Below are 544,418 nucleotides of genomic sequence, written 5' to 3' on the forward strand. Positions count from 1 at the left end.
TTTTAATAGTGTCTTTTGAAACTGGTCATTCTGGATTGATAATGTGTTGTGGGCAGCTGCCATTCATATTTGTCCTGATCATGACTTAAAATGAAAGCTTATCGTAGCTTTCTGTGTATATGACTTCTGTTAAGTGGCATTATTATGTTAGATTTGGAACAAAGAATTAGGAGAGTGTTCTTCTGTCTCTGACGTAATTAATTGTTCTGTTCAGAAAAATCAGTGTTAGGGCCTTCCTGCTGTTCTGGCTTTTTTTTGACAAAAGGTGTGTTCATCTTTTTTCAAGGTATTTACTATTTTAATCTTATGGAACTTTGTAGCTTGAACAGGTTTTTTTTTTGTTCGTTTTTGTTTGTTTTTCTTTTCTTTTTTTAAATTACTGTCCTTTAAAAAATAAAAAGCAAAGAAAAGATAAAATAAACTATTCTTCTTGAAACACCATGGATTTTTAAGCAGTGGTGCCCCTGTGGTTACAAGAAATATACGGCAGTTTTATTTACTGAGGTTATGATGTGTAACATTGTTCCTGTGTTTAATAGAATGTGATTTTTTCTATAAAATCTTGTGATTTTTAGTACGATAATATTTTATAAATATATTGTCTTATTTGAAATGTAAATTGCATAGTTCTCTAATGGGTGCTTGGTAAATGCACAAGAGATTTAGCTTTGATTCTCAGGTACCTCTGATGTAATGGTGACATACTGGTATTTTTTTTCCTCGTGACACAACTGGAATGTGAAGGGGCTCTTGCAGATGCTTTACCATTGTGTGCTAGCATAAATTGTCACTCTTACTGTTTTACTTTGGGGATGTCTTTATTCTGACTTGCTTCTTGTGGGAAGCACATATGCTTTAACAAGTAAAAAAGATTTTTTAATTCAAGCATTTCTTTGAATGTCTTTAGATGCCTAAAGAACAGTGATTTCCCATGCCTTCAAAATTGAAAATGGGTACTACATGCATTGTTCTGTCAAACAGTTAACTAATTCCTGCAATCCTGTGAGACAAACCATGAATTTCTTCTGTGAGTGAGTTTATTTGTTCCGTTTTTATATATGGAAGAAATTAGGACAATTTGCTAAATGCCATGTAGCCTGTCTTAGCTGTTAGGGTTCTGATGAGTCTTGTCTGGTTTAGTCTACTGTGCACTGCAACCCAGAACAAAGGAGGAAAAATCAATTCAGTTTTTCTCGCTACTTTGTTAGGTTTCAGTCATCCCAAAATTGAGAGGTGCTGTGGGTGTAATACTGGTCTAGCAGTTACTTGGAAAATATGGAGCACAGGAATGGCACTAAAGACATGGAGGGCCCAATATTTCTGTTGTCAGTGTGCACCACATTTCTTTATGTTGGCATTTTGCTCGTGGAAATCATTGTGGAGCATGTAGTATGTAGCTGATCCAGCCTGCCATGGAGCTGTACGCAGCAACCAAGGAGCTGCAGGCTGGGGTGCACAAGTATTTTGTCACTGTATGGTATTTAGGTGTGATATTCCTCAAATGAGAAACCATGGTGCTGCATGTGATACTTGACCCAGTATGCTGCTACGTGTGTTGCATACTGCCATGTGACACCTAGCAAAAATAGAAGAGACAGTGAATCACTTTTCTTTGGTGTGTGCTGTTGTGTCATTCTCTTTCACTGTGCTTAGGCACTGCTATTTACTAATACAGTTGCCTTAAGTAAGGTGGTGTAATAATTTCATTCGTAGTTCTTAGTTCCATCTCTTTCTGTGATGTGTCATCATTGCTATTCCCTACTAAAAGAACCTCCTATCTTAGGAAGAACTTACTGAGCTTAAGCTAAGGTTATCGGAGGAGGAGGAAGAGCAGTTAAACCAAATGGCTGAACTGCAACCCATGAAACTGGGTAAGCCTCAGTATGGCAGACTGTTTGTAATTGAAGCTGTAGGAAGAAGCATACTCAAACATCAAGAAGCCGGTATTAAAAGCAGAAAGTTGAGTCATATGACTTACTGTAGAATGGTACTTTTAATCAGTTTTCTTTATTCTGTGCAAGCTTTGAGTTACAGTTTCTATTAGGACTGTTTTATAGTGTCTGCCTACTTGTGATTGCAATGGTATTTAAGTGTTGATGGCTCATTAACAGTTGTTATGCATGATTTTTTTTTCTTTCTAATCCAGGATTGCATTACTTGTGTGTTTATTGCATGGCATGATTTCTCAGGGAAATATGGATGCTAGCATGCGTTGTGAGAGTTGGTAACTAATTCCTGCATTTGAAATTGTTACGAACTTTCAGGTTTTGCTCAGACACTTCACATCAAATGACTTTCATGTTGAACTGCTTCTGGTTTATTAAGTGAATCACGGTGAAACTGTTAACAGCGTTTTAAGGTGTCTGTAGAATGCACTCTGCACAATATTTCATTAGCTTTTGGATATGTGTCCATTTGAAATTGACTCTGCAAGTTGTGTGTTTTTTTTCCTGCTTTAGTGTAATATGTGCCATATACATTAATAGTTGCCTGAGACACAACAGTGATGTTAACTACCAGAGTTGGACAATGCTATAATAATACAGTCTGATTCTGGGGTAGAGTACCAGTATAAATATTCTAACATATTTGCTTGTATCATTAAATTTTTACAAAGTGTGCTTACTTTGGGGATTTTTGTCTGCTTTTCCAGTAAAGTTACTTTGTCTAGACTGGGATTTGATCCAAAGCCCACTAGCATTATAGGTAGCATTAATAAAATAAAACTTCCTTGAAATACTCAGCAGTCAGGTTGACCTTTATGCCTTTGCAGTGTTTTTATCTGCAGCATACATGGCGAGTAGTTTCCTTTAAGATTTCACTAATATAAAAGTTGGGGGATTTAGTATTGGGGAGAATGGTAAACATACCACTGTTACTGATCACAAAATATATTTCCCTATAGCCAGCATGCAGCTTAATTATTTAGAAGGCTTTGTCTTGCTACGTGACTTTTCTTTAGAGCCAGCACTATAGGAAACGTTAACCACTTTGCTTAATTGTATACTAGAAGAGTATTTTTTGTCAGTACTGAGAATGTGATCATAGCCTCGAGGATCAACTTCTTGATGATGTCTGATTTGACTTCTGCATTTTCTTTGCCAAGGATGCAACAGGACTTTTCCTGGCTACTTAAACTACTGTAACATTCTCAGTGCCCTGATCATCTGTATTGTCATGTACCTAACATAAAACATGTAATGCTAATGTAAATGTAGCCAGTCAGCTGTGTCTTCGCACTGTCCTTCCAGCTCATGTATTGCATCATTGCATCTGGTATTAACAGGCAACTGGACAACTTCTGGATTGCCCACCATGGTGAGGAGTATGTCCACAGTTTAGCTGTTTAGTTCTTCAGCAGCTAATAGTTAAGTAACTCTTTCTCAGTTTCTGAAGTTCTATCCGGATTTCTTCTGTTTTTCATTAACTTTTGACTTTTGGAAGGTGTGCAGTTCTTCGCATTTTCCACAGAACGTGCATGACTCAGTGATGGAACGGCCTCAAAGATAACAGTGCAGGGATGCCTGTATGACTTTTAACATGTTCTTGGAGCTTTTCCACAGGTTATTTTAGCAAAATAATTATTGAGCTGAGGAGAAAGTAGCCATATAGTGTAGAGCTAATTTTATAACATGCAAAATACTTTGCTTTCATTAGATATCCCTCCATGTATTTACTGATGTTGCCAGCCCACAAGTTTTCTGTTAAATGTGATTCTTCTCTCCTCTATAAATTGAAACTTTGTGTAAATTGAACTAGATCTGCTATCACAATGATTGATTTCTAAAATATTTCAGAATCTCTTCCTTTCAACCTTTAGCTAGAGGAACAGCAGGGGATTTTCATCCAAATCTATTTTTTTTCCCTATGGGAGAAGAAAGCATTAAAAAAAACAAGAAAATAATCTTATTGAGCAGCATGTGGGATCCAGCTGTAAGATTGCTGAGGTAATTGCCTGTATAGCACGGTTAAACGTAAGACATGCTTAGGCAATAATTGTGCAATGGGTGCATCTCTCTGATCTTGTTTTATTTAGAATGTAGGTGTTTAGGCTCTCCTCGCTTTGTGCTGAAGCCGGATGCTTAAGTCCTGTGATCATAAAAATCATGGAAGAATTTTATCTGCAGCAATATTGTACATGCTAAGGATTTCCTTGGTTGTGTTTTGGGATTCCTAGGTATTTTTTTTATGAAGACCTAAGCATTCCATGTATAAATCGGTTACAAATGAATGATCTGCCTATTAATTGCAAATGTAGAGAGCCATTGACACAAAGCTATCATGAAAGCTTAGGCAGTTGGTCAAGGTGACGTTGTTTGAATAGAATTAAAGTGCAATGAGTGTGCAATATGGACTTGAGTGTTTACAACTGAGTGGGTCCTTGTAAACGATGTATAATTTATTCAGGTTCTCCTTGGGATGCGTATTACAAAAACAAAATTACATCTGAAACTTCTGTTCAGATATTTTACACTGATTGATTTGGTTACATTTCTATAACCTGGTGCATTGAAGATGCACGAAGCCAGTAGCTAGCACCTTTGGTCCTTTTGGCATTACATCTTGTACTAAATTTCAGCTCTGTAATTTGAAGAGCACTTTGAAATTGCTTCAGCTGAAGGACTTTGACACGATAAAAACTTTTGTTTGCATGAAGTTTGAATGGTTTGCTGATAATTCAGATGTTCTGAGAGCACAGATAGTTCCAGGTATACATTCTTTATTAAATGTGTTATGCATAAGCTTTTAACATTTTCCTTAGTAAGACCAGAACCTGTACTGCCTGATGCATGTTGCATTTGCACCTAAATACTTGATTTCAGAATGTGTTAAACCATGTCTATTTTTGATAAGAAACGGCATTTTAATCTTATTTCTGTTTAATAAGAAGTATGTTCACACAGAGGAAAATCACAGTCATGGCTTGATGCAGTGATTTATGCAAGAAAACAGCAGGATGGCAGTAGTAACTCTGAAATGAAGATGCAAGTCTCTTCAGAAACTCTGGCTTCTTGTTCTTCCCTTCCTTCTGTACTAAATAAGTGTCTTCATTATTCCTGATTTGAACAGTTGAAGCAAGGACCAGAACTGTTACCCTTTTGTTTTTTAAAAGTGAACATTGATTTTTGCCTGCAGTGTCTTTGTCACATCACTTCATTTTCTGAAGGGGATTCAGTTAAATGAGAAGTACAGAATAAGTATTTTTAATTAAAATCAAATTTAAGCTATTAATAATTTTGAAATTCTCGATATGAATAGAGATCTAATGAATAAAAATTATAGGCCTATATTGCAAATACCAAATACTGCTTATATTTTTTTTAACAAAATCAGTATATATGTGATTATTTGAAACATGTAAAAAGTGACAATGGGGAAATCATTCTTATGTTGATGGATTTATAAATTGAAATTATTAATGTCCAATACCAAAACCCTATAGAAGGGCTAATGAAAAGACAGTGTAATGTATTCTGATGAGACAGCCTGTGTAATACAATCGATGGGTGCGATGTTTTTTGTTCTGTATCATATTTATTATGTGTAAGTAAGCCAATAAAGATTATGAATCATATTTTCTTAACATGAATTAGTATTTGGCTGGGGTTTATGTTTAATGTATTTCATACCATCAATTAAGAAAAACTGAGTGGTCACTAAAGATTACTACCTTGGGTGTACGGCATAGGTGGCAGAAAGGTCTTGAGTTGGTCCACCTAATTCCCCTCTTTCCCTCTGAAAAGTGAGTCAGAGGATGTCTTCTTTTACCTGAAGTCAGCTGCGATGTCAGAAGGCTATAATTTGGTCTCAGATTGGTGTGGTAATTAAGTAGTGAGGTATCAATTTTTAATTCATGGCTACAGGTGATTTTACTTACTGCTGCGTTTCATCAGCAGGGGGAGCTACTGTAATATCCATCTGTTGTGTTCCTCCACTGAAGGAAGTGTCAAAAGCAGTAAAATGCAATTAACTTATCTGTTTATCATCCTTGATTCTTACAGTTAAACAGGACTAGATACTGGCTTATTTTCATGCAGTTGGACTTTCAGTGTCTTTAATTATTAAAATTCTCTTGGGATCATAGACCTCACCTAAATATTTAATTAAAGTATTTTGCTACCATAGGCTCATAGTTTTTTTTCTGAATTGTTTAATTAGTGTATTTAATCAGTTCTGCACAGGTGTAGCAAGATGCATTGAAGCAGGAAGATACTTGCTATGCATATCTAGGTTGCTCCAAAAGTGATGCATCCTATTTAATTCCATGGAAACAACAGCAGATACAAAGAGCACAGTAACACTCTTTAAACACTCTTTTGGTTCCAGCCCTTTGTTTCACATGCACTTCCATGTAAGATGGCATTCTGTCAGCCTACCCCTCTGCTGACATCTGTCACATGGCAGCAAGATGTAACTGTGTTGGTGGGGAGGCTCAATCTCTACTCCCACACCACCAACATCAGCCTCTGACATTGTGGACCCATAAAAGACGAGGCATTACTTTTGGAGCAGCCCTTGTAGCTAAGCAAAGATGCAGTATGACACCACTGACAATGCAGACACCAAGTAAATGAATCTTAAGTTTTATAGCAGTATTTCTTAGAAAAAAATGATAAATACAAACACACACCTGTATGGGAACTGTTGAATCAGGGCCTGAACCACTGATTGATCACCTGGGAGCACTGAGTCAGCTGCAGGAGCACAGGTGAAGGCAATGTACCTGGGTGATTGGAAGGGGTGGAGCCTGGCTCCACCTCTCCCAGACCCCATTTAAGGGCTGACCACCACTGGGGAAGGGTCTCTTGTTGAAGATCTCTCCCCTGTGGAGCTATCAGCAAGCCTCGACCATCTGCAAAAGGTGAGCCTCTCTTTATTCACTGTTTGTTTACCATCCAGATAAGCCACGCAAAATATACCATCTTCCTCATTATTTTCTGTGAATACTATTCTTTGGGGTTGTTCACCCTACAATACCAAATGCAAATAACAATGTAGAGAGGGAAGGAAGGAGCACAGATGTTTGCTGATTTCTGAAATCTAATCACCTGTAATAAACAAGCATGATGTAATCAAAACAATTATTTAATGGAAGTTGCAATTACAGTGGCTGCACTGTCTTGTGTATGTTTCATTACCAGGAAGAGCCATTAAAATTGATGAGCAGCAGACTTCTTTAAATACAGTAGACTAATGAATTGTGGTGAGAATCATTTCTACTCTAAGAAAGACTTGTAAAAATCGATTGAAATTGTTACTTATGCAATGTTTTATTCTTGACATCGAATGGACACGCGTCATGTAATTACTTTTTTTTCCAACGTGGGAAGTTCTTTGTGGTGTCTTTCAGCATTTGGCAAAGAACTTTAAGAGACAGTAAATGGAACAAAATCTCTTAGTCAACACTACTGCACTTCAGTAGTTCAGTTTTAATGGACTTTTTTTTTTTTTCAAGCTAATTAACATAGTTTGTCTCATTAATGCCTGACAAACAACAGGGATTCTTGAGAACGTATTAAGAATCTGAAGCAAGCTGGTATCAACAATTCCTGTACACTTACAAGCAGAACATGACAACTATATGCCTATTCTTCCTAGAGTCCTAACTGATGGCTGACATCACAGCTGTTCTGTGATCCCTCTGTTTTCAGTTATACAGGTGCATAAAAAAATGGAATAATTACTTCATTGTTGGCAAGTTCTCTCCCTGAATGTAACCCTGACAACCTAAGAGTGTGCTCAGTGTACAACAGGCAGTGTAAATGACCAGGGCAACTGGTCACAAAGCCATGTTAAATAGGCTTTTCCACAGAAGTTTGATTAAGAAAAAACCCCGTAAGGGTTTTTTCACTCCCTTATCTAAAACTTGACTCAGTGTGAAGGGGTAAGTTAATGCAGGCTAGCTGGACTGCTTTTGTGTCTCTAGGATGTAATTTGTTGGCATACTCTCTTACTCTTGTATTCTCTTGGGTTTTAGGAGTTGCATTTCATACGTGACACAGCCTTTACCAGAAGTTTGATGTCAGTGCTAGGGGAGGTTTAAAGCTTCTGGAAAAGATGATGCTCAAACAGTTTCAAAGATTTTATTCTACTCTTGGTAGTATGTATGTGGTAGACATTGCTTTTATTCATATCTGCAAACCAACCATATCCCATTTGTATTGATTTAAAAAAAAAGCAACCATGAAGCTTAAGGTTTCCAAAGAAGGCATTGTTTATTGTCAGTGCGAACTCTTACTTTCCTTCCCTATTTCACCCTCCTTCCTACCCCTGCCATTTCTGGTTTGTGGGACTGCAAGCTTTGAGCACTTACTTTTGGCAGTGTTTATCCACTATCTTACAACTTGCTGCAACTTGAAGGTGTTCACACCTTAATGACTTAAGTTGATTATTCCTTGTGGGAAGCTTAGTGCTGTATCATTCACAGGGTACTTTGATTTAGCTGCTAGGATAACAGAACATCCCTTCAGAATTAAGAGCAGATGCAGTGTGGTTTTCCCATATATGAGGTAGCTCTTCTAAAAGGAGGCAGCCTGAGACAAAATTATTTCTAACCCTATCCATTCATTTTTCTGATTCAGGGTCAGCTAAGAGGTGAAGCTTATGGTAAAGATTCAAGACAAAAACGATTTTATGAGCATCTTAACTTTTACATGAACAGTCACTAAATAAGCTTGAAGTTCTTAGGGATGAAAAACTTCAAATCACCCCAAAACTGAAATGGTAGAAAAAAATATGTATATATTTTGAATACATAATAATAGACATTGCCTTGAGGGGTCTGATGAAGAGGTTTAATGCAGTTTCTGTCATGGAATGAACTAATGTGTCAGCTCTCTGGCAAAGTCATTCCTCCAAACACCTAGTTTAATGTCTTCATGATGCATCTAGGTACCGGTCTGCCAATCTACTTTTTCCTTTTGCAGATGATTTTTAAAATTGCCACATTTATGTTTCCCTTTAAATTCCTCATTTTTCCCCTTTCTCCTCTCAGCTTTTATTTTTTGAAAGTGTTTAATGCTAAATTGCTTGCAAAATTGGCAACAGAGGCGTGCTAGTAATATAATGCAGAGGCACAAGTACAGAGTAGAGAATACCAGCTTTGAGTATTTCTGCTGTCATAGCATACTGTTTAAATCTGAATGTATATGATAGCCTTGAACTATATATATTCAAGAAAGCTCTTAACAGAATTTCTTGTTTTCACATAATATTTGGGAACTTGTTATTCTACATTTTAAAAACATTGTACAGCAGATAATAGTTTTGAGGTAAATGTTATGTGTAAATGCAACACAAAATGGACTCCAGGGAAACTGTAATGTTATATTAAACTCCATGCCGTTCCCTCTCAGTTTGGCTTGTACCACAGACTGGATATTTTATGTTGGTGTTCTGAACATCAAAGGTGAACAGAAAACTACTATTACAAATGCTGTAAGACCAGTTGGACCTTGCTGAACACAGCACTCTTTATTTAGGTTTAAATTCAAAGAGAGGTCTGCAATCCTGGACAGCCACCTTACTATCCCCTTTACTGTTGTAACACAGGGCCTTTAGCTTCACCCTAGTGTAAGTCCACCTACTTAGCTTAACCAGGAGATAACTCTGAGAATGTGACAAAACTGAGCCTAGTCTCCATGCAGTGTTTTCAGTGTTTAGTTATTCTGAGATTGGTTTAAAAGTACTGAAATTACTTTTATATTCAATATCCCTTAGCCCAGATCCATCTTGCAGCATCAAAACACCTGAGAATTGTCTGCGTATTTGTTTTTCTGTTCTAGAAAAATCTGCATACGATAAAAAAAAATATTAGAAAGCATCCTGATGGCAATAGCATTTCATCACTCTCTGCCTACAATCTATTGAGACTAAATTTTTGCTTCCTCTGAGCTACCTCACTGCCTCAAAGCCAATTCACGTGCCTCTAAATATGCTTCTGCTGCAGTCTGCAAATTACCAAGCTCAGGTTAGGTAGGAGAAATTCCTCTGCTGTTAAATGGACTGAGTATAGTGGTACCCTTGTGTGGTTTTTGTCTGTTTTTTAATCACGTGGTAGTCCCACAGACCTACTGCATTTCTCTTCTCTTCATCTTTGTATGCACAAACACTCCTTGGAGAGGGTCTAGCTTCCAGAAGTCTGAAATGTGTGCCTTTCACAGAAGGGCTAATTGCCAACATATAAACTGTTGTTCTCCGAAGGTGCATCTCAGATATTACCCCTTCCCCACATACTTGCCTTCGCATCGAGCTGAGATTTTTCTGCAGTTTATGGGCTTTAAAAATAGGATGTCCCTCTCTCCATTCTTAATTCACTGTTGCACTGGGAGAGTTTTTTCCACTTTCTTTTGCAGACAAAGTGGGCTTTTAGAGAACTCAGGATAGCTGAAAATTCTCTGCAGGTATGGCGAGAAGCCACTTGCTGTGTACGTTGACTTCAGCTTTGAGCTCAGCAGTATCCCCCTGAGTCTCTGCTTAGGTGAACAAAATTCCACACGTTCCAAGAAAGTTACAGGCTGGGTGGGACAAAAAAAGGCATGGGGCTATTTTTGGTTTAATTTTTTTTTTCCAGCAGAGCTGTGCAGAATGTGCTTTTTTTATTACATCAAATAAAAATGTGATTTTAAAGGAAAATGTGCAGTTGTGCTCTACAATGGGTACCATGACCTTCATGCTACTTATTTTCTGTTTTGTAGTATCAAATATACGCTATCTGAGAACCACTAAAAGGTTCAGCCAATTAGCAGGCACGTACACAACTTAGCTGAGAGCTGATATGATCCATGCCATCAGCTCCATGCTCCTCCTGGGCTCTGAAGCAGGGCCGGTCAGGAGATGCACATGTTGCACCATAGGCCACCATGTTCCAGTGTCATTCACTTAGGAAATAGTTCCAGGTGCGACAAGCTCAATTCATGTTGGTATTCCGTACAGCCCACAGGGTTTCCAACCTGAGTTTTTGCTAGGGCCACAGTTACCACTCAAGAACCCAGTCAGCCAGCCTCGTTAAGGGAAGAAAAGCCCGGCCTTGTTTCTAGCCACTTCAGGCAGGCAGCTGGGAGGAGGTTCTTGCTGTATGCAGTTATGTAGCCCTGGCAAAAACACGACCTTGACATTGTAATCACATTAGCAGAAGCTCATGTTGGTGCTGCTTCATTTTGATCTACTTAGGCGTCTCTGCAGACTTGCTTTGACGTTGTCTTTGTCTCATCTGGATGTTACAGCACAAACGCCTCCTAAATCTGTTTAGGAAAGCCATCCTATGCAGTCTGCATGCTGTAATGACTGATGTGACCGTGGAAATAAGCAGACCTGATGGGAAAAACGTTGCAGAAATGACTGTCTTGCTTGTTGCAGTGTGTGCCCTGGCTGTGTGGCAGAGGGACTCGGCCTTTCTTCTCCAATTTGAAGCTTACTGTACAAATGTTATTCAGTTTTGAAATATAAATCCTCTTTCTGCAGGACTTGGCTTGCAAGACAGCCTGGAGTCATTATTTTCCTGAGAAGGGAGCCTGGCTTCCTTGTCTGAAGGCAAGAATGGCAGCTTTAGTAAAAGGTCATAAAGTTATCAGAGGGAGCTAAGGGATAATGAAATGAGGAGTATTAAATACAAAGTAATCCGAGAATAACACATCTTTGTTTCTGTAGTTGTTTTGGCGTGTGTCCATCACTATGACAGTCTTTCAGGTACTCTCAGCATCGCTATAGACAACACAAAGCATTTTGCATGAAAAAAGAAAGTGAATTCGAATAGGCTGGATCTGTTGTTGCTCCAGGAATAATATTCTTTTGAAAACAAAGTGAAACAGCATACAGATTGGGAAAGAAAAATACAGATTTCTTGTATAGAGTTAATTCTGGCTTGCAGCCTCACTGCTGGAGAATGATAGGGCAGCAGTGGCCTTATCAGCTGTGTGGATGCTGTTTGCAAGTGAGGGCCAGGCTGATGGAAATGGTGGCTTTTCAGAGCTTCCCTCCTGGCCTGCAGGTGCCTAAGACGCAGGCTTAGCAGCCTGAGCCCAACTCTCATTAGAGAAAAGAGATATGGAGGAGGAGAGCAGCTGACAGAAGGAAAAGGATTCACATCGGGGCGAGGGCAGTATCAGAAATTCAGTATGTTTTCCTGGTGGTCTGTGGGTTGCCCAAGCTGATGGGGATGATGTTTCTGATGGTTTTATCTTTCTTTTCTCCTCTGGTGAGGACTTCCTCAAATATCAGGGCCGAGAGATTTGGATTGTCCCCTGCTATCTCAGGAGCTCTTCAGGAGAAAGAGCAAATTATGTTTGGAGTTCATCTATGTCTGTGTGACTAATACAGATCTTCTGCAGCTATTCCAAAAGGATTAGCTGTGAGTAACTACCACTGAGTTTTTGGAAGAATTTAGTTTTAATCTTGGCATGTCATCTTTGTTCTGCTGGTTTTCTAGTCGATTCTCTTCTTGCTTACAATCAGAGCACAGTTTTTAGTAATATCAATTATTATTATTTTTTGTAAATTTAGACCTAATTATCTTGTACTGGGAGTCTGATGGCAGTCATCATGACTGGTAACAGACACTTTGTGTGCTTTGTCCATGCAGCAGCAGTGAAGCTTAGGCCCTGCAGGCCCAGTTGTGAGAGTGTACAGAGAAAGGAATTGCCTTACTGAAGCTGGTGAGAAAATACCGTCTTCAAAGGCAGGGATAAAAGAGTGCTATTTTGGGATATGCTGGGCATTCATAAATGGAAGTGCATATGTGATGTATCTTTATACATCACTTTCAGAACAAAAATGCTCTATTAAAAGAAGATGTAGTACTATTAAATTCTCATGAGATCAGTCCCTTTTGAGTCTGCACTATAGTACCTATAATGTTTGGGAGTCTGAGTAATGTGTTGTGCAATGGGGCCTCATTCAGCTGCTCTCTGTGTGGTGTCATTCCTCCAGGTAAACGTGTGGGCAAAATGATTGTCAGGCATCAAATAACAGGCACAGGTGTGCACTTAAGCACTGTGGATTTCATACCAACGAGTGAGTGTGCACTGTTCATTCTGATACAGTGTGAACACAGTTTTTCTGTATTTCTAGGATTTTTTACTAGGCATCACGATGGTCTTAATTATTCAGTAGTCATTAAGAGCCCCTAAGACTGCAATAAGGAGCAGGTTTCCTAAATGTGAAATATGGAAGTGTTTTCTAGGCTATTTTAATGCTAATTCTATACACTTTTTTTCAGAGCTTGAGCTTTAATCGCCACAACTGTGGAAAAATTGGAGCAAATTGAGAAATTCATTTGGGCCATAGAGACAAAATTGTGAATTGGCATTTAATTGTGGAAAGTGATTCTGTAACAGGTCGTTACAGATTTTTCAATTGGTATGAGTCAGTGAGCTTTTATGGTAACAAAATTGCACAGTAGGCTTTAATTGTGCATAATTATTGCACTGCATGGTGCAGAGCACTATATGCTAGATGTTCAACTTTGTTCTGTTGTATGTTTTATTGAACTCTCTGAAGAAGTGTACCTGATGGTGTCTGATAGACGCTTGTTTAACCTGACGGTGTCTGATAGATGCTTGTTTAATCTCATGGCTTTTTTCTTGTATGTGAAAAATGGAAGAAATTAGAATAGAATACCTCTCTGTTGTTCAGTTTTCAGATGACTAATAGCACTGTGCGGGCTACCTGTGGGCTTCTGCTAAAACTAGTTGGAGTCTTGGTTCTGTTTTCAGCTGCAAGAATCATATGAAAGGACTTTAGGGATTAGGAGTGTCTTTAAATAATACAGAGTTCAGTTTTGTTTTGTTTTTGTAAATTCATCTGTGTAGTATTCAGACCAAGTAGTACTTGGTGGACTTGCAGCTTCTTACTTCAGTAATCAGTGGTAGGCTTTTCCAATTTAATTATCTTTTGTTCCTGATCCGTGTGCTGGATCTGACCAGTGCATCCAGCTGAACACAGCCTGTGATTCAGGATTAGGGAAATTTTATTTCCTCCTCCATAAGTAAAATATTTTCATCACTGTGGACCTAGCGATTACAAAATCCCATTGTGCTGGTTTTTATTTCCTCCTGCTAAGCTTCCAAGCCATCAGAAGTGATCTGTTTTTTTTTCTTTTTTTCCCCTCCATCTTTTCACCAAAGATGGAGCCCAGGCTGGCACACTGTTGCTCTCATGCATTTAATGTCACAGCTCTTGTTCATCAAACAGCCTGATTATGATAACTGTGGGATGTGATGTTATTGTGGCAAAACAACTTTGGGTCTGGGGCTCGGGTTTTTGGGGGGAATGAAAATGATACAGTCTGATATTACTGTAATGTCTCTACCAAAAGATTCTGCAGTTATCTTTCCCTGTCAGGAATGAAAGTACTGGATAACAAACAGGAGCTCCAGCAGATCTTTTATTGATAAGTTGCCATCTTTATAATGTAGATAACACACAACACTCCTCATTCTTGTTAGCATTATCCAGCATGGCAACTTCAGCTGGCCTCAAAGAGCAAACCACAGGAAGAATGGATTGATTGCACTGTTGCAAAGCCTTTTTTGCTGTTCTTGTAAAAATGAAGAAGCAAGGAGAGCTTTATTTTTTTCATCATCTCTTCAGTATTCCTCCGAGGCGTTCAGAAGAATATTGTTAGAGATGGAGATAAGCTAGGCAGAGTTTTTGTCCCCTTCCTGCCTCGTTACATCTGTACCTCACCATTCCTGTAGTTCAAAGGGAACATGTGATAATCCTCTAATTACTTTATGGTTCTTTATGATGAATGCATACGTTCAGTAACACTGCAGGATCATTGGCATCCCACCTTACACTGAATCTGTGGATTTTACCGGGAGGTGCTGCACTGCTTCTGTCAGTGAGAAGTACGGGTACAAAGCCCGTGTCCTGCCTCATGTCTGCCTTCCCGTGGTGCTCCCACACACCTCTGGGAGAGCACGAGGGGAAGGAAGCATTTAAATGCTTTGTAAGACTCCTCTCTTTTATAGGCACTAACTGTGAAGTGGGGTCTGATGCTCAACTAAATAAGGTCATTTTAGTATATGGCAGGTTTAAATATCTATTTACTTTAAAAGCTATTGCACGTCAACTGAGTGCAATGATAATCATGTCAAGATCATCAAGTCTTTGACAACGTGCTATGGAACTGCATTGGCTGTGAAGCTTCATTCAGGTTTGTGTTTTTTTAGACTGTTCCTGTATTATTTTTATTTTTTCTTGCTTTAGTTTTTAGTGACAGGAGAAGGAAAGAGCAAGGAGAAAAAAAAAGGAAATCTTACTGATTTTCTTACTGCCTTAGAAGAGAATCTGGATGCGATCCCAGATCATACATCTGCCCCTCTAATGTACATCTCAAATAATATTAATATCAAATCAGACATCTGCTTGCTAGATGTGTTCAACTGCTTCCGTGTGTGGTGCTGCTGCTGCATCTGCAGAGAACAGCCTGAGCTTCCTCATGATTTTAGCAAGGGACACAAAGGGGAAGGGCAACTACCACACTTGGGCTGGCTGCCTAGTTCAGACAGGTCTGTTTGGCACTTCTCTCTTCAGTTTTCATCCCTCTTGCTCTGACAACCATCGTGTTTTCTAGCACACATCCGCAGTCAGGTTGTGCTTCTGAATTTCAAAAGCAATTAAAACCAGTTTCTCAACATGTTGTTCACTGGACAGAAGCCAACACTAAGGTCCTGATGAATCTCTGGTGGGAGATCAAGCAATTTTTCCATACCAAAGCTTGAAGAAAATAGCAGCTGGCTGGCCCGCACTAGCTACTCAGGCTTACTTCTTTAAATGTTCTTATCCAATTCTGATAAATTAAATTTGCCTAAACATTCACGGCCTTTGAAAGGGAAGGGAAACTTCTTTGTAGCTTAACTGAAGTGACAGGCTGAGGTTTACTGGTTTTATTTATTCATATAAGCGTATTTATATGTCTGTATTTTGCTAATACTTCTAACTATAAGGTAGTTATGGAGTGGAAAAATCTTTCCTGAAATTGCTGCATCGTCAATGTAGAAATAACACTGATATTCAATATGTCCCTCCTTTCAGGTTCCTTTTCCAAGGCTTCTGGTTACCTGGCAACCTATAAATGAAGTCTTTGACTTTTAAATAATACTTCATTCAGGTACAAAAAAGCAAGATTTTTCCAAAGCTAAAATGCCAAAGGGCTATCTGAAATGCACAGCAGTCCTCACAGTGCCTATGGAGCTGACCACTGATACTCACACACACAAATGTGAAAGAAGCAATTTGCTAAACTCTTTAGTGGCAGTGTGGATTCAATTGTGAGTACAGACAGCATGTATTTTCCTAGCTGATTATTAAATTCAATTTGCAGATTCTTATTTAAGGTCGCATTGCTGTTCAATAGGTAAATCATAATCTTCATCTCCTCAAGGAAATCCAAGCATTTGCTGCTCCCTGTCTCCTCTGGCTTCTCCATCACATTGGCTGGAGTTTCTGAAGTACGGAAGAAGAGAGGGATAAAAAGATAAAGGCAATTTAAGTCAGCATTATCCTGACCAGCCAAATATTTTGGAAGAGAGAGCCCAGCTCTACTTTCCTCCTTCTGCTCTCATCTTAGAAGATGGAGCCTAATGCTATGTATATATAATCCACGTTCACCAACTGAGCTGAAAGCCCCCAAAAGTGCTTAGTTAGGATGTACTAGTTTTTCTGCCATCACTGAAACTGTGTCTCAGGTACATCTTAGGTAGCAGCAACCTTGTTCTATAGAAGTAATCCAGTGTAAATCAAACCTTTGTTACCATTCTATGCTAACAGGCATCAGCAGATGCAGTTGATTTAAGTTCTAATCCCCTGTAACTAGACCTTCCTCCCTAACTGGTTTTGTGATGAATTTTGTGCTAGAGAAGCTTTTAGAATGCATCGTACTGTGGTGAATCCATGAGGCAGGTGAGCTGCCTCAGAGCAGTCTCCTCTAATGATTGCCTCTCTGATGTTTAGCACCTGGGCAGCAGTTGCAATGCAGCCCTGTCAGCAGGGAGCTGCCCTGGGACCAGTTCCTTGTTTTATGCAGTTCCCAAAGAGTCCCACCATGGCTGTGAGTTTCTGTTCTTACTTGGCCTTTCCCTTTAAAGTCTGAGAGTTGAAAGTCTTCTTCAAGTACCAGTATTTTTACTGTGGAAATACGATGAAGGTCATTGTGAAATATCTTGAACGTTCAAGCCAAAAATTCTATTTCCACAACTTCACCGTGGCAGCAGTGTAGTAGAACAACTTAATCAAAGGTTTATACCAATATCTGAAGTTCACAGTAATCTGAGAGCATGCAAAGATAACTGTAGGATAAGTCATACAGCTCAGCACTGAAGCATTACCGTGGTACAAAGGATATTGTTTGTCAAGCCACTGTAGGATGTGAAATCTAGCTTTGCAGTTTTTGGTTGGGAAATGCGCTGACAACTTCTTTAACCTATGTGAGAGTCACAAGCCATCCTTTGGGCATTTCAGTACAATCTGAGTCCTTGGGGATCAAAACTGGTGCAGAAAACAGCCTATGTATGATTAACAACAGCTGCATTTTTTCTAGCAGTGTGCTTGTGTTGGCTATTCGGATAAGGTGAAACTGATAACATATTTATTGTGTGTTTTGCTGTGTCTGTTCTTCTAGTGGAGTGCTCTGAAATTACAGCGTGAAGGCTTCAGGTCTGTTTCAGCAGATCAAAAAGGCTTAATTTTCTGTCATTACAGACATGGTCAACTATCTTTATAAGCAATGCAAGACAGAGACAGAACACAGGGAAGAGTCCTTTCACTCAGTCACAACAGGTAATAGGTAATAAGTTAGCAACTGGCACCTCAGTATCGATACGTTTAGTTATGTCAGACTATAAGAAATGTAGCTTTGTTCTGTTGGAGTTTGGCCTCCTCAGTTTGCATTTCTTTTCATGCCTACCAAAAAATACATGTACCCAAAAGTACAAAAAAGCCTGCATCAAAGCTAATACATCAATTTGCTAAAATTGCAAATGGAAGTGATTCATCTCTTTTTAGGTACTGGCTTCCTACTACTAATTCAGAAAGAGTGAAGAGGTGTGGGGGAGCTGGAAAAGCTCATTACAACGTCTTTTTTCATTCATAATTCAGTTGGATCTGGACCCAAACCCGTTGAGGAATTATTGCAGTTGATTGCAATAGGATTGTACTATCTGGCCCTTTCCTACACACACAGAGAAAAGAAAAGCTTAGAAGAAAAATACAGCCATGTGGTGCAATAGAATATTCCAATCAAATCATAGCCAAATCCTTCAGACTCTGCTCAGGCATTAGGCTGGTTCTGTTTGTAATGACTCAGAAATACTCAATATTCAGTGAAGTTTGCTGTTCAGTGCCACAGCAGGACGACTAAAACAAATTTAAAGCAGCAGATTTGGCTATCTTGTAATCCACAAAAGTTTAAATGAGTTTCTTCAAATGCCATTTCTGGCCTTGAGATAATTTTTTTTTCTTTTTAATCATGAAATATGGGGTAAAGCTGTTAACGTAATAGCGTATTACAAAAGCTTAAAAAGCCTTACATGGGTGAGGAGCAGTATGCTTAGTATTATGTCAGACTTGGGCAAAATAATGGAAAAGTTGTTAAGGGATTAAAATGATAGAGATTTGAAGGACAGAAATACAATAAATGCTAATCAGCATTGCTAGATTTGCAAATGGAAGTGATAATGGCTGTGAAGATTTTGATATTATTTTTCTTCATTCTGATGAGAAGTTCTGCAGCTTCAGTGAAACACGCATTTAAAGCGTGCTAATGGATAGAACTCAAAAATGAGGTATCAGTGGCAATTATTACTAAAGTCTTCAGGTGCTCTAGTGTGGTCAGTTCAGGGTGTCTTAAACAAAATGTGGCAGGTGACAGACTGAGCAGTTAGGGGTAATCAGGTGTTTGGAGTCAGGTGTTGTCATGGTTTTATGATTTTTGGTACTGGTATTCCACATCATAACATCATGTAGTGCATTTAGAGTTAAAGAGTTAATGCTCCAGCTCCGTGGATCATCGATAGTTCCAGGTATGCCTGTCTCAGAAGAGAAGAAGAACTCCATTCCCCAGAGGACTTTGCGATGCTTTGCGTTCTTACGTGTTTACGCTCAGAGGGAAAGATAAAAACTGTCTGCAGTCACGGGACTCTCTCTTCCCTTCGGGACCGAGCTCGGCAGTGGGTGTTTGTTGCAGCCGTCCGCCTTCAGCGTTAGCGTAAGGCCTTCGGTTTATCGGACACTCTCTCTCTTGCTCATTTTATTTGATTCATTTGCCTCAATTCCAATTATATTATATTATATTGTGTTATTTTCCTTTCTGATATCTTATTTAGTAAATTAGCTTTCCTCCTCAGATCGCTGCCGTTGTTTTGTTCCTGGGCCCATCTCCCTTCTCCTTTTTCCCTTTTCCCCCTTCCCCTTCCCCGGGGTGTGGGCCCGTGGGTCCCCTGCCTCAATTGTCACGGTACCGGGTCGAACTGTCCCGCAAACCGGTGACAATTTTTGGCGCCCAACGTGGGGCACGACTAGCTACCTTAGCTGGGCAGAGACATACTTTTAGAGTGAATCTCTGTCTTTTGTTCGGAAGCTTATCTGTACTGCAGGTCCTGTACGGCAAAACACGACCTTGAAGTCCAGGCGTACTGCCAGTTCTCCTGGAATATTTGTAAACTTTTCGGGTGCTGCCAGCTTGTTTGAGTAAAAGAGAAAAAAAAAATGTTTTTACTGTTTCTGTTAAAACTGCCCTTACAGGGATTGTATTTCATTGCTTTTTCCCTTTTAATGCTCAAAACGTACTGGAACTTGGTTAAGCTTGCCAGTCTGATCTATGGAGCCTGGTCCCTATATGACAAACTAAAAGCAGTGATGGTGGCATCTACCAGATACCTGGGCACCCCGGCTGATGTAACAAACGATACCATGTTAACAAACCAAACAATATTTGAATGGGTGTCCAGTTTCTCCTCTCAGTTCCTTATGAATTTTCAAGATTACAGCTTAGGGACTATGTTAGCATTTGGGATATTAGTCCTCCTGAATGTACTCTCTGTAATAGGATTTTACATTGCATGGAGGAAGCTTTTCCCAGAAACAGAGAATGCTGAATGGCAGGGAAAGTGGAGAGTTTTAGGAAAGAAATTAGAAGCATGGGGACCCCCGGTGCCATGGGATTTTACTCCTGAGCACTTACAGGATCCTGAGGAGCTAGGCCTGTATCTGAGTAATGGGTGTTGCGGCTCAGAAAGATCTGAGGTGGAACAGCTTATCTGGGGCTTGGCTTATGCTTACCGAGGCATATATACTGTGCTGGAGAGAGAGTGTGTCCAAACTGAGGCTCAGACCAAAGAGGAAAACCTCCCAGGCACATCTGACCATCCAGAGAAGGCACCGGTATCAAAGTCAGTTGCCCCGGTGGAAGGCCAGAAATGGAAACGTGTGTCCTCACGCCTAGAACGCAAAGAAGAGGTGGCGAAAGAAGAGGAAGATCCAGGCGAGGGGGGGTCCTCAGCACCACCACCACCAAGAAAGGCAACAAAGAAAAGTGAGAGGCATGGACATAGTGATGATGAGGATGATGAGAGAGTCAAAATTACCACGTTTCGTCGACCCATGAAAATGTCTGAGATCCAAGGCTCAAGAAAGGAGTTTATTCGACGTCCGGATGAGAGTATTGTCACTTGGTTGCTTCGGTGTTGGGACAACGGGGCCAACAGCGTGTCCCTCGACAGTAATGAAGCTCGCCAACTAGGAAACATTGCCCGTGACCCAGCTGTCGACAGAGGGTGTTCGAGCTGCTTCCGAAGTAATAGGTACTGAAACGCAGCTTCTCCTGGCACCTCGACTGCCAGTGCTGAGCTGGATGTTCAAAGGAACAGCTCCCTCTACCCATCATGCTACTGATGCCACTTGGAGTAAGTGGACTGCACTGATTACACAGCGAGCTCGGATGGGGAACCTCAACCGTCCAGGAATCCTGGAGGTGATCATGGACTGGCCTGAAGGTAAAACGTTTGGAACAACGCCAGCTGAGGAGGTATCACGTGCTAAAGAAGCCCCACCATATAACGAACTACCAGACAATGAAAAGAGATATGCCCTGTTCACAGATGGATCGTGTCGCATTGTGGGTAAGCACCGCAGATGGAAATCTGCTGTGTGGAGCCCCACACGACGAGTTGCAGAGGCCGCTGAAGGAGAAGGAGAATCAAGTCAATTTGCAGAGGTAAAGGCTGTCCAGCTGGCCTTAGATATTGCTGAACGAGAGAGGTGGCCAGTGCTTTATCTTTACACTGACTCATGGATGGTGGCAAATGCTTTATGGGGGTGGTTACAGCAGTGGGAACAAAATGGTTGGCAACGGAGAGGTAAACCTATTTGGGCTGCTGAACTGTGGAAAAACATTGCTGCCCGAATAAAGAATATGGTTGTAAAGGTGCGCCATGTAGATGCTCATGTTCCTAAGAGCCGGGCAACTGAAGAGCAGCAAAATAACCATCAGGTAGATCAAGCTGCCAAAGTTAAGGTGGCGCAAGTAGACTTGGACTGGCAACACAAAAGTGAATTATTTCTAGCTCGGTGGGCCCATGAGACCTCGGGCCATCAAGGAAGAGATGCAACATATAAGTGGGCTAGAGACCGAGGGGTGGACTTAACTATGGATGTTATTGCACAGGTTATCCATGACTGTGACACATGCGCCGCAATTAAACAGGCCAAGAGGATGAAACCTCTTTGGGAGGAAGGGCGATGGCAAAAGTATAAATATGGGGAGGCGTGGCAGGTTGATTATATCACCTTACCACGATCTCGCAGTGGTAAGCGTTATGTGCTCACTATGGTAGAGGCAACTACTGGGTGGCTTGAAACATACGCAGTACCCCATGCTACCGTCCGGAACACCATCTTAGGGCTCGAGAAACAAGTCCTATGGCGACATGGCACTCCAGAGAGAATTGAGTCAGATAATGGAACTCATTTCAAAAATTCTCTTGTAAATACTTGGGCCAAAGATCATGGCATCGAGTGGATTTATCATATCCCCTATCATGCACCAGCTTCTGGTAAAATTGAAAGGTACAATGGGTTGTTAAAAACAATGTTGAAAGCAATGGGTGGTGGAACATTTAAGCACTGGGAGAAGAATTTGTCAGAAGCCACCTGGTTGGTCAACACCAGAGGATCCATCAATCGCGATGGTCCTGCCCAATCCAGCTCTCTACCTACTGTAGAAGGAGATAAGGTTCCTGTAGTACATGTGAAGAACATGTTGGGAAAAGCGGTTTGGGTTCTTCCAGCTTCTGGAGAGGGTAAACCTCTCCGTGGAACTGTTTTTGCTCAGGGACCTGGGTCTACCTGGTGGGTGATGCTGAAGAATGGGGATGTTCAATGTGTACCACAAGGGAATTTGATGTGGGGAGAGCGCCCTCAGTAATTCTATTACTATGTATATATGTATATATGTATATATATATGTTGTATGTGTTTGTATTTAATGCTTGTTAATCATTGTTTCTTTATGTATATATATATATATATTAAGCATGATGTAATGATGTTGAATAAGGGGTGGAATGTCATGGTTTTATGATTTTTGGTACTGGTATTCCACATCATAACATCATGTAGTGCATTTAGAGTTAAAGAGTTAATGCTCCAGCTCCGTGGATCATCGATAGTTCCAGGTATGCCTGTCTCAGAAGAGAAGAAGAACTCCATTCCCCAGAGGACTTTGCGATGCTTTGCGTTCTTACGTGTTTACGCTCAGAGGGAAAGATAAAAACTGTCTGCGGTCACGGGACTCTCTCTTCCCTTCGGGACCGAGCTCGGCAGTGGGTGTTTGTTGCAGCCGTCCGCCTTCAGCGTTAGCGTAAGGCCTTCGGTTTATCGGACACTCTCTCTCTTGCTCATTTTATTTGATTCATTTGCCTCAATTCCAATTATATTATATTATATTGTGTTATTTTCCTTTCTGATATCTTATTTAGTAAATTAGCTTTCCTCCTCAGATCGCTGCCGTTGTTTTGTTCCTGGGCCCATCTCCCTTCTCCTTTTTCCCTTTTCCCCCTTCCCCTTCCCCGGGGTGTGGGCCCGTGGGTCCCCTGCCTCAATTGTCACGGTACCGGGTCGAACTGTCCCGCAAACCGGTGACAGGTGTCCCAGGGGGGAATCAGAAAAGCTTGGCTTTTCAAACCACAGCTGAAAGTACTGAATGTTTTAATCACTGATCCAGCTGTAAATACATGAACTAAGGGCTGGAGCAGTGATGTAAGATTGGAGGTACACCAGTTTGCTGTATGTGACATTTGGTAATCGGAGCCCACTCACAAAGTGCAACCAATGCAGAAAGGCAAGCTGTAAAGTTTGCGTCTTCAGAGGGAATGACTTCCTGGAGAACAGCAGCTCTAAAGATGTTTTAGGTCAACTGAAATTCAGTGCAACTTGCTGGAATACTGCAGCAGAAAAGAGGAGGAAGGAAGGAGCACAAACTGAGGGACAGCTATCAGTGCTATGTACTGCCCTGGAGAGACTAAATGCAGTCATACTTTCTGAAGTTAAATGTTGCCTTGAAAGAGTTAAATAGTTGAAGTAAAAAAATAGTTTTGAAAGTTGAAAAACAAACAAATGTGACTGGAGTGCTGGAGGCAGTGTCTCGATACGTTATGGGAGAAATAATCAAAGACCCATGGAGATGGTTTTATGGGTGACTGGAATACACCGGTTACTTTTTTAAAGGCAGTTTAACTTAGCGACATAACAAGGACTAGTGTTCGGAGGCAAAAATCCAACAAGTTCATATGTGAAACTAGAATCTCATTTTTAAGAAACTACAAAGAGAAATGTCGATGTCTTCATCTCTCGAGGTCTGCAGGTTAAGACTGGAATAGATATTTTAGCCAAACAGAAGCTAATGTTCTTACTGCAGGGAGACCGGTGATTGTCATGGGATACGACTAACCTGTTCACTTCTGATCTTAAATTTAATGAACCTATGAATGAAAAAGCAGAACTTTCACTGAAGACAGTTAAATTTTGCCTGCAGAAATACTGCAGCATAATTCCCATTTTTTTGAGAATTGGACCAAGTTCTTGGTTCTGAATACAAATCCTGCCTTACAGTCGTGCTGTTTTCACACTTTGCACAATTCTGGAGTTACTTAATTCTCATTAGCGCAGCACTATTAATCCACAACACTGGAGAACATGAGGTATAATTTAGAGAAATCCTTATGGGAAGGATCTCATAGGAAATAAAAAGGAATTGCAGTCTTTGTGTAGACCAGTAAGACAAGTCATGGCATTCTAATCCAGCTACGTTATGATGCTGCAAATAGAGGATTCTGCAGAAGAGTTTTGATTTCCAATGGGTGCCACAGGGTTGGGGAGAATTTCTGTTTTTTAACTTATACCTATGTGATTCTTTTCAGTTCCTTAAGGCTTTTCAATCCTGTTATGTGTTAGAGAATCACTGAACTGTTCAGCTCACTGTTTTGGGATTATTTTCTTTTATACTCACTTGCAGTTTAACCTGTCAAAAACAATTATTAAGCAGTTTGTAACATAGTAGATGCATAAATGGTCTCAAAAAGCTTATGAGTGAAAAAGAGTAATGACATAAAAGAAGAGCAGCAACAAGCTAGAGTTCCTGTATTTGTGAAAATCCATAATAATTTGTTCCACAAAAGTCAGAATACATCGAATTTGGAAAGTTAGATTACATGAAAATTATCCATCTGGATTTGTAGAATCTCTCTACTTTGATGAATGTTACCATCTTGTGCAATGGCTCTTCTGCTCACCCAGAACTCCTTGCAAAGACAGTAATGCCTTTAGCTGTGTGACTTGATATCAGAAGGGGTTGTTGCTCCTAGTAAGCTCATGGTTGTATTGGAGGAGTGCTCTTGACAGAAACCCTCTGAGTGGCAGTAGCTGGCTCTAACAGATTAACTGCAGAAAACAACAGAGCAACATCAGTATGATGCTGCAGAGAGAAGGCACTTTCCTCCACTTCTCAGCATTTGAAAACTGAGCTGACCCTTCTGTCCACCCTGTAGCAAATCCCAGGAGAAAGGTGAAGTTTTATGCCTCAGGGAGGGAGAGAAATCCCCCTTCCCATGAGAGCTGTTTTCTGCATTTCTGGTAGGCACTGTGGAGAGTGCATTTCTGATGATGTGTCCCAAGTTCCCTGAGAGAGACCTGCATCCCCTTGGTTTGAGAAGCTGGATCTGCTGCCTCTCACATCTTAAAGAGACTCTAAGTCTTGGAAACAGCAGTCTCCATAAGCAATGCAGCAAACTGGAAATGAAACAACACAGTCTCAGAAAGGGTTCTTGCATGACATTGTATTCCAGAATGTTTCAGTGTGGGAGACAAATTATCTCAGTCAAAAATAGCAAAATGAGCAAATAAAAGAAGTTGTATTTTCACTTTACAAAAGGAAACGGCTGTTCTGACCACATTTAGTGCTTCCTCAGCTCTTTCTCACTGGATTCATCCCATAGTAGTGTTAAAGACATAAAGTCCTTATATTTAACACTGACATCTGTTTTTACTGTTGCACTACATAACTTCTAGAGCAGCAACCTTCAGACTGGGGCTTCCTACAACCCCTGCAGTCAAGCTTGACCTCAGTGTTCATCATCTGGCAGTTGTCTCTTTCAGGACTTCAGGTGCCAGGCAGAGCCAGAGCAGGAGAAAAATCTCAGCATCGTTTACCTAGGGTCTAGGCCTACAGCCAGAGGTGTGTGGAAAAGTGGTCTTTGGCTGTTTCTTGAAATGTCATCTTGAGTACAGGCCTTCTACCAAGTATTTTTCTGGAGAAAATTGGAGTGCAGCTTGTTGCTAGTCTTGCACGACCTCCAGACCAGGGCCATACTGCAACTGCAAAATTCCTGAGTCAGTCATTCATTTGGAGACTTCTGTACAGGTTTCATGTACATTTTGCTACTGCATTTTTAATCACAACTTGCATATCAACTGAACCCAAGACACACTTTAAAACTTGCAACTGCCTTCATATAAAACACTGCTTGGGAGACCTTTCTGACTTCGCACTCTTTTGGATTTTGATTGGTGTTTTGCAGCCCCAGGATTGTTTCTTCCTAGATGTTCTTTTTTTCCTCTAGATGGTGCAGAAATCTGAGTGATAATTTTGTATTTTTACAAGTTCAGTTTCCTTCTATCTGGGTAATATCTGGAGCTAACATCTGTAGAGACACTATTTCTAGGGCAGTGTCTCCAGGTAATTTCTGCTCCTTAACATTATTTAGGACCAAGCCAGGCAAAGTCCATCCTGCAAAAATAATTTCCTTTGGTCTAGAGCTAAGGCTTCTACCTCTATGAATAGATATCCTGTAAAACCAGTGACTCTCGAGTGGTCTTTATTGGCTCTTTTGTGCATGCAGTAATTTTTCCTGATAGCTCTTGAGTCAAACTGAAGTTAAGACTCGAAGCCACAGTAACAAACAGAAGTCATCCAGCAGTTGAGCAATCAAAGTAACATTCACAAATCATGTGGAATTTATCAGCCGATATATACACAGTGATTGTATTTGCCTCTTTACACACTCTATATTACAGAGTTTGCGTTACTGATTCGTATAATGGTTTGGATTGGAAGGGACCTTAAAGACTGTCTAGTTCCACCCCCACCATAGACAGGGACACACAAGGAGCCCTTTTTGTCAGCAAAGAGAAACAGGTACTCATAGGGCTGCAGGCATATTTTCCACATCTTCCTAAGGATGGCATTAACTGGGTTGTGGTTCCTCTGAGGAAAATCCTCACTGACTTCAGGCAATCCTGTGCTGTGGTGTCCGATGTCAGAGTGGGCCTTGTGGGAGCAGGCTGGCAATTACAGCTGTTGAAAGTACATCTTTACACAGTATGAACAGTTCACCAAAAAATGGGGACAGAACTATTGTCAAGAGGAGAGGAAAGGAAGGGGAGAGAATTACGGATTCAGACAGCAACAAAAATTAGCGATCACTAAATATTTTCACATGGAATTTGTATAATTCCTACTTCAAACGTTACCTAACAGCAGTTGGCTTGCTCCAAACAAAGGAGTTTCTGTATTTTTCCGAAATAGAAGGGCTCTACTTACCTGGTATGGGAAGTTCCCATGATTTATTGATTTTATATTTCTACTGTAAGGTAGATCTGTTTGTACTTCAGCAACTTGGACAGAATATAGTACTGCAATAAATGCAGGTGAAAATACTGTGGAAAAAAGCAGTTTGAGATCCCACTTCCTGTTCACTTCCACGTTCACCTTCACAATTTGGGTTTGTAGGAGTGACCAGTCACTTCCTATGTCAATATTTAGTGGAAGAATTTTCAAAAGTAAAGGAGGCTGCACAGATATAGTTAGGTGAATGTGTCTGAAGCATGTGAAGAACACCCCACAGAGGGTGAGCATCACAGATGTCAACTCCTGGGTAAAAGCTGTGCTCAAAATTTAGATCAGCTCACTTCCACATTTGTTTGCTTTGTATTTTCTTTCCTTGAGTTACAGTAACCAATATAGTACTAAATTGCCAAATAGTCCTGTTACACTGTTTATGCATTTCAATGACAGCTTAAATGCAGAGAAGAAAAAGTGCAGTTCTCCCATGAGTCAATATGGAGCCAGTGTGGATGTACGTCTCTGCCACAGAATTAATACAGGACATTGCTCAGTGTCCGTGGAGGGTAGAAGCCAGGCAGAGCTGCTGAGGACCAGCAGAAAAGAGGTTCTTGTTGCCAGTGGGACTCTGGTTTGAGACAAGGATCCGATCTGGATCTCTGCATCATTTCCCATGTCCTCAGGCTGCAATTCAAGGCTCTTCAGAATTGCTTCCCCAATCACCTGCACAGTGATGCTCTCATGACTAGTGTACATGGCCCAGCATGCACGAGACACCTGCCCTACGAAGCTCTGCTCACACACACCAGCATAGGAGCAGGAAGAGTGAGAGCAGCTCAGATAAATGTTTGGAGTGTGGTATCTCAGCTGCACAAAGCGCTGGGAGTGCCTCACAGACCCTGCAGCAATGGCACACTGTAGAGCTAGAGCTCCACAAATTCACTTAGTGCTTTCTCTGCGAATAAGAACTGAAACCCATCTTCTAGCCAAATTGGAGCTATGACGAATTCTATGTTTTTTACTTAGAAACCAAGATGTGGCATTCCCTACACCTATAAATTGCTATGTAATGTTAATTGCCAGCTCTACCCAGAGGTATCTGCATCATTTCAGCAATAGTTGAAGCATTTTACTTTTCCTTACAAGCTACCTAAAATTGAATTTGTTGAAATTCCTTCAAGGGAAGGAGCTATATAATGATAAAATACAATTTCCTTGAAATGAGAAGTTTAATATTGTGAGCCTTGGCATCTTGTACATATCGTAAATGAGAAAGAACTGGGTGACAGAAGAGCTCTTGCCATGGTGATGTGCTGCTAGGACTCCTTAGGCGAAGGTCAGAAGGCCATCATTAGCTTGCTTCAGGCTGAACCTCATCAGCTGAGTTTTGAAGAAAGGCAGAATGATTCCATAATAGCTCAGCTGGGCACAAGTGCTGATGGTGATGAGGTGGCAAGCACAACAAGGGAGCAAGTAACCTTTTTTTTGTTGTTTTGTTTCTCTTTGCAGTAGTAAAGCTTAACATGGTTATAAAGAGAATTTTCAGGAGACCATCATTCAGCCATCACAAAGAGGGAACCATCAATATTCTGTAGAAGACTCTGGGTTTGTAAGCGAAGAGAATGTTCTGTGAGTGTCATCCCCATAGATTATTGATCTGACAGGTGCATAACCAAACTCATGGAGAATTCAAGTTAGAAACTGCATTTTTACAGAAGTTCTCTCTCTTTTGTAAGTTTAGGCAATTAGCTGTATTCAGAGAGAGGTCTGAATTTTTTTCTAGGGCAATAGCATAACAAGATCCAAAAGGATGAGCCTCTTTTAAAGATGTGTTGGAACAGTGCACTGTGCATAAGGATTTTATTTGTCAGCTTAAAAATAGGGCAGAAGGAACAAAGTATGCTCTTAAAAAGGAGCTTTGACATGTATTTTGAAGCCGTTGCCATCTATTTGGACAAGGCAGTTCAGAAGTTACTCAGAGAAAAATGAGATTTCATTCAGCCTGGTGGGGATTGTGCCCCCAAGGCTCAGAGTTTCATGAACCAAATGTTGTGTCGTGGTGCTGCTGTGCTGCAGACAGAGGACTGTCTGAATGGGTTATTTCAGGAAATGTGATCAATGTGATCGATTTGTGATTATCGAGATCTTAACATGTGCGTGCTTTTTGTTTTTTAGTTACAGCTCCTTTTTAAGTCTGGGGAATAAATAGACTCAGTTTCTTCAGTGCCTCATTCCCAAAGGACGCAAAAAGGACCATCACATTTTGGGAGCAGACTTTCTTTTCCTATCCTTTCTAATCAGCTTTTCTCTGTCTGGGGCCACAGCTTCTAGCCTCTTTCTTTGCCTCCTAACAGCTACAGCAGGGTCAAGGGAGGCAGAGAAGTGCCTCTCCTCCCTGACTCCACAAGTGGAAAATCATTTTCTTGCCAGGCAGAGCGCACTCCTGCCTGATGGCAGCAATCCGCAGGCATCCTGGTGCCTTTGGTTTGCTTCAGACAGCGTTGTATTTGGATGAAAGGTTTGAATGTCTACTGATTTAATTTACCAAAGTGATTAGAAAGCAAGTAGCTTGTTCAGAAATTTCAGATATGACAAAGTGCAATAACTGTGTGTTTTGGCACTGTAAATTTATTTAAATTAAATCAGCTAAACCATCAGGACAACTAGTTCTCGCTCCACGGTCTGTGTGCTGCAGGTTATGCGAGAAGGTTAGCTGAAATGCAGGGTAGCAATGAGGAGGCTTAGGTGTCTTGGATTAACCACATGGTACCACCAGTGTCACCAATTTCTCCTCTTGTTGCTTGCCAATTTGTAAAACGTACTGGAGGAAGTGAAGTGCTTTGATCTATTTATTTATATGGAATGATTTCAAACAGAGATGGATTTGTACCATGTGTCCTGGAAACACTTTTGAAAACCTCTCTATCCTGCAGATGAGCAAACACTGTATGATGTTCTAAGAGGATGGCATTACAGCAGATAACACGGTAGTAGTTGAATAAAAGATGGCAGTTTTCCATGTGTCACCTTTCTAGAGGCAATCTAATTAGATAAGAATTAATTATGGATATGCAGGTTAAGCATTGCATCCATTGCCCTGATTGCATAACCCAGTCTCTCACATCACCAGAATTAAGACAAGCAGTTGTTAGACTGTGTTGCCCAGGAATGAACTCTTAGGGAAATGGAGAGGAAATACATCTTGCAAATGAATTCAGCTTACATATACTGTTAAATGTCAACGTGGTCTACCAATGAAGAAAAATAAAATTCAAGAATAACTCACCAGGATAATACAAAGGGACCTTAACAATAAAGAGGAGGCTTGTTAGATACTGAGAAAACAGAAGGGAACCTTGAGTTAGCTGAATTAATTATACTTTTAATGAAAAATAATTGAAAAAGCCAACGTGAGCTGTCCCTGGCAAACTGATCTTTGAAAAAATATTTTAAATCATCCAGTTTCTTCACTTTTGTCTGCGTTATTTCTTCCTTTTAGTTCCTGCAACACTTTCCACTCTGCCTGTGCAGATCAGAGTGGCTGCTTTCCGCAGAACAGCAATCTCATTTTGTTTACTTTGTGTTTCAAAGAGAATTGAACAAGCCCAGGATTCGCTTTCTCTAAACAAATAGTGGCAAGACAAAGGTATCGCAGCTATTCTAGGGACAAAGCGTTTGTCGAGATGGAGAACAGTAAAGACTGGCAAGAAAAGAAGAGTCAATGTGTTTTTATCTGGAAAAAGTTAATCCTTTTCACAGCCTCATTTTCTCTGCTTTAGAGATAGCTCTCCTTTTTCATTTAAGTTTCAGAGTTTTTCATCCAAAGGAAGTGAGAAGCCAAGGTATTTTCTTTGTTCCCGTCAAGTAGCTTGAACAGTCTGAGAACAGAAACTAGTCAGAGCAGTGTGATTAGTGTAGCCAATTAGGGTGGATTTGCATATTCACAACACAGCTATCGAGAAGTAATTCTTCAGAGATAACACGAGCGTAGTAGCGCTGTCTGCCAGTCAATGCATCGTGTCTCCTGTGCTGTGCGGTAATTGAGAAATAACCACGGAGTGATTCTGAGGTTGGGCACCCCCAGCCAAGCCTCATGTTGGCAACGTGCAGCTCGGGAGGAAAGTGTGTTCACAAGGCAGAAGCTCTATGACACCCGTGCATGCTGGAAAAGGTTAACCTACAATCCATTTACATCAAATGCAACAGCATCTGTCAGATGAGTTGGTTCTTCAAGACTCATTCCAGAAACAGCTTGTGCTAGCTACCACTGTGGGGGGAACTCAAATCTCACCAGGAGTTTTGGGGTACGTGGCTTTTAATGAGATGGCAGATGACCAAGGCTTGAGCTCCCTGCTGCTCTGCCCTTCAGCTCAGCCAGGTGCAGAGCAATGAGAGGCAGCTGAGCTTTGTGCAGCAGCCCAAAGGGCAACCCATAAAACTGCTTCTGTCCCAACAGGCCTCGCAGCAGCAGGGCGTTATCCAAGGAGCAGGTAAGAAAGCAAACAATCTTCCAGGAAACCTTGTAGATATCAGACCGGTGCGGATGATCATTGCAGCTTTATTATCTCTGAAAATGAAAAATGACCTTAGATGCTATAGCTACGACAATCTGTGCTCTGTCTTTTCATTCTTCCTGGTCCTGCCGCTTGGTGTCTCTATCAGTAACTTAAAGCTTAACAGAATCCCTCAAGTTAGACTATTCCACAAAGCATGAAGTTATGAACTGGTGCTGTATTCGTCAGAATACCATGAGAATGCCACAAAGAGACATTAGGCACATTTAGTTGGGCAGAAATGTCTCCCTCCAGGAAGATAATTTTTTTTATAATCATCCATGATAGGGATTTTTTACCTACTTCTAATTCTAGAATGCTCACTGCTAGTTTATCTAGTCCACTGACTCGAGTAGGATTTTTTTTGGTCTCACTTTATGCATATCCACAATTGTCTCTTTCCTTCCTATCCCCTTTGCGGCACCAGCTTTTTATTAGAAAGTTAATAAACTTTGTGTATGTTCTAAAGATAATATTGAAAACTGCAAAATTGTGTTCTGCATTTTATAATTGGTGTGGAAAAAAGGAGGAGATCTAATCCTATTGGGCCTTTGCTCTCTTTTGCTCTCTCTCTCCCTTTTTCCCCTTTGATGGTAAGCAGCAAATTTTAATTAGCTTCATTTCCACAATTCAGTCATGCATATGTAATCTTTGTTCACACTTTTATAAAGTAAAATTAAGTAAAAGAAATTGGGTAATAATAGAAAGCTTGTCTGAGCAGAACAAATGTGAATTATCAAACATAAGGAAAGATGACTGGGACTACAGGGCTTGAAGTTGTGCAAGGTTTGAGGTGATTTTTTTAAAAACAGAACTGCATAAATAATGCATAGAAACAGGTGCTGATTATCCTGTTTTGGGCATCTTTTGTTCATTATGTACTTGGGCTGCTGAGGTACAGTGATAACCAGAGAATGTGAGGAGACTGCTTAATAACAGCTTTCTAATGTTTCTCTTTTATCATGAGCTGGAAGTGTCACGTGAGCTTGTCTAGTTAATAAAAATCACTTTGTGAACCCAGTGTTCTTAGATTTGGTGTTGGAGCAGACTGCTGTACGGGGCCTCTCTCTTGATTATAGCTGCAAAAGTTGTTCTGCCGTTTTGCATTGTAATTTAAAGGTTTCCTAATCCATATACACACCCTCTAATTAAATGTTTCCAGGAGTTACCTTGGGAGCCTTCAGTGCTGTGGTTTGAAACTAAAACTAAAGAGCACATTAAATTCATTCTCCCTGGAGTGAGACACAAGAGAGGGAAGTACGTTTTCATCCCCTGCTACTTCTGATTATTAGAAAGTGTGAGCATAATTGGGACTACTAACTTCACTCTTTCTGCTATCTAACATGAGAAGATGGAAATTTAAAGGGAGACAATCAATGTGTCTAAATCTGGGGTTTGATTTATAACTTCTGAGAAGATTCATCAGCAGGAACTGAAAACCAGAACCTCTTGTGAAATAAATTGGTCCACGGCCACACCACCGCACCAGATGCTGAGGTCTTCATTAAAGGGTATGTAAAGTAGTAAGGTGCGTTGGTGTCACTGCACAGAGAAGTGAAGTCTGAAGCCCAGTTAATGTTAAACTTATGAGTAGGCATCTTCCCCTCAGTGCTTGTTCACACACTCAGCCTCACCCCACCAATCTAACAGGTTTAGGAGAAACACCTTTTTTGTGTCCCTGAGAAGGAGCTCTTGTTACAGGAAGTGAGTTTCAGACTTGGGTTGGTTTTTTTTTCTAACTCTCCTTTGCTACCAGTGACTAGGGACAGGCAAGATTTAAGTTAATGGTTAACAGAGCCACACAGAAACTCTGACTTCCTCCTACTGACGTCAGGACAGAAAACTGCCCCTGCTCACAGAGGAAGAGACGAGAGCTGAGCGAAAAGCAGTTCATATCACAAAAGGACTGGAAAGCAGTAGCTTCACTCAATAGAGAAAAGAGGAGGAAAATCCAAAAAGAGCAAATGCTGTTTGCTGTAAAGATTGGTAAGAACTGAGATACTTTCTTTCCCATTTGGATTATTGACTCAGCAGTTGTTGCTAACAAAACCCACAGGTGTGTCTAGTTGAGACAATTTCATCCTACCCGACTGCTCAGACTTGTGTGTGTTTGTGAAGGGGGCGAGGTGAGAGAAGATCGATTAGCTGTGATACCAAACGTCAGAGAGGCTTTTCCTCCCTTCTCCTCCTCCTAGAGGTTGCTGATGGCTGAACAGGCATCCTCTGAAGACTGTTCTCATCTCATTGACCACAGCCACATCCCTGAGTTTGAGGTGTCTCCTTGGATCAAGATCACTTTGGCCTCAGTCGACTTCTGCATCTTTGTGGCGGGCATCTTGGGCAACAGCATCACCATCAGGACTACCAGGATCCTGCAGAAGAAAGGCTACCTGCAGAAGGAGGTCACAGACCACATGGTGAGCCTGGCCTGCTCTGATCTCTTGGTCATCCTACTGGGCATGCCAGTGGAGTTCTTCAGTGCCATCTGGAAACCGTTTTCCACTCCAAATGGCAATGTGGCTTGCAAGCTCTACTATTTCCTCTTTGAAGCCTGCAGTTATGCAACTGTGCTGCATGTGGCCACCCTTAGTTTTGAGAGGTATGTGGCTATCTGCCACCCCTTCAAGTTCAAGGCAGTCTCTGGACCCCGTAAAGTGAAGATCCTCATCGCTTTTGTCTGGGGGACATCTGTCATTGTGGCTTTGCCCCTGCTCTTTGCCATGGGCACAGAGTATCCACTGGAAATCGTTGAGAACTATCAAAGTGTGACTGCTTGTGCCAAGGCAACTGCCAGACACCACCTTCCCGAACTGAAGCAAAACATGACCATCTGTACCAGCCTCTCCTCCAAGTGGTCTGTCTTCCAGGCCAGCATCTTCAGTGCCTTTGCTGTGTACATCATAGTGCTGGGGTCCGTTGCCTTCATGTGCCGCAGCATGATGAAAACTCTGATGATCCACAAGAAAGGAACTGTGGCGGTGAAGGGTGAGCCAGGACAACAGGAGCAGTACCTAAGGAAAAGCGAGAGCTCAGAGGGCAAGAGCTCCAGAAGACAGATCATTTTATTCCTGGGTAAGAACCCTGTCCTGCTCTTGCTCCTCACCCCTGCTCTCTTCCCAAAGTAGACCCAGAAGCCTCTATCTTACCAGATTTTTCCACTTGATGGGTCTGTGGTTCAAAGGGGAAAGGAATACTATTGTTAGCAATGGTTTATTTTAAGAAACCTGATTTCCATGTGTGTTTTTGACTCTTTCTGTTAGTGGAAGAGGTGGAAGGGAACACGGAAGGAAAAATCCACTTACTGTCTAATAGTTACGTTGCCTGATTATAATGCATACCTATGTGATGCAGTAGCAGTAACAGTATTGATGCTTGACCTGTGGGGTAGCAGTAGGCACAGTTGCCAGGATATAAAGCAGCTCTATTTGCATGTCCTCCCATTAAATTACAAATACGTGCATATTTAGTAAGACTCTTGATAAGAGGGAGGACTGACGTGCAAGATCCAGAGTTTGTCCCACTCTGAAAGCAATTACCTACTAACTCAGACTGCTCTCAGTAGGGCATTTATTTACCTGGGACTGCTGTGACTGAGTTGTGTCTGAACATTAAGAAAGCTGGGCTGGAGAGCTGATTTGGTCTTGCAAATAGCTGTTACCCTCTTTTTTCCTGGTTTTATTTGGAGACCTATAACCTTGGAGTTATGTTTGATTCTGATCTCTCTTGCTGCATTTGTCAGACAAAAACTAATCAAGCTGTCATTTCACCAACTTGGAATCTTTCTGGGCTGTGATCCATGCAGTCTCCATGTTTGTTGATGCTCTTAGAGGCACCCTTAATCATGTCTTGACTGAATTACAGCTAGTTCTTGTTTTGTTGAGTTGCTCAATATGATACTGGATATAATAAATGAATCATCTTGTGTATAAATGCACAGCAGACCTAGGATTTCTGTACCACTTTTTGGCACTCTGCTTGATGTTTAGAGAGGGAGCTAAAACTCTTGTCCAGCCCACTTTTAGAGCATTGTGTAGATTAGCTTTTTTATTAGTGTTTTGGTTTTTTTTGACAGATGGGGCTGGTGACTTGAGGGTGTGGAGAAAGGATGGAGCTGTGCTGGCACAGAGTGCGATGAGGGCTTCATATAGCAGATCATGGAATGGCTTGGGTTGGAAGTGATCTTAAATACCTGCTACTTCCTTCCCCCCATCCTGGAAGGACAGGGATGCCATGCACTAGATCCAGCCTGACCTTGAACACCTGCAGGAGTGGGGCATCCATAACTTCTTTAGGCAGCTTGTTTCACAGTCTCATCGCACTCTGAGTACTCCTAATATCTATTTAAATCTCCCATCTTTTAGTTTAAAGCCATTCTTCCTTGTCCTGCTGTTGTCTGCCTGGGAGATGTGACACTTAAGGCTGCATAGAGCTCTTCCTCATGCCGAGGGTTCACTTAGAGATGCAGTTGTCTCCTTGTGCCAGGTGTTTGTGGCTCAGGTACAAGACAGTCCATGTCAGGGTGATTGAAAGAGCTCTTGATATCCTTACTCCACTGAAAGTAATGACTGCTGGGGTAGAAGGTTAACAGCTGCAGAAAAATGTTGCAGCATGTTGCACAGATGAAAAAGAGAGAAAGGCTTTGCTCTTTAAGTTAAGTGCTGCTGTGGGATCCTTAAAATTCTGTTAATATGGCTCCTCTTGTAAGTTACCATCCACAGCTACATCAAAGCCCACTCTAAAATCCCAGCTCTCTGGAAGTTCTGGCCAGGCTGAGAGGTGAAGGTGGCTTTTCTTCCCCTCCTTGGTTGTTGTTCTTGCTTGGTGATGGTCCAGTTGTGGAATGGAGCAGACCCATTGCTGCTTGCAGAAGTGTTAAGAAGCTAAATGAAAGCAACAACTTCGTCCTCTGTCTCAAGAGAATTGGCCACCAATATTTGATGCTTTCTCAGCTTTTTGGGACTAGAAGGTACTTCTGCAAATTCCCTGAAACTATTTCAGGCATCTTTCAAATGGCTCTTAATATGAGTCTTGCTAATTAACTTCTGTTGGGAAATAAATTAATAAACTGAAGAGCAAGAAACTGTAGCCTGCATCTCTGAGAACAATGCAAAGCAATTTAATTTGGAGATTTCATAAGAGTGATGCTTTAGGGCAGTTTTAACCCGGAATAAATGAACATATAAATTGTTTACAAATCGCTGAATTTAAATATAGTGATCTAGAAGTCCTCTTTGTTTTTCGTTTAACAGATGGGTCAAATTAAAACAAATATTTGCTCATTTACAGCGTATTTCACTTTTAATGTGAAATGTAAATGACAGCATAGAGCGAGATGTCTTTGAACATCTAACAGCAATAAAAACAATTTAGCATTTTCTAGTTGTTAAAAGTGGTAAGTTTAGCAAAACAGAGATTAAATTCATAAATCTCCTGACGATGAGAAAAAGCCAAGCAGAAAGAGACAGGAGATGGAACTGGTGCTTTTTTAGTGTCACATTACTGTGCAGCACTTTGAAAGAATCATGAAAATGAATTGTAAATGTTGAAAGACTTGTTTGCCATGGATAGGACTAAGGCTTGAGGGATGAGCTGCAGATGGGCTGACACTGCTGTGGTGGAGGAGGGTGACAAGGGGCCAAGAAGGGGGTGGAATAAGGTGATGGGCAGGCTGTGCTCACCTGGGGAAGGCCCTGTGAAGAACACATCCTTGGGCTTAAAGCTCGTGGTGAAGATGAGGAATTGGTGCAAGAATTTTGCATCCATTGTTGTAGAGGAAGTACTCACAGGCAGTTCAGCTCAAATTTTGGTAGATTCAGCCCACTGGAGGAATGCAAAATTGTCCCACTGTTGTGTAGAAAATCATTTTTGTTTTTATAAATTAGGCTGTGCAGTGCTATTGTTTCCAGCTTCTTTCTCATTGTGGCTCTTGGCAGTAATATACGGTAGATACAATAGCATGTGTAAGTCTCTGCATAATATTCCTGCTCCTGAAATTAGGCATTTCATGCTTTTGGTGGCATGCTTCCTGTGCCTGTGATTTATTTACTCATCTTCTGAGTGAGGTGGCAAAACCCCACTGCTTGTGGTGGGTCAGCTCATGCCTCATGCATAAGTGTTAGTAAAAGAATGCTCTTCCTTAGCTGAAACAGTACAAGTTAAAACTCTTGAAGAGTCATTGTCAGGTGGCTGCTTACTGGGGAGTGGGATGGGATGGGATGGGATGGGATGAGACAAGACAAGCCTCCGTGCCCCCTGCCAGCAGTGTTTGCCTAGGCACCAGCTGCTCTGTGCCAACACTGTCTGCTGGCACTGGTGTCACCTAATTCCTTCCCAACCTGCTCCCCATGACAAAGCCTTCACAAGACAGCAAATTGTCGTTAGTCTAGATCTGACTGACCTGGACTTGTGCTCTTGTGATGAAGCAAGTTTTGACTTTCTCAAATGAAAATTTTATTGCTTCCAAAGCTTCTGTGCTGTCTCTTTTGCCAGCTTTAGTTTTGTGCTTCTGCTGAAGGCCTAAGTTATATTGTACGAAGCAGCTTCAGGCCTACTACAGTAAATAAGCTGAAATAGAGAAATCCTTTAGTGTTATAGCCACTGCTTTCCTTTGTATATGCTTCTGGTTTGCCTTTGGATCAATGTTCTTCTGTGCTAACACAGCAGAGGGGTTCTACTACATGAGCTGCTCGGTGCTGTGGGTACTTTGCCACTTGCCAGCCAGCATCTGAGCAGTGCTTTTCTGTCTCCGGGCTATGAAGACAGACATCTGTCCATCTTGAGCTTCTTTCAGGAGAGAGAAGTACCAAAGTCGTCTAACTGCTATGAAATGGTTGCAGTAGGTGCAGTCAGCAGAGCTCAGCTAGAGCTCCTTAACAGAAGACCACAGCTGAACCTGCCCAAAAGCTAAAGCTAGATTAAACTTCGAGTCAGAAATTTAGCTGGAGCAACATTTTCTCCCATGTTCTAGTGCTGGCAGATTAATGTTTTGCTTAGAATAAAGGTATTATGTGTAGAAATAGCCTTTCTGAAGATCGCTATGGAAATGTATTTTGCAAGGCACTTGGCATTTGGATTTTCAGGAGGACAAATTACTTCAAATACTCTGCAAAAAATACATGGTTGTCACAGAATAACTTGACAGTGGTGGGACTTCTGGAACAGGAAAATTAGATGCTTCTTCATAAGATGGAAATTGTCTGTTTTTTTTTTTTTTTCTTTCCTTACTGAGAACGGTAAAACTTGGGGATGGAACAAAATTGGAAGAATAACCAAATTGATTAGATTCCAGAAGAACACTGCTCCAGCCCATGTTCTTTAAACTCGGCTTCATTGACTCCTCTTGGTTCATTTCCTCAGTCATTCCACTCAGCTGCCTTTCTTCAGAGGCTTTGTTGGAGGGGTTCCTGAAGATAAATACATTGTAGGCTGTATATGATTTTCATCTCGGTGTTTTATGTGGCGCCTTCATCCGTATACTCCCCTGAGCAGGGTTTCAAAATACACAAGACAAGCAGGGGGCTGCATGCTCTGAAATGGAGTGGGGACAGGGCAGGCAACATGAAGCCGTAGGGCTGATGGACTGGGCTCTGGCCATTCAGCTGAATGAGATGCCCACCCTCTGTTGCTAGCAAGGTTTTTGCTTTCTGGAAAACAGATCAAAGCAACGGATTTTCTTAGTGGTGTTCAGGAAAATTAGCATTTCTCTTTTCTGCAAAAGTATTAACCCAACGTCAACAGCAAAACGAATCGATGCTAGCTTACACTGGTAGCACAAAACCAAAGCTTAGCAATTCAACAGACGACAATGGAATGACTGCGTTTAGGGATAACAGCTTCTTGGGGCAATTAGGTACCACCTACCCTGAGGAGCTGTGGGATTTCCATTGATTTAAAGAATCAAAAAAAGCACATCAAAACACAAAACGTAGCCACAGTAAAATACACTCGAGGCAAATTTCCAGTCAAGATATTTGGATATTTTCAATTTTCCCACACTAATTTAAAAATGAAGAAACCAGCATAATTTTCCTCTCCATTGTAGATAAAGCAATTTATGTACTGCTGCTTTTGTCTGGATGCATGTACTAGAAGTACTTTTGTGCTTCTGACTTAAATAGACAGTCTTCCTTTCCTCTTATGCTGAGGGATGGCAAAATGTAACAGAAAGAGAAGGGATGTAAGAATAGGGACTAATTGAGGCCAGAACCCCCAGGGTATTTAAGACTTTTGTAGTTTTAATGGAAAAATCAATATGTGATTACACTTCGCTGTAGAGTACTTAAAAATTGCTTCAAAGTGAAGTCTGCAGCTTTAAAAACAACCAAACCTGAAAACATTGTACTCAGAGAATCAAGTTCATCACTAGTGTAATCCACATAATTCTCTGTGTGTGATATCCTCACAGTCTCTGTGGGCATGCAGCTACTGTCTTTGCTTCTGTCAGTGGGAAGCCTGTGAGGGCAATGAATGCTTTTTTGGTGCTTAGTGAAAATCACAGCCATACTTCTGTCTTTCTGCTGATGCCCGCAAGGAAGCGGGTATTTCACCTGGTCTGACAGTGAGCTGTACACGTTGGAGTCCTGCTTCAGCCCAGCTCATCCTGCCACACTCACAGCATGAGCATCTTTATGCTCTGCCATCTGTGTTGTCCGGGGGCTAAGTGGACAGCTGAGTTTTCTCTGCATTTGCCTCTGCCCAAAGTCTTTAAAGGTATTAACCTCATCAAAGACTGTTGCTTGGCCCTAAACTCAGTTTATTGTTTTCTCTCTTATTATCTCTCTTCTCTCTCCTTCATAAACTGTGTGTCTTCTCCCCGTTCTTTGTGGTGCTTGTGTTTCCTGGTACCCCAGGTATACAGCAGGAGATCGAAGGTGGTTGTGGGGATTTCTGTATTTGGGGAGCTGAGTTCTGGTTGTCTTCTTGGCTTCTGAAAAACCCACTCTGGGTCATAGCAAAGCCTCTCAGGGATGTTTACTCACAAGTAGAGACCTTGGGAACTGTCCTGTTCTCCAAAGAATGAATAAAAAGACAGGAAGATTTTTCTGTAAAAGTGGAGAAATGCAGATCTTGCTCCAGATACGAGGTGGTACGTCGGCCTTAGCTAAAAATCAGCACCTGTGCATTGGGAATCCACATCCCACCAGTTTTTGTCTACTGCCTTATTCTTTGGTCAAGAAACTTGTCTTAAGCATTAATTTTCCACTTTGTGTCTCTTCTGAGCCAGATGCCAACTCAAACACAAAATTCCCTGTTTATTAAATAGGACTCATTTGTGGCAAGTTCACAAATGATTTATTGGAGTCTTCACCTGTGAAAATGAAATGCATTATCTATTCCTCTGTTGTTTCATATTCCAATTATATTACATTCGCAAAACAAAATCTTTTGTTTTCCTACTGGATGTTAAGACCATTATCTTTAAACAATGATTGTCAGCCTTTGAATTTTAATGGAAGAGAGCCTTAATATCTGGGTGCTGATTAGTAATAGGAAGCTTTTCAATTTTATCCTCAATAACTTCTTGATTTCCTAAAGGCAAAATTTGTGCTAGAAAGCTGAGAACAGATGAACTGCCAACCAACAGGTTAAAGATTTTAAAGATTATTTTTGTCACTTTCGTTGTTACAAGTGAGTAGCTAAGCCTGTAATATTACTGCATGGGGAGCAGAGTTTAAAAAAAATAATTAAGAAAATCCCAAATAACAGCGACAGAGAACATACACACACAAAAAACACTTGGTGAGAAGGAATTTCCAGGGAAAATAAACAGTTAAGACTTCAGCTGATGTTTGGCACAACGTGTAGCATCTTCTTAGCCTTTCCTCGGGGCATTGTAAGCATGTTTGTGCTGCTAGATGTCAGCCTTACACTTAAGCGAGGAAGCAGTTAGCCTCTGATCCCTGTTGCAGATTCCTGAGTAATATCAAGGTCAAACCATTTTGGATTAAATGAGTTTGCTGAGATCCTCTTAATCATATAGATACTAACTTAGAGTGAAAAGGTGAAACTGAAAAACAGGTCTAGTATTGTTATGAGCTAATTTTCCCTTACTTCTCCTTAAGTTGTTTCCAAGCACAGCTTGTTACATTTAATTTTCTTAAAAGCATTTGCCCTGTTTATTTTTATGACTTTTTTTTTAAGAAGATATTTAAATTGAAATTATGGCTTATGGTGTTAGAGTTGAGGGTCTCTCTGAAAGCAGCTCTATGCTTAGGAAAACATACAGAGGGAGAGGGTTCTGTTGGCACTCAGAAAGCACTTGACATCCTTGCGCAGACAGGTGCACATACATAATTATTACCAGGAAACTCAACTATACTCATGTGTAAAGAACCCCAGGCACAGAGGTGTAGTAGAAAAGACAGTATTGCTTAGCTATCTGTATTAGTCCTCACTCAGCATAAATGACTTTCTGTTCTTCTATTTTATTTTTCATAGCTAGCAGGGTGCTGCTGAGGGTGATTTTGATTTGAAGGAACATCAGGGGACTGTCCGGGTTGCTCCTTCCTAGAAAAATCTACAGAGTTTTTGATTTTTCCATGAAGTGTAAAATTTGAATTGTGGAACTTACTGTTGTGGAAACAAAATGTGAAAGAAGCGGGCTCCAAAGGGGATGAAATAAAACCTTAAAAGATACTGCTGTCAAGATACAGATACAATCTCTACTTTGGAAAGTCCTCTTGTTGCTGAGTGCCAGAAACTTGATGTGAATAGCACAGGAAAATCCCTCTGTGCTTGTTCCTTCTCTTGCAGTTGTCTGTGTGGGATTGTCATGAAGCGATGAGTGCTAGGTCTGTCCTAATACATCTGCTTGGAATTTTTTTGTATATGGCAAAACGGGCAAGTAATCAGGGTCTGCCTTCACACAGACAAGAGGAACGTGCACTTTTTAAGATGGTGGAACAAAAAGATGTCAGTTAATGTGCTCTCCCTGACAGGTCATTTTTCCTACACCACCTCCCCCAGTCATAAAGTCTTTTAAAAAACTTTATACATTCTTGGGTGTGTGTATGTATATATATATATTTTTTTAGTTTGGGGTGAGAGTTCAAAATGTGTTCGACAGGCTTCACTATTTGTGGAATTTTTTCTTCTCATGCCTCACATTCTGCCTTTGCAGTAAAGAAAACTGTTGGGCTCCCTGATCTTGAAAAGAAAGCTGAACTTAAATTTGTCCCTTAAAGGCATTAAGAATGAAGACGTTCAAGAACTGAATCTCAAGGGAATGCTTTAGGTTAGCTAGAGAATAAAAGCTCTTGAAGCTGCTGTGCAACGATCAGAATTTAAACTTTCATGGTAACAAAAGCTTGCATTCCCTTTGCAGTAATGTATGAGGAGACCCAAACAGTCTTTGCTGTATGTACAACTTTACCGTGCCACGATTTTACCCAACAGATAAGAGCTATTGTGGTATGGTGAAGGACAAAGGCAAAAGAAAGAGTGCTGTTCAAATTGAATTGTTTGCCTTTGCCCTTCAGATAGTGAAATACTGCTAAACGCCTTCTGACGTTCTGTCATGAGCTTATTTGAGTGATCAGAAAGATATGTTTAAAGCAACACAGGTCTATCTGGATTGGGTTGTGTCAGAGATGTTCAAAAGGGGGTGTTTGAGTAATCTTTTTTGTCTCAAAGTCTAAATATCTAAGTTCTAGTGGTAGTAATGATGGCATCAACTCCTGCCTAGATTTGTAAAAGCATCTATTGGTATTTGCAGGTACACACATACCTTTGAAAACTTGGTCATTGATTTTAGGGGAATAACTTCACTGCTGAAGTATAAAGGCTTAAAATGTATCCTTGTTTAAACTTCTGTAAAAATGTGATATCTAACATCCACATTTATTTAAGAGAAAAGGGCTGCTAGGATGATTGGGGAATGGGGAGACGAACCTTTAATGAAAACTAAAATTAGGTTTTCTTGTTTAATGTAGCAAAACTATGAATATGTCTAACTTTGAGTCATATGTAAGCACGTTGGGGCAGCGAGTACTGAGAAAGAGGAAAATCTGGTTTGTACTCTGCTTGAAAATCTTGCGGAACCGATCCAATAACAGCTGTATGTGGAGTGACTGGCTGCAATCAATCTGATCTCATTGTACAGTGAGTGAAGCTTAAAGCCTTGCTGTGCATCTTCAGAAATAGCCCAGGGCTCCCCAACCTATTGAAGTTAGACCTTATGTCAGTGAGTTTGCAGTTGCTGTTTTTTTCAGTTGTGTAGCCTGGGACCTTCCCTCCAGCATGCATGAATCTTTTTCCTTCAGCTTAGAGACTGGCTGAAAGTCATAGTACCCCTGATTAACTTTGAATGTATAGAGCTTTAAATCTATGTTGAGTATGGATTTGCTAATTTGGACTATAAAAAGAATAACCAGAGATAGAAAAGCTAGAAGAGATGTTTTCTGAAATTGCTATCAGTTCATCTGGTGAGTATGAGGGACTGTCACCCTTCAGTCAGAGTGGTTTCTGAGCAAAGCCAGGTGAGTCCTCATCTCTCTGTCCCTCAGGAGATGTGTGATTGTGTACTTCATTTCTCTTTCAGTGTTTTTCTTGTTCCCTGTGTCCTGTACTTGGAAGCAGCCATGGGAGATCCTTGTTAGAAGTTGGTATCTAGAGATAGATACTTTCCTGGTTGTGATTCCCCTTGCTTTTCCAATTCCTTGCTCATAGGCATGCCTGCTGACTTCTAAAAAGCTTTCTGATAGCATCTTGAAATTCAAATGTCCCTTTTCTGTTTGTCTTTCGGTCCAAGCCAACATTTAAATGAATTATTTTCTATTACAAAGAGCATATTGACAATGTAGGAAACACTGTCCTGGAGTACAAATGCTCTGATATTACAAAATATTACCATGTTCTCTGCATTGATCTAAATGATGGCATTGGCACAAGAACTAATAGGTCTATAGGGGCCATGAAAGAGTACAGACAGAACTGAGAAAATTTCTAATCATGAGAAGGGCACGTTCAGGGACAACCTTCCAAGTGCAGAGCTGGACCAAGTTAGTGTGGTTTCTGGGGTGGAGAACATGATGATTTCTGCAGGTCTGTGATTGGGATGCCCATTCCAGGAGTGGAGGCATGTCCCTAGTCCTGAAGTCCAAGCCTTACTGGGTGGGAAGGAAGATGTTCTATTTATCAGTCTTTGCTGAGTGATACTTGTAGGAAGGTGCTGAACTTGCAAAGAGTGTCCAGCAAGCTTACACAGTGTGAATGTTGTCTTAGCAAATACCTGCTGGTAAAAGAAGACTTTTCAGAAATCTGGCCTGGGACCATGTAACTTGCTGCATACACAGATCCCTGTCTATAAATGAAGGATTGATTTCCTGCATTTTTTGAGTCTCTGAGCTAAGGGCAAGCTATCATCTGTATTGTTCCTCTCCTTGCTACTACAGAGTCACTATACCAGTCTGCCTTGATACTCTCTTCCACAGTAGACATGGGCATTAGTTGCTGCGTGTCTATAGACTAGCATTCAGAAACCTGCTTCTGAGTGCCTTTCTGCAAGAGAGAATTACTTTAACCTTATCAAATGGAAGTGCAATTTAAAATGACTTAATGTTTATTTACTGACAGGCAAGAATGTCCTCTAAATTGACTGTCAAGGCATGAACACAGTGCAGTAGGACCAAATCATAACCTCTTGTTGGCTTTCAATCACTGTTAAGCTTGGGGAGTCAGGATATTATTTTGTCCTCGCTGGATGTATGGATAGCATTCTCATTTTGAAGTTTTATACAATGAAGTTATATTTGATATTTGCATAATTCAAATAGATGAAATCCTCAAACAGGCACAGAAGACTTGATTTTCATTAACTTGGGATGCAGCCATTCCCATCTCTCATGCAAATGGCAAATACCTTTCCTGTAAGTATACTTTAAAGATTCATTTCATTCTCTAATCAAGTGGTGAAATCCTGCCCGTGGGAACCAGAATTGATTTATTTTCCCTTCAGACTGAATAGCGTGGACCTTATTTGGGTTAACTTCTGCCATGAAATGTAAGGTTAACACTTATGTGTGCCAAGAATCAGCCAAATGAGTTCCTGTTCCTATGACACACTCAAAATGTACATGATGCAGTTGTCCTGCAAATGTAGCTGTCAGCTCTGCTATGCTCAAAGTAGCTCTGCCTGTTGTCATCAGGGATCTATTTTCACTGCACACCTGACCCTGGAAGCTGTTTATAAAATTTCCACCTGGACCTCGAGTGCTGTCATTGATTACATTTATTTTAGTTTTAGCCCTTAACAATCAAGGTGAAAAATTGCTCCTAAATCAGTTAAGATGTGAGGAGGAAGGCAGCTTTTCTGTTGCACATGGACAGAGCCAAAAAGCCACAACAGGCTCTTGCAGGTTCCACAGAGCATGGCGTCTTCTGGTAAAGTGGAAATCAGGTACAGATGATCCTCTCCTGGAGCTGACAGCTGTCTCTTACTCCCTGTGGGGACCTGCTGGGTGTGGGAGAACTTCACTGCATTGCTACCATTTGATAGACACTGAGGAGAATTAAAACAATTCCACTTAGGTCTGATGTTGCTCTGAAGTAGTCTTAGGATGTAGTTCTGCATCCTATACAGTAGGAGACCATGGCTGGGGCTCCTATTCACAGAAGGGCTTAAGTGAGTTTCCTCTCTTTACTACTGAATTGTCCACATACAATTTGTGTGCTACTTTCTGGTTCACTCTCTTGGTAGCAGAGATCCGTGGTTTTTTTTCCTGTCTTTCAGATACATCAGTTTGCACTTCAGTTGTCTTAGTTGAAACTGATAGCCTGATCCTTCATCTAGTGTGCTTCCCCGAAATGTTTACCAGTTCTTTCAGTGAAATCAGAATGCTCTGCTACATTCTAATACAGAGCTGTATTTAAAAAAGAAATAGAGGAAAAGTGTATTTTTCTTGATAATTTGGAGTGCTTAGCTTTCTACTTCTCATAGTCTTTGAACACAGATTATTAATTGTGGAGGACTTTCTTTGCATTACCAGTGAGTTTATAGGGTCCTTTCTGCCTGTCCTTCTTGTCAGCCTGGCATGTGGAAGAGTAGAAAATCAGCTGTATTGAATGGCCCAAGAAAAGCCAGAATGCCCTGGGTTTCCCTTTTGTATCAAAGGATGATTTTACTCTGTAGTTGATGGTAATTAGTGAGCCCTTCATTAAATGAATATGCATTTTGGTACTGGACCGCTGAAATGTCTGCTGATGGGATGCGAACTGGGTAGGAAGCACTGAGCTCACTGCTGTGTTACAATTCCTACCTCAGATGTCAGCTTCCTTTCATGAGCAAGTGTAAGAGCTCAATGCTTTGGGTCCTGAGAGGATTTGATCAGCCTGACTTGGCTGTTTTGTTTAGTTAAAACTGCAGTGCCCCTTCAAGCCTCTGGGTTCCTGTGCTGCTGAGCACACAGGGGCTGATACACAGGGGTTTTCAGCTCTGATCAGAGAAGCAGTAGATCAGGAGGTGCTCTGTTTCTGTGGATTTGTGTGACACCAAAAAGTGGGGCTTTCTGACAGCAAGGAGTGTCAAAATGGTCTACACGTATACAGAATTTCCTTTGTAAAGGCCCTTTATAACATGTCTTTGTCTTCCCCTTACCTTCCACTTATTTTCAAGTATTGGATCCATCAGGTTTCAGGCAGCTTCCTCACGCTCAGGAGGTACAACACATTTTGGAAGCCCAAAATAATAGAGACTGGAACAATGAGTTTGTCTTCATGTATCTCAAACTTTTGAAGGTTTCTTTCTTTCTTTCTTTTTTTTTTTTTTAAGTTTCTTTTGTTTTGTTTATTGGTTGGATTCTTTTAATCTTTAGGAGGTTTGGCTGAAGAGGACTGACCTCCCAGCTTGAGCCATGTTTTGGAAAGGCCTCATTCAGGAGAAGCCCAAGGTCTTAGAGAGGGAGGCAAATTTTGTGTTTGTCAGGGTGTGTTGGAGATCAGTGACTGAATTCAGAAGGACCCAGGAGCTTTTCAGACTTTCAGTATCAAAAACCTCATTGACAAGTCCCTGACTCTGACTTTCAAGTCATTTCAGGTCAGGAAATGACCTTTACATCACTGTTTTCAAGTCCTTTATCCTTTGAAGCAACATGGAGAAAGTCAGTGTTCCCAAGGTTTAAGCGTTCTTTATTTAATATTCCTATTATTTTATATAGCAGTAGTTCAGATTATTTCTGCTCAGTATGTTTTTGAGGAGAAAATTTAGAGACATGAAAAAATGTTTAAAGTCAAACATCATGCTTTTGATCCAAGGATTGATGTTCTGTAGATGAAATAATAAAAAAAGAATCTCCTGATAACCCTTTTACATTCCTAAAATAGAAAACCTGCGTAGTTAATGAATATAAATGATGTACATTCACTTCCTTTTTTTTTTTTTTGAGGTTACTAAACCTGATTAACATTAGGTACCACAATTTATTTAAAGCAGTTGAGTAATTATTCTGCTTCCTATCCCATGAACACAGAACTTATTTATTACTGAGGGTTTTTTTTATTAAGTGTATCCTTGAAATCACATTGGGGCTATATATTTGTCATCATCACTGTTTTAAAATAAGCATTTTACAATAAGTAATTTTGGTATACAAGCAAAGAAGAAAAATTGGGCAGTGCATTGAAATTCAATGAACTGTGATGAATCGTCTTGAAGGAAAGGACCCGAAATGCTTAGGAATGAAATAATATATTGACAATCTGGGGTTACACAAGTAGAATTCAATATTCAGCATAATTAAATTAGATATTGATAGCTTTAGCAAAACAAAACAGTTCTTCATATGAAATCCATAACAGGTGAATCTGCTGTCCTTTATCTTTACACCGTGTGGATCAAGAGTTATTTTCTAGCAGATCACCATAAAGTCACTCCCACATGTCAGCCCTTTCTGTTATGTTAGCCTAATGACAGCTTGTTCTCTGCTTGCTGCCCAAGGCTGCCATGGGTTCTCTGGCGTTTCTAGCTGTGCCAGGTAGGATAAGTTACTCCATCTAGGTCTTTGCTAAAACTTCATCTTCCCTTCTCTCCATTCATCCGTCCTTGGCACTGAGAAAGTGAAGAAGGGAGCAGGTGCCAGATGTGTTGGAGGTGGCAAGGAGCTGTACAGTGGAATCATCTGTAAGGACACATAACATTTATGCAAGGAGGAAAAGAAACACTATGATTCTTAAACACGGTATTATTTTTAACATAATAACAGCACTTTATATTAACTATCACTTTGCTGTGAAAACTCTGAGGTTGTCTGAGATCCAGCTGGAATTGAGTTGTTTTCTTCAGTGTTTGGTATGATGCTGTGTTTTTGGTTCTAGGAGAAAAACTATGTTGATAACACACCAATGTTTTCAGATCCTGCTGAGCAGTGTTGTACAGAGCCAAGGCCTTTCTCAGCAAAGAACCCAGGGAGCTGGGAGGAGACAGGATTAGGACAGCTGACTTAAAGTGGCCAGAGTGTGCCATCTGACATCACGTGGAAGGAGTTTTGGAGAGGTGGGAGTTCATCTCTCACTCTCTTCTGTTGTTCCTATCCCATTGGGAAGAGAAGGAGCAAGTGAATGACTGTGTGGTGCTTTGCCACCTGCCAGGTTAAACCACAGCAGAGGTTTAAGGACCAAACTGTAGGCACTTCTAGCCAAAATAAGCTGTCAAGATGAGTGCCGTGACAGAGTGGAGGGTTTTGGTATTAGGTCCCACAGGAATGCATGCATAGCTCTCATTAATACATGCAAGTTCTGTTTATGTGCCCATGGGGGATGTGCACCACGTGGAAATAAGATGGGGAAAAATAAAAAAAAAAATCTAGTCTGGAAATTTCTCCACTAAAGCACTTGAGCCACATCTGAGGGGTATTATGGAACAGACAGAAATTCTGCAACTGGTGAACTTCATCACGAAATTGAACTTCATCCTCAGACCAGTTGTAAAAAGACAATTTAAAAGAAATCTTACACATTCTGCAGATGTGCAGTCAGTTCATGAATAAAATGTCATTCTGAGAGTAACATATTTATGGCTATAAAAAGTTTTTCTTTTTTTTTTTTTTTTGTAAAAGAAACCCAAACAGCCCCGAAGCAGCTGGATGCTGCCTACTTAGAATCACCAGCTTCTTCTGAAAGCCATGATAGTGGGTAGCTGTCCTGATAGACAGGCAGCACTGATCTGTATGCATACAAGCACTTCAGTGACATGCTTTGTCATTTCTCACTTACATGACAGTAACTGTGTTGCATGTTCAGTTTCTGTTTTGTTTTGCGTTTTCTGAAGCTGCATATGTAAGAATCTGTTTTAAGAACAGTTCTTGCTCTTTGGAGAGTTTGCTGCTATCAAGAGCCCCGCTGCGCTGCATTTTTCAAGATACTCATTGTGAATGAGCATGATGAAAATGTACTGCAGTCAGCTGTACAGGGCAGAGAGATCTGAGCAGCAGGAAGCGTTCTGGAGACCTTAATTGTCAGGCCTGGGTGATGCTGGTGTGCAAAGATGAGGTGGTTTATTGCACCAGCAAGTAGCTGAACAGAGGAAAAGTAACTTCTGTGGCCTTGCAAATTAGGCTAGATGTTAGCTTTCTACCTCTGCTTTAACTTGCAGTGGGGCTCTGAGTGCAGCTTGTTTGTGGTTTTTTATGGTAGCATTCACAAACCTCATCTCTCTGTGATCTGTGTTTGAACCCTCTTCACTTCTGCCCCTTAAATAAGGGGGCTCTCTGCATTCAACACTTCTCTCTTCTTCTCATTTGAGAATGGAGATATTGGGAGGTTTTTTTCCTTTGAGTCTTTGCAATTGTCCAACTTGTTGGCTTCACTGCTATCTCTGATTTTTCATTGATGGATAACTGTCTTTCCAAATGGACTGATCCCAGCTCTATTGGGTGAGGTTTTTTGGTCTGAATCTTGGAGTTACAAAAGGAGAATCCTGCAGGCTTGTTGGTTCATAGTTCTGTGCATCCAGGCACACTGATACATTAAGTGTCTGTGCTGTATGCATTTGGGATGGCAGACTTCCTATAACATGTAGAATGTGGGGTTAGAATTTCTAATAAATCAGCAGTTTCATGTGCAAAAGAATTATATGGAGTGTAGAAAAATTACAAGAGCTGTGAAATTGTAGAGTTTAATTCAGGCACACATCACTCCACAGGAGTAGCTGTGTGAGTGATAGGGTGTCACTGTAATGCTGACTGCACAGCCAAGTATTTTGGACATTTCAGAGGAGCAACATCTGATGGTAATAGTGCAGGTTTTCTGAGTCCGTGTTACCAACATGTGAGGAAATGAAGCTGAAGCATTTCCTTTTTTTCCCATTCCCTCCACCTGCATCCCTGCTATAGGTCAGTCAGCAATGAACAAATGGAGAGAGTCTCTAAGAGGGATGAATACATTCCATTTACTTCTGGCATTCAATTTGAGACCCAATGTGAGCAGTTAACTAGTTTTTTGGAGACTGGTCAAGTTTTTGCCCTACCTTCAATCCCTTCCTCCTCAACTGGCTCAACAGCTGCCTGTGAAGAAATTGCATTGAAACCTTCTTTCCCAAGTCTCTCTTCTGCCTTTAATTTGGTAGTTTGTATGTGGAAAATATGATTATATAGGCTGCAATTTGACAGAGGGTATTTTCCCCTTGAATGCCCATAAGACCAGAAGTGATTGTCGAGTGACTACCGCTTTATGCTTCGAAGACAACTTCCTCTTTGTATCTTATAAAATCCCATAAGCCAGTAATGTGTCACGTTCATAAAATCTATAGCTCCCTCCTGCATCCTAGCCATAATAGGTTTTTTACAGCTCTAGTGGACTTCCTCAAGCATACAGGACAGTCGCCCTAAAACAAGCACTGAATCTGCATAGTCTGATTGAGAAGGAGCTCATGTCATCTGCTCTCTTGTTTTGGAGCCTAGCCTAGCAAGGCTTTTTAATTCTCCAGTTGGAGAAGGAGGTGGCAGCTTCATAAAGCCACATTACTTGCTAACTGTTACAGATGAAGATAATCTGAAACACAGGAACTATTAATAACAGAAAGCACCAGGCAGAAGAAGATTTTCTATATGTGAAATTGCTCATCCACAGCATACTAAGGTTTTTATTCCTTTCATAAGTCAGGATCCTGACTTCACCTGAAAGCTTTTATGACTCTTAAGTTTTTATCCTACTGTCCAGCTGCCTTCTCTTTTCTTTTGCAGAGTGACTTAGGGCTTTTCACTTTAAGACAACATTTTCTTGCTCATGACCTGATACTTTGCTTATAGCCTGGCCAAAGTTATTTATTATTTAACCTGCTTGCAATTAGGATGCTCAGAATGAAACTACTTTTACCCCACCAGAGTTTCAGAGAAAACAGCAATTTTCCAGTGCTCAGTTGTAGCAATCTCTCACCCTCATTCTCTGTACTCCTTCCCCCAGATCGAAAGTAAATGGGTTTTAATTTCATTCCTCCAGCCCCTGCCTTAAGTTGTTCCGGCTCAATGACACCATCACTGTGATTTTATTTAAGGGACTTTGTTATTTACTCCTTTTGAAATAAACATGTTTACTAGCAGTAACTTTGCTAAATTTGTCAACCTTGCAGTCGGGGACTGTGCCTTCAGGTCGTCTGTTTTTGCTGTAGAAAAATTGGACAAGAACTTCCAGTGGCGTAGGTTGTAGATGAAGAATCTGTTTTACCTCCTTTCCAGTATCTTTTTCTTTTCTTTTGAAAAGCAGCAGAAATTATTTCAACGACACACAAAGATTTGTGTTGCAGAATAGCTGGAAAGAGGGTTTCCCTCCGTTTGTATTCGTGACAGCTTCTACATATCCAACTTTCAAAACCTATTATGGAGAGTTGTATTGTGGTGTAGATAGATTTTTATGCTTGTCATAATACAGATCTATAGTTAAATTTGTTGGTGATGCATCCACTGTCATACTGCTGCATTTCTTACAGAAAGTATTCATAGTGATAACTACCCCGTTGAATACCCTTCATGTGTAGGTCTGCATTAATTTGGTTGCTTGGATTTAGGACGAAGTCATTAAATTATTTTTTTTTTTTCCCCCCAGTTTGGAAGAAATCTTAAATACCAACATTTAAACCAAAAGTAATTTACCGAGTTACTTTCTACAGTGTGTTTTTAATAGGATATGCATGGTCCAACAAGCTTCTTTCCCTGACTCCCAGTGTTAGGTTCTTCCTTCTTCCCTTGAGATTTCCCTCCCCCCCTTTTTTTAAAATCTTTTTTATCATCCAGCTGGAGGTGTTCAGACCAAAATTTCTTGTGAACTCTTTTTTTTCCTCATTAAAAGATAAAAGTTGTTGGTCTCTTTAGCATAACGGTTAGGAATGTGAAGCTCCTGATGATAAACCCAAAAGGCATTGTCTTGTTGATTCAGCATGGTCTGCAAAATCAACAGCTGAAGTGTCACCTCTTCCTCCTGCCTTGTCTGTAGCCACAGGAGAGTAAGAACTGAGGGCACAGCTCCCCTTTTCGTGCTTGTATTAATTATGTATATGGTGACACTTCCCAATTTCAGGTTGTCTTACATGCACAGTGAACTTCCCAGTTCCTCTTAATGCACACTAACGTTGCTTCCTGCAGTTACAAGCCTGGAGGTGTTGGCTGGTATTGACAATTACTGTTATACTCGGGCTATGACTAATATCCTTTGCAAACATAAAAATGACATCAGACAAACTAGGTGGTGCCAAGAGAAAGAAGACATCTGAGCTGAAAGATGTCCTCTGAGGAAAAGTCAAGAAAGTGAAGGGAGCTTAGGATGGTCTCTGTGTGCTGATTTACCAGTGGGTGGCTGGGAGCTTCCCACTGTGCTTTGGTGTGGGGGTGGGAAAGGGGACAGCTGCTGCTCCCTTCCCATAGAGCTTTCCCTGGAGCCAGGATCTGAACAGTTTGACTTTTTGGGCAATGCTTTGCGAGGCCTGGTTCTCTGATCCATGCAGGTTTGTCTGCTGGAAAGCCAAGTTTATGTATGAGCACTGCATGACGCACGTGCAAACAGCCAGTGAAGTTCTTACCCAGAAAGCTTTGGCAGTGCTGAGTTAGATATGCCTTCTGCCTGCTTGTGAGATCTCTGCATCTGTTTCTGCTTTCATTCATCTTCCTAAACCTTCGTGCCTTTGCAGGCCCTGCCTTTGAATCTGTTGTGAGCTCATGTGAAAATGCACAAACTAGATGGTTCCTGTAACACAGTGCATGCTTTCCCTGTTGGGAGCCTTGCACTCTGAGAAACAGGTATACATCTCATCACTGGAGCCTCCATTTCACTGAGATTCTTACTTTGTTTTTTGCTTTTCCAATTGCCCTGCAGATTGTACTACTAGGCCATATTCCCTGTTGTTCAGTCCTAGATAGGGTATGTACCTCAGCAGTAGCATTCAGGCTTTTAAAGGAGAATAATGATGAACCCAAATTAGGTCTGTGTCTGTGAAGGAGACGAAATAAAAGCACCAACTAGTTTAATTACTCCCCATTCAGATGTAATTCAGTTGTGTTACATTAAGAAAAATAAATGCTTCTGGGATGTTACGAGGCAATTAGTAAGATAATGGAAAATAGTTAATGTCCCTCATGTCTGTGGGAAAAAAAACACCTCTCCCCACTGCTTCAAAGTACTGTGGAAAAGTTTTCTGTATTGTATCACCAAACAAGAATATCTTTTCCCTTTAGAAATATAACAAAATCCTGTCACAGTCCAAAATGGTGATCTGAAGTCTGGAAATCACAACGTTCAAAGAAATCACCTTGGCCCTGAGTCAGCCCCAGGGCGTGGATCCAAGCACCATGAGTGTGCTCCTGCTGGGAGGGAGTGGGGAAATCTGACTGCTTCGATGTGCCTTGCCTGGGAGCAGCTTGAAACACTTGGCAGATATCTTGGGAACTCAAATAACATCACAAGTATCTCCCTTTGTTATATTCCAGGTGGAGGGCTGCTTCCTCTTTCACTGTGATAGCAAAGTTAGTACGGCTCATCTTCCCAGTCCCTCCGACCCTAAATGCCCTTGCCCCTTGGCTGCGGGGCCTGAAACCCAACCCCTATTTCCAGTGTCATTGCATTTCTGCTTTGCGACCTTCTTCAAGCCATATGGTCTCCCTGTGCCTTTGGCACTTCTGTGCCACAGGGAAAATGATTTCTGACCTCTTTACAAAGAGCAAACAGAGCACAAGATAGAGTCCAATTATTCTGGCTTCTGCCTGAGCTACGAGCTTCCAGCAGCCATGGGCACACTGGGGGGAGCCTGAGCACATCTATAGGCCTTAGGGCAAGTTTCCTCGCTTCTCTTGTTTTGAAGTTGTTCTCTTGGGGTTCAGAATTGGGAATTGTCTCTGAGCCACACAACTCCCATTAAGAGTCAACCTTCCTGTGCAACTTGATCAAAAAAAAAAAAAAAAAAAAAGAAGAATCCTGTTTAATATAAGATTAGTTTAGGCTTTTGTACTTGGTTTCTTTGGGGCTCTAATGGCAGTCTGAAAAAGAGAATCACCCCTGAGAACATCTAGCACTCTGGTTTTCACATAAATGTAATCCAATTACCCCAATCTAGGCCATGCAGAACTATTTGGTCTGAGGTATACGTCAGTCCAGGAGGAGTACAATAAACTGAAAAGAAGGCAGATTGGCATGTTTCTTAATAGCATAACACAATGCAATTGCCAAAGGAAAGGCATATGCTTCTGTCCTGCATTCGTCAGTGTCTGAACTGAGTCATTTGGAGGGGAGAGGGAGTGAAGTCCTTGCAGGCAGGGATTTTAGAGGTATCTTCCCCAGAGGCCAGTTTTGTAAAGGCATACCATCTGGTGCATTCAAAATGCAAAAAGATTTCTTCTTCAGAAGTCTGAGCCAGGGATAAAAGTCCATCCCTGCCAGGGATGGCTTAGCAGTATCCAGAGAGAGGGATGAGTTTTATCACAAATAGTGAAACTCTCCTTTTCCTCCGCCCTTAACCTCTAATTCAAACATCAAATAGAATGATCTTACTGTAGCTGCTGCTTTCTGTAATGAAAGTTTCTCATGCCCTTGCTTACTGGGAACTGAGTGACAAACTGTTTCATTACTGTTTCTGCTTTGCTTCCAAGCACCTTCGTATTTACTGAGGTCGGAAGGAGGTTAAATGCAGATGCAAACTTTAGCCCAAGCAAAGCTTTCCCTGAGATTCCCATTCTCTGCTCAGTGCCACGTTCAGTCAAAGGCTGCCATGGTGCTCGTGTCTGCTCTCAGCACCAGTCTGAATATCACATGATACAGGCCTGAGCTGTAGCGATTGAGTATCTTTGCAGAATAACACATTTTTTACCCTGTACCTTGAAGGGAAGATTTCAAATTGCATTTTTAAAGGAATGCTTGGATGTTTAGCTTGCCCCAGAGACACCACAGGCTCTGGTGGTGGAGGCCCTCCATGCATCATCGTCAGAACTGAAGCTCTCCGCAGAGGCTGCTGCTGGCTTATGCTGCCTCCAAGCACAAGCTATTTGGGACTTATGGTGTGCTTAGTGCTCATCAGGTGGACTCACGCTGTTCACAGACTGACCAACAGAATATACTGCCTAAGTAGAAGCTAAGATTTACAACAAAAGATGATAAAACCACTAGATAAGAAGACATCACTGTACTGTGCCTGAATACGGAGGAGCGTAATCAGAGCCTCGTGACATATTTCATGGCTGTGGGGTGAGTCTCTCTCTGAAAGCTGAGCATGGGAGCTACAAGGCACAGTGATCTTGACATCCTGAGAAATGATACTAATCTCTAGCTAGTAATGCTGTGTGTGTGCGTGCACAAAAGCTGCTGGGAGGCACTGTGGCTTTAGCTCAATAGAGCATAACCCTTGTGTTGCTCCCCAGGCCTCAGGTCTGCTGACAGCATGGTGCTATGGTGCCCATGGGCTGCTGTCCTGTGCTAGTGTCGTGGCAGCCCTGAGCCTCGCTGTTCACATTCTCAAAGCTTCAGTCTTGTCTTTATTTTGTTAATTTAAACATCTCCTTAATATGCAGCAATTGATGCACTAGCAGGATGTGAGTGCTGTCAGACCTCTCTCAGATGAGGCTTCTCTGGTCTAAGCAGTTAGAAAACGAAAGATAGTCTCAATCAATTACTTTATTTAAGAATACATCTTACACTAGCTTCTAGAAAAAAATTCTTGTCTCTGTAGTAGATGCCTGTGCTTCTTCATCTTCCTCAGGTACTTCTGCAAGCGAGAAACTCATAGGAAATAACTCTTAATTTCTTCTTCTCTTCCTCCAGAGCTATGGATAGACTTTCGGGCATCTTTAGAGCCTGAAAGCTTTGCTCTCATTACAGTCTTCCTGCAGTCTGGACATGTAACGTATAGTACTGTGGACTCAGAAGGCAGTAACTCACTGCAGTGTTATCAGGCATTTTCTTGATGCCTGTATCTAAAGGATGCTTCAATTCATGAGAAAATTAGCTGGGTCCTGGTGGTGTTGCTTTGCTCCTTGATACCTTTGACTGTTTCTTATTAATCTTTGAAATCCATTTAATGCAGTGTTATTGAGTTCTAATAATTCCCACATTAAATCTTTTTGTTACTATTTTTATGATGCTTGCTCAATTAAACATTTACCTGGGTATAACTAAACCTTTTAACACCTGCCATAGCTTCCATCCTACCCATCTTACTGCTGGCAATTGAAGGAAAAGAGGAGCACAAGAGAAAAATGTGGTTTTCTGTTGCGATCGGGCAAATTCATGCAAAGTACATGTGTTATGGAGGAGCAGTGATAACAGACACCTTGCACTGTCAGCTGTGTGGCTCTGCTAGGGTCAGCCATTATGGAAAAAAAAAGAAATTATTTAAATGGAGACATTTCCCTGCTAAGTCATCCCTTCCTATCTGCTGTTCAGCCTTTTAGTTTCTTTGGAAAATCTTTATGAACTTGACAGAGCTTAAGAGAGCTGAAGAAAGCTTATTCAGATGTAATCTGTACAGCAGCATTAAATACTGCTCTTTGCTTGGCTCGACTACATGTTCCCCTTCACTCCTACTCCACTGACAGGGCTCTGCATCAGTGAGGCCAAAAGAGCATAGTCACTGTCAAATCTGGGAGGATGTATTAAAGCCCTCTGAAAAACTATTAAAGGTCAAGTAAGAAGCAGTGTTATTCTTCACTCAGCTGTTCCTTCTAAGCTCTTCCCTAACCATCCAAGTTGTAAATATCTCAGAAGAGTAAGTATTTCAAGTGTAAGCCAGAGCAAAACAAAATAATGTGACTTAATTTAAGTCTCCCTGAGGAAAAATGTGTTGACCATTACAGCAAAATGCCAAAGCATCATTAGGTGCTGTAAATGCCCTATTAATAAAACACAGTTATTTAGGGTGGTTAGCCGTAATTTACCATACTGCATGAAGGATATGTGATACAAAACTTTTTTCTGTCATCTTGAGTGAGGAGGGTCTGGCTGATTGATGCTGAGATGGTGAAGGGGGGAAGTGGTGAGAAAGGCTACTGCTGACATAAATAACTCCCAGCTTCCCACTTGAACTCGGTAACACTGCTCGTCCCTTTCCTCTTATGGCACCCTTTTCTCCTCAGCACCAGAGGCTTGTGAGAGCTCAGCCAGAAGGGTAAGCTGCTTTTTGCACTTTTCTGCACGATTCATGAACTCTGAGGCATCTCAGCCACGAGGGTCGAGTTCCCATTTAGTATCCAGGCGTACAACGCTTCTGGAAGTCACTGAACTGTTGTTGGCAATGAGCAGGAAAACTGTGTGATGTTGACAGGAGCAAATGCCAAGGCTGTAATGATATAGCTTTCTTCCTGTCTCGTTCCTCCCTGGAAATACTCAAGACAGGCAAGACATCTCAAGTGTCTGTAATTGAAGGCATTAAGGTTTTACCCAGCTCTGCTTAAATCAGTGGTCTCAAGCATATAGTCCGTCATGGTTATATATTGCTCCATGCTTGATTTTATGGATCTGTACACATAAACTTCTGCCGGAGCTTTTTCAGGCATAAGTAAATCTGAAGCGTACAGATCATTAGAGGAAGTATTGAACCATTTATTTGTAGAATAGACATAGATTAACTGGGAATGGATCAGTGCGCTTTTATCACGTAGCATCAATAGCACAGCTGAAAATTTCTTTGGGCTAAAACCAGAATTGGTTGCAGTTGCAAGGAGATGAGTGACAGCTGAGAGAGCATGGCGTGAGATGCAGTGCAGGTTGTGTCCTCTAAATGGAAGGAAGTATTTGAAAGCAGACCTCAGTCCTAGTTTAAGTGAAATTTAAGTACAAAAACCCACAGGGGACACACAGGGCAAAGAGGCTTGTGCTGATCCGCACGTTCTGCCCTCTGTGCCCAGGTGCTGCTAACAACTCAGCACCCCGAGCCTGCCTGCACCATGGTGTGAAGATGGCATTGCTCCCTCTCCTTCCTCTGAGCTTCAGCCTCAGCAGGAATCGATGCAGCGGGAAAGTCCGATGGCCCGTGTTTATTGAGCAGGTCAGACTAGGAGATTTTAGTGGTTAGTGCTGCCTTCCTAATCTCATAACCTGCTTTTATCCAGTTACCCTATGGACTTTAATTTGAGCTACTATTCTATCAGAGCACATGGAAATGATAGCAACTTTCGATGACAGAGTGCCAGAGGAAATGCTACAAAACCAGAATTAATAGAAAATATATATTCCGAGAGTGAGATATAGACTCTTTTTCTAATAGACTTAGACTTGGATGTTATTACTGAAATACTGGCAAATTCACACATCAATGTAAATTGTCTTGCCGCATCTGTCAACAGGCACCTAAAGCAGTAATAAAGCCAGAATAGCACCTCATAAATATCCAATATCCTAATTATCAGAGCTTGGCTTAACCAATGGCAGGATAATAAAAAGTGAGATTTTTTTTTTGATCTTTTGCCATGAAAAATGCATACTTTATTCTTTGAAGACTGACTGCAGTGTCACAACTTTTGTGGCAAATAGAGCATGAAGCATATTGTCAAAAATATGGTTAGGGAATATGAAGCCACTAAATATTTTATCTTCCTGGCAATGTACTAGGAGAAAAGTATAAACCTTAAATCTATCAGGTTCCCCCTCCCACCTCCCAAACTGTTCTAATAATACAGAAATTCAGGTTTCTGAGAGAAAAGCAACACATCCATTTTCCAGTGAGCCTTGATATAGTGAGCATCGTGAATTATGTAGTGTTTGCATTGGGGTTTAAAATGTCATCAGTGTATATCTCTAAGAATTGTTTAGCACTTGTGCGTTATGAACTTCCTTTTTTATTTTATCCTTTTTGCCAATGAATCAACTCATGCTGGTTGGATGCAGTCCTCTTCTGACTGAGCTGGTGGGAGACTGAGGGGGTAGGAGGGACAGCAGGGAAGGACAGAAGGTCACTGACCACTCTCAGAAAGTGACACCCTCCTGGCCCGTGCATAAGTAGTCCAATTATATGGTTGAGTCTGTGGCATGATTTGAGATTTTTGTATTTAGGGACTCTGTTCTTGATTGCCATCATGGCAATTGACTTGCAATAGCAAGGAGATGATTTGCTCCACCTCATTCCTCATCGGTAACACTAGTCTCTTGGGCTGACACGTGGTTGTGTCATTAATGAGTGTTTGTCTCCAGGTGCTGTTAGGGAGAAGGTGGGAATCGTGACACCAGTGCAAGAAGTAGTTCTTCGGATGTCTGCTCAAAGATCCCCTCCCAGCCAAACAGCTTGGCAGGCAGAATAACTCTTAGAAGGGAGATAGATGCAGAGTAATGGAATCCATCTCATTTTTTTCCTCCCTGTGGCCATTGCTGTATTTGGGAGCACATGGCTTGCTCAGTGAGCTGGTAAAAATCAGCACTAAAAATGTGAAGTCAATACCCAGCACCTGGATAAATGCTGTAGTTCACATTTTAATTTATTAAATCAGAGCAGTGTTTTCCCAGTGTAATGAGGATGTATTATCATTGTGGCAGTGATACACATGGCCCCTGACTGACTGATGACATTCACCTGACCCTTCTGGAAAAGGTACATGGTTGCAGAAAGTTTATGGCTCACAGAATGGGGTGGGATGGAGTAGAATGAAATGGAATAGAATAGTTAGGTTGGAAGGGGTGTGTGAAGCTATCAAGTTCAGCTGCCTGGCCACTTCAGGGCTAACCGAAAGTTAAAGCATGCTGATGAGGATATTACCTCTTGACCACTGGCAGACATGCTAGGAAGCTTGTTCCAGTGTCTGGCCACCCGCATGATAAAGTATTTTTTCCTAATATCTGCTGTTCATTTCTATGTGAAATAAAGGGAAAAGAGACGTGTCTGCAGTAGGTGAGGTGAGGACTTTGGTTGCACAGCTAAATAACCCAGCTTTCAGCTGTCCAAGAAGTATCTTCTGTTAGATTACTGGCACGGGGACAAGTGAGAAAGGGAGAAATCAATTTGTGCTTTGTCAGTAGGGATCTGTAGATGTGAAGGCTGCATTTTTTCTCCTTGGATTCCTTGCAGTTTCCAAATGGTGTTCCCCACTGTTACCCCAACGTGGCAGTGACCACATCCTGTACTGGAGTGCTGGGGAGCTTGGGGCTGTCCAGCTCACATCTCCATTGCCTACTTTCCATTCGCTTTCAGCACCAAAGCCCCGTGAATCCAATTATTTGTTGAGAAATACAGCATATACAGGTTTTGGTAAACTCTGCTCTTCTGTTGTAGGAATTTCTGTGCTCAGTACAGCGGTGCTGGCATGAAAATAATGCATTCACTGCATGCTGCAATGTTTGAAATAAAAAGGGCTTTGAGCATGTAGTAATGTTTTGACAGAAATGCTTATGGGGAGTCTTTATAACAGGAACTGTTGCATTTTTGGTGACAGAAGTTTACAGATGAATGTATGTGAAGCAGAGGAATCCAATGTTTCACAGCATGGTAAAAAATATAAAAGCTCTTTTTTATGACACACTGCTCTTGCTGCAAGGCTCTTCACCTCCGTGCTTTAACATGTGAGAGTGCGTAGCGGTGGGGACAGCACTGTGTACCTCCTTCACAAAGGATAGTGTGTCTTCTTGTCTCAGCTTTATGCTCCCTGTTGAACACAGCTGCCAACATGACACTGGATACTGATGAGCAATTTGTATGGTTATAAAAATATTGGCAGGACTCCATTGTTTTGCTACTTAATTCTTAATTTGCATTTTTAATGTGCTGTGTCCTCATTCGTATTACAGGTTTTACTCTTCTGTGTACACCTATAATAGAATGACTTTTTTTTTCTTCTGAAAAATAATTATGAATACTAAAGAACTGTTACAATTGCACTGTGCTGAAGTTAAAGACCGTGACTGTCTTTTAAGATATGCTTCCTCGGGAAGGCAGTGTGTGTGCAAGGGAAAGGGGCAAACAGAGCAGGTATGTGAGTTAGGTTAAAAATTGTGAAGTGCTCTGCTTGAACTGTGAATTGCCTTTCGGTAATCAGATGGGCAAAGCGGTGCAGTGAATGATGGGCACTGGAGACCAGCCTGCAGAAGGCTGTCTCAGTGTGCTGTTAGTTTCCCTCCCTCCTCAGCAGCCCCAGCTTTTGATGAAAATGATGCCATGTTTTTTTGCCAGCCCAAGGAAATAAGGGCTTGGTAACATTACCTTCATTCTCTGTACCCAAGCTGCGTTTTTCAGTTGCCACGTCCAGTAGAACTTTTCTATCTGGGCTATGATTTGGACCAGAATTAAACTGCTTGTAAGTGCTTTGAGTTTCGCCTCCACAACTCACCCATGCCAGCACCCTACTACAACAGAACCTGCAGGTGGGTTTGTGCTCTGCTCATACCAGGGAAGCAGAGCAATGCTGTGCCCACTGCCCTGTGCCCTGTAAGAAGGCTCACTTTTGTTCCCAATGCTTTGCTCCCACAGACAGCTTTGGGGTTGCCATGAAAGCTGCTGGTTGTGTCAGTTCAGGCTTTCCCCCACGCAGCAGCAAGTGCCCTGCCCAGGGAGGTGCAGCATTAGTGGGGGTTGCTGTGCAGTTGCACAGGGGTTTTCAGGACGACTTGGAGCAATTCACTGAGAGCAGGAATCAGACTGGAAACAAGTTTTAACATACGTGTGCAGACCCATGCATTTTTATGAGGACTCATTAAGTTGTGGTAGGGATAAAAGGGCTATGGGGAATGGGAACAGAGCTGTTCAATGGAAGAAATAGGATATCGATTTGATCTGGGGCATATAATGAGCAGCACTGAAGCACCAATTCCTCTTCGGGAGGTGTTCCTGGGAGAGCTTTCTGGAGGTTTTAAAGCATGGATTGTGTTTGGGGAACCTGGAAAACATGGAGATAGTTTCAGCAAGCTCCTTTCTGAGCTGTGGGAGAGCTGGAGCCCCACTTCATGTGTGGCTCTAGGGCAGCCTGGGCACAGGAGATCAAAGTGCCTGGCCAGGACTGGGCATCTTGGGGCCCACATTGGATCGACCCAGGCCTCTCACCCAGAACTTCTCACAACTTACAGATCCCTGTTTAAAATGAAGTACAGTCACAAAGGAGAGCTCTGCAGTGAGCACAGTGACTAATTTGTGCAGCCATCTAACCACACCTGCACCCTCCATGTTAACACACCTCTCATTGAGTCTTCAGGGGAGAAAAATGTCTGCAGAAACTTGCCTGACCCCTGGCTTATTCTACATTTTAATGTAATATTTTATCGTTGCAGAAGTCTGTGATGAGCCAGTGGCCTCTGTGGATGTGTTTCATCAGCCTGTTTCTCAAACAAGCTGAAGTTTGGAACAAAGTGTTATTGCTGTCTCTTGCGGGGGCTTTTGCTGCTGAATGTGGTGTATATGGGAATTGTAAAGTAAAGCTCTCACTAAGTCTCTTGTTGCAAACAAATACTAAAAGCCATAGTGTGATTTAGGAGTGCAGGTTCCATTTACTGAGAGATACTGATGCTGGGTGTCTGCGAGCACAGTGCTTGCTCCCCTGTGGGACACTGAATCCTGGCTGGGATGAGGATCTCACCAAGCAGCTCTTTGAAATGAGACTGCTGCCTTCAGATCCGTCTCTTAGTTACACACTGTTTTTAAGCTGATGTGTTTACCTGAGAGATATATTAAAAATCTAGTTAATCTGCTCAGTTTTGCATTCTTGATACTTTGTGCATTCTCATCCGCTTTGTTTGGATCACTGAAGGTCCGTGATGTATATCTTAGACTCTAAATGCTCATTATATGGATTTATATTTTTAACTAATCATTTAATGCATTATTTTCTATCACAATGAGCAGTCACGATGCTGCTAAAAATAAATGTGGGTTCTTTTTGGTTGTTCTTTTTTTCCATCCAGATTTGTATGTCTCTTGAATCTAGCAGCCTTTCAGAGGCACTGATGGGGAAGGAATTGAGGTGGGGTACCCTCTAACATGCAAGTGAGAGGAGTTTGCCATTTCAGTCATACTTCTTCCATTTTTATTTTATTCTGTACTTAGGAAATGATTATCAAAAGACAAATTGTTATGCAAGAGAAATTACACAAGCTCCAGTGATTGTCTCTTCTCTCCTTTGTGATTCCTAGTAGTGGCAGTTTCTTCTGAAATACTAATAGGTTGTTTGGGAAATTTTAAAAGAGATGCCTCATACCCTTAAGTGCAGAATAAGAGTGCTGGGCAGTACATGTGGGAATTTTGGGTGAGATGCTTTGCAGCAAACTTGGGTTTATTAGCTGGAGTCTTCCTGTGGATTTGACACGTTCCCCAGTGGCCCTGGGTCAGCTTTATTAGCACAGCTCCTTGCAGCCTGCCGCACCTCGCTCTTCCTCCTGCCTGCAGATTTCCTAAAGCACCAGGCAGGTAATAAAGCAAGGGACACCTGGCCCCAGCCCTGCTAGGTGAGGACGGGGAAGGTGACATCCAGCATCATGGGGCTGGCGACTCTCGGTGCCAGCATTAGGGCCCAGGGGCATGCACTGGGCTCAGGGGTTTGGTTACCATATGTTGCTTGGGAGGGTGCCCAGAATGGAGGGAGGATGTGCTGGGAAGGGTTTATACCTGCTGCTTGCACCTCCTCTGAGGAAATATATTGGAAATGCCACCCTCAGCTCCCTGGACAAATATTCTTTTGCTTCCTCAGAGCTGCATAGGGTGTAATAAACTGTTACTACGGGGAGTCTGCTGAGCGCTTTAGTTTTAATTCAAAAGAAGTCTTTAATCTTCCTGTTGCTTTGTGTAAGTTGTAAATTACACAACCCCGCAGAAAATTATATGTAAAGTAGGATTATGATCCTTATTTTTATTATGAAACTGGCTCCGCATGGTAGAAAACGATTCTCATGATCACTTAATTTTTCACTTGCTTGGATTTACATTTCACATATTAAATTCTTTAAAATTGTGATGAATTATTGTAATTTGGATATTCCAGAGGTATTTGTAAACAAACCAGCCAAATGGATCCTGCAGAGATGACACATCTCCTGTGATGATTGCAGACATCCCCAAAAGCCCCGTAGCTGGGGCCGACGTGTCCGTGCATCAGGCTCCGTGTGCCAGGGCTGTTTCCAGGAGCTCGGGGAAGGCTCCACATCCATTTTGGAGCATCTTTACAGGTGTTATGGGAGGGTTGTGCTGCGAGCAAAGAGGTACAGCAGTGGAGGGAGCATCTCAGAACCCCAATGCTGGCTGTAAAGCTGGTGGTGACAGTTCTGGCATAGACTAAAATATTCCCTATGGAAATTTCTCTGCTGTTACTGCTTTGAGGATGGCAGTGGCTCTGAAACATCGGGCTTTCTGGGGGGTGAACTCGAGGTGGGAGTGGAAGCAGCATCCCAATGCTCTGGCTCACTGCAGCAGTTTGAGTACAAAAAGATATGTCCCTCTGGTATATACAGCCTCTTCCCTGTCAGTTGCAGTTGTGGTACCAATTGAGCTTCTGGTTTAAAATGAGAGTAAGAAAACCACCTCTGAGTGCTGCACAGTGCCAGCTTCTGGGGCTGCAAACACTGCTGCAGGGGAGTGGTGAGGAGGCTCGGCAGGACAGGAGAGAAAGTAGGAGAAATGAGGAGGAAAGAACTGAATGCAAGAACTGGAGAAGATTTAGTATAGCACATTAGGCACTAGCTGAAGTAACGTGAAGATTCTCAGTGACTTTCTGAGATTTTAGTCCTTAAATAAAATGATATAAAGTGGTGCATTATTTCACTGCTGATGCTGAGTGCTCCTGGCTGTTAGGGAGTTCTTTCTGTTCCCCACCGGTTAAAGTTTTTCTGCTTAGTCTTTCCTTTCTTTTCTCTCCTTTCTTTCCCTCCTTCCTCACCCCTCCTTTCTTCTCTCCCTCTCTTTCTCATTTAAGCCAAATTGGTTCAGCTGGTTTTGATTTATGCAAGCATGGGGAAAATATGTTTTTCCCATATCTTCAGAATAAAATATGTGCACACTCATAGGTCTAAGCTGGCAGGAACTAGCGATGTCAAATTAGCTTGTTTATAGCCCTCACTGGGGAGTTCCAAGTTTTGGAGAAAATTGGTTCCATGTCTGTAAGTCCCGAATGCACTGGAAGTCAGCATTTTCGTGTACACACATTAGATGGGGTTTGTTTGCTTTTTTCCTCCCTCCCCTAACGCTTTTAACCTGAATCAGCTTTGAGCATTTAAGAATGCATTGCTGGGAGACTTTTACATTTGGTTCAAGTTGTCTTGCTAAAGCATTTTGGTCACACATGGGTGCAGAGAGTAGCATACTTTCCTTCCTTTTAAATAAACAGATATGGGAACCAAAATGCAGTGGGGAATCTTGAATAATGCAAGCCTGGTGTTCCTAATGCAATGTTAACCATGGGAAATATAGAGTTTTCAGGATGGTTGGATTTGTTTCCAAGACCTCTGCCACAGTGTTTAGGGCAGCTGCTGGATGATGCGCTCTGCAGCACATGGCATCAGGCTGGTGTGTGCTGTAATCTATACGTGCTTTAAGTGCCCCAGCGTGTGCTACTCCGTTGTACACAGGTACTGGCAGTGAAGCCCGTGGGTAGCAGCCCCGTTCCTCTCTGTGGGGCTGGATTTGCCTCTGCAGCCTCAGCCCTGGCCTCAGCAGCCTGGCCAGAGCTCGAACTCTTTGCTCAGGAGTCAGACTCAGTTAATACAAATCCTGCTTTAGACAAGCACTGTTGCTAACTGGGAATAGAGGGCTGAAAGGCAAGGGCTAAAAATAACAGGAGAATTCAACTAGCTGTAAGTCTGGAGCAACCTTTTAGCAGCTCCTGGCCTACTTGCTGGAAGGAGCTTGGCTGAACCTTAGGGCCATGACCCACTCTGAACGTTAGCATTCCTGATCCTTGTCTATGCACCTTTTGTTTTCTTCTCTCTGCGAGGTGCAGCAAGGATCCCTGGCTACACGGCTGCAGTAAGTAATTTGCACCTCAGGTCTGCTCTCACTAGTGAGGAGCAAGGAAAAGGAGCTGGAGGCTCTGTCTTCCCAACCTCATTACTCTTCTGTAAGCAGCATTTGGAGCTCCTGCTGCCTCCCTTGTCCCTGGGAGAGGTAAGGGGAGTGTGGGAGCGTCATGGTAGGTCAGGAGAAGGACTGAATAAGTCTGGTAGTTAAACGGCAGCTTGGGAGGCAGCTCTTAAGTCCTGGGGAGTGTATGTGGCTATGAGGCAGAGCAGGGTATTGGTAGCCTTTCAGCATAACTCCCTTCTGTGCAAATGTATCCAGAATCCCTCTCTATCATTGTTAGCATTTATCATTATTAATGAAGTTACTTACTTAATCATCCTAACCTCGATGCTGCCCTGGATAGAAGATCTATGACATATTTGTAAAGGAATAACTGCACATTTGATGCAGTTGAAAAGATAGCAGTAATTTACTTTAGCCTGATTTATGATGAGCCCTGCACAGCACGAAGCACTCAGTGCTCCTCTGTGCATCACTTAGGCTCCACGGGGTAAATAATTGCTGTGCTCACCATCCCAGCAACTGTGTGCAGTGCTGCTTTTAAGCAGGGTGTGACACCAGGCATGCTGCCAGGCACTGGGGGTGTTCCTTGGCTGTTAGCTCTGGAAGGCTTTCAGCATCCAAAAAATATATGTGTGTGAGCAATAAGAAAGCAGCTATGTTTGCAGCAACAGGTTACAGCGGAGGGTTGTACACGCTCCTTTCAAAGAAGTCATCTCCAAAGTCTTTCTCATTTGGCCAGCGCCCAAGTTTTAGTGTTGAAGATGCCTGGATTTAAAAACTGCCTTTGTAGTGATGCTGGGAGGTCTGACACTAAAGCAAGCCTTGCTGTATCATTTTTGGTTTTTAATTTTAATTTAAGATAACTTTTTTAGCCATACCTTAATCACGTAGAGCATTTCCAATCTACAGGGAGGACTGGATCATTAGGATAATTAGCAGCCATTAAGAGTATCGGATAATATCACTACAGAGCTGTACAGATGTTCTGTATTCTTCAGTTCTCTGCCAATGGAGGAAATTTAACATATGTCAAGTCCTGTTGGGGATGTCTGCTTCATTCCTGCAGCGTGTATGAAGCTTGGAGGGATTCTTCATGCTATTCTCACAATATTTCTTTCTCCTTTGTTGTTTTCCAGTGCATAAAAAAGGAATTTTCTTAAAATCAGCAGAGATACTTTTCTCTCACTCTGTTACCCCCTCCCAGAATTTGGACTCAGAAGTATAAAACCAGGAGCTTTTGCCTATTGTTATTTCTCTCTGAATTCCAGCTTGCCTTTCTGTCTCTTGCATTTATTCAGCCAGTGATCGTCAATTCTGCATCCCATGAACCTGTCCAAGCTGTCATATTTTACTACAGTAAATGAAAGGGGTGGTTTTGCATAACCCTTGCTGCCTGTGATTGCTGTGGCACTGGGGCTGGGCCTCATACACCCACACATCCAGACTGGGGAGACTGGCCCCACGATATGGTCACATTTGGATTGGACTCATACCTGGGGCGTCCACTGTTTTTTCTGTGGATAAATTCAGGTCTCATGTGACTTTACACACCCTTTTAAAATGTATTTTAGGGCTTTGTTGTTGTTGTTTTGCTTTAAGAAAAATGGTTGTTTAGTCGTGTCCCTACACATAAATGCAGGCTGCACTATTTGGATGTTTTCCTCCCTTTCTCAAATGTGTATTTTGAGGTTGTCGTTGTCATTTTAGATAGCATCTCTGAAATAGATTTCCGGATGATTTGAATGGATACCAAAAGGCTTTTTAAGTCTTAATGTTAGATATAGTGCATATCTTTCACTCACTCACTGTTGGAAAGACGCTTTCAGAATGCAGAGCTCTCGTCCTATATCTGAATGATTGGCACAAAGATTTAATAATCTCTTTTGTCTTTATGGCAGTTCCATTTGTAGCAATTTAAGCATCAGTCTCCAGCGAGCCTGAGTCAAAAACTTTATTTAATATGAGCCAGCTAAATATCATTTCCCATTTCTTTGATCTCCCTTATTTTAATTTGCTTCTTATCAGGTACCTGTAGGGCTAACAAATACAGTTGATGGTTTGCTGCCTATGGAAAGATCTAGTTTAAGCTGCTTGGATTACTGTCGGTGAGATATTGCCACGTTCTTCCCATTAGGGATGTAGTGGAATAGGTTATAGATGTTATTGCTAACAAACACCCCACAGCTGTTGTGGGTAAGGGCTTTGCTTTCTGAAACTCATCTCAGAAACTAAAAGGGGAGAATTAGATTGGTTGTTAGGAAGAAATTCTTTACTCAAGAGGCTGGTGAGGCTCTGGCACAGGCTGCCCAGAGAGCTGTGGGTGCCCCATTCCTGGAGGTGCTCAAAGCTAGTTTGGATGAGGCCCTGGGCAGCCTGAGCTGGTGGGTGGCAACCATGCAATTCCTTAATTGTATAATCAGGAAGCGATCTGAAGGAGCAGTGTCTGAAGTAAGTGCCTGGTGGTTAACACTGGTGTTCCTCTGCCAGTCTGTGCAGCACAACCATGGATGGGTGCTGGGTACACAAGGCATGGCCAGCTGCCCAGTGAAGGTGAGCACAGCACTGCATTTTGCCCTGCTGCAGCTGGGATTGCTGGGTCAGGATTGAGTCTCACTCTCTGCCAGCCCCAGGTGCCGGTGTGCCGCTCCACGGGCAGCCGATACCCCCAGCGTTATGCTCTGGGATGTCTGCTGCCCTTAGCCTGAGCTGGGAGCTTGGAAAGTGAGCAGTCACTCTGGTGTAGTGTCCAGTGTAGGTGTAAGCAGGGCAAGGATGGAATAAGTGCAAACAAGACCTGAGTGCAGCCATCAGGTGCCTGAGCTGCCTGCACTCACCTTGGTGCCTGCTTAGCTGGCCATGTACTAGCAAGTGCTGTGCTGAAGTGCCTGTGAAGAGGCAGATGAGGAAGAGAGCCCAGCCTTCAGTATTTCTGTTGCTGTTTCACACGTTAATTGGTGCAGCAAGAGGCGAGCAGCTATCCAAAATCCCTGAAGGAAAGCATCTTAGGATTGAGCATGAAATGCAGAGAGGAAGAGCTAGGCTCAGTCAGTGCTTTGTGCTATTGCCCGTACCCACTGGAGGTTTAATCTGCTGCTCACATTTCTCTTTGCCTGAAGGGAAGTGTTGGATATTGGTGAGGGCATCTTAGTCCCAGCGGCCTCTTCACCTGTGAAGCCCACCCGAGCACGTATTTGTGGAAGAAAAAAGCAGTTGGTCTTTTATGTGGATTGTGGTGCTTCTGTGCAGAGCTCTGATGGGGACCTCGCTGCTTGTGATGTGGAGATCAGGTGTGCGCATGCACACACAAGTACATTTGACTAATTAGAGGCAATTTAAAAACCAAACTCTTCAACACTATTTAAAACACAATAAACAGCTTTGCTCCCTAAGTGTTAATCATCTCCTGCTGTTCACTCTCTGAAGCTAAAACCCTCTACTCACTTCAAAACACTCTCTCAGTAACCAAGTGTGACATTGCAAAAAGGATTTTGAGGACTTCTATCTGGGAAAAAACAGATGTGTTCAGGAGAATAAAATCACCAAGGTCTTGGATCTACAAAGAAATTGCAGGCAATTGAAGGAGAAGAAAGGAAAAAAAAAAAAACCAACAAACCACAGCATAAGTGGAAATGCTTGAAAATAGGTTTCTAGTCTGCCTGGACTATAGTATGGGTGCTGTGTGGGTGCCTGGGTGAGGAGTTGTTGGCTCTGGTGTCCTGTTCTAGGTCCATGATGTGGCTGTATGCTCCAGCACCTTTTACCACTGGGACACAGGGAATTATGTGCCATGCTGGTGAGCTTACAGTGAGGAGGGAGGGATGCAGCTGGGCTCCTATCCCCATTGCCAGTTCCTTTCAGCCTGGTCCCATCGCTGCCTAGCATGGATCCTGCCACAGCATCACCTCTGTGAGATGGAGTGTGCTATTAAGCTGAACTTAGAAATAAAGAAAGGCTTGAGAAATTGCTACAATCACTGATCCATGCATTTATTATAATTGAGTCAATTAGCCTTAATTTTATAATTTCTGAATTAACTTTGCACATTTACAAATGGCCTTAATTGCTTGATGGAGGGAGTTAGGGTTTAACAAAGCTAAATGCCTAAAAACTGTATCACTTACATCACTGAGTGGTTTCATTTGTAATATTATGCTGTCGATTTAGATCAAGCAATTTGTTTAGAAAACATATTGTTGAAACATCAAAGTTGCTAAGTATTTGTAGATAGTCAAAGAAAAAACAGCCCTTAACTTGATGTTCCTACATGCAGGTTCCTTCTTACACTGAAGCCTTTGTGCATGTTATGCACTTAAATAGTGCTTATGAAAGGTGTTTGCATGAAAACATCAAACCTGAAATTGTGTTCCTTGACTCTTGTTTAAGTCTTGTGTATCAAAGTCCTAATCCAGGATTTGAGCTCATTATCTGATATTCTATCACCAGTCTGTGTAGACAGTTCAATTTTTATATTGTAATCTTTAATGAGGATTTCCTTTGGACCTTCAGCCTTGTGGGGAAGGGCCATCTAGATATGAGCTGCTGAATCTACAGCTGCACTTTAGAGGTTTTGGAAAGTAAGTTTGTAGGGAAGAGTCCTGGAGTGCAACCAAATCCCTAATCTTTCTTTATTTGTAGAAAATGTAGTGAATAGACGAAGGTTCCTCTAGTGCATTAAGAGATATGAAGTGATGAGTGCTTTCAAAGGGCTTATGAGCTCAGTATAATGGAGGAAGTAGATGATAAAAAATCTGTCGCCTTACAACTTTTGTTTTTTTTCCCTACAATTCATATTAAAAAAAAAATGTATGTATAAACAGACTTCCTCTTTGAGTGTGATGCCAAGAATTCAGTTCAGTTGGCACGTGACACCAAACAGCTGTTGCTGGCATCCGACTCCTGATGTGAAGCTTTTCAGATTGTTTCTCTCATTACTGAGAATTGCCTTTTGCACCGAAGTGCTTTTGTTGTCAGTGACTATAAGGTGAATGCTTTAATGGTTTTCTAGAACTTCGATGTTTGGCCTTCTTCGTAGGTAACATTTCCTGAAAACAGTGTGAAGTGTAACTGGCTGAATGAAGAATCAGCCTATCTGGTGTGACCACCAAATTTTTGCTGTACTGAACTTTTCAGAGCAGGATGTAAAGGCTGGAATTTTACTTTTGAATTCTTTTATTCAAAGTCAGAATGGTATGAATTAGGAGTTGCAGTTCTCTGATCTTTATCTAGAGGATGTGGATTGAGGGGAGTAGAAAAACAAGGTCTGGAAAGTAATTCATTCAAGAGGAAAGAGAATTTTATATATTTGGGATTATTAATATGCAGCAGTGACATCTGTGCTCAAGAAGAAAGTGAACACAGAGACTTCAGCAGACAGCTCAGGTACAACGTGTGACACTACGATATGTTTGTCAACAGTATTCCACAACTGACTGAGTTGGAATGGGCAAGACCAATTTACAGATGTTTATATTTGAAGCTGGCAAGCGTTTCTTTGAAGATGTGGATGGCTTTGATTGAAACTTACAACTGAACATTCTTAATAAAGTAGGGAACAACAAGAGGTACATCTAGATTAAATACTTCTCTTCATTCCATCTTCCATTTCAAAATATCAAGAGCATTGTTGAAGGTAAAGAGCAGAGCCCGGCCTGTGATGTATCCTGCACTTCCAGATTATTGGCTGTTTTGAGATCATCTCTGTGGCTGTGTAAACAATTTCCCTTGTTACTGGAGAATCTCTTACTGGAGAAAGTTTTGTTTAAAACTTTACATATATTCCTATAAAAATGTAGGCTTAATAAACATTTTTTTTTCAGGTACTGGAAATGGAGAAAATAAACCCCAGCCAGAGAATCATCTGGAGTTCTGGTCCCAGTGGGACCAAGTTGTTTTCTGAAAAGATGGACCTGTTCAGTGCTATTTTTATTATTTTATTTTAAACAACTTATTTTGTTGCTTGCTGAATTTGTTATGAATCTGAAATACCTTTGAGACAAGAAGGAAAATTAAAAAAAGTGTGAAGAACCAGTGAAGGGGGAACAGCTATTATTTCAGATAGTAGGGATTTTAAAGACCTCACCCATGAATTGTAGCAGTCAGGTGTAGGTTAGCCCTGATGCCCTTCACATTTACGGTGCTACATTACTAATAACAGGAGTCGGAGAGGGAGCTGAAGAAATCTTTACAAAAGTACCTGGCTCCGCCGTCACTATACCAATTTCCCATCTAATCTTTCACCTCCAAGGCCTCCTTTAAGTGCTGTGGTCCTCCTAAGTGCAGAATAGCAAATACTTCCCAGTGTGCAAGGATGTATCCTGAACCCATTAAATCTTTTAGCTCAATTCTTTTGCTGGATTACTTGGCCTGGAGTTTGCCATGGAGTTCTTCCGAAGGCCACTGAAGGCCCATTCAGTTCCTGGTGTTGGAAGGAGGCTACGAGCACACTTAAACTGTGTGTGACCCTCTTGTCTTGGCCACTGTCTGACATGACTTGGTTTTTCTGCTATTGTTATTAAAGGTTGCAATGTTAAAGGCTGTAAATGTTAGAAGTTTAGAGAAAAAGGAAATTGTCAGGATGCAAAGTCTTGTTGGTGATCTTTAAAATTCAGAAGGGCACTTTCTTCCTATTTTTTTCTTTTTCCTCTGAAGTAAATGAGCAGTAAGAGAGAAATCAGATGGACTTCTTAAAGCTTTATTATACTCATCCACTGAGTAAAAAGCACGTGTGGAATTACAGGAATCTGAGTGCTTTGAACAAGACCTATTGAGAGCTATTGTACGAAGATGGTATAGAAATATAGGTGCAGTCAAGACCCAAGTGGAAGCTACCTTTGAGATTTGTAGGAGATGGCAGTACGGATTTTAGTGTTCAGATTAGAGGCTTTAAAAGGATGATTTGTACTGCTTCCTTTGATGTTTGATATCAGTCCACATCCTTTAATATTAAGTAGTGTAGATCATCATTAAGATCATCCATGAGCTGTGACTGAAGCCCTGGTGAAGCTGGAGCCATAGGACCAAGTCCACCCTGCCCCTCCCCACAGCTGTCTTGCCCTACAGGAGGACCTCATTACCCCAATTCCTGGTTTGTGCAGGGAATCCTAGAAGCTCAGAAGGGACTGTGGTCTGGAATGAACTGTGGAGTCATAGTAGCCCCATGGTGCCCCATGTGCTCAGGTGCCCGTGATGCGCTTGAGCCCAGAGGGCATTTGGTGGCTCTCATGTGACACCAAGCACCGATTGTCCCAGGTTTGGGAGGCCTTCACAATTTTTACTCATCCCAGGTCTTTTTGCCTATGAGTCTGCTCACCATCATCTTTGAGATTTGCAGCTTTGGGTTTCCCTAGTTATAAGGTACTTGGTTCTCATACTGAGAAGATACAGAGGACCACAACAAGTGCATCTGCCGTAAACTCACAACTTGCAGAGAGCACAACTATCTACACCTTTCTTCAGGCTTCTTATGATCAGGCAAATGCTGTCCGAGATGAGTGTTCCCATGAAGCCAGGAGAAACAAACTCTTCTTGTGGCAGTGGGATTTCTTCTGGAGTACAATGGGAGTATTTGGGGCATTTGAAAAAGGGACTCCAATGAGAACGGTGTTGGATGAATGCAGGGATGGTGGTTCAGTTGTATGAGGCTGTCAGAACAGGCTCTTATTTGTCCCAGCATAATGAGAGTAGAGAGGGGATGTGAACTATCTATAAATACATCAGAGAAGTAAGCACCAGGGACACAGAGGAGCTAGTTCAGCTGGAGGACAGTGCTGGCACAGGAACAAATTGATAATAAACTGGCCGTGAATAAATTTCAGATGGAAATTAGAAGAAGCTTTTAATCAGTAAAAGGGTGAAGTTCTGGAACAGTCTTTCACTGGGATTTGGGGGGCAAAAACCTAACTAGTCTGCAGATGGATCTTACTCAGTTTATTAAAGGGACTCTGTGCTGTGGTTGTTTCCAGTATCAAGAGAGCGGGCTCCTTGACCTGTACATCCCTGTGGTGCTGTGTTTCTACATATTATATTTAATAAGCTCTTCTAAATTGCAGTGAGGACAGAAATGCTGTATTTTTCTGATTCAGTGTTGTTGGTTTTGTTTTTTGTTTTTTGGTTTTTTTTTTCCCCCCAAAAGCATATCAAACCTTAAACACAGAGGATAGGGATGGAGCTGGGGCACCTTTTTATTTAACCTATTTTAAAATGAAACCTGTGAGGTAAATGAATTTAGTCACTAAGAGGACATAGGGCATATCTCTCCCCCTCATTTCATTTCTGAAATTTGCTCTTCAAAAAAATATTGGCTGTTCAGAACTGGAAGTGTTGGGGGTTATATAGCATTCAAGGTTACTGTGTGATTAAGGACAGCAAGCTGCCATCACATTCACTAGGTGTTAGCATAGCCTTGTCCAAAATAAAGCCCAGAAACGAATCATTACTGTTTGCTCTTTACCATAGTGGTAGACACTTCAAGGAACGGAGAAAGCAATTTCTTGCTTATAAATTGTTTTATCCTTTTTCCTTTGAACATCTGGAGCCATCACTCTCAGGTCCCTCCTTTCTGATCGACTGATTGGCAGTTTCAATGGAAAAAGCTGTTGGCTGCTAAAAAAAACACACCAGAACTTTTTCTCTAGTTTTGTACGTGGGGATGCAAGTTTGAAATGAAATCCTGTGAGACTAATTGAATGTGATTGGCATCTGCCACTGGCACAGTGAGGAGAGGAAAGACCTCCGTTCCTGATGGGGAGAAAACAGACACCTTGCAGAACACTGTTCTTTCTCCTTCATTCATCATCTCTCAGTGTTCGCAGTGATAGCTAAATAACAGAAAACAAACTCCAGATTCTGAGTCTGCTTTTTGAAATGCTAAAAAGCAAATCAGCAGCTGGGTTCTTCCTAGGGTAAGAGGTCTCGGAAATTAAGTCAAACAATGATGAATGTACCGTAATGCTGGAATTCCAGGTATGATTACTGTGTAAACATTATAAATAGCTAGTCTGAGAGAATCATTTATTTTACAGTGAACAGAGTACACTACTTGTGACTGTCAGCAGAAGCTAATTTTTATTTTAAAGAAGGTGTAATAAGCAGATCAAAGAATGTGTGAGAAGAGAGGTCTGTATGTTTAAGCTGGGAAAAAAGCCTCTGCACAAAGTCTGTGCATTCATAGCATGCAGTTTATGTAGGTTTTAGAAGATTTTGTGCTTCTTAGTGAGTGTGGTGTGTAAGAGAGCTCTTTGCATTTGAACTGTGAGTTTGGTTTTGCATCCTGGTGTGGGGCAGAGCTCATGCTGGCAGTGAGCTGTCTCCTCTTGTTTACCCTGTACGCTGGCACAGGTGTGCTGGGAAGAGGGAGTGAGGGAGTTTCCGAGTGTTGCCCATGGGGCCCTGTGGCCATGTAACCAGGTACCATGCTGTAGGTACAGCAGTGAGTTTTAAAATGACATGTGAGCAACCAAACATTGCAAAAATTCCAGTCAGGATTTGGAAGAGCAAGGCTGACTTGAGTTTTGCAGGTGTTCACAGTGTGAGGAGCTGCCTGGGACAGGGCAAACTGCTAATTAAAACCAAGGACTGGATAAGAATAACATGGGCAGGGGAGTTGAGGACACCAGTGTCTCATCTGCTACTGAGGGGTCAACACTGAACAGAAACAGACTGCAAACCACGTCCCAGCTGGTGTCGTTTCTTTCCTTTGAAACAGGTAAAGCAGAAGGGACAGCAATGAGGTGTGTTCATCTCAGCTGCTGGGATGAGAGGTCTCTCACTTTGGTTGCAGACAAAGCCAGCAACATTTGTGAGGGCTGAAGAAGAAATGAGTGCAGCAAGGGCTGCACACTGAGAGCTCACGTCTGTCCCAGGCACCCAGTGAGGACAAACTGAGGTTGGCCAAATCTGCCATGTGCTGGGGGCTTGTAGCACCCCATGCCTTGTCTCACCTCAGGTTCTCACTGGGCCCAGCATCAGAATGTGGAAGCACCCTGACTGCTGGTAGGCATGGAGTGCCAGTGAGTTCTGAGGCCAAGTCCTATGACTTGGGAAACTTCATTATCTTTTCAAATCCATTCCTTAGAAGAAGGAATTCACGGATACCCAGATGTTTGCATGCAGATCGGTCTGTCAGAGGAAATCAACGGGAAATCAAATACTTGTTTATCATTTTCCTTTCTGACCCCATTCTCTTCTGGCATGGTTGCCTGGGAGGGCTGCAGAGAGTGGAGGCCTCCCTTCCCACAAACCACAGCACACTTGTGGCATAATCTAACAGAAGTGCAGCAAAACCATTGCCAAACTAACTTACAATTATTTGGTTTACTGGGGAGGGGAGCAGAAAAAAACCGTGCACTTTATTCACTTCAGCAGTGCTCAGCGTGCTCACAGGAGAGGGATGGAACTGTGATTACCAACCTAATGGCTGCATCACTAGAGATTGCAGGGATTTTTTTGTACAGCAATGCCAACTGCTGTTTTTATTTATACTATCTTATATTTTTTCTGTACCTCTTTTCACGTTCTCTTTCATAAGGACACATAGGAAGCTCCCTGCTGCATTATCTCGGGGACTGTCTTTTTGTATTTCCCATGTGCTGCTGCAGACTGCCATGGAAACAATTCCTGATCCAATTGGAAGGCCTTTGTTTGTTTTTAAAGCAAACAAACAAACAAACAAACAAGTTTCTCCCAGGTCTTCAGTTAATTTCAAACATTTCGATGCATGGGGGACATTTTTATAAAAAGAAGCAACGATTGATTTTTGGAACGTAGCTTTAATTAAATTGCAGAAGCAATATCTGCAAGGGTACTAACAAACCACATTATTAAAGCAATAAAAGTGAAAGAAACAATGTATTGAGGACAAAGTAGAGGAAAGTGAGAGCAGAAAGATAGCTAATGAAAGGCAAGCAAGGCTTTGGCAGCCCTCTGCAGGGCAGAGAGGAGCTGGCGAAGGTCCAGCTGGAAGATGTTCCCTAATTAACTTTAATTCTCCTCTTTTGCATTCAGAATAGATTGCAGTATTGTCATTTCTCCATCACGTGCGTTTCTTTTGCTGATTTTTTTCCTTCCAAGCAGGAATTTTGCACTGAATGGTGAGCAAGTAAATAAATAAATAGAGTCAATTGCCACAAACCATCAGGGTTTTGAAGACTACAGGAGATATGCTTTTAGTGCTCCTCTCAGAGCTCTGCGTTCGGCTGCGGGAACTTCATTAACACCCTCATTAGTGCTATCTGATTCACTGCTGCAACCTCTCACCGGGAGCTGCGAGCAGCAGCTGGGAGAGCGGATCAGCTTGAGCTAATGCATATGTTAATAACACTAATGTTGTGGCATTTGGTGTTGCTGGAAGAGAGAGACAGTAAAATATCTGCGCCGTCTCCTGCAACACTTAAAGAGAAACAAAAGACCAATGTGACATAAAGTAAAGCTAGCTGCCGGGAATGTTTATAGTCAGTATGTAGGAGTTAGTGCGGTGTGTTGGGAAGTCAGATAGCACAATCAGTGGATTGTTCAGGAAGATGTGTTGTAACACATTTCGCCGTCAAGGCAAGCAAACTTATGTTTTGGACAGAGAACCCAACCTGACATTGCTGACTGCCAACTGTCTGCGTGGCCATGGAGAGAGTATAGGCTCTGCAAAACATTCCACATCATGGACTGGTGGTGTTCGGGCCATGTTCTGGCTTGTGCCTTTTTCCTGCAGCCCTGCATGGCCGAGGGCTGCTTGAGTGTACGCTGCCAGGACAGCTCTGCTGTTCTCCTTTCCCACTTACTGAAATCAATCAATGTTGCATTAGCAAAGCGCACCTGTGGGCAGAGTGGGAGAGCTCTGCTGGTCGTAAATGCTTGCGAAGGGGACGGGATTAGCCATGATGGATAGTTCTAAAAGGCGTGATGACTTCTTAATAGAATGATCTCATACATGCTGCTTTATAAATGCAACTTAATCGTGGTGCGAAAGGCAGCCTGCGTGCCCCCAGACGCTCACTGGCACTGCGATACAGTGGAACGTGCACCTCTGAGCTCAGGAATTAAGTGAAATATTAATTTTGCATGAACTGCTCAAATCTAAAATAAGTTTTCACTTCTCAGCCCGTTGCAGTATTGCCACCTGGTTCCTCTTATTCAGGTGGGATGAAGCTTCACTTCTTGCAGTCAGTGAGCGCTTGAACTTGGGGATTTGTCGCGCTGTTTACTGTGGGTTTGTTTTCCTGTACATAGTCTCTGTGAAATACTGATACATTTTCAATTACTTTTTTAATCTGATAAAGCTTTCAGCTAATTTCATTTCAGCTAATAAGCAATTCACCCTTCCGAACTGCGCTTTCAGATCTTTTATCTGAAATCCCAATCTCCATTCCAGGCGCTGCTTCCTGCTCCCTGCTGAGGTTTTGCACACCAAAATGATGTGCAGCACACTTCAACGACTCCGTATTCATAGACCCAAAAAGTATTCGGTCCACCATGGGGTATTTTTTCCCCTCTGTATCTTTATATTCCACATTTGAATGTGTCGTGGTGCAGTGTACAGTGATAATGCCTTCGTATCACAGAGTCTTATGGCCCTCCAAGTTGTGTTGTGGTCACTAAACCCCAATGATCTGCAGAGCTGCACTGTGTGAGGACTGAGCAAGGGAGGTGGAAAGCCTCAATTTCCTCCCTGCAGCAAATGTGTACCTGGTCTGGGCATCGTTGTGGTTAGAGCTGCCCAGAGAAGGCTGAGCCAGCAGCAGCACTGAGCCAAGAGCACATTCCCCGTGACCTGGGTATGGTTTTACTGGCACTGGGGCAATGAGTTGTGTTTAATGGTAATGATGAAGGCGTTCCTATTTGCTTCTCAAAGTGCTCCGCTCCTCCTCCTCAATCTCACACGGACACCTCCTGTGAGCCCAGTTGGTGTGCGAGTGGTGGGATCTCTCTTCTTCCCAGCTGTTGATATTTCCCATGTCCTTGTCGTGCTCTGGCGTTACAAAGGTAAAATCCATGCCCCATCGTGCACACACAGTGTGGTTGTGGCATGCTGTGAATTGCCCACTGCTTCTGACACCTATGGGGACCTTGCATACAAAGTATGATCACGAAGCCAATTTTTACTGTTGAATCAAATCCCATAGAAAGTACTTTCTAATGGAAATGATAATGAAACTTTAATTATAACTGTGCTACTTGGTTCCCTGAGCATACACATCCCATTAGATGGTTTGTGCTGAGATAGTGGCATCTTTCAAGCTCATTTCCAAGCATATGAAAAAAAAAAAAAGATGGTATTTTACCTATGTTGTGTTACAACTGTTGCTATTTTTTCTGGGTTCATCAAAAGCTCATCAGCATTAATCAGAAAATAATATAGCTCCTTGGGTTATAGATTGAATGGAAATATTTGCATGAGCCAGAAACATATTTTTTGGTCAAGTTTTAGATTTTTCAGTGTTTCAGAAATGTGCAGTATGATGTGAGGGCTCAGAGATGGCTGTTTGGACAGTGTGCTGCACGGGTTTTGTTCAGGACAGAGAATCACATGTTTTAGAACCCACATTTTTTACCTTTTCTATGTGCACTTGAAACAGAAGAAGAAAAAAAAAGGTGTAGTTTTGATACTGCTGGCTAATGGGGACACGAGGGCCTCTCAGCATTATGGCACTGAGAAGTTAGGAGAGATTTTTCACAGCTGCTTTTTAAAAAGGGGAAGAAAAAAGGCAGCAGATCCAATTCAGAAAAATGTAAGAAAGGCCGATGTTCATAGTTTAAAATAGCCCCAGAAAGCAATTACTTTTCTTGTGGGAAGAGTAGGATTCCTGGGTACTTCTTAAGCCTGTCCTGCAGGTACAAATTCACCTTTGAAAGTTCAGCCTGCTCACCGAGTCCTGCTGGGAGCTCTGTTTTCTCTCCCAGGCTTTGTTGGTATCTCCAGCTCATCTGTGTGAGCAGCATCAGATTGCAGCAAAGAAAAGTTGACATTGCAACTTGGAAGCAAGCCTTCTTCTCCCTGAGACACAAGGGGCTTGCTTTTTGCAGATAAAGTGGGCACCTCTGGCTCCAGCAGTACCCTCAGGGTAAGATCAGCGTATAACAGACAGAACTGGAGGAAAGGATGTGCCAGCAAAGGGAGAATGCTGTGGGATGACCGGTGCGTGCTGGCAGTGAGTGGATGGCCTCTGTCCTTCAGAGCTCACAGGAACCTGACTGTTGCTTTGAGTGTTCCCTGTGCTCTCACTTCAGCTTTGTATTCCAGCTGTTCATTATTTTTCAAAGCTCCAGGGGTGAGGAGCAGGAAGGGATGCTTGTCCCACATATCCCTCATGTCTTTGCTCCTTGCTGCTGAGCAAAGCGCGTGAGCAGTAGGGCAAGAATTTTGTGATGTTTCCAGGTGCTGGCCAGTGAGTGCTTCTGTAACAGAAAAAGAAAGAAAGGAGAGAGAAAGAAAACCTGTGTGTGCTGCTCAGGAGAACGTTTTAACACCTGGAACAACCGCCTGTTTGCAAATGCATGCATTAGGGGAAATTTCTGCACAGGCATTCCCTGGGAGTGGTGAGTGACCCTGAGTGGGAGCGCTCCACATATCCTGAGGATTTCTCATTGAGTAATTCTGTCCTTCACGTGCTGCCTCTCTACCTTATGATCTCCTGTTTTCAAACAAACGTACCATATGGAGCGCCAATCTGCACAGAAATCTTTCCAAATCCAGGGAAGAGCCCTTTGTGCCCACAGTTTGACTTTCTACTCCAAAAACTCCCGTCTAAGTTAAAAAAAAAGAAAAAAGAAAAAAGAAACACAACTACTACAACCCATGGATTTTCTTTTAGATTAGACTTCACAGTCCAGTCTTTAAAATTGAGCCCAGCCAAGATCTTGAAGGCTGTGCTTACAGATTTCTGCTCCCCCACCCTGCTGTGCCCCTTGCTGCCCCATGGGCAGCACCAGCAGCTGTGTGAGCTCCAGCACAGCCCTGCCCTGTCCTTAGGGGTGCAGGAACCTGGGGTGCAGTGTAACCAGGGCTCTGACTGAGGAGAAAAGCTCCTCTTGTGAGTGTGTGCAAATACAAATGAGCAAAGCCTCTTCATTTGAGGGCTTGCAGAGGAATACCTCGCTAAGGTACACTTTTATAAGCATTAAACAATTTTTGGCACTTGTGATAATCACAAGGTCCAAAAAACTGAAGGCAGAAAATTGCCTTTTTCTGGGAAAGAGCACTGTTAATATTGAAATCGTTACAGCAGCCAACTACATGAAGGGCATCTTCATTCCTTTCTGGCACACCTGGACTCCACCTCGATCAATGCAGGACACATCTCCACGCTTCTCTTTGTCTAACCAGCTCTGATTTACTTAATTACACACGTTCCTTTGGGCTGCCCAGGGTAAGGATGTGTGCATGAGGCTGGTCATAGGCCACCTCTTTTCTGTGTGACCCTTCAGCTGGAGAAATAGGATCTGGAAGTCAGAGATGAAATAACATGGAGGGCTCAGCACATTCAGTGAGAGGCCACAAGTGTGTGCTATTGGTTTGCTGGAGCCCCTGGGGGTTGTTCCACAGGGATGGCGGTGTGCCTACTCCTTGGTGTGGCCATTGGTCAAGTACCAAAAACTCATCCCTTTCCATGACGAGGCCCATAAAAGAGGCACCAATGCCAGCTGGGGGAAGCAGGGAAGGAGCAGGGGAGGCCATGGGAGCCATGTGTGTGTGGGGAGTAAATTGGGGCATTAAAGAAAACCTCTGCTCTCAGCTGGCTGATGTTTCAAAGGAAAACATTTCAAACACTGAGAGAGATTGTGCAGTTAGCCAGTGATGCAATTACATGGCTGTAAGCTGTAGAAACTCTTTCAATGTGGCACATATTAAACCTTTCAGAGGTAGTGCTTTGATTTTTAATTTTACGCTGTTGGCAGGCAATCAGGGTCTTTAATAGTATGGGGGCCAGAGGGAAAATGTTTCAAAACAGCAAGGATCTTATCATAGTGTGCAATTAATGAATAATTATTAAAAACCAGAAATAGCTGGAAGAGCAGGCAAGAGCTGGCAGTACGATTCTCTGGTTTCAGGCCTGTAATGAAATCTCAAGAGAGGGAAGCATGATATGCAGCTTTGTGCAATTAAAGCTGGGATATTTTCCCCCTAGTTGAAAGATCAGTGATCTTGAAAAATATATACCTGTCACTTACTTTGTTTTCAAGTCATTTAATTGTCGTTGGTAAAGTCTTTAAGAAACGTGAGGACGTTCTTCTTCAAGTTGGAGAATTTTTTCCTGATGGGTATAGGGTTTCAGGTTTGGTTTCTGTTTCTGAGATGGTTGAAAAGAAGTGTGTCAGCATGGTGGGAATGTGTCAGCCATGGGAAGGGGCTGAGGAGTGCTGCAGGTGGGGACGAAGGGCTTCATGTGCAGATCCAGGGCTGCAATGTGCGAAGTTTTGCTGTGGGGAACGGCTTTTTCTGGGGTGCCCAGGACATGTCTTAGTGCTGGCAGCCTTCAAGTTTCAGCAGAGATGATGTCACAAAGCTGTGGTGCTCTGCTGAGCCACGGAGCTGCCCATGCTGCACAGCTTTGGCACTGTGCAGCAGCCCCTTAAACTAGTAACTAAACCATACGGCCTGGCTGTGTGCCGCATCTGGTCTTATTTTTCTAATGCAAACTGAACTTAGTTTCAGCATTTCCGTTTGGTGAGAACTGGAACTTCCAACCCAGCAGTAGGAGCAGCCTCCTGTTTTGCTTGTGGAGCTGCAGAACAAGCAGATAGGTGGCGTGTCACATTCGAGTCTTGTCACTGACATCCATTACTCGGGCAGTGACTCGCACGCGAGCTTAAAGATGCATTTCCTGGAGCATCCTGTTCTGTTGAGTACCGAGCTGCATTTGCTCACTGCTGTTTCATTATATATGAGCTAAACACAGAAAAGGTTATTTACAACTATCAGGCATTTCTACATGCAATATTAAGAGAGTTTTTTCCATTAGCTTCCAGAGAGAAGAGCTTGAACTTTGTTTATGTGTTGTTTTTTTTTAATTCGCTGATAACACCCCACATTCAAGTACCCAGTGCAAATCCCAAATTGTGAGCTCCTTGGATCTACCCTGAGCAGGGAAGTCTGTTGGTTTCCACGAAGGCTTTCTGGCTTGAAAGCACTTCTGTGTATTTATTTGGACACTTTGCCCTAGAGCACGGCAGCATTAGAGAACTTCTTGAGCTGCCATTGCTCCAAGAAACCATCAGAGCCCCCAGACACAGCACAGCTTGCTGGGGTGCCACAGCATGGCGGGGCACAGCCCCATATCAGATCAGCAGTCAGGACTCCAACTCCACTACTGTGCCGGGGCTCTCTGTGCTGCCATTTTGTTTTGTGACCCCGGGGTTTTTCTGTTTTCCTTTTCTCTCAGCTCTCACATTCCAGCTCCGAGCTGTACTGGCTCACAAGAGGCTCTTGGTCCCCATTGCAGCCCCCGTCTCCTGAGCTCTGCGTGTTGCAGAGGTGCCTACAGCTATCAGGCTCATGGCAAACTGCACTGCAGTGCGCACTGAGCTCCTGAGGACAGGCTGCTGACTCTTGTTTGTTCCTGAAACAAGGCAGTGCTTTTTTCTCTCTCCTTTTTTTTTTTTCCTCTCTTCTTTCTCTTTCTTCAAGGAAAAGCATGGAGCTAGTGCATGTGCCCGTGCAGTTCAGCTCAGTCATTAACTCGTGGCTGTGCTGGACCTGCTGTAAGGCAGCGCCAGCTTGGCAGTCTCCGAGGAGCAATGGGGTAAAGTGCTCTCGATTTTGAGACTCTTGTTCCCAGCTTATGGTTTGATTTATCTCTCCTTTCCAGGTGTGGAACTAAAAGTAAGCTGTCAGTGTAGATCACTAATTCAAGCAGAGTGGGAGAGCAGCGCGCGGGCTGCATATTTAAATATCACTTAATGAGAAAAAAAAAAAGAAACTTGTTCGATCTGCATATACAATGCAGTTTTTTTTCTCTGAAAATATTGGATGGGGCAGGTGTACTTTGGAGTCCCTGCTGCTGCTCATCTTGTTCCAAGAGCCCTGAGATGGTGCCGTGGGGGCCAGGCAGGGACGTGGGCTGCCCAAGGCCTGAGCATTCATTTGAGAAAACATCCAGCTTTGTGTGCCTGTTGTGCTCCTTCTGCAGTTACCTGTGCTCTCATTATAAAGTGAAATATCTTGCTTTAGAAAAATGAGCAAACAAACTATAACACCATCTTCTGATTTATTGGCGTGATTGTTTTTTTCTTTTTTTGCAAAGGCCATCTCTAGCAGGATTGTTGTTGCCGAAAACATAGCATTGTACATAAGATTGTCTTGTTCAGATCAATTTGCTAAATTTTCATTTAGCTTCAAAGCGGTTCCTTTTGTGGAGGCTTCATTTTGCTCAGACTGGCAACTCAAGAGGTTTCCTGTAGCTTAGCGAGATTGCTTTTCAATTGGCACATTATTCAGTCATGAAATGTTTCTTTAGTATATGAGCAGCTGAGTGGGGTTTTATTACAAGTATAAGGCTGAGTGCAGAACCACCACTATTTTGGCCAAATAACGAATGTAAAATTAAGCGTGAGCCTTCTTCATACCCTGTGATGGCTTTCTATGCTGCGTGCTTGGGTTTAAGGGCTCATCGAAAACCTCCTGTAGGGCGTAGTAATGTGATCGAGTGCGCACAGAATGGAAGCAGTAACGCGGTAGACACATGGCTACACAGGTAAGAAATGAAACCATCTTCCTGTTATCAGAAGATAAAATCAAGTAATTGTAGGCTTCGTGATCCGCTGCTAATTAAATCCATCTCGGGCTGAGGTCAGCACCCGACCCCGTGGCAGCACAAGGTGCAATTCCTGTGTTGTGCAGCAGCCCTCTTTGATCTGGTTCTGCTCCGTGCTGTTGCCCGTTGTTTACTGATGTACATGATTGTTTTTACTGAATTGGAATTAGTTTCCACCTCCGCACGGTTTTTTTTCTTTTTTTTTTTTTTGTGTCCAATAAAGTTAACTTGGGTAAATGGAAAGCAGTGGGGGAGAAATATCCATCTGTGAAGATGGCACCGGGTGCTAGGGAGACGCTGCAGATGGAAGATCCTCACAGCACATGGAGTGTGTGGCAGAGGATCAGGGGACCTTGTGCGTTCCAGCTGCATCAGGGGAAGAGTCCGAGGCTCCTGCCCGTGGACCAGGGCATAGCTCCTGCCTGGCTGTGCCACCAGAATTTGGCTGCCCCCATGTGCCCGGGGCAGGCTGGCTTTGTAGTGGCAGCTGCTGGGGCTGTTGTGCTACCAGGTTCTCATCCTTCAGGAGCGAGTCCGTGTTTGCTCCGGGAGCAGCTTGTCTTCTGCTCTATAGTTACTGCTTATGGAAGTTTATTGCCAGGGGACAAAGTGGTTTAGACCTTTTGTTTCAGTCTCTAACTCCTGCTTCCTTCTATTAGCTCTGCAGAGTGAGAGCTTCACTCTTGAGTAGGTAAAAGCCATAGAAAGCTCAGGAAGAAGGAAGCTGAAAATCTCTTCCAGCATGGCTGAGTTGGTAGGTGTGGGTAGGAAATGTTATGTCACAGCTCTGGAATGGGGATGGGAGATGAGAGGCTCCTGGCTGCCATAATAGCACAGAGCAATAGCTGAAGCTATATAGGAGTGTTTATTTCTGTCACTGTGGGTCAAACCAAGGGGCAGCAGTTAAATTGAAGTTGCATAGAAAAGTCCCTCAATGCTTATACGTTCTATGAACGCTGATATTTAGTCATCCGTCTTTCACAGTCATGTATTTATTTCATGTGTGAGGGTAATTGTAAAAGCCTTTGCTCCATCATTGTGGTCCCACGTACTCAAAGCTGGTGCCTGCTACATTAGGCTGGAAAGTTGTTCTGTAACTCACTGTAGGGCAGGTTGAATTCCTGTTGAAATCCCCTACATCTCAGGCTGTGAATTAGGCTGCTGCAAGGTGATGGTGAGGGGAGGATTTTGTACCTTCACCGCCACCCACAGCTCTGGTGGGAATTATCCAAGGGCAGGCATGACTTACAGCTGTAACTGCCTGCCTGTGCCATGGCTGCCTTCTGTGCCCTCTGCTAGCACCCTGGCCAGGATGTGCTTCAGTAAATGGGTGCTGGCGACAGGTGGAACTTTGGCTGCTGCTCAGACCGTGTTTACTGCTGTTCTTCTGAAAAGGAATCTGTTCAGAGCAGAAGAACAACTCGCTGTTGTCAGGAAGGGAAGGCAGTCGGTGTGCCCGCTCCCTGTGTGCAGACCCTGCTGTGGGTGTTGGTGCAGATTTGGAGAGCTGCACCTAATTTCTGAGGCAGTTTGCCTTGGTTTCTCTTCTCGCTTGGGCTGCTGCACGTGAACCCCCATTGTGTTTGGTTTTTAAATCAGCTGGCAGTCCTCATCTTGCTACCATTTGTGTGTCAATAATTCCATTTTCATCACACTAGCTGTGGTGCAAATATTCTTCATCCCAGGGCTTTTGGTACAGCAGTCTGACTTGGAGGTTCGTAGCACCACTCTCATTTAGGAAGAGCTCTGCTGGTTCCCCTTAAGGTGATCAGTTCCATATAATGTGCAGCTCAGCCTCTGGCAGAGCTCACAGTGCCGCGTGTATCCACTGAGCTGCTGTTTTGTTTCTGTATTTGTATTCTGTGGCGGATTGTTCAATGATTCCTCCCGCTGAACTGCCATAGATGAGCTGTTTAACATTGCGATGGCTGGGTTTGTAATGTAAAAACAAAAAAAGCTCTCCATTCCAAATTGTGTTTGCTAGTTAGAACGCTGAATTTAAATGAGATTTATATGGAAAATGTATTTTTCCATTGTTTTGCCAATGTAGAAAGAAAACAAGACTTCAGTATTTCTATAAGGAAATCAAAGCAACCGTGGCAAAAATTTGTTTTGCAAGAAAGAAACATCCATAAAAACTAAGCCCATTGCCTTCTACACATCTGTGTCCATATTAGCATTTTTAAAAAATATTTCCTCAATACAGAAATAACCACTTTCAACAGGCATGTCTTTTCTGACAGCTGGAACGTTAAAATGCTGAAAGATGAGCAATTTAAAGCATATTTATTGTACCATAGTGTAATTTTGGGTGGTGATTTTATGTCTGTGTTCCCACAATATTCTTGATCGTCTTTCCCCTAAAGTTGCCCTGATTGAAATGCTGTTTCTGTGGGGGATGCGGTGGAGCGAATGGAAGCGAAGGCCTTGAAGGCTGGTGCAGGATGTTGGAGCTGTTATCCAAGTCCCGCACGAGGTCAGCACCCCAGTGGATTGCTGCTGGAAATGCCACAGTGGTGTTTGCTGTTACCTGTTTGCCCGTCATACGAAGGAAGGCACCTCCCATCACCTGTGCCCTTGCAGTTGGAATACTGGAGAAAGATAAACTCATATTTGAAATACGAGTCTTTGTATAAAGAACAGAAGAAATAACTGCCCCTTCAAGGCAGGAGCTGCTTGATGAGGTGCTGCTGTCACTGCAGAATACTACAGTACTGTCTCCGTCATCATCTTTAGGTATTAGCATTGACATGACTTCCTCCAGCGATGTGTGAGCAGCGTGCAGGTGTCTTCTGAGCGCACACCGTGGCCTCAGCCTGTGCCAACATTTGAGGCAGTGTTGGTCGTGAGGCTTCCTGCAGTGTTTGTAGCTCTTTGCTGGTGTTTGCGTTGTGAAATGACAGTATTTAAAAATATTTGAGAAGCACAACTTGACCTTGCTAAGAACTGAAGATAACTGTGAGATGTTTGCAATTGCCAAGAAGTAGAACTGTTAACACTTGCATCCTGACTAATTATATCTGTGTTCCCCTGACAACTCAGGATGCTCACAGCTCCTACAGGTGTCTGGGGGAGTCCAAAATCTTACCAGGTGCCCCGGCAAGTGATCTCAGGGGAGATTCAGGTTGAATATTAGGAAAAAAGTTCTCAGAAAGAGTGTGATGCGCTGGCACAGCTGCCCAGGGAGGTGCTGGAGTCACCGTCCCTGCAGGTATTCAGGAACTGTGGAGATGTGGCACTGAGGGACATGGTCAGCAGGCATGGTGGGGGTGGTCCAAAAAATAGTGGTCTTTTCCAACCTTAATGATTCCATGACTGTATGGCACTGCCAACACGTCCTGCAGCTTGGTGAGGATTTACACCAGCAGAGTTATGTGTGAGGTCGGGTATCAGGAGGTTCACACTTGTTTGACATCCTTCTCAGTGCACCTGGCAGCTCCCACTCTCAGTGGAAGCTTTTACAGGGAGAAAAATAAATTCCCTGCATTGTCACCACTTGGTGCATGAATGTGGTGCTGTTTTGAGGGAGGCAATGCCATTTACAGGAAGAACGCATGCATTGCCTTGGCATGTGTGATGTAGAGAGACCATTTATGGTGTCTTCAGTTGACAACTCTATGCTCAACAGCAACCTATTTATCGTATCTTTGCAGTCTTATATCACGCATTGCAGCAAGGGGCAGGTTTGTCTGTGCCCTCCATTTCCTTTTTGCGAGACAGCACCATCCTGATGTGCGTACCAGTGAGCTGTGTTTGTCATGAGTCGCCTTTGAGCGTGGGGTGAGCACAGGATGGCCCCAGGTCCCTCTGCAGGCAGCAGGAACCCTGATATGGGAGCTGCTGCCAGATGAGGTTTCCAGCTGTGTGGCCCAGGCCACAGGTTAACTCTCCCTGGCTGTGTTTACAAAGCCAGCTGGTGGCTGGCCAGCGCCAGCCCATTCCAAGAAGGGCAGGGTGTTGTTTGCCAGCTGCTCCTTGGGTGCACAGAAGTTTGTCTGCAGCCTCTGCTACACGTTCCCAGCACAGCTGGAGCTGCACATCAGCCCTGGAAGCTTTGTGCTGGTTGTACCTTCTCAAAGCATCCCCTGTAGTCACTGATGGAAGGGGATGCTTGGTGTATTATCACCCTCCCTGAGAAGCATTTTTGAGAGGCAAATCTCCAATCTGTAAGTTGAGGATGGAAGGAGCAGAGCTGGTGAATAATTTGAGCTCATACAAAATGTATGTAGCAATGCACGTATTGACTCGTTTTGGGGAATATCAAAATTTATTGTCCCTTGAACTAAATATTGACACAGACAAAGCAGTGTCAATATTTATCTCTCAGGTTAATACATTTTTATATTCACCTCAACATCCATCAATATGTGCTTACTTTTACTGTGATGTTTGTCCTTCAGCAAGGAAACCTGCATGTGCATGAGTGAGGGAGGTTTATATTAATGTTCTTTTCCTCTTTTAATCTTCATCAGATGTTTTATCTCGCACATGGAATGCAGCACAAGCCCCACTCAAGCAAATCCCTTATTGATGGCTGTGGCACTGGGCGCAGGGCTGAGCAATTGATTTCTGGTTGATGGGACCTGTCACTGACAGAAAGGGCACCAGAGCCACCTTTGTTTTACAGCCTGCCTGCTTGGTGCCACTGCTATTAAGCCAGATCCACTTACAGGTGCTGAGAGGGAGTATGGAGTGCAAGGCGCAAGCTGACAGCCTGAGAGCTGCAGGGAATCACTGCCTACAGAAGGTTGCTCTTAGTGTGTGATGGGGGGCACCTGTGAGTGGACCAGGCCCTCATCTTGAGCTTGTCTCCTGCCGGTACGTGGGGCACTGTGTCTGAGTGCGGCTGGTATTTGTGAGTTTTCATTAATACCATGGCCAGTACGGTGGTATCTTTGGGCAGCACGTGGATGGGGCAGCCCCTGCTGCCACAGGGATGAGGCAGAGCTGTGGCAGCGATGGTAACAGCTGTTTGTACACTGACATTTAAATGGCAGTCATCAGCAGACACGCAGCGTATGGCGGATGGCATGGCACACACAGCCAACTGCAGCTGCAGGCACTGGGAGGCAGTGCTGCACGGAGCTGTGTTGGTGATGGTGAACTTAGTAAAGAAGGATGGGCTCAGTGTTGTTATCTCTTGGAAGCTGGTACTTGTGGTGTGAAGATGCTGTGACCAAGGCATGGGGCATTCGTGCCATGCTGCACAAGGGGCCAAATACACGAGAGTGACATGAGCGCTGAAAGAAGCTCACTGTGAAGCCTCGCTGCCTGTATTTGAGTCATAACTCAGTAACCATATGCTTATATTCCACTGGCAATTGCCATTTAAATGTCAGTTTACAAGCAGATGTTGAGAACCCTCATTTGCGCTATTAAAATACAGAAAACCGAAGTTTGAGGCTTAACCCTGCTCGAACCTGAACGGTGTGTGTGGGGCAGCAGCAGGCAGGCACTGCTCTGCTGGGTCTTGTGGGCAGACAGGAGCAAGCAGGGCTCATCCCCCCCAGCCTCAAGTAGTGGCCCCTGGCAGCTAGATGAAGGATGCTGCCAGTGTTTCCTAGTGACAATACCTGTAGACAACTCCAAGGTTTGTGGGTTGGCTGGCAGTGGCCGGGGTAGAGGGAAAATGTGGGACTACAAACCTCTGTTACACTGATTTACGTGTTCAGGTGCAGACAAGACAAAAAAAACAAACACATCAGTTCAATAGAAGGACAAGCAAAATGTGGGAGGGTGTGGAAGGAAGCCCTCTCTACCCCACCAGACATCTGCATGCATTTAAAATCCTTCCCAGTGAAGTTCATAATGAATTTAATTCAGTCCCCTACAGCCCAGAGGAATGTTCTGAGCAATAAAAAGTATTGCTAAGGGAGAGATGGCTGCCAAGCTCCTATGCTGTGCCAGCAATGCTTATTTATTATTGGCACTTAGCACTACGTTTATTTTACTACTTAAATGGTCCTTTGTCACGTATTAAGAATTAATACTATAAGATCTACTTTTGGGAAGTTACAATAACAATTCCCTAACTTAAACTGTTGAATTTGTATGCTTTAAAAGAGACTTTGTCTTATTTTGCTTTTCAGGCTGAACTATTAATTGAATGTGGCATTCCCTGCCCTTGGCTTAGCTTTGTGAGTGGGTTTAGCCAAGCATCATGCCTAGCAGCTGTCGTTACACTGGAATATCAGCATCAGTGTTACAGGAATGATAAGCTCCAACACTTACTTAAAGGTGGAGATGCTGTCACTTACGCCGTCACCAGATAACCCCGGGGCTCCTGGACTCCGCAGGCACGGTCCAGTGCCCTTTGGAAGATTAAATGGAGTGATTCAAACGTGTGCTGGAAACTCCAGCTGCAACATTACTTTGTATATAAACATTACTCCAAGGACAGTTTCTGCTCTCACCTAGCCTGTCACTTCAACACAAAGTCAGGAAAGTGGAAAGAAGAATGGATGTTGTTTTCACTTTAATAGGAAAGAGCGGGAGGGAAAGCTGAAGATGAGATGAAAAGAGTTTAATTCCTAGTGCACAGCAACTTCTGGGGAAAAATGCACGCGTACCCATACAAGATGCACTCTGATTTACATTCAAGTTGAGATGAAGTGGTTTGAGCACCTTCTGCTCATTCCGTTGCAAGACTAACATCTATATAGCCTGTGCACGAGTCCAACTTGATTGCAGCAATAATTCAGTCAAAATATTCACTATCTAAGGTCTGAACATAAAGCTTTTCTTTTGATGCACTTGAGCTACTTCTTCATACTTTCCAGTATGAACAGCTGGAAAAAATAATGGGAATCTGTCAGCAAGTTTACTTACATGGTGCAGCTTGTTTGAAGCAACACATCTGGCTTTTTTTCCAGGTGTAAAAATTCACCATTACTTCTGTCTGGCACGGGATAGGCTTTTACAGACTTTTCCTTCCCAGAGCCAGAGCTTCGTTGCACCGTGCAAGGCCACCAGCAGCTCATTTTTCACTTGCTGTACACACAGCTGAATATTCGATCGCCAGAACAAAAACATCTGAAGGATATAAGGGGGAAGCTCAAGCATTTGGCAGTTTGGACAGAAAGAAAAAGTCAATGACTGAGAATTCAGATACAAGTGAAAAATGAGACTTCCCAGTGCACTGCGTTTTGAGTTCACATGCACTGTTTGCTGACAGCTTTTCACAGCATCAGTCACAATTTAGGGAGCTATTAATCAGCATGATGAAATATCCTTTTTCTAACTAGCAACAAAAATTTTACGCAATAGAACTTCTTTTCCCTTGGCAGATACCATCTGGTAAGCACAAAGACCACAAATCAAAGGTCTGTAAAATTATTGCCCAATTTTAAGCTGCACAGGAGAAAACACTCAGTGCAGTCCCTGCTCAGGGCTTCTTGTTCTCCGCTGGCCCACACCAGGACTGCTGTCCCTGTATTTGTTCTGTTAGCAGAGAAAAAAGCACTGAAGACAAGAAGATTTGCAGGAGTAATAAAGAATTCAGATTAAATGATGACAGAGATGCTCCAGAAGTCAGGGAAGAGTCAGACAGCCAAGCAAAGGGGCACAGCATTGCTAAGAACAGGGATGAGAGCAGGGACCCATGGCTGGGGCTGAGGGGAGTTAACAAGAATAGCAGGTAGGCACTCGTCACTCACCTGGTGGAAACAAGCTTCCTTTCCCATGCTACTGTATGGCTGTGTTTGCAGATACTTCTCCCTCAAAACCACTGTGACCTTAAGTGATTATGGAAGCAAACAATCAAAAAGATGACCTTTATTTGGGATCTGTCATTGAATGAGATCATATGTTTGGTTTTTTTTTAAAGTAACTATGGCTTTCATTAAGAAAAACATTTTTTCCCCCCTCAGTCGAAGCGGTGGCATTGGAGAGAACCAGCATACACCCTTCTAAGTCCTGGCTGTTTCAAAGTTAGGAAGAAAATGGCTTTTCTGTCCTCCTTTCCCCTTACACTCGTTTCTTCTCACTCGTAAGACAAGTGCATAATTTACTATTCCAGAACTGCATTCCCAGTGATCTGTTTAATGACATTCTAGACAGGTAAGAATTAACATGTTTCTGTGCTTCTGCTGGGAAAGGAGGCATGATGCTGGAGGAGATAAACAATATAACAAGTGTCTATGGAAAGCATAAACCATTCACCACCGAGATATTCTCTACTACTCTGTGCACCTGCAGCAGGGAAGCCAACCTGCAGCTTCCACTCCTCCTTAAGCATTCAGATAAGGCACGTTTCCTGCAAAGAGAAAAACAAAGTGGAAGCAGTAAACTTGCGATTGTGTTTTGTTTCAGAAGCAAAGCTTCAGGGGGAAGCGCTGAAGAGGAATTATTTTGCCTCCCTTGCATTTTAAGTAAAGTGTGGGGACATGTGGCACGTGGCAGGCTGGGTGAGTGCTGCAGCATGCTGCTCACAGCACCGGGCTGTTCCTCCAGGGCCGCAGGTCCGAGGCTGACATCGCTGCTGCAGCTCTGCAGCATGCCTGGCCATGGAGGTGGAGCTCTCAGCCATCCAAGGCTGCACTCACCCCCTCTTTAGTGCCATTAGTGATGCAGCAACGTGTATTTATATTCACATATAAATACAGAGTGGTCAGATACTGCATTTTTTGAGTGCAATTTATAATCTGAAACCACTTACTCTTCTGTGGCTAGGCTTGGGTTTTTACTCAGTTACATTCATCATTTAATTCCACTGGAATTTGATTTTTAAGAAAGTCCAACGTATCTTAATTACCATAAAAAGATCCATACGTATTTTACTTAAAAATATCTTCTGTAAGAGGAAATTTACCAAAAATAACCCCAAATATATATCATTATGCATACAGTTTTTTCTTTTCTTTTTTTCTTTTTTCTTTTTTTTTTTTTTTTATCAAGTACAAACAAGAATCTGATCTCTTCTGGGTATTGCCTGATCTTATATGGCTATAGGTTCTATTTATTTTGTTTGTTTTTCCAAAGCAAAGGGAAAAACAGAAGAAGTGTAAGAACGCAGACCAAACCAGACATCCATTCTTTCCAAAGATACAGGTATCAGTGAAAGAGCATGGAAAACAAATAGAGAAATGGCAGCAGGTACAGAGGACCACTATCCAAGCACTGTGCAGTCTTTTGTTGTAGCATGTGCTGCAATGACCTTGTAACAGTTATTAAAACAAAAAAAAATGCTGCTGGCACAAAAAGCTGTTAGGCAAAAGACTGAAAAACTGGTACTGTTTCCTAACGAGTAAGTGCAGAACTGATACTAAATACCTTATGTTTCCCCTCCGCCCAAGTATTCACACTTCTCTCTGTTCACAGGACTGATCGTTGCAACCCTGGCAATATGCTGGATGCCAAACCAGATTAGAAGGATCATGGCTGCCGCGAAACCAAAGCAGGACTGGACCGTCCCCTACTTCAGGGCATACATCACTCTCCTTCCCATCGCTGACATTTTCTTCTACCTCAGCTCCGTGGTGAACCCCCTGCTGTACAACATCTCTTCTCAGCAGTTCCGCAGCGTGTTTCTGCAGGTCCTCCGCTGCCACCTGACAATAGAGCATGCCAACAAAGAGAAGTTTCTCAGAGCAAACCTGAGCTCTACAGCAAGGAGCAGCCGGTCTCTACGCCCGCTGCTCTTCATTTCCTCCAAGCGCAGCTCTTCCACAAGGAGCAATAGCAAAGGTTTAAGTACTTTTCAGAAGGAGACCAACCCTGACTGTGGTCCGCAGAAGCCAAGTCTTGAACTGCTGGAGCCCAGCCTGGATAGAGTGCCACTAGAGACGAGCTCGAAGCCTGGCCCAGATGCACAGAACGGCCTTCGTGAACACGAAGTATGACTTCATAAGGCAGTGGCAACAATGAACATCAAAACACACAAACTGAAGTGGCTGAGGACTTGACTACACCTTAAAGGAATAACACAATGAATTTGTTTCCAGTTATGCAAAAAGAGCAGGAGATCTCTATTCTGCTGTTGAATTTCCAGTGTGCACTCCTAAAATCTCAATCTGCTGACTCAATTCACAGAACCACACAATCACAGAATTGTAGTGCCTGGAACGAACCTCTAGAGATCATTGAGTTCACCCCCCCTGCTCAGTCGGGCTCCCTACAGTAGGTCGTACAGATAAGTGTCCAGGTGGGTCCTGAATATCTCCAGAGGAACCTCCACGACCTCTCTAAGCAGCCTGTGCCACTGCTCGCTCCATCACTCAGAGTAAAGTTCTTCCTCGTGTTAGGATGGAACTTCCTGTGTTCCAGTTTCTGCATTAGCTGCCAAAAACGTTAGCCTCTTTCCCCACAACTACTGAACTTTCCTTGCTGTTGACAGAGACTTAAATATAAAATAATTGTACTGTCTTTGAAGAAAGGAGGAGATAGAACAAATTGTGTCAGGAAACTTGCTCGAAGTTTAGTAATACAAAAATGAGAGAGACAATATAGGGAGCAGAGCAGTGGTTATCACACGTGCCCTCAGCACCGCACCAGAATTCCCCCTCTTCTTTGGCCGGGGTCCATTGCAGAGCGGAGTGTTGCAGCAGCTGATGCACACAGAGTTCACTTTCCCTGGAGAGCAAAACGACTGGTATCCAGCAGAAGCTATCAGACACGCTGCCGAGGATGCGCAGGATTTGCGATACATGATTCCTGTGGCACAGAACAAAGGTTACTTAGCTTGACAGGAACATAGCTTTCCTTCATGATTCGTACTTGAAAACCCTCACAAAACGGTTTATGTTCCCAAAGCAGTGCTGGTGATTAAGCCACACACCTCAGCTGTGACACAGCAAACAGTGCTGCACTGCAGGGGAATCACAGCCACCACATTTGGGATCTTTCTTTTGTTTAACTCTGGTTGGAAGCAACAAACAGCTACAAAAGCGATTCACATAATGTCTATCAAAACATCTAGTTTATAAACAGAACACTTTGTCTTTTGGGATATGCTGCTGGAATAGCTACAACTAGAATGCAGTACATTCTAAAATTACTTTTATTGTTGAACATCTGAATGAAGGCGTCTGAATAATACAGTTCTCCGTGCTGTTAATTTGTATTTTAGTGGGTTTTTACTTTGTCTTGTTGCTGTTACCCAGACAAGTTACCAGCAGTAAAAGGAGACTGAACTATCAGTACTTTTCCAGGTGGTCTCAGTTTTTACTCTTTGAGGTTTAACAGTTCAACAGAAGTTTCTGTTTCGACAGAAATGGCTTTTCTGAGTTTAAAGTCTTACTTACAAATGTAATTTAATATATGTAGAAAAGAGGTCTGCTGACACTGACTTGTGTTTACAAAAAATAGACATTTTTAAGGATAATAAAAATCCTGATTCCTTACAAGGGATTCTCAAAATGATTTCTTGTCTCTCTTAGAGGCCGTGGGACCAGGATTCCCTCAGACAGCAGTGCCTCCATTCCCTGAAGCATGGTTGTGCAGTTCCACCAAGTTTTTAAACACACACTGACTTACACTTTTTTAAGGAACAAAATAAGAATATAACCCTTAGGTACTGAACTTGCACCTCCTGCAGGGAGACTTCAAGGACCGTGGAAACAATTACCACCACAGTACATTTCAGTAGATACTTCAGCAATAGCAGCTGCCACCACAATACTAAGTGCAGTATGCAGCGAGATACCATTTATTTGGGTTATGCTCAAAAAGAAAGACTCCCCATCTTCAGACAATTTTAATTAAAGCAGTTCTTCTACATTGTTACAACATTGCTGTGTCCAGAAGTTATAGAAATTTCCCTGTGTTGAATTCTCCCTCCTGCCCCCGAATTCAAACTCTGAAACGTGCTTTAAGGTGTCAAGTTAAACTTATGAAGAGATGCCCTGAAGACAGCATTAAATCTTTCTTGGTCTGCAGCGAGCATCAGTCAGTCAACACAGCAGGTGGAGTCTTTTCTCAAGACCTATAGACTGCTCTGAGTGTAGCAGCAAAGGCACAGCAACCAGGAGGCACAATCTTTATTGTTAGAATTTGCAAAACGAAGAGAGTTCTGTCTCTGCTGCCAAACCACTGCCGAGGGGTCTTGGCTGTGCTGCTGCTGCTGCTGGGCTCATGTTTCCCACAAAGGTTTGGTGCTTTGTCCCAAGTCTTCCCATAGCTGAGGCAGACATGACCCTTCCCATGGCTGCCATTAACTTTTTTCCTCTCCCTTTCTCTCGTCAGAAAAGAACTCAGAGGAATTAAGTGCAGTGATTGCTTTTCCACCTCTGATCCAGCAGCTCCTCATCTTCCGTTCCTTCCTACAGCTAAACACACCCACCTAACTCAGCCATCCCGCACCTTCCACATGAGCAGCAAGTCTCTCAAGTTTTCCCCTCAAAGATGATGCCTGCAAAAAGCTTTTGACATTGGCAGATTTCCTACTCCCATTGTTTTATGCATCACTCTCTTCCTGCCATTTCCTTTTCACAGGAAGGGCCCTTCTCACAATACTAAGTGATTTATTGAAACCCCTGTGGTATCATCTGCTTTGCAATATTCAGCAGGCCAGGCAATGAGAATTGCTCAGTGAACAACTGGAAAATGCACTGTGACGCACAGCATTCACCAGCCAGCTCTAGGAGGCCTCCCCAGCAACAATCCAACTCTTGCAGCGTAACTCCGTGTGCTTACAGCAGCTCTGTTCTCCAGGATAGATTCCACAGAATAATCCTGAGCTCCTTTTGAAGTCAAAAGCCAACATTCCTGCAAAGATCAGTCTTGTGCCTTCAGCACTGGGGATTCAGGCACAGATGGACCGTGTTTGTGCCTAAATAGAATAATCCAACCAGTAATAAAACTGTATTGTAATGCTTCTCCTGTGTCTTGTCTGTAAATATTTCTTCCAATTGGAAATTCCACTCCCAAATGATTGTTTAGTCCCATTTCCAGCTCTAATAATCCAAACCGTGCAAGCCTATTTCTATTAAAAAAAAAAGTCTGCATCTACAGTTTGTGGATAACTACTTGGCCAATATATGCACCCAACATCCAAGTGTTCTCCTTTAAGTACTGACAGATCCTTCTGAGCTCACAGATCAGCTGTCATTGTATGCTAATTATGCTTCCTAGAATTTATGAGGCACTGGGCATGAACTAAACTTGATCAGAATGAAATGGCTGTGCTTTTCCTGTATATCTGCAGTACCTTTAAGGCATAGAAGATCAATGGAAAAATAAACCATCACAACTGTAAGGACATTTTAAAAACCCTTCAGCCACAATTCCACATATATGTATTATTTTTTACTTTGAGTGTGAAAGGAATAGATTCTAACAAGTATGAAAGAAACAAAAGCAGAAAAATACTCTTAAAACCTTCTTCTCACCTGCTGTAAGGGGTGAAATTAACAAAATTAGTAATACCAAGTGGTATTATTAGCCAATACATTTTATAGATGGTGTAATTAGAAAGATTATGTAATTAGAAAGATTATTGGGATGGAAAAGAGACAACTGATATAAAGAGAAATGCTCACCTGTCTCTGGGGATCAAGGCTCAATGGGAGAAAATCAACAAAGGAGGGATCTCCAACAAGAGATCCTTCCCCAGTGGTGGTCAGCCCTTAAATGGGGTCTGGGAGAGGTGGAGCCAGGCTCCACCCCTTCCCATCACACAGGTACATTGCCTTCACCTGTGCTCCTGCAGCTGACTCAGTGCTCACCTCAGGTGATCAATCAGTGGTTCAGGCCCTGATTCAACAGCTCCCATGCACCACCATATTATGATTCTTATTCAGTTGTGGTAGAAAATAAATTGGTGTAACTACTGTCCATGACTCCATGCCAGAAACACTGTCTCCTTGCTCCTGCAGCAGGTTAATAAACCCTGAGCTCTGAAGGACATCAGCATCCTTCCTGCATTATCTCTAGATTAATTACTTTTATATCTCAAAGATTTCCTTACTGATACTCCTTCTCTTGGCAGGGCTTCATAGTAGTGCTGATCCACTTCTGAAACTATTTTTGAGATCTTCCAGAACCATTTGCCACCAGCAGCTTGAATGGCAGACAGTACTTCAGAGTGGTTATCTGCTTCATGAGGCTCATACTACAGACATAACCACTAATTACTGGATATTCTTGCTTGAGCAATCAGCTTGATATCTTCATTAATGCATCACCTAGGAATACAGTTATCAAGCTTTTTAAAGAGCTTTTCTTCTACCTCGGAGTGCTCTGAATTGCTGACTAGACTTTTTCCTGAAATGGTACGTTTCAGCAAGAGACTGCAGCACTTCCATTACTCCTGAACTGCCTATGGCTGCAGAACTCCTAGCTGCAAGTTTAACTCGCATCAAAATAGGTGGTGCTGTTCAGCCCAGTGCTATCATTTCCAAGCCAAATGTTCTGTATATTGGATGAGACTAGCAACTCCCACCAGGAAGAAAAAAAAAACAAACCAAAACAGAATAAAACAAATCTACAAACACACACACACAAAACTCCCTAAAACATTTGCTGCAGTGTTTACACATATCCAGCTTTGTAGGCATAAAGCCATCTTCTGCAATTCCTTCCACACATTTTCTGTGTATACTCCCAGTGTGCCTGCTGCATCAGACAGAACATTCTGGAGCACAAGAAGAAACTACAGGTCCTAAGAAGATCCAAGAAGAATGCATCCTCAAGCAGTCATAAAAACCCCTTGTTGGGCTTGGAGTAGGAGCCATGAATGTACACAGAGACACAGCCTCCAGCAGCAGGGAAGGTCTGTATTTTAAAATAACTAATTTGAGAAGTCTGCAGGTAGATTGACAATTTTGGTTTTGAGGTGTGCCATTACAGACTGTGGCAGTATTTCTCCCCTCAAGCCTTTTAGGTTTGGTGCTTATTGCTGCCTGTTTCTTCCAAAAAAAAAAAAAAAAGGGTAGAAAAGTGGCCAACAGAAGGCAAATTGTATCACAGCACACACAACCCATGTGGAACTTGTAGCAGTTGTCCTAGTGTTAAGGATGCATTTGTACGTTGTTTGCTTCGGGAGTTATGTTTCCATGTTGCTCATAAAGGCAAGCAGGAGGACCATGTGTATGAACTGATACCTCCCCTTTGTTACAGCATCCCAAATATTTTCAATTATCTTACTTCACTACTGCCAATTTTCAGGCCCTGGTAAACCTTCAAGATTCCTGTTTTGCTTAAGCTTGACGTCTCATCTGCCTATCCACACTTGCTCTGCAGTTACGATTATATTTCGTCCTCCCTTTCTCATCCTGAACTGTCCCTTGCTTACCCTCCAGCTGAGGGAAGTTCAGAATCCAACATCAATTAGGAAAGTGCTGTGACGTATGCTGAAAACAAAAACGAGAACTTTACAGCAGCATGTAAACACGTAATATCCCTCTCTGAGGTACATAAAATACACGATGTGACTATTTCGGGACTTTGCTGTATCAGTAAACTTGAAAATCGATTTTAAAATACACTCAAATATGTTTCTAAGTTATAGTTTGTAGTTTTCATATTTGGTTTTCTGTCCATCTTTTTATGTCTTCAGCAGCTCTGCAGTTGTAAATTGTCTGCTGCTTTGCTGGTACCTTCCTGCTACTCCATATAGAGGCAGATGCAACAGGTCCTATCGTCATCTGCCTTCTAGAGATAAGTGACTATAAATATTTTATCTAGTGAGGCCCTAAATATCTTCAAAAGTAAAGTGGTGTTGAAAAGAAATCACTGTGACACTGTGCTTCCACAAACAGTCGTAGTTTCAGTTGGATCATGCTTACATTGGTTTAAAACACCATTTGTTTTGGGAAAGTTTAATTCATTTTAGTTACAAGTATAAATGCAGTGTTAGGAAGAAACAAAGAGTTCAAGCCAACGTGCCTTATGACCATATCCAACCCTGTCCTCTGTGTTTCACTTTGCAGTAACTCCCCCTATCCTACATTCCCAGCTTTCCCTGGAGTTCACGAGTGGATTAAATCATTTGCACCTCGCTAGAAATTCTCATGGAATTCACTAATTGCCTTATAAACAACTAATTAAATACTATGAGCAACCATAAACAGTGTTCTCTAGATTAAGAAATCTAGGCACTGAAATTAAGTCACCTGAACTGTTTTTTTTTTTTTTTTTTTTTTTTTTTTACAAAGCTAGGTGACACACTTCCTGATGGTTAATTCTTTATTTTAGGACCACAGCTATTTCTTCCTACCACCTCCCTTTGATGCATTCAGTAGGCAAGATAAAAGCATGTCCATGCAATTAGACTCTCAGGGTGTATGTAATTCTGAAAGTCTGAAAGAAAATAAGACCACACCGAACCTACCTGGCCATAGCAGTCTATTTTCATTCTGCGAAAGCTTAACTCAGTATGACCATAAATACTCCCATATTTTGGGGTTTTGAACTTTTTCATGGAAACAAATAAGAGGCTTTTGACAACGGAAGACCGTCCTTTTCATCCTCTTCCTGACCCTCAAGGGCCGTGTCATCATGCAGAATTAAGTCATGCTACAGGAAAGCTGGACAACTGTTGATTGACAGTGGACAGGGATTTGCAACATTATGATACCTCCCTGTAAATCATTTCCAACTCTGGTATTGGAAATGTGAATCAGAACTGCATCGTTATCATGTGAGTAACAGCACAAAGCAGCCTTTGTTACCACTTGCAGCATCACAAAGCAGGAGCAGAGCATTAAGCTGTTTAGAATTGCACAGGCTGAGGGAGTCAGGTATAGCTGCTAATGCTGGCGGCATCATTTTTATTTTTATTTTTTGTTTTTTAAAGCAACAGGAGGCAATAAAAAAAGAGCCAAAGCTCAGCTTTCACCTGCTCAATTAATTCCTTTGTCCTAACTAATGTCTCTGCTCAGTAATGTTGACACAGAGACAATCATTAGCACATGGAATCTTCCAATCCTTCAAGACTTCCAAACTTCAAGGAGGTTCAGTCCTCCATCAGCTGTACTTTCCTAATAGGAGGAAAGGAAGTGCCTTGGATAGCAAGGTCAAAGATATACTTTATATTTAAACAAGAGGGGTGATCCTGGACTTAACTTTCAAGATCCTGTATTAACATTTTTCTTTATATAATTCTTATCCGATGAAATGAACGGCGAGTCCACCGCCCCTATGCTTCTACAAATGTTAAAGTGATACACCTTTGTAGGAAGACTCAAAAAATGTTACATGCAAACAGTCTTGATGCATCGAGTACTCATTTCACTGAATGGCTCATGTTTATGGTGGTGTGCCAGCCCTGCTGAAATCCATTCAGCTTTCCTATCTTTAGTTAAATTACACCCATGCTTTTATAACCCGTTCCTTTTCAGAACAAGATTTGCCTGTTTGTTTTCATCTTTTTCCCCCACATTCAAAGTATCGTTGCACATCCACTGCTCTGGCAAAACAGGTTACATCAAGCCTTCCAACGAATGTCCAGTCCTAAACGTGAAAGATGGAGATGAAAACCACTTGGGTCTAATTAAGATGTACCTGCTCACATTCTAATAAAGTCGCTAGAAGCTAAGACAAATGACAGGGGCAGAGCAGAGCAAAGGTTTTGGAAATGAAGACTTAGTTGTGTGTGACATGCAAGAGAAGCATCTTAAAGGTTGTTTAAGAGGTACCAGACTCCGTGCATGGTATCCGCCCAAAATTCATTTGGGTACCTTTCAAATAAGCCTGACAAAAATTAAAACATAAGAAGCTACTGCCCACGTCCTGAGCAAAATGAAACTCAGCAGAACAGACCACAACTTCTTTACAGCAGTACAGCCCCTCATTACTCCTGCACTCAGATATTTGTGATGACTTTTGAGTCGTAAACTGCTTGAGCTGTTAACTCTGCTATTAGTCTTGTGTGTTTAAGGCAGCCAAAACAGCAATCTATTACACACTGGCCATAATTTATTCTCAGCTGACACCCTTAGTTCATCAAACGCATCTGGAAGTTTTCCCAAGCAACTCAAAAATTAGAAACAATTTACCAAGAAAAGCTATGGCATCTGGAAAGCATTTCCGAATGGCAATATATCCACAGCTCTAAGCTTTCAGCATGCAGTACAAATTAACAACATACATTGCATGTCTTTGATTCATGCCAGCATCAGAAGTGAATCGCATGTTTTCAGTGCTGGTTATTATGTCTTCATTTCATTGAAAAGCCAACACACTGAAGCATGCATGATGTCACAGCAAATGTCACATAGCAAGCTTTTTTTTTTTTTGATTTCCAAAAAAGGATTATTATATTACACTTTACTTTGATTTTAAAAAGATACCACAAGTTCTTTTGAGTTGTTTTGATATGTTCTGACCAAAAGAGCGTTAAGAAAATATACTAGATGTTCTTTACTGAGTCAGACCAGACACTGGGGATATGGTTATTACCTGTAAAACTTTAATGGCTACAGCTATTCTGAAGACATTAAACTTTGTTTGCTCCTTAAATCATTTAGTCAATACATGCATACGGGAATATAATTTACTCCTGATACAAAAATGCAGTTAGTATGTCCTAATGGATGCTATAAGTGAAAAGAAAAGAGCTGCTGCTGTAATCCTGAACAGCCATACACACAGCAACCTCACATGGCAGCAACGCAGTGAGAGTAACAAATCAATCACAGGTGAAGTGCTTAACATAGGCCAAGCGAGGGCACAACTTCACACACTAGTTTCCTCTGCCCAATAGAGCTGGGTAGCCAAACCTGAGCTAGGAATAAATACAATTCAACAGTGAAATAATTGCCTTGTTCCTGCTACTCCCATGCACTACTCTTAAGCATACAATTACAGTAATTGCTTTAATTGCACTGCCAGATTACGTACAATGTAAATACATGAGAAAGGCTGTTGCAAGCTGCTAAGAAGTTTCTTACTGCGGATCAATAGAAACAATGAGTTTGTTTTCCAAATCAACTGCAGAGAACTCAAACAATCTGTTTCATATATATATACAGGTATCTTAAACTATCAAATCTTCCTACTGGGAAAAACAAACACCAAATCCCCCTCAAAATAAACACCAACAAACCAACACTAAAAAACCTATTTCATAAAAGTATGCTTACAAGTATATTAAGCACAAGGTATATTGCTCAGAACATCTACATGGGCAGGTCTGCTTACAGTAAGCTCTGCCAGATTTGCATTTGCTGCCTTTCTGGGTTGATGGTCTCATCCTTCATGCTCAATTCCTTTCTAAGCTATTCATATTGCAAGTTTCACTTTTCCCTAAATAGGTTTTAGATCAGCTTTAATGCTCAGTAGGCTGAGCTCCTGCCCTCAGTAAACTTCATTATCAGTATGTTTTCTATGACATCTGTATAAAAGCACACGTACATACATATATCATCAATACGCGTTGTCTGATCCTAGTACACCACAGGATTTCTTTGTTCCTACATACAGTCCAAAATGCAGCATCATAGAAACATCTGAGTTAAAAACTCAGGGAAGGAGAGAGGCAAGCAGGATGGTTCACAAGCTACCCACAAGTAAAATCATCATACAAAAGAATATGGTCAGGCAGTTCATTTACGCTGTTCCCAAACACCTGCATATCCAGCTGAAGATGCACTACAAACACAGCCCTTGTGTTAATTCCTGCAGGACAAAAATCACCTGATGAGGACTTCAGTGCCACGTCCCATGCTCCCCATTCTCCCCTCTTCAGGTGGAAAGCACTCATTGCTACACATCTTTCCTCTTTCTACATCTGTATATTTAAGGTATTCATTTAACATGTTAATTTCTAAGGTTCTGCCTCTCAGGTAAAACACTGCCCTTCTGTATCTCCCACTGGAGCAGAATGGTAACCTCAACAGCATTATTCCAGCAAAAATTTTAAGCACAACTTTGCTTAAAGTGAGAAAAATATTTTGTCATTTTCTTGACAAAGCCTCCAGTTCTGTGTACTGACAGATTCCCAAGGTCCAACAGAAATATCAATTGCCATAGCAATCTTTGCAGGAAGACAGAATTACACTAGTCCACGTTACCACTTAGATGCATGCTTAATTACTGCTCGATTCTCAACTGGTTTTCACTGTGCAGCGAAGCAAGCTCCTACCTAATATAAAACAGCTGGGATGCCACAGCCACCCAGCCAATGCCAAACACCAGTGACTGATACCTGCATTGCTAGCTACTCCCATCAGGGGCTGCCACAAAAACAGATGCTTTTAAATCTCTGGGTTAGAACTGTCTAACACTGCTGTTACATGTCTCCCCCCTGAAGCTCAAGTTCACTCTGTGAGAACGCTTCTCCAGAAACTGTGAAAGTGTTCTGAAAGAATATAGTAACACTGCAAGCACTAACTATGGGGAACGACGGGGAGTGGTTCATTTCTCTGCTATCAGCCATAAGGAGCTATTCACAATGTAAACGAAAAAAGCTTGCAAAGACAGAGCTTGCCTGCAGGAAGTTTAATACACAGATGAAGCTGAACTGAAGAAACATCACTGTGCAAGCAAACATGGCTGCAAGCTGGGGACCAGGCCACAGGCACACAGCACCAGGCCCGAGCTGCTGAGCCCTTCACTGCCCGACACACTGATGCACGTTGCAGAGGATGGCTGACAGGCCATTATACCAATCCAGACCCTAAACTATGTCTCAATACGTTGCATTCAATTTTTAACACTTTGCTTACTGTTGCAGCTACGTTTTATTAAGGACAAAAATGAGTTGGTCTGTAAAAATTAAGTTATACTCCTCTGACTGTATCTAGTCAAGAGGAAAGACTGGAACTATGAGATGACAGTCAAATAAATGCAAATTCACATATTTCATACTCCTGGTTAAAAATTCACACACAAGTCTATTATAAATTAAAACCCGTATTTGAAACACTTGGGCTTTTTTTGATTGTTGCTTATCACTGAAAGCTGAAGTTATGAGATGCACTGGTAGAGGTAAAATGAATTATTAAATAAAACTTGTGAGAATAAGGCATTTATACTACTCCCATTTAACTATCAATTAGGAAAAAACAATAAAGGATGATGAACTGAATCATCTCCATTTTACGGCCAATTCTCTCTCTAGAACTGAGAGAATAACAGAGAAACCATGCTACTACTCAATTTCAAATACCTGGGTTAAAAATTGTAAATTTCAGCTGGTGAATAAATTACAATCTCATCTTACAGTGAGTAAGAACCACATTTATGGAAGCAAATTAAACAAAACCAAGCAGGGGCACAAGCTATGCACAGCATGCTAGCTCCCTCCTATAGGGAAAATCCAAGCATCAGCTCAGAGATGGTATATCATTGCACAGAAAAAAAACAAGTTGCAAATCAATTTCTTCCTAGGACTAAGGACAAGCTACGCATCCCTGCGTGTCTGAAACCTATCCAATCAGCTCCAAGCAGCATTTTCAGTGTGTCATGGTCACAGTGGCCAGGCTGCAGCCCTGCCTGCCAGCCTGACAGAAGACACATGGCTGACCGCCCCATGGCACACCCACAGGTGTGTGCACACACTCAGCAGGAAGAGTTGCACTTGAGCATGTGAGCGGTGCACTTGACTGAAAGCACTCCTGCAGCACTCCCAAGGAGAGATTACAGACACGCTTCTGGCAGGCTGATGCACTCTGAGATGGTACTGAACTGAAACACAAAGGACCCGGGGGTGATATTTAAAAATATAGACGCACACACCCAAATGTTAAGAATGCACTGTGAACGAGTGCCTGCTGTTAGAGAGAAGAATTTTTACACGTGCCTATGTACCACATCAAACTGCCACAGCATCAATTCAAACCTATTAAAATTAACATCCAATCTTTGGTGTGCAGGTAGCAAAGCTTTCAAATGCTCATTTAGAAACACTCAGACTTTCAAAGTAGCTTGCAAGCCATAAACTATCTCACATCAACGCTATGTTTTACAAGAAAACTTGAAATAAAATACTGCAATAACATGCAGCTTAAGAAGGCTAATCTCTCTTTAAACATGTGTCTTTTTCTCTCTGCTGGAGAGCTGTATACCGTGCAGAAACGTAACTGTGGCTGGTGTGACCCAGGACGAAACAAAAAGCCCATACTGCAGCTACTGATGGCAGCTAACAACAACCGTTGTTATTTTTGTATTACTCTTAGTGCAGTGATCTGTAACTACCAGCACAAGCAGCAACAGATAATGGATAAGCATCTTGAAAGCACTAATGAATGGCTTCCGAATGCAAAAGAGTGCACGATACAGTTCAAGACAAGAGACTGCACTCATTAGCAAGGAAGAGAGAAGCTCTGCCACCTCCGAAGAAGGACAGACCCAGCCTCATTTATTTTAACAGCCCAGCAGTCCTTTCCATCGGTAACCTCCATGCTCTGCAGCTGTGCCCTCAGCTGTGGGCTCTTTGCTGGAGGACAGGTTGTCCTTAAATCACGGTTCTCAAGCCCCAAACTGCCATTTAGTGCAATAGTCACATCAAACACATGCACGCCACTGCTAAGTCACACTTCTTAATACCTAAAAACAGCTGTTTGCAGCACGAGTGGGATGCGACAGGAACTCCAGCTCACACAGACATTTCCTCACTTCCCCCCCCCAAACAAATCCCTAATCAAGCTGCAGTCTTCTACTCCTGTGGAGCAACAGTGTTCTGAAAACAAGAAGGTTCATAGATTCCTCCCTTGTGCACAAACTTATCTCCAAATACGTTAGCTCAGTATTAACCATAGTTAGGGGAAAAACCTCCTTAGATTTAGGAAACGAGTTGGGCAAATACTGTGCAAACATTCGTGCCCTCCCACTCCACCCCAAACTCCAAACAAGTGTTCACAATATAACTTTTCTCCCATTAGTCTGATGTTTTCTTTTACAGATGAAAGCAAAGAGGACTCAAAACTCAGGACAAACCTTCAGAGCGTGTGAATTGCTAAAGTAAATAAAAGAAAGGAGGGAATTACTAATTTAATACTCTCTTCCATCTCTTGGGGGAAAAAAAACAACCATGTAATTAACTGTAATGAGATTAAACTAACTTGTTATTAATTTCCCAACGCATGGAAACTAGATCCAAGACCCTACAGACCGCGCATTAACAGCATTACTAACACTTGGCCTCCATCCTCCTGTTTTTACACCAGTTTTAAAGGGAAACGATTAACTACAGAGTCACAAAGTCGTTGAGAAGTGTGAAAAATGAAACGTGGGTGGGGCTGCCAAACTCATCCAGAGCAAAACTCATCAACAGACTACGAATGGGTGAAGCAAGAAGCAACAAATGCTCCCCAACGCAAGTAGCCGAATTATTTAACCCTTACCAAAACTTTTCTCCATTACTTCCTTCTGACACATATCTTGAACGTTCACCGTGCAATTCACAATGAACTCCGGAGACGAGCAGTCGTTGTTCAGCTGGAACTCCTCACACTGGTAGCACTGGATTTGCAGAGCGAAACCTGCAGCAGATATATATACATATACGAAAAAAGAGTTTCGCTCGGAACGGTAACAATAAAGGAAAAGAAACAAAACCCAACCAGGAAAAAAAGAAACCCCCAGCACGTTTGGAAGCCGCGCTCCCCTCCCTCGGTGCCGGGCGGGCTGCAGCCGGCAGGCGGCACACAGCACACAGCCGCTGCCCCGCGCCCGGCTCCGCATCCATCCGCACCGCGAGCAGCCCGAGAGCAGCGTTCCGGCTCTCGCCGCCGGGTTTCCTTAGTTACTAATTAGTGACAAATGGTTTAATTAGTATCTCGCCACGCGGGGCGTCTTTCCCGACCAGGCGCTCCCAGCCGACCCTCGGATCCCCATCCCGGCGCCTCTTGCCCGCGGTGCTCTCGCTGTCGGGGTGTCGGCGCGGAGCCCCTTACCTGGAGCCAGGCACAGCCCGCAGAAAGTAGCGGCGAGGAGGAAGAGCCGCATCCTCCCGCAGCCGCGGCCGCCGGAGGGGCATCGGCGGGAAGGACGCGCCGCGCTCGGAACCGCTCCGCCGCCGCCGCGAGCGGGCAGCGCCGTCCGCCCAACCCCGCCGGAGTTGAGCGCCGAGACTGGAATAAACTCGAGGACCGGGGGGGAGACGGCTCCCCCCCCTCCCTCAGCACCATGTGATGCCGGCGGAGCGGGGCGGATGCCGGAGATCCCCGCCCCGCTCCGCTCGCCCGCACGGGAGACGGGGAAGTTCGAGGAGGGAGAGGCGGCCCCGCGAGGGCGGGCGCTTGCTGCCGCCCCCTGGCAGGCGTCGCCCTCTCCCCGAGCAGCAGCGGCGGTAACGAGGCTCCTGCGCACACCTGGGCCGGGGGGCTTCGCTCCTCCTGTGTCCGCAGGAGGGGTTTATTCGAGAAAGGTGCGAGGGTGAAAACCTCTGACAAAGTGGGACGCGACTCAGAGCGAATTGCACAAAGTGTGAGCACCGACGGTACAGCGCTGCTGCAAACGTTAACAGGTGCCAGGGAAACCGCGGGGTCAGACAGAGCCCAGGCTGACGTAGCCCACGAGCGCAAGCGGGTATAAACACGTCTAGAAAAAATACACCAAACCTTTGAAATACACTTTATAAACAGCCTTCATAGAAAAAAACAAAGCCACCCATGCCCAGCCCTGCTCCCGGGTCACCGGTGGTATTTCAGAGCTGAGGACGAAACGGCGGCGGGACGAGGCGTTGGTGGAGCCCGTCCATCCCGGCCCTGGTGGAATAACGCCCACTGCGACCTTGCACCCCTCCCTGGAACTGTGCTGAAAAGAAGAGATAGCTTTTGTAAAACAAGTCTACAAAAGTCCCTCGCGGATGATCTGACAGGCTCAGCTTTACGATCACGCGGCGTTTCTACACAGTTTTAAGACTACAATAAGTATAAATCTTATAATCTGCCACTACGGGAGCGTAGCACCAACGTAATATTTATTGCTGTCATCTCTCCCTACAAATATATCTTTCCAAAATATTTACACCTATACAAATATTCATCAAAGTGCAAAATTAAGACTTTTCTCTGTCTCGCCGTTTGTTGTGTGGGGCGCTGAGTCTCCGTTCTTATTGCTGTGTCATGGAGACCGAAGCAGGGAATGCCCATACAGCCACACGGGCTCATTTCTGCCCCTCGTCCTCAGCTCCGTAAGGGCTCTGTCTGCAGTGTCCTCACACATCGTTGGAGCCCTGGCTGGCACAGGAGGAGAAGCTGTCGTACAAGGAATCGCTCAGGGACTCCATGTTGTCCACGTCCTGCCGATCCGAGCTGTTGGCAGAAGATGCTTCCTTCTTTCCGTCTTCTTCCTTCTCTCCTTCTGCTTTGTTCAGGCAGTTCTTTTCTAATAAAAGTACGTTATTGCTGTTGAATTTATTGAGAGACTCCAGGGAAATGTTAGGGAATCTAGTCTGAGAATCTTCTTTTGTTTCTTCGGTTTGCTTCAATTTCTGTAATACGTGAGAAAAGTATTAGAAACGTATTTCTTAGGGAAAAAAAAAGTTATTCTGCTACACCGTCCACTACCATCTTTCCAAAGTTCACAGGTTAAAGGAAATATACTATTAGATGCTTACATCTCCATTGTAATTAAGTAAAACTTTAATGCCCATTTTAGGATAAATCACCGCTTCAAAGCTCTGATTGTCTCAGAGCTTCTACTGACACAAATAGGACTCCACATACAGAACAGTGCTATTGACATTAAGGTAGCGTATCCCAGATTTCTATGTGTTAAGCATCTCCACAGTAATTTACATCTTCTCCTGTAAGAATTCTTTGGGGGTTATGTTCAAATTGGTGTTTGTCTAAGTATAATTTGGAGTCTGCCAAAAAACAAACAAACAAACAAACAAAAACAAAACCCCCCAAAAAGGCAGACAAGCATGTTCTGAGGTGAAAATAGCATTTTCCATACTTACAGACTGAAATGAAAGTTGCTAGAAAATAACCTCACATTTTGCATGTATAAGCCTATTGATTTCCATGAACCCAAACCCTCTCCAATAGAAAAGAAAGCAACAAGACAGGAAATTACAGTGAACTGGGCCAATCCCCACAGGCCAGAATCAATCAGATATTGGCCAGGCCCACTCTGAGAAGTGCTGTAATTCTGCTGGAACACCGGACAATGTATTAGCACATTATATTAAAAACTCACAGTAGGATTACACAAGAGCAATTTTACCCCTTTGTTACCTACTGGCATTTTCAATCAGAGATGTGACCAAGGGATAGTTAGGGAAAAGCTCAGGGAGCAGTTCAATAAAAATGACCTGCCTTCCATAGACAGGGTGTTCCGAAGGCTCTGTAACTAACTGCTCTTACAGATAACATTATCACAGAAAAACGAGATAACATTCAACATTTTATAGGGCGCTGAGAGAGGTAAGATGTGAGAATTTTGAGATATGCTGTCAGAGTGCAAGCCATTGCTCATTTTCAGCATTACCATTAGATAACACAGACTGCACTGGTAAATTACTGTCAGTCTAGGGCATTAGTATTTTGGTTTAGATAGAAAATGAAATGGTGGTCTGAGTGCACTGAGAACACAGCATGGCCACGTGTATAATTTCAGCTTTAGTTTTACTCTTTAGTATTTATAATTTTATATATTATTGTCAAAACAGTTGTTTCACTTCTGTGCATGTCAGATGAGAAAACTCAGACACAGCATCAATAAAATATAAATTAGTGCTTTCTAGAGAGACCTAGAACATTTTCTGCACAGAGCAGTTGGGATGAAGGATCAAAATAAGAGTGGATCTTTGGCCAACTGAAGGGTAGAACTGAATCACAGGACAGACTGGAATGAACTCATTGGTATATTCTACAAACACAGTATCAATAATGTATTATACCCTACATGCACTACCTAGTCTAAAATCCTAGTCTGTCATTTAATACAGAGCTAACAGTTAAAACATATTAGAGAAACTGCAGAGAACTACAGGGAACTCTACAAATTTTAAGTAAGATCACTGAACTGAATGAAATTGAAGTGAACTGAAATGCAGCCCATCAATATAACCCACATGCAAAATATATGTGAAGTAGTGAACAGTGTGGGACTCGCACATTTCATGTGTGAAATTGCAAGTGCTACTATTATAGTAGCTACTATACACAAAGAAAAAAAAAACAAAGGAAAAAAACCCTAGAAGTTGTACCAAAACGTATTACTGGAGACAATAACTGTATTCAGAAATACGTTGTGAATATTTTAGGACATCCAGTTGTTCCTCTTCCATGTCTTCATGCTCAGTTGTATCTTCCTGTCAAAAAAAGATCTGCATTCCTGTCTTTGACAGGAATTACTGAGATAATGTACAAATATGTAAAAGTAATGCCCGTGTTATCTGGGAAGTTATACTTAGGGTTTTTCTGAGGTAGTCTGTTCGGACAAAGTACACTTCGGGAGCGAGGACCACCAATTATTGCTAATCTGGTAATTAAATAAGAATGTGAGGACATTTAGGTAAGGAATATTAATATGCAAGAATTGTACTCAGATATCTGATACAATAAGAGTGATCTTATCTCACAATTTTATTACTACAGCTCACTTTAATAATCTATTAAATTTTCTGTTAAAACGCATTTGGGATAATAATTCATATGATGTACCTGCAGCTGTAAAGTTCAAATATGACATTCCAATCCTTGGCATGGGGATGAAAACTCATTCACATCCTGAGCTCCACAGGAAAAAAATAAAATGTTTATGCAATGAGATGAATGTAAGCATCTCCCTGATCACAAACCATTTTTCTTCCATGGTAACAAAGTCGTGTATGTTCCCAGAGGTGAAAAGACGCTGATCATTTCTGTGAACCTGGTGGCTCAGAGCAAATGTCACTTTGGGGTCTTTAAGAATCTTTTATCAACTTGCTATAGGTACAGCTTGGAAAAATTACTAGAATATTTATTTAGGTCCATCTTTAATTGTTTCCCATTTTTCACAGCAGTTACAACAGTTGCTAGATTAAAGAGAAGTCAAAACCAAAACGACTGTTAGAATTTGTTACCGATCATGTACACGTATGGATGAATAGCATCTGTAGTTGTGGCCATGTAGGCATGCCATGACTTAGCAAAGATACAGACACAACGAAGAACAGGGGCTGGCCCAAAGATGTTACTTCTGTGCACTTTGCAGCAGTTAGTTCACTAATGCATTTGAGAGTCACGGTAATGTGGATCAGTAGTTTTTCCTGCAGATAAGGAACATTTTGGCAGCAGATCTGATGCATTCTGTAACCATGAGAACTGGGGGAGATTTGGTAATAGCATACAGAGCACCTAGTCTCCATGTCCTGGGCTGCAGTAAAATCTTTCCCGTATTTACCATGTCTTTCTGCATAATGAACAGGTGCTTTTATCACATAGGAAAGAAAAGCACTTAGCTGTTTTGTTGAGTGTTGCTAGAAGAGCTGAGCTGGGACGGACAGTGTGCTCTGGATCTCTAAGTAACACTTAAGGCCATTTCCTCCTGAAGGTGTTGACTTCAGTGGTGACTATTTTGCACCTGTTCTATGGGTACATAAAGTGTGTACTGCATTCAGCGTGGTCATTCATGTGTTCCTGAATATTAGCTTCAGGGAAAAGATAAAAAGACGGAGTCTGATTTTGGCCCAAGCCAGAATTGGCTCAGTTCTGGAAGGATTGTAATTTTCACAGTGCCTGTGTAATATCAGTGGCCCATCATCCTAAAGCAGATCAGTTTATAGCTTATTTTACTTATACTAACTACTATTAATAATAACTATACTAACTATTAATATATATATAATAATAACTATACTAACTATTAATAATAACTATACACTATACTAACTTATTTTACTTATACTAACTATATTTTTGTATAGAAAACCCATACCGGTACGGTCTCAGGGCAGGAGCAACATTTGTTCTACTCTGTGTAAGTGAAGAGCTTCCCACCTGGAGTCCTGGAGCTAGTTATTACGGGGTGCTTCATACCACCTGAGAGCAGCAACTGGTTGTTAGGAGAAACTCTATCTGACATAATACAGACATTCATCACAAGTCACATCGCTTCAAAATAAATTCATGAGTCATGAATCAGAATAAGGCTTCCTTGCTGGCATCATCCTAAAGGGAATAACTAAAAGCCATTAGTGATATAATAAAATCTGGCATGTCACTTCAAGCACAGCAAATTAGGAAAACACAACTAGCCTGCAGCTCCACTGATACATTATAAATAGGTGTTATTTCTACATTAATACATCAAAATAGATTTTTCTTAAACTTTACAAATGAGAGGTTACGTGTGGGTAGAATGCATTTTCAGCGCTGTGTGATCAAGGACTAGTCACAGCTGTGCAGAATGGCAGGAGGACTTTGCAGGTCTAACAGAAGGTGCACAGTAGGATGGACTAGTCCGTGGGTACAAAAGACTCCACAGTTGGCATGCAGAGTCCATTTCTTCTTTTATGCAGTCACATGCAGAAGCTCTGCCTGCCTGCAGGTCAGGCTGTGCTTATAAGGCATGCCACAGCCCAAAATTAGCAATGAACCATTCTGGAGGATAAATGCATTTTCCAGCTGTCTAAGTTTAGTTAACCAGCAGTTTAAGGAGCTCAGAGTCAGTTACACACAAGGATAAAATGAACTTCATTTATGTCTCTCATGCACTGGGCAATTTAGTTTTTAGATTAACACAAAAGCAAAAAGGGCATTGCTTCAAGTGAAGTATAACTGCAAAACACTATTGGGTAAAAGCAACTAAATTGCTAAGAGAATTAAATATAGATCAACAGAATCAATATTTAATTGTATAACTCAAGGTCTTTCATTTTAGGGCTGATCTCTAATAGGAAGTACAAATTATGTTCACTTTTTTTGGTTATATTTAAAATTTTATTGTCAGTGAGAACAATCTTCTAAATTTTTACCTTTTTAAAAGTTCTGTTTGTTATTTTGTCTACTTGGATTCAAGGCAAACGATCACACAATGCCACTGCTTATGACTTTACATTTGGTTTTAGTAATTTAGATATGCTGCAGTCCTGTAATTTGTATTTATGACACCATGGGTCTAAGTGGGATATGCAGGTACAGCATTACACGGAGTGCTCAGATATAACGTGTTCAGGAAGGTGAACCAAAATGCAGAGCACTGTTCTGATCAGGTTTCTATAGGTGGGATTGGGAGCAGCCTCCCACTGAATTCTACGGTGTTACACCACTGGTCTGCAGATTTTTTGTGCCGTGTAGAAAGCTGTAGCACAAAAAGGGTTCACTTTGGTCTTTGGTTGTGTGGCAGCTTTCTGTCAGTCAGCCAGGACAGAACACAAGGGCTGACTCTGTGGAGAGTCTCATTTAACCAGGCTGATGAGAACGTCAGGTGGACAGGTAACACTCTGAAGTGAAAACAGTTGTACAGACACATCCAGGAGACTACAAAGGTGAAAGCTGTAACCACACGACCTCTGCTGTATCACAAACCTCTGCTGTATCACAGCTGAGCTAAAAATGTGACGTCTGAACTGCTTTCCCTTTAAAGCATAACCTTCAGTAATAAGTGAAGACTTGTTCTCCCCAGTATATCATCAGAAGCCTTCATCTATTTTCTCAATTGACAGTAAAATAACTTTTGAAATAATGAATCACACTTCTTTTTCCCACTTGAGCAGAAACCCCATGGTATTTTGCTCTAGCACAGAAATGGCATTCTCAAAGAAACACCATCAGATTTTTAAGATAAACAATACTTGCTGACTTCTTTTTTTGGGAAAAAGATGTATTGATATGGAGTATTTTCAAGCTCATTAGTCTGTTCAGCAGTGTATGAGAAAGCCATATATACATGGGTGAATATTGACCCCATCTGATGTTATGGGTAATATAAGAACAACGAAACAGAACCAAAGCTCAGCTGATGTATTACAAGTGTAACGCTCTAGAAATACATTTCAGTTTTAGGACAACATTCCTGATGGTCCTGAATTGTAAGTATATTACCCTAGAGGAAATAAAGCTGATTAGCATGAACTGTGTATGACTCGTAGCTGCAGATCTGGAGAAAATAGCTGTTGCTTAATGAATAGGTAACTGAGGAACTGAGACTTACATTGTCTGCCTTGAATCCTTGTGTGGTTTAGATGTTAAAAGATACCTTAGTCAACTGCACCTTGTGCTTTTAGGAGCACAGTTCTCACACAGTGATGAGATGACTGGGTGCACTCAGCACTCGGATGCCAAGAATGCCATCTTCACAATTTACAAAGAACATGACTTCTACATTGAGAGGACAGAACTGTTTGACCTGACTAGGTATATACAAACCCTCTCTGAGCTTCTGCATAATGTAATAAACATGAACTTTCAGCTCCTATTCAAGTAAGGTACATCTAACCTTTTACCTTTTGCTCAGTTATGAAAGGAATGCCACAAATATGGTTGTTTTCTCACAGAGCATCACAATGGCCATCAGAACTATGTGTGGCAAAGACTACTGAAAACTTCGTAAGGCTGTATAATTCCTTGTAAATTGTTAATTACACTGGTAATATACAGGTGCTCAGTCAAGTGTGTTTAGGGGGAGATATTAAAAAGAAAATCAATTAAACACATACTTTTTTCCAGAAGATAATCAGGACTCAGCTCTGTTCACAATGCTGGAATGACCAATTATTCTTCTCAACAAAAGCAATGCTCACTGGTCATCACAAGGCATTAAGGAAGAGGTGAGAAAGGAAGCTGATCCTCAGTTTTTAGAACATAAGAGACTGAACATGAACAAAGCATGCAGAGGATACTTTGCCTCTACATTTCAGAGATCCTTTTAGCTTTACTCGTGGAGGGAGTTCAGTAACAAAATTGTTCTTATTTTCCAGTGATGGGAAAAAATTACAGTAAAATAAACCTACACTGAAAGATAAGTTTGGCAACAAAGTTATTGAACGTGAGGACCATTTTAAATTCAATACTCTTCTTTTATGGTTAGGGTCTTTTAGTCAGCAATAACCTGCTGAATGTTACTGGATCAGTGTGGTCCTAATGAACTCCACTGTTTCAGTCTTCAGACTTAATTTTACCACACAGTATTTTAGTATAGAGAGGTCTGTCCTGCTGAGAAGTTACCTTGATGAAGGTGTTGATTGTTGTTTCAATGAAGAAGAGGCTTTACAAACAATGGCTTACAATTTTAGCCTAAACTAGAAGCCCACAGGATTTTTTTTTCTAAATTGAGATATCCAATTAGAATTGAATCAAGAAGGGGAAAAAGTGTAGTAAAATAATGAGTTTTGAAACCTAATGCAAAAGTGAGCTCTTAAAGAGACAAATTCTATCCCACATTAGACTGTAGCAAACAAAAAATTGTCTTAAATCCAGTAAATGCAGGATCATACCCATGCAACATGTAATCTCACTGAGATTTTCAGTAATCAGGGTCATTTTTCTGTGCAGCTGAGCTAGTCTTAGTTCCTAAACATCAGCTGTTTTCTTACCTGCCTTCATGCTCCACCCTTGGGTTTTTTTTGTTTTTTTTTTTAACAAGATTATTTATTTTGGTAATTACAAGGGCACTTATCTTCTCACTCTAGTGATATCTGAGTTCCTGGCCTGTAATGTCTGTATGTCAAGTCATCCAGCATACTGATAGAGAATAGAATTGCTCTTCAAGACTATACTGCAAACGGCAGTTGGCACTGGGTAGTAATTTTCCACACTAGTAATCCTCTCTTTTGAGTACTGGACTAGATTCACTTTAGGCTGGCCTCTGAATACCCAAGGTATGTCAACTGAGCTAAGGACAAAAGGACAGAAGGAGCAGATCAAGAAAGAGGGATGTTAAGCAGCAGGACCAAGAGTGAATCAGCATTATGGAGACACAACGTAGTGATAATTCTCCCCATTATGAGAACTACCTTGTCATAGGCACAAATAGGGCTGTGATATCTGCAGGAGAGTTCAACGAATACAGATCACTGCTAAAAGATTTGCAGAGGAAAGGAAGGAAATGTCTTTCTTAAAAGTTATAAAGGTGATTCACAGATGTCATTTCAACTCAGAATTGGGCTTCACAGGAAAGAAATTTCTCACATTTTTTTTTATGAAGACAGCTGGGCAGAGGAAAACAATCTTTTCAGACCCATCAGTCCACTTCTGCATGACTGCACATTTAGTCACTGTGGAGGGAACCTCCATATGATGTGCACCTGATGCAAACACGTCAGAATGACACCTCTTCTAACTATCAGCGAGCAGGAATATAGAATTTCTTCATTCATAAAAATAAGTCCTAATTATGTGCTTAACCCCCAACCCCATCTCAACAAAAGAGTTTGTTTAGCAGCTGTCATTTTCCTCTCCATTCCAGATTTCAAGTGACTACCATCAGTGGGCTTTTTTTTTTTTACTTCTAACAGATCAAACCAAAAATCTCTGTCCTTGCTGTGACGCCTCTGGAAACAACTAGCAAACTGCCACAGGTGTACCCTCCTAAATTAGGAGGTAATCAGGCCCTCCCCCAATGACAGATGTGGCTTACAAGATGAAGCTAGGCAATCATGTCACAGGTGGCACTGGCAAGCACTCCTGGAGGCAGCAGAGGGACAGACTGTAAGCAGGCTGCTTTCTCAGTAGACCTCTTGCAGATGAACTATCTGCATGCTGTTTTCTGATGCTGGACACTGAGACAACAAAAGCTCCCTTGTAATCACAGCGAGGGACAGGACAGATGCAACTAATGCTGGTAGCACAACTGCACTTGTCATCTCTTCAGATAATATTATGATCGACAGTTTTCAGTACTCATTCAAGCAAAGCATGAATTGCAGAGGGGAAGCTAAATTCATCTGCAGTCAAATCCTACCTAATAGTACAGTAATCATATGCAATTTCTGTTTATCTATCTACATTTGGCTTTGCTGTAGGGCAGAGAATTTGAGGGGCAGAGGCACAAAAACTTTGAGCAGAAGTTTTAGATAAAGGTTGCAGAACCAAACTGAAGGAGAAATTTTCTCTTGCAACATTTATTTAATTTCAGTACCCCCAGTCATATCAATAAAGAATCCATAGTATAAGTCAGCTAGAAAATAGATGCTATGAAGGATGCTCCATTTTATGTGGCTTGAATTTGATTAGTGATTAGTCTTGGCAGTTAAACCACATGGGAACAGTAATCAGGGTTTCTCTGCTGCAGTTCTGTAACAACTGGAAAACACTGTTGGCTCATGTCCTCTACCATGATGGGATATTAACCCAAAATCTAATTAATCTATGAATGAATTACGGTTCTAGAAATATACTATATTATAATCAATTTTAAGTGAGTTCCTAACAGAAGATAAGATGAAGAAAAAGCTGTAAAATTACCAAGGGGTTGATAAATTCTGTTTACTGTGACTGATGATTTTTAGGGGGGATAATTTTACAATCCATCAAACTTTTGTCAGTTCAAGAATCATGCTGCCAAACGTATGCAGTAAATTAATTTTTAAATTTACATATTTATTAAAAATCTTATTGAAAACAGCAGGAAGTAAGCCCTGTTTGAATAATAAAATAGCTTGTTATTCTACTGGAAAGAAAACAAAAAAACCAAAAACAAAACAAACAACCCAACACCCAACCTTCTATTACGATGATTTTATAGTAAGGCAATAATTACAAACAGCTACATGAATTAGTTAACCAAACAATGTATTAAATAGCCAACCAAAAATTAATCAAGAATTAGGAAAAAAAAAAAACAAAAACTGTTGGAAGATAATCAAGTAAAAAATGTAATTAAAAAGCTGAGAAATTCATGGCTGAGTTTAAGATGTGCTTAAGGACATGTTTGCTGGCATTAGCTCCCAGATGCCTGCAATGGCATGGGGACCTGCAGGTGCCTGCTGCATGGCACCCCAGCTCAAGGTGCTGGAGAGGAAAGGATCTCCAGCAAGGTCGGCCTGCACACACAAATGTGCCCAGTGGGTTGTGCTGCTGGCTCAGATCATTTTGTGACACAAGTTCCTGCTGCTTCTTGCATTCTGTGAAAAAAAGTGCCCAAAAGGGCAGAAATGAGAAGAACAGTGGTATGAATGGAGCAAGCAGGGCCCTTCAGAAGCCTGTCGAGCAGAGTTCTTGGCTGTGTCTGTTTGCAAGGCCTCAATTCTGTGTTACTCAAAAGTTATGTCACAGTGGTATTCTGCAGCAACTTTGACATGTTTGTTCTGTGCTGCTTCCTGTGCTGTCTGTATCCCACAGACATTGCTCCAGGTATTAAAGGAGCACTGGTGTCCTCCTTATTTTTTTCCCTACTCTCACCTCCACAATTATTCCTTTTGATTGACCACCACTACCACTGCTGATTCTACCCACTCTTGCTCTCTTAAGACGCCTGCTCTTCACAAAATGCTACTTTGCATGTACACAAAACACATCCATCCATCTAGCCTTCATCCATCAGAAACCAGAGCTATTTCAGCTCTGCTTCCTGGCTCAGCCTTCCCAGATCTCTCATGCTGGGCTGATGTTGAGGAAGGGGCCTCTTTGATTTATGGAGTACCTGTACATGCCTGAATACCAGTGTGTGCCTGATTACTTGAGAGGATCCATGTCACTTGGAGCACCTAACATGGCTGTCAGTTACTGGTCAAAAGTGGTATGTCTGTGCTGGTGGTGACAATCTCAAGAACATAAACAGGCTAGAACTAGACTTAATAATTTGGCCATATGTATTGGTGGAAAAAATACAGACTGCTTCTAATCTCATGTTTACCAGATAACTCAAGGAAAGGATACAGTCCTGGGCTGTGACCCAGAAACCATACGGATTAATCCAAAAGGGAATGAGAGATATGACTCTGTGCAGAGAATCACCAGTTCCTGTCACAAATACAGACTGCAGATGATATTCCTTTGCCCAGCTCTAAATGATGATCAAAAAGAAACAGTGTGAATAAATAATCAGAATAACCAAAGCACCGAGAAGACCATTGCTGGAAATGCAGATGGAAGTTTCCACAACCAGGAAATTTATGAAGTGCTCAGCTTGCCTCCTGACTTAAAAATAAATAAATAAACCAGTGGTACACATTTTGATTAACAAACATGTCATTTGGGTGTTATCTGGAGGAATATAAGTTCATCTATGTTTTTAGGTTTCTTTGCTTCACCCTTTAGATACGTCTGTTTCTTCCATCCTACTTTGTTTGAACCAGGCATAGAAAATGTCCTTCACTTGGATCTAGTTGAGGTATTAATGGTTGCAGACTCTCTTTGAGGGGCACAACCTGGAAATAGTAAGGAGTGAAAGACACATGTGCTCAACAGATCTCTGTCTTTCCTATGTATTAGCAAGGTTCAGGCTGAGCAGCTAACAGGATCTACAAGGCTGGTGAACACTTGGGCTGAATCTGTTCGGACGGTAAAAATCTCCCATTAGTATGTGAGATGTTTTTATGAAAGGCTTTGTATGTTTGTTTTTTTTTCCTGAGAAAGGAAGCAAAGCACAGTAAAAGCATATGTTGGGAACCACAGTTCTGTGGGGTCTGATCCCCATTTTGGCTGCAAGGAAATCTTTGTCAGGAATGATCAGAGTAGGAATTCTGTGTTGAGATGTGGACTCATCCTCCTACTCTCACTGTGGGCTTCCCTGCAGTGATAGAATAACGTAGTATTTTTTGTGCTGATTTATTTGCGTATAAATACAGAAATCCAGAAGTGAAGGGACAGCCAGCCAAATGGGTGGATTTGCTGTACAAATGCTTTAGAAGATTTATTGACCTTACCAATTTAAGTGTTACTGCAGTATTAATGACGAGAACTGTTGTGAGATACTGATAATGCTGAGCATGTTCCTATGCCTAAAATAGAGATGATAATATTGTTAATATAAAAGGCCACTAGGAGGACTAAAATACAACTGGAATTCATGCAGACACACTGTGGAGGTAATACGCCCTCATTTTCTGAATGATCAAAGATGGTACAAACAGGAAAACTGGATAAAAATACTGAATAAAGAAGTTCCCAAGCCCTCTTGGCAAATTATTTGAATATTGCTGTTGAAAACTAACAGGCATCTGAGATTTATTGGAATACAAACCAATTTTTTTAAAAAATGTTGATTTCTTCAATGTTTTAGATTTTTCAGGACTTGAAAATTTGTAAGAACGGAATAACAACTTTGGCCATGCAGGTTTGTGAAGAGCTCTGCATGGACAGCAGGACTGCTGAAGGCAGTGCAGCACAGCTCATCAAAAACTCACAGCAGCATCAGGGTGCAAGTTTGCTTCTCACATTCTGAAAGTTCCTCAGCAATGGTTTGTGGTCAGCTCTTGTGCTGCAAGACCCTACCTTGAGCAAGAGTCCGAGATGAATACATTAAGTGATACTGATTATTTGCTTAGCATCACTATAGGACCCATCAATGTCCTCAAAGCCTTCTGCTAAAAGTACGGGGTTAAATTCTAAATGCAGCTGGAAGATATTTGTTATATTCTTTATTTAAAATGGGGAATTTAATAGCAAAATAGGTTTAGTGACTTGGACAGGCAGCTGGAACATTATCCTGATCTCCGCAGTCCCGCTCTCCTAACTGCTAAGCTCTTTGTCCAAATTTAAAAGTTCTTTTCTTTCATTGCAGGCAGAAAATTTCCCATGGAAAGACAGAGGCAGAGGCCTGTATTGTTCTCTTCACTACAGTGCATCTGCAGTGCTCCTCACTGTACAGGACCTGGCATTTGATTCAGTGTATGTGGTAGTTAATCAAATGTTTTGCACTGACTTCAGTAGACTTTGGATTAGACTCTTAATGCATTAGAGAGATGAATTATTTAACTTACTGAGTTCCCCTAGAAACAAAATATTGAGCTGCAAACAAAGCTAACAAACACCAAATGGGATACCATCTGCTGCAATGAACAAACCACGACCAGTTTCCCCCATGCTTGAGAGTCTTCCAAAATGAAATTTGAAATAGGTTTGTTAAACTCCCAACTGTCTCACAAAATTGGCTTAGCACAGGTTAGCAAATGCTAACGCCACGAGCAACAGCAAGCCAGACTCTGATATATCAATTGGAATTGTCTCTAATTTTATTTCAATTGGACTGCATGGTCTGAAAGCTCAGGGGATTTCTCCTGTCCAGAGCCTATGGAGCCAATGGAGAAACTTCTCTTCATCCTCAGTGTCCCAGGGCTATGGATACAGAGTAGTTTTCTTCCCCTGAGTAAATATGCATGATAATTATCAATATAATGACAGACTCATAAATCTGGATCCTTCTAGCCTTTGATGTTCAGGCTCCATACCAGATAAATCTTCTGGGGGACACGATATGGAAGCAAAAGAAGTTCCATCTCTTGCAGGAAAGGCAAGAGCTACCTGAAATCCTGAGTCCCAAGTACAGAAGTTTTTGGATCTGGTGAGTGTGTAGACTCTCAAACACTTGCACAGGGACAAAAGGACAATGCAGTGCATGCAGCACCAGTGGGTGTCATCAGTATTATCTCCCTTTCCACTCAGAAGAAATACTGAGGAACCAAGTACTCTTATGCAATGCGAGAAAAAAACAAACAGCAAACCAACAGTATTTGCCCTGTAGAATGAGACAAGAAGATAAATGTCTTTATACCTAGATTTCCTCCATACCCAGACAACTTCATCTTCCAGTATCACCCCAACAAGTGATGAAATCACCAAGAGCAAACAGGACCTTGGAAGATTATTCAGTCTTTATCCAATCACAAGAAAGGTTACAGCTCTCCACATTACTCAGCTGTTTTAGATGGTGACTGCTGTTCTTCTGCTTGCTCTGCTGCCTCTGTTTTCATCACTGTGCTAATGATGGCATAATAGATTCCATTCTTTTCTTGCAATAGAATTCATTTATAGAAATACTGTATTATAAAATTTGAACTCTTTGGTACCCTGGCTTGTTACAGTGGTTCTCAAGAACAAGAAAAGGATGGATGATGTTCCAATAATAGTAATGATAAAAATGTTCTGTAAAATGATATAAATGATACAGTTACAGCACTTTCTAGTTGCTCATAGTCCAACGGTATGGAAAATGCAATTAATGAATGGGTTTAGAAGTACAAACAGTTTCATTATGATATGATCTTTGCTGTAACATTTTAGGACCAGATTGAAAAAGACAGAGTATTTGGCCTTCCCTTTTGCCCATGGGAAATTGCCTGCAGAGCAGGAGGATGCTACCATTCTGAATTCTGCCTGACAAAGGGCGAATTTCTAAACCAATTTTTGAGCACCTGCATAAACACCATGATTTTCACAGGATCCAATATGCAGAGCTGTAAAACAGGAGCCACAGATTTCTAGCACCTTCAAAAACTGGGCAGCCAGCGTCTAAATATGAATTTAGGTACTGCCATTAGGAAATAAATGAAGCTTGAAAAAACTGGCCTGTATTTGTACTGATTAGGGCGGCAGGTAAGGGTGCATTTGGCAGCTAGGCTACGCAGGGCAAAATAATGCTTGCAATGGTGATTAGGAACGGTGTGCTGGCTGCTTAGCTCCTTCTATTCATCAGTTTCAGGCAATCTTTAAACCTCTTACACCTCAGATCTTCTTTGCATCTCAGTACACGTATTACCAACAAGTCTCTTAGTCTGACAGCTTCTGCATACTCCATGTCTTGGTGAATTTTAGATACTTATGTTATTAGAAATATCACTTCCCATGATATTTCTAATTAATGCATCATTAACATTTGAATTTTAAAATACTCAGCTGTGTAATATGTTCGTATTTAATTTCTTCATTCCCACCCACCCTCTCTATATTCTTCATCCACCACAAATCCATTTAATGTCTTTTTTTTTACAGAGTACTCAGTGACACAGAATATATGTGAACGTGCAATAACAGAAAAAAACACTTTTAAACATTTGCCTGATAAATATTCAGACCATTCTTCAAATAGTCACTTGGGGCTTTAATTAAGGAGAATGAAACTAGAGGAGGTAAGGAAAGTTCTGAAGGATACAGCTTTTTATAGTGCCTGGAAGTTCTGGTGACCTCTATCAGCGCTCAGGAGGAGATGGGAGTAACCCAGGCACTATGGGGAGCTGAGCTGGGGGGATGTGTTCAGTCTGAACGGAGGGCAGTTTGGGCTGGGGGGGACTGCAACATGATACAAAACATACAGCACTCTTAGCTGTTGTGGAAGGTAAGTAGGCATTTAAAATACGTAGCCAAATCTTATCAACCTTCCAAACCTCCCTGTGTCACTTACTGCTAACACAGTTGCTGATTCCCACATGTATTTGACCTACCAAATGCAGCCCTCACTTTCCATCAAACAGTATGGGAGATCCACAAGGCCTGGAGTTCATGCAACATGGACAAAATAGAGTAAGAAATAAAATATTTCCCTTCGGCACTTAACGTAAATGAGAATGTTTACGGTCAAAAAAATACTTAACTAATATTTTTCATCAGGATGCAGACAATCTGTGTCACACTGCATAAAACCAAACATAACTTCTTATTTAAATAAAGTCGAATCACTCTGGGGAGATAAAATTAGACAGTGGAACAAACTGTTAACACCATCAAGCTATTTCAGTATGATTTTTGCAAATATTTGGCATAAAATTTGCCTTCATTTCAAAGAGTATGCTGATCAGGATATTATTTCCCATGCTCATATGAAAACAAAAAGCTTCCTCTTAAAAAATCCCGTTTACTAATGTATTTCCAGGGTACTGCTACAGTTGCAGCTAGGATCAGCTGTGCAAGTTGTCCTCATGTATTTTGCTCAGAACAGAACACTCATGCTAATGGATTGATCATTCCCTACCCTTCCCTTCATGATGTTTGAGTGCTTTATGCAAACATATCACTGTTATGGATGGAGAAGGCAAGTTTCAGCTGGAAATGCAATTCACAAAAGTATTACAGCATTATTCATCTCATTTAACTCTGCTAATCAGATGCTCCTCTTGGAGTGAAAATATTTTCCAGTCTCAGAAAACAAACAGCTCACTGAATACCTCTCTGCCTTACTGCTCTTCTCTCGATTGACTCAATCCAATGTTTATTGAGTCCAATTTATTTTTAGCTCTTTCTTTTTATTAATAATATCATTTCTACTATTACAACAATTACACTGTCTTAGACGCTTACTAATATTCATCACTTGCTGCTGTTAATGTGCCCTGAATTCCATTTTGGACGACAGTATTATTACCATATTCCAATTCAACACAGAGAAATGAAATGAAAGCTTTATTTCCCGAGGAGTGACGAGTGCCTGGTTACAAATGGCAGAAACATCAGTGCACTTTGGGCCACGCAGACCACAGCAGCTCCATCTGCCAAACTTTTGCGAAACAGCTCAGAACATTTTCCACTCAGGGAAATCAGCCTGCAAATGATTCTTCTGTTCAGTATGTGCTTCTGGTTCTTGTTAGAAGAAAGGATGTACCTAGTTAAGCCCAGAGGCTGCAGTGTCTGTTAAATCCTTATGTAATCTTCAGTTTTGTAGGTAAACAGACACCTGCAGAGCAAAGTGCCAGCCCCTGCAGGGCAGCGTGCAGTGTGACACAAAGGCATGGGTCAGCAATTCTCTGCTGTGAGTTACCACGGGATCTGGCATTGCGTGACACTGTGCCATCAGCACCAGAACTGCACCTACATGCCTGGGATGCTTCAAGTCCTTAACTTTCCTACTGGAGCTGCAGCTTTTCACTTCCTCCGCATCTCAGCCTCACATCCCAGCGATTCTCCCGCTAGCCTTGCACGCCATGTGTTCTGAATGCCACGCAGCCTGCTGTGCTGTGCCAAATGCTTCATGTCCCTCACCGATAGCCAAAGACTCTTTCAAAACTCGGTGCTAAAAGACATCTGAGTTAAAATGCCGCCACCTACCCATCCCCATAAATACACTACACAAACATAAAATAGAGAGAACTTTTACACCAGCTGGAGGGCTAGTCAGAATGGGGTTTGGTGGCACACTGCTAATGTTATAGAGTCTGTTACTGTTAGAACTATATCAGCAGATTACAACTTCCAGCTTTTTTAGGGTATTAAAGTCTCTTGCATGCCATTTTAAATTTTTTTCCTTCAGTGGACTCTGCCTTACATATGTCCCTTTCCCTTGCCAGAGCTCTTTTATGCTTAATCAAGTTATAGAAAATGTTATCATCCTCGTTGCTGATGAACCACTCTCCACTGAATGCTATTTTTCTACAGCTCTCAGCAGTGAAAGAAGCTTCACTTGCTTCACCTAGAAGGCAGAGGGAGAGAAACGAACCTCAGTATAACTGCAGCTTTTTATTGTTGCCAAGCTAGCTCCTCAGGCTAACTGTAAGAATGTTCTTCCACACTACACAACATTTCTTTTAAGTGATACACGTCAAGGGAGACTTTGGTCCCAGGAGACTGCCTAGCAGTCTTCAAATTGTTTGTTTTGCTGTCTCTTCACTTCACTTTTTAGAGGCGACTTTGATGGCAAGATATGAGGAACAATGAGACCTGATTAGGAATATAAGACTTGATAGCAGATCTTTTGGGTGTGAACCTGCCCTATCGAAGGGAAAAACATGCAGAGATGTGGGATTTGTTGATGTCTGGAGACAACCCAGACTATTTCTGATTCCCTATTTCCCCACGCTGAGTTGAATCAGGCTTGAGGCTAGGAAAAATATTTTTAATTCTGTAATGCTCCCATGGGTGATGTGGTAAAATCTGTTTTCTTATCAGATCATGCTCCTGTGGTTTTTGTCACTTACGTTGTCAAATACTCCTATGAAATTCCCCTGATAAAAGATCTTAGATCAACTTGGATAATTACTCAGACAGTCTTTGCTTTGGTGGAACAAGCGCTGCATCATTCATCTGAGGATCACACACCTTTGCCTAAACAGAAAGGAAGGCTTGCAGCCCTCAGGGAGGGGGGTAATCGTTCTCCTCTGTCTTAAGCCTGGCAAGGAAAACAGCAAAAAGGAGGTGCACTTTGTACCTCATAAATAAATTACACAGTCATATAATTGGAGCACAAAAATCTGTAATTTCCAGATACTTTCTATCATTGGCAAAGGGCTCCCTTTACCTTCTATTGATTTCCAATAGAATATTTTGTAAAACTGGCTTCAAACTCTCTATTTGCAGTAGAATGGCTACTACCAACGGCTGTGCTAAGTGGAAACAGAAGCAGCTTAGAGACTGCTATACATGCCACATTTAGGTAACGTGGGCTGTAGGCTGTGCCCAGCAACTTGGTTCCTGCTCAGCTCAAGCACAAGGCTCAGAGCCATGCCCGTCTCATCCAGGTGTTGCAAACCACTCTGCTTCCAAAACTGATGTGCTGACTCCTAACACTCCTGACACAGGACGGGCAGTTATCCTTCCCTTTGTAGCACTTGAAACTGCTGCTGGATCTTCTCTACACACCCTGTGCTAACGTACTTTCCATTTGGAAGATGGCATAGAAAAGCATAAACACAGTAACTGTCATTTGCTGTTTTAGTGACAGGGAAGATGAAAGGATATCTGATCCTGACTGAATAAGACCATGTGGTGCCTGGCTAGCCTCACCTAACATCTACATTAATAAACCACCTTCCTAAACTTATGCAGTGATTTGATATACAGATTCCTTGCATGAAAGAAAAGCATTGATCTTAAAACACTGAAGTCAGAGAATGACTGCAGACTTATTCCCTATCTGCAAATCGTACGATGGCAGCATCTTTCTCAACATCTTAGTCTCAATGGGCCTAGGAAAGCAAATAAAACTGATTCCCTCTGCACCTGATCATTCTCCTCTGTCTTAAGCCCAGTAAGGAAAACAGCAAAAAGGAGGTGCACTTGATGCATCTCATAAATGAATTACAGGCATACAATTAGCACACAGAAAACTATAATTTCTAGATACTTTCTGTCATTGACAAAGGACTTCCCTTATCCTTCATTAATTTCCAATACCATACTTCGTGAAATTTGCTTCAAACTCTCTATTTGCAGTAAAACATTGCTCAAAATAAGCTATGACCCAGCTCATCTGGAGCATTTGTTGTCTTTTTTTTTTCCTAACTTGAGGTTAAGTATCACTGTCCCCACTTTACAGACAGTGAAACTGAGCTCCTGAGACCAGGCAGTTAGCTGGGTATTACTTGGTGCTGCCCCAGCTGCAGGAACTCTCATTAATATACAACAGTGTAATCAAGGTAATAATTTAGTGCTCGCCCGAGGGTGCAAAGAGATTTCACTCTCTAAAATATAAATGGTAGCTACAATAGCTGCTTTTTACCAGCTCCACACACAGATTAGCCTGGGGCAAAGTTTATCTTCCCAATTTTGGGTTAGAATTGTGGTATCTGGTGTAGATAGCTGAGCAGGCACGTTCCCTTTTTCTGGTCAGAGCAAGCAAGCAGATACTTCCACAGGTTGTACCTCCTTCCCATGAGAAACTCTTATGATGCAGCTCTTCTAGTTAACAGCTGGGCCCAAATCACTCTGTCTTTTTCATGTGATAAGCAGAATCCTTCCCTAGGCACATCTGGTAATGTGGAAAAGACTATAGTATCTCCCTTAAATTACCATGGACATTTAAATATGGAGAGCCTCTTTTAAGAGTGGCTCCATTTAGAAGCACAAGAAAGATAGCACAAAACAACTACAAAAAAGGATTCAGAGAACCCAAATCGAGCACCTAAGCTTTGCTGGCGTGTTCTTCAAGAGCTGCCTGAATGGGTGCACAGTGTGAAGCTGTGCAGCCAATTCAAGCCCTAGCTCGCCACTTACTGATCTTCACAGGAGGCAAACCTCAAGCAGAAGAAGTTCATGCTTTTGTTTTCCCCTTACTCTTGTTTAGTACAGCCAGCAGAGGTGTCCAGGCTGCTTTACCAACTGCTGTAATACAGGGATGCCGGAATCTCAACACTCTGGAATCGTAGAGGATGTCAAGTGGTGTGCAATTACTAAACATCCTTATTACTGTTACCAGTCCTTGTGTGAACACTCCAATTTCTTTGTACTTTCTTGTACTGGCCAGCATGCTCTAATACCTACTTGAATTGCAAGACATGGCAATTTGAGCATTTATCTCCATCAGTCATCTGTACAACACATACCAACCCTGCCGTGCTGAGTAAGAACATAACTTCACCTTGCATCTCTTCAGCTACTGGAGCCACCTAGTTCAACTGCTGAAGTAGTTAACATGGCAGGTGCAATAGGAACGTCAGAATTCTCATGGCATTGTGTCATAAGAGAGGGAAAGCAAGAGGATTTAGAAATCTGTGATGGGTACCACAGCCTCTTCCATGAACGATGTTTTCTTTATCAATTTACACCTTGAAATACAAGCAAGCCACACTACAGGAAAAAATGGATGTTTGGTTGAGGACAGAAAAGAAAATCCATTATCTGTGTTGCTTTGGGATCGTAAGGATGATTGAATAATAACATTCTGACCATTTCCATTATTTCTCCAAGGGAACAAAGACGACAATAAAAAGTCTTGTATTGGTTCTCATTTGATCATAAAATAAGTTAATAAACAATGGGCCTGGGCAAGGGAAGTTTATCTTGTTTGTTGGATTCTTACAAGAAAAAAAAACCACAAAAAACCCTGTGGTTTTAAAGTCTAAGCAGTAAGTTAATTGAAATATAAAATAATTTTTTTGGATTGAGAAAATACAGTAGCAATCATGGTGTCAGAAAAGTGCTGCAGGCACTACCAGTTCCTGCTGCAAGCAGGGGAAGCAGCTGTGTCCTACTGAAATTTCACCCAATTGGTCCTTCCCAGCTGGTGACTGCCATACAGCTTGGATCAGGTGCTGCACGTTTATTAAATCACTGAAGTTACCATTTAAATGAATTGCGACGTAAAAAAGATTGTTTCTAGTTTTGAAAATCCTACATGAGAAGAATACACCACAGCTCTCCATTTAAGTGAAAGTTTGGTGTCTATGACTCAACACGTTTTAGATTTGAAACTGGGATTTGTTTTTCTTGTCCAGAATACTGCAGTGTACAAAAGAATGACATTGTTTCCCGAGCCAAAGTAAATGTATCATCAAACTGGTGTTGAGTCAAGGGAATTTAACCAGACTCTGCGGATAAGGAACTGGATCAACAAATACTTCTTTCAATATGTGGAAGCCTTTGTGATTCACCAAACGCTCGCTTTACCATAGGAATTAGCCCATAGATCATGTCCCCTCTGAAACCCCTTCTGTGCAGTCCATTTTTGCTGATTAAACTTGTTGCATGTATACTTTGGGGATAGCACTGGTGAATGTGCTCGGTGAGAATGAGACATCCCAAGTGACAGCCAGCCTGGGCGAGCAGAGCTCCTGCCACAGTGCCTCATTAGAGCACCCAGGCTGAAGCCACTCTCTTACTGGTGCTGTACAGTCCAATTTAATTGGGGTAAGGGACTGATACAGCACACTGCTTTTTCGACAAGCAAAGCAAACTCATTCTGTCCATCATGGCACTTGTATTTTTTGTTTGTTTGTTTGTTTGTTTGTTTTGAGGCTTAACACAAACTATTTGGGAATGAAATTCAAAGCACAGAGTGTTTCCTTTTTCAAAATGCCAGCTATTTGGTATGAAAGCTGCATATTTTTCCCACTTCCATTTTTTTTTTCTTTTTGTCCCAGAGTTGCTGACTATAAGTGTCTCAGTTTTTGGGTCCACCCCTTCTTGTGGGAAAAGTTCCAGACCACGCAGTCCTAATTGAAACAGACTGTGGATCTTCTCAGGTTGGACATATTACAGCTGAGATAAATTTGCCATGCTGGTTCAAACAAGGAGTTTGGGGCAACCTGCTTTTCATGGTCACTGCTTCTCATTTGTCATTCTGAAAAGTTTAATACTAATAGGCAAATCCCCAGTGCTCTATTGAGCTTCTGCTGTTCACTGAAAGGCACTGCTGTTTTGTGAGCTATTTCAGATCTTTAAAGTATTCTCAAAGGGCTCCCACCACAATGCATGAAAAAATGCTAGTCTCAGTTACACCTGTTGCCTTATACCTTCATGACGGACTCTTGCAAGGACCCTCAGGCTATTTTAATGAATTTTGTTTAGGTTTTGGTGCTGACTGGGGACACTGCAGTGATTACCCCTGCATAAAAAATAGTTAAGAATGAAATAAAAGCAGACATAAATCTGAGCAACTTTTCTATAGTGGAACCAAATCTAATTGCTCTGCTAATAGCAAAAGATTTTGGACTTCAGAGGGCAGAAATGCCTTACACGCACACAGTTCATGGAGTCACAGAATCACTCAGGTTGGAAAAGACCTCAAAGATCACTGAGTCCAACCACGGCCTAACCATTCATCTCATCTGCATAATTAAGCTACTAATCTCTAAATGTTCAAGATGTAGAATTAAGTGGGCGCTCGTATTATTTTCTTTCATCTATCTGTCTTACTATTCTTCTACCTTTCCCCCCTCCCTCCCTTTTCTCTTTCCCAACCAGGAAACCAGATTGTTTACAATTATTCCTTCTAATATGACCCAAATATATTCGTACTAAATCAAATTCTGGGGACTAGTGAAATCTGGTTGGTCAGGAAATGAGGCTGATACATTTCAGAAGTTTGTGAGTCAATTTAATACTGAATTAAGTGGGACTTTTATGCCAGCAGAGTTGGAATAAACAGGGGCACTGCCAGTTTGTTCCACACATTCCTTCTGCACATTTGGCCCAGTTTCCTGCAAGCTGTAAGGCTCTAACTTTGGTTAATCACCTCTGAAGTTACAATGCACAGTGATTCTCCAAAGCTGAAAACTAGGGTCTGGGAAGAAATATTTATTGTTATTATTTTTACTCAAGGAATGACATCGTTGTGCTACACACTGCAGCTTATTCATTATTTTCTGCTACCACATTTGTTTATACTTGAAAGGCACCCCGAATGGGGATACGTGAAAACAAAAGAGCTTGTATTTAAAAGGAAGAAAAAAAAGTTGGGGAATGAATATGAAGGCAAACTGATAACGGTGGATCATGGCTGGGCTCCTGTTTAAAAAAAAATAGGCTTGTTAGAGCAAAGGAGAGACCAAGTGAGAAGCGTGAGAAAATAACAGGCTGAGGGGGTGCTTCTCAAAGATACTGAGATTACATGATGTCAGGGTTTGCACTTCTAGTGACAGAAAAAACAAGTGGGGTCAAATGAAATAAGTGGAGAAAAGAAAATGGCTTGTGTTTAGCATCAAGATACATTGATCAGATTAGGACTCATCACTAAAAAAATAATGTTCAGAACCCTTAGATCAGGAGTACCATATTTCAGCAGAAAACAAAATATAGTTGACTTCCATAACCTGCTTTCATTCAAATTTTTAGGAAACTACTTCCATGTGTCATTCATTCATTTACTGCACGTTGTGCTACACATAACAGCTAACTTTATATGAAAGTGGTCTTAAAAGATACATTCTGTGTTGTTGGGCTAGCTTTGAATTTCAACTCCTTTTAATAGCAGAATGCTAGCTCTAGCCTGTCTCTACATCAATTTTGGAAATCTTTGACATACAAGCATCAGAATGTAACATCCCCTTCTAAATATATTTAGATCTTTACTCTTCTGCAGGTTGTGCTGTTCTTTCCAGTCTGCCTGGTTTCAGTAATCGATCAACACATTAAGGAGAAAACAAGAAGCAAGTAAAAATCATGAAGAAAATGAGATGTAATGTAAAAATCACAGTAACTCACACTTGGGCTCTCTTTGCCCTTGCTGTCTTTACTGGAAGGTCCACTCAGCTGCTCAATTAAACTGAAATGTGTTAATTGTTCAGGTCCATCCTCTCCAAAACGACCATAGAGACTGTGTTGGTATAAATCCAAGATTGACATAGGGTTCCCCAGAACTGACTTTCTCTGCTTCTGTTTTTCCTGCTCAGCTGTAAGAGATATTGAAAATAATGAGATAAATAATAAAGAGATATTAATAATAAAGAGATATTGTATAAAGAGATATTGATAATAAAGAGATATTGTAAATATGGCATATTTACTTGATGAAATACAGTCTAAATAAATTGTAAGCTAATTTTATAATTTTTAGATGTATTTTTAATATTTTAAGGTATTTGGAATTCAAAGGTAATAAAAGAATTAGAATACTAGCTGCTAATTTTCCAATCAATACATGTAGAAGGACTGTTCATATTTAACACAGAGGTTGAAGGAGATGGTATGAGATGGCTAAAATTAATTTCCTTTTTTTTTTTAAATGAAGAAATGTTGGTTAATTTGGTAGGATTGTTCCATTTATTTATTTGCTGTAGATTTTTATTCTTCTCTCTTCATAGCTTATATGGTAGATATGCTAAACTCCTTTTTAATGTCTTTCAGTTGGGTAATTCTTTCATTGTAACTAGATTTTTAGCCAATGAAACCAACAGTATAAAATATAGTCTAGCAAGGTTAAGAAATAGGCCCTACTCATTTGTTATAGATCCTACTGTAAAACAAAAATATTAGGAGTAAAACCCCAGTTTCCGAAGCCCAAAGACAAAAACTCATACTTAAGATCAAAACCAAAGAAATTTCTGTAGCTTCATGGAGAAAACACAGGGGAGAGAGGCTTAAATGATCATTAGGCTCTTTCCTCACACTTTTTGTTACACAAACTTCAGTTCTATCTTGTAACCTAATGCATTAGAAGAGCTTCTGCCTCCAGTGCCTCCTGTGGAATCACATCAGAACAAAACCTCCACGAAATTGGAATCAAAACATTCTCATGGCTGAAACAAAAGAACCTGGAACATTTAGCTTAGTCCAGGCTATTCTACTGACTTACTCTGTAACACTAGGCAATGTACTGGGAGTCTCCTTCAGAGCCCACCAAATCAATGAAACTCTTTATCATTGGCTTTTAATAGCCTTTCCATTGGACACTCAGTCCACCAGTCTTCCCATTCCCCACGCACAAATGGAAAATGAAAATCACTCTAACATTAGGATAATGCAACAAGGGAAAATTCATCAGTGTTCTGAGGACTCATATAGTAAATACAATTATCTATGCACACAAAAATATTCTCTGTGTCTTGGTTTGCTACAGCCCCCACCACAGCCTCAAGTGGATGCTTTTGAGGATACATCACTTGTATGCGTAAAGAAGCTTTGAACACAGAATGCAATATTGTTAATAATGTGAATATGGGAACTGCATTTATAGAGCAGAAATCCTCTAAAAAAATGACCACGGCAGAAGTACTTCAGTAATGGCTTCTAATTTTCTATTTGCCTCAGTCACAATTATGAATTTCAGTTCTTTTACTAGCCCAAAGGTTAGGCACATATACAAAACTAATGCTTTGCTATGCATTTTTAAGTTCTGCTTATGTATCATTGAACTTGGAATCTGCTGTCATTTAATACAACTGCCTGTACATGCTGAGATCCTTATTTTTGCAAATTGTGATCAATACTGGAAGAAATCCTTACTTACTCCTTTGAAAAAAAAAATAAGCTCAAGAACACAACAACAAAACCCCCGGAGAATGTAATTTGTAGCAAGCAATCCCGTTTGTTGACTGAGTTAAATTACAGCATTTCATATGGATTACAAATACGAAGTTATAGGAGTAATGTAAGTAAACAGCCTGAGCTTCCTACCCTGCTCTACCGTGGTGTAATCACACGAAATGGATCCTTCCCTGAAAATGCCAACTGTTTAAGCCCAACTCCCAGCAGATGCTGCAGAGCACAGTGTGCCTGCCTACAGTATCTCACCGTCAGTGGCACTTTTAATGCAATCATCACTGCGGTATCTGCTGTAGGTGCTAATCTCTGGTAGGTTCAGCTCAAAGCTGTGCCGGGGGTCAGCACAAATCCTCCGTATCACTGAGGCACTGCTGAAGCTCTTAAGGCCTCAGTGGTGCTGAGACCTTGCACTGGCCTTTGCACTCGACAGAACTGATCACCGGCAGGGAAGGCACCGTTTGTGTGGGCAAGGAGATCAGCCACACTGCTCCCATCCCAGGGGACACACAGAGGCACTGCAAGGTGGCTTGCAGCCGGGCAAGCTGGTAGGCACGGCAAGGCAGTTATTAAACATGCTGAAAACTATGATCTAAAGAGCTTTGCTTAAGGTGCTCTCATCTACAGGAATTCAGTAAATTCTGAATTGCTATCAGATCCTGCAGAAAGGTTTTATTCTTGAAAATGGCAATGTACATATGGAGTCGTGCTTACGCACAGTTGTGGTGGCATTGCAACCAACATCACTTTGATACACAGGTTGAAAGACGAAGGCACTGACCATTGAGTTATTACACCCAGCTAATAAAATCTGAAAAGTAAAAAGGAGAAAGTATCTTTATAGTCACCTTCTAAATTCTGTAATAATGTAACAGAAGACTTTTTATTTACAGTGCAGTGATTTATGCATAAAAGCCTACAAGTTTAGCTCCTGGTAGCAAAAACAGCAGGAGAGGGGAAAAAAACACACAAAAATAATAAAAAGCAAAAAGCAATAAAAAACTAATGGAAGCTTAGACTAAAGTAAGATCTGGGGTTAGAAAGCAAAAACTAGACAGACCAATGAAAGACATTATCTGTTGCTGAGTCAGAGTGGAGATGGGAGATACACATTCCTTATGTACAAAATTTCAATTACCTTGTTTGTTGCTCTTTGTTAACTCTACTAATGTCTCCTCTGCAGTTCGAAGATAATTTGTTCCATACTCTGGCTCCAGTTCAGCGTCACTGCTGCTGGCAGAGTAAGTGCACACTCTTAGAGCTCTGTCCTGTATAAATAAGGGTATTGCAATCATTCAGATGGTGCAAACATACAAAAATAATGCAGAAGATGGTAGTGAAGGAGCTAAACATTTTATATTCTTCATGCAATGGAAATGGATAATTCAATTGTTAAAACGTCTTTTACTGCTTTAACTAGCCACTTATCCTTCAAGTAAGTAATCATCAAATATTACCTTCTATTTTAACCTCAACTGCCTATCAAGACTCAAGAGAGTTTTAAAATGTATTTTTCAAAGAGTGGTATTAATTTCCCAATCTTCTCATGCATGTTGCAGCTCTAACTGATGCCGAAGGACATTCATTAGCTAGGAAGCTAGCTAGGAATGAGTACCAGACCTGAAGAACTCTGCATGCAACCAAATATGCCCAGCACTGCACAGGGAGAATCCAAGCCAGCTGTAGTGCCAAAGCCACATTCACACACCAGGTGCAGCCACACCAAGCCCCTGACTCTACACAGACCAATTACCAGTAACACATGTCCTGTATTAACATGGCCTGGGTACTAGGGATGGCTTGTTGTGCCTGAATCGGGGTGAATATCACACACATGTTGTTGTGACTTGGAAGCCAACAGTGTTACATTACAGAGGACTTACTGCCAATACACAGGACAAGCCATTTTTCTTTCTGTTTCTGTCCTAAATACCCATAGCATGCACTATACAAAAATATGAGCTACTCCAGACAGTAAACAGAATGATAAAGCAGACATGCACAAAAGTAAAGCAACCAAATATTTTCAGCCTCTTACAGTGTGAGTCTTATTAGCCAGCATTCTGACAGCTCCCTTGCCTTAATGCCCACTATCTTGAATAAGTTTTTTCTTGCTATTTGCTAACCTGCTGACCCTGCGCTTCTCACAGGGCTTGACAGCCTGGCATTCCTGAATATGAATAATAACCATCAGCTGTACCTTTTACACAGGTATATACATTTGCCTGTTTATTCTTTCTGCAGTTTTCATGAAAATGCTGAAGGACAGACAGATCACTGCAGATTAACCATAACCACACGGAAGACACGTAAGAGATACTTTCTCTTTCACAGTATTTTCATAGCACATCTGCTCAAACAAGCACACAGAGCCATACAGACAAGGAAACACAGACCTGTGGAAAAAAAAACCCAACACATCTGAATTTCCAAACAAACAAGATCAAATCTATCTGAGAGAAAAACAAGGTACAAAGGTACCAATTTCCTTGTCTATGAAATGCCTGTGCATTATAATTAATCATGATTTGTAAACCACGAGGACAAAGTACCTTTCAGTGCTGTATTATTAATATTAATAAACAATGTGATTGCTAATGAAGGGCAAAAAAGTATATGTAGCTATTACATTGTTAGTTATTCTTTCCACTGTATTATAAACATTCACAATTTCTGATTTTTTACACCACAATACATATCTCATTTAATAGATGACACTTCTTAACTGATACCTTTGTTTTTGTAGTTTTTGTAGTTTTCTTGGTGGTCCAATCTGAAATAACTTTTCTATTTTCTACAGTTTCTTCAGTAAGCTCTAATGAGGTAGAGGTCACAGAACTTGGTTCTTGTTCTCTTTGCTTTGCAAGGTTAATTATTCCTGAATTAAGAAAGGCATTATTTAAACTGTAGATCTCATCACCATCTTCATGAGTGTTTCAATTATAACTCAGTGAAAACTGAGGGCTAATCATGATACTTGTATTACATCAAATTATATTTAGTTTCTTACTGGGATAATTCTAACAACTACAGTGGCAGAATGTTATCCAAAGCCTTTTTCCAGTTAACAATGGGAAAGGAAGGCATAGCTTGAAATCCCACAATTAGTTTGGACATATATACTCTTTCAAACAAGAAACAATATACAATAACTTTTTCCAGGCATTGTACGATCTGCTTTGCTATTTTATGTTCTCAGAGAGAGAACAGGGTGTTAACATAAATATAATTAGAAGTACCTTTCTAGCAGAAACTCTCCATCAGTTAGCCTTTTTATTTGCTATACTTGCACTGTGCAAAATCACAACATCAAATAAGATATATGGTGCATATGAAATAAAGTGATAATTGTAAGGTAGTTGTAAAGAGAAAGAAGTGAGAGAAGGAGAATCAATTGAAAATATTCTGTTAAAGAACGAGTTGACCCTACATCTCATGTACACTACTTTTTTAACATCTCTTCATGACAATTTAATTAAGATACAAACCTTACAAGTTTGGTGAAGTGAATATTAGCATTAAGATCAGAACAATCTTACTGCAACTGACTTCTTACGAAGCAATTCAGTGGTTGCAGTTTCTATTCAATTTGTTATAATGACAGTGTTTAATCATGAAGCCTTCTCTATAGCACACTGCTGAATTGAGGTCACACATGTGGCTATTCAAGCATGTAGCATATAATCTATAACTAAGATTTCTCTTCTGAATCCTTCTTAGCTGTACCATTAATTAACAGTACATTTATTTAAAAAATACTAAGTACTAAAATATCTTTTATTTAGCTCTGATTTGAAATGAGCAGGGGAGACTGCAATGAAGCATACAATGTGTTTGCAGTCTATTATACTATTACAACACCACACTGGGAATATTGCTTAATCAACTAGTTCTAAGGCATTTAATTAGAATTCTGTTATGCATCTGATGAACATATAAAAGAGACTTCTTTCCTCCTAGGCTCAATATACATCAGCTCATTAGCAGAACACATACTTGACGGACTTAAACTAAGTTTAAACTTCAAATTTAACCTTCCATGTTAATTATATGGAATCTCGCAGATACAATATGGATTCATGGAAGTCAAGCACTCAAGTTTTATAGGGGCAAATATGCTTTTGACACAGCGCTAACAAGCATAATGCTAATGACACTGCATTTGATCAAGAGAACAACAAAACAAAACAAAACAAAACACAAAACACACTCTTCTCCACGAAGTCAATTACTATTAGTGAGATATTTTCCATGTCTATTGCATTGACTACGAAAAACTGAATTACAAAACAAATGCTATGTGTAATGACTGGCACATATATAAGTAACTCAAAGCATCTCAAAAACATACAAAAAATGGTCAGTGTGCATTTGTAAGGGATTGCACTGAGTTCACTGGAACTATGTACTAATGTGAAGTTATGTGCTGATGGTTTGGTGGACTGTTAGTCTGTTTATTCCTTTGTCAGCTTTCCTTTTATAGCCCACAGTAAACACATACTTGGTAGACAAGTTAAAGTGAGGTACTTTACGTTCATATAAATAAACATATTTGTATCATGTAGTAAAAAAAATAAGAGTTCCTTTGAGGCTCAGGCCACATATTCAGAGGGACAGAATTTATGCACTGAGACCAAATGAATATTTTGTCTGAGTATAGCTTCAAAAGCAAGTCTTTGTGGATATGTCCTTTCTATGTCACAACATAGCTATTCTTCGTACTTTGCTATAAAGTCTGATCCTGAATACTGCTGAACATCTGTATTCTCATTCAGTTCAAATTCCAAGGCTGGCATGTTTTTTTTTTTTTCAAGTACTGTTTCTTCAGAAAAGGATTTAAGTATTTAACTCACTGTTCTTCCTTGGTCACAGATAAGCATTGTGTGTAACAAAATTTCCATATGGCTCAGGTCACAAACTTGTTAACCTCACGCATTCATAAAGGCAATATTTTCTGCTCTGCATTTAACATTTCTGTTATCAATTGTCATTATTATAGGACTTCTGCTAATCTAAACAGACATCAGGACAGAAATAATGTGATTTTCAGTGTAATTGACATTTTACCTGAGGAATCTGGTATTGGAAGGCGACCTTGAAAAGGTCGTATACCTTTGGCAGTCATGGCTGGATCAGATGTTGAGTGACTAATTATGCTTTCCACAGACTCCTGACTCATAGCTGTTGAAGGCACTTCTCGCTCAAGAGTTTTGGCTTTTACTGAAGGAGCTGAAAGAAGATCTTGCTCAGATGGTGTGAGGGCTTCTGTTTCCAAGGTTGACTCCTGCTTAGACATGTGTCGCCCCGCAGATCGGTTCCCTGAGTCGGGGAGTGGGAAGGTTCCAATCCCACTGTCCAGTGTCCTCATCTGGCAGCAAGACTCTATGGCAGAGGAAAATCGTGTGATGGGGTGGAGCAAAAGGAGTGGCTAGCTCTTAAAGACAGTGAAAGGGTCTATGGGAAAAAAAGGGTATCTTCAAGGCAAAGGTTTCAAGGAAAGAAAAGCATTTTGCATTTTGAGAGTATGCTGCTATCTGTTATTTGCATGCTTTAGACACAGCGTACTTACTTAACTGAAAACAATGAAATACCATCTTCGGGTGCAATGAAACTAACACATATCAATATGCTGAAACTGGCCTGCTGCAGACTTAGGATGTGATAATGAATAGGAAGGGGATGTTCTAGAAAGTGAGTGCAGCTATTTTTAAATGATTTCATTTGAAGACCCACAGAGAGATGTTCATCCAAATGCAAATTCTTACAGAAAATGAAGACTTAACGAATTTTCCAGAGATGTTGGTCTCCCAAAGCTTTCTCAAGAACTTGGATAGAAACATCTATGTCTTGGTTTGCCTTGTCACACTCTGGTTCAGCACATCCCACTTTGGGTAAGTGAACATTTCAAAAGACCATGCCAAGGACTTGGTTTGGAAGCACTATGGCCGTGCACAGCCTTCCAGCAAATGTTACCAGGATGCCACACCACATGCCCTAGCACTTTCTGCTCGCTCCCACAAATGTGCCTTTTGTCTGTGCAAGGAGCAGACAATATTGAAGAAACCACGATTCTCAGAGAAATAAAGTTTGGAGAGAGAACAGCACTAACGGTTGGAAAATGGGTGTACATTAGGTTAAACACCTGGAAACATCCCTTGACAGTGAGATCTGCAGTCTGTGGCAGACACTCCCAAAGGAAGTAGAAGTATTTCCTTTGCTTGAATAATTTAAGGCTACACTGAATAAAAGACATACTGCAGTGAACAATTGTACTCTAGCAGGAGATGCGGAATATGACCCAATACATCTTTTCTATCTCTACCTTCTATGTTTCTGAGTATTGATTTTTTTTATGATATCCTCATTTGTTATTTAAGTCTGTTGCAGTTAGCAGTCCTATGTCAAGTCACATTCATTATTTTTCCTCTGCAGTGTTCTAATACTGAGAAATTTGGAGATATTTTTCAGCTCACAGACAGGCAGTGCTCCAGCGAACAACTATCAGTTACCAAGCAAGAAAAATATAGAATAAGAAAGGACTTCCAGTTGTTTCTTCTTGACCAGAAGGAAGACATTCATACAGCATTGGTTTCATTGGAAAGGCAGAGCTCTTCAGAAGTGACATGGAGTAAACTGGAAGCACCACAGAAAAGAACATCCCAAAACCAATATCTTATAACCCAAGCCATTCTCTGCCACTTGGGACCAGGAAGTTACAAATAAAACGTACTGATTAAAACGCACCAGACACAATTACTGCAAACACATGATCTCTAATTCAAGTAACTGGCACAAACTAGGCTTCTATTTGAAGGTAGTGAAGCTAAAGAAGCATGTATGTTACTAACTGTGACAGGCAATCTATCTTAATATTAAAAGCAAACAGCAACGAACAGGGCAACTATAGTTTAGATAAAAACAAATAAATAAAAAAAAATAAAGGGTCACAGGCTGTTCTGCTAAAACCAGGCTCTCTCTACATCAGTAGTAGGAAAGGGACTTCTTTTCTACCAAAGAAACAACTCACCTCAGGAAAGGTGTGAAACTCCCCTATGTGCTCACTGCTACAGCTGGCCTGACATCTTCCTCACGTAAGTTTTCAAGTTTTGGCTGCAGAACTACACGATTGACATAAATTTCAGCTGAAACATTTGAGTAGCAACCAGAATTTTCCACGGAAAGAAGACATTTCAAGAAAAAAAAAATCAGTCAAAAATAACTCAGTATGAAGAACAGTTTCACTGGGAAATTTCCAGCAAGCTGTTTTCAGAAGTGCCCTTAAGCCTTGAAAAAAGGTTTTGAGAGATATATAACATTGAGTGGGCTTTCTGCAAGGAGCATCTATAGCACTCAAAATGAAAGGATGCTAATCCCATCAGTAAAGGAAGACAGAAATTCTAACAATTGTCTTTCTTTAGATAGATCAAGATTTTCTATTAAGCTGACAAGAGCAACCAGTGAATATGTAATTTTTTCCTGACACACAAAGGGATTATCATTTTCCTAGTATTTTGAAACATGCCAAATTATTAATTAATACATTTTCTTTTTTTTATAACAATATCTCATATGTAAATAGGTCTGTGCAAGACTGCTTGATCAGTTAATAAACATCTTTAAGCTACATGTGGCATTGGCAGGAAGAACTTAAACTACAGATGGCAAAACAGATCTCTTTATTTGCACATCCTTCTCTTCATCTGCAATGCTAAAGCATCCACAAAAAAAAAAAAGAATGTATTTCCGCCAAATCAGTGTCAATTTCAAGCAAATTATTCCTTTTGGGTTTACACCATCATTTGATCCAATTAGTCAAAGATGAATGCATTACTGTTTTCTATCTGGATTTGAAGCATAACCAGTATGCTAAACTGAAAAAACCCTGTCAGGGTATCCTAGGTGAAACTACATAAAGCAAAGGTTTTCACAGCCCTGATATTCCCGTAGGCACTGCACTGGTGAAACAGAATAATATACACTAAGGAACAGTTAATCGGAGGGGCACTGTGCAGGGCATTTTCAAATGATGAGCCTGCAAGTGAACCTGAATGAAAATTGTCTGCAAATCTGGGATTAGAGTACATGCCTGTTTATAATAAAAATAGTAAGAAAAGACCCACAAAAATAGACTTTACAAACTTGTTTAGTATTTCTTCCACAGCTTCTTCCTAGTAAAACTTTGCTTTTTACAGAAATCACTATCTTCAATATGTCATTTGTCCAATTGTTTGACAGTTGTCTTCTCAGTTGACCATAATCTCTGGAATGTATTTCCTAACTTGAAATACATAATTGCTGCCTCATTTCAATTCAAGACCCACATTAAAATGTCAAAAATTAGCTGACCAACAATCCTGCCAATAATCCTGTTCTCCATTTTGACAGTTACCTGTGGATTTTTTTTTATTTTTTCAATAAACACTTCCAATCTCCCTCCAGCATTTAGATCCCTTCCTTGCCTACATGGAAAGATGGGTGGCAAGCAACAGGGTTGCTACAGAGAATAAATGAACTGGAAAAAACCTGGAAAATGCTTAAAATTTTGTATTCCACATCTGTCAGAGTCTATTAAATACAGAGGCCTACATGCATTTTACACCTGGGGATGTCCTACAATTGATGAGTGCTGGAATAATCTCTCTGTATTATACTGGTATACTTCCTTAAAATCTGCTCGCTTTTCACAGTAGACAATATATTAGAAATACATATGATTTTAGTCCATTAGAAAGGACTTTGGAATCTTCAGAATATAAATAATGAGACTTTCAGTTTACGTGAAGAATAACTTCAAGCTCTGTGTAAAAGGTGATTAAGTGCAGCCCAGTTGCAACATGGCTGCTACTGAGGCCAGCCTAGAAATATTGTGGGAAGACATTCTGCTTCTTTTATGGCTGTATGTCTCTTTGATTTTACATCCATACTTGCCAATCTGTCTTATAAATTTGCAACTGTCTTTAAGAAATCCTGATAGATGAGCACTAGTTGAGAAGAAAGAAAAGTCCTCATATCTGATGCAAGGAGTGTATCCAAGATGAGCAATGGGTCTGCAGAACTGCAGAAATGTGGCTTTTCCAGGAACTTTAATGAAGGAATAGAAACATTTTTTTCCTTAGTACCTTGAAATGCAAAGGTTGGAAACCAGTAATTGCAGGCTGTCTAAGGAACATCTTATTGGGGACTGCTCATTCAAGGCATGGATGGATACTTTCCTTCATTTCCTGCTATCTAACAGGAGACCTATCCCCGCCCTCAGAAACTGTACATATAAAATAGCAGAACCTAAAAAAGGAGGGTTCATTATTTACCTAGGCACTGACTGTGGGCTGCCTCAGCCATGCCTTTTTCATGTAACCACAGGTCTATCTCTTTCTCTCTTTATGCTTCAGTTCTTTGTATTAATGCTTAGAGCTAATAACACCTCCCTGTTAAAGAATGATATCATAAGAAAAAGATCCTAGGACCTTTGCAATCAGTATATAACCACCCTGCAATTGCTTCAATGAATAATGCTTGTGTATTAATACCCTAGATCAATTCAGCCACTAGCTATTTTGGAAGCTGTTCAGAAACTAAGCTGCAGAGGACTTCCAAGAAGCATTACGATCATTACTTTCCCTATTACTATTAGAGGTAGCTAGGCTGACTTTAGTTGGGGAACAACTCCATTAGTTCACAGTTACAAAAGAGTCGAGGTCACTCTCAGCATCTCTGATAAATGGGTGCCCAACAGAGCATTTGCTGCTGGTATTACTTGGCTGCTCCACTGATGGTCTGTGTTCACTGACTGGTGCATTTGAAGCCCTTAAGGATACAGGGGTGGAATCACTGATTTACCTGCTCTTAAATAACTCTTATAAACTGGATTTCAATTTCACTCACCTTGAGACACTCTCTTTGATTTTCTGTTCCCAACACATAGGACTAGTGACAGTGCTTAGCCATAAATGCTCTCCCTGGTAAACACGGAGTAATTAACGAGTGCCCAGGAAGCTCTGGCTTTTGCAAATGCAAAGGAGAACACCTGATATTTATTTTATTTATTTTAGTAGCAACTGCTTTTTGTTTGTAAGTAGAAAACAAGGCTGAAATTAAAGCCACATGAATATTAAATGAGGCTTTAAATAATTTTTTCTTAGTTCTGCCCTGCAGATGGCTATACTTCAGGATACTGGTAATAAACACTCAGATACGTACATGAAAACCTGAAACAGACTGATTTTATTTCTTAATTAATGATGTGAAAACTCATTAACAACACAGAGAGCTTTGAGTGATTTTTAGGTAAGCTATAATTTTTACCTTCAATACTCAAGTGCAGCTCATTCAAAATAGCTGAATCACAGTTAAAGTAGCTGTGTGGAGGCAGGAGCTGGTGAGAAACCATATGATTTAAAATCAGGAAGAACAGAATTTTCCTTCAGGAACTCATTTAAAAAAAAAAAAGAATAAAATAATGTATGTAACATTAAATGGTGTTTCAAAGCCATCATTTGTACAAGCATTTTGAAACAACACATTCATCTCTTACTATGATGATTTCTTTCCGAAGAAACAGCTCAGGTCTTCGACTTACGGTATGAATCGAAGTTGCTTAATAGGAAATGCATGACTGAAGCTCCATACACATGCCTACAGATAGCTCTAGCCAGAAGCAAAAAAGTATGTAAAATACAAACATTTCAAACAGAGGGACTCAAAGTAGCACAGAGAATACCAGCATACCAGCATTCTGTTCTAATTACGACAATCAGGTACAACCCTGATTTGAGTGATAAAAACAAATATAGTTAGGGCCAGACTGTAAAACAGTGAAAATCAACAAAGCAGCACTATCTTTAGAGATGAAGAATCTGACCATTCTTTTTAATTGGTATTTTAAGCCTAAATAAGACAAGCAGATTCTCAGGATCTTCAATAATAATTAGACTTCGTCCTATATACAGTATATAAAGAGCCACACTTCTACTCATTCCAGTGACAAAACATAGTACTTCTGGGTGAATAAATGCAACAACAAAAGAATGAAATTAACAGAAATTCATTGTGGCTAATAAGAAAGTGTTGATTCAAAATATTAATACTATCCTCAGTAGAAAGACAAGCTAGACAGTGGGCTGCAGCAGTGCTGCAGAACAACTGGCAATTAGACAAGTGCTATGTGTACTATCTGTTAGAAAGTACAAAGAAACAATTTGTCTTTGCCAGGCTGTGAAGAAGGTAAGCTGACAAAAACTAGAAGACACTAATGGATGTTAGTTTCTTATTATTTATATATATTGGCAAGGTTCTCCATCATCTTCAAGCTGTATAAATAACAATTAAAAAATACACAGAAAGTTTCACTCTATTATCACAGACTCCTTCAGACCATCATTTCAAAATTAATCCCTGCAGAATCCAAATGCCAAAAGAGTGAAGAACGCAGTACAGCAGACATCTGTCCCATTCCAATGGACCACACTAACATGATGCTGCTTTGGTCTGCAGAGTAGCATGTTCAAATTCTGTAACCTCGCTCAAAGAACACACACTAACAAACTTCCAGAAGCAACTCAGAAGGAGAGGATATTTAATCAACTCCAGGCAGTAGCGTACGGCTTGCTTCTAATGAGGAAGCCCAAGGCTAGCAAATGAGGCACTGCACAGTGTTCCTCCACATGACATGGAAGGCTACTCAACAGAATGATCACTCCAAATTATCCGTAACAAGAATATGGCAGCATAAGAGCGTAAGACTGCTAAATATTGTGAAAAACCAGAAGAAATGGTGCATCGGCCATGGACAGATTTAGAACAACAGATCTGAAGATACTCAAAACCAAACCAGTGAAGTCCCTGAGCAGGAAGAGTCTGGACAAGAGACCTCTAGGGCCCTTCCAGCCTACGTGCTTCTAAGGGTATGCTGCTATACACAAAACAGTTGCTCAAGTTGTTCTTGCAGAGCTTAGTGGCTATTAAACAAGGTTTCCCCTTAATGATGTCTTATTTCAGCTACTTCAAATGCACATAGGGCTTTAGAAAATAGCTTTCTTATTGAAGTACAAATAAATGCACTCGTACTTACACCATTGCTCATGCATACGGGGATTCATGGAAAATCCAATTCCTTATCACGACTTGTGTCAAACATAACGTTTTCCAGTATGCAGATTCCAAGTAAGAGACTTATGCTGGAAAATTACTCACTGATAGCTGGTATTGTTTTAGGGCTTTTATAGACAGTAACCTCACACTCACTTGTAGAGACTTCTAGATATTCCCCAGCTTTATTGGGTATGATGGAGAAGATAAAACAAACGTTTTTTTCTTTATCTGATCATGTGTAAATGAAGGAATCAAGTCCCGTATCAGTGATAAGATGATTGCTAAATGGTTCTTCTCAACTTCTAACAATGGCCTGATGAAAAGAATCAACACTGACAGCGGTAAGTTGTTTTCTCGGGCATTGAGACTTCATGACAAGAGAGATATCTTTTGCGGTCAAAAGACATTTTATCGGTTGAATATTCTTCTTCATTAAATGCATTAAAGGCATCCAAGGATTTGCTTGACATTTAAAACAACTTCTGGATTATCTGTTTGCCTCTCCACAGTGATGTGGATCACCTCTCTTTCCTGAATGCAAGGGCTGTAATGCAGATCAATTTGTTCACCATCTTTCCTCTGTCACTTATTCCGTTACATTTATCTCCGTAATTCATTACAGACCTCACCTAATCTGCCTCAAGGTTTTGAGGGTTCTTTAATGTGAATGAGCTTGCTCAAACATGTCAGGCTTAATGGACATGTTTTAGGAAGATGCATGTCAGGCTTAATGTATTTACCACATTAATCAAGCTTGCTTCCTTCACATCTATTTCCATTTCCAGAGATTGAGAAAACATGAATTAAGTAATTATTTACTTAGTACTACAGTAAAAATAACCTAAGTTTACATAGCCTCCAAAATGGTGGATGAAACCAAGTCTTTTGCTTGGCAGAGGTGATTGTCCAGTCTTTCCAGTTCTCCTATTGGAAGCTGATGAACTGCTATTGTTCACACTGAGCTGTGGAATAGACCACTGAATAATTTATATAATTCAGCACTTTAAGTATGCATATCAAATGGCACATTTTGAAATAAAATTTGAAACTTATTTTTTCCGTTCCAATGCACATCCGATCTAGATTTTAGAAAGAAACCTAGGCTTATCCAAGAGAAAAAAGGCAGATGATTTGAATAAGGATTTGTAAACTACAAATGGTATCAGTATGGAAATAAAAAGGCAGGCTTCTATATCATGGTTTAGATTGATGGGGAGTCAGATAATCAGCAATACTGGGACATACACTGAAGTTTAGAGTGTCTACTTGTTTTAAACAGTGCAGTTGAACAGGCATGAGGAAAGAAGTGAAAAATAATGCCTTGGCAGTGAAGGAATATAATTTTTGGAAAATGACATAGAAAAATCAGAAATAAAAGAGGAGTCAGAGATTAATGAATTCACTTGAGGCATTACAATGAATAGCTTCTTTTCCCTATAGAAAAATCTGTTTAGGAAATGTTTTCTTTTGTTTAATTACTGTATAGACAGCTTTATAGTCTGGCTGCTGGCTGCTGGATAAAACACTATCAGAATACACAGATATGGTTGTCATCTTCAGTATTTTCATAGCTTGATCCAAATAATTTTAATGCTGACATTTCATTTTAAGTAGAACCCACTCACATCTACAACACTTTATATGTCCTGTGTTTGTTATCATTATATCTTCAAAATTGCTATCATGCTGCTTGCAACTTCTCTATGAAACTTGCTGCCAAGGACGTTCCTGTTTTCTACTGAAAATATAGTTGAATCATTTTTCTTTCCTGCTTAGAAAGCTTGAAGTGGCGGACTTTAAAATATAGCACAACATGCAAAATACCACCAACAACCAACAAATGTTCCTCTCTGGAGCTTTAGGAATCCATAGAATTTAACCAAACTTCTCTAAAGCGGAAAAAAAATCTTTAAAAGATAGACTTTTTTTTTTTTTTCCTGACGAAATTGCCTCTAAATTAAACTGTAAAACCCTTCTGCAAGGCTGTTCTTGTAAAGCAGAAAGAAAGATGACAAAGTCTGCTATAAGGCAGATGATTATCAAAAACTTTAATGGAACCGAGCACTGGGATACAGCAGAACTACAAAAGAATTCTCTGACCTCAGTGTGTGTTTTTGTTCTAGCACAATGCAGCGAAGTCTACAATGCACTTTTAATGTTGCTTTCGTAATGTGGATGTCCAACCCTCCATCCAGCTTGAGACCTTCCAAAACCTTTTTAAGAATCCGCAGGCTTTTTCTCTACATTATAAAAATGACAGTATCTATAAGGTTCCCATTTAATGCTGGATGAATCAATTTTAGGCAAGTGACCTGGACCTCCAAAGAAAATTTGACAGAAATTAAGACTCGAGACATTCTTCAAAGTCTGAAAAATTCTGCCTACACTTATCTTCATAATCTTTACCAGTCTCCAAATTTCACCTGAAATACTTGAAACAAACAGTATGCATCCATGCCACAGATAGATAATTTCTTTCCAAGGACTGCAAACATTTCTACTGTGGATTCTAACTCCTGCCAGGGAATTAACTCTCCATACAGCTTCTGTAGGTAGTACCTTGTACTTACAGTGGACCAGACAGAACCAACAACAGCCAGATACACTCTGGATTACTACTTCTAATTCTTGCATTATCAAGTATAGTGCCTACAATGCTAATGCAAACTGTAGGTCTACTCAGAATCATTGTCATTTCAATTCAACTTCACTAGTAATGTCATTCTAAGTAACTAGAGGACAAAACCTCTCTTTATTTCAATCACTGGCATATTAAAGGTAACATTTCAAAGCCAAAAGTTTCCAGTTTAGTAGAACAATTTCTCTAAATGAACTGCCCATGCTTACACATCCCTGAGCTCCCGTGCTTTAGACCAAAATTGATTGATTCATTTAGAGACTGCTGAGAATAAAATGACAACTGCAAATCCTATACGGTGAATAAAGATATTTACAAACATGAATATCTAGGGTAGGTTTAGTTTACACATAAGGAAGAAACTATACCATGAGTATGGCAAGGCACAGGAACAGGTTGTCCAGAAAAGCTGTGGATGCCCCATCCCTGGAGGTGCTTATGGCCAGGTTAGGTGGGGCCCTGGGCAGCCAGAGCTGGTGGGTGGCAACCGGCTCACAGCATGGGGGTGGAATTGGGTGGGCTTTAGGGTCCCCTACAACCTAAGCCATTCTATGATTCTATATTGCCTTTATTTTAGACATAACATCTTTGGTATAACCATGATTGTATACCACAGAATTTTCAATCTGTGTTATACGTAAGAATGAATTCTTCAATACTTATAATTTGTTTTCTTCTGCTGTGGTTTTGTTTTCTTTTTTTTCCCTTGAAGCTGTTTTTTAAGGAAATCTCTTAATACATCATAATGAATAGAATCACACTTTTTCAGGAGTGAAACATTAAACTTTGACTAATGCTTTTTTCCTCCCAAGATGTCCAGTTATTAACCTGTCTGTGTAAAGGTGTCATTTGTAACTGTCCTGTAATATTTTTTGCTACTGTGACAATGGAAAAATTCAAGACTGGATGTAAACACTGAATATTCTATTCCAGTGGGGAAACAGAATTCTTTTTCTCTGTAAAACGAAGGCTTTTTAATGTTTACATTAGAGCAGTACTGTCAGGAGCTTGACACATTCAAGCATTGTATTCAATAAAGGAATTTTATTTATATGAATGTCTTGAGACCCTGCTGCACCTGTCTGAGCTGAGGAGTCTCTCATGACATAAAGGGAAAGTCAACCTTTTTATCAAATCCTTTCTCTTATTAGGTACTTTAACATTTCCCCCTTCACCACTCTTAAATCCAAGCTACTTTATTGCAAAAGGCATGAAGTAAGAGTTCCAAGGATACAATACTCCTGGATTTTCAGTTCTCTTATTTGTGAGAAGAGCTGCCAGTGCCACGTTTGGCATTCTCACTGACAAAAACATCCACGGTGTAACAGTTATCTTTTTAAAAGTTTATATACATTCTATAGATATGCTTAAGCAGAAAATAACAATACAAATGGCTGCTTCATGTGGAGATGACGATGTATTCCTGGAATACAGGTATTCTATATGATAAATTTTATACTACACATTCTTGTATTCTTTCAATGCAGCAAAACCAAGGAGTCAGCAAAGGATGTAAATTGTTTAGATCACCAAATAACAATGAACGAAAAACATGGCAATTCACACAGAGTATCTCTATTAGGAAATGATGAACAAGCAATGTCTTACACAGTACGAACTCTGAAGACTATTCAGTTATACGCACCTTGTTTATCAGCTAACTGGGCAGAAGTGGTATCTATTCAGGAGTTTTACACTGACAACTGCAACAACACTTACCTTTTCTATTTTATTCCTTTACCAAAGAACATGTTCTCTGTTTAATCATAGCCTTGCTACACCTTCTATATATTCAGCTCCATTTGGTTATCATTTTAGAACAAAACCAGCAGAACAAAGTCATGAAAGTGAAGCTACAAAACCACAACAAACTTAGCTTTCCTAAAATGACTGTTTATGATGGTGAGGAATGCAGATCAGTAAAGAACTGATTTACTACCCACTGAAACGTTCAAGATTTCAAAGATATTCCTGTTCCACAAGAACCTCAATTGCTGTGAAACTATTTCATGAGGAAAAAAAATATTTTTTTTAAATAGGAGGCATTACTTTTGGAGCAGACAAAACACAGAAAGTTGAATTTGGCTCTCTCACATCTCAGGTAATCCTCCACACTAAAACATTTTCTACAGTCTTCCTAGTGTATGGATCTGCTTGTGAAAACCAAGATGATGTGGGAAGTACTCCGAACAAAAGTTCTGCAAAGCCTGCATCAACACTGTTTTTGCAAATAAAAATCAACATTTTTTTTCTGTGTAAAATTTTGTACCAGAAAAATGCTGGAATGTCTAGAAAGGGTTTCAGTAAAAGAATCTGAACCAGACTTAGGAAAGTTTGCATAAAGAGCAATGTAGATATACAGCAGCAAAACTCCAGTGTAGGATAAAACACAGCCTGATGAGAGGGGCATAAAACACACCAAGATACTGATTTAGGAGTATTCAGAAAGTGCAGTTAGATCCATGCTTCCAATTTCCCTGCCTTGCCCTTGTCCTTGTGAACTAATGCCTTGTCCATTCTGCATTAGGACTCAGTGTGCTAGTGCCAACAGTTTTGCTCAGACTTCTATTATTTTTACTATGCCAATACTACCTATTGCACATAATGAGTCTCATCATCAGAGTTTCTTGACATTAACAACCAGATCCTCACAGCAAATTCCTTGAGTTAATCCAGATGCTTTTCAAAGGCAGAACAGGGGTAATTTGCACTCTGTGTTGAGCCCTTAAAAGATAGCACTGTCTGGGTAAAAGAAGCTGATTTTGTAATCCAGATGATGGAAAGGTCCTTTTAGAGCTACATGCATTTCCCAAGGTCAGTGCTGCCTGGCTACTGCAGTGCCACAAACTGTGTACTTGTATAGACCTGGGCCACACACCTATCTGTCACTCTATCCATGTCACCCATCCTGAGAAATGGCAAAGGAAAAGGTCTTTTGGCTAAGAAAGAAGGCATACACGAGGGTTTTATCCACACTGATGACCTCTCCCATCTAACTGAGTGCCTCATGAACCTAAGGCACAATGTAAGTCTGACTTTTAGTGACACCAGCCACTCCACTCCACTATGTCCTGTCAGAGACCCAGACTGGGTGCACATGGGATGAGGAAAATATAAACACCACTAGAGGACAAACACACTACAGGAGCAAACATTTCACTTTTCAGGACTTGCACCTATCCAGTTGCAGAATCCCATCACAGTCTTATATTGCATTATTCAAGGTTCTTGCTATTAAGCTACTGCAAAAGAGCCAAGGTATGGCTAGGTTTCCATTTAGAAATCTCTGCTGCAAAGAAGACAGATTTCATTTGGTTGATATCAGGACTGAAAAGGTTGTACAAGTCAATAAGGCATGCAAATGTTACCCCAAAGAAAAATGTGTTTCAACATGACACCTCTGGTTCAGCCTAACTTGCTGGGTTGACAGCATTAGTGAAAAGAAAGAGCTTCTGGCTAATGCAATCACTGACAGTGTCTTAAAAACACTGAATCAAGTTTTAACTACAGCTACAGTCTCTGCCTGCAAAGAGAATTTTTCTTTTATTCAGAATCAGTTCCTTATACTGATGACATACTGCTCTAATACAGATCTCAAAAGAATTTCTGCTTTGTCCTCCACTGCCTATTAGATATTTTAAGAAGTACTGAAAGTTCACCCATGGTTAAAAATTAGTACGTGTCAATCATGAAAAAGGGCTGATGGTGCCACCCTCCTGAAAAGCATATAGCAAAGACAGCTCATTTTCAATAACAACTTCAAGGTCTGCTGAACAGACAGCTGGTTTGCTACTCATTCTGGGATAGTTTATCACAGCAATTATTCTGCTATTTGGAACTTTACTCTGAACTCTACTCATTCAAGGATAGACTGCAGGGTTATGGTGTATCAGTATTATTGTCACTGAAAGCATTGTGCACAACAACCTTTGAGTTAGGCCACTACATGTAACCAGCTAATTTTGGAGACTGAAATGGTATTTCATAGCCAGACTCTAAGCCCTACTATTAAGCATTGCTTTGATCCACAGCTGATAATGGTATGTACATATTCATCATGGTTGGTGAAATCTGACTACTAAAACCAAAGCAAAATGAATGCTAAAACTGACATTATATGTGTAAACAAATAAAGAAATGAGAATTAAACACATTTTTCTTTTTCCCAAGAATTGAGGCAGTAATAAAATCCAGTGTAAAATATAATTCTGTACCTATCACATGACTCTGACATGTACTCCTTGTCATGGTGTCCTCCTCTTCTTCTTGCAGGTTTTCTGTGACTACTTTAGCCTGTACAAAAGTGAGGAACATCTGTGACTGTTTATGTTGCTTCATGACAACTACAGAATGTATTTTCACAAATAAGTCAAAGTATAATTGCAGGGTAACTAATATACTTCAGTATATGGCCTGTCCCATTTCATTAACAATATCAGAATGTTTAACTCCATTCAAAGTCACAACATGAAGCAGTCAAAAAGTACTGTTGGAAAATGAAATTCTTCAAAAAGAAAAGTCCTTTCCTGTTTGTTTTTTTTTTTCCCCTCCTTTATAAACAATTACACTCAGGACTGCCAACCTTGTACTTGTTTTTCTCCAGAAATACCAAGTTTCAGATTCCATGCTAAAAAAAAGGAAAAGCAAACAAATGTGATGTAGAATCTCTCTAATTCAGTTTCCAATCATTTAACTTCGGCATTTCTGTTTTCACATCTGTTTAAAAACCATTTTAACAGCTAAACAGAGAAATAAAATGAAATTAAGAATGCAGTGCACACTAACAACTCTTACATCAAGATCTTTAAATCTTAACGTATGTAGATCAGGTTGAGGGAAGTGATCCTGCCCCTCTACTCTGCTGGTGAGACCTCACCTAGAATACTGTGCCCAGATGTGGCGTTCTCAACACAGGAAAGATGTAGACCTATTAAGAGTGCATCTAGAGGAGACATACAAAAATGATCCAAGGGATGCAACACCTTAGGCTGAGAGAGCTAGGGCTGTTAAGATTTGAGAAGAGAAGGCTCTGGGGAGACTTAATAGTGGCCTTTCAATATCTCAAGGTAAGGGTGGGGTGGAAATTGTTTCAAACTAAAAGAGAGGGATATTTAGATGACAAAATGAAGATTTTTACAATAAGAGAGGTGAGGCACTGGCACAGGTTGCCCAGAGAGGAGGTGGAAAGCCCTGTCCTTGGAGGCATTCAAGGTGAGGCTGGACTAGGCCCTGAGCAACCTGACTGAGCTGTTCATTGCAGGGGAATTGCACTAGATGACCTTTAAGGGTCCCTTCCAATTTGAAGGATTCTATGATTATTCAAGCCCCCTAGATTGTTCTATTCCTCAGCACTCCTATTTAGAAAGCATATATGTGAGGTATCTCCATACAACACTGTGAAAGCCCCTTCTATTACACACCATCAGTGGCCATAATTCAGATCCAGGGACATATTTTTCTGCTGTGGTCTATAAATCAAACAGCAATGAAGATACCTACAGGCTGCGGAGAAGAGGAAAGCCAGCACTGCAGAAAAAAATACTGCCAACATCTCAGAAATCTTAAATTGTTTGTTAATCACTGTCTGCTGTTTTACTCCACTTACAGCAAATTCCTTATAACCTTAAATATGTACTGTAATCCAAAACAGTAGAATTTATCATAATTTGCATGACATAGTTTGATCATTGCACATACTTGTCTGGCTTTCAGAAGTAGCCCTATTGACCCCTTGTGACTAGCCTCAGTAAGACATAGAAAATTCTCTATTTATAAAAGTGCATTCATAATCTCTTAATCCCAAATATTTGATTTCTTCTTAAATGAGGCTCTTTAGGCTATGGAAAAAGAAGAAGAGAATATTTGACATCAAATTATGGATAAAACAGTTTCTCACATGTGCAGACCGTATGGCAGTCTGTGGCTTGCTACTGATGTGACATTTCAGAATATTAGATAGATTTCTGGATGTTTCCCAAACACACTGAATTACAGACATGCTCTGCTATCAAAAGCTGGTGTCTTGATTTTGGTGCCACGCTTCCACTTCACAAAGCAAAGCCCACGGCTTTTCTAAATTACACTGGGCTGTAATAAAATCACAAAGATGAAATGAAGCAGTGCAGCACAAAAATGATTGTATCTCACCTTAAGCTTCAGCCAAGGACATGAAAAAGCATCGAAGAACGTGGAGTATCCTTGGTGTGAGCTAAAGGATTATGTATTTCTGTTGGCTGGCCTTTTGAGCAAAGTGCTTTTTTGATGAACACTAACGGGAAGCGTATCCCTTTGAAGGTGAATGCACAAGACTGCCATTGGTGGAGTATCGTTTTTTCCATAAATTCAGTGGCAGTCAAGCAATAGTGTTCCTTGTATGAACAGAAATCAGAGGTAACTGGTGCATATGTTATGGCATAATAGTGCCCCAAGGCTTTACCTAGTGCATCATAAGCGAAGAAGCTTAATTCTCAAAATAAAACGGGCTTTAAAGGAAAAAATTCCATAAAATTAATGTTAAAAAGATTATGGCCAGGATTTAAAGAAGTATATACATAATGTGCAGTTTCTGCACTGAAACCAATCGCTGAATGCACTTTGCTTTGTTCAAAGAACAGAAGTCCTCTTAGTTTGGGGCTTTTCAGAAGATTCATGTTGTTTTCTCCAAAAGCATTCGTTCTGTGTTTTTACAAGCAACAAAACGCACAATAGGCCATTCTGCCACATGCGACTGCTTTCAGTCACAGCCACCTCCCAGACTTCTGCAATCTGCTTCAAAGGTAGCAGACAACAAAGAATAACTGAAAGTGATCGTAATAAGATGCGTGAACTTTGAATTTACAGGCTTTCTATTGTTTTCCTTGCACAAGCTTCGAGGGAGAGATAAAATGATACCGTGGAGTCTTATGTTGTATCTCTTCCCTAAGTTAGCAGTAAGAACAGTAAGCATCTTTTTATTCTCTTTATTCTAGATGTTTTAGCGTGAGATAATTCTTTCAGGAATTGAATGACACAAAACCAAAACATGAAACTCACAAAGGTGAAGCATACAATGCAACTCAACCTCGAAAAACAATAAGAAATACTTTTCATTCTGAGTGAACAAAAGAGTACATGGTATAGCATAGGTAATGCCTTTTCCATGTGACTAATGTCTCCTTTAAGGCTGAACAGAATAATTAGGATTCCTCCATTGTTTATGTACATTAAGAACAACCTCTGTAGGTCCCTAATAAAATTAAATCTGTCATTTAGGACTATTATTGCTGCATTTAGAAAGATTTCACAAACTGACAAAAAGCACAGCAAATTATTGCAGCATTAGAAAATAACAAGAACGAAATTGTAGAAGCAATGTACAGAGTCTTCATACTTCTGTACATTGAAGATATACCCTAAGCTGTCAGGACCATATTAAATGGGGCATAGTTAAACTGAGTGGCTCTGATAAGGGGCTCTGCTTTGCTATCAAAGTTCTAGATCAGTTGGATTGAATTTCCTGCATATTGCACATTTCCACACTTTCATTCTCTCTTTCCTTTCAGTGACACTACAAGGACAGCCTTAGATATGCTTATAATTTGTGGTTTTATAATGCAGGAGACATCTACATTTTCAAAGAAGAGATGATACCACAATAGTCAGGAAGGAAAAGTTTTCCAAAACATTCATTCTGTGCATGTTCCCCATAAGTTTTAAAAAATGACCTTGTGGACGCTCTTAAGAAAGACATTTGCGTTAAATAAAAAACCACTTGCCTGAAGCTGATACTTCAACCTTAAGCATCCTAAACAGCACAAAAGAGTTGTTCCACTTCCTGTTATGAAGCCCTTTGCAATTTCTTTTATTCTTGAAACACACCCCAAAGAATTTTTATTCAAAGTTCTCTCAAGTGAAATAGTTGCATATGTTGTACTCCCATAATTTGTTTTTACCAGAACAACAAAAATAACAGCTTCAGATTCATCAGATTCACATTCAGGATACATATTTGGCATAAGTTTTCAGACTACTTTGTGGAAATAATGATCATTGCTAAAAATCATCATAATAATATGGTCAAGACAGCTACCAGGAATGAGATAAGAATGTTCAAGAAGTTAAATCACATAAGATCAAATTAAAGCATCTCTGTACTCCTCATGCTCGAACTTTAAAGCATCATTGGAGAGGCCCTTGCTAGGCAAGAAATCCCTCACTAAACTCCATGGTTTATTATTAAACACTTCTCAAAGAAAGACACCCATTCAGTTTGACTTCAGGCTGCAATCCTAGACTGTGTATATACACTTTTCAAGGTACAGAAAAGTCAGACACACATAGAACCTTTCAAGCACCAGCATTAAGCAGCTCACTGAAAATAACATCGTTTTTCCTCTAAATTGCAACGCTCCTACTTGCAGGGTAAACTGAAGAATCAGGTGTAGTTAGTACCTTACTGAAACATAAAATTAGTTGAGGCTTAATACAGAGATATGCCGTGGTACAGAGTCATGAGTCACATGTATGCATTTGCTTCTGAAAGATTCTCTCTTAAGTGACAAATATTCCCAAATGTGGACAAATACTTCAAATTTTCCATATGAGTATTGCAGTTGTTAGGCTTAATACTTCCTGTAACATTCAAAGTAATGTTCAACACTGGCAGGCATGCAATTTTCAGGGAAAGGGGAAGAAAAATGGAAAAAAAAGAAAATGGTCCTATTATTTCACTGTACCACAGTATGATTATACTGTTGCTGTGCATATATCTCCACTGAATTTGAACTGCCAGAAGAAGCAGTAGGATCTTCATACTAGCTCTGTAATCTGGCCTATAGTCAAACTGCCAACTTTTGTATTCACAATTCTCTAGCTACACAAAATCATATATTAACAGTTATTATCCCGTTTGTCTGTACTGGCAATAAGGAACACATCCAGAAGTTAAAAAGAAGGTAATAATGTTTTCATGGACTAAAGCACTTACCAGGGTCTGATTCTGCATTTCCATATCAGCTTTTGTGTTGCTGTTTTTCTTGTGGTTTCCTTGAGAGCTGATAGAGATGCTGTGAAGAGAGGAGCCCTGGGAGCTGCCCTTCGACACACTCCTGTAGGAAACATTATTTGATCCACTTTCTGTCTGCTGAGCTGCTTTCTTATCAACTCTGCAGGTAGAGAGTGATTCCTCTGATAAATTACATTGCCCTTCTTCAATCACTCCACTTTTCCATTCCTTTAATGTTTAAAGTAACCTCTCTGTATCTTTCTGTCTCTAGACCTTTGAGTGATAAATGTTTCTAACTAGCCTTGATCAAATCTGTCACTTGCAATTTTAGGTAGTATATCAATTTAGTCTTTCACATATAATGATTTATTTTATATTTAGGACTGCTGGGGGGCAAATGTGAAAACACGGTATAGCAATTGCTAAGTTTTCCTGTGACTGAAGGTTATGGCAGGTACAAATGTAACTAATTCTGATTAGTTCCCAAACGTATGTTTGCTGGTTACTATTCATGAAAATGGAAGACATTACAATACGTACATAACTATCCTCTATTTTCACATATCACATGCCTACATTCTTGATTTCTGGAATTACCTGTGTTTCTATCAACTTGCCATTCTACAATATCAAAGATCTTTGGTTTGTTCTACAAAGTAACATGAACATAATTATAATCTCATACTTTAAGTTTTATTACCTTAACAATAAAGTCCTGATAGTTTACAAAGTGGTTGTTCCAATGTATTCTTAGTCTAAGGGCAATATACATTCAACTTAGCATCTGAAGATGCCATAAAATTTATAGTGCGCAACAAAACATCCCATACCTGTTTAAAAGCTCTTTCATAAAACTGTCTTTTGGCGAATACGTAGCTGTGGTGCAACCTTTGACTTGTTCACATCCGATCTTGCCAGACGTGTTCCGTGATGGTTTCAAAATTTTAAACTCCATAGCATCACCTAAAAAGTCACTGCTGTCCGTTTTCCTGTTAATTTCATTTTCCACTTCACAGTGTTGTTCAGTTTGCTTTTTCTCTTTTCTCCTCTCTAATTTTGACTGCTTAATTCCAAATCCTGAAACTCTTGGTTCTTTCTTTTCTACTTTTGTTTTAGGAACGTCATGTTTCCTGTTACTCAGTGCTGGCAGCTTACTCTTTCGAAAGCCAAACCAACTAGCTATAGAGGGCCCGGTCTTTTGTTTAGCCTCTACAGTGGGAGATTTGTTTTGTTCCTGACCCTTCTGGACATTTTCTTGGATGCACAACATGACCTTCTCCTCTATCGTAGGTTGTAGAACAGGTGAACTAAAAACATCAGTAACCTGAGAGGCTTCTCCTAACTTTAAAGACATCTGCTGTCTCTGTGATTTTATTGCTTCCAGTTTATGTGGACATTTTATTCCACCCAAGCTATGAAATGATGAAATCTGTTTGGAAGATACAGTAGCTGATGTGTCTAACTCTGATTCTGCTGGCAAAACACTTTTTTTATTTAGAGCTTCGTGTTTTAAATTTTCACTGCTTTTCTCACTCTGGACAGATAGACTGCGTGCATCTTTCACAGAAAATGATTTGTTACCATCATACTTCAAAGTGTTTCGAAACGAGTCTACTTTTGGAGATGATCTGAATGGCAGTCTGCTTGGGCTGCCATGCAGGTTATTGCAATCACTTCCAAGAGAACCTTGTCTAGAGTAAGAATTTTCTGTGTTTTTTGGAGTATTTGGAAGAGTCTCTTGTGTTGCTGCTGACCTAGGAACAGCCTTGATCTGAAGTCCTTCCAAGGCTGAGTTCTGCCTTGTTAGAGAATTTCCTCTGTCAGAAGTGTTTGTAATGATCTGAGTCCGTACTTTCCCAAGACCTTCTGTCACAAGGGCAGCTGGCTTTTCTCCTGTATAAACACTGAAACTCTGACTTCGAGCTTTTGCCCCATTCATGCCCAGAGCTGGTTTCAAGTGCGACTTGTTGCCAGAAGAAAGAGATCTCTTAACTAATTTGCTTTCTACTTCATCTACTCTGTCTACCACCAAGCTGCCATTTTCACATGAACGAGGTGATGCTGTATCCATACTAAGTCTCACAGTAAAATTATCTTTTATTTCAGTATTGGTCTTAGAGTCTTCTAATTCAGCATCCATTACACCTCTGGTGGCTTTACATTCATTTGGCTTGTACTTGCTTGTACTCACATGGCTTTTGGAAGCTGCATTTATACTATCTTTTTCCTGCTTCCCTGGAACAGTAGAGCTCTTTCGAAGAAGTTGAGGAGATTTGACAAATAATTTCAGTCCTACAGGGAGACGGGTTTTCACTCCCTTCTCATTAGAGTTTTGTGTGGCATTTGCAGTGTCACTACCATGAAACAGTGTTGACAATGGAGAATTGTTTACCTGAGATCGCAAGGGCTCACTTGTGCTTGTTGTGTGACACTGAGGAGTTGCAGGGAGAATGTTTGGCATCTTTCGTGGCTGATCAACCCCACTGTCACTGGAAATATCCTTCTTGCTGGAATGTGCTTCTTGTGAAGTTGTTTCCAATGATGGACCCAGAGGAACGGACCTGCCTGTCTGAGAATCTGCGCTCAGAAACTCATGGTTCCTGCGGAGACCCATCTGATTAGTGCTTTTTAGGTAGACTTGCTTTGTGGAAACTTTGGAAAGTCCTTGGCATGCACTATGGGGTTGCTGAGATACACATTTATTTTGCATAATTACTTCAGAATTTTCTTGAAGGTAAGATAACTCAATTTTGGCCCCAGAAGATACATTTTTTGCTTGCATATCATGACTAGATTGATTATGGATGCCAGAGTTTGCAGTTCCTTTTAATGGTGACGGTTTCAGTATATTTTTTGCTGTTTCACCTGGAACAGCTCCTCCTAACTTCACAGCTACAGGAGGTGAATGAGCATAATCAGGCCGAATCAACAAGGACGTTGACCTGCCTGGAGGAAGGGGTGGGGATGGCGACCTGACTTCTACAGTAGCTAAATCATGATTAGAGTCTCTGGTTGGAGGTTCTCCATAGTCAGTAGGCTCTATAAGGTGCTGAGGCAACAGTGGACTCTGACTCTTTGGATACTTTGTCCCACTGCCTCTGCCAAGATGCTTTGAGTTGGGCAGAGGGTGGGCAGGGGGCTTTGGAACCTGGAAGTCAACTTTTGAGTCAAAGTGACGAGGTGGACTTTGTGCCTTTTTGAGTCTTGAAAGCTTTACAGGTGGCAAAGCAGGTGATTTTTCAAGAGTTGCTGGGGTCACTGATGTAGCTACAGGTGCCTCCTCACTTGCTGTCATCTTGTTTTTTTGTGGAGAAAATTTACCTCTGCTGGGTATTTTAGTCAAGATTGGCTTTTGATTGATTCCTGCATGAACAATGGAGCTTGAATTGGTCTTGTACGATACATCATACACTGGTTTCACTAGCTTTTGTCGCGGGGCATTTTGCAGTATTACTCTTCCACAGGGTGAAGATTCACTGCAGGTCGTGGCAACAACTGTATTTTTATTCCCTGTATTATCTTCAAGAGTCTGCTTCTTAGTTTTGTCTTCGGCTACTTCCAAAACAGTGCAGTCTCTAGCATTTGTTCCTGTCTGCAAATTAGCTATTCCCTGAGGTATGAGTTCAGTATATTCTGCACTGGACCTACTTTCTGGTTGGCTGATTGATATCTCATTTCTTGTTACAGTGACAACTCCAGTTTGATGAGAGCTGAATTCAATCGGCTCACCATCCTCAGCATCAAATATTACTGTGATGCACTCCTCAGAAGAAGTCTTTTTTATGACTTTTTGTTGTTTAATGAAATTACATGTCTTTGGCCTAATGTCTGAGTGAGCAGATGTCTGTCGTTCCTCTTTGTCACTAGATATAAACTGAGAATTCTCCGTGACTATGAGCACGTCAGAGTTCTTTGTGTACTTCTCAGTAAAAGGAGTTGCTAATAAATCTGATGGACTTTTCTCATCACTGCTTTCTATATGCAATTCATCCAAGACTTCATTGTCATCAGTATCTGAAAGCTGAAAATTAAGGTCCTTCCAGCCTATATTAGCATGGCTTTGATCTAACTGTAAATCAGGCAGCTTTGTTCTTGTGCACGATTCTACTTCTGCCTGAAATCCACTGACAAAACTAGTCAATTTTTCCGGTCTTTCCTTTGAATTAAAATATGAACTTCTTTCTGGCAAATGTTTCCTATTAGGATCCCAGTGAAAGAGACTGTCAGAAACACTGTGAGTTAATTTGTTACAATAGATTCTGCAGTCTTTGCTCGGTACTTCCTGCAGCAATAATAAAGATGAAGAATCATCATCTGCATCATCATGTGAATCTGAATCATAAGAGAAAGTTTTGTTATGTTCAATGCAAATACTTCCTATTTCCATTGGCTTACAATGAGTCTGCTCATGATGACTGCCACACTTAACTCCAGGGGAATATATTCCTTCATTTGAGTTCATGCAGTCTTTGTAACCCCATTTCGATATTACTGAAGGTGATTCAAGTAATACTTTTTGCTTCTGTAATTTCTTCAGCCCTTCTAGGATATGGTTTTCCTTGATACGAGTTGGAGGTAGATCATCTGCAGGACTAGAGAGGTTGCTTGGGAGTGAAGAACCAATGCTGATTCTTTTATCCCAGCTCACGGATGACTGGCAAAGCAAAATAAAACTTGTGTATTACTCAATTGCTGTTAATAAGAAATGTTAAAATTTTATTAAAGAAATTTAGGAGCACATAGTACATTGCATTTCATTCACTGCTATTAACAGCAAAGTTCCTTTTTTTAATATGGGACTTCGCACTGGTGTGAAGGCCACAGCGGAATTAAAACTTCTAGGAAAAACAATGTGATTGGAAGAATTAAGATAAAGAAGGAAAAGAACAATTTGGATTGTGAAAAACAACAAATGTCAGAATAAATGATGAAACTGTGAGCGAACTGGAGTGATAAGGGAATTGTTAAAAAGAGTTAAAAGGAACGAGAGTGAGAGGGAGGGAGATGGGAGAGAGCTCCTACTGAGTTTTTTGACAAGTGTTTTAGATGTAAAAGAAAAAAGAAAAAAATATTTCTGAAAGTCATCGTAAGCTAATAAATGAAGCATGTTAATTTGATTTACCCTTTTGCTGCATGTCTTCCCATCATTCCAAGTGTAGGAGGAACCACTGGAATATTCACTGCAAGCACTTGAAAGGGAAAGTTCACTGCTACTGCAGCTGCTCCGGGGATATAGGCGGCTAGGACCTGTCACATTTAATTGACTGTGGCATTTCAAGACAGGTATAGTGGATTTCACATTCTGTTGGCATTCCTAAAACATGAGAAGAAACAAAAATATCTTATGTCTGGAAAAAGATCATTTAATTTCCGCCTGATTAAGAAGGACAAAGATGAGCCAAGTAAGCTACTTACACCTTCCTATTAGGCTATTAGTGTCTGGTGAATTTAAGGCAGAGAACTAAATTAAAAATTGCTAATATTTTCATTTGTCAGGGGAAAAAGCCATAAAAGCCAAGATCCTCCACGTTTTCTTTTTTATTCTTGAGCCAGTATTCTGCTCTTTCTTTGCTAAAGACTATTGAGTCTGCTTGAATTATGCTTCGTATATAAGCAGCATGCTCCAGTAAGATACAGAAAACAAAGTTATAAGAATACAAGTACATCTTGACAACTGCATTATAGCCCTAGAATGTAACAGATGAGGCTGTATACCCTGGACAAGGTAAATTAATTTAGTATCCCAACCAGAATGTCCACTGAGAATGGAATCTCTCCATTACAGTCTAATTTTGGTTTCCTATCTAGTTCAAAGCTTTGTCTAAGAAACTGTCTGACGTAGGACAATCCATCTTTGTGTCACTTGCAGACAGCTGAAGCCTCTTGCTTATGCAATTTATTGACACTTTATGGCTGCCTTTAGTACTTGTGTAGTTATCGCCCTGCTCCAAATGCAATTTCAGCTGACTGTGACTAAGTGCCAGCTTTGAGGAAGAGAGTAATGAAGAGCAGATAGCACTTTAGGTAAAATATTAAACCTCTGTAGGAGTATCTAGGATGCCTTTAATTTGTTTTCAAACTAATACTCTTGTGCGTAACAGTGTTAGATCTTCTTTAATGTTAAGTGCCTGCACCATTCTGTTAGGCAATTCTCTGGTTTCCTTCCCAAATCAGACATCTTTTTAATTACCAGTAACAAAAGACAGAATGGCACAACGCTATTTTTTACAAAACTTTGCCTTGAATTTCATTAAGTCAAAACACGACCGTGCAGCCTCAAAGAATATTTACTGATTTCTGCATAAGGACATAGAGCCAATTCATTTTGCTGAGATTAAAATTTTACCTTCATAGGAAAGATGAAGTCCACAAAACAATTACTAAAACTGTATGTGCAGTAGACATGCAGCTGCTTCCTGCAAATCTCTGGAAAAATGTACAGTTTGTAGGCAGTTCTCATGCACTAAGATTTTTGTTGTACTTTTGCTAATTTCTTCATTAATTTCCCCACAAACTTATATTTATTATTACTAGGGTTGAACCTTTTTGGAGTTAAATGGGAGAGAGCAGAATTTTTACTGCGAAGGAGTTCATCAGTACAGCTATTCATTGCTCAGCTGACATAATAATGTTCTGGTTTTGACAAACATAACTACAGGGCAAGTCATTACTCTCTGTCACAGGCAAAACCTATGAATGGGAAAATCATTTAGAGGTAGCAAGAGCACATTTCACCTCTGGGAGTTATTGGTACATGTCCTCCTAGGAAGTCAAATGGATTCAGGAGGAATAGCCTTTAAATCTGTTGGCTCTGGGAGAAACATGCTTCAGCATCAGAGGCAGGACGATGCCTTTGGTTTTAGTTTGGAAACAGATATTCTTGCTTTGTGGAGACAAATTATTTCTGACATTGTGATTCCCACGGGAGACCCTCTCATCCGCTGCCACATCTATGATGGTGTCATGCCTGGTAAGGCTGACTGTATAGAGTTCAATGGCAACACGTGCTTGCTCTGGCTATTTCAGATGTGGCAATGGAAAAACCCACCATGTCGAAGTATTGCCCTTTCTACTATGCCACGTCCCAGTCAGCACAGTGAAGCACAGTGAAGGATGTCTGTAAAATCCTTCCCTTTAGGAATACTTTGTGAGAGAAAAGAGGAGATTGCAGCATACTGAAGAGTTCGCCTTCCCTTCCTATTACCTTCAGCTAGCCTGCAGGCCTTGCCATCCCTTTGCTTTGTTTTCCTTGCACCAAAAGAAAAGAAAGGTATTTGCTCCTGTAGTTTTAACAGTGTGAAAAGCAGACATCTGAGCAAAGCAAAAGAACTGTTCATCACTGAAATTATCTTCAGTGTTGGAGAGATGAGAAAATGTGCAAAAATGTCACACAGTTAGAGATTCTGAAGTTGGATATCCACCTCACCTCTGGAGTACACTAAGACTACCATAAAAGCACTGAAATCTTCTCCGGCAATTTGCCTGTATTCTCTAAACTCTCTTAGAAAGTACTTTAAATTGTGTGTTTATGATGTATTAATTAAATACATTTAACTTGCACATGGGTTTATTAACTGACACGGTGAAATTTTAATTTTTTTTAATTATGACTTTAAAATCATTACTTTTAACAAAATTAGTGTACAAAGGTCTGAATATAATATTACAATTTAAATTCATAATTTTTGCCAGACATCACAGAGAACTCAAAGAATCAGACTACAAAAGAAACAAAACTACATACTTAGAAAATCCTAACCTGAAGGCTTAATTACATGTTATGCAAAGGGTTGTTAGCATTTTTGTGAACCTTTGAAACAATGCCTTTTCATTATAATACGTACTACAAAGGAGATTACATTTTTGTTGACATTTACTATACTTCCAAGATCAAAGGCACAGACAGGTTCAACGTTCTGTTCTTGTCTTTATTCCTCTCTTTCTTCGTGTGCTTTTGTTTTCTAAGCTACTTTTCTCTTTGACAATGAAACATGAAAGCCACACTGGCTAACATTTTGCCAAATAAGCACAAAGCTAAACCCATCAGAAAAAAAAATGCAGAGCCCATGAATTTTTAAAAGTTCATACATAATATATCATAAAAGTGGATGAATAATACTGTGTATGGGCTTTAATAAAAAGCTCCTTGACCATTTCTCACAGATTCTGAGATGTAATCAATACCCAGAAAGGTATCTTGGGGACATTACTAAGATTTATGCTTTTTTGCACAGAGTGACACTATCTGCTTACTGTATCAACGGAGTATACAATATTGAATTTCAGAGAACAGAAGGAAGAAGAAGTATTGTTATCTGCCTCAACTCAGAGATCAGCTTTATGCTTCATCCCTGACATCAGACTTCTAAGGAGAAAAGGAGGGGTCCAAACATGGGATACAAGGACAGCACAGAAACTCACGTGAATCTGAGCGTCAGCAGGTCGTGATTGCATCAGGCTTCTGTTCCTTTCTCCTTCTGACAGCAACTCTCCAGATGAGAGGTCTAAGATGCGGGAATGGAGTTTCTGCAGTGGGGGTAGAAGGGAATATGTGAAGCATAAGCATATGTCAAGTATGCAGCAGATCAGCATTTTTAGAATTCCAAACTCTGCTGTTAAATTTCAAGGGAAATAAAGACCCCGAGGTAAAAGAAGATTTGTTCTAATTCAAAATGTTGCTGCTCGTGCTTGTTTTGTCCAGGACTTCCTGTGTGAAGAACAGGTCATTCTTCATCTAAAACAAACTGTACTTTTTCTCCTAGTCTCTGCTTTGTAACTTACTGTTATTTAATACACAACAATGACAAATGAACAGGAGCCTCACCCCTATCCATAGAGTTTGACAGGTTTCAGGGAAAAAGCATAAAAACGAACTACAAAATTAACATTTATAAATCAATCAACATGTTAATGTTGTTTTATTTACAAGCTGCTACACTGTGAGTGAATGATTGCAAAAGTGACCCTATTTTTTAACAGCATTGATCTGCTGAAGGCCTCCCTTGCACACATTTTAACTCAAAGTCATTAATGTCATCTGTTAGGAACAATTAATGTGAATAGAAAATAATTGCATCAGGGAATGAGGGACTCAGAGGATTTTGTGCATTAATATTCACATGCTGTTCGATTATATACACAGTTCTTTCCTTCAGTTTTGCTTGAAAGGACGACTAAGCTGGTGCCACTTCCTCCACATTCACCTGTATTGTAATTACTAAGGCTTTCAGTATGCATTAAGCCTGATTTGTTTTAATTGCAATTTCAATAGAATCCATGATTTATGTGAATGTCTCAGCCAATGGCTTAAAAAAAAAAAATCTGCAGTCTTGTCAGTCATTGGACCAACATATCATATAACATAACAGGCAGTATAAATCTTATTCACAGTCCATTGGAAACAATGAAAAAGGACTTTATGAGAAAAAAAAAAGACTCTCAAACGTAAGGAATTTGGATCAGGTTCTGGAAATTTTCCCATTAATTCCTCAAATCTACAATCTTGGAGAGCCCATCTACCATCTCCAGAGAACCAGAGAGCTCCACGTGGAGGAGCAAGCAGCGCAACCACTGCTGTGGCACTTTGATGGGGGTCCTGGCAAATGATATAGACTCTGGAGGAGACTTGTTGAGACTGAATGCATGGGATCACCCTTCCCACTTCAAAAACTTGGTAAAAGAGGGAAAAAGAATCTGTAATCACTGAGGTCCATTCCTACTGTGAAGCAGTAGTAGTGCTGAAGCAGTTCTTTGCAGTCACGCAATATATCTCATACCCAGGTACTCCTCTAATCTACACAACTCACTAATTAGTAATCTGGGAGTCATTTCTCAAGAGCTACATATTCATCCAGATCCTATGCAGTGACTCTTTGGGAGATACTATGCTGCTGCAGAAAGATTATGGCAAATAGTTTCAGTGATCAATGCTCTGTAGAATCATATTTTGTCCAACATGTTGTTGAGTAGATTAAAATGCTACGAGCACTCAGTATCCAATATACATTTTATTATAAATATGAACTACATCCAGGTTATGTGTTTTTTTTAACACCAGTGGTGCATATCCCCTCATTTTTCAGCGCGTACCCTTTAAAATGTTATTACTAGAGTTACTGTCAGCTGTTTGCTCAAGATTTAAGCTCCAGGTAAAATGCTTTTCCAAGCACACAGATTTACTGACTTAGTACATGTGCTTGGCAATAATTCCAAGAGAACCACAAGAAAATTCCACTGTTTTCAGCAACAGGAGAAACTGATGTTAGGAACAAATGTACTTGCTCTTAGCAGAGGAATTACTTTCTCCAATGTAACCAGTTACAAGACTTTTGCTTCCAGAGATTTTTAGTGTGAATTACTATAGCTGGATCTGTTAGAGCTGATGATAAGGGGCATCTGAGATGGATGAACAATTATACTTGAACATTTATTTTCCCAGAAATATGCTAGAAATGGTGCTATAGGAGTTTTAAAGCAATAAAATTGCCCGCTTATTTTTCCAGCAAAGCAATTTAAATACTTCATTATTTAAATGGAAGCATGAATGCATCTTAGTAAGGGAAACAAAATACACCCCACAACGTCATCCAAGGGGACTTAGTGCACTGCTGTTATTGTCCATATCAGCCCAAAAAACAGGCCAGTCCACCTGGATGTAACACCTTTGAGCAGGCAGAAAATCCAAAGAATTCTGGCCAGAGAGAGCTGGCTGGTGAGGAGACACAGCCCAGCAGAGCATGCTGCTAACAGCCTGGAGCTACTGCTCTGAAGATGTGTAATGTGATTATATTTCTGCATCAATGAAAGATCATCACACTGGAAATATTCCCCCCACACTTATGCAAAGACACCAACAGACACAAGGCCAGCATGAGGACTATCATTAGCAAACAGCACGGCAAAGTTAGAGATCATTAATTAAATACAGTCACACGGCACTGAAGCAAGTCATCCAATTACAAAAGAAAACGATAAGAAAATTGTTTTTCTTTCACTTTTTTTTCTTCTTCCTTCTCCATTTTCTAATTCAGAAATGGTGAAAAGTCTGCTAAATGAATCTCATTAATGGTCCAGTTAAAATCAAGTAACAAACCGTGCTAAGTACATATCCTGATTGTGATTTCTTCTCAGATAAGCAAAATATATTGGTTTATGGCTATTTCAGATGACGGCCACATAACCACACCAAGGATTTACTGCTGCCTTGACAATGGTACAATATTAAAATCTGTGTTGATGCTATCAGGATGCAGCGCCACAAAAGGCAGACCACAGCACAGGCTGACTTTCACAGAAAACACCACATCAGTTTAAATAAATACTTAAATTCGAAATGTAAACACTGCAACTATAAATCCAAGTCATCCACTCCATCTGTAGTGCACTGAAGGCTGGCAGCCCATGTAGCAAGGGGAAACAGCCACAGCCCCTCTGAGAACAGACACCAGCATGGAAGCGAATGAGGTGTGGGATGGTCCAGCTCACCAGGGGCTGACTAAAAGCTGACAGGGACGTGACTCAGCAGGACCCACTTCTCTAGGGAAGACCATGTGAGCAGAGAGGCCTCCTGAGGCCAGAAGCCCATGGTACTTCCCAGGCTGTATTGCCACAGGCTTCCTTCTGGCTTTGCTTGTGCTTTTAGCTGAGATGGGGCGACACGGCTCAAAGTTGAGATTAACTCCCGTAACCCACATAAAAACAAAACAAAACAAAAGAACAAATTTAGGTGGAAACCCATTACACCAAGTGCAATAGGAAATACAATTATCTGTCAGGCAGATAACTGATCCAGCAGAGGCCTGACCTGCCCCCCCAGCAACATTCTTATTAAGGCTCTCTAGGAAGATAAAAGTGGACTGCTGCTTCCTTGCACACAGCAGCACTACTGACAGATTCCACAGTGCATCCTGACTGCCTCTGTGCAGCACATCTATCCGTTCCCATCTCCTGCTTGAAACCCCTAATGGCCTTCAAGCACCGCCAGAACAATTTCCAACGAATTACGCCAAACTGTATATGACTCTCCAATATTGGATGAGTTAATTGCTATTAAATCAATTGGCTTTGCTTTTCTCACATGAGCCAAAGTCCATCATTCACAAGAAAGAAACTCTCAAGGCTCCCAGAGAGACATTTTTATCCGGGTGTAACAGCCTGTAAATGTTTGTTGGGTACACGTCACCTTCTCCTTATATGCTGTTCTCTGGGGCAGCACCAACTTGACAAATGACGCTCTGGGCTTTTCTCCCATATAGCCTAACTACTGCAATTGGATTGGCAGGGAATACCTTTTCTGTAGCCCTCATTTGTAATCGTTCTCTACACAAAGAACCCACAGGCAGCAACACAGCAGCTCTGATCCTAGCCTCACTGTACTAAATGAGCAAGGCTTAGTAACTCTACCAAAAACATGCAAAAAATTTGCAATGCAAATTGTGCTGATACGATGATCCCTTCATAGGTGTGACAGGAACAAAAGCTCTTACTAGTTGACTTTGTCCACTGTCTGACCTGTTGCACTCTTCATGTTCCCTTGTGCATTTTTAACTGCTAAAACCATCAAAAGCAGAGTGCAGCTATGAATTAAGCACTCCTAGGATGAGCTTCAGATTCAAAAGTCTTACAGAAATAGCAGTCAGTGTTGCATTCCATTCACACTATGGGAGACACAAGATCAAAACCAAAAACGAGTGATTAGGAATGCAATTTACTTAATACTAGTTTATGCGGAAATACCATGTTATGAAAGTGAACCTCGATTTTTTTCGGTCCTCAGATATGTTTCAGGCCTTAGATGCATTCCAGAGGGATGTTCAGATGGAAGTGAGAGGACAGCTTTTAACTCTTCCATCAGAGGAAATTAGCTAGATTAAGAAAAGTATGAAGCGTGAACTTCTCATACTCTAACAACTTTGAAATAAAGGAGAGTTTGAGATAAGGAAAAATAATACAATGAGGTTTGACCTCTGAAACTAGAAACAGAGTTTGCTTTTAAACAAATAAGGCTTTGTAATACATACGCTTTTGGCATGCAGTAAATCTGCTTTCTAAATTGAGTAGAACAAGTGGTTGTCAACAACATAATAGCCAAACGGAAAGCAAGAAGTGAAAACTGCATTAAGATGCTTATGTTGTATTTAATTCTAACAATCACTGACTTTGGAAATGTACTTGAAATCATGTACTGTGTGCACACAGAAATGCCTTATGTCTTCTTGTTTGCAACTGATGCAATGAAAATAAAATGATAATTACCTCAGCTCTTGGAAGTAATATATTTAATAAAAAATCAGCAGCATGTTCCACTTTCCTACCATTCACTTTCTATAAACAGGGCTTTTCAAAGTTTATAATGACAGTAGCAACTGGCATACTGAGCCCTTTCTGCTCATAAATCAGCTTGGTTAAGAACTTGACTTCATCCTTCCTGCCGTCTGTTGAATGAGTAGACAGGTGGCTTCCTAGCAGAGTTCCTGTGTTTTGTACATGCCATCTCATACTCCTTTTTATACCTATACACTTAGAGTAATTTCAAAGACACCTCATTGTACAAACATCCATGTTTTTTCCCCTCTAATAATACGCTTTACAATCATCATTTATCCTAACAGTGTGAAGTTACCTCTGACTTTTTTTCTCTCTTATACTTTAGTCTAACAGCACGTCCAGAATTACGGTGCTTCAGCTGAAGAATTAAACGTGTCTTCAAGAAGCATTCCTGTCCCTAGCATCACTTTTCAGGAGAGCCTTTACATCAAATAAGATTGCTTGTATTTCTGCCAGAAAAAGGCAGTTAATAAAATAATTTTTTGTAATTGTTCTGAGAACACAGCTATCGCATAAGCTGCACTGAAACAACCATGTAGGTGTTTGCTTTTCTGCATTTGTAAGAAATACGTTAGGAGACCAAGTTTTAGGGGATTATGTGAGACATATTTAGATTATTATTTTCAGTTGTACATACAGCAAAAGCAACCCATAAACTTGTACTTGTGCATTTCCTTAAGGACCAAAACAGTACATCAACAAGCAGCCAGGGAAAAGGAAATGACAAGGTATTAGTGAAGCACAGGAGCAATTAGAGGATTGCAGAGCATTCCCTAGAGAAAGTGAATAAAGGTCTGCAGCACGGGGAAAAGGAGTCAGTCACAGGAGAAAGCAGGAGCACACACACTGTGCAGCAATTTGAAGGCAACCCTTGCTGTTGGGCCATGGGAAACCACATGCAGGACTAGGACTGAACATGGAAGGGGAAACTAGCAGACTCTGTCTCTTCAAAATGGTCCTCCCTTCCTGATAACGACATGCTCATCACTTAGATGTGCTGAAGCTGCTAATACAGAAGTCTGTAGAAGCAAGTATATGTAACATCTGACTGTGAAGCCAATGCATCACACTAAAGTATTTTTTCTCTCTCCCTGTTGTTCCAGGGCAACATTCCTAATAGGTCCAACAGCTAGTGAAGGAAGGTACTTGATATCTGGCAAAAGTACACAACACGTAATATTATCCACTTCTGCCTGGAACAGGCAAAGCAACCCAGGAGTCTTACCCAGTAACCACCAGCAGCATATATATGTTGTCTTTCATATTTAATATCCTGTTATGTCTTATGGTTTATCTGATGGGTTAAGTGAAATTCTTTGACCCAGATGTTGCTGCTGGGGCTCTTAACAGCTGTGCTACAGGAGATGTGCCACTACAGCTGCCTGGATTGATTTTTGGTGGGAGCAGGGGGTGAATCCACAGGGAGTGAGCCTCAGGACAGCTCTCAGAGCAGTAGGAGCATGCAGTCAGCATCATTTATCGGTCTTACCAACAGCTGTCTGAAACACAGCAAACCATCACGGACTTACAGTACTGCTCAGCATTAACAGGAGGAAGTGTTATACAAAACATGAATATTAAAGGATTAACTATAAAATACATCTCAGTAAGCTAAAGCATTTCTTAGCACAAAAAAAGGCAGCCTCCAGCTATTCCAGAAATTTCAAGTCAAGCAGATCTGAATTTCCTATTAATCTAATAAAAACACTTCTATACAAGTTCTACTTTGATTTTTTTTCCCCATTTGTTTTGGCTGTTTCCCCTACCAGTAGGCTGAAGTTGCTAAACGAACTTGAAGTCTGGTGATGCAGCAGATGCTAGACTTTACATTCAAGTGCAGCATTAACAGTGGTTTGTCAGTTTTGCTGGCAAATCCTCCAAGCGAGTTTACTCAGACAACTGACAACATCCAAGACAAAAGTACAAGGGGATGATCTTACAAACATTTGTATAGAAGATTAGGGTGTTAAAACTACATCAGAAAATCCTGTTAACAAGGCAAATCCAGCACAAAAAAAACCAAAGGTTTCACTTGCATCTGCTTCAGATTTTCCAGGCTCGCTGCTCTCAGTTTTTATCAATCCATTCAGAGAGAGGCAAAAAAAACTGAATTAGATTCCAAAGTAAGGAACTCAGACATTTGAAAACTTATATCCTAGGGTATAAATTGGGAGGTATTAAGCAGACATTTGATGCATAAACATAAATAACATAATCTCTCTGAATTCTTCAGAGATTTGACAACATTGCTGTAAGCCTAAAATTACTCCTCTTCCAAATCCCTTAGTTTTATTAATTTTTATAAACTTTTAAGTAAAAGTTGCATTGAAAGACACAAAGTAATCCTTTCTGATCCTAGCTTTCATTTTTATAATTCTATCAGTGTTTTCAAGCTCTGAGACGCCAAAGTGTTCTCACTTTAATAGCACGACTGTAGAAGCCTGTAAATATTGCAGTAATAATAAATTGAGCTAATTTAATTTCTTATGAAAACGTCTGTGTAAAGTTCCCTGTGGTTTGTAATTACTGTAAAGTCAACAGTTTACATCAATGACCTGGTAATCAGCTAGTCAGAATGTAAACAATTAATGAAATAAATGCTTTCCATGAGCTTTCTCAAGGAAGACTCCTCGGAGTATGGCAAAGCAGAGGGATAGCTCCTCATGTAGAGAAGTCAGGCCTCTTCTTAAGTTTATATTTGTATTTTTTTTCTCATTAACTTGGTACAAAGCAGTAAGTGCAATGCTTTTTTTGTAAACACCCTTCCATCGAGCTAATACTAATCAATATGTTAATTCCACTTTGCTAAGTGGATGCTATCCCCGTGTAGGTTTTACAAAGTACAGGAACATGAGAGGCAGATCTCTGCACATGCTGACACCTTCTCTCGCTGCACTGCTCACAAACACATCCAGTTTTCCTTAACATTTCAGCACTGTCAAAATCAGTCAAGAAAACAGCTTTATACTAAACTTCTGTGACAAGGAAGAAGCGTGCCATTAATCTTTTATGGCGTGCCTTTCACATGGTATCCATGCTTTAACAGTAAATACGCTGCGTGTTTTCTCATTTCACTGTATTTAACAAATGCTTTCACATGAAAAAACATATGAAAGGTGTTGATGCTTTAGTGTCACTGAGCCAGCTGTGACTGCATTATCGATCATTATCTGACTAAACGCTACTCACTAATTTCAGCATACTTCTAAATTGTCGATACTGACAGCTAGTGCTATTCCTGGTAGCACAACATAATTTCAGTCTTTGGATTTGTGATTCCTACAGTTCAAAATTCATTTTCACATTCCCTTTCTGACTATGCCCCAAAATCATCTAAAGGAATTAGGCAGACCTCAATAAGGTCTTGTTATTGACATTTATGTTGATCGATGCTGGCTCTTACAGAATTGGAATCTACAGATCAATTCCCTTATTAGATTCGTTCTCAGTGCTGCCATGGCCATTTTATCACAGAAGCTGCTGCTATCAAATGCTGCTTTATCACTTTATAATGGGATACGCTGAAGCTTTCCTCTAGCATATAGTGGGAAATGAAAACTGAGCTCTAAAAATTCTTTTCACAGATTTCCAAAATTACCCTTACTAAGTGCATACATGTATTTTTAAAAACTATTTAAAACTCAATATACCTAACTAGTAATAATTTTTTTCCTGCAAGAAAATCCTACTTCTCAGAATGGTTAAAAAAAAAAAAGCTAGTGTTGGAAACAGCCCTGCATCTATTAATTACCTTTCAGCTGTTGACTCTGAGAGTGTAGAGAGACAAAAACGAGTGTAAGAATGAAGAAATGATAGAAAAAATGACATGTTTTCATTATGTGAGCACACAAACGTGCAAACACTGAAGAGCAGACAAAACAAATATATACACTGGGTTTGTGGCAGTTTTATCAGGTTTTGAATGGTATTTTTTTAAGAGCGGTGTTATGGCTCCTGTTCAGAGAGGAGTTCATCACATTAATTTAAATCTACGATAAAATAAATTAGCTTTTTTATTGCCAGGTTGAACTACAGGGCTATGATTGTTATGTATTACTACAATCTAGGTCTTAATGGCATTCTTAGCCCTGCGGTGGTCAAACAGAAACCATTTCAAACCTTCTAAAGGCTATTAGAGCATGTGCAGATGTCTGGAAAATTAATACTATTATCTAAGTCTAACCTTTCGCCTGTAGGAGGAAAAAGAGAGAAAAGGCTTGGGGAAGATGTTTTAGATCGATACCTGGGAACGGAGAAGGGTAAGCACTGTTTCACATGGAAGTTCATTGGCTGTGAACAGGTGATTTGAGCAAGCTGATTCATCCTTATTTGGTTTTCACAGAAATCATTCATTTACTCAGAAAATAATTTAAGAGAGATGAGCATCATTTTTACAGTCCTTCCTCATTGCTGTTTCTCAAGGTCCAGCAAGCTAGACACTGGAAAGATTCATTCATTTAAATGACAGGAACACGAATTTGTCAAGGTTAATGTTGAACGAGTCACATTTTCCATGCTGCAGTATTGTGCATTTGAAAAGTTTCTCCATTCCTCCACCTATCCACCTATTATTTTTTCTTTTCTTTCATTTTCTTTCCTTTTCTTTCCTTTTTTTTTTTTTCTTTTTGTAAAATGGTTGAAATGTCAGATGGGCTGAAAAGAGTACAAGTAGGAGGATTTCAAGAAATCGTTAGTCTAAGGCACGCATTCTCTCCAACACTAACACTTCATTTTTGGTTTAGAGAGAATCATTCTAAAGTTACAATGTTTTTCTTGAATGCCCAGACACAAGGTAACTCTACTGAAAAACATCAGTGGTTGCTCCTGGGCCAAACAGTGCGCTTGCAAGTATGGTGCCCTCTGAGCACTGTGCTGGTGTCATACCATGTCATTGGAGTCCCCTTTTCCTCCCTGCAGGAGCACCTCCCCAGAGGCAGCCTGTCCTGGACTCACAGCAGCCATGGACTGGACCTCACCCCTGGCACTGCTAGCCCTTTGGCAGCTGGATGGGCTTGAAGAAGCACTGCCAACTTCTCATGTGTAATCTGTGCCTTCGTGAATTGATCCATTTTTCCACGGTAGATAAAAGCAGGGCTTAGAAGGTATTATAGAGGAATTTTAGAAGGGGTCAGCTCCCATTTCAGCACCAAATAAGTAGCCAGATTTTTAGGAGAACTCAGCACAGTGCCTGAACGGTAGGAATTCTGGTCCTGTGCTCATGAAGGACCTAAAGATCCAAATTAAAGGTTAATTCCATTTGTTATTCCCCCATGAACTGGTGAAGACTGGTAACAGAGCTGAGAGTACCCATACATCTAATTACTGTCAAGAATCTCCTAAGAACTACTCAATGGAATGAATTTAAGCAAGCTTCTAAAATACAATGCCGATTTCTGATTCGTACTCACGCTTGCAGTATCTGTAATCCATGATAACTGTGCCTTAACGTACGTGAATCTATGGTACAGGAAGCGGACACGATGCTTACTCAGAGGGAAAATAACTGGGATGTAGAGTAAGTAAAATGCAACTTAAAAAAAAAATCAGATTAAGTACTTCTGATTTTAAAATGTCTGTAACAATTTAAAATCAAAATACCACATTCATCTCAGAAGATACATACCAGAAGGAGGAACTGAAGTGTGAGCATCTATTTTGAGATTTTTTAAGCACTGAGATTTATTCAAGATGTCTTTACCTTGACACTCTGATTTTCATGCTTTTAATGCAGTAAGATGGAGTTTAATTCAAAATGTTCAAGATGCCCTTGCAATGAATACAGGACACAGACAAAACACTGCTCCTCCCTGCATCCAGACATCTGTTAGTGACTAAAGGAACAGGGCTTGCTTACATCCAGGCAGAAATGAGCACAGACGCAATCTAAAAATGCTAGAAGTACAGTAAGACTCAAGTCTGTCACTATCACCTTATAAAAGAACTAATGACAAAAGTAACTTTTCCTTTTAGCTTGTTCCTATCAGACAGATACCTACATGGTAATTTAAGAGTTAAGGCACTAATGGACTCTTCAGTTTCACTGAGCATCTACTTGCAGATTTTATCTTGCAATACAGTATTTCACATTCTCAGCGAAGTCAACGGAGATTTAGTCAATAGTGTCACGGCCTTTGGATGAGGATCTGAATCTTACCAGTATCCAAACCATCATTAAAGAAGATAGGTCATTTGGGAAACAGAGGAGAGCATTAGTAAAATGCAATACTTGAAGATGGGGTTGGTTCAGTAGGTGTTTTATGATTAATTATGAATAACATTTCATTTTAATTACCAACTCTTTCTTCCATGCACAGTATACATAAAAGTATACAAAACATAAAGAGTACATGCCAGCAAAAATAATTTTTTTCATAGCAGATGGCAACAGAAAAGTACTTCTCAAGTAATCTTATGTGCAAAAAACTACTTAGCATCATGTTGGATTCATCTGATGGAATGTGTAATTTATAATTACTAGCGAATTACACTGATCTGATATAATCAGAACTGCTTAAATTTTACCGAGTACTTATTGGCACACTTATTTTTAAGTAACAGGCAAATATTCCATTACTGCTTCGTGTCCATAATCTCTGCCATTATACTTAAATAGTAACAAAGCCAGTTAAGTAAATTATAAATGACATTTCACGTGTATGAAATATAATACTCCAAATTAAATTAAACCTTAATACATTATTTTTAGCATACACACACTTTTGAGTAGTCCTTCTTTTCAGTTTCAAAGTCTTCTAGGAAAACAAACTACCTATTCAGTTCTATTAGTGTAAGAGGAGAAAATGAAATGTCTGTAATAAAAATGGTTATACTTTTATACTGCTTAAGGATTTCAATAGATTTCCATTTTACTACAACAAGAGAAAGGCCTCAAAATCTTCAAATCATTTAATTTTATGCACTCTTTTGGTAATTCATTAGGGACTTATGGAGTGTGAAATATGCACTGTGATGAGACAACAATTAGCTAGCACACCTGTTGCTTACCATATTGTATTTGAGAAGGGCTTGCAGGGGCTACTGCTCTATTCCACTGAGAAATTCAAAGGGCTCCCTCTAGCCAGCCTCTATACCTGCACTTGAGCATTTATGCAACAATTTAAATGGTCAATTGCTAATGCATCTTTGTAATACATTCAGCAAACAGAGCAGGCTGAAACAGTATCCAAAGATTATTCTCTTTAAGTTAAGTGTTGCTGCAGGTTACATATAACACAAAATAAAAAAATAAAGTGTGCCTTTTTAAGGCTTATTTGAAGTCTGAAGCACATGGCAAGTGTGTTCTATTTTGTACTGTGTACACATTTTGTCTTAGATATAGTCTCATATGGATTGTACAAAATGACAGGAAAAAACATGGAAAACATTGGCATACTCAATGACTCTTAAGCTCAAGGAGGGAGGGTTTAGACTGGATGTCAGAGGAAAGTTCATCACAGACAGTGGCAAGGTGCTGGAACAGGCTGCCCAGAGTGGCTGTGGGTGCCCCATCCCTGGAGGTGTTCAAGAATAGGTTGGATGGGGCCCTGGGCAACCTGGTGTAGTACCAGAGCTGGAGGTTGGTGGCTCTATCTTCCCTTCCAACCCAACCCATTCTATGATTTTTGACTGCCTACGTAATTGCTCGGGGTTTCAAATGCCATATTGGATTCCATCCCTCATGTGTATCATTAGTGATAGTAAGAATCCATGTATAAAATAAATAGAAATCTACAGTTCACTTAAAATCAGTTGCATGTTGGTCTTTGAAAAAAAAAAAAAAAAGATTAGTAAAATCTTAGTTCTTTGGTGAAGGCCTGCCACATCAGTACAGTATTTCTCTAATGTTCCTCAAGCACATAGGTAGAGCTGTAAAAAAGGCAAGCAAGAATTATGGTTTATAATGTATCATTCAATGTTGATTATTTAAGCTGAGATTCAGATTTATATTTCTGTGTTCTCAGTGGAATTGATGAGTGGGGACAAGACTGAAATAGCAAGTAGGTATCAATTTACAATTTACTGAGAAAATACAAGACTAGAAATAATGACATCAGCATCTGCAAATGAAGAAATGCTCCTTTAATTTGTTCTGAAAGTCTCAAAAATCGTTGAGTGTTCCTTTCTAGATTGCTATCTTGATTCCTGATTCACAGAAGCCTTCTTATCGTTTGACATTGCTACAAGAACTGTATGCTCTTGCTTGTGACAGGATCTTCATGACAGTAACACCAGACCTTTGTTACCCTTGATACGGAGAACGCACTCCTGTAGGGCTATAGCTTGAAATATTTAGAGAACTGCAACTGGTGTATAAAACTCCACCTTACTACACGGTGGCTGCTCTAATGCCAACATAATTCTTGGATAAATTTTAATGTACTAGTTTAAGCAACATATTTCACACGTATTTTAAATATAAGTGATTAACATTCCATCTATTCCTACAGACACTGAGATTTTCATTGCTATTGAGCAAACAGTTTTCCATGACTCCTCTACTGGTGTAACAATCAGCGGGTCTGAAATTCATTTCTGCTTTAAGCTACCAGACTTGATTTTTGACTAGGTAAATATCACTACAAAGATAGTTAAAGCTTATTTATATTTTCATATTTACAGAGAGAAAAAAATAAAAATAAAAAGGCTATTTGCCAGTTTGCTTAAACTGCAACGTTTCAGAACATCTGCACATAGGATTGTGCCCTGACAGTCTCAGGAACAGAGATGAAGGAAGGAAATAAGCCACTCAACTGCAAAAGTTTCAAACTTCAAGCACAACTGGTCCCAGGTTTTCCTGCCCAGAAGCACAAGGCAGCACTCAGAGCTGGCTTCTGTCAGACAGGAGTTATGCTGCTGTACAGTGTACGATGAACCAGTTACTTAAATACACTCTTGACTGCTCACAAACTGTTTTCTAACTCTGTTTTAATTTCAATTAAAGTTTTAGCTTTAATTTCAAACTCTTCATCGCTTTCTTCCCAAAACACTTAATAATCTGTATATCTAATTGCTACAAAATGCAGAAACTTCACTTTCAACCTTCCTCACTCAGACACCATCATGTCTAACGACGTCTGAACCAGAGGTCAGACTCTGAGGCCAGGTATTCCATCTCCTTTTGTCAGGAGGAAGGGCAATTAATTGCCCTTTTTCTGTCTCATATATAATAATGTCATTGGTGCAATTTACCCCTTCCTGCTAAGTTGCACAACTGTTTCCATGTAAGTACATACAGTCACAGTCTATCAAATATGTCAGGAGACTGTTGTCAGGTTATTACAAGAGTTAATGACAACGTGGTTACAACACAATAGTTATTATTTGAATCAAAGAATTCAGCAGACTGTGATGTAACATTCAGGACAAAATTTTAAGGCTTGAACTTAAGCAATGCAGATGGCCCCTGAGTAATAAATGAAACTAATCTAGCCAGAGAAACACAATGAGAAAATGGGTGCTTCTGGAGTCGGTAAAGAAGCATTTTTATGATGGAAATAAAATGACAACGAAAATACAGTTTGGGATCAGAGATACTGTAAATCTTATCATTAGTAATATTATTTTACACTTTCCCAACTGTGAAAATTTTATCACTTATTTAATCAAGTAAATCAGTTCAATAAATGTTGCTAGTTGACACTTTTTAGCACCTTTCACAGGAAGTTCCCTGCCTGCTCCATAAACAGCTGTGACAGCAACCTCCTGGACGAGAAGTGAAAACAAGAAATCTATCCACCCATGGAATTCAGTGAACAAACATTTTGCTTTTATGTAAGCAGAGATATATAATATAAAAACTGCAACACCTATATCAGAAGGCAAATCCTGGTCCCTGTTACCTCTCAGTAACTCTGTTGTAATAAAGAAACATCATTGTTGTAAAGGAAAAATATACAATGTTAGAAGCAGGTTTGATGTTAATTGCTAAGCTATATTTTCTGGAATGAGTGCAAAAAGAGCTAACAAGAAAAAAAACGTTTTGTCTCAAGATGAAGCAGTCTCTACTTGATAAAGTCGAACAATTCAGTGAGAAGCCACAGTTAAACATTTAAATGACTGTAATTTAGGGATTTAAACAGTTTTGAGTTTCTTTGAACAAAACACTGCATCATTTACAAAACAAAACAAAACAAAATATCCCCAAAATGAAGCTCTCTGTTTTCTTTCCCAAACCTTTCTCGTCAAAGAAGGTAGAATTTAATTTATTTTTAGCTACTATATCAGCTGAGGTGCTTCTCCAAGTCTTCATTTTAAGTCATTTCAGATGCTGAATAAATTAAAATTACAAGAATAACAACAGGAAAAAAAGAAAGGTGACCAGACTCCTCCTTATTTATTGACCCTGTTACTGGCTCTGTAAATCACACTTTCTGTTTAGAAAGAACACCCCTAGAACTACAGGGCAGCTTATAAAATCACCTACAGTATAAAAAAAGTGAAGAAAAAGGAAAAGATTGTGTTATCTCTACCTACTCCTCTATCCTTCCATTTTTGCATCAGAGCATAGAAAACCTTCTTATAACAGGAATGAGATGCCCTCTGCATCACAGTCACTACAAGCAGTAAGTTTAAACATTTCTAGTAGTTAAAAACTTATATGGCAATCTATTTAATCGCATGCCTTAAGGAGCCACATCTATTACTTTTAAAATATTACTAGCCCTTCAATTTCACGAGTACTTTTCTTGTAAATGCATGAGTATAATACTTCTAATAATAGTTTTACAGTAAAGGATTCCTGAAACAGTCATGAAAACCTCACTTGCATGTTTTTTTTTTTTAATTTGGTAGTAATCAGTTTTGTTTTTAATCTGTGTGAGAAGCATGAGGGAAAGCAACATGGTGCAATCAGTTTTGCATACAAGCTGCTATTCCACAGTCAAGTTCAAAACACCTAAATCAATCTGTGTATTGAAAGAAAAAAAAATATTTCTAAGAAGACACTCAAAATGTGCACTATTTGCCTAAAATCAAATATTAAAGAAACGTAGGCTAATGATGAAATCTATTTTAATTTTTAATATATATTTTAAAGAAACCTGTATTTCTGTTGAAATTTGAGATACTCAGAATTTTTATGGTTTTAAAATAAGCAAAGTCTTTAGTACAAGAGTGCCCTAATGCCAATCACAGAATAATTTAATGGCAACATAGTACCAAATTACAGACTTCATGTAGACAAAAGGAATTAATATTATTTATTTTTCACTTAGACCCTGTTCTGCAGGTCAAAAATTTTACTTGTACTTAGTGTGAACACCCCTAGGATGAGATCAGCATGAAATAATATTAAACTTCACTATACCAGACAACATAGGAAAATTAAAAGTCATACCACGTCTGCTGCTCACAACACCACCAACAGCACTTGCCTATTTACATTGGTCAAGTCCATGAATTAACAGGAATATCCTTAACAACATATTTATTACTCTGCTGTAGAGGGCTTTAAAGAAGTATTTAGCAACTGCTCTAAACCCAGGGTTTATGGTTTTTCAGGACGATATAATCTAAACTGTTCTCTTTTTCTCAGGCACATTTGCTTAATTTCAGTCCTAAGGAAGCATCCCTCCTCAGATTTTACATTTCAGACTACAAGATCACAGATGAGACACCACTTATTCAATCCTGGAGTAAAATTAGAGGATAATTAAATTTCTGGAAGCTCACTAACAGACTGTTTTCTTATTCTGTAAGGGTGACATATGACATATTTTAGCAGAAGTTCTTCATTCTCTCATGTACGCTGCAACTTGTTCACTGCTTTTTTTTTTCCTCCCCAAAGGGGTAATAGCAAGTATATTAGGCTGCCATCTGGGAGACCTGGACTTTACGAATGATCTAAATTCTATTTCTACCTCGGCCAGGAAAGAAAGCAGGAGAAAAGGCATGTATGCCTGTGGGAGGGAGAGTATCTACACATACTAGAAGTATCTGTCAAATTGTGCAGGGACAATTATGTAAAACAGTTTGAATTCCTCTTGAAAACAGTCATATTTGATGTAGGTTCATCTCTTTCAACTTCTTTAGCAGCAATGACACAAACCAGTTTCAAGGAACTGAAGTCAAACCACTGACTTTTCAGATACTAACACTTCTATAACACTCCCAAATAACCTGGCCTCACTGTTGCCACAAATCTGTAATAAAGAGTGTGCAATGTGAAACTTCTGTGCAATCTAACCCAATACTAGCACAGACTACTAGAGGGAGGCACTGTGGAAACAGAAAACAGAAGGGGAAGTGAGGGGACTGTCAAAACCAGAAAAAGCAAGCATTAAAGGTCCATGCTGTAGTGGATGCATTAAAGATTCTGAATCGAGAGATATCAGCCCTACATAACAAGCAGGAGCATATCAAGGATGAACAAACAGGAAGAAAGGGGTCAGGGAAGAAGAAAACAAAAGAACGAAGGTCCTGACCTAGCAATACCCAAACCAACACAAAATCAAGAATCCATGGATAATGCAAGAACCCAGATCGCTGTGATGGTGCCCTAGCATCACTCTGCCTGTGCTTTTGAGTTTCATAGTAAGCACAGCTATTTGCTTTCACTGTGGGGCTTCCTTGCCTTTAAGCAAATCAATGTTTCATCACTAAAGAACCCAAAGTGATGAGAGTTAGCAGATGTCAGCTGTCAAGCAACAGTGCAAGGGCTAAATTTTACTTTGACATATACATACATAGCATCAGAGAATTTTAATAAGATGCACAATTAATGTCATCTGAGTAGCTGACATTATCCAAATTTTTCACCTCGAATTCGTGATTTTTTCTCTAATAATAAATAGCATATGTTAATGAAACCAGAATTTGCCCCACTGCTAGAAATATGCACGCTTCAGTTAAGTCATTGTTTACTATTCTAGCTCATGGTCACATTTGTTGGAACTTACACAAAGCAATTCTACTTCTACAAAAAGATGTCATAAAGATGGATTAATTCATAATAATGGACTTTGCCAGATCGAAAGGGATACTAAAACCTCTCTTATTATTCCAGAATGTCAAAGGAGTGGGAGATGGGTCAATTGGTTCCTCAGCTATACCCTCCCATAAAAGGTTAAAAAATAAAAAATTCTTTAATCTTTTGAAGATGTACTTAAGTCTTTGTAACACATATGGCAAAAGTTAAATAAATGGGCTGTCTTCTCACAGGAAATTACACTGTTCACCATCAAGCAGAATGTTAAGGAATCTGAGTTTCTCCCCTGCAGAGGGATAATGAACCCATATCATTCCATTTATCATACTGAAGAAATACTGAACAAGTCACTCCACAGGTGTGCTCCTTCCTCTACATTTGCACATAACATGTAACCATAGCTCACTGGTGCATGCTTTCAGTTTCAATGGCATTATAGATAACTGTTATTCTTCTAATGTTTAAAACTTATCAGTTGTCATTTTCTGCTTACTGACATATCCTTAAGAAAATGAGAAATATTTTATAATTGTGAGAAATACAGAACTCTTAGCTTCCCTTCTGGAAAGGACAATTCCTACCTGAAGGAGGAGGTCAGATGCTGGTTTGACTCTCTGCTGGAAAAGCACGCTTAACGTTCGATTCTGTTGTTCCAAATCAAAAACTCTCGTTTTCAGCTTTATACATTCCTCCCTCAGATCCTACAGAACATGGGAAAACAGGAGGATTAGAAAGCAGGCAGTGCAGACTCCTTAAAAAGGACTACCTAATGTCAGATACAAAGAAGAAATTAAGAATCATGAAGAATTAAGAATCATGATGAAGAATCATCATCAAGCAGTTGATGTCGAGGCTAACCAAACATTTAAACGTATCATTGAGAGCACTGTCCAAACAGCTCCTGAAGACTGACAGGCATGGAAAATCAACTTTCATATACAAAAGCAACATATACAGCTTTTAAAATAGTACATATCAGAAAAATGCACTACTTCATTTTTTTCAGGTTGTTTCAGATAATAACATTAAAAAAAAAAAAACTTGTAAGGAGAAATAATAGTTATATGATACATCCTCTTAGTGTCTTCTGTCCGTACAAAAAGTGACTTTGCTATAGCAATGTGTTTCTTTATGTATCATATTCAGAGCAGAAAGCAGCAATTGAGAGATGGATAGTAAGCATAAGCTAAGGAAAAAGCTTCAGCTGTACCACATCAGGAATAAGTTCAAAGCGGCACCATGCCTTCAAGGTACTCTTCTGAAGTCTCATTCCACACCTGCTTTTTCTGGAATAACCAAGTCAGCATAGCTGGCTGGCTTGCTGTGGATTGTCTGCACCTCCCTCCGTGTAACTAGTCACTGTAGAGGATGCCTGGCCACAGTGAGAGCTGACTCACCAGACACACTTGCCAATACAATCCTGCCTGCCATTTCCAATATGAGGTACCAAAAAACCTTGCCATAGGCCACTAGAACAGAGGTAATGTGTACAGGCCATTAGAAGCAGAGGTAGTGCGAAACCTTTGCATCATAAGGCAAACGATACAACTGGCAAAACTGAAAGATGCAGATCTTTTAGCCAAGGCTATGTCAGGAGAAATTAATGGCTTCCATACACAGCAAGTTATCTATCTACCTACCTACCTAAGTGCTTTCTTTCTAATGCCAACACAGGATTTACTTTTCCTGGCCACAGGGAAGAAGAAATGATTTTATCAAAAAGAGAACTTTGGAGAGAGCAAGCTGAATCTGACACTGCCTTTCCACCTAATTTCTGCAGCTGTCTACTTTGAGGTATGGGAGCTTCGTAAATCAAAAAGAGTCATTTGCTAATTAAGATCACATACAAAAATACTAAGCCGCAGCCATTATCTAGTTTTATTTAAACCAACCAAAATGCTTCCCCTTATGCCTTCATATTTAGGAAGTTGCTGCCCAGTGGTATTGCCTAATTGTTTTTACTTCTTATCACATGAAGGCAAGGAAACAGGCCTCTGGATCCTCTTATAGGGTGCTGTCAGTATCATTATCAACATAATGACCTCATTGGAAAATAATAGGAGGAAACTGCAGTCAGAAGGAGCCTAAATTCTTGGCTAAGGTAGCTCATGTCTCCACTGTGACCAGCACTGACGTTGTAAGAGGTGAATACACAACCAAGTAGGTTCATCTTGAGGCTTTCAGAAAATTGTATCTTTTTATGCCTGTAGTGGGCATCAGATTTTATGATACAACTAGATGAATGCAGTTATTTTCCCTTGATAGTTCCTCAGCTTAATATTTGTTTTAAGTGGTTGTCAGGCTGCCCAAGTAAAATTGCCTTCTAAGGTAGCCCCTTTTGAATGTGATGCTTTTGTAAAAGTCTAAAGCTTTGATTTAGTCAGCAAGAGCTCTCTTATCTCTGGTCTCAGACAAAGCAATCTCTAGGAGCATCAAGACCCATCATTATCTGCCATTCACAAATAATCACAGAATTTAAAACAGAGCCTTAGCTGTTAGAACATTGCTTAACTTTTCTAGACAACTAAGTGCACTGAGAGAAAAATTATTCACAGAAATTGACAATGTAGAAAAAAATTACATCTTAGCAATGCCCTTGCTCAAAACTTTCTTATTTTACACTGTTAAATCCTCAAGATTTATGTTTCATGCTTTAGACTTCCTGTAAAATGTGGAATATAAGATAGATTACCCACCCAGATGCTATAAAGTGTGCCAATGGTAATGCCACTCATAGTACAGAGCAGAAATGAAGAACATTAAGGTAGCAGTATTCCGGTAAAATGAAGTCTCAGTTTAGAATGCTGAAGTTCTAAAATTACCAATTAATGCAACTATCAAATGTCTGAAACTTTTCACTCCTCTCCTGTGGGCAAAACGAGCAGCTATTACCACAGCAGCCTCCCAGATACCTGAGGAACTCATTGCTGTGGTCTCACTGTAGCAGTAACTGAGCACCTTCCTATTCTTCTCACTATCAGGCTCATTCTCCAAAATGGGATTCAGTGCCCATTTCTGTAGTTTTCCAGAAACATGCTACTCATCCTCTTGAAGTGATCCTTCCTTTTTAATACTTAGTTCAGTGCATTTTTATTTCATTGATCAAAGAAGGAGAAATAACTTTGCTACAGAACCCAGAATAAAAACTCATTAACCTCAATTTCTCTATTAAGATAATATGCCAAGATCAGGTACACAGATCACAGAATAATTTCATTGAGTGGTGTAACTCAAGTTTCAAACTGCTGATCCAAGTCTTAAATAAATAAAATAAAGCAAATAATACAGTCTCTAGCACTCCTTTCATGTGATATGAGGAGAAAGAACAGATGCTTTCAGTAAGTACCAGAGCATGCAGGTTTGTATCACTTCCATTTGTGTTTTTTTTTACTTCTTAAATTTCCCAGAGGTAAAATTCTCTATTAGTAAGTCATAGAATTCATATCATTGTGGTACATGGAATTGTGAAATTTTGCTGTGTGGCTAATTCAGCACAAACCTCAATTTAATACAGTTTCTCCATGAAGTCTCAGTAAAGAAAAAAAAAAGATTCTTGCATTAGAGAAATTCTATATGTACTGTAACAAACAGTAAACTTGAAAAGTGCACATTTAAGACTGCAATTCCATTTCAAGGTTTCAGTGACATTGATAAATCACTCAAGCTTTGCTCACTCAATTTGTGTCACCAGAATCTCTCGGTGGAATCACAGTCCTTCCACATACTGGCAAGTATGCCGAGCTTTATTCGTTACATTACAGCATGTACTTAATTTAAACAAAAATTAGTCCTTGAGGGACAATTTCAAATTCACAGCAAAGCCTACGCAGCGTGCGTTACAGAGCAGAATCACACCTCTCAATTTTCTGAAAGCTCTCAGCTTTTCCTCATGTCTCACAATGCCCCAGAGGTGTGTTATCTCACTGTGGCATGACTGGCCCTGCCTTACTGCTTAGCTGCACTACAGCAGATTTATCTGTTTACTGGTTACTATTTGGATTGAGGTGCCTACCTATTTGGTACTGGTGTAAGGAGCCCAGTTTCCACTTTAACATACCCTACTGTGTTCCTGTCTTTTCTTATAAAATGACTTGTATGAATGGTGTCAGATGCACTGTAACAGTTAATGTTCATTAGCATTTAGAAGAGCACCCTCTGTACCCATTCTGTGGATATTAAATTAGCTGTTATTACTCAGTAATAGGTAAGCAGCTGTTAAATCCCATCAATACTAACTAAATCACTTTATTAAATGTATTGAAATCTGTTTTTATTGTGTCCATATGAACTCCTTGGTTCCTACGGGTTTGGGAAGATGCATTTCTGAGAAGGTATGTAGTCATCAAACTGTCTGGCGCCTTTGGAAAAGGACTGGGTAAGCTCCTCTCTCCATTAAAAAACATCCATGATATTCCCACACTAGAGATAAATATACTGAGATTAACCTTCTGGTAAACGTTTACTCACATATGGTTTTATATTACAAACTGTGGATCAGGTTTTTGTGTGTATTAATATGTCAGAAAATGCCTACATTTTCAGCTAAGTTGTGCTGAAACACACATTTGGAATCTTTAAAAAACAGCTAAAGTTATGTTTCCAAGAGGTGTTACAGCAATAGCTCTGTTGACTGCAGTCCTCTGATGATACACAGACCATACAGCATATGTGTATATGAAGCACAGGCAGAATAATGCAGCACAGACAGTAGCAGTACAAACTTGTCCATATGTTGCGGATTGCACAGATCACCTCCAAGTTACAACACTTCCAATTGCTGTATGGCAATATCCCTATTCTAGAGCAAACAGCTTTGTTGTGCTTCAAAAAACCAGTGACCCAACAGTTCATCCCTAACCTGTGGTACCAACTTGGTTGGTATTATAACAGCTCTTGGGTGAAGAGATTTAGGGATTCCAGGAGGCCTGACTGGCAACTGCAGCTTCTAGAGTCTTGAATCTTCCATCCATAGGTCAACTCTGCACAACTCTTAGTTTTGTCAAGGTCATAAAGCTGATTCCTAAATAGGTTGCTATATTTGCATCTGGAAAATTTTGAGGTGTGTGGCAGAGGTTTTTCATTATCTTAGCTTGGTGTTTCTTGCTGCATTTTAAGAACATTATTTCTTTTCCTGTCATTCTGTGTAGACAAAACAGTTTATATTCTTCCTTGCATTATGTGCACTAAAATACTGTATTTATGTTCCTTTCAGACTTGTCTTTTTGAAGCTAAATGATCCAAAACATTTTAATAATTACACATTCATCAAGTGTTCTAGATCTCACAAAGAATCATTTCATGAATATTGCAGGCTTTATAGCTTATTATAAATCTTTATACCTTGTTTCTTTATTTTTTTTCTGCCTCAAGAAAATGACATCATGGAATCATATTCAACTTTGAAGACTTTTTTTTTTTTTTTTTGTAGAATTGCTGCCCTAGAAGTTAATCCTTATTCTCCAAGGGCAGCCAATTATTTCTGTTTATATGTAATTACCTTGCTTTTATCTCTGTTGAATTCCATTTTATTTTTTTATTTCCGAGATCACATCTTCATATTGCCAAGATCATTTTTAATTTTACTCCTTGGACTACGTTATATCTGAAATTACCACACCTCATATTCAACAATCTGTGAATGGAAGGTTCAGACACGACTTGATCCGGAACAGACCTTACAAAAGCTGTACCGATGCTTTTCATTATCAAAGTTCTGCAACAACACCACAAGAATTTTGCCCACACACTACTTCTCTTGCTTATCCAGCAGAATGGAACATCAGACCATTGAGAAACAAAATACAACAAAATCTATTGCTGGTCCCCAGCCTACAAGTCAAGTAGCCAAACCTCCATGCAGGCTCACACCAGGAAGTCTTTCCTTTCCTTGAATGCAGTGAGAGTGCCAACTACTGACTCGCACAGTTACTTATTTATTTATGTCACACAGAAAGGGACTGTGGGACAGCCATAGCTCGTTAAGATAGGGAATGCAAAAGTGATGCTCTTCGAAGAGTTTTCAGACTCTGTTACCTCAGTACAGGTAAACAATAAGAATTGTGTATGGCTCCTACACGATCAAGCCTTAAAAATGTGCAGTTTCCTGGACTTTTATTCACCTAGATTACAGAAAGCCCTTAAGTTTGGGCCTTACTGATAATTAAATGTGTGAGCATTTTAAAAAAAAAAATATCCTATATAAAATATATCCCACTCGAATGACCAATGAACTTAATGTTACAGCAAAATACTCAAAACACAACTTACCTTTTGAGTAAGTAGAGCCTGAACAACCTGATTAGCTACCTGAAAGAAACAGAAAACATAGTTTAAGTATATGAGCATAAGAGTTTATGCATATTATCTTCTGCTGTGGCTTTATATTCCACCTTCTGCCTACAACCACCACCAATTCTAGTATTTTCATTACTTAGTAATTTTTTCACCAGATAATACTAGTGAGAATATATTAAATGCAAGTGATTGCTTCTGTGCTAGTCCTCATTATAAGCAAACACTATCAATTTTAGTTTGCTTAACTTCAGACACCTCTTCTATGGAGAAGATTGAAGCTTCTCAGCTTTATATGCAGCTGTTGTGCATCAGTACAGATTGACTTGCATTCACTAGAGATGACTTTTACCAGCTGAAGAGTCCCGAATGTTTTCATGAAGTTTAATTGTTTCTTGATTCAATATTGACAAAATGGTATATCTATCATGACAAGCAGAAACCATAAAGTGCCACAGAAAATTAAAGTACCTACTGTCATCAAAATGTGGTTGGAAGGCATTCACAATGCACAACATAATTGACTTGAATGACATTACATACCATTGATTAGCAGAACTATATATTCAACAGGGAATTTTTGAAGTTATTTATGTTATGTATCCTTTCTAATTTATATTTACCAGCAGGCATGGAGGGGGTGAAGGAAGAGGAATGGAAAGAAGGGCAAAAAGAGGATTTCTGTTATGTTTAACTCACATGTTACATTTCCAATGTAGTGTAAGAGTTGAAACTAATTCACTTCCATGAAACGATTCGGTTCTGTTAGATGCAAAAGTTACATTTGATTCAAACTCTCACAAAATTGCCTACTGTCAGTCTTTTTCTCCAAGCTGGTCCCTAACTTAAGGCAGCCTGTGGAACAACGGTCCCATAAAATTGCTCTATACATGATTTAACGGAAGACATAGACTGATATTAGAACAGTAATAATTGGCAGAAGTAAATATGTTACAGTTTTGAAAAAGCACGTCCCTTGCTCTGTGGGCTTTTGGAATACACATCCAACACTGATTCTTCTGGAATGTATTTTAATGTCTGTTTGCTCTATCTGAAAACTGAATAAGCCATATTTAACACATTATTTCTTTACTTTCTGATGTGGATTTACTTTACCAAGAAGAACTGGAAGGTTCTTTGAAGTGTGTACAAGTCACCTGCAACAGAATGGTCTACAGAATTACTCCTATGCCATTATATATTGAGCAGAGGAGTATAAATGGAATAATATTCCAAATGGGAAAAAACTGAACTTGCCAACACATAGGGGAGAAATTTTCTAACTTTGAGTATATGAAGTTAGGTATCAAAATGAGAGCACTTGCCAGTGATCCATAGCTTCCACAGACCTTAATAAGAAAGAAATGTAGCTAGTTTCTCAGCAAAATTAGGCTATTTCATTCTAGTACCTAGCAACCTGGCAAACTGTGTTGCTATTACTATTCAAATATTTTCAGGTTTGTATTGGTTTGCAGCAGGAGGAAGTCTCCGCTGAAATGTTCTGCAGTGACTACAATTAATTTAGCAGTAATTCCTTCTGCATTTCAAATGCAACTGCCATGCTGGTTGTACAACAGGGTTAGTGTTTAGATGGAAAGAAACTGCTAATCTTTTTTACTTACAGGGATCAGGAGACACCATGAAGATGAACAATATAAGACAGCACTACAAAACTGATGGTCATAACTACCAAAAACAGAACTGAGGTCACTGAAGGCAGAAGGACTGGTGTCATAGATGCAGAATATGTGAAATTCCCACTAACATAAGACAGATCTGTGGCTCAAACCCTGTAACAAACAGGCAGTAAAATGACTTGACCTGTGATTCATGCAGCTATGAACTCTGAACAAGGAATAGTACAGAGATGGCCAGCTCCTCAAGTTGCTGTTACAGAGTATATGACACCTCTTGCTTTTGACACAGCCTGCCCTTCCTTTGAACTTAATAGCCAAGAATTTTAGGTGAGGGGTTTGGGGTTTTTTTTTTGTGCAATAAAAGAGATGAAAGATCCATAGTCACTTTTTTCTTACGCAATTATGTTTACATATACATGTTATAAAGTGGTCTTAATAGAAAACGTATAAAAGAATGAATCAGAGAAATGAGACCCTAGTGTAACATCTGTTATACCTATTATAAGTACTGAGATTTTACACTTCTACCTTTAATGTATTTTTACATACGCATAAAGACATTTCAACCACACTAAAATGAAAGGTGTTATATTTTATTCAAACTTTAAAATGAATTTTTAAGAGGACTTTGTATTTTTTATTAGCTAAATGGATACGTATTCAATAATGCTACAATTTAATTCTAAAACATCAGCAAAAATATTACCCAACCTAAGCTGCACAATTTCCTGCATATAAGTATAGTGAAGCTTGACAGAAATCTCAGTGGGCACGGTAATGTGAATAAGCATGGCATTACCACTCACCAAGAAACTGATAGCTGATTTCCACGATAGGAAATTAGGATTAACCTCACACAAAAGCTACAAGAAGACAATCCTTGTTTTAGCATTACATTTTTCAGAGACAGAAAGATATACTTACGGGATATTTCTGTAATTAAATGAGTACTTTTCTTAATTATTAAGCACTGTAACATTTCAATAACGTTCTCCAAATGTTGTTCTAAAGTTACTTACGTATACACTCCAAAAGTGAAAAAATAATTTCAAATCAGTGAATATTTATTAAAACTCATAAAGGACTCCTTGTTTTAATGAAAATATTAGGGAAAAAAATATTTTCTTGAGATCTCCAGTAAGAATCCTTGTTTGGAAAGGACTTTTTCTCATATGACATGCTCAAAAGACTCCAGGTGGAAGTGAAGTCTCTCCCTATTACAGACTGGGTTATTCACTAATTACTTTTATGTCTCAACTCTAATTCTCTTTATTGTTACCATAATGAAATAGAATTTCCTGTGGAGCTCCACCAAGGGAATGTGCACAGGTAGGTACCAGCTCAGGACTCAGAATTTACGATAATTAAATACTGTTTTGTCACCAAAGTCACTGGTACCATCTTCTTCATCTCAGTGATTGGAGAGGATTAGGTCCAACCCTGTTCCAGCTACACCAATACTGGGTAGTGTCACTTCCAAAACACCACAGTGCTCAAGGGGAAGGAGAAAAAGTGATAACAAGCAAAGGGAAAGGACAAGAAAAGACAATGCACTCAGAAGATAAGACAAAAAAAAAAAAAAAAAAAAAAGGAAATAGAAGACAAGCAGACAAAAACAACAAAGCATGGAAGAACAAAACCGCATCTGACAAGAACTATTCTCTCCTGAAAAGGTTGGCGCTGTGGGAAAAGATGGATACAGCTGTGATAATATGGAAGAATTGAAATTGGCCAACCTAACGTTGAAAATAAAGCTTAGAGCATAGTTTGATATAATTACTCATTCTTTGAACTGCAATAGAATATGCAAAAAAACAACTGTGGATCAGAAACTGATTATGTAACTGCAATCACAGACTAAATACATATAATCTGTCCTTGTAATTCTTATGGAGTGTTCTTTCTGGGATAGACATAATGAATTATGTAGACAGACTTTGTTCAAGATATACTTAAGCTCCGTAATTTGAATGAATGTTAAAAACTATGAGATAATTTCATCCCAGTTACCAATGTTGCACTGAGTGGAGTGGCCCAGGCCAACACAGACCAAGGCTCTGCAGCTGTCTCACAAGCATCATGCTGACACTACACAGCCTAGTGGGGGAAAGTGATGAAAATATGCTATACTGGTAAAAGTGTAGATGAAAGTCTACATACACTGGAGGTTTCTTGTACCAGAGCTGTATTGATCACGCTGATAAAACTTTGAAAATGCTGAAAATAGAGCTGAGAAACCAGTGTAGTTTTTGTTCTGTTCTGTTTTGCTTGCATGTTAGCCAGCTACTTAATGCTACAAACTCCCATTGCAGAACAGGCGATGGATTTCCACCACATAAGCCTTTGATCTACTAAAAGCCTAGAACTTGTTTTAAGCTCTCATACATGCTGAAGAGACTTGTTTCAGGATAAATGAGATGGCTGAGGAAGCATCTATATACATACTGACAAAGATGTGAGCAACAGGAGATACTAGCCAAAATCTTATATGTCTTCAGCCAGACAATTCACATAGGGTAAGTGCTCAGAGTGCTCAGGCAGTAACTGATGTAACACCTATATTGTAGGTATAACTTGGAGATCTGATGAGAAGATGAGCTGTGTAGAATCACTGAATCACAATAATCACTGAGATTGGAATAGATCACTAAGGTTATTTTGTCCAGCCATCTATCCATCACCCCCATGCCCACTAAGCCATGTTTATCAGTGCCACAAAAAGTGAGCCAACAGGCAGGTAAAAAAAAAAAAAAAAAAGCAGCATAAAAACCTGAGCATGTAACCAAGGGAGGGTGCAGAGACTAAATTCCTGTTCTTGAGGATGGCTGGGGGACTTCTGACAACAGAAGCCACTACCACCTGTGTTCCTCACTACAGAAAATAAAAGCACACAAAAATTAGCAGGTAAATTACTCTTAGAATCACTTATTAGGTATCCTTGCAGAAGAGACATCCATCTGACAATTTAAGTCCACAATAACATCTTTGGTGGCAAAGCTACTATACCAATGAAGCTCAAAGTACTGGTCACCAGGATATTGATCTTCTGGTGAAGAGTCATCAAAACAACATTTTACAGCAGAGGTCATGGGGAACAGTACTTCTTAGTGACAAATACATATTCTTGGAATTATTTAGAATGAGGTAAAACTGGAAGATTTATTGTAAGAGAGGGAGAAATTAATTTCAATTCATCTCTTGGAGTATAGATTATGAACACCCCTTACCTCATCAAGGCATCTTTCATACTGTTCTCTCTGATTTTCATTTTCCAGAGCCAGTGCTGAATTCTCTGCCTACAACAAAGAACAGTAAACAAATAAATACATAAATTAATCAACACGTATGTTGAAAACATAGTGATTCAGAAAAAAACTTAGGCTGCTTACTTTGTTCTAATCTTCAAGATCTAGAGTACAAAGCACCATATAATTTTGTGTGATAAATTCAAAATGGCAGAATCCAGTACATAAATTATGAGAAATCAACATATGTTTCTACATATTATGACTTGAATTTAGGAATACTATCAGTATTGGAAAAAGGAAAATCTCTTAAATGGGCTGGACACAGTTGCATCAGAACAAGCTTCAACTAATTTCCTTCTAAAGACTGAAAAACTAAAACAAGACTCAGGAAAGCTCTCTGCCTCCTATGCATAATTTCACATCATGTAACCATAACACCACAGTCACTGCATTCAGATAATTACAACTATTATACAATTTACATTAATTGTTTCATTTTAGCTGTTCTGTCAATCTACAAAAGCTTAACAAATGCTGTTTCAAAAGAACTGTGGTTATACAATACAACAGCTGTAAATCCAGTTAACATTTATAATTTGAGAGAAAAATTTTACGTAATTTATTGTATGGAAAGATTGTATGAAGAAATATACACTTATCACTCCTATTTTAAGAAAGGTCAAAGATTCAGCAAAATGAAAATCCTAAAGTCCACTAAATTGAGTTATTCAACAAGAAATCTAAAATCAGATAAATTATAAAAATAAAATCAGGAAGGAAGAGTAAATGTATGCAATTTTCCAATTTACCGAGAGAGAGAGTAAGGAATAAGAGGCAGTTAAGAAAGAAGGGCATACAGAGTTCACTTATTTACAAGTGTAAATAAACAACAGTGTGGAATTTGTGCTTTATCTTGCAGTTACAGTCAAAGCTACCAAAGGTGGTAAAATGTTTGGAACCATATTTTCCCGGTGCTTCCTCCCAACTGATTCAGCTATTCATGGCTATAAAAAATCTGTGGGTGATCCTGCAGGGAGCACTGTGAGATGATGGAGCAAAAAATACAGATGCAGAATTAAGTAGCGAAGTAGAAGCAGAGCTGCAAAAGCAGCAGTAAGAAATCAGAAGCTGAAGACATCATCACGTACAGTTACCAGTTTGCTTTTACAGATGCATTCCAGTAGATTGATTGATAAAAATAAAGAGATGATTGCTACATAAAAATCTATTTCTGTGAGTTAAAGATCTTCAGATGTTTTCTCTATGACTATCACCTTAAAATGTCATCCAAGATAAACACTTCCTATTGTTCTGAGGAAACCATTAAAGGATCAATCCGCTTGCCACTTTCTCTCACTTGTGGTATACCTGAAGGTTTAATTTTTTGAATTTTCATTTTCACTAACATAAAAATATACTATGTGAATAGTCAGAAAATAGTTGGGGCAGATAGCTTCCATATGGAGATGTCTGAAAGAACTACACTTGCACTATACAAAGTACACAGAGAAATCCTCATTGTTTCTCTTACTCCATTTTTTAATCTTTAAATGCTGTGAGGTTTTAAAATGGAAGCAAAGCCAGCTTGGATGGTTAGCTGAATCTCCAATTTCAGCAAGCTATTCCTTTGCAAATAGGCTACCAAGAGTAGGAAACCTGAACTTGACAGCATTATAAACAAATGGTATGTTTCTTCTCTAATCAAGGCATAGTAGAAACATCTGTATAATAAAACCCTTTTCACAACAGTGGCTTCAGAAGTGTAGGGAACGGATCTAATGCAGTCAGTGTTTGCTCAACCTCAGTGCTTCTTGATTGCTGAACAAATCATGCCCACTTATTTGGCATTTTTGTAATGAGAAGTGGACTAGGAGGGAACACTTGATCGATTTTGTTTAAGATTCTGCGTCAGGGAAAACCATGGCTTGATACACAAAATCACTCTACACTGCAACTGAATACTTGATAGTAATTCACATTCCCCAAAAAGTATTCATTTAGAAAATGTTTAATAGCACTTGTGGTCTCAAAACCCTGCCTCCTCAACCAGATCTGCATTTCTTTATTTAAGAGAAACCACTATGTTTTGTCATTGTAAGCCTACTCTTTTTCCACTCAGAGGGATCAGCCCTCCACCAGTACTGCACATCCTAGGCAACCTCTGCCAGTCAGGCAAAGTAGGTCTCCTCGGAGAAAATCCCTATCCCATTTTATTTTCATGCCATGCTTTCTCTAAGCTAAGCCACAATAAGAAGCTCACACATTTCACAGCATGAAAGCTGTTGCACCTATAGGCAGTGGAAGGGAAGTACTGATTACTGTGCCAGTCTCTTCTATCCATAACCCAATAGGGGACTATTGCAAAAAAGCTGGATTACTGAGGAAGGCACTCTCAGAGATACCACCTGATTTCCACGGTGATTTCTGGTTGTAGGCAATGTGACCATCTAGGAATTCTTATATGTATCTTGTGTTACACAATGTTACTTCAGCCTCACGAACACTACTGAAGATGCAGCCCAGCAAACTGCTGCAGACACTCAACGTTTTGTCTCCTACAAATGTGTTCTCCTGGAGTATCATCCTTTCAGCCAGAAAGACCTGTGGCATAACTTACCATTAAATGAAACACTGCATGGGGCTTCTGGATCATTACAGGTACAAGGATCCTACAAATATCAAAACCAAGGCACTTTCTAGTTCTGATTTGGAAAAAAAAGACGTTTCCAAAAGCCTCTCCAAACAATGGCAATTTAAAGATTTCAGTCAAGATTTGAGTGATGGTAGACAGCTTTCAACTGCCTTAATTAGAGACAACTGCAACAGTTGTGAGAGTGAGTTCATGGAAAATCAATTTGAATGTGAAAACTTCAGATTACTTTGTATAAAACAGAAGTTGCCTTTTATTGACAGTGCTGCATGGTACATCACAAGAGACTTTGTAAACTCTGACTTTAATCCTTTCTTCAGGAGGGAAAACAGCACCATAGGTGAAGATGTGTGTCAGCTAAGAGTTCTCTTTCCTTCACAGATGCTGAATAAACTTATTTCCACCTATTTGCACATATATTTGCACCTGTATTCCCACCTATTTCCTATTTTATCTGATACACCTGACAGTCAGACTGTACACTTGAAATACTGAGGTTCACTCCTGCTGAAGTCAATATTAATCTGCTGTTTATTTTCCATGATTGCAGGAACATATCGGACAATAAGAAAAACTATATTTGTTTTCACATGACACAATGTTTCCAAAAATTCAACTATTTTTCCTTTGGGGTAGGAATAAGCAACTTGGTTCACAGTGTTTCTTGATGCTATAGAAGAAACAAGGAGACAGAAGGCTGTCTTAGCCTGCTTCTGAGAAGGTGGTACTATATTGGATTAGTAATGGCAGGCAAATTAATTAAAATTTTTAAAAAGTAAAATGGTGACGTTAAATAGCTATAGGTCCCCTTTAACACCAGGGCACGAGGAACATCCATTCAAGCAGTACAATCACCTAAACGTCAAACACCTATTGAAAGCATCTTCACTTGAAGTCTAAAATACAATTTCCACCATACCCTGAACTCTTCTGTTAATGAACAGAACACACTACAGCTTTTTGCCTCGCAAGAAAAAAACAATTCCCTCCATTAACACCACCAGAACAACAGGAATTGCTGCCTCCGAAAAGGCTTTCAGCAGCAGCAGGCTCTGAGCTGAAAAATGCTCTGCTCCTTTACAGCTCAGCATTTTTTTCCTGAGTTTATATGTTCAAAGCACAAGATACCCTCACTTGCATTGACAATGTGTGGCACCTTTCAGCTAAATAATGGTAGACTATAAATAGCTAAAGATCAACACGCTTATAACAACTATTCTCTTGTATCAATACAGACATTTAGGGATGATTATTTCATTCTCTCCACTTCCCTTTCAACTATTTTAGAGGCTTAGAACAGGTTTAGCTGCCTACTAACTGTAACTTGTTCAACACTTAATGGTGTTTATTAGAAGTGGCAGACATGTTGCCATGTCTGAGAACGAGACATCCAGGTCTCCTATAGCCTTGCTGCTACAAGTGGCACTTGAGAGGACAACTGTCACTGCAAAAGCTGTTTCTGTGCACTTCACAAAAGGACTGAAATACTTAAGACATGTTTTAAAATGAGATTTGGACTTACTCCTCTAGAGTTTTTCAAAAAGCTTAATCTTAACATTTGTGCCCCTTGATTTATTAAGCTGGGAGAACACTAACAACATTTTGTTGTCTGGCCTGTTGCGATGTGTTACGAATTAGGGTATGATGGGTGCATTGGGGTCCTTGAGTGAAGAATTATTTCATGTACCTGTTAGGGAGTCTTCATCAAGTAGTCCTCTACACTTTTATAGCCACAATGAAATGAATTACGCCGCTGAATTTTCTAGCAGAAGACAGGAATAAAAGAAGCACACAGAAACAGAATTCCTTATTCAACCACCATAGAGACAACATGAAAGGATGGGGGAAGAAAGAGAGAAGAAAGGGGAGTAAGCATTTACTGTGCACTAAGGGAAAAGGAGATGAAGGTCTAAAGGTTGTGTGTCAAGTTAGCAGCTCAACGTTCTTTGAAGGTACCATCAATAAAGGTCAAGAGGAACTAAGTTATGACAGTGAACTTTAAAATCTCTGACAGAACGCTGCAACACCGGTTACCACGTGCAATTCCTTGTTATTCATACTTAGCCATTAGTGCATTTACAGAAAGGTTTATTGATTTACACACACACTCATTTGTCATGTCCTGTGTGGTATATTAATAGCTGTCCAACCACTTCAGAAGCGCTCAGCAGCTTTTTTCATGCTTTCAGCCTCTGATTTTGTATACTTCTGTGGTCATGGCTGCATACAGCAAACTATTAGAGATCGAAGCCTGATGCTGGTACAAGTAAGTAGCAAAGTCTTTCCACAGGTCCTTATGGCATTTTTTTCTGCTAAGCTGCCTCTCTAGGAAGAACTTACCCAACTGAATCACTCTGTATCTTTGGTTGCAGGAAATTCTGCATTATTCTGACCACTGTACACTGAAAATTTATCCTTTGAGAGACTGAACCAGCAATAACACTTCCTTTTCAATTAGACAGACTGCCAGAGAAAAACTCAACAGCACCATTTCGCTGGTTAGAAGTACAGAAAATTACACCTTTGTTTTTAAATCAACATAATGATAAGAACAACAGCCTTAATTTATTCTAAGCAGTACAGAAGCATTTCCACTGGCCTCTTTCCAGTGTCCTTCATGTTGCTACAGCATCTCCTTGCCAGCAGCGAGATGGGAACCACCCCTTCCAGCCCATTCACACTGTTTCCAGCTTCACCTTTTCCACAGTGGAACCACACTGGAGCACACAGAGCATCTCCCTCCAGATTTCTTTTCAGTATGACACAACAGTCTTTTCTCTTCAGACACACTTACATGATTTGACATATTTTATCTGAAATATCCAGCCAACACTCAACTCAATTAAAATGAAACATGATGAAAGCAACACACAGATTATTTTATTTAAATAACAAAATAGAGAACCATAAGAGATTAAACCATAATTCTGCCCATAAAAAGGCTGCATTGAACCTTTCTGGCCAGTACTAGCTGGGATTATTCTTGAAATTAAATTTTTTGTTATTCTCTTTTAAATTCTTTACTGACACAAAAACAGTGAGGTTAGAACCAGCCACCAACAGATCTTAAAAGCTGTGCTAAATTATAGCTGAGCTACTAATAAGTGGGGCTGTAGCCTCAGAGAGAGTGCTGTAACCTTCTCTTAATGTATGCTAGAAATCAAAAGGCATTAATCTAACATCAGAAAGCTAACTACTTAAGACCATGCAAAACTTGATTTAACTGTTTCTAAGAAAACGCAGCCCAAGGTCAGTGCAGCTGCATATGATGCTTTACAAATTACTGATGAGCTGATGCACGTATTTAAACATGAATTTACACTGGAAATCATACTTGCTTTAAAGGTCACATAGATTTCATTCTGACAGAGCTTAAAACATAGGACTGGCTCATTTGTTCTGCAGATGTGGAGCAGATACATGGAGACCTGGACCCAGGCTCCAGGTCAGGGCTCATCAGCACTGAGCTCCCTCCTGCCTGCTCCCATGAGAAGGGGCAACAGGTGCTCAGTGGTGAAGCCCACTTCTGGAAAGAAGGGGATAACTACAATCTAATCCTTCAAATTATGCTTAAAAAAAGTCTGAACTTCAGCAGCTGTATCAAACTAAACCAAGTGGTTCATACACTGCTGATGAAAGTGCCCCCTAAAATATATGAAAAATAAAACAACACCTTTATATCCCCACAAATTATTCTGGGGAATCTATTAGAGGGCTTTTTCTCTTTTTATTTTTTTTAATTTTTTTTATTTTTTCCCCCAGAAGTTGTTGCTGGAAATTTTTAACTTGTTTAAGAACGGTAATATTTGTCTTTTTTATTTCATTTGATTCTAACACATTTAAGAATGACAAGCCTTTAAAACCTTCAACATTTTCTCTTCTGACACCACAGAAATGTCTGGAGTTGACATTTTAAAGAGAAGGTTAGGAACATCTCTAGCAGAGCAGCCTGCATTGTAAGCCCAGGCTTATCTTCCAGCAAATAAATACCTAAGCTACTAACAGATCTATCAATAATAGCTTTGTCTGTTTACCTGCATGCAAATTGTAGCAAACAGCAAATTCTAGCATTATTTACTAAGACTATAATAGACTTACAATATGCTCACAGCTGATGCATTGTCAATACAGACTTTTGAATAAGCAAGTAAAATTATGAAGAATTTTTTTTTTTTCCCAGAACTCTTCCAACTGATCCCAGACAAAACATTTTTTTAGGACAAGAAGTAAAACAGAGATAAATGAGCACCGACAGGAAGCATAAAGCTGTGTGTATTTCCTGTAGTTAAGATATAAATGGTATTCATGACAGGATGCTTAATTTGTATATATGTGATAAAACACAGAAGTATGAGCGTGGAAAAACCTCAAGTCCCAGCAGGACTCCTGTTTTTTATCATTTATGCTCTGCACAAAGCAACTGTGCCTACAGCAGGAGGTTGGAATTAGGTGATCTTTAAGGTCCCTTCCAACCCAAGCCATTCATTGTAAGCACACCCTGGCATGAAGCACTGCTCTGTGCAGAGGGGACCAGGTGGTTACCACCTGAAAACTGTGCTCCTTGTCTGCCTCAGGAGAAGCAGCTGATGATGACACAAAGTAAATCACAAGCAAGAGAACGCTTCTTTCTCACAGCCAGACAAGCCCAAGAAGCTATTTGATACAGAAATGTTGGCTTGGGCAGTCATGAAAGGGGAATGCTGGAGCTCGTTCACCCTTCCCATCCATTCTCCCCCATATGGGGATCCCCCTACAAGCATGCATCTGGGGATGATGGTACAGGCCACAGGGACATCACTTAGATGTGAGATCTAAGAGAGAAATTTTGTGTATGTGTCATAAAAGTGGTTTATTTTATAATTTTCTATATTCACATTCACTGATCTTTCCCCTTGCAAACTCTGAAGCTCATTCTGTTTTTTCCTCTTATTTGATTTGTCCCCGTTTATAACTCGACATCCCTGAACAACTCCAAGGCTCTCACTCTACCAGATTTACAGAGCTTCCCCATGTAATATTAACAGGCAGTTACTGCCTCCATCAAAGAACTAAAAATAAAATTCCTTGTCTCTGAAAAAGTATGTCATTCTGAAATTGTAACCGAAACTCAGATTCTTACAACTGATGTAGGTAAAGGCAAATAGTGTGGACTTGACTCAGCTTGAAGGACATTTGTTGTTTACTTGATATTTAACCTACAAACCAATATTTTTGTACTCAGAACTCTGAAATTAATTAATATGATCATATTTCTTCAGTTGAATTCATTTCTTTCTATTTTTCCTGGCAAAAAAGCCCAAATTCTTCAGGGAAAACTCTTAATTCTTTGAAATTAGTAAAGAGCAGTTGAAAACCTTTCACAGCCTATGCATCCAACACTGAAGCTTGACGGAAAAGGTCAGGGAAACCATTTTCAAATGAAACATTTGCTTTCATTTGAAAATAAACTTTTCGCATAAGATTTAGATGAGATTTAAAAGTTACACTGATATATATACACATATTGATACACAAATATTTGTGCAGTTCAGATATTTGCAGGGCTTTAGGTCCTTTGAAAATGATTTGTACAGCAATCATTTTCATTAAAAGATTACTCGAGTAAAAACAAAATACAAATTCTTTTTAAATAACATAAAAATCAGATGTCTAGAAAAACTCACATACTTTTGGGACAGTTTTTCAAGCAACAAGAAAGGCAACTTTAGAATTCTATAGAACTTTAGATAGCGTATCCTTCAAACCTTTGCAGTTTTGACCAGGAGGTTACTGACACAGTCACAGTTTTCTATTTTCTGTGATTCCATTATCTACACCTTCCTGAGAAGCGCACTCTCCTCCAAGGTTAATCTAACACAGAGCATGAAAAGAATACAGCATTTCAGATCTATGCATGACAATTATTCTTTGGACAATTTTTCCTATCAGAATCCATTTCTTATTTTTCCCCACTTGTTTATCTGGGATGTTCATAATAAACACAGTCAACAGTATTATCAGTTCATTGCCTTGGGAAGCAAGTATGGAAAAGAAGCCCGAAAGACAGTTTGTCTTTAGAAGACCCACCTCAATATCTACTTAGAGGAATAAGACACTAAGTCCTTAAGCGTGTTTTCTTCAAAAAGTGGAATCCACAAATCTAGCTATTCTTCTTAGAAAATACAGCATAGCTTTCCAAAGTTGGGCAGGGCGCACTATAATATGCAATTCAGAAATAAAAGTAATTTCAGAACCTAGTTAATTTAAAAAACAGTGACAATCTATTTTTCCTTAGAAAAAAAAAATAAAATTATGATCAATGTAACCAAGTAGAAAACTTTGAAATTAAGTTGAAGAAAGATAAGAATTTTACATATCTTTATTTAGGAATACTTTTTAGATTTCTGGAAATTCTATTTATCAAGATCAGCTTTTCTCTTTTAAAGTTTACTTGCTTTATTATTATTTTTTTTCTAGTATCACCAGAACAAGCATGGAATGAAATTTCACAGGTTAACACAAGCAATGACTCTCATGCTTGAACTGGTACTTCCAGGGCTTTTCATGTACCTGAATGGAAGGGATGTTAATAAATGATGGAAAAATGCAAACAGGGATCTAAAGTTGGCGATATCTCCATGGAATACCAACACACTCAACACTCCCCACCCTCAAGGAAATGTAGGAACTGAGAACACGTGAGATTTATAACAGAAAGAGAGGATCCAAAACTATCATGGATTCCTGCCTTTTTTTCCTGTGTATCTTTGAATGTATAATAAACAATACCATTCGCAGTCTCCTGTAAGCACTTATTTTGCTGTTCACTGAAAGCTGAAGCAACAGATGTTTTGCCTTGTCTCAGAGAAAGAGGATGCTGAATTTTTATTAAAAATATATTTTTTTCCAAATTATTCAAAGCCTTTTCCTTTTCAGTTAGTTAAAACAAAAATAGTTCTATGAACTGAAGTAATTTAATCTGACAGCCTGGAAGACTCTGATCCCAGATGCTGAAATGTCACATCCATTGTCTGTGTGATGGGAAACTCCTATCAGGTCCCTGATATCCAATGATTCCTTAAGTAGGCAAACCTGATTTTTCTTGTACAAGTAAATATGTATCATTTCTAATAAAATGGGAAAAAATATGCAAGTGGTATTCCTTTTGCATCAGAGTTAAAGAATTACATGATTTTATCATTGATATAATCAGAGGATATTTTTAGACATAATAAAATATAAAATATGTTATTTTCCTCCTTTACAATGAATTTTATTCTATTCCTTTGAAGTTAAAAGGTTTCCACCACAATACGCTATTAATGTCAAACATTTCACAAGTCATAATGTATATTTATAACCAGTTTCACTGTTTTTAAGTACACTGGAGCACTGAGTTATTTCTGAAGGCAATGTTTCCTGCAATTCTCGTTTTTTCATCAGAAGTCACCCACAAGTCAACAGCCCCAGGTTTAGAAACGAACTTCTTTTGATGACTTCAGTTATGTCTCTCCCTTCCAGGTAAGGAGGTGAGAAGCAAAGCAAAGCAGAACAAGGTAATGGTTCACTGTGTTATAAACAGCCCCTTAAACCATACAGTGTGCACAAATTGTTTTGTAGCCAATAGCTAACTTCTAATAACTGAATCACAACACAACTGTTCATTTCTTGCTAACTGAAATGAAACTCAGACTGCAAACATTAGCTTCTACCTGCTGAAAGCTTTTAATGTTTTTCTTTTTCTTAAAAGACAGAGGAAGTACCAAACAATGCCCTTACTGCACACAGTCGTATGCAGTGGGCTGAATTCTGCATGGACATTTGCTAAATGTTCTGCTCATTTTATTTTTAATCTTTGAGAGCAAAACAGTATATTTGCAAAGTAATTGCATTTTGCTTGACGGAAAAACAACACAGACTCCAAATTCCATCTATTTAAAAAGTTTCATTAGCTCGGAGTTCCGAATGCTTTTCCTGCCATGCAGACCACGCTCACTCCAGAGAATGAGAACCCCTTAGAAGCTGCCTGGTGTGGCAGCCTCCCATTTATCACAGGGAGGTGCACCAACTCTTGTCTGCTTGGCTTGGCCGAGCAGCAAGCATCCTCCTTAGGTGACCTTTCTGATGACCGCACCAAAATGGCCGTGACCAAACCTTGCATGGCTTTGGAGCCAATGGATGCAGTTTCAGTTAGAGGGAACTGGGAGAGGAATGCCAACCATACGGGGCTTGACCGTACGTGGTTGTAAGAGAGGAAACACCTAATTGTTTCTTAAATGCTACGTGTATTACAGAAAGGATATTTGTTAACGTGCAGCGTTAAGTCACTTGCTTTTTAAACGTAAGAATGGAATATGCGTCAAGTCAAATTCTGAGAGATTTGGAGGTGCTCCACTAAGAAGCTCAGGCATAAAAAGTGCAGCAGCCCAACAGCCTGACTCTGCTCTACCTAACAAGCCAAATTCACATCACACATGAGTAAGCACAACTCCAGTGTTGCCACTTGAACTGCACCATCCTGCACAGGTCCAAATTTGACACAAGATAGCCAAATATACTAGCACTAGTATCAAGCACGAGGAAATGTTGCTGTTATCTTATTTCAAGCTGCTGTTAGAGACCGGTATCAGTGATTAATCCATTGGCCTAAAGGGAAAACGTGGAGAAAAGAACAAAAATAAATCAATGTGTGAAATACTATGCAACGTAATATATACCCAGGATCGATCATATTACTGCTCTGTCAGTACAGTCTGGAATTGGGAAATATCCCTGCCTGGCAGAGGTCATTAGCAGGGCAAATCGGTTGCTTAAAAACATCAGAAGTTCTCAGCCCTTATTTCTATTCAATTTCTCTGTGAAAAATAAAGTTTTATCCTAGTATTAGCATGTCCTTTGTTACAATGAACTAAGAATGCCTGGCCTTACCCACATAATTCAGAAAAATTTTGAATAGTTACCCTTGGGACACTGTGAAGGACAAAATATTTGATAAAAAAAGAATACGAAGAATGCCAGCACTGGAATAAAAATAACAACAATAATAAAAAAAGCCTGCCCCATGAAGAGGAAACAAGAAGACACAAGCTGTTTCCTTAGCACTGAGGTTAAGTCAATACTACACCAAGCAGCTCTGGAAAGATCTACTAAGGCTGGCTCACAGGTTGCTAAAGTATTATTCTGCCAGGGCTAATACCCTGGATTTCAAGAAAAGTTAATTAGTCCCAATGAAAATGATGCTTCTGCTACCCGTACTATCTTGCCTGATGGGCACGGCATAAAAAGGGTATTTTCTAGAAATTTTGTGTAACACAGCTTCTTTCTCTGTTTCACTCACTCTACTTTAATTAAATTAATGTATGTATTCAGTGATCAATTACCTTTACATGGAGCTGGAGAGACATTACAATGTCTAACAGAAATGTCTTTGTGATAATATGGACCAGATTTAAGGTTACAGAAAGAACATTAATTGATTATTTAAGAAAAAGAATATTATAATTATCATTATTGGTAATTGAGGTTAAAGTATAATGACATCAATATAGGATGGCTGGAAATTGTCAAGAAACAAGCAAAATACTTTTCTCAAGGTTCAAAGCAGCTAACTCCATCAGATTTAGAAGAAGAAAAAGAAGGAGCTACCAGGAGGCAGAGAAGGAGAAGCATTACCTGTTTGGTCGCATGACCTCTTCACTGAAAAAGCCACCTCAACTATAAGCCAGTAAGAGGAATGCTAACCAAGAAGAAATGTAATGCAGGAGAGGAAGATTTCAGCTTCTCATGGAATACCCAGCAGTTTCATATAACAACACAAAACTCAGATCCATTTTTCCACCTGATCCGAAACTGCTATTTCAGTACGTTTACCTAGGACTTTATCTAACACAATAACCATTTATTGATATTTTAGCGTAAGATTTGTTAGTTCCTTTATTTTTTTTTAATTTATTGAAAGAAACACTTGCTCTTGCTCTTATGTGCTTCCTCTTTTTAAAACTTTTTTTTTAAAAGCACTTCAATACTAAGACCAAGACTGTTAAAATCAGACCGATTTTTCCTGAAGAACATGTCACTGTTGGAAGACAATAAAGAAACCTGGAAGCTCATGAAGGGGAACAGCTGTGATTACTAATTGAACGCTTCTCTCTTCTAAATAACATCTAAGCCTTGGCCTCATGTGCATACATACTAACCAGAAAGCATGTGTTGGAAGGCACATTTATCCTGGGTACTCCTGTAGAAAGGGAAGAAGCTCTGCCCTCTAGATGGCATGATGCACCTGCATATCTATGCTGCAACGGCAGAACCCTGGCAGGCAATTTAGTCCCTCCACCTGCACAGGCATGACCATGGGCACACAGTTCAAAAAGATGAGGTGGCAGTTCTGGGTCTCAACAGAGAGGTGACAGCTGCTCACTGCTCAAAGGCAGAGCAGAGGCTACCCCTGCCTAGGACCCAGCGTGAGCTGTCTGCTGGGAAGCAGGGGACAGGTGCTCAGCCTGAGAAGAGACGGAGGCTGTCCTGGCACCATGGGAGAGGGAACTTACAGCTGGCAGCAATGGGCAGCTTGTGAAAGCCATTAATTCAAAAAACACCTGGGGGGGAGAAAATAGATTGTTTTCAAAAAAGAACAAACCCCTCCTACGTAGCATTTAATAGAATTGTATACTTGAATCAGTCAAATGCATTTTAAAGGATACACATGCATGCAGGTATAATGTATCAGTGAATGTAAGATCACATTACACTTGCACATAGCTTTTTTTTACTGGGACACTGAAATTACATATTTGGTTCATGGTTATCAGGCATGTGCAGAACCACTACCAAAAAACACAGCCATGTGTAATGGACCAAAATCAGACTATTCCATATTTAATTTATTTATTCCCTTTATATATTTCTAACTATTCTTCAAATCTGTGCTTCTCAACATGACAGATTAAGCAGATCTAAAAATAACTGAGTATTTTATGCTGTAGATTATTAAAGTGGCTGCATAATAAAGCTAGTGAATACTGAATTTCACAAGTATATTAACCATTAAGTTTTCACATGTGTAGTTAAATGTACATCCAACAGCAGAGCCAAGCCCACACCGTGACAGGCACTTATATGATGCAGGTCAGTGTAGCTCAGATAATTCTAGTTAATTTGAGTGTAACTATGGCTGCCCAGAATCTCATCTGTAATCTCTAATTTTGTATTCCTGCAAGATGGAAATCACTACCAAACTAAGATAAAGTTGATCTCCATATGAACCTCATTACTGTTTCATCATTTAACATGACCAGTGAACAGAAATGTAAAGATGCATTATTTTTTCTATGTAAGAGTTGTAAGAGATTCAGTCCTAACAGCTGAGGTAAATTGACTGGGATTTCCTATGGAGCCAGTAAAGAAGGTCCACAGAATGCAGGCTATTCTTTGTAGTGCTACTTTGACACAAACTGCAGCTATTTATTTAGCTTATGAAGTATATGACTTCCCTACTGCCAGCCAAATTGCATGCATTAGTATGCAAATTAAATAGAAGATGTGATCCTAAAATCTGTTACAGAGAATTTTTCCTCTGAAAAAAGTGCCACCGTGAAGGATGAGAAGGCTTCATAGAAGGGGCTTTTTTAGAAGCCAGCCCACAGTACACACCTGATAGAGACTATTTAAAAAAACTCCTGAGTCCCACTCTGAAATGATAGATGTGTTGGAACAAACACAGTCACCTAGATCTATAACATACTGCTGGAAAATCTCATTTCACTCAGCAAGGAGAGTGAATTGTACCACACGCCTGAAAGCTATAAAAGGTAAGTTACATTATCTCGTGATTATGTGCAAGGAGGCACTATACATGGAAGGAAGGGCACTCAAAAACCACCATCATTTAAGTTATAAAAGTCAGACTGAAGTATCAGATTCCTTCATTGCAGCCTAGCAGGGACTCTTTGCAGAACATGGTTAACATTTATTTCAATAGAGAAAATTTGACAAGCTTAATAAAACCAAGATGATTTTCCTTGACTTCCACGACTTACCCTTTCTCCACTGCCAACACCTATTTCTCAGTTCTTCTGGCACCAAATCATTATTCCTGTAGACATATTAATTATTGTGAACTATTCAAAGAGCGTTTGTTACATCAGCCAAGAAAGAACCACACAGAAAGAATACGAACTCTATCAAAAAAGCTATTGCAACCATTCAGAATATGGTAGAAAAATCTGAATTTATAATCTGCTCTTACAATCAACACAAGAAAATGCAGCAAAAACATTTGAATGTTTTAAACTCAGTTCTCCTTAATGTTTTGTAAAAATTCTAGAGCTGAATACATTCTCTAGAGGATCCTGTAGTTTGCCTGTGATTTTCACATGTGCATGCACCATTACTTGGGCAATAATGAACAGTACAGGTAAACTATGCAATGTTCTAAGCAGTATCCTGACTCAAACATCAATGTAAATTAAAAATTACATACGAGAGATTTTTTTGAACCTGGAAGATGTTGGATTAATTCCCCTGAATCTTATGCCTATCAACAGATTAGGAAGAATGTAAGGTCCTCGCTCTATCTTTCTAATGTGGAATATCTGGCTCAAATTTAGAAAGCCATCAACTTTTATTAAAACCTAAATTCACTGCATAAAGAAGCTGAAGGAGAAAAAATCTGATATGCCTCAATATTCCTTTCACTACAGAGAATTACATGACAAATAAATGCAGTTTTATATACTGAACTCTACAAGCTTCCAGTTTTAGAAGTCTTTAGAACAGGAATATTAGTTTGAAGATATTGTGTTGATCTGTGAATTAGCAAACTTTGAAGGAATACTACTACCTAGGAATCTCCTAACAGGAAGCAGAGTCAAACTGAAAGACTTCATCTGTGATCTTTTCACCAGACATCAAAGACTCAGAAGCTCAAAATATTGTGACCAAATCTAAAGTATTTTATTTCTGAACTGCTACTGTGATGCTTCATGAGAGATACAATTTTCTTTCTTTTTTTCAGACTTAGAGAAGAAAACAATACCAATACCATCTGTCAGTTAGACTAAAATCACCAAGAGGCACCATGTTTGACTTCAGAAACTAAGTGCTTTAAGCTTTCATTGAAAACTAAGTAAAAAATCAAATAGGCACAGCCTCCCCATGCCTTTTCCACCAGTCATGGAGGCAATAATTCAATGTACAAATTAATATTAAGGCACTAATTTCAAGAGATGGAAATGTTTGGTGGAACAGCCTGTCAGGAGTCTCTCTGTAATGACAGTAGCAAACAGTTACCACAGTAAGAGAGAAAATCTTATCTCATCTTATCTTTTACTTATCATCTTATATCATCTTATCTCATACTAACTTAATACAATTAGTCTACCCAGAAGGTTTCTGTTTGTGTTTACCTTCTTTCACCTTTTTTATCTTTTTAATTAACATCTCAACTGACAAGGTGCAATGACACTGAAAGCATTTCAGGGAGTGTGCCATCTATGAAACTTCATGCACTCATCTGCACTTTGTAGGATGGATGAAAAAGCTGCAATGGAAGATATGAAAGGCAGGAAGGTTTGGTTTGGCACGAACACAAAGGCAAGGAGACAAAGATAGCAGCCATGAGATCTGCTTCTCAAAGGCTGGAACAATTGAGCCACTGAAGACCTGCGATAGAAGAGTTCTAGCATTCTGCATGATAGTACTTATTCAGGTTTCATTTGAAAATTTACTCATTTCTTGTGATACAACAGCAGTTACACAGTGCTGTTACCAGCAAGCAACTAGAATAAACTGGACTGTATTTGAAAGCAGTGATACGAGTCAGTGCTGAATCATTATAAGAATTTGTGTGAGTTTGGAAATAAGATTTTTCCTGCTTCATCTTCTGATCCCTAGCTAATACAAAAAAGAAAAAAGAAAAAAAAAGTTCTTAGACACAGCTCAGAAAACAAATTATGAAATTCTCCTAGAGGAAGGAAGATTTAAAAGTAAAATAATCCAATAATTAGGATTAAGTTGGTTGGCCTTTGGTGACTGATCAGCACACTGAACCAAGTTATGTGAACGGTCAAGGCACTGGGCTGGATGATGCCCCTGGCTCAGTCAGATTGAATGCAGGGGCCAGAACAAAACTGACTGCTACAGAATATTTAAAGCATTGCTATAAAACATTTAGAAGTTGCATCATTTTTAAAATGCAGTGAAGTGATTCAAATTCCCTAGAAGTTAAAGTGAAGCAACAGCACACACAAAGTTTTTCTAATAATTTTCAGAAACACGAGTTCTTTGGCCCTAGATAATGCATGTTTTTTTCCATGAAAAATGGTACAATTGTTTATTTTCTTACCAATGTACATTGTAGTATATAGAATATGAGGAGGAAAAAAAGGAAAACCAGGTAAGAGCAAAACAAAATCACACTGATAAAGAATAAAGCTCTCTTCTCAGTACTCAGAGGGAAATAAGTCACCTTCTCCTACCTCCTTTTTATCTCTGTTTGTTAAAAGCACATCTTTCTTCCTCTACAGGGCAGTAAAAGCACAATATGGGAAATATTTGACATACTTCCTCATTTGTTTAATGGTGATGATACAAAGGAAATTGCCCACTTAATATTTTTGAACATTTAGCTTATTATCCTTGAGTGATTTTTCTCCCAAAAGTTCAATTTATTAAAACAAAACACATCCTTCTATGATGAACTGCAAAAGGGCAAGAGGGCAAACTTCTATAATTAAAATCACAGCTCTCTTCTAGCAAATACAGGTTTTACTCCAGCTCAGTTTGCTGAAACTTATCAGAGTCCCACTCACAAGCAGAGTTTTACACATGGATTGAGCTTTTTATTTGATAATTTAAATGTTTAAATTTAATGTTGCCATTCCAGTGGCTTGCAATTTGATGCAAAGATGCACGGTTGTAAGCAGCTTTCAGTAATTAGTTTTCAGGACCAATGGAAGTTGTGCCTATTACAGAAGAACTGTAAGGAAAGTAAGGACATTCAGCAAACCAAGGCAACCACACCCTTGCTGGCTATGCTTGTTTTAATGGTCATGTATATGCTGTGTGTTTAGCAAGCTGTTAGCTGTGTCCCTTCATAGGCTACAGTGAGCATATAATCTCTTTTGAAGAGTGGAAACCTACCCACAGCAGAGAGGTTGGAATTAAGACAGCTTTTTAGATCCCTTCCAGCCCAAGACATTCTGTGGTTATATGAAACCACCCCCACATAATCAGAATTCACAAATTCCCCATAGCAAGGTAATTGTACACTGCACAGGTAACTGAGAGAAGTGGAATAGGACTTTGTCTGCAATCACAAGAGGCATGCACATTCAGACATGAAACAGAATATGTTCTAGCAGGAATATGGTATCTTAACCTAAATGCAGACACTACTCATCCCATATCAGACGGACATACTGCATAGTGCACTGTACCATGCACTCCTCCTCCTCTCCTGCCATACAGCCCAACAAGCCTCGCAGAAGGCAGCACACCTGCACTTTGGTTACAACATTCTTCTGGTGAACTCTGGAAAAAAGGGCTGTGGGCTCTTCAAAGGGCAAATAAGGAGTCAATCCTGTGTATACCTGCACAGGGGAACCAGCACACAAATAGTGCTGGAATTCAGATTTTTCTATTTTTCCTGCTGAATCACCTAGGATCTGTAATTCAGACAGGAATCTTTGACTTTGCCTCTTCTATAATCTGATTTACTCTTTGCTTCATGTGTAAAATACACTAGCCCACCAGACTGACTAGAGTATTAAGGCCTGAGCTGTTTCCAGTTCCACGTCCTTGAGTAACAGTATAAGAGTACGTCCGAACAGAAGAAGCCAGAGAAACCACCCAGCTTTACAAGATACGTGACTGCATGCTCCATTCCAGCTCCTCATCTGTCTACAAATGTGGTACCAAGGTAGAAATGAAACAGTCTGTACAGGATTCAGGAAATATGCAGCTGAAACAAGGAATGATTACAGTGTTCTTGAGTCTCCATCCCATCTTGACTCACAATCCCTTTCCTTTTTGAAAAATTGCAGAGACATGCACTATGTTAAAGGACATACTACCAAAAACAACAAAAAAATTGCTGCCAAGGGAGAACATTTGCTGAAATAACTTTCACTATGTACTCTTTGGGCATTTAGTTCAGAGCCCAATCATCTTGCTTTCTTCACAAGCAAGCACTTTCATAGGCAGCTGCAGTACTGCAGTGGCAAAGAACAAAGTCCGTAAGAACTCAAACATTTCATACAGTCAGACATAGTTAATTCATGCTGAATTATCTTCACTGCATAAATGTCTGTGGAAACGACAGACTTTAATAGGTCTTCAAAGCTGACACACTATTTATCACTGATTACATTTTTTAAATCAAAGTAACTATGCCTTTAACAGACATGTTTAGATTAAGGCTGACACTAACTCAGTATATCAGTTTAAGTCACTTGCAATTATGCAGGTGCTTGGGCAGCCTGTATTTCTGTCAGTTAAAGCTAAATTGAGGCAGAGAGCCCATATCAGTACTGAATAATGAAGACTGTCCCAGGGGACAGATACTGTTTCTCAAATGTAGAACATTCCCAAAGTTTTCCTCTCTTCACTGTAACTCTGTGATCTATTCTTGCTAGAAAAAGGTTCTCCCAGTAATACTGTAAGTATAAAAATTTTTTATTAAAAAAAGTTATCCTGGTGAGAGATGAGAGAAGAAAAAGATGTTATTCTACAAAGGAATTCATGTTATTTGCCATACTTAGTTAAAATTTCAGTTTCTGAAGCACTCCAAATACACAGAGAAGTTATCAGGGATTTTTTTTTCTGCTTTGTAAGAGTTTTATGGCATTTGATCAAGCCTGCTGAAGTAAATTAGATGGCATTTCATGAACAGCCAACTAAAACTGCTGAAGGCACAAAGGAGTTCTGATATCCAGGAAATCACAATTAATTTCAACTACATAAAATGGAATTCATGCAAGACTGCATGAACCATTTGTTATTTGTCACCTGTTTCATTTGATTAGAAACACATGGTACTTATCAGTCAGTAGAGTAGAAACAGAATTTGCTGTAAACAATAAAGAATGAAAAAGATTACAGGAATAATATACATATATACTTCTTATCGAAGTATACGATGGCTCTCACTTGGGAGGACTACCAAGACTATATTATACTGATTTTCATTGTTCAGTGACAAAATTTCTAGGTTAAACAGAAGTTAAAAGCTAAAAAGTACTACAGACATTTATTTGATGATACATTTGACAGCATCTAAGAACAAGAAAATAAATTCTAAATACAGCTCCACTGATAAGGAATTCATTTAAAGAAAGTTCTTTCTGAAAATGAAGGCTGAGCTGTTTCCCACTTCAAGCTGACTGTTTGCCAGTCAATATCCAACAGACCAAGACAACTACAGTCTTCCTCACCTTGACAGAAATTCCTGAAGATAACCACCACTCACTTCATATACCAAAGCAGTAATCAACAAGGACAGAAAAACATTCTTCTACGCATGGAACAGAAGCTTTTTTTGCCCATATAAGTATTTAAAAGAAAAGAACATAAATCTGCTATATTGTGCACATACTGACTAAAATATCCATTTAGTTCTGTAGTGGTAGAGTGCTTTCCTTTTTTTCTTTTCTTTCACTGAAAATTTGCTTGGACTTACACCATTGCTTTCTTGTTTGAATGTGAATACTCAAGGGAAAGTATTAATGAGAAAAAAAAAATAAACATACTTCTGACTCAAAGAACAAAAACATGACCCCACTTGCTCACATTTTTCCCTAGATGAACAAGCTAATCTACCTTCACATACATATGTACATATACAGTCCCTTATTGTAAGAGTCAAATCCCCTAAGTAAGATAAGAAGGGTGGAAGGATGGATGCTCTTACAGACTATACTACATCCTGGCATGAGTAAAACTTCTCAAATGGACAGTAAAACCAAACCAAATGAATAAAAAACAAAGTAATATGAAGAGATTCTATAAGATTTTTTAAATTGCTGATAGTAATGAAAGAAGAACTGTTAATGAATTAGATCCCATATTTTCACTTTCTTTCAGTATGTTGTTTATAGGCATTCCTCAGATTCTGTAGTGCACAGATGGAAGACAAACTTTACTAAGTACTTTAACTAGCCTCACTGATTCTATTAATTCTGGATCATACATTAATATTTAATCATGTAAAGTAAGATTAAAGATTCTGACATCTGCTTCACAGGAACTAGCAAACATTAATTTTTCCTTCCTTTTTATACAGATTAATAAAATATTTGGAGTAATTACTCTGTAAATACTGAAGAATTCAAACTGTTAATTGCATATGACTAATTAGAAAACATGTAATGATTAATAAACCACAGGGTCTTTGACATCAGAACTTACATTCTTCAAGACAAAAAAAAAAATGTGCAAGAATATATTCCATTAAGCAACACACAATTAACAACCTTTTGTTTTAATTATCTTAGCCCACAATTAGTGATGGTTCTGCAGTTCATCTTTCTACTTTGATAGATAATTTTTACATTGAGTAATTATAACAAGCCTCTGCACAACACTGACATCAGTGAGGGGACCTGTTAATTTACCTTCCATGTCTAGATTCTGTCTGGCTGTAATATTATGTTATATATCTGGGCGATTTGCCACAACTGATAAAGGCTGTGACATTACTGAAAAACTTCCCTTCAGTTGAGGACTTGCTATTCTTTGCATCCTTTGCCAGTTTAGTTTCAGGTGTGCACTGTCTTTTGATTCCAACTCTGCATGTCCAGACATCATCCCTTTACTCCTCCCAGGTAACACACTCCTGCTTTAACTGTCTGTACTTTTCCTTCTTACTTCTCAGTTTGACCAGCAGGTCTTCACTCAGCCACGTGGGCATCCTGTCTCTGCTGCTTCATTTCTTATTCCAGGGGACAGAGAGCTCTTGTGCTCTCAGAAAGATGCCTTTCAAAGAGCTGCCAGTGCTGCTCCATTCCTCTGTCAATAGTGTTAGCTTCCCAGGGGATCCCATTCCTTAAACAGACCAAAGTTTGGTCTTCTGAAGTTCAGGGTCTTGACTCTATTCTTTGCCAAGCCCACAGTCCTTGTGATTACAAACTCAACCACAGTGTGATCACGACAGTCCAGACTGCTTCCAATCTAGACCTTCTCAATGACCTTCTCTGTGTTGGTGAGCACTGGATCTAGTAATACTTCTCTCCTAGGTAGTCTGTCCAATACTTGGACCAGGAAACTATTCTAAACACACTTCAGGAGTCTCTTGAATTATTTGCAGCCCGCCATACTGCCTTCCCATCAGACATCAAGGTGGCTGAAATGACAGCCTGTGAGCACGACACCTGTAGTTTAAGCAAGAGGGCCTTATCAACAGACTCCTTTTGATCAGGCAGCCTGTAGTTGATCCTGACCTCCGGAAGTCCTTCACTGGTTTAGTCCCCGATTTTAACCACAGCATCTCAATCTGTTTCTCAGTGGCAGGTCTTTACAATCTATCAGCTTCTTAACATAGGGAGCAGCTCCCTTGCCTCTCCCTTCTAAAGATCTTGTAGCCCTTGACTGCAGCATTCCAGTTGTGTGATCATTATTTTGTAATTGCACTGTGTTTTCCAACTCTTGCTTGTTTCCCACTCTGCACTGATGTAGAGGCATTTCAGCTGACTAATGAACACACAATAACTTTAGAGCAGCCCTCCCTAATTTCTTTGAGAAATACATAGGTATTTCCCCATTGCTTCCTAAAGTAGCAGTGCTCTCTAGCTTTTCTCTGTCACTCAGAAATAGAACCTCTTACCCAGCTGAATCTAGTTTAAAGCTCTGCTAGTAAGCCCAGACAGACTGCTGCAATGAAGACTCCTGCCTCAGAGATGCACCCATCCAGTATCAACATAGTCTTGAAGTTGTATTCAAGACCACAGAACCTAACTTGAGCATAGGTGAGCTGTGAAAGATTAGAATAAATGAATGTGGCAGGGGGCAGAGTGGGCTTTTATGTGTGAAAATGTTTTATTTCTTACCTCCAGAGCTTTCAAACGCTCCAACAGCAATTTTGTCTTTTCTTTTTCCTCTTCAGGGCTGTTGCTTTCACTTCTTGAATCTTCATCTACTGCTGTGTGAATTTTTTCCATGCCTTCTTTGCATTTCCTACTGTCTTCTGACAGCTTTTCCTGAAACAATTTTTTAAAATGTCATTACTCACACAAGGAAATGAAATTAACTATACAAGTATCTTCAGATCTCCCTTGAATACAAATAAAAAAAAAGACAGAGCAAGTTACAACTTACCATACTAACTAAATGGAGTCATGAAGGGTTTATTAAGCATGCTGCTGGGCCAATTCAACAGAAGTGTATGCAGAAATAGACTACTACACGTACTTTAGATTTTTACAATTTGGAACTCATCTTTTTTTTAATACAATAACTCAAATTTTCCTTAAAAGTTGCAATGAAAATTGAACATATTGTTGTTCAATGGAAACACCAAGATATAAAGCAGTTTATTATGGAAAAGCAAAGATCATGGCTGATATTTTTGACTGTTTTCCTTATCTTGAGCTAATATTTGAGTTGCTAAAACTAAAATTGGGCTAAAAACCAAACTACTACCCAAATGCTGATTTAAGATTCACACTAATATACAACTGACAGCAAAATTTTCAGAAGTGCCCTCATTTATTATAGGACAATCTGACTGGGTGTTATTAGCTACTGCTGTTTTATGGCTGTTTAGTTTTACAGGACGTCTATAAAAATCTTAAGTTCGAACACTGAATCCCTCTAACACCATAAATTATGCATCAAAGATCTTTGTTGAGAGAGAGAATGAGAAAGAGCAAGCAAAATATCAAGACTACAAGCAGAAAACAAAAATTCAATCTAAGCACAAAAACATGTATTTTCATGAAGAACCAATTTAACTGAATTTGAATAACTGCAAACATCTGAAAACTCCTTGAGAGTTACCAGCAAAACATTATCTTAATTAAAATCCATTAACGCAAATGAATTACTAATCAGCACTATGAATCGTGTCTAACCATGTCTTTTTAAAAACTCAGCTAGCTTAGAAATGAACCACTACTGTGTTAAAACTTTTATCAAGAATCAGTTTTAAAAGTTACGGGCTCAGTCACTGAATACTCTGACAAAAACCATGAGGCACAGAGCCTCAAAAAGTTTACTTCAAAGAGCCATTCCATCAGGTATACAGGCATTACTGTTGTCATGATCACAAAGGATCCATAAGTATAGTCATGTTTTATTCTTGCTTGCTATTCCCTGATACAATGATAGAGCATCTATAAAAGAGCCATTAAACCATTTTCTCTTCAAGTTATCTTGATGAGTGCATTTCAATGAACTCAAAACCTAATTTAACATAGATACCTCTTTGTTGTATTTCAAACACAAACAGTTATTTTTAGGAGAGAGAGTGACATGTACTGGATGTGGATAGCATACATAGAAGAGATAGAAAAAAGTACAGCCTGTAATATTTCATCACAGAAGGGGAGTAAAGCAACTTAAATCAGAGTGCAGCCTTGATGTCTATCACCCAAGGAAGTAATCCATTCATCTTCTAATTACAAAATCTGACGAACTTTGCACAGTAGTGGCACTACAGTGTCTCCAAATATTTAACACTGTTACCTCTGCTTCAGTGTGTAAGTACAGCTCACACATCTTTGTATCACAAACTCTATCTGAAAAAGCTGTAGAATAAATATAATTTGTGCTTAAAATCAAGTAAAGTAAAGGGGAAGATGACAAAGGCTTCAAGTATGACAGAATCCTGCTAATGTCAAAGACAGCTGCCTGCAAGGAAGAGGAAGAGAGGGGCAGAGAGAGAATTTTCCAAGAGAAAATATCTCCTACATCTCCTACATGATGTTGATCAGATCCTACACAAAGCTCTGCAGCAAGCATGCTGAAGGTAGCAAAAAATGGGACAGAACAGCTTATTCCTTTTTTTCCCTAGATTCCCACACTGCTTGTGTTAACTGGAAGAAAGACCATGGTTTGAAACTTCTGAAACATCTCTGTTGTATGCCTCACACACTGAACAATTAAAGTCAGGCTGGATTTGCAAGCTGAAGAGCAATATACTCTCAGGTCAGAAGTCCATCAAAGGCAGAGCAAGCGCTATCCTGCTGGTCAATGCAGTTTCATTTCTACAAAAAGGTTCCAGATGGAAACTGTGCTCTGGAAGTGAGTTGCACAGGCAAAAATAACAGCAATGAAAGACAAACCAGAACCCAGCTCTTGATCTCCTCAGAGCAATCAGAATTCAAGACTCAAGACTATACCAGTACACGAACAACCTGATAAGAATTCTACAGTAAAGCTTCATTGATATCTCCAATACTCTGTGTCAACAGAGACAATAAGAATATGAAATAATCAAATCTTCCTCAAAGGAAACCAGGATTATGCTGCTCACTGTGGACCTGTTTCCACTGAAATTAATGAGAAGCTTACTGTCTAGTGGAAGCTTCTCAAACTGCTTTAAACTGCTGTTGCTTTCCTGAAACCAACAGTATCATGCAAATCTAAAATGACATCCTACCCTGACCATTATTTCTACATACTCAGTTTCCTCTATAAATCAAAAAAATAGTATACTGATGATGAACCCTTTGATCAAACACTGCAGGTCCTACAGTCAATAGAAAACAACAGATGAAAACACAGCCAGCATCCTGGAAATGGCAAGCTTTCTAGAATCAATGGGAAGATATAAATCACTGAAGACACTGATCTATGAAGCCATACAATGCAGCGACCTGACTGAGACTCATTAGAAAGTTGGTTTCCGGTTAGTTGAAGTAGAAAAGAACAATAAATTAAGAGAGCAGAAATTCCAAATTATAATTTTTGCCAGAGCACATAGGAATATAAACAAACATTTAAAGCCAGTCCTGCCCGCCTTTGGGAGCAGTAGACAAGAAAGTGTTTCCAGTGTTTATAAATAAAGGAATGACCAAAGTGATAGGAAAGATCACGAGGAAATTTGCAAAAAGATGAAAGACATCAAACTAGTTATTTCAGAAACCACTTCCTCCTTTTTACCAGACAGGCAATAAGCTGAACCTATGGACACAACGTTACTCACCGGGACCTGAGTTCAGTGCCCTTCCTTCAAGATGTCATCTTTTCAAGGAACAGACAAATGTCAAAGGGATGCTTAGCCAGCAATTTCTTACCCACTGCAATCTCAAAACTGTACCTTTTAAGTTTCATTGGCAATATCTTGGTTTGACATTCCTCCCCTTTCATCATTCTTAAGTTGATTTTAGGAATTACACACATGCAAAGGTGGAAAAATGAATACCATTTAAAATATTTCAATTTGTACCTAAAAAATATCGAAACAAGAAGGCTAAAAGTATGATGATGCAAAGAATAATAATAATTAAAAAAAGCTCAGAAAAAATCTGTTCTAGATTTTCTTTTTTACAGTGAAAAAATTGATTAGGCACTAATTGGAATCAGGGCTCTTCTGTTGGAGTAACAACAAACGTATTATGTGAAATGATCATACAGCTCCTCAGGCACCTTACATTCCAATTATTCCTAATTTGTGATTTTACAGTGCAGGAACCACCTATACAAATTAGAAACCTTTAAGAAAACAGAAATCATTAACACTGTTAACAAAGCTACCACAAGACAAGATCACACTGAACATGTGAAAAAGGAAGCACCACAGCCTATGCCATAGCTGTCAGTGTGAGAAATGGAAAGTTCCATTTCTCTGATGAAGGAAGGACCTTGTGCACTATTACAACCCAGGAAACAACTGCATAGAAAAGCATGTGATAGCAGGGAGCAGAGATAGAGGCAAGGCTCCTCTTGGAAATTTCATGATGAGAACAATTTTTTAACGTGTTAGAACACGATCGTGATCTTTTTTTAACATGAAGGTTGACACATGGTCAGGTTATCCAGAGAGGATCTTGAATCAGAGATACTGCAAAGTTCACTGGACGAGTGGCTACAGTAATATACCATGTTATAAATGAATCTGTACTCTACAGTACCGATTATAAATAGCAATCTTTTGCAAGGTCATGTCACAAAATTCTGCTTGAACCAAACAAGAATTTTAAAAAGATCAAGATCTTTGAGATGCTGATTTTCTCAATGAGCATTTGATGATGACTTGTTTGTCTGGAAACTGACAAGTAATAATTAGAAATGGCATCCTTACTTACAGAAGCTAAAGATCATGCTCATATGATTAACACAAATTCCTCCACAGAAGTGAAGCACTTCGGATGCAATTCAGTAAAGAACTCTCAAACTACCTATTCCCTTTTAGAGTGTCAGACTGTGATGCTAGAGTCAATTTTTTTCTTCTGAATTCCTCTTAATTCTTCAACTTCTGAAATGTATATGTATTCATATATCGTATATTGTATGCATCTGACTTCACAAGGGTTACAATTTCAAATTATTGTGATTAATGCCAGCATTTCTCCAAATAATCACACATTTCACCCAAGGAAAAAAAATATATGTAAAATGCATTAACTCAGTGCTTATGACTGCTTAGAAACACTTGAGAAAAAACTTAGCATTTTTTGCATTGCAATTATTAGGAGATTATGTAGTCAATGGTAACAAGCAGCCAGCCAATGTAGTACCCAAGCTAACTAGTTCAACACTTCAAACCATTTAGCACTTCCCATGAAGCTTCCACTGGCCTTTCTAAAATAAGTAGGTACTGTACATTTGTCTTGGGTTTCACTAACTCAATTTGGTAATCCAGGTAGATTCCTTTAGTTCTACACTTCTAATACTCCTTCCTGCTATCACAAAGGCATGCTGTTAACCTCCAAACCTGAACTACAATTTACAAAACCATATACAGAATTGTGCACATAATAATAAATTCTGAATTTTGTTTCTTGCAAGGCCATCCTATAGTCCTGATGTATTCATAGATTATGTACTCTCAGTGTTATTTCACTGCAGACCTCCTAGTGTTCAGCACTATTCTTCACTGCAAGTGAGCGATATGAAACGAGAATGTTCAGACTGTCAATGTAGATAAAAATAGTAGATGAGGCTTTCTTTGTACTTGCACGAAAAAACAGCCCCAAGCTATGCACAACGAGCTCAAACAATTTGACTGCATAAACTGAAAAAAGGCAGCAATTGCTCCAAGGACTACTGACTTAAAATTCCAAAAAGGTTTAAAATGTTTTTCACTATCATCCTACTCCCCTTTCTCTCCCTGACATAATCTTTTCTTTTCTCATAATTAATTGCTAAATGTGGCTCAGTGCCTCTTATATATGACCACTGACGCTTCTGCAGTATATTCTGATGCTTTATAACCTGCTTCATTTAGTCAAACCTTAAGTACAGAAAGGACAATTGTACTTTAAGTCAAAGCAATAAGAAAGAGGAGTGATGAATTCACAGTGACTCCCACTAGATGCTCTGCACAAGACCAGCTACTGACATCACTTGACATGAATATGGCTATCTGCAATATTGTTTTCAGTTTGTTTTATTTGCTAATAGTGATGCAATCAAACACTGTGACCTAGGGCTAAAAAAACAAAAGTAACTGAGCAAGCCATTTAAAATTTTAAACAATTACACACAACTAGGTAGTGCGATCTGTATGATTTCTCATATAAATCTATGAACGTGACTTCTGTTTTTACCCACTTCACTTGTATGTATGTATTCAGCTGTTTTCTCGTTTCATTTCCTCCCAGTGGAAGCACAGACTAAAACATAGTTTTGCTTTAGATGCAACATCAGTAAATACAGTAATAATACATTTTTGTTTACCTAATAGTTCTTGTTCAGGAGAAGCTGACAAAAATTGAAGAAAAAGAATGGAATGCACATATATCAGAATGTTTTGCAGAATCATCCCAAATTCTTCACAGTTTAACATTACCACTGTCAGGAAAAACACAAAAGTTTTTGTTTTTCATCTCTGGATTTGACTTACAGATTTAACATAGTGAGCAATAACACTTCCTAGATTAAATACGGGTGATGGAAAAGAGAACAAAGTACTTTCTTTATGTTTCTGATATAAGCCTCCTACCACTCATTTATCAGTCCAAATGTTCTATATATTCTTCACTCAAAATGTTCAATCTTACAGGCTATCGCCCCTACTGAGCAGTTCTGTAGTCACATTAGTAAACCTCCCAATGGTGCCTTCATTGGCTGTTCTGTGCATCAGAAATATGTATTTTTGATAACATTCATTTCAAGAGGACTGTAATTAAGAAAGTCTTTACAGTAATCACTAATAAGTGAACTTAGGAGATCGGTAGTAGATGGAGTTTCCTGTTCTGAGGTCCCCATCTGAAAGTCAGCCCGGGGTACTGAAGTGAGCTACTCTAACTTGTGGCCAAGTATTGCTGTTGACACCATCCCGACTTCAGTAAACAGACACTCACGATATCAGCATCACTCTCTTCCCTGGCACTTCAGCTGTCAAAATTGGTGACAGTTCTGGAGGTGATTCTTGCAAGACAGGCCTCAGGCATGGGCATTGCTCAGCGTGTTTGTTTTCTATCACCTTTTCAAAATGGAACACTTCAGCAACATTCCATAGCAATGACACTGACATAGAAAAAGGTATTTCAAGAGCTACGCTGTTTCTGTTTCTTCCTTGTGTGTATGTGATATTATGAGAATATGCACAAAGACTTTTTATGGAGGTACTCTCCTTACTAATTGGTTCATCAGTACTGCTCTTCAAGTAATCATCTTCCATCTTTCTTCTCAGAAAATCTATATGCAGCATTTAAACTTTCCTGAATGTGTCTGTAAATACTAAACTAACTACACTAGACCGAAGTGGCAGCATTAGAATACCTATCCTTGACTGAAGTACAAACAAGCCAAACTATTCCGAAAATTCATTTGGTAAATTTTACGTAATTAAACCAATAGAGTTACTCTGGATTAAAATAGCTAGAAACAAGCCTATTTTTATTCCCTTTGCAACAATTTGACATTGTGTTTTTAATAATGTCTTTTCACTACTTGGATGAAGGCCAAATAGCTCTTTTTAATGAAATGAAACAGTTAAAGTGCTGTTGGTTGTTGGTTTGTGTTTTTTTCCATGAGAAACTCTCCTAAGAACTTATACTTGTTGATCCAGTTTTCTGCAGGTGGTTTCTTTTGGGAATATCACAAAGTTGCTCTGAAGAATGTATCTGAAGATGAGTATTTACTGATGCTTTAGGAGGAGAGCAATATATTAACTGACTAGTTCTCACCATGAGCACAAGTACTGAAGCTGATCTAAGAAGTGACCTGTGCATTAAAACTCAAACTTTTCAAGTGTGTTATCACTGATAACATCAAATATATTAAACTGAAATAAAAAACAAAACACAACACAAAGCAAACAAATGAATATTTTCTTATCAGTAGTGCAAATCATTTCCAGAATAAACATATCTGTACTGGTATACTGTTACGTGCATTCTTACATTTAAATAATCTTCAAAGATAATGTGCACTTTGGCCAAGATAGACAACTGTATCCTGGGCAGCATCAAAGGAGAGGTGGCCAGTAGGGAGAGGGAGGTTATTGTTCCCCTTGGCTCTGCCTTTGTGAGGCCCCATCTGGAGTACTGTAACCAGGCCTGGGGCCACCATCACAAAATAAGATATGGAGGTGCTGGAGCAGGTACAAAGGAGGCCACGAGGATCATCAGAGGACTGGACCACCTCTCCTATGAAGTCAGACTGAGGAGATGTCACTCAGAAGACCTAATTGCAGCCTTCCATCATCTAAAGTGAACCTACAGGAAAACTACAGAATGATTCTTTATAAGGGAGTAAAGTGACAGGACAAGAGACAACAGTTTTAAACTAAAAGAGGGTAGGTTTAATTAGATATTAGGAGGAAGTTCTTCACTATGAGTGTGGTAAGGTTCTGGAACAGGTTGTCCAGAGAAGCTGTGGATGCTCCATCCCTGGAGGTGCTTAAGGCTAGGTTGGATGGGATTTGGGCAGTCTGGTCTAGTAGAAGGTGTTCCTGCTATGGTAGAGAGTTGGAACTGGATGGGCTTATGGCCCCTACTAATCCAAACCATCCTATGACTTGACCATCAGTCTTGGAATACCAAGGAACACAAACTGGAATTCAAACGGTTGATGTAAATAATATTTCTTATTCATTATTCTTACTCAGAATTTGAGAGATAAAGATGGTTCTTATCACTGGCTAGATCCTCTTGCTCAACAGACCAGAATGGGCAATGCAGTGTTTGGTCAACAAAACACTTCTGCAATTTGACATGGCTCCTGACAGGCCTGGGACAGGCCAGACTCTCTCATTAAAATCTTTTGGTCAAGAGCCAGGAGACAAACCTCAGACCTGGGAGCTCTAAAAGCAGCTGCCAGATGGAAGCTGAAAAGAATTCCATGGAGATTCCACTGCTCTGTTCAGAATCAGAACTGGGCTGAAGTAGCATTGGGTGCCATGGCAGGCATGCTGCAGCAAGCCAACAAACTGGCCTTCGTATTCAAAGAACTTGGCACCTCTCCAAACAGCAGAAAGATTATCTGAAAACATGGCTGCTATAAACTGCAAGAGGTTACTACAATGTCTACCCCATCTTCTCCCCCATATAGCCTATGAACTAAGAAAAGGAAAACGACAACACCATTAAGGGAAAGATTCAGGCTTCAGGCAATATGTTGTGCATAAATGAGAAGTCCCTGTACATCTTAGGATGATCTTCATCTGTCAGGCTGTGAATCACCTCATCATCTTGTTTCTGTACACATCTGAGTGTCTGTGAATTTCTGTTAAGCCTAGTTCATACGTATAGGGTTCAGGTAATATATATGGGCAGATTTTTGTGCACTCATTAAAAAAAAAAAAGATCTAGAGGAAAGATACAGCAGAAGATAAAAATAAACTATATTGTCAAGACAAATCTTAAGTGGAGAATTACAATAATTATAATACATAAGAGAATCATCAGAGCCGTCATCTTCACTACTTGTTTTTATAGATATACAGAAAATCCTGGGAAGGCAAGAGCAGCTTGTTTTCTGAGAAACAGAGGGACAAAAATTGCAAGTTTCAGTTAGGAGACTTCATTGCACTAAACATAATTCCACTGCTTTCTTGCTGTATTACAAATGATCAAAAAGGGAAAACTATTTGCACACAAGTTTCTTATGATAAAACTGTAATTTTTAACAGTGTCTGAGGAGCACATCGCTCTCCTTAGGGGACAAGAGTCCAACCTCAAATTCTTTAAATATGGGAACAAATATTTAACAGAATCTCTGCACACTGGTGGAAAGCCACCAGAAGAAAAAGCCTGTAAGGAATTACTTGTTACAGAGCTAGTCCTGAATTTCTCTGTATGGAAGAGCAGCACAAGAGCAGATGCTTGTGTTCCTGATGTCCAGCATTTCTAATGGAGCTCCCAAGAGTGTTGGTGGCTCCACTTCAGTCCTTCCCTGGGAGACACAAAACTGACAGGCTTTGCCTTGTAATATTTTCCTACGTAGATGAGGGGATCTGGTTGATGCAGTCTCCTGTGTGCACTTCCAACCCAGAGATGTGAGTTTAATTTTAAGGATATATTTCCTCTCTGAAGTAGAAGTTAGCATTAAAAATCCTATGTGGATTTCAACCAGGGGATTCAACTAGTGCCTTTTTTTTAATTCAAGATCATGTCCCTTCTATAAAATGTCACGTATCAGTGGCTTGAACATTAAACTTGCATAATTTTGTGTAAAGATAAAATGATATTGCAACAGATACAGTTTTTCTTCTCATGATAGAGCTGTTGACACCAACGTCTGTCCAAGTTTGAAGTGACAGCCACAACTGTTCCACATTTGATTCTCACAAAACACAGACAAGAAATCGGATTGATCTGGCCAACACTGCCCCCTGAAATACGCCTGCATCATTCAGGTAGTCAAACCTCACAGATACCTACTGCAGAAAGCAACTAGCAGAACACTCCAGACTTCACAAGTGAGAGACAAAGGTCTTTTAGAATTGACATTATTTTATCTTTGTACTGAAGTTATCAGTGTCAAGAGTCTTGGCAAGTCTTCATAAATCTCCTTTCCTACTTGTAGCTAAGGCAGGAACGTGGACACATATTTATATCCAGCAAGAAGGCAGAAAATGGACCTGAACTTCCTTGAGCACAAAGCCACTCCAGTGAAGCTGCAATGCAAACAGATTACTAACTTGGTGGTGATGTCCTGCAAATGGGACAGATGTCCTCTGTGGGGCCATGTGTGCCATTCTTCTAACATTGAAACCTAAGAATTCACTTCTGAAGTTACTTACCAAATGTCATCCCTCTCAAGTAAAGAAAAGATCATAACCACCACCCAGCCAGCTCTGATTTGGCTTTAAGAGTCCCTCTGAATTCCTAGGCTACAATTGTTCAAACTTTCTGCTACCATTTAGAGAATTTAGTCTGATGGGTGCAAAAATGGACAGAGGGACAAAAAATGAGAAAGGACACTTACCACTATCAGAAAGATGTGGAAGGACTCAAGCTCCTGTTCTCAGTCACATCCAGAGCCAAAGAAACCATAAGCATTCTACTATTAAGGTTACCCATAATCCCCATTCTTTCAACCAGACTGCTTGGTGATGGCTCAACAGCACTGACCTCAGAATGGGATCATTTTCCTCAACAAATTCCCTGGCACAGATGCTCAGGGATGATGGGGCCTATGATGTTAGATGAGGATGGGTTTCAAGCTGTGTAAGCCAGGATGTCAGTTCCCACCAGGGGAAAGAATGTGCTCCCCACAGCACAGAAGCACAGTGGGACTCAGAAAATGTTCCAAAGGCTTCAGTCATGAGTACTCATTTCCTCGCAGCAAAAATTCTCCTCCACATTTTCTAATACAAGACAGGATAGCTTCACTTGAAATTGATTCATTTTCCATTAGAAGTATAGTAATAGTGTATAGTATGCTGAGCAAAATCGTTTGGGAGAAATATGCCTTTTTTCAAGTCTACCAAAATACAAAAAGTCTTTTTTTACTTTTATCTTTTTCTACTCATTATCTAGCTCTGTACTATAACTGCTCCTGTTATCAGAAACAGCAGTTCATACACACTGATGTCATCTTAAATGTACCTGAGAGTAAAGAGGTATGTTACCATCTTCTTATAGTATAAGGTAAAAAAAAAATCAAAACAACAGCAAAAAAATAAAGTGTATTTGCTCAAGGAAACAGTCATCTGTGACGAAGGAAAAATCTAATTAGGAAGGAAAAATCAAAATCTAATCTCTTGAACACAGTGCTTGAAATGGCAGATTGTCCTTTCTTTCTGACGCCAGGTCTGTCCTGAGCTTTACTGCACATCTTGACAATTCCAGAATTGTAACAAATCATGAACTTACAACAAACACTCTTCTTCATCTATTTTGATTACTGTACACTGACAGAAAAAGGAGTTCAAAGAAAATCTGAAAGACATTGAGTAATCTGTAACCAGGTAAGACTCTAGGTATTTGGCAAAGTGATCAAGCAGGGAAGAGACTCTAGTTTTTGATATCAGGTCACAAACTTAGGAAGAAAAGTCTGCAGTGGTGCTTGTTTAAGCTTTTTGGATTGAAGTACTGCTCACAATTATTTCTGGGGATCACTTTCCCTTAAAATAAAGTGCTTGAATGACAGTAATAGCAATGTGTAAGGTATTGGTTTGGCCTATCTTAGTCTTACTTGTAGTTGGATGATACCTCTTTGGAACATCATAAAAGCTCATACACTAGAACCTTTTAGTCAAATAAACACTTAGGCAAGAAGCATGATGGTTTACATCAATTCAAATCACAAGTACTGGTATCTACATTTATGTGAGCATCCATTATAAATGTTCCCTATCCTATTAGTATGCAAAATGGTAACAGAGAATTTTATTTACAATCGTGCTTCTACAATCATTTACCCTAAAGAAATCACATCATTCATCTGTAAGTCCAGCAAATTAAATTCCCGTAGGGCAGCTAGCTCTATGAAAGGGGTTGGAATATTTTGCTAAAAGTAAGGATCCTGACAAGACATGACACAATATTGCAATAATACTGTACACTCTAGGCTCTAACTTATTATCATTCTTCTAACGTGATCACTATGCAACATTTAATGTTCATTAGCAACAATATTTACTCTGGAGTCAGGCTTATTGATATTATAATAAGAACTCAATTTCATAAATCCCAGAACTATAATTAGATTTGTAAAAAACAAATATGTAGACAATGGTCAATAGATCAAAAGCATTTATTGCACAGATGTATTCAGTCATTAATTTGAGCAGAATACACACACTACAGCTAACTTAGCATGGTGTCAAATAAGATGGGACATATGCTGGTGAGTCGCAATGGAGATCTCCTGGCACGTCCTCATTTGTTACAAAATACATGGCTGTGAAACAGCACTAAAATCTGATTGTCAAGAATACTGAGTGAAGATCATATCATACTTATTACAGAGAACAGGTATGATTCAGAATACTTTCTACAAGGTAACTGCATGATTATATAGAATGGCTTTAAAAACAGTGGTAGCATTCACAGATTCAGTGAGTAATGTATTTTTATAAGAAGATATGTATATATATATATACCATTTGCAATTCATGTCAAATAAGTCTTTTTTTCCTGCGTTAGCTCACATCTACACTTTACTTCGTAATATAGGATGATAATATGGTTATCATGTTCCCCAGAAAAACTGAAAACATCAGGGTATAAAGAAACTTCTCCTAGGCTGTATATTCAAGTTCTATTTCCATTTCCCTTATAAATACATTAAAAAATTGTCCAGGCATATTTGAAAAATATATAAATGAAAAGTTTCTACCACAATAGTGGTGCCTCTTGCCAAACTTGGAATCAGTATTTGCAGCAGAATTCACCATACATTTAGATTACTGTTCATTATTTCCACAGTTGATTTCAGTAATATGTTAATTATTTTTACAATGCTTTATTAATACGTTTCTCACATAAGATCATAGATGTTCTGCCAACTATCTGTTCTGATGAGTATTTCAGGCATTAGCTTTTATTACACGTGATTCTTGCTTAACTCACTGCATAGTTTTTACCTCATCACTGAGTAACAACCATACAGCAAACGTACCTATTTGTAGCCTACAAAGCAGTTTGAGAGCTGAAATGCACTGAATTGAGCCATTACTTGAAATTCTCAGAAAACAAACTCATTGTCACAAAATTGAAACAAAAGGAATGTAAGGATGAATAATTCAAAGATATATTCAGAAAAACCACAATGCATATGGATATGATCCACATTTTTACCTATTTTACTCATCACAGACTGGTACATGATGCAGCAGATGAGCTATTCCTTCAGGAAAGGAAAAAGCATTGTTTTGAGTCATGACTTAGGAAAAGGAATTCATAAGCAAAGAAAACCACATACTTGCAATAAAATGCTGTGAGAATTGATAAAGTACAAGCTGACATAGTTACCATGAGTAAAATTAAAATAAGCAGTAAAACCTCTCCAAGAACAAGAACAGGAACAGAAGGACATTGCTATGCAATGCCAGGCACAAGATTAAAAACAATTCTAGAGTAACTGGGTCCTGGAAGGTTTTTAGCTTTACTGCATCTAACTCTGGTCTGCGGAATGAGCCCTGACTACTACCTAGTAGCTACAAAGAAAACCTCATCTCCAGAAAGAAGGGAAAAAATATTAGAGAGCAGTGTGCTTGGTGGAGGGGGCTGTTTGCGAGAGCTGAAGGGAAACAATGAATTGCTGTTCATGTTGCAAACTGGGCAAAACTTTTTCTTGTTATAGGCTGAAAATAAGCACGTGAGATTTTACACTAAACACACCATGGTGCCATTCTTCTGACTGGCAGGAGAGAACAAATGTCTGTGCCCCAAATAAAGAAAAAAAAAGGACAAAAACAGAAATTCTTTCTCTTTTCAAAAACTATAACGCAAATAAAACACAAAGGAAAACTTACAAAGAAATATACAAATATTGAAATTGGAAAGATCAGTTCAACTCCTCTCTAGAACACCATCACGAGCATGACACTTCTAATTTCAAAAAGATCACTCAGCTTTTTCTGCTGTTAGCCCCCAAAGAAAACTAGAAAACACCTCATCTCGACTAAATAGAAATCGTTTTCTTCCTTTCCCGTTGAAAGTTCAAAAACAAAACCCAAAGAAATTAAAATCTAATTGCAGCATCACCTTACTGTGGTTTTCAAGGTTAAACATTGCATAAAAAAGCTGGTAATAAAATATTTCATAAACAGTGTATGTTATAAACAGACAAACAAGGAAGCTACCCAGGGTAGAATGAAAACAAGCCCACCTCAGAATACCCACTGTACAGTGGCAGGAGTGAGCAGGGAACTCAACTGAGAGAAGGGAACTGAGTTTTGGCTGCACATTCCAGAAGGGTAGCAAGTAAAATACAGATGCTTTCACAACCAGTTTCTGAAAGCACAATGTTCTATATTATGAGTTCAACAAAAAGTTTAATTCATCCTGAAATTAAATTTTACAGGCTATCATTTTACCAAGGAAAATTGATTATTTTGGAAGGTTAACTTAAAAAGATTCTTTTTCTCTTCAATCCTAGCTTAAAATGAAAATTCAATTACAGCAATAAATACTTTTTAATATACATTTCTGTTTAGCTATATGGCTGTGTTTTTGTACCTTCTGTTGTACGAAAGGAAGTTAACTAAACCTTTTGAAAAGTGTCTTATCAGAAGGTTTGGTACCTTTTACAGACTTTCACACATTATTTCAGCATTTTATATCTTTATAAGAAATGCTTATTTTGTTTAAAAAGATAAAGTACAGAACTGCCTTCATTGAGTGCTTTTTAAAAGAAGTGTTCTGCATAATATCTGATTAGCTGGGCTGCAGATCATTCCTGTTTCCAGAGACTTTCCACCATCAGAGGCTTCCCACCACCTCAGGTTCACTGCTTCCAGAACACAGCAGTACACTAGAAAAGTATAAAACTCTCCTTTCTCATAAACAGCATAAACTGACCTAGTTCCATACAAAAAGCTCTGAAGTCATTGCTATCTTAAAATCTGTCTTGAGACACTTTCCCTCTACCCCAAGTGAGGCTAATAAAGTGCACCTACCACAAGCAGTAAGAAATTATGCAGCCTGATACGGAAACCTCAAACTCAGTAAGAATATGAGCTCCTAATGTGAAGGTCAAGCTGTCAAAAGCATCTATGTCTTTTAGAGATGCTGGAATACATTATTTAAAACTATATGCACCTTAAGAAAGTCTTCAGAACTAGTTTCACTGTCCCCTGTGAACTGTGAAAAATAACAACTGCAGATAATATTGTCAATAAAAACAAAAAGCCTTCGACTATGTTGAGAGAACATCTGGAAAAATGTAGATGGTAACTGCAACCATTTAGAAGTACTTGTTACAAACAGATGAAACAGTGCCCAACGCATTTATCTCAGCAGTAAGATTTTTTTTTATGAACTCATATATCATAAGAAAATAGGTAGTAAGTCACTAATACCTGATATGCCTTCATGATATTGACAGTTCCTTCTCCATTCTGGCCTGGGGATCCTTGGCTCTGTAGTAGATTTCTCACTGTTTCCTCCATTCTAGAGAATGAAAATATTTATATAAGTCAACTACATGGAACAAAATTTAGAGCTGCATTCTGTGTTTTTGTTCTTTACAAGAGCCAAACGCATCCATGGGTACCATGAAATTAATATTTAAAGGAAATCCTGGCCTTATAATGTTCTCATACTCCATGTTATGAATAACACATTAAGAGCACTCTTTTATCTTTGAATATGCGCAGTAATTAGATGCATTGTTAAAATCCTACTGTAGCTCAGTTACAAAAATTAAAAACAAGTATCAGCAACAAGCTCACCTTGTCAACACTAGAATGAAACAACATGATAAAATTACTGTCATTTAGGAACAAAATCAGTCAGATCCAAAAAGAACTGCTGAATTTCTAGCCAATTGTCAACTTCGTGCAATTTAGACAGATTGTCAAATACATTACCAGTATTTGCTCTCTGTGATAGGTGCAGCACTGTGTGCCAGTACATTTGTTTATGGAGGCACAGCTGCTCAATACATTCACCTCTTTGCCCTTTCAAAGGGATGTAAAAAGCAAGAGTGCCTACAATCTGGTATTACCATCTCAGGAAAACATGATCAACCTCAGTTCCATCGGTGAAAGGAATGTTTGCACTCTCAATTTGGAACGTGCTAATGGCAACCATCAAAAGCTGTCTTAGATCTTCCTTCATTTGTCAAGCATGTTAGGGCTGAGAACAGCACTAACCCTCCTGAACAGAAAGAATTCTGCTCCTTCAGACAGCAGGACCACTGTAGGCACTTAGTGAAGCCCACCAAGGTAGATCTTAAATTAAATCCTATGGGCAGAGTGGATGTCAACAAGAGTGACTGCAAGCCCAGTCCATGAGACTGAAGCAGGTTTCACCTCTGTGAGTATGGGTAAGAAGAGGAAAGAGATCCCAAGTCAGAGCAGCAGTGATGGACAAAGCAAGGAAGAAGCTGGGTTTCAAAACAAAAGCTGGAAAAGTGTCATCCAGCTACAGCTCCTCATGCTTCTCCCTCATCCACATTCTCACTCCTTTGGCACTTCTTCAGCTGTGCAGAAGCAACAGCTCTCCTCACCTACATTTTCACATTTTCTATTCTTTTCCTTTGAAGCTGTCTCAGTCTGGAAGACGTAGCTGGAAAAACAGCCCAGCTTGGAAGAGGGCCTGGGAAGGAACAGTGCTGTGGGCTAGGTGTGAGGTGACATGCAGGCAAGAGAAGAGGACTAACACCTTGCACATTGCCCGATAGTCTGCACATCAGAACAGCAGCCTTGAAAAAAGCCAGTATTCCTAGGCACATCAGGCTGGAAACTGCCTTCTGCTATTCATTTCTACTGTGCTTGGGGAAACTGGGACTTCTACGCACCATTCTCTGCAAATGCAATTGAGCAGAAGAATTATTCACAGCATATCATCTTTTTTATATGATTTCTAAGGTAACAATCCAGTGAGACAGCAAATATTAGCTAACTGCTCTGGCGAAAGGCCAGGAGCATTATCTTTATAGGAGCTATGTCTGCCTCACAGCCTTCCTGCTCGTTCAGTCTTATCAGAATGAATAGTGTTGGCTAATTTAGCAATAATATGATGTTTTACTGGGTTTTCTCCTTGCAAGTCAGCCAGCTATGCTGCTTCTTGAGAAGCTGACGCTGTGAAGAATCATTCTGCCAAGATGCCCACTGACATTTTCCTTATTCGTACGATGGGTTTTTTGTCATTGATGTGCAGACTTCTGCATTGCCAGAATGCCCACAGAACAGTTGGACCATCTGTTGACCAAATGTGAATAAAAATAAGCCAGCTCTAATCTCTTGTGCAGACAGTGGTGCAGTTTTTCAGTTGCAAATTGCAACCATTTCCGCTTACAGGCTGACCTTAATCAGATTCCTTTTACACAAAAGAATACATCTTTTTGGTTCATAATGTAAATATGTTTAGTCCTCACTGAAAGGTTTCCTTTCTTCATATACTTCCATTTCATTTTTTTTTAATTGATGATGCAGTATAATTCTCATTGTAATTACTGTGTTTCTATATATGTACAGAAAGTACATCCTACAGAAAGCTAAACAAAGTTAATAAACGACTAAGGATCAGAGAAAGGATAGATTGCACTTTCACTAAAATGAGATTTTTTTTCCATTTAGGCCTAACAGTAATAATGAAAATGAAGTTTAGTTACATATTATTATCACCAATAAACCAGCTCAGAATAATGATGGAAACTTGAATTCAGTAGGTCATTTCACCCACAGCCACATTCAGGTGTTGAGGATAATCACCTGCCCTATCTAACTGCCTTACAGTGACTGGCTCGCACACTGCTCCATGTGGCAATTAGAAATATCTCTCAGCAGCACTTAGATTTCTAAGGAACAGAATTCTATTTGCAACATGACAAAGCTCTCAGGTAAACACAGTGCACTCTTGTTGTTTTCTTTGCTGCTATTATTACACTTGTAAAATGTTGACAGTCATGCAGCTGAACTACAGGTAGCAGGGACACCACCTGTGCTGTCATGCCAGTATAAAACGAGCAAAGAGAGAAGCTTTAGGTACTCATGAAATATCCGAAAACAGAAAGAGCAAACCAGTTTCTGCCAAATAACGAGTGTAAATATGCTTATAGTCAGATTTACCACAGAGCTCTGATGAACAGTGCTCCTGCAGCTCACAAGCTGCTGCTTCTTCACTAGCACCCCAGTTTGCCATTTTCTAGTTAGGATTTCTTAACCAAACATGGCACAGAGTAATAACAGTGGCTTGCTTCCCATAAATTAGAATCTCTAGCGCCTGAATGAATGGCACACTAATTAAAAAGTGATTGTTATATTACAATCTATAATATTCTCCACAGTAGCGAAGAATACAACAAAATTGTTAATACTCAGTAACCTGAAGATGAAACACCACGCTTTGCTCCCTAAGCAAGGCTTCCAGAGGACACGTAAATTTTGGAAGAAAAATTAAACACTTTAGGAAAGGCTATTTCTATGTACCACGAGGGACCTCTCCCCCTTCTGGTAACCACTAAGGTAACCTTCTCTTAGCTATGGTTCTAATATGCTAGATGGACACACTCCAGTATTAAGCACTTGCCGATTACAGCTAGCACAGCTATCCCCCATACATGAATTCCGTCTGCTTGCTGGCCAATGCTAGAAAACCTGTTTTGTCAAGGATTCTGTGCATCTTACATAACGATCAAGCTGTTACAATCTGCAAAAACTGTCTCTAAATCTCACCATTCTGAGTCTACTTTTTTCAATCACTTTAGGAACATTTATTTTCCCCTTTTTCTTTTAGTGTTCCGTTAAGTGTCTATTCACCCGCAGCATCTCAGTGCCATTAAAATTCCTCTTACATCTATTATTTGAATAGAAAATTGAAGTTTTCTTAAACTGAAGCATTCCTTTCAATTTATAAAAAAATAAAAAATAAAAAGAGATATTCTTCAGGAGAAAACCAAATGAAACTCAGACTAGCTTTTAAAAGTTTCTTGTCAAAATGCCAGAGCAGAGAATCATTCCTCCACCAGCCCTAAACCAAGGATAAATTTCTGAAAGCATTAAACAGAAGAAGAAATGAGGCACTCTGAGACTAGAATCTGTTCATGGAATATAAGAGTTTAAGGAACATAAAATATTAATGTTACTGTGGAAAGCACTGTCAGGTTTTCATCCAGAATATTATCTGCAATTGTGATCATCGGTGTTCAGGAGTGGCTCACTCACAGAGGGTTTGGTGAAAGGCAGCTCAGAGGTTGTTTGCAGGAACCAAGAACCTGAGTCGTGAGACTGAAAAATGCATCTTCCTGAACTCAGAGAACAAGGGCCTGCCATGGCATGACTTCCATAAATGTGAAAAAATAAAATGGGACAGATGACTACATCGCCTATGTTCAATGACTGACAGAACAAAATGGAAGTTTAGTAGTTAGAAATACTTAGAAATACAATTAGGCTGAAATTAGAATGTATTTAATCACTGAGGAGATTGAGACTGAATCTGTTCCGCGAGGCACAGTAATGGGATGAGAAACCTAAACAGCTTTAAGACAATTGAGCAGTTTATGAAATTAATTAGATAACAAGGTCAACAGCTGACCAGTTGAATTTATGATTGGTCCTTGCCCCCTGTAACCAAATCAGTCATTCCTACATTTTAAAAATGTAATTTGTCCAGTGCTGCTGAAAGAACATCAGGAAATCAATCAAAATGCAACATGTAGCATCTATTTTGGCCGGGTTTCTGCATGTTTCTAGGCACAAGGGCCAAGGGAATTGCTGGAAAAGAAGAAATGTTGTTCCCTAGCTGTGGAGCTGCACAGCGGTCATGGGTGCTCAAGATTCCCCTGCATTGTTTCAGCAGCTCGGGTCTCGTTCAGAAGCCAGGACCTGCCTGCAAGGACCACTGGGTGATATGATACTTGCTTGTTAAGATTCCTGACAGTTTCTGACAGCCCTGCTGCCTCCATCTCCTGCCTGGCCCAGCTGCTGACATCTCTCACACTAATTTCACATATGGGGGATTTTATCTGACCAACTCTTGGCTGTACAGTACATGTTTTTATGTCCTGTTTCACTGCAGCTGAAACTCCTTTTCTCTCCCTTACAGCATATCCCTTAGAGGTGTTTGACCTCTTCAGAACTAAAACCTTTTCTTGACAAAGCAAGCTTTCTTTGAAATAAAGCTTTTCCATAAATCCTGATCTTCAATCCCCCTTCTAGGACAGCAGCTACACACTGCATATTCTTCACCCTGTTCAGCAGCATCCATGCAGCCCTTTTTATGCCTCTCCCTTCAAGGGACAGGTAGCATGTAGTTGTTCCAGCTCTAGAAAGTGCATGACAGTTCAACCCCTTCCCCTGTGACCTATTTCCTTCAGTATCTCTGCGGGCTGGCAGCTGCCTTTTGCTAGGTGCTATCACCTCCTCTCTTCATCACCCTCAAGCTGAGGTGACAGTATTCGGTGGTTATTTCAAAGTCATGTCACAAGAATTCCTTCAACTTCATGCCGACTTACAGCCTTACAGAGATGTGTCCAAAGCGTTCTGCAGACACTGCAGTAGCTGAGGTTTGCATTTCAGTCTTTTCCACTTTCCCATGTCATGCAGCAGGCACGAGGCTCTTCTGAAAGCCTTAGAGAGAAATATCGGTAACAGTTCCTTCTGCATCTTTAGCTCAACTTAGTTCTGAGTATTTTAAATTCTCAAGTGAGCATTTTCTTCCAGCTCCTGTCTGTACAACAGTGATGCTTCCTGCCTCTCTCCTGGGCCATCTCCAGCTCAAGTCTCTTCATACTAATTTTAAGTTACAGCCTCCCTGGAGATGTGGCCTGGGTTTCAGGTCCTTGAGCTCTCTGGCCCTTCATACAGACTTAGCATGGACCAAGGAACAAGTTCCCATGTGATTTCTCAGCTTTCAGCCTCTTCCAGGCCTTTTTCTACAGCCCTGAGCACTCCCAGGAGCTGGGAACCAGGTGGCATTTTCACCAGCTGGGCTCTGGTTGTCTCTTTGCAGGCTGCAATCTGTTAAGCTTTGGTGGCAGACTGCTGTGTTCCTGTCCAACCTTCCAGCCCTCTCTCAAACCCACAGTACAACCAAACAGAAAGCTTCAGTCTGACAGCTCTCAAACAAATTTGTTTGCTCACTCACGTGCAGTTTCAAACTGGACTTCCATCAATTCCAGATGAGGCTGCCTGCTCTCCCCAGCTCTCTCCTGACCTGGGCCACATCTCTGCAGTGTGAAGTGGCTGCCAGCTGCACCTACAGCCCCAAAACTCTCGGCCCTTCTCGGCATGGTGTGGATACCAGCCAGATAGATGCAGTCCCTTCTTCCTGGGGCTCTGTCTGGCCCTGTTGCTCTCATGGAACCTGCAGCACGGTGTCAGAGTGTTACCCTCAATGGGCAGGTAGCTTCTCCAAATAACTGAGGTATTGAAAATGGATTTTATAAAAAGCAAAGAGAGAAGTAAAAAGAGATACATGATAAACTTTAAGGAGAACTGACAGATGGGAAATGTTGAGGCTCTAAACCCCATGGGGTTTTCTCTGCATTTTCAGTTCTGCTTAAGATATGACACTGGTACACGCCTTATAGCAGCGTGCTAGGCAAAGCCTACAGAATGCACAATATCCAGCCTTTGGATTTCAGTTAGAAAATGAAGTAATATCCTCTACAGCAACAGAAAGACACATATATAATGTATGAGTTATGTTCATACATTCTGTTCTCAGTAAAGGTATATCTCAATTCACAAATCCTCCTCCTGCAGCACCAGCATGGCCTGTTCCCCAGCCCAACCTCCAGGCAGCCAGCTCAACCCTGTGGCATTTCATAGTGGCAGATCCAAACAGCATAAGCTGATGCTAAACCATTCTTCTGAAAACATACTCAAAGCTTACTCAAACTTTTGCCTGCAGTGCATGCTACCTTCAGAACAGCTACACATAAAGAAACACAAAGGCATCTCATGCAAGATGAACACAAGGCTGCCAGAATGCAGCCCATGTTGCAAGGGCATGCCAGAATGGAATAGGTCTCAATCTCCACTAACAAGCGGATAAGGAACCCTCCTTCAAAAGGAGAACTTCATCAGTTGCTCCCTCCACTAGACCATCCTACCACTTGAAAATCAACATGGAGCTGAAGCACTGAACACAGCATTTACTTAAACCACTGATGACTGAACCTATTGGAAATTATCAAGGTATCCCTAAAATAATATATGTGTCTTGAGCTTCAGATAAGTTGGGTAGCATTTTGAAATACCTCAGCATTGGCATAAAGCTGCTCCCACACAAGTCTGAACTCCATTATCATGCAATAGCAGAGCTGACATTCACTGAAATTGCTCTAACAACTGTCTGAGCCAGGAAATGTTGGAAACATTTCCCCTCGTCTCTTTCAGCCATATAGATTTCACTCATTAAACATACCTAGAGCAAAAAGTTTCTGAGCCACAATAGAAACCAGTGGTAATGTTTATTTCTGTGTTGCCAGATAGACAAATGCCATATGGACTGTATGGGTGTCTTCCATCACCAGACCCATGTAAGATTTTGTAAGCTACAGGCATGGAGGAGGATTAAACAAAATACAGTCCAAGACTAAGCCTCACAGAAAAGCTTCTTACAGGCAATGGAAAGGATTTCTCAAACATTAGACTGTGTCTCCTACAATTCCCCAGTAACACTTTTAGAACCTTAGGAGAGGAGATATTTTCATTAGTTGTAAGTAGATAGAACCAGACACATAGAGAAAGCTAATTCTAGAGTCAGCTTAAACATATGCTCGTAAGTTCAAATTTTATTCATGCTGGAGGCAGCAGAAATAGTTGCAATGTTTCAGCACATCCAAAAGCATCTGAAAAATTACATAAAACTGTACAACCAGACTGCAAGTATTTCTGATTTCAAGTAATGAGTTTTATGTCCCCTCGTCCCCCTTCTCTACATTTTAAACACCTATGTGGTTTTCCATACTTGCAAACATACAGACAGGTAAACAGCTTTATCTACCATCTCCTACAAACACATACTTAATTTTGTTCATATGAGCTCCCTGATAAGACAAACTACTTCTGCTTTATAGTGTCTGTGAGTATGTAAGGCCACTGAAAACCGAAAAGCTTTTGTTCCACTATGTTGTCACAACTTCGGGGTGGTACCAAGACCACTTGTATGTTGACACAGCTACATAAATTTGTGTTTCCCATGAATAATAGCATAGATGTGTGGAGGGAAGCAGCTTTGGGGGGGCTGGAGTAGTACAGTGAAGAACAAGCTGAAAGCAAGGACTGTCACTAGTGAGCATTTTCAGAACTGCCCACAATGCAATCTAGTGGTTCTCCTGCATTTTCACACTACACGGTCCATCAGGAAACTTTCATGCTCAGACTGCAAAGCACTGTGGGAGATGCCTACTCCACTCTCTTCACAGCTCCACCTCTTTGTGTATCTGATAGCTATTTTGAGACAGTTTTGACCCAAGGCTGTGCCAAGCATCTGAAAAAGTCCTATGATATGTAAAACATCAAATTCATGGAAATGATAAATCTTAGTATTTTCTTTACTGTAGCATTTTACACTTACATATTTGCATTCTCCTTAGGTTACATGTACACCACTACTGGTGACAAAATACATGTTTATATTTCACCCTTTCTTTTCCTTCACAACACAGCTGTGAGAACTCTTGTAGAGGCAGTTCCTTCACAATTTTCACAATTGGGAAATCCATTGCAACAGACATTTTCCCATTAGTAAACAGCCACAGTAAGAATCCTAGGATGATCTATCACAAAGTGGAGTTTGTTTCTTCAACTGACAGATCAGATTACCTTTAATTATCATAACTCACCATGTGCTAATAAACATGGTTATTCTATTAGGAAGATCAGTGATGTGAGTCCTCATCCCAGGATATACCAAACTCTGCTCATAAGAGATCCGAGGTCCACAGCTGTTTTGTCATGATTATGCAGGTTAACATAGCATACCATATTGACATCTTACAGGTGAATAGAAAGGCTCAGCAAGGTTAAACAACATGGCTAATATTAGTGTTAGAATCCAGGGCACCAACTGTTAACCATGCTGGGCCTGAGCAGCAGGTGCCACTCTACCCTCCCTGTCTCATATCATTCTGTGATATGACAACAAATCTCAAGCTCCTTCCATCAGCAATTTGAGCTGTTTCTTGCAAAGTACTGGAGTAACTTCAAATAAGTCAGCAGTTTTCCTGTCTCTTTACCAACATGTTAATGCTTCACACATTTCAATGAATAGCTTATGCTCATGTGCACATAACCTTAAACAAGACATTCAGGCTGGAATGAAGCATGGTACCAATACCTTGTTTTGTTTTTTTTACCATTCTGACATTTCTACTCTTCTACATTTAAATGAAACCTGGAGGATTTGTGGAGCTATATAAAGAGATATTTATATCTCACCACTCTTACAATTGTTTAGCAATTAAAAAAATGCAAAACATTTAAAATATGTAATTCTTTTGATTAAGTGGCTAGAGAGCATGCATATTATTGGTGTGCAGAAAGATATACATGCTTTTGATTAAGTGACTACTAAATATGCATATGGTTAAAGTTGTTCCTGAAGTTTCATTATATTTAACTCTGCAACATGCCCCAATGCCTTTAGAGCCGAAGACTGGAAAATTTACTAAATTTTTGCTATTTTTTTCCTCTTAGAAAATAATCTGTGAGTTTAATGCCTATATCTACTACAGAGTGAATTGGAGTCTAAATAAATAAAGATTCAACAGGTCACTCCTGGTTTGGGTTCAGTCCTACAACTTGGGTTAAAAAAAACCAAAATCACAAGAGAAGCACCAGCCATTTCCTTACGCTGTACCACCTACTGCAGAAGGACAAAGGCCAAAGTCCTGCAGGTGTTAACTACTCAAGATTCAAGTACATCAGGAAAGATTCCCACTTTGAACTCTGATATCCCCAAAATGGATCACCTCAGACATTCACGAAAACAAAGAACAGCAAGAATGAACACAACAGCAGGAAACAATGACTGAGTACCAAACATGCGTTGCCTAAAAATACATTTAAAGACAATAAAGAGTCTTAATATATATTTTTTTAATCTTTTGGACATTGGCATTCCAAGTCACAATTTATAAAGACTGAAATTATAACTGAAAAAATGAGTTTTTCAGTTCAGCCATGGTTTCCTGAAAGCCTCCAAACTTCACACATGAGACAAGCAGAGGTGGATGAAATGTGCAGTGCAGCCATGGAAAAAAAGCAGTGTCCTGATCTAAAGGTGCCCAGCTCAAAAGCAGTTTGCCCTTCTGGAGGTCACATTCAGCAAACAGCAACATACACCTACTACCAAAGAAACCTAAGATGTAAACTTCTCTTCCAGTCTGAAATTTCAGAGGCCTAGAAAACAATCACGAAAACAAGTCATGTTGGAAACATAAGAATAAAAGCTTACTGGTTATAGATTCCTAAACTGTGGCTACATTACAAAAGGGCCTAAACAATAAATAGATGGTTGGAATTATGGCCTCCAAGGGCTTAATTACCTGTGTCATTTGGTAGTGGTAGTCTCTCTAAAATGATACTGACTGCTCTTCTACAACTAAGCATTTGATAATGAGATAATAAAAAATACATGACAACACACAGAGAACAGGGCTGGAAAAACGTCATATAGAGCATCATTAGCTTTGATGCCAATGAACAAGTAGGGCTGAATTAAAATATTTGTAAACTGTTCACAAAAGAAACAGAAATAACTTAGAAATATTTGTCCATTAATCACTTTCAGTGTTCGTCCTTTCTACACGTGCAACCCTTACAGAAGCAAAGCAAAGAAAAAGAAGGGAAGAATATCAAGGTGAAGATACAAGAGTAAAGAATAGCAGCTGCATTAAAAAAAAAAGAAAAAGAAAAAGAAAAAAGCAGGGACACTTATGTCTCTATGTTAAGTGCCATAAAGCACTATCTGAATCTTTCCAAACACATTAGTCTGTCACAGCCATTATCCATTGCATGAAGCAACAACAGGAAACAAAAATGAGATTACACATGCTCAAAATGCCAAATTCTACACTATTGAAACTCACTCCTTTAAATTGCATTCTCTTGGTGACTAATTGAATAAAAATGGGAAAATCAGTTGCATTTCTCTGCATATAATTTGCTCTGAAGCATACAGAAAAAATACTGGCTCTTTTGTGTGTGCATATGCTCCCATTTTCCCCTTTCTGAAGTTATTTCCCTGGTATCAGACCCAGTGTCTGAAATCTCTCTTGCCTCTACATTCAGGAGGAACACTGTATGACGCCAGGGACATCACACAGGGACACTTTAGAGGGATGGCTAACTGTCAATATGGAAATAATAGCTCAGGAATATAAGGTTGAGTAAAAGGATGTGGAAAAGCATAACCTGTGACTTTGGCCCACAAAGTACAGCAACCAGATAAACTCAGATTTGGGTTAGAAGAAAGAAGGGAATATATAAACAGATGAAGTTTTGAGAAAGTCTCTCAAGGAATGATGGAAAAGAAGATCCTCATGCAAGGAGGATGTAGGGATGTTCTCTTTACTCAAAAGTAAAGAGAACAGCAGAATAAATGATATAAGAAAATTTTAGACAAAAGAAGAAAAATGCAAATGTTCGCAAAATTTCGCTTCAAAATTGAAGCGCTGTTCAAGAAGCGTTTAGATGAGGTGCTAAGGGATTTGATTTAGTAGTTGGGTAGGGATAGTGATAGGAGGATGGTTGGACTAGATGATCTTGTAGGTCCTTTCCAACCTCTTGAACCTATAAAATGCAAGGAAACAAAGAGAGCAGAGTGGATCAACAGAAAAGGTAAACATAAAGAGAGAACATCTAGACATCTCTAGGTTGAAAACTTCAACTATTTGCAATGTATGGAATTTCATGTGCAGAACCAGGAGAGCTGTTAGCTGGGACTTCCAGCAGAATATCATTGAAGAAGGATTTAGAGAAGGACTTTCAGACTAGCTATAGCTCTAAATGGACAATAACAACATTGCTCCCTCCCCCCCGGCTCAAGCACTCATTCTTTAATCATCTATCTTCAGCACAGCACGGGATACATTTTAAAACTGCTTTGGCAGATTTTAGCTGTGCAACTCCCATTGTGTTTAATGGGGATCCTGTGAACAGAGCTCTGTATAAGGCTTTCAAAACGCACTCCAAAAATCTCTAAATAATGCACTAGTTGAACATTACCCTGTTTACTTCTCACAGCACACAATTGAAATGAAACAAAGGTTAGGTCTTTTATAAGAGTAGTATTTATTAGGATGCTTATCAGTGTTTATTATAAGGATGTTTTTCCTCTCTGTTAATATTTAACATGACCATTTAGGATTTCCTTTCTCCATAGCATCTAAACCATTAAGACAAAGTCAAAATAAACCACACTTGCTTCAGAAAGGGAGATCCAACAGTTAACACATTTGCCTGAGACTTGAGAAGCACTTCTCTAAGACTTCATGCTGTGATAGGATACTTCTGTGGTTTTGTTACAGATTTTCCTCTGAAAATTGATTTAACAGTTTCTACCCCATAATGGCTTTATGACGATAATAAACACCAGCGAAGCATTAATCAAAGATTCATCAGATGTGGAAAAGAAAGAACGCTCCGATATTCATCTCCTTTCTCCCTTCACAAGGAGGGTTGTCTCCATGATCAGGACTGATATAATATGAAAGTTTTGAGAATCGTTAAGTTCTCACCCCCTGTGATCAATGAAGAAAGTACCTTGGCTTCTGTGCTTTTACCTTTCAGAGGCAGTGTTCAAAATAAATCCATGAAGATGCAATTTTAATTAGCTTCCTTACACCCAGACAGTGGACCATATTCCATCATACGTTGCAATATGATCCTATAAATAGCCTCAGCTATATGAAAAGCTTCAGGTATTTCAGTTTCAGGGGACAGATCTTTAACCTCTGCAAAGCAGAACAGAATTACTGAAGAGAAAAGAAGCCTAACACATTCATTAAGCAACAGTTTATCTAAAGAACAGCAACGAGAGAGCATACAGATCCTACATTTCCGGCTTCAGAAATGAACATCAGATGTATTAACATCAACAGCTCACTATAAACTTATGCTATTACCTGACCCATGCAACTTGTGCTACCATGGAAGTAGAAGATCATTTTAGGTGTACAAGTACTTATGTTTAGATAACTCAAGAAATAGGGCTCAGCAAATAAAATTCATCAGTCATGAACTGATTGGGCACTTTTTTTCCTAGTGTTACACAACAGTTATTGGACATAAACATCTGCCATTAAAATCTGGATAAATACCTGTAACACAAGAAATTCAGCACTTTGCAAGATTCTGAGTTAATGGAATGCAGAGAAATTAGATGACTAGAAACTATTTGTACCAGCTTCAAACAGTACTAGCATGAATTACTGCAAAATTGAATAACTTTGAGTTACAGTTCATTTCACAGAATCAGAGTCTTTAGGTCTTCAGTGGAGAAAAAGCATGAATTTTAGCTAATCTGGTGGAAACAAAGCTTACAGAGACTGCTATACTATGAAATAATTTAGTAGTTCTCCTGAGGGAGCTTTTCCCCTTCTAAGCAAGAACCAACATAAATAAAAAGATCCTTTTGAATCCTTAATTAAACAACAAAAAAGCTGAAAGAAAACAATCATTATCTTATAATACACCATTACAGTGCAGGAGACCCAATTTAGATATCAGTGTTCATGAGGGGAAAGGGCAATAACAATAACAAAGCTGAGTCCATGAAAGAGAGGCTGGGCTGGGCATGTGGGGAATGAAAGGAAACCGCAGAACAGCAGTGCTCAGAGACACAGCTCCAGAAACTCTGTTCTTCAGAAAGGAATGACATCTCACCTTCATCATGAGCAAAAATCCAACACAGGTTGGGTAATCCTGTGCATGAGAGAGGATTCTATAAACATGAGAAAAAGCAGGTCCTTCCTGCACCTATGGCCAGGCAGGGGAGATGTCACTCTAGGCCAGTTAAACAAAAGCAATATAGCCTGTGAATGTAGGAGACCTCTTAAGAGTCCATTCACTATAGAACAAGAAGACAAAGGTCATAAGTCTGCTAAAAAATAGCACTTGGATCAGATACAGTAGCAGAGCCATGGAAGTGAAGTGCTGCCAACGCAGACCTACCTGCTAGCTCTCTATAGCAAAGGCAATTAGAGCAAGTAATGCCATCTTGCAGAAAATCTAACCTAGGATTGCCTGTAAAACGAAACTAAAATGAAACAGAATTATCTTAGATCATCCACATTCACTTTATTTTTAAAATAGCAACAGTAATTTGTAAATTATCCATATTTGCCTCTTTTATTAGTACTTTCTAACAAAATATTCATTTCAATATTATCATAAAATAAAGATGCCAACAGTATTTTTATTAGCACAGTGCTAGCATCGTATTTTTTCTACCTTTGTTAAGCTTATTGCTAATGAGACGTTTCAAAGTAATTCCGAACTAACAAAAGGAACAGTAATATATTTTCTTTAATCTTCATGATCCTAAATCCACATTCACTGTTCATGCCACAGAGCACTGTGTATGTTTTGGGAAATGCCTTGCCCTGCAATCCACATTGTTTGGAATGGTAAAAATTACAAATACAGCAATATTAGGAATTATGGAAGGAGCGTGGTAACCTGTCTTGCAATAAAGGCCACATCCATATGTAAAACATGAGCTTCAGCGTTTTGGCATTTACATTAGTAAAGAGGGAGAAAGGAAGCCAAATCTATCTTGGTGGGCTGATCAATTCCAAATCGGACTCCTAACACTGTTTAAAAAGGACAGATCTTTTAAAGTTTGACTAAATATATTTTGATTTTACAGGTTATATCCCCATCTCTTTGACCAAGAGGAAAGCACCAAGATTTAAAACTCATATGGTAACAAATCTTTCAGTTTATCACTGGTGGAAAATAAGAAAGAAAAAAGCTATTGTATCAGCATATACAATTATTGCTTAGCCATCTTCTTACTATTGGCATCCCAGGCTGCTGTTACAGGAGTTGTTTAAACAACATACCCGAAGTACAAACTTGTAATAAACAAGTCTTCAATTATGAATATAAAAACCAGATATTTCTATGTTGCCTAGAATATCTCATGAAAAAAGAAGATATCTAATACTCCTTTCTTCATGTAAATTAATTCATCATAATGACACAGTGAAGAAGTCAAACATAATTCTGAATTCTAACCATCATGTTCTACTGGTGGAAATCTGTGCTTCAACAGCATCTAACACTTACATGACCAAACATTTACTGCAGTAGGTTTTCAATACTGGCAAACTGCTGTTTGAGTCTACCTTTAACAAACACAGGTTTCATATAGATAAACTTGGGAAATGAACCCTGGGAAACAAAGACATTTTAACAAGCCACATATTGGGCGAGCAAGAACTATGACATTTAAAGTTGTGCAGCACTTGTTACACTGTGTTTTGTCCTAAAAGCCTTCATAATATTAATAAAAATAAAAGGCATGGTAAAAGCAAGGTAACTTGCCTACAGCCAGTCAGTCAAGGGCTCAAACTTCCTCCGATTTCTGCAACAGGAACGTCTAGCTGGGTTAATAATATAGCTAAGAGCAAAACACAGCAGCCTAGGCCTGCCCTTTTTTACCAAACTGCATCAATTACACTTTGCTCCTATTTTCTACAATAATTTAAAGGCATTCTTTTATATCTTAGTCTTTTGTGTAGACACAATGTGAACTCCCTGGTTTGGTTTAATGTTTGCTCCAACTTCTGAGTATTTAAAGTGCAATGTAAAGTTGGAGTATAAGTTTTACCTGTGTAAGCAGTGTATTTTCTCTGTTGCTTTCTCTAGCACAGGTACAGCACAAGCAGAACAGAAACAGAAATAAAAATCAAATAATTAATTATGTGTACTGTCTTAGCACAGCCTCTGCACAGCCAAAGATAAAATCACAATACAAGGGAAATGCACTAAAGAACTACAGGGAAGCTAACAACAAAAAGGAAGATTTATTTTTGAAAAGTTTAGAGGATTTTTTTTTTATCAATTAAATTTGCAAGCAATAAAGCCAGGCACATGCATGACTGGTTATTTACTCGATGAAGATTTACCTCAGCCAGAGCAAACAGACTATCATTACACAGAGGGAAGAAAAGCTATGGATGGATACGAGCTGCACCAGCAGATTTAACTGCTAGAGTATTCCCAGAGCTATTATATCTGTCATGCTCTGCATTCAACTTATATGGCTGAATTTACCCCTGAGAGTTTGTTTTTAGCTGAGAAATCACTCAGATTCCATGAAAGACAGCAATATAAAACCAGGACACGGAGGAAATATCTACTGAAAGGGCATCTGGTCTTTAACACTAAGTCAGAAAGACAGAGTCATTCCTTACACAGAGCTGCTCACAGTGTCCACCCTGGATACAGAATCAGAGCACTTAACAACTTAGCAGCTGTGTACCTCCTCTGCCTTGCTGGGGTATACTGCTAGGTCACTGTAAGGTGCAGTCCAAGAATCAGTCTGGGCTTTAAAACAGGTTTCCAGCTTTCTTCAGGGAGAAAAAACTAAATGCTAGAATTCAGATGCTGCTGGACAAAAAGGCAACACTCACCATTACACTGCGCCTGCAATTTTGAAGATGTGCCTTACGATTTATTTGTGAAAAGCATGAAGTGAAGATACTGTCTGGTTCAACTTCTGTGGAATTTCATCAGTGTTGGGAAGTGCTGTCCTTTTATTATTATAATCCTCCAGTGATCACTGCCATTTTTATTGAACACTATTTACACCATTACACGTGCACTTTATCAGTTTGGCTCCACACCTCCCATCTTCATGCCTTACTTTTAAATTTTTGGAAGCTCAGTGCCTGCAGTAGATGGCTACAACCTAGTGCTGATACTGCTGCACACGTGACAAGCAGATTTAATTTACTCAAATACTGAGCTAATCTGAATTTTAAGATGAACTTAATATTTAAAGGAAAAAATAGTGAAGAAAAAAGAATTACCAAATATTCTTCTGGGCAGTTTTCCTTAAATGTTTTGGCTGTTTTTATTTCTACAGTTATGAAAAAGGTATCTCAGTGAATAAGCATTACTTTCAGGAACTCATGATTGCACTTGCTTTTGATCTAAGAGTTAGTGACTATGTTGAGCACTATAAAAAGCAAGTTTAGGGATCTTAATGCAGTATTTTTCTGACTTCTGAACTAGATAATAAATTCATACTCTATTTACGAACACTTAAAAATCCATTAACATACTCCAATAATATTCTCCAGGAAATACCCCAACAAACTATTCTGCGTTGCCCTAAAGATATACTTCAATGATCACTTTGTTGAAAAATGTATTATTATAGGTCCTGTCCAACAGACAGTGAAATGAAAATGTTCAAAGTTTACACACAAACACATCAATTTAATGAATAATTCACATGTTTAATAGTAATGTAAAACTTCTTTCTATACAGAAAACTTTCCATCTTTTATTGCGGACTTTCTTTATTCTTTATGTTCCATTATGTACAGAAACACACAGATGTTACTCTGAGGAACAGTGCACAAATGACAGGCAATACATAAATGCTTTATAAGACTGCTACCTTTTCATCTGTGCTCAGCTTTTACTTAATAAATATCAACTGATTGACTATTAAGAGAAAAACATAAAATGTTTAAAGAGCTTGAATACACAAGGAGAAGCTCTCCCACTTATATTCCATCCCAACTCTGACCACAGGCTGAAACCCAACCAAACAGATGACACCAAGTTGGGAGGGAGTGTTGTTCTGCCTGAGGGGAGAAGGGCACTACAGAGGGACCTGGATAGACTGGATCAAGGGGCCAAGGCTAACTGTATGAATTTCAGCAAGGCCAAGTGTAGGGTCCTGTATTTTTGTCACAACCCCATGCAATCCTACAGGCTTGGGGAGGAGTGGCTGGAAAGCTGCCTGATGGAAAGGGACTGTGGTGTACTGATGGACAGTTGGCTGAATATGAGCCAGCAGTGTTGGCCAAGAAGGCCCATGGCATCCTGGCTTGTATCAGGAACGGTGTGGTGAGCAGGACTGGGAAGTCATCCTGCTCCGTACTCGGCACTGGTGAGGCCTCACCTCAAGTACTGTGTTCTGTTTCGGGCACCTCAGTACAGAAAAGACGTGGAGGTGCTGGAGCAGGTCCGAAGAAGGGCAATGAGGCTGTGAAGGGCTTGGAGAATATGCCCTACAAGGAGAGACTGAAGGAATTGGGGCTGTTTAATCTGGGAAAAAGGGGGCTGAGGGGAGACCTTACTGCTCTCTTCCAGTGTCTGAAAGATGCTTACAGAGAGAGTGAGGTTGGTCTCTTCTCACTGGTGACAGGTGATAGGATGAGGGGAAATGGCCTTAGGTTGCACCAGGCTATGTTGGATATCAGGAAACACTTCTTTACAGAAAGGGTTGTGAAGATAGGCTCCCCAAGGAGGTGGTTGAGTCACCATCCCTGGATGTGTTTAAAAATCATTTGGATATGGTGCTCAGGGGCATGATTTAGCAGAAGGTTGTTAAGAGTTAGAGTAGTATGGTTAGGTCACGGTTGGATCTTTAAGGTCTTTTCCAGTTGGAAAAGATCATAGTGATTCTATGATTCTATGATTCCTTGAGCCCATTACACATGGCCATATCCACAAAAGTACAAATGCACGCTGGAAATAAGTGAGTGTTGATGAAGGCTGTGATAAAAGGTGACATAAGCATACAACGTAATTCCCATGTCATTAACTTTTCAAAACTTACAACACAGTATCTGCAAACAGTGACAAGCTTTAAAATGACCAAATCCCTTTGTAACTACCCTCCTTGCAGGGAGCATAATCAAATAAATTTAGCTGTAATTACATGGGACTCAGTTTCAATTTAATTTTAATTATTTGCAATGTATACACGCTCTAGAAAAACCTCATTAAGATGGCTCAGCCAGCTTCTTTCAAATTGGACCTGTAAGTCTACGCTTAGGACTATCCATCAAAACTGCCACCCATTCACTCTAAAGGATCAGATTAATCCCTTACTGCAATCAATTTGAACCAGTAAGTAATAATGAATGAAACTATTCTCCAGTTGTGTAAGAAAGACCTGATTTTCCAAACAGGAGAAAGGCTTTTACTGCTTGACATGTTTGTTTCCCTTGCTGCCTCCCACTCTTCATTTAGGATAGTAAATTATGTCACGGGGATGCTATCTCCAGAGTTCCCCTCAAACAAAATGGCCTTCAAGTTCTTTGTATTCCTACTAGATGCGGAGTACTGCAATAAAGAAGAAAAAGATGCTCTGACCTCAAGTTCAATGGCAGTAGGCTGATTTTCATATACTGCCTAGCCACAATACATTAAACACCCATGTCTTGCTATTTTGCTCTGAGCAAGAGTACAATCAAATGTTGTTCAGATAAAAATCCTTCACGTAGCATTGGTGTATTTTTTATTTCCTCTTTTTCCACTTCTCCTCCTCCCCATCTTAAACACTCTGTTTCTCTCTTTCTCTGAGTAATGGAAGACTAAACTGCTATAGAATAAACAGCGTTTGTAACACAGTACTGATATTAACTAAAATTTTTCAGTAATCAAATTGACTTTTCTTTTAATCTTGCATCTGAAGAGGCAGCATTTGCTTCTTTTCCCGCTACCTGAGATTTTTTTGTAACATGAAAATCATCAGCATATTAAATTCACTGGTTTGAAGACAACAAATGCAACAAGACCTGCGGCATGAACAGGAGCCTATTGTATAGAAGCACTTCTGTGAAGTCAGCCAAAGCTAAACCCTGGGGTTCAACTGTAGGTCAGTACATAGCTCTTTCCAGCCCAAGTAAACAACTGAAAAAGAAATCAGCACTATCTGAAAATCTTCTAAGGAATCCTTATTTAAAACATACTGTCAGTTAATGCAATTTTTATTTTCATGGGATCCCTCTCCAGGAAGAATTACGATATTGCCCATGAGTTATGTTTTTGTATATTAGTAGCAACAGAATGACAAAACACTACTGATACATAAATTTCCTCTGACACAAAGAGATTCTGTTTAAAAAAGTTACTTTATTCTCAAACTAAAATTAACAGGATTGTAGTGGAACAGTCATAAACGATTTCACTTTTGGGAGTTGGTCACTAGCTTCCCCAAACCATCAAAACCCAAATGCCACACAACCCAGTTTCTCGGTCTCACTTCCACCACTATTTGCCTGGAACCACTCAGCACATGTTCCTATCCTCAATTTTCTCTTTTTATTAATAGACTCATCAGCTGAGAGCCATTACAAAAGACTGTTGTTTGCTCATTTGTTGCCATACACTGCAAAGTGCCTGGGAGGTTACTTCATTCCTGCAGGAGCGGTTGTCTGGCTTCAAAACAATGCTAAGAGGAGATGAACAAATTGTGGAGGGTCTGACCGAATTCAGTGGAATGAATTGAGATTTAGGTGGATATTTTGGGTGATACAATTTCACTAAAAGACAAGTATGCTGCAGTAGCATTAACTTCAAATTAGAAGAGGAGAAAAGCAACAGGAGTTTGTCTTTCAATTTCAAAGAATCCAATATATTATTTCAGAAAGACATAAGATTTATGGCAATTTTTTCACTGATTAGACTTACAATTCAACCACTGCATCTTCCACAGATACATATTCCAACTAGCAATAACAGATAATAGGTTCAATAAATATTGACACACCTGCATTACATGTGAAAAGTCTGTGATATGTAGTGAAAGTAGGAAATGAATAGCTTTAATCCTATTCCAAGACAAAGTGTGCCCATAAAAGGTTTTTATGAAGCACTGGCATCACCCCATAGTAAGGAATTTTTACAAAGTAAATGGATAAAAGCACTTAAACTAAATAAAGTGTAACACACACAGTTAATAAGGTTCAGTGATTAGGCAAGAATACTTCCCTCTTCACTGCATCTTTCAACTCATGTTACTATTCATGCCATTACTTAGCCCTAGGTCACTGAAACTCATTTTCATGAGGTAACATTATAACCTTGAAGGTATTGGAAGCAGGCATAATAAAAGAAAAAGGTTAATTGTGCATTCTGCCAGGACCATGTGGCATCAGGCCATGACTGTCATTTGCCTGGTAAATCTTATCTTTGTTTCTTTGATATTTAAACTGCCTTTCGCTGAATGATATTTTTTCATTTTCCAAATTGCCTAAAGGATAGGTTTCAAAATAAAGTACCAGTTTTAGGTTCTTTTGCTTGTATCTTGATTTTTTCCTAGTAAAACCCCTAATTTTGGAAGTGTTTAGTGTATTCTTGTAGCTGTCTCATCTCTTAATTAATCAATATATTATTTGCTTTTTAGTTTAATTGTACTATGAGCCTTGTTCTCTTACTCTATGACTACAAGGAGTAAACCATCTCAGTAATATGTACTTAAGAAATTGTACCCCCTGCTGTCAGCAATCAAGACCCAATGAGGTTTGTGCACGATATAAATAAGGCTAAAAAGTTCTGAATTCCAGTGAATTCTTATTCTTTTGGCTAAATTCAAGTCAAGTGGAGAAGGAAAGCTCATCCCTTCTAAGGACGATTTCAGATTTCATCATTATAATCACTGTGAACTCGTTCCCTGAGAGAGCTTGTGTGTCCAAGTGTTGATCGCTGAGGAATGAGGAATGAGGCAGAGCAGAACTGGAGTTATTGACGGCCACCAGATTTGCTGCACACAGCTACTGCTCATACCAAGGATGGGAACTCAGCAGATGTAGTCACAATAAGCATATTTTGAGATAGAAAGGCTGTAGTGACCTTCTACATCATAGCTGTGGAGTTAGAACACATCCAAATGAGCACAGACAGTGGAAGGTTCCCGAAGTGGTGTGCAACACTCAAGCAGAAGATGTGGGCAATTTTTGTCCAGTGACTGCACAGTTATATGGACCCTCATGGAATGGCCTAACTTCAGAAGAACTGGGCCTTCAGGGAGAGAGAGGAGAGTATTTCCACGAGCCAGCTGGGGCACCCTCCTGTACAACATGAGAAAGCAGCACACAGATACTCTGCCTTCCAGTTCCAGCCCAAGTGCTGCTATTGTGAAGCAGTCAGAAAGAAGGGCTCCCCGTGTCATCAAGTCTGTTTAAAGACCTTTCTGGAGCAGTTTGCCTGTGGCACTGGTGTGTGCACGAGCTCTATGTAGGGATATGGCCCTACCTCTAGCTGGTGTCTCACTCAGCAGGAAGACTATGAATCACCCTTCAGAGACACCTTTCTTTGTGCATTATAAAGAAAACCTGTGTGTCTAATTAGGGCTTTTTTATTCCCTCTGCAGGTAAGTTTTAATTCCCCTTAAAAATATTCTTTTTACTTTGTTTTCCTTTCCATATTATATTCCAACTATATAACCAACCGACACAGACTGGAGAAAGGGGAACTAATTCACACCTTTGTTCCTTGAAGGCAGTGAACTTTCTTACTTCATTAATTGGAGACTGTGTACGCACAGGAGCAGCTGGGCAAGGATATTAATATTATCACTCTGCTCCAGTAATTAATAGCAACTTCTCTCATAGCACTGATAAGCTAGGAAACACATTTCATTCCTTGTCCTTTTGTGCTTGTGAAACACTAATGGAAGAGAAAAAGGTAAAAGACACAAGCAGTGACCTTGCATCAGGACTGTAACTCCTCTAAACTAACCCAGAATCAGTATGGAGCCATTACAAACCCCCAGCAGTATATGGTATGGGACACCCATTAAAATTTTAGAGAGCGTGCAGCTCAATGAGGTGTTTCAATTTCATCAAAACACTTTATTAATGGCAATTATAGCCTGAAAGATGCTAATGCAAGGTACTTATTTCAGAGACTAAGCAAAACACTGCTTAATTTTGGAGACAGTCTACCTTAGTTACCAGTTTCCCTTTCCAAGCACAGATTTATCTTCTGAAATTTTACAGTGTCCTTCTCTCCCTGTCACTTTCAGAGGTACCTAGAAATGGGAAATTAGGAACAACTTTACCTCTCTGGTAGATGGAATAACTTAGATTTAACATTCCTCTTGTGACCATATTTTCTGAGTTCATTTCTGTAAATTATGGAAATGATAACTCTTCATTATTCTATATGGAATAGTGAAACACACATCCATGTGTAGCTTACACAGGTAGAAGAGGAAAAGCCCAGAGAAGACAGACACTGCCCCAGTCACATATCATTAGTGGGACATGCACTGACACTGTTGGCTGGAGAGAGATGAATTCTGGTTCATCAACCAGAAAGAATGACTGTTTCTTGAATGCAAGGTATGAGAAGAAAATGCATAAAACTCTATTTGGACTCAGACAGAGCTTATAGAAAGAAAAATACATGTCAGATTCTTGACTTTGAAATCTTTAGAGGACAGCATAAGAAATCTGTGAAGCATTTTAGGAAAATTGTCATTGGCCCAGGATACATGAAAAGCCTATAATCATAGAATAGCTTGGGCTGGAAGGGACCACAAAGGTCATCCAGCTCCAGTTTGAAGTTCATTTATAAAAACAAGGTAATAAAGAAGCAGAATTTTGGTTTATGCTTCCAGTGGGCTATTACTTAACAACATCAAACAAAATGATTAGTTTAAAATTAAAGACCTCCCAGGAGTGTATTTACAGCTTTTTTTTTCTTTAATTAGAAATAATAGCATGAAATGCTGATTGCCAGCTTGCAACTTAAAGGAGATGGATTATAAATCCTCTGGGAAAAAAAAAAAAAGGTGGACTATAAAAGGGATAAATAACACTTTCAAGAAAAAAACCAAATCAGGATATTAGTGAAGAATTGAGTAAAAATCCACTGGATTGCCATGTGTTTTCTTGGTATTTGTTTTGCTTGTTGTTTGTGATTTCTGCTGTGATTGCCATCACTACTAAATCAATAGGATTTCCAAAGGGAATGAAGTGGCCTTTTCCAATAAAAGCAAACAGAAATTCTCTTAAAAAAAAAAAAAGACAATGGATTTTTTTCACTGTATAGAACCCTCCCACCCAGAGCCTGCAATTCCACGAAGCAAGTTGAACGCCACAGACAACGGCACAAACATCACTGAGCAAATGCATGTCACTGGAAGTCATCTTTCCCTGTCATCAGTATCATGGCAATCATCAGGGATATGAGTGACAAGCTGCTAGAACATTTAAATGGACAATATGCTTTGAGTAAATAATTGTCAGTACTTTTAACTACAGCAGCATCTGCATGAAAGTTTAACTAGCTGTGGGGAAAAACCTGTGTCACAGAAATACAAAGCTCTGCTGAATTCAGTGGGTAGGTTTTCTCGTGGAAAAAACAGTTAGAAACAAGAATAAAATCTTCAATGTTTAGTAAAAATACGAGGTTCACAAGCAAAAGGATAAGTATTCATTCTAGATGTCATTTTTATGTACATGACAAAGCTTTCTCTTACTGCCTTTTAAGAAAGGTGACAATGGGCAGCAAATTAAATGCTAACCATATATTAACATAACTTACTCCAACATCAGCCTCCACATTCATCCTCAGCTGGAAGACATTTCCTTTCCTCATTTGTGACTTCCTCTTTAGCAATAGCCACAGGGAATGTTACAATCAATAATCACTTATATATTCCAATACAAAGACAGAATTCTGAAGGATCACGAAAAGCTGTGAATGTTAGTGCACGTTGATGAATTATGTAATTGCAAGGAGAGCCAAAGAGATACATCATACAATATGTACTCACTTCTATTCACATCAAGTCAGTACACCTTCACAGGAGAAAGGTGCTAGTCAAAATTCATAGATTTTAGGTTTTGACTTTTGTTGAGTCGTCACATGTTTTCTTCCTACTTTTATACCTGCCATTAAAAGAGGTCTATGCTCCTCAAGGGGGGGGAATTTCAATCTAAATTAATTATGTATCAGATTTGTAGACATCTTCAAAAGATCTCCTACGTGAAATGTTAGAAGGCAGTATTTTTTCTTTTTGGATAAGCATCTTGGCTTATTTTTCTCCAGATGGCTGCAGTGGTGTTCAGCCATGTGTTTCTTCAGCATTTACTAAGATAAAATATCTGAAACTACAGACTAAACAAATCCCATTTTTAACCTCAAGTACACTTAATACCAGGTACAAGCATGTACCTATCTATGGATGACGATCCTCTTCCAAATCTCAATACATTAGGACCTTGCTCTATGCTCTAACAGGCTTCAACTTCATACTGTAGAATCAACACTAGATATATTCAACTACAGAATGTCACAACAAGGACTTTTTAATGCTCTTTACTATACTTCACATAATCAATCAACTTCATAGCAGTTACATATAATGTTTTGATATTGCACTTGCAAGTTAAAGTTGTGAATTACATCTACAAAAGATTCTGACATACATTTTCTTTTTTCTTCATGTGCATATTTCAGCAATTACAAGATATAGGTAGGTATTAACTAGACAAACCCTCTATGGACAAAATATGTGAAGTTTTCTTTTGGTTTGTGGGTTTTACCCTTTCAATTAAAATAGTTCTCTAAAAGCATCAACTTGCTATGTTTTTTACAGACTCATAAATAGAACCCCTGATTAACCTAAAAAAAATTTGTATGACTAACTGTATAAATTTTGATTTCCCCTCTGTAGTCTCTCCATTTTTGGAGCTGAATATGAAAGGTTTTGTTTTCAGTAAGGTTGATACCCAGTGAAGTATCTCTCGAGTGCAGCACTGCAGTATGAGCTGCTCAGAGGGCTGATTTTACACCAGGTGACTTCCAAGAAAGAACAAAAGGTATTCATGATATTTTAAACACATGAAAATTCATCACTGGTAGAATTTGGTTTAACAAATGAGAACCTTTGAGTCAGGCTTAAATTATGTTTCAGAATACAGATGAAAAGTGAAATGCAAACTTCATCAATCAAGAACAGAAAATTCATAAATTAATCTTAGAATGGTGACATCAAAATCTGCCCTATTTATAATCCTTTGAGTTATACAGCTAAGTTCTTGTAAGTCCAACTTGTGAAAGCTTATTACATGAAAGCTCAAATTGAAGAAAACAAGCCTACACAGTGATTCCTGTCAGAAACCATTAACTTCACCTGCCAAAAAAGCTACTGTAGCTGAAACAATACCCCAGAGTACAGGTCACCAGTTGGGAAGAAAGGCTACACATTTATCACAGATTTCCTCTGTTAGGATTTTATGTAGTGCTGAGACATACAGAAATGCCCATAGACAAATTTTCCCATTTTATTGCTGCATTATGCTTGGTGGGTGGAACGTACCCATGTAAGCAGCACTGCTAGAGTTGTTTGATGACCATAATTGTCATTTGGAGAACGACTGATAGAGAAGATTGTAATTTCTGGAATTAGAACATATTTTATCTTTATATATATATATATATATATATATATGTACTAAAGTAAGTACTGCAGAGAGAAAGGGAAGAGTATTCCAGGAGCCTGTAGTCTAAAATCTCTCACCATCCCACCCTAACTGTACTTACATAGGATAACACTGTAGGTAAGAGACCTAGACTATTTCCCACATTCACAGACACAATCTTTAATATTTTGTAATTATTATTTTTTAATTAATAGCATCTCAAAGAGGTATAATCATGCCAGCTAGACAAAGAAAGGAAATATCCAAAACCTCTACAGCAACCTTGTTCACTCAGAGTCAGTACTCAGGCAGTACCATGAAAGGAGGCTGCAGAGACTGTTTCCCTCAAACAAGCAGCAAACGGAATCTGAAGCTGTCACTAGGAAACGTATTCAACCACTGAAAGGCAGATATGTGTCTTCGACTGGCTAACATAACCAAAAGGAGATTTCATCCTAGTGCAAGGCTCATTATAATCAAGCTGATCAACACTGAGCAAGCAGTCTACAAAATATGAGATCGGCTTAAAAATTAATTACACTCAGCAGGAAGAATTTGATTTACCCAGATTAGTTACTAAAACGCTTGCAGGGGGTAGATATAATCTTTCCTTAGAAAAAGAAATGAATATCTGATTTCAAATGTCATGCTTTCAACATATAATCAATACTTTGATTACTAAGATTTCTACAATAAATTTCCTTAAAATAATTTTGTGAGATATCTGAAAGGTGAGTGGACAATTATGAAAGCCTACTTCTATACACGGCCAAGCTACTCGGTTAACCAGGATGGGAGTGACAAATTTCATTATATAAACCGATGTTATCAGTACCTTACTAGGAGTTATATGTCATGAAGATACACTAGATCATCAACATGAATAGACTTAGCAGGGCTGCAATCTATAAGTGAGGGTGCTCACATCTAATGGACACGATATACAAGTGCTCATAAAATGTCTTCAAAGATGTTCAACATGCTATTTTTACAATGACAGTATGAAAACACAACTAATCTGATCACTAAATAGAAAAAAACCTCCATCCACTGCTTTCAGTTATTTCTTACACCTTCTTGAAACTGAGCCACTCCTGTTTCTTTCATGAGGCATCCGCCCAAAAGGCAGTTGGTGAGGCAGAAAAGGGAAATGATAATGATGCTTTCATTGTCTGATCCAGACAATAGTTTCAATTTATCTTGAACTTTAAGACTACCAGTGTATAAAGGTTGGAGAATTAAGTTGCTGATGCTTGAAAAATAAAAGACAAAAATTACTAGCTGGCCAATTTTTGCTTCTTTCAATGACTGCACAGTACTGTACCAAAAATTTTATCATTCACTGAGAATACCTTCCATATATTTTACCAAGCCATGTAATATCTGTTTCTAGACACCAAGGGTCCTCCTTGGTATCCAGACTTAAAACCACTGAGACTTAATGGCAAAGAAAAAATTCTCTATTTTCACTCTACGCTTCTGCTGAATAAAGTGAGCAACTTCAGGCAGTGGAAACAAAGAAATGGAGGAAAAAAAAGATGTCAAGAATTGGATTTATAAGTGTTTTTTTAAAGACCCTTTACAAAAACAGTCTGACTTTCAACACATTTCTAATTAGTAATTCTTAAAAGAGAAACATCTTATCAAGAAGAGAAATCTACAAAACATAAGTGAAGTGAAAAAAATCCACAAAATTAGAGATAGGGTGGATGCTCAAACTCAATTAAAATTTGTCTGTACAGAAGGCAATAATCCTACAGATCCAAAGAGATACAAATGAGACTGAGCTGGTGTATGTGCAGTCACTTCTCTAAAGCCATGGTTGTGACAGCTCTTTATGAAAAGGAATTTTAAAAGTCAAACAAATAATGGAGGGGCAGAAGAAGACAAAAGAAGACTAAAATTTGGAAATCCGTTTTTAAGTCAAAAATACCATCATCACAACTTGTAAATGAGAGTAAGAGCACCTGGCTTAAGTTGTATCTATGAAACTTCTGAAATACAATAAAAGTATCTAAACCATGGGTGAATGATCCTTAAATTTGTTGCTTGCTTAAGTCACGCTGCTGCACATCAGAGTTTTATATTTCCCATGGCATGAGAAATGACAAGATTTCACATAAAATACTGAAACTGCTTCTTTAGACCAACATTTAAAGTTCAGTAAAAGGACAGTGCTCCACTTCTTAAGACCTCTTCAAATTGACTGCACACAAGTGCAAGCTCTTAACTCACAGTAAATAAGCAACTTTATGCATTTCATTGTACCATTCACCTTAAATTCTTTCAGACTTAACACAATCAATACGAAAAGTTTCTCCAAAAAAAAAATGCAGTACCTGCAAACAGCCTCTCTTAGCATGAAATTAAAGTCAGGCTCCTGTGAATAGGCTCTCCCAAGGACACTCCTCTTGTACATGTTCCGGGACATTGCCAGTTCCTTTCTCTGACTTGGACAAATGACTTCTCACAAAGGGCTACTCAGGAACTGAGCTGCTTTTTAAGAAAGCATTAACGTGGCCCCACGCTGTGCAGTCAGAGACTCTTCTGCATGAAGCCTTCATTACTCATACATTTCAGAACTGTTGCATAGCACACAGGACATCAAAACTAATCATTCTGTCTGGTTCCCTTTCAAAATCTGCAGAGCTGCTGTTTCCACTTGTTTCTGGGGAAAACAGGCTTTTTCTCCCCCACATGCTTACTAGTGTCTGACCTACATCATGAAGAAGAATGAATCTTCCACTAATCCACATCCTAATAGCCAGACTTTCTTAAACCCCAAACAGGAAAGCCAGGCATGTGACAAGAAGCGCTATTCCTGCCCCCACCTTTTGTTTAATATTCCTGCTCCTCAACTTTCTTTCATATCCCCTTGTTCTCTTTGCAAGATGACTTCAGAGGGAATTAATGACATTTATAATAATCTACTGTATTCATAAATTACAAAGATATGATCCGCTGCAACTCCAATTATCAGACAGCTAGGTATCTCAGTTGTGGTTTTTAATACAATAAACCGTTTAAACCAGCTTTAACAGAACTCAATCAGAATGTGCTTAGTGTAAGTAATATTCTGTATTGGACCTGCAACTTGGTTATTGGGATATACTCATCTATGGTGTATCAAACTATGAAATGCAAAATTCTGCAGGGGATTTTTTTTCCTTCCGAATATTTTATTCTTAAACTGCTTTGGGAGCTTACAGACATACAGCACCAGGGACTGGGAGCTGACACGCTCTGAATTAGGGAAAGCACTGCCCTCACTGAATATTTCACCTCACTTGACAGGCGCCTTCAGAAATATTGTTCAATCTAGGGATCCCAATGCCCCCCCTATAGAAAAAAAACACCACAAAAACAACAGCAATAGAACAGTTTTAAAGTTCCCTTTAACATACTGGTGGTTAGTTCATGCAGCTTGGAAATTGAGATGGGAAACAGCTTCATGACATCCAGCAACACTGTCCTCTCCTATTTACTCAATTTTTCAGTCTTACTTCCAATCTTTTTAGGTTTTTCTTTTTAATTAATTCAATTCTGCTACCCACTCTTGGTCAACTATTACCTCACAGTGCTTTTCAAGTAACCTTTCAGTGCCTGATGAAGAAGTCAATCCTATTACACACCTTGTGAAATTCAACATGGAGTGAAGTTCAACATGGAGGCAACACCTGGATCTTTATTCCCAGGTGTGATACTTCCACTGAATAAACGAAGATTCACTTTGCTAAACACCAAGAATTCTGTAGAAAGGCCCCATATTGAATAGCTTACATATGTGTTATTGCATAGATTTACTCAATTTTCTCTCAGCATATTTTTTGTTCTCTTCTTTTCTTTTTCTCCTGTATTTGTTGTTGTTTTTCACAGGATGCATAAAGAGTTGAGAATGAAATTCACAACTCAGGTCTACAGACAAAATTAAGCCTTTCACTCACGCTCACTTGATTTTGGAAAGGGAGTCAAGACTTAGAAAACTTCTTCCCTTTCCTGGTCAGCTCCCTCTACACTGTGAATCCTCTTGAAAAAGAGTTGGCCAAGTCTGAGCATAAGGATACATTTTGGACTTGATTTGCATTTACCAAGATCTACTTCTTGATGCCATGCATAACATCACAGCAATGTTAGTAAATAGTTCAGAATTTCTTTCCTTGCATAAATATAAAGCATCATTATTTTCATTTAGGAACCAACAATGGAAAAAAATCCTGAGAACTTGAGTCAGTTTTATAATCTTTTTGTAAAGCAAACAGATTTAGATGATGGAAAACAAAGAGCCAATGACGTGTTTATAGAAATGTTCTTTCACAGAAAATACAGTTTCAAGCTAAGTACAAACTGAATTACTAGCAAGAGGTAATATTGTTTACTAGACTTGTATCAGCTTCTTTACAAATCTTCTCTATTTCCATAGCCCAGGAAGGCAATGACGCAGTTAACTACTACTAGATAATGCTTCTTCCATTTTTAAATTAATGTATTTTTCAAATGTAGATTTTAAATTTCTTAAAGTGTGATTATTTTTCCTCTGAAGCACTTCTTATCTTCCTAACATAATTTGCTGAATGTTATTTCTGCAAGAAATGCATGCTCTTCATCAAAACCATTGCTGCAGCTCAAATAACCAAGCGAACTTTAAATGAGCTAGCTCAGGTCCTGACCAACAGCACTATATCAGGGAGCTCTGCACAGGGCAATCAGCACAACATTCATCCGAGGAACAGGCATGCATAGGATACACTGCTAAATACACAGTTTTTCTGGGGCTGTTAGTCACTGACAGCTCAGCTACCTGCATGTTAGCTTACCATCCCAGTAAGGATTTACCTGTTTTTGCTATGTCACTTTTTAATTTATCTGTGTAGCTTTACAGCTTATTAGTTAACAGTAAAAGCAATGTTTTTCTTGGGATATCATAAAACAGCAGGTAAATCAAGTATGATCTCAGAAAGCATTCTTACTAGCTTGAATAAGAAAGTAAGCACAACACCCAGGGACTGAGAGATTTTATTGGAAGCGTTACTACAAATCATTAAGAAATAAGAGGTATGGGATATGATATACTTTTTATTTAATCCCAATGCATTTTCAAAATTGATAGTAATATGATTTATAGGAAAATCAGCAATGTCACAATCGGCACAACCACTGGCTAGCACTTTAAAAATGTTTATATGAAGACTACAGGCATGCATTTGTTAGAACTACATAAAAATATATGGGGGCCAAATATGATGCTTGAAATAAAATACATACTCATTTACTATATTCATGGGATCACAAAACCACTGGCCCACTTCAATTTAAGCAAGACAGACTGAAATCACATCCTTGAAAGAAATAGTTAAACAGTCCTAATCCTTCATCTTCTAAATCCAGCCCTTCCTCTCAGGCAACACATTGTTTAATCTGAAGAACGCTGTCATCTAGTTTTCTGAATTCCACGATGATTAACCCTTCAAAATGAGAACACAAGGCTCAAGCAACAATCAAAGTGATTAAGATTCCACATCTGACTTAGACAGCATCTTTAACTAAAAATGTGCCTAACCATTTTAGATATGCTAAATAGCAGCAAATGCACAGCAAATGTCAAAGTCTCTCCTGGGTGCATGAATAATAATACTGGCCATCCAGAAACTCAGCTGTCTGATTTAAGCAAATAAGAAAGTGAAGATAGCCAGGACAGCAAGAAGACAAAAAATGGGTCAAGGAAGGAAGAAGAAGGGGCAATGAGAACTCCAGGGGAGCTGGGAACACTCTGTGCTTCTACTCCCAGGAGGGGCACTGCTAAAGGAAATCTGGGTGTTTACTCCCCAACAACTCACCTAAGAAAGCCAATGGGCAACTTACAGGGTGTCAGCAATATTCTTCAATAGGAAGACAAGTGTTTTTCACCTAAATAAAGGTTCTGAAAGCACTGCGAGTTTAAGATTAGAAAAAAAAACAACAATATGGTAATGTAAATATGACACTAGGCTGCATCAGACCCTCTGCTGACAAGTTTTTGAGTATTGCTAAGGCCCATCTGAAACACATGTGCATTACTTGTATTGGTACAGGGAAAGGAAAGAGAATGGAATTATTGTGGTTGGACTTAGATCTCGAAGGTCTTTTCAAACCTGAGCAACTGAGCTTCAATGAATACAAAATTAGCCCATGCATTTACAAAATGAAGCTGATAGAAGAACCAATGGGCACAAATCAAGCAGAGGTATGTCCCACGCATCGGAGCAATCAGTACAGAACTGTCGTGTCACAGCAACAGTCAGACAGCACAACCGTGCTGCAGTGGATGCCATCAGATTGCAGAGGGATTATGTGCCATGATTGCTTCTGATGAAGCAGGGGATGAAGCCTCTTGGCCCAATTTTAGACCCTGAAGTTTATGGGCATTAAATATCTGTCAAAGTAGAGCAAGTAAGAAAGCTGTAAGGTTGAGCTTAATTAGCTGATTACATCATGAACGACAAATCATTCTCCATCATATCGTTTTGTAACTACACTAATACCATATTAAAATGCCAGATCATTTTAAATAAAGACTTTGTGTCTTTTAAATGTATTAAATGTATCAAAATTATTTACTTATTTTATTTAGGACTTAAAATGATTTAACTACTCAGTATCCTTCATAAACTGGAAGGCTGGATTCTGATGACTCTAGACAAAAGGAAGCTGACTTTTTCTCATTAGAATTTTGCCAGTCTGAATACTGCTCCAGTAGCATGTGCCAACCTGTTCATACAAGGTTACTTCACATTCTTATATACTGTGGATGGCAATGATTCAGAAAGAATCTCACTTCTTAATTCAGCAGGATTAGGAAACCTCTTACAGCAACCTCAATCACATTTCTCATCCTGCCAGCACTGCAATGGATCACGGCACACATGCTTCACACTGCCACTGCCAGTATAATTGTCCTACTACAAGCACACTGATTAACACAAACAGCACTGCAATAAACACTAAGTATGTCAGAAAATATGCTACAGAGGGGTCACAATGAAATGTGAGCAAGTCCGTAAAGCTCATTATTTTGCAATACTATAAATTTCAACAACTCAGTACAAGACTACAAAAGTTGAACAAAACCCAGAATATTTCAAGTATTTTTACAACAAAATCCACTGCAGTATGAAACTAGTGAAACCAGTGACCTATTTTATTATCCCGCATCCAAAACCAAATCCAAATGACCTATGTGAAACTCAAATATATATTTTTTAAATAGAGTATCCCTCATTCCTCTTCTAATGGGTTCAACAATAAATTCACACTGAAATCACATATTCTCCCACTATCCATTTCATAATGTTAAGACAGAATGAGCTCTTTTCTCTAGGAATTGAGATTAAAATGTAAGAAATGAATGTGATAGACATTTGCCCTGCATTAACAATTGGGTTGATCCTTTATCTATTTTCTCTGCAATTTGAGAACACCTCTAGTAGCAGCAGAAGCAATGCACACTACTTAAGAAGATTATGAAGTACTTTGTCTTGTAGCAGAACTCAAATTCTGAATTTTTCTTGCATTCAACAAGCCAAGGGGAGGGATTTCAGAGAACATCGTTTTTAACAAAAATTCATTTTGACATATCAGAATTCCGAGCGTAACTATGGAGTCCCTCAACTCTGTGGGTTTTAATCTACTGAATACACTGCTCTGCTTTTCCTTACTTTCAGAAAGTAGTAGAAGTGGTCAAAATTTTCTGGTTTCTTCTTTAGTTTTAGTTATTCTAATGACAGGGAAAATATGCAGAGGTTTACTGTTATTTGCACATTATCTATACATGATGTGCACATAATTAGCTTTCCTGTGTTTAACAGGTACAAGAATCTGTCAACTTAAGACAAACTGAACACAGCCACCGTCAACTCAGTGCCTCTGGAAAGGTGTTAGGATGATGGATGAAACCCGTAGTAAAAGAGAGAAAAAGGTTACCTTTCCATCAGGTGAGGCAGTGTATCAACCCCTGCCACATTCATTCAATTAATAGACTCTGCAGCTTGCAAACACTGATAAGGGCACTACAACTTAATGATCTAATCTGTACTCCTGGAGAACAGAAACTTAGTTCACAACAGACAGTTTCCCTGGATTCCCAATGCAGTCTCAATGTATGGCAAGATGTATTTTCTCTGCTAAGCCTGAAATGCACTGGCAGGAAGAAATGAAAAATTAAATCTCACAAATACAGAAGAAAAGGGAGGATTAAAAAAAAGCCTGCAGAAAAAGGTATGTCAAGTTCTAAAGTGCAGCCCAAGATCTTGTTCCAAAACTAGAGAGTGCAGAGATCTCTGTTCCCTGGCAGCTATAAGCCTTGCTGTCTGACATCTCTCCCTAACCACTTTCCTCACGACAAACCCAACTGTCCATCAGCATGCCACTTTTTCCTTGCTGTCTGAAATGGCATTGAAAACCAAGAAGAGCAAAATGCCTTATCTTGAAGAAAGCAATTGAACCAGGATGTGGTTATTATGAAATAGAATGATAGAAAAAAAAGCCTTCTCCAAAGTACAAGAAAATGAAGATTGTGTATCAATGATCTCAAATACTCTGTACTCTCTACAGAGAGTGAGCAAACAAAATTTGTACCTTCCCTGCATCCTTTTGCAGGAAATTCTTATTTATCTGATTGCCACATGAGAAGCTCATTGTTTTATGCAGCACCATACTCCACGGACATTCCTCAGACAGTACTTCCAGAATAACCAATAGTACACAGCACGTAGGGAGGATAATGGATGCTTTCTGAAACGTGTATTTAACTGATGCTATTAAATACACAATTGTACTGAAGGGTAGCACTGCCCAATTTGTAAAACTTTAGATTATGAGGCAGGCACCATGAGTAGAATTAAAACCATGTTACACTGAAACAATCATTCATATCAATCAATCTACATTTTCTTACAGTATCTGCAAACTGAAGCATATATTATGACTAAAGATAATCACGTTAGGATTTTTGGCAATGCTTTACAATAAAAGTTATCTGTAATAGTAGACAGTAATTATTGCTAAATGGTAGCAGAATCCCTATGGAATTAGGTATTATGACCACATTAGTCATACAGCATGATAAATGACACTGCAAAAAATCATAAGTACTTTAAGCAATAAACCCCTTGTGGGCAAAGCCCACAGCAACTACCCAGGTCCCATCCTGCCACAAATCACATTCAGTCAATTCTCATCTTGCATTTCCAATGCAGCCATCTAGCATCCTTCTGGAGCTGGTGAGGATCTGGCCCACCAATTTTTCTTCCTTATTTGAACAGCTTGAGCTATGCCATATGATTTAAAAATGCATAGTTCATCCTCTAATGCTTTCTCCATCCTTAAGATGGGAACTCTCCCTTCCTTTCCAGCAAGTTCTAGATCCACACTGAGTGAAAGTCCCAAAACTATTCCTCAAATAGGCCATAGCTGTCCTTACTGATACTGATGGATTAAAAACAATCTTTTTTTTTGGTTTGTTTATTTCAATCATGCATTTCCTCTAAGCAAAGTTCCATGACAGATTTTAAGAAAACGAACAATCTGCATCCATGCAGCTGAAACTAACTTCTTATGCCTTTGGGCAGAAATCCCTGAGGATATATCTGTAAAGTATCTAGTAAAATGGCACATCAGATAAGAGATGAGCAATTAGTAGAACTAGTCTATAAGCAGAAACAAGGAAAGCAAACCATCATTCTCTTTACTCTTTGTCACACACTGAATAGCAAAACCATGAAACACAGAGTTGGTGACTAATAGCTTATCAGCTTTAAATATACACACTGCAACTTTTAATAATCACATCTGAAATTGCTCACAGGGGAAAACACACTCAAAACATTTGGATGAAGAAAGAAAAAGATTATAACTAAATTTTTAAGTTGCCCTGTCCAATTCTGAGCCTTGACAACAAATGAACTACTGCTTGGACTATTACATGAAAACAATACGTGGAATAATTACAAGTCCTAAGATAAAATCAAAATTACCATAATAATTCTCCTGTGAAACAATCCAATCTACGCTGGCTACAAATTGTTGATAGGTTGAAAAACTATATTACCACCTCAAGTCAGGCAGAAAAATTATTCAATTTCCATTAGTTTGAACAGCTCCTTAAGAGGTTAGGCAGATCAAGATGATAAACTGATTATATTTAGAGATTATCTATTGGTGATATTTAGAGACCAGCTCCACACTTGCACACCAGAGTTCAGAATCAGCTGTGCAAACTGTGAGTAAAGGTTCTCTGACAGTTTCTAGCTGACAAGAGCAATTATCCCAAACTCCACAACCCATAAGGCCAAAATCAGAGGGCCCATCCCCAGATAAAACAGGCAATGTTAAGTTGAGCACATCTCTGTGAAGGTTTTCCCTATATTCTCCTCGAATAAAGCCCTTCTATCTCCTAGGCCTTGCACACACACAAACAGCAGACAACTCTGTTTGGAGAACTTGAGAAGACAAAGGATTCACCTGTTACTCTGCACTGAGAGGTAATATTCGGGATTTCATGTTCTAACCTCCAGTACCACACATCTGCACACCCATGCTATTTAATGCAACAAACTCCTCAAAGGTACCTGAACTATTTCTTTCCTTCTGACTTCAATGAGAGGAGAATGCACACTAGTACCTTAGAAGGGTTAAGCACTTTTCTGGGTCAGTTTCATATCTGCTTACATTTAGAAACGAGGTGTAAGCTTTCCCTTTTTAGTCTATTCTAAGATTTGTAAAGCTAAAATTCAGAGTCATTCAACCACTGCTCTATTGAAGAATTCCAATCACACTCATAAAAAAATCACCACCATTTAGCTTTATGTCAGCTTTTTAATCATAATATTCCCTCATAATTTAATTTGTTCTATACCTACCACTATCAATCTGAATACACACCACTGCCCATTAATGATACATTTATAGTTTATAACACAAGTTTTATAGGACAGGAAAATTATTAATATAAACCACCTCGGGCACCAAGCAAACAGCATGAAAATCCTGACCATAAACTCATGTTTCTCCACGAACCATTAGTAAAGAGAAACAGTCTAGAATCTGAAAGTTGTGCATCAGTTATCACTCTTAATAGGTTCACTATCAACTGACAATGGAACCACAAGTGTGATGGGATCAGTAAAATGGGTAATTCCATGTTATCTGAGCACTAGGCTTTAGTCTAATGGTATTCGGATCAGCCTGAACTAGCACTGTACACATAAGCTTTCAAAGAGTTTGTGTTTTTGACTCTCCAGAACTGCCCACTGTGTAAAAACAAATCCCAAGGTATGCATGGCACACATATACGTGGTGTGGGCAGCAATTCTGATACTCGGGAAGAGCATGTGCAATGGGAGTTTCAAAACACTCCTGTGCTTTCCATTTTACATACTCTTCCATCCTAGGAAGAAGGTAACTCATAAAAGGTACCACTGGGCAGTGTTACAAGGAAATGGGGCTTTAAAGCTAGGCTGAGTCATCGTGTCAGTGTAGGAAACAACTCTGGGAGACAATCCTGCAGCTTAGACAGGATATTTCTGAAAAGACAACCCCAAACTCATCACAATCAGCAGTTGCTGACCCTAGAGTAACAGCTGCTCTCTGCCTGCTTTATTCCTGCCGTGCTCTTTGTCTAGTTTAATATCTCTAATCATTTTCCTGGGACATAATTTCCATTTAAACAAATCTCTTTGAATTACTGGGTTCTTTATCACCACGTTGTTTTTCTCTCACAGGTATTCTTTCCATTTCCTTTTAATGTTCTTTTGTTATTCAGGTATTAGGAAGTGAAAATAATTTTTTTTCAAGGACACATATAATCTGAATTCAGGAATTTTTCGGCATTTAGGTTCAGAAGGAAGGATCCAGGTTTTACTTCCCAGTGTAGATACACTCTTGCTGTTTTGGTAAGGAAATAATAAGGTGGAAATAATAATTGATATTTTTAAAAACACCTAATTATTGAAAAGACCTTCTTTTTTGAAATTTAAGAACTTTCAGACTGTATTAAGCCATTCATTACTATATACTTCTTCAAAACATATAAATAGTAAAGTAATAAAGACAGCATATAAAACTGACAAAATCAGAGAGTTTTATAAGCAAATGCAATCTTCCAGTTTAACAGTTTTAAAGCACAGAGGAACTCCTAACAAATATACAAAAATGACTTACAGTTTTATAACTGCAATCTAGACAAAACCTTGTCACTTTTCAACATAATGCTTATTATCTCTTCTGCAAACATGTAAAATTATTCTAATACATTGGGTTGGCAGGAGTTCCTGATGAGACAAGTAAGGGATTAACCTCACATCTGAGGACATGGGAATATCACTATTTTTTTTTTTTTTATCATGAAAAAGCTTTCCCAGAGCAGATCATCTGTAGCTGCCTTTAAGGATTTAGTATCTGATTTTAGCCATGTTCTACCTTCCAGAGTACCTCAAGGGACAAACTACAGAGCATTGTTAACCGTGGCAATTCTTCTGCAAGTTCATTAAATTCAATAAAAAAAAACTTCTTAGAAGAGTTTCTCAGAATCTACTTAAAACTCAAGCAACTGAGCTGAACACTGGGACTGTGTTTTAGTCTTCTTTGTGTAGACTACTGTGGAACCATATCTAAATTTTATTAACAGCAAATCAGCCTAATCTTCCGTGCACGGTTTCTTATTTATATAAAACTGAATAACATTCCTTTGGAACTTTGCTCTTTCTCCAGACTGCCTACATGTATAATTGCCAGTGGTGGTTTGAGTACAGTTGGTGACTGTGAATACAATGAAAAAATCATGGCTTGACTGGATCTACTTTGGTTATCTTAATTCTTTAACTGCTTTTCATCCACGTTCTGTCTTGCAATTGCAGATCATTTCTGTCAAGCTTTACTGGCAAATATATGCTATTGTCCTTTCAAGAAGACTATGACAGAACAGCTGTTAAGCATTCCTGGGCTATATCCTTCTATCTCATATCTTCTACATGCTTTTGTATTTATGAACACTTTTCTTCCTTTTATTATCTTATCCTTAGCTATGTGCAAATATAAATATATATATGTATGTGATCATATATGCGTATCATACATGCATGCATAAACATGTACATATAAATCATGTTCCTAAACAAGGAGATGATAAGTATGAAAGTGTTGGGTCATTCCCATATAAGGGCAATCGTGCATGGGCACATCAAGGCAAGGTGTGAGTAAAAACCTATGGTAATCTCACAGTGTAATTAGGACAGGTTCCTTCCATAAAAATGGCTCCATATGTACTACATCATGTTAAAAGCAAGTATTTCAAAAGATGTTCTTCTTTTAAGCCACACTTAATTATTATCAAATGGCCTGATTTAAGGGAAAAATTAAGACCTCTGGAAAACAAACCATTTTCTGCTGATCTTTGCAGTCTTTTCCTTGCAGATCTGCTGGCCCTTGGAATTAAGGTATTCATCACATCTAGCTAAGGAATACTTCTATTAAATCTGTGAAGTTATTTACTGATTCTGAATAGCCACTTTACATTCCATTGCATCAAGGAATTGCAAAAAAACACGACATCTGTAACTTTCCAGCTTTCACAACCTCAAAAGAAACCAATCCGTGAAAAGTTCCACAGGAAATTAGCAGTCAATACTGTATTTTGCATGTTCCAGTACAGTTTTAAAAAGACATCCACAAGGACAGAAAACTGTTAATAAGTAATAGATGTTCTCTTGACAACCCCAGGTCCTACCAGCCTTGAAACACCTTACCACACACGTTTGAACAGCATTTAAGCAGCAGCATTCTTCTGTAGTTGTACTTAGCTCATATATCAACACATTCCTTTCATAAATGTAAGCATGTTTCACAACCGAGAATTATCTGTAGCTACAAATTTGTACAAAAATATACCTATTACTGAGCAAAATAAAATGCACAGAGCAGTGAACTTTGACAGGTACAGGATTTTACAGTACATAAATACCAAACATGAACCTCAATCTCTTTAAACAGCAGGAACAAAGAAGTGTGCAGTCTCAATAAAAAGTTTTCACTGTCCTCTGACACAGAAGGGCTTGTAAACCCAGTCACATAATCCACACAGGAATCCCTTCTCTTATTCTTGAGCACAGTATTATTGGAATGTGCTTCCAGGAGCTTCTGCTAGTGTCAGCGAGGATCTCACTTTGGGAACGAAACAGCCGTATAACAAGAGACATTACAGATACACAGCACAGACTATTCAAGGTAGAAAGGCTCTACTAGAGAGATGATCATAGTATGGGAATGCAGAGAATATTCAAGATGGCTTTCTATCACAAAAAAAAAAGTAATGGATAGTGGGAATAATATGCTGTGTATGGACTTGTGTATGGGCATTTGTAGCCAACCGTTCAGTTGTGGTGAAAATATTAACAAACTGCTTATTTTCTAGGTTTTTCTTTACCTTTCTTTACCCTACACGGAATAAACTGCCTACTGCTGCTTTGGTGCTTATCTACTACATTATGCAAAGGAAGAAAAACCAACACTGTCCTATTAAATTGTAGTGCTACACAGGGAAACAGAGGAAACAGTATCATTTCATGCTCCAAAAAATCAGTAACAGGCATAGATTCGACCTTCCAGAAACACAAGTATGATACATACTGTCTGCACAGAAATAGTAGGATTTTCCCAGCACACAGATCCCCATGTTTTAGCTGAGGAAGACAAAGATTACATATTTACTTTTGAAAGAAGCTTTTATCAACTATGAGCTGTCATAAAACACTGCCCTGTGATCTACTAGTGCGTGTTGGGATACTGAAACAAGCTGGCTCTTGATGTAGCTTCAGTGACTGAAGAGTTCATGGAAGTTCAGGAGCTGCATGTACATGTGTCTTTAATAATGCCTGAAGCAAAGCAACCCATTGCTTTCTAAAAGTATTACATAAACCAATATATATCATGCAGTGTGGTCTTGTAAAACTCTCGGTCCCTGCATGACTTCTGCATTTCAAGTTTACAGATTCTTCAGTATTCTGCAGTCACTCAGACCTCACTGCTTGCTTTTCTTATCAACTTCATTGTGAAAATATGTATAGTTCAATGCAATGGTTTGTACCATCCACAGAAGAGAAGCCTGGAAAATATGAAGCCTGATGAAAAGTTAAAAAATTCCTATTTATTCCTGTTTGTCAAACACCATGAAACCAGAAGGTTTAATTCAAACCAGCCTATGAAATGAGTGGGATCAAACTCCACACACAGCTTGGGTAACCTCCTCCTTGGGCTTCAGATCATGAGTTTGGTAAAAAGAAAAATAAAAATCCTTTATTTTCTGCTACATGAGAGCTATTCAAAAAAAGCTCTCTGATTTTCCTTAAAAGTTACTAAAAAGTGCTTGACTCTTCTGAGTGAGGATGAGTGATGAAATATATACTCAAGTGTTATATGTGCACATGAATAAAAATACTAATACGCTCATCCCATCATAGTTAATTTAGAAGAAACATATACCATCTTTTTCCTCCTTCACTTCAAATCAGAAGCTGAGATGACCATCATATGCAATCAGTGAAAGACTCGTTTACAATCTTACTCCTACCACATCCTTAGGAAGTCCATCCAACAGCTAAGCTTTCCCCCAGTGACAGCTCTCTGCCTAGCAGCAGCTCCACAATTGATGCCTGTGAACTTGACATCAGGTTTTATATTTACTCACTGCTTTCTGACATTACATTTCACACAGCCACACTGAATAAAAGCTAGAGGTATCCTAAAAGCTTAGGCCAGTATGACAGAGTCAGCCATTGATATAAACGCTATCTTGGTGGCGATCTGACTCCCCCAGCAACCTCACACCCACTCAGGGAGGATAAGAGATTTCTGCAGAACTACAGCTCCTTCTGTGATATCTCTCTGAGACAAGGAGCAAATTCCTCCATAGCACTGTATTCATCCCTGCTATGACAAAATCAAAGGAATACCAGCAACAGCTGCCAGGAGAGCATTTTACTGTGCCAGAAACAAGACTGAAATGTTATTAATGGTATAAATTAGCATTCAATGGACATAAGAGAAGCTGACTGGCTGCGGAAGCTACAGAGGCACCCTCAGGTTTAGACTTTGCAGAAGTGATTCCTGTTGTATGCACACTACTTGCCAAGCAGCAAGGTCTCTCTGACAAGCAGGTGGTGTCCTCTAGCACTCTCCCACCAAACAGATGTGACAGTGTTAGAAATTATGAGGTGATGATGTTGCAAATGTGAAAGATCTCTTACACAAATGCTAGAAAAATAGTCATCCTTTCCACTCACATGCAGACAAGCCAGAATTGAGCAACCAGAACCACCAATTGCTGGAAGAAAACCAAGTAGGATATGCTTAAAGTAATGGTCGTTTTACATAAAGTATTGTCGGATTTGTTGTAGTCACCTTTCCCCTTGTCAGAAGTGACAGGCTTAACCCTACAGCCAATATTAATGCGAGGGGCATGGTGAAGTACAGACTAATGAGTATTACACTCATCTCATTTGCAGGACCCAGGCAGGTCAAACAAGGACCATTTTCTTCTATTGCAGTAACATCTGTTCTTAAAAGCCCAAGGCTGCCCTTCATCCACAGACATTGATATCCATAAACATCATCTTCACTGAAAGAATTTGTGAAATTTACCCAAGGGAGGTTTTAAAGATAAAACGCCACTCTCTTCAGCTACCATGTAAAGATATACTTTGTAATAGTGTGTTCTATTAACTTTTTCCATTCAGATCAGAATAGTGATCAAAATAACATAAGTAAAGCCACTTCTTTTACTGCTTTAACATTTACTTCCAATCTAGAGTCATGTCTGCTGCATGTGCTGAACAAAAAACGATTTGTATTACTTACTAATATGTAGCAGAGATGCAATTAACTTATGCTGTGTCTTTCAGCATGCGTTTTAGGGCGATACTATAAATCACACCTACTGCTTCAGGCAGGGTTTTGTCGTGTTTCTCTTCCTACTGCTGTAGGAACGTGTAGAAATCAGGAAAAGAACAGCTGAAACTGAGAATGAGATTCATGAGACCCAGTGGTTGCTTTCTGTTCTCTAATGTCCAACATAAAAGATGTTCAAAGGAGGAGCTAATGTTAATCTACAACCTATCAAAACATCATGAACTGACCCAATTTTTTCCAGAGCTGGATAAAGATGCAGCAGGCATAACATCATCATGAATGCCAACCTGCATGAGAGATGTCAATAATCAACATGGAAAAGTCAGACTACATAACAATATCTTGGAAGAAACTGGATGACAGGTACCTATATGGTTAGGCACTGTGCACTTGTGCAACATTTTTCTCATCCCAAAATGGGCCTTATAAGGTATAAAAGCAACTGCAGTTAAGCAACAGATCTCAGTGGTTTTGAGAAAGAAAAGACAAAAGATTTCACCTCAAGGTGAGATTATATTAAGGCGATGAAAACATTACTGCATTCAAAAACATTCAAATTCTACTTTCAGAGTTCAGTAGTTTTCTTGCAGGATCTTTGCACATCTTGTCCCATATTTATCAAACTAACCACTGTGTCATTTTAAGGCTTTGGCAGATTTATACAGATGTTAAAAAAGAAAACTTTGATTTACTTCAGACTCTCAGCCTGGAATACTGCTTACTTGGTACAAATTGAAACATCAGTCATTAGAAAAACAAAACAACTTGCCTTCTGAAGTCCTCAATCTCAAAATACATGCTTATTTGATAAAGACACACAATTCCAGATAGGAGCAGACACTTTTCCTCACCTGATTATAAAGATCATCTTCCAGCTTTCCACAACCTATCATGTTTTATTCTTTCACAGATGCACAGAAAATATTAGAGATGCAAAGAAGCATCCTCCAAATCACACTTTAACCTACTCTACTGCATATATATTTAGGAACGTTTATTTAAATGAACTCAGTTCAGGAATGCACAGATTTAAAAGACTTATGCTATAATCTATGTTCTTACTTCAGTCTGTTTGTATCTGAAATACAGAACATTTGGGCCCAGTGTATTATTGTCTATCCATATTCTTCCAAAGTACATGCAATTTTCTTGATTTTAACATCTCCTATCGCCACCTGTCTTGTTACATTTAATTATTCTCACACTGGGGAAAAAAGTCTCAAATCCTTCAAATGATACAGAATCTTTAAGCAGTACAAGATTATCTATTTGCCTGTTTCATTATTTGTTCCAACAGGGTAAGAAGAAATACATTAATTTAGGAAAAGAAATCTGTTTGCATAAGCAAATATCTTAATATTCTACTAATTGTCATAAAAAAATACACCCTCTAAAATTCATCATGACAGATATAACATTTTAAAAGCAAAGAAAGCATTCAGAGTCATGTATTCTCTTTCTAGCATCAAGTCTACACTACAATAAAATCAGAGCACAATGAAACCAATGGCAGTCTTCATCAATGGCAAGAACACGGCCAACTTCAGGTGCCATTAATGAAACGTAGTATCTTCTATTAGTGTAGGCAATGTGGTTCCCTTTTCAGTGGAGATCAGTCCCAGCAGAGTGAGAGTAAATGCACTGAGACCCTAAGCTCATGGGAGCAGGATGAATACCCAGGTGGTAAAACAAATGTGTTTGGTTTTTTTTTTTGCCATTACTGAGACTGAACAAAATCTTTGCTGATGGCTATGAGAAAAAAACAACTAAATATGAACTTAGTAATGACATGCACTTTCTGAGAATTGAAGACCATTACATTACTTCTTAAGAATTTTAATCAGTGCAAAATCCCGGAAATGAAAATGTTTACCATTATGCAGAATATAAGCATAAGCCTTTTAAGTTTTAACTCAGTGTAGCAATCATTCAGCCAAAAGCCTGCTATGCTTACCAAATTTCACAGGGAACTGTTTGGCTTAGATTCCTTCCATTCAAGCTGTCATAAGGTTTGATCAGTCTTTTTGGACCAAAGCATGTTCCCATATTTTAAAAATAATTCACTTATACAACATACCTGGAAAACTGTTCCTGTAGGCCACGCATCTGAGCTCTGTTACGCTCGGACTCAAGTGTTACCTCCCGCAATCGTTTTTCACTCTCAATTCTTAAATGTCTTTCTTCCTCCAACTCATCTATCAGTTTCTCACGCTGAAAGACCATAAAGGTTAATAAATTACTGTATACGTAAAACATTTATAGGATACATTTTATATTTTATTAGGGAAAAATCATCAAATAATCAACTATTCAGTCTTTTTTTTTAATGGCAACAATACACAGAATAACAACGTAGAGATGGAGATTCCATCAGAATATCACCATCATATTGAGCTATTTCTCCTTAGCTCAGACTCACAGAGGTCAGCATAAGAGCTATTTAAGAACAAACACTCTCCCCTCCTTTGAAGAGCTTTTTCTTCACCTCCATTCAATATAATTTTCGCAAATGATATTTGAGAGCTGTGATCTTGCTTGATAATAGACACAGGAAGTCTCAAACTGTCATGATGACAACCTGTCACCCAGCCCTTAATGACTCAGTCCCAAAAACAGAGCAGGAGATGATTCTGCAGCGCTGCTTTTGTTGTTTTGGATGAGAGGCAAGATCAGTAGGACAGAGTCTATTTGAATCTATGTAATGAAATCCTATCACAAAGAATCTGTTTGTATAAAGCAGGTATCCAAGTAAAAAAACTATGAGAGGAATAAAAATGTCATTAATTTTACTACCAGTTCACAAAAGCCAATAGAATATGCTTGTTGCTAATGCTGAAACTACAGGTCCAAAACACCCAGGGCACAATACACCGGGCTGCCTGGATATATTTACATATGTCATGGATAACCATCTTTCAAAAAACTTCAGATCCAAATAGAAAAATGTGACATAAAACTGCACCAAATAATTTCAAAACCCTATTTTAAAAGTAGCTGCATGTGATTTAGGAGGAGGAGGGAATCAACTGAAAAGTTATAAAAATGCTAATGCAATAAAAAAAATTGTATATACAGCCTTTTCCATGTGACCCTACTGCTACACAGAAATTACATTAAACTAAATTTAACTAAATTAAATTTATCCTTGTGCATTTAAATGAGATAACAAGTCAATAAAAAAAAAAACAAATAAGCAATTAACATGGTACTACATTATACTCCCCCAGTGAAGGGGGTCCAAATTGGCTGCATAAAAGAAGCTGAGCCACCATAAAGCTATAGCAGGTACACTACTGACACACTTAGAGAAAGTTCTGTGTGCTTGGTGCATTGCAATTTGCAGTCTATCAGATGCAGTTCCATTGCTGACCTAAATTTTCACAACACACCTGCAAAGTTTATCTAGAAATTAAGCATGCAATTTCATTAGAAAATAACAAAGGAATCTTAGTGTTAAGCCATTAAATGGGAGAGACAGACTATGTGAACAAGTCTTACAGTTACAAATCTAACTGGATAATATTTTATGAAGTATATTTTAAGCAAGGGACCAAAAATATGAATGCCACCAAGTGGAAAAAGGATCCGAAAGGCAGTGATAAATAAGCACATGCCACAAAGGGAGGCTAAAAAGGATCTGTGTTCTTGTGGAAATACATGGGGAATTACTCAGGAAAGAAGAGGGCTTCTGCCTAGTAGGTCACCTACAATACCTGGAAAATGGGAAATTGCAAAACTAGAGACCCATTGCTGGAAAACAAATACATTGTTCTAACTACATTATTTAATTACTGGTACACAAGCACATTCTGGCAGATGCTGAGTGATCCTTTGCTTCTGTCTGTCAAACTGAAAAGAGCAGAGCACTCAGCACCAAGCAGAAGACGCACAGCACCTTCAGTAAAGAGAATCCATCCAGGAATGGTAACTCACACTAATGATATGGGAAGAATATTCAAGGCACTTAGAATCCATCCAGATTTCATCCTAGCAACACCAGCTTCAAGATCATATTGAAGTGTCACAACTAACTCAAGCACCAGGCTCTGCCTGAGCTCCCTGCTGCAGTAACAACTACGGCAACACATTCAGCAGCATTGCCACCACGATGATCTCACTCTGCCTGCTGCACTGACCATGCTCTGGTTCTCAAATAAACCTCCTTTTTACTTTAAGTAAAAAGTCAAATCTACACAGGGAGGACAGAGAAATACACGTGTGAACATTTGGGGTATTTCACAGCATTTCTTACCAAGACATGACCCTTCAAAAAGAGATTAATATCCTCTCTTCCACCTCACTGCCAGGATTTTTTGTAGGTAGCACACCAATACTGCCTGCAGAATGACTGTGCTGTATTTACACTGTGGCCACATTGCCACTAACCACAAAACCACATTTTCTAGTAGATCATGGAATATACAGCAGAGATGCACAGATTCAAGATTTTCCCTACAGGTCAAAGAGCAGTGTAAGCTATTTCTAGGTTTCATTTCCCTCTTGCTGGTAGGACACAGAATGCTGTTGCTCCTCATATTCATGTGGGAAGGTGTGCAATATCATTGTGGACAAAAGATCCACACATGCATGTGATATATTTTTTTAAATTTTGGAAGAAGAAAAAAAAGACCTAGGAGGTACCTTAAGAAAAGTATCCATAAAAGAACAACATTACAAAAATTGAATGTTTAAACATTAGAACCTTCTGGAATGAAGTAAATGTCACACTATCAGCTATATGAGCACCTTGCTGTACAAAGCTTATGCCTCTGTCATGGAATAGGATGAACAACCAAGGCATGAAGCTACAAGACCAGAAACAGAAGTATTAAACTATGACCCTGAAACTGTGGGTTCTCCTCTTAGCTACCAGAAAAGCTGTATGTGAACAGGAAGAAGACAACCCACAGCACTAACATGGTCAGCTTTCAGTCCTGTGCTTCTTCATGAGAATTATTGATCACCTTGATGGACTTCTGTCATTTCTTGTAGAAAAGAGACCACCATTCAAGTGGATCGATGACACTGAAGTAGTCTAGAGGGGGGGAAAAAGGAGTGATGGATACCATGCTCACTTGGAAAGTTTTCAGTCGCCAGGCCACAAAACACTCATGGGTACACGCACAGAAAGGAGATCTCAGATGCAGTGATCATAACTACAAGAAAAATACTGTTTTTATTCAAACCCAGAAAAGCCATTATGAAAAAGCAGAAAAGAGAAGTGAACCTTCTGTACAGAAAGGTCAGAGATTTTTCCATCCCTGTAGCAGATGACATCCCTGAATTTTTCAGAAATTTTTCAATGTCACAATGCCTTCTATAAGCTCCTCTGTGCAAAACCCACTTTATTCCTGTGCAAGATAAAGGCGTGTGAAAACAAATGAACTGGCCAGAAGTTGTTCCAGACTAAGAGCTTACTGGAAAGGGGTACGATCAGCACGCCTCATGAAGAAACATTACATAAAAAAGAATGCATTGTGAAATGCATCCATATGTTTTAAGACATCACTGCTACCTCCATATGAAGCAATGTGTTCCCACTTGCCAATTCCACATCAGCTGTAGCTTCTTTTCTCTGTGAGCTTTGCTCAAACTATCTTCCCTGCTTCCTCTCCTCACATTTAAACCTTCTCCTCCAAGAAGTACAACCCTTACTTCGCTCTCCCTTCCCCTCTCCTGACACTCACTTCCACCATACCTCCCTGTCAAGTCCTTGATAGCTTTTCAAATCTGCAAAGAAATTAATGTGAACAAACTAAAGTGAAAGTCAAGGTTAGCAAATTCAACTCATACTTTTGTGTTAAGTACTGGAATATTTTAACACTTGAACAAATACTGTTTGCAATTATTTTTTCATGAACATATGAGCAATCGAGTTTCACCAGCTACTCATCATGCTCATAAGCAAATATCTGCATGCCAGGGAGTTCCTTTTTGTGCAAGTGCAGAAATGTTCATGTCAAAATGTTTCATTTTGCATCCACTCAGGGACATGCACTGCACATTAATTCATCTTCTCAAAGTTAAGCAAGAAATCAAATTTGAGATATACACGATCAAAACAAAATGTGTGAGAACTACTTATGTCACGTTACACTGAATGGAAAACATTTCCTCTCTGGAGCTCCTGAACAACTCCTGGAGATATACAAGCAAGAGGAAAACACAGAAGTAATAAAAAATAAAAGCATGCATCATGAGTGGCAGCCACAAAGGCAAAGCCATGCACCCAGCTATAGGGTCGTGGATTTTGCTGTGCCTGCTTAACACCTCTCCTGCATTTAAGGCTATAGATGCCAGCAAGGGAAATATTCCAGGGACTCAGCAGGCACACATGGCACACACTGCACGGGATTGCTATTCAGAATGGAGAGAGCCCAAAAGCTGCACAGAAACTGCTCCCTCCGTTTTTGTTTAGCTTGTGTTTGAACCTTGTGAGAAGCCATTTTTATGAACAGTCAGGTGGACCACGACTGCTGAGTTCAAATACAAAGGATCTTTCTTACCCGACATATCATAAGTACTGTGGTAGTAATTACATCAACATCAGAGAGCAGTTTTGTAAAAAAGAAGTCCACACGAGAACTTTCAACCCAGGCTTAATGTTGCTCTAAATCAGGCTATTAACCTGCACATTAATTTTTTAACAACTATTTTTAAGCATTTGCTAAAGAGGGACACAAATTCTGCATAATTAATATTGATTATAAAGAGATACTTTGTAATGAATTCAAAAAAAGGGGAGAAAGTAATACAGCTTTTTTTAGTCTCGTTACAATTTATAGAATCATTAACATTCTGCCAATCAGTTTGTGTAGCACAGAAATGGCCAGTGGTCAACAGGTACATTCACAGTACTCAAATCCACTATTCTCTTGCAATACTGGGGTCTGTCTGTATCGTATCAACACAGTGTAGTGCATAATGCAATCCATATTATATAAAAATTCAGTAATTCTTTGGTCTCCTAACCAACTTGGGGGATAACAGCTCACTGCACAAGATACAAATGTGAGGATGTTCATCAACATAGAGGCGGACTGCAACACAGATAAGGGCTTGGAAAGTTACTGTTAGGAAGTGACATACAGAAGAATAAACTGTCTGCCTAAGGTGATGAGTAGGAAGCTTGGGACAGGCACCAGTGCAGTGTTTCCCCCCAGTATAAAGCATAGTGATCAAACACTATTTGATCAAGCACCTCCCAGGCAGATGGTGGTGAGATTGCTTTGGTGCAGCCAGCTCTACAAGCAGACTGTCCCTGCCCTCATCTGCTGCCAAAGCCGGGCACCCACATGGGGCAGGACTTTTCCATCCAAATTCCCCCTCTGCAGCCCGGTCCCAAACCCAGCAGGGAGGAGGCTGAAATCCTACATCAAAACTTACTTCACTCACAGATGGCAGGAACAAAACATTATGAGAAGAATGGAGAGGGCCGAAACCATTTTTTATTTCATCATAAATTGTAGCAGGTACTGTATTTTAGTTTAAATTAAAATGAGTCAGACTTCAGTGTCCTTTGTTTGCTCCTCATCGACCGCTGTTAAACCAAATGTTTCTCATTCTGTAATCAATACTTCTCTGCAAAAATAAACCAAGGCACTGACAAACAACTTTGCAGCACACTGCAGCTTTCCTTGTGGTGGACTTTGACAGCATGAAAAAACACTACCTAATGAATGGAAAAGAGAAGTGCACTGCTTATTGTGCTTATTACAATTTTAACAGGCAGCTTACAGCTGAATCATTTTACTGTAACAAGACTTTATTAAATCAGCCAGCTATTGAGACCAGAACTTTCTGACAGCGGCAGTTAATATGCTTTTGTCCCTCATTACTGTTCCCAGCTATACTGGGAATACCAACAAATGCTCTTAAACACTCAAAGCCTTCCCAAGGATGAAGTTAAGGTGTTATAAAGTACTGTGAAGCATTAAGACGTAAGTAGCAGTAACTGAAGCACTCGTAGGGCTCGTGGAGGGAAAGGTAGCTTTATTTCCACAAGTCCTCAAAATAAAGTTAAGGGTGAAATTGTGTAGTTGTTTTGTAATGAAAATGAATTACCCTTTCACTTGATGCTGACTTGTACTACAGAGGCTGAGGAAGAAAGTTCCTCGATTTATATTATGCCTCTATTTTTCTCCCCAATTATATCAGGATGTGATTATTTTTCCGAACCTTATTCTCACTACAGCTCTGCAACAGCAAGATATACATAGTATAAACAGCATCTCCTAATTTTAGGCTGGTATCTTCTAGCTCCTTCATTCTGTTGAGAAAAAATGATGACTCCTTGGAATAGGATTCTGCTCCCGCAACGACAGTCTGCCCCAAACAAACCAGGAAAATCTAATTGGCACTAAATAACTTGTATTAGCATTTTCCATAACTGCCTTAGAAACAGTTAAAGTGAATAATTTGAAGCTAATAATTTATTTTTTGCTGTTAAATTTTAATGTGCTAATAGATCGCTCTCTTTTGCCTCATAACAGATTAGAGCACATATTCCATGACTACCAGATGGAAACTTCAAGCTCCGTGTGGCTCTGAGATGAATAGCAAGACACGAAACATTTATTACTAGTAGTGATATTTCAGTGACAGTAGTTTACACACTTTATATTCTTTGGTGATAACACTGCTCCAGAGCAATTGAAGTAAATTAGAAACACTTTCTTGATACAATTACTACTTCTGAATAAAATAAGATGCTAGCTTTCATTGTGCAATAGCTCAAAATTGCCACCATGTGGCAGGACAGCAACTTAATTTAGCATTATTTATATTGCAATGATACAGTTTTAATTGCATCTGTACAATAGAATAACTGCTGCGCTGAAGCTCCTTTATCATTTCAAGCCTACAATTAATCAGAATTAGGCAGGCTATTACACGAGCAATACTGTATCTATAGTTGAGAGTTGTGACAGAATTTATGTTACATTTCTTTTTTTTTTTTTTTTAATTCATAAAAGCTTTCAACACAGCTAGGTAGCAAGCACTTCCATCTGCAAATCTCTTCCAACAGATTCAGTTTATGGCACTCCTTGGGAGGGGAGCTCTCACTGCCAAACAGCCCCATCATTCTGCGAAACATGCAAAGAAGGCCACAGGAAAAGGGAGTCACCGTTAAGAAAACTGAACACCAAAAAACCTATCACCAGCACCAAGAAAAACCTCACCCCACTCCTATTCTACCAGAAACCGACAAACAGAAGGCAGCTTTGTGGTTGATGTTCCTTACACTATAGCTGGTTACACCCTATTTACCAGTGTTTACACCCAATGCACCACAGCAGTACACTCCACTTGCAAGTGTGCTTTAGGCAGGTGAAACATCTGCACCCCAGAAGTCACTATAACCCAGGACTTCTTAAAGATCATCTCCATATCATATTTTTAATGTTGAATGATGGCAAACAATACATTTTCTGTAAACGTGCCTCCCTAATGAACAATTCCTATTCACTCATGTTCACAGCTGATAGCAGAATTTCAGCCTTGTATTGATCCTCAGTTCTCAGCCTAATTATTTTTTCCACTTTAGACATTGTACCCATCTCCTATGAGGAAATAAAGAGAATGCTCTGAGAGAACTAGAAATCCCCACACAGTCAGATCAAGTTTTTTTTGTTTTTTTTTTAATTATTAATCTTAAAACGATAATGCTTTCCTAAAATGAATTCGCAAATGTAATTGAGCTTTTAATAGCTTCAACAGATAGTAATTAAAGAAATTTCATCTCCCTAAATTAAACATAATGAAATGTTTTTCAAGATCAAATAAAAACTCGGAAACAATATTACAACAGACATAAATCATATGAATACCTAATATTCAAAAGTGTTCAGAACAAATGTCTGTCAATACCAAAATGAGAAAGAGTGCAAGTAATAAGTATTGTAATGTACATTTCTTTCCTCCTAGAAATATGCTAGGCTTTAACAGCTAATTATAATTCCAAGCCCTCTGCTACACACTTTTTTGACAGGGTGACTTGCATTTTAGCAAGATGTAGAACTAAGTATAGCAATGGAGTTTGTCGATTTTGTACTACATATATATTTTTCTTATTAGAAGCAAGTTTTACAACCAGCTTAACTTGTTAACAACGAGCTTTTATTAATTCAGTTGCAGACAAGCAAAAAAACCCAAACAAAATCCAGCAACCGAATATGTGTCAGTTTACATTTCCCACCTTTTTGATTTAAGAAAATTTATACTGAAGGCCACAACTGGCACTGAACTCTGACAGGTGCACGAAGGAAAGCCCAGGCTGTATGATTGAGGGTTTGCATTTGCTCAGGTTATGTTTAGTTTTTGCTATGGCACAGTTGTGTTTTTCAGTTGAGGGGTAGATAATTGCTGTCAGTTTTGATAAAGTTACAGTCTAAGCACTGTCATGATATTATACATATAAAAAACAAAGACTCATAAAGAACAAAGGAAAAAACGTATTACTGTGCTGTGCTATTTTGTTCGTGGCTAATTTCATTAACTTGTACTTACCACCAGGACTCACTGCCCAACAGAAACCACTGAACTTCTGCAAGTCTTACTATGACTTCTCCAAGATCAGTGGCAATAAAATCCACTTAACTACACACAATGTCCTCGTCACTTAACAAGCACTGTCTGGTTATGCTTGTACAAGGTAGCCAGGTGAACTCAGCACACCACTGAGCATGCTCCAGGGTGATGTGCCTGGCTGTGCAGTGGAGCAGGAGATGGAGGATCACCACAGCCCTACCAACTTGTGGGGACAGCAACCCCTAGCAGCAAGACAGGGACATCTTATATCACTTTTGCTCATCTGAAAAGACTGTGTGCCTATACCCAAACCAATTTTTTTTCCCTTATAACTGACCAATGTGTTCTTCAGATGATATAAATGGTTTCTTTTCTAAGTGATTGAGTGCTCACAGAACAAATGGGCACATGGTTGAATCAAGCATTTCCCACTTGGGTCTGCATTGGTGAGATAGGAGTTACGCAGCGGGACACACATAGGATAAGCATGTAAAAATAATAAATAAACACTATTAAGAGTTTTACTTGGTGTAAAATGATAGGGCAGTGCAACTGTGCTTTGTTGCTCCAGGGAACTCGGATTTATTCAGAAGCTAGGAGTAGTATTCTCTGATGCTAGAGAGAGTTAATGCTTCTTCACTTTCTGGATTTCTTTTGAAAGTATTTGTATTTCTGACTATTAATTAGGATATGCAGAAGTTAAATGAACGAGATGACAGGCGTGACAGAATTGGGAGGATGGGAGATGCAGAACTGAACCATGACAATCATTGAGAAGCAGCTCAGAAACATCTGCAATGCCACCACGTCCCTATGGATCTGAGATATACTGATACCTTAGTTGCACACAAGCACTTCTATTTGCCTTTCTCAGCTGACACACTCAGCACCTCTGGCATCACTACTTGCTGCTAGCTACTTTTCCACGTAGCATTTCTTCTTCTCAGGCTCTTTACAGCACTGCTCATGAACGTGTCAGATCTTATTACAGTTGTTTTGTGTTCACTTGTATAGTCTACAGTCGCTAAGAAACTGCCAAAAGACACCTGATTTACCCAGCTGTTTCTTGCATGTATTCCAGAGGCCTATGGCTCTGGTTTTCTGACGAATGTACCTCTTTATCATTTTCACTCCTTAAGCACTGCAGGCACCGCTAGAGGCAATTGGAAAATGTGGTGGACTTTTTGCTGGCTGGTGCATCCCCAGCAGTAATTTTAACAGAACTGCCACTGATGCTGATAATGCACTCATCTAGAAGAACTGGCTTCACTTCCAGAAGCCAGATTGAGTTTGCAAGCCAGGTAGCTGTGAGAACTTGAAAAAAAAAATAAAGAAACAAGTTTGTATTGTGTTTTCGATTTGTTCACTGGACCAACTGGAGTAATTGAAAGACTGTATCACAACCTGATATCATTTTGCAGAGTGACTTTTCAGTAATAGGTTCACTTGAATGTCTGTTCAAGTCTCCACCGACTAATTCCAGCCCAACTCAAGTGTCAGCCGGGCTCTTCTCCTTCGGTCTCCTTCTCTTATCAGAACACGTAGGTTAGCTGTACTTCGAAAGGAGAAGATCAAAAACAGATAGAAAACCTCTGACTCTGATTTCTCTGGTCTTCATTTCTATGTTTTACCTATTTACACAGGACAGTAACTGGTTGATAGGTTCACAGACACGCCAGTTTTACCTGTCTGCTGGGTACAAGAAGTATCAAGAGTGGGCTAGCAAACTGTTTGTAATTATACAGTTTCATGAGCTCTGGCTAGAAAGAAATTCTGCTGTTTATCTGTAAAACAGGAACTTTGCTGTTCACTAATGCTTCTATGTGTAATATATCACTGCACCAAACAATTTCCTATAACTCACTTAAGACATCAGGCTTGAAATCAAATTCAATACAGGTGAAATATGAACTTTGACTAAATGGTGCTGAAAAGAAATAACCCAGCTGTACTGACCACACAGACAAAGTCAAACAGAGCTGGGCTCCCTGGAATGAGGTGTGCAAATGTATGATTCAGTTTCTCAGCAACTGTGGGTCAGGGGGGTAAACCCCATCAGCACAGGTGGATCTGGCCTGCCCTAGCATCCAGATACATGTCAGTAGCTCCATAGAAAGGATGGAGCTGAGAAGAGTTTCTCAGTCCCATCTGTGTTAGATCAAACACTTTGCTACAAACTGATGTTCTTGCCTCCTGGGGGCTCACAAGGATATTTCTGAAAACCTGTTTACGTTCCCTCTAAAGCTCTTCCTTTTCAGTGTGCTGGATTACACATGTTCTTCACACCCTAACTTTCCACTCACCTCCTCCTACGTATTTCAGTTTGTGAAGAGGCTTTCCTTACCAAGTAATGCAACATACAGCTGCTGAACACTGCCAACTACTCTTGAAAACCTATCCTTAGTATAAGAACATTTACCAGCTTTCTCATTTAGCACAGGTCTTTTCATACAGTATCTCCCACATCACAAGTTTTCCACATGAGGGGGTAAAATCACCTCAGCTACTTGGGGCACCAAAAACAGATTCTGCGAATTCTGACCTGCTCCTCCACTGACAGAGAAGTTTTTTTTAACTGAAAAACCAGCAGTCGGTGCCTCGGGGCATTTCTTAATAGGTATGACCAGAAACACGACTTTCCCAAGAGAGGATAATTTTAATCTGCAACTCAGAAATCATTTCTAAATAAGCAGTGTCACCATGGATGCCAATCACAAATCTTCAGTGTAAAGATGTAATTACAAAATGACTGCTCAATGGCCTGTGCATACTGAGCCAAATTCCCTCTCAGTATTCATCCCAAGTAGCTGGGCTGTGATTATCTGCAGCACATCAGTACCTCCAGGCTCCAAATGGCTCTCAGCACTATTTACAAGCATTGTAAGATCCTCTTCCCCAAAGAGTTTGCTACCTAAACAATCATACAGACCGGAGATGAGTCAGAATACAGTTTGTTGTACAAATAACCAATTTCAGTCAGACAGTATTAGATACAAGATTATAAAAGAATTAGGTGGCTGAGGTAGCATGACTTTTACGACACCCAAACCAAAGAAGAATAGGACTTCTTGTGAATATAGTAAGTAGGATTTTAACCTCCTGGTTATCTGAAGTCACACAACAGAGTTATTGAACTGGAAGAATGACTTACTGGCACAGTTCTGAGAATGAGTGAAAGCCACTTCTCAACTAGGTAAGGTCCAGTATCAGGTGCTGTTCCAAGCATGGTACTTGTATTTGTACTCGTTTCCAGAATGACCGCAGGGTGCATCACGCCAAATGGTATGGAAATAACACAGTCCAAACATCGCAGTCATTCCCACAGTCTAGACAGCCGCCTCTCACAGGACATGTAAGCAAGTCTGGCCACCAGTTCCAGACTTGGAACAGTATGTCATGAGATCTACGTTATGAAAGATCTCATAGAATATCAAAAGATGCCTTATCACAAAGCAGTGAGCACAGAGCCAAAACAAGCACGAAGTATGTAAAAGCTAACTCCCGACAAAGCAAAAGTTGAATTAAAGATTATGAGACTGAAGTAGAATGGAAAAGAAAGGACGATTTGTAGCTGCAAGCTCAAGCTATATGAAAACTTACAAAGCTGTTCAAGTTTGTAAGTTTTACATGTGAAAGCAATATTTCCTTGCTCTATTTTTGTATTTCCTTTTAACCTTAAACAGAAGTTGCAGAGAGCAAAGCAATCATGCTGTGCCAAGAAGACGAAGACAACAAAGCAAACCTTTTCTTCATGGCATAAAGAATACTCACAAGTTGAAGTTGTTGCTCTAAGTGCTGTCTCTATTTTTCATGTCTACCTCAAAAGTGTTCAGTGCTGTGAAACGGGCAAATCATTTTTCCCAGTTTCTGCAGTCTCTATTTTGTTCATCACCAACAGACTATTTTATGTACATATAAGGCCTGGGTACAAAACAAGATCCAAAACTATCACGTTCTCTTGGTGCTGTAGAACTTCCATTTAGGATCAGGACTCCATTGCACTAGGTGCTGAACAAAGAGTTGGTGCAGTAAAGGTTTACTCTACTGCCATGCAATCTAAAGCACTGCACAACTCTCTTGTTATAAGAGTCAGAACCAGCTTAAAGGTAGAAGCTCCCAGAGCTCTGCATTCATTCAAACAAGCAAACATTCACTGGAAGCAGAACTGAGTACTTGGTACACAAACTTTGTACTTCCCTAGAATTATAGCATTAATAAAATAAGGTCGAAGACCACCAAGATCATAAAGTCCAACCACTGACCTATCTTCACCACACCCAATAAACCATATCCCTCAGTGCCACAGCTACCCTTTGCTTGAAAACCTCCAGAGATGGTGACTCCACCACTTCTGTGGGCAGCCTGTGCCATAGTCTCATCACTCATTCATTTAAGAAATTTTTCCTAATATCCAACCTATACAGAGACTAAGGTGCTGAACTGCACCTTAATTTGAGCTCTGCCTAGTGCCATATATTAAAAATAATCATAATAGAATGATATTTAAGTTCACATTTAGAGGACAACAAGAATGAAGAAATTAAGCACCTCACTCCCTGTCCCATGGTGAAAATGTTCACTGAAATTGGTTGGCTTGATCAGATGGAAGAGAATTCAGGGAATCAGTATCGCTGCACTCTATGCAGTAAATCAGAAACAAGCTCCCATCACCACAAACACAACTGTAACACAATTCACAGAACCAGTGGAAGAGTTGATAGAAATACAGCTATAATGGGAAAAGGTTGGGATGGACACTGTGACCAGAATTTGCATCAACAGAAGGAAAGCAGTAAGACAACAGCAATTTCTTTTGCTTTTAACATACTAATTTCCCCAGCCACTTGAAAAAAGCTGTGACACCAAGTACATCACAAGGGTTTCACTCCTATTAACCTGTATAAATTTACCTTCCCAGGTTGCATGAAATTCTAATTGGTGGCCCAGCTTTTCCATTCACCTTCTCTTTCAGATGTGACTAATTCTGCTCCAGCTGAGCTTGCTTTCTGGCATTAGATAAAACCTGACCGTAAATGTCCTTCATCCGCAGGCTGCAGAACGGTGCCTCTATTCAGGTCATCCTCACAAGAACATTAATCCAGTGAGTGTGCAGCTTCCCAGAGTCAACTCATGGCATTGCCCGGAGGAGCTCAGGATTGCAGAGCTTAACCTTTGATATGAAAATGGCCACAATTCACTGTTATTAGTGCGTGTGCGCATCACTCCTATTAGGCAGCGAGGTATTGCCTAGAGCGGGGTGCAGCTGTTTCTGGTCATAAAGAGGGATTTGCTCCACATTGAAGCCAACTGCCACTCTGATATTAAGTATTCCCACAGATACTATGAGGCTGTGCGTGCTTTTTCTGTACTGCCTTCAGCATCTCCTGCCTTTGTTATCTAATGTATAAATGGCAATTTATACTCAAGGGTAATTTAATTTATCTGACATACTTTCTGCAGTTCGCCTCTCTTTTACTTTCAGACCTTATATAAATGCATTTTACATACAGTTTTTTCTCTGTTCAATGATTCTTGTATAATTCTATTTGACTCTTTTTACATTGATGAAATACTTCCAGAAACTTGTTGAAGAGCCATCCTATTTGCCAGCTTCCAGCAGGAGAGGCAACGTTGAGTTCTGCTCCTTTAGATCAAACCCCCTGCAATGGCACCTCTAACAGCACCCTGGGCACATGCAGCAAGAGAACACCAAAACTGAGTCAAGCACCAAGCCCCTACAAAGCTCTTCTCAAATACTGCTACTAATAATTCATAACTCCTAATAAACCCTTACACTCCAGTGGATCAAACCAGACTGCAGCACTCACTCCACTTTTACACTGTCACATATTCTGTGCTTCAACAGATGCCACTGAATGTTTGATTTTAGCATGGCTGCGGACACGGGTGTTATTTTAAATGAACGTAGCTCCCTCTCCTGGTAAAAAGCCAGACTCGGAAAGGCACTAAATCGGGGGGGGGGGGGGGGTAACTGTTCAGGATCTTTTTATCCCCTCTCCGTCACAGAATTACTATCAAACTTCAACCAATAGCCTGGAAGTAAATTGATTTTAACGGACATGTTCCTTACAATTTATCGAGGAACTTGGTGAAAAAAAGCACAAATTAATTAAACAGGAAGGGAGTGACCTGAATATGAAAGTCAGAATCATTCCGAGCAGACATAATCAGGCTTCTAGTGCTTCAGTTTCAGAAGAGTGAGCAAGTGGATTCCCTTTTTGTTTTCTATTCTAAAATGACTCTTGAAAGGTCCAAAGTATCTTAGCTCCTGAAGGATCCTTAGATTTGAAAGTCCTTAAATCACAGGAACAGAGAGCATTTACGTATGTGCAGATTTGAAGCAAACAAAAGAAAAATACTTAGGACGTGGGAAGAATTAAAAAGGCAAATCTTTTCCTGGATTACATATTCTAAAAGCCCTGAAGATAAAACGGCAAAGTGAGGACATTTGGCCTCATGACATACGGACAGTTAATGTGGTCCAGGAGCACTAAATGGGGCTCACAAAGAATTTCACTAATTGTTATTGATGTTAACTACTACAAATGCCACTGAGTTTCTCCAAGGGCCATATGAGAAAGTTCCTCAGAACAAGGAGCTGAACAGCATGGCTGGCTATATAAATAGACAGCTGCATGGAGAAGGCACAAGGGTCAGGATGCTTCCTTCTGGTTTAGGATGTTGAATATGGAGAGACACTTTACGACAGTAATTCTGCCTCTCTCTCCCTGCCGCTTTCTAATTAAAGCATAGATAGACGATTCCATAGATGTAAGGACCTAGAAGCCGGGAAAAGGAATTTAGCCTTTTGTATCACGTCTTTAACACTTCATTTATTACTAAATACCATCTACTTCTGCAAGACCCAGACACTTCTGCAACAGCAGCTCTCCCAAGTAGCTCCCACCACAGCACAGATCCATCACGCTGACGGCAGTGTGTTGTGCTGCCATGCATGAGGACAGGGGCTGAAGCACAAGCACAGGATTCCTGTTCTGGTGTAAGGATGAGATATATGGTGCGGACATGAAAAATCTCTGGCTGTGAAAAGGCTCTCAAAAACCCTGTAATAGAGGCTCCAGGATGGGTGACTGATGGGGCAGTGTCAGCACTGAGCACACACCTCGCAACATGGCAGGAGATGAGGTACTGGACAGCACTGGGAGCCAGGAGAGGTACAGGCAGCAGTGAGTCGAGGGAGATGCAGACAAAGTGCCATTTCCTATAGTGCCGTCCTGACTCTATAGATGGGACATTTTCCTGCAAAATGAAGTTTTGCCTTTTTATTTCCAATTTCATTGCATTTCAGCTCAACCAAGTACCATCAGGCAGATGATGATCTGATCTCCTCTTTCTTCCCACCAAAAATGAGTACCTGTATTAAAGCTCTACAGTTGAGCAAAAGGAAACATTACACACAAAACAGCTTGGTCTTTGGAAAAGTAGAGAATATGGTCAGAATCTCAACTGATTTTAGTAAGATTCCAATCAAGACCTTTTCTGCACCTTAGCACATCCATGCAGATGTTCCAGTTCAGCAGCTCACAGTGAGAATAGGAAGCAAGAGAGAGATCTTATCAGGCTGATTACATTAGAAGATTTGATTTGATCTGGGAAAAAGACTGGTTTGCATTTGAATCCCAGTGGCTTTGTAAGCGGTTGTTACGTATATCTAAAAACATTACATTTAAGAAAGTTGTAACTAGCAGAAGTGACCCAATTCCTGGTAATAATGGGATACCTTGCTGCAGCGAGGTTTATTTCTGCCGTTACCTTTCACTTTACTATTTAAAAACTTGCAGCCTCTTCTATTTTATAGCAAAAACAGTTTGTAAAGCAAGAATTGTGCTGATCACATCAGAACTCATTAATATAACTTGTTTTTCCATTATTAGCACCATCTGAGCCTGTTGAAAGCCTTAACCAGGGCTTTAATTTTTCCACAGAGAGCTTTAAATTAATTAGTGGTTTACATGCTAACAAAGAATCTGATACATTCATAAATCAATCTAATGCAGAAGGATTACCAGAGGGTGGAAACCTATTCAGTGGGGACCTCACATTCAGTTAACACGGTGGGTTTTTAACAAAAGGGTGCAGGTGTGGAATAGACAGACACCGGGAAGAGCCCACAATAATCACTTTGCATCCCTTAAATGCGCAGCGGGACACAGAGTAAATCAGAGCCTAGGGCCCACCCTAAGTGAAAGCCATGTAGATATAAAAGGCACTATCAGCCCACTTTAACCTTCACAGCTAAATTGTCAAAGTGGTACCATTTCTTTTGTGTAGGTTACAGGCCACTGAACTAATAGAAAATAGAATAGAATTAAAGTACTCGGAAAGCAGAAGCACAAATGAAGGAACCATATAGCATGTATGTATACAGAGCAACTGCTTAAATAAAATATTGAAGATTTCTCTGGGTAATTATTAAATGAATCCAAGTTATAAAAACATCACATAATTGTGTATACTTTTGGCTCACTCCAGATTTTTAATCTACGTCTCTACTAACACACCACTTTCCCTGTCACAGGGACTCTGCTGTCTACTATCGCATCAGTTTCCTCATATGTTTCCTAACCCAGCTCTGTTCACTGTTATTAAAACTTCACAAAATTGAACAATTTTCCTGGTATTGTTCTGTCTTCTAAAGGTACAAAGTTTGACTTCAAATTTTGGTACAAACATACAGATTTGATGAGCCAAAAGAAAAGAAAAAAGAGAGAGAAAGGACATTCACTACTAAAACAATTCCTCGTTCAGTGATTTTTTGAAATAAATACTTCACTTATTCAAAGCTGCTAGTTTTAATGGAATCACTGTCACACAGACACCTGCACAGTCCCTGCTAAATTCAGTATGAAGTGTACAGACATGAAGCAATTATTTTCCTTTCCTTTACAGAAAGGTAAAATATCACTGATGACTCAGAAGAAACATGACTAAGAAAATTCCTAAAATACACATTAAAGAACTGAAGATTAAAAACAACAGAAAAAGCCACACCACAGGCAGGCTCGGTGCTGCTAACACTCTGAGTAGGATGGCTAGCAGTAGAGCAGATGGACATTTTGATAACAAACAACTATTGATATTTAATGCTGGTTGCTCATAAAATGGAGAAATTTGACCGGTTGTCAAGTATTCACAATTTAAGTGTTCTCCTGATTAAACCAATTTATACATGCCTTCTACATTTTTTAGATTGTCTCCTACATTGCTTCTGGCCCTCAAAACCCATCCGAACTGCACCAGTAAGACATATGAGGGCTGCTCCAAAAGTAATGCCTCCTATGTCACACATGGTTGTCTCACCACAAAATGAAGAGCATCTCAATCAGCTCATCCACACAAACTGGCTAATAGTAGTGAGTGTGCTGGGATGCCCTAGGGCAGAACTCTCTGCCTGGCACCCACTGTCCACCATTGCCTGTCATCACTAATGCCTTCCTCTCCCAGAGGCACTCACAGGACTTCCCTCACACCAGCCAGCACAGCTCAGAAGGAGGCAGGCCCTCTGCCAGAGGCTCTCCATGCTCAGAATCTCCCTCCAAAATTCTTCTGTGCACCTTTCACAAGTACTTTCCCTGAGAGTGGTCTGTGCTGCAGGCTCCTTGCTCTGTTCCCTTGGTTCACAGCATTCACGCACACCATCTTCTGATGCCTTACTGCTCCCATGCTGCTCAAGGCCAAGTTCATTAATGTTAATTAATGACTGCTGTGTTTCATATTAAAATCACCAGTTCCAAGCCTGAGACACAGATGAGTTTCCATACATCAGCTGCTTCAGAGCAATTGTATCTACAGGCACATTCTTGCCTTGGCAGTAGCTGCAAGATAATTGCAGAAATGACCCCTTGGGAAAGAGCAGGAACAATAATACTTGCCCTAGGGAGGAACAGCACCCCGGGAAGCTACCTGTCACATCCTAGCAGGTAGCAACACTTGCCTCACAACCAATTACCCAGAATCACCCTGCAGGGCTGAGTAATGAATCTCACAGGGCTGCAGGCATCAGAAATGGAAAGCCCACAGGAAAAGAAACTACCAGGTTAGTACAACATCAAGGCCAGGAGCCTTGGCACCCAAGAGCATGCCAAGGCATCCAGGCCTCTGAGAGCTGCAGCACATGGCTCTCACATTCTGTGCCATCTTGAAGTCCAAAAGCACGTAAGCAAAAGTTCTTGAACAGTAAATAAAAAGAATTATAATGGTCTTTGAAACTTCTTGACAGGCAGTGACGTTCTGCAGCAATGTACTTGTTACAACTTCTCTTCCCCTATAAATTACTTCAGGGCAGAGACAACCTACAGATTATACTTTGCTACTGAAAATGGGTGTGTCTGGAATCACATATACCAAAAACATTACCAGGTTAAGAAGGTTAATCAATATTGCTTATTTCATGATTTCATGAAGTCTTGAACTGTACTTTACATGCAATACATTATATTAGTTGTATGTCTCCAGGGGAAAAGGAGTTTAAAAAGAAAACACTATAAATATCATAAATGGCTCTTCCCAGATGTTGAAAATTGTTTATACATTGAAAATCAAAACGCAACTGCAAAACCAATGCCTGATATTTTCCAGCCCAACTGAGGCAAAATGACTTCTGAAATCAGTAGGAGTTTTAACTCAGCTACAGGCTCCTGGATTACAGTAGTTTGCTTCTAATTTCCTAGAGAACACCTGCTCCAGCACACATCCTGTTACCCGTGGCCAACCTGTCCATTTAATCTCCCCTCAAAACCTCTTGGTGGCCAAACCAGCCACAGTGCAGACCCAAGGGGGCTGTCCTGGGGCAGTGCTTGCACCATGCCTAGCAAACAACCAACTCAGGGCTCAGGGCAAAGCAGCAGCACCTGCTTGAGCAAATCCCACTGCCCTCCTCCCCGCTCTACTGGCAGACAGCCAGGGGCTCCTGCCCTGAGCAGTCCCTGCCAGACACGCTGATGCTGCTCTGCAGTGGAACCTGGCCACAGTCCCAGCAATCAGCTCAGAGTAGGTTCCTCCCAGCAGTCACCTACATTCCTCCAAATCTAATTACAAGGTATTAATCTCTAATAATGATTTATGAAATGCACTGACTAAAGGCAGCTGATCCAGCAAAGCTTTTCTCCATCAGGTTTGGTGGAAAAAGAATTCGGACCAAATTCTGTCACAGCCAACTAGGTGGCTCATTCAGATCAACAGCAGCTCCACAAGTTGAGGGTTGAGGGAACTGGTTTAAGTTTTGAATCCAACTGTTTTATCCCATGGAAGCCTAAGATTTTTTTTATCCAAAGACAAGGACAAACAAACTTCCTAACAGATGGCAAGAGTTCCTCAGCTATTAAGTAATTAAGAACATTCAGCACATGTTGGCTCCAAAATAATATTGTTTTGAAGAGATAAGACTCTATAAATTGAGAGTGGTGGTTAACCAAAAATCAGCCATTTCAACTTCTGCTCTCAAGCCCAATCTCAAAAGCTGCTATGTGACAAATGAAGATGTAAAGAGCATTATATGATTTAAAGGCTAACCAGATTGACTTTTAAAAGTCTTCCATCCTTGCATTCTTCCATGTTTCTGCACTAGGCCAAGACATAACAGACAACTAAACGTACTGCATTTTGATGTGAAATTGCCCTTCTGTGCTTACGGTCTTGCTAACTTTGGCCTCCCATTCCAGTAAGAATAATCAGCAAGGACGTGGCAACAGTTTTTCTCTACTGCGGCTTTCCGCACAAAGCCAAGACAGAGCTTTGAGTTTCCTCAGATCTATGAATGCATGGCTGGCAACACATCATCACATCCATGACAGCCTTAAAACTTGGGTCATCATCTTCAGCAAAACAACATGCACCTCAGGCCTGAACAGGAGCAGTAAAGTAAGAATTGCAAAGCAGACAGTTGCCACAGCTTACCATGGTTCCTTCACTCTTACTCTGTGCAACTTCTCGCTGCAGCCGAGCCACAGACAGCTTCTCCCTATGGAAAGAAAAGCACATGAATAGCAGGCCACATCTCACTGAGCACACCACGGCCACGTTATGGTGGCATTCCTGCACATCGTGTTGGCAACCCTCCTGTCAGAGCTTGCTCTCTTTGCCATATTTCTCTGAAATATCTGTCATTTATTGTTTTATTTTGCATCAGGCCAACACAACTATCAATAAATCAAGCAAATCTAAACATCACTTGCTCTATTCAAACAACAAAGTAGCTCATCATGCCGACAATGTGGAAGCAAGCCATGCAGATCAGGCATGATCTTTCATTGCTTTCCTGCAGCCTCGCATATCAGCTCTAATCTGCATGGCATTAATGCAGCTAAAAAGTTGGTTATCAATAAATGTATGCATAAAAATGAAATTAAAAATACTAAACATGCTGTACATATTTCGCAACTGAGGTATTTTTTTCCCTTATTAACCTATAAGACTACTACCTAATTCTTTGGCTTGACTCATACAGCAATTAAATAGCTTAATTAAGTATTTGGCAATCACAACACACTTTTTCTCCTGGTAAGTTTCAAGAAAAGAACGTAAGTAGAGTCTCACTCTATGTAGAAAGGGAAAAGGCTTTTGGAGCACGGACTGGGAAAATGCAGCACGCACCACATTCATGCAAAGCAGTGCAGATCTGCCATTGTGAGGGAGGCAAAGGAGGAGAGGAATTTACTCTGGAAACTCACAGAAGAGACAACACCTCACAGAACAATTCTTGAAAAAAAAGCATTTTTAGGTCAGAATACAAACTGCCAAGTTTGAAACTTTCCATTTATGTAAGTTCTGCCTGGAAGCCCTACTTGGTCTAACTGGAAAGGAGGACTTGAATTGTCCCAGAGCCGTGCCATACCCTGGCACACCTCCTTGGCACGACTCCTCACCCTCCCTGTACTCCCCACACACCCAGGACAACAGCAAAGAAAATTCTTAATATAAATGTGGAGTCTCATTGAAATGAAAATACAACACACACGATTTGTTTAAGGAAGTAGAGTATCAAAACCATGAAACAAAGCGTACCAACTGATGTCTTCCGTCAAAGAACTCGCTATGAAAGTTTAAAAATGCTGAGTTTCAGAGGAGAACTGAACCAAACTTCTGGATCTAAGCTTCCATCTCCCACAGGGCTCCAGATTTTAAGGAACTGTTAAACCAATGAAAAGAACAAAAACAACAAAACCCTAGACCGAAGAACTTAAATGTGCCTTTCTGTCTAGCTGAAGACCCAGCTTCAGCCCAGTCTGCTGCTGCTCTTGCTTTTCTCACCTTTCATTTCTGTGCTAAAACTGCAAAGCCTTCTCTTTTCCACTTATTATTGCAGGGTTTACAGATTAACTCTAGCTATTGGTAATATCGTGCTTTCCAAATGTATGCATTGCTGGAAAAATAAATTGTTGGCAAAAGCTGCGCACGACACAACCACTACCCTGTGAAAGTCACAGTTGTGTTGCTCCAGAATGATATCTAGACACTCATGTGAAAAACAAAGGGTGGTGTTAGTACGTAGCCTTAAAGCAAACACCATGAAGACAGCTTCTAAAACACACCTAGAGCACTCCCTAGTGTCACAACACAAGGGCAGTGACACAGTGTCACAAACTGCAAAGTTGGTTGATTCTATTTTAAGGATTTCGTTTGTCTGCTGCAAACAGCAAGCTGTATTTCTGCACTGCTTCAGTGCCCTTATATGTTTCAGTGGAAAAAGATAGTATGCCCTTAGAGGAGGGGGGGGGGTCAGTATTTTAATTGCAAAACAAATGCCTGAAGATATTTTATGAGAAGAGATACAAGGAAAAAAAAAAACAACAAACAAACCAAGCGCAAACCACTCTTCCATGTACTTCCTGCAAGCAATCTGCATAGATTTATTTAGTCATTCCTCCTGCATGAGGACAACTCCTATTTTTCTCTTTCCACTTTACCTCTAATAGAGATTTATTTCTATGCTTCTGGAATGCTGTAACTTTTATAAAGCTAATTTCCATTTAAGCTCCATCAGCTGAGAGATGACATTCCCCATGCTTATGGGGTAGGAGTCAGAAAGGCTCCTTCACAATTTTCCCTGCAAAGGAGGGCAGAGCCAGGCATTCCCATACAGCTTCTACAACATTTCTGCTATTAGAAACAGAGTTACTTTTCACAAGTAAAAAAAACCAAAAACAAAACAAAACCTAAACCAGATTGTGATCTAGGAAAAAAAAAACCTACAACAGGGGATGTGGAAGAGCCATCTGTTGCAAGAGCATCTAAAAATAGTGAATGTTGAAGCAAGCAAGCTCTGTGCTCCCCCTTGGGATAGATCCCAGCGTGCTTCCTCCCTGCCTGCAGGCAAAAGAGCTGGGCACCCACGCCAGCCTGGAGCAGATGGTGCAAGCAGGGTGCTGAGTGCCTCTGGGCATGGCAAGCCCTTGGGCCATTCCATCCAGATCCACGTGGGATGCATCTGGCCAGCTCAAGGTGCTTCCCACCACCGCTGTGTAAATATGAGCTGGTGTACCGGGTGAGAAACACGGACAAAGTCCTGCTATGAGCAAACAGCATTTAACACCAGTTTCCAGCAGTGGAAGTTTTTGTGTAGGATCATGACAAGGGAGAAGAAGGGCCTTCACATCCAGGTGTCACCAAGTGATGATGAAGACAGAACCCTTAGCAGCTCTTCTCAACTCTGCTTTTCCTCACTGTTACAATTGGATAAGCACTATGACAGAGCAGTAGAAATAATAAGCTTTCAGCTGCTTTAGCCTCTCAGATGCTTCCAAAGCAAAGAACATTTGACATGCAGCTTCAATGTTAATCTTGTTTTTTTAATCTTTGCCTCTAAATAGGAAAAATCAGGAGCATTGCTTTGTTGCTGTACAGCTTTATTTATTTTTAATCGAGCATGTTTCATCCCTATAGCATGATTAATTAACAAAGTTAATTAGCAACTACAGCCAACCTACTAGAAAACAAAATCCTTCTGAGGATTTAAAAAATTAAAATGTTCATTGAGTTCTCATGTTTGCTTTCGAAAACAGTGAACAAATGATAAAAGGTTTACAAAAATGTTCTTTGAAAGCACAGCTTATGCTCTTAAGATTGAATATGTGCATTATAAGCGGCAAAATTCCCAGCCGAGGCTTTTGCACAGAGATAATTAAGGGAGCCAAACAAGGATGCAATTATATCCTTTCCAGATGGAAGCAAGCACACAAGTATTCAGCGTGTGGATGCAAGATACATTTCAAGTCTCAGCATCACCAGTAGCATTTCCAGTAGCTTGTTCTTACAAAACAACAGTTTGAGGAAAACCCATTGACTCCAAGAAAGACATGAGTGTCCAAAGTAATCGTTCACATTCTAAACTCTCCTCAAACTGAAATTTATCTTTTTACCTTTGCTCCTATCAGCCAGACTCATTCACACACCAGACAAAAGCTGTATCACGCAATAGGGACAGGTACCCAGCACTGCTCAGGTTTCCACTTCAGAACTGTGTATCCCAGACATCTCACAGCCCACAGGAGAACAAAAGGAAGATTCAATCACAAACCCCACCTACCACGTCAGTCTGAACAAGCACTGTTCAGGTTTCTCATAGGTAACTGATATCCTCAGATCAAACAACATGATAAATAAACCAAATGCTTGAAAGATCCTCTTTTCTCTCGGCTCTACATCTTTATGTTGATGTAACACTGAAGTTCAACTTCCTAAATTTTAGAATAAGATTCTCATTTGTGTTTTGAAACCTCCAATTCAGCAGCTCTAAGTGCTAAAAGCACACTCAAAAATCTGAAAGAATGCAAAACTTCTTAGTAACACCACCTGAAACTTAACCTGATCCTTCACTGAATCTACATCACTGTGATCCCGAGAAGATAATGGTTATATCAGACCCTGATGTTGTGCCTTCATGCCTTAGTCACACACGAGCAGTCCCACCATGTGACAGCACGTATTAGCATCTTGCATTCCCAGCACCAACACAGGAAAATTTTTACATTTTCCTATATACTGTAAATTATTGCTCTCCTGAACAGTGAGTTAATGAGGACAAAATATATGAATGCTCCCAAGTTAAGAAACGTAATTGTTTCCCTACTCTCCAATTTGTTTCATGAACAGGAAAGCATTCTCTTTACGTTTCATCCATTGTCAGAAAGGATCATTCTGCAGGGATTTCCTTAGAAACAGTCACTTCCACAGAGAAAAGTGAACCCTGGCTTCTTTCATCTTACATCTCTCACTGTTGCAAAGATGGATCCTTGGAAAATACAGCACTTGTGTCAAATCACAGTGGCACTACAACAACTCAGGAGCACTTCTGCACCTTCTGCAGCCCACTTTGGAGCTTCTTCCTCAGTGCTAAGCCTTAGAGATGCAGAAAGTGAATAAATACTTCAATCTCACTGGGGAAAAAAAAAAGAGAGTAAGTAGCAAAATGAGAAAAACCCCAGGGAATTTGCAAAGCATCCCTAAACATTGTACCCATGGCCTTGAGCCCTGTGCCAGAATACAAGGTGATGCAGGAGCAGCCAGGAGCTGCAGCGCTGCAATCAGAACTGTAGGAGTTGGAAGCTGGGGCTCATCAATTCCAACTGCCCTGCCAGAGCAGGTTCCCTGCAGCAGGCTGCAGAAGTCTCGCTGCTGGAAATGGTGCGTAGAGGATGTTCTTGGTGCTCTATAAATGTCAGTGCTACGTTCTCGTTGAAATTGTTGGTTTAGAACAGCAATAGTTTAGTTAGATCTGGCAATAAAAAGTTGTCTTGCAAAGAAATATTAATTGAGAATTTAAGGCTGAGCAAAGTACACATTTTATTTAATTATTTTTGCAATAATTGTGGACAGCGGTTAGTACAAGAGAAATAGTAATGCTGTCAGGCAGAAGCAGAATAGATAGGCTGAGCCATCAGCAAGGCACAGGCTCCCATTTATTGCTAATTTACTTCTGAATAAGAGATAAGCGCACAGAAAATACCATTTACATTAAACCTCTCTTCCACAGGATGCAATACTTCCAAACCCAGACAAGCTAAGCAGGTAGCAGCCTATTCAACGAGTAGGAATGATTCTAACAGTAGGAGAAAAAAAAGCACCAGATTTACAGCTGTAGCCTAAAATATAAAGCAGCCATCCCCTAGGGCTCTCTCACTGATTTCCAGTAGATTTTAGAGTATATGAAATGTGAATCAAAGAAGACCATCTAGCTATTCCCAGAAGCATCCAAAGAGAAGACCAAACAACAACCCTTGTGGCAGCTCAGGGGGTGCCACAGGGCTGAGCCACACACCCAGTACCAAAGCAAGAGGCACAGGGGTGCACATATTTACTAATGACTTCTGAAGTGTAGGAACATCAGTGGGAGATGGTTAAAGATTTGCTTTACAAGCAGCCCAACCACAATCTAGTAAACTGCAGAAACTACGGGTAAGCAGGCAAAGCAGCTACACCCATACTTCAGAGCAATGTGGAGTACAAAGCTCCAACCACCCCAGTGTCAGAAAGCACCAAATGTAAGGCATTACAGCACTAAAGCCTGGAACATTTCTAACACAGACTACATCACGCTGTAAGTAAAATGCTGCAAGCACTATGCAACTCTTGCACATCTCAAAAAGCAGTTTGGATTTTAGCAGGGCCAACTTCTGTCCAGTCCTGCCCCCTGTTTTAATATATCCTGGTAAGCTACTACAACGTGCTACTGCAAATAACTCAGCACAGAATCTGCCCTACAATTTTTTTTTCTTATTGAAAGTAATACATAATAAAACCTATCATCCTTCTTCTGCAATCCATATAACATACTACATGGCAAGAGCAGTATGACAAAATTCAATGGTGTGGACACAACTTCTAGATTTCTTGACGTGACTGATTTGTAAAATTTAAAATTACATTAACAGTAATACTTGTATTTAAAGCTCTATTATTTCTGCCCATAAATTGGGATCCAAGAAGCATGCAGAGGGAATTTGTATGATTAGGCAAGCTGCCAAACTCTCAAAGACTTATCATGGAAAGGCACAGTGTTCAGGCAGATATGGAAAAACAGAACTAACAGAAAGCAGTTTGGAGTATTAATGTAGCAAGAAAAATTTTAAAACATATAGGAAGTAGTTGCATATAGATCTCCACACATTTACTACAAGGACTGCTTGCTCTTCTTTCCAGAGTAGTGTTTAAATAGGTATGCAAATTAAAGCATCAGTTTAATAGAAGGCCTAAATAACTCAAAATTGTATCAAATTTCTCTCTGATAATTTTTTCACAGTACAAGACCTGCAGTTATCACTATTCTATAACTAAAAATACTAACAGTGTATATCACCTTTTTGACAGCATCCTCAAAGTTGCTGCATCATTCTTACGACCTCCACCAGTACCTGTCAGTGTGGAAAGCTCATTTTACAGCCCTCCCTTTCCCACCTTGTGCATTACTAGTGTCCAGCACTACAGCACCACTGAGGAGCCTGCAGCTGTTGCTCTTCAGCTCAATGGCTTTTGGTGGTGTCTTGCATCCAATGAGCACGTTAACATTTTAGTTAGTGTTTGGCTGACTGTTCACAAGTCAAGTGAAGCTGTTCTCCTGATAAAGTGGCTTCTTAGCTCTTGTGGCTCTGGCTGGAGGATCAAGTATGGTTTGAATTGCTAGATCCTTAGAGCATGTGGACCTCTACTTTTTTGTGTTGTTAATTGTTTCAAAAAACTAAATGCATGGAAGTGAGAAGATGTCTCCTGACACACGAAGAACTCTCTGGATTGAGAGAATCTGACAGAATCAGCTGATTTCCAGCAAAAGAGAAATCTGGTTTTTAATAAGCCTGCCCACAAGAAGACCTTGAAAAAAGAACAGCCAAAGAACATACAAGAAAAAGATATTCTCTTTTTGCAAAAGACTTGCAAGCTGAGCTAACAAATCCCTCAATCACTGGGTGCTCATATACATTTTTCTCCAGAGATCTGTCACACGTACATGATGTGCTGTGGAAATTCTTTTGAAAGGATATGCATTTCCCTAAAGGATTTTCAATGAGAATTTATTGCTCATTAAAGATTCAGGATTGGCAGCACTTCAGTCTTCAGTTAATGATCTTCGTTTATTAACATAAAATGCATCATGCTCAACAAGACTACAGCTTTCCCAACCCATGCATCAAAGCATGAACCAATTCTCACTCCCTCATCTTATCCCCTGAGGCTTTCTGCAAGGGTGCTAACTGAAATTTGCATGATGGCCCTCTCATAGGATGAAGTGAGAACTCACGTTTCAAATAAGGCTGAAAATCATGGAAACATTTCATAACTGGTACTACTCAGACATAAACTAACAGCAACAAACCACAGCCTGCTGCCATCACTTCTAGTATCTGTTCCTTCCATGTCAACCTTTTACCAGAATCGGATCTTTCCTTAGTGCTAATCCTACTGTTCTTGAATTCCACAATTAACATTCATGCAAAATGCTCCTTCCACATGCTGTTAGTAAATTACCAGCCTTTGAACTTTAATGTCATTGAATATGCAAAGAATGATGAAGGTTATAGAGAACTGTCTGCAAACCACTGGTCCTAGCAACCCATCACAGAGCTCTCTCTTTCTATTTTATTTCCATAGAAATGCAAAAGTGAATACATTTCTTCAGAAACAAACAAACAAACCAACCAAACCAAATGCACAAATGATAGGAAAAAAAAAAAAAAAGAATATAAGGCAGAACAGTGAGATACACTGATACTGACAACAAGTCCTACCCTCAGCACAGACTCTTAGATCCTACTGCTTTTTTCATAACTACTTTTCTTTCTGCTGGTGTTTCTGTGGCTGGCTGTGATAAAGACTTTTCTCCTAGTTCTCTACGAAGAGTCTCAGTTTTGTCCTCACAAACCAAAGAGGATATATTCATTACTGGTTGACCTCTTATCTCTGTTGTGATAGGACCAGAGGAGTGGACAACACATACCTGGTATTCTTTAAGATTCCTTTATTATTTTTTTTGGGAAGGGTTTGGAGGGGTGCTATAAAGGATGATGTGTTTTTAACCCATCCATTAAGCCACAACATCAGGTCTTTGGTTTTTCTTATCAGGCTGTGCTTACAAATAGCGCTTCTTTTCTGTCTTTGAGTTTCATTTCTTGCATGCTGAGTAATTCCAGTTGTCACCTATGTGCTGTTCTAATTGAGCACTGATATACTTTGGAAAAATCTATTTTTTCTAGTGAACAAGAAACAAAATCAAAGTAATTTCATTCTGTTTCACTCACTGGACTTCCCTCTCTTGGCTTTTTTCTTGACCCATTGTTCAGTACTTTCAAGCATCTTACTAGTAAATCTACAATGACCCTCCACTCAAAGAGGAAATACAACAGAGAATCAAAATAGTTCAAAAAGATTCCCTTTCTTTACTCTTTAAACCAGCTTCATGGTTTGTCATTTCCTTTAGCACCCCCAAAACACCAGTATTGCATTATTAAGACTCACAGATAATGCTCAGTCACACAGGCATGTTGCTGCTGGGCACTGCCTCTACTTGAAGGGCATAGGCAGCCTCACTGCAATGCAACTTTGCTCCCCCTCTGCCAACTCAGCTGGGAGATGAGGGAATTTCTTTTCACAGGATTTTACAAGGAAACAAGAAAAATCAACTCTACATATCCTTGAGTGAGAGAGCAGGACAGCACTGCTGATCCCCATAGGTACTATCTGGGGGCATCAAAACCAAGACGTGGGCACTGGGATTGCACAGCAGCAACATCAAGTGCTTAGTATTCAGGGAATAATCAGAATGGGTCAAAATTATACCAAGCCTGGCCACCAGGTACATATTGATGCCCTCTATATCCACATACACATGTGATTCACATAGCTCCTGTATTTGTACTTTTTAATTCTGTGATACCATTCACAGAAACCCTACACTGAAGTCAGCGAGGGCCCAACAAGAAGCAGCAAAGGGAGGGCAGTTAAAAGTGCATGAATGCACACAAGATAGGTAACAGTACTTTTTAAAAACACTGAAGAAAGAACCAATAGAAAGATGTAAAAGGCTACTAAAAGCAGCAGTACCAGAATGAATTTCCTTGGAGAAATGGTAAACTGCTGGACTTGTCGTAGTCCTCCCCCATGTTTGTCAGTGTGCTCTGGTTTGCTTTAAACAAAATAACATGGTCTCAACCACATGTCAGCATGGCACAAAGAAAAATAAAATAAGCATGCTGAAAATCACTTTGAAGTATTCTTCAGTAACCCAACTCGTGAATTCATATCCGTGCAGCCTTACAGCAATAAAATCAGTTACATCCTAATGATATAATTGTTTCTTCTATCATTCTGTCTATAAAAGAAGATGAGATAAAGTCAAAGCCAGTGGCCTCTGGCTGATTATGTGTTTTGACAAATTAGATGATTAACTGAACCTCAAACTCAAGCTTTGGTGTCTCAGAAGACCAAAAAGAGGAGAAGAAAAGACTGGCTTTTAAAAGGACACAGATCTACAGGGACCCTCGCCCAGACTGCGCAGAGCTCCTCAAAGGGCAGCATTTGCATTGGATCAAACAGGGGCTGGCACGCACTCAGGCTAATTTTAATACAGAAATTACAGTTGTCACTTTAAATAATGGATGCAGCATATGGTAATGTATGCAAAATGCTTTCAAACATGTTCAAGTAAAGATAGAGAAACCAAGTTCTCAATGACAGTTTTGCCAATGCCACACTTAGCGACAGTGAAAAAGAAAACCAGAGCACATCAGAAGAACTAGCAGAGCAGAGCACTGAAAGTCCTTTTGTGTGTATTTACAGAGCCATTTAAACTCACACACAGTCAGATCACAGCCTGTGACTGTCTGGGGACAATGCAAGGACTGAGCACTGCCTGGCACAGGATCCACCTGTGCAACCCACATTGCTTCTCTGAGCTCAGGGTGAGCAGGACTTGCTTCAATACAGAATCTTTAAAAACTGACCTCCTGATGCTAACTGATCAAACACCTTCATAAAATCTCAGGGAACCTAAACCTCCTCAGGGAATCTTAAACAGTTTCCCCCAAGGAAATCAACAAGATCTGCTCTGTGAGTGAGGCCAGCTTCCCAAAGCTCACACAGCATCAACTTCTATGGAAGTTTAACTTCAGCAAACAAAATAAATAATGTAAAAGATAAGGGTGAATCATGATTATGATGTGTTAGCATTCAGGCATTTCCAAACAAATATTAAATGTAAACTAATTATGACTTAAAATACTAACTGTCTGAAATAGTAACATGGGAACATTTTCAGATGTTGAAATGTCAACCAGATGCTCAGACCAATCTGCATCTCTTCAGTTTCAACTAAAAACAACACTTCAGAAGTCACTGTGAATGCTTGAGCAGAGCTCCTCACACTCTTCACAGCAGAAAGATTCCAGTATTGTATCTACGTGGCTGGGTAATAAATTGTGGTCTGATCTGACTTATTACAGTCATCACCTCTAGCCAAATACATCACCCTGGGTGGGAAGCAAAATCAAAACCACATACAATGGTCACATAACGTTACCACACTTATAGAACCAGGAAAAAGTCAGCCTGAAATCAAGGTATTGATTATTTCAAAATTTAATCTCCCAGGCAAAAGCCATACTGACAAATAAATCCAGTAAAGGGCATTTGCTAATTAACTAAGTGAGCCTAATCTTGAATTCAAGTTAATTTGGTATTAGAGATTGTAAAACTAGCACTACACTTAAAGCACTCAGGTAATAAAGACAAACAGCCATTTATGAAATTGGTGATCAACTTTGCAGATAAACTCCATGCCATTACATGCTCACGCCTTTACTTTACATAACATCAACACAGCTGACAGAAAATAAACACACAGACTCTTTGAATATTTGCTGCTTATACCAAAGGCATGCATTTACCTTGCATTCAGAAGATTAGCACGAGGCTGCAACAAGCATCTGCTTTGACATCCAACATTACCAATAGCTGGCAATTTTCTGGGAGAAAGCCAGCTGAAGCAATATTCTTGATACCCAAGGCTGACAAGCAAATTTTATCAGTGGCTCTTTACAGTATTTTACAAGAGCATTATAACATAGTGACAAGCCTTTTAAATATAGAATACCTAATTAATGTTCTTAGTATATATGGGTGGTCAGAGATTCTCCAGACTCGGGATCAATATCTAGGGGATGTATGCATTTGCTTTCCTTTCTTAAAGTCCCCAGATCAGAACAGAATAGCTTCTCCTGTTTAATCATGCTGCAAATGCTATCATATTTTGATACACTCAGATTGCTTCTATGTTGACATATTTTTCTTTACAAGATACTGTCTTAATTAGTTTTATGTCATTAGGAGGTTGTCCAAAAGACAAGTGAAGAAATTTTTTTAGTGAAGCAGAAGAAAACCATATGGTTTTAGATTGCATATAATTTATTACTATAAAACCAGTACATTTTCATTGCTGGACATCCTAAAAACAGTTTCCACAGTTCAAAGTGAAAGCTATTATCTAATTTCACATGGAAGTGACACACTGGGATTTTGTTCTGCACACAGCATCCATACTCACCCCTTCATGCACGGCCAAGGAGGATGTGCAGCCAAAGGCAGAGGCCCTGTGTCATCCTACAGCCCCCATCCTACAGCCGCCAGCTTAGTGCAGCTGCACTCTCCATCAGCACCTTACACTGCTCTATGGAAAAGTTCTCACCCTGCATCAACACAGTGGCCTCAAAGCATGATTGTACAGCTGCCTAACAAACTTCAGGTAATCCACCTCCTTACAGACAGCATTTCTGCACCCATCTACAGGAACTTTAGCTTCACTTAAAGATCCAGAGCTTCCAAACTTTCAGAAATGTAAACAACAGACATGGAAAACTATTTTCTAGTTAGCTACTGAATGATTCCCATTTTCCTCTATAAAGAGATCACCTCTTACAAGAGATTTCCAAAGCCATATCTCCTTTAAAAAAAAAAAAGTGGTATTTTTTAGAGTATTGTCTGCAAAACATTTAACAGAACAACATCACTCCCTTCTCTTTGTACAAGGAAAACGTTTCCAAGTGAATACCCACAAGCACATCATAGTGCCAAAGGTAGTGAGCAAAGGCATAATGAGCACCCTATGAAGTCATGCCCGCTATGCCAAGCAGCAAAGCACTACAGCCAGGTCTTGAAGAGGCAGACAGCCACGGAGCTGGAGCCAGCACAGCTGGGCCAAATGCCACACTTGGAAAGGAAATGCTCTCACTGCCCCAAAGGCAATTGCCCCACTGACCCTCTGCATGTTTTGTTTATATACCTCCTCCCCCATCTCCAGCCACCAACACACTTTGCAGGAGGTTTTCACATATAGATCTGTTCCCTCCTGCACAGACAGATTTTCCCAGGGGTTTGCCAGCCAAGCCTTGCACATCAGGGACACCGAGCTGCAGGGCCATGCCCTCCCCTCCTCAACCATACCCCAGCTTCCATTCCTCTTTCTGTGTATCTTCCATCTCCCTTTTTCTGCTTCTCCAGAGAACCCTGTTTTTCCACTAGTGGTTTTACACTGCTGAAACCAACAAGTTTTCATCAGTTTTAATGTCTGTGCCCCAGTGATGGCACTCCCCAGCAGATCAGTTTGACCCTGAAGTCACTGCTTACAGTGAAAGCAATTGATTCATTTTTGTGAACCGTCCCTCGGCAGAACAGGAGAGGAAAAGCCCGGAGAGTGAGAGCTGGCAGGGAAATTTGTGAGCAGGTAAAAGACAACAGGGACTGCTGGGGCACACAGGAACAGCAGCCAAACCCAGGACTACAGGGAGAATATACAGCCAGCCCACCAATATACAGCCAGCCCACCCTTCACACAGAGAGGACGAGAAAAGGTGCCATAAATGAAAGCAAATTATTCAAACATTACAATCTGAGCACTCAGATACTCCTGCCCCAGAAACATGGGGTTTAGGTAATGGTAATCACCCCCAGCCCCAGCAGCGTGCCTTCGGCTTCACCTTGCTTGCTTCTGGAAACAAAGCATATTTCTGCTCAAAGCATATTTTTACACGGCATAATGCCGTATCATTTACTGCTCTTTTCATGCACTTCTATATAAGAAACACAAAACAGCTTTTATTTCAAACCAGTGAAAGTAGGTGAGCTTTCCTGACAGGTAGGGCTTTCTTTATCATTCCATTTCTAAAAGTATTAAAAATCACAACATCCAACACAAAGCAACAGTGAAAGTCAGCGACAGGCTTGCTTATACTCAGAAATAAAGTTGAGCAATTTCAGGATCTCGTCTTCTGAGCATAGATTGCATTCTGGCCTATCAGATGCTGCAGTAATGGGATTTTGTAAGTCTGAAACATGTCCATATCACGTACATAAAGAAATCTCTTGATGTTTTACTTAGTATAATGCTTTTTTCATCATATATATCCTCCCGTGCCTCCCTGCTTTCAACAGCTAATAACCAATACATCTGATGAAAATTAATTGACTTGACAGCTTGCATAAAGCCCATAAAGGTCCAAAGGAAGAATGCTGTGACAACAGTTTCTTTCTTAGTAGGACTGTAGCCATGGAAACTATCTTTAGAGGCCAACTGGCCTTCATCCCAGCACAACATACAAAAATCAAAATGCTACTGTCACTGGGATAGCCAGTGGCACCAGTCTCAATTGTCAGCCTTCACAACTTTGCTGCATTGTAGCTAAAGGAAAACATTCATTGATCTTATTAGGAGCGAAGCTGGTATGACATTATAGTAACATTACAGAGTTAGATAATACAGACTCCACAAACTGTGCTCGTGATGATAATTATGATGATGATCTTAGTAGAAAAAGAAGCTATAAAACATGCAAACCAGACAGATATCTAAAATATCAATGTGCAGATTATTCAGTTTCTTACGTAGAATATTAATTATTATGATATAAGCAATTTTGTCTTATCTTCAAGTAAATACTGGCAGCCAAAAAAGAAATCCCTAATCTGGTTTAAGTCCCTGTCACACGGTATCAGCTGAAACACCTACCCTTTTGGAAAGGACCTATCTTGTACAGCTTGCCTGAACAAAAGCTATGACTTCTAATATAGTCTGAGAAAAATCACCATTTCTTATGAATGCTGACAGATTATCCCTCACAGGTAAGACAGAAATGAGCCAGAGGTCGTGTGGTAACAGCAACCACGTGGCAGTAATGGTGCTTCTGTTCTTCTTGAAGAAATAGGGTTTTCTTCCAGAATGGTATTCACAAAGTAGAAAAACATTCTGTTCATTAAGAAGCCTAGCTGAATTAAAGGAAGCAGGAGTTAAAAATATGTATTTAGTTGCACTGCATACTGGACACCCAAATAAATAAATAATCAACTTTGATGTACTTTTAAACCAACTGTTTCTCTGCTGCTCTTACTACACAGGAAAGGAGCTTCCAGCTCATAAGAGATGGGATATTCTGTAAAAGAACTGCAAAGAGGAGGGGAAAAAAAGAAAGAAAGGACATGCTTTTCTGAAGGCAAACAGAAATCTGGTACTGATCTGAATGGGAAGAAGGTGCAACCACCAACTGCAGAGTAATGACTCTGTCCTGTGGCACTGGGAGCTCTGAAGTAGAAATATTAATTTGGGGGAGAAGAGGGAGGAGAGGCATGCCATGTTCAGATCCCCTCGGAACTAGCAGTAAGCACACATCCAACTGGAATTGGGTTATATCTTAAATCTGTTGATAACTCTTATCAATTCACTGGTTACCTTTACATTAATTTATCAGTGTAATATTGCAGCAAAATGCAGTGGAACTGTTCACTACACGCTTCACACTGAGGTCTGCTCCAACCAATACTAAAAAAAAAGCCAAACAGGTACACTTCACTACCTTGGATCTCACTCAAAAATACTTAAGTCTGCATTGGCATAATAAAAAACAGATTAGCAGAACTGAAAAGACAGACAATAGGGCTTATGTGCCAAAAGCTCAACTTCTCTTTCCATGTTAATCTCTTAAGAGACACCCATGACTGAGAACCTTACCATCTTTAAGCCTATCATAGCTACACCACTGCTGACTGAAGATGTTAAGGAGATTAATCCAGACTCTTATAATATTTATCTAAGCATTGCTATAAATATCTCTCTTAGAAAAGCTTTTCCTTGCCAAGGGAGAGAGAAGCTCACATACTGATAGATCCCAGGCTACCCAACTCTAGCACAAATCCTAAAGCACCCAACAAAGTGCACAATAAACATCCAAGTATCTTTCCACTACTCTACAAAGTAAATCCTTCAGAAAGCACTGCCATCCTCCGTTTTATGTGCATTAATACTATGCTGATGAGTGACAGAACAAGCTTTTATCAAAAATAATTTCACTCGTTATGAAAAAAAATGACTCTTTCTTTGATCGAAGTATTTCCATTACAGAGAAATGCCAGTAAAATAAAAGATTCCTAAAATCCTTTAATAGTGCACTTGCTTTCTCCCAGGTTTACAAGTCGTTTTTCTCCCTCACTGTAACACATGCTGTTGGAGACCCCAGTATTTTTCCCCACTACTGCTTTCACAGATCTCAAGCCTTGACAGACTACTGTACCACCCACACCTCTCAGACAGATGCCAGGAGTGGTCCTCAGCCCTCTGGGAGGCTGAACTCATCACACTGCACGGACTTGCTCCAAGCTGCAGTCCAACTCTACACTCCTCCCCAGGCAACCCTGATCCCCTGAAAGTCCCAGCCCAAACAAGGAGCTCCTCCCCAGAGAGTCTGAAGCAGGATATCTTGCGATATTTTAGGCCCTTGTGGTTTTCAGAGACAGAGTTCATGCTTACAAGGTAGGAGGTTCCAGGCTTGTAGGCTCCTGTTACCCAGAAGTTCAATACTGGGCTGTAAGATGCAATATCAGGCAATGCCCATCTCGGCAGTTTTGAAGTAAGAGTTCAAAAACCTTGGTTTGTTAGAGTGCTGGACCTTGTGAACGAAATCTGGGATTCAAAATAAATCAGCTTCTCACCAACCAACTTCTTTTTCCTTATACTCTGTAGTTTCTCTCTCTGACCTTTGTTTTTAGAGATGTTCTACCACATTTTAACCCACTGGGTGCGTTTTCGCTGGTAATTTAAAGTTCTCTTAGGTGAAAGCTTTCCTTGCATCAAGACATAAAGCCTGGAGCACATCACTGGTGAGTCTGAAGCTTTCCTCCTAAAGAAACAGTGCTCCTGGATGACAGCTGGAGCACGCAAGCATAATACAGAAACAACACTGTAAATTGTTCAAAAGCTGCTAGGTACAATTCCCATTAACAACCGTAGGAGTGATTATGACTCAATCTGATTCTCAACAGCCACCAGGAACTACCTTATTGCCAATGCAAAGAAAGCCAAGAGGTACCACATGTTGAGTAGGGCTCAACTGGTAGCTCTGGACTTAACCCAAAGTCAACAGGAAGATGACTTTATTACACTGCCTTGGCCTACATTCTCTGCTTGTTGCACAGTACGCAGTTACTCACTCACTAAAGACACAGCCATCCTTCAGGCTGCAGCAAGTTAGCAGGGTTGTGACCCTACAAAGTGAAATTTGGCTTCTATAGCCGAGTCTTGCAACATATACTGGAACACAGATGTATACAGAGGGCAGAAATGAAGCATGCAGGCAATTGAAAAAAAAAAAAGAAGGGAAAGAAAGGGGAACAAAATATGGCAAAGGACATCAGAACTATTATTCTGAAGTCGTGAAGCATCTTCAGAACAACAGCAACAACAAAAATCACTCACATAAGGTACTGGTACACAAGTTTCTTCTTAGCAAACATACAATGGGACAAAGATTTTAGCTTCCTGAAGTAGATTAGAGCAACAACATGGGCAAACCTTGGCACAGAGAAGCCTTAAGGATTCAAGCAAATGTAATGAGAGAACAGCTGCATTATCTATTTCGAACAACACATGCCACCAGGAGCCAAGAGTCTATTCAAAGGGGGTTAGGCACAATGCAAGGAAAGTTATTAGAAAATGGAATAAAGGCATATACGGAAAGTAAGTCGTAAATGGCTGGATCAGATAGTCAGAACAGCACAGACCTAAGGGAGATCCTATGATGAGAAATGGGGGAAAAAAAAGAGTGTTTCTTTTTGTTCTTATACAATATGCAGCAGTGGTGAAAAAATTGTTCCTGTGATACATCAGACTTTCTTCCCATACCTGGTTTTTGCCCTCCTTACTTGCATTTTGATTATTCCGAGGAATAATTTATGTTTCAGATGTGAACTGTCTGCACGTACATCACAGCAAGAGAGGTAGAAGTATTTGATTCCCCTTTAAGAGCCATTAGTTTCTGTATTGTCAAACTTCACTTCTGAAAAACTCCACAACTTCCCATTTTCATTTCAAGGGAGAAGTAGAGAAGGAGAGAACTCCAGGGTCTCTGGCTTTTACAAGAATTTTGCATATCAAGTTTTGCTGACAGAGCATCCAGTCTTCTCTTAATATTTAAATCATCTGAATATATTAAAATAAAAAAATAAGAAAAAAATTGCCTGATCATTATTTTTTCCAGTACTCTCCTCATGAGCTTAGGCCTGTATCCGTTATTCCACTTTCCAATAATCCATATTCTAATTCTATCTAATTCTTTGGTCTCAGAGTTGTCATTACTTAATTTAAATGAGAGCTAAATATCAGAGAGCTAGAAACAATAAACAGTATTTTGCTACAGTAATCCCTCCAGACTTTCTTCATCACAGAAGCACAAACCTCATTCCTACCAGGCTCCTGCCTGACTTATCATACAAGTACTACTACAACTGCATCTCCACCATCTGATTTCTGAGCAGTGCCAATGCCACATCAGTGCTCTGACAATCCCAGCTTCTTCACAGTGCAGATTCAGGCCAAAGAAGCAACCCAAAACCTCAGTGGACACACAAATCAAAAGCAGAAACAAAATTCATGCTGCTTAAGTGCCAGTCTCAGGCCAGCTCCATCACATGATGTGGCTGCATTTTATAAATAATCAAACTAATCACAACTACCTACCGTAACTCTTGAGGAGCAAAGCAGAAGAGGCCTTTTTTTAGATCTTCCACCATTTAGAGCAGCACTTCTTTGCAAGCCCTAATCCTGCACACACCTACACACGTTTGGCTTCACAGGCAGAACCACCCCTCCGCTTCAATGCTGCAACCCTGAGGTTAAGCAGGTGGCAAAATCAGGGTCTTAAAAGGAAAACTAATCAGTGTGATAAGTGGATTTATACACAACACCTGGCTTCTGCTGCTGAGCATCTCTGCCACTGAGCAGGGGATTATCTGTTAGAGTCAATGGTGGCACAGCTGCAACGCTCAGCAAGAGCTGCAATGAACCCAACTTGGCACAGGAGAGGAGAAGTAACCACGGCACAGCTAGCAAAGGAGTGTTCTTCGCTTCAGAAGGAATCACCAAATACCTACTTAAATATACATCTGTACTCCACTCTGGCAACAAATGCTTGTCATTAAGTAAGTGCTACATCACTCAACTGCAAAGACAGGTGAGGAAAACGAGGCAGGAATGATTTTCCGAAGGAGCTCTCCAAAAACAAAGAGAGAGCAGACTGAAAGTACACAAAGTACAAGAGATGGTGGTCCCGAGCTAAAGGATATGATGCTCCTATCAGCAAACTGCACGTAAGCTGCTGAAACCATCTCCAAGTTGTGGTCTTTCTCATTTTCCTCTGCTCCGAACATCTGATCCACCCGTAATTGTCAGCGCACGCTGAGCCAGGCACGGGGCGGCCATATGCTTCCCTTTGAGCACGTAAATTGCATGGGATGGCACACACAGAGCTGCTCCGTGCACATGGCTCTCTGCGGCTTCCAGTGTCTGGCAGAGCACGGACACAGCACGTGCTGCAGGTGTGCACTCAGGCAGTAAGACAGCGGGGCCGGGCTCCTGGAAGGCACTCTGCAACCAAGGTCTGGAAGCGCTTCACCTTGGAAGACTCTAGATTTTATTGGGGTGCTTTTAAAGCGATTGCAGTCTAATGACATACTTTTTCATACCGTCTCCCCGCATGGCACATTTTCACATTTTAAAAGAACACATAAATCTGCAGCAGCAGGGACCTGATGACACACTCTTGTACTGGCAAGTGAAGGCAGTGAGGCCGGGAAGCCCCACCAGGGCTGCTGGTCACTTCATCCCAACAGTGAATTCTGCACTTGGCTTATACAACTTGTTTCCTCTGTTAACAAGGAATGGAAAAACATTCCCAGTGTTCAAGGGCAAAATGATATTTTTGGTTCACCATTAACCAGCATCAAAAAACATAGGGAAAAAAAAAAAAACAATTCCTTACAGTTTTGATTGTTGCACCATTATTCCCCAACTGCATTTAAAAACCCAGCCTGTCAATTCCAGCATTTCAGTGCAATTTTTTATTGACCTACTAACCTGTAACTCTGGGAAGCCTGGAGCTAAGAATGCAATAATGGCTGGCAAACATGAGTCTCCAAACAGAGTGTAATAACCTTAAGTAAACTGCTGCCAAGCAAAAGTCCTGCAGATCAAACAGTTCCCACGCAGCCCTGCACTATTAACTAGTGAAAAAGCCCCACGATATCTCCATGGCCATGCACAATAACTGAGCCCCGTGCTCCTGTTTACTTACACAGCTTATCTTCAACCCTGTAATGTACACAGCTGACCTCCCGATGTAAACCACTTGTCTATGTAATGGTACTTCACTTGTTAAAAACTTTTCTGATGATAAACAAGGGTTTTAGCCAAAACAGCCATTTTTAAGACAGAAATTTACAGTAGGCATTTATGACTTTGAAATAGTTTAACATCGTGGAGAAAAAGAACCTTAAATAAACTGAGCTAGCAACGCTGCGCTATTTCTGAGGCTCGGACCTTTTTCTTGCTTATTCTATATGGGGAAACGGCATGCTTATTCTAGCTTTAAGTTAAGAGTGCCACTGGGGTAAACCCTGCTCAGGCGATGGACAGCGACTTCAACACCATACTAGGAGCCAGCTGAGCCAGCAGCTGAACCAGCAGCCGGACCACATCCCGAGCCAGCAGCCCGGTGCCTCCCAGGCCCCCAGCGCATCCCATCGCTTTGTGGCTGAGCTCTGCTCCGCTCAACTTCTCCCATCAACACCAGCCGCTCGTGCACGGCACGCTCAGTGCGGAGAAGACATATTTACACAAACAAGTCTAAATTAAATAACAATGACTATTATCAGGTGGTAACGATCACAGCAAGGCTTGTTAAGATGCTGCCGCCAGAAGAAAACCCGCCGCTTCGGGATGCAACAGGGCTCAGACCGCGAGCGCAGCTGCCCGAGGGGCTGACGTGCAGCGGGGCGGAGGCGGCAGGGAGGCAGGGAAGGAGGGGAGGGAAGGAGGCAGGGAAGGAGGGAGGCCCGGGCCTCCAGCGCGGCGGGCAGCAGCAGCCGGGCCCGGCGGGGCGAGGGCGGCCGGGCGGGGAGCGGGGCGGGAGCAGGTGCCGGGGCCGCGCCCGTGCGGGCCGATGCCGGGGAAGGCGAGGGGATGCCGGGGGAAGGGAGGCGGCGGCGCGGCGTGCAGGTGAAGGAGGCGAGGCGGGGCGGGGCGAGGCCGGCGCCTTACCTGCTGCCCGGTGGGGCATGCTGCGGTGCCAGGGGCGGCCCGCGCCGGGCCCGGGGATTGCAGCGCCGGCCGCCGCCGCCGCCTCGATGAGCGGTGCGGGGCCGCTTCCCCCCCACCCCCCCCCGGGCCGCCCCCCGCGCGCCTCCTCCGCTTTGTCGCGCTCCGGAGTGCCCCGCTCCCTCCGCGGCCGTGGGACGCTCGGCACGCGGGGGCGGCACTTCGCGCGGGGGGCGAGGGAGGGGGGGGCTCCCGCCGAGCCGCCCGCCCCGGCCCCGGGCAGCCGCGGAGCGCCGGGCCGTCAGATCCTGCCCATCTGCCGCGGTCGCGATCGGCCGCGACTGAATGGCTCCGGCGACCGTGCGGCGGCGGAGGGGGGGGTGTCGGGCGGGGGCGGCCATTGTCTGCGGCGGCGGGGCCGGGGCCGGCCGCTCGTCCCGGGTCGTGGGGCTCTGCCGCCGCCGCAGTGTCCGACTCGGGGCCGTCGGAAGCGTGGGAAGGAGACACGGCCTGCGCCGTTGGGTCCGGCCGGAGTGCCTCGCAAGTCATGCTGCGGTGGGGAACGCCGCTCCTGGACGGTCCGCCTTGACAGCCCGAGGTCGAAGAGTGCGGCCGTCGCGGTCCAGCAGTCCGTACATCGCATCGGTGTGATTTCAGGAGTTGGTCTCGGGTGATCCGTAGGGATGTTATGCGATTCTCGGATTCTGCTTTTGGAATTTGCAGACATGTTGGACCCAAGTGTAGAGACAGCAAGAGCTTGGGCAGGCTCCTCTGGTTTAACTGGAGAAGGTCAGGGTCTCGGAAACAAGAAGGGAAAACCCTGATAGGATGGAAATGAGGTAGCTGGGAGTAATGAGAGTGTAGGACACGTAGGCTGCGGAGTTCACGCTCCTCGTGACACTGACTGGAGGCCTGAGCTGTACCTGAGCTGTACTGTAATGAGGTGAGAAAAGCACTGGAGGAACCAGGCAGGTGTTCTGCCTCTTGGTTGTAGAGGTGTCTGAGCAAAGGAGCAATGCACTGTCCTGAATAAGCATCTTTTGAAAGTGAAATATACCCTTGGAGACGCTGCTTCGGTTTCACTCAACAGACTGGCAGTAGTGTATTTTGCAGAGGAAGGCTCTTCCTCTGGTGGTGCTATTTGCAGCCAGACCATTGTGTCTTAGATAAGCCAACAGCCAGGTCTGTTCATAAAGTTTCTTCCAGGCTGGGGACTGCTTTTTCCAGCATAGAAAGGGAACCTCAAATATTATTTGAGTTTGTCAAAGCAAAAGTGTCCTTCCCAGGACAGCAGCTCTCAGTGCCACCATGGCTCTCCTTGTGAGACAGAGCAGCTCCATTTACTGAGGTCACTGGAATTAATGCCATGTAATGGTGCAACATATGAAGCCTGCAGCATGCTGATTTAGCTACAGCTCCAGTTCTGAAATGCTGCAACGCTCTCTGAAAGAAAGCTGGCAAGAAACGTGAGAAGAGAACTAGGCAGAGTGGTAGACAAAAGGTCCCTAAATCCCTCTGATTGGGGTGCTCCAAATGGATTCTGACTCTCCATTAGAACAAGGTTGTCGTGGCTTAAGCCAGGATCCTGAAACAGTTGCACAGCACTGAAGTAATGCCCGTTGATGTGTTTAATTGCTTTGTTGTGCAGGGAAACGCCTTCAACAACGCTCCCAAGAGTTGGTTTTAATTACCGAGTTTAAAATATGCTGATGTTCTGTTTAAGCAGGAATACCAATGTTCTAATAAAATGCACTCACATCATAATACCTATTGCTTGCACAATCAATCCAGATCACCTGTTCTGATGGCTCTGTAATCAGCAATGGGAGCTGCAGGGGCTGCATGTTCTCAGACACAGGTGACATCGCAGTACAGCACTGGATCTGGCCGAAGGGGCTCGTGCAGCTCACATCATTTCTCTGATGGGCACAATACCTAGGTGTCCAGGGAAGGATAAGGTGCTTTTCTGTGGGGAGACCACTGGGGAGCTCAGGCTTCCCGGCCTTCTGCATGCAGTACTTCTCAGTACAAATCTGCCATGACTTTGTCCAGGCTCCAGCTGAAGCTTGTACACCCTTATAATCCGCAGTATCACGCTGCAGATGCTCTCAAGCTTGATTACATATTGCCTGAAAAATCTCTTTTGTTTTTTTTGACATGCCACCTGTTAGTTGCATCTGATGCTGTGAATTTCTTGCACTGAAGGAACCAGCAGACACTGCTCTGCCACACAGCTCACGTTTTCAGATCTGCCATTCCCTGCCTAAGGTACCCCATTTTCAGGCTGGAGAGCCCTTGTTCCACGAATGACAGCTGTCATGCTTCTGGGTACCCTTCTCTGCCCTCCACTGATCTCTTCCAGCTCTAGTGCACCTTTTCCAGTGCTGTTTGGGGAACCCAAACTGCAGTGAGCATTCACCATGTGGGAAGATCACTATTGGTCCTTTCCTGTCCAATACAGGAAATCATACAGTTCCACTCTAGTCTAGTCAACAAATCTTTCTGTCAGATGTAATTTATTGAATAGAAAGCATTCATTTAAGGACTACCTTAAATTCCTAGTGAGATCCACATGTTTTAGGTCATTAGAATGAGCTTACAGGTATGCTAGATTAGTCACCACTCCTGGAAGGAAAAAAATTCCATTTCCTTCATTATTTTCAGGACTGAGTTTACATCTACCGAAATCAAGAGCAATGGAATTGCATCCTAATCTGTAACTAGAAATGATTTGTAATTTAAAAGAGCCAGCATTTATTCATTATTTAAAGGTATAATTGCAATTTTAAAGTATTTTTATGCTTATTGAGCTCATGTTTCTATCAGTCCAGATGCTGCTCTTCTGTGTCTCATTGATAGTATCAGAGTTTCGTACACAGCAGTAAGCACACGTTCCAAATCATGATTGCTTGTCCCTAGGCTTCTGTAACTTTACCTAGTGTACACGTTTTTCAGACAATACACTGGTCTCCAAACAACGTTCATGTCTTTGCTCACCACTGCTTTGGAGTGATAGTAAAACTACAATGCTGGCATTTGAGAAATGGCACGACTGGCAGCACTTTCAGACAGCTTTCCTTTCAGCCCCTGCCAGATACTGCCCGAGTTCTTTATTGATGTCAGTGGTAATTCAAAATTCAGATCCTATGTGGGAATTCTGTGTATATTTTGAATGTCAGAGGAGAGGTTCAAGTGCTGCCATTTGCACATTTCCATGCTGCAGAAGGTGAAAGGAAATCCCGACATGCCCAGCATGGCCTCGGAGCAGTGCTTGGCCACTCCTGTGTTTGTAGTAGTGTTATTAGAGAAAAGATGACAGATTCAGAGTGCTTACAGCTTTGATCTGTGTTTCTGGATCGCTGTCTCTCAGGACCTTACAGGAAGATGGGTCCTTCCTTTGTATTTGATCTCTGTTCCCCAACCAGGAAGAATGGAAGATCATAAAAATACAGGAAGCCTAACAGGAACCACGCCGTACATGTGTGCTGCTCCAGAGGGCTTAAGAGGCTCTCAGATTGCCTGGTAGAGGACTGAGAATCTGCTTCCACTGAAGTGAACGAAAAACGGGATTTGTTTTATTATGGCATTGTCAGAAATGCACCTGAAGGGAGAAGCTGAGAGTGGCCTCAAAGTAGAGTCAATGTAACAGGGCTGGGCTGCGCAGGGGTGTGCCTGTCCTGGCAGCACGAGGAGGCAGGTCAGGTAATTCCTCCACTGTTTTTAAAGGCGCGACATAAATTGCAGCAAACTAAGTATCCTGCCAGTGCTGGAGCCTTCTTTACTGCCAACCTTTGCCAGAGATTAATTTGGGTTTTCTACTTTTTTGCTTATTTAAGTTATAGTTTCTAGGCTCTGCCTAGCTAATCAGGTGGTAATAAAACCAAGAGGACTGTATTTTGCAAGCTGTTATTCTTTTTCCAGAATCTCAGGGGAATATCTACATAAGCAAGAGTTTGCAAATTCTGAGCCATGCTGATTTAAGTAGGAAAAAAATATGCTCAGGTCTTTAATATCTAATGAATACTGCCTTATATGTGAAACCTTGTCCCTAGTGGAACCCATTACAATAATGTTTACACAGGCTTATGCTGTAAATGCATGATATTTTCCCTACAGCAGAATGTGTTGGAATTTATTCCTGATTAAAAAAAAATAATGTGCAAATGGGCCCTATCCCAGAGTATGGGTTACTACTGACATAGTGGTGCTCTGTTATTAACGAATAAAGCAATGAAAAATATGGTTTGTTAATGTAAGAAGGCAAGCGTAGTCTGCGTCTTGTGCAGTGTCTGCAAACAGGAGGGCAGCCAAACCCTACAAAATTCAAGAAGAGCTTCAGAAAGTAGCGAGGTACCTCCCCAGGCTCTTCCTGCCTGCTTGCAGTCAACACAAGAGCTAAACAAGAGATCAGATGAGTGTGCAGCTACAGATCTGAATGCAAAAATGCACCCAGAGCATGTGGAGCCACACAGCGCCTGCGAAGCCTGGGGGGACAGCAGGAAGGGAGCAGTGAGAGGTCAGGGCACACTTCACCTGTTAAATTACAGGAAGAGACAGTGTCACAGGATTGTTTTTGTTGCACAGGTGCCCTGCTCTCAACTAAAGCAGTATTAATCCATTAAAAGGCCGGGCTGGATGAGACACACATCTACACCCATTGTTTTGTCTGTAGTAAAGATCCTTAGCGCCAGCACAGAAGCATTGATGTGTGTTACAATGAACGGTCTCAAGAGAACAGGGCAGAGCTCTCCTCCCCTTGCAAGCTCCCTCCACTGACAAAGATCCTTTGCAATGAACTTTCATACCATGGAGTGGGGCCAAGGACAAGAGCAGGGCTCTTTCTCCACACCTAACCGTGCTGTGAACCGCAGACACAGGAAAATGCTCTCCTGCTGCAGAGCACAGGACAGCGTTGTCACAGAGCCCGTTTTAAGCAGCAAAACCTTTTAAAGATTCAGGAGGTGCTGTAGGAACTTCCTTCCTCAGATAGCAGTGAGCAGGCTGACAGCACAGAGTGCTGTGACATGAGGAATGCAATCTTATTAGTACCAAACTGGGACACAGCAACGCAGCTCAGCTCCCAGCTTAGGCACAGATCTTTCCTATAAGCTCCATAACTTTGTATAATTACAACTTTACTTTTCTCTGTAAAAAGGGAATTACGTTATTCCTGGTTTCATCCTTGGGGCTGAGGAGATGAAAACCACTTCTCACTTTGTGTAGGGACTGGAACAATGAGGCTTTGTTCTCACATGGGCCTGTAAAGTCTTGCTTTAATGTAATTCATCAGAAATAAGAACGGTTGAGCATTACCAAATGAAGTAGAAATGCTAAATGTGATTATTTAACTTTCCTTTTGCACAAGTGGGACTAATTTGCAAGGAAAGCTGCTAACCTGGCTTGCATGACTTCATGTGCATTTTCCCAATGGCCTCTTCTAGCACTGCCATCAGCGCTGCCCTTTTCTGGCTGCTTTATTAGTGAAAGAGGTCGGTGATGTGGCATTCCTTTAAAATAATGGATTCACAAATTGTCCCTTTTTCTATTCCCATGTCCACCCACCCATCCCAGGGCCCTAGGAAAATCCTCTTGCCGAGGTTCCCATATTACAGCCCGCATCCTTGCACCACTTATTAATAAAATATGTTTAAAAATCCTGGTTTTATAGCAGAGCAAATTCTTACTTTGTCACCTTGATGTAAATCCAAGGATTTTCCTTAACCAATGAGGAAACAGAGTCGTAGTGTGCAGGTGCTGCTGCTGTTGGGTCACAGGGAACACTTCAGGGCAATGTCACTGTCACACGTACACATTACTTCTTGCTCTGTTAATAATTTCAGTGAAGCCATTGGAAATATCTGACGAGTTAAATAAGATTCAACATGGGTAACCGTGGCTGTGTCTAGCCACTAGTGGGATCAGAAAACTGTATTCAGTATGAAATTATAAAAACAGCCTACAGAGATGTTTACATTTGGAGACGTGTGATTTTAAACTTGAACTAGATAAACTCTGAGTGTTAACAGCAGCTAATTGTTATTTGTTTCCAGTAGGGTGGTGTTTTGATCTATTATTTGGATTCATAACTGAGAGCTGGGATGCTGCTTGGCACCAGCACGTGGCTAGTCCACATGTGGGCACACACAGTGATACCACCTGCACCAGGCCAGGGCACGGGAGCAAAACTGCTGGCAGGGAAAATCAGCCCCAAGAGGCTCTTGTTTCTAGCCCTACATAGCCACCAAAATAACAGGTGTATCTGCATACACAAAAGAGTTCAATTTTACAGAAAAGTAAAACAAACAGAGAGCCGTGCCAGAATTATACATTTCATTTCCCAGCATCTCAATGAGGACCTAATTTACTCTGGGCTGTTCATGCATTTTGCTTTTAACAAATATCCATATGTCAAGTAGGCCTTACTCATACTTCCCTGCTGGAGTTTTTTCTTTCCTTTCAACTTAGTAGGGAACATTTGTGATCCTTATTCTACCAAATGCATCTAAAGAATATATTTTGCTCCAGGCTTTTTATTTTTTAATTTAAGAGAAACAAATCAATTCATGGTTCGGGCAGTCGTGCTATTAAGACAAGCATACATCTGTGCAAAAATACCCCAGTCCCTAATTGATTACAGAATGTTATTAACATTTTTAATTTAACTTTGGTTAATTTATTTCATTTTATAAACATGAGCATACTGAGATGCTTTTTAAAGATCATTATCTTTTGTCTGCTATTCTATAATTTGAGCATTTTAGCACAGATAACCAGGTACTTGCGTGTATCAAGATGATTTTGTATTCAAATGGTTCCAAATCCTTTCTGTAATGACTTCAGTAACTGAGGCTTGACATTTCACCCCCAGCTCATGCAGAACTGACGTACACTGCTAATGGCAGTTTTCTCAGATTTAGGACAGGCTGAGGTACAGCGTTCAGAATTAATACTTTTCACAAATGTATTATGCTCAAATCATCCCAAGTCCTATTTCTTGTTTACCACAAGTTATCAATTTCCCTTTAATTTGAAGTCAACTTAGTAATTTCTCTTAAAAAAAAAAACAACAAAAAACAACTAATTATTGCTACAGTGACTTACTGTCAAAGTAGCTGTACTTATTGATCAGGAAGATTGCACATGAAGTGACTATCAACTGTAATTGGTTGTAGACAGTTACTTTATTTGACTGATTGGTGCATCTGATAGGTGTAAGCTTTCACAAGGTATCCATTTTGCTTGTTAATTGTTTAAAACACTGATCAGTCTTCATATGAACATGGTGCTAACTTATGTACACTTATATGCACAGTTCTTCCGGCATCTTGCCACAAGTGCAGTAGTTTCTAGCCAACGTTTTCCTTGCTTTAGTGTTCAGAACAGGCTTATGGAGTACATAAGGTTCCTCTATAATCTTTAACCTATCTCATCATACTTTCCTGGGATCCTGCAAAAAATATTATTTATAATAAGACAAAAAGTATTACGTCTGCTTTTCTACCTGGCTGTTTTTCAGAGTACTCTCGTCTTGTTCTGTCATGGAAGTATCAGCGAGCACCGTGAGGTGACACAGACATTGTACCAGGGACTGAAAAGAAGCGAGTCTTTTTCATTCACAGCCAGTACAATGGCACCACAAAAAGTGGCCTGGTAGCTCACATGCACTGCTCACTGAACCATCCAAATTCACACTCATCTAAAGAAAAGCACATTTGGCCAAAAATCAGATATGTTATTAATTGGCTGTCTCCTAATCTGCATATTCAAATGCTAATCTTTGGTAGGAGGGAACATCTGAAGCAGTATTGTCAACATCTCTTAGCTCAATAGCATTACATGTTTTCTGTCCATATATTATGTGATATTTTTACATGTCTCAGAAGCCCAAGATTTGGAGAAACAAATAGGCAATAATGTAATTACAGTTGGAAACATCTGAGCAGCTGTGGTCTGTCCCTGCCAGCCTCACCTTGTACCACTAAGGATTTCCTGAAAGAAAGACATCAGTGTTTGAGGGGAATTTACAAATCTAATATCATACTAAATTCATCTGTGTTCTAGGGATGTGACAAAATCAAAACCAGACAAAAATAACTAAAAACACCAAGAAGGGAAAGGCAACTGCTAATGGCTAATAGCACAAAACACCTTTTCCTTACTTTACCAACACTGGTAAGATGGTGTGGCAGGATGGAGGACTGAAAACCAAGAGGCAAAGGGGAAGGAAACCTCCTCTTACAAACCAAACCAATCTCTGCTGGGCTACAACAGCAATTTGGCAAGAGCTGCATGTAGTCTTTAATTCAGGTGAACGTCACAGACCAGAGGCAACTTTTGTTACTCAGAAGCTTCCAGAACAGGTTAAAACAAGGTGGCAGACCCAAGGTCTATTGTTTGACCTTATTTCCACTTTGGCCAGGTTGCTAAGTCCCTGACAAGAAAAAGATATTTGAGCAGAGTTTGACCTTATTTAGCTGATGTAGCATTTGTGGGTTTTTTTTTTCACAGCCTTCATTACTGTAATATTATACACGGGGTTTTTCATTTCTTTGCCATGCAACTTATTCCCCTAAGATTAGTCCTTTTCTAGTCAAGCAGTTTAAACCTAATCACAGTTGTTATTTTAATCTGTGCTCACCATGAAGAATTCTCACAGAGCTATGTTGCTTGTTAGCAATTACGGTCTCCCAGTGGAAGTTTGTGATTACAGCAAAAGCAACCTGTTTAATACTTGGCACCTCTTTAGTACACAGGCATTAAACCCAGGAGCATAGAAGCATGTTAATGCTGGAGATGAAAGCAGAGCAAATCTATTTAGGAATCTGTTTTCAAAACGTGAAGTTGGTGATATTTTGTGGTTCTTCCCCTCTGCGTATTTCTTTATTGTTATATGATAATAAAGTGCCATTTATCCTTCATTTATTTTATGATTGTCATGTCTGAAATGCAGTGTATCCTAATGCCTTCACCAACACAGACTGAAGGTTTGGAACTGGTTCCAGTAGCGCTAGAGGCAAAATTCATGTGAAAGTTCTTAAGAACGGGACCTGACCCTTGCGTATTGTGACAAGCATCTTCTGCTTAAATCCTTTCTTCTGCTAAGAGAACCAGTCATTGCTGTCACTGGCTTAAGTGATGAGAATTAAAAATTATGATCTACTGTCAGGGTCAATTAGCAGAGGCTGCAGGAGCAAATTTCTGCCTCTCACATTGTTTCTTCATCTGCTTCTGCTATTAAGAATTATACAGAGTAATACAGGTCAGCTGAATTAGAAAGAGCATTAGATGAGTATGTGAGAAATACCACTGCAGGGGAATTACTCACCACTGACCCTTTTCTGTCCTATTTGAAGTTATTTCCAGACAAGGCAAGGCAGAGAAATCTAAAGTAACACAGTGCTCTGGTTCAAGCTGATAACACCGAGATGTACATTAATGTAACTCCCATGATAAATGTTGGTGATTTACATGGTGGGAGTTGAATTTGTCTCACATCCATTAAGTTTACTTTGTTCAAACAAGATAGAGAAATGCGGGAACCACTGACCATTTAAGTATGGTTCCTCTTTCATCATTCTTCATGTGCAAATAATTACTGTAGGATCCTCAGCAGAAAGAAAAGCTGTTAAGAAAGCCTTCATCTCCACATAACAGTGAGGAACCTCCACTAATGACCTAGTGAAGGTCTTTAAGACCAGGATCCGTGAAGCTGGGCTAGAGGTCTCTTTTAGCAGATAGCTATAAAACGTGACCTAACCCACTGGGGGCTGCAACTACAGCAATAAAAGCTCAACAGCAGATGCTTTTGCCATGTATAAACAGTAGCCCTCTGAAACGAAAAGAAATTTTTGCCCCCACGTCTTCTAGGGTCCCATTGTACATATGGAAATGTAAAGGAAATGTAAAATTGATATGCGCACCGTGACATCGTCTTTCGTCTCCTCGGTCTCAGCCTGGCTGCTTTAAATCTGTCCAGGCTGTAAAGAACACTGAAGGAGCTCAGCGTTCAGGATTTGTGTCTGCTCTTTTTATTAGCCCTCCTAGAGTAAAGCAGGGGTTATCGGTCAGTGTCAGGTTCAGTGCCCAGTGACCCACCAGGTTAAAACTGTGGTAGTCACAAATCAGAAGCATAATGAAGTCTGAGAGGAGGTCTATGCTGATTTATTGGGACATCTGTCTGGCTATAGACAGCCTCATCCTGCCCCTGCGTAGTGGGAGCTATTAGCATAATCCTTGCCATGAAACATGTTATAGATGTAAAGGGAGAAATAGTGTTCAAAGACAACTGGCAAAAACCAGAAGGGTTAACCTTCTAGGGCTCGCTTGAAATCTTAACTTTTTCTGCCAACATCCCATAAAATAATATTAAATATAAATATTAAAAATAAATTACAGTCTTGATTTTCACCGGATTTTCAGACCATATCTGAATGTCTGTTCATAATAGAATAAAGTTGCTCCCTGCTACTTTTCAAAGACATTTTCATCCTTCCATTTTTTATTTCTAATTTCTATTTAACCACTACTACGTGTTTCACATATAGTGTTACTACTGTCATTTTCTTACAAACAGAACTTCACAAATTAAATATGAAGTTTAGTGCTAGTTATTTTGACTATATAAAAAAATGCATTAATTACACAAACTTTCAGATTTTGCCTGTGAAAAAGACTAAACTCATATCACAAATGCTGTATGCTGTAAATGCTGTAATACTACTTTATATCCTACAATACAGGAAGTTTGTGAGATGCATACTAAGTAGTACTGTCATGTGCAATGCTACTTTTTCTGTACATGAGAGGCATTCAACTGAATAATCAGACAGGTCATTATTTCTTTCCTTGATCAGAACTTAGTTGAACTATGTTTTAATCTATAAAGATTAAATTAATCTATAAAGATTAATTATCATTTGACTATAAATTAATACAAATTCTCATCATCTCTATGTCTTCAGAAAAAAAAGGGTCAAATTGAATATGTCAGTTAAAACATGTATGGATTGAGAACGTTGAATTTGTGTCATCTCTGGTATTGTTCCATGTTCTCTGCATTAAACATCATTACTGGCAGAAATCTAGCACCAACTATAGCAATATGAGATTCTGAGCATTTTATAATGAGATATTGAATACTTAAGTAAATATAAAGTAGAAGGACATACTGCAAAGTGCTGTCAGAGCCCTTTTTATGTCAGCTGTCATAATGTACAAATTAAAATTCTGAAAGAATTAATTAAAAAGTGATCAAGCAATAATCAGTTTATTAAGCGAAAGAGACTTCTGAAATTTAGGTAACTTCTTGGCTATCTTTACCATTGCACATTGGAACAGTCCTGAAAAACAGCTAGAGAACAGCACTGCAGAAGTGGCTAGAGAATTTAATATACTTGTGCCAACTGCTAGAATGGCACTTGATAACGTTTTGAAAAGTTGCACAAGTGTTTATGCTACCTAACAAAGCATCAGCAGTAAGACAGCATCAAAACTACTGACATAAACTATGTAATAAAATTGCTGTTGTAGAGAGGAAACTGTGCCTGGAAAGAGGTAAGCATCTTTTTGCAAGAGAGCTGATGACCTATCTGTGAGAGTAAATAACAATTATTAGACTGGATGCTTGTACAGAGTTTTGTGTGGTCCTGTGCACATCCTACCAGAGGAACCTGCATTTTGACACAGAGTTCAGAAGCACTGGTGCAGCTACCACATTTGCTGTAGGACGGAATAGAAATGCCTGCTAGTTTTACTTCAGCATATGGAAATCGCTTCTTTGCTTAGATCCGAGTTAAATCTGGACCACCTCCACTAAGCAACATGAACATAAAAGAAACAGAAAATTCTGGACCATCAAGAGTACTGCAAAATTTTAACAACTTGTTTATTTGCTTTTCAAAACTCTCAAATTCTCATGCTGTTCTACTGGGGTTTTTTGGCTACATTATATGTGCTATTTGGAGAAAATGCTTACACTCAAGAACATCAAACCATTTAATAAATTCAGATCAATTAAAAGAAACAGAAGTAGAGTTAGCGTCCAATGCTTCAAAAATAGAACATGGGAAAACTGTGTATGTTTGTATCTGCTCTGGTTAGCAAAGTTCAACTGGTGTGTGATGCCTTACTGAGTTATTTCATTTAGGTAAGACTTGCTGAAGAGACATTAATAGTGTAGAAACTCAATATCCAACCATTTGTTTGAAATCAAGATCTATGGAGTGGAGTATTTCTTCTAACAGAACTACATAAATAAATATGTTTGTATATAGTACTTGCCTCCATAAATTCCAGCGTTGTTCCTCTAGCTGAGTCACTAGGTGCTCTATGTATTTGTTTGAGTCCATATACTCCTAGATGAAAAAAAGATGAAAAGGTAACTTCTTCACTGTTCACAGCATTTGTAAACATTTGAGTAAAAAACACAATCAGATTGTGGAATACATTTTAATTTTGGACCCAGTGTTATTCCATGTGCACATAAGTCCTAGTGATGAAAAATCTAGATTAAAATCGAATTTGTATTCATTCCAAATGAGTAGGGTAGCAGCCCAATGCAGTTTTCAAAGATTATCTATGGGGAAGACAAACAGCAGTGAGGATATGCAACTATCACAAATAAATTAGGGTACATATGAATACAAATCCATGCTCAAGACCAAAATTATAGACCTTGGATCCAAACGGAAAAATAACATTTCATCATCATTTTGGTGTCATCGTTATTTTGGTGCAAATTTTGTTTACTTTGGCTGTATATCAAAATGAACTGAATATTTACTGAATATTTGACTCAAATATTTATTTTGTGGCTAGTGTGAAAAATATTATCCCATGTACTCTATTTGAAAATGAAACTATAATTCATCTCCTGTATCATTTTCCAGTTAAACTTTTGCAGATAGTATAGCTTGCAGATCAGCTATATGAAAGATTCCGTATTTGTGTCTAGACTGAACTGATATATAATCATGATCAGATGAACAATTTGGGATTTTTAAATTGAAGCCTGTTCTTCAAACTCAATACAAAGAGATGATCAGTGGAGAAATATGTCAGTAATAGAAATATACCACTTGATTTCCAGGAGAAAGGCAACTTCAGTGGTTTTCATAGAAAATATTTCAGAATGAACCAACAGAATAATGTGTGATATAATATGATATATTCCTATGACATTGGTACCAACACAGCATCACTATTATTCTGAAAACCTATCAGTAATAACATAACTCTCTTGAAACAGCTCACAACAAAAAATATACATGTTTCAAAGCTCATACTTCAGAAAATAACAAGTATTGGAGCACTATACAGGAAAGAATCCATCTTCAGCTTCTGGAGACAAAAGTTTGGGTTTTATAGCTCCAGTCTTTTTGGACTTATCTTAAGCTTTGGTCTTATCACAAAACCACTCTGCGGGGTTCCTGTTTGTATTAGGGTTTTTTTTGATAGTATTGTTATTTATTTGGTGTGCAAATATGCTTTTTTTTTTTTTTTCATTGCCAAGTAGCTGGGTCTTCTAAGCATTTATCTTTATAATCAGGAATATGAGACAGCTACCACAGGGACAGTACATCATCATGTCTTCTCAGGCTGAAGATAAATGTTAGCTGGTTTTAATGACCATAATTTATATAGAAACACGCATTTTCATTTTTTTCAGGACTGAAACTGTTCTAAGTGATTGGCCAACACTATCAGGCAGTCATACAATATTTCTTGTAATCTCATAAAACTTTTAATACTGTGTATAAAGTAGTGAAATATCGAAGAGACATACAATCAATGAAAAATACTCCTCTGTACACAAACACTAGTCCAGCAGGGCAAGCTGCAAGCAGATCAGCAGTGATACAGAAATACAGCTCTGTCCTGATGGAGAGGACCCAAGGCATGCAGTCACAGGGCCCGTGAGCTGTCCTGCAGGAGATGGTCCCAGGAAGGGCCTCCGCATCCCTCTGGCAGCAGCACAGCACAGGCCAGGCTGCATCTTTTGCCCAATAGTGGGGAATCCACTGGCAGGGTGGCATGAGATTTCAGCCTGTGTTTCACAGTATCACAGAATTGTTTGAGTTGGAAGGGACCCTTAAAGGACATCTGGTCCAACTCCGCTGCAATGAGCAGGGCCATCTACAGCTCCATCAGGTGCTCAGAGCCTGGTCCAGCCTGATCTTGAGTGCCTTAAAGGACAGGGCATCCACCATGTCTCTGGGCAACCTATTCAAGTGCCTCACCACCCTTATCATAAAACCCTTTTACCTTATATCCAATCTAAATCTCCCCTCTTTTAGTTTGAAACCATTTCCCCTAGTCTATCAAAACAAACCCTGCTCACGGGTTTGCCTTCAGGGATTGGTGGCCGATTCTGACTGAGAAAGCAATGTTCCCCAAAGGTTTTCACGTTCCTGTGAAGAAAGCAAGAGTAAATTCCTGCTCCCGGGGACCTGAGCCAATGCATTTGCCATCATTTGTTACAGGCCTGTGTTGCTTGAAATGCTCTGAGAGTTGTGCAATTTTGCATCTATCTCGAGGCTTGCCCCATACATTTGAATCTGTTGTAGACAGATATATTTTTAGATGTTACTTCCTCAAACATTAAGTACTGTAAATATTGAGAAATGCCATGAACTGCTTAACACAGTTTTTATACTGGTGATGTTAAGACCAGAAACTGGTTTCAGCATGGGTTTGGCCTCTCCTGTTAATCAATAGTTAATCAATTTGGATTTTACTAGAGGCACATGACGGGAACTAGGTGGCAAGCTGCTTCTGAGCCACTACAGGTAAACTCATTCTGTAACACTTCACTGTTCAGAAAAATGGTGCTGTACAAATGCATAATGACTGTTCCAAATCTCAATACCAAATCCTTTCAAAAAGCTGTTGTTTTATTTTTCTTAACATTTTTTTTACTACATTTAATCTGGTATAAATTATTATTAATACCTTTACGTCTTCTTAATGTAATATTAAACAATATTCCTGATTTATTCATCAGTGCACTTTGCCCCATAGGCAGAGATAGGATCAGCAGTTTATTCTGCATAATTCTGCCGTGATAATACAAAAAGCTCATTCTAAAGCAATTTTCCGAAAAATGTGGCTAAAGAAATGAAGGCAATTAAAAAAACCCAAAAACAACAACAAATAAACCCCTCTCCATTCACACAGTGTGATTCCTGCCTTAATGCCAGGGTTTTCCTGTAGTGAATCAGAAATGATTCCATTTCTCTTTGAAGACCTGCAGATCAGGAATACGTAAAGCTGACAGCGTGCAAAAGTGTTTAAAAAAAATCAGCTGTGATTTGATATAAATACTGTGATTGGAAGTGCCTCCGTTCTCCCATGCTTCTCTGCAATATTAATTTGCCACCATGTCCGAAGCAAACCATCTGCTGAAGGCAAGGCCACTGTTCCCAAGTCCAGGTTTGTGTTCTGCTACCAGCTGTCCCAATAAGCCAAATTCTGCAAATTCCAGACCGGAGGCCAGAATTATCATTTTGTCACCATGAAGCACACAGTGATTTGAGATTTAGAGCAACTTTGTAAGTTTTTTCTTAATCTTTGTGATAAAGGGATAGGATGCTATCTAGGCATAGATGGGCTTGAGAGGTGGGCCTGTGCTAACCTCATGAAGTTCAACAAAGCCAAGTGTAAGGTCCTGCACCTGGGTTGAGGCAATGCCAAGCACAGATACAGGCTGGGCTGAGAATGGCTTGAGAGCAGCCCTGAGGAGGGAGGTGTTCCTGCCCATTGCAAAGGGATTGGAACTAAATGGTCTTAAAGATCCCTTCCAACCCAAAACATTCTCTGGTTCTATGATTCTATGATTTAGAGTAACTTGGCATGTTCAGTGAAAACATAAAATCTGGAAAGGAAAAAACAAAACCACGGTACTCACACTTTTTTAGAGGGACTATATATACAGTTTAGTAAATACTGACACTTTTCAGTACCCAACAGATCACACTGAGGGGCACTACAAGTGTTTTGTAGCTTCCTCGAAGCCCTGTCATGTGCAAATTTGCACTGTGCAAGATTTGGGCAGCACAGTGAACACACGTCTGAAAAATTACAGTGTCATCACCTGTTATGTCATATAACTACACTATTCTAAGGAAAAAATATCTTGCTGTATTATGCTTAACTTGAGTAGAAAATCTTTCTAGTAGCTGCATAGATTCTGGTATCCAAGAAGATTTGCTATGCAAATGTCACATAACCAGCTCACTTAATTTAGAGAACTTATAGAGCATCAGAGAATCACTTTGCCAGAAGTGTCACTGTACCAAACTAAGGCATGAGCCCACACATACCCCTAAGTAGGCTTTGTGACAGAACAAAACATCAAGCTTTGCAACGCTTGATTGTTTTGCTTTCCCTCCCCATTTTACTTCCTTATCTGAATGACCATCAGGAAAAAGAACAGAGAAAGGAAATGAAGTGCCTCCACTGAGGCCAGGGATGCACTTCTCTGTATTTAGGTTGGTTGGGTGTGTATTTGTTCTGGTATATCCATACTGTTGTGCTGGGCAGGGTATCAACAGTTACACAGAACACAGAGTATTTTCCCATCCACTGTCTCAGAGCAAACCCAAGGGCAACCTCAGGCTTGTAACACCAGGTTCCCTTGCTAGAAGCTGGAGGTGATAAATTTAAGCTAAGGATATAACACTTATTCTCTCCATCTCTTAAGGAACTTGCGCAGCTTGCTATCAAAGAGAGTTTAATGAGCTTAGCAAAATGTGAAAAGGATTAAGGATACAGCCGTTGATCCAGCAAATCACTTGATTACATCCTTAATTCAATAGGGCTACTCACGTGCTGGAAGTTAAGCATGTGCCCAGGAGCTTTTTCTGGCACTGGTCACTGGGAAGTGCTGTCACAGGCATGGGTCATCCTGTGACAGGGACAGAACCTAGACCTGGCCCTGCATTTCTTACCCTAGCCTCACACTTGTGTAGGGACAAGGCAGCTGCCCCAGCTGCTGCTGCTCTGCTGCTCTGAAGCAGCTCCCAGCATACTCTCTGGGTGCACAGCTGAAATACTCTATTTGCATAAAATTGGGAAATTCGAGTAGTTTAGGCCAGCCTTCATCTTTCTACAGACCAGGTTTGATAGAGAACTGGAAGGTAAATGTCACAGGCAGCTCTGCAGAGCCCCAGACTTCTTGTTCTACCTTCTGCCACATCTAACACCACTGCTGGTGCTGCTGGGAGCCCTAATGCAGCAGTGCTCAGTTACTCCTCTGATACTCACATTTGAAAACAGATGATACAAAAAAAAAAGCATGGATTTGGGTTCTTGTACTTCACCAAGGAAGAAGTTTGTCATTGTGGGAATAGAGAAGAATGCTGAATGAAGTATGTGATGAACGCACAGACAGGTTGCTGCTGGTGTTTGCAGTCGTCCAGCCCTGGAGACAGGGAGCTGCCCTGCAGAGCCCCCAGTCGTCTGCTGCAGCAAGGAAAGTTGTATTTTCACAGAGGAAGGTTATTAGAAATCAAACAACAAAGCTGTCTGCAGCCAAAAAGCAGACTGCTAGGAAATGATCACTTAGGAAATGATGTTAGCTAAGCACAGAGTAGCTGCGATTGACCTGTGAGGGGGAGATCTGAGCTGTTGCACCAAATGCAGAAACACAAGTCATCTTTGAAGGATCTTGGAAGGGAGCCCTGGGGTAAAGTTTTAGATCTAGGGAGAGTGCCTTCAGAGAATATTATACATTTTGTAAAATATTTTTGTTGTCATTTTGCCGCATAAACTTTTGATAGAAAATAGGCTTTTTTTCCAGCAGTCCAAGAGGATATATATACATATTCTTGTCTGGACTATGTTTTTCGCATGTCTGAGAGCATTATAATTGAGGATTTGAGTAAGCTGTCTGTTACACAGCGTTACTCATCTGCACCCTAAAAATAAGTCACGTGTAAGAAAAGATAAACAGCTCTTTGCATTAGATATTTGTCTGTCACTTCCTTCAACACTACACCTGGCCGGACTGCTCACCACTGGTGCTAAACTGCAACAAAAGCTAAACTGTACAGCTTAAACAGATCAAATCCTTTTAAACTGCCATTAGTGTTAATTCATTATTATCCTGCCCTATTTTAATGTGTTGTTTTAGTTGTCAGTTTTATTAACAGCTGAACAGAAAGCATACATTCCAAGCTTCAGCAGTGGAGCGGAAGGCTGGTAAGGGCCCTTGTGCACGTACTGTGGAATTATGCAATTATGGTAAAAACAGTAATGATTATTTTAATAAATGTGTAGAGCAAATTTCTTAATTGTTTAAAATCACTCAAGCCTCAGTGAACAGTTCGTATTACATCTCAGCTGCAGTGATTAAAACTGATTTACCAACTCATCTGAAGCCAGTTGTTTTCATCAAAATCAGCTGGGTTTTTCTCCAGCTGCTGCTTGGTTTCTGCTCTGCACCCTATTAAATGTCACAATCCACAAAAGGACAGTGGGGTTTAATAAAGCTTGAAATAGCACGAGCTTGTTAGTTAATGGACAGAGTCTGTGCCCCGTGTGCTCTGCGTGCAGAGCTGTGAGATGGTGCTTCTCTCAGGAGCATTGGCCAGGCACACTGAGCCTCACCACACTGCAGCTTTTGCCAGCTTGTTCCCAGAGAAGCACAAGTGCTGGGAACAACGTGGGTGCTCTGTGGACCAGAGACACCAGAGAATGTAGTTTTACCATTACCTCAGAAGACCTTCTGTTTTCCAGTAAGTCATTTTGTACGAGCGAGTCTCAAGACTCAGGCAATCATTTACAGGGAAGCTGTTGGGACCAGAGTACTAAGAATTGACCGGAGTTTAATTGCATTACAACAGGTTTACATTAAATCAGTGATGCATCCTGGCCTGTAGAATGAAGGGACAAATCCCAACGCTTCCCTGTTGCTACCCCTGACATTAAGGAGAGAAACTGAAAAGACAAAAATACACACTTCCGCTTTCCAAAGGGAAGTATTATGACAGACTCAGACAGAAAAATAACAGAGCAGTTGTCAGCTGGACTGAACCAGTATGGCTCTGCTGAGTTCAGCCCTTTTTGTTAAAACCAAGTGTTCTACTATCATAGGAAGCTGCATCCTCCTTGTAAAAGATGCGCATATCTCCCTTTCCTTCTAAGGAAAACTTGATGTCTTCCATAACAACAGCTTCAATTCAAAAGTATGTGATTTCTCAGCATCCTGCTTTATCTCTCACCAAAACCAGATGATGAAGCAGAGATCACAGTTGTCTAGATGTTGCAGTGTGTATGACCTAAGCCATTAAGATCATGCAGAAGTTCCAGTAGATGCCCAGATCTCCACCAGTGATAACACCACTGTGCTGCATCCCATGTCAATGGAATACTCTGGCCCCTAACTTTCAAAGTGCTTAATGGTTTAAGAAACAGCTGTGTGAGAGAACAAATGTTGATTTATAAAACAGTATGACAGCTCTCCTCTCTCAGGACAATGAAATAAAGGCAAAGAGTAAGTAGGTGAGTAGTAAGATAAATTCCTATGATCAAACAGATATGTGAAAATATAATTTTACAGAAAAATAGGCAAGCAATTGCAAATTGGGATCCATTTAAAAATGCTTATTTGACAGAATGGTGTATTTCACAAAATGAGATATGATATAAAGTTAGATAGTGCGGAGTAAACTCACAAACAAAGAAGACTGATGAAATAAAAGAGGGAGGGGTAACTAAAACTGAAGAAAAAGAACAGGAATGAGCAAGTACAAAGAGTGTGTCTAGCATGTGATTGATTTTTTTGTATCAAAGCTTTTACTCCAAAAATTTTAGCATGCCTTTGGACCAAAAAGACTTTATGGAAGCAGTAGGGATAAGCAGTCATTTCTATGAAATATTGAGCTCATTATTCTGCTTGTCTGCATAAGAAACTGGACGTTTTTGTCCAGCACTCAAATCCACGCTATTTTTAGCTGATTTTCTTTCCCTTAAAGAAATCAGTAAAAGCAAATACAAAGCATTAACTGGAATTTACTAGAATCACCGTGAAGTAGAAAAGCATGATATCATAACAGAGAAGTCTGAATTTATTAGGCACACTCTAAATCATGGTGCTTTTAAAACCAGTTAACAGCTCCAGTGAACAATACATCAGGCATAAGCAGTTATTGTAGGAACAGAAACAAAGGCTGGACAGCATTGTGTCCTACAGTACCAACAGAGGTCCCTCCCATAGTGAAGTGGAAGGCCTTGCTTTCTGTTAGGCATAATCCCTGATTCCACTGACAACCATCTATTCCAGACTGCAACTCACTGTGACTGCCACTTGAGCAGACTACATGGGGCATCACCCTGCACAGGAGGCAGGGAGCAGTACCCAGAAAAATAAAGGGGTATTTTACTGGGAGGTGAGAAAAGGGAATGGAAGAGTTTGGGACGAGCAGGTTGCACCCAGTGCCCGGACCTTGCCTCCTGGGCAGGCTGGGAGCATGCTCTCCAATCACCTTCAGCATGGGCAGCTCTTGTCCTCAGGCAGCCTGGTATAGTAATGCAGTTGCTCTATATAGCAAAATACAAAATGAAAATAGAAAGTGAGTCTTACTGTAATGGTATATGTGACAGTTCCAGGTTGTTCAAGATTATTAATGGCTGCATATAAGTTAAAGAGGTGTCAGAGTGACAGAAAATCTTGTATCTCAGAAATTCCACAAATAGAAAGGCATCAATGTTACTTAGGGCGGTAGAGATTTGTTACACAGGTAAAACAGAGATTCAGAGTAAAAACAAACATGAGTGCACAAAGATGTGCAGATTTTATGAGCTTGCTCCTACACAATATGTATATGTACCTGAAATAATTAGCTGTAGTCTTGTTTATGTCAAATCTAATTTACATTAATAAACCACACAGCAAAGACACTGATGCTATAAGAAACTGTCCAGAAATGTTAGCAGTCATAATGATGCAGAGTAAACACTGAAGCATTTAATTAATCAATTTCTGACATTAAAAGGTAATTACCATTTCTGAATCATTCCCTGATGTTTTTTATGAATACAAATCAAGCAGAACACACAGAACAACTGCTGGTTGCTGGCATTTGACTCCAGTAGACATGTGGCACTTGCAGGTGACTCACACTGACTAAAGAAGACAGGGAATGATAACAAGGACAGAAAAACATTCCTGGGATCTATTGCAGAGGTGGAGAAATCTAATTCTAGCATTATTACAGACACTTGGTAGCCACAGATAAAGACATTCTTCATTCTCTGCTTATGTCAGACATGTTAACTCAATTGTAATCACCTCTACCATCCATCCTGACAACACACAAATCGGGGTCTTGAGTTTTCTACCATTTTCTTTTACTGCTTCATTATCACCATCCTCACATTCTCCCAAACATTCTGGCAACTGTGGTAAGGAAGAAGGTACTCACACATAATTCAACAGTATCTTCATATTTTTCTCTCTTCTTAAAAACACATTATAGAGAAAACACAGCATATGCTGAGCTCAACTGTACACTCACTAGAAGTCCATAGTAAAATGTATTAAAATAAGTAATATACAAATCCAACCCTATGTTACAGGGATAATGATCTGATGATCACCAAATACTTCCCAGCATCACTGGGCAGAACAGGGAGAGGATACCCAGCTCTGTGCCCTGCTCTTAGCACCAGGGTGACCCAAGGTTTAGCAAAAGCCAAATTGTCAACCTGTTAGAGGTTGCAGGAAAAAAGAAACCAGAGATGGGAAGAGAAAAGGTAATGTACCATGCAGAGGCTGAAACCTCCAGTCCACATACCGCCTTGCTTCTCCTACCACCCCTCTTTTGCCTCTGCCAGCATACTCTCCTCTACCCAAAAAGTTTCTCAGAGATGAGTATTCATTATGGCACATTTTGAAAATTAATGTTTATGTCAACACTTCCATCTTGCAGTGCCTTACACACACATTTCCATGAGATATTCAAGAAAATAAAAACATTTGTAAATGCAACTGGATTGGCACTAGTTGTATTTACTTGCATAAATGAAAGAAGAAAAAATCCTGTAGGTAATGACTAAATGCAGTGTGCATGAGGAAGCTTACCTTCCCTGGGAGTTTTGCGGCTGAGTGTCCTTTGCTGAGCTCAGATCACAGACTGTGCTGATCCCCAACAGCCATCAGCACCCTCTGCTTATAGCTGGGGCTCAGCTAGTGCGCAGGGCAACCTGGCTTTCTGGATTCATGGGATTAATCATAAGAAGTTTGGCATTTCCTAAGTATAGACTATATAGCATCATGTGATATTGGCTGGAGATAAACTTCAAGTAGCCCTCTATACATGGGGATTTAGTGAAAGTGGATTTAGTGGAAAGAGAATGTTTCACTTTAATGGGAAGCTATAAGGAGAAAGTCCAAGAAAGAAAATAAGAGCTGGAACATTTGTGTCAGCAGCCAGGACACAAGCACACATTTATGTTGCATATGCCTGTTAAATACTCAAGCCAACGAATTGCCTTTCATTAGGTCCATTAATTCTCAGTAAATTCTAAGAGTGGAACAGACAGCAGAAAAGCACCAGACATATAGTTTCTTGCTAGTCTGCAGCTCCAACTCTATCAACCCCACCAATGCTACAAACATCTACAGATGTATGCATTAGTTTGGGACAGTACTAGCAATTAGCATTCACAAAATTAGAGGATATGTGGATGAAATGAGATACAAAATGACATAACCGAGTGCTGCTTGGCTGCACACATAGGTTCTCACATGTGATGTGCACAGTGTTCCAGTTCTTCAGTTGGACTGAGTGACAGACATTTTGCAAGCAGCCATGCAGCGTGTCTCTGTGTCCTTTACACAGCCAGGAGAGAGCTGTGCATCTAAGGCTCACAGCCACATGTGGAGCAGGAAGATGCTGTACTGAAGAGTACAGGGATGCACATTGCTGAATTTCACATGTAGAAGTAACAGAGCATAACGTCAACATTGTCATAAGGCAGAAATTAGCAGTTTTTCTTCCTCACTCCTCACTTCAGACAAAGAAAAGAACTCCCCTTACAATTCTTGCATGTAACAATCACATTAATAGTCGCTATTATCTTGTGCTTTTATAAGCAGTCTAACATACTATTAATGTTTGATCTTCTGAACATTTGTAACTTCAGAGTGCTGTGTGCAGCAGATGCAAACAAATATAATGACAGATTTCAATTTAAATATTATCAATTCCCTTTTCTTAAAAATTTAACTGATCCTTTAATTTTGTTCAGCGTTTTAGAATTCGTAGATATAATGCAGTATCAGTGAAATAAAAGCTATAATTTAGCTCCCAGTAATGCTAATAATTTTTCTGCTGTTCAATATAATTTTCAGTTTTATATCCTATCTTACAAGTTAGAATTCAAAAATGTATGCTTAAAAATGTCCTTGATTTTATGTATGAAGTAGCTGTCTGTGTTTCTTAAACCTGAATCTTTGAATACAAGGAGAACTTAAAGTAATTAACAAAGAGTGTAAGCATAAATGTTTATAGTTCTGTTCATCTAATTCTTGTCATTAACCGTCGCTTACTGGAAAAGTTCTTTATAATATTAAAGTGAATTACATTTTAAAGATCTTTATCATCATCAGCTGGAAAATCTATGGCAACAAGTGATGAGTCATGTCAGTGTACCTTCTGCTCTACTGCAGACTTTGTGATGTTTAGTTAACCACATCTCTCTTGGGAATCACAGACACAATTTCCTGCAGAAGCCTTGGTTCCCACCGGTCTGAGACACAAAGGGCAAATTAAAACAAAATATATATTAATCCCACACCTAAAGAAATTATTTTCTCACAAAGGTGACATCATATTTCGCATGTGTAAGGGTGATACAGGTCAAGTCCAGCTGGAATCATGCTGACTTTAACGGAATTAACTGAGGCATGGCAGTCCAAAAAGAAGACAGATAAAAGAGAGATCAAGTAATCACCTTTACTCTCTACTATTAATGGATACTTTAGGGGGTACAAATTATTTGACATGAACTATCCAATACATATTGATCTCTTATTGTCATTTCACAGTTGTTTAGCATCTCATGCTTCTGTGTGTTCAAAGAAAGTGACAGTAATTTACATACAACAAGAGGGGTGAAACACTGCGTCTAAACTATGCATGAGCTCCTTGCATGACTCAACAGACTTGTAGTGTTTGATTCACACAAGGGCTAATGATTTAGATTATTTTGCATAAAACTTCATGCTTGCATTCATGCACTAGATCACAATAGTAAATCACGGGAGAAAAAAAAAATAAATTGAAAGACTGATTCACACCCAGAAACTGGTGAGGTTTGGTATATTTCTCTTTTCAAATCCTATTCATCTACATACATCACCTGGCACTACACATTACTGTGGGAAAAGTTGGTAAGTCTTATAGGCTGTCTTAAAGGCTGTCTTAAAGCCTTGTCTCATGGCTTAGGCAGAGCCTCCCATTGGCAGTGGGCATGTCTCTGGTGTCCAGCTCCCACTAACATTCTGCAGGAATGCTCTTATCTCTGCCTGTAAGAGAAGCTGATCCCATAAGTATGGTTTTAAGGTGTTGTGGACATTGCAGGTAGTCATAAAAGTGACCTGTTTTACTTGCTCATCATATTTACATAATCTTTCATGGCTTCATTGTGAAAAATTGCTCACTTGCAGGTCTCACTGATATCACAGAATTAAACTTATTCAGGGGAGGAAAAGCAATTTTCAAACTTTAGATCCAGACCTTGATCATTCATTTAAAAAGAATTTCCATAGTCATCAACTTGACAGTATTTAAATGAAAATACTCTGAAAACCTCTTGTTTTCCAACAGAAAATGTTTTCAGAGATTGGTGTTTCATATGCATAGAGAACTTTACAGAAAGCATATCCTGATGATAGGTCTAGGAGAGGATTTACATCTAACAGGAATGATCTAATTTATCTTTCATGCAGTAATACCCGGTGGCTATTGTGAACATCCATTATTGAGGAAATTAAACACAACAAAAGAAAATTAATGTTTGAAGAGAAACTCATATGGTCCATTTAACTCTTCTTTTGACTCTTCACATAATGTAATAAGATAATTTGCTTCTTTTAATGTGCCTGAGTAATAGAAATAACACTTCTTATAAATCATCCATAAAAGCTTTAAGAACAAATGCAAGTTACTCAGAGCAAAGCCTCAAATTACTTTGGTATAAATACATCTTGTGCGTATTTCAGAAATCCCCATCTCAGAGAAAAGGCTCTTGTGCTGAATAATAGCCCACCTCTTCTTCTCAGCTCTTTCTGTTTGTGTATCAGACATCGTCATGCAAACAGCACTACCTCTGGTCTTACAGGACTCAAAGGAGATTCTGTCACAAACCCAAGCACCACTTGGATGCGGAAATGGTGACATGCTATGAGAGCACGGCATGCCTTCCCAGCAGGGAACTGTCTCGCAGCACATTACGGCTGAGACTCAGGCAGAAGAGCTTGCATTTTGCTGCTGAACAGAGCCATTTCTCTTGCCTCACTTCCCTTTCTTCCAAGTGCCATTTATAACCCTGAGCCTCATAAAACAGAATTGTTTGGCCAAAAGCTTTTCTGCAGTAGCAGAGAAGGAACAAGGCTGAAAGAGAAGACCTGGCTTGGACATTAATCCTTCTGGCCCTGGGGATGTGGTTGGTCAAGAAAAGGCCCAGCACCCCAACCAGGCTTTACTGTGGTGAGTTTTCAGATCTGCCTCCTGGTTCCTTCCCATGAAGCAAACAGCTTTGCTTTTCTTTCTGAGTCAGGAGGGCACAGCACATAAGTTCTGTACCTTTGATATTTGCATTCATGTCGCATAGGGTGAAATACAGCCTCCTCTGTATGTATTTGAAAAACACAATCACTTATGGGAATGGCTGAATTTCCCCTTCAGTTAGTTTGTGCTCACACATCAGATGCCTGGGGCCAGGAGGGCAGCTGAATGTGAGTGTCTGTCTAGCCACAGAGTAAATGTGGGCCAAGGAGAGGGTTAGGACAAGGCAGATGAGTCTGTCATTTCAGATGGACTTTGCAGGCTCTCCTGCAATGCTGTAAGAGCAAAAAAATCCAGAGATGACTGTATTTATCTCAGTGCCAAGCAAAACCGAGACACTGAACAAGTCACATTCACTGAGTCATTCTGGCAATGAAATCTGGATGTGTCTAAAACCTAGATGTCCTCAGTCCTTCCATGTTGGCATCAGAAACACACCAGTATGTACCTGCTTTTTATGTACTCACACATGTACAAAACATAAGTCAATTTGAAATGTGTATATGTAGTTAGGATGCAATGACTTAATGTTATGGCCTCAAAAATCAGTGGCCATTTGCAAAAGAGAGCAGTGCAGTCAGCTCCGGTGATGTCTCAGGAAAAATTGATTTTCCTGCTTTGATGGATTGTGCTGATGATGCTAAGATCTATCAGCTGACATATCGCAAGCCGTACTGTCCTGTTTCATCTTTTAAATTCTGATGAAGAAGACCTTCAGATTACTTGTCTCCTAAAATGTTCCTGATTAGAGCTTGTTCTTTCAAATGTAATATTAAGTTATTAACCAAGGCAGAGTTTTCTGCTTCCCACAGACTATTAATTATCTGTTCAGCTATGCGCTACACAAGAAAACCTTTGCATTAAAAAAGCACCATTCAACTCTTAACAGACACCATACATTTAAGCCTCAGCTTGGACGTTGGAATAATGTAGTGATGCCCTGCTTTGCTGGAAGATCTAAGGATTTGATCCTCATCTAATTTTAATTTAACAAATTGTTATACTACTACTGCTTTATCTGAAAAATAACTCACAGTTAAGGCCAGTAAAGTTATGAGATGTGCTAATGCCTACCAAGAGGAATTCATGAGCATGAATGCAAACTCACCAGGTTGCTTTCCCATGGGTAGCACTACAATACCTGGGACATTAGCACGATGTTATTCCAGACATCATGATTTCTAACTACCAATTTACAGTACAATTTCCATCAGCGTGTGTTCACAGACATGGAGCCCAGCTCTACTGGCTTTACAAAGGCGCTGCTTCTGCTTTGGCCACCCCAAGGGGACAGGGGAACCTCAGCCTCATCAAGTCTCCAATAGGACCGGGTTTTGAAAGGAATGCCAGGCTCCAAATCTACACAAAGACAGAGAAAGGAATGCAGTTGGGATGCGTGTGTCTGCTGGGCATCCTTGCTGGATGTGACAAGCACTGTCAAAGCGCTTTCCATGCTCCTCTGCCTGCAGGACCAGGCCATGGCTGCTGCTGGCATCTCAGGGCTGCTCCCCTGGGCAAAAACAGCATGGTAAAAAACCAGCAAAGAGTTCACATCAGTGCATGAACCTGGAAATTTATAATTATTGATTAAATATCATCATTTGGATTATAAACTACAAACCTGACAATGTTTTAATTTTGTGTGCTTGCAAGGCTCTCTGGTGCTTGCAACCAGCATTTCCAAGACAGGACTGGTGACATTTCCCATTTCCTCATCTATTTTCCTTCTGTTGCTCCTGTTATGACTAAAGGCAGCGGGATTCTATTTATCTCAGTGGGAATTGTGTCACCTGCTGTTAAAAGGAAAGCAATTATTGTGTCCTTGCTAAATCTTGGGCCAGTCTGTATAGGCTTTAGAGCTTAAAAATATAAACATGCTGCTCCATGCCAATGGCAGTGGGAAGGCACTTTGGGACCCAGCTGGGATCCCCTGGATGTCATCTTCGGTGCCTCTTATGCACTGGGAGAGATGCCAAGCCCAAGTGCCTTTCCCGTAACTGTGTCTAATCAATGGAAAGTAAATGTGAATGATGTGCTCATGGTTTCTGCATAGGACACCTTGAGTGCTAAAAAACTAGGTTCCCTCTCCCCCTCCTTATTCCAGCAGTCAGATTATACTTTTCAGCTTTACTCGATAAAAATTTGTGTTTCCCTCACATTTGTGTGGTTGTTTTCACTCCTTCTGTGTGCTTTTAGGCGACTGTAAACCTATTTGACAAGGGTATGGGTATTTTATTTGTACATTGCAAGATGCTATTTTTGTGCTCTTATCTAACAGGAGACCTACAATGAAAAGAGGAAGTAAAATAGCTGGAATTTTACATTAGCAACTGGCAAAATGTAAGAGAAAAAAACAAACTCACTGTATTTTAGAGTATATCCAATATTGCCGCAGTTTTGGCCTCTCAGTACCACAAAACCTTTTTCAAAAAGAATTCTTTTATCACAAGGTGAAGTATTGTGCCTAATGTAGTTTACTATTAGAAAAGATAGTGGAAAATTAGCATAGTGAAGAGGCACTGTCACCTCACTTCAATGATCTTTACCCATTTTTCTTAAATTCTGTTTAATCCAGAAGGGGAAAATAAAAATCAGAGGGCTACATATCACAGAACATTTTCCTTCATACGATTTGTTCAAAAGAAGAGCATTTAACATTTGGCCAAATTCAACCACTCTGGCATATTCATAGGTAACTGTTCAAATCTGCAGTGAAATAAAGCTGTATTTAATAGCTTGACCTGTAACATCTTTCCAAAGCTGTGACTTTGAAAATAAATAGAGCATATGGTCTTTGCTGAGATTCAGTAATAATATCAATATAGCAAGGCTGAGTATGTCTTTTCCAAATCAGTTTGCATATGAGTTGCCAAAATGTATTTTATTTCTCTTCTGTTTCTCTTAAAATACGCTGACCACACTAACATTTTATTCCAGATTCGTTATTAGTTCACCTTTGGTCAGGGAATTGCCATTTTGGTAAGCAGTGAGAAAGGTTCGTGAGTTTCACAATAGCTCTTTTAATACTGCTTTGTATATTCTGCTTTCTAACTTCATATTGCTTTCTATGAAGAATCACAACCAGTCACAACAGTAATATCTGTGACAGATTTGTACTGGAGACTACAGAGGAGAAATACTGTATTTTTCTTCTATTTTCAGCTGCGGATGAAAATGGTACCAGGCCACTAATCCTTTCTATGCTGGCAGATGGTCATTTGTTGTATATTCTCATCTACAAATGAAATTCAGAAATTCATTTGGCTTTATCTGCATTCATTGGTCTCTCTTCATTTAACATCAAAAGTGCAAATAAGAGGAATGTCATTCTTTATGTTAATTGTTGATGAATAATACTTAGCATTTATATAGTTCTTCACATCTCTCAATTATTTCATAAATCCTGTTTCATCAAAAAGTGTTAGATTTTGTACCAGAACTTACCTTCTAGAAATAAAATCCAACCAAAGGGTGAAAATAAGCAGTGTCGCAGTGCTATTTGTTAAATACTTTGTGAATTGAGGTAGCAAAGCAACTGAGTGTATGAGCACTGACAAAGGTTTGCATTTCATCTTTACATCATACTCTCCTAATGTGTTTACATGGAAGCAAACAGGATACAGAGGGATACAGTAGCAAGAAGGGAAGCATTTTGTCACTGAAGATGATCTAATTAAAGGATTTCTCACACAACTACCTGACTCCCACTACAGGTTCAAAAATCAGACCCAACTTATCGACATGTGGTCTTGTCTAACACTAATTTTATAACTGTTTGAGGGCTGTGCCAGGCAGCTAGAGACTAGTCTTGAATAAATTGCATCCCCATGCCTGCAGGTCTCCATGCTGCTTGCTACGAACCTGTTGCTGCAGTTTTTGGTTAGCTGATATAAGAGTGGTCATCTTACAAATGTGTTCCTATAAAGATGCTTACTGCTTTCTTGAGTGCTATTTATAGTTCAAGAATTTGCTGGGTTGAGAATTTAAGAATTGCAAAAAAAATCATTTATTGATATTAGTTGTGCATCAGTTTTTAAACAATCAACAGCAACAAAAATAAACCACATTTGCAGGTTTGAAGATGTGTTACTTAATGAGGCAATTAAAAGCTATCACTGTAAGGTTGACCTAAATAAATAAACCTTTCAAAATAAGTGGATGCTCAACCTCCAATCATAATAACACATTGGGTATTATTTAGAACATTTTTGCTAGCTTGTAAATGCTATAATTTTTCATTTCATTCATACTGTCCTCGTGTCTCCACTGAAATAAGGCAAAAATCAGGCTTATACCTGTAGGAGTAACTAGCTCTATGCCAGCATCTCTTCTAGCCCAGGCAGAAAGTGCACAGTTTTGGTACAACCTTCCAACTCAATGAGTCCAGGTTGAGTATGGATTAAATGCAGATGCCACTATGTCATCACACCACAATTTTTGCATGGCTACAAGTATAATGCATTGATACTAAGAGTTTAAAAGTGAACTGGAGAAGCAAATGCAAACACACTTCCTTAACTAGCATTCCTTCATATTCTTTTTCTGTATGTTTATGACCAGACTGCTAGAAAACAGCCAGCCCCCCCAAAACCAGCTGTGAATCTTTCATTTCATCCTGATGGTTGTTAGTGTTATGTTAAATATTAACGTGTGATCAACTCCTATGTTTAAAACAAATGATAATAGTATTTTTAACTGACAAGAAACAATTCAGGTGTCTGATTTCTACTTTAAATGATGGAAAAATTTGGTCATTGACTCCACTAGCAGCAAAATGGTTGAAACAGCAGGAACAGCAACACTAGTCACACACCTGGACCATAAACACTTAAAAAAATCTAGTTTACCAACATTTTCATTAATGAAAAATGTTCTTTTTTTTAATAACCATGCAATTCATCCCTATTATAGATAAAGTGAATGTATTAGATCCTTGACAACACAAGAAAGGACATAAATGAATTAAAAGGCTGCTTCAGCCATCGTGAAATGATTAGTTTTTAACATCAATTATGCAATGTATCATTTGCATTAGGAATAGCTGCCTAGAGTCTTGCATATTCCAAAAATGATAGATATTTTGGCTCCTGTGCATTTTTTAGTCCCATTTTAAAACCAGTCTCATGGGCTTTTGCTTAATAAAAACAAATACATTGTTCTAGTTTTAAGTCATATGTCATACATTAAACTGAGCTCGGGCCCTGGCTAGTACAGGGATCCTGGACTCCACAGGCAAAATAAAAATGCCCATGACATTTAACATTCTGGCAATGTTATACATGACTTCACAGAGATGGGCGGATGAATTGGTTTAATTACAAACTTTAGAACAAATTTCACAGAGAGCCCTGGGATCTTCATAATAGGTAATGAAGTAAAGGCGTTCAGAAAGGAACTCTGAAGGCATATCAAGATCACAGAATCACAGAATATCAGGGACTGGGAGGGAGGGACCTCAGAAGACCATCTAGTCCAATTCCACTGTCAAAGCAGGAACACCTAGATTAGGTCACACAGGGACATGTCCAGGCAGGTTTTGAATGTCTACAGAGAAGACCCCACAAACTCTCTGGGCAGCCTGTTCCAGTGTTCTGTAAACCTCAAAGTGAACAAGATTTTTTTTTTCATATTTATGTGAACATAGCCTGTGTTCCAACTTGCACCCAGTGCCCTTTGTCCTGTCATTGTATGTCACTGAGAAAAGCCTGGCTCCATCCTCCTGACACTCATTTTTTACATATTTATAAACACTAATTAGGTCACCCCTCAGTCTCCTCCAAGCTAGAGAGCCAGCTTGATCAGCCTTTCCTAATAAGGGAGATGCTCCACACACTTAATCATCTTGATGGCTCTGCGCTGGACTCTCTCAAGCAGTTGCAAGACTCTACACTTGCCCTTGTAGTATTTCATTAAATTTCTCCCCGCCCAACTCTCCAGCCTATCTAAGTCTCACTGGATGGCAGCACAGCCTTATAGCATGTCAGCCTCTCCTCCCAGTTTTGTGTAATCAGCAAACTTGATGACAGAGCACTCTTCCCTCATCCAAGTTGTTGATGATTATATTGAATAGTACTGGTCTCAGAACCGAACCTTGAGGGACTCCACTAGATACAGGCCTCCAGCTAGACTGTCCCATTGACCACTACTCTCTGGTATCTTCACCCAGTTCACAGTACACCTCACTATCCGATTGTCCAGAACACACTTTCTCAGTTTAGCTGTGAGGATGCTGAGGGAGATGGTGTCAAATGCTTTACAAAAAATAAGGATAGACCACATCCACAGCTTTACCATCATCTATCCACCTAGTTAACAAGATCGCAGGAGGAACTTCAAATTACTCAAGAGAACCCCACTACCAGTAAGCATGTGCTTCAAAACTGATCTCTCTGAAAGGCTTTTAATCCCAAGCTATCCTTAGTCTTCCAAAAGGCATAACCTAACATCTTTCCATCTTCCTGTATGCCATAAGTATTGTGTCAGATGGACTCTTCTCATTTTCTGAACTGAATTCCATGATAGTAATTAAAAGTGAACAGAGCAGGAAAATTCCAGGTCCTCCGCTTGCAGTAGACTTGACATTCAGAACAGGCACACTGTAGTGCAGGACTTGGGCAAAGGATGAGGAATGGGGCGTGATGTGGGACCAAGTCTCTCTCTCAGATGAGGGGGAGGATCCTAGCTCATATGCCTGGGGCATAAAGCTCAATTTGGCTGAGAAGTGATGTGGTAATGTGGAAGAAAACCTCATTTCCTAAATCCCCCTGACTCCTGCAGCCTCTCAAAGGCCAGCAGTGTCATGGCTTCATAGTGCTTACCTAGCAGAATGATTTCATAACAAAAACCAAACGATTATTAGTACCTTGAAAAAATCACAGAGCAAACAGCCTGTGAACAAGTGTATTCCAGCCTCCACAGGACCACAGCAACCAGGTGTGCTAAGGAGGGGATGGCTCAGTCCTGCAGGACAGATGTGTCAGCATTCCAGGCCCTGGTTCAGGCTCTTTCACACATGACCCAAGATTTCAAGAAGCCCCCAAAGGCCTCAGGTTTCAGGGTAGAAATATCATCATTCTGAAAGCAAGGGGAAAAATTCAGGGAAGAGTGTTTGCCTGACGATTATCTCAATAACCTGCTGTCAGCTCCAGGACCAAAGTCCGTGATTACACTTCTCCTGCTGCCTTGAACAAGCTTCTGTGATATAAATGAAATGAATCCTATGATCTGCCAATGATAGTGTTAAGTTCGTACTTTACAGAAGCAGCTCACTGCTCAATTGCCTCATCATTGATTTCTCCTAGCCATCCTGTAGACAGCTTCCTTCCATGAGCTTCATCAAGATGCTGTGAATTTCACCACTGCCAAAAGTCAGTTTACCCAGGGAAAATATTTGGAGATGAAGCCAAAATCCCATTAACTTGTAGTCCCCAGCCCTGCCATTTGGTTCCTGCAATCTGCTCCATTTTTCATCAGGAAGGCAAGAACCCATGGCTGAGGGCAGGGCACAGTGGAGGGTGACACCGTGCTAGCCCTGCCCCAGCAGGGGAGCTGTATCGTATTGCACACCCGCTCAATGAGACATGCTGAACAGGGATCCTCCTGGGCCTTAGGAGATAGGTGCACAGGTCTCAGGAGAAAATTAAGAGTGAGAGAACCTCAGGAGCTCACAGGATAAATAGGATTACATTTTTTAAGGCTGCTAAAACTCAAGACCCTGAACTTATATATATATAAAGAAAACCATTTATCTCCAACCAGCTTAGGCTTGGAATTTCTTTCCTGCTGATATGCCAAAATTAGAAAACCCATTTTCAGAGAAGGCCAAAGTCACAAATAGATGCACGGCTTTCAAAAAAGGCAACTCTGTCCCTAAAGCCTTCTCATTTCTCTCTGAGCAGCCCTGTGTTTGGCCAATTAGATATTAAAAATGCAATCACAAGGAAAATGGTGTAATTCACACACAGCAGCTATAAGCCCTCGCACACTGTGAGATGCCCGCTGAGCACCGGCCCATCCGCCTGGCCATGTGGGCACACAGCCAGCAGCTCTCTGCCAAGCTCCTGCCAAACTCTGCTTCCCCCAACTCGAAGCTCTGATAATAAGAGCATGACAAATTGATCTGCTGCTGCAGCGAGTCCTTTGACGCTGCACTAAGAGCAGTTTAGGTTTGTTGGGAACATGAAATTAAAGCAAAGCTGAAGTTTAAAGATCAGATTGAATTGTTTGCTGCATCTGCAGTACCTGAGTGGTACTCAATGGGGAAATGTGTGCCAGTGCCATTGTTTTCTCCAGCAATGTCCACAAAATATTTAAAAGAGGTTATAAATATGATAAAATCACCTTATTAGCTACGGTTAATCAACGCATTAAAGGTCTGCGTTGTACTGTGATCCAGTAATTACCAGTTATTTCACATTCACTCTTGTGACTGTTACTTGTCTGTGACTTATCTGTGTGTGTAAGGCAATTTTTCACAGGATAATAGCAATGCCTCAGAAACTGTAAAATTCTGTAAGATCACGCTTACTGAGTGGCAGCAGATTGCACTGAACATTGGGAGCCCTCTTTGCACAAGGACATGGTTTGGGACCTTGTTCTTGTGGCTGCTAGAAACTAAAAGTAGAAAATAAAGTCTGTGCTCCACTTCCAATGGGAGAGAGAACAACCTTCCTGCTCAGGGAGTGAGTGCACTGAGCAAACTACAAATATTCTGACCTTTATTCTTCAAATGGAAATTAGATTAGGACTACAAGCTACGGGGCTGGAGTTAGGGAAATGAGCCAGAGGGTTTAAATCAGAGGGCAGTGCACAGCAGTGCTCTCCAGTGAAAATGTGTTAATTGGAGTATAAGAAAAATTAAACAGATTTTCTTCTTATTCCCGTGCAAATTTGATTCCATGTACTGATCCCATCCAGAATGAATTTGCAATCAATTGGTAGGTACTCTCCTTGCACCTTATGCTAGACAAGGAGGATGGGAAAACTCTGCACAGAAAACTGCAACAGACCAGACTGTTCCTACACACTGCACAACCCAGTTCCCTCCTCTCTTCCTCTTCTTCAGTCTGGGCAACTTTTAAAAAACATTGGAATAGTTAACATGTATAAAACAATATCTCCAGCCCCTCAAGAGGAAGTAGCATGAAAATATATTTGGAAAACACTTTCTCTTCTGGAAGACACTCTGACATCCTTTTGTCACAGTTAGAACTAGTATTTAGCTTTATAATTAATTTACATATAAGGCAACCATATTATTGGAAAAAATAGCAGAATTCTTGTACACTTTCTGATATATAAAATGATGGGAAGCACAGTTTGTATATCTTTTAAGCACACCATGTAAACACATTTTTTAAGCACACTATGCAGCATCAACGCACAGTCAAACGTAAGAAATGCAGAGTAATTTTTTTCTTCAGATAACTTTGCCTGCTCATTCTAAGTACTTTAGTAATGGACATGAATGATTATGAAGGTTGTCTTAGGTGGTTGCCCATTGCCCTGAAGAAAATGTTTATGACCTGAATAGCTTAATTATATTCTCCTCTTAAATATCATTCCTTCAGGACTAGTTATTGTTGAGTGCAAATGTGCCACTTTATATGCAAATAAAATGGACTGAGAGTGGAATAAAAAGTTCGGCATACATCTACTGACAAATCATCTTATTATGTTTTGTATTAGCAAGTGGAACATCTTGTGGTATGAAATGTTAACAGGGTTCAACAGGATGCAGTACTTGCTTCCTGGATTCTATGACATCTCTGTCAAAATTTCAGTTATTTTATGTTTGTCACGTTTCCTTCATTTTAGCAGAACAGTAAGGAAAATTATACATTAAATGCAAGAAAAATATATACAACTCATTAATAGCTAGTAAAATTAATTAATAGAAGTGATATAAATTAAAAATAGGAGCTAATGTGTTCTTCAGTGTTCAAAATGACTAATTTAGCATTAATTTAACACTCCACTTTTTGTTCATGCAAGTACGTAGATACTCAAGAGAAGACACAGATTTTGTTTTTTTCTTTCCTTAATTGTTGTATGTCTGATTGTGGACCACTGTCAGGCTACATGGTAACCAACACTTAGTAATAATTTTCAGGAATTCTAAACAAAAAAAAAGGAAGTTACTTGCACATGCATTCATGCTTCCTGAAAAGTTCAAGCAACTCTTTTGTTACTTCCTGCCTATAGTATTTTTTTAGCTTGTTACTCATTTTAATAGAAAAAAAAGATGCTCTAGAGTTTGTCACAACATGAGTTCTTTCTGAGGTGCCCAAAACAGCAGACCCCTGCCTGCCCTCAGCCATAAGAAAAGGAAGGTTTTTTACCAGGTCTTCAGAAGACATTTTTGTTTTTCTCTTTTTTTTTTTTTAAGTAAGAAACAATTCAGGATATCTCAAGAGGAAACAGTGCTGTCTCTAAAAGACTGAAAGATGTAAGGGCAGAAATGTTTTTTGGTTTAATTCTCACCTGGGAGTTTCATACAGGATACTAGGTCACCCAAATGAAAAATTAATTGTTCAGGACCAAGAAAAATGAGGATTAGGAAACATGGAATTTAACTTTGCTCAACTCTGTGTACCAAAGCCAGAGTCTTCAGTTAATCATACTATTGATGTGAACATTTTAGTGGGGTAACATACTGAAACCAGCTATGCTATTCCTAAGATCTGCTCTAAGAGGAAGAGAAGCATAGAATGAAGTGGTACTGTCGCATGAAGTATTAACATGTAAGGTTATCCTATCCTATCCCTTGGATCTCTGAGGTGCGTCTGCCTCTGAGATGGATGAGCCCCAACAGTGGCATCCTTGGGTTCATCAGCATAGAAGCATACAAGCAGAATATGTGATCTGTGTGTTGAATTTACACAGCTAATATGTTCAGTAATGACACAAAATGATTGCACTGACAAATAGTCTGGCCATGCAATCTAGAAAGCCATGCAAAAGACTATGAACACAAGAAAAGAGAAAACAAACCTGCAGTATTTCTTATGCATAAGAAAAAATAATTTCCCTTATTCTCTCATTCTCTTCCTAAATCCATGTGCAGTTTTGAAAAGAAAAAGTATGAAGTTCATCTTTCAAATGTGGAAATCTGCTTATTTTGGAACATATGAGCGATCTTTGAATTTCAAAGAGCAGATAGACAGATAACGAAATAGACAGATAAAGAAATGAATAATAAGGGTGACAACAAAAATCTACATATTATTTTTAAGCTCCCATTAGTCAAAGCTGTTCAAACAGCTTGCAGCAAAATAAAAATAAAAAAGTCTGCCACATTTAGATTCAGAATGCCAAGTTACAACTCAAAAATCTTTTTTATAGCTATAATAATTCTATGAAATTGGGGTAAAACTGCTGCTGACACTCCTTGAACTGTATTGGCACTATCACAAACCTCTACATTAAGAGGAGTTATTTGTGCTCCTCATCTCCAATTTCCAGATAACATACTGACTTAATCACCTTCCTCCACAATTCAAAGCAGGCAATCTTTCTGTCTTTTGTTCAGTTTTTACATCTTAGGGCAGTTTCTTTTCAGTCTTCTATGCACCATCTACTCCCACATCTGTCTCACTCCATATAGTTGCTCTTTGCAATTCCTGCCATGCTTGTTTTTGTTGCTACATCGAAATCTTATGCATAATTATGTGAGGTTGCCATGGAGATTATGTGTAATTTGTCACAAGGAAAATCTATTGTGTTTGAGATAATTCTGCACACTAAAGATGAATGAATCTTTCTTCTTTCCTCACCACAGATTAGGAGAAACTACCTGCATAGACGTTACCAGCTGCAAACTAAGCAAACTTCATAAGCAGAAAAGTTTGTTTCATACAGAGGACGAGAACTTTCCCCATTTTAGGTGTGTGGATATGAACCTGTACAAAATGATGGCCCCACAAAATGTAGGTGCCTGTGTTTTTTAAAAGTACATCAGAGGAAGTTTTAAAGTATCCTTATAGTTAATCTTCCCCATTGCTGAAAACCAAAAGTCAACACTCAAATTCCTATGAAGAAGTGCAGTATAATTCCAAACAAAACACAATTTAGGGAACAGAACATTGTAAATTCTCTTGACGACAGTATTTTGAGATGGTAACTTATCCATTCCTGACTCTGCATTCTTTTCTTGAGGTGGGAAAGCTCACAATATTATTGATTGCTGCACATCAGTCACCAGCAATTCAGGCCATCCAGTTTGGTCTGAACAATAGCTAGAGGCTCACATACAACTTCCAAGCAAGGTCATGAGTTAATTCTTCCTGATTCCATCTAATGACTTCCCTTCTTCCTGAGGCTGAGACTACCTAACAAAGCATATGTATTTGCATAGCAAGGAAACAGCAAGGCACAGAAACACGGCAATCATCTCCACCATGGGAGAGGGGCCTGAAGAGCTCACCAGAACTTGGTAGGAAAAATCCTTCCTGTTTCAGGAGAATTTGGAGAGCAGAAAGGCTGGAAATGCCTGGCAGCAAAGAAATGTACTCATAGAAACAAACATTTCACTATTCAGGAGGTGTTTTACAAAACCCTATTCACATGGCCACTCCAGAGCTGAACCCAAAGCCTTTGACAGTCACAGACTGAAGTTCAGGTTATGAGGTCAGTGCAGGTGGGATATCCTCTACCACCCTGATTAAGACGGGTGGAAGGGAAGGGGCAAACACTCTAGGTGCTGAAAAGTGAGATCTTAAAAACTTCAAAATGTTCATTGTCATCTGCCATTCTTTCACTCCTTGCAAATAATTCTCATTATTTTTCCTGCCCTCCTACAGATCACCTTGTCATTTTTAGTTTTATTCTATTAGTGATGGGTGTTTGCTAGCCTAAGCAATTCTCAGATCAGCAGTAACAGAAACATTCAGCTAGAGCTCATAACAGAAGGACAAACATACCCTGAGGTGTATGTATTTTCATGCAAAGTGCCATACTCCCTGCATAATCTTGTATTAACCTACTGCTCAGTACCGCTGACTATAAGCATGGGAATACATCAGAAATGGAAAGATTCCTTAATTAAAACCCGACTTTTGAAAGAAATATAACTACTACGGCCAATACTTTGATTCAGTGATTTAGACTTCAGAAGCAACAGGCCTTTGAATGATTCTTTTGTATCTCCCACTGCCTACATTGCACGCTTGCCACACAGCCTGGTGGATGTTTGCAGCGCTTTGATTGCTGCCCTAGCATGCTCCGGAGGGGTAATCTGTTTCAAAAGCTGCAGAAATTGATTGGCCTGACTTGGTGACATTAAAAAAAATATTAGAGGTTGCTCTGGTGGTTCATAATGTTGCCAGATCCCTTGAATGAATTTACAACCTCATTATGCACAAATGGGAATACATTATTCTATATATCGCTAATGTTACTATTGGGTTGAATAATAGAGCTTCTTAGTATTTGAAAAGCTACTCCACAGCAGTAGTTGATAAAATATGGTCAAGTAAAGCCAATTATTGACTTTAACAAAGCTGTTACACTACTCTATGCATTCTTAAACACCTTTTATTTTTGACAGTTAGAATGAACATATTGAAGTCTGCAAGAGTGCTTTATTTTTTTGTCAAATAAGAATAAGTGAGAGAAAAGGAAGGAATGGCTCCCAAATAAGCAATTGCATGCCTTTCTAATACACTGAGGCACACTGATTTTGAAATGCTGTCTGTATGAAAGTCATGCAATTCATTCTATCCCTGCTACACACCAAAGATGTTCTCCAACACAAAGGGTGAATAGAGGTGATCTGGAAAAGGTTTTTAAACTGTGTGATAAATTGCCAAATGCTTTTACATTTAATGAGTCCCATCAAAGCAGTGCTGGAATGGCACAAATAAATAAATAAATAAAGCCAATCAAAAATCAGTTTAAACAATCACATGAATTAATAATAAGAATCTTATTAATCCCTACATAATTTAGAGATGTTAATGAAGCCAGTTTTTGCCAGTATTTGGTGCTTTGAAGTTTAATTTTCTAAATAGATTGGAATGTTCCTTTTCTCTATTCAACTCTCAGTACGACCCACCACTTAAGAAGTAATCTCTTCAGGAAAAAAAAAAAAAAAGCATGAAAATTAATGGAAAATTGTATTTTCTGCAGGATTTTAGAACGGTATTGTGAAACCATCTTTGCTGCAGAGTACCCGGTGGCTTAAGTAAACAAAGCCATGCACAGAGCCATCGTTTACATCTTTAACAATTGAGAATAACATACATATGACCCTTGGAAGCCTGGTAGATGACTCTATTGTTTCCAGTTTTCAGATCCTATTACTGTCATTTTATTAAAAGGAAAAAAAACCATAAAAAACAGCAACAAAAAGAGCAACACTTGGCCAAATGTTAAGGAAATGTTTCAAAGGGAAACCATCATGTATATACACATATTCAGGAAAAGATATTTGTACCTCATCACTTGTATATACAAAAAACAGATCTGTCTTGACCTGCAGTGAAGAAATGAGGTTAAAATCGTCCTACGTTTCTTTCTAAGCAGCAGATAGTATTTGTGCATTTCCAAGAAGAAATTATTGGTTGCACAATGGTTAAAAAAAGCTAAAATGCTAAATTATGAGCAGAAAAATGAAGAAATGAGTAAGAAACATATACAAATCAGATTTTATGAGACTCATCTTGGTTAATTCTAGAGTAAAGAAATTGTAAAATAAACGTGTTTGTTGGTATCAACAAATGATTGAAGCAAGTATGGTTTGTGACTTTCGGGTGCTGGCTTTGGCAAATCTGCTTTTTCCCCAGCTCCAGAAATGACTTTTACAGTCAGTAATTGTGGATTGCTGGGAGGTTAATACTGATTGAAGCAGTGTCCGCAGTCAGATCTTAATCTCTACAGAAATCACACCTAAATTCCCACTAGCCTCAGCAAGGCCACCAGACTGTACTTTCTCCTCACTCCCCACTGGAAGGGTTTACTGAGACGGTTGTGGGTCTCCATGACTAGCACACCTGCTGCTTTACCCTGGCAAGCTAAAATCCAGGCTTCTAAGGTTGTTCCACACCTGCTGATGCCAGGTTTAACCAGCAATGTGCATCTAGGTAATGTGCAGTTAGGCAGTGAGGAGCTTGCAGAATGCCATTACCTGGGTGTTTACCCAGGCTCTAGAACTAATTCTTAAAGCTGACACACAGTCACACTGGAGCTCTGACTTCAGCTCCTGTAGCAAGAGGCCTTCAAGGGTCTTCAGTGGAGCAGCACTGTGTGTGCCCGGGAAATGTTCCTGTGTATCATCTTTCAGTAAAGGGACTCTACAAAAATAAAATGACATTTTAAAGCTTCTGGTGACGTCTAGTTGAAGTTGAAATGCAGCAGACAGTGATGTTACCAGCTGACATCAGTCATATACCTACATTTAACAGGGAAGGAGTTAAGAGACACACGTTCTCTTAAAGGCACAGAGCATAACACATTGTTTTCTGCTCTTTTTTCCTTCTCCTAAGTTATGCTTTGAAATGCTTTTCTTCTGTTTGATAAGCATATCACATCCCTTCTGTCTTCCTGGGAAGCAAATGCTGATTCTTTACTTATTTGTTGTAAGAGTGTATTTAAGAAAACATAGAATATGAGTAAATTCACATGTACTTTTACACTAAACTATGCTAACCAAATAAAAATAAGTAATTATTAGTGGTAGATCTGTTTTGTATACTCAATGCACTAAACACAATAAAGCTGTAACTCATCTGAAAAGTGATATATCCCATTCAGTCCAATCACACAAGAGACTGTAAATAAACCAATATCCACATCATCTGTGCTGTTCTTCCAACATCACCAATATGACAAATGATTCAACTTCCAAAGGTAAATAAAAGAAATAATAGAAAAAAAAATTGTCAACTTGAGAAGGTCACAGATCAGCTCTCTGTCATGGCATGGCCAAAACAGGTGCCTGGAATGTGATGGAGAGGATTTGAGGAGGGGTCCCCATCTTGGAATGATGATTAGGGAAGAGATGATAGGAAGGAAGTAATGAGGTCGAAAGCAATATCTAAAATAAATGACAACATAAGGCAATAAGGTATGCAAAAAAAAATCTGTATGTGGATAATGGGCACAGCATGAAGCATTTAGATAGTGTGTGATGCTTTAGCCCATCTCCACTGCCAATGAAGTGCCTTTCCTACAGAGCTAGTAAGCTAACATTTCAAACAGTGGTGTATATTTCTTCTAGAGGGGAACCAGTCCTCAAGAAGGATGTTGTAAGAATTACAGAGTTATGATGTTGTCCACAGACATTCTGCATAATGAGATAGACATACACCCTTAATGGTCTTTGTCTCCAAACAATAAGTGGATGACACATTGCCGCTGTCATTAGAATGCCATCCATGTATCTGTTCAAGAAGAACAAAATAAAATCACAGATGTTGGTCTCTATGCTCCTCCCACCTCACAGAGAAGTTCACAGCCTTACATTACTGAAGTATCTGAGGCAGATAATGGAATATCTACAGAAACACTTGGGCAAGTCCCAGCAGGCTTGAAATAGTGCTATGTACTCTGCAGCTTTGCCTGTAGAAAGGCTGTTGGGGTTCAGATGCTACTGCCACACAGACATAGCTATTCTGCCCCTACTGAGTGGATCACTATCAGGCAAAAAGGACAGGTCAACTCTGCATTTCTGACTGCTGTCACAAAGTTGGTTTACCTATGGTCCAGCATCCAGCACTTCCAGCTAGATAACTTTGCAGACGTGTTCAGCCAGAAAAGAAGAGTTTGTATTGCTCTTCTGCCTCTATATTTATCTCAGTTTGAGCCAGTGTACTGCACTCCAGGTCTGTCTAAAAACATGTTTTTCATGGTCACCTATATTGAGTCTCTGTTCCCTAAACGCTAAATATACCTCTCCAAAAAGTCACAGCACTATTTACCTTGTTCAGCTGCAAACCAGATACTCAAGCCATACAAATCTTTGAAGCTAACAAATTTAATTCATGAAGATTTGGATTCACCCCGAATCTCCTCCTTCATTTCAGCACTGTTTTTCTCACTCAGTTGCTTTCGAAAGTGTAAGCTCATTACGGGCTGTCCAACACTCATCAGAAGATTATCATGTATTAATTTTAAAACCGAATATTGCATTTCTTCCTTGTGATAAAGTTTCTCAGAATGGAGAGACTGAAATTACTTTAAAGTGGCAATTTGTAAAGAAGATTAGTCTGGCAAAGTGGATCTGAAGAGTTTGTTTCTAATTACTTCCATAAATGAGCTTTACAAGAAATGCTAATAGTGAGTTCCAATAATCAAGCAATTTATGCCAAAATAAGCTTTAGTATTCTCCACTTACAGATACTGCATTTATCCCATTAAGATCTATCGACTTTGGAGAATAACACTTGAGTTCTAAAGTAACAATGAACATTTATTTCATTATGCATTTTATAAAGTACACATATCTTGTGCTTGAATTTGAGTTCTATGTAATTGTGCCTTATACCAAAAGGAATTTTATTACATTAGGTGGGCTGTGCTATGCATCTGTGATCAGCTCCTCGCATTATTTCACAGCTCAGTGCTTTGAGCACAGTAAGAGGATGCTAAAGGCATTGGCTATCAGTTTGCATATGCATTAAATGTTGACCTGGTGAAGAGTGCAGCTTTAATATCACCATGCAACTTTTGGGTTGCTTACAACAGAAAAAACACTCTGGAATGCAACATTTTCCCTCAATATCTGATTTTTAAACCCCAGGATTTTCAAACTAAACATGAGATTTTTTTCCAGTGAGAACTGCAGACATAGACTTTGTTCAGTGTCACTAGAAGAGAAAATATTTCCACATTTCAGACCTCTGGGTTGGTTAATAAAAAAATGGTGATTACATCTGTTATTTACTCACAAAGCTTTCAATCTTCAGTGAAGTTATTCAGCCCAGATAGCTTCAAACAAGAATCCATGACAGAACTGTTGGGAAGTATTACTGATGTATTCTCTCTTTATGCCCCATAGATGGCCACTCACATAGGGAATCATGGAAAAAACACCCATCTGCATCTAACATACATCTGTTCTAACATACTTCATAAGTCTTCCCTAAGCTGCAATCTATTTACAGCTGGTTTCTTTCACCAGCTTATCTGAGAAACTCAGGACATCTGAAAAGAGGAGTAATAAACCATTCACTTCATCTTTCCTTCTTATACTATGAGAGAAATTATAGTGTGTCCATTTCTTCATTTGACTGCTGTGAATGGGTTGTATGTTGGATAAAATTAAAACTGATATAAAGCTAAAACCAAAGAAAAGAAATTGTCTTGTAATTCTAGAAAGAGTTGATATTTTCTTCATTTTACATGGCTTCCGGGAAAAAGAAAATGTATTTCCTACAACTCCAAACTCCCCACAGGAAAACAAACAGACAAATAAATAAAGCAGCTTCTCTGCTCTTTGGGAGGAAGTTGTTTGGAAGGTATTAGCCATGAAAGAAGTGGTCCCAAATGTAGTTAACAAATGAGGGGCTGAGATCTTGGACTAAAGTCTACAGAGTCAGCAGAGTGAATGGGGAACCGAAGCAATGTTCACAATGACATCTGTTGCCCCATGGCACTTCACTTGTAGAGTTTTTAGACTATTCAGCTTAATTCCTGTATATTATACTCTATCACAACCAGTGCTATGAATCTTGAACGTGGTCATGTTAGCTAGGTGTGCGTCCAATAGCTTGGCTTGCAACCTATTGACTAATTGCAGATAAAATTTAGCAGCCAGAGAGAATTTCCAACAAGTGCACAAATCAGCTCCATCAGCTAAGTGTAATAAAAAGGAAAGGCCATCAAGCTGTTTTAGAAAGCATCAATTGTGCATTCATCAGTCCTCCAAGTGGCATCCCCTCACTTCTGCCAAGGCTCCCCCTGTGCCTGTTTGGGTTGCCATGCAGAAATGTAAGTCAGCTAGCAACCAACAAATCTAAGGGCTAATGGGTAGTGCTTTGCTGAATGCTCCTTTAATATAAGTTCAACCATGATCAAATTTGCTGACAAACAAAGCTGAAGGGCTAGTAAACAAACCAGAGAGAAGAACAAAATTGCAAAATGACCTATAATATCAGCACAAACTGAAGCTTGCTATTATTGCATGCTGTGGAGTGAATTAGGAAAGAGAAAGTGAGTGTAAAAAGATACCTAGGAAATGTTGCTATACTGTACAGAAGTCTCATTCCCTGAAGCCCATGGGGTACACATGGAGTAGATTCTCCATGTGCAGCTGTGGAGGGCACACGTGCAGCAAGTGGCTGGGGGCTGGAGGGGCCTGCAGCAGAATTTCAGAGGAATACTCCAGCTTCTGCTCTTTGGATAATAGCACTTGGTCTGAGAAGGGGAAATAGTCCTTATTTAAGATGTTACTTCATTTTAATCCCACATGGCATTACTTTATTTTAATGTCATTACCGAAATTGGCATAGAATCGTTAAGGTTGGAAAACGCCACTGAAATCATCAGGTGCAGTATATAAGCAAAGCGCCTTTTAAAACATGGAAAAGAGCTAAAATACAGGATTTTGCACAATGATCCCTGAAGGTAGACAAGAACTTTATGTAGTTCAGAAGATTGCAACTGTGCCTACGGAAGTACACCACTCATGAGTTTTTTTGTGTGACACTGGAAGAAAGTGCATGGAACCTCTGGAATCGGAGACGTTAAAGACAGGGTGAGAACACAGAGCTGATTTTAAAATTATCTATTTATTTCTTTCAATTTCATCACGGAGACAAAGTAATCATTTTCTTTCCCTTTCACATACTGAAGATAACTTTTCATAAGAGCTTTTTAACAGCTAATCCACATTTTATTACCCTACTAGCTCTGAGGAAATATGAGGCTTATTTTAGCAAAAAATTCACTGGAGATTGTGGTAGCTCAAAGGTTATGTGATGAAACCCCAAACCAGATGCAGTGCTGGAGATTTTCCACTTCATTTCAATGAAAGGTGTACCAGGCTCAAAGATATTCCTGAGAAGGCAGCCAAGCAACTGCAGGATAACACAGCATCTGAGTTATGGTTGTCACAAGTAACTAAAGCCTCAAGACAAGAAAACTTTTGTTCAGGTAAAAATCCAACCAACAGCTGGAAATTGGCTCACAAAGCCTGTTATCATTTAGGCTTACCTGCTTTCTTGGAGCACCTGTCACAAAGAAAAGCAGAAGTAATGGACCTTCGTCCTATACTGAAATGAGGTGGACAGAATGTATACATAGTGCCTTAAATAGAATTAAATGCACATTCAGTGTAAGTGCCACATTCATTCAGATTAAATAAGGAAAGTGTCACAAAAGTAAAGGTACTGTGCCCTGGAGATCCCGTATTTTGGTGCTGTCATTCTATTCTGGTATCCCTTATGAGCTTGATACCACTCAAAGTTTCATTTCAACAGACTTATGAAGTGTAAGAGTTGCCTTGGAAAAAGCCAACAAAACATCACAAGCCAGTAGGGATCAGACAACTAGGGATGCTCTGTGCTCAGAGCTTCTCACTGGAATGGCAGGGAAGAAGAAAGATTGGGACACAAGGCATATGTCCCACCATCACCTTTCCACCATGGGAACTAGTGTCCCATGACACTCTGCATTCATCTGCCCCCTCTCCATCCATTTCCCCTTCATCATTCCTTATAAATACTGTCATTTCCTGGTTACTCACTGTGCTATTTGTGTTGTTTTTACTAAGTTGTTTACATCTAAGCTTCCTTTTCTTTATAGTTCCCTGGCCATATTTATGTTCACATGGAGCACTAGCCCCCTGGGCACAGAGCAACACTCTGGGGGGAGCTCAGTGGGGCTTCCTGATGGGGAGCAGCTCATTGCTTTCTATTTTAAACTTGATGTTTGTTAGTTATCTCCAAGATAACATCAAACACTGACTTAGATGGACCAAGGAGAAAAATCCAGTTCTCCTTCATTAAAAGCATTTGTCCTATTCTGCCTGAAGCCAATATGCGTTAGCCATAAATTTCAGAGCTAATGAATGGTATCTCAAGGAGCTGAGCTTTAGCAGGCAGCATGACTTGAGTTCTGTCATGAAAGTAATTTCTGTACTTGCTGAATCCTGGATAAACAGATGTTTTAAATGCTGGAAGAGTGTCAAGGGTTTTACAAGGCTGTCGCCGTTTATTTACTTGTGCAACAGAGTCTGAAGGAGCATGTGCTCACATATTACTCTGCAGAGAGGGGTGCAGGGGGGGACCAGAAGATGTGTAACTTCTTTGTGTGATTAAGAACCAAGGAAACCATTAGCAACATATAAGATCACTGTCATTAATACCCCATGTCACTTCTGGTATTGGACATGCAGCATCTTCAACTCTGTGTCTTCATCTTCCCTAGATCTAACTGTGGCCTTTGCTCTGCTCACCTCTGAGCAGATCTCATGGCCTTGTGTACAGCAAAGAGACAGTAACTATGGCATCTGTCCACTACAGTGAATCCCGATCTTTAAGCATACATGGTTTGATGGTTTGTCTCATCTGATTTCAAGTGAGGAGCACAAAAACTAACTGAAAACTGATAGTAAGAGTGTAAAGAAAGCACAGATTAACATCAGGCAAGAACAGAAAAAGCCCAGTGATGCCAATCAGATTTTCTACTCCTGGTCAATCTTTGCACAAGTGTATCACTTATTATATTGGATGTCAAAAACAGAGATTTGGCAAATAAAAGACTTTCCACTTGTAATTTAGTTTTTCCACTCTCCATTGTCCATGTAGTCATATATTCCATAAAGGGAAGATTTATTTGAGACATTCCAATAAATGCTGTGTATCAGCTACAGCTATATATACCCTTAACATGTCCATCCATGAAGTTCTGCATTTCATAACATTTTTTTATTAGTGGAGCCACACTTCACAGTTCTCACACTCTTTCCTCACTGCAATCCATGAAACATTTGCCAGGATTAAAACTCAGAGGTAAAACCAAAAACTATCCTTCTCTGTGGGAGCTTCATTCGGGCAAAAGGCAGAAAATAAAGTATGTGATGCAGTTTTCCCAGCCAGATTCCAACCAGAGGATGCTCTGCTACAACAGATAAGCTAGTCACTCATGCTCTGCTAAGGGTGAGCTGGAGCCTTTTTCAGATAACCACTGAATTTTAAAAGAGTAATGCTAAAGCAGAACCAGAACATACCTATTTATGTATTGGCAATGCCTAGTCAATATTTTGCCAAACAGATGTTTGTTAGATTATTATGGTAAGGCAAAAACTGTCCAGAGACAGCTCTCGATTGCTAATTATGTGTGTCTGGATAGTGCTTGCCCTGAATGAGGCACCCAATGTGCAATGGGTGAGGTCTTATTCTGTGCAGGCTCCAAGAGTCCCTTGAAAACTTCATCCTTGGAGGTGCTCAGGGCCAGGCTGGATGGGGCTCTGGGCAGCTTGAATCTGGTGGGTGATAACCCTGCCCACAGCAGGGGGTTGGAACAAGATGATCCTTAAGGTCACTTCCAACCCAAGCCATTCAGTGACTGTGAAGATGTCATACCTTACTCATCATGCTGGGCTCTGCACTCCAGAGCTCTGGCTTTTCAGCACCATCTAAGGGCTCCAGCCTTAAGTGTCACGATGGAGAATGGTGCAAAGTTCTCACAGTGGAGCTTGCCCAGTCCCTAGAAAAGCAATGTCACATCCAGGGCCTGACAGAGTATCAGATGTCATCCTCAGGCTGGTGGCAGAATGGTCATATAAAGCATAAGCCAGCTGAGGGGCATGGCTCCAGCCCATCTCTGATTCCTCCTGGGCCAGAGAAAGCCTTGGGGAGCAACACTTTACCTTTTTTACCTATTACAGGCTGGTGAGCTTGTGAAACTAGTAGGAGAAAAGAGCAAAAACATCTACCTGGTAGATTTTCCTCAGGATCATAAAATTCTAATTAAGAATTTCAATTGAGTTATTAAAAGTATGGGTTGGGCTGAAGACAATGTCACCAAACACGACAGAGTACTAAAACATTACACAATGAAGCATGAACAGCGTGCTTCACTTGCCCATTTACCTTACAGTTAGCTGAGAGAGTATTTAGGTTGTTATATTTAAAATACCATTGCATTAACTCATCTCTCATGCAGCAAAACATCCAGGTATCAGCAGATCCACAAGGTTTCCTAATGCCAGAAAGATAAAGGAATTATAATCACTGTGATAGAGTATTTTACAGGAAAGTTGTCCATAGTGAGTTTAGTGGCGCACAGAGCTGTGTTAGCACAGCTAAACTCAAAAACTTTTGTGGGGAAAAAAAAACAACAAAGTAATAACATTCTGGAAGACACAAATCCAGATTCTGCATGTATGTCAAGTTTGGAATGAAAAGTAATTCAGAAGAGATTACACTGTCTGTATTGCACTTGTCTACTATTGACTATTGCTCCATCAGACATGCCATCAAGGCCTCTTACTCCTGTTCAAAACTGAGTGCTTTTCCTTGAATTCACTCAATCAATGTTAGCTGTATGTGTCTTACTAAGTACTGGCCTTGCCTAGTAAATATTTTGCAAGACAGATGTTTGTTACATTAAAATGATAGGGGAAATAGATTGATTTCTGTGCCCATGACTGTGTCCTGCAAATAACTTCTCATCCTTTGAATAGCCATGAATTGAAAGTAGGAGGTGGGCAGGGATAAGCTGACAAGGCTAGAAATGTCCAAAGAGATTCACCTGAAAATGAGTATATTCCAAGGTGATAAGGAGAAAAGCAAACCCCTTGAGCTGATTGGACCCCAGTGCACAGTATCTGCAGGCTTTAGCTGGATTGTCATCGTATGTGCTGTCCAAGCCTTCAAGTGCAGTGGGACCATATGGAATCACAGCAGATGGAGATAAGGAAAGCACCATCATTATCTGGGCTGATACACCGACTGATCAGAGAGGCTGTGACTGCTGTTTGTAACAGCAGAGTTTTAACCAGAGATATTTGACTGTTTTGCATAAAACATTCAATAGTTCAGAAAGTCATCATCTACCCTCATATTGCGTACAGAGACTCTTTAGTAAGAGCTAAGATTTACTTAAAATTTGAGTAATAGAGTCAAATTTTCCATTCAGTTTTGAGAAGCAAATTTACTTTGTTCTACACTGCTGACATGTTGCCTTTCTCTTCTCCCTCTGAAATCACGTAGCTATTTCCAGAGTTTATTCTCCTGTTAAGCTTTGAAGATATCCAGTATATTCCATATAATACATCTTTAAAAATATATTTTTATGCTGCATCTTGGAGCCTGAAGAATGTATTACATAGGAGATATGAATATAGTAGACAAAGAAGTTTGAGAAGGATTCAAGACACATTTCAAAATAAAAATCCTCAAATTGGATTTTAAAGCTCCAATCTTAGGGAGGAGTTTCCATGCAATTTTATTTCTGTCCTAGGCAGGGCCAAGGATCAGGACACAATCCAAAGAAAATACGAGATGCAAAGATTCTTTCCTCCAAACTCAGCCTGAACTGAAACTATATCCTATGCAAAGATATTTTGATTAAGGAGAATGAATCAGTACCAAAGTATCGAGGAAGTAAGAGTGACAGGATTAATGTTTTATTACTGCCACCAAACCAGAAATGCCATTGTTTTTTTTATAGAAAGGAAGCTGGTGTGAGGATAGCATACAGTATTAATGGCCAAATCCATGTTTTTTCTATGGCAAAAGATATTTTAATGCTAAAAGGATTTTTAGCGGATTAAGAAACACAAAATGTGACTAAAGAATAACTGTTTCCGCAGTGTTTGTAGGGAGAGCCTGATGAAACCTTTTGTGTCTTACCCAAGTGTGATTACATTATATTGCCTGCTTACGATGAGTGGTTATTAATCACTTTTAAAGCCAATTTATGATCCTGGCTTCAAATTCTGCTCTTACAACATCTTTGCTGTTCTCCTTGGCCTTGTTTTTAAAATGATATAAAAAACACAACAAAAAAACTGCCAGAGCAGATGTTGTATTCTGTTACAAACTAGCATAAAAACCTCAAACTCCCAGTCTTTCTTCATTACAGGAAACTTTACATGCTATTTTATTTGCACTCATCTAATTACAAAGTTACATTTTGTTCCTCGGAAGCTTCTGTTTCCGTAGTTAAAGGAAAGCAGACACCAAAAGGAGCATCTTCTAATTCTGACACCCCCCATCCCTCTGCCAAACATTTGGTTTCGTTTAATCACACAGAATAGCTCCAAGGTTTCCACCGCATCAATACAAGTACAATATTAAGTGGCAAAAGAATAAAAAATAATTATATGTTAAGTCTGATTACTCACAGTTAAGATTCTCAAACTACAATTCTTTGTTACAAGTTCCTATATATCAATGGAATTTCTGGTTTTGTTCACAATGTTTCACGTGCCTGTATCAGCAAGCATTTCCTCATGCTACTGTGAAACAAACAGGAGAATCAAATCAACTTCATTATATTTATTTTACTTAATAGCTTTCCAGCCAGATTCAATAAAAGCTATATCTGATCTTAGTCTGTGTGTCAGAACATTGTAATGACAGGGTATTTATTTAATTTAGCACAGACTACTTTGTGAGCAACAAATGATAATTTCCTGCTGATTCTTGTTTACTGTGACTTATCCATGGGAAGTATGCTCTAAATAGCCAAAGTCCATAGGATGTCAAAATCTGGAGTTCGGTCTGGAATGTATACAGATCTTATTAATTAACGAGGCCTGGGAAAATAAATGGGATAGAGAAAATGCATTTGGGCTCTGGATTCAGCATGAGAACCAAGTCAGCGTTCAGTTTTGAAGCCAAATCAGAGCAAGCATTCAAATATGCACAGAATGAGGCTCCTAGCAGCAGTTATAGGAACACTCCTTCCCAAGGGGACAGAAATCTCCTGATATTTCCCTCAATTCTAGCCAACTCAGAGCAACTTTCTTGATTTTTTTGTTTCTTTACTCACCTAGCTTTAGACCCAAGGACTGATATCCCAACCCTTGAAATTATCACTGTACTTTTAAGTGGACTGGGCTCTTTTTGGAAGAACAGACCAAGAAAAAGAGGTGTCATGGTAGCTATCTGTGCATCAGCGAGCACCATGCTTCTCTTGGAAGTAAGGACATGGTAAGGCGTAGTGATAAGCAGCTCTCTGCTGCTTGAGCTCTTTCTCCATGTGAGAGGTAGAACAGACCATACTGTCCACTTGCAGCAATGAAAACTGTCAAAGGCTCAAACCTGGTGTGTTGCCTCAGCTTCATCTCAAACTGTATTTTGTCCACTTCCATAAATACTTCCACACATCGCAACATTTTGGGACATCTGCCAAGCTACAGAATACAGGATATCTTACATTTGTTATAGGCTGAGCTTTGTTTGCAAAAGAAATGATTCTTCCTTCAGTACATCTTCCCCAGCTTTTCCCATCCTCAAAATGTGAGGAATATTTCTTCCCTTTGCTCTTCCACATGAAGCTTTTGTTTGAGGAAAGGCACCGTCTTTTTGAAGCCTTGAGGATGCATGAAACAGCCTCCCTGGATTGACACTCCAGTGGGAAATCCATAGCTGCACTCTTCTGCATCAGCACCAGGAAAAGTAGGAACATGAGGTCACCAGCAGCAGCACAGAGCAGACACAGCCCATGTCAGACACTTGCCACAAGTGGATCAAATTCAACCCAGGGGCTCGCAGGAAACGTGAAACTATATGAAGATTTTAGAGCATCTTGGAGTCTTTTTCTTTGAATCGTGAGAAACAAAGGCCTCAAGAATGTTTTCAACATCTCTTCCAAGAACTCAAAAATATTTTCATTTCAATTGAACAGTGTCTGCTCTTCCCCATGTTCACTAACTCTCCTGCATCTTTCTGTTTTAATAGTCTTCCTAATCATTCTTAGAAGTGGGTTGTTCAGATTGCATCACAAAATTGTTTGTAGAAAAAATACCATTGCTCTGTTACTACATATACTAATGTCAGTTCCTTTCAGTGGTTGGATTCCGAGCCCCATTTTTCCTGTCTGGAAAACCATATTCAGCTGGGAATCCTTTCCATATGCAGAATTCCCTCCAGGATTATCAAGGCTGATGTCACCACTGTGCAATTCTGGGTTAAGCCGCACTAACTCCCCTGATCTCAATAAAGCTGTAACAGCAGAAAACTGAAGTAACACAACAGTGAGTCACACCCAGGCAGCTCTACATGTGGAAGGCTTCTGGATGTGTCTGAAGAGTAATCAATGAATGCTTCTCATTTTTACCAAGCATTGGCTGCGATACACTACCAAACATTCATTTGGTATGCTAAAGTACCCTCAGAAGACTTGCACAAACCAAAAGCCAAAGAGCTGATTTCGATGTTAGCTATCCATACACAACAGTGATCTGAAGTTATCTGAGACACCAAAGGTTATTATGTTATAAGGCAGTAAAATTAATTCAATTATCCTGATTCCACAGTCACATCTTATTAAGCCTTAGTAAAACAGTATCATGGCTTTTTTTCTCAGATTGATACCTGTGTTATGACATAACGGGACAAGCTCCTACTTTTTTACTTTATTTTGAATCAAGAAACAAGGTTGGGATTCGAGCCTAAGACCCAGGCAGGAGTTCAGTTTTCTGCCTCATGTTTGCAGAACCAGGTGATGTAGACTGCACTTTTGTGTGTATATATGTGAGACTTCCCTCTTCCCATAACCTGCTTCCTTTCCTACAATGATTCATGCAGAGGGACCAATAACAAAGAAGATGGCAGGGAATTTCCCAGCTTTACTAGCAACAAACCTCTAATTCAACATGCATTGCCCAGTTCTATTTAAAGCACTGGTAAATGAGCCAACAAACTACTGTCCATGAGCATTAAATCACATGTTGCCACGTTTCTCTGAGGGTATATAAAGCCGTAGTATGTTCACTAATGAATTGCATGGTATGTTCAGGCCATATGGCACACTGGAATGGTACAGTACAATACTCTATTTGTGGGGGTAAATAACAATCACTATCTGACATGTATATCATCACATGTTTATGAAATAAAACCCAAGGAGACTAAATGTTAAAATAGACAGTAAATATTGTGTTGCTCCTTCTCTTGTGAGCTCATTACTGTTTAGTTTCTACTATTTGTTTATAGAATCATTTGTGCTAATAATCAAAATAGCCAACTTTTTTTTATTTTCTTCTATGTCCTAATTTCATTGCTGTTGTGGGAATAGAGGAAAGGTGATTGGTTATTTTTATTTTGTTTCAAAAGCTCCAGCTGCTAATTACCCTTCAGAAAAGCAAACATGGCTGCTTCCCATATCTCCACTACATTTTCTTATTTCCAAATATGAAACTGTGACAGTTAATATGTCAGGTTTTATTTACCTAGTTCTTCAGTTATCATGGAAAGCAGCAAATCCACCCAACCTTTTGGATTATGAAAGGATTTTGTTGAAAGATAAAATACTAGGGAATGGGTTAAAGCGTGTAAATAAATTTAAACAAACACATAAAAAAGGCAGAACCCTCGGACTATCTCTGTGCTTTATGGCAAATGAAGCAATAATCTCATAATACCCTTTGACAATGAGGTCTCTCCATTAGCTAATAGCTGGTTTTAAACACAGTCTTATAATAATTCTACTGACTAAATAAACATTTTAAAATGATCAGACACATGCCTAATCGCTCTGATTTAAAAAGCAGAAAATGTACAACATTATGTTGCGCTAAAAGACATTGATTATTTTTCTGCATTACGTTTTGAACACCGTAAGCCTGTGTGCAACTGCAGCAGCCCATGATAAAAATATCCCCTGGAGTTAAACCAGCTTTGAGTTATCCACACAGCCTTCCCTCACAGAGCTGTACCTGCACGAGCTGCCTTGCTGGGAGCACAGACCTACCTGTAACCGTTGAAGAAATGGTAAGCCATGCAGGTCATGGTACAGGCGTGGATCACAAGGGCTCCTGCAGCCACTCATCCTGAGTATGAAAATCCTGGGTGTGCTCACACAGAAAACCAAGATCTTTTCTCTGCAGACTGAGTGCTGCTGCTCTTCCTCTCCTTGTCAATATTTAACTAGTTTGTCAAGTTGGATTATATCGCCCGTCCTAAATCCTATTCCATTAATTCCAACTAAGTGGGTGTGTTTCCAATGCAGCCTCTTAGGCAAATATTGATACCTTATCAAAACCGTTTGTTTGACCTGAAAGATTTCTTCCTGAGTGCATCATGTATGGGTGATATAGTTGGCCAACCAGTGCACCAAGGAGAAACTAAATGTCGTGATTTCTGTGTTCCATAGCAACAAGCACACAAAGCAAGAGCCTTGTTGGTTTTGCACCATTTCTTCATGCAACAGAACCAGTATGACTTTGTTTTATTTTTCTAGTTATGTATATCTATTTGCAGGAAAAGTGTGTCTCTCCAGTGCAGGCAATTTGCCAACACAATTCTCAACTGAACAAAATTTTTCTCTCAAAAATTTAAAGGCACTAATAATATCAAGCAGCAAAAACGGTGCAAAAACCCATATGGGTCTTCAAGCTACAGTAGTTATCACTAAAGAATAAATTATCAACATTCTACAGCAGCTCCTTCTCTCAGGAGGTAAAACTTTTTAAGGAAATGTTGCAATGTGTCAGTTATTTGCTGGGGGAAAATGCTGACTTTTAGCTACAAACTGCTTACTAAAAAAAAAAAAGAAAAAATGGATAGGATACAAAAAGGCTAAACGATATGTAGAAATATTCTCTGTGCATCACTTCTTCCCTGACCTCCTGTAAGCTTTGTCACACACACACACAAAAGCTGTACCTGGAGCAGAAGTCTTAGTCACACCTAAGCATGTGAGAAATGGGATTCACGTGGCATGCAAGGAGCCTGAGGACACAGGAAGGAACACCTCACCTAGTAATGTTCCTCAGTTCCTTTTCTGTTAAGTCTGTTGTGGCTGGGCAGCTTTCCATCTTTGATAACAGTGAACGTTTACATCTCTATAAAGTTATCCAAGCTTTTCTAAATCCTAATTAATGATGAAGAAAGGTCTGAAAATTTCTATCTGCACGTTGGTGTACATATTTAGCTCCAGTAAGTGGTGAAAGGTCAAAGCCATTAGCACAAAGCCTGGCTGTGAGACACTGAGGTGTCTGGAAACTGTCTGCTCCCTTCTCAGGGCTGCCCTGGGCTAGGCTGTGCCACCGCCTCCATCCCTGCACCTTTGCTAGGGAAGAAATGCCATTGCAGGATGGCTCAGTGTTGGTGTACAGGGCCTTGATGTGATTTCAAATCACCTAAAATTAACAGATGCTCACATACATGGCCATGAACCTTCACAATCGTTATCACTCAGTGAAATCATGTGTACAACACAGATGGTTGTATGAGATACAAAGAGAATCCTTAACCCACATCCAGTCTCTTGAGCAACCTAATTCCTCTTGAATTCCCTGCTGCTTCTCTGAAACCCACAGACTACAGAGATACTGAGCCTCAAACAGTCAAGAGTTATTTTACAGTTCTAAAGCCAAATGATGCAAAATTGGTCTCTGAAACTAGTGGAACAAATGCTACTCTTTTCAGCATGATATTTTTGTCTTTGATAAATATTAACTGACATGCAATACTCATCACAAAAGCAACTGACCCATATTTCGTAAGTAGTGGAGCTATGAAATGGAAAAGTTTTCTGACACTGCCATTAGTAGCATTCAGCTGCCGGGGCTGTGAGTCAGACCACAGAGCCCAGAATCACTGCATGCAGCAGCAGGAGGAGGAAATGCACTGGAGATCACTTGACAGAAGGTTTTCCTGTGGTTCTTTACATCTTTCTAATTGGTTAAAGAAAAGCAGAGTTTCCAGTTATGCCAGGTTAAATGTTATTTTTCTCTGTGAAGCATCTCACCTTGTTACTAGGACTGCAAGATAGCATGCATCATTTTGCCATGAAGCCATCTTTGGAGTAATTAAATCACTAGCTTCAAAAAACTATCACAAAATGTAACTGGTAAAAATTATCTCTATTACCTAAAATCTTTAGATCTGGATAAGAACCTTTAGTAGATCCTGTTTTTATAAAATTAAAAAAAAATAACAATTTTGCTCAACATTTGCTACACATCAGAACTCTTTAAGAAATAACTGCATTCTTGAGCCTACAATGTCTTTTACAACAAAGCTGAAACACTGCTCACAATTTCAGGTGCTTTGTGCTTTTTTGCAGTTAACTAGCTTGATGCCACATTTACGCTCCAAAAGGGAGTGCAGCAAAAAAAGAAACTCAAACTGCCTAACATCGTAAGCAACATAAAACACATAAGAAGAATCTGGTGCAGGAGAATCTTTGTTTACTTATGTTATGCAATTCTGACTACTTATTTACTTTTTGATGACAGTACTGGGCGAGCTTCCCCAGCCAAGCTGTTTGAGTTGCCAGCATGAATAGCCTTCCACACCTGCTGCCACCTGAAGTTTCCTCCAGCAGCATACAGAGCATAATTAGCCCTTTAATAAGTGAGTCTGTGGACAAGTAGAGCCCAGTATAAAGCAGTGGTCATATGGCTTTTGGCAACTATCTACAAAATTTGGCTTTACTGCAGCATCCACGTCAAGGAGTTATGTGGGGTTTCAAACACAAATGCCCATTTTTGCGTTCCTCTAAAATATTTTAAGTGAAATGGGCACCTTGAAGAGCATTATTAAGCTAGTAGATGTTCTGCATTCTTTGGGGAACATGAGTAAATCCTTACCTTCAGATCTCACTGAAGAGCATTCATTCTTTTCTTGAAACCTATTTACACTTGTGTGATGGTTTCACAATTGCATAGAGGCATTGTACCTTTTCAGGTACAAACTGCAACAAATTTAACTCACAGATTCACTTAGACATACCAGCTGAGGTCTTACAGTCTTATTGTCTTGTGAGTGCTGAACTTATTTTGTCAAACTCCCATAGCCCCCGGTGAAAATTTGTCCAAAATGAAATGGAAAAAAAAAAAGAAAGAAAAAAAAAGATTATGTTCTGTGTTTGAAAGAAAAATGAACTGTCTTGGTAGCTGACACAATTGTGTGCCAGAAACTGTTGTGTGGGATTTTAAAAGGTGCTTACTTTTGACCTCTGTTCCCAGTGAAATCAGTCAGTGATTAAACTTCCACTGACCTCAGCGGGAACAGATTTAAACTAACATTAAGCATTTTAAAATTCAATGGTGCAAGTTTTACATATCTCAGAACATACCTTTATGAACACTGTTACAAACATTTTTCTTCATCGAATCTATTGACAGTGAATCTTTTGCAGTAAGTGCTGGGAGAGGCTGAATAAGTGCCTTCAATATCACTTAAATAAATTGCTTATAATGCCACAGGCTAAATAAGAAGAGCCAATTTTGGTAAGCTCATAATGTTTTTCTTTGTCTTAGAATATACTCATTAAACCTCGAATAGTGTACATCACACAGCACTCAACATAACTGCAGTCCTAACACCACCATGTGAGGCCCATCACACAACAAACTGAACATGACTTTTTCATGAGAAACAATAAAAAACATTCATTAATTATTAAGCTTCCTTTACACTATGTCTGGTTGAAAAAAAAACATATCTTTCCACATGTCACTTATGCAAACACTTTGTATTTCTGACACTAGGCTCAGTCACCCTAATACCTTGTTTAGAGCATCGTCAGGCAGCTGTATTTCACTATTTTAAACAAAAAGGAATTCAGAACTCTCACTGCAATTCTATATATAACTATGGCCCTAGACTAAAAAGTACATACCCACCTTTCACAAAATGCAGTAGGCAGTTGGGCTTTTCTAGAAACAAAATTGTCCTTTTGCCACACTCTCTATTTTGATCTCTCCAGAATAAGTCAATAGAGAAAAGAATATCATAAAATACAAAGTATTTTCTAATGCAGTAACGTCAATAACCCTGATGGCACACACAGTTTGGCAAATGCGTTCAGACCTGTGATCCAGCACTTCCCTACAGAAGTGGGAACCCTAGGTAGCTTCCAGAGTTCTGAACTTCATTCTGTTGTAGGACATTTTGCTACAATGAGGTCATTAAGCTTTTCTTAAACTAACCAAGAAAACAAGTAAACTGCTTTCCTCCCCAGTCAGCTTCTCTACAGAGCATTACCATTCAAAACTTCTGCTGCCTTCTGCCTCCATGCTACACCTGAGCAAGACGCACATTTTCTTTTATTCTTTATCCTTTATTACCTTTCTCAAGATGGAAAGCTCACTCATATTTTTCCATATTTATGGATGCCAAGAGAGAATCATGAGGAAACTAGCTGTTACCTTTCTCCCATTCCCACTCATTTCTCCCTCTTTCCCTAGAGTAGCTCCAGTAGGGCCTGGGAAAGTTCAACGTCTTTTGGCTTTAGCACATACCCAGAATCGGTTCTGTAGTGGAAAGGAGGTGAGTGTGGCACTCACAAGTCAAAAACACAGTTTCCCAAAGCATCTATAATACACAAAGGCTGGAAAATCTAACATCCAGATATCAGCCAAACAAACTTAGCTTAATGTGAAGTTGAAAGAGATCACAGCCCAGGCAAGATGGCTAAAGGCCATAAATGCAAATAGCTGTGTGATTAACAACATGTTATACCCATAAAATTTAAATTAAACATTGGTCAGCTGAAGGTCATTAACTAAAGAAGGCTCTGAGTTCTTCACTGTGTTCTGTAAGGCTGATGCCACTGGGAATTACACTGAGCTAAGAGGAAACCACACAGATTTAAGAGGTTTTGTTTCTAAAAAGAAAATGGACTTGCTGATTGTTATGGTAAGCCTAATCTATGCAAGAAAAGCAGTAATAAACCTTAAATCACCAGGAACGATAACAAAAAAAAAAAAAAAATCCTTGCTGATTTGAGTGACTATTGACAATGAGTATCATTTTGTAGCATTTAAAAATAATACTCATAACAAAAGGACAAATTTGATTGCTCTGGATACCTTAACAGCTTTTGTAAGTACAGTTCAAGAAATGTGAAAATACCTACCATCAAATAGCTGCCTGCTGCTTGCTAACAGTCACATTGTATGAGGTTTAGAGGGGATTTTAATGTTGTTTCTATAAGATGTTAACTGTGAACTCCTCAAAGCAGCAAAGGAGGCTCTGGAGTCCTAAGTGCAGGTACCATCCGACCACTCTAGTATGAAATAACTTTTGAATAAATTGTATAATTGTATCTCCTGTATGGAACAATCTGTTTGCTGGCAGTACAAATCCTTTTTTTTTTTTTTTTTTTTTAATCTCCACTACTGGGAATAAGCAGAAATTTGTTGTATTTAAACAAAAAAGGAAGAAAAAGACTTGTAATCCTGATGAGAACGCCTATGACAAAAGTATGTCTCCTGTCACAATGGTAAGATTTCAAACGAAGTCGATACTTTAATTCATAAATTCATTTAAAAATTAGAATCTGCTATAACAAAATCAGGTAAGTTTAACCTTATGGTCAATTCCACATCACCAGGGTAGCTGGAGAAAATGAAATGCCAATGTGCCCCTGAATAGATGGAGGACAAATTAATGTCTTTGGAAGGTTTTTGGGCTTGTGACTTTTAAACTTGGAATTGTTTGATCCATGCAATGTCAAGGGATTAATATTCCGCAGCAGCACCTAAACAATAGAAAAAATCAGTAGGATCTGTCCAGCTGTGAAGTTAGTATTACACCTGGCTGTGTATACGATGGCAGAGCATTTGAAAATGATCCAAAGAGCAATGAGCCTCTAAATTAAAGTTGTCAAACAGTATATTCGCATAAACACTGATTTAAGCATGTTTACAGTGGTTTCAATTTATGAACATATTATTGTTGCATTATCTTCCTTGGCTTCTTTGTAAAGTTAAAAGGAAAAACATAATTCTGGCCTTTGTCTGGGAAGTTTTTCAGATGCTGACTTTATTTATTTGTTTATTGCCAAATAGAAGCCTTAAGGAAGTGTAAAGTATCTGTTGTGACATACCGTACTTTCTTACTAGATCAAATCTATGTCTCTGTAGACAGCAGATAATAGCACAAAAGGGGAAATGTGAGATGAACTCACACTAGAATTAGAAAAAGAAAGGATTTAAAGCTGAAGGATTTGAGGGAAAACATCCATTATGATACACTTCACATTCACCATTAGGCTGCCGTTGGGAGGAAGAGAATCAAGAAGCTGTAAAACAGGCTTTAAAATGGGCTTCCAGGGACTTGAGTCGGGAACCAGCAGACTTACATTAGACAGTCTTTTGACAGGCCTCTAAGTTAGGATACTCTATACATAAAAATAAATCTGACTTTAGCTGACAGACTATTGTTCCTACTACAGTGTAGTTCACAACCAGTCAGAAGTCTTAGAAGACTTGGAAATCTATTTTCTAAAAGCACAGTAAGCATCCCGTGCAGATCAAGCATTATTTCTCACCTAGTGTCCATGAAGGACAGCAGCATTCTCTCCTAAGGCCCACTGCTGTCTGCTCGGGGAGGCATGGGAGGAGGCTTCATGACTCCAGGGCACAGCAAACTCAAAGCAATCCAGGTACAAAGCAAAAGGACTGAGCTAAATGAGGCAAATATGATAAATTTCAAATATTTATTTACAGTCTCCTGTCCTGTAAATTATTATTTTTTTGGGGGGGGGGAGGGAGCATGGTAATGTTGATTACTGCATTTCTTCATTCTGACTTTGCAGTTAGAGTAGAAAACTGATGAATCCATTCCACTTTGTTAAATTGGAACTCATTTTTCTCAGTTAGTTCAGCTTCTATTATTCTTTTCCCTTTGGGGAAAAAAAAAATATCTCTGCTCTATGTTTCCAGACCACCAGAGACCACCTGTGGTAGAACAGCTCCCAGCAGGTGAAGAAATGAGTATTAGAATGTTACGCTGTAAATCCAGAGTAATGAAAAGAAAAGGCTTGGCAAATGATTAGAGGTTGAGAGCTAGAGAAACTTTCAGGATGCAGTACATTGTTTCACACAAAAAAGTTTCTGGTTCAGGTTGCTTTACCAGATTAGAATGGGTGTTTTCCAGTGGGAGACAAAAGCAGAAGGAGGGGCTGAGCTCAGGGCAGTGGTTTCAAATGAGGCTGCATTCTCTTAATCTCTTGTGTCTAGAAGAAAATCCAGCAGAAGAGAGATAAATCTGTGGCAATGAAAATAAATGCATTATAGCAGTATTGGTAAAGTGTGTATTTATTTTGGGATGCTCTGAGTAAGCTTAATATGAACTGACTGAATTTAATAAAAGTAATATTTCATTTTTTGTTGATCATTCTTGAATAGGCCTGAATTCATTGCTCTCTGTTTCAGCCTCAAATTCTAATCAGAAACACAGACTCTTCCACTCCATGGTTTCTTTTTAAGTCCTGTTTTTTTGCAACTCCCAAGTTAAGTAGCAGAACACAGCTACACTACGATTAATAATAGAAAGACTACGATGGATAATACAAAGTATTCCCCAGTGAGTCCTACTAACACATGGATATGAGAGAGAATGCAAAGTGCCTGAAGCAAGGTGTTGATTCTTGCAGCACCCAGGTCTTAGGCAGGCAATCCACAGAACTGTGGGGAGCATGCACCTACTTTTGCTACGGGTCCCTGAATGCCTACAAGATGGAACGGGCTTTAAAGAGAGAATGGGAATGGAGTACAACGCTTCAAGAGCAGAGAGAACCTGGGATTTTGTTAACTGGCTGCCTTCTAGACTCTGGCTTCTAGAAATCTTAAATTTTGGCATATCTTCTGAGCTTAGGAAAGACATTTCCACTTATTCAAAAGCTATCAGCATGGTAACAGGGGGTTCAAATAAGAGGATTTTGTCTTAAGTAAATTATTCTCCCATTACTAAAGCTGTATCAAGGCTCATGCCGACTGGCACTTGAAGCTGTTCTACTGCCAAAATTTGCTGTCTCCAAGTAACTGGAAAAGAGTCAACTTCCTGCAGGTCTCAGCTGTAAGGAGTCTTCTACAACACTGTAAGATGAGCTTGCAGAAGTGACAGGCAATCTCCATAGGAACAGTCATCTCAGAGACAGAGAGTGAGAGATTACATACATTGGATAAATAGAGTTCATTTTTGTCTCCTGACTAATATTTAGGATCCCATTCACCACTGGGATAAATTAGAGCATCTTTAGCCATATGTTTGCAAAAATCTTGACATCACTGTGTAAACCATATTATTTGAGAAGATCAGTCTGGTGTCTGCTTGCTTTGACTTACAGTTTGAGGGCCTCTAGGCCTACTGTTTTTGAGGCACTTTATTGAAAATCATACAGCAGGAAACATGGTCACACTTCATCTTCATGCATATTGAGACTGTATGCAGTGTCCCAAGCCTGGGTTTTGGGAAATTAGGACCAGGAACCAAGCACCATAAGGCAAGCAGCAAAAGCATGAGAGCTTGAGGCTGCAAAATCTCTCCAACTCCAACTGCCATCAGGGGAACTTTGTGATTTTCTGCCAGCTGAGGATCCAGCCCTCAGTCTAAATATTGACTCAATGTTTGGTCTGGTGGACTAAACAAGAAGTTTTGTAAAGCATTTCCCAACTCAGTTGAGTATGCCCTAAAGCCTCCACTTCAGCTTTCATGAGACAAAAGAGCTCTATTCATGATGCTCCTGAATACAGACAAAAGATTTCCAGCTTCTTAAAGATTTTATATATATATATATATATATATATATATATGCCTGCTTCACACTTACAGTATAATTCTTTGCTACAAATTCAAGAAAAAAAGAATTCCCAACCATGTAGTCACAGTTAATGCTGGGGAAATTACTTAAGAACAATTTTTCTAGAACAATCTGATTCAGGAAGAAGAAACCAATCTTTACTGCTATTCCTATATGAAAATTATCATCTCCCTACTGAGAGCTCTGTGTTTTACTTGGTCAACAAAGTGTGTTCTATACCATCTTAGAAAAAAAAGCAAATTACAAGCATTTCAATATGTATCACATTCTTTAAAGAAAATGGCAATATTAACAACATTTGAATGGTTTAAACTTTAAAATTTTCAAAGAATTTTTCTGTAACCAAGCAAAAGACATCAAGTTTACTAGCTGCATAAGATCTGTAAGATTAGTATTACCCCAGGACCATGTGCACAGTGGCATATACATTTTTCCTCAAAAATCACAAATTTTCAATTCATTTTCATCTCTGTGACTACTAGAAATCTAAATTTTTTTTGACACCTGTTTCTTCGTGTTCCTGATTCTGCACTCTCAGCATACTGATGGTAATGCAGATTTTGAAAAAAGAACAAATAGTTATCCCAAGCAATTGCCTGCTTTCCTCCGATGCTGAATTAATTGGGTCTTAATTTCTGTTAACTGCTTTCCAGGCTGGACTTTGCTCTTTTAAAGGCTTTGTTAGTGGTACACTGCCACATATATTGAAGTAGATCTTATGGTTCCATCCTCTGTTCTCATCACGTTTTAGTAACTTATGAAATCAAGGAGGAAACTCTTGGTTAATTTCTATCTTCCTTAAAGGATTACTGGACGATTATGAAAATAGGCATGTTTTTAGTTGTAATAGCACTGTCTCACTCAAAATCATCAAAACCTCCATCAGATCAAAATTCCTGATTGAGAATTTGCACTATGTAATTATCCTAACGAGTACGGAGAGTGGGATCATGAGTCCTTAGGGCTCAGAAATAAAATCCCTTCTTTTGACCTGTAATCATTTGTTGTGTTTGTTTCCTCAGCTGCTTAACTCCAGCCATAAGTGCTTCTGTGCACAGCTTCCAGCCTCCATTTACAAATCAGCTGCCATTGCACAGAGACAAAATCTACATTACCTAACAGGTTTGAGAGCAGTCAGCCACACCAGGATTTTTTACCAGTAAGGTATAGAAATACTTTTTGCTGCTCACAGCTTGCAACATCTGCCTCAAATGGGAATGTTTCTGTTCCCCTGACAATGACAGCAGTGTGCACATCCGTGCCTCATCCATCGCTCAGCTTCCTGACAGTGTAGTGGGCATGACTGAGGGGGATGTACTGGAAGTCTTCCACCTGTGCTGTGGGAAATTGCCTCAGCACAACTTTACACCATGAAGAAGAGAAGACCACTGTATCTGTTTTGAAAGGCTACCAAGGATTTCAATAAGGGTCAACAGGTATATTGCCTTGGATTTACTCTTTAAACTTCTGTACTACCATTTTGGGGAAATGAAGTTGTACTTCACACTGTCTGCTCTTTCTCATAGAGAAGGATGGAATTTATCTCTGATGAATCTTAACTGTAAACGAGGCATTATTTTATATCCCAGGAAATACAATGAGATCATACCAGCTTCCTCAATTTCTTTTTGGAAAAACAGCAATTATCAGGACTTTCTGAGAGATTTGTTAATCCAGACAGGATCTATGAATCTGTAATAATCCTCATTATTTTAAGACACTGGAAAAATAAGCCCATTCCTATCCTGAATGCCCTAAACCATGCACAGCACACTCAGCGTACTCTAATTCAGCCTCCTGAGTGTGTTCCCAGCCTCTAACTCTGCGATGTGATTTCAGTATTTCCTGTTAAATGATATAAAGCAGAAGTAACTATTTACTAGAGTTTCAGACAAATGTCTTTATTTTTTGCCTGTACCCTTTTAAGCCACTTAGTTTTAGGAGATGTGTTACTTCCTAACAAAAACATACAAGGCATCAGACCTGCTAGAGAGGACTCACATCACAAGCAAAGGCTGTAAGCCAGCTTAGGAACAGGTATCAGACAAGCACACCCTTAAAACAATCAGAGAGATCTGCTGCCTGCAACTGATTTTCTGCCTCTGCCACTCCTGCTTGCAAACCCATGTCCTTGACAGTGGGGGACAGAGAAGCTCAAGGATGACACTGCCACCTTTCCCTCCCTGTCCAAATCCATTCTGGGATGAGAGGTGCCTCCCTCACAGTCAGGCAGAAATGCAGTTCACACACTCCTGAACTGCTCTAAAGAATAATTTTCAAGGGAGTTTGGTCCGAGGAGGCCCATGGGACTCATTCACTTAAGAAAGAAAGAGCAGGAGTAACTTTTGAAATTCATTTACACAGATCATAAATGCAGTAGTTTCTGCTGATCAGTCAAGGGGAATGGCTTGGGAAGGCCAGAACAAAAAGCAACACTTGGGAAGAGCTTAATTCCATTGTCTGCAAGTTTCTGCACTGAGTTCAGCTTATTTAGGCAGCTTTTCTCAGTAACAAAGGATGTTCACACTCCAGCATCCACAAGTGATACCAGTTTCGGAGGTACTGATGTGTCACACAGCCTTGGTGCTGGCCACAGAGTGCACACACAGAATGCAATTGCATTCTGGTCACTGGTCTGTGGACAAACACCAGCTTCCAGCTCACTAACCAATTTGCCTTACGTCAGCACAGCAACATCCAACACAGACACCTTTCACGCAGGAGGAGGGAGATATTGGGAGGTTATAAACTGTACATTATGATTTTTAGAAACTCCTGTGGTACAATACTGATGTTACATTACTCACAATATGTATCCCAAAGTAAGGTACCACAGAAAAGCACCATTCTGCTCTATGCATGGCACCAACAAGTGTATAAAGAGTAACTCATCCTGCTTTGGGGTTTGTCAGACAGCAGTCTCATTTCCCTCTATTCTATATCTGCTGGCACCAGTTCCTGAGCTTTGCTAATTAGTGCACTGAGCCATGGATATGTACATGGATATATAAATATAGATTAGATACGAAGACCTTGTGTTTCTGACTATCAAGAATACTCCTAAAAATAAATGGTAATTGTGTCCAATGCAGAGCACTGTTCTCCGTACTTCCTTCCTCACATCCATTTTGTGAGCACAATATAAACAATGATTTTACCATCATAAATAATTTGTGTCATTCCATAAGTTATCAGCAATGCCAATTAGACATATTTCTTCCCATCAATGAGAATTTCCTGTTTTCCACTACTTTTTGGGAAAAACTCTTAGCCTTGATGTACAATGGAAACAAAATGCCTTATGTTTCTTATTCCCTGCCATTAGAGTTTACCTTGCACTCAGTGAGCCCAGATTCACAGGTTCATGCTTGCTGAAGTCTGTATCCTCACTTCAAAGGGCTGTTCTGCAATCTGCAGAGCTGGACAGCTTCTGGGTCTTGATATGAAGGCACCATAATGCAAGTTTACTGGGCTCATAATTAACAAATATTATCACAACTTCAGCTCTGAAAAGAATGTAACTTATTAAACTCAAGCTGTTTTCAACAGTATTCATACAGTTTTATAAAGTTGTTAGAAGGTAAGCAAAGGTTGACAGAGATCTTCGTGCAGTGGATAAGAATAGCACAGCACAGATGTAATGCTTCTTGGTGGATGATCCACCAGGTCTTCACAAACATTAATTAAACCTCACATTTTCCAGATGAGGTAGGTAAACACTGTCACTCCCTTGCTCTCAGATGTGTAAAACAAAGCCAATAAAAGACCTGTGACTCATAAGATATCAGAAGAGCCAAGAGCAAAATTAAAAAAGCCTCAGCAGCCAGTCTGCATTTGAGCAACTTGAATTAATTCAGCCGGTGATAGGATCCTTGTACAGGGCCAGATCCTGTTTCCCCTGCCAATGACAGCAGATTTCTGGCTGTATTTGACTTCCAGTTCTATACAACTATAAATAATCTGTTGTGTTTCATTCTTCCAGAGGCCAGTCATCTATAATTTCTGACACGACTTTCCTCCTTTTCTACTCCATTTCTTTGATACTTAACCCCTCCGTTCTTTTCTGTGCAGCACAGTATTAAGAGCAACCTCTGCAGGAAGGGAAGCTGTGAATCAAATGATGAACGTGTTCAGTGCAGAGTCCACAGCTGTGAGAAATTCGGTGTTAACAAAAGCTGGCAGGAAAGAGTTTAAATTCCCCCTTCTGTCCTCAGATGTGAATAACAGCAGGGTGTAAGTGGCCCACAGACATTGTAACTCTCATCTTCACCATGGGATGAATTTCACTTAAATACCACAGTCTTATCTGTCTCACAGTTTTGGTCTCCATTCCTACCCATTTTCAGTTCTGTGATATGTCCAATTCAAACTAGAAACTATATCCAACAGAATCTAATAATAAATACTAAACCACACTCGCACTAAATCTCATTCTGTTTTATAACTGTAAACTGTAAGCAGTGTACCACACACATGGAATCAGAGGTGACACAAGGCTCAAGATGAACACACCAGTAAACAAAAAAGCAAGCTCACTTAATGCTAATATAAATTTTCTACGCTGCTTCACTTAATACATTACAGAGATGGAAAACCAAATTTTTCTCGGTCAAAGATGTCCTCAAGAAGGCTTTTGAAATGAATTCACCAGCAAGTTGCTCAGGGCAGAAGTTTTGACCGAGGATGGCAGGGCCATAATCAGAATTAGGACACTGAAAGGGTAACGGCATATTGAATTATTTAAGCTGAGATCACATCTGCCTGCGTTATTGAGAAAGACATATTTTATTACTTGTATCTATTTGAGCCAACAATAGTACAGGAAGAGCTTTGCTATGTTCTCTTCAGAACATTAACAAAACAATTGTCAGAACATTTTTAACCATAGCATTTGTTTCTACTGCAAACACAAACATATTTTTCAGCTCAGAAATTAGATACATAGTGCTGATAGTTGAAAGAATCAAAGCGATACTGAATTGCAGAGATGCAACACATATGAATCCTTTAGCTACCTATGAGGACACAGTGAGCTCTGGAAATACCACTGTCTTATTTTCACAATCAGATGCATGAAAAATAGCAGTATTTGTGTCATTTTTTGAAATATTGTTTTAGTACCTACATTCCAACATGGAGTTCCCACTTCATACAAATTCATTAGTCACTGCTAAGAGCAAATAGTGTCAAGTGCCCTCTGGAGCTGTGCATGGAAATCCTACAACACTAATAAGATGAAAAAGGCCTAAATGGAAGGACATTATTTAGACCTCTGTAAGACAACAGATCCAGCAGAATAAGACTCTTGAGCTGGAACCACCTAGTTAATTCTACTGCATTAATATTTCAAATGCATCAGGTTCAGAGGAATATATACTTGCCAAAAACAACAACAGTTTGGCTTAAATTCAGGACCTATAACCTGTAATGTTTTAAGTGCTAATATTCTTGAAATGCTTCCTGTTTTTGTGAATAGAACTTGAAAGTTGAATGCCCTCATGTTATCATGAGGCTTCTGTTTAGTCAGATGTATTATGTCCTGGAGCCTGAACAGGTGTGCTCTATCTTCTAGTACAGACCATGCCTAACTTGTTTTTTCAGTTGAATATACGCAGAGCAATACCTTTTACTCGGGTTCTTCTTGTAGTGGTGTAGTGGTAGGCATTGCTGTTGCCTACCACTGCAAGTATCTCATTCCTCCAGTAGTCTGAGGACAGAAATTCATTTCAATACCATGAGCAAAAATAACAGAAAAACTGAGACCAAAATGCTGCAGATAGCCCAGAGTGGAGTCTGAACAAAAATGCTAAACTGACAGGATGCAACTGGAACTGATCACTGGAGAAAGTAATTCTTGAACTGAGAGTGGAAGGGTCTCACCATCTCTCTGTGTTTAGGCTTCACTTCATGCAGACTATTCAGAGCCAAGAAGATTTTCTTGTTTTGTAAGTGGGAGATTTGAATTCCTATTGCTGCACCAGTGGATTGTCAATTATTCTTATGAAACAGAAGAGAGTCAACAGGAAGGAATGGGATGCCCCATGCAACATAATGACCTGTTGCTCAGAGGCTGTGATGCTCTTGAAGCAGAGGAAAGAACTGAACCTTACAAAAGAGGATAAAATCATATCTTTCTACATGGATGACATAGCTCTTTAGCTCTTCCTTTCTTTTTTTTTCTTTCTGAAACAAGAAGGAAAATTTGACCCCAATTCATGAGCAGTTTCCAGGCAACTGGACTTAGTCAGAGCATGTAACAAAGCTCCAGTTCTCCCTGAAATGCTTTTTGCTATCCTGCTGTAAAAAAATGTAATGGAAACAAGGGGATGCAGTCCTACCATGAGGTAAGATAAGGACAGCCATCTATTTCTGAAAGGCAGGGAGAAGAATATTCTGTCACTGAGGAAACATTAAATACTTATCATCAGAATGTATTTTCTACTCTAAAGGATGATGATCCAGATCCTGATGCATATCTTTTTCCCCCACACTGTCAAGACTTGTTTCCAGTTCTGATGAATGAACTAACTTTTACTTCATTATGCTATATTAGGACCTAAAAGATCAAGTTGTTTTTCAGAAACTTTGATGCCATGCAAGCTGTGGATCTGGGGCAACATAATAAGCAGAGAATAGGAGCCACCCTAATCCAACCTAATCCAATTCTTTTTCAATACATGGAACAGTAAATAAGTGTTTTAAAGGAAGGAGAGCAATCTTTTTTTTTTTTTTACTTTTTTTTTTTTTTTTATGGAGCATTTTCCTAAAGCATAAGGAAGAGCCTAAGAAGTGGTTTGACTGCCCTTCAGTGCCTCTCCAAGCAAGTGAGGAGGTGAGCTTGATACCTCTAGCTGCTTTGGGAGCCTGGTCCGCCCTTTGTAAGAGGCCTGAAGAGTTAAGTTAAGCTTCAAAAGCGTTTAGGGAAAGGCAAGCTAATGACAGACCCCAAAGAGAGATTATCTGTCTGAGTAAGCAGAAAAATTAGTCTCTCCCTCTGACAATCATAAAATAGTGTTTTTCACCTCTAACCTGGCTAATAAATTACAGCAGAAAACCCAAACAGATCACTGTTGCCACCTCTGACCAGCTCAGATAAAGCTGTGGTCCAGACAAGTTCAGGCAGACATTAAACTAATTCAGGTTGGGGCTGGCAGAGCCCTGGAGATGACTGGCTGTGATTTCTGATCCCTGAGGACTCAGGAAAATCCCAGGACTTCCAACAGCACTACTCCTGTTGGAAGGGGGACCTGCAGACTCTGACAAGCTACTGCTGAGATTATCTTCTGGAGACAAATCAGGTTTAACACCACTGGAGCAAGAACAAGTGGTCTGGAAATTTACTAGCTTAAACTTTTAATCAATTTACTTGTAACTGACTCATTCCCATTTCTAATTCTAGATTAGCCCTTGAGACAAACAATGTCTAGGAAGACCAGCTATCTTTTCCCTATTCTTCCTAGATACAGTCATACAAAGGCAGAGATATTTAAGAGGATAACTGCACTCTGGGTCTTTGAATGTTCACAGAAGAAATCCTGTTTGTGCCCTGTGCTTCCTCCTGCATCAAGAAACTCAACTGAGAAGCTCACTGCAGACCTGGAGTATAAATAATGTATACAATGTAATTTGTTTGCCTCTCTGTGCTTTTAATCACTGCTAATAACTCAGTCTCTAAACTATATTCTTGTCTTGGAGAACCATACATTTTGAGAGACGCACTGATCAACTGTGCAACCGTGCCCACAGACAGCATATTTTAATGACTCAGGTTACCAATTATACTATTCAAATAATAAATCTATTCAAGAGGGAATAAAAATGAAGGAGTGTACATGCTGATAAAAATCAGTGAGTGGTTAGGCAAAAGAATGATACTTTATCTCCTATTTTGGCCAATAAATACAGACTATTTTTCAATAAAATGTCCAAAAATTGGATAATACATCATTCTTACCACAACAGCACTTCATAAAAAAATAATTCCTCTAACTTCCTTGGACTTTAGGATTTGAATGAGCATTTTCTGTATTAATATAATTGTATACTTATTTCTAACGCTACTTATTCTAGTGGCAGTGGTAAATCTCACCCCTCTTAAAATGGCCATATCTACCACTGCATAAGTTTGTTCTTTTGTTGCTTACACTCATCTAGCACAGATGGAAAAGAGGAAAAGAGGATGTCTGTCCTCAATTAAATATATGGCTATTTATTTCTTCTTCAGTCGGTATTTTCTTTATGGTTCTCACATAAAGATGTGGGAAACATTTAACATCCAGATTTGCAAGGCAAAACAAAACACAATATGACTGCTGCCAAGTATTGCATTCTTCTGTGTGTCACAGCCAGTGAACTTAATCATGGTTCATTAACCCCAAATCCTGTTTCTCATTCATGTACCCAATAGTGTTGTATCAAGTCATCTCTCATAACTTCAGCTTGATGTTCTTAAATCAACGTGGGCTTTTTTTTTTATATCGACACAGCCTATAGTCCTTGCATTTTTCATTATATTTATAAATGGAAATACGGCACATTATAATTAATCATTTCAAAAGCTAGTTTTGAAGAGAAATAAACTGGGATTAACAAATCTCTTCCCTGAGGATAGAGACAGTCTGATTAAGCGCTTCAAAAAGTCCCTTTTTGATATCTTTTGCAGAAAATGTCCCTGCTGTGTCTGCCCTCTGGTTATTAGTTTCACCTGTAAACAGTTCACTGCCACTGCTGACTCCACTAAACATCTTCTTTGTACTTCAATCTGCATTTTATGTGAACTCTGCAGCTATTAGCCACTAATATCAACATCACTGCACAGTCTAGGAACATTTATTGCTCCCCTGCTTAGTTTAATGTTTCTGCCTTAGTACTGTAATATTATTAATAGTCACCAAGTACAATAAAAGAAAATTAAGTGTTTATTTTGTTTAGGCTTTCGCCACTTTACCTGCAGCCTTTTTCCATTACATTTGCACATAAATGAGCACACACTACATTTTTCAGATGCAAATCAGGGTTTAACTCCCCTACTCATATTGTTCTATTTTCAGTCATCTTCCAGGCCACTTCATTTGTTACTGCAAATGGAGGTATATTATGGTAAATTTATACACGCGTGTATTTTTTATAAATGCATAACATGCAAAGCTATTCGCCTAAAAGACTTCATTTGTACATTTTACTTCTTTTAAAACAAACATTTTGTAAAGAGATGGTCTTCGGTGGAGTTATGACATAGTTTGCCGAAGACATTCACATCACACACTTGCCAAAATAGCCTATTTGCTCTTTGAGCTGTTGCTTTATTTTTCCCCTCAGTTTCACACATATAAAACCAAAATCAAGGTTTTAATGCCTATTAGATAAGCATCGATTCAGACATATTTCAGTCTGATGAGACTGAGGTCTGGAGACAGTTGCCTTTAAACTGACAATGAAATTCTGAAGCGTCCACTTTCTAGAGGAACATTGGCCTCCGTAGATAACGTGCTGTTACAGAGTGAGCCAAATACTATCTGGCCACAAAAGTACAAGTGTAGAGCTTCCCATGGCCATACACGATTATGTGTTAAGAACAGCATTAACTGCATTTTTTCCGAAGACAAGCTTGAGTACATATTGCCTCTAAAGCAACTAGTCAGGGGATAAAATTAAAGATTACGTAGTTAATGAGTATGTGAAATTGCAGCTGCAAGCAGCCTCCCTCTGCCTCTCATGCACCATGTGGTGGGTCCAGCCCAGGCAGCTTTGCTGTGTTACAGCAGCCTGAGAGGAATCTGCAGGGAAATGAGGAATAAAATATCATTTTCTGGAGCCCATAGACTTACTGAGTAAAAATTTAACCCGTCCCAGAATAAATTCAGTAGACAATTCTGCAATGTGCATGTGTGTGTGTTTCAGCTAGCACCACCAATCTTGCACAACCTCGTGCAATTGCAGCATGAATTACCTAAACTAAATGTGATTTGGGTTTGAAAGTGGAGGCTCAGGGAAGCCCGATGGGCCCTGACTTCCCAAACACTTTCAGCCTGGCCACGTGCCAGCCTGGCACAGGGATCCAGCATTTTTGGACTCCATCTCCAATTCAGCTCTCTTCATTTAAAGCAGCTTACTGAAAGACAGTGGGTGGCTTACATTTTTTTTCTGAACTGTCTCTAATTTGACAGCATTTTTGCATTATTCCAGGACTTAGATTATATGCCAGGAGCTCTGGCCCCAAAGGATGGGTATTAGATTCTCTATTCTTTTGCCATAAGTCTACATTAATAGCCCCAAATTCCTACTCTCAGTGGACTAAAATGAGGTGCTCTGAAATCTAAGTATTTTTTGGCCATACTCATTTGTACATATAACTAATCACAAAGTAATTAGTATTATCTCAATACATCGAAACACAGGAGAGAAAGGGAAGACACAACCATTTATTATAGAGACAAAGGGAATCAGCATTTTCTTATCATAAAACTCCAAGTAATCTTGTTTTCTTGTACATCAGTGTAATTAATCTCTGTATTTAGCATTCATAGATAATAACACCTAGTATCTGCTTTGATGAGATAGAAACAAGCATATTATGAATCACTTCACATCTAGACCATCTTAATTGCTAAAATTACTGTCTTCGTGTCTGCCTTTTCTGTAACAACATTAACTCCATGAAATGACTGAAATATCTGCATGCCTTGGCAGCCAGTTCAGCCACTGTGCTAATATGGCATTTGTCATTCCTATTATGAAGCCATACTCTTCCCTCATCTACAATTGCATTAAGCCAGAGAAGTCAATGGGGTGATGCAGGACATAAACAAGGGCATAATCAAACTTATTATTGTGGATGACTGAAGGACTGAAAAGCGCTTTCAAAATCAGTAATCCCATCTAAATAAAACTCTTAACTGAATGGAACGCAGAGAAATTTCACTTTTGTCTTTAACTGAGTAATAAACAAAAGCTGAAATAAAAAACCCTTCATGTAATCTGTCCTCAATTATATAAATAAATACAACCAACTAACCTTTAGGGCTTTTCATTACCCAAGGCTCATCAATTCTAATCATCTGACACTCAAATACTCCATTGGCTGTGCCAATGTAATTAAAGTTGCCAATTCTGCTGACAGAGTTCTTAGGTTACACGCAGTTATCAGTGTAAGATAAGTGATCTTGTATCACACTGATTTCATAGATTCTGCCCTATCCCACTAATGTCCCAGCTGGTAACAGTTTTTATTAATGAAATCAATCTTCGGATATGTACTCATTCTTTACATTCTGTTCAGAACTGGAAGTAGTCACAAGTTTATAATCCTGTGCAATATTTTATCACAGTTAATAAATACAATAGGAGTCCTGGTACAATTAATCATCATCTTTAAGCAAAATAATTAAGGTTTTAATTTTCTAAGGGTGATTTCTTTGACCCCATCCTACCTAATGCATTCTCAACACATTCTGCTGTATGGCTTGTGACAGTGTGAGCCAAAGTGCAAGAAGTCAACCCAGTAGCTGCTTTAGAGGGTCTTTCATATTGCAAGAATATCCACGTGCCAAGTATAAAGAATTCTCTCACTAAAGGATTACATTCCATACCTTCAGTGTTCACAAGTTGAGCATAAATTAAATAGCATATAATTCTATCTGTTAGAAGAATCAAAATGCTTTTCATAGACTTATGCAGTTGTAGACATTCAAGCAAGTGCCAGACGGCACACACAGAAGCAGCTTCACGGACTGCCATTGCGCTGCACACCTGAGAAAAATTAACTCTAGTTCACATATTGCAAACCACAGCTTCTGAAACTGTGCCCCTGTCCCAGCCATGCCCCTTCCTTTGTGATGAAAGGAGCAGATAATGGCTTGGTGGAAGGAAAAACACAGCTGTTGGAGACAGTTAGTTCTAGCTGTGTTTTTCCAGAATCATTACAGGATGTTTAGGAACATGTTTCCAAGAAGATGTATCCCCTTTCTTAGTTACATTCCGCTTTGTTTGATTTGTCTTTTTTGTATACATCAAGAAGAAAAGAATCAGAGGAAATCTTAGAGCATATGATAAGAACAACTTACAGCAATGTGGCTTATGACAAAGTACAGCCTGTCTTTCATGTCCTAGGTAAACTGAACTGGACAGAACAAGGGCTCTGCAGGTGCCAGCAAATGTCACAGTAAGAACATAAGAGGATGGCAAACATAAAGATTTACGTTCATGGGGCACTTTCAGACCAGTTCTGGTCTTTGTTTCTCTAGTCTCTAACAATTCAATTTGATTCAATTCTAAATTCAATTCTTTCTTGACCATTTCTGAATACTGAGATGACATTTTTATTAAACTATTTAGTGTAATGACAATTCCTTGTTTGTGAACAGTAGAACTCAGTGAATACCCTGACAATACTGAGCACTCATATCCAGTCACCAGTCTCTGTAGCAACTGTAATTTTTTAAAAATAAAATATATTTGTGGAATATGCCTGGACAGTAATTAGATACAATGGTCTCTTATTTGTTTTCAGACATTCTGAAGCAGAAAGAAAGTGACCTAAGATAACTTTGAGGGTTTAGTTTGGTCTATCGGGTTGCTTTTTCCACTGGAATCACCCAATGGATATTAGAATTATTAACTCTCAATTATGTCCTGGCTTTCAGACTGTATACCATAAGCAGTTATGAGTAATTGTAGGTCACTGTCTTGCTGCTCTGCTTATTACTAATTAAAATTTAGTAATACTAATACCTATTTGCTTATTTCTTGGAATTGTTGCTGAGCAGTTAAACTCATGCTGAAAATTTGCATCAGTACTTGGGCTAGCCAAGAGCAAACAGAAAGCTGAAAGCAGGCAAAGGATTTGGGGTTTTTCTCATGAATAAATTTGGTTACTACATAGGCATCTACCTACTCAAGCTCGGGGCTGCATCAGCTTAGGGTTTAGCTTACAATGAATTACTTCGTGTCTTTTTTGACAGAGAGCCAATTCTGTTCAGAATAATATCTGTACAACTATGCTGGAGTCAGTAAACCCTTGAATTTGCAGACTTAAATCAATGTTTTATTATGTACTGCAAAAAGGCTGGCTGATGCCAATGAGAAAAGGCACAATGAATAAGAAGCGAAACATGTACAAGAGTTTATAGGAGGAAAACCCAAGGAGACATCACTCAACTCATAGATTTTTGGTGTTTGCTATAAAGTACATTCCCACATGCATTTCTAGAATATTTGACACTTTGTAAACCACATTGCTTGAAAAGAAAGTGTAACAGCTATATTTTAATTTCAGGTTATGGTAAAACTGCATAACATTATTGATTCTATGCACTTCAGAATTTGGACTGGATGATCTTTGTGTGTCCCTTCCAAGTCAGGATACTTTCTATAATAGAAAGTAGCCTCCTACATCATGTATGGCTTCCAGCCATACACTAGAATATATGAAAGCTGTCTCTGTTCAGTCTGAACAGTGGGACAAGTGTCTCACAAAAATAACCAGGATGTTTGGTGGTCTGACTGAAGAAATCCATGGCAAATTCAAGAATGGAAGCTCAATCTCAATATATAGCCACACTTTTTCCCACATGACCATCAAGTTGATGAAGAAGAAACCTAGGAAATCGTCGTGCTTACTCAGAAGTCCACCATCCTGAGCAAAGCTGTTAGAACATACTTCATAACAATATTACTCATGGAATTTGCCAACAATGGTAAGAAAACTAGAAGCAATCAGAGAGCAATACTGGTTAAAACAATCTGAGTTCTCACCACCATTACTTCCCACAACCTACATTTGTAGGCAAATCCACTGAATCTCTATTCAACAAACACTCACACTCTGAAATGCCTGGTAGTTTTTTTATGAAAAGGACAGAGCAACAATGTCAATTTTTGGCCCCAGATCAGCTGGAAACAAGCCACAACTGCGACAGAGTTGGCCCTCAGAGTATGCTTGCAAAGAGTCTGACAAACTTAGAATTAAATTTTAATTATCCCTTCAGCTTGATTTATACTAATTGTCAATATCTGTGGTTTGAAATAACACATTTTATAACACGATCAGTCAGACAAAATATTTTCCTAATGACTAAAGGGAGAAAGAGTGTGCAGTGAGTCCAAGAATTATATTATCAATCTTATTTACTATTTTTTTAAACTATAAAACGCAAACATTTTAGGAGACAATGATCTGAAATTGGGGTGAAAGGCTGAAGAATATTGTTTTTCTAGTTTTGCAGGAGTCAGATTTAGGACTCTAATCCTGTAGACACACTACCATCTAAAGCCCCAAAGAGTTCACGGAGATAATTAATGTTAGAGACACTCAACAATTTTGAAGAGTCCATAGAACCATAAGAATTTGACTTGTTTTAGTTTTTTAAATTTTAATAATTCTGGAATTTGAACAATGGATCTTGTGATGTTTATCACAGGAAATAAGCCCACAACCTGTTTCTATCCCTGACAAGTCCATTAAAATATTTAACTCATTTCATTCCTATAGTGCTGCCCAGAAAAGGTCACTTTCAACGCCAGACTTTCAAGCTTGACAGGGTCTGGCAATACTCTTGAATCAAATGACTACCATGACATAGAAGACACCAGGCAGAACAACAGACAAACTCTTGCTCAACTGGTATCAGCTTTTCTTGCCTTCAAGCAATGGCCACCCCCAGAACTACAGACTCTAGCTGTGGTTGTGCTGTGATTTTTTTTTTAATCAATACTTTGAGTTGCTCAGAAGTGATCTGCTTCTCTGCTTGGAATCATTTACAAAGAAATGATGTAGATTAAAATCATTAGAGTGACCCAGTTCACATAAAATAAGAATTGCTAAGATAAGATACTGTGAAAAATAGATCCCAGTAATGTTGTCAAAGGAACATTTGAAGGCCATAAACCACAGCAGTACTTCAGTTACTAACCGTGCTCTGAGTAAAAGGTTCACCAGAAACAATTTTCATCCCATGCAGCTTGTATTGGAAGGTCAGTATAAGAGATGATGTGCAGAAGAGCTCTACCCTCAATGATACTTTTACACCATTCTCAGAATAAGATAGATAAAACTAAAACACTTTATATTTTATTTTGGATTGGGATTTGTGGTTTTTGGGAGGAGGTGGAGGGGTGGTGGGAGGGGAGGTTTTGGAGCTGCACTCTCAAACTGGCTTCCTCACAGAAGTTCATTGCTCATTCTCAAAGACAAGCCCAGAAACTCCATGTATCCTGTGGAACATTGTAAATTAAACCTATTAACCAACTTGTACCCTGCCATAAAGCAAATTTTCTCCTGTAAGAGTTACAGCACATTGTTCTATAATAGCATTTTTCTTCACTTCTCACCCAGGCAGCAGGAACATGAGAAAGTGAGGAAAACCTCTGTGGGAGCTCACCCAGGGGAAGGAGAAGCCTACAGTTTGGTTCATCTACAGACCTACCTGGAGTCTCATTCTCTGCCTCTCAGAGTAACACAGCTTTAAAAAGTTTATTGACAGCCTCTTCTAAAGTTAGGATATCAGTTTACCATCCATCTATATGTTACATTGGCAGCTGTGATGGGCTCTGCAGAGGCCTTGAGTAATTCTGTATGGAACCTGTACTAGAGATCAGGAAGAAATTATGCTCCCAATTAATAATTTTGAGCACAGACATTTCTTCTACATCTTCCAGAGCCAAAAAAAATCCTCCCAGTTTCTAGGCTTCTAGATAAAGCAATGTTTAGGAGGATAAACATGGAAGACTTAAACAGAATTTCAAGGATACAGAAACAACTATTACTCCCAAGCAATATCCCATGCCTATGATAGTAGAAAGTGTCAAAACTGAATAATGAAATTTCATGACATATTTTTGGGGAAAGGATCAGTGGGGTTTTAGAAGACTGTAGGTACAGGAAGATGCACTCCTTAGCCTGTGTGATCTTATGCTAGGATGGGAAGGCAGGGTCCTAAACATGAATAGCCCTTCTCTTTTCTGGAGGTCACAGTATTTGCTAACTGCTTCTTCACTCACCCTTAGGAAAAGCCTCTCCGTTGTCAATTTCAAAGCAGACAGATCTCATGGTGGCTAGAGCTCTGCTCTGGGGCAATATTGGGAACAGGAGGAAAAGCAGTGTACCAGCTTTCCATGCCAGGCTCACAGGCAGCATCCCTCAGTTCTGGGACAAAGTCAGTTGTGCAGGTCTGGATTACCAGCCCTGCAAAGTGAGCAATACAAATAGCACAATGCCATGGTAGGATTAACACCTAATAATTTTGCTGTCAGTTGATATTGCATATTTTTAGGATTGTAATAATACCATGAAACCTGCATATCACCCATTATTACAGGGAAGATTTGTGAGAATTATATTTTAAAGAAGGAGGTTTCTATAGAAGTGTTGTATCTTTAACTGTGTGTGCTCACATCCAAGGTTCATTAATTCAACAGACAATTTATTCTTTTGCAAAAAATGATACTCCAGAAGTTGCTATTTGAATAGAAATAACATTTCATAAGAAGCAGACTCCACAGGGAAGAGAATAACTAGCAGATGGTTTATGTTCATTTGATAAATTTATGAAATTATAGGCTTGATTGAAAAGAAACCTAAGAGATAAAAATCTGTTTGGAGAACAAATGTTGCCTTTTTATAGCTGTTTATCAATATCAACAAGACAGCTACACAACATAGAGTTTAAATCTTCAGCTGCTTCATGTCTTCCAAACAAACAAGGTGCTACAATAGCACGATGATCTCAGAATCTGCCTCCAGAGTTGAGAAGAAAAAAAAAAAGAAAAAAAAAAAAGATTTCTTAAGTTAAGTTTGCCTCAGAGTTCAAAGAATCTTCCAACCAAACAATTATGTTATTATTTATTTTTATTGGGCAATAATGAACTTTATTCACCACCATTTTTTAGTGTAAGAGGTAGATTTACTGCATTTACCTTTCAGTTCTGTGTCACAAATTTATAACTGATAAAACTCATACCAGAAAAAAACCAGACAAAGAAAAAAAAAACAAAAACAGTGCAGCAGCCTTCTTCAGGTACGTAGGAAGGACCTTCAGTAAAGATGGTGGATCAAAACTCCACAGCTAGGAGATGTTTCCGGTCAATTTCACACTAATAGATAGTATCCTTGCTCTGTTCTCTTTCAGTTTTATCAAGAAAATGTCCCACTCTGGGACATGGGTTTTCCTAACTACAGATGACAACCTGCAGAGTTATGATGCATCTCATCACTATGTTTTCAACAGCATTTAAGGGCTCATGTGTTTTGGGGAGAGAATAATAGTCTTGGAAGGAATTCAACATCATTACTTCTGACACAAGTTCATGAATCACTCAACTTCTTAGCACAAAGACAGCATGAAGTCACAACAACATGTATATGCACACATATGAACAAGGCTTCTTTTGGCCATGAAATATCCAGTCCAGATTTAAACTCTCAGGCTATTGGCTTGGCATCAGGCTGCCAGTTGTACAGCCTCAGATGGTAGCCTACATTTTTCTGCAAATGCAGTGCCTCCTGTTCCTAAGCAATGGATGCTAGAGTTTTATGGGAGTTACGAATCACTGGATGCACATCAGAAACCTTTCAAAGGACCTTCAAGAGAGGGGTGGGAGGGAATCACAAAAAGGATAACAAAAGAAACTAGAAGTGTTTAAGGTTGACTTAAAACCCGGTCTCACTCAGTTAGTCTTGCTGTTTTTAGTGAACTTATGTCTTACAAACGCATTAAATGTAGATGTTTTCTGCAAGAGTATTTAGTGACCTAAGTTACTCTAAATCTGTTTTTAAATATATATTAAATAAACTGGAGGGTCAAGATAAGCACCTATTCTTTTCTATTTTTCTTCACCTAAGATTCTACAGTCTTTCCAAAGGCCATGGTAAGAACATTTTTTTGTTACTATTCTATTTCCTATGTTTCTTTTTCCCAAAGCTATATTTATTAGTCAATGTAGGTGTCTGTAAAAACAGCATAACCAGAAGCATGCGATGAACAGCTTCTCCTCGTCATCTTCTCCACATTCTTTGTACTGAGTCCCACTTATAAAACAAAAAAAAAAAACAACAACAAAAAACAACCTGATCAGTTATTGCCAAAGAAGCTTTTCTGAGCCAAGCATCTCCTGACTCACAGTTCTAGTGTGTACGAACATGAAAGGTAGTATGTCCAGACACAGCTGAGGTGGTGTTCACTATATTGTGGCTGCCTCTACCACAGGGCAGTGACAACTGAAGCTATCTAATCCCACAGAAACCAAGATTTCCCTTGGTTTTCTCTCATTCTCCACACTATTCCTCTTCTATCCTTGCTCCTGTAAGTAGGAAACTCAGGGATGTGAGGAAACCAGCAGCCACACAGATATATCCCACAGTCTTGGAGCACAGAGCTTGTGAAAGTCAAGAGATTTTCTAATCTGTCATTTCTAAGCCTCTTTCACTACAGACTGCAGCATATGGTGCATGAAGGATAGCAGAAATGATCCTGCTGCATATCTCCCTCAGTATGCAGCATGCAGTGAATCTCTCACACACACACACACACACACACACGAGCTGATCAAGAACATGGCACCATGTGCCACATTTTCATGTGATTTTTCTTCCTCTCTTAGATACTCAATATTTAAGCTTTACCAGTCTAATGCATAAGCCTTATGGATGGGTTCTCTTCAGATGTGACAGTGTCAAAGACTTGGTACCAAAAGTACTATTTTCATCGGTAAAAAGAAGTCTTTATCACATTCATAAATACCTGTTATGTGTACAGACCTTCAACTAAAATATGTGCTTTTCCTCTTACAGAGTGATTTTTCTTTTGTCAGCATTACAAACAGTGATTGCTGAATGGAGGATAATCTAAAAATTTTAACTTTGGCTTTCAGCTTTCTTAACCTCATACAATCACTGCCATCATGTCTCACCTGGTAGCCTGTTAACTATAAACGTTATTCCTGATGTAGAGGGCAAAAAAGAAACAGACGATAGAATATAGCAGTTCAAAAGCAGTATTATAGCCGTTAGTACCACAAACACACTGTACCGAACTCAGAATCAAATTCTGCCCTTAAAAAAATGATGTGTCACTTACAATTATGTACCTGTGCATACACACAAAAAGCGAAGGGGACAGACAGAATGAGAGGACAGTCTAGCTCCTGAATTTCATAAAGCAGCATACATGGATAGGGTATATGAATGCTGTGGGTATCAATTAGATTGTTATTTTTGTTTAACAAGACTTGGAGTGTTTTAAAATGGAGTTCATCAACAAAATAAATTAATTATTTTACACAAAAAGGTGGCGGCGCTTTTCATTTCAATTCAGATTGCTTCTACCAGCTCTAGCTGTCAATTTCAGTTAAAATAAAGCACACAAACAGAAGCTCTGGACCAATTTTAGCAAACTTCATATGCTAGGAAATGTATAGCTTCAAAATAGCTAATAGAAATCTGGCACAATATCATACATTGCAATTTCATTCAAATACAATTCACAGATCATTGTGGGTGATGTTGAAACTAGAACTACTGTGATGTTGAAAACCTAAATGGAAAGTCAGTGTCAGAAGAAGCTCCTTACTTGTGTTTCACCCTGCTCATCTCCTATAGCTCCTCTTTAAAAGAATCTCCCATTTCAGCGTATGATCACAGCATTTATGACAGTTTTTCCAGGAAAAAGTAATGTTTGTGTGATGTGTCAGTAGCACAACCTGAAATATCCCGCAGTGGACACAACTGCTGAAAATAGAGCTGAGTAAGAAAAGCCTGTGTACACAGCAGGTCATCTTTTTTCTTATTTCAGTTATAAATTCCATTCTGAGAGACTTCCCAGATTAAAAAATATAAGTCTGATACATTTCAGCAAAACATTCAATAATTTTTAAACTGGCATGTTACAATGAAGAGTTAAAAGGAAAATAATGGTGATCCCCTTAATTCTACTGGATGAAATACAAGGGATAAGGGAAACTATCATTGACTCATTGCTAGATCTGCCTTGACTGGGATAGTCCTGGAAAACGAGTTTTTTTCCAGTTCCCAACAACTTCTTTAGAATGCTGCCCTGTCTTGGAAAATCCATAGTTAAAACGTCAGCTGTGGGTTTTCCCTATTTTTCCCTCTTGAGTTTTCTCCTGATGTCAAGAACATGATGCAACAAGCTAGCCTGTTTCAAGTGTCTCGCTTTTCTTCTTTCCTTTTTTTTTCCTTTTATTCATAGCAGATCCCCTTGGTCTTTTACAGATCACTTTGAAAATTCCACTGGAATCTAAAGGAAAATGTACATGCACAAGCAACACGTGGCAAAGACAAAACAAATAGCTCTAAAATTGCTGGATAACCAGGGCAGTGATGATAGAGTAGTGAATCAAAAGACACATATCCTTTAAGGCTTCGTTGTGACAGTCCTGCACCAAAGGCAGGAGAAAACTCAGGCGAGTCACACTGTGTTATAACATTTATCATAAATCAATCTATTAATACAAGCAGACAAGATAATTCACTATCTGAAGAGTTAGGCAAGAGAGAACAGGGACAGATTTTCTCCAAACCAGTAGAACACAAAATAAATAGAAAAGCATCTCTGATCTTGGAAACAACACTCTTATTGGTGAAAAAAATCACTCACTGTTCATACATTTCTAGAAATTCATGTTTTGAAATTGATGTTCTGAACATGGTATTTCCCTTGAACAAAAAGGTCAAAGGAATTCTAAAGCTAGCTCATTCCTACTAAGCCACTCATCCCTCCATCCACAAAGTCAGGGGAAGGACACGAGCTCAAGGCAATCAGCAGCTGCAACAGGAGACAGTGAAACTCTTCTGCATCGGCTGTTTCTGAACTGCTCGTGCTTCCCTGGTGACTTTTCACACACTGCTCCCAGCTACTCTTCACACACTGCCTCCGCAGGGGATGATGAAGTTTGCCCATGTGTCAAATTATTGGTAGTGACTTTTGCTCATAAAATAAGCGACATACCGTAATGATACCCTGTCCTCCAGAGCACTCACACTAGATTGCAGAGTACTTCAGGAGAGGTATGGACTATTAGCCTCAAGCTACTGGTGATGAAATTGAGATACAGCATCAGACACTGTGAAAGCAGAGCCATTAGTGGAAGCAGCCACTTATTACTGGTTCCTCTTTTTCACCACCATTTTGCCCATCATAATTGAAGTTACACCAAGCCATGCTTTCCCTGGTTGTTTGCTCACAAAGAAGAATGAATTGCTGCAAATCTCTTTTCCCTCTGAGAACCAAACTAGTGATACTGTTGCTTCACTGCATTATGGAGTAGAATAACAAGGAGAGCTGCTACAAGGGCATGACACCAAGAAGCGATTCCTGATCCTTTACCCTCTAGAACTGCAGAAGTACTAGAATTCACAGGCAGCAGGACCATCATTATCCTCAGTCTGACCTCCTGCATAATGAAGGTCACAGAATTTCATTCAGTAATTCAGGAAGCAGAGGGAATTAATAAGAGATGTTTGATTCTGCCTGCTACAGGAGCTCTTGAGACTGCTGAGGTAGTAGTAAGGTTAACAGGAGAGTAAGGTTATCTCTTCAGTGCTCCATTTCAGGCAGTAAAAGCTAGGTTAACTCTGTATTGTCCAAATACAAAACTGTTCAAGCTTGAATATATACATATGCCTTCATCTTCTTTTATCTATTCATTTACCTACTCTTACAAGCTGTATCTATAAGCACAGAACTATGACCCTAAAGCCCTGAGCTAATGGACCTCTATACAGCAGAACTTGTTGAAACCTAGCCACAGCCCAGCCCAATCCCACAGTCCTCACCAGAGTATAACTTTCTATGGTGTATTTGATATTTTTTGCACACACATATGCCAGGAAGTCCCTCAGCAATTTGTAGTTGGTCAGAATCATATAAGCAGCCATGTCTAACCTATCTTTTCCCCTTTTCCCCCTTCCTCCTCTCCTGGGGCATGGTCTGTGGGTTCCTCCACCCCATTAGTCACAGAAACAGACTGAACCAGACCAGAAACCATTGACAGCAGCTTATGCTGAATTTTTATCACGATTTTTTAATCAAATTTTATCCAATAAGCCTCTTTTCCAGGATAGCAGAAGTTGCCTGTTGGTGATGAACAAAAGGTAAACTCTGTGTTATTCACAGAAAGAGCAAAGGAACAAAAACTTGTTGGGGACACTCCACACACTGCCTTTTATTACTGCAGGTTTCCAGTTCTGTAGTGCCTAGAAATCTCAGTGGGAATGGGAAAGAAACTGGAAGAAACTTCTTTAGAAGGAAGTTTACAAGATGTTTGTGTCTCAAATACTAGAAAATCATCAGACTGGACAAATATTGAATAAATCTTGCTTCTAGGATCACTTAAACACAGGGATAAAGCAATGGTGAATGAGCAGAATGAAAAACTAGAAACCACTAATAGCACTGAATTTATCAAAGAAAAATCATACTAAAAATCACAGCAGAATCTCCTTCCCTCCAGCAAGGATATAGACAAAAATGCCATTATCACATTACAGTCTCACCTATCAGATGAGATTCAGCATGAGCTGTAAACTTTCTTCATTTAAAGCAAATGATCAATAGCCCATTGCAAAAGAGGTTACCCCTAGTTTGAGAGCCCTCTTGCAGAGCTTCCCTGGATCACGCTTGAGAATTCTCTTCTGAATCCCTCCCCAGGCCTCCAAACTTGACCAAATATTACACTCTACCATAACAAACATGCCTCCTGATTAACTCATTGGCTTGTACTTGCCTAGAAAATTGTAACTTAATGATACGTAAAACACTGTAGTTACTTCTTCCTTCATACATATGGAAATGCTGCAACTTTATGAAGGTTTTGAACGTTGTCTTTCCTCCACCCTTGCAGTGACGTGTGGGAAGCATTCTGCACATGCCCATTTGGCAGGAATTGGTTTGGGTCAATGGTTTCTTAGCCATTTGCTTGCTATTTGAAAGTGTTCATGCAAATGTTTAATTTGTTTTCTTCCTACTGCTTTCACACATGAAGCTGCAAGGCCAAATGTAACTATTGCAGACAAACTCACAGTGAGAGTGCCAGGTGAGGAGTCCACGTAACTAACTGCTTTGGTCAGTTCTGCCTGTGGTAGCCCATCAGCTCTGTTCCCAAACAGCTCGATGTTCAAAGGCTCCAACCCCAAGCCATTTCTGTACCCTAAAACAAAGCTCACTCTCCAGGCTCTCAGCCACTGACTCAGATTTTGTTCACTTTCAAGATGGTAAAGGCAAACTTTGCAACACAAGAAGTTTTCCCATGGTGGACACGGCCCCTATTTTAATCATTTTGTACTGATGTTGGAAGCAACAAGCTCCCATATTGACAACATGACAAAAGTCTCTTTCACCTCACCAGTTTTGATTTAATCACAGGCACTCTGAATCCAAAGACTAATTTCCAACAAACATTCCCTTACGCCATCTATAATACATTAACATATATATACCACATAGAAAAAAATTCCAATTTTTAACCCATCTCACAAACTTATTTATTTTATCATTAGAACAAAAGTATTCTAAATTATTGTACTTGTCACATACACTTTGCCAGAATATTAGGTTTAAAATACAAGTGCTTACAGAATCCTATTATGAGTTCAATTTCTCTTTCTGCATTTTCATCCTTTGTGAAACTGGAGGGACAGCTTTTGTAGCAAGGACAGTCATTACATTTTTGAACAAACAGAATTCATTCAGTGACAGGTTTATTGCTTGTTTGTCTCAGAAATGTTTGCTACAATGGGCATCACAGAAAATTGCAAGAAACTGAAATATCAAATGTATTTTGAAATCCATTATATGGGATTCCACAGCTGAAGTGGTATTTGATAAAACAATATTCTCAGCTTGAATCATTACATCCAAGAAGGATGCTTGGGTCAGTAGCAAAAGATAGATCTTGCTTGTTTTCTGACAGTATTTTTGGTTGACTAAAGAAAGGGCTGAATCTTCTTGACATCATAATTTCATTGTATCCCAGGATCTGCACAGGACTGAATAACTCTACTTGCTTTAGCTGCCAGTGCTATGACTTTAAAAGTTTACAGAAGCAAGGAGTGCACTGTAAATTTGACATTCTTGCAGGATATAGAAATGTTGCATTTAAACACATCCCTCAAAATGCTTTTTCAAAATGGCAGGATTAGGGACAAAGGTCATGTTTTTGACATTATTTATGGGCAGGTTGCTCAGATTACTTATGGAAAAAGCAGCCATGAGACTTATTATGCCCACAACAACCCATCACTCAGATATATGTTGTGGTGAGAAGATAAGATCCGCTCCACTGGGGGGAATGAACTGAGATGAGAAACGTCTACCATGTGTGGCAGCATTTCAACCTGCAAACTCCCAAACGTGGAGAGCTCAGAGTCAATCTAAGGTCTCTCTGTAAGTACAGTATTCCCCTCCCCAAAGCAGGAGAAGGACTGCAGCATGTAGGAGCACCAAATCTAGGAACAGAGAACTCTAACTTGAAACACACAGGAGATTTTGTGAGTAATCGTCATCTTAGAGACGTTCATTCTATTTTTTTGCTGGAAAATGAAATTTCTTAGCTGACTGTGGAGTATGAGAGAGGAAAACTCGGAATGGTCTGTCCCTGTACTTGAATGTAATATTATGTATTTTAAAATTTCTCCAGCATTCCTTAAAACTGATTTCAATGGGTGCCTAAGCAGCACTGCTACTTAAGCTCTTGAGAAGTATCTACAAAGCATGTTAATTTAATGCTACTCTAACCAGTGTCATGTCAAAGGAATAGCTCAAATTTAAATGTACTTTCCTCTCCTTTGGATCCCTCCTTACACATCAAAGATGCACCTCAGTAGATGCAAATTCCTTAGACAGTCACCTGTATTTAGAAGTTGTAAACGAGCAAACCTTCTCTCCCATCCACTCTGCAGTGTTTTGAAAGCAGAGCAGCAAGTCACCTCTCAGAAAGAGCCGCAAGCTCAAAGGCAGCAGAGGGTGCCCATCAGCAGCAACAGATTTGTGGAGGAGAGCTGAAGGCAATGCTTAGATCCACAAAAGCAGATGCTGAGCTGGGGATGCTTGCGGATGGGCAAGTCAAAATCCATTCATAGTCGCAGAATAACAAATTGTAACAGTATCTGACTTGAAAGGATTTTTTTTCACATTATTTTGTTCTGGAGCTTGTAATAACCTGACATTTCTTAAAATAAAAAATTGAAGTACAAAGAGGCCAATTAAGTAATCCTTAGACTATGAAACAAGCCAGGTGCTGCAAGAAAATTCAAATTAACACTCATCCCAAGCTTCAAATCAAGTGTCAGTTTGCTCCTTTTTATTTTAATTTATTGTAGTCAACATTAGTTAAAGCTGGAGACATTTGTTCTCTTGCTAATGATATACACATAACTCCCACTTACATCCCCTCGTTCCTTCCAATTAAGAACTTTTTTCAGAACATTTCAGCTAGAAGGCTTATCTGGCACAGATTATTCACTGTATCATATGGATTCAGGTTCTTATGTCTGCAAGCTCTTTAGAGCAGCAATTTGCTCTTTGTTTAACATATTTTGCAGTGTACAGTGCTAAATAAGCTTAGGGAGCTCTATTCACTGAGGCATGTTTGTGCTCAGTGGATGCAATGCTGCTTTGTGCTCTGTTGTTCCAGTGGGTGCAAAGCCCTCCCTCAATGCTATGAATAAAATCCAGGCTGCCTATAAGTGGATCTATTTCTTAAAGAAATCTTCAGACTAAACACACAAAAATTAGTGAGTCTGAGAAGCACTGTAGGTGGAAATGTAGCACACATTATATTATATTGCTATTCCCTAAGTATACAAAATGAGCACCAGCTCACTGCTTATCTTCCCTGCATAGCTAATTGCCTTCCTCACCACATGTTTTTGATACATCTTGCACGCACCCTGGGTACATTTAACACCAACTGAGTAACAAAACAACATCAGTTCCTTGACTCGTTAAATTCAATACAGCTCATCCAACTTAACCGTGTCAATGTTGCACTATTTCTTCACTTTCCAGCCTTGCCAAAATAAACTTTGAGAAGTACAAAGGCAGGGCATGTTTCCTCTGAGACATATAGATCAAGCTTCCACCATCAACACTGAGCACAAAACACACAGTATTTTACAAAAGCTTTACATCTCTGGACAACACGGAGGAGCAGGTCATACCCAGTGGCTGCAGCTCATGGTCTTAAAGTTCATTTCCAAGAGAGTGCCATACATTTTGGGCTTTGGAAGTCCTATGCTCACCACGAGAAAGAAATGCTTTCCTCCAAGAAAATAGAGAGTATGTCTACAGTTTTATTTCAATAAAGCTTTCTAATCATTATCATTGTTAAGGGAACTAGAAATGGATAATTAGCACTTTCCGCTCTTTATAGGTTTTCCCTGAAGGAAAGGGAAATTCTGCATAATATATCTTATATATCTTGTGTGACATCCCCCTGACTCACACATCAGGGACTGAGCTAGTGATGTTTAGATTAGATGCCATCAGTCGTTAACAGGGCCTGTGCTGCCAATATTCATGCTCTCAGCTGACTGATACAGGAGAAGACTTGTAATACCTGCAGGTTATAAAACACTTGAACCCAGACAGAGTCCAGAGGATGGCAGGAAGGATGCTAAAAGTGAACACTTCATTTTTGAAGCTGCCATACAACCCAAGCAATCAGTTCAAACACTGGAAAAGGCTTAAGTGCTTAAGCTATCAACAGTTGTTTCTCAGACAGTGACACACGAAAAACAGAGACAACAGTATGCTGATGAGATTTCCACTGAGGGAAAAAAAGCAATTTCCCTGAGCTACAGGGCCAGCTCCTTCTTTCACTCACACCAGCATAAATCTATGGAAACTTCACCAGACTGTCCTTCGTGAAACAGCATCAAGCCTTAAACAGCCTTAGGCAATGGAAATATTTCAGGTTTCCAGTCTCTTGACCTGATTTTAGTCACACTTGCTTGACTGCTAAGCTTTTAATTCCAGCTTATACTGGGTTAGTATAAACTGGGTTACTATCAGTGCTGATTTGTATCGCATACAGGCTTGGTCTATTGGCTTTCCTAAAATGATTCTCAGTTCACTCTGAAGCTGATAGGGGTGAAATCAGGCCTTGTCTTCTCTCCACACTGGAGTTTCAGGCTTCAAGTCTGATCTTGAAAAGGATAATAAGAGAAATGTTCTGCTAGATATACATTAGTGAGGCAGAATGTGTGCTGCTTGGTATTAAAACTTTGCCACTCTCCCCTCCTTCTACATGTCACAATCTACCATCATTTATTCTACCCTTTTGAAAAACAAGAACTGGTTCAGGTTGAATATTTTATTTCACAACAGTTTTTGGTGCACCAAAATCACATTAGAATTGATTTAAAACATTTTAATAATGTAATAATTTAAAATATTTTAAATATTTTCAGATGTTTATATGTTCTCCCTATCTTGCCTGTGGGGGTTGATACTACCCTGAAACTTTACAAATTATTCTCTATGAATGAAAAGAGCAAGTTTAAAGCCTGGTCAGTATGCTTAGAATTTTGTATTTTAATAAGCACAGCAGGCAATGATAAAAATACCTATCAGTCTCCAGTCCAAAAAGAAGAAAAGGATGGAAATCGCAAACTCCAACAGTCAAAACATGGTAAATAAGGGTTAGTATGCTCCCCTTGTTTATTTTCATCAAAGTTTGATAGTTCCCTATACTTTCTAACGTGATACGTAACTATTTGTTAAACTGGAAACCAATTTCCCCAAACCCATAGGTAAATTAACACGTTTCACAAAACACCAGTCTGCACTTAGAGCCACGTGAGCTCTAAGAGCGCTGTAACTCATCTGCCTCCTTCCTCCTCTGCAGGTAGCAGGGACATAGCATACAGGACAAGCAAAGTGCATCTTCTCAGTCTTACCCCCTGTCTCAACAGTATGCATTATTTTGAACAGTGTACTTTTCAAGAAAGCTGCTATGCCCCCCCACTTTGAGCAAATGGAAAAGCACTGAAAATGTATTTACCATTTGAGAAGATGAATATTGCATGTGACTGTTGGAACTTTCAGCTCTGAAAAACTTGTACTGTAAGCCTTTAATTAGCTCTGACTTTTTTGAAAGTTTAAAAAAGTTGTCACTACTCTTCTGTTAGTATAATAATATAATCACGGTTCTGAAATACTTAAAGGATTTATTTTTTAATTAATCTTAATGTATAAATGAATTAACTAACATAATTGCTCATTTCAGAAAGTTAATTCCGTACTGAAAAAGTAGATGCTGCAATTTTGACTCGACATAATCTATTCTATACAGATAATAAGGTAGCTGATTCTCTCTTTTAATTGTCAAATCCATATCAGGAAAGGTTTTGCAGATGAAGAATACTTTGATCTGTGCATAATTACAAATCTTTACCTGGTATTGTAGGTAAGGTTTGCGTTTCTGCAGCTTGCAACTCCCTGCCAAACATGTCTTTGAAGACATAATTTCTGGGGAGGTGAAGTTTTAATGGTAAAGACCTTCGAAGGAATGGGTGACTGACACTGTCTGAAAATTTCCAGTGTTTCACTTAATGGGACCCCTATGTTTCAAGGTTTGAAACTAATGAACCCAAAGGAAAATACCTGCAGACAGCATTCCATTGCAAATCAGCAGAACTAAACAGTTATAAGTGAAAAATCTGAACTAAGTAGCTGAACAAAAGTAATAAAACGGGTGAAAATAGTTACTTCCAGTGAATCATACAGCAACCATCAAAGCAGATCCCCAAGCCACTCCAGATAGGCTCTGGAAGAAAGCAGATTCTGCACCAGAGAAACTACAATGCCCAAATCTCCCAGGGACAGAAAGTGAGCAAAGGTTGCACGACAATTGTCTTCAACATATATGTCACATTCATAAAATCCATTCATCTGGCCTATAGACACAGAGATAGTCCAAGAACTGGCACATGGGCAAGGGAGAAAATTTAGAACTTTCTAGCTTTGTTTAAAAATAATTCATTCAAAAATAGTTCAGTGTCTCACGTAGGTGTGGTGTGCTGATTTTGTGGCACAGAAAACTGTATGTCCTATAGCTACTGAGTTTTGCACAAATTTACAAATAGCATGTAGCAGCCAATCTGGGATGCTGGGAGGCAGTTGCTGCAATAATTCAACTTGTGCTGTTATCCAGACATAAATCAAACCCTCTGCATCCTGCTGAGACTGCAAGACCTGAGTTTTGCTGAATTCCTACACTGATTAAAAAAAAAGCCTTGTCAGTGTAGTTGATGCGGTACTCAAAGGAGAGCTTGAAGTTGTAGATGAAACCAAGATTACTGGATGGTTGGGAAGTAAATAATTCCATCAAACAGAACCATACACGGAAGGGGGTTAGGAGGAGCCTGCTGCTTAGCCAGTGACAACCTATGTGATTCAGTATTGCAAGACAATTCAATTTACAAAGACAAAACATGTAAGAAAAATCCCATCCAATCCTCAGTAACAGCAGGAGAAACAGATTTGAGGTATGAGTTAATAACTAAAAATGTTTGAGTCAAAATAGTTATAGAATAAATATACAATTTGAGCCTCATTATTGCCTGATTTAGACAGATGTACATCAGGAACACATCCATTGAAGTTCCTGGAGTTTAAAGAATGTAAAAGATATGCAAACAAAACAACACTTGCAGTATCAGATTCTGTCTCCTTAACCTAGATGAAGCGTGTACTTTTCTGTCCGAGGAATCTTTCTATCTAACCACACTGATGTTTCTACTTAGTGAACTAATGCAATAGATAAACCTGCTGAACCTAAAAGAATCATCTCATACACCCTTAATAAAGCTGTTCAGGAATTTTGTATCTGAATACTCTCTGTGAAGCTGTCATTTCTGCAAGATCTGAGAGAAATTCAGCATTTTTGAAATAATTCTGAAGGGAAGTCTGACTCTATTGGCTCCATGTGTGTCATGGGGCAGTTGTGCAGCAGGGGAACATATCAGTTATATAAATGTTAACTCTGAAGGTTTTGCAGCAAGAAGGGAAAGAAGGGAAAAGGATTTGGAAATTCATTTTAATAGGAGACACACTAAGCATTTCTAAGTAAAAAAAGTAGTTATAGTTGAAAATAAGTATGTCAAAATAATGAATCAAATTTCCCAGGATGGAAATATCCATTCTAATTTCTAGTTTCCACTTTCTAATTCTGTCCAAATCTAATGCTTAAATCTCAGAGGAATTTAACATTGCACCTAGTGGAGTCACTAGATTAAAAACTACTTGCCTTTCAGTGAAGATCTCTGATAAAATGGTATATTTGAACCTACTTTCAAAGCAATGTAAAAGTATTCTCATTAAGAATAAAATCTCGCTCTTTTCTGAACAGAAGTACAATTTATGCTGTAAAACTTTGGGAGAAAATAACAATTACTACTTTAAAAATACCTGTCTTGTAATACCATGCGGTGAATAACACACAGGAGGCAAATACAGATTAGTAGGATTTTAGAGGGCATGTACCATACGTATACATCATCAAAGACACATGGAAGCCTTACAAACAGTTATACGTTGGTTTTGGATTCAGTGAGAGAAACCACTGAAACACGATCACATTGTGAGTTATCTTCACCAGAACTCATAAATTCAAGCAAAGGGAAAACATATTGGGTGTCTGGAAACAGTGGAGGTAATTTTTCCCCTTGGACCTAGAAGAGATTTCCACCATAATGAAAAACTCTAAAATGTAATTACAGAAATACATTTTCTAGAAATGAACTGAGAAACTATTTCCCAGCCAGAATTACTTGGGCCTGCTTTGTACACTTAGAAAAATACCCATTGTCACCTACCCATAATGCCAGATCTCGATAGCCAGTTACTCTAAATGTTTCACGATGATCCTAGCTCACTTTCTATCTGGGTCAAATGAGGCCCTATAAACAAAAGCAGAGGAAAACTCCAAGGCAGTCAGAAGTAACTAGAAACGTACTGCCAGCACAGCCATTCCCAGCAATTAGAGCTTAGCAAGCAGAGCACGTAGAAGAACAAAATGTCTGGTTTCAGAGCACCTATCTCTGAAAGTTCCTGCACGTGGGGGTGCTGAGCAAAAGCCATATTCAGGTTACACTGCACAGGACTGAGCCCACAGGAGGGAGATCTCTCTGTCCACACACAGCCTTGCAGGGTAGGGGATTAGATGAACACTATAAAACAACATAGGACATAATTTCTTGCTCTCTTCTCACCAGGACTGTATTTGAGAAAAAACAGGCAACTGTGAGAGACAGAGGAGACTTGTCCTTCTCAGGGCGTTATGTTTAATTGCTGAAAACATGAAGCATTTTAAAAGGTTTGTCAATAAAATCCCTATGTAGTTAACCCCAGCCTCATCACATCTCTTGTTACAGACAGCCTTCTGCTCTTAACATCTGGGCAGGCAAAGCCTCCAATTACACCATTGGATTTTTTAGCTTAATAGACCTAGATAAGGGCCCTCGGTGTATCCATTTCCCCTGGTAATTGCTTATCTTTAGCACACTCAATGATATGCAACCTCTGTGCCCTAGCGTGTGTATGGCCACAGCAAACCCCATGCTCCCCATGACCTTTCCTCTTCCTTGGCTGGGCTTGCACCTGGCACAGCTGTACTCAGTGACTGATGGAGAAAAGAGCAGGGAACCGGGGGGCTTGGGAACTTCCTGTAGTTCAATCTTTGCAGTTTATCTATCAGAATATTTGACAACCTTTCAGTTGTCAATTTCTTTCAGTTGTATCCATCTTTAGCACTGTGCCATGCTGAGGCTTCCTTTCTCAAAATACACGCAGACGTTTGTCTTGCTTTTGCCTTCATTTTCATTTTTAGTTCCTCCTCTGCAGTTAAACCAATTTCTTTAAGTTTTATTTTAAAAAAAATGTCTGGGATTTATTATTTTCACATTGAAAGTCTGACAGGGAATTTGCTGATATCTTACAGTAACACAGAATGATTTTTCCTGCTGCTTTTAAAGGCCACGGAACATCACTGCCCTCTGTTTTTCTCAGCCCATCTGCCAGCTAATTTGCAGGAACTAGCAAAATCACCTCTCCTGTTCCCTGTACTTTCTCAGTTTTCCTCCACTTTCTCATCAAGTTCTTTGACAACGAACAAGGGCAGAGCAGCTACAGATTTTTTTCTTCAAGCTTTCATTTTAACCTTCAAGCCTCGTGTTTGTTGCTTGAAGTTTATGTGCTAAAGACATGAGAAAGCAACAGCCCGCAGTTTGTCAAAGCACACTCTCTGGGGATTTATGTTCTGTTTCAGCTGTCACTGTGTTGCCATATATATGTATTGATGTAACTTCTGATGTGCAGCAATAAATGGTAAATAATTCCTTTCTCTGAGTGCACTTCTGTCTGTGTTGGTGTCAGTGCTTTTGATCAATAAACCACTGAGGCGTCTTCCAGCAGGAATATTGTTCCAACTGTTGCTCACGAACAACAAACTCCATGCACTATTTCCTTGGTTTCTGTGCAATATATGAGGTTTCCACTTTCATTCTCTCTTCAAGCAGCATCTTCTCTAGCTGGCTATGCAAGTAGTGCCCACTGTTTATCCACATCTCTAACTCCTGAAAGGACTCACTGGTTTCTGTTGGTGTCAACAAGCTTCAATTGAAGTTTCAGGACAGCACCTGCATCACTCCAAGCATGGATTTCAGTTCCTTCTAGGGAGCTGGTAGATAATAGAGCCATTTCCTCACATTAGGCCTGATTTTCTTCTCCTCAGGAATTTTCCTAAGTGCACTGAGTCCTAATGAACTCGTTTTTGAGCTGCATCTTCCATCTTGCTTGGGGAAACTGGTGACTTTATGCTGTCTTTATCCAAGCTAATGTAGATAGTTCTTCTATCACCTTGGATGTACTGCTTGCTCATAAATGATGTCTTTCAACTCATGCAGACCACACTTTCTCCCACATCAGCACCAGTGATGTCTGATGTCAGTGAAGTCTAAGCATTCCTGCCTCACCACTGCTTTATCCTTTCTCCTCAGCTCTCCAGCTGCTGCTGTGAACTGACCCATTCAGATGGTTGCTTTTTTATGTGTGTTCTCTAGTCATAGAATCACAGAATATCCTGAGCTGGAAGGGACTCATAAGGATCATCAAGTTCAACTCTTGGCTGTGCACAGGACCACCCAAAAATCACAACATATATCCCAGAGTTACAGCTTCATACCATTCCCTCAGGTTCTATCACTGTCACCAGAGTAGCCCCTGATATTTCATAGCTATTCTTATGATTTTCTGTTTATTATAAATGCAAATGCAGACAAATTAATGCTATTGTCAATGCATTTACAGACAACTCAGTATTTGCAAAAACCTACTGCACATACAGTGCCTTTAAACACAGCAAGCTGCTCTTACTCTCCTTTTCTGTTTTTGCACACTAAACGGACACTGCAATTTGCTTTTTGTATGATGCTACGAGCAAATTTTAGGGCTGGATTTTATATAAACAGCTGATAGCAGTTCAGTACATGCCTTTAAGGCTGCATTTGCCCAGTCTTGTGGAGTGTTATCCTTGCTGTCAGATCTGCAGAACAGTGCAGTCAACACTAATGCACACTACATTTTTCTAATGTTGCTTTAGCAATTTGGTTTACTGAATCCCTATGTGAATTCTACATTTTAAGGTTTTCCTCACAAACATGTAAATATTAATCTGTTAAGTTAGCACCACTCCATGCACCTCATTGCTGTTCTTTTCTATACTCTGCCTTCTCCCCAAAACAACATTTCTGTTGACTTCATGTAACTGTTCTCCCTGACATATGCTCTGCTGTATGCACTGAATGCCACAGATGTTTTAGCTCTCCTCTGCAACACACAGTGAAAATGTTGAGCTTGAGGCTCCCATTCTGCATCCTTTCCAATGTTGCACTATGCTTTCACATTGCCTACTTGTGCCCTTGTATATTCTGTATGGAAGTAGAGCCAAATTAAATTTTAAGTTTACATACACACAAAAAAAAATCCAAGTTTTCAGAAGACTGAAAAGATTTGCATATTCGTGCAAAACTGGCAGCAGTTTAAGTGGAAAAAAAGTGTAAATAGGATGCAAATTTTAGCCAGCATTTGACTAGTTGATATTTGTAGTAACATCTTCCATTTCAAAATGCTGGGATATGCTACGCTTTACCGTGATGCTAGACACATGGAGACTGTCACAGTAAGCTAGCAGAAAGTCAGTGTTGTTCCCTGATATGTGGGATTTAATTCCCACATACAAAGAGAACCCACACACACTGCTGGCACAGCATTCCTCACAGCTTTGCCATAACATCGCTTTCTCTGTGGCACCATTCACATGGAGCAATGAAAGCAAGCTAACACATGCTAATAACAGACCAGTCACAGAATACTTATGAGGTAAGAAATTATTATAATCTCTAGTTTATTGAGTAGAAAACTAAGTCAGAAATTTGTTGGCAATGACAGATTTTGGACTTTTCTCCCAAGTGGTCAGCTCCCAGCCCCAGGCATCACTCTCAGACAGCACGTGCACCTTCAACAAAAGGCTTCGATTCGACCAAGCATTCATGCACACAACAACCCCTAGTAGGAAGGATGCAGGTAGCACTGCTGTGCCCATGTACGACTCATTACGTTACACTGCTGCCCTTATTACCACAAAGTGGTGTCATTAAAGCTAATGCTACAGAGACCCACAGGAGCGTGTGACCAGAATGAAAGAAGCAGGGCACAGTTCATGAGCCACCACAGAAGCACTTTACTGCAGCTTGCTTTCAGAAGTAAAAGCCTCGTTTTAAATAAAACAAAAAACTTTTGCTTTGATAAATGCTGCCTGTTTCAAAAAGATATTCTGTTCTCAAATCTCCCCAGCTAAATGCCACCACGTGTGTAGTCAGGCTGGGAATTATCCACACAAATAAAGAGCACAGCTTGAAACATTGACTTTTTCCTGATCAAAAGGGTCTTGGAGACAACTGGCCAGTTTGGATCAGGCTAAAGATAGGGCTTTTATTATTTTCAAAGAGCACCCCAGTGAATAGAGCAGACCTGTGGCCCTGGTGGCAATGATACATTCTCTCTCTTCCTCCCACACAAATTATTTGCAAGTGTGGCTTTGGGTCTGTGTGCTGGTTTGTTTTTTTTCCTTCATTTTGCTTTTTGTTGAAGAACTTCTGTAAGGAGAACCTGATGCACAATCAACCTTTTCATTGGTATTTCTAATAGCATCCCCGTTTAAGCTGCTTCTTCTATATACCAACTAATAGATTGGAAATATAACCATATAAACTTTGTTGCATCAAAAATATCTTCTTTATATCACTACTAAGGAAATGTGTGCTGCATTTTTATTAAAATCAATTTTTAGAAAATCGTTAAATGTACTTTCCTGTGTTTTCATATTCATTTATATATATATAAACTGAAGTGAAAAAATACAAATCCATCTTGTTTTTGTCTAGATTCATTCACTAGTTATTTCCATCTACATGTGTGGAAATGAAAGACTTAACATAAAAAAAACTATTGATGAAAATTGTTACAATCATGAAATACTCACACTATTTCACTTTGCAAGGCTGTTCTCCTTAACAAAACCTAAAGAATTCAAGCATTTAAGATGTTTTTCAGAAAATCTGTTTCTGTTTACTAATCATACATTCCATTCCAAGAAGTCAATCCAATTTGAGGTAGGTGATAGCTAAGCAAAGTAAAGAAATATATTTTAACAACCTTATGATTTTTGCTATTTATTTGAATCCTAAACAGAAGTACTTCCTCAATAACTGCAAAGAAAAATATCCATCCCTCATTGAAAGAATATGTCCTAAGAAACTCATTCCATGACTACATATGTGCATTTATAATTTTTTTTTTAAGTGTATCTGCCCTCACTTTAAAGCTTTTTTTTCCCCAAGACACCACTGGAAAGGAGTAGAGTAGCAGATGAAACAACTCTGAACTCTTCTCCTTTATATGAAGTGATCAAAAAGGAGTTACTGTGCCTGTGCTATATGGAAAAGCATTTTAATGTTTATGAAAATCTCATTTGAGAGATCTGGTTTCTGAAATTGATCTACACCATTTGAAACCTGAATCTACCCATTTGATGAGATAGACCCGAATACAAAAAACACTCCGATGAAATTCATATTCATATTTTGATGGCCCAGGTACATATTCTAATCATGTTGAAGCCAGGCTATTTTTTAGAAATTTCTCTTTCCTCTCCTCCTTTACTCAAACAGCATCATAGTCTCAATATTCAGAGTCTGAGAGATAATGAATTTTTTGTTTTTAAATATGTCTACATAATATTTGAAGATTAAATAATGGAAAAAGGATTCCAGAAGAAGACTACAATGCTGTGAAAAGCAGCACTGCCAAACAGGGTGAGGAATGTTATCAGAAACGCCTACTTGTAACTCATAGTCCAGAGAACAAAAGCAGAAATATGTTTCCTTTAAACACACAGAAATCAGAATTCTTTCAAAGATAAAATAATGCTGGAAGACTTCACCAAACAAGGACAAGCTGTTGTTTTCAAGCAAAGCAGAGCCAGTTTTTCCAAGAAAAGTCTCCAACTCTGAATGCCTGAGAGGTTAAACAAAATACCTTTGGGGAGAGACAGGAGAAGAAAGAGATGCAAAAACTTGAGTGGGGTGGGATGGAATGTGGAAACACAGTGGATACAGAGGTGATGAAGAGGGATGTGATATGAAAGCAACAATAAAAAAGTCAGGGAAAATGAGAGGAACACGAAGTGCTTCATTTTGCCTGCTTGAATTTCATGGAGTCACGGGACTAGCAGGATGTTGAAGGCACTCCCCTGAAATGTCCCTCCTGCTTGGTTAATAATATCTGGCAGTTAACAATGAGCACCGCTCACATGTTTCTATTTAAATTTACAGATGACACTCTTTAGTCTAGTTGCACATATTCTATTCAATACAAACTTTCAATGGACACTGATCTGCATTACAGGAGTATTGAACATGCAAGTATGTACTAAGGAGCTATACAGAAAAGCATAACCTCTAGCTGTCATGGTTGGAAGAAGCCACTGTAAAAACAAAAGTTTGTCAGACTGATGGTATGATAGTTCTATATGTTCAAAACACATTGCACAATATTACTCCTTTCATCTTCCTTTCACACGTTTCCTTCACTACCTGAGCAGCACCACAAGCTAACCACAGGCATCTTCAGCTGGCACTTACTGGCTTAAATGCACAGACCGCCAGCCAGTGCCTGAAGGCTGGTTTTTATCTGTGCAGCCCCCCACCCTGCTTACCACTTGCTGAAGAGCAGGAAGAAAGCACTGCCTTCTCTTAGTTCCATAGTTCTGGTTTCTCCTTGACAAGGAGCTCTTCAATATGCAGATAAATGATTATCACCCAAATCTCTTTTTACCCAAAGTGACACTGTCAAAACTGACAGGAAAGTGTAAGAATTAAGCACGGTGCACTAACTCGTCTGAAAGTTGAGCCCAAATTAGCAGTAAGTGGGTTTGGAAGCCAAGATTGCCTAGTTTCTTGTTCCCATTCACAGAACAAACTTTGCTGTCACCTGAGGGAAAGGAAAATTTCTACCTTAATGCATTAAGTACAGGGTAGATCTAGTCCATTACACCAGTAAAAATAGTACTGACTTGCCATACTAAGCATCATCACTGTGCAAAATTCACAATTGGTAGCGTTTCTGTTAGCTTTCAGCACTGAGGTCCCACTAGCGTTTTTCTTTTCTCCATGTAAATATTGGTAGTTCATGCCCTGTGTTTGGACCACAGCAGTACATTTTAACTGCAGAATTTATGTCAGAGTCTGTTTCTCAGGGCTAATACTCCTTGAACTCATAGCAGAGGTTGGCCCTGGGAATAAATGTACTTCTGAGCAGACATGCCTGACAGATTTTACTTGACTCAGAGTGTATTCGATAGAATTGTGAGTTCTTTGTAAATCTACCTTCTCTGCCCAAAAGCTAGAAGAAAAACAAAGTAATTTTAATAGTGCTGGAAGCATGAAGTGCTTTCCATAGCTGAGTGTGGGCAAGCTGAGAGCACAGATTTTGTTGCAGGCTGAACAGACCGAAGAAGGCTCTCACCCACCATCAGTGCCCTAAGTCACAAGGCCTGAGCAGAAAGGAGCTTAGACAGCTTCTCATTAGGTTCCTCAGTTCAGCTCTGTATCTTGGAGAGGGCTCACTGCTTCTCTCTGCTTTTACTTTTTTCTGTTTCATTTTGCAAAATTATGGGATGCAATTCATCATTATAGGAAACTGCTCTATTTCAAAGCTGAGGAAAAGGACAAACCACTCTTGAAGCATTTTCTGTGTGTTTATTTACTTGACCAAATGCCACTGGGTGAGAACTGCACCTCAGGAGGCCAGATCTGAGGAAGAGAAGCAGAGACATCAAAACCTGCAGGAGGGAAGGACTGCTCTGCTGCCCCTGCTACACTGCAGAAAAAGGACAGCGATACAGAAATCAGAGCAAAGAGATGGGATAGAAGAGTTCCTATTATTTTATAGGATGTCTGTTATCTTGAGGAGCAAATGCCAATGAAAGGCACATTGCAAGTGAGGCAAGAGAGGCTGTTAGGGGCCTTGGACTTAGCACAGATTTGTCAAGGCCATGCTGCACTGTGTTGCAGGCAGGGATGACTGTCACTAACCATATTTAAGCAGTATTCAGAGAGGTGAGGAACTTACACTCAAGAAATAACCAGAAACAAGGACTTAAAATTACAGCTGGTACAGGCTGGGAAGAGTTCTTCATTATTCTCTATTACTTATTGTTTTCTTCATTTAATCAAACATTGTTTTGTGAATAATTTGGCTCATTATTTTTGACTGAAGAAGTGTAGTTCACTGAGGAAAGCCTTAAATTTTGTGGCTTTGGTGTGAGAAGACAAACTAGTGTCCATTGGTGACCCCTAGAAACTGTACCTGCTGCCAGCACTTCTGAGCATCAAGTCAGTCATGTGAATACTCAAAAAACAGTCACCTCTATTACCAAAAGCCAGGGGCAGGCTTCTTCCATAGAAGACAACTTCTGCGGAAGCCAAAGAGAAGGCATGGGTGCTCTCAGCTTTGCTTGTTACACTATTTGCTCCACTAATAGTTACACAAGCATGCTGACTATTTGACACTGGCACGGTTATGTTCGCACACAACTGTTCAACATCTGTGAGACTTTTCCAGTCGTGGATCCACAGTACATCTATAAAAACTCCTTGTTAATCTCAGTCATCAACTGAAAACATGTCCTAAGTATAAATATAGAACACAATCTCAATAACTCAAATTCTACATATAGCAAAAGCAATTACTTTTCAAGCATGCAACCTTCTCTTTCTTTTTCAGGTGATATTAGAATATCTTTCACATTTACTATGATGAACAACTTTTTCCTAGTATTGTCAGTAGTAAAAGAAGCATTTCTGATCAGATGACCACAGCTAGCTTCAGCTCTCATACCATCAGTATAAAGAGATGCAGACTGACACTACAGAGGCTGAGGTAAGATTTTAATGGTAAGTTTTGTATATTTCTCTGGATTCTTTGCTTGTGTAAATCCACTGAATTCAGGGACAAGCTTCCACATGATGACATGGTGCTTCTATTTAAGATGCTGTAAAAGTCCTCCAGCTCTTTTGCTCTAGAGAATCTTAAAAATCAGAAAAGGTTGTGATATTGTGATGAATAGATAAACACCTTCAAACTGTACATGATTATGAGTATTCCTTCTTAACAATTATATCTTTATGATGGAAGAGATACTGAGTAAAAATATCAGTTCTTACCACAAGGCTGCTGTCCAGAGAAAGTCTTTTCCCAACTTCCCTTTTCTGCAGCAGTCTTTTTCTCTCCATAGCTGAGGTTATTTGTTTTCCTTTTGATCTACCAGAAGTGTCAGACTGTTACCAGTATCACTGCAAAAAAAAAAAAAAAAATAATAATAATAATTAAACTCACATTTCGATATCCTACTTAACAGTTTCTGTCTTTCATCATTAACTTTGTAATAACCCAGCAGCTAATGAATTTGTGTCCATAGTAGGCTGTGTTCCAGGAACAAAATTTCTGTGCCAGAAAAGCTAAACTCTCCAGAAAGAAATATCACCAATATGTTTGGGTCACTCCACAAAGACAAATTAAAAAAGAAAAAAAGAAAGTCTGTTGCTTTATCAATATGCCACAAGTCTTAATAGTCTCTTTTTAATTCAGATGGGAAATGGATTCACAGAATCAGAGAAGTATCTGGGGCCAGAGAGAGGGAGGCGGGATGGAAACAGTTCATTTCAAATTAATTGCACTCACTCCTCAGTAAGCTCTGCCTGTTGGCATATCTGAGCTGCTACTGTGATGTACAAATTTTGGACCTAACCCTGAGCTTTCAACTCCCATTATTCTTAACGAGAGACTAATGCCCTCAGCACTTTTCTTGCATTTTTAAGGTCAAGTGATAATCAGACAGTACCCCTGCCTGTGCAGAATGGCCAGGGAACCTCACCTAGTAAAGCATGGAGGGAAACAGTCTTACTGATTTGGTAGCACTTGTTTAATCCTGCCTGATGATTTCTGCTAAAATCAAGACACAACTTAACAAGTACTACCAGCTCTCTCCTATTTCTGGTGATCTCTGTTTTAGCTTCTATTATAGTTTTAGCTTCTATTTTAAGGTTACACTGTGTGTGATTCAGAAAAGCGGCAAAGGTAATGAAGTTATTCAGGATATAAAGAAAACAGAAGCAAAGTTACAGAACTAAGAATCCAGTTTGAATTAAATCATGCAGATATATCCATGAATGCAGAACCAAATTCAGCAGTTTTCTCTCATACTTCATAGTGATTGTATTTCCTGTATTAGAGAACATCCTATATCTCTTACCTTGGAACACCACCCTAGAAGACTAAGAGTTTTCACTACAAGATTTTGTCCACTTCTTTGAGTCAACACTTGACTTGAAAGCCTAATTAAAAATATAATTCTAACCAGGTTGCAATTCTCATACAATACTACTTCATGTGAGCCCTAGAGTAATTCATTGTATTTGACTGAAAAAAAATAAAACAAAAAGTACAAATCCATCTGTTTCTTATCCCTTTTAGTCAGTATGAACAGAATCTTCAGTTACAAGCAGCCAGGTGACTGCACTAGGCTGAATTTGGCTGCAGGGTCACACAGCTGGCACGTCCATGAGAAGCCCTACATCTGCCCTCCGGATGTGTTACACGGCTGTGGGCAGCCTTGACTTCTCACGCACACCTGTGAGTGAGCGTTCCCATCTGCCACTGTGGTGACACCATGCAGACAAATCCACCCAAAACTGCCCCTGAATGCTCTTCCATGAGGGCACAGGATTAGTACACTGGCAAAGCACTGACTGCCTGCAAGGAGATCGTGATGCCCCAGGCTATGCCTCAGAAGCCAGGTGGAATCCACAGGCATGCAGACAGGGATAATCAGGCACAAAGTGGACATCACAACCACGAGTGTTCTTCTAAAACAGTTCCCACATGGAAACTTTAATTGGTCCAGCTAGCAAGCAATCCAGTCTTGTTATTTCAACTTGCATTATATTACTTATATCCAACTTGTTATTTCTTGTTTACATTTATGCATGGACAGAATTCACCCCTTGTTCTCCAAAACTGATAAAAATTAGCCTCTATACAGATTCCTTTAAGCAACACGTGCTATGAGAATTTGTCTACGTTGAAGAAGGAAAAATGATTATTTCACTGTGATCACTCTTTCCTTGCACATTTTTTTCCAGATTTACCTGTAAATCCTTGCTTCACTTCTGTAGTACTACCCCTAAAGCTACATACACTATTTAATTTGGCTAATAAGGAAGAAAAATGGCATGCTGTCACACAATTACCATTCCTTCCTGATTAGCTAACACATCTCAGAAGAAATACTTCAATACGTTTTAAGAAACACAGCAGCAATGCCTTACACTGCTGCTGCAGTTATGCCAGAAATTAGCAAAAGAAAGAGCTTAACATAATGTTTGTATCATTTTTGTCTGCATTTGTCATTCCTGGAGAGCATGATCTCCACTGAGAGAGTCTGTGAGCAGAGCATCACTGAGAGTGAGCCAGTGACAGCTACAGTCAGAGCCAATTATCCCAGCAGAAAGGCAAGGATTTGATGTGAGTGCCTGAAGTGCCTGTCTGCAGGTATTTGGCACAATCATCCCAAATCCTTGTTCACAAGTAAAAGGAGGAAGGATTATTGCTAATTATTGCTATAGTTTATATGCTGTGCTGTCTTGGGCACTTCAAGCAGCAAATTTTATGTCTCCTCATGTAGCCCTATGTGGTATAGCACATCTACCTACTCAGGCAGTGGTGGAGACAACTCAGACCTGTAGATTGCCTTCCCTCCCCTCTGCATGCTCAAACCTCTGTGCAAGTTATCGTGAGCAGGCTGTCAAGAATCTCTCCTGAAAAGTTAACAACCTAAGGCTGAACCTACTTAAAGTTCTGAATCAAAGGTAATTATCAGATGAGATAATACAATACATTGCCTGTATCAACATATGCTGGTGCCTCAAAGTACTCATTTTGGGAAGTCTTTAAAAAACTTGATCGTTAGAGTGAAGTACTTAACCAAAACAGAACAAATTTCCACCTCAGAATGGCCATTTTTGGGCAGCAAACTTCTTGTCACAGAGAAAAATGACCCCCCTAGGTAAATCTGTCTTCCTCTGAGACCAGCCCAGAGATAAAAAATAATTCAAAATGGAGGTAATACATCTCCCAGGAAGCTCAGCAGAAAAGAACAGCCATCTAGATGGAAAAGTTTTGAAATGTAAAAGCACTGAGAATCAGTTTGCACAACTATCAAAAATACAATTTTTTTGTTACCAAGATAACAAGCTGTAGAAATGTATCAGCCTTCCTTGACCGATTTACTTGTTGATCCCTCTCAGACAATGTCTTTTCGGCAGAGAACCCACTGATCAGCATTCAGACCCCGATGACCCCATTTAGCTTGGTTGAAGAGTGAACTAGGTTGCAAACTCACTTCTGATTTATGATGCCTTCACCAATACTGCATTCCTGTGTGGCTGAATCCTTGGGGGCACAGCACTGTGCTGTGATAAACTTACCTACTGTAGCACTTTTCTCTACAGGACTATGTGCTGATCACATTGGAGAGGGCAGTGAAGGTGCTCAGCAATTACGCCTGTATCCTGAAGAGGTACATGGAGATTGGTCTACCAGAATGCAGGTCTCAGATGTTTGCCTGCTGTCTCCTCAATTTTGCATTAAACTCAGAGAAGAAAGTTTTATGTGGACACAGCAAAAAGTCTCAGGGGAAGACCTAATGGGATCTTCCATCAGTACAGTATACTCTCACAGCTCACACAATCAGCAAGACAGAGGCATCAGCTTCATTACATACCTTAAAGTGCAGTCATTTTAATACTCAGTGCAAGAATGTTCATTACTTTGGGAGATGGCTCTAAAACTATGCCCTGGAGAAATAGTGTGATTAACATAGAAAAGCACTCTTGATAATCTATGCAAGAAATTTCTTGGATTTGAATACCTTCTTCATTTCTAGCAGTAACAAAGTATGATTGATGCATATTGCTTTAGCTGATGAAAACGGGTAACATTACATCCCTTAGATAAGCATCCAAGATATTTTCAGGCAGTTCAAAACCATGCAGCTACATTTCAACGGAGTTATGCCAACATATACCAGCTGGGAAACAGCACACAGTAAATCGCTTTGGTAACTGGAAATGGACTGTATTTATTTTTATGTCTCATAAATAAGTATAAATTTAGCAGTTATGACAGGTGACAAAAATGACAGCTCTGGAAACTAATATGCTTTCATTAAATCCACTGTCAACCTAATACAGGCTCCCCAGTCTCTGCTTAACATCCCTTAGTACTGCAAGAAAGCAAAGCACCTGTAGGGCAGTAACACATATTCAGCAGTCTGTTTGTCACTCTGCGTGTTAACGAGAGGACAGGTTTTGTTTCGTAGAACTCAAGATTTTAGGTAACAGAATGTGGCCAAACTTATACTGTGATCACTTTTAAGCCCTTTTTGCTACTTGGATGGTTCTACAGGTTAAACAGCCATCCTTTAAAACTGAAATGGAATAACCAGAACAAGTATCATCCCTCGCAATGAAGGAAAAATGAAAATAATGTTGCTAGCATAGGTCAGGAAGTAGCTATGAGAAAGTAGAAATTTTCATCAATGCAAATGTTAGCTGGAATGAACAGGTGACCTAAAGGTGAAAGATTTTGATTCTCATTACCAGTTTCTGGAGTGATTCATTTTTTTGAGAACCTAATTGAATTGAACTGTCTTTCACAGTCTAGCAGGGTGGGTTTTTTTGTTTTTTTGGGTTTTCTTTTTGTTTTGTTTTGTTTTGTTTTTTTGCCAATTCTAGTGCTAACATTCTGGTGTCCACTTTTTTTTTTGTGGGGGGTGGTCTTTGTAGAAGAAGCAGTAGAAGTAAGGGCAGTACAGGTAGTCTGGGCCTTCTCAGAAATGGAATGAAAAAGAATCCAGGATTCCGAAGCTGACGTATACTCAACAGTTCAAAAATGTTTCAGTCTTATAAAACAATTATATTTATCTTCTCAGGCTTAGGGCAAGCTAAAATGCTAGGTTTGTACAAGGTTTTTGAGTATTTCTTGTTCTTTTTTAAATGGCAGAGAGTTAAAATTATCAGAGGAGTAAGAGCAGAAAACCCCACCTTTGCAAGAGATGAGAAAATTCTACCTAGTGATTAAAAATGAGCCATGAAAACGGTTTCATTACCACACCCCTATCTCTCCCCATCAAGGTATTCAGCCTGGCCATGACTTTAAATGATGAAGTGGAAAAAATAATTCCAGTGTTCTCTTAAGAGCTGACATTTCAAACTTCAACACTTGGGAAAGAGGAAACTACAGCAACATCTGCATTTATGCAATATGAGACTTAGCTAATTTATTTTATTTTGCCCTCAGTGAATTTCATAGCAATGCCATGTGCACAGCCTGCCTACCTAATGCTCAAACCACTCAGGTATTTGCTCAGACTGGTCAGCAGTTTGTTAGTGCTAATGTATGCATTGTACATCCACACCCACTGGATTAGGTTGCTATTTAGATAAGCAAGATTCATTTTTGCAGAGATGGAAGGAGAATGTGCCATGTGCCAGCATTAATGAGTTAATTAAATTAGAAAAATTCCAATGCAAGTACCTGAAATGCTTAGATAAGTAAAATACTATGGGAATTACAAGGCAGCAAGTACAGCACTGTTGTACCATTCTGCCCATGGATTCAGATATTCTGGTTGGCTTCAGAAAGTTAAGTTAAAACAAAATACGTCAAGTCAGTCAGAAAATATCTAGATACAAAAGACTCTTTCCCAGTCCTCTGGAAACATACAGGCAGCATATAGACTAGTCATGACCTGTAAGGTTGAAAACTGTCCACTAGTCAACCAGAATGCCAAGAAAAAGCAGCACCAAGGAAGTAGGAGAAGGGCCAGAATGGGAAAAGAAATTGTCTAATTTTTGTACACAATGCATGGTAGTCTACAAAGAAATTGAGCGTTGACTTACTCAACAGCCAAAGGATATGAATCCCTCTTGCCCTTATTCCAGCTCTTGAAAGGGAATTGGTGGAGCAAATAGGATAGTCTAAAGCAAGTTTTTCATTGTGTTTACTTGCCAGCAATGAACAATCTCAGATCAAGATATTCTAGAAATATAGCATTTAAAAAAAGCATCTCAACTACTGAATTTTAAATTTGGACCTGTTTGACCTACAGTCTTCAATATACATTTATGTTTTTTTCATGCAAGATAATCATCCATTTATTTGCAAAACTAAACACCCAGTAAAGCTTTCTATAGCACTGCCTCTAGGATTTAAACAAGTAAAGATTAGGGGCTTAAATCCAGCAAACCTATCTGTGTACTCAGAACAATACCAGGAATTTCAGTAAATCAGACAATAAAGAATATGGCATTAAAGATGTTATTACTCTGACAGCTGTTAAGATAAATTGCATGGGAAGCATTTAAAAGATTTATATCATGAATTTCACCAGGTTAATTAAATGGATACATGCATTCATTTAAAAGGATAAGGTGGGTTGCAGTGACATAAAATGAGAGGGCACAAGATTACGTTCTTTCAGCATTAAAAAGAACAGGTTGAACTGATATCATTTCCGTATTCTGTAATAAGCATGATTCATCCATTGCCATTTTCAGCTCTCATTTTCTTTCTGGCAACAAAAAAGACTATGAACATTTATAGACTAACATAATCAAAGCTTTAACCTTTTCAGCATTTTGTGTTTGCTCTGGCTGCCCATTTTTATCACAGAGTTCCATGGGCCATGCTGCAGGGAGGAGAAAACCCACCAGTAAATTACAGCAAAGAATGTTGGAAAGGTCAAAAGACTACCCTCCCTTGTTTGCTTTTATGGAACATATGAAGAATTCATATCATACAATAAAATTATTGAGACAAAAAATGACGAAAGATAAGCAGACAGAAACCATGAATCTGTTGTCAGGACAGCAATGGGTAAGACTGGAGGAAAATGGGATTTATTACAATGTTATCATCAATAAAAATAGATTATGACAACAATGGTTGTAAATTCTTAGTTTCTGCACTGAAGTCAAACTCTTCTGGACGTTGTAAGACCTAGTGCCAAGAAAAGGATATCTAAGACTGAGGCTGTTCAGAATGAAGAAAAAAATATTAGACCTAACACTTCTATTTTGTGTGTGAGTTTCTAATAACTCATTATTATGTATCATTTAGTATGAAATACAATTATGAATTAGATAATATTAGTTGTTACATTTTAATAATGGATTCCCTTGGTCACTGAACCTCTTTCATCAACATTTTGTAATCTGGGCTGTTAATCTGCAGAAGGCACATTCTGCAGACAGCTCCAGTGACAGATACCTCCGTAGGCTTCAATGCAGATTTGTCTCCCCTGTGAACTGCATCCAGATTTGTCAAACTGTTGTTATTCATACACCCAAAGAGCTACGTGGAGATTGTGTCTCTTCTGTATCCCAATGAAGATGCCTCTGGAATTTTGTGCTTTCAGGCTGGTAAATATGAAATGCTGGAAGTAATCTATCTAACTTAGTGTACCATTATCACAGCTAGTTGTTTCTCATGGAAAAATATTTCCATTTTATCAACGTTTTCATGCTGAAGTCTAAGGGGAAGGTCTCAGCATGTGATATTTGAATGTTGATACACCAGGGATAAGGTGGGGAAATCACACTGAAACTCAGCATTTGAGTAACATTTGTTTAAAAGATTTTCAATAACAAGTTTGGAATTGATAGTGCAAATATTCTGAATCTGGCACATCATATACAATAGCCAGAAATGGGAAACTGAGGATAAAGTCACAGACGTTTTCTTCCTTTTTTAAGAAAAGAAATGAAAAATGACCTGCTACGTTTTCATTACAAAAGACAAGCCTGCCAAACACAGGCTTTTAAGTCCTCTCTCTAGGATTTGTTTTCTTGGAAAGTAATGGACTACAGTGGCATTTAGCATTAACATCCTCCTTTACAAGCTTGAAATTCTCCCCTTTCTGTGTAACATATATAGCAAGAAGTACAGGTTATCCCTACCCAAACTTTGAAGGAGCTCAAAGGTAACTGTGTGCCATTTGTATTCTCCTTCACGATTATGCTTCTTAGGGCCAAATTTTCCTGGACTGTTGCAAAAAGTCCTAAGAGTTCCAGCAAAATGGAAACCATCCATTCTCTCATCAGGCCAAGAACAGCACAGAGCACTATCCTGTGGTTATATAATAAAAAAAATCTGTTTCTAACATGAATGAGCTACCCAAGAATCTCTTGGAGAAAATCCTCATAAATATTTTTTTTCTGGAAAAAATATCTTGTCACACTTTGTCTAATACTATCCGTGACATGGGACAAAGGCATCATCATTGGCTATGGAGAAAGATATTTCAGTCATATGTTTGTTCCCTGAATTCCCCAAGTGCTATGGCTGGCTGGGTATCAGAAAGCCAAATGGGAATCTCATTTGGTTGAATTACAAATCTTCAGGAGAGGAGAGAAAGTGGTATCTGGTTTAGGAGGCTGATGACAATAAAGAATTGAATTCACTTGTGTTCACATAATATGCTGCAAGGTTCAGAAAAACATTTGCAATTGAATCCAATATCTGAACTGTTCTAATGGATAACAAAACAGAATCAAGAGTTTAAAATATATGGTCAAGATTCTTATTTATATCACTCAATTTGTGTTTTCTTCTCATTTTTATTTCATTATTGTAAACCAAGTATTTCTGAAGAAAATCAGAAACCTACTCTTTAAGATCTCAGCTACAAGAAAACTAGAATAAGAAGCTTTTGAAACGTGCTTAAAGATCCCCTCTTATCTGAAACAGATGCATTGCAGCCTGCATCTCTTCTGTCTGCCCATCTGTCCTAATTTTATCCCAGAGGGACCACTAAAAATCATTAGCTTTTTGTGTTTATCCTCCCTCTCCCACCTGAACCCCTAAAAGAGTTGATGGTGCAGTGGGCAGGGGACAACTCATTTTTGCAGTGGGATGTTTTTCCTATAAATCACTGAGCATGCATTAAGAAAAACTGCTGAGATTTGCCCAGCCAATTCAAACTCATTTTATTCTTTTGTGACAACAGAGCATGTAGGACATCAAGACTGTAAAATTAAAAGGCACAGATACACATTGATTAAGCTCCACTTTCAGCTTACGGCCAGGAACACTACTGTGAAAATGTTAAAAATGAATGATGTTCTGTCCTCATCCATATATCCTCAGACAGTGACAGAGTACTGAGCGGTATCGGCATGCTGTAAAGTCCTTCAACTTTTTTCTCTACAACTTTAGAGAGATCTCATCTCAAACACTAAATTTACTTCTGGGCCAAAAGAATAAAGACAAACTTGATGGAATTCAGATAACAGCAGCGAAGATGATTAAGGTATTGACTTGGTGGGAAAACGATTAGCAAATCTGCTCATAGTAGTTCCAAACAATGCCAAAAGGAGAAGAAGATTGGAAGGAATGACCATCTACACAAGTTTGAAGGCAATATACTAACACCAGAAACAGTGAGAAATTGATTAAGTTATTGACAATAGGCTGAAAAGATATAAAGAAGGGGAAATGATGTTGAGTATCTGAAGAAATTACCTAAAGTGAAATCCAATAGAGACTGATTCCTGGAGAATCAGAAGAACATTTGTCATATAAAAAAAATAAGGCAGGATACAAGACAATAGAATACATTGAAAGTGAGGATGCTGCCCAGGAACATCTGTCTGAAGATCCTGATGGGCAAAAAAAAGTTCTCTGTCCACTTCTTCTCAGAGCCTACACATTGCAGTTGTTGATCCACATTTGTGACTGTCAGAGTGGAAAAGAAGAAAAAAAGATACTTCATTCTTCCCCCGTGCAGTCAGCTGCCTGTAGTGCTTACTTCAGTTTCTCTGCGTGAAGACTGACTGCCAGAAACTTAATAAAAATGTAAATTAAAAAACATTCATGAATTTCCTACTTAAAAGGTTTATAACTCCCCTATGTTTTATGCCATCCTACCAATCTTTAACTCAGCTGCACTCAGTTCTACTAAGTGAAACAGGAAAGAACATTTAGTCTGCCATCACAGATAATAATCCAACACATTCAGATTATGGATACAGCAATATCCAGAAAATATTAGAAACAGAGGAAGCATACTATTAAAACACCCTAGTATTTCTCTTTCTCAAGTGCTTGCCTGTTTAAAATGCAAAGTAAAAATCATTAAACTACCAAAAGTGACAGACACAAAAAAAAAACCACAACAAACAACTACTGTTTCAGAAGTTCATTATTCATTAAAATCTGAATAATATTTTTGCCTGTGATAGCAACAGTTTGGTGGGATCGTTCTTCCACTTCTTCTTGTAGAATTCATGGTAAAACTCAAACAGGATTGTTTTCATCAGTAATGACATTCAGGTTTAGATAAATATTTTAAGAGTACAGTTTATGCATTCTGGTTTTGGAATAACAGAAGTTATTCCAAATTATTGCTTACATTGTATTTTGGCTAGGAAAAATATTTTTAGTGGGAAAGGGGAAAGAGTTAATATATTTGCATGCTTTAAATGAAGCACTTTCAATTTAAAAGTGCATTTTAAGACTATATATAACATTTTAAGTATGTTTTTAAGCATTAAGTTTTTTTAACTGTTTTCCAAGGGAGACAGCCTACAACTTATGCAACAAGGAAACAAAGCACATTTGGTTCATTTCAGGTGAGCACTAATCATTGACTCTTGTTTTAAGTCGGATCCCAGCTCTTGAGTGGGTGATTTGGGTTAAAATCATGAGATACCAATTTTCTGCCCAAAGGGTGTGCCCTAAACCTACATGGAAATGTTACATCCCTCATCTCTTCTTGGTGAGAATACTTTGAGTAAGAGCTTAACCTCTGCCTCTCTTTATCCTTGGGTGAACCACCTTGTCTCAGATGAGAGCACAGAGATCCTACCTCCCTTTGCTCTATCTATGGACCCAATCTCATAATCTCCTTATAATGCCTGGAGCGAGAGGAATATTTGATAATGTAATGAAAGCTTTCTTCCACAACAGTGGCCAGAGGGTGAGATTGGGTTTTCGTGTGCTTTACTACTGAGGCAGAACCTATCAGTAAAATCAAGAAAAACACTTGTTAGGATTCTTGGTACACACCTGCCTCTGCATCAACATGTTTGGTCATCTTGTGAGCCATTCCCCTCTCAGGTCTGTGTTGACCATAATCTAGTCAGTAAATTCTCATCAGTGTCTCTTTCAGGCTTCCTGTTCCGACAGAAGATTTTTGTGGTAAAGAAGAAAAACAATTCACTTGATTAAAAACTAGTAAATATAAATGACAAATTATTTCCTATGAACACCATGATGTATTCTCAATCAATAGCATCATGACAGAACTGGATCTTAAGGGAAGGAAGTTATGAGTTTTAGTAGAGGCACATAATTAAACATAAAAGAAGTCTACAGATTTTCAAGCAGAGAGACAAGGAGAATGGCCAGTCCAAGAATCTTTAGACTGCTCAACAGCTTTCTCTTCTTTTCAGTTCATCTGGTGCTGTCTTTAATTTGTTGGTATGATTTTAAGATAAAGATGAAGATCTTAGATTCAAATGTCAGGGTTAACATCCAATTACATGACAGAATACTGTTTATTAAAATGTTGGGACAGGTTTCACCTTAAAATTTTTCTTCAGCAGCAGCCAGCAGTGGATGTTAAAAATCCTTGATGATTTAGCTGAACTTTCAGTGTGTTTCTTATGTGTAATAGCAAAGATCACCTAGTACCTAGCTCCAGATTTATTCAGTCCCTATATTTTGCTGATTATTTTTAGCCAGGACCATAGCCTATGATCTCTGGATCAGTGTCTAAAGTCCATACTAATCAGTGTCTCAAATCCATACTGGTCTGGTACTGAATAAAAGTCACTTTCATCAGCTGGCTGCTCAGTGATCTCTATGAAATATTGCAGCTTGATAGTGGACAGGTGTCTATATTATTAAAATACACTTCGCAGGCACAGTTGGCACCCCGGAATTTCTCACAATGACTCTATAATCTGCTCCCCCCAGCTCATAAGTGGGTATCATTCAGCTCCAAGATATCATTTAAAAACAAGAAGGATAGTGTTCTTTGTTAATCCCACAAACAAAGTACTCTGTTTCTAAAGCAGTTCTGAAACACCGGACAAATGCTTTTTTGCACTGCAAAGATTATTATTCAGCCTAATAAAACTCATTAATTATAATTAAGCGATGAACTATAAAAACTGAGAGAAATCCTATAGGTTACATTGTATGATCTCACAGACAGTGCTAAGTACAGCATTCACTGTAAAGAGACTACATTTCCATACTACTAACAAAGCATGATGGCACAAGATAGATCATGTATCCAGGAATCTGCATTAACTGATTAATGAATTGTTAATTAATTAATTGATCAAAATGGCCAGACATCTACACAGAACAAGGAGTATTCTTTGTAGCAAAAAAAATAGTAAGAGGATCTTGGCACAAGAATATTTGCCCAGTCTCAGTGCAAGGTGGTTTCTCTGACCAGCAATCAAGGAATTGTTTTACATATTAGTAAGATGTAAGGCATAAGCAAAGGAAACAGCACAATATTTTTTGGCTTTTGAATAACCAAGCCTGTAGTTTAAACCTCAAGCCTTTAGCCTGTTACTCCTTAACTTCAAGCAGAGGTTTTGTCAGAAAGCGTGACATAATGACCTCCTTTGACTTTGCTTAACTCTGAGCTAAGTGAGGTAGAGCTTCAGGCTGAGGCCAAATGACAGATGCAGCTCCACAGAGCTGGGGGATGGTGGGAGACTGTCACAGGAACCTTTGTGGATTTGCCAATGGCTCACATCTGGGTCAGTGTAAGAAATAAGGAAAATGTTACATGAAATCCAACCAACAGGAAAGGATGTGTAAGCACAATAACGTACAAGATGTTTCATTTCTCTGAAAAGAGAGATGTTTCATTTCTCTGTTCTAACCTAGTTCAAGATTTTAAAAGACTGAAAAGAACATAACGCAGCAGTTGCTGTGCTGGTCACCATCACTCCATAGAAAAAATAACTATGGACCCACCCGACAGCAGAGCTCTTCATCTCAGGGTTAGAACAGTGAAGACATTGGTTAGCTCAAGAATTGGGTAAACTTAACTCTGTGAGAAAATGAAACCAAAGTTTTCTAATGACCTTATTGGAGATCTATTGAAAAGTTCTCCAGAAAATTCTTCCTGCTAGGAATTTTCTCCCTAAATTGTTTTTCTCAGCTGCTCATTTCCTCTGCAAGTGGCAAGTGAAATCCATGAATGTAGTCCTAAGCAAATCTCAGCAGTTTACCCTCCACCCACCAATTTTTACTCAATAAAGCTAGTCTGCTTTTCACGTAAGTTTCAGAAGGAATGCTTAAAAGGAGGAGGAAAACAGAAATATGTAATTAAAGCAAGTATTCACACACCCATTTTAATACATTTCTTTCGTCCAGAATAACACATATAACTTGCTCAAACTGAACCAGAAAAAAAAGTCAAAAACTGAAGCTGGTCATGGTTAGCAAACTGCAGATGCACGAGACTTATCCAAGAAGACCTCACAAATCAGCAGTAGGGAGAGGGGAGAGCAAGTCATGCAGAAACTATTTAATCAATGAGTAAAGACAATTATAACATCTGTTAATCTTTTGTGTAGGCTATAATTAGATGCTGTGGAGGAGTAGTCTTTAAGAGGGCAGGCAGGGAATCCTTTAACATCTGCTAGAAGGGCAAACACTGTGCAATAAATGACTTTAAATGTAATCAGCAAAATGAGAGCTGCGCAGAGTTCACAAAAGGCCTGTATAAAAGATTGAGGATAACAAAATATTTTGCCAAAGGTCAACTCCTGCAGCACTAGAGGCTGAATAATAACTGCCAGTTTAGAGGCCACAGCAAAAACAAACGTGATTGTACCTCTGAAAAACAATTCTTTTCTCATTTGTGTCATTATAGCAAAAGCACATGCTGCTGCTGTTTATCACGTCAGCTTAATAACTTATTAGAGCTGTATCTATCAACCTTGAACAGTTTAGAATAAACAGGTAGATATGATGCATTTTAAATGCCAGAATTCAATCTAATTAGGCTGACACAGAACTCTGTTTCGCTGTAAAATTATGCTATTCTTATTTTAAATAATTAATCATTCAGTAGCTTTTAAAAAATCCCATTATTTACTCATTTTGCCCTTGAAAACAATCATATGCTTTAAGTTGTTACTCACTGAAAATGTGAGACCAAGAGGGAGGGTTTTTTATTCAGTTTAATATGGCCCTCTGCTGGCAAAATAACCCCCCAAAATCTTAGCACTATGAACCATTTTGTCAGACCCAGAGAGCTGAGAGGCTAAAAAGATCCCACATTTTACAGCAGTTACACCATGTCTTAGAGAACAGCAGTGTAAAGCACAGCATTAAGAATTCATAGAAATTAAGCCAACCGTTAATCTGCTCTCAAGCACCCCAGCCAAGAGTACTGCTTCTTGTACCCAGCAGATGCAGCCCTGGCCATCACCAGAGCACTGGAGAAAAAGCCAAGTGGCTGGTGCAGTAAGTCATTTAGAAGCAAATGCTATGCTCTCACAATGTGTTAAGTTGTGCTGGTTTCCTCAACGAGTGTCACCTATTCCAAAGAGGACTGGATCACACATGATTTTTGTCCGCAAAATTAATACTCAGTACAGGCAAAGCAAACGCGATAGATTCCATCTGCAAAAGGAAAAGTATTCAAAATACAAATGGCAACTACCAGCAAAAAGCAAATCCACTACACAAGAACTCCTGCCTCTTATTCTCCCTCCATCATTACTGAAAATCCACGGTGGTGAATCAACCAGCTTCAATCAAAGGGAGGCAGACAATGAGACCCGCCTCTCTTGCTGACTGTGGTAATTAACTCTTCCTATTTGTATTATGTCCGAGGAACAAAGAAACAAAAGGATACAGTAAACTGTTGAATTTAACAATTTAGATAACGATGAATTATAATAATCAATTAGTGCTGTCAAAGAACAGGATTTATGACATGCATTTGGTTCCGCACAGACCTATTGTATGGGCACCATCCAAGGCTGGTTTGGCCCTGAGAAACAAATGGTGCTGTCTTGACGAAAGCTTTTCAAACACGTGGTTTAACAGAAGCCTTTGTTCTTGCTTTGTGTCAATACCAACAGTTAATTTTTCAGCAATATCGTTTTTATCCACTGTTTTATAATCCAAGCTGTTCCTCAGGGTCTGCATCACCCATAGCCCACAAACAGCAGTGCTCCCAGGGCCTGCTACTGTGGCTTGGACCTCATCCCTTTGAGTCACCTGGTGCCACTCAGTGGCATCATACAAGGGTTCTAAGTATTTTTCAGATAACAGTTATCAAAATTTTCATCTCCAAAAGCATCAGGACGAATTTATGCAACTGTTAGAGAATACCTAGTACAATCTTGTATGGCACAGGAGAGGTCATTAGACAGTACAGAATAGTGCTATAAGTGTTAATGCGTTCAATTTACATGGTCCGTTTATCTTCTTTTAGTAATAAAACTCCATTTTAGATGCTAACATTTCAAAGGTGTCTTAACAACTTTGCTGTGTATTTTTCTTATAATAACTCCCATGCTGCTGGGAGCTGAGCATATGCAGGAGCCATGGAGTTGTGCTTGGCCCCATTGAGCCATGCTGAGCTCCTCAGCTCAGCTCCCCTTTGGCACCTTTGTTCCATGGCTTTTATCCCAGCCTCAGTCCTGCTCGTCAGGGATGACAGGCTGGACTCTGCTCTCATTCTGCTTCTTTTCAAATGGCAAGAAAGACTGAAGAATTGACAGTCTGCTGGCAATTGTCCCCTTTAATGCCATCCCAGAATGTTATCAGATCATATACGGTATCCTTGGGCTTATTTCTCAGACCTGTAGCTTTTATCCAGTGAAAATCCAAACAGGGGAGCTTGCTTTCTAGCCTTATTTGATATGGTGAAATACAGGAAAGAAAATGTAAATGTGAGAAAGGAAATGTAAAAAAGGAAAATAAAAATCAAATGGCCCCAAGCTCATCGAGTTTTGAGAGTCCACTCCTGCTCTTAAAGTAATTAGCTGAAGGCTTGCTCTTGACTGAAGTGGAACTGTATGCTACCACTTTGCATTTAATTGGGCAGGATTTCTAGTTGTTTAAATCTAAGCCTCAAAACTCTTACACACAACTCATTTTACACACAAAAAATGAGAGCAGAAAAGCCCGTGAACTTTTCTTCAGTCAGGAGTAAGATTCACATTTGTATGATTAGGGCTTGCACATAAAATTAACTGAAGTGGGAAAAGTAAGAGGGCACTGATTATTGTTTTAATCTCACTTTGTCTCAGAAGTTTTGTAGGCATTTGCCAACACAATACCTGAACTTCACAAATGTAAATACACATATAAGTGTGCAGCAGTAGATCATGGTTGGTGACCACAGGCTGACAGAAGGAAGGAAGAACTGGCCCACAGGAGTCAGCACAGGGATCAGAGTATCCAGCTTGCAAAACTTCCCTTTCCCCCAGCAAAAGGCCCCATCGTGATACCTGTTCTTCACCCCTAAACTTAGTGGAAGTTCCAAAAAGGTCTTTTAAAAAACATATAAACCTTGCTTATGCTATTTCTGAAGGAGGATGGTGAACACGAAAAGGACAAAACTCTAAGCTCTCAGGTCACTATTTAAAACCTCAAAAGTCTTTACCATTTCATGGCATGGCATGCCATAAATGCAGAGTTAATTTAGGGCTATTTTTTCTTCCAGGAGAATACGCTTCAGTTCCAAAGACAGAACAACGGGTCCTAAGTTACACAACATCCTGACATGCCAAGCCACATAAAAACATCAAAAGAAAAGACAGACAGGTTTTGATCTGCTACAGAAACAAGGTCACTTGGGAGAGGCATCAGCAGTTGTAGCCACCCAAAACTTAGTACAAAGTAATATGTTGCAAGTGAGAGGCCTTGTGGATAAAGTCAGTGGCAGGAGAAGCAAAAAACAAACAACAACAGCAACATTTAAAAAAGTAAAACAAATCCTCCAATTCCTGTTTGACTGATTTGCGCTGACATAGCCTCATATACTTGCTCTGATTTCATTCTTCAGAAATGGGCTTTATCTCCACAAAGACAGATCATTAAACAGAGGTAAAATGAAGTAAAAGAGATCCTCATACAGTGTACTGTGATCAGGTTACTCTCTGGAAGAGTCACTACAACTGAAATTGCACTAATGTGAATGGCGTTCTGGTGAAAGACAGAAATAAGAAGGAGAGATGGAGTTTGTTACCAGCATTTGAAGCGGGTATACCAAGTTCTAATAAATCACTTCTAGGGGTCAGTTTCCATCTCTGTAAAATGGGAATAACATGGTGATAATCTCACCTAAATGTCATGAAAATGAGTTAAGTGACTATAAACATAATTGTCTTCAAACAGCAGGCAGTGCAGAAATAAAGTTTTTCTCACAGCAGTTTCTGCTCTGATGCAGTAGAGCAGAAGTAGTAAAGTTTCTGCTCTGATGTTGAAAGATTCTAACATAGAATTCTAACACAACTACTCAAAAACAAAATAAAATACTTGTTTCTCATGTAATTTTTAATTCATTTAATCCAAAAGGCACCAGATTTCAAAGCAGTGCATCAGTCTTTCTTTCAAAATGATCTATCTCCATAACTTGAACACAGGACAAGACTAGAAATAGCAAAGGTTTGCTTTAAATCTCTGCACATATAAGAAGAAAAACAATTTTTAAAGAAACTGTATTAAAACATATAAGGAAATTATATTAAAGATTCACATTAATTGTGAGTGTTCGAATAAGTGCCATGATAAAAGAACAGTCTTTTGAAAGACAGATTACTTTTTGTTCAATTAATGACAATTCTCACCATTTTTAAGAATCTTAAACTTTCACCAATTATATCAGAAGTCACTTCAGCGTAATCTCAGGCAAACAAAAGCAAAATTCAAGTTTTCATTTGTCCTTTATTCTATTGCTGAAACACTCAGATGCGTGGCTGCAATTACTCCTAACAACTACATACTTGCTTCTCTTTTAATTAAAGTTAAACTACAAATAGCAATGCTGACACACTCCTAGAAAGAAAAAAAAGCTTTACAGAGATGATAAAAACACTGAAACAGCAAAAGTCTTACTTGCAGCAGTTCAGTCAAAACATGCCAGCCCTGGAGAACTCAGATCCGTAAGTCTTTGCAGTTCAGAAATTCTCTTGAGTTTATCCAGTGTTTATTTACCAGGCTTTAAAAGTCTGTGGTTAGAAGAACAGAGTTAGCTTTCTACACCATCCAGAGCACTACTGAAGTCCTCCAGCAACAGCAGACATGAAGTTTGCTGATAGTTGGGTTTTCTGCTGCTATGTAGTTGCTCAGTACTTGTAAATACAAGCTCTGTGGACAAAGTCCCAAATGACATCACAGGCAGCTGCTTATTGTTGAGTCTTTATTAACTGACTGTCAAAAAAGAAAAGAGGAGAGGAAAGAAAAGCACAAACTATCTTCCCTGCAGCACAATTTGCATCTTAGTAGGAGTTGCAGTGCTATACACATAAATACTTCTGTTTACTCAACTGATGTTTTCTTAGAATGAATAAACAGTATTTGCAGGGAAAGCAGAAAATTAAGAACTTAACCAGCTTCAAAATGCAAAGCGTGCAGGGAGAAAAAGAAAAATTAAGTGTCAGCAGCACCTTTTCTCAGACTTTCCCCCTGCATTCTCCTAATTTTTCTGTCTATTTTAAAGGTATGTAACTAGGGGTGCAAATCTGCATCTTAAAGCACAGAGCACAGGTCTTTAGTGAAGTTGAAATAAAAGTTTCACCTAATTCCTAATTAATTCCTAAATTTAAAAGTTTAAAAGTTTAATTCATAAATTTAAAAGAAGACTTCAATCTTCACGAGACTTAAACCAGTTCAACATCAGTTACAATATGTTCTGAAGAAACCACTCTTGCTTTCCAAAGATGAAAATATAAGAAAGTGGGAAACAGCCCCAAACTTTGCTATTCAGATGGTGATAAGGGCATAACACTGACCTTTCCTCCTCTGAGATGGAGGTCCAAGACCAAAGGTGTTTGGAGCTGAAGTTTGACCCGATGCAGTTGAGGCACAGGGTGCTCACCTAAGGACCAGAACAGGCAGCAGTCCCAAGCTAACCTCTGTCATTGAGCTCTTGCTGGAAGAGGGATCTGGCAGCCTGCCTCAGTTTTCATAAGTCAGCCCTTTCAAGTCTTCAAACAAGCCTTTCAAGAACTTCAAACACAGGCAGGGCAGCACCGAGGGCTGTGACAGATGGAGTTCCCTTATCTGCGTGTGCTTCCGCACAAGGAGCTTCAGCACTGGAAACACCTCACCACTTGCATCCAAACACCCGACTCGCACATTCCACACACAACAAAACAGAAACCTGAGCTCAGAGATGAGTCGAAGCCAAGTTTTTATGATGTTCTCAATTGCTACACGTAAGAGAAGTAGCAACCCAAATTTCTGCTCATTTACAGTGAACACATCAGTGGAGGATCTGCCTCAAGGTTGATGTAAATCAAGCTAGGTACAAGGACACAGCTGAGCAACAGTGGTTAGCACTGAATGAAGATCTTGCTTTTGACTACAGGAGCGTCATCAAATGATTTATATGGCCTTAATGATGGAGTCCCTGATTTGCCCAGTGCATCCCCCAAGTGACAGTAGGACCCTAGTGCCATAGTGATCATTTGAAATGCTCCATAGCAAACCCAGATCTGTGCCTTTGAAGGAGATGTGTTATAAATCCCCCTATATCCATGTGGCTAAACAGCCTGTTAGCACACAAAGAACCACGAGTTGCATTTCTGGGGCTGTGCTACAGCTTACATCACAATCAGCAAGAGTGCAGCTGACTCACTGAGCTCTGATCGAGGAAGTCCCCAAAATGCTTTGAAGATGATGTGGGCTACGGGAGCAATAAATATCAGCAATAACATGCAATAACATGCTTCAAAACATACAGCATTAATCTCAGCTTTGTAAGTGCTGCAGTGTATGGGTTCACAAGTGTCAGCTCATTCCAGTGGGAACAAATCCATCCATGAGATCAGGAGAAGGGTTAATTGCACTTAATTTGATGCAAATTTATAATGCACCATCTCAAAACGAGGACTGATGAATATTATGGAACTGCAGAATGCAGGTTCTACTTTGGATCTCTTGACAACAAAACTGGCTTGCAGCAGGATGCTAATTCAGGAATGCACATAGAGCGAAAAAGGAAGAGCATACAGATTCAAAAAACCAGGAAACCACTGATTTAAAAGCCAAAAGCCTCATGAAATAAAAAAGACATACCTTAAGAGAAAATGGAGATCCCAGGCACTATTTGTGCTATTCAGTATTTTTTTGCACATATTAAGCCTCCTAGACATGCAATTCCCAGCTAGCTACACCCAGCCGAACAGGATCCTGAAACATCAATTGCCTGAAACCGGTTTTTTAGAGACTTTCACCAAAGTAAATTCTATCTCAATCCTTTTCGAACTCACGTAAAAATAAATGTACAAAGAAGAGAGTACTTAGATTTGTGGGTTTAACCAGTAAGTTATTCTTCCCAAGATGAGAATTCCCACGAGGGTTGACAAACAGATTCTGCATTCTTCAAATTACAACCCTTATTAAGGGAGTGGCCATTAGCTCACTCTCTAAGTGCATTTATTCCATCTAATTTCTATTCTAAGTCATCATAAGATATAGCCACTGGCTGTGCAGATACAGCTTATTTTTGGCAGGAATGCCATAGCTTTTGTTAGAACAAAATTCAAAGCAGAATCCTGTCCTTGACAAGCTACAGGTTGACTGAAAAGGCAAATGCATTGAAGCCATGAGCTACAGCAGTTGCTCTCATACTGATACGCAGCAGGGATACGCATACAGAGGGACTGACCCAGCATCATTTTCAATGGGCAGCAGTTAAGGTGAGATGGAATGGACTGATCAAAGTACTCAGAGACACAGTTTGCCCAACAATCCCCATATGGCACTATCTGTTAAAACATAGTGCTGCAAAATCATACTAATACAAAACCAAGCTGTCTTCAGTGGCGGCGTTCACTTGTCTCAACATCAGGTCAGGATCCCAAATGCTCCCAGCTCCCATGGTGGAGCTGCAAGGCTGTGGTAGGAGGGGATCAGCCCAGCTGTATCATAATGTAACATAATATTGTGTAATATAATTTAAATACAGAATATTATAATCCTAATATGTTATATTTTTATCCCACAATAATAACAGAGATCACTGGAGGGCAAATTTGACTTTTTGCCCTACTTGGAGTCGCACATGGTTGGAAGTCTTGAGCCGATTCTTAAAATATCACACAAACTTCTCCAGAATGACACCAGGATTCTGGAAAGCAAAATGCCCTTTGGAAATTAAAATTACTTTTGTTTTTACCAACACAAAAAAGTATTGGTCTCATAAAGCAAAATCTTAAAAGCGCGTGGGATCAGCACATGTTAGCACAGTAAACACTTTTCTAAGCCTGGGGTAGCTGGCAGAGAGGATAAACAGCAGAACCAAGTAAAAATATATATAGAGAATAAAAGGAAATATGTAGGGGCGGTGTATGGATCTCTTCAAACACAGTCAAAAAGGGGTCTCCAGCTGAAGCAGTTTGGTCGGGCTGGTAAGCTTTTGATCACAAAAACAGTTTGGTTTTTAAACACACTGGGTGATTTTTCAAAGCTTTTTACCTCCCCTGCACACATCAACAAGAAGGGAAAGATCCTCAGGAAAGGAAGGTTTTATTGCTGGAACAAACAATAGATCTCTCACATTTATGAATTTAAGTATCAAAGAAAAAGATGCAACAATGATTGTGTCCAGTTGTCATTCTGCTGTACCTGGGGTCACAGGATGTTGTATACCTGGTTTGTTCTGTCCAGCTTTGCTCTACACACATGCTGACATGCAATCCCCAACACCCAGCAGACAGCTACACAGACAGTTACCTAACTCATATCCTCCATCAGGGAAATCCTGTCCTGTGTCACAATGAAACCCAACACAGTAGGTTTCATCATAGTAGGTTTCACGGATTCCTAAATCTTTTTTGGTGTCGTAATTTATGCTTTAGTAGAATTTAAAAAAAAAAAATCTTCATAGGAAAATTGATGTGATTGACGCTTGCTATAAACTACCTCATTGTAAAGGACAATTATAAGGAAATCCTACAAAGTCTACTTTGAGTGTTGCCACTTGAGGCAGAAGCTGGATTTTTAACTACAAGGGAACTCAGAAGCATTTTAAATGTGATTACTAAATACAAGCACCCAGGACTGGCTTTCATTAGTTTCCTGATATAAGCCATTATTCTTTCTTTGCCTTTCCTCTTGTTTCTGGAGTCATGAGATTGATTCAGCTACCAGTGACCTTATCCAGAGTAAATTGAAATCAATGGCATTAGTGCATTCTGGAGCAGACCCAAAACCAACGCACATTCAAGGGCTTTTGTATATCCTTAAGCACATGGGTAAGCCCCTGCAAATTTAGATTCCAATGGGTCTGATCATTACATCAGTTATGTAGTTTAACTTCACATATGGGTAGTGGTGCCCCTCTGGCTACTGAAAATGGTCTGTACTAAGAGGAGAAGGTTATTTCCATAATCTATTTCTGATGAAAATGCCTGTTGCTACAGGTGCTGGGGTTCCAGCAAGGCTGGCACCTAATGGGGAAGCTGACTAATTGACACTCCCCTCCTGCCTTTCCGGACGTGTCCCTGTGTGTCAGAAAGCAGAGGTATCAGCTTGTGAAACACACATTCCTCTGCTGTGAGCATCTGGCCTCTTGGCAGCCAAGTCGTGACAGGTTCTGCAGCAGCTGTGATGGCTCCATGCTCTTTCAAATGGTTAAGCAGCCTTGTTTTTCAGCCAAGCTGTTTGTTTGCTACTGCAATTCTGGATAAGAGCCTGCTTGCCTTTTTAATCAATGAGCTGGCCATTGGATTGAAGCAATCAGTTACATTTTTGTACATGTCAAGCAGAGATTCGTTCCCAGAGACTGCCAGTCACATAGCCCTGCACTTTCAACTCAATCATTCCACTCCTCTTGCTCCATCCTGACACCTTCACATTCCAAAGGATCAGTCAGCCATCTTCCTAAGGCAAGCACCAGGGCTGGGATATCACTCTCCATTCCTCAGCCACAGAACTCGGTTGCTCCTGCTCTATTACAGGCCACAGCAACCAGACCAAACAGAGGAAATAAGGAACAGAATTTATGTGTTTCAGATGGCTTTGTAAACTGTCCTCCCATGTGTGTGCACCAGATGGAGATAAGAATCTGGCCAAAAGCTTTGGCCTTACACTGTGTGGCACAGAGGTAGCAGCACATCAGCACATTAAGGGAAAAAATTCTTCAGTGGAGATTACATAAATCAGAACTAATTTTTATGTAAATTGCTTTTAAACACATAATGCAAATGTCCATAGTATACCAAACGCTTCCCTCAAACAAACAGGTACATCATTCCCCATATCAAATGGGATAACAAAGCATCTTTAAGAGCTCTCACAAAGACGTCTTCCTTTTTCCTTGTGCTACTGCCTGGGGAGGAAGAATAAGCAATAGCTGACTTGGGCAGTCTTCCTGCTACTTGATTCTTGTGTTTGCCATAGGAAACCCTGCTTGTGGGGTGTTGCCAGTATTATTCCTGCCCTTGGTACAATGAGACCATGGAGGGAGCCTGAGGAGGAAACAGATAGGTCCACTATCTGCCTGCATGTGTTTTATTGACCCCTGGATGTGGACCCAGTAACCCTTTGAGCAGCTGTATTGCCTGCTCTGTTTGCCAAAGAGCATACACACAGGGTTAATCAGTACCTGCAAGCAGCTGCAGTCACCAGCCAGAGCTGTGAAAGCAAAGCAGCAGTGTCACCATGGGTCGTATGTGCACCAAACCAGCCCTCAGCACTACCCTTGCTCCCAAAGACTGTAGGGAGAAAAAAAAAAAAAAAACAAAAAAAATCCTAGAACTGTTTAAGAAAGATTACTATCATTTAAAGCTCTCTCTGGGCCTTTCAATTCTGCCTTTAAAGCAGGACAGGGAAGGACCACTACTAGCAGATGACTTGTGAAATAAGAGCTGCAACAATGTGCCTGATTTTAATGCTACAGATTTCCATATTGAGACACACTTTGGGCTGATAAAAACATCCCATTTTCCTGAGTGACTGTAATAAACATGTCTATCTGAACCCCCCTGCAAGTATGCTGCTGCCATAACGCCCCTGGGACCCATAGAAAGTTGATTCAACAGCACAGGTAAAACCCCTGGGGGATGAGTCGCTCACTTAAAGCTGTAATGGAGCTGCCAGGAAATTTAAGTCCAGGAATTACTCTTTGTCCTGCCAGCACTCCCCTGAACAATACCAAAGGTTTACCAAAATGTACCTCAGCAAACATCTCCAGGATTGTCTGTGACATCCTATGGAAAATCCTAGGCTGTTGTAGAATACAGTAACAGATTACACACACACTTTCAGCAATATGTTATGATTACCAGAAATCTGTGAAATATAACAACTCCTAACAGCCAGCTAGTCACTTTTCGGAGAAGGAGACCAAAGTGTGGCTTTGCAAAATGGATGATGAAACAGCCTGAAATTGGTTTTGTGAGAAGAAAATTTTCTCATCTTTCCTGCAAAATGAAGCCCTCCATTCTGTTTGCCTGGCTGGAAAAGGGCAGGTACATAACATGAAGGCTGCTCTGGTTTATCACACTGCCTCCCCTACCATAGAGCACTGAAGATTTTATTGCATGCTATAAAGAGAGGAAAAACTCATCTTCTAATCATATAAACACAGTGAACAACACAGAATAAGTATCAATTACTTTTGCAAGTTTCAGTGATAACCTCAGCCCCCGAGGACAATTTCAAATGGTATGATAAAGACTTCAGTTAGATTAAAAGCATCAAAAGCAAACTAGTGCTCAAAAACAAATAATCCACTCTCAGTTACGTCAGTTATAATAAATTTTCTGAACTGGCAGATTTCCCTCCCGGCTATTCAGCTGTTCCTTCCCCAGAAGTAGAACAAGTCAATCTGCTTGAGAAGACAATTTGCCACCCAGCTTACTTAATGCCATGCATTAAAGTAAAATAGCTGGGTAATTCTGATGTCGAAGTGCCATTTTAATGTGAACCTATGGTTAAGAGAATCAGCCACAAGAGAGAAATGCAATCAGATGCTGTTGACTTCCATATAGATTAGATCTAAATCAAAAACATGTCCAGCTTGTGGTTTCCTACTTTGCACCGAGTCTTCCTCCATTCCCGCAGTGGGTCCTTGCAGATACATTAGTCACTGTTTACTTTCATGATACAAATTTTTCTCAGTGACATTAGTGTAAACATAAAGGTGACTAACAGACAATAGTAGATCTGTGAGGAATTTTAATCCAACTGAAATTAAACAGCTGATAAAGTCATGTAACATGCTAGCAGATTTTAAGGAGCAACCTGGGCTGAGGCAGTGGCTGTGCCATGCCAGCTCTCAGCACGGGGTAACAGGAAGGATGTGCTCAGTGCAGAGCTGTGCTGCAGCAGTCCCCAACCCTCAGCAGGCACTCAGAGCTAGCTCTTGCATCTTCCCACAGCACAGGGAGATGAACTTCAGAAGGATCCACTGTGTGCATTTTGCTTTCAGAGAGAGAAAGCAAGAAAATGCAGCACTTTCACAGTGTAACAGCCTGAAAAGGCTTTCCTAGTCATGGGAGCTCCTAGTCAAGAGACTGAGCTGATGTAATGCATCCTAAAACATTCCAAAAGCACTTCCGAGGCTGAGCACTGACTTTGCTAAGATCTGTGATAATGTGAAACAAAGCTTACCCTTGCCTTTTGATCAATGGAACAGGTCTCAGGCCAGCTGCCCGTCCTACTGTATCTGCAGAAGATGAACAAACCCAAGTACCGACCATTCAGCACTGCTGGTTTCCTCATCCTGTTCCTTTGACTTTAATATCATCTTAGCAATTCAGCTCCAACCTGCTTTCAGAGGCTGAGTGCCATACAGTCAGCTTTCAGATACAGATACACAAGTGATGAAACAGTAACTCGCATTCGCTTAGTGTGTTTGGCACACTGTAAAAAATACCAGCTCTTTAACTACTTGGATCAAAACCTGTGTGCTGACCAAGAGATCAGGCACTGCAGACACGTGGGGGACATAGGACAGCTTCTCCAGCCTTTTCCCTGCTGTCTCCTCTAACACAACAGGCACAGCAGCCCCTGGAAACCAGTTGTTTTTTGTTTATACCACACCTTTGGTATGTGGATGATGGCTAAGAATTTTAAATAAAAGCCCAACATTTTGTTCATCTCCCATAATATCTGTAATTCCCTTTGAGAGCTTTTCTGAACACCTCAGAAGTTTGGATGTGAATAATTTCTGCTGTGCTCTAAGTTTGGCACGTGTCTTTAAACAGATGGAAATTACTGTTGTGTAGCCTTAGGACATATCAAGATCTCTTTTTGTTTCTATAATGAGGCCCAATTAATACCTACAACTTTCTGCCACTCAAATAATTTCAAAATATCAGGATTTCAGCCAGAACAGCAATGCTGATGTGCGCTTTCATGATATCGTGTAACTAAAATTATCTAAATCAGAAGCAACATTAGGAATTACGGTCATTCTTGTTCTATAGAAAATGTAGGTATTGTGCTACATTCAAAAATTATCTATTAAAAAACACTTTTCCCTTTCCTAGTGAGACATTACACCTTAGTGAAGCTCCATGTTTGGGTAATCCTACTGAACTAGATAACCTTGGGGGTAGCCTCCATGAAAGTCTTCCTGACAAACAGGATGGGACAGAGCAGTTGTCACTGCATGAAATCTTACCACATACAAGGCATTAGAAATACCTGCACAGAGAATCACTGTGGAGTAGCTACTCTGTAGTGATTCACTGATCACTTTGCAGTAGTCTCTCTGTGTAGAGAAAACCCTACAACTGGATTTCTGCTCATAAGACTTATCCATTGCAAAAGCTTTCACTTAAAATGATACCCATGAAAAAGTATTATTTATAAAACATGACCAATTAATAACTTAATTACAGCCTATTTACCTGGCAGGACCAGGGTTGCCACTCTCACCTTAAAAAGTTGGTTTATGAATGCTTGAAGTGTTATGGTAATTGGTGAACTCTGTCTTGTTCATGAAAGGTTTGCTGTGATTACTCTTTTAAAACCAAGTAATTTGGAGCAAATAATAAAATGACATTTCCTCCTAATTAACTTTATTGCTCACGTTTTTCCTCCACCTGCAGCACACCAGGAGCCCTCTGCATTAACTCTCAGCACCTTTGCTTGAGCCAGCAGGACTCACTGTGGTTTCCAGCTGCTTCCTAACATACCTGAATATTTGTATTAGTATGGCCAGATACATCACTGAACAGAAATTCTTTACAACCAGAGCTGTGTTGAACCAATGGCAGTAAAAGAGGCTTAAACTGAAGCTGCTTCTTTCTTCTCCTTTCCTTAGAAAGATTCAATGAAAAGACAGTTGGCAAGATAAACAGTAAATGCCACTGTATCTTCATAGGGACTACTTGCACACAAAGCAGAAAAGGTAAATGTCATGGCTGGACTTGGCTTAATATTATATGTTATGCTTTAAAAAATGTATTTAATTACTACTGTCAGAAACTGTACTAAAAATAGGTTACTGAGCTGCATTTTTTCTCTATGACTGATAACTGTACGAGTGCAGCGTTCACAAGGAACTGTTTGTACTAGGCACTCTATTTCCCCAACAAAACTTCCAGCAGAAGATCAGATGAATTCTACAAATATATCAGGGAAAGAATTGACACGAAAGGCTGTAAAATTAGAAGATCATAGACATGCAAGTATATGCAGGTGTTACAAGCAAACTACGTTTACTATCTGCCAAAAGACCTCTCTAATCTCCAGGTTAGTGAGGATGTTCTCATTGCTTCAATATTTTCCCTGTAGCCACAAGCATTTAAATACACATATGCAACCATTTATTTTTTTTTAATGTAGAATAGTAGAATACCCAATTAAGATCCTTGAAGGTCACACACATTTTAAATACGTCTTGCAAACTAGCCTGCATACTTAAGCCATCTATACAATTGTTAAAATACTGTTACCAGTTTTCAAGAAGGAAGAAGAGCTTGGACTTAGCTGCCTTTGCAGCCTTGACTCAGTACTAATTCACTAAGATGAGTGCAGAGTCAAGCCCTACAGGGAGGTCAGATTTGCCCCATGACAGAGTCACAGGGCTGGTGTGTTACAGAAGGGTTGATGTTGGAGCTGAAGACCCTGATGAAGCTATCTGAGCAGCTGTGTCCTTTGAGGTAGCACATCTTTAATTTACTCCAAATAAAGGCATTAAGAACCTGTATAAATGTCCTGCTCGCTAGCACTAGTAACTGGAAACACAGCTTCCTAAATCAATGCCAGATGCTCCAGAACACGTCAAGCCCTCCTAAAATGATGAATCCCACACCTGCCAAATATTAAGCACTCATTTTCTATGGCTATCTAGGGAAAACAACAATCCTCAAGATGGCACAACACTGAAAATACTTTTGAGGAAAATAACACAGGTGTTGGGAGCAGGGCAGTCTCAGAGGCACTTCTCAGAGCCAGATGTTTACCTGGAATATTTTCCCCTGAATGTGACTGAATGCTGGAGAAGTCTCCCCAGCCACATCAGATGCACAGCATCTTCCCTGTGATCTTTTCCCCAGACTCAGAATTACAGAACTACAGAACAGTGCTGCAATTCACCATATTGCTTACCCCTTGCTCTAGAAGGCACGCTTTAATCAAAGGTTTCTACACCTTACGCTCAGAAGGAAGATTTATCAAAATACGAGCAGAAAATAAACTTTCAGTCTATATAAAGCCCGAGACAACAGCTCTGAGGTTCTGTTATTCTTCTTAGCACAAAATGAAATAACAGTACTTTGTAGAGATAGCTTCACTGAGAACACTAAATCTTAAATAAACATTAGAGGATAATTCCTGAGGCATTTTGACCCTTACCAAAGTGACCTAATGGATTTTACCTCTAGCCTTCCCACTTCCCTCTCAACAATCCCAAAAGGAAATCTATTGTTGCTCACTGACAAGAAAACAAAAATATTCCAATTCTCCTTTTTTAGAACAATTTCCAGTGTGCTCCTGAATACCCAAACTACTAAAAACCCCTACATTGACACTGTGTGGCAGGGAAAAACCCACACAGTGACACTGTGTGGCAGGGAAACATCCACAGTTTGTGCACCACAAATTCTCCTTGCCAAGAGATACCACAGTAAGTACCAGGCACTGCAGGGTATTAAGAGTTAACACAACATCAGAAAATGAACAAGTATATAAAAAACAAGCTGTCAATCAGATATTGGAAATGGACTACGAAGATGTCGTTGCAAGTATATGTACTTACAGCAAGAGACCACTTCAAACAGTCAAGTGTGATTTATACATACTGCAGTCGTCATACACGTAGGCTTTGATGTTCAAGACCCTATGCATACTGTCAGCTGAAGAAATTTCTAGTTATTTGCTATTTTGTAGATTTGTAAATCACATAAATGCTCATATTATTACCATGTGCTCTGACAGTTTGCATCAGCAGATCATCTCGGAAGAATTCTGTGATGAATTATTGATAGTATCTCACATAGCTGGAAAACATTTATTTGAAAATCAGTCTCCTGTGATACAGAACCTGCTTCTTTCCTATCTCAAGATCGACCCTAACGTAAACTATAACATATAACAGATTAAAAAATATATAGCCTAGCTCTCAATTCATGTACTCATTTTTATCATTTAATGGTTCCCATAAAGATTGTTTATTATTGATGTGAAATGCTGGAACCAAAAAATCCTGTAGCTGGAAACTGGAAGACTCAGTGACTGAGTCAGTGTGACTCTTTTGGCCTCCTCTCAATATGTTTTATTTCTTCTATTGAATAAACAAACAGTCCCATTCTATAATGACAAAACAAGCCAGAATTTTCCCATATTGTTTTGACAGATGTTGTCACGGACTGATTACAAAAACCTGTATACCTAGAAGATATTTACTCCTGGGACTTTCCATAATGTAACTGACTATATGCAGAATAAACTAATGTCATAGGAAGCTGAGCAAATGAAAAGCCTCTGACTATGGATATTAAACTGCAAAATAACTTGCCCAACAGTAGTAAAATCTAATTTTAAAGGCACTGTAGGAAAAAAAAAATCTGTTATTTGTTATGTTCTTCTAACAGGACACAAAAGACTGATGGACATGAAAGGACCACTTATGAGAGCACCCCTGGCTGTGCTCAAGCACCACTCAGGAGAAGTTCAGATCTTTCTCCAAAGGTCTCATTGCACAAAGCTCTCTATGAGAACAGCCAGACCAGCCTCTAGCTGAATGCTACTTAGCTAGGAACATTTAGTCAGCATTTAGGCTATTAATGCTTTTGCTCTCTTTTTTCACTGTTAGTTGGCAAATGCATTGAAGTTGCTGGTGTTCAATTATAACCTATTATTTTAAAGGTTCTTCTGTGTTTTGTGTTACGGGACAGCTGAAGGAAGATGCTGTTTAACTGACCGTATTAGGTTAATATTTAAAAAAACAATAAATACAAGCAGAACACTGCACTATTACAACTAAACACACAACTGTGACACAACATGATTTTCTGTTATCAGGTGTTAATACCAAAAGGAAGACCCCCAGACACCACAATATCAAGAGGCTCCCTTTTGAACATTAATTTTCAGGTCTGCAGGCCCCACTGGCTCTGACATTTACTAGTGAGTTAAGAAGGCATAATTGAGTATCAAGAGGACAATAATCTTTTGAAAAGAAAATTAGACCTACTAGATAGGGAGCATCACAGAAAGGATATTTCCATCACAGCAAGGGTATTTACACCAGCAGGTTTGCACAGGCAACAGGTGTTTTTGCAAGCCCAGGTGACTAATATTTCTGGAAATTAAACCCATGAATGTACAACTGCCAAAAGAGATATTTCATCACATCATTGTCTGGGCAGAATGAAGCAATACACTACATTCAAAAGCATTTTTCTCTGGTATTCCTCTAGATTCTGCACAGCCACAGAACTAAATGTGCATGTAGGTATGCACGCACATTACATGTAAAGGTTGAAAAACAAATATAAATGAAAGGATATCACCAACACAATGCACTTTTACAACTGAATACCTGTACAGTCGGTTGGAGTAAGATTGTACATGAGCCAAAAGATCTCAAAAGTTTCAGTGATTTTATGTTTTCACCACTGCTGTGATAAAAGATTTCCTTCAATGGAAAAAGAGAGGACTTTAATTACCTATGGAAACATTATTTGATGGCTTTTCTTTGGTTGTTTGTCTTCAGGTAATTGCACGTTAAGCAAGCCCAAACCTGAGCATTTTGCAATTTTTCTATTTAGAAGTAAGTGGAAATCGCAGCTGAAAAAATAAGATTTAACTCTTTACCATTGTGAAGTAAGGCTTAGAATACAGTCATGTAGTCCAGGGCAGTTAGCACATAGGAGGAAAGTATTTAAGTGAGAATTAGAATATACTAGCAAATAACACCCCAGTGAAGTTATCTAAAATCAAGGTCTGATTTAAGGAAAAAGACAAATTCTTTGGGGGGACAATACTATTAAATTTACACAAAAACAAAAGCTAATGCAAATATGTATACAGATAAGAACCAAGTAAAACCATTACTAAAAATAATAAAACAAAAAATCATTAAGTAACTCTGAGATCAGCCATGTTTCCACGCACTTTATTAAAATTTAATTTTAACAAATGCGTGATGATGTTGATAATATCTTTAACTGTAAAGTTTATTAGTCATTTGGGAGATGAAAGCCAAGCTAAATCTGTTTAGACTTTGTTACCTGAATTGAGAAGCACAGGGGCTGCAGCATTGCACGTAGCAGTGTGCACTGTGTTATGCACACAGGCCCCACAGACAGTACATGGTGTGGGCATTTCCTCCTCCCTCTTCCTTTTTCTTTTGTATAACCCTAGAGTCCCTCGGACTGTACAATCCAAAACATTTTCAATCCAACACCTTACTTCACTGTGCCCCAAACACAGTTTAAACTTCAAACTTGAATTGATGGAAGAGTTGATGCTTAGCACCTCTGTTGGAAAAAGAAGATGGCAAAATCCATCTTCAAGTGACTCATGTTTCAGATGGCGTGAGCGTGACCAGAAAACAGCACAACACAGCAGGCAACAGAGAAACAAAACAGGCAGGCATCATCTGCAATTTAAAAATGATTATTTAGACTGTTTTGGTCACATTCAGTATCCTGCATGTAATAACAGCAAAGCAAATCATAGCTAGCATGTGAAGAAAGGATGCAAGGAAATGGAGCAAATTAAAAAGGAAGGAGAACCAGACTGACATGCACAAGCACTTTCTTGAATTGGTACATGGCTAGAGTGAGAGACAGGATGAGCTCTGATGCAGTTCCTTTCAAATTATAGAAGTAAGGACAAGAGGACATAGCATTGCTCATTAAGCCCCATCTTCCCAATGGATTATACACAAACAAGGTCCGAAACAGCAAAGTCGAAGTATCCCTGTAAACAGCAATTTCAGCAGAAGCACACAAACTAGCTGCATGTGTTTCATCCAGAGGCTGATTCCAACCCAAAAACCATACATCAAGCCATCAGACATCAGTTTTTTGTTACCCAGCACAATCCACCTCACACATTCAGCTACGTGGCAGTGCTCACCTTTTCCTTCCCCACACAGCTTGAACTATACAACAGAAGCAGACATCTAAGTTGTCTGCCACCACCCATCATCAACTCTATATAGCTGATACATCCATTACAATTTCCTGTGCTTCATACGCAGCTCTCTGTGGATTGATTTCATATCCATGTTATGTTACTTATATCAAGTTGTCATTTGAAATTATTTTAAGCATAAAGTTTACAATATTAATTCAATAAGAAGTGTTACTGCTGAGGGATTCCAATTTTGACTGTTGAAACTATTTGGTCCAATTATTTATGGTAGTAAATAAATGTTATGAAACCTCATGGAGAAGCTATTATCCAAATTACTGAACAAATACAAAAAAGCCTTTATTATGTTCCAGGAATGCATTTCTGGCAGAGAAAATAACATTTATATACAATGTCTTTTTATAGATTAGTCAAGGGAAAAATGACTGCATTGATGTTCTGCAAACTGGAAGGATTTTTCTTTCCTGAAGAATTACAAGTGACATCAGTTTTCACATCCAAGAAGAATAGAATATACTTTGTTGAAAGAATTCCAGCTCTTTTATTCTGGTAAGTTGTGTTTCTGAGACAAACTTCCCCATTGTTTTTTGTTTGGTCAGTTGTGGATGTGGTGTACATAAAGAAAAACTGTTTCAAGCTCTAAAATATTTTTTTCTGAATAATTATTTTATTGTTTTCCCTCAAGCAAGGCAGAAAAATGACCCTACTGAGATCTGCGACAGCATTTGCCAGGGGCCTGAAGTTCTGCTTTGAGCGTGTACAACAGAATTGTCCCTGAGGTCCCAGCTGAGCATTCTCAGAGCAGTTTTTCCTGGCTCATATAGGTTATAACAATCCTCTTCAGTGGCCAAAATTGTTGCTTAAAAATGTAAACAGTTAAGTCCTCAGGTTCTGAAGAGGAAAACAGTCCATAAGGTTTTCCCAAGGTGGAATGCAAAATGCAAACTGTAGCGTAGCAAGGAGCCAACAGGGTGGAATTTTATGGTGAATCTGTAGGGAAGTCCACTTGCTCTCCTCTCCATCACAATTAACAAGTAGAGTTTGGACTACGTTAGAAGTGATCCCCAATCACAGAATCAGAGAATTGTAGGGGCTGGAAGGGACCTATAGACATCATCTAGTCCAACCACCTTGCCAAAGGCAGGCTCCCTAGACCAGGTTGCACAAATTATCAGGAAAAAAAGCCTGAACACCTTTCAGACACAGGGAATCAATTGTTCCAGAATAACACTTCCTATGTAAAAGATCTTCCCGTGTAGAAAACCTTCCACTCCACAAGTTAAGCTTCAAAAATAAGCTTAGAAATGGTTTATTATGCCACATTTTTACTAGCAAGGAAATCTGGCTTTGTTTAGCCATTCTTTTAGATTGGGGCTAATGTTTTGCTTGTGGTAAAATCATGATCACACAGAAGACAGCAGAAATATCCTTACTATTGTCCCCTCAAATCAAAAACCCTACAGATGAAAAAGCCCAACTCAAGAGTGTCATGCGTTGAAGTTCTACAAGAATGACAGTCATCGCAACGAGCAAAATTATTTAAGAGCTTCACAGTCAGAAAAAGGGTGATGTTGTGGTTGCAAAGCACAAGCACTTAACTAAGATGATTTCAGTCTGTCTTATTTTGACTTTTGTTTTTTTAAACTTTGCCTTTGTCATTTGTGTGACTTTTGGCCAATCATTTTGCATCTCTGCCTTTCTGGCCCACTCGGCACCTTCCTCAGGATGTCAGTACCAGTAGCAGCAGGACAGCAGTAGCAACATAAACCTGGAAAGGATTGGATACACTGGGCAGTAAGATATTACCAAAGGGGAGCACCTCCACTCACTTTCTTGTAAACAAAGCTGTACCCACTCAGTATTAACTAAGTCTAAATGAAACTGCACCTAGATTCTTCAGTCTTAAATCATACTGAAGAATAAGTTACCCTCTGAAGACACCTATACCTGTCAATAAAGACACCACAATTATCACAGCTCACTGAGGTTCTCACAACCAGTACCTCCATCCATCAAAGAGTCCATCCATCAAATCTTTCTAATTCGGAGAGAAGGATGTTGTGGAGAATCATGTCAAAGACCTTTGCTGATGTCCAGACAGCTGACAGCAGTGGCTCTTCCCTTGCCCACTGACTCAGTTAGGCCATCATAAAAAGTGATGACGTTGATGAAGTGATGCTAATTATTCTTCCACCTCCCTCCTTTTTTCTTTTTCTTTTTTTTGGTCCTCTTGTACATGATGGAAATAGCTTTGCAGGAGTTAAAAAATGAATAAAATCTAAAAAATGTTCCACTTCAGTGTACTAGCACATAGATAGCCTGCTGCTTTGCAGAAATATCCAGTTATACAATTACAGAAAATATCTTTTTGTTCACAGTACACCTGTGTGAAACTCCCAGTAAGTTCCACATCATTAATAGATCCTCCATGATGGAGGAGAGGTTAGCTCAGAAGAGGTGGAAGGCAATCTCAAGGAGGTATTGGGGGCTGGAGAAACTGTAGCCTGTGCTTCACAGTGCTGGAGAGGATCCTGTTAGAAGTACCCTCAGCTTGACCTAAACACAATCTGTGTGTCGCACAACAAAGTGTGATATTCCCCAGAGAAACTTCCATACAACTTCTTCAAAAGCACAAAGAATTTATCTATAGGCTCTTAGTTTCAAAATCCTTCTATCACAGTCTCCTGAGGTGACCAAACATGGTACAGACAGACTTGCTGTTTTCATAAAGCTCCATTGGTGAGAGCTAGACAGTAATATATGCTTTCAGGTTTTACTGTCAATAGTGATACAATATGTCTGCATCATGTGCAATCACAAAGCATTTTACAATGCCTTATTTCACAGAGCAACTATAAATGCCCATCAACAAATACACAGGCAGCCATGCACAACTGACTGCAGAGAAGGTGTGCCCTGCGATCAGTTTCTGTCATCTGCATAGACTAGATGACCCTTCATCTTCTCTAATGAACGCTTGCACAGTGAAAGGAAGCAGGATTTTCTGCAGGAGTTTGTAAGGCATGAAATTTCATGCATAGATATTCCTTGCAAAATGTATTTCTAAGTTATAAGAGTGCATAAATATCCTTATGTTTAAATATCCTTACGAAAAATTAAATATTACATTAATGAAAATAAGTAGTTACTCATAAAAATGGCAGTAGAAAACAACACATCACTGTGTTTCTCTACAGGACAATCCAGGAAGCAAAAAATAATCTTCAAAATTTAACCTGCACTGGCAAGCATAACAATATCTGTTCCTTGAAATTCTCCATCTTGGAGATTGCAGCTGAGGTTAAGTATTGCTTTGAACACCTGCATTTTGTTCCCCATTGCAACAGTCTCCTATGCACAAGCATTTGCAGAGGGTCAGTTTCTTTTTCATCTGTATGCAGCCTTCATAAACTGAAGAAAAAAATATGATTCTAAATGCAGGCATTGTTTTGTTAGTGTCCCTGCATATAACCCTACAGGCACAGAGGATTGGAGTGGAAAAAGTAGGAACTACACAGCTACTATTATTTTCTCTGTAAGGGTGACTTGGTAAGAAAAAAATGAATTGGCTTTCCCTTTAGGACTAGCCACAGAACTGAGCCACTGCGGATGAGAGATTGGAACATAGAACTAAATTACTTCTCTTCTAACAGATTAAGGAAATAAGAGCAGTTTCTTCCTTGGAACAGTCACATTTATACAAATCAGAGTCTGGAGACACGGCCTAGCCCTACAGAAACAAAGCTCTCAGTAGTGAGTCCAGCTGCCTATCTGGAGAGAATTCTCCTGGGCTGACATGACAAAGACAACATTCATAGGACTACCACAGAAGTCTCATAAAAATCACCCTGGGCTCCTGCTTGGCATCTCCTACCACAGAAGGAAGGAAAGGGAGTACTCATTGACTTTGGACAGGAAAATGACTTTAGTCCTGTAGGCAGGCCATAGGTTCACTTTGCGAAGCATGGCTACACACACACTGAAAACCAAGGCCTTCAAAATGTATTTAACTGAGATGCCCTTGTTTATCTACCATAGTTGATAGTTAGTGTAACAAGAATAAACTTCCAGGCTACTGTGCTGAACTTGTGCAATGCTGGGTAGCTGAAGTACTTTTTTCATTAGAATCACTTTCTAGAGAGGAAAGAATGGTTAGCAGCTCCACTGTATGTGCAATTGTAGTGCTTGGGTGAAAGGCTCAGGAGCTGCCTCTTCTGTCATCAGCAGACTGCGTGAGCAACTTAGAGAGGATTTGTCTTCTCAGCTTATCCACAGGCTCTCAGATGAATAGTGTGAGATGTTAAACGAACACTTTAGAGATTAAGTGTTAGATTCAACACTTGGTGGAGTTCTGTAGAGAGACTGCTGATAGCTTCAAGATTTTGAAGGACAACTGACCCAGTCTTGCCAATATCATCATCTGTGTAATTAAAGGATAGCTCTAATTAATCTTTTATCATGTTTAATCTAGTAAATCTTTTAACATGGCTACTAAGCATCACCCTTCTGACATCAAACTGTAAAAGGAAGAATAAAGAAGTTTGCCTAGGTTTGCCCCACAAATAGTAACAACTACTCAAACAGTAAGAGATTTCCTGCAATCACAGAATCATGGAATCACCAAAGTTGGGAAAGACCTCTCAGATCATCCAGTCCAACCATCCACCTGTCACCAATATTTCCACACTAAATCATGTTCCTTAGTATAACATCTATAGGTTTTTTGAACACCTCCAGAGACAGTGACTCAACCACCTCCCTGAGCTGCCCATTCATTTGACCACTCCCTTTGGAGAAGAAATTCTTCCTAATATCCACCTCACCACAGTCTCCCTTCAGGAAGCTGTAGAGAGTGACAAGGTCTCCCCTGCCCTTCCTCTTCCTCAAACTGAACATTTCCAGTTCTCTCAGCTGCTCCTCATAACACTTGTGCTCCAGATCCTTCACCAGCTTTGTTGTTCTCCCCTGAACACACTCCAGAGATTCAGTGTCTTTCTTGTAGTAAGGGGCCCAAAACTGAATGCAGCACTTGAGGTGCGGCCTTCTAGTGCTTCGTGCTGAAAATTATCCCTACCCAAATTAAATCCTTGTGATATGCATATCCAGTATACAGACTCTATTCTTTGGGTCTTCCACTATCTCTGTCAGATGGTCTGTTTATATGTTACCTTAGTATTTCTTCTCTTCCTCTGCACATCACACAACCACTGTGTTTGGAAATTGTCTATCCTTCCAACAATTTGTCTTCCAATTGTTTTACATGGGATTCTACATAAATACTAACTTAATCAATGACTGATTTGAAAAAAATGGGAAAACTATTTTTAAATCCCACAGAAATAAGAATCTCAGAACTGAAGCCCCAGTAAACTTTGTCTTGTAATAGCAAACATTCCTAAAATGCAACAGCAATTCCCATTTCAGCTTTAAAATATCCCTAGAAAGGGATATCTGATTTTTCAATTGTACTTTACAAGTAAACAACTAGTATGAAGCAACTGAGAAGAACTGATCACCTCTTCTGAAGAAGCTGAAGAAACACATGTGCCACTGTATTTTCTTTCAGCAATCTCTCTACAAACGCAGATGCAGTAGTTGCAACTGCTTTCACTCCTCTCAAGATTATGAAGAGACTGTTAGTCACAGCTTTGGTGTAAATGAAAAATTCTATTGTGCAATCACCAACAGATTTTTACTTTTAATCTGGAAAACAAGCACTGCCATTATGGCTTGTTTTTCAAGATGTTCTGTTCCAAGTTCATACTCTGAGCAGGACTCATAACTACAAAGTCTTAAGAGGCTTCTCCACACTGCACTGCACAGCAGTGCAATGAGAATTGTCTGGTGAAGTCTGATGGAGAACTCCTAGTGATACAGGACTTAGCATGGAACATGACTCAGGCCAGCCCATGCAATTACTTTTCAAACTTCATTAGAAACTACCAGCACAACTGGCCCTTCCCAAGCTTCCCAGGACACTGTAATGGTCACGGAAATTTATTCGCCATGCTTTACCAGAACAGGCTGGATTCATGTTTCACAAGTACTCTTAAATTATTCTTCCCTTACTCAAATGAATAAAATAATAATTCATTTCAAAACACAAACAACGTAATTTCAAAGTTAACAGAAATGAATACAAAAATCAAACGTAGGTACTTTCTGACCCTGCTAATCCATCTAATGGTCCACTAGAGACTGACAGCTGAAGATTCATTTCATACAGAAACATTATTGGTTTGATTACATCCATGGTGGAGAATCTGGACTTGACAATCTCACTTCCCTTTCCTCTCTGTCACTCTTTGAAAGCCACAGTCACATTTTCAACATTTTCAATCATTCCCCTCTTCCTCCAGGATTTCCTAATTCCCAACTGACTTGTGAAGAGTTTGAGCCTTCCCTGGCACCAGTTCTGTCATCAGCTTAGCCAGATGTTATTAGCACATGCTCAGAGCACAGAGACAGCTCAGGAGCGTTCCAGATTTTTGCAAAGCCCCATACAGATCATTAGACAGTAAATCCTAAGTAAAATGAATAGATGTTTTCATGCTGAAACCAAAGAGCGCTCTACTTCTCAGGAAAGCAGAATAGGCATTCTCTAGTCCAAAGGGCAGTGTAATCATTGCTGACTCCATGTAAGTCTTAATAAAGGAGAGTATGCTGTTCAGATACTCATCAGAGTCTGATCTGCCAAAGATACGATGCAGTAGTGGCTATGGCTGTAGTAGAACCACCAAACAGAACCACCCAGGGGAATACTCCAGGAAAGTTCTCACCTGTTTGCCATCACAAATTATCCTGACCCATTAGTCGGGTCTCATGTAATTTTCCCTGTGGAGACACACCGAAGTAGTACAGCTTTTTAGCAAGTCATTCTGTGGGAAAGCCCAACTGAAATCTGTCTGCTGGCAGAATTAAAGGACTAATATCACTGAACCACAGAATTGTAGGGTTTGGAAGGGACCTCTAGAGATCAAACCTGCCAACCCCCCCGCCATAGCAGCTCCCTAGCCCAGGTTACCTCCAGCTGGGTCTTGAACATCTCCAAAAAAGGGGACTCCACCACCTCTCTGTGCAGCCTGTGCCAGTGCTGTCACTGCACTGTGAAGACAAACAATCCAGAAAGATAGCTTTCCAAAGGATATTTAACCCCATGGAAGCATTGAAAGCTTTTAATATCCCCAACCTATTTCCTTAACACCTGTGCAGAAGCACACAGCTCTTTGGAAAGTGCTACATGTGGTGTCACCTCAATTTCAGCCAGCTCCAGGGACCAGAAAGCAGTGCCTGTGGGTCAGTGAGCTCCCTGAAGAGATGCTTGCTCTGTGTTTAATTGTACAGCAAAGGAGGCTCTGATTTGCAAGCAGCTGAAGCCCAGGCAAACACTGGTACAATAAGCTCAAGAAGGAAATACAGAAGTACTAATACACCCTCTTCACCTTACTGTACACTCGCTAAGCATCACCCTCATTTTCCCTGCAGTGTATTAGCTGAATCACTGGACCTAGAAGGCACATCCATCATTGCATGAGGGAAAAGTACACAAAATGAAAAGTGTCATTATGCAGGAGAGCCTAGATTCATTTTTTGATTTATACTGAGTCAAGATCGTTTAAGATGGAGGCTTAGACTGAAGCAAGTTTTGCATTGCTGGCCCTGACGGTCCATCAAAAAGACTAACAGCTCACTTTTTGGTGGGTCTCTACTCATGTATTGCCTTCTTTATCTCCCACACCATTTACTCTGTAAATTTGTATGGAAATGAGTTACTTGGCTTTCTGTAATAAGAATTTACATATATAGCTCTATTTGTCTGCAGATGTATGAAGTACCCTAAACAGGCAGTTTGCTAAAAGTCAGGTAGCATACAACAATAATTTCTATTAGTAGTAGCAATCTTCTGCAGTCATAGCTGCTTTAGTCTAGGCCATTCCTTTATGGTCAGCTATTCTTTGCACTCCCTTCTCTACTCCTATTGCCTTTAGGCTCATATCCGATCTTTCACACTATTACAGATCAAGCACTGCTAAAACTTGCATGCATAATTCATGTCACTTAATCACAAAGAACGTAGATATTTCGTATTTTAAATGTCATATGTACTTCATGTATATTACCTTAATGTTTATTCCAATTAAATACACACTGGCCCCAATTTTGTGACCAACCAGTGGTGTGTAGGACTTAGCCAAAGTAGTTTCAATCCATTCAACAGATTTTCCCATCTCTGTATAACTGCCATCAGCAAAGGATACCTTTAAAAGAAAACCAAACCCTCAATTTAAAGATTTTTAGGGTTGACTCTTTAATTTCATTGTTTTTAATTGCATTAATTTTCACAGTATAAGTGTATTCATATTCAATTTTCTATACAACTGTTTAAAATTAATTTTATAATTTACTTGACATTTATTTTGGCAATGTGTTTACTTTTTGGGAGCCTCCCTTTGGCATATGCTCTGTTCTACTTACACATTAACAATTTACAAGGTGTATCTGACTCCCTACAGCTGCAACATGATCCATCACTACAAAATTTGCAGGAGTCTTCACTCAAAGGTAACAAAAATGTAATGAAAACAGAGTGAGTATAATACATTGGAAGAGAAAGTAAGTACAAATTTCATATGAATTTATGTGAATTTCATAGGATCAAACAGTCAATAGAAACAAATACTTGTTAGCTCTATAAGACTAAGAATTATCTAAACTGAGATAATATATAAAAAAACTTCTCATTCACCTAATTTCAAATATTTGTTAAATAATAAATGGGGAAAAAGAGTATTCAGATGAAATATTATCTAGAAAAAAAATCACTTTGATCCATCTATGAAAATCTTGTTTGCATTTCTAAAATCAGCACAACGATCAGCACATTTAAATTTCACAAAGGCACATGAAAAGCAGCAAATTTGGAAGCCTTGCTTTTAACTTAGTAGGGCAAACGCAAGCATGACCGTAACATGTCAAGAACGTACCAGCATTCAAACACAGATGTGCATTAGTACACATACTGGACACAGTGTCAGCAGTGCCTGCACAGAGACACTTCCTGGGTGCTGTCACCTATCACACAGTCGGTTTTATCTGAGAGCTGAGCTCTCTCCTGAAACACGAGGTTAAACTGAAAGTGGTAATGGTTTCTTTCAGCATTACTAACTGTAAACTTCTTTTATAGTAACATTTAAAACGTTAAACAAAAAATATCTCCCCTTACTTACAAGGCAAAGCAGAAAAGGAAGGTCATTCATGACACCAATTCACTATGTTCTGTTTCATTCTGTGAATATTATGGTGCTACTGAAAATATAAATATCTGAGGTTCTCAGATCTTCCGTCAGAGTTTTAATCACTGGCTTCCCAAGAAGGGGTTTAACAAATACCACAGTGTTCTGTCAATATTTGTATGCAGCACCACATAGGGCAAGCTGCCAAACTTGCACGGTTTAAAGAGCCAAGGGTAGAAAAACGACACCCTAACAAACACACTCCCTGCTTTGTCTCTGTTAAGGTGGTGCTAAAAGTGTCGTCTTTGCCCCTGACTGCACTTCAGAATAACTTTGATTGCTTTACATCTACAGAAATGCATTATTGAATAATCTTGTCCCCCAGACTTCAGGCATTTTGTTTCATGCCCAAACGTTTCTTATGCAATTTTAAGGCTTTTCCTTTCCACCAGCTGCACTTTAAATGTATTTTAATTGGTTGGAATTTCGAAGGAATCCATTTGGCAGTCATTTACATTTGAAGCACGCCCCTAGCAGCTGAAACAGGCCCCAGAAGCAACCCGATTACTTCATCAAAAGAAACTGCCTGAATATCGTTGACTCCTACATAACTACAGTGAACTCCATTATAGAGGTGTGGTGATGCAATTAATAATTCCCTGCTACATTTTAGCTTATCCAGGGAGCACAGAGTATTCCAAATTGAGGAATGCAGAGTGATCTGCAGATTTACAGCACTCAGCATTAGTTTTCAAACATCGCTGCATTTCCAGAGGCCTCTCCTGTGCTTTTTCTCTATCTGATTTAAAGCAGTAAGAGGAAATAACAATGGTATGATTGTTTCTGTGCTTGCAGCGCATCAAGAAAGTTACCAGCTGTATTTTTGCATGTATTATTATTTTAAATGCTTCTAATGTGTTAGTTATTCAAGGTGCCAAGTATAAAGTACATGTAGTCCGTTACATTAGTAACGGCTCATTTTTCCTTTTCTCTTTGTTTTTGGCTTCCTGTGTGTTATCGAAGCTAACTTCGCAGATTTGGTTTAGTGTAGCACATTCATCCTACTCTGTAGTTTGTAATGCAGAGGTTTAAGAGTTGACAGCAGTAGGGAGGGCCACCAACAGCTACTTAGAAAGAAAGAATGGGAAGACATTAATGAGAGAACCACAAGAATTCACGCTTTAAATTGCAATATTTGGCCTGAACATAGCAACATTAAGAAGTCAGGTTTAAAAACAGAGAGACATTCCAAGTGACTCTGATTGAACGAATGGTATCTGAAAAACCCAGAGCTCCGCAGTCCATGAAAGCTCCTGTGAAATTGGAACTGCTTGAGAGTTCACTTATCATCAGCGTACCACAGAGGATGAGGGAGCAAAAGAAAAGGGATTATTCTCTAGCTGAAGTACAATGAGAACTGTTTTCTGCGTTTAAAAGGTGAATAGTTCTTGAAGTGAAGTTATGACAATACTTGCTGCCTACAGAGAAAAGCAGCATTTCAAGTGCATTGTATGAAAAGGAGAAGGATTAATGCCACAGAGAGAGACTATTATACCACAGAGGGGTTGAATATTTTAATAATTTGACTCCATCCAGCTCTAGAAATTTCCACAGTTAACTGGCTTACACTCCTAAGAAATGCAAACCCTCAGTGCACTGAGCTCTTCAGGAAACTTACTGGAAATACAACTTGGGGGAAAAAGAAAGAAGAAAAGAAAACAACTTGCAGAAATAGTCAAAATTGATGATAGTGTATGAGAAGCCCAATTATTTGTTAGCTTTTAACTACCTCATGATGCTTCACTGAGAGAGGGTCAAGCAGCTATCCAGACACTGTCCACATTGTTATGGTAACCCTGTATACCACAGTCACTTTGTGTATTTCATCTCCAAATACCATCGTGACATACAGAGAGATTCTTGTCTTCCTTCTCTTGAAGGCATAACACCTATGACCAAGATGCAACAGCAATCCAGCTCCTCAGTGCCTTCCTTCATTAGGTCATGCATTTATAATTGTCTATAACTGACCCATGCAGAGACACTTGAGCTACAGCACAGGTTGGAGCTAACTCAGGCTAACAGCTGAAGAGCACGAGGAAGTATCTTAAGTCTTTGAAAGCCAAAGGAAACAGGAGTGGAGGTTTAAACCCAGACTTTTTACCCTTACCTGAGTGGAAGGACACCTTTTTATATCTATTGCCTGCCAAAGCAGATGTCAAAACTCCCAACAAGTTCATAAGACGATGTGGGTGAAAAAGGGAACTGCAGTAACTTCAGTCAGAACTGAAAAGAATTGAAGATGGTTAGCAGCAATGAGAACTCACCATATTTAAATATTTCCATAAATCCTTGCAAACTTGACAGTTTTGCCTGTGCAACTTCATGTATTTATTTTAAAATACAAAAAGCCTTCCTGATAAATCTGCAACAGTGCAAGTATCTGAGGACACATCAACGTGGCCTGTGCAGCAGATGACAAGAAGTTGCAGATGGGGTGGGTAATGGGCAAGAGCCAGTCCCATCCTGCTGCCTCCAACAATCCCCAGCCCTTAAAAGCAGAAAGGTCGGGGCTTCATTCATGCTGTCACGCTGGGAATCCCAGCCGTTGTCACAGGCTGTGTGGTGACAGCCATGAAGCCTCGATGTGCCACTCATTGTTACAAGACACGGAAGACAATTGGCCATTCTTTAGCTTCAGTATCTATCTTTACTGTTATTTAAATTTGAGACACTGGCAAATGTTTCCAAAGAAACAGTACTGGTGTGATTTTCAATAGAGGGGAACTGATTTATTTGCAAGACTCATGAGAGATTCCAGTCACAGCCACAATAAGCTGTGAAAAAGCTGTACATTAAACTGATTTTCTGGTAACAGTTTCACAAGAAAACTCTTGCATTGATGAAACTTAAGCATATGAAACATTTACTATTAGGACAGCTATTAGCCCTAAGCACAGTGAAAAGGAAAAGCATTACTTTGAAATTTCAGAAACTATTAAATGAGAAAACAGAGAGAAATATGGGTGCTATCAAAGGAAAGATAATCAATCCTTCAGAAGCAGAGACATCAAGCAGTAAAGAATACTGCTACCATGCCTAATGGCAATTCTTTGCTGCCTTCTTTCCTTTGCTGCTGTTGGCATTCAGCTGGACGAGAGAAAAAAAGAACATTACAGTACTACACACAAACAAAAATGAACTGTGGTGAAGGAGAAACCCCACAGTGAGTGGAAAGATGGTTTTCTCTTATGCAAATGCTTTGCATCAAATGAAACAGTTTCCAGTCATACAGAACCATCCTGAAGAGATATATAGAGCTATTAGTGTAACTGATATCTGGTTAAAAACAAAGGAGGTGAGGCAGATGAGAATGCAAGCATGTGGGAGTTTGTAGAACAGCACTGCAGAGTCCTAGTGTAGCACACATGAACAATGATATTTAAGAGGATATAAGAAAGAACATGTCATCAGATCATTACACTTGAAACCAGAAAGCTGAAGTACTTAAACACCACTTCACAGGCTTTTAAAAATGGGTGACAATACCAATCACTCAATTATTTTCTCTCGAATTGAGAGACTGCCCATGTAAAACACAGTGAAGGCAAGATATTGGACTCACCCTGGCCCTAACTGAGGAGGGCAAGTAGAATATAAATCATAGCCCTTGTACACTCTAAGCCAGATGATAACCTTTGTACATTTTACATCACTTTCTGCCTACACGTCTTCCTTCTGCACACTTCAAGATTTCTAGACCTGGGCTGGCAAGAGTAGGATAGCAGCAGACAATGGCTTACCATTGCTTTCCTGGCTTGCCAACTAGAAGACAATCACCTTTCTCATGCACCTCAGCTTTTTGATGGCAACAAGAAGGGAGTCAGCAACATTAGAAACCACTCTCTTCCATCACATGAAATAACACTCTGAAAAATGAGTGCTGACGTTTCAGTCTATTGGGAGTTCAAATATCATCTTTCTGTACCAACTTTGAAGGACCAAAATCTCTGATACTGGAACCGTAATGCAGGGCATGCTGCTTTATACCAAGAGCTGAGATGACGGACAACCTTCAACAGATCAGTTCCCTAAAGCTAAGATGCACTTATTGTTTGTCTGTTATTTGCTACATACTCCCTTGACTTGGTGTTTGCTGCACTAATAAATACTCTAAGTAGTCCCAAACAGTATTAAGATGAAAAGAGTTTTTGAAGAGTGTTCAAGGCCAAATTTATAATCTTTATGAAATTTGGCTATGCACAAAGTCATATTACTTAGCATTAATAGCATTTTGGAAGCTTACTTTAAATACCAATCCCCATAGAATGCTTAGCATCACTTCCCAATTTTTCCCTCAAAAATATCATGCCCTCAAACTTAAATTATTATTTTTGTGTTCTATCATATTGCTTGAAAGGGAAAAAAGTATTTTAAACATCATCTTGTATCCAGAATCACTGCAATCTTAAGTCCTGCAAACTGCTGCTATCAGATAAGGCAATCTGCTCATAAAGAGTGGGATGAATATGGAAAACTACAGACCACCCCTTTGCAAAGGCATGGTCTAAGAGTTCAAGTTTTCAAGGCAGAAGACAGGTGTGTGCAGAGACACCAAAGGTGTGGGATAATGCAACTGACAAACAGGTCTGGACAACATAACTCACTGGAGGGCAAAAGTAAACAAGGGTGGAACAAACCCAGTTGAAATTATACATCTTACGTGGATGCACATTCACCTTCAGGGCAGTCAGTCTGCTGCCCTGGAGAGATGCATCATCTTCAGGTGAACAGTATATCCTTTGATCCATTAAGACAAGTGTCATTTTCAGTTGCTGCACGCAGATTTACCCTCTAACTAAGCAGAGCCACATGTTAACTACTTGTACAGAAATATAAAAGAATATATAGAAACTGTATATGGAGATAAAGCAGAAATGTGTCACACTTCCCTGGTAAATAAAATATAAAGCACCTTTGTAGATACTTAAGAATATTTAAAACACCTTCCTCAATTCTAATAGACCTTCTCACTGGGGATTAAGAATCAAGTGTGCTTACAGAAGTTAGTTACAGAAGTTGGGGGAAGAGAGAAGTACACATTTGTTCGTTCTTATTATTTCAATTAAGTGAACACTTTAGGAAGAGGAAGATCAAAAGCACGGGAAACCAGAAAAGCTTGATTCTTTTTTAATGCACATTCCTATCAAGCTCTTGGTTGAAAGCATTCCCAGGTTGTAATAAAGTAATGCCTAGAAGTGCATTTCAAGGACAGTATTTTCAATAAATATAAGAAACTATTACATCCTCATTAGCTGCATTAAAATAAGACAACCTGCAAAGACTGTTGTGTTGTTTTTCTGTTTTGTTTCCTTTTAATTAAAATATCTATTGGAATGGCACAAAATAGTACCTTTGCCCATGACATCAACTGTGTTAGCAGATCACTGGGGCCTTCAGGGTGTCCTACTGGTACTGAGGAAGTTCCACACCAAAAAAGAAATTATTTCAGAAGATAGTTCCATATCATGCTTTAATCACTCATCTTTTCTACGTTGCTTACCAATTATCATAACATATTCTTTTAATAACAGTACTTGGAACTTTATACAGCATAGAGAACTGAGCGTCTAAACCTTCCCAAGAAGGCAGACAAATAGTAAATGTCATACTCTCATAATGCGGTTAGATACTGTACAGATGAGACATAATTAAAGTAAGTCTTAATTAAAGCTTTTCTTCTCCTGAGACAGACAGGTAAAACATAACTTACTGTACTCTCAAGTACAAAAGAGTCTAAAATTGTCTTCCCTATTACACAACTGTATTCTCTTTCTACAGCAAAAGAGCAATACTGTAACATCTGGGAGTAAGTTTTGCTTCCACTCATGCCCTTTTCAGTCCAGAAATGAAATAATCAGGATTTGTTCTGTTTAGCATGGAAAACTTTACTTTCGAAGAACACTGCTGAAGAACTGTACAGTTGACCCCTTCTGCTCATGCTATACCACACTGCCTTCAGCAGCTTGATGCAAAAATCCACCAGAATGGAACCAGCCACTTGAAAGCATGTCCTTGGGCAAGTTACCTAATTTTCTTGGCTAACAATAGGATTTCTTTATGGCAGTTCTCACCACTTTCTATCTGTAGGCAGAGAAAGTACATCCAACAAGGGAACATTGCTTTTTGGCACCACATTACTCAAGACTATATAAACTTAGTGTTGGTTGCTTTATGTGTAGAGTGAGATCTCTGTGATGGCAGCTGGCCACAGTGCCCAGTATGATGCATGGGAGAGATTTAAAATGCAAAAACAAAAATCAGCAGCACGCACTGAAGTCAGGCACATATTAAGCCTCAGTCCCCTTTGTACCTTAAGCACCCATTCAGGGCTGTAGACAAATTTTCTGCCCACTTCTATCATAACCTGTGGCTCCATCTCTTAAAACTGTTTGGCAATACCAGTTTCTGGAAAAACCTTACACATTAAGCCACCATAGGAAGCAAGGTACTACTCTGTGTTTCCAAACAGCAGCTAAAGGTAGAGTATGTTGAGGAAAGGGGCCACTAGACAGTATTTTCTATCCCAGCAGTACACTATCACCAGACACTTACCCCAGCAGTGTGATTTCTACTGGAGAAACCCTGTGGTGAGCCGTGATGATGTCTGGGCATCAGCCACAAGACCCTCTCAGACATTTTATTTTGAGCTGGGTTCTGAGGCAGAGCCCTTTGCAAGGTGTGAGTGGAGACTTCCCTTGCACTGAAGATGAGTTCAGGCAGGGCAATGTTAGCTTAATGCCCTGACTTAACCCTGCTAGGTGAAACTGTCTTCTCATCAGGGGACAGTAACAGGTTTTTCCAATGGGATATAAATGAGAAGGCTGGGCTGACTGCACTAACATTGGTAGCTGCTTGTTTTACATCCACTGTAGGTCTGCTGTATAATTATTCCTTTGGACTGAGAAAGGGCCTAAAACAAGGAGGGGAGAGGAATTCCATTTTATAGCCAGTCTACTTTCATTAAAGTATCAGCCTAAATTGTGAAGTTACAGGCGGTCTGAATGACTGCAATATGCAGTACTTTAGGGTGCGTGAGCAGAACCCTACGCACAGGTCCTGTGTGTGGTTGTTGACTTCATCTTCAGGGTGATGCAGGGGCAAAGCACACGTTGGCAAGGCAAAGCTGGGCCAAGAATCTTGGCCACGTGGTATAAATGAGAGATCTGGCATCTGTTAGGCACAGCTATAGATTTACTGCTATTCTCTCCTCTCTCAGCTACTTGGCTTCACAGAACAGGGATGACCACTTCTTCAAATGACTGCTGTAGCAAAAGACAAGCTTTAGTCAGTTATACTGAAGAATTTACTTACAAAATCCTCTGCTAGATGCGGTTACAGGATCTGAACAAGCATCAGTACATGAGAAAGATCACTCTTCAAAATCTATTCTCGCTTCAATCCAGTACTAAATTTCCCGAGCATAAGTAATATTTTAGCAGAACTTCCTTTGTTGGTAGAGGCATGGGAAAGAATGTGGGACAAAGAGTTACAGCATGACATGTAAACTAGTCCAGATTTCCTAAGGTCATAAAAATAAAGCAAGTCACAGAGAGAGCTCTGTGTGTTAGCTGTAAGATCTTCCAACTACTTCACTCTCCCTCTAAAAGTGGATGAAGCTCTCTGAACTTAACAGAGGAGGACAGGAGCAGTTATCCTCCTCCAAGTAATTTTGTGGCTGAATTTTGAACAAAATCAGAGAACTGCAGGATAATAGTATTTACAATTACTCACATAAGTGGACATGAGCACACAAACACTTTCAAACAAGAGAGAGAGCATTTTGGTCAGTGAACCAGCAAAGACAGAAAGAAAAAAAAAAGCACGAGAGTTGACAAAGAAGGACAAAAGAATAAGACAGTTACAGACTGGGAAGATGTACTACTAAGTTCACTATTTCAGTTTCTTCTCAGGTTCAACAAATTTTTTCCTTAAAGTCCCTCCTATGATTACTGAGTCATTAAGGTGCTATAGTCTTGGCAGCTGAATCTTCTGTCCTGTTTCCATTTATAAGATGACAACAAGCATTCACCACATAGAGATTTATGCCAGGACATTTTTTTCCACAGTGAACTAGAATCCACTTTCTGTGGGCTGTGTGGTCAAGAAGGCAACTTTTTGCAGATGTGTTTTATCTATGGTCAAAATATTTCAGTGCATTACATAAAGCATCTCATAATGATAAAGCACTTATGAACATATAGTACAGAACTGAGAAAGGGCAGCTGGATATCTGCAAGAGCAAATGTAAGTATTGTTTACTGTTGGAGTTTCCAGAGCTTCAGTAGTGATGCTCTGGATCAAAGCATCCTTCAGCTATCCAATCAGTACCATGTATTTTGAGGTCACATTAGCCCTTCTTCTGTTTCAACAGAGATTCAAACACAGCGTATTTCTGCAGGTGATTGCTTACACCACCTTTCTACTCCAGGAATCCCATTACAGGTTCCTGTGTTGATACATGCTGACAGTGAATAAAGGCCTTCAGTATTTTGGCAATAGAACAGCACTTTTGAATATACTGCCCCAGTGTAGTCTTATTAAATATCTAAATCAACTGAATGTCTGAGGCAATCTTCTTCCTTGTATAACAAACCTTGTTTGCTTTTATTCTGGTCCCTAAATAGACCTCTCCCATTTGTATTTGCCAAATGTTTTGCTCTAAAACTTTAACAAGGAGAATGATGATTCACCTGGGTTATAGGTACACATGCAACTGTACATAAGGATGCTTGGATGCTCAACACACCCATGGGATGGCTTGCAAAATAATCCACAGGAATGTACATTAGAGGAAAAACAGTCATAAACATTAGATGAGAGTTTGACTGGGATTCAGTCTGTTAAAACAAATATTTTTGCACTGAGCAATTATAGCCACATTTAGAAGGTGTTCTCTTTATTATGTGGTATATACATATGGTTCACATAAAACAAATTGTTCACTCTTTGGTCAGTAAGTGCATTACTAACAATTGCAAGCAGAAGGGGTGGATAAAGAGCCCAAGCCCAGGTTGGCCTTGTATCACGCGTGAAGATTGATTGAGCCAGAGCAATTGCAGTAACAAGCATTTCAATCATGCCCTAGGCTTCACTAGAAAAGCAGTTTCAAAAAAAAACAACAATAGAGACACTACTGCTGATACAGGAAAACTACAGTGTGCATCATCTGGATCTCCCAGATGCTCGGCTGTGCGCTCATGATGGATTGACTTGTCTATGTGACAAGAGCACACAGGGAGCATTTCATTGTTCTTTTCTTCTGCCACTATTCTTTGGCTGACTTGACACAGCAATGGGGCATTGGGCAGTATGGGGGCCTCAACAGCATCACGTTGCTTCCTTCCTAAACTATCACTACTTTCTGGCTAGTATTCTAAAAAAAAAAAATTAAAAATAAAAAAGAGAAATGTACAAGAAATGTACAAGTTTCAGTTTTCATTGTACAGAATGCAGTTGAAGCGACTACAAGCCTTTGCAACCCTAGCAGATATGGCATATTTGACATCCTATTTTTACACTAGTTTAATGCTGTAATTAAAAGATTTGCCACCTCTATTTTTCCCCAATTGAAAATCTCCAGATGGAAGTTGATTGAGAATGACAGAGAGCACCCCCCCCACACCAAAAAAAAAAAAAACACCCGATAATGAAACGCAGACAATTTATCTTGGTCTTATCAATAAGTTGTGAAGAATTAAGGAAAACAGCAACTCTGTTTGGAGTTTAAATACAGCAGCCTGCAGCTGTAGTGGGAACTTACGGGGTTTCAGCAACCCTTTTACATGGAAAAGGTACTCTACATATTGGATGGAAGAAATAAGAGAAGTAGCATACACTCACTTGGCCAATGATCAGAGAATTTCTAGGACTACAAATCCCTGTACAAAAGACACCACAGCTTTGCAGCCCAGGAATTATATTGGTCTCTGAGGAATTCCAGGTTATCCAGGTTGTTTCCATTCTGTGCTGGGGGATGGATTCAGGATGCATGGGAACAGAACTAAGCTGTGCCTGGGGAGGCCTAGACTGGACATTAGGAGATGTTTCTTTCCAATGAGAGTGGTGAAACACTGGAAAGAGTGGTGGCTGATGCCACATGGCTGTCAGCGTCGAAGCATTCATTGATGCACTTCAGGGTTAGCCCTGAAGTGGTCACGAAGTTGGACTCAGTGGTCTTTGTAGGTTCTTTCCAACTGAATTATTCTCATCCTTTCTGCTATGGAGTACCCGTAAATAATATCTGCTTATTCTCACTGTGCAAAGAGAAAACACTAAACATTTGTTTGTTTTCTTTCATAGAGAAACAAGATACAGAAAAAGCCATAGAAGGCTGGACCTAGCCATAGAATAGAGATGATCTGGGAGAGGAGAGAATAAAAATCTGGGAGAGGAGAGAATAAAAAGTAATGCTTTATGGAAAAACATTAGGAAATACTGGAAGAATGTCTAGGAAAACAAACACAAAACAAAACAGCAATCTAATGGGCTCAGGACTGAGTAGAAACTAGACCTTTGGCAGACAGAAAGAGCGAGGATGGTCTCCTTAGAGCTGCATGATGATTCTACTCTATCACCTACTCATCTCTTTCTGCAGAAAGACAAGTCTCAAAGATTGCTGCTTATTTAAAGACAGATCTGCTAATGTGTGGTTTAATAATTATAAGCAAAGAGCATACAATTTGTTAAATTTCAGGCCAAGTTTTGTCTTATTTCCACAGCACAGCAAATCCACCTACCCCTCTGGCAAGAATATGAAAGATGCAAGAATCAAGAATAAACATGTACTACCAGAGGACACATGCTGCATTTTTAAAGCTCACATGCTTAGAAGCTTTCACTATAAAGCCGTTAATGATGGGCCAAAACCCCAAAGCTTTTTTCTTCTCCCTCACCAGCTGTCAGCTTCAGCTGCAGATAAAACAAGATCCTGATTTAAGTTTCCTAGATAAATCTAGCAAAGCATCCAAAGTTTAAATCATCTCCATAAATATTGGTAAGTATCTTACAAGTATCACCACATAGCTTCTCAGTGTTTTAAAAGTGACAGAAATATAGTTGATATTTTTGACTGAGAAATTCAGTTGTCTCCATAAACCACTGAAACTGGCACAAGTCAAAGAATTGGTGGTAAACCAAGGTATAACAGTTCTGGTGGATGTAAAGCAGTCCCAAGGGAACAGAAAAGTACCATTAGGGATCAATCGAGTGTACCACTATTGTTTCTTCTAATGACTTCACAGACCACCTAATGAAGCACCACGTTGTAATTCACGTAATTCTCTGCTGAATGCTTGAATTGAGATTGACAGAGCCCATAGAATTTGTAGAAACGAATTTTACTAAAAAGTAGGATAACAACATTCCAGATCTCATCAAATAAGGAAGTTTGAACCAAAAAAAGAGAAAATAATCTGCAGTTATTTTATGTTCTCATAGCTGATTTACTGATTAGCACTGAAGGAACATACCTAGAGAGGAAAATAACTGAACAGAAATAAGAGGCACAGATGATTCTAAGCGTAACAGTCACACATTTCTTTGAAATAAAGATAGCTCTTTGTAAAGTACCTCCCTTTACTTCTGTTTCAATTGACTTGGAAAACAATCTGATAAAAATACCAACTGAGTAGTAAAAGAATCATTCAATGTGATCATACCTTAAGCATAAACACACAGTCATTTTTAAAACTGTAGATTACAACAAAGACTTTGTCTATCCTTTTGCACATTTCAGATCAATGAAGGAAATATAATGTATTTTTAGATGTCCAGAAACACCAGAGTACTTCTAAAATCTATATCTATATGAACATCAGTGTTCTCCATAACTGAAAAAGAAGTTCTACAAAAACCCAGGATATTAAGATACTAAGTGACCTAAATCAAAGTAAAGCCTGTAGAAGTGGCTCAACAACCAGCTGTGAAAAGAGCTGGATTCTAGATGAAATGGACTGTACCATATTCACAAAAGAAAGCAAGGAACATAACCTTCACATTCCCCCAAGGCCTCATAAAAGAGATTCAGCTGTGATTTGAGAGCCCTGAGGGAGGAAGATATCACAGAGAACTGCAGACACATTTGGTGGGGAAAAAAACAAAACCCCACAATAGTTTAGTTACTTTAAACATTACAGACAAGATTATAGACGATTAACTTTGTCTTTCATTCTCTCTTCTCCCATTCCAAAAGAGTATAAAAATCTATTAATATATTGATGCGATTCAGTGCAAGGCATTCTTAAGACAGAAGACACTGAATTCCTCTTTGTAACATAGTGAGACTACTAAAGAGGAAGAAGTGTTGCCCCAGCCCTCTTCCAGCAAAATGGAGTTCAGACCTCCTCCAAATCCTTAACTTTCTAGGAAGACGTTTCCTAAATGTAGTGAAAATTAGAAAAGATTCCATGATTTGTATCTAAAGATATTTCACCTGCTTCTTTTTACCATGGTATTCACCACATCCTAATGTCTTACACATGTGCAGGCTTCAGTCAGGTTTCACTTTGGATAAACCTTGAAGCTTTCACTTTACAGCAAAGAAAAGATTCTGCTTGCCTCTCTCAACTCACAGAAGTGTCATTCCAGGTGACCACTGTATAACTCTATTTTTCAGAGTATGTTAACCTGATTTCTCAACCACTTCTCCATTTGCACAAATGTTTTCCAAGGAATCTCTCCCCTGTAATTCCAATTTACACGATACCAAAACAAGCATTCTGGTAAAACTGTAGTATAATATCAAATCTGTAATTAGAGGAATTACATTTTATAAGCCATTTTTGTATCTAGTGAGGAGTAAAAAAAGAAAAAGAAAAAAAGAAAACCACCTGAGAAGCAAAAAAAAGAAAATCAGTCAGGTGATCTATGAATCATAATGTGGTTTATTGACTTAATTTCTTAATAAGAATGTTTTTTTGCTGACACATGTTGTTTGCATTTGCCTTCAGAACTGACTGTATTAATAATGAGTAATTCCACTTGGAAAATATTTACATAAAAGTATTTTTTCCTCATGTAATGAACAGACATAGTGCCTTTTTAAAGGGGAAGAGCATCCAGGAAATGACTGACAAATAGAACACACTGCCCCAGGATATCCCACTAGAAATCAATACACACACAAGGGGTGTGACTCCAACCTCAATTAACACCACTTGGAAGAGATAAGGCTGCACTGGCCCTCAGGTTTTGAATGTTATAGAATCACAGAACATCCCAAGTTGGAAGGGACCCACAAGGATCATTAAGCCCAACTTCTGGCTCTGCTCAGAACCACCCAAAATCAAAACCCTGTGTCTGAGAGCGTTGCCTTAACTTTCCTTGAACTTCAGCAGCTCAGGTCCATGCCCACTGCCCTAAGGAGCCTGTTTTATACTCACCACCCTCTTGTGAAAAACCTTCCCCTAACCCCTACCTGACTCTCTGACACAGATCCACGTCCATCAGTGTCCAGACAGCACAGCTCAGCACTGCCCCTTAACTCCCTGTGAGAAGCCCCCTCAGTCTCCTCTGCTCTGGGAGGAACAAACCAAGGGGCATCAGCCACTCCTCTCTCATACCACCCTCTACACCCTTTCCCATCTTTGTAACCCTCATTTGGATGTTCTCTAATAGTTCTCTATCCTTCTGAAACTGTTGTGCCCAAAAGCAGAACACTTCAAGTAGTGTGTGCTATGTTCTGCTAGTCAGACAAATTCAGAGCTTTCCACCAATGCAATGGTTTGCAAAAAACAGTTCCACTGTGGCCTGCAGCCACAATTTAGATTCATAGGTGTCACATTTACAGGAGGAATTAAGATAGCAGGTGAAGAAATATTTATCATATTTCTTTGTGATCACAATATTTTCCTGTACAAAACCTAAATTCAGTCTAGACAGGCATTTTCATTTGGACATGCAGGGAACAAAATGCACTGAAAAGTGAGTAGAAGGGATTAACTCTCTCTTCAGGAAAGACAGCCTATGGAGAATAAAATAAGAGGGCTATCCCAATAGATTTTAGATGTGAGGCAATATGGATTATGGCGACTCTGAACTCAGAAATGTGGAGACAGCAAAGCTGAGGAAAGAGGCTGAACTGTACATCAGCTGTTAATAATTCAACCACCATTCTCCTCAGGAAGAACTGAGTGTTGAATTGAAAATGAGATTTTCAGACTTCTAAATCCAGTAGGAAAACCACTTGACAGAGTGGGACAATGAAGGGAAAACAGGAGGATCCTTACAGAACGCTATTCTACTAACCATTACCCAAGCAATGAATATTTGCTCATGATTTGCTGTTTGCATTTGCAACAGAGTTTGTAAATTATGCAGTAGTAAGACAAAGGTTAGAAATAATTTTATTGAATTTTTTTTTCCAAAGGATGGGGCTAATCCTCTTCCAAACTAAGCCATTCTATGATTTTATGAATTTTACTTCGCATGATTTCTAAAGTTGCACGTAAGAAATAAAATAACTTCTGTTTATGTTAGGGTTAACTGCTAAAATTTTAAAGGCCTGCTATGATTTCAAAGCTGCTGATTGAAACTGAATATACTCTTCTGAAAACAACTTGCATCTGTAAAATATCTCCTCCAGCAATACATCTCTGCTTGGTGTTTGCTGCCCAGTTCTGGAAGAAAACCTTTCTCCTGAGAAGATGGGAAATTGTAGTGAAAATAACATCATAAAAGAGAGGACTGGAAGGGACCTTCTAATTGCTCAGTGCCAAAAATCAGGTTTTCCAGTTGTGAAATTAGACTAGAACTGAACAAGGCCATCAGACTGAGATGTGGTACATATAATACCCATCCTAAACTGAGGAAGAAGAAAACCGAAAGGAGTACAATGAAACATCACCCACATCATGTGCTTTTCTTCACAGATGCATCCAAGGCTGAACTCAGGAATTCTACAGATGTTATTCTTGCATTCCTAGGCAAAGGATAAACATCTGCTGGGCAATGGAACAAAACCAAGTAGATAAATATCTAAAGGTGAAAAACCCTGAAGGACTTTGCATGTCTTCAGTGTCATTTTGGGCCATAGCAGTAGTGCAATACAGTGTAAAGCTAAGCCATTTAAAAGATGCACAATTAAGGCATGCACTCATCTTAACAGTGCTTGTTTCCAAACTTAGCAGATTCTCTGTTTTGCATGACTGAGGGAGAAAATCCAAACGTGATCCATTACTTTCCTTTTTGAACTTGCACTTTTAAACATTTCCAGCAGCCTGTGCAGACGGCAATCAGGAAACTAATGAGATCACTACATATGGCCTTTGGATGTTGGAGCCATTGTAAGCCCCACAAGCCCCACTGCCCGCTGTAGATCACTCGTTAGTGACATCTGTCTCTTCGGACAATTTACCCAGCAGCACCTAGAAGCAGGAGAGCCAGTTGTCTCTGTTGTGGGCAGGGACAATAGGTTCACTTGGGCATTATTCATATGGTTTAGTGACAGATTGCACTACCCAGCATGGCTCACTGAACTAAGTATCATATTGAATGCAGTAGGTCATAAGCAAAGTATTTTCCGAAAAGCTGTTATCATTTCTAAATTATAAGTGGCTAAAGTGTTCAAAAGGCTCACAAAGGTTTTGTCAGTGTTCCTTCCCACAAACCATCTTAAGTTCACAAAACCCCAGTTTTTGTCAGTGTTCCTTCCCACAAACCATCTTAAGTTCCCACAAACCATCCAGATCACTTTGCGACACAGAGCCAGCTGGCAATTGTGCATGACCTGTACAATGGACTGTATAATACCTTGGTTGTCTTTCAGGTTATGTATTTGATGACTTATCCATGGTTACAAGTCAGACTGTTGCATTGTGCTACTTTTACAAATGTATCTAGGCCTCCTTTTAAGTAATGGTTATGATTTCCAAAAGTGAGTCCACAGTCATCTTAAGTGAACCAGATCTAAAAAAGGCATGGCTCTGATCCTCTAAATCTGACAGTTTGCTTAAGAGAGGGATGAATTTAGCAAAGCTGGAAAGTATTGCTTCCAGGAAAGGTGACATGAGACAGATGCTAGCCATATCCCTCCCTTCTTTTTTCCTTAGACATGCAAACATGAGTTGAAATTTATCTCTGCCATGAAATAATACATAAACTCATGTTTCTCTATCTTGGAAAAAAAAAAAGCTATTTTTTCCCCGAGCAAAAGACATGCCTGAGTACTGCCATACACACCTGTAATGAAAATTCAAAAGATATTTCAAAACCTTGGCAAACATTCCCTTCTACTCCCCAAAAAAACTGTCAGCAGCAAATAATTCTGCTTGCAAACACTTCTCAGCTCTATAAAATTCTTCCCCCATTAGAAACCTCCTTCCCTAAAGGAAAACAGTTTGAGAAAAATCTGAATATTGTCTAGTGGAAACTGCACTTTGCCATAGGGCCAGAAGGACCATTAGATTATCTCATCTAACACCTGCATTTAAAAAGAAACAAATAACAACAAGAAAAGACAACAGAATTTCATCTACTCATCTCTGTGTAACATCAGCAAAACACGTTTGGTCAGCAAGCATCTTCCAGAAAGTCCTTCCTCTTTGATCATTGAGAATCCAGTGAGCAGTTCCCATATTTTTATCCCTATGAAAATACTACATTATATATCTCAATAAACATTTCCTTAGAAAGATTATCTCTGTTCTGGTACTGATACTTGTGTTTGTATTTCTGAAACTACTCCCTCTAAATGCAGATTTTACATCTGACTGAGTTGTATGTGAACATTAAAAGACACAGGCTGTGCTGAATAGTAAACTTGGAGCCATGTTATAATAAGATGTACAGCTCAAAGTATGCTCATCAATAACTGTACTGTGCAAGATGTACTGAGTCCACTAGAGACTGAATTCAGAGACAGATTTTAATTGGCACTGAACTACACTGGATTACCAGCATCTTTAAGTAAAAGAACTCTACTTACTACAGTTTCTGGATTTGGTTTCTATACTAGCAGTTCATTCAACTGCTTATGTTGAATTTGCTTATGTTAAGTCTTGCATTTTTAATACATAAAGTATTTAATAGAAACAAGTTAAAATCTTTGACTACATTTTGTTTTTAAAAGGAGAAAATATTTTAAACTTTGAACCAAATTTTATCTATTACCTTACCACGGAACTGGAATAGATATTTTGAAGAACATTTATGTTAATATCTTATTAAATATAATAGCATATTATCTTAATGGCTTCCTAAAACTTCACATATATAAATCAACAAATGATTTTTGCCTATCTCTACTGGCAGAACTATTTCCCACCAGGTAAAAAGTCCAGTTTGGAGTTATTTCTCCATGAAGTAGCTTGAGTCTCTATTTATCAGCATATGATAAATTTTGTCTTCTTTATACTTCTGACCTAGAGCCATTTCTACATTTACTTTCTTTTTTGGACAAAAATTATATTGATGGCACAAAATTATATTCATTATCCTCACAAAGAAAAGGTAATGAAGTAGAGAATAAAGAGGAACAGTAGCTTAAGCAGGAATAAACCCAAAAAAACATGGAGGGATATGAACTTCTGAAATAGTAGATATTGTGCCACAGATTTCAAAGTCAGCACGAATAAAGCATGTCTTTGTGCATGTAACAGACCTGGATCATTTTCCAGTCAGAATTACTGGAATGAATTACATTCATTGGTAATGGTTTGCAGTTTTGACCTTCACATGGTCAGATCTGACACCTAGCCAACTGCTTGAATGTGCAAAATCTGTTTTTGTTTTCTGCAAGTAGTTTTGCCAATTTATGAACAGAAATATGACATCATCTGAAGAAAACCTTCCTAAATTACATTCTTACCTGAACAATTTACAAATTTGCTGCTTTGTGCTGTTGTATACAACAGGTATGAGCAAAGTTTCCAAAGCAATCATCGTCAGATATCCAAATTTGCACCTTTGCCCATCCACAGCTAATTGTTTTTGCAAACATTGGCTCTTAAATCATTTCAGAAAATATATTCGTCCTCAAACACCACTCTTCAGAAGCACATGTAGAAAACCTCTTTCTCCAATGCTGACACATGCAAATTTTGTTAAGAAAAAACATGGAACTAGTTTTATGCCACACAACTCTATATCTATGCAAAGCATCATCATGTGCTTTCTCTTGTGTCAAAAAACTCTGCATTAGGCATTCTCTGGGGTAAAAAAAATAAATAAAAGCAAGAAAAACAAGAAGTGTCACTTTCTGTTTTCATATGCCTCTGGTATGAATCATTTGAGTTGGAAGGGGCATCTAAGATCATCTAGTTCCAACCCCACAACTATAAGGAGGGACATCTCCCTCTAAACCAGGTTGAATCACCTTTCTCTTCATCCATAACTCAATCCACACTTCTCTTGATGCAACCCAGGATGCAGGTGGCCTCAGATGTGCAAGCACACACTGCTGGCTCAAGCTGAGTCTTTTATCAACCAACACCCCCAAATCCTTCTCCTCAGGGTTGCACTCAAGTCATTCTCTGCCTTTGTGCATTTGTGCTTTGGATTTGTCTGCATTTGTGCTTTGGATTGCCCAACCCAGATGCAGGACCTTGCACTTGGCAACCTCACAAAGTTTAATAAAGCCATGGGCCCACCTCTCAAGCCTGTCCAGATCACTCTGGATCACATCCCTTCCCTCTAGCATGTTAACTGCACCACCATCTATTAGGTGACACTGGTTTCTTACAAGACTCAAACAGATCAGTTTTGTAACTCCTATATAAGAACTCTGCATACAAATGTCTGTGGACTGTACGGAACATGACAGTAATTTGCCACAAACAGCTACAAGTTCATAAGTTCATAAGTTCATAAGTTCATAAGGTTGGAAAGGACCTATAAGATCATCTAGTCCAACCATCCTCCTATCACTATCTCTACCCAACTACTAAATTAAGTCCTTTAGCACCTCATCTAGACGCTTCTTGAACAGTGCTAGGGATGGTGCCTCAACCACCTCTCTAGGCAGGCCATTCCAGTGCCTGACCACTCTTTCAGAAAAGAAATGCTTCCTGAGGTCTAATCTAAATCTTCCCTGGCGCAACTTGTGGCCATTCCCTCTCGTCCTGAAGATGAAGATAAATCACAAGATGAAATAAATCACACTAATTAATATACTCACAGAAGACTAAGCCTCTGTACATCTCAAAGCATTTAAGAAACCACAGCTTGTGATAAGGAGACAGAATAAGTGGTCAACTGCAGGGTACCTGGACACTGCAGACAATCTGCTTCTTTCCCTTCTTCCATAGCCTCTGTCAGGAAGGTGGAACAGCAGGTAGGTAGTAGGACTTAATTCCCTATAGCACCACATCAGCTACTTATCCAAGCTAATTAGTAATGCTAATTTCAGCCCTGCTGCAAGCATACACACATGTATCACCAGTATCAAATTGTTTCAAAGAGGCAGAAAAGGATTATTTGCCATTATATACAAAAAGTGCTCATCCACGAGGGCTAGATTCAACTAAAGAATCAAGATCATACTAACTTCATCCTCTTAGCTTCTTACACTTTCTTATATTGTCCTCTTTGAAATATCACGGTTCAAGTGAGGTGATCAGAGCCCACAGATCACACATCAACTGCGGATTAATGAAAGTGTTTTAATTTAAATAAAGGCTAATTAAAAACTGTGTATAAAGAAACCTTCTGAGCAAATGCTTGTCTTTTCTGAGTATGACTCCTAAAGTAATTTTTACAGATATACCTGAAAACCTTTACATATAACATCAATATTGTACTTCTTCAAGATGTTCTAAGCTGCCAGTCCACTTTTACCATTTGTCTACAATTCCAGATTTGTGAGAAACAAATTCTTCCTTATGAATCAATAATAGCTATCCCTTGTCAGCTGATAGTTCTGCAGATGTTTTTTGAGCTCACACCATATTAATGACTCCAGGATATTGCCTGCCACTGAGGTTAGGCACATAGACTTCTAATTATTTGCCTTTTCCAAATGAGTTCAGACTAACAGGTCTCTTCAGCAGAGTCAGCATGAGACAGCCACACACAGAAAGCACGTTAAAAAAGTAACACTCAGCATATTTTTCCTTCATTCAGTGGCCAAAACATTTTCAATGGTAGACAGCAAATATATACATCTACTGGCACAAAGCCCACTAACTCAATGGTGGGAATGGAATAATTATAAATAATAGAGTTAATAGAAAGAAAGGGAGATGTTTCCCACACCTATCATTTGAAAACTTATCATTCAAAGAAAATCCCACTCCTCTCTCTCTTAGAAATACAAAGACACACTTCTGTGTCTGGAATATTTCAAGTTGCTACTAGTCTCAAGGTTATGCCCTGAGAAGAGCTACAACACTAGAAAGAGCAAGATGTGACAGGAGAGTTGGCAGGAATCCAGAAGACATAATTTGCACAACATAGGTTTTGAGACAGCCTTAATTTGGGGCTTAAACTACTGGGGGCTTCTAGGTTGAAATCTCAGACATTCAAATTCTATTTATGCTAAGATCCAATGCATACTTCTCTAAAATCTGTCTTAAGTGTCACATTTAAATTCTCTCAGCCCAGGTGATGGTGAAACAATAGTAAAGTAATAGTAATGCAGAAAGTTAACCATTAATGACCACTTCATTGAAGTACTGCTCACACTAGACGGCTATACAAAACTTCTAGTGGCTTCTACTGCTATTCCAAATCTAAATTTGCCTCCATGTAATTAAATGGTTTCATTTCAAAATCCAAGACTCTACGTAGTTTTAGCATTCAAAATAACATGTCCTGTGCAGATCACAGGACTGTAGGGGCTGGAAGGGACCTCTAAAGATCATCAGGTCCAACCCGCTGCCAAAGCAGTCTCCCTAGACCGGGTTGCACAGGAGGCTTGCTCCTTTTCTCTTAATGTTTGAAAATTCCAGACATAGATAGCTCACTATTTACAGAATAATTCAATGTCCTTGCTTCCGGCCATGTGATTTCAACTCTTAGTTCATTCAGTGTACTACAATGGAGATTATTTAGATTATCTTAAAGGATGCCATCAACTTTGACAACTACATAAAATGGTCCCTGAGAATTGGACTTACAAACAGATTTTGCTTCTGTACACAACAAGAGAGTTGTGCCTCTTAGCTCTTTTTGATGTCTCCATACTGTGATTTTCTGTACAAGATCCAGCTCAATCAGATGTTCAGCCCTTCTTCTTTCTTTGTTCATTCCTAATATCCAGCTTTAAATTCTCAGTCACTGAAAAATACTTGCACTATTTCCCAAGAGTTTCTTTTCATCTGCCTGGAATTAAAGCTTTGGCATGAGTCTGTATTTTCAGTCTCCATACTCACATCTTTGTGTTCCTCTGTTTTGTAAACAACACTAAACTATAAACATCACAGCACTTGTCTTTTCAAAATCCGTCTCAGTTTCACGCCTACATTTTTCTGCCTTACAACTGAACAAAACTTTGTGATGACTCAATCCAGGCTATCTCCATGACCAACGAAAACTGTTACCTCTTGTTGCTTCACTATTTGATATTAAGGCCTAATTCCTATCAAATCCAGGAATATCTCAGCTCTCTTTTATTTTTCCAGTTTATTTCTTGAAAATTAAATATTTTCATTATTGACCAGCTAGAAATTTATTTTCCTTACAATGTAATACACTGCTATACCACCTGACACAACGTCCAACTTCACTATCCTTTACCCTCACTACCAGCCCTAAGGATTCTATGATCCTCTTTGTTATACCAGCTATAGATGCTGTCTTTTAGGAATTGCCTCACTCTTTCTTCATTTGCCTCTGGTTGTTCATTGCTGACAATCCACTGTCTGCTACTGGTACACTTTCCCCATCTACATGCTGTTTAGCTCTGTTGTCATGTACTAACTGATGTTTCCACCCCCCTTTCTTATGTTCACAATCTATTTATTAATATCTGCAGAAAAGGGTCTCCTATTGAGAGATGATGATCCTCTTTGAGCACCAGCTACCTGCAATGTGCCAAACTCAGTGATCCTCAGCTACCTCAACGCTCTCTCAAAATTCAATTGGAAAAAATTGTGCTTCTACTATGTAGATTTTTTTGTCCAGGACGTTTATTAAGTGCTCTTCCACACCAGCTGCACAATTTGATAAATCTTATACCCTGTAGGCTTGTTTGCCTGTGATGTGTTTCCATATTTAGTATTTCCTATAGCTGCCATTTCAGTATTTTTTATTGGCTCTGGAAAAAGAGGGGGAGATGCCCCTTCTTTATTTATGTGGGTGCTAAGGAGCTCATAAACTCTTGCATGCAAATATTTGCTAGTTAGTACAACTTGCTGGGCATCCAATGAACACAGTCTGCTGGGTTTCTAAAACTTTCTTCCTCAACCAGCTCCCTAATAAATATAATCCAGGACTATATGGAGGAAAAACGCCATTTGCCAGCCAGCAAAAATGCCTCCTATAGCTTATCCCAGAGGTGAACCGCACAGACTACTACCTGCTACACATAAATGCCACTATGCTGCATAAAATTTCTTCTACACAGAGAGCCTCTGTGCCAACCCTAATGCTTTCCTAATGCCCTGCTCACTGCTTTTTATGATTTGGTGCAATTAATACATCTTCCTGCTCGTCCTATTAAGGGGTTTTGTATTTGTGGGGAAAGATCACAATCTAAGGTGAAATCTTGGCACCAGTAAAGCCCAGTGGCAGTTAACATCAAAGGAGGGAAGACTGTTCCCAAGGGCTGTAGCACCCAGAGGAAACATGTACACTCATCTTGTCAAGTTTCTGCATGCAGAGCTGGATTAATTATGTACATTAACACACTATCTTCTGAATATTTACAATTTTTCTTCATCTAATACCAAGTATGAATTTTGTAACTACCTATTGCATATTAGCTTGTTCCATTTTCATGATTTATGGTGTTAGTCTCTTGGCATTGCACTCAGAACATTAATCAACCAGCATATAAAAATCATTGCCAAAAAGAAATAAGATTTATGAACATTTCACAGTGGTCATGCAGCATCTCTAACTGTAAAAGATGCTCTCTAATCAACTTAAGACACATCATTGTTCTCATCTTGGAGCTTTAAAAATACACAATATATTGAAAGCCTATTCACAGAAGTCCTCAAAGACTGCATGTCAAAATCCTCAGTTTCTGTAGCCAAGAAAGTAGTACACCTTAGAGGTATTCATCTTACAAATACAGTCAAACGCAATCTTAAGACTTCTAATGCTCAGAGCAGGACCATTTTTATCTGAATTTTTAGCACAAAGAATTATTACTAATGAAATTCAGCATTCCTGAGGCACAAATGGAAGTTAACACCTAATGATAACTGTTTAAATCAGCCCTTATTTTATTCAGAATGTTTCATCTGCTGCTATTGTTGTTATTCCATAAATGCAAATTAGTTTTAGGATTACAGATGTTGGTGTAAGTCCATAAAAATAAAGTGACTTGTATCTGTCATAGAGATTATATCAATAAATTCAGTGCTGATGCTACCTAAACTTTTAAACATAAGAATTGGCTATCATAAAGGCTTAACTTGCCTTTACTAAGGATTTTGTGTGATAACATGTTTAAAATCTTCAAAATAGACTATAACTTTCTGTTTGACAAGCATTTTTATATAGTTTTTCTTTAAAAGTTTCTTAAATAGCATTTTAAAAACAAATCAAAATCAAAAACTTTAAAAATCAGAAGTTTTAAGTACAGATGCATGCATTTGTGGAAACAGCAAAAAAAAAAAAACCCTCAGAAAATGAGATGAAGTTGCAGATATGAGAACAACTGTTTCCAAAAATAATTCTTTCTTTTAAAGGAGTTTCATCCCACCCCAAATACATGCTACAAAGTTTTTTTTGCCAGTCCTGTTAACTAATACATGGATGGAAACTCACTGCAACTTTCCACTAGATATTTAAGCACTGTTAAAAGTGTAAATCAAGAACCATAAAGGACCAAGGAAAATAAGGATAAAGACAGGCCTCCCATTTAACATTACCATTACAGGAAATAAAAATAATTTCATTTATATTTCCCACCAGCTACTGGATGAAAAATACAGATTCTTTGACACAAATTCCACCCAGAACTTTAAAAAACCTCTTCCAGGTCAGGAGAAGAACTGACATCCATTACCCCTGCCGAATACATTCTCCATTTAGCAGAAAACTGCTACACACAATTATAAATCTCTTCGGTGTCTGCAACCCTTCACAAACCTTTTCCTACGTTAGATCAAATTATCACAGAGATCTCTGCTCGTTAGGGTGAACTGCTCTGCCTGGGCCCCAAACCCAGAGAAGAGCACTTTCTCTGCAGCCTGAGGCCACTATCAAAGGTATGTGCAGCAAACCAAGTATAGACAGCGGAGCCCAGTATGGGCAATAACTCCATTCCCTAGAAGCTTTAACCCAGCAAGAACCCTGCCAACACCAAGCACAGGACATCTACTCAGAAAAGGAATACCCAGTCTTTGAGCTCAGAGAGTCAATATATCCTTCGCCTACCTGTACCTACTTCCTCCCAAAAGACATTTTAACAGTGTGGGTCCCACTCTAACCTGCAGAACTTAAGAGCCAAACCGCATAGTTCAACTCAAATGTCTTGCAGGCCTGTGCATGGCTCCTCCTGGAATTCCTCTTGCATCTCATCGAAGGCCCCTAATGCTGAGGGCTGAAGAGGGATCTCTCCCTGCTGATTTTGACTTCACATTTCCACACAAAGTATGGCGGTTTTAAAAATACGACACTCATGTTTTATGGCCCTGACCAGGCATTTAATTTTCACAGGGGAAATAATACAGGAATGATGATAAAGTGTCCAATAATTCCTCCAGTAAGAATTCAGGGACATAAGACATTGAAGAATTTAAAACTGAAAGCAGGAGACACAATTTAAGAGGACAATGGCTTTGTTTTGGAAAAATGAAGTGCTACTGCTTACTGTTTGCTTTAACTCAGAACAAATATTCTTAGCGAAATTAACTATGTGACTACAACACATGAAATCCTTTCTATGAACACGGCTGTAGTTTTCTGTCACTCATCACGGCACACTGATGAAAACAGAGATTGCAATCTTGCAGTATAATCACAGAAATAAACATTTGCTTATTTGGTGTAGGTCCCTCAATTTTCTCATGAATCTCAGCAGTCCACTGCAGCACTTGCCAAGAGTTGTGTTCTGACAAATCATCGTGCAAGAGGTGGAAGCAGAAGGAAAGAGGTCTCTGCATTCTGGGTATGAGAACATCCCAGCTCCTCAGCAGCTTGTTACCAACTTACACAGGAAGTAACTGAGCACACACACACAGCAGCATGTGCCTAACGCCATATCAACATGGCTCTTGTAAAGAAAAATCATAGGTAGCTCTCAACTGAGGCATCATTTTCACACTACTAAACTCTACTCTACTAGCACTGAGCTGATGTATGATTGGGCCTCGTGATGTTTAAGTAAAATGAGAAGAGCAGTCAAAAAACCTGAGAAAATCTTGAATATATTGTCATCAACACCAAAATTAGAGCTTGAATTTAAAAGAATTTCTGTGTCAGCATCTCTGTGAGATTCAAGCTAAGACCATGTTATAGCCTCCAAAAAAACACAGTTAACAAAAACCACAGCATTCAGAACGAATACAATCAATGCCCTCCAGACAAAGCAGAACAATTCACGGTAAAGCATCCAATAAGGACAGGGCACACGTGTCAGGAAAGCTTCAGAAAAGTTGAGCAGTGATCTCTACAGCGCTGCTCTTCATTTCAGTTATGCTGCTTAAAAGTGCATAGAGGCTTGTTGCAAAACATCTCAATTCCTTCATTCATAATCCGTTTCAAACACATCCCAGTAACAGTTATTTTTCATACTGCTGCAAAAAGAGAACTACTTGAAGGAAATACTGCAAATCAAATGGCTTAACTCACCCAGTGACCTAGACATTAAAATCATGCCATGGAATATGCATGCGAACAGCCTCAAAGCAGTTAAAACCCAGATAAAAACTAAATAGACTGGGGAAATAATGTGTCCACAAGACAGAGTCATTTTGGCTCAGAAGGAGTAAGGCACTTGCAGAGTCGGAAGAATTGTTCATCATTTTAAATCACCCAAATACTTGAATCCTTACATTCCCACCCACCCTAGCAGAAGGCACATATAAGATGCACATGATAACACTTTTGCACATTCCTCCTTCTTGAACGTTGAATGCTCCCTCACTGAAACGTAAGTTTATTCTTGCATATTCATACGAGGAAACAGAGCTGAGATACTAGCAACTTAATGAAGCTGAAGGAATTGAGGGTATGAGTAGGCTGCATGAGCTTCTTGGGAAAGACATCCTCTGATCTTTCATACTTCTGTGTTTATGCAAATTCTCCAGGAATATTCTAATTTGTTACTCAAGTTTAATACCTCCATGCAATTTAACAGCAAATACATCCTCTTATAAATTTGGAGCCCATAGTTCATCACTGAATGTTGTTTACCTCAGAGGTAAGGACCTGACAATGACTTACTATCCAGAGTGAACTTTTCTGAAAGCACTTGCCTGCTCAAAAGAAAGCAGATGTTAGACCCTTAGCCTCAATCACTCACACATCGTACTTTAGGCTTCTGCTGGTGGACAGATATGCCTCTGTGCCATGTGTCACATACATATTAATAAGAGAACTGCTAGAGCAACACCGTGACAACAGGTGTTAGAAACTTTAATTCTCATTTGTGTGTTGGGCCAGAAAGATATTACTCTCATTTCTGACATTTCATGTTTACAGTGTGAAGTGGTGAATCAGTTCTTCTATATTCAGCCATTAACACGCCATATCATTTTGTTATATATTACAAGTATAGAAGAGATCAAAATGAAGCTGCTGCTAGAAATACCTATTTAATGATTGGTGTTCTTCCTGTGTCTTCAGGTCCATTGTCTGCTGCTTGGTGCACTGCAGCACAGTCATTTCTGACTCAAAAGCTCTGTGCAGGGGATTTAGGAAGATAAGACAGACTGCAAATGGTCTAAAAAATCCTGAGAAATTTGGGACAACTTCATTGTGAACAAACTTCTATTCATCCACTGAGTGTAATACAGTGAGTGACAGCTCATACAGAACTTGGCAGGCTTCACAGAATGAGAAATAAAAGCAAACTTTTAGCCTGTGATAAGCTTTATGACAGGGCAGTAAAATCTTAATTGAGATAGACTGAACCACACAAAGAAGTTTCTATAATACAATACAGGTTTAAATGAATAGACATAGTCAGAAGAAGATGAAAGAAACTTCATTAAATAAAAGATCCTCTGATATTTTCAAGAGTATTATTTTTCTAATTCTTGCATTTGCTGATTTTCTTACCTGTTCTTGGTATTTATATTATGCATAAGCAGATATATTCTCATATTTCCTAGAATTCCTGTAATTATTTTAACCAAGTATTTTTTAATTTTTCTTTTCAGAAGAACACATTGCACCCATCCTTCAAATTTGAATCATTTTGCCCTAAAAATTTTGTCACCTCAGAATTCTAAACCTAGTGAAATCCAGGAGATATTTAGTTCATTGTATCACGTGAAGTGTGGGAATAGCATTTACCATAGTTCAGTTTCGCTGCACCATCACTGCAGGATATGGTATAGCAGGATGATTTTTGTAGAAATTGAGACAGCTGTAAGTACAGATCTAGAAATATTTGAGCTGAAATGAATAGACTTCAGAGCAGCTCAGATTTTCCCACAGACATGCTGCCTGAAACAGTCACATTGCAATTAAAGGATTCATATAGGAAATATAAATATCTGATGGTGGAGATTTATTTTATTTCTATCCTCTTTTGCACCATCATGACAGAGCGGTTGAGAAGACATGAATGATCTGTTGAACTTTAGCCTCTCAAGAGGCACCATATTTTTTGGACTATGTGAAATATTGCCCATATAATAGTCTGCATGAGCTGAAGATTTTTAACTCAAACTAGCAGCATTTTTTGTATCTAGTAAAAACCCTATCTCCAACCGCAAACAAGCCCAAGCTTTACATCTTTCTGTCCAATAATTTTTTTATAACTGATTCTGCCAACCACATAAACAAACAGTTCTTGATGGCATCTGCCCTCTAATCAATCCCAACAATCCTTAGTCATTCAGCACTTTTGACCTTCAGCTCTGACCCCTCCTCTTAAATAATTTTTCCTACATATTCTCCAGAACACGTTCCATAATGCAGACTATTTGCATCAGCTACTCAATGTTAACAGTGCCTGAATGCAGAAAATTCTTTCCGAAATAAACTCAGTCAAGGCTACTCATGGCATCTCCACTTCCTTCAAGCCATGTTAATAGCTGAACAGAGTACTATTTTAGAGTCCTGTTGACACAGTACCTGGCCACTATTAGATCAATTTGAAACAAACAAAGCAACCACTGTATTCTAAAAACTAACTGCCCTGCCACCATCATCTGATCAGCAAACACAAGGGAAGGATGTCAGTACTCTTGGGACTGAGTGCCAACTGAACCAATGCCCATCATTTTGTGGTTGGTTACCTTGACTACAGTTTTTCCCTCTAACAGTCCTTGCAGTTAGGAGTTCACTTTTCAAACACATAATCCCAACCTGTTGTTGGAGTACTGATGAACCTCTTTCATCAGAGACTGATAAGAGTTCACCTAAAATATAAAGGATCACATGAATAGAAACTGTCTTAATTCTTTCATTTTAGGTCCTATTTCACCACTGAAGTCTGCGATTTAAGGATAAGACAAGCCACTTCCCCCTCATTGTGTTTTGCTTTACAAGGTTGCTTCAGTGAGTGATCTATGTATCTGCTTGCCGTAAGGAGTGCACATACACAGACCAGTACTTAAATGCTGCACAAGTGAAACATCTTTCTCTTGAAGACATCACTGGATACTCTTCAGAATTTAAAATCATTAACACTTTCTGCTAGTTATGTTTTTGTAAATCATCACCATTGCCCAAGGACAGCAATAAGGTGACAAAGATGTACCTACCACAAATGAAAAAAAGCCCATTCTCCCCCTGAAAAACTTTTGCCTTACAGATACCTGACTTTGACCTCAAAGCACTTTTATATTTAATTTTGGAGAAAAAGAAGAGGAAGAGATTAAAAATCCACAGACACAATCTCACCTTTCCATTTGACACCGTTTCACTAATTTCAACAAATTTATTCCACTCAGTATCAGCCAGTGAGTTAAGTTTTGCTATATAATTATTAGGGTTTTACTTCCATTTTAGCTTGGCCACAGTGTTAAAGAGACAAATCCTGGCTCAGAGAAATAGACTGGAAAGGGAGGAGAATGTAATACTGTTTCCATGGCAACTCCTTGGATAACAGTGACAACCTAACCTAGCCTAGAGGGATAGGTAAGCGAGACTAAAATTCCTGCGTAAAATAAATACAGTGAAGGTCCTATTTCAGTTTAAATGCATAAATTTGAATTTAGGTACTGCCTGAAAATTACAGATATTACGAATCCTGCATGTTCAATTTAAACAGTGAAAGAACATCTTTTACACTGTACAGAACGATGTAGGTGAGAAAAGCCTAACATCTTCCCATGGGAAGAAAAAAAACCAAGCCATTACTATAAGTTACACAGTCCTTGTGTAATTCAGAAGTCCCCACCAAGGCATTAAAGAAATGGATCTCCATACATCCTGTAGTTTGTTTCATCATATACATAGTTGTCTTAAAAGCCCTAAATAATAATTTTGCCATTTCTGGTGAGAAAATAGCTGCAGGCCTCACACACCAACACCCTTTGCCCTTGTACCAGGAAAAAGCCCTGTAGCATTGCCAGAATGTGCAAGGAAGGGGCTGTGGCATGGCTAGCAGAATCAGACAAGAAATAAGCTTTAAAAACTTAGAGGAACGCGATATCAGTGGTGTGAGTCTGATGGCATTAGAAGGATATTAAAAAGAAAATAGGGAACACTCAGGATGAAAAAAGCTCAGAATACTTCTTGGAGGGTAATATAGAGAGAACATTCTCATTCCAATCTGTTAGGGCAAATAACACTAATCACTATTTTCTTAAAAGCAAGTTACCCCTGAGTATTTGAGCTATTCTGCAGGGAGGCTGCTGCCTGCACCTCTACCCCCTAACCTCTGCCTAAAAACTTCTTTGTTCAGACAGCAAATTAGAATACCAAAATTTCCCTGCAAATCTTTGCTTCAACATAAGTCACTCCTTTTTCCTTTGAGAGGGAAGAAATGATAATTTATCTCCTTGCTCATGTTTTCTAAACTACCTGCTGTTCTCACTGCGCTTCCTTCATCTCCTTCAAATTCATTCCTGAAGTGTGGTGCCTAGAGCTGAAAGCTAGAGTAGAGCCAAACTGTGACTAGCAATGAAGTGTGCAGAATAATTACATCTGACATCCTTCCTACACCTTCCTGCAATGATGATCCTTCCTACACCTTTCTGCAACTGTGCCATGTAGTTGGCACACACCTGAGTAGCTGAAGACTTGTGGTATATATGCATTTGGTCTTCAAAAATAGTTTATTTCCAGTTTAGCCTCTGTCCTGATGCCATCCTTCAGAGCATTCGATTGCGCTCTTCTTCATTTTGAGTAGTAACAAAATTAAAAGAAAATGCTGTCCAGTATGGAGTACACAGCAAATCTGCTCTGCTCCAACCCCAGATGCCCTCTCAGTTTCATTGCAAGCCATTGTGCACCATTCAGCCTGCTGAACAACTGTCTTTAAATGAATAAATAAGCTGTTCTGTTATGGCAATGGCCACTAGAGTGACTCACATAGCTGGCTTATGGCATTTGGGCCTTTCAGAAAACGTTTTCCCTAAGAAGCATTAAAAAGCATTCAGATATACCAAAGATACTGCTTCTGCTCTCCTGGTAGTTCAGATCTACTGCAATTACATTAGTTATCAAGGTAAGACTCTTGATTGGCTTTGGTCAAAATCCTTAAGGAATCAGAATTTGTCTGCCTGCTCAACTAGCCACTAGGTCTTCCACTGTAAAGATAATTGTTACGTTGTTTTTTTCCTCCTCTCCTTTGGAATATAATTCCTGAAATATTGCAGATAGCCTCTAATAGCTGAGAAATCACTTCAGTTTATTCCTTACGTAGCAGACCAAGTCTGAAGTTCTTCAAGCCTTTTAACTAAAAAAAAAAAAAAAAAAACCAAAACATTATTTCCCTGCATTAGCCTGCATGCCTATTCCCTTATTAAAAATAATTAAGCATCTGATCACAATTAATTGTTTAGTGAAGACAGAAACAAAGAAGGCATTGACTGTTTCAGTCCTGTCTGCCTCACTCTTTATTTTCTCGCCCTAACTAGGGAAGATTGGTTGGTTGCTTTTTTCCTTATTCCTAATAAATTCATAAAACCCACTTTAGTTGTCTTTTACATCTCTTGCCAAGCAAAGCATACAGACTCACTAAATAAGACTAAGATGACTGAAGCTAACAACTGAGTAGTTCTCATTTTAATCCACAAAATGCTTTTTGAGACACACCCCAAACAAATGCTCATTCTCTCTCATGCTATTGATATCAGCTGAGCACCAACTCGATTCAAGAAGATTCCAAGATGACTCTTGGAAGGAAGAGAAATTAATCAGCTACCAAACAACTCCCCTCACACAGAATCCACTTTACAGAGCTGGCAAAGAAGACATCTGCATGGCATGCCAAGTGTCACTCTAACCTGCACCTCACTGGTAAAAAGTCAAAGCTGCTCCCTCATCATAAACTGTCAAATAACTGCTTAAACAACTTTGAAACAATTAGTAAATTCTCCACAGTTGTTATTTACCATTGACAGATACCTGAAAACTAACCTAACCTATTCAAGAGGTAAAGAATAGTAACATTTTACAGACTGATGAAGAAAGGCAGGCCGTACTAAAGTGAGAGCTGTTAACAGTAACTAAGGGCAGTGGAATAATTTCTTTCCCCCCCTCGTTCATCCCCTTGCTCTCCTGGTGATTTAGTATAGTTGCCAGCAGCCTATCCCAGCTTGGCTGCAGAATCAGCCAACAATCTCATCTGAATCACCTACAGTACCAGGTGTGACAAACACAAAGCAGTAGAACTCTAACAGCATTTATCAGGCACTTACAACTTCTGTAATCTATATCCTGCATTCTGTGTCCATTCAAACAGAGGGCCCAAAACAGTTGAGCTATTCCTCCTTAAAAAAAGAACCAAAAAAAAAAAAAACCCCAAACCCACACATACTGGTAGATCCTGCAGATAAAATTAAAATCCTGAGAACGTGGTCTCATTTAAGAGGTGAATATACTCAAAGATTACTCCGTTATTTTCCTTTTAAAGTAGGTTTATCATACAAAGATACACTTGGAAATCTTTAGCAATTAAGTATCACACAGTTGAGAATACAAGCACAATTTTTCTCCAGAGGCCTCATCTTGTCTCCATTTGTGCCTCACTCACTTCTGATTGTTCCCTGTTTAACAAGCAGTATTTGCTAAACTACAGATTTGAAAGCTTTATTCTATTACAATTAAGCCTGATTTAGCATCACAGAACCAGAAACCAATCTCAAAACGAATGAAATAAGTAGGTAGAACATTACATTAAGTTCGTAGTGCAAAAAATGTAAAGTATTGAGAAGTCTTATGCCATGAAATGCAGTGTTATATCAGTGCATATTCCTGAACTACCTCTGAACCATCACACAGAAGTTTGAGTTGCCAACACATCTATGTTAGCGTGATGCCCTGCCTGTGTTATTTATCTCAAGTGATCCTAACCAACTGCAGCCAATACAGCTATATTGCAGCTTGGATCAACTAACTCAAAAATGACAGAGCCACATAGATGTACACAGAGCAGGGGCAACAGTGTGGTTTGAATGGATAAACCAAGCCATTTTTCAATTAAGTGACTTAATGGATGCAGTACTTCAAATCTGTTCCCATGGCAATGTAGAAACAGCAATGGAAATACGGGCAGTTTCCTCTTATACTCACAGTACAAGGAGCAGAACAAAAACCTTTTCTCCATTTGAATGGACAAAAGCAGGAGCATTTTCCAGTGCAAACATGTAAAGCCAAAATCTTTCCCATGTCCTGACCACAGTAAAATTCATGAATAAACATAAAAGACTTTCCAGCAAGGTCAAAAAACCTGGGTTTCGCTTTGTCAGACCAACAGGGGTTAGGGTTGACTCACAGAGAACATCCTGCCCCCATTTCTCCTGAGCTAAAAATCAAAGCACTTTTGGAAGAAGAGCCCCAGATGTTCTTTCAAGAGTGTGAATAAAGGCACAGGCAGCCTGCAAGGTAGCCTCAGCTTTCCCGATTAGTCATCATTTTCCACTGTGTTTGGAAACAGCACTGCAAGGCAGGAAGCAAAGAGACACATCACATGAAAAAGAAATTACCCAGAATATCTTCATGGCATAAGTCAAAATTAAGAAATTAAAAACAAAAAACAAAAACCCAGCAACTTTACAGGCAGACAAAATTTTAGACACTTCTACTTGCCTCTGCTACCTTAAAAGTCTGCACCCTTCCATCACTCTCAATCAGAAAATATCTCTCAAGTTGCTGACTTCTCAGAAAACTAGATATTTGTTTCACCACATCACTTCAGCCTACATTGACAAAGTTCAGAAAAGCTTGTTTTCAGGCAAGCCCTTAAATCAGGTGCTGAGAAAGCACCAGGACCGAGTCATATCACTGTGTCTGAAATGAACACTGGATCAGTGGTCTGTTGTCACAGCCCATTGCCAATATCTGCATTTAGGTTGTTCCTGAATGTCAGCAGCAAGAACTCTGTTCTGTCAGATGTATTGTATTTAAATCTAACTACAGTTAGATAGTGCACACACAGCAGTATTAAAAGCATACTGAATGCTGAATAACTAGAAAGCAATCTTTTTTTTGCTCACTTTCTAAGCTCTCACTCTTGAAAAACTACTGCAAAGATTGTCTTGCAAAAGTACTGTAACAGTAGTTGTAAGTTTGTAGAAATATTCCTTAACCTCTTCCACCGACAGTCCAGAATCCTTCTTTAGATCTTGAGTTTATCAGAAACTTGACTGCGAAGCACAGATGTTTTACTGAAGACAATACAGGGACACAAAAGGAAGCATACGAAGTCTGAGAATAGACATCTTGACCTTTAGTGCTATATGAAACATTGTTGTCATGTCATTCAGAATTTACTGCCTATCCTAAGCGGCCTATTAAAAATTTTCCTGGTTTATTTATAGAGTTCAGGTAACCAATTTATTTATTTATTTTTTTCCATATGGCCCCACAGGACCTTAGTTGAGGCACTGCCACAGGCAGCACTTCAGACAAAGGGGACCTGAAGCTGGTAAGTCTGGTGGGTACAGTGTAGGTCTAGAAAAGGAAAGAGAGCACAGACTTATGAAAGCAGCCCTCCAGAATAAATACCATCCTGATTACGTTGTCTGCCCACTTCTTGAAAAGTTCTTTTCCTGTCTTCTCTCTTTTCTCCTCCTGAGCATCAGTAATGAAGCAGCACTATGCCATAATATAGATCCTTTCAGTGACCACGCAGTAGTGTCACTATGCTCTGAAATCCAAGACACTGCTTGGGCAGCTGCTTTCCACCTCACAATACAGAGCCTAGTGCTAAAAAGTGAAGGGCTCCAACAGAGGAGATGGTCTCCCGCTACTCTGCCTTTTAATTAAACAATAAACAGGATTAAATAGAACTTAATTTAATTCCATGGGAAACTCACACCCACTCCATGGGAGTGCATCACGTGCCAGCAGTCAGCACTGCATGCATGTCTCTTTTTATTAATAAGTGCTTCTTCCATCCCAGACACCATACTTGTGTGGCTCTCTTCTTGTCACTCTCAAAACATGGCTTTTCTAATCTCTTGCCTATAAACACTCAAAAACCTATCGTGTGGGTACTCTCAAAGAATTAGCAGAGAAAGCCTTTGCACATGTAAGCTACAGCATATTCTAGCATTTGCAATATGTTCTTGAATTTAACCTGATGAATGTGGCTGAGTATCTTTTGTTAATATTAACAAGAATTGTTTTTCTTCATAAAAGACAGAGAGGCAGCTTCCCATTGCTTACTGCACTGTCACATTACCTCAGCCACAAGGAATACACTTTACCCCCATGGTGTACCCTAAGCAATGAGACTTTGGGATGCTCAGTTTTGCATCTCATATACCTCTGTATGAGATGGACATAGTCTGGAGACACGTTTATTTGGCTTTTCACAATAAGCACCAATAACTTGTGCCACATCATCCCTGGTGTGATGTTAGCTGAGTCAGTGGAACTTAGCCAGCCCGGATGTGATTTATATACATGCTGTACAGACCAACGCAGTCACTGCAGAACAAAAATATCACAGTGACCTTGGCATGCCTTCTGTTCCCTGTTGTTTTTAGGGATTTTAATGAATACATCTTTCTTGAGCAGAGGATCAAGATACAGTTCCTTAGATTACCCACGTGGTTGACGGCTTCTAAATTTGTTTCAAAATTGCAGTGAAAGGATTTAAGAGTTATTATGAACAATTCAGAGATGGTGCCTGCTGAAAGTCTGATTAGCTCCCAGCCATCATTTTTCAGACACAGGGAAATCTGTTAAAGAAAATCTCCAATTAGGATGCTTGTGTTCTTTTAAATTAATGTTTCGTTTCAATTTTGTTGCTTAGTTCCTCCTATCTTTTTCTAAGGAATACTTGCACCGATATCATCCTCTTGATGAGGCTTGGACAAGAAGCTTAGAGCTCTTTGATGCAGAAAATGAGCCCTCTTTTTTCCTATGGAACCAGATTGCAAATCAACTTGCTATGGGTTGTTAATGTGGGGGGAATCCCACTTTTTTTTTTTTCTCAACAAAACAAGACAGAAAGAAGCAGCTTATTCAAAGATTAGTGAGCAGTGAAGTAAGGACAAGACCTTCTGTTGATAACCAAGCTTCCATTACTCTTTCTATCCTTCAGAGCATCCTGGAGCAGTGGGGGAAATGACACTTAAAGCAGGAAATTCACAGGACAAAGCTGTGCCATGCAGATACCAAAACACTACACACCTCTAGCTCTGTGTACAGGCAAACCCGTGTCTCATAGCCAGTAAGTAGCAGTACTGAATCAAGAATTCCATCTCCAGTTTTATTTGCTATTCTCCACAAGAAAAAAGGATAGAAGGATAGTACTGAAAATATTCAGAGGCACTCATCGCTGACTTATCCCAACCATACAGCCAGAGAGAGCAGAGTCTGACTACAGACTAGATGCAGTTACACAAGGTTGTAAATGAACTTTGGTCTGTAAACAGAAGAGGTCTATAATGCTATAACGTGACAGAAAGAAGAGCAATAATAGCAGAATAGCACAATCCTAGGCTACAGCAAACGAGAATAAGCCCAAATGCAGCAGTCACAGATGCAAAAACAAAGGAAGAAAAACTGCTTACTTTTGGAAGGCTTCAGGTAGGCAGGGGTCTCCAGCAAGACCTCCTTACCTCCACTGCCAATCCATAAATTAGGTCTGGGAAGGGGTGGATCCTGGCTCCATCCCTCCCAGTCACTCAGGTACATTGCTTGCAGCTGAGCTCCCCTGGGTTGGCCCTGCCTGCCCACCAGGTGCTCCATCACTGCTTCAGGCCGTGACTTAGCATTTCTGCTACAAGGTCCACAGCCACAATCTTCTTCCATAAATACATGTCCCCTCATTTCATCTTTGGAAGAATCAGAAGAAAGGATCAAAATTGCCCCAGCAAAGCCAAGAATAAAAGTCCTGCTGATGTGATTGTATGAGGGGTCAAGACCAGTCTCCACTGATGGGGAAGACAGCCTTCTTCTGTAAATTGGAAATGCAAATCTTTCAAACTACATTAACAAACTGAGAACTGTGAAACAAATTTGTCTACCTTGTAACTTCTATAACCGGTAATTGAGAGTAAAAGTAGATAGTTGCTATGAGATGCATAGCTTTGTAAATTCTGACCTCACTGCATCTGAAGCATTAGCAATAACATCACACCACTGTATCTGATTTTCCTATAGAGCAGGATGCTTCAAAACGAAAGTCACATTAAAAATGGATTAGATTAGATGTGCTAAGTGCTTTGTGCAAAGTGAAGTGTGCCTTCAACTCTTCATGGATTGCTGTAAGAAAAGTACCAAGCACTTTGCAAGAGTTGGTCAGTTACAGCACACATGCCTCCTCTTAATTCATTTCAGCACTTCCCCATCTGCACACTGTACCAGTAAAAGGGATAACAACTCTTGTAGCCATTATCTGCTAAATCACACATAACACATAAAATGTATTTTTAACACTGTTAATTTTAAAATGAGAAATACCCAGCTCTACTAAGTTTGATGGCTCCCTTGAAATAAAGGGCATGCAGCAGAGTGAAGGATGATATTTGCTTTATGCTTTTAGGGATTTTTTTGATATTCTTTAAAAAAAAAGTTTCTTGTAGGTCAGTTCCATGCATGAAGAGGGCAAAAAATTAATAATGTTGATAAAAATGCGCATTAATCAGCCAATTCATTATTAAAAGTTGCTCTTAGTCAGCAAAAAGTGTCATAATGAGTGATACGCTGTCACACTGATTTCACAAACCACCTGCAGCTCTTCATGAAGCTCTAAGATGAACTCTTCAAAGAGAAACTAGCAATCTTCAGAACCAAAAATATCAAAAGAAAACAAAAATCATTTTTTTCATTGTAAATCAGTACTGCTGCAAAAAAAAAAAAAAAAAGAAAGAAACTTGAAGCAATTACAGTTTGGGAGTTGTCATGTTCCTTCTTCTATATTCCTTATCATTTCTTTGATCTAAAATACCTCATCCACCAGGGACTGAACCAATCCAGGAGATTTACATGGCTTCTCTATTCACTCTTTGGTACTTATCATATTTTTCTACTGCACACACTTTTTAACAATTCACTTTAATTCCAAGCTGGAAAATTCAGACATTATTATGGAACATTAGCAGGGAGACTGTCTCCCTTTAACCCCCCCCAACCTCAACCTGAGGAAAAAGAGATTATATTCCCACCTGTACCACAGATTCACGCAAATTGCTTGGGTAACACTTCTAAGCCAAGTAGCAGGGCAGGAGCTGCTGTGGGCAGCTGCACAAGAACCTCAGCCCCACAGCCAGACCTTGTCCTTCCTTGCCAGTCAACCTGTGAAGGAGCATCTTAATTCCCAGAGAAACAATCGGAAGGCTTGATGTGATAATCATTTATGTACAGATAGGTGCACAATGCAGAGACACGCAAGAGAGAGGTGTTAATAGGAATAAGCTTAAAAGTACACGCTTTGTTTTTCTTAAGCATGTATTTTGCTTATCTGGAATCTAAAAATCCATGCCAAAACTCCATCACAAACTTCTGAGAGTGACAAATGGGTTCTGATGCAAATTTTAGCTCCCATTTTGCTGCCTCCTACATGTACACAGAGACCCCTAGCTGCAGTTCAGATAAGTACAAGTATTTGCCCAAAAGCACCATTAAATATCACTTTAAGTGAGTAGTCATGTTTCATTTTTAGTAACAATCACACTAAGTTGCACAACTGTACAATGTCATTAACTTACACAGCATACCTGGCAAGCCCTCACAAATTTCCAGTAACAGATGTTTATTTATGATTTCTCCAGTTTTTCACTGAAACTTCTTGGCTGAAGGATAGCTGCAAGAAACATTATTCTATGCAGAAGTAATCAGAACAGTCTCTATCTGAGCACCACAAAACCTACCTCAAAATCCTGTGAAAGCCCATGCATCACCTGATGTGACTTGATTTCATGAGAGACACATTAGGAAGCCCTTTAAAAGTTGCTAACAGAACCTCTTTTGCTTAGACAGAACCCGATACCCCCCCTGCTATCAAGTTAGTCAGCATGGAAGGTCTGTCTCAAGGACAGATGTAACTTTGGAAGCACAGGGCCCAGTTCTGAGGTTGTGCCAGGTAAGCTCCCCAGCAGTTGCCAGCACATCTGCCCTCAGAGCCAGCCTACTGTGTACAGAGCTGCCAGCCAAGCCTGGCTGTGCGGGAGTCTAGCTGCATGTGCCAGATGCCAGCTCAAGTGCCAGATATGCTCGGGCACAGAGGTCCCTGCAAGCTCTGAGAGCCCTCCTCCTGAGGGCTGCCCTAAGACCAGGCTACAAAGATGCCAGATGTGGCCAGAGCTAGCCATAAGCTAGGTCAAGTCTGGTTTGAGGGCAGTTTTCTTGTCCTCTTTTCCAGCTTCTCTGCAGTCATACTTTACTGTACCACAAAGATTCCCACATTTGTCTGTTTTGCTAGAATAATATTTCTTGCTTTTCCTCGTCTCTCAACACAAACAGGTACTGTTACTGGTCCAGCTAGGAAGCAAAGCTTGTTTATTTGGTTGTTGTTTTTGTTGGTTTTTTTTTTTACACCTTCATTTGCATAAACTGATTTGAGTGAATTTCAAGAAATACATGATCCAACAGAAGTAATAAAGGCTTCCTTACTTTTCCAGATAAAATTGAAGATGTAAAATCACTTACTGTTTCCCAAAGTCAGCATGCTTAGCAGGAGAGTGCCTTATATCTGTTGACTCACGTAACAGTGGTGGGCTTCTCCAGGTGATAGAATATGCTGAACCCTACTGGATAGATGCAAAAGAGAAAAAGGTTTCCTTACTTGAGTGTTCCATTCTCTAAATGTACTACAAAAAGATGCTGAGACAATCCACTTACATTCTACAAAGGGAAAATAAACTAATTCTATATTACAGTACTTCTTCCTCTCAAGCCATTAGGATAAATAACCAAAACCTGAGGGGAAGGATAAAGGCTGAGATGGCTGAAAACTCATTACGGCTTGCTTCCGAAAATTCTGCCACTTCAGTTAAATTCAATCAACTTGAATGAGCAAAATAATCTTTTGGAGAAGAATGAACAAGTGATCAGCTGTAGTTGTAACTCCCTGTTTGAATGCAAACATCAATATGAAAAGTTATTAATAAAAAAATACTGAAAAACTTGTGTAAAAGGTAAATGGGACCATGCTCAAGTATGCTACCAAAGTGGAAGAGGTGAACACAGACAGGTGAACAGACAGGCTACTGTCCTGTACCTGCTCCATAAAGATGGCCATATTCTATTTTGGTCTAATGTGAGATTAACACAAAAAATCCCAATATCAAATAGCCTGTGCCACATTTCCCTTAGCAAACAATGCCTGTAGGCAGTACATCACCTGCTCTGCATCTCTGGTGGTCAGAACAGAACTCTTGGAACAACCTTCCATTTGGAGAGGCACAGTTCTCTACCACCCAGGGGCAAACAAGAGAACAGGAGTACCATATAACAGCTGTGCTAGATTCTTCCCTATTGCTCCAGACAGATCAATCCTGAGCTAAACAAATATACTCCTAAATAAAGGAGTGCTGGGACTACAGCTGCAGCTAGATTGTGCTCAGGCTGGGGAGCACAGCTGAGAGCTCACCAGCCCCACTCTCCTGCAGTCACTCAGCCTCCTTAGCCCTGCCTATTAACTGTACAGAAACCAGCTGGGCTGGGCAGCCATGACAAAGTATTCAGTAGACATATCCAATAAGCTCTTGCCATGTATTACTTCACCAGTAAAGACTGACTCATGTGGGTCAACTGCATCCTAAAGTCATTTTTCTGACCCATGTTTGTTATATAATGCAGAAAGTTGATTAATAACCCTACTCACATGAGAACAAATGAAGCCAATCATCTCCAATAAAGGTTTCTAATTGCATCAGTGAGCAAGCTGCTAACTTCTCCTGCTCCTCATTGATACAATTTTTACATATGAGAGCAAATTTTAAGAAGAAATGTCCAATTAAGGGCAACAGTAAAATGAATTTTCATTTCAAAGGAGATAAATTTGGTGTCTTAAATTCTGGAGTATCAGGATGGGGATTTCCTACCAGCTCTGACAGTCGTGAACAAGAAGTAACTCACCTGATACAGGTGTCCATAAAAGAGAATGATCATGGAAGCACCTGGGTGACTGAAAACCAACCAACCACAAATCACAAGTGCTGTAGCATAAAAGCAGATATTCAGGACAGTGTTATTTCTCATCCTGATCTGCTAATAAGACAGCTGCCTAGACACTTATTCTGAATATAGTTTCAACAAATTTCATAAATAGCTACTAGCATTATTACTTTCACTGCTTTTGAAAAAAAAGTACCTTTAAAAACCATTTGTGATTGTGATGTGTGTTAAAGCAGCTCTCAAAAGAAAGAATTTCTCAGTTTCAATCCAGCCTCCAAAAAATACTCTCGGCAGATCAGATAAAGCGAATGGGCACATTTAGGTTAATGCACGACTTCCCAGGCAACTTCAAAAAAAGCATGGACTGATAAATAAGGATTGAGAGGGCTGGGAGACAGCACATCTTCGCCCACCGTTAACAGCCAGACACGTAGAACACTCAAATTCTTTAACGTGGAATGTAAGTATAAAAATTGTGTGAGCAAAGGAAAGATGTTCCGAACAAAAAGCGCATCTTGCAATTCGCGCGGTTTGGCACCGGTTCTGGACTCCCTTCCCCTCCCCAGCCCTTTGCTGCCACCTCCCGGGCTGCGGCTCTCAGGCGGGGTCTGCCTGCCCCGCTCTGCCACGCAGGAACACAAGCAGCATCAAGAAAACAGCGCCGAGGTCCTGCATAAATCCTATTTAAGCGCTACATGACACGGATCGTGTTATATCACAACGTGAGTCGTATCAACACTCCCACGCAGTGGGTCTCAGTAGTGAAGAGAAAGCCTGTTGCAAATATTTTTATCTTCTGCAATTTTATTCAGAGTGCTTGTTTGAGGAGGGGGTGTCCTTTAATATCCAAGACTGGTCAGAGCATTAAAGCAGGCCTATCTTGGAATTCCTGCCCCAGCTTCACTTTAGGTACAGCACGAAGGCACGCACAGCATGTACACCTACACAGGGAGCATGACCACACTGCTGCCAAAAGCAGACAACCTCACATTCTGGGTTGGCCAGTGCTGCCCGAGGCCATGAGCAAAGCTGGAACAGTTTAGACACAAGAAAACATAGGGCCTAATTCAGCTGAAAGAGTGGCACCGAAATCACTCCCTTAGAAAAACACCAACAATGAATTGCTTTCTTATTCTCTGTCTGGATTATTTAACAAGTGAAGAATGGGCACTATAGGCTATTTTTCACCCAGCCAACACCTTTTCTCATGCATGCAAATCAGCACATCGAAGATTTTATGCCCATTTTTCACTTAGAAGGGAACTAGCAGGATATAAATTCATCTCAGTCCTTCATGCTTCCCCTGTTCACAGCTGGTCATAATTTTCATTTACTGTTTGTGCTATCCTTTAAAACTAATCACACTTTGCTTTTCTGTCTTGCCACTCCAGCATCTTCTGTTAATGCATGAGGGATGGCAGCACTTTTCCAAGTGACTCCCAAAGCAGCTCAGTGGAACAATGCTACAGGTACCCTCAGATGGCCTCGGTCTTACAGACCTGCACCTGGTGTAGCTCTGTGTTACCCCATGTGATAAACAGGAGCTCTGAAATCATCAGGTATGGGATGGGAGACTTGGCCTCAGTTTCTATTACCTTCATGTGTACACCCAATCAAAGAAGCAAAAGATTTTCCTCAGCACCAAAGGAATAGGAAATAAGTAAACTTACTGTTGTGAGTTTGGTACTTAAAGGTCTAAACTAAAAGAAGGAAAAATTATTACAGTGGGCAGCAGCACTTCCGCTTCCCAGCCACCATGATGTGAGCTCAGGCGGCTTCTGAACCCAAGAAACAAAATAGGGATACGTAGTGATGGTACCCCCATGTAGTAAAGGACTGTAGCTATCAGAGCTGCCACACAAGGTCTGTGTCCTCACTGTTGTGCAAATTCTCAACGTGCAGAGAAATCAATAGAGAAGCACTGTAACAAAAGTGCTAGATGGGTAAGAAGAGCAAAGAGACAAACTGAAGGATACATGAGCTCCTCTTGCAGTTTTAATTCTGTCAGTTTTGATTGAGTTATCCAGAGAAGACAAGTGTGAAGACAGAAGACTCATGCTGATTTCCCTACCAAAGGAAGTGGGATTCACTGAGATTGCATTACAAAAAATTAAATAAAAATGTGACTGTTTCAAATGCCAGATTTTTTCAAACATGTAATTTCCGAAACTTCATCTGAAAGGAATAACTAGAACTGAGATTATGACCAAAGGATCCCAGTAATTTGCCATAAGAAACAGCATATCTCACAATTAATTTGTTTCCTACAGATTCATCTGCTAGCAGAATATTAAGCAGAAACATGTCTGTAATGAATGGATCTTTTTACTTACATTGCCCATATTGCCCTTTTACTGCATCTCAGCTCTCTGTGTACTTAACAAGCAGTGTTCCTTCCCCTCTAACTCTGCCCTGGTGAGGCCTCACCTGGAGTACTGTGTCCAGTTCTGGGTTCCCTGGTACAAAAAAGACAGGGATCTCCTGGGAAGAGTCCAGTGGAGGGCTACAAAGATGCTAAAGGGTGTGGAACACCTCCCTTATGAGGAAAGGCTGGGAGACCTGGGCTGTTCAGCCTTGAAAAAAGATGACTCAGAGGAGATCTGATTCACATCTGTAAGTATCTGAGGAGAGGGAGGCAAAGGGACGAGGCTGGACTCTTCTCAGTGGGGTGTGGTGATAGGATGAGGGGAAATGGCCACAAATCAAGGCAAAGGAAGTTCCACACAAGTGTGCATAAGAACTTCTTCACAGTGCAGTGACGGAGAGCTGGCACAGGCTGCACAGAGAGGTGGTGGAGTCTCCTTCTCTGGAGATGTTGCCTACCTGTGCACCCTGGGCTAGGGAGCTGCTTTGGCAGGAGATTGGACTTGATGATCTCTAGAGGTCCCTTCCAGCCCCTAAAATTTTGTGTGTGATTCCGTGATTCTTCGCCAACATGGCACAGCACAGAGCAAAACAAAACCCTAAGAAGTCAGTACAGAGAGTGAGACCTGCCTTAAAATCTGTCCATAAGGTAGGAAACCTAGAACAGAGCTTCTTTCTGAAATCCTGTCTCTTCTTGCACTTCATTTAGCTGGAAGTAAACTAGATATAACAAAATGAAAAGGTTTTAGAATAACCAAAGAAGCTCTGAGATTATCATTCAGAAGCTATATGGTATCTCACATTTTAAATCAATATTGACTGAGGCTGAGCCTGCTATGAATTAAACATCCAAGTTTAAGTATAGTTCTAATTAAGCCTAGTCCAGTACATGCGAACAGGAGGCACTGTTCTTACCCATGCTGTCTTCAAGCTACACAGCAAATGGCTCCAGGCTTCTCCTAAAACATTCTAACCTTGGATGGAGGCTCCTGAGAGGGAAGCTTTCTTCTGAATGTCTTTTTTTAAAAAGCATTTTGGGGAGTGAAATGTCTTTAGGTACTGTCATGACTTCATAGCATTTATGTTGAAACACTGCAGCAAACAAGATCAGGAAGAGTTAGATTGACACCTCATTGGGAAAGGCACCCAGAAAATCCTCAGTGATTGCTCTCATACATGGACTCTACAGGGAAAGACAATCAGCTTGTAAGAGGCAGAAGGTGACTCCAAGAAGATCATAAGTGATGTAATAGACAGCAGACACAGCACTCAGACGGTCGCCAGGTTTCCAGGGTACAACTTGAAATATTTTGTTATAAAGCATAGAGGTACTGAGCATTTGAATGAGTGTGTTTATACTGATGTCATATCTGCACAGTTCTTGTCTCCATCCAAAAATTGATCACTTTTGATAGTCATAAACAAATCTATGAGATTCTTCCCAGATACTGGCAACGCATTTGTCATATATTCCTATCACAGGGCAAGTGATTGCTCCTTCTGCCAGAAGATCCTTCCTCTCTGCTGTTTTAGCATGAACTACAGATGGTTAAAAGCTTGTCTTTGAACTGGAAGAGAACAGAACAGTTCATAGATTCAGAAACAACTGAAGGGCATTTAAAGAAATGATAGACTTTGATCCAAGACCACTTCCTAACTAATGGAGCAGACACATCATCAACACACTGATGTGTTTGATGATAAATGTGTGACTGAGCTTGCAATCACTATGTCTTTTGTGTAAACAAGCAAGCATACCCTACTGCTATTCCATAGTCTTCAGTGGAAGAAACACAGACTAACAATATATGTTTGGCATAAATTGAGGCTAGATCAAAGACAGATGTCAAAGCTGAAGTTTTTTCATGACTAGAGGGAGGAAACATCAGGACAGCCTGAACAGTGCACAATTTTCTGTTATCTATATCCTCCTGCTCGGAGCCCAGATAGACAATAATAAGTCCTTCTGGTGAGAGCAGGTAAAACTGAGTGACTTGCTCCAAAACAAATCTGACATCAAAAGCCACTCAACTTAGAGTTTCACAGAGCCCTGAGGTGCATAGCAGCATTACAGATAACTGAGGCCCACAGAGGTCTCAGCCAAGCCCAGACTGGGGCAGGAAGAGACAGATATTCTCTGGGCTGGTTTTCTCGTTGGCAGTATGCTGTTGTCTAGATTTATAGGGAAGCTCTGACTTCAAAGATTCATAGAGACATTTGGACATTTTAGGATGCAATTTCATCCCATTCTGGTTAATCAGAGATTTCAGAATTCTCTGCTAAATGTTTGATTTTTATTTGAGATAAATATTTTAGCATTCCCAATATTCCATAGAAAGTATTTGTATTCCAGTAGTTGAATAATTTTATTATTACATGCTTCCAGACTTATCAAAACGCATAACCTTAGAAAAAATTCACAAACAAGTTTCCAGCCAGAGTTACACCTTGACCATTCCAATCAATGTTTTTAAGTAGCAAAAGATTACAGTGGGGTGCTCAGCATGCCTAGGTCACAGCGTTAGGGCTGATACCAAATTATGATAAGATTACTAGAGAAACAAATTTGTCAAGATGCCACAGATGCTAGAAAATATTCTCTTTACCATGCATTTGTTGCCTTCCTTTGCAATTCAGGAAACACACCAAATCATGCATAGGCACACTTTCTCACATTTGTTTCCTCCAAAGCAGCAACATGCTTTACATGTCCCTGCACATTACAGCTCATTCTTCTAGCACAAAGCAGTGTCAGTGCAGCAGACTGCATAAAACTCACAGTGAAAGCTGTGTGATTGTAGCTAATCTCCTGATTCATTGCACTTCTCAGCCCTTTATTACCAGAGAAAAAGACAAATGGGAAAGCATGTAGCTACCCTTCTGTCTCTATAGACTGTTGCAAGTAGTGGCAGATGGAATCCAGAAAAAGGTTCTCCTTCAGCACAAATCAGTTCATTGTTGGCAACACTCACTCCACACCTGAACCTCAGTTTGAAGCAGTGAGTTATCCGATTTGAATCAGCATAGTTACAGAGGTGTGCCTACACCAGAAGCTCTTGTATGAGCTATCTACAGGATATTTTCCTTCCAGAGAGGTAGCATGGGGCACCAGTTGGACCGTTAGCCTGGAACACAGGAGAGTTAGTCTCAAATCTCTATGCTATCAGTTTCCTTTGCAATCTTGTAAAATTCATTTAGTTTTTTAGCATCTTGGATCTGCTATCAGGCAACATCCTGTGTTTGGTGAGGTGTTAACGTACTCAAAACATATGTGTGTTGGAATGACAGAGATGTCACAGGCACCCAGGTCAAGGAATGCTATCCCTCTGACATGCATTTCTGCATAATACAGCCTGTTGTGATTTTTTTCTCTTCAGATTTTACCAGCAGTAAAGCCTTCTATATCATCCAGCAATTCACAGTATAGAAAGCAGGGTGAAACAAGCCCCCCTTGGAAGGCAGCCCATCCTTCATTCACCCTGCAGAAGCATCCAGTCCTGTCTACATATGTATTTTCCTAGTGAGCAACTACAAGGTAAAAAGGCTTAGCAAAGAGAGGGTTCCCTTCCGTTAGCTTTCACCCCCACACACACAGTTCTGACCAAATACAATTGCCACACAAATGGGAAAGAAATTGAAATGCCTTTTTAAAGCCAGCTATGACTATTGCAACATATCACCTGAACCTTCTTCAAGAGGTTCAATTTCTGAATCCTATTTGCCATACATTTCTGTGCGTAAACTCCAAACTCTGCACTGACTTGCAAAGTGAAGCAATACAGCCATTTTGACTGGATTTGCCCTTGGTCTATTGCTACAGTCACAACAGGACTGTAAGGTTTGACCTGGCCACCACTTGTATGTGTGCAAAGGTTTCTACATTTTAGATGAACAATATGTCAAAAAGTGACAGATACTGTATAGAAAATTAACTGAGGGATATACTGCAGCTTCTCTCATTATCTAATGCACCAAGGATTTTAGTTTGATTCTGGTGCACTGAAGTATAAGAATAACAAGTATTAGGTTTTTTTAAATTATTATTAGTGGAGTAATACACCCTACAAAATATTTTAAAGTATATGAATGGAAAACAAATGTGAATCTTTTTCTCTTCAGAAAGAAAGACTTACAGAAACACTGTTAGAAAGAAGGATGCTCAAGAGAGTTCATTTCCTCCCTCCCACTCTTCAAACAAACAATACAGAGATTTAATGAAAGATAACCTGAACAGGAGGTAACACTCTCATTCACACATTTCTGGCAGATTGTAAGCCCAGGACACCTTTGCAACATGTCTCAAATGTCACTTGACCACTTTAGAAAGAGCGAAACAGAGACATCAAACAGCAGTCTGTTCAATCATCCAAAAACCAAACAGATGTTGCATACAACATCCAGCATAATCTTCTCCTAACAACTAAACAACTGTTAGCTTTTACTGTTATAAAACAGAAAGTTTCCAAATACCATATTTAAGAGCTTGTTTAAAAACAAAATATATCCACCAGTATACGCAGATCTCTTTAATGGGTTACAGAGACAAAACTTCTGTTTTTCTAAATCTTTTCTAAAGAATCCATGTGGAAAATCTCTCATTTGATCTCTGAATTTGACTGGTCACTTCCAAAAGAAATGGCTGAAAGGAAAATCTCAGTGCTGTAAGAAATTCCAAGGTCTGGAGTACAACCTGCTGGTTTAAAGATGCTCACAATGCAATAATGAGTGGAGCACACACCATAAGCTTATATACATACTAAAGTTTTTAGATGTATTTCAACAAAGACCACATTCTGTTCTCTTGCATGATAAGTAGCATCTTCCTTTTAATCTTCTTTAACTAATAACCTTCAGCTAATTTTTAATTTGCCTGTACATTATGACCAATGGGCAGATGATTCATGAACTGATACAGCACTTCAAAAACTCTTTCATCACCAGTCTGCATTCTTAATTATTTTGAAACTTGTGCGTTTGTCAAAACCCACAGTGCATTATCTTAATTTATACTGCGCCTCAAGGTTTCAGTGAATTGAGAGTCTGTAGAGAGCAAATGAAGTTTTGATGGAGCCTGAGAAATTGTTGTGAATGCAATCCTCTCTGCCTTTTTTAAACTGAATTTATATATACTTCTTATATACCTTAACTAAGGCAAGATTTTAGTTAACTGATGAGGGATTTTACTGGATGAAATGAAAACAAACAAACCAAAAAACCCTGCACAATACAGAACACCTTTCTCAACAATCAGGAGCAAAAAAAATGTCTTTTTTTCAAGCAATGCTTTATGGAATGCCTAGGGTTCTGTGTAAAGCAAACAGCTGGGACTGCCCTGCAGCTCAGCACTGAATTTGTGCAACTGAGCCAGGGGCAAGATAGAAGGAACAGAACTTCTATTTGATTCTAGTCCCAGCTCTCAATTTTGTGCACACAGTTTACATTAAACAAGCATTAGATAAAAACTAAAACAAATAAACCTCAAAGCAAACACCAGACACAGGATCTTCCCATTCCAGCCAAGCACCTCGAACACCAGACACTGCAATTATTTTAATCTCTACTTGATCTGCTCTTGGCCTCAGGAACACTGCACAATGACCCACTTTCAAACTGGCCACAAGAGCTTTCTCCCTCCATTTACACTCTAATTCTGGGAAGCTCCCTAGTGAGAAAGAAATGGGAATTCACAGCCATTTGGGTCACTGGCAGTTGTACTCACAGCAGTTATGGACTTGGGTCCACAAGCCGCTTCAATCAAAAAACCAACCAAACAAAGAAAAAAAACACATCTTCAATAGAAGGAAATAGGGAGAAAGAACTGCCATTTTTTTTATTACCATTACTGGAGAAAGAAGTAAATCTAGTAGAGAGAGGTAAGTTAAAACTTTGATAAAACACCTCACAGTTTTATCAAGCTAGACTGTGGCAGCCCATCTCTCTTCAAGAAAATAAATGTTTTCTTATACATGTTCAGTGATTGGAACTTACCTCTATAGACCTAATCAGGCAGTTCTTTCACTGCCTCACCGGAAATTATTAAAGTGGAAAACATGGAGTTTAAGAGAAAAACTATTAAGTAGGTAAGAAGTAGAGATTGCTATTGTTTACACAATTTAGATGAACAAAAAAAAAGATATTTCTGAAATTAGTGGAGTTTAGTTCTGCTTATACTTCAGTAAAAATCCGGATCCAAGAAGATGTGTGGTACTAAGGCTTCAGGTAAGACCATGCAGACAATATCCATTACTTAGAATAAGCCTTCACATAAGAAGTATCACAACTCTTTGAGACACAGACACAGAAAAGGGCAGAATTTCAGCACCACAACAGGCTGCATTTATAAAGATGCATTCTAGTTCTGTCTGGCTCCGTTTACATGTAGATGCTGGTAAATAAATTTTTAAGAGCTATAGATGTATGGTTCATGGTACAAATAAACGATGTGCTGCCAATCCAATTACCCCCAGGGCTGCTCCTGAGTAACACTCATTGGTTTATTTAGATCTGGAAAACAGACAAAACGCATGCCAAGTTGGTGTGTTGCAGCCATAATCCTGTTACAGTGCAGAAAACAATAAGAAACAAAAAGGACAATCACGGACTAAAATCTCAATATGAAAAATTAATTCATTTTCATATCGGGATGAATTCAAACAGTTTACTTCATCTCACAAATCACAAAGCAACATAAAGTAGCCCACAGAAGAAATGCTGCTCCAGTCCTGCTGCATACTATCAGTTTGCTGCGGCCACCAGGCTGACAAAAAGGCATTCCTGAGCATAAGGGCAGGAGTGGGCAAGTCTTCCCCATTCTGCTGCATCCAAGCTGAGGGCAGTGAGGGAAGGAAGAAGGTACTAAGAGTCCAGAAATGGGGAAACTACAATGAAGGTAATGTAGAGCCAACTGAATGACTGAGATGAGGCCTGAAGTACACACGTGCATTTAACTCAAGTCGTCACTAGATGGCACTGCATAATGTGTCAAATACAGCAGAGGGTTAAAATAGCTGTCAATAAACACGACCCACATCACACAGGAGCTCTCCGCCACAGCAGTGTGTGCTTCATGGCGAGTGCCAGGACATCTCGAAGCCTCAGTCAAACAGTAAATAAATTCTAGCATCAGACAGTCATTAACAAATTTGAGCATCAAATGTTGTAGACTCAATTGCAGATCTTAGATTTGCTGAAATTTCCACATTCTCTATACCGAATATTAGAGGGAACCCAAACAATCAGTCAATGGTGCTGTATCAAACATTTGAGCTTCACACTGCACTTACAGCAGTTTCACCTCAGCCCTTCTCCCCTCTTTCTAAGCCCAACAAAAGCTGCTCTTGGAACCGGATCGTTCAAAATGAGTCAACACTCCCAGCAAGAGCACTTGTGAGAACCTGAATTGCAGACATTTGTGTCATGTGCCCATCAGGGGAAGCTACAACACTTCTTTTTTTCCTCTCCTTGAGACAGCATTCTGGATAACGCCCTTGCACATACACAAGGATTTCTTTTTTATATTTTTTATTTTTTAATGTTGTTTCAGTCCAGTGGGAGGAGTAATTTGTTGGTTTTTACTCATTCTAATTAGGCAAAAGTGAAGTTTCTCATGGTTTTGGTTTCTAGTTACAGTGGTGTTGGCTGGTTCGGTGTTTCAGTTTCTTTTTTTTTTTTTTCCTTAATTAAAATAAAAAAATAAAACCAGACCTTGACTTTTTCCTCCCCCTCCCCCATATGAAACAACCTTTGACGGATTTCTAGTACAACTCTATAACACAGAGAAATTACATCTTCCATAGCTCTAGTCCCCACAGAACTAGGCATTTACCACTGCCTGGTTAGCACTGGACCTGTTTTTCTGCCTTTTTCTCCTTCTACTGAATTTATAATATGCCTTCCTGTACCACACTCTCCACACTTCAACTTATCCCCTTTCTGTAGAGGCCATGAATTACTGTTTTTTCTTCCTCACAAACCTGTTCTTTCCGTGCTCCCACCTACAGAGGAAGAAGCTCATTTCTGATACAAATGCATTTGTTTCCTCATCCCATCTGATGCCTCAATCCACAGAGCATAACAGATGCTGGCTTCTCTGACATTCCTTCCTCTTTGCTGAGTGCTCTCATCCAGCTACTCAGCATTCACAAAAATCCTCCAGCAGCTGCTGTCAGGCAGCTCCAGCCTCTGGACTCACTGCCACTAATATTGTTTTTTCAGCAGCAAGAAGCAGGGGAAAATTCACACCTTTACTGCAAGCAACAGTGAAATTCCCTCCGGTCTCAAGAAGATTGAGATTTCTCACACACTTAACATTAATACAGAAAAGAGGAACTAGGAATTCTATTTCTGGATCTAGCTAACTATATTATTATTTAAAAAAAAACAAAATTAACTAATAAAAATTAGGTGATTCTTACACCATGATTGTATTTTAGTCAAGTCTCACGATGTTACAAAACCCACAGCCTATTTCCATGATAAGAGATTCTCATTCTCTATATAAATTCAAATATAACTTTAAATGATGTGAACATTAATTACTTTACATTACTTTAAAATTCAATGTACTTTTTTTCTATGTTCTTTCCTACCTCAATTCAAAATACCATTAAAAGTCATGTGAGCTTGCAATAGCTGTACTGAGCAGAACAGTGGGAAAGGTGATATCACATCTCTCAAAAATAATTAAGTTTGTATTGGAGGAGCATTTTATCTTAGTGATATTGAATTCCAGCCTATGAACAGAAAATACTGAAAGTCTGCATGCATATAGACTCCAGGACGGATATCAGAACTTGAAAAAAGAAATGACAACTTACAGTGTTATTTTGCTCTTTTCTTTGTTTTATATAAAAAAAAATGTTTTAGTACTAGGGTTTAGAAGATTTCACAATGTGAACTACAAACCTTTCAGTAGGTTGCATCCTTGCAGTACATAGGTAGTAAGAGGTACAGACTCCAAAATACTAATAAAATCTATAGTAAGTATATTTGTATCTACTTACTAAAGAGAGAGCTCAGCAATAAGACTGGAGAGCCTAATCTGAGCAGCATGGTTGGCTCACTTAGTTTTGATGTCAGAACTATTTCTCACCACAGATTGCATAAGAAGTCTGACAGCTGAGGAAAAGGCAGACTAAATCACTTGTTCTTCTGAACTATGTCATAGATATGTCATAGCACCCAATGCAGCGCAGTACATGAAGCAGACACTTTCACTCCTCAGCTCTGTACCTCCACAGTAGCCTGTGAGCAGTTAGCTTTAAGAAAAGAACCCTACCTTTCTGCTAGTAAGCTTTGTCAGACCCTCCAGGGCCAGCACAGCAAGCTTCATTCTGCTTTGCTGTATGTATTTGCAGTAGAATCACTAATGATACATAAGTTAGGGAAAAAAAAAAAAGTAGGCTGGTGGTATTGGATCCCAGAGTATGAAGTACATATTTCTGAGGGGAGGATGGAGAAGAAACACAGAACTGTCCACTGCAGAAAACTACAGATTCTGTACAGAGGGATCATAGGGGACTGTTTTCATGAGGTCACTGGTACATTTAGTCCCCTGGTACTAAAATCAAACATTCTTTAAATGTAAGCATTTCAAGCTTTTTGATATTGAAAATGGATTTATAACCATTAATTAAAATATCTGAATAAAGAAATATATATCCAGCAATTAATTGATTTAGTAATGAGAGATTTTAGACTTCAACAGCACAGCTGTATTTCCTTCCAAAGCAGAAAACAGGGCAGACTGAAAAAAGAATGGTTCTGTTACATACAAAGTCTTTGTTTGTGTTCTGATGCAAGATTTCAGTCTACTGGGACCAAATACAGGAATTTTCAAGGAAAGATATTTGTCAGTAATTTTATTAAAGAAATTGTATGACATAGATTTTGAAACATATGAAATACAGTATCTGCTGCCAGTAGCATTATGTTACTGGCTACTTAGAACTGGGCACTCAAGCTTCCCAATGCTAATCCAGAGATGTCTGGAAAAACTGTTCAGATTCTCAGGGCTGCCACGCGTGAAGCAGTTTAGGCAGCAAGTTTACATTAGAGTAAACAATTCTGGAAAACTGAGGTTTCACTGTCATTATGCCAGTGAATGGCAGGTATTAAGTAGGAGAAAAGATAAACAGCAATCCTTAAGTATGCATTCCTTGTGCTGTCAAAGCATATGAAAATGAATATTATGAAATTATTCTATATAACATTGAAGCCTGATGGGCACATAGATGTACAGAGACTGTTCACATGATTATGGTTAAATCCTTGGTGACTGAGATCTAAAAAGAATATGTATTAATTATATCTAATTAATCACATCAAGCTTTAGTTTTGACTATATAGGATAAATTACTATCTTCAAACCCTAGAATAATGTGATATGACTATGTGCATCTTTATTATAGAAAAAGTATATATTGTCTATGTAATCTAAAATAGGTTTTTGACATCAACTGAAATTAAACCTTTTGTGTCAAGAAAACAATAATTCTTTTCTGTCATTGCTATAAAAACAACCTTGGCATATATTACCAGAAGATTCCAGTATTACTCTATGTGAAAACTCCTTACAAGTAAAAGAGGGAGTTTTTTTGGTTCAAAATGACTAACACGGTTAAACTTTTAAGAAATAATCCCAAAGGCAATTTAAAGAATTCTGTTGTTTGCAGAAGGCACTGTTACTGTTTCAAGTTCATAGAAAGATTTCTAAGATATTTAATAAGGTGGGAACTAATCACTTGTCTGCTTTGCTAGTGGTATGAATTATACAGGATTTAAACATTCTGGTTTGGAAATAAACAACTATAACATTCAGTTTAGACAAATCACACAGCAAAATTCATAGCACAACTTACTGCAGGCACTTTTCTCAGGCTTTTGTGAGTTACCATTGTCTAGGAGGCAGAGTAATCTGAGGGCAGAAAGGAGCAATCATTTATGGTTCCAATCTGAATATGAACTTTTGGAAATAGGTAGACAGAAGAGAGGGAGAGAAGAAAGAAAGAAATTTAATTTCTTCCTTGCTCTGTCTGAAGTGAAGACCAAGCCTTTCAAAATTTTCAAGTTACCTTTTAAAAAATGATTGAAGTTGCTACAAGAAGCAAAGCATATCATTGTGAGTTCAGCCCTGCTCAAATGAAAGGTGATAGGATTTAACATCACACAATCTGTGTACATACAGATAATCTGTGCAGATAAGTGCCCAGCAAAGGATTAGGGCTGATCACATACATAAAACTATATGAACTTAATAGATGGTGAGGTTTGTATTTTTCATCTGACCACCACCCAGCCTTGTTGTTTTTAACACTCAGAGCCCATACTGAAACTAATCTGCAACCAAGCTCTTTGCTGAAAGGCTTAGAAATATCTGGAGAATATTAATAAACATAAAATCTAAATAATTGCATCAAATAAGAGCCTAACAATAAATAAATAAATAAATAAAAACAGAAATCCTTCTGTCCTGTAAGTGGAAAGCAAATAATACCTTCTCCTTTATTTGTATTTTTAGTTTTCGCATCAGGATTGAAAATGGAAGAAGAGAAATATTTGTGTCTTGGATTTATACCATTAATTAACAACTCTTATAATCTACCACACTCCATAGCTTCAGGAGATGCGTGGCTTCCATGAGAACTTGTTAAATCCACAATGAATCATCCAAATTCAGGTCTTAGTGTAGCAACCTCCTCTTACAGCCTAGCACTTAGCAATTACAAACAAAGCAAAGCAGAAAAACAAACAAACAAACAAAAAAATAGGATTCTCAGAAGCCAAGGGAGAGATCTATGAATGATATTTAGATTTTTCCTTCTAGAAGCATTCCAGCAGCTGATTCTCCCAGCCTAGCTACTTTGTTAGAAAAGAAAATTAGAAAAGAAAAGAAAAAGTTAGAAAAGAAAAGAAAAAGCAGAAAGCCAAATCTTTTTTCCTCCACTGCTTTTATGAAGATTGCATATGAGGGCTGAGTCCATGGCCTTAACCAGTGGTCATGTTAAGTCAAAGGTCTTTCACAACTTACCTCCTGGAGCTACTTTCTTACTAGTATGGACTGTCCCGCAGGCCCATGTGATGTGAGAAGTGGACAATGACAGTGCCCCCCAGGCACACTTGGCAGGATACTGCAGAGAGGAGTTTAGCCTTCAAAGCTACTGTGACCCAACTCAGACTTTGGGAAAGATGACTCTTCTCTTACCACCTTAGCCACAGACATGCCTGTCTGAGCCCCACCAAATCCACTCCCACCCTCAATCCACCACTCCTCCCCAACCTTCCTTGCAGCAAATGCCAAATTAACCCTCCTGTTTCTGCCATGGTGTGAAGTTTGGCACTCAACAGCCTTTAGAAGCAGCAGCAGACACTGCTGCCCATCTCTGTGGCAGGCACAGGATGGCTGATTCAGCCACATGGGCTACCTTCAGGCCTGGAACAGTTGCTCCTTTTCTCCTCCAGGGAAGCAGTGGTATGTCAGATGAAAGCATCACACTGGCCACAAGCTGAGTCACACTCACCTAAGAGCATTCCAAGGGCCTTAGCTCTGCTTCTAAAGGAGGTAACAGTCCACTCCCAACAACTACTGCTGTACAGCTTTTCAGACAGTACATACTGGGGCCAGCCTCAGCCTGTTCCTTCCCTCCATCTCTGTCGGTACACACAACCAAAGGGGTTGTTAATAGCTTGTAGATATACAGTAGAACTGGATAAAAAAAAATCCTAATTCACATATTCTTTCCTCCCAGCCTATCTTTTCTTGCTTCAGTTAGTCCTTTTGTCAGTCCCTGCAGCAAACTGCCTATGCAGTCTGCATCAGAAACTGCTACACAGTTCTGGCTGAGCTGCTATTCTGATTATTGTTGATGTGTCAATACTTATATATAAAACTGTATGCCAAAATAAACAGCCGCCATCCAAATTATGCATATGCGAAGGACTGGAAAGCCTTGAGTCACACACAATTTGCTTGTCAGTATAGGAAAGTAGAATCAAAGAAATTAAGTGATATCCATTTCCCTCAACACATATATCCTTACTAACACATACTCTTACCTCACTACTCTTACTATTAAGAACTTTTTTCTAAAGGTTATTTTGGCTGACTTACAATACCAACTTCAGAAATCAGTGTGACATACATAAGAGCTAAGGATTGATCACCATTAGTTAGAAGAATCAAACTTTGGACACTGTTGGGAAGATCAGTTGATTTCAGAGTCCAGGCATCCTCAGAGAGGCAAGCATTCCACCCACAACAAGAACTGCTCACAGTACTGACCATTCCCTTCCCAGACATAAATACTTCTATAGCAAGGGGCAACTAAGCAGGGACTGAGGTGGAAAAGAAAGAAACTTCCTACAGAAACTAAGCATTACAGCAAAGCTTGTATTAAAAAATAAAATGATTAAAAACTCAATGTAAAATCTTAACCTGCATTAATTAACCAAGCAGAGCTTCACCCCTCCACTCCCCAAAAAAGGGAGAAATAGAAAGGTGCCACACAGTTCATTTAGAGACATCTGGTGCTGTATATAATACAATACTTTATTCAGAGACTACCTGGAACTCCAAGGTGTAGAACCAGGTACTACTTACCCCAACTTATTCAGAAGATGTAGCATTATAAGTACACAGTTTTCTGCCAAGTGGAATTATAGGCATCGTTGTACTTGGATGTGTGTACTAATTTCAGTGATGTTCCCCAAGGACTTCTGACAGGTGAGTTATCATCAGTGAATGTTGTGGTGAAGATATTCTGAATCAATTCCTGTTTTGGAGTCTTGTAAAGTTAACTGATAAAAGCATTTTGTGCTTTCTAGGAATTGGTTCTCAAAGCTTACTTCCTTTCCAGACAGCTCCTTTGATAGTCTGTAATGCCACAGACCATCTTTGAAAAGTGAATAATAATGGAGAGCTTAAGAGACTGGTAAAATTTATGAAGTCATAAAACTGTATTTGATTCCTCTTTCAGAATGTTTTCTGAAAGTGTGCTGAATGTTAATAGCGAAGACATCTTAGGGCTTTGAATGAAAGATTCTTTTTCTTCTCAAGCCACAGTTTCTACTGCTCAATCCTCATTGATACTTCATTGCCTTCAGTATGACAGGATGTCTAAAATTTTTCCTGAGTCTCTTATCAACAGGGTTCTGTGACATTTGGCCCCCAAAAACATGTGCTAATCTTCAGTGTCTTTTTCCAACTAACTGGGGAAATCAATTCTATATGGAGCTACAGTCATTGTGATCCAGAAGGTAAACCAAGATATATTTTTGCAAATAGAGCTTCTATTCTTTTCCTGCTTGTGGTAGTTGCATATATAAGCTTCCCATACATTGAGTCCATTTCTCTTCCTCTTTTCCCGAGGTGTGACTAAGTCGGGAGTAATTGATGCTTCTGAAAAGAAAAATATTTTTCTTAATTATGATGCACAGTTTCAGATACCACCAAGCCATTAACCCAGAATAAAGTACTATGCATTCTCAGTGTCTGTGAAGTGACATTACCAGGAGTGAGGCAGATAAGAAATAGAGAATAGAGATTTTACAAACCAGTGTAGTTACACTACTCTTGTTCTTCCCTCCCCATAGCCCACTTTTCCAGCTTCTATGTCCTTCTCTAGACACAGCTATAATGTCTCTCAGAAGTGACCTTTTACGCATATTCAAAATGAAAATACAGGTGTTAAAATTCATTTGAGATTTTAAATAAATAAGATGAAAAGAAAAAAAGAAATTTAAGCATTCGCTAGTTTTAGGAGACATAACAAAAAAGCATCACTTACTAAAACAGTTTCTGTAGACAACAGATGGACTTTAAAGCACTTGGAAATTGTTTGCTCTATTTTTTGTTTGTTACAAGGGAAAAACAAACAAAACAGTTGCAAAAGACTGCATTCAAAAGCCTTTACACCAATTCTACATAAACCAGCACGTTTGATATAACTGCAAACAACTATAGTTGTGAGAAGATATAAATATTACAGGACATGTGCAAGTACACATGAGCTCTGCTTCCTAATTAAAAGCAACAAGAAAAGGTCTGATTTTATCACCCCAGTGTATTTCACAATGCCAATCAGCGACAGCCCACAGGTCCTGTGGCCACAGTGGTTTCAATAAGTCAGAAAAAGTTGCAGCATCATGTGAGTCATCAGCACAGCAAAATAAACTTTTTTGGAGGCACGTGGTTATGCCTCTTGAGAAAACAATGAAGAAAGCAAGAAGTAACTGATGTGATATACAACAGCTAGTTAAATATGCAGCTATGTAAACCAAAGCAAAAGCTCTTTAATTGTGAATTGAGAGAGGTGCTATGGCCATTCGAGTAATGTCGTGTTCTTGTATAAACTATGCTTGTGTTCTGCTTTAGAAAAACCCTCATATCACCATGGTCTCAAATTGCCAAGCACTTGATAACCAGATGATCAACATTTAATATCACTTCCCACCCAAGTCCAGGCCTATCTGGTAATTGTTGACACATTCATAGTAGCTCCTTGGAATTATCACTACAAGTATTTGGAAAAAAAAAGAATAGGCATAAATGGCACTAAAACAGAGTTGCAGCCATGCCTCCTCCATCTGCTGCCTCCATTTATGGATAGTAGTGCAATTTGTAGACAATAGTAATGAAACTTTTCTCTGGGGATTTATTTATATCCCTGTACGTCCTGAATTATGGCTTGTAGTTTGCAGTATAAGAAGTGCTCCAGAGAAACACTAAGAACAGCAATTAAGAGAGGAGCTCATTTTCCTGCCCAAATAATCTCTGCCTCCTAAGCCATCAATGGGAGAAATGCCTTAATACTAAACCATATTGTGAACTGAGCCTATCCTTCCCAAGCCACCACTGGTACTAAGCAGGACAGCAGAACTGCAGTCTTGTTAGCCCAAACATTACAGCAACAAACATATTTGTCTACAGACTAGTCAGACTAATGTGCTTTAGTAGGCTTGAAAATTTCAAATTATGTTCCAAGTCCACTGAAAGAGACAGAAAGTGAATTGAAAGATCAGGTTATCAACATGCCTCTTCTGTAAAGAAGATGAGGCAAAACTGAGACAGCATTCTGCTTCTTCATAAGTTTCTTTTTCTATATTAATTGAACCAGACAGAATATGCACTTCGATGCCCTGTGCTTCTTGTAGATTATCAATCTTCTGTGTGTTGTGCACCCTAAATGACAAGTCCCTGCTGCCTAGGCTGAATGATACGGTAGTTAGAACAGCAGCTGAAATGAATAAAAACAAGCAACCAGAACTGACACGAGAGCTTTTATCTCCTTTCATTCTTATTTTTGCCTGTGCTTTTAACATCCAGCAGGCCATAAAATGAATGACAGGAATTAAATTATTTGGCTGCCAGATTATGTCAGTGGCAGATTTTAACCACTCAAGACAAGAGATCACAACACGAGCAAGTGATTCAGACTATGCAGGGCCACTGCACATCTCTCTTATTACCTGCTCTCAGATACAAGACGGATACAAAAAGACAGAAAACTCATCTGAGCAACAGCTGAATGTTGAATGAAAACGAAGCCAATGCATGGGAACTTTGATTGTTGATTGCCTAACAAACCCAACCTAAAAGGTATAGGAATTCTGCCGACAGTCTCTTTGAAAACTCCCACCACATTTGCACCTGCCCATCTCTAGAGATGCATTTTGTTTAGTTCTTGTAAAATAAGGATACTTCATCAACAGGACATATGACATACCGAAGTATAGAAATCAAAATTTCAGTGCTACCATATTGGCTTCAGAACCCTTAAGCTATGATTTCAAAATGCTCATTGTTACAGTGCAGTCCCACTGGTTCTTTGTTGCATGTTTTCTCATTAGATTAAAAGGTGATTGAGAATCAGAATCTGTGCAGAGCTTAGCACAATGAAATATTTATCTCCAAATGGAGATTCCAGGCTTTATTACTATATGAATAATGTATGTAAGTTGAGTTTTGACCTCCCAAAGATATGTTGGCAAGTCAGTTTTTGTCTGTTTAGCAGTGTTTCATGACTACAGCCACATATTTTCTTACCTTATAATAGAGCTTATATTTTAAATAACTTCACCTGTCTATGTAAATGTCCTTTCACTCCTTGCACCACTTTCTTAAAGTGCTTAATAAGAATAGATATATATTAGGAAATATTTACTAGGAAAACCTCTCCCTTGAGTCAAGCAAAGTTCCCATTAGCAGCTTAACCTAATGAGTGAGTTACCCCAGTGGGTGATGAGTCACTAATATCCATAAGCTCAACTGAAACGAAGAGCAACAGAATTTGCTCGTCATACATGATAGCCTGACAAAGGAAAGCAGAAAATGAAGAACTGTAGATTCTTGTGACAAGGACCTGCAAAGACATTTTCTATATTCCTCAGACATAAACTCATGAAAACTTTTACAAGCATCTTAATAAAAGAGAAAATGTTTACCTTAAAATTTGCCTAGCTAATTTAAATATATATAGAAAAAAAGAGAAGGATAGAACAAACAGCTAATTTTAACAGTGAGGAGATATAAATGAGACAACATCATCTGTTTGCCTAGTCACTCCTCAGCTTTCCTTGATTCCTCTGTGTAACTGAGTATCTTTATAAATTATCCTCTAAGTGCTACTCAAATAAGACTTCAGTCCCAACACGCTATTAGTTCTGGAACTCTCCTTCTCATGCCAAAGATCTTAAAGGCATGCAGCAAAAAAGAACTGAACTAAGTAAACAGATGTAAGACAGTAAGCCAAGAGCATTTGTATTTAGTCACCTTGGAGTTTAAAGTATTTTTAGGTTAATGCCTCTATTTAAGTATATTTCTCTTTTGGAACATTACTAAGTAGTGATGCTACAGGGAAGAGCCTTCTGCATCAAAAGAAAAAGTTATTCGGGAACAGAGCATTCATCTTGTGCTTGTTAAGGCAGCTTCCAAAGAAGACTGTGACCACCAAACAGTAAAGCAGCAGTTAACTTCTTGGTAATATGAACTTCAAAACTTCCATTGTGCATTTCTGACTCTTAGAGTGAAAGCATTAAAATTGACAGAAAAAAAGGGGGGAAAAAAGGAAAAATGAAATAAGAAATTACATAATATTTAATCTCATTGTTTAGGCTAAAAGTTTCCATAGAACATGCTTCCTAGCAGTGAAAAATAGAAATAGAAGTCTTTGAATACTGAAACTGACAAGTGAAGAGTGGTTTCATTACAGATAAATGTTGACAGCATGACAATGTTCTGTGAGACAGTAAAAATGCCTTTCCTACAGCTGGTAGCGTGCATAGCTGCTTCTGGTCATCATCAGATACTACTGAATTGACTTCCCAAATTAATGAATTCATTCCCTACTCTCAGCCAGCTACGCCCCACAGTCCCTTCACAGCCTGATTAAAGAACATCCCCAAAACCAGCAGGGGAGAGAGGAATTTTACTCCTGTTATTTTTCAGGGAAGAATACTGCAGAACCACAAACCTTGAATGTTTAGAAGTTTCAGATCTCCTGCCTGAAGGCAACTGTGACACAATTTATTCTCACATTGAATTATTTGAGGAGGTGATTTTCCCTCCCTATTGTTTTTCATCAGATATAACTGTATTAACTTTATTTCCTCTAAGACTTTGCTTTGTTAGGGTAAACAAACAAAGTTATACCATTTCTTCTTTCTTAGGATAAAAAGACTTCATTCTAGACTGCTTGTCTTTGTAGATTTTTCCTGGCTTATATTCCAGTGTGAATTCATCTTTCTTAAACAAGAGCAATTGTACACAGAGAAAACAGCACACAATATCTGGATCTTGTAGGACAAAACCATGAATCCTCATTTCTACCCCCCCAACCCAAAGATATTTCTTCTCATGGCTACTTCACACAGTCAGCTGTCATTCTGTTACTAGTAATCGAGTCTTCCCTGTTACTGTCATTTTAAAGAGCTGATATCCCAGTTTATAGAACACATTCTTACTTTATCTGATACAGATACCGTGTTGTATATCACTAAACAGACAATTTTCACAGGTAAGGTAGAATAGCTCTCCCCATACATTCGTAAGTCCCTTTGGGAAACACAGTCTCTTCTATTCTGGGGCATCATTTTAACATTTAGTTATTAGCAAGAACATGAAATAAAATTTAACATCTCAACTGAGGAGTTTTTGTTATTATTCTTTCTCCAGAAGCATCACCTCCTCATAATAATAACTGAGTTCCTCTAGGCCATTTCCCAAGTATGCTTATAATCCCCGCATTAAAAACAACTTTAAAATTGCCTAACAGGAAAATTTGTATTAAGCTAACATGCTCTTTCTCAAGCTTCTTCCAGGTCTGCAGCAATGACATTCATACACTTCTCTTATTATATGGTAATATTGCTTTTCTCATGAGATACTGCCAGAACCCAAACCACAAAAATGTCAGTTCTCTTCACATTAAGAGTACTGCTGCAAACGACTGTAAGATGAGAATTGAGAAGAAAGCAGAGTTTAGATTTGCTCTTCTCAGCACTGCACGTTTCTTTGAAGCTGTGATGGTTTCCTGGAAGCTACTTTCTTTCTCCTTGGTAACCACACACCCTACCCCAAAGAGAGAACTGAAGGAAAGCAGAGTAATTCTGGCCCAGCAAATGCCATCACTAAGCTCTTCTTGTAAATACAGTGATTGAGTAGAGTTTCTAATATCTTATATAAAGGTGTACTGTACATATAGATGTATGTACTGTATTCAGTTTTGGGCTCCTCACTGCAACAAAGACATCAAGGCCCTGGAGAGTGTCCACAGAAGGGCAACTAAGACGGTGAGGAGTCTGGACCATCTCTCTTCTTAACAGAGCAGGAAACAGGCTTGCACTGCTTGACTTCTTTCACTTTTATAAAAGATACTTTATACCATAACATTTTATAGGTATATATGCTATGAATTCAAACAACATATTCATTCTTTAATAATTGATATCTTGAGGTTTCTAATACTCTGAGCTGCACATACACCCTTAACACAAAAAAGGACTAAAACACTGTATTGAGATAATGAACCAGGAACACAAGATGACACTACTGCTATAGATGTCAGTTAATTAGATGTCTTCTGGCAAGTTATTTATACAACTGTTTAAGCCAATGAAGAACTCAAGGAATTGTTTCCTATAGAATTCTATTAGAAACCACATGTCATTGTTTGACTTCTAATGTCACGGGTTGCATCAGATACCTAGGATAAAAAAAGTTAGTTGCTGAAGTCAGGGGACAAAATGCCATACTGAGGGAGCAAAGCTACCACAATGAAGAAGGCATATGCAGAAAGAAAGGAGGATCCATTCATTTTTCCCAGGGCAGTATCATTTTCCTATGTGAATACACATAGAAAGCTCAATTATTCATGCAAACGTTCACATTAAGGTCAGTGAGAGTATAATGAGCAGGATGTGTAATAAGACTTCCTTGAAGCCAACAGGGACAAGGAACTCTGCTGCATTAGATAGTTTATACACGTAGAAAGATCTTCTGGCTTTCACTGTCTAGCCTATGAAAAACTAAGGTAAGAGGAAGAGAGGAACAAAGGCATCATGCAGGTAACACCTGTGTGAGAAGGACACCTAAAAGACAGGACTTGAAGTACATGAATATTAGTTTCTCACTGCACAAATATGCAGGCTTTTTGCTGGTCCAGGGTCAACCTGATTTAACAAATGTCACGTATATAGCTTCAGGTCAAGAGGTAAACATCACATTCCATTATTCTAGAATCCAAGCTACATCAGTATTCAGCCCTATACAAGAAATCATGTTATCCCAAATCCAAGCAAATATACACTATGAACATCTACTTCTGTAACAGTGGTTTTACTATATTGAAATAAAGTGATAAAGATTAATAAAGAGACCTAATAATACAGGAAAAGACTTATCCTGTATGTAAAAACCTAGAAAGAATAAAAGTAATCAGGTCAGATTCCTTGATAGTATCTGTTTGATATTTATCAAACACCTACATCATTTATAATGTGTAAAGCATTCATTTTAAAATAAATATTGTAGAACTGCCTCATTTAGTACAATTTTAAATGTACACACTTGTAAGGAAAATCATAGTATTCTTCATGTCAGAATAGAGTTATCTTATTTTTTCATAACCGTGCCAAATACCTGCCAGAACAAGTGGAAATCAAATCCTCCTTCTTGAGCATTATTTCTGGCACATAAGCTTTCCTAAAACAGGCAATTGCATGTTCTGTTTATGAAGTCAGTGAAGCTGTCGTTGGACATGACAGGACAAAGTGTGAACTATTCAACTGAAGCAACTGAAGTGCAAACGGAAGTGAACTGTCACATCAGCAGGGGATCTGGTGGAAAGCTCCTGCGATAAATTAGAAGATTTTTGGCTTTCTGAAAAGTGAGTAACACTGAAGTGCTAAATAAGAAACACTTTTCACCAGTCTTTGTATTTGCAATGTATTTTTCAGGCATTTACTCTTGTTGAAGACTCCATTTCTTCCTCAAATTGGGGAGACAGCACAAACTACAAGTCCTTAAGAAATGCGGCATCTGATGCAGTGCCCGATGCTACATTAATTCTGCTTTGTTTACAGTTAAAATTGATTACCTCAAAAGTAAAAAGCACACCATTGTTATACCTGATTTTGTTTGTTTAATTTGCTTAATTTCAATTGTTGGAACTGGATTTGAATCTACACTATCAAGTATAGTGAATAAGAAATAATACACTCAAGAAAGGTATGGAGCCTTTTGCTTTTGCTGGAGAGGGAGACTCACACAAAATATTCTTATCCAGATGGTATAATGCAGCTGATGCAAATCCTATGGAAACCTTGCTGAACTCTGTTCTGAGAGCTGACACAACCTTGCAGCATTCAGTAGCTCACAGAGCTGAGCTCTTGAAAAAGATGTTATCTATGCGTAAGTTTACGCAATCATATTACATTTAAAAAGACCTATTGCATTCCTTATCCAGAGATAAGCATCCGTGTCCACTAGACTCTGCCCACATGAGCAGTTTCCATATTTGCTAAATGCATTTTTCTCAAGAAATACAATATTAAAACCTGACAATTTTTTTTTTCAGTATTCCAGGAGTGTTCTCAATGAAGTACAGAAAATTGTTATCAATTATATAACTACAACTCATTGGTGAATTACTTCAATCCCCAGGAGTTTCTTAGTTGAAGTTTTGTCTTCCTAAAATAGCTGTCATATTTATTTCATATAGTGGGGCTTTTCATATTGTTCAGTAAATAAATATAAATAACCCAACTCCAGTAGTTCTGGTAAATTGTTCCTAATAACTGGTTGTCATACACTGCTCTGTTTCCACAATGGTTGTTCCCTGCATACTGACAACAGAAAACTGTTCCTTTAGAAATCTCTTTCCACATGCCTTACCCTTCACTCACCAATAGCTTCATTTCTTACCTTCTTAGTATAGACACTGACAGGTCACGTGTACCAGAACAGAAAGCGTTGTCATGGCAGATCAGACTCCTGGTCCATCAAGCCTGATATTCTGTCTTTACTGTATCTCAAAGGAAAGTGCAAGTCTGCCTAATGCAATAAGCAATTATCCCATGATACCCACAAGGTCAACATTTCTTTTTCCACTTTGACAATCAAATAATACCCAGAAGTAAAAGAAGCTATTACCCTTCAAATAGTTTCCTACATTGTGTATAACAGACTCTTTTTCCTTATGATCGGTACTCAACAGGACACTGTCACAATTAATAGACTCAAAATTTAATTTGGCTAAAAAAAGAACAAGATGAAAATACAAGATTAGCTGTAAAACAGTTTTCAAATTTAAGACTGAAACACAGAAAAAAGCTAGGTCCTATGGTATCACATTTGAAACTAAGTTTTCATGCAAGCAGCCCAGTGATTTTAGATTCACATGACTCACGAGAAAGACAAGTTTTACCATCATATGTCAAGCATCATTCAGAATTGCCATGGAGTTTGTGACCCAGATTTATTTGCTGTCCTGCAGTAAGCTCTGAATGCTAGCCTTTAATGACAGTTACCATTTAAAGAGATATATTGCTTTCATTCATATTTCCTAGTAGTATTTTGCATGTCAGTAATTGCTCCCCTGAGGAGGACTGTCTGAAAGAGTAGCAGTAATATATTACTGAAATGAATCAAAAACTATAATCCCATTATTCTATGATTCCAGCATTTTTGGCTCCTCTACTCAACAATCTGCTAAGCTTGGAAAAATTCACTTTATGCAGTTTCCAGTCTACTTTGTAATTACTCCTCATAATTTCTAGTGGATTATGCCTGTGTCTCGCAGAGATCAGCAAAGTATCTGAACACTGTAACTCCAACAAAAATAATTGAGATGCGAGTCAGATGACTGTGAGTTCAGATTTCATTTCTATTAATGGGTTGTCATATTTCCATTCTTTGGGAACCTTATTTTTATCCAAAATCTGACGTCTTTTCCTGTAAAGGGAATCAGCTGTTACCCCTAGCTGCATTCAGATGGAATCAGTGGAAAGGAAGATCAGCAGAATTAGAAAACAAGGAAGGAATATCCAGAGAAGGACTAGAAAAAAAAAAATAGTGAATTGTATAGACTGAGAAATTAAAGAAATTAAAACCAAGTGTGTTTTCAGGGACAAATTAGCAGCCTATTGAAGGCTTTTAGCTTTGTAATTCATACTGAAGCATGTTATTTCCCAAAACATTTGGAAGACAGAAAAACACAGCAGATGAATTGTTTTGAGTTTTATAAATGGGAACAAATGAAATCACATGAAACTGGAAAAAAATGAGAAAAAAAGAAAGAGTTCATGAAAATTGAGCTGTTAGATATGATATGCCAAACTCAATTAAGTATAGGAATTCGGAAAGCTCTTAAAAACTAATAAAAACACAACATCAGCACTATGTGGGAGAAGGCAATTCCACATTCATAATAGGACAGACATGCCCTAGTTCTTCTTCTCTATTTATGTTTTAAGTCTGCACATGTGAGTTATAGGAGAATTAAAAAAAAAATCTGACATTCTGAATATAAATACATATAAATGAATATGTCTACATCAATTAATTCATAAAACTTCCAGGAAAGCAAGCAAAAAACATCATTATAATGATCATCATCAAATGATGATATATACGTACCACAGAGAACCCAAGGATCACCACTGGGTTCTCTGTGGTACATATGCATCTCTCAAACAAAAATGCCACCTAAAAAAGAAACATCCACAGATTGCTGTACTTACAAGAGTGGACTGTTTGTCTACAGTTTGTTGTTGTATTAGCCTATTTTAGCTGCTGATTTCACACTTTGCCAGAGGGGGCTGTGTGGGACATTTTCAGTGATATTAAAATCTAGGCATGTTGATACGTACACAAAGAGTTGTGTGCATGGTGTCAGAAGAGACTGGTTTTAAGCATCTTTACAGCAGAGCAGCATTATAGAGCTTTCTAGAAAGCTGTCAAGAATTTAAGCCTGCGTGCTAGATCTGTGGTTGCTCTCCACACACTCTGTAAAGGAAGAGCAGCATGGGCCTGGCTTTATGCCTTCTGCAGTCACCTGCAGCTACCCCAGCCTGAGCTGATAGCAGAGGTTTGGTAACCACCACACTATGACACCATCCTTACTTTTCAGCCCCAGCTTCATCAGGCAAAGACAAGATCAGAGTTACTGATGTAAATGTTTCATCCACCTGATCTGACACATTGATGTAACTCAGTGGCTTTTTAGCTGGTGACTGATAGTAAATTGCCAGCATATGCAAAATCTTTCTTTCATGCTAGTGTCTTATACCTCATTGATATATCTCCCTGTAATATTTATAAACAAATGACATTTCTTCAAACTTCTTCTCTCCTGATTCACCTCTGCCGTTTGCTAATAACCCTTTTAATGACTTAAAAAAAAACATCTTCGAGCCACAAGCTTTTGTATTATTTAGCCAGATATACTTAACTACAGAAACACTGTAAATCATTCACCACTCTCCTAAACTACGTTGGTAATCTAACCATATAAAACTGCAGATTAACAGTGATTCATAGACAGACACACTTCCCTGTTTGCTAAGATTGAAATGATTTCCTTTTGACCATAAGTCTGATAAGGGCCAGTGGGTGACAATCCAAAATTCCCACTCATCTTTCCCTAGCTTTTCTGATGTAATCTGTATCAAAAAGCCCAGTGATTCTTCTCTAGTAACAAATAAAAGATATTTTAAAATGGGATGTTGAAATATTATCCTAACTATAAATCTAGCTGTTATTCAGTCCTGTTCGTATGGATCAAGCTTCTTTCCTTGCATGCCATGCTTTTTGGGTACCCTATGCCTATTGAGAATTATGTTCTGGAATGCCTAAGGAAACCAGAAGCAGTCATTTGAAGCCAGCGACCTAACTGGTTAGGAATACATTAAAATTCCAGGCTCTCAGCCATGCTAGAAAACTCAAATTTGATCTCAACATTTGGATCTAGGTCCAGGGATAACCAAGTATGTCTAAATGCTTCCCATCCGTGGGAATTGGTATGTGCCAAAGACCAGAGTAATATCAGAACTAGAATCTTCTTGAGTTTTGTCACTGTTGATCCTTGTGTAATAATGGTAAACACTAAGAAAATGAAGAAAAAAAGATACAAGCCTATTCTGCATCTTCTACTTCACATATTAAATTAAAAAAAAAAAAAAACATTTGCCCATTTCCTAGACTATTTTTCATATAGAAATAACATCAGTTAAAGCAGACCAGCTGCAGTAAGCTCACTGCATCACCTCCCCAGCCTCTCTCTGGTTGAAGGTGTTTTCTTATCACATTTATAAAGTCTTGAATGGTCTGGGATGTTATTATATTAAAAAGTTAAACTATGCTGTAAATTCCTCCATTGAGGACTGTATTAATTAGCCATCTACAGCACAGAATTTCTTCTAAAGGTGGCAGTTTCCAGCAACAGTAAAAGTGAAGGCTGAAGACAGAAAAAAAAAAAAAAAGAAACTTAGTTTTTGGAATGACTTAATGAAGTTAGAAGATTAAGTCAAAGATTTCAATTTTCTATCTCTTCTTAAAACTGTCTTGATATTGAGTCTTTTTTTTGAGTATGAAGTCAGAACTAGTTATGTAAGAATTTCCCCTATTTCTTAAATGTTTATTAATATCTGCACCATTAGCCTTTTCTATAAGTACTACTTATTTGATAAGAGATACTTTTCTTTGGATCACAAAAGAGTTAATTGCATTAAACTGATTCAGTTTTCAGTTCTAAACAATTTCACAAAGCCTGTGCATTGTCAGAAAGCAGATTCAGGTAAAATAATATGATGTATTGTTATTTTTCACTTTTTTTTTCCTTTAAAGTAAAAAATTTTCCACTGCTGAAAAAGCACTGTTTTCCCTTAGTAAATGGAACCTATGCTTTCCAATCCTCAGTGCAGGACTTCTTTCAGGTTGATATATACATAAAGTCAACTGATTTAGTACACATCCAGAAGCTGCATTAAAAATTATACAGCTTATTATTTTAAGAGACATCGTACAAAATTCTTCCTTTCCTGTAAGATTCGCACTTGTTATTGTTGTGCATGAAATGTTTCTGGTTCAAGAAAAGCATCTCAGAGAAAGCAGTCTGCCTAGTACATTTAAGATGCTTTACAGTCAGCACAGCCCATTTCTATAAAGTACACTTACTATGTATCTTCAAAAAAGAAAATAAATAGATCCCTTTGTAAAAGATCTTCAGACTCAGTAAAGTAAAAATACATTAAAATAACAAGATTTGGAAGCAGATGGCAAAAGCTTGTAAGGCAGAGGTTGGACAGAGATGTGATATTTCTGCAAATAAATAGCAAAGACACTTTTAATGTAATAAATTCTTGCAAGAGCTGATTTAGGAACTCCACTGTATTTTTTTCCAATTCTAACTACATTAAGCAAGTATTGACATTAAGCTAAACTTCACACAGTCAAGCACTGCTTTCAGAATACCATAAAAATGCAGGTGCTTTTTCTCTTCTAATAGTGGGAATCCTATTCATAGGCTCTCCAGAACTATTCCATAACCAAATTTCCAGAACTATTCAATAACCAAATGAATAGACACAAAGGTCACTGACATTCCAGATGGATGACCATTCCTCCAAGACTACTGCAATGCTTGAAAGATTGCACCTATATTCTTTGTTGGACATATATTCTCTGTTGACTTTTCATTGCAAAACATCAGTATTCCACAGAAATGTGAGCATCTAAAAGATTCTCACCAATATCAGATAAACTTTTTCAATTTAAGACTCTGAATAACTGCTAAGGGTTACCACTCAGGGTAATCTACAAAACTGAACCCCATAAACATTTTCATTTACCACCAAACAACACAAGCATATCAGCATTGCCCAGACTTTAACCAACTTGAATTTTTTGTATAATTTTCAATTACACAAAATAAAAATATGAATATAACCTCAGCCTGGAATTAATCAACTACAGAACTCTCAACTTCTTAGACTTCTGAATTAAAATTAATGGTGCATACAAGGTCACTTAACTAGAAGAAATTCCACAGGCAAACTTTCACACATGGGAGTTCTCCAGTCAAGAATCCTGACTTTATTGCCCATTTCATAATTAACAGACAGGACCAACTGTAAATAATTGCCCAGGGCTTAGAAATACTCCAGGATTTCAGCCAAAGGCTGTATTATACTAAACTGGGATCCTACAAAAAATGTCTTTCTTTTGAGGGTCTGATAAGAAAAGAGTGTTGAAACCTGTTGATTTAAATCACACAGTCCATTTCTAATAATAACAGAAGTTGCATCTATCTCCATTTGAGTGCTGAAAGCAGTTTCCTTTCTATGAAGTTTTAGAATCAGTCCTTTTTTAAGCTTCATAAAGCAGACTCCAGCTTGCATCTTCTGTAAATCAAATGCCTCCCACTTTCAAGCTTTTAACAAAACAGTGACATCAGTTCCACTTTAAGATAGAAAGTAAACTAAACCTATTTTTAACACCCAGATTTAACAGTTCCTATACACGAAGAGAGAGAAGATGCTAATTTCAGTAATTGCATACATGATGTGCTTTCTTCACTCATGCAGTAATGCATTCAGCATCAGCTAAGAGTGAACTTTTAAGAAACACTTCTGAATCTGCATATACTTTCTGAGTTTTAAATGAACAGTAAGATATTATAAGAACAAAATCTCTTTAAAACAATCAAAATCATGTACAGTGGTACTATTCAGACTGAAATCAGCCAAAAGTTCTGGAAATGTATAGAATAACGCACAGGAAAAAGGTGTTTACTGTACACGTCCCCTTTTAAATTACTAGAACACTGAAATCTTAATTAGTACCTGAAGATCCAGTTAGACTGTGTATTTCAAATTCATCTCCATTATACCACTTGCAACTGCACACAGCACCAAGGGTGAGCATTAGTTTAGCACATGAGGCAGTTCTAAGAGATGCAGTACCTTAGCAGCAATATATTAGCAGCAAATTTTTGAGGTTACATTGGCAGTAGTGAGCATATCAAGACAAAGCACAGAAACAATCTCTGAACATGTTTTACAACCATTGTTTTGAAGTCATTCCAGTTCAGTCTTCCAAACGAACCAGGCACTGTGTAAGAACCCATGAAAGAGACAACAAATCTGCAAGCTGTTAGGCCTCAAGGAATTAGAGCTATTCTGCACCTTGAGGAGGTTGAATGTCACTGTAAATGAAAGGCATTCTGCCTTGCTCAAATTGCTTCTTTTAAGGTGAGGCAGCCACACTACAGCAAAGAAGCACTTTCCTGGAAGAATCAGCAAATAAGAACATAACAGCAGCTGCACTGAGCCAAAGGAAGGTCTGTCTGCTCAGTACTCAAAGAAAGAATGCAAGGAGACACTTTGTGACAAGCAGCATAAGAAACAGAATGGTTCCTCCCTGGGAATATCTTCATAGCAGTTAGAGAGTTACAGGCTTCTTTCAAGTCATTAGCTAATTAGCAGCAATTAAAAGATCTCTTATCCTTGAGCTATTCAACCCTTTTTTAAAAGTCATTTGTATTTTTGGCATCCAGTAAACCCTGCAGACTCTACAATGTAACTTGTATTTCGCATGGACAATAATTTTTTTTTGCTTGAAATCCACTGTTAAAAATTAATTGGGTATCACAGGTAGAAAATACTGAATAATCCTGCTTTATTCATGTTAGTGTGATTTGCGATTTCATTGTGTTGTTTAATTTCTATCACCTCTTCCCTAGTTTCTAGTCAGCTTACTCTCTTCTCATATGATGCAATTCAAAGTCTCAGGATGCTCTCAGCAAAATTTCCTTGAATAATTTTCTTGAAGCAGAGAAAGAAAACTGCTGGGGGAATCCAATCAGTGTGCCACAGATCATTACAGGCATAGGAATGTTTCACTGTATTCACAGATCTTTTTATACTGTTTCTAAATAATTCCCAACATTCTTCTATATTTATCACTTGAATATTGAGTTGATAGTTTGAAGAGTCTATGAAAAAAGCTTAAATCTCATTCCTGATTAGTGACATCAAACATCTGTTTGGTTATATAGGTTGCTACTCTACAATTTCTCATTTATCAACATTTTGCTATCAGCTTTAGGTTCTTACTATCCTGAGCAATTTCATACCACCTTCAGCTGTCACCTCAATATACCTTCCCTTTTCAGATTATTTACCTTGCTTTTCAGCATATTTTGTAAGAAAACAAGGTCCTGAGAGATTCTAAAGATAAACAACTTCTACAGCAAAAAAAACCTGATTCCATATTCATAATTCTACTTTTCTTATTTTTCTCCTTCTCCAGTCTTTAAAGCCTCAAATTATACATCTGATGGTGATTTCATTTCTTTAAGTCACTAAGAATTTGATTCAAGATTTTGTTAAAAAGTTAACTTATATCAGAACAAAGAGCATTATCCAGATCAGAAACATAGTTACAGACTTGTTAAAAAAAAAAAAGCTAACCATTGAGCTTCTTGTTCACCTGCAGGGAGGACTAATTTTAATGTATTATACACACACACACAATGTTTACACACTGCCAACCAATTTATCAAGGACAGAATTTAGACTAAGCTGTTCATTTCCAATATTCAGAGTTACAGCAATCCTCTATGAAATCAGAGCCTCTGATAATTAAGAAAGGAGACTGAATAGGCAACGTACCAGAGACAATTGCTCAGAAATTCCCTACCTTAATTCCTTTAAAACACCATCTAGCCCTGGTATTATTAACCTTATTAATTCAATCTAAAAACTATTTATTTTCAGTTGGAGACAATTGCTCCACAGTAATTATACTGGATCAGAAACTTCCAAAACAACACCCTCAGCAGTGAAAAACCCATACAATTCTTGTACTATGTTCTTACTGCCTTTGTTCTTTCTGGATCTTACTCATTTTGTGCCTTGAATGTGCATCTATCTCACAGTCTCTCTAGTACATATCTTTCAATGGCAAGTAACATTTCCAATTCCTCCAGCTCCAATGAAACTTCAAAAATTACTCATTCAGTTTGCCTTCAAACAAGAACAGAGTATCACTTGCACATCCAAACCTGTGTGAGGTGGATGTAAAATACCGTAAATGTAAAATCTCACTAATTACCATAAAGGGAACAAGACACTGGAGAATTGGATCTATCAAATTTAGACTGTACCTTTGACATTTTTCAATTAGTTGTCACTCTGCACTAAATGCCAATGTGATCTCTGGAAAAAAAAAAAAAACAATCCTCAAATAGTTACCACCCTGCAGGAAATGAGCTGTTTAATATACCAGTTGCACACAAATACCTACTGGAAATCACTACTTTGGTACCTAAAAGCAATGGTTTAATTCCTGGGTGATAACTTAATGCAACATTACTGGAAATATTTGTACAGATACAATTTACATTTATAATATCTGGTAATGGGAAGATCTGTTGGAATACTGATCAGTATATTTTGGTGACAGAAAATTGTAAACCCAGTTGTTAAACCTACGAACAAGGGACAATTAAATCATCAAAGGCAAGAGTCAAATAACAATTAAAGAGTTTGATCTTTTGTGTTGAGTGGAGTTTGTAACACCTTTTAACATAGTCACGTCCAATATTCAAAAGATATCCTGAGACAGAGAAGGTCCTGAGAAAATTGCACTTAAACAGGAAAAAAAAACCAACAAGATATTTTCTTTGAATAAGACCACATGTGTTTTCTGTTCATAGACGTTGGAGTTTGCTGTCATTTTATGGTAAATTCCTTTGTATCTCTCAAGCTGAGGGAGACCTCAAACAGAAAGCTTTAAAAGCATATGTTGTGGCTTGTGGCCACACTGTTGGGTTTGACAATAAAGAGACAAAGATAACTTTCAGGAAGGTCTCTCTCATTTTCTCTTTGTTTCCAGTAGTTTTTCCTTCTTTTTCCCTCTCATTCTTTTTCACACCATTGAGGTCACATTCAACACTTATAACAGAATACTTGGCCTAACAGCAAAGTAACGTCTTAATGTCTGCAAAGCTAACTACTAACCACTTATTCAGACTCTGGGATGTTTATAAAAGAGGATAAGAAACAGCACAGAGAAGGTATGGAGACCTTCTAGAGATCAGGCAACGGGAAGTAAAAGGAGATACAGATCGTACCATAGATTCTCTCTAGCTCCCATCCCCAGTGCTTCATTGCTTTCTTCATCCCAGAATGATAAATGATGTAACACTGTCAATCACACTTGGGACAACTGGAAGCTTTCAATGAGAACAAAGGCAGGAACTTTGATACCAACCTCAGAAGAGAAAGATTTCTACATAGAAAGATTTTATATGTGCATTTTCTCTAATAACATGCATTTCATAATAGATAATGCTGCTAGAGAAGGCAAACTAAATGTTAGGATAATGTATACACACTGTAATTTTATTGTCTGCTGTTAAAAGTTAAATTGAAACACAACTTACACAAACTCCCTGAAGAAAGCGTTACCTGTGAATAATCACAAACTGGTAACATGCATTCTTTTCTTTCCTAAATGTATTTACCCATTTTAAAGAAACACATTATTCAAACAAGCAAGGTTGGAAAATAGGACGGGTAGTCAGGAGGCAACATAATGTAACTCTGGGTGTAGCTGAACCTCCAGACACAAACTCAAGCAGAAAAAATGTATTGCTAAGTGCTATACAGTATACATGAACCAAAACATAACGCTTTCTTCACTACTATGACAGTCTAACAAGAGATCTCTATTAAAAACAACTACACCCTACCTTTCCAACAGACCTACCAGTACTTCCCTCAGTTACCAAAGGTTGGCTCATAGGATGCATTTATCTGCATGTACTACCAGTAAACATGTGGCAACACCCAGGAAGCACACACACAGCATAACATGGTGGAAGGTAGCTACCTCTGGGAAGCATATTTCCTAGCAGCTTGCTGACCACCTGGGTGCCCTTGGGAAGCTCCTGCACTCCACTTCTACTAAATTCCTCCCCACTCCCAAAGGTTTAGTGCTCTCGAACTCAACAGAATTAGCATGCAGCATCCTGAAGCTAAAGAGAACTTGTGACACCAGAATGCAAACAGGCAAGAGATACCAGCATCAGAGCCCTGATTGCATTAACTGCTCATAATGGTTCTAATCATCCTCACCTGGTGATTTCACCTCCCACACTCTTTTACGCAGAGAATGAGTAAGCACATGGGTGCAAGTTTACACCGAGTGTGGAATAGGCCTAAGGAAGCTAAATCTTACCAATTGCTGGCTCACTTGTTACACAATGAAATGAGGAACAAATGGCTAAGTTCAGCTTATTCTCAGATTCTCTTAATATTTTCTCAACATTCTTTTTTTCTCTTGGTCTCTTGCCTCCTGTGCTCTAAGAAGCCCTTCTTTCACCAGGAAAGGAACAGGGAGCCCCCTACCTTATGATGTTCTCACACACTAAACTGAGGCACTTGTTTTGCTCACCTGTGCTAGATTTTTTATACAGCTGTGTCAGTCATACACACTGTAAAATGCAGTGTAACTTCCTAATCCTACATAGAGGGTCTGGTTGGTATGCTTTGGTTAGAAAACTATTATCTATAAGATCTGCTGTTGCCTTGGAGAAGAGCTCTACTGCTGTTTTTCTGTGTATATTTCAATAATAGATCATATCAAACTCTGAAGTGACTACAAGATTAGATTAGCTGCTTTGTATAAACATTCTAAATTATAAGCCCAATAGAAAGGAAAAGAATCAAAGAGCAGTAGACACCATTATTTCACCTACTTCATTTCTCTATGACAAGAGCCCGTTCCACAAACACTGCAAATCACTGTGGATCTTTAAAAAATTACTCATTTTACACAGAAAGGGGCCTGGGGCTTTGATCACAGGAAGTCTCATCAAATGTTCAAGTCCCCAGCCTCTCACTAAGTGACAGGGAGAGGCTGCAGCCAGGGACACAGCATAATGCTTGGTGAAAAGTAAGACTCTGGCCTGCATAGCCCCACTGCAGGATGTTTGCGGGTGCAAACAAGCATCTTTGAGTGCATACTGCAGTGTGCGTGATCAACTTTTGTCTTTGGGAGAATCCCAAATGAACAGTACTAAACACTAGCTAAGCTATACTAGATGACCTTTAAGGTTCCTTTCAACCCAAGCCAAAGATCTGGGGGGAATTGTTTCTAAAAGCATACCCACTTACTAGGTTGGTTTTTTATTTTTTTAAGTGTTTGTGTGTGTAACCATTGTATGATGATTTGGAGCCAGCAGCGTGTGCTTGCAGCTCAGAAGACCAATTGCATCCTGGGCTGCATCACGAGAGGGGTGGCTGCGGGCAAGGGAGGGGGATCGTCCCCCTCTGCTTCAACCTTGTGAGGCCCCATCTGGAGTGCTGTGCCCAGGCTTGGGGCCCCTGCACAGCATTGATGTGTAGCTGCTGGAGTGGGTCCAGGGGAGGACACTCAGAGGGCTGGAGCACTTCTCCTATGAAGGCGGGCTGAGAGGGCAGGGCTTGTTCAACCCGGAGGAGAAAAAGCATCAGGGAGACCTCACTAGGGCTTTCCAGCACTAGAGGAAAGCTTACGAGCAGGATAGAGACCAACTTTACTCAAGTAGACAGCAACAGAACCAAGGGGAACGAACAGCTTTAAACTAAAATAGCAGAGATTTCGGTCAGACAGGAGCGGGACATTATTTACTCGGGTGTGGGGAGGCCGTGGCACGGGCTGCCCCATCCCTAGAGGTGTTCGAGGCCAGGCTGGACGGGCAGCCCGAGCTGCTGGGAGGCCGCCATCCCGCCGCCAGGCGTCGCCCTCCGCCCGCCGTTGCCCCGCGCCGCGAACATCCCGTCTCGCGTGGGCGTCCTCTGACAGAAATA

The 544,418-nt window shown here is 39.6% G+C and overlaps 3 protein-coding genes across 4 annotated transcripts; 1 reads left to right on the forward strand and 2 right to left on the reverse strand.

Annotated features, from left to right (window-relative positions):
* The first annotated feature begins 33,872 nt into the window (after positions 1-33,872).
* On the forward strand, positions 33,873-95,627 carry GPR39 (G protein-coupled receptor 39). The gene is made up of 2 exons (XM_065750409.1): positions 33,873-34,740; positions 95,107-95,627. The coding sequence occupies exons 1-2, from the start codon at positions 33,873-33,875 to the stop codon at positions 95,625-95,627; spliced, it is 1,389 nt and encodes a 462-aa protein (XP_065606481.1).
* A 575-nt stretch (positions 95,628-96,202) lies between these two features.
* LYPD1 (LY6/PLAUR domain containing 1) lies at positions 96,203-109,780 on the reverse strand. Its single transcript, XM_065750410.1, has 3 exons — positions 109,563-109,780; positions 109,011-109,148; positions 96,203-96,438 (listed from the first exon to the last, which is right to left on the reverse strand). Exons 1-3 carry the CDS (start codon positions 109,612-109,614, stop codon positions 96,203-96,205), a joined length of 426 nt encoding a protein of 141 aa, XP_065606482.1. The 5' UTR covers positions 109,615-109,780.
* A 940-nt stretch (positions 109,781-110,720) lies between these two features.
* On the reverse strand, positions 110,721-442,940 carry NCKAP5 (NCK associated protein 5). 2 transcript variants are annotated; one of them, XM_065750319.1, is made up of 20 exons: positions 442,774-442,940; positions 424,767-424,895; positions 333,782-333,859; positions 300,851-300,910; positions 280,461-280,594; positions 235,443-235,533; positions 219,907-220,056; positions 197,215-197,283; positions 192,327-192,365; positions 186,641-186,760; positions 168,230-168,334; positions 164,931-165,122; positions 160,639-164,462; positions 159,791-159,968; positions 155,040-155,118; positions 141,168-141,482; positions 138,856-138,978; positions 137,239-137,382; positions 134,325-134,512; positions 110,721-111,103 (listed from the first exon to the last, which is right to left on the reverse strand). In XM_065750319.1, exons 2-20 carry the CDS (start codon positions 424,833-424,835, stop codon positions 110,828-110,830), a joined length of 6,234 nt encoding a protein of 2,077 aa, XP_065606391.1. In that variant the 5' UTR covers positions 424,836-424,895; positions 442,774-442,940; the 3' UTR covers positions 110,721-110,827. The 2 variants fall into 2 exon arrangements, with proteins under 2 accessions (XP_065606391.1, XP_065606392.1); XM_065750320.1 differs by lacking the exons at positions 333,782-333,859; positions 424,767-424,895; positions 442,774-442,940 and adding an exon at positions 321,510-321,659 and having other exon boundaries at positions 300,851-300,914.
* Positions 442,941-544,418: the final 101,478 nt, after the last annotated feature.

Source organism: Cyrtonyx montezumae, unplaced genomic scaffold (genome assembly GCF_038088225.1).
Source record: "Cyrtonyx montezumae isolate F1298 unplaced genomic scaffold, pur_monq_1.0 scaffold_7, whole genome shotgun sequence".
In the NCBI taxonomy this organism is placed as follows: domain Eukaryota; kingdom Metazoa; phylum Chordata; class Aves; order Galliformes; family Odontophoridae; genus Cyrtonyx; species Cyrtonyx montezumae.

What these genes read in the sequence shown, in the direction of transcription:
- GPR39 (XM_065750409.1), top strand. Translation starts at nt 33,873, where the DNA reads ATGGCTGAACAGGCATCCTCTGAAGACTGTTCTCATCTCATTGACCAC. An exon ending in ACAGATCATTTTATTCCTGG is followed by an intron (nt 34,741 to 95,106) that starts GTAAGAACCCTG and finishes CTCTGTTCACAG; the next exon opens with GACTGATCGTTGCAACCCTG.
- LYPD1 (XM_065750410.1), bottom strand. Translation starts at nt 109,614, where the DNA reads ATGCGGCTCTTCCTCCTCGCCGCTACTTTCTGCGGGCTGTGCCTGGCT. An exon ending in CGGGCTGTGCCTGGCTCCAG is followed by an intron (nt 109,149 to 109,562) that starts GTAAGGGGCTCC and finishes TATCTGCTGCAG; the next exon opens with GTTTCGCTCTGCAAATCCAG. An exon ending in AGTAATGGAGAAAAGTTTTG is followed by an intron (nt 96,439 to 109,010) that starts GTAAGGGTTAAA and finishes TCTGTGCCACAG; the next exon opens with GAATCATGTATCGCAAATCC.
- NCKAP5 (XM_065750319.1), bottom strand. Translation starts at nt 424,835, where the DNA reads ATGGAGAGAAAAAGACTGCTGCAGAAAAGGGAAGTTGGGAAAAGACTT. An exon ending in CTCTGGACAGCAGCCTTGTG is followed by an intron (nt 333,860 to 424,766) that starts GTAAGAACTGAT and finishes TTTTTCATCTAG; the next exon opens with GAGTATATGGACTCAAACAA. An exon ending in AGCGTTTGAAAGCTCTGGAG is followed by an intron (nt 197,284 to 219,906) that starts GTAAGAAATAAA and finishes TCTTTGTTGTAG; the next exon opens with GCAGAGAATTCAGCACTGGC.